Here is a 569,684-nt window from a genome sequence, read left to right as displayed (position 1 = left end):
AAAGAAAGGAGTGCAAGCATCTCATAGCTCACTTGGTAGAGTGCGAGACTCTTAATTTCAGGGCCATGGTTCGAGTCCCATGGGCAAAAGATTCCTGCCTTGCAAAGGGTTGGACTAGATGACCCCATGGTCCCATCCAACTCTACAATTCCATCAATCTATGACAGAACATTCAAGGTGGCACAAACTGCAGCCCAACAGATGGCTGTGCCCAAATCAACCTCTTTGTCTTTTCCTGTACCGCACAGCACATTTCCCCTTCCAAGCTGGGCAACCCAGAATGCTGCTTCAGACAATTCTGGGTGCCACATCAGAAAATAATAATTTTTTTAAATGATATTATTGAGATGGCGAAGGTGCAGAAAATAGGCAATCAGGATGCTATTGAAGCATCTCCCATATTTGCAGGGGTGGGGGCTTATAATATGTGGGTCTCTGAGGGAGCAAGCCGGGTAAGGGGAGACATGATTGAAGCGCCTATGTGATGGAGAAATTGGACTGAGTTTTTCCCTTTTCCTGTCGAGCGGAGGCTGGTTTGTTTGGCAAATGGGGCACTGCCTCACCAACCTTAGTCTGCCCTCAGCCAGCCCCACCTGCTTTCCTTCTTTCTTGTGACCAGTCCAGGAAAGTGGCCCCACCTGCCTCAGTCTCAGTGTTGCCCCTTGTAGAATTCAGCAGGAAGGAGGAGGATGGGGACAAATGTAGCATCAGCTCTGCTTGCCATTGTCTCTGGCGCCACCTACTGTTGGGCTCCATGCTGTCCGCCCCATCAGACCCAATGGGCACCAGCCACCACTTTCCGTATTTCATTCAGTGGAGCTGAAAGGAGCTGATTCACTGCAGACAAGAGGAAAGACTCGCTCCCGCACAGCACATTGTTAACCCTGCCAGCCATCAATTTAGGGGGCTTTAAAAGGGGATTAGACAAATTCACAGAGGATAAGGAACAATGGCTACTAATCATGACGGCTATATTACCTCCAGGATCAGAGGGGGGCCGAGCCTTTGAATTACAAGTTGCTGGGGATCACAAGCAAGAGAGGGTTATGGCACCCATGTTCTGCTTGCATAGAAAAAGAACTGAGGAGTTGGAAGGGACCCCAAGGGTCATCTAGTCCAAACCCCTGCAATGCAGGAATCTCAGCTAAAGCATCCCTGACAGATGACCGCCCAACCTCTGCTTAAAAACCTCCAAGGAAGGCCGGCCACAGATGCTGATGTTTTCAAAGCGCAACCTCTCGTTCTGGAGCAGATTTAGGTTCCAAGGAAGGAAGCCAGACGGGTCACACTGAGGATCAGCCTGCAGAGGAAATGGGGAGCAATTGTCAAATGTGCAGAAATGTAATTTGAATTTGCATCCAAGAGCACATAATGCAGAATGCAAAATGGCCTCAGTTTCCCTGGGTCCTAGGTTCTTCCATTTAAAAGATCTCGAAAAACAAGTGGTGGGGGCAGGAATCTCTGCCCAAAATGCCAAAGAGCTGCTGCCATTCTGGCCTATACTAGCCAACGATCTGACTCAAACTTCCTATGTTCAGAAGCGTGCCTTGCAGCTGCTGCTGCTGCTGCTGCTTCCCCCAACTCTGGCAGGAAGTGGCTGAATTAAGCTTCTGTTGGGGCCCAAACCACGTGGTCCAACCCCCCCACCCCGCCAAGAGTCTTGTATCTTAAAGCCACAGAGGTCTTTTTTTAAAAAATTGGCATTCGATCACATGGTATAAGCTTGTTTCCAGTCTCCTGCTTAGGCAATGCTGGGACCATGAGGATTAAAACTCAGATCCAGCACTTGGCGAGAGTCTGCCTTTCATTTGTGCATTTCACTATGTAGAGAGAAGAACTCCCTGTGGGGTGTTGGTAGCAGAGATTATGCCCTTCCAAATCCCAGTTTCTCCCAATCCACTGTGAGCAGGGTCTCTGATTTTTTATTTATTAAAAAAGCTACAAAGAAACCGACCAACCATCTCTTATTCCAGGATAATAGCCTGTTGGATATCTGCCTGAAGTGATGCAGTGAAAAGCATGCTGTATTTTTTGCAGTTTGTGTTTTTATGTTGTAACCGCCCTGAGACCTGCGGGTATAGGGCAGTACATATACATAATTAATTAATTAATTAATTAATTGGATTATAGGCGCCTCTGCAGAACAAAAAGGGGCATCTTTCTCAAGAATAAATGCAGATATAGTTAAGATAAGCAATTGTTGCTTTGGGGCATTGCTCTAATCTTCATTTTTAAACCACAATCTGCTTAGAGTTGAAATCAGAGTACCTTGTTAGCTGATAGTGAAGGGGATTAAGGGAAGTTTATCCGGAGTCAATAATCAGGATTAAAAACAATACCATGATGTGTATCCAAACCAAGGCAAAGGGTGACAACATCCCAAACACAACAAAACCCCTCCCCAGAACCAGATGAATCACAGTACTAGAAGCGCCAGGGTTATACATGCTGACCCTTCCCCTTTTAAAAAATAAGTACTGTATCTCACTTCTTCCTCATCACTCTGGAGTTTTGCCCTCTCCAGATTTGGAAATCATATTTAAATCGGACAAACATGCCTGTTGCAGAATGGCAGAAGAAGGATGCAATGAGACTTTGCAATTGGATTGGGGTAGAAATGGAGTGATGGGGAGGGGTGTTTGTTTGTTTTGCAGAAATAGCCCCCCACCCCACTTAACTGGAAAGCTCCACAAGGCTCCTCCTTTAACCAAAGTGGCTTCAGTTTTGTGTGTATACGTCACATATACACAGACAGACAAAATTTGTGTATACATTAGAAAGCATACGTTCTTCCAAAATGTCTGTACACAGACAAAATGATTCAGCACATATCATTATCATCACCAACACACACACACAAGAACTAACTTAGTTGGTCTTTAAGGTGCTACTGGAAGGAATTTTTTTATTTTGACACACACACAATTCATATATATACATGATGTAGTTGATGCAATGAAAAATGTATCCATCTGCCTGAAATGACATCCATATTTGTGCCTATCTGGACTAGCATATTTGTATACATGTATATATTTTATCGAGTGAAATAAGCAAGCATGCGTCTGTGTACAGAGACTCACAGTGCATTTTTTGGGCCGTAGTAAACTGAGTTTCATTCATGGTTGTTGAAATTTCATACATACTTTTATCAATATATTGCATCATAAATAATGGCTTGCACCCAACTAAGTTCTACTTTGAGTAAACCCATGGAAATCAACGAACGCAAGTGAATCATGCCTCTTCATTTTAATGGGTTTACTCTGAGTAGGACTGGCATTGGATACAAACATTGGATCACACGCACTTGCACTTCATTATTCCATTTTTGTTCCAACAGGCTTTTCCAAATGAGCTTTTGCCCATGAGTGTCTGTTTTGTATCCTTCTTATTTTGTTTTATTATTATTAACATCTATTTATATGGCTCTGTGCACAATAAAAAAAGCAATTCCTCTCCAAATCTTGTATAATCTAACACCATTTAAACGCATCTGCCTTTCCCCTGCTGTTTCTGTTCTTTATTGTACATCGCCTTGAGACAATTGTGTAGAAGGCCATGAATAGATTAATAATAATAAAATAATAAATCTTTTGATATGTAAGAAAAAAATGTTTCTGTGTCTAAATCTCTCTCTCTCACACACACACACATATACAATTTGTGGTTCAGAACTACCCCTGCTGCTATTCATGACCTGACATTCACGTGGACGCCTTAACAGCATCCATACGATGCCAGTCAGGTCACAAGCATTAACCTAATAAACAAATGAAGCCATTAAACTAAGATTAACCTGACGGAAGCTAATCCACCCGCCCCTCCTCTCTTCCAACAAGGCACGCGGAGAGATAGAAATCAAAGCGACTGACAAAGCGGAATTTTCAAACCATTGTGGCAAAGCAGACAGAAATTGGTGTGTGTGTGTGACAACCGGGCACACCCTTTTGATAAGAGAATAGATTGAGGAGTGGGCGGAGGGGGGTGGGGGAGAAAACATGTCTCCAGACAGGAGATCTGAAAGGGGGGTGCACTGGGGTGGGGCAAGCTGGGGGGGGATGGATGTGGTATCAAAGAGAGAGGCGAGCGTCCAGCCGGTCAGCCCTGGGGGTGGTCAGGCAGGGCAGCTGGGCAAGCGCTGGCTGGAGAGGGAGAGCGACGTGCTGGCCCTTTAAGGGGGCGGGGTGGGGGGCGGGGGGGGAGCGGGGAGACGGAGCCAGCGCAGCAGCAGCAGCAGCAGCCCCGGGAGCAGCAGCGGGACAAAGGGCCGAGGCGAAAGCGGATCGGAACCCGGACTGGACCTGCTTGGCTTAAGGAACTCCTGAAGCGGAGTGAAGCAATCGCGCCCGGAGGGAGGATCGGCGGGGCGGAGGGAGGGAGAGAGTCGAAACCGGTTTCCAGTTTTGCAAACAAAGAGGAGGAGGAGAGAAAGAAAGGCGGAGTTCGGGATTCCGGTTCTGGTTCGGCGCCGAGTTATTGCCCTTGTGTGTGCAAGAAGAGGCCAGATCCAGACCCCGTCGCACGTGGCGCAGGGAACGAGGAGCAGCGATCCATCAAACCAAACCAAATAAAAGACCCCCCGGTTCCTTCCCTGGGTTCGGACTGCACGTGGCGCTAGTCCTCTTGAGGCTCGGTTGTGAGCAGACTTTGCATCGAGCTCTCTCTCTCTCTCTCTCTCTCTCTCTCTTTCTGCCTGCCCCTCCCTCGGTTTTTGGCTCAGCCGTGTGTGGGGTTTGGGTGGGGAAGCCCAATCCGGTGCTGGGGCTACTTCTGCCCTCTGGATCCAACCCGGGGGTCCCCACCACGTGGCGTCGGGGAAGGAAAAGAAGACAAAAGGAAGACTCGCCAAGGCAGGAAGCGGAGTCAGCGATTCCGTGTGTGTGTGCGGTTGATCCGCGCTCTTTTTCCTTCGCGCGCTCCGGTTCCGGTCCGGTTCGGATGGCGGCGCCTTGCAGCCCAGAGAGCGGCCCCCCGGCGGCTGCGGGGACGGGGCCCCGGGTGTATTTCCAAAGCCCCCCGGCGGGAGAACCGGCCGCAGAGGAAGAGGAGGGCCCGGTCCGGCGCCAGGGGCGGGTGACGGTGAAATACGATCGCAAAGAGCTCCGAAAGAGGCTCCACTTGGAAGAATGGATCTTGGAACAGCTGACGGTCCTCTATGACTGCCAGGTAAAAACTCCGAAATCCTCCTCTCGCACTTGGGTTTCCCTACAATCCCTTAAAATTTAGCCTCCTTCCATCATTCAGGTGCTAGATCGCGGCCCCTATAACCCAGACCCACGTTATGTCATCCCCTTAATGTGTGTGGAGCCTGTTACATGAATTTCAACTGCCCACCCAATGAATCTTGTTCCTACAGTTGCAGGCTTTGTGCTACTCCCACTCCACAAAAATTACTTGTAATAATTTCTTTTTTAAGGTCTCTGCCCCCAGGAACTTGCTCAATCTTGAGGAAGGAAAAGGTTTACGGACCCCAAAGTATACCCTATGCCCCAAGACCATCTTGATCTGGAGGGCAGGCCTCCTGGTCACATAAACATAACCTTTACAATAATATTATTTCCCATCACAGCAGTACAAAGAAAGTGGTGGATAACAAAGAGAAATGAATGAGACGCTGTCTAGAAATGCAGGCTTGACTTTCAATTCGATGCCCCTGCCACCTCCCAAAAAAGTCCCTGAAAACCCCAACCCTTTTATGTTGGTGTCCCCCAAATCCACTCTTCCGGAGACTTGAATGTCTCCAGCTCCTCCACCCTGTTACATCCTCCTTATAACCCAGATTAGATCCTAGATCAGCTCACGCAGCCTCCTCCCACCCCACCTTGTCTCCCCATATATGCTGCCCCATTGCCCTCCATTGCAGCCCGGGTTCAGGGAGTGGCTACCCAGGCACTCCCACCCCCCTTTCCTGGTTCTTTTGTCATCAGGTATTGTGCAGGCTCTGAAAAGGGACATTGAGGACTAGTGACCCGCAGAGTGGGGGACTCACTCCTTGGCAAATTCCACCCACTGAATTTAGGGACCATTTCTAACCCAACATACACCCCGTATGCAGCCCCTGCCCCCATCCCAAGCTTCAGGCGGCAGCCCCAAGAACAAACGCCCTTAGTTTTTGGAAGGCCCCCCATTTCCACTGAGTGGGCCTGATGCCACCCCTCCCATTTTTATTCCTCCCCAAGCCCACACTTGGGTGCTTGTTCCCCCCCTCAGAACCACAGACAAATTTGTAGTTTCAAGGCCTGCTCCTCTCCAGAGAAAATGGTTTCCACAGACCAGAAGAAAACTCTTTCCCCAGCCCCCCAAACCCAACTTTTATTCATTTATATTTTTAATTTAAAAGGGCATTATCTAGCGATTTTTGGCTCATCAGGGCATCTTGTGTTCACTCAACCACCCACCTCCCCTTATCTCCGCTGGGCATTTGACCCTGTGCCAGTTTTCCTCTTTCCGCTTGCCAAATTTTGGAGCGTATGCTTCAGAAGTGACCACATGCCCAACAATATGCTTCACCCTCTCCCTCCCGCCCCAAGATTCTCTTGTTGTTCTTCTTCTCTACTCTAAAGACTGGAGAGATGGTGATGCCAGGATCCCTGCTTTTATTCCCCACCCCCTCCAACTAACAGTGAAGGTCACTTAAGGTCAGAGGTACTCAAAGGCCTTCATGGGGCCTGTGTTCGAATCCTCCTTTTCCCCAACCCCTCTTGAAAAAGAGCAAGGGGAGGGAATTACCGGCTCCTGATTTTGCAGCATTGTGGGTGGGTGGAAGGATTGTGCCGTGGGGAGTGGGGAGTGGCGTTCCCCACCCTCTCTGCTGTGCATGTTATGCTGTTCTGGGTTTGGAAGTGTGGCCTTAGGCCGCAAATGCAGCTGTCTCTTGAGAGGAGCAGCTGTCTTTTAAGATATGGCTTTTCTTTTTCTTTCTTTAACGCTGCAAGATGCTTGTTGCCAGAAACCTTAAGGGAAAAATGGGTGGGTGAGATTGAAACCAAGCGGGGGGGGGGGTTGATGGTGCTAACCCTGCCCCCCCCACGGACTTGTGGCCAAGGTAGCATTCGAACGCGAGACCAGTGCCTAATTTTTTTTACTGTCCAGGCCGCAGCGGCAGGATCAACTTTCTGTCTGCCCTCTCCTTGTGTGTGTGCCTGCACACACACACACACACACCGCCTGCCAAATGTCATCTGGCAGCTGGCCAGCCCGCTTACTGGGGTGGGGGGGATTTAGCTGGCCATATGGGGCTTGCGTCTGAGTAGGCTAATGGGGCAGTAAGTAGCTAGTCGAGAGGGTCCGAAGAGGAGCCGCTGGGTCCTTGCAAAACAAAACACACACTAGTTGATTCACAAATGCCAGGGGGAGTGTGTGCGTGACCCAGTTACCTTTGGCCTTGTTCTGCGGCTGAGAACGTACCTCAGCTGCTTGAATTCTCCTCTGCATCCCTCAATGACTCCCTTGTTACCAGGCTGCGCCTTTCGGCTGGAGGTACCAGTCAGGGCAAGTCCTGCGCGGATTTAGCAGGGAGCTTAAAGGAGCTTAGGGTTGCAGCCAACGCAGCCCTGCTCAGAGTAGACTCGCTGAAATTATTATTTATAAGATTTATATATCGCCCTGCATCAGGAGGTCTCAGGGCGCTTCACAATATTAACATGAATGGACTTGCATTGCTCAGTTCCTTTTATCTGTTTCAATAGGTCTGCTCTATAGTAGGATTAACCCCACTTACAACCCTTAATCTGCAACCCCTAGCCCCACTTACCTGGGAGAAAGCCCCACTTAATTATTATTATTAGTACTACTATTATTATTAATCAATTACATTTGTATACCACCCTGTACTCAGGTCTCTGGGCCGTTACAATATAACATTACAATATAAAAACACAAAATAAATAATAAAAACAAACAATCCCCTATATTGGGGTTGTACCCCAACACATTTTAAAAGGGCATTGGATGTCAGTCAGCCAAAGGCCTGGTTAAAGTGGAAAGTTTTCTCTGGCTGCCTAAAAGTGTATAATGAAGGTGCCAGTGGGGCTTGCTTCTGAGTAGACTTGGTTAGGAGCCGGCTGCTGGGGTCTCCAGCTGTTTTTGGACTACAGTTCCCATCATCCCTGGCCACTGGTCCTGCTAGCTAAGGATGATGGGAGTTGTAGTCCAAAAACAGCTGGAGGCCCCCATTTGGGAAACCCAGGGCTAGATGATCCTCAGGGTCCCTTCCCATTCTCTGATGCTATGAGTAGCATGTACGTGAAGCATTCCAAGCATGTGGTTCCTCCCCCCCCCCCCGGAATCCTGGGAACTGTAGTTTGATACAGGTACTGAGAATTGCAGCTCTGTGGCGGAGAAACTACATTTCCCAGGATTCTTTGGAGGAAACCATGACAGTTAAAGTGATACAAAGATGCTTTGAAGGTGTGGTTGCGGATGCCAAACTCTTCTAAGACGGTGCCTACCACCCATATTTTGTTTTCCTTCAGAAATGACTTCTAAAACTTTCAAAACTGCTGTCCAATAAATAAATGTTTTACACAACAGGTTGTGGATCCCCCCCCCCCACTTACTCTGATGAACTGACTAAAAGTCCTCTCAGAGAGGCTTCTCTGCTACCCTGAGGCCTGGGGAATTAAGATCTGCCTCCAGTTTCCCACAGATTGCCTATAACTCCCTCTAATAACAAATTCTGGCTAGTGAGGAAAAAAGACAAGGGTTTTGGGGGAACCTCAAGGTTTCCAAAAGTACAAAGAGAAATTGTGGGGAACCTAAGACATCACCCCACCCACCTCCCCAAGCAATCCCAGAGTTCCTGTTGGCATGGAGTATCCTGAAAAGGGCATGGCTGGCTGGCTGGCCGGCCATGTTTTGTTACCACTCTTGAGTACCTCTTGAGTGCTAAGCACTGTACACAGGACCAAAGCCTGGTGTAGAAGGGCAGCAGAATTAGATGGTTTGAGAACATTTTCTGCCTTGATGATGTGCATCGAAAGGGGTATGTGGAGGAGGGCATTCCCACCTCCTTTTTCAGTGCCAGTGTGGGATTAGGCCACAGACCAGCATCCTCCTGACCTAGAAGGTTCAACTGTTCAACTTTTAAAACAGTTGAAGCCAGGAAAGGAGAGAATGACAATGATTAATCAGGTGCCCACCCACCCACCCCCAGCACAACCTTCCCAGTTGGGGACTGGGGTGGAAGCCTTAACATTGTAGCTGTTTGAGGGGGTGTGGGAATGCCTGCCCCCAAATGAGCTGAACCCCAAAGGGGGGGTGTACACACACAAACAAAACTTGTAGCAGATGAGTGTGGCAGGATTCTAGTCCTGGGAAGTCTGGAAACAAAATCCTCGCTGACATCCCTCTCTTTGAGAAGGCAGAGAAAAAACAACTTCTTACACCCAACTGGTCCTCAAATTGCCTCCATCTATGGGGCAGGGAGATTACTAGACTTACCTTTTACTAGACACCTTAAAAAGGTAAAGGGACCCCTGACCATTAGGTCCAGTCGTGACCGACTCTGGGGTTGCGGTGCTCATCTCGCTTTATTGGCCGAGGGAGCCAGCGTACAGCTTCCGGGTCATGTGGCCAGCATGACGAAGCCGCTTCTGGCAAACCAGAGCAACGCACAGAAACGCCATTTACCTTCCCGCCAGAGGGGTACCTATTTATCTATTTGCACTTTGACGTGCTTTTGAACTGCTAGGTTGGCAGGAGCAGGGACTGAGCAACGGGAGCTCACCCCGTCGCGGGGATTCAAACCACTGACCTTCTGATCAGCAAGTCCTAGGCTCTGTGGTTTAACACACAGCGCCACCCGCGTCTCTACTAGACACCTTACCAATGCTGAAATTATATGGAGAGGTAGGTAGAGGGTGAAGGACCCCCCCCACACACACACATAGCAGCCTAAAAGGGGTCATGTTGTTCCTGTAATCTGAATGCTGCAACTCTGCCCTTTATTATACAATTTGAGTTCATTTGAAGAGTTCATTTGAATCTCGCACTCTCAGCCTGCCCCCCCGCCCCCCGCCAATCCACTGCCCTGGGTAAGGTTTTTACATGCAAAACTCCTTTCATTCTCCAGTTACACTCACACACACACACCTTCAAACAATAAAATGACTGGATTCCTGGCAGGTTCTTCTCTTTGTCTTCTTGTAGGAAGAGGAGATTCCGGAGTTAGAAATAGATGTTGACGAACTCCTGGACATGGAGAGTGATGAGTCTCGGAGCGCCCGAGTGAAGGTAGGAGCTGTGAAAGCTAGGTTGAAAAGGGGGAGGGTGTCCCTTCCTTCTCCACAGCCCCCCCCCCTAGAAAAGGAGGGATTGAGAGGAGGGGGCCCCCGTGCGCCGCCTGGGAAGACCAGATGCTGTTTTCGCACGATGGCAGCCAAGCAGTGGGTGGGCTGTTCTGGTCAGCAATCTGGAGACCATACGTATCTGGCAATATTTCTTTATATATAAATAAAAAGAGTGGCCTTCTGTTGCTGCCATAAACACTCAGGATTTGGCTAGAGATTAAGGGTGGGTTTTAGACTGGGATTTCTATTTTTGGAATGTGTCAGAAATGGGGAACCTACAGATGTCACCAGGCTTCCTTTAGCCCCGCTTAGCATCACCAGTGGGTTTGGGGGTGATGGCAGTACAGCGACTTATTTGGGGGGGGCATGGGTCCCCCACACCTGCTCTACCACCAAGCTGTGGGTCTTCCCCTAAAAATTTAAGATCTAAGTCCTCATGGTTCTCAAAATAGGAACACTGGAATCTGGTTCATGTGGAGTCAGACTATTAGTCTATCTAGGTCAGTACAGCCAACACTGGCTGGCAGCTGCTCTTCAGGGTTTCAGATGGGGCTTTCTCCCAGCCCTGCCATTAGGGATTGAACCTGGGACCTTCTGCATGGAACAGAGATGCTCTACCACGGAGCTGTGGCCTGTCCCTCAATGAGATCTGGATGGACAGGGCTTCCTGCTTGTCCAAACCTTTGGCATCTAAATTTATCTTTTCTTTTTCCAAAAAAACAGGAGCTCCTGGTTGACTGTTACAAACCCACAGAGGTGAGTGCTTGCCTGCCTGCCCTGAGTCCACCCCCATCCCGCTTTTCCCATGACCCCTTAAATGCTCCCACATCCTTCCCTTCAAGAAGCCCCCCATGTCCCAGCCCTCCCCTTCGCAGCTGCTTTCTTGGCAGATCAGGAGAGCAGCAGCAGCTGCCTCTGCCCAGCGCCAGCTCCCAATCTTCTCCTGTTCCTTCCTTCTCTCACAGCAGGGAAGAGAGTCCCCTCCCATTCCGGCACCTGTTAGGGGAGGGGCCGCTCAGCTGTCTCCCCTCCTCACCCTCCCTTTTCCCCTGGCAGAGAGGCTGGGAGATTTCAGGGAAGGATCTCAACCGTCACTGAAAGCTGCTGGTTTCATCACAGAACGGGAGGCGTTGCTTGCGTTTGTCGTTTCTGCCCCCCGGGGTAGAAGTAGGCAAGAACTGTCTTGCTGGATCAGGCAGCTCAAGGGTGAGGAACCACAGGCCGTGCTGCCTGGCCCGCCGAGGCCTCTTTGTCTGGCCCTTGGGACGCTCCCCAGGCCCTGCACTGGCTTGGCTCCCCCTTCCAGCTCTTCCGCCTGGCTGGAACAGAGATCATGCCTCTTGCTTGCCTGGCCGCAGAGAGCTGTCCTGGTAGGAGGCTCTGAGTTTCGTGGGGCTGGGCTCTGCAAAGAAAGAGTGTCTGTTGCCCCATCCACGCATGGGCATGTGGCCCCCAGAAGGCGACTCCCTAGGAAATCAGCCTCAGGGCTGGGAAAGTTTTCCCCATCCCTGGCCTAGATTCCAGTGCAGTTCCTAGATTTCCAGCAAGTTAAGAAGCTGGCAAGCCAGGGCAGGAAGGCAGTCTCTCCCTGCCCATTTGTTGCCTGAGTTTGTAACATTCCAGTGTACTGCATCTGAAGCTGGAGGCTCTAGAGCCCTTAAAGCGAACAGCAATGAGCAAAGAATCACTTTGCTGTGAATTATAGTGGTGCAGCAATGAAACTGCCGGCACATTTGCAAAGCTTACCAGGGGCCAGTATGGTTTCAAATTGGATGGGGGAGCGTGTGTTGAGATTGCTGCATTGGGGGGGGGGGGGTTGGACTGGATGACCCTCGGGTTCCCAACTCTACAACTCCCCTCCCTGCTAGTTTTTATCAGCCGAGGGAGGCACGGGTTCAGGGCGCAAGTGGTCGCCCTGACCAACCCAAACGCCTTGTCCACATCTGAGCCTTACTGACTGAAACTCCTCCAACACAACAGGACCAGGCAGCGCTCTGGGCACCCCATGAGATTTCATCTGCTTTAAGATCTCGGTGGATGCCAGTGATTCTCAAAATGCTTTGCCAACAAGTCTGTAAGAGTCCCCTGCACCACCTGGAAAAGTTCTGCCAGATGGCACAATGAGGATGCAATGGAGGCAGCCACGTATGCCTTCTTTGTTGCCTCCACTGCCACTAGGCAGGCTCAAGTATGAGCCCTCGCCAGTGTTTGATCTGAATCCTTCCATGCAGATACCCCTAGAAGTTCACCAGCAGGATGCAAAGATGTCTGCCAGACTTTGTTCGTCCCCGGTGCCTGCATTTCAGGGGTAGACTGCCTCTGTTTGTGGAGGTTCTGCTTGGATGTAATAACACATTTAAAGCAGAGAGGAACTCCTCTCTTTTTTAATCTGAGGGCCACATTGCAGGCTGTACCTCAGGTTAAGAACTTTGCTTTAGGATGAGAACAGAACTCACACGGCGGCAGCTGGAGGCCTCAGGTTAAGAAGTTTCAGGTTAAGAACAGACCTCCAGAACAAATTAAGTTCTTAACCTGAAGCACCACTTTAGCTAATGGGGCCTCCTGCCACCACGCTGCTGGAGCACGATTTCTGTTCTCATCCTGAAGCAGAGTTCTTAACCAGAGGTACTATTTCTGGGTTAGCGGAGTCTGTAACCTGAAGCGTATGTAACCTGAAGCGTATGTAACCCAGGGTTTCACTGTATAAGCAGAGCCAGAAGCAAAAATGGACAGGGCAACAGATGTGTACATTCCAGCCACATAAGACCAAGCAAGCAAGAAGCATTATCACAGTTCCAAGTTTCCTCACCCGCATTAAAACCTTCTGGGCTAATGGGTATCATGTGATGCAAGTTCCAAAAGTTAATGATGCACTGAATTATTGGGGGGTGGAGTTAAAATACGCGGCCAGCTCGAGTCTACAGTTGTGTACACACTGTATGTTTAAAGCACCCAATTCCTCCCCCCGCCCAAAAAAAGGAACTCTGGGCACTGTAGTTTACCCCACACTGAGCTACAATTCCCAGCACCCTAAGCAAACTAGAGTTCCCAGGATTCTTTCCCCCCTGTATGTACGCAACCTAAAAGGGCAGATTAGAGAGCCGGTGCCTATGCCTTCTGCGCTGACTCTGGGTTCCTCGCTAACGCCCCACCCTTCTCTCCCCGGCCTCCTGTCGCCCACCAGGTTTTCGTTGCCGACTTGTTAGACAAGATCCGTGGGATGCAGAAGCTCAGCACTCCACAGAAGAAGTGACTTGCCACTGGTGTGATGATCTCCCATCGCTGCCCTCCTTCCTCTTTGGAGAGTTTGTCATTGAGACTCTGGCTGCTGGCTGGGTTGGAGAGGGAGAAGGGAGCTTTTCAGGGGTCCAGTGGAGAACCAGCTACTGCCCTTATAAGAGAAGACCTTCCCTTTTCGGTGGGATTGCCTTGATAATCAAAACCATCTGGACACCTTTTTAGCAATACCAAGCTGCTCCTTCCTGTCAGTCACCCTCCTCCACCCGTGAGTGTCAGAGGAGGGGAAGAGGAACGTCTGTTTTCCAGGGGAAGAGAAAGAGGGGTAGGATCCTGAGAAATCTTTTTCTTTTTTTTTAGAACGTTTGGGTTGGTGTTTTTTTTTTAATTATTTGCGTTTTTATATAAATTTAATAAAAATGCTTTGAGAACAAGGGTCTGGTTTCTGCTTTACGGGACGGAAGTGTGCGCCAGGGCAGACGAGTATTTGCGTACGTGTATTTTAACAAAACCTTTTCACTTTTAAAAAGAGAAAGCAGGGTTATGCAAGCAAGTAGCGTGGTAGGTCTTGTGGGGTGAGAACCTGGGTTCAGATACTTACTTGACCAGGAAAATTAATGTGCAACCTTGGCCAAATTATTTCACCTTAGCCTACAGCAGGCATAGGCAAACTCGGCCCTCCAGATGTTTTGGGGCTACAACTCCCATCATCCCTAGCTAACGGGACCAGTGGTCAGGGATGATGGGAGTCGTAGTCCCAAAATATCTGTGGAGGGCCGAGTTTGCCTATGCCTGGCCTACAGTCTACCTCACAGGGTGGCTTTTAGGATGAAATAGGAGGGTGAGGAGGGGAGAGAAAAGAGGGCCGCAGCCGCTGTCTTTAGTAAAATAGGCTATAAAAATGAATACCTGCTGCTTGCTTATTACCAGTACTAGTAAAAACTGAAGTGTTTTGGAGTTGGTTTGCTGGTGAATTGGGAGGACATTTGTGTCACTCCCTGGCCAAGTATGTAGGACTCGAGTGGGGGAGAATCCAGGTCCAACTCCCTTCTTGGGCAGAGAACACAATAGGTGACCATGGGCAAGTCACTTGCTCGGCCTATAACCTATCTTGCAAGGCCATTGTTGGGCAAGGGCAGGGTGGAGAGTGCTACGGAGGCTCCCTTTTGCTCACTGAATGTGAATGAAATAATACCCACTTCTAGCTTATCATTGTCACCCATACTAGTGAAAAACAGAAGTGTTTTGGAGATTTTTGGACCAGCTAGGCTGGTGAATTGGAAATGAAAAGGAGATTTTGCTCCCCGCTCCCCAGTTGGCCTTCTTCCCCTTCCTCACTGCCTGCAGCAAGTATTTTCAACCAAGTGCATCTGCAGACCAGGCCAAGTGCAGAGTTACAGGTCCCCCCGTTAGCAACGCTGTCCCTGGTGGGGACGCAGGCGGAGCCTCCCCCTCCCCTTCACTTGTGGCGGGGCTGAACTCAGCAAGGAAAGAATGTCTTCTGGGGCCTGGAACTAATCGGGCTTCGTGTTTCCTGCCTGAAGTCACCAGGCAAGTTTTGTGTGTGTGTGTTTTGCAAAATGGCCTGCCCTGGCCTCTGGAGCTGGCCCCGGCCTGATTTTTCCACGTGGCTCTTCTTTCCAAACCAAGATGCCTAAGAGGGGTTGGCACTGGCCCCAGAGGGGAGGGAAAGGAACAGGGAAAGCAGGCACCAGAGCCACAGCCTTGCCACAAAACACTACGTGGTTCCCAGACTGGGCAGGGCAGGGCGAGAGAGATGCTGTCTCGAGGGTGGAGCAGTCCTCCTGGCATCTTGAAAGGCTCCCTTTGGCTCTCTGCCGCAAAGGGCGTGGTTGCCTTTAAAGCAGGTGCCTCATTTCCTGCAGCTGGAAGAAAGCCAGAGTTCGCTTTCTGCCAGCAAGCACAACCTCCCCAGTTTGAAGAAAGAGGCTAAGTCAGGGCTGGGGGGAGCTGTGGTCCTCCAGCTCTCCTTAGGCCCCAACAACCCCATGGCCAGGGATGATGGGAAAGATCCAAGAACATCTGGAGGGTCCGGCAGGTTCCTCACCCACAAGCAAACCCACTTTCTCACTGTGGCCTTGGCAGAATTTGCTTTCATGAAGGAGGGGTGGTTTATTTCTCTCCCGCACACATACTTTTCCCTGCTTTCCCTCCTTGGTTGATGCAAGGAAGCAGTTCTCTTGCAAAGCCACTTCTGCTTCTCTGTGCCAAGAAACCATAAAGGTTCACTCACGTGCCAAGGGATTCTGCTGCAGCACCTCACAGTGGGTATAAGCCACCAACCTAGATGGCTTTAAAAAGGATTTGACAAATTGAGAGGGTTAGGCTATCTGGCCATGTTCTCCACTGTTGGAGGCCATACGCCCATGAATGCCACCTGTAGGAAACCTCAAGAAGAAAGAGTTGCTGTTGCACTCAGGTGCTGCTTGTGGGTGTCCTAATCGGGGCACGGAGAACAGAACGCTGGGTGCTAGATAAGCCCCCAGCCTAAGCAGACAGGTTCTTATGTTCTGAACATCCTAGGTTGTTTTAATTTTATTTTGGGCACGGTGGGGGAGCAACTTTCTAACCCTTATGGCCAAAGGATGAGTCTTGAAAGTTATGTAGTGAGAATCACACTGAAATCAGGGTGTGGGAAATGGCAATGCTTTCTATGCTCTAAAGGTGGGGAGGGGGAGTTGTGCCTTGCTAAATAGGATTTTTTTGTTTTGTTTGTTTCTCCACAGCCCTGACAGGAACAATTAATTATACCACACATGAAAATCACTTCACTGGCATTATTTATGGAGGTTGCAAAATTAGGCACAAATGCGATTTGTAGGGGTTGGGTTTTTTTTAAGTACAGCGTGTGCGCACACTGTCTCAACTCTTCTTCATACTGAACAAGGGAGGCTGGAGAATGGTCTCTTTGCAAAAGGCATTCTGTAGCTAGTCCCTCTCTGTCAGGGAGGATAGGCGAGTTCCTCACAGCAACCCATCCTGCCCCTTCACTATGGCCTTCTGCAGCAATGCTCACAACTGTTCACTTTCACAGCAGACAATACTGGCAGGGTCCCAGCAGCATCCACACTGGTGGTTTCACTGGGGGAGAACACCCCCGCGCAGTTTTCTGCTCTGCAGTGCAAACTTATCTGTTACATCATATTCTCGCCCTGCTTCACAGTTCACAACTTTCACGGCTCGTTTATTCAGTACAGGTTGTCCTGAAACAAACCCAAATTGCACTACAAAGTCGGCGCATGCTTCAATTAATTAATTACACAGGTTGTTGGGAACGTGGCTTCACAAATCCCCATACGCCTCTTGTGGAGGTCCAATGCCACAAGCACAGAAAAGGCCCCCAGAATCCCTTGCAGTCTATCGCAAGGGGATTCTGGGATGTGCCGCCTACAGCAAAGCCACACAGCACACAATATTCCCCAGAGCTTGCTTTCCCTTGGCAGGTGGACAGGACCAGACTGTGGGCAGCACAAGGCCCCACATTAAGCCAGACCAAAGACTGAAAGGTTGGCTTTGGGCAGCCAGGCCACCATGACTGCCCAATCCTGCTGCCAGCCACACACAAAGCACAAGACTTCCCTGCTCTGCAAGTCTTTTATTGGGCTTCCAATGCCCCAATACTCTGGGAAAGGAGAATCTGCAGCCTTCTAGATGTACCTAAACTAAACCCCATACCCTCTCAGGCCACTGCCCAGGCTGATCGGAAGCGACATACCTTAGAATCCAATGCCATCTGGATTCTGGAAAGACACAGGCTGCCTGTCCCTGGCAAGCTATCTGTGCATTTCACGTATAGGGAGCTGCCTTGCTTAGGAGCCCAGCCCTCAGTCACTCTAGCTCTGTATTGTCTACACCTGTGTTCTTCAAGCTTGGGGCACCAAATACTGCTGGATAGGGGTGGGAATATCTGGTTTTCTACATCACAATAGATCACCAGCTAAACTTATCGATATACCGATATATCACAATGTCTGAAATAAGGATAGAGCATTGGCTGGCTTCACGGTTTTCCCCACATAGTGATTTTAGTATAGCAAACACCCCCCCCCCCCAAAAAAATAGCCAGGTCAAAAATTATGAAACTCATATCACAATATGGACTTCAAACTGGTTTTGGATGATAGATTGCCCAGCCCTACTGCTGGATTACAACTCCCATCATCCATCTGCTTAGCAAATGGTCAGGGAGGATGGGAGTTGTAGTCCAACAACATCTGATGAGGCCCAGACACCAATCAAAACCGACAGGCAGTGGCTCTCCCGGCCCCACCTGGAGGTGATGGGATCAGGCCAGAGACCAGACACCCACAAGGACATGAACCCCTGAGGCTGCCTTACACAGTCAGGCCAGCAGGGCACCCAGCCTAGTAATGTCTGCTGCAACTGGCAGCCTCTCTCCAAGGCTCCAGGCAGAGGCCTTTCCTAGTCCTCATACCTTAAGTCGTATTTGCCGAAGACGGCAGGGGTTGACCCTGGGGCTTTCTGCACCCAAATATCCCCCCCCCCCCGGCCACAGAAGTCAGACTGGCCCAAATCTTGAGCCCAAGGAACCCCGCACCTCCACCTCCTTGGAACAGCGTTGCCCCTTCTCCTGCCACCAGGCCACCCGCTGCAGTCACAATACAACTCTGGTCTGTGCTTTTATTTGGCCCATCGGTATCAACAAATCCTGAGTCGCGTCTGGAGGTTACCTCCCCTCCCCGCGTGCCCCCTCCCCCGAAGAGATGTTGCTAAAATTCCTGCCTTCGCTCAATGTTCAGCAGCTCAACTTCAAAGATTAAGGTTGCGCCACCTGGGGAGGAAAAAGAAAGGGACATCAGGAGTGCGGGCTGGAGGGAGCGGTGCTGGGAAGAAGCACTACCCACCCCAACCCGTAGAGCAGGTGCCAGAGGGCCCCTGGAAGCTTTGATGGCCCCACAGCTGACTGCCTGGAACTCGAGCGGGGCCACTAGGCTTTGATCCCTTCCATTCTCATCTCCTGGTTTTCAAAAGGCCAGCAGGGAGAAGTATCAACACTTCGCTTGGGGTGGGGAGGAAGCCCCCGCCCATCTCTTCAGAATCCATAGCAGGACTGATTCCAAGGGGGAAAGGGCATGCACGATTTACCTGGGATTTTGGGTGGTGCTCCCCGGTCCCCATAACCTGTGAGCAAAGGGAGAAAAATGGCAAAGTTACCCAAGAGATCAAAGAGTTCCCATAGTGCAGGGATGGAGCGATCTGTGGGATTGTTGTGGGATTTCAACTCCCACTGACCCCTGCCAAAAAATGATGATGGCAACTCCTTAGAACATCTTGCCACTGCCACCTCCCTGGGGCAGGTTCCCAGGAGCCCAATTTCTTCCCCCTCCCCATCCCACATTCCAGCTCCTCACCCAGCTCAGAGGGAATGACCAGCTTTCTCTTCTCACCCTCGCACATCCTAGAAAGACCAAAGGAACAGTATAAATTCAGTTACCAACCAAATACAGTACACGGCTTTGCTGCTGTATAAAAGCAACACAAAACAGGAGGGCTGGAATCTGACTCGAAAATAATTACTTCATTCATATCACTTAACCTTCCCTTCTAACGTTGCCTAGGGGCAGCTATCAATATAAAAATTACATACAAATGAAAAAGAAGCACACTAAATGTAGTTAAGACTGGAGAGAAACACAGGATAGATGAACCGTCCTGTTTAACAAGACACTTTAATAAATAAAATGAGCCGGGACAGATGGATTTTCAAAAGACGGCAAAAGATCATTAGAAGATGCCAGCCAGATCTCCTGGGTGCAATTGCACAGAGTGCTCTCCCCCAACATACCCGCCAAAGGTGCCGCAGATGCAGCTGGAATACATCACAGGCCCTTCCTTGAGGTCATGCCCAGATTATGGACTTCTCTGCTCTTTATTAAAAAAAAAAGTTCCAGGAGACCCAAATAAATAAAGTTTTAGGAGCTTTCCAGCATCCTTTGAGAAGGGAGAGTGAAAATCTGTGCTTCTGACTTGCCACTGGAGAAATTGCTTCGTTTTCCCGTTTGGGTGCTTGAAAACCAGCAACCACAACACAGCGGTCACTGCCACACCTGATCCCTGCTGGAAGGAAGAATTTACCCAAGCAAGCCCTGATCCCAGCCTTTAATGACTTGTCCAGTCCCCAAGGAGAAGATAAACGGCTGATCACGAGTCAGGCTGCTGTCGAACTCTGTCCCATCCTCCAGCTTGCCCTATGAGAGAGTGCAGAAGTTAAAAGGGGTGTAAGCCAGCCAGGGTTTCTTCTTAAAACACCCAAGATGCTGTGCTTATTATCCCAAAAGAAGAAGAGCCCTGTGAAGTAAGCCCAAAGAGAGCCCATCTAGTCCAGCACCCTGTTCTCACAGTGGCCAACTGGATGCCTCGACGGGAAGGCCGCAAGCAGGACCCAAGCGCAACTCTTGAGAGCCAGTGTGGTGTAGTGGTTAAGAGCGGTAGTCTCGTAATCTGGGGAACCGGGTTCGATTCCCCGCTCCTCCACATGCAGCAGCTGGGTGACCTTGGGCTAGTCATACTTCTCTGAAGTCTCTCAGCCCCACTCACCTCACAGAGTGTTTGTTGTGGAGGAGGAAGGGAAAGGAGAATGTTAGCCGCTTTGAGACTCCTTAAAGGGAGTGAAAGGCGGGATATCAAATCCAAACTCTTCTTCTCTCCCCACTTGTGATTCCCAGCAACAGACATTCAGAGACATACAGACAAGGGAGCCAGTGTGGCTAGCAGACACTGATAGCCTGGTTCCTCATGGATTTCATAGAATCATAGAATCATAGAGTTGGAAGAGACCACAAGGGCCATCGAGTCCAACCCCCTGCCAAGCAGGAAACACCATCAGAGCACTCCTGACATATGGTTGTCAAGCCTCTGCTTAAAGACCTCCAAAGTAGGAGACTCCACCACACTCCTTGGCAGCAAATTCCACTGTCGAACAGCTCTTACTGTCAGGAAGTTCTTCCTAATGTTTAGGTGGAATCTTCTTTCTTGTAGTTTGGACCCATTGCTCCGTGTCCGCTTCTCTGGAGCAGCAGAAAACAACCTTTCTCCCTCCTCTATGTGACATCCTTTTATATATTTGAACATGGCTATCATATCACCCCTTAACCTCCTCTTCTCCAGGCTAAACATGCCCAGCTCCCTTAGCCGTTCCTCATAAGGCATCGTTTCCAGGCCTTTGACCATTTTGGTTGCCCTCCTCTGGACACGTTCCAGTTTGTCAGTGTCCTGTCTACTCTTTTAAAAGTCATCACTACATCTTAATAAAGTGAATTCCATAGCTTTAACTATGTGCAGTTTTAACTAAGCACATTTATACAAACACCCTCCACAGCAGGAGGATGGCCCTCTTGTGGCCCTCCAGAGTCCAGTCATCACTGGACTACAATCCCCATCATGCTGGCTGGGCTGATGGGAGTTCAACAACATCTGGAGGGCTGAAAGTTCCCCATCCCTGCTCCACCCTAGTAAAGAAACCCCAGGGTGTTTCAGCCTTGCTCTCTCACTGACTGACTAACTAACTCAGGGCAGATTCACACATGAGCGCCTATCACTCAGTGATTCACTGCTCCACTGCAGAAAGTGACGCATAAGAACCTGAGAGGCGGAAGCCCTGCTGGGTCAGAGCAAAGGTGAGTCAGGTCGAGGGCCCTGTTTCCTAACAATGGTTAATGAAACGCCTGTTGAGAAGGCCACAAGCAGGACATGAAATTAATACACCCACCCTCTTTTCCCCTGCTGCTCAGATGACCAGGGGCCCTCAACTCTGGAATCCTGCCACCATACAGAGCAGGGATAGCTGCCAAATTGAGGTGGTTTTAAAAGGGGATTATTTATTTACTTGGTACATTTCTGACCCACCCTTCATGATTCGATCCCAGGTCCACTTACACATAAATTTTTAATTTATAAAACAAACACATCCCTTAAAAAAAACTTAAAAAGGGAGGACAAGACTATCAGTGGCTACCAGACACTAATCTCATGATGCAACCTCCAGGATTGTTTTTGAGTCCCATTAGCTGGGGGAAAATATTGCTGTCATGCTTATGGGATTCCCAGAAGGATCTAACTGCATAAAAGAGAGCTCTGCTGCATGAAGCCAGTGGCCCATCTAGTCTAGCACTCTGTTCTCAATGGGAAGCATGCGAGCAGAACCAGAGGGCAATGCTGCTCTCCCTAACTGTGATTCCCAGCAACACAGAATTCAGTAGCATACTGGCTGGCTGCTATGGGAAAGAGGAAACTAAACTAGGTAGCCTTTGGTTTGATCCAGAGGAGCTCTGCTTATGTTCTCTGGCCAAACAGAGGTCTGGAAATTGCAGAAAGGAACGAGGTAGAGTAACCTCATGTCCATATGGTTGGAATCAAAGGGGGGGGGGAAGCTCCCCCCCCTTCTCCTCCTCACACAGGGAACACAGAATTTTTCTCTGGTTGTCCATTTCCTGCATTCAACTTGCCACCTAACACAGCAGTCATCAAGCCATGAATGAGCATGTGTGAGTCAGCAAGGATGCATGGTTGAAAAAAGCAGCTGAGCCAAGCATATGCTGCAATGGCAGAATTCAGTTGCTTCAAGAATTCCTTTTTTAAAAAAGCTAAACATCTAGTCCTTATGGTCACAAAAATTTCCGTCAAAGCCTTGGAGATACTCAGAGGGGTTGCTGAATTCAGATGTCAAAGAGTAGACAGTTCCATGAGACACAAGACACATGTGCCTAATTTACAGTAGGATTCTGTTTTTCTTTTATTTATTTCTGTTGAAGCTCTGAACTTGGGTCACCACAGACGTCTGCCTTCCTAAACAAACCCAACCCCACCAACTTACCAACCACACACACACCAATTTTGGCAGGAGTTGCTGACTCTCACTGCTTCAGGTCACGGATGGGGAACCTGCAGACCCTCCCGGCTGTTGGGCTCCAGCTCCCATCAACCACAGTGAGCATGGCCAACGGTCAGGGATGATGGGAGCTGAAGTTTTGCAATACCTGGAGGCAGGCAGGCAGGTCCCCCAGCCCTTCCCAAAGAGCCATAACTCTGTGATGAGAGAGCAGGGGCTGGAGTCTAGAAATGAATGGAAGGCCCAACAGGTTCTCCACTGGATTACAATTCACCCTTTGACAATATGTCTCTCCCCCGTGGCTTCTGGAAAAGACCCCGCAAACCTCAAGTTGCTCAGCTAACACTGACCTGCCCTTCCACATCATGCCTGCAGCACTCACCGTATAATGCATGTGGAGCACATCACCCTTGCGGGACTTGATGGGGCAGTTGTCCACCCGCTTCTTGACCCCAATCTGGAGCTTCCGTTTGCCTTCTGTGCCCAGCACTAGCGAGAAGACTGCACACAGTGCCAGAGCGAGTAACGCTGCTCCCTGGCTCACCTGCATCGCATAAGCTCCTGGAAGGGCAGAAACTGGTTAGCTGGGGAGAGCTCTCTGTGGCTAAAAGTCTACTGTCACCACTATCTCTTGCTTTTCTGATCACAATGTTACAGGAAGGAAGAAATGGAGCTGGCTTCCTGGCAGTGCTGTCGCTGCCTTTTATCAGGAGGCAGGGGGAAGTTGGAGCTGTCTATATGCACCAATGGGAGTACTTGAATGGCTCCACCAGGGTGCCCACACAGCCCTGATTTCCCCAACACTTCACCCCTCCCTATAAGCAGCAGTGACATTGCTGCTGGCAAGCAGGCGCGGCAGGCCCGCCCCCCACTGGGCAAGCCACTTCTGCGGAAAGGGATCCATTCAGCAGCTGCCAGACATAGGGTTCGGTTACTGTCCTTGTACATACAGGAAAAGGAATAATGGGGAAGAGCTCCAGTCCTTCCATGCCGACACATACCAAGACATGAGTTCTATTTGGGAAGGTCCACAACACAGTCATAAACACTTGCATTGCATGCAGAAGGTCCCAGGTTCAACTGTCAGGTAGGGCCCTGCCCCGTTTTTCACATGGTGCCCCAATGAACAGAACAGAAGCCTCCTCCCCATGAAGGCCCATCCTTGAATTACAGTAATTCATGCAAATTCAACACTCCCGCCCCAGTCGCCAGCACCCCCAGCTCCTACCCTGGCATGCAACAGCATGCGGTCCATTCAGGTCCCCCCAGGAGCCTCCGGACCCCGACTTACCCGTGCGGCCGGAGGCGCCTTGGACTCTGCTCCCTCCCCTGGTGGCAGCCGCCGCCACCCCACTCCAGATTCTCTCAAGGATACTGGGCTGTAGCCACCCCAGGAATAATCCAGCAAGGTCTCTCTGCTCCACCCTCCCTCCTCCACTCCCTAGTCCTCTAGACAGGATCTCCCACATATGAAATCATCCTTGTTTCTAACCCTTTCCCTCAGGTATGAGCCTAGCATTTCCTCCCCCCTCCCTCCCAGGTGCAGTATCTCCCTCCCCCAACCCATGCCCCCCAAATAGCACCCCGCCCTAAGATACCCCATATCCACCCTCACCTTGCCCCCCTTTCCTAGGGCCCTCCTTACGGAAGGTCCAAACCCTGGTCTCCTCTGCTTCATCTTCTTCATTACAATTTGTCACCTTGGCCCAGACCCACATGATCCCAGCCCCAGAGGGATCCCTCACCTTGTGAATCCAGACATCCCCGGGACCCCCACCCGCAGGAACTGGCTTCTCTCGGGGGATCCAGACCTGGCTACGTTCTGGGGAACAACCGACACCCCTAGATTCGGGCTTCCACTCTCTCTGCTTCCCCTGGGGACTGGCTTCCCGTTGCAGCCACGGCAGCCCCATCCTATCAGAGGCCCTGGCTGGCTTGCGGGGCACCCAGACCTGCCCAGAAGCCTCCGCAGGCTCCCGGTACCACTCCTTCTGGACCCACATCCCAGCTCCCCTTACAGGATCCCTCTGGGGACCCACATGCCCCATGATCCCCCCGGAGTGGCTGCGGCTGACGCCCCGTGCCGGGAACTCTGGTTCCTCGCCGCCTCTTCCCCTGACCACCCCGGGGCCCCCCGCACCCAACTCCCAATCCTCCCTGTGGGAGAGCTGGGTCCCCACCTCTTTGGGGGCGCCCTTTCCTTTCACGGACACAGCCACGCAGGACTCGCAGACCCCCACGCACCACGAGGCTCTCTTCTCCTGCCTCGCTGCTTGGCTGCTCCTCCCTGAGCCGGGCGGAGGGCGGCCCAGGCTCTCCAGGCTCCCGCTGCCTGGGGGACCCCCAAACCCATGAGGCCCCCATCTGCTCATCGTGACTCTCCTCGGGCCACCCTGTCCCTGCGGGGCCTTCCCCACTGCTGGGGCCTGGATCCCCCCATTATCAAGGGCCCCCACGCCTGGACCCCAGGACACCTGGGTCCCTACGTCCCTCCGCTCCAGCTTCCGCGGCCCCTGCGTTTCCCCCGGCCCTGCGAGGCCCTCCTCGCTACCAGCCACCCCCCACTTGGGTGCGCCGGACGCCTTGGTCCCTTCGGGCCCGCTGGAGCCTCCCCGCTCCCTCCAACCCGCCTCTTGGGGCTGCCCCATATCTAGGTCTCCAGGCTGCTGCCGCCGACCCTCGCTCGGTCCAAAGCTCCTGGGCGCCCCCCTTCCCTGTCCCCCCGTCTCCTCAGGACCCCCCATCCGCCCCCCCTCCTCACCTCTCCTTTCCTCAACGGATACCACCCCCCTCTGCGCATGCGCGCCTCGTAACGCTGATTTGCCTAACAACAAGGGAAGCAGCCGTGGGGTCCGCCATGTTCCCTCGCCCGCCCCGAGGCACGTTGGCCGCCGTCACGTGATCGGCGCGGCGCCACGTGACAGGCGCTCGGCCAGCTATTTTATTCAATGACCGGCATTACGATTCTAGTTCTCTTCTCTCGGGACATGGGAGAAATAATCAGAGAAATAAAGGCATGTCCCCCCCCTTCAAAATACAAAAATTATAACGGCCTCGGCTTGCACGTGACGAGGGCAAGGCGTCATTTCCGTTCTGGGCTGAGGCATATGAGCTGCAGTAGGCGCACTGACGTGTGAGAGCGCCCCCTGGTGTTGAAGTGGAGAAAGGGGGCTCCTCGGCCTCTCTGAAAGTGGCCTCGTCTTCATCACGTGGCTCCGATGATGATGATGATGATTACCACGCCCATCTGACTAGGAGGGCCCTAGCCACACTGGGCAGCTTCCAACAAATAAGTCTGTCGTAAAGTGAGCCTCTTGGTGAAATTTTGGAACATATTATTTCCTTAATGCGGTTTTATTTTATTTTTTAATTGTTAATTTAATTTATTTTACTTTCTCCCCATGCATTGTAAAACCTACATTTCAGCCAGCTCCCAAGTGGTTAACAATAAAAATTGATTTTAATTTTTTAAAAAAATCATTGGGCAAAATCTTCCTTGGCATGCACTTTATTTTTAATGTATTCATTGATTTAATATTTTTCATTTATTTCAGCAGTCCAATGCACACTGACATTGGAGCAAATCTCACTGATAGGAAATGGGGCTTACTCCCCAGTAGACATTCATAAGTGATTTCCTACCCCCTGCCCCCGCAGTCAGGTGAATTTACGAACACAAGAACCTGCCTCAGATCTTGGATCTATCTAGCTCTCAGTCTACATTGACTGGTAGTGGCTGTCCAAGATTTCAGTCAGGGATCTTTGCCAGGGATACGTGGAGATGCCAGGGATCGAACCTGGAACCTTCTACATGCAAAGCAGATGCTCTACCTCTGAGCTATGGCCCTTCCCCAAATGTGCTGTACCCACTGCATTGCAGCCTCTCTTTGTATGATGCAAACCAAACGAGTAAGAGGAAGGGGTCATTCACCCCTGATCCTCTAGTATTTTTGTGCGCCAACACCCATCCTCCCTTCCTAGCTTTTAGTAGTGGCCTTGGGAAAGGTGGCTGCGGAGAGAGATTTCTCCCCCCAACTCAACATGCAGGCCTCCAACTGGACTCTGTAAATATTGACTCTTCCAAGGTTAGGGCCAAAGTCTGCTTGGAAACCCCACAAGGCTGCTTTTCCAAATGCCCATTCCTGGGAAAGACATGGCCCTGTGTCCCAGGCTGCCTATAGGACAAGGGAGATGAACCCGAGTTAGGAGGCCCCACAGGTCCCCTCCACTTCCAAGAATCTTGTTTCTGAATGTGGCCAAAGGTCACTCTCATCCAATGCCCTGTTTCCAAGGCCGGCCAGTCAGATGTTTTTCGGGAAGACCACAAGCAAAGGGATGGAGGAAACAGTCCTCCCCTGTTCTCTGGGTATTGTGCCTCTGGACATGGAAGTTCTATTTTAGCTGTGGCAGTAAGGCTGCTTCCAGAAGGTTGGCAGCACTTGGTATTTACCAGGGCCCCAAGACCCATGGCGCTGCGACGTCTTCTTCGAACAAAACACCCAGGAAGATCGGGAGTAGCCTGGGAGAAGTCTCAGTTTGCACATCAGGGCTCTTCCAAATTATGGGGGCCCAATGAGAGTTCAGTGCCTGAGACCACTCCCAAATCCTGGAGCCATCGATTTTCCTCCATGGATGTGTCCTATCCCATTTCAAAGCCAGGGAAAGTTGCTATCACCACCACCTCCTGAGGCAGCCAATTCAATAAATTAGCAATGCACTATGTGATGAACTAAATTTATTTTGGCTGTTCTGGATCTCTTGCCAGTCAGTTTTGTTGGCTAGCCCCAAGTTCCATTATTACAAGAGAGGGTGGGTAAATCGCCTTCCTACTTTCTTCACGCAACACATACTTTTATCACCCTCTATCGTGCTTCTCTTGGGTGTCTTTGATTCTTAACCCAGGGATGGGGGACCTCAGCCCCATATGGACCATATGGACCTCCACAGCCCTCCATCTGGCCCTTGGGACTCTCCCCAGGCCACACCCCCTCCAGAGCCCAACTCTGCAACCTCCTTGAGGGTTTTGCCTGCCTGGAACCTGTCCTTGAACTGTGATAATGCTCTTGCTTATCTGGATGGGGAATAGAATGTGTATATAGAAACCAACCAATTGCACAAAGGTAAGATTTACATTTGTTACTCCACCCACTTTTGCCTTTGGCCCCGCCCACCCCTGACATGTGGCCCCCAGGAACTTGTCAAGAATAGAATGTGGCCCTCAAGCTGGAAAAATGTTCCCCACTCCTGTTTTAACTGAAAAGTCTGAACTAGAGTTGTTAGGAGACTGCTATTCCCCTCCCACAGCTGCAATTCCCTGGGGAAAGGGATTGGTGGCTAAATCACTCCGGGTATTCTTTTGGTACTGACATGTTTGCCACCCTGGGATCCTTTGGAGGAATTACAGTACTGTACCGTAAGCCCACAACCTGTGTGTATGTATCTTGTGCACATTCAGCCTTATGGACTTGGGAAAGATTAAAAAATACACAGTATTTATTAAGGGGGCAGTTAGGGGGCCAGCATTCAGGAAAAAATACTTCTGCAATCCCAAGCGCCATTGCACCCAATGTGTTTTGACTATGTGCAATTTTGGCTTTAGGTGCAATCCCTGGAACATAATCCCTGTGTAAATTGCTGGCTTATAAATTTATAAATTTAGTAAAATAATAATAATTAGGGTTGGCCCAGGTCAGGAGCAGCCCAGACCCTGAAATTTCGGGGCCCAAACCTGAGACCTAGAGGAGGCCACTGGTGACATCATCAGGGGCGGTCCATCCATTAGGCAAGATGAAGCCACTTGCTTCAGGCAGCAGATCTGCCTCCCCGCCCCAGCAGGCTTTCACCCGTGTCCCACATAACCCCACTGCCCTTGCCACCGCATCAGGGCAAGATTGGTGGCAGGGTGTAGGCAAAACACCTCGGGCTAGCCCTGGGGGTCATAGGGAGACAAGCCCTGGTGTTGTGATGGGGGTGGTTCTTCCTTTGCGCTCCCTCCCCCCACTGAGCCCTGGAGACGGAGGTTAATTGGGAGAGGGGAGGGGAGGAGGGCAGACCCCTTAGAGAGTCTGTGCAATAATTTGGAGCTGGTTCCTGCTGGACTAAAGCTTGCAAGCTGCATGCGTAGTCTTCTTGATCAATTTTCTTTCAGGCACTCTCTCCCACGTGGAGATTTGTGCCTCCCCCTGCCAGCTGGAAGGGGCCAAGCAAACCTGGAGGCTTCAGGGCAGCCCTGGAGGTCTGGCAGCCCTAGGAATAATAGATAGCAGAGTATGGTATGTGACCTGGTCAAGGGGGGGGGGAGAGGCAGGAAGCTCCCGGGCACACGTCAGCCAGAGAAGGGGAAGGGTGAAATATTGTGCAGAGGCCCAGGCGCCAGGGCCGAGGCTGTGAACACACTCAGTGCAAACCCTTCCAAAGAGACCATCGCAATATATTAGACATATATGGTCTGGAGACTAGCCGATAGCGAAATACTGTATGTAAATACTTGCAAGTGTGACAAAATGAGCAGAAAGGAGAGAGGACCACGGACACGTCATCTCAAGGCCAACCAGCCGTTCTAAAGACAAGACCTTCAAAGGCAGCCGTGCTGCCAGCTCAGTGCAGTTTTGTGATGCGATTTAGCCATATATGTCAAAGAGCAACTGTCTGTTTCCCAGCCTCTGTTTTGGTGGACAATTTTGGCCACGAGTTAGAATTGACACCCCCCTCCCCCCAGCACCCTTGGCTCTGTCACTGTCCCTGGTCCAGGAACCAGACTCACAGAGATGTGAAAAGCAATGCTTTTTTGCCGTGCCGCAAAGGGAAAGCTAGTCTCTAGTTCAGGGGTCAACGGGCCAAACCTAATTCACAGGCCAAACATCAGACTTCCCTATTTGTCCCGCCATTTTTCTGCCCCCATGGCCAACTGCCCCACACCTGATGTCATTTCATGGGGAAACTGGCTGTTGTACCTGAACCCTGCAGTAAGTAGGATTGACCCATCCTGTTCAGGAAGTCTGGTTCTGCTTGGGCCACTCCCAAGGGCCAACTTGGACAAATGGGTGGGAAAACCCACCTGCCAATCACTTTACATCAATGTAGCATCAGATGATGGGCATGTGGGCTGTCCCACCTACCTGTTAAAACATTCAGAGAGCTGTAGATCTTTGTGAAGGGCTGGGGAACCTGCCTCCTTCCAGATACTGCTGGACTACAGTTCCCATCATTCCTGGCCACGCTGGCTGAGTCGCAAGTCCAGCAACATTTGGAATGCCCGCATGTAATTATCTGGATGGCAGGGTTTTGCCCAGTGATATGCGTACGAAGGAAGAAATGACAAGCCTTCCCCTGAGCACACGAGGAGTGCATAAGCACACACAGTTTCTAGGATTCAAAGGTTTCCAGGTTGAAGAACCCGTGGCTTCCGCAAATGGGAAGCCTTTGGAGTCCTCGCACGTCCCCATTTAGGATCAAGCTGCTTGTTGTTACAGAGCCAGCTCCTTATTCTTCTACTTATGTGAAACTCACACAGCCAGGATCCCCCCCACCTGACACACACACACTGGCACACACAGCCGGCATGGGCTGGGGAATCCATGCGGAGAAGCACGTCTCCGCCTGGCACTGCCAACGCTGGGCATGGCTGGGCCCATTCAGCCAGCCTGGGAAAGAAAGGAGCGAGGGACTCAGTCATTCACGGGCCCTGAAAAGAGGAGTCGAGTTCCACGGGGCTGGGGAGGGCCAGAGGGAAGGCGCTGTGCTAACAACGGCAGCCCAACTGGAGCTGCAGGAAAAGCCCGGCACTGCTTCACCCTGGCCAAAATACCTTGCCAGTTTATAAACAGCTGCCCATTAGCCATAATAGCTAAATGGGAACAAGTTGAGCAGCTAGTAGACATGGAGCCAAATGGAGCCTCCACAAGCAGGGGCAGTCTGCTCCATACCAGATGCTGGCAGATGCTGGCAATGGTTATTGTCTCCATGCCATGCTTTGTGGGCTTCCCAGGGGCATCTGGCTGCTGACCACTGACGGAAGCAGGATGCTGGGGCAGGTAGAGGGTAGACTCTGGATTTTTGCATCTCTGTGGCCTGGCAGAAGACTTGCTTGTCTCTTCCAGAAATGCAAAGAATGCCCTTCTCAGAATGAGGCAGCCTCCTCTAGGGTATAACAGGGATCCCTTGTGGATACTTTCCCATCCATTCATAGCACCGCCACCCGCTTTTTTTCCTTTTGCAAAACCTTTGGCAGAAAGTCTGCTTCCATGTATTCAGCAGCAGCTGGGGCTAAATATGTTTCACTGAAATATTCCACCAGCACTCCTTTACATTTCCTTCCTCCCCCCTGAGGCAATTTCTAATTTGTAAGCTTGCACCCTTTTACTCTGTCAAACACCATTGAGATCTATAAGGTGTGGGGAACCTTTGGCTCTCCAAATGTTGGTGAATTATAAATCCCCTGGCCCCTGCCCACGCTTGTTGGAGCTGATGGGAGTTGTAGTTCATCAACATCTGGAGGACCAAAGGTTCTCCACATCTGCTGTAGATGAATAGAGATTAAGGTTTTAATGCCACAGTAAACATGCGTGTGCCCGGGATGTTTTCCACTGTGGGCTAATAGCAACTTGGCGGGGAGTGGGAAGGTTTTGATTCAGGAAATGGCACAGGAGAAAGGGTGAAATACAAATTTCCTCCTTTCCTTGAGGTTTTCCAGACAAGCTGGCCACTAGAAGTAGCTGTAATTAAGAACGTGCACCTGAGTTTGATTATTTCCTTCTCCCTCCCCACCCATTTTCCTTTTGTGCTGTGTCTTTTTAGAATGTAAGCCTGAGAGCAGCCATAAATGTCTCATTTACGGTTGCCTATATGCTGCTCTAGAAGTCTTTATTTGGCTGAAGAGCAAAATAAAAATTATTTAAATAAATACATAAAATAAAATAAAGCCTATCTTCCCTGAGCAGCATTGCCCTGGCCAAAATTAGAGTCCCTTCTGGCCTCCATTAGGTAAATTGGGGGAGGGGGATATGGGAAGTCTGCTCACAAATCTCCTGCACAAATAGCATTGCATTTGCTCATGCTTATTCCTAGGGACGTGGGTGGTGCTGTGGTCTAAACCACAGAGCCTAGGGCTTGGCGACCAGAAGGTTGGCAGTTCGAATCCCCATGACGGGGTGAGCTCCCGTTGCTCAGTCCCTGTTCCTGCCAACCTAGCAGTTCGAAAGCACGTCAAAGTGCAAGTAGATAAATAGGTACCACTCCAGCGGGAAGGTAAACGGCGTTTCCGTGCACTGCTCTGGTTCGCCAGAAGTGGCTTAGTCATGCTGGCCACATGACCTGGAAGTTGTACGCCGGCTCCCTCGGCCAGTAAAGCGAGATGAGCACCACAACCCCAGAGTCGTTCGCGACTGGACCTAACGGTCAGGGGTCCCTTTACCTTTACCTATTCCTTATTCCTCCAAACATCTTGCTTTCATTAACTCCAGATTCAACATTTGAATTGACCGCTCCTAGGGGCAGGGGGCTTACCTAACATCTGCTCTAACCTGTGAAGCATCATATACATTGCTAGACTGTTAATTGTTAAGTTGGAGCTGCAACAAGATGCTGCAGCACAGCAAGATGTTGTTTGAGAATCCAGCTAGCTGTGCCCTATTCCAGAACACTCCATTCCATAGCCACCTAATAGTCAACCACCTTTCTGGGGCCATTGAGTATGCTCAGTCCTTACTGGAGTGTTTTTGGGGTTTCCCCCTGACTTAGGATTCTTTTCCTAAATCTTTTGTGTGTGTGCGTGCGCAAGGGGAAATAGCTGCTCTGTTTGGTGTTTGTGTATGTCAGTACATGCATTCATTTGTTTGAGTGGGCAGGCTTATCAACGGTCACTCATAAGCTGAAGTGCCCTGGGCTTCATAAACATTTAAGTAAAGCCAAATTTCCCCAGATGTTTAACCCTGGAAACTATTATGAACGATAACACTCTCACTGTAAAATCCAAAATACCTTTGAAAATACAGCTGAACTCACCCCACACATTGCCTCCTTCTCCCCACCCTGTCCTAATCTAAATTTAGGAGCATTGGAATCTGCCTTCTACTGAGTCAGACCATTGGCCCATCCACCTCAGTATTGTTTACTCTGACTGGCAGCTGCCCTCTTAGGTTTCAGGCAGGGAGTCACTCCTAGCCCTTCCTGGAGACGCCATGAGGGACTGAGCCTGGCACGTTCTGTTTGAAATTTAGATGCTCCATTACTGAGCTACCATGAGGCTTGTCCTTTGCCGCTGTGACTCTGTCAAGCAGGGTTGCAAACATGGCGCCCGGCACAGGTAACTCACAGAAGCCTTTCCTGGCGCCCACAGGGTCCCCTGCTGAAATCAGGCTAGCTCATAAACTAGACGGCAGTCTGTGCTTGATCTGCAGTGTGTGTGTGTGTGTTGCCCACAACAACTTCTCTGGTTTGTAAATGTGCCCACTAAAATGGGCGAACCCCACGCAAACTACCTATGATGAAGAAGAACGGCATTGTGGGATGGCGTTCTGGAAGGCACACAAGGCAGAGAGGTCGCTGCTCCCAGGAGCTGTGTCTTAGTGGCAGATCTTTATGTTAAGTGTAATATTCCCTCTCATAACCTCTCATAAAAGAGCGGCTCTTTGTGACTCTTCTCCTTCGGCCTGGAAGAGGGTGGGATGCCGGAAGCTTCCCCAACGCACCGCAAAACGTGGGAAGAAAGCGAGTGAGGGGCGGGTGGGAAAAGAAAAGAAAGCTCCCTCAGAGGAGAGACAGTTATAAATTAGAAGCAGCCCAGGGGAGGCCCAGGACAAACAGACGACCAGTTTAGCGGTTGTTGTTTTTAAATATGAGTGGGACCGATCTCAGTGTCCTGACACTGAGGAGATGCTCCTTCAGTCTGCCTTCCGTGGGAGTGTGGTACGGCTCTTGCGTGTGGTACAGCCTCCTTCCGCTGTGAAGAGAGGTAATCCGGTACGGTGTTGCAGTGGTAGATAAAGAAGACTGCTTCTCCTTCCCCAGCGACCATCGGACGTCTCCTTGGCAAGTCCCGTGCTTCATTCCCACCAGAGAAAAGTCATCCCCGACCGAGAAAGGTCCGAGATCCAAACTCCTCCAAGTCCTGGCTTCCCGTGCAGCTACGCTTTTGCTTTCCTGCCAGATCGCCTGCGGTGTTTCACACACCTGCAGCAAGAATAAACCCTCCTTTAAAAATGTCCTCCTGGTTTCTTTATACCTGTGGGGACTGGCAGGGCGGAAGTCAGGGGGCCCAGCAATAGGTGGGAGCAGAGGCAATGACAGTTGTAAGGAGAAGGCAGGCAGGCATTGACTGAATATCCAAACAAACCCCTGTGTTGCAAAGAGAACGTCAATAGTCTAGGCAATACGATGACCATATACATATGTAATAGACAATCTTTATAGAATTCCTTCAAACCATACAAAGTTCAAAATGAAATCGTTAGTCTCAAAGTCTCTGAAAATCTTTAAATGAAGCGAGGTACCAAACTTTGTACGATGAAAGACAAGCTGTGAAGCTTTGTGTATTCAACAAATATAATGTCCAACACTGAACAGTGATTCCGCATATTGACTACTGTTTCGTAGAATTCTTCGTCAGTGTGGTGCGAGGATATAGAATGCTTCATAAACCCATCTTATTTTGAATGAATGCACGTAAATGAAAATATCAAATGCTGTGGAACAGTGCTCATGTAATAATGTAGTCACCATGCTGACAAAGAATTCTACGAAACAGTAGTCAATATCCGGAATCACTGTTCAGTGATGGACATCATATTTGTTGAATACACAAAGCTTCACAGCTTGTCTTTCATCGTACAAAGTTTGGTACCTCGCTTCATTTAAAGATTTTCAGAGACTTTGAGACTAACGATTTCATTTTGAACTTTGTATGGTTTGAAGGAATTCTATAAAGATTGTCTATTACATATGTATATGGTCATCGTATTGCCTAGACATTGTTGGCATTGACTGAGGGCAGACTGAGGGTGGTGGGGAGGGACCCCTTTGCCCAAACAGAGTAACCGTCTCTGCTTGCGTCCCTTCAAGGGGTCACAGGAGGTAGAAATGTTTTCTGGGGTGCATTCAGAAAACTAGCCCCACCCCCTCCGTCTGGCACCTGCATTCCGAAAAGGGTGACTTTCATAATGGGGAACCAAAGTTTAAAAACTTGAAGCCGTTGGTTTGAGTTATACCCCCCATAGCAGGAGAAAACTTGCTTGTTCCACACAGAAGATGTAGCCACCATGTTTTCTCCTGCTCCTGAGGGTAGGTCTCAAACCAATGGCTTCAAGTTACAAGAAAGGAGATTCTGACTAAACATCAGGGAAAACTTTCTGACGGCAAGAGCTGTTTGACAAGTGGAATAGTCTCCCTCTGTGGCTTGTGGATTTTTTCCTTCATTGGAGGTTTTTAAGCAGAGGCTGTGTCATGGACACTTTAGTTGAGATGTCTGCATTGCAGGGCGTTGGACGAGATGACCATTGGGGTCCCTTCAAACTCTACGATTCTATGAAATGAAATAAGCCAAGTTGTTGGCTTGGATCCATGTACCTTAAGAGGTAATGTTTCCCATAATGCCCTGGGAGTTGTGGGCAATTAAAATGGTGGCCCTAAGCCACGGATCTGACGTCGTTGCTACTGGTTGGAGCTGCTGCCTGTTAAAGCCTGCCAGCGCCCACCAAAAGATTGGGGGGAGGGGGTGCCACTAGCACGCACTTGGCCCGAGATTCCCTCAGGCCCAATAGTATCTGGAAGGTACTACACTGGCGGTCCCTGGCCTGAAAGCCTACCATTAGGGGGATGTTCAGGGTTGGGGGGGGGAGGGAGGCGAACCCCACCTGCAAGTGGCCTTGTTGAGTTCCCAGCCACGCTGCTGACAACGGACGGAGTCACGCTTGCATACGCATTCACATGTCAGTGGGTTGACCCGCTTCTTCCTGTCCGGACAGGGCGCACAGGGCGGGCTGTTGGGAGAGGAGAATGCCAGATGAAGCAACATCTTGGAGGGGTGCCTTCCAAATGTGTGGGGTTACAAGCTCACCCCACATTTCCTCTCTTTTTAATTGTTTTCAGACAGCGTCCCTCTTGTGCCTTTTAGCATATGGAGGGTATGTGTCTCCTTTTTACAAAGGACACTCCTCGATTTGGAGCTTTGGGGCTATTTTTGGTTGCAACATTATTGGATTTTTTTTTTAAAGTTTACCTATTGGTGAGCTTTGTGTTCATTTAAATTTCGATGTACGTTACATGAACCGTTGATTGTTCTCCCCCCCCCCCACTATTGGTATTATTATGTATTTTCACTGTACTACCTTGTCAATTAAGCAGTGTTAAGAGGTATAGATAGAAATTAATTGTAAGCAGGATATAAATGAATTATTGTTATACAGTATTTGGATTGCCTTTATGCGAACTGCTTTGAACATAGATGTATTTGTGGAAAATGTGATCGATAAATAAACTGAATATGACTAGAGTGAGTCCTCTGTTTGAAAGGTTATCTGGTCCAATTACTTATGGCTCTGGGTTGTGTCCATTGTTTGTTAAGGGTGCTGAGAGTTGTCAGAAGACACCTATTCCTCTCACAGAACTACAATTCCCAGAGTTCCCAGGGAAGAGGGGTTGATTGTTTACTCAGAGAACTGAGGGGAATAAGGGGGGGGGGTCTACTAACATCTCTTAGCACCCTTATCAAACTATAGCTTTCAGAATGTTAAAGTGGTGTAATACTGTTATAAGCGTATACTGCAAATGGGGCCGAAATTCTACTCAGGGTAGACCCCCTGAAATTAATAATCTATGTCACTCATGCCCATTAATTTCAAGGGGCCTATGCTGAGTAGGACTAATATTCAGGGGCGGAGCAAGGGTGGTGTGGTGGGGGCGGTCTGCCGCAGGTGTCACCACTGAGGGGGTGACAAAATGCCGGGTGGCACCTGCAGTGCGCCTGAGTCACGTGTCTCTCCACACTGCCCCAAATGCCGCCTCCCCCTCAGCTGTAGGGCAGCTGAGTGGGAGGAGGCAGGCAGACTCCTCGGAGGCCCCTTGGGGACAGGGCAGACGCCCGATTGGCTTGCTCCACCACTGCTAATATTGGATGCAACCAATATTAAGAACCATAAGGTGTATTTTAATGCAGGGAGTTGGACTAGGTGACCCTAGATGACCTTTGCGACTCTAAAATTCTATGATTCTATTGATGCTCCCCCAGCATAATCATCATTGCCATCATTATTACTACAATATTAAAATTATTAATTACCCACCTTTTACCCTAAGTTCCAAGAGCAGGTAACAACAATTACAGCTATTAAAAATATTAAAAACCAGTTAAAAACCTACAACCACAGAAATAAGGTGGGTCGTAAAAATATACATCTCAAGTTTCAGAGTGGGATCTGTTCTGGAGGTCCGGTCAGATCCTAAGGTTTCCCGAACCTGAGGACTGCTTCTGCACATGCGCAGACAGCGCAGAGAAACCCAGTAAAATACTTCTGGTTTTGCCATGCACGCATCCCAAAGTTTACGTAACCAGAGGGTAAACGTAAATGGAGGTTTGACTGTAATGTTTGTATATTGGTACAGGGGGCTTGAGGGTAATTAAAACCTACACACACAAGCAAGCAAGCAAGCAAGCAAGCAAGCAAACAAACAAACAAACAAACAAACAAACAAACAAGAGAGGCCTATAAGAGGGATAATTTTACTGGAGAAGTCCACCATGGGACTTTAGGCTCCATCAAGTTTTTATATTTTTCCCATACAGCAAAGAGTGACTTTCTTATTATATGGTTGGTAAAGTTTTTATGAATTTTCTCTTTTCCATATATTAGGTAGGCGTGCCATCCCCAACGGTTGTCAAAACCTTCCAGGTCCAGGAGGTCCGAATCCTGCAACGTGCACCAATCTTTTAGCCAGGTGAAACAGGCTGCCTCGTAGTAAAGTTTTAGGTCGGGTAGGGAAAAGCCTCCTCTCTCTTTTATGTCTATTAAGATCAGGTGTTTAATCCTAGGTTTCTTCCCTTCCCACAGGAATTTGGAAATTTCTCTTTGCCATATCTTGAGACAACCTGCTTCACCCAGTATTGGAATCATTTGAAATAAAAAGATTAATTTTGGAAGCACATTCATCTATATAATGGAAATCCTACCCAGAAATGTTAATTTTAGTTTACTCCAGGTTACAAAGTTTTTTCTAATCTCTAACCAAGTTTTGGTGTAATTATCCTGAAATAAGTTTATGTTCTTGGGGGTGATCCAAATACCCAGGTATTTCGCTTTTGAGGAGATTTTCAGGCCCAATATGTTTTCTAAATCATCCTTTTCTTCTGTGGTTACATTTTTAACAAGCATTTTTGTTTTTGTTATATTCAGCTTAAAGCCTGCCACTTCTCCAAATTCTTTAATCAAACAAACAAAAAAACATACAAACAAACAAACAAACAATAGAGGCCTATAAGAGGGATAATTTTTTTTACCTGTGCGTGGGCAATCTATAAACTTCCTTTGGTCTGAAAAGCAGAAGAATAAGGTTAGTATTTGGTGCTTGTTTGGCATTGATGGCTCGCAGCACTACCTAATCATTGCTCTTCCCCTTCAAGCCTGCAATCAGAATTATAACTGGCTTAAGAACATAATAAGAGTCTGGCTGCTGGATCAGGCCAAAGGCCCGTCTAGTCCACCATCCTGTTCTCACAGAAACAAGCAGGACCTAAACACAGGAGCGATCTCCCCTCCCGAGGCTCTCTGGCACTGGCATTTGGGATCATAACTGCTTCTGAAAGAGAAGGGTGAACCTAGCCATTCTAGCTAATAGCCACTGGCTAGTAACCTTCTCCTCCATGAATTTGTCTAATCCTCCTTTGAAGCCATCCAGGTTGGTGGGTATCACGGAATGGTCCCAATCAACTGTCTCTTCTTCAGCAGCCCCCCACCCTTCCGACTCTCTCACCTGCATTCACAGGTAGCGTGCTCCTCAAAAGTCAGCTGCTGCAAGTGGCTGCGTTGGAACTTGCTCAACAATAACACCTGGAGAATGGGAGAAAGGAAGGAAAAAGGAGACCATAAGAGGAGTCTTGCTGGTTCTGACCCAGAATTCATCTGGGCAAGGGATTGAGGCCCGGTGGCCCGCCAGATGATGTTGGACAAGCTCCCATCATCCTTAGTCATGCCAGCATCTCTACCCGTCAGATGGGACGTGGGTGGCGCTGTGGTCTAAACCACCATAGAAGAAGAAGAAGAGGAGGAGGAGGAGGAGTAGTTTGGATTTGATATCCTGCTTTATCACTACCCGAAGGAGTCTCAAAGCGGCTAACAATCTCCTTTCCCTTTCTCCTCCACAACAAACACTCTGTGAGGTGAGTGAGGCTGAGAGACTTCAGAGAAGTGTGACTGGCCCAAGGTCACCCAGCAGCTGCATGTGGAGGAGCAGGGAATCGAACCCAGTTCACCAGATTATGAGTCCACCACACTTAACCACTACACCACACTGAGCCTCTTGGGCTTGCCAGTCAGAAGGTCAGCAGTTTGAATCCGCACGATGGGGTGAGCTCCCATTGCTCTGTCCCAGCTTCAGCCAATCTAGCAGTTCGAAAGCATACCAGCGTGAGTAGATAAATAGGTACCACTGCAGCGGTAAGGTAAATGGCATTTCCGTGTGTTTTGGCATTTGTCACGGTGTCCCATTGCACCAGAAGCGGTTTAGTCATGCTGGTCACATGACCCAGAAAGCTGTCTGAGGACAAACACTGGCTCCCTTGGCCTGAAAGTGAGATAAGCGATGCAACCCCATAGCCAGCTTGGACTGGACTTAACCGTCCAGGGGTCCTTTACCTTACCTTACCCATCAGATGTGGGGCGAGTGGGCATGGCTTGGAGAGAAGCAGCCTCACAGGCCAAATTTTACCCACCATGGGGTCCAAATTTGGCCTGTGAGGCTGCTTCTCCCCAAGCCAGAGGTTCCTCACTCTGCAAAATGCAGACTTTAGGGGCCTAAAAAAAAGAACTCCCACCTTATAAAATAAAAATCACCAAGTAGCTGAATAACTAACTAGTCAAAGGACAGTATATGTGTATGTAACTTTTAAAGATACTTTTACTCACTTTGCAGGGCTACATTTTCCAGAGCTCTCTGTGGAGAGGGATTGCTTGTTAAACCACTCTGGGAACTGTAACTCTGCAAGCGGAATTGGGGTTTTCTAGCAACCCTAGGCCCCCTTAACAAAGAATTCTTTGGGAGGAAGCCATGACCGTTTAAAGTGGTATCATAGTGCTTTCCGTTTGTGGTATGAATGTGGCTGATATGTCTAAAAATATTGTGAAGCTTTTTATTTTTATAATGATATTGAGAACAAACCAGAGCAAATATTCTGGAAAACAAAAAAAAACAAAACACCAGATTTTGTGGCGGTGGTTCACTTATATACTTTTTCATTTTTGCAGGTGGGGGCAAGTTAACCTCACATGTAACCAAGAACTGGCCTATCAACTTTGCAGGATCCTACCCTCTTCTTGAAGGGTGCTGGGTGTCCTGGAAATCTCCTGAGCCGTGAAGGCTAGCCCTTTAGGATGAAAGGGGCACTGCCCACCCACCTCAGTCTGCCCCCACCAAGAATATAAGAAGAGTTTTGCTGGATCAGGCCTGTGGCTCATTGTTTTTCCCACAGTGGCCAACCTGATGTCTCTGAGAAACCCACAACGGCTGTCTCTGAGGGCAACTCTCCCCACATGAATTCGGAGGCATCCTGCCTCCACAGGGATAACATAGCTGTCGGCTGCCACCACCACCAATCTGGAGGGCAAAAGGTTCTCTGTCCTGGCCTTACTGAGGGGATTTCCCCTATTCTTGCCCCAGTTCATTACCTCCATGGTCACTGTATACGTCCGGGACGGCATACACTGTGCCGATTCATCAGCGCAGCAGCCGACACAGCGCTTTAGAGCCACACAGGAGGGCACAACGAGGTGACTGATGACCAAGTCTGGGTATTCCTTGTCCAGAGATACCATTGTCTCCTTGGCCTGGCAGGCGCTGCGGCTGAACACCTCCAGGAACCTCACCACTAGAAGAAGAAGAAGAAGAAGAAGAAGAAGAAGAAGAAGAAGAAGAAGAAGAAGAAGAAGAAGAAGGGGTTAAAATCATTGTCAGAGGGCTATCTCTGAGGAGGGATGGAGGCGGAGGTATCCATTTCAAACAGATTTAAACATTTACCGTATTTTTTGCACCATAACACTCACTTTTTTCCTCCTAGAAAGTAAGGGGAAATGTCTGTGCGTGTTATGGAGCGAATGCCTACGGGTGGCGGGTGGGATCTGCTGCAGTCATGAGCAGATGATCCATGGTTCCCCTTCCTTTCCTCCTCCGTGGTTACAAAGCATGGATCCACATGGATCCTCAGGATTTTTGCATTGGGCTACTCCAAACTCACTGCCAGATCACATGTCTGTGGCCACAGCATGAACCACAAAAATCATATATCCACTATTTCGTTTAGAATATTTTTTTTCTTGTTTTCCTCTAAAAACTACGTGCATGTTATGGTCTGGTGCGTGTTATAGAGCGAAAAATACGGGTAATTTGGTGGCTCTGACTAGGGATGGGCAAATCTGTCAATCTCAGTTTCTCATTTATCCTGGCTTAAATTCAGTTCTCCTCATTTCCGCATTTGCAGCTGGGTGTTGTTTTTTGTTTTTAAAGTGCTCCTCATTTTTTGTCAGTGTTTTAGTGTGTATTTACCCCAATATATACATAAGAAGAGCCTGCTGGATCAGGCCAGTGGCTACTGTGAGAGCATCCTGTTCTCACAGTAGCCAACCAGATGCCTGTGGGGAACCCACCTCATGCAAGATTCGGACACAAGAACTCTCTCCCCTCTTGTGTTTTTCAGCAAGGGGGAAATCAGGAGCTTTACTGCCTCCAGCTGTGAGGGCAGAGCATAATCATCATGGCTAGGAGGCACAGATAGCCCCCTACCCCATGAATTTCTCTAATCTTCTTTCAAAGCCATGTAGGCTGGTGGCTGTCACTGCCTGCAGTGGGAGGGAGTTCCACAGCTTAACTGTGTGCTGAGTGAAGAAGTACTTTTTTATATATAGCTGTCCCGATTCCTCCAACGTTCAGCTTCATTGGATAGCCATGAGTTCTAGTGTTATAAAGAGAGAGGAAAAAATTCCCTCCACATATATATATACTTTCTACACACCATGCATAATTCTATAAACTTCTGTCATGTCACCTCTTGTTGAGATTTTTACTAAGCCAAAAAGTCCCAAGGCTGGAACCTTTCCTCACAGCGGTTGTCGCTCCATCCCATGGGTCGGCAGCCTAAGGCCCGGGGGCCGGATCCTGCCCAATTGCCTTCTAAATCCGGCCCGCAGATGGTCCAGGAATCAGCATGTTTTTACATGAGTAGAATGTGTGCTTTTATTTAAAATGCATCTCTGGGTTATTTGTGGGGCATAGGAAATCGTTCACCCCCCCCCAAATATAGTCCAGCCCCCCACAAGGTTTGAGGGACAGTGGACCGGCCTACAGCTGAAAAAGTTTGCTGACCCCTGCTCCATCCCCTTGACAATTTTAGGTTGAGCTTTTCGGAAACTTTTCCAACTGTACGATATCCTTTTTGAGGTGAGGTGACATCTTGGTACTGAACTTTGCCTGACATGCGCATCGTTTGGCAAAGCAATTTCCCCTGACGTAATCCATTTCTGTCCGTCATTTTCAGGAATATATGTATATTTAGACACTTTCTAGTAGTACATACATTTCTAGACACATTGGCTAGAGAATAGCATTGCAAAATTAGGAATTTTTAAGGGCCGCTGTTTTGGTTTGTGTATCATTTCAGAATGTTGGAGTTTGTTAGTTCAGGTTTCAGTGCAAACCAAATTTCTTCCTCACTCCCAGAGAGAGCCCCTTGGAGTGTGATACAAATGGAAGAAATAGCTAATAAAGCTCACACATAATTATTGATGGGCATGGTGCTGTAAACCATCAGCAAGAATAAAAATAAACCAGAGCCCTGGTTAAGAAGTCTAAAAATTTGAGAGTGGTGCTAATGAGGCATGAGCTGTGAGCAAAGGGGGAGGTAGCAAGTTTATTGAGACTCGGACAGGAAGGGGATGGAAATATTGTCCGACAATAGTTAGGTTCAAGATCCTATCCTCCTAATTAGTTTCTTTCCCTATTCAGTGAGGGGAAATGTGTATATTAAGGAAAACTGCAAACAAACCTGGGCATGTTAGGAGAAATCCACCCTAAAATGCCGATAAATTTTCGTGGGGGTTATTTATTTTTAATTGTAGACTGGTGCAGAAATGTAGAGAGATGAACTTACAACTGGGGGGAAATGAGAAACCGAGAGAACCCAAAAAGGGCAGATTTAACCTACTCTTCCCTTTCATTTTATTGTCACAACAGTCCTGTGAGGTAGGGCCAGGCTGTGAAGAGAGTCACCAACCCAAGATTAGATCCTGCAGTGGGCTGCATTTGAACCCAGGTCTCCGCAGTCCTAGACAAACACATGTGAGCTCAAAATCTGGGACTGGAGGAAGATGTGTTTTGGGGTGTTTTTTTCTAACAGTCCCTCTCTCTCCGTCCAGGAGTGATACGCACCCCCACTCTCAAAACCACTGTCCTCCAACTCCGTGGCTCTTACCTTCTGTATCTGGCTCCACGACTGGTTCCATCTCATTAGTTGGATGCGGCAGAATCTGCAGATAGATCAGAAACAGCAGCGGATCAGAAATAGGCAAGGCACTTTGAGAAGTCTGCTTCAAGCTATCTGGGCCACAGGGATCCATGCACTGGCAAACTCTGGGCTTGATCACTGCCATGCGCCCTGCATGGAGCCTGGTCCGGAGACTCCAGATCCTGCAAAACACTCCCACTAGAGTCTGTTGGTGGGGACAGACCACGGCCAGCGCACAACTCTGGCACTTAAAAACATGCGCTGTTGTGGGGGACATGTCTGCACCATTTTATGGTCCCCTCTCTCCCCACCACCACCACTCTGTGATGGTGGAGCAGCTTTTTTGAGCTATGCCACACATACACACAAACACGGCAGCCATTTTGTGACTGGCGCTAATGGCACTTCCTGAGGATCCCAAATGTGCCTGCCCAAGAGGTAGATTGCCTCTGAACATGGAGGTTCTGTTTACATGTCATGGCTGAACAACCACCTCCACAAATTTGTCCAGTCCTCCCTTTTAAGGCCGTCTAAGCTAGCAGCCACCACCGCATCCTGTGGCAGTGAGTTCCACAAGTGAATTACATCATGTGGTGTGAAGGAGCAGCCCTCTCTGCCAACAAGAGCATCATAAGAGCCCTGATGCTTTCTCTCTCTCTCTCTCTCTCTCTCTCTCTCTCTCTCTCTCTCTCTCTCTCTCTCCCACTGAAAGATCTCACGGGGGCGGGGGCAGAAGACATGAAGGCTGTAAATGTGGTATAGGAATTATAATCTGCAACTGTGTGTACTTACTATACATTGAAAGCACACTCAAAGCACATTCTTTCCCTCAAAGAATTCTGGGTGCTGTAGTTCACCCTTCGCAGAGTTGCAATTCCCAGCAACCCTTAACAAAGTACAGAACCCATAATCCTTTGAGGGAAAGAATGAGCCTGGATCCCTGGAGCAAATGGATTTTTAAACGGTTTTATTTAGAATGGGGACGCGGGTGGCGCTGTGGGTAAAACCTCAGTGCCTAGGACTTGCCGATCGTATGGTTGGCGGTTCGAATCCCCACGGCGGGGTGAGCTCCCGTCATTCGGTCCCAGCTCCTGCCCACCTAGCAGTTTGAAAGCACCCTTAAGTGCAAGTAGATAAATAGGTACCACTTTATAGTGGGAAGGTAAACGGCGTTTCCGTGTGCTGTGCTGGTGCTGGCTCGCCAGAGCAGCTTTGTCACGCTGGCCACGTGACCCGGAAGTGTCTGCGGATAGCGCTGGCTCCCGGCCTCTTAAGTGAGATGAGCGCACAACCCTAGAGTCGGACACGACTGGCCCGTACGGGCAGGGGTACCTTTACCTTTACTTTATTTAGAATATTTATATTGTCCGCTCATAGAGATGCCTGTCACTGAGCCAATTCCCAGCGTAGGTGTAATGGTTAAGGTGTTGAACCGGGACCTGGGAGGACAGGAGTTCAAATCCCCACTAGGCCTCTCAGCCTCACCTCCCTCACAGGGTTGTTGTGAGAATTAAATGAGGAGGGGGAGAACCACATATGCCACCTTGAGCTCTTTGGAGGAAAAAAGCTTGTATTCACACTGTATTTCCCAAAGAATCCTGGGAACTGTAGTAGCTTAAAGGTGCTTGGATTTGTAGCTCTATGAGGGGTAAACTACACTTCCCAGAATGCTGCTGGAAAGGGGCAGGCCCAGTGCCAGTGGGGCATTGGCTGAAGGCCCCAGGGGCCTGGAAAAGTCCCTCAGTAGCTCCCCCACCACCCACCACCCACCACCCTCCCTGCCAGGCTCCTGGGTGCTTTTCGGGTGGCTGTGTTGCTTTTGAACAAGAGCAAAGCTCAGCTGCTGCCACCACCAGTGGCTGCCCGCTGTCTTATGCAGCTCAAAGTTCACGTCCACACCATACATAAAAAGCACATGTTTTCCCTCAGACAACCCTGGGAACTATAGTTTGTTAAGGGTTCTGGGAACTGTAGCTCTGTGAGGGGTAAACCTCAGTTTCAAAGGTTATTTGGGGGGAAGCCATGTGCTTTAAATGTGTGGTGCGCTTTTACAGCAGTTCCGCGTAGGATGACAGCCTGATCGGTGGCTGGACACATGCATCCTTAAATTACCCATATGGTGGGCAGAAAATGCAAGCGCACATGGGGCCATGCCAGGAAGGGAGGGAGGGAGGGAATTTATTTGTCAGAAGCCATGTGGCAAGAACCCGCAACTCTTGAATAGCCAACATCCAAGTAGCCAAGTTTGTCTATCTGCTGATTGGTGCACGGTGACTCTGTTTCTAAGCTTTGACCCACGAAATGCCCTTCTCTGTAGCGTGAGGTGGGGGGGGGAGCAGTGGTTTGTAATGTTGCTGTAAGGCTCCATCCATGTGCAATGCTTTGAACATTTGAAAATGAAATACAAGTGTTATCTAGTTTGTAACCTTTATTATTATTTACTGTTATTTTGTAAATCCTGCCTTTAAAAGTGGCGTGCAAATTATGAATAAGATCCAAGGTGGGTTATTGCTGGTTGGGTTTTTTAAAGAAAAAGCTAACAGTGCAATCCTAAAGAACTTTACTCAGAAGTGAGTCCCACTGAGCTTACTGTTACTCCAAGGTAAGCGTTGCATAGGACAGCAGCCGAAATCCTAATATTCTCTCTGGCTATCATTTAGACACAGCTGGAGGGAAATCTTTTGGGGATTTTTACCTCTGTGACTGGCTAATGTGAAAGGATTGTTTATGTGTCCCAAGGTTTAGCTCTGTGATCTGTTTTTGATTTTTAATAACTAAGGCTGAATCTTGGAAACCCCTGTGAAGCAAAGAGCCTCTGAGCATTTGTCCCTCTTTACCGCCTTCCCTCCCCAAACCACAGTTAACACAAGATGTGTGGTAAAGGACACGAAGGGGCCCCTAATCTCTGGCAAGCAAAGTCCTTACATAGACCCACTTGCTGTCTCTTTCACAGCTGTGACCCCGGAGGGAATGCTCACTGACTGCACGCAAACCATGCATTTAAAGCATATTCTCCCCACCTCCCGCAAATATCTATCTATCTACCTATCTATCTATCTACTGTTATTTAAGATTACTGGGAACTGTAACTCTACGAGGAGTAAACTACAGTTCCCAGAGGGCTTTTTTTTGGGGGGTGCACTTTGAATTTGTACACAGTTCGAGTGGGGCACCCAAAGCAAAGCATCAGGATTTGAGTGAAAGGGGGAAAAGTGGGGCGGGGGGGGGGAGAGATAGAAATGCCAAAAAACTTAACAGTCCAACCAGCACCACAGCTTTGACAATCAAAGCATAATCGACCACATGACGCAGTGCACACATACTATTTGAATGACAATGCCCATCAACTGGGGGGCACCCCTTCTAGTATTTTATTGGGGGAAGGCAAAAGGACCTCGACCCCTAGTAGTTGGCTCCTATTGTCCTATACCATCTGGGCACACCAGTTTGGGCTATGAACTACTCTCCCCCCCTTCAAGAAAAGCCTCGCTCCTGCCTGCAGTTCTGACAGCACCCCATAACCTCACCCCCTTCTGACACGCCTCTCTGTCTTCCTCCGCATTGGATGCCCATCTGAAACCCACCCAGCCTTCTCTGCCAGCCCCCATTCGTGTCAGCTCGCTACCCCATGCCCCTGGGGAGTTATTTAAAAAACAAAACGAAACAAAAAAACCCCAAACTTGCTTGCCATCTCTCTGTCCTCTCACCCCGCTTCTTGTTCAATGCCAGGGGCTTTTGGGTGCCAACTCCCAGCCACGCTCTCCCTGTGCCCACCTACCGTCGTGGCGGCGCAGTAGTGCAGCTGCAAGGTGGTAGCCAAGAGGAGCTGAAGGGCACCGCAGGGGGCGTTCATGGTGGTGCCAAGGCTGCCGCTGCCGCTGCTCCTGCCGGGCAAGGGGGCACACGCGCCCGCCTCGGGCTCCTCTTGGAGACTTTTCTCCAAAGTTTGCTGGCTCGGCGGCAGCTTCTGGGGCTGCTCTCCAGTCGATTGGGGAAGGAGGTCGTCCAGGATTCCCGCCCCCCCCCCGCCCCTCCTCCAGGATTTGCCACTCAGACAAAATGCCCAGCCGACGGGCAGCCGCCACTCAGGAACTGGGCATTGCCCCTGCACCTGGGCATGGCTCAGATCAGCCTGGTGCCCGGCGCAGCCTCTCGCTTCTCTCTCGGTGCCATCCTACTCCCAGCACCTGGGCGCAAGGAGAGCCAGGGGTGGGTACAGGTGCATCTCCGCAGCTGCTGCTGCCGCCGCCGCTGCCCAGGGAGGAGGTGGCGACGGCGGTGTCGTCGTGCCAGGCGGCCGCAGAAGTAACTGGGCTCCAAGTCGAGGGGGGAGAGAGAGAGAGGGAGACAGAAGCTGCTGGCACAGCGAGGAGAGGGAAGGAGGCAAGCGAGCTCTCATGTGACTGTTCAATCCCACCCTAAGGGAGGGAGGGAGGGAGGCTGAGCCTGGCTGCTGGCGCAGGTCAGAGAAAGAGAGACGGGTGGGGGGATTTGCACCCCTGTCCCAAGAAAAACCTTGAACCAAACAGGTCAAGGAGGGTCTGCTTCCCCCAGCATCCTGCACCCCATCACACCTTAAAGCAGCCACAGCTGGATGCTTTGGAGAGGTTTCCTCTAGAACTGGTGAGGGCAGCAGGCTGCAGGTCCCTTCAAACTCTACAATGTTGTGAGTCAGATGGTTAGACTATCCAGCTGTTTTCTGAAAACTGACGGGCAGGCGTTCTCCAGAGATGCAAGTAGGCAATATTTCTCCTAGCCCTACCTGAGTATCTCATTGAGGGATGAACCACTCTGCCACTGAGCTATGGTCCTCCTCTAAAAAATGAAACAAGATTCCAGTCCTCATTGTCTGCTCTATTGCTGAGTGATGTGTGTGGGGGTTTTTTTTTGGGGGGGGAGCATGACATGGCGGGTTTATATTGGGCCATCCACACTGCCCTTACGCTCTGTTGTTTTGCGAGGCTCCCCCAGGGTTAGCGCACTCTTGCTATTCAGAGGAGCGCTCTTGCGCAACGAAAGCAGGACAAAGCGACAGCAGCCCTGGAATATTTGCGGTATGAAAAGTTGCAGAATTTCAGCTGGAAGTTACAAGACTTGCACCGATTGGAAGCGATGCAGTCTGCCCCCAAACCTTTGCAGCCGGTGAACAAGAAGATTGAAAGCAGGATTGTGTATAATTGCCACCAAACCATCATGAACACAAATCACATGTACGAGAGCCTTCTGGAAACTCACAACCAGGAATGGAGGTGACACTGCCATCCCTTGCTGTTTGTCCACCCAGCAGTTTGGCATTCAAAGGTAGACTACCTCCGGAGTTGGAGGTTCCATCAGGCGCTCTGCTGGGCTAAAAATTGGCAGGGAGATTTCTCATACGCTCCTCCTCCTCCTTGGGAAGAGCCACAGAAGTCCAAGGGGCCATCACACCCGGCCCATATTTTGTGGCCAATGGTAATCATGCATTTTTAGAATATTGTTGCAATCCACCCTGGGTCCTTACGGTGTTAGCTGGGTGAGAGATCAGAATCTGAGAGAAGGGTGTCTTGAGAGCTCTGGCAATGATGCATACGCCAGTGTGCGTAACGGTTAGAGGAGGCATAGGCAAACTCCACCCTCCAGATGTTTTGGGACTACAATTCCCATCATCCCTGACCACTGGTCCTGTTCGCTAGGGATCATGGGAGTTGTAGTCCCAAAAACATCTGGAGGGCCGAGTTTGCCTATGCCTGGGTTAGAGTGTCAGACTATAGGACCTGGCAGAGCAGAGCAGGGTTCGAATCCCCACACAGCCATGAATCTCACTGGGTTACCTTGGGCCAGTCACCATCTCTAATCTATCACAGGGTTGTTGTGAGGATGAAATGGGGATGAGATGAACCATGTACACTACCTTGGGATCTTTGGAAGATAACAGTGATATTATATAAATAAATAAATATTTTAGGTGGTCGATGCTGTGACTTGCAGTTTGTTCTACCCCAGAATGGGTAAAATAAATATACAGGGTTGGAGGGCATGCTCTGTCCGGTGTTGGCAAGGTCTCCTGCAGACTTTGCCAACTTGGTGCCCTCCAGGGTTTTGGATGGCAACTCCCATCAGCCCCTCCAACTAGCAGAACCAATTGTCCCCCCTATAGTTTAACAACGCCCTGTTGTTACCCTCCCTAGCACTTATATTTTACAGCAAACTTTGCCAGCCTGGTCCATTTTGGACTGAGCTGTATTTGAAAACATTGGGAGGGCACCAGGCTGGCAAACTTCCCCTCAAATGTGAACTAACAAACTAAACCACAGCCTTTACCTAACTCTCCTAGAGAGTCCTTACCAGAAGAGGGGACCCAGGAACACAGAAAGCTGCCTTCTGTTGAGTCATACCATTGGTCCATCTAGCTCAGCATTGTCTACACTGACTGGCAGCAGCTCTCCAGGGTTTCAGGCATAGAGTCTCTGTCAGCCCCACTTGGGGATTGAACCAGGGACCTTCTGCATGCCAAGCAGATGCTCCTGACCACTTGGCTACGGCTCGTCCTCCATGAAGCAGACTTCCTAAGCAGACTTAAAACCCCGGTACCTCTTAGTTCACCAATTAAGACATAGATTACGCTGCTTTGCTTGCTAAAGGAATCCAGCGACAGGGGAAATGCCTGGATTAGCCATGGGGTACATGGGGAGGGGGAGATGTGCTGTGTCAGAATGGGAGGGGAGGGGCATGAATTCCACCCAGATTAGAGGGGGCCAATGCCTCTTCCTATCATTGCAAGACTTTTCGTGCCTGAATTCCTTCAGTCCCGCTTTCCACCTTTCCCTTCCTCCAATATATGTTAGAAGTAGCTCTAGCATGGCACACAACAGGGAAGTGCAAAGGCCATATCATCTCCTGCAATGAGTGAAGTTGGCTATATCCCTGTTCCCCCGCTGCAAAAACCTGGTTCATTTATGGGCAATTTCTGTTGGGAAACTAGGTGCTTCCTGAACCAGCCAGCAGGGGGTGGTAGCTGTATAAGACACACCCCTGCAGAGATACTGCATGTGAATCTATGTGCAAGTACACATGTGTGCACATGCAAAAGGCACATTTCTATTTCATTATTTTGGTTATGGATGTTTATGTCCTAACGTCCTAAGTGTCACTAACTTAACACCCTGCCTGCGAGATTTGCACGGGCTGCCAGTTTGCTGCCGGGTCAAGTTCAGTGTGTTAGTACTAACATACAAGACCATATACAGGTCAGGGTCAGGTTAGATGCACTCAGTAGATCCCTGTGATCTGCGGGGGAGTTTCTCCTGCAAGTTCCAAAGATCTGGGAAGCCCACTTCACAGTAGCTCAGAGCAGGGCTTCTAGGACGGCTGCCTGTTGAGAAACAACAGGCACCCTATGGAAATAACGGAAGTAATTATTGTTCCAGCAGGTTTTCTCAGCTGGATAAATGGGTCTTGACCACTGCGTCTATTTTATAGTGTTTTGCTTTAAGCACATGGGCAGGTTTAATTTTTTTTAAAACTGCTCGCTGATTTCATTGTACATTGCCTGGTGATGATTGTGTGAAAGGCAATGAATAAAATAATGATCATAACGAATGCTTTGCCATTACCCAACTTTGTAAGCTCCCACATGCCGCATCCTTTGCGTGAGCATGTGCACGCACAGGCCCTCCCAGGTGCTGGGGCCATACATGTACAAACCCATGGGCACACTCCAGCAGTTGAGGGCTGATCCTTTATCCCCCTGTCGCCTCCCTCCAGAGAGCAGGAAGCTTTGTAGTTCAGGCCCCTGCGCACAATGAGATTAAACCAGCATTTCACACATAGTTCCCCTTGCAAGCCGTGGTCTTGCTAATCCTCCCTGCACGTCACTCTGAGCTACCTCCAAAGGTTCATTTTCTCCTCCGCTCTCTCCCCCCCCCCCCCGCCGCCTCTATTTGCTGGAAATAACAGGCTCCAAAGGGGGCAGGGGGGCACAACCGTCCTTTTAATACTTGAGTTTCCCTCTACACAGTCCCTGGCTGAATACACACCATAGATTTTAAGCACATGGTTCCCCCCCCCCCCAAAAATCCCGGGAACTGTTGCTTACCCCTCACAGAACTACATTTCCCACCATCCTAAAGACACTATGGTTCCCAGAATTCTTTGAGGGAAGGCAAGTGCTTTAAATGCATGGTGTCTGCGCAGCCCCTCTTTATTGTGCCCCTGGCACAAAACATTGAAAGCCATTGAGGCATTAAGCCCAGAGAAGGCTGCCCGTGGTATCTCTGCATGAATCACTGGTCTGGGCCTTCTGTCAATCAGCCGCTGCCCAAGGCGGGGTAATATTGCCATGCCTTTGCACTGAGCGCGACTGGATTGCTTCCACTGTGGAAATGCAGAATTACTAGCCTTCAGAAGAAGCTACCCATTTCATCTCTGAGTGAGTAACGGCCCTAAGCAATCTCCTTCCAATCACGCTTAGAACAGTGACTACCCAGGAAAAAGAGGGTAGGTGTTCTGAGGTCCCGTCTCGATTATGTGTTTAAGGCAATGCCATAGAACTTTAAACAACCATGGCTTCCCCCAAAAGCCTGTAGTTTTTCTCAAGGGTGCCAAGATCCATCTTCCACCTTCACAGAGCTTTAATATTTAGAGTGGTTAAACAGCCAATCCCTCTTCCCAAGGAACTCTGGGAATTGTAGCTCTGTGAGGGGAACAGGGCTCTCCTTACCTTGCCTTCACAAACAACAATTTCTAGGATTTTTTGAGGAGAAAGCTCTGTTTAAAGTGGCATGATAGTGATTTAAACATATGGTGAAGATGGGACCTGGGTGTGGGCGGGTGTTTAATTCTTGCTCTTACAAACCTCTCTTGTTTGGAAAATGCTGCTTCAGACAACACACAGCGGCAAAGCGAGAGGAATGAGTGGCGTGCTGTTTGGTTACCTGGCGGTTCTGCTCATCTGTGCTGCCCACGTCAAGACTGCAGGTTTCCACTTTCCAGGATGGGCTGCAACACTGAGTTGGAGGATGAGGGAAAAGCTGTGTGTCCCCCTTCCATATTTGAGGTGTCATAGGCCCAGCTGTGCTGGCTGATGGAGCCTGAAGCCCACAGGGCGGAGGAAGAGACTGGGCCAGTTCCAACTGCTGAAACATTCAGCAGCCAGCTTGGGAGGACACCCTAGACCTGAGGAGGGAAATATTTTTCAAACTGAGGGATGTATTCCCTTCTGTGCCACACTTTGGGGGCTGCATGCCAGTGGTGGGTGGGCCCAGAGGCAAAAGTGGGTGGAGCGACCCATGCAAATTTTACCTTTGTACAGTAGACTACTTTCTACACACACTCACACAGCCCTCTCTGTCTTCCCATCCAGGCAAGTACTGTCAAAGTTCGGGGAAGCATCCCAGCCAGGCAGAAAGAAGGATGTGAAGAAGGACCAGTGAGGAATATGGCCTGAGGAAGTGGGGTGTGCTGTGGGGACAGTCCTGAGGGCCAGGCATTTGGCCCCCACACCTGAGCTGCCCCACCCCTGCCAAAGACCAAGAGTCGGCAATGCAGGCTGTTGCCAATCCTGGCTCCTAGGCCCTGCTTCCAGTCACACTCCTGGGTGGAGAAACATAGAAAGCTGCCTTAAGCCAACCCAGACTATCGGCTCCATCTAAGCTCAGTAATGTCTGCACCTGCCCAGGGTTTCAAGGCAGGGGGTCTCTCCCAGTCCTACCTGGAGAGGCCATAACAGGCTGGCGTGGAGGAAGGGCGGAGGGCGTATTTCTGTGTGGCAAGAGAGGTAGGCCAAGGAAAAACAACAACAGAGGCCCAGTTTTCACTGTACAGCGATGTTTCTATTAGGAAGGAGGACAAGTGGAGAAATGGGTGGTGGAGGCTCAGCAATGCCCCTTCCTCAGCCCCGGCAGCTGGCCACAACCAAAGGCAGGGAACCCAAGCTTGAGGATTTCAGGTCCAACTCAGTTTTTCTTTTCATTTGGCAGTGGAGATGGGGGGAGCCGTTTCCCTCCCAGAGTCCAAGGCTCCTGCCGGAACCTGCTTGGAGATAGCGCTGTTTCGCTGGGCGAATTCGGCATGCTTCTGCCGCAGTAGCTCCTGCTGCTTCTGGAAGCCGATGGACCTGGGGGTGTGGGAAGCACAAGCACTGCGGGTGAGAACCAACTAGAACCAACTAGGTCTTATTCAACATCTTTATCAACGACTTGGATGATGGACTCAAGGGCATCCTGATCAAATTTGCAGATGACACCAAACTGGGAGGGGTGGCTAACACCCCAGAGGACAGGATCACACTTCAAAACGATCTTGACAGATTAGAGAACTGGGCAAAAACAAACAAGATGAATTTTAACAGGGAGAAATGTAAAGTATTACACTTGGGCAAAAAAAATGAGAGGCACAAATACAAGATGGGTGACACCTGGCTTGAGAGCAGTACATGTGAAAAGGATCTAGGAGTCTTGGTTGACCACAAACTTGACATGAGCCAACAGTGTGACGCGGCAGCTAAAAAAGCCAATGCAATTCTGGGCTGCATCAATAGGAGTATAGCATCTAGATCAAGGGAAGTAATAGTGCCACTGTATTCTGCTCTGGTCAGACCACACCTGGAGTACTGTGTCCAGTTCTGGGCACCACAATTCAAGAAGGACACTGACAAACTGGAACGTGTCCAGAGGAGGGCAACCAAAATGGTCAAAGGCCTGGAAACGATGCCTTATGAGGAACGGCTAAGGGAGCTGGGCATGTTTAGCCTGGAGAAGAGGAGGTTAAGGGGTGATATGATAGCCATGTTCAAATATATAAAAGGATGTCACATAGAGGAGGGAGAAAGGTTGTTTTCTGCTGCTCCAGAGAAGCGGACATGGAGCAATGGATCCAAACTACAAGAAAGAAGATTCCACCTAAACATTAGGAAGAACTTCCTGACAGTAAGAGCTATTCGACAGTGGAATTTGCTGCCAAGGAGTGTGGTGGAGTCTCCTACTTTGGAGGTCTTTAAGCAGAGGCTTGACAACCATATGTCAGGAGTGCTCTGATGGTGTTTCCTGCTTGGCAGGGGGTTGGACTCGATGGCCCTTGTGGTCTCTTCCAACTCTATGATTCTATGATTCTATGATTCCTCCAGGCAAGCAAGCAAGCTCAGTGCTGCAGAGTGCTAAAACAGGCAAAGCCACCTTTATCAGCCCAAGGGGCACAATGACATTGCGGGAACCTTCCAAGGAGCCAGTGATGGTCAAAAGAGGGCAGAGCAATGGATGGGATTCTCACCCATGCACAGGAAGCACCATTGCAGCCATGTAGAAATCAGTGGTACACACACACACACAGAGAGAGAGAGAGAGAGAGAGAGAGAGAGAGAGAGAGCTCTCCATCCAGGCAAGCAAGAAGCATCATCAGAGTTCAAGGGCACATTCCAGCCAGGCAAAAGCATTGTGTTTTTATATTGCATTTTTATCTTACGAATCACAATATATTTTGATGAAGGGTGGTTTGTTTGTTTGTTTGTTTGTTTGTTTGTGTATTACATTTGTTAGTCATTTTAGCTTGCCCAAGCCAAACCAGAGGGACTTACAACAGACTAAACCAACAGCCCCACATTAAAACCAAGGATGGGTGTGAAATACAGTATCTGGGTTTACAGTTAATGTTAATTTGTCTGCCTGCTAATCGTTCGCTTACCCCGCACTTTCCAGTGCATCTCCCCGTAACTATTGTAACTGAAAGAAGTTGGCATTTGTTGTTGTTTTTTGAAGTAGATTTGTTGCGCTAGGACGACAGAGCCCTTTAATCCGCTTTAAATGCCCAAACCTTAAGTTCTGATAAGCGCATTGATCCCTTGTGCAAAAGACAGACCATCTGGAGACATCCTAAGAGAGAATCCCAGGATACCTTGGGAGAAGAAGCCACTGTCCCTTCCAGACTGTTTTACAGGAAGGATTCAACTGCGTACTGGAAATTTAGGTTTGCACAATTAAAGGAGATTAAACAGCTCTGGTGCAACGAATCCATGTTAAAAACAACAGGCAGACCTTTTTGAAGTTAGGAAAACAATGGGGGAATGTACTAAGGAGTGTGGGATAGAGGACTGACTAGTGGAAAGACATGCAACCACCACGCAAGAAAATCAGAATGGAATGACAATGAGTGCTTGTTATTATATAACCTCCCTGCAAAGAAATCAGAACACATTAAAAATAAGGTACTGGGTGCAGAAATCCACATCTCAAAGATCTCAGCTTTCAATTTATTTATTTACTTTTAAAAGGCAAGTTTCTAGTCCTCATAGCCTCATGGGTTTCAGCTGTTCGGGGGTGGCAATTGCCCAGTAAAGTCACTTAAAAAAATAAGAAGGAAAAAGACTTTCAGTGGTCACACCATACATTTAAAGCACACTTATACCACTTTAATGGGCTTCCGCCAAAGGATCCTGGGAACTGTGGTTTGTTAATGGTGCAGTACAATTCTCAGCACCCTTAATGAAGTACAGTTCCCTGGATTCTCCATAACTGCTGAAATGGTATAATAGTGCTTTAAATGCACAATGTGGACAACTTGTAGGGTTCAGTGCTACCCAGAGCTTTGACTGTACTTAGCAAAACTTAAATATAAATTATGGAAATTAAGGAAAATACAGTCATGCTGTAGAAAGAATACAGTTCACACTGAGGGTCATTTATGTGGGGTTAAAAAAAATGAGAATATATGTACCTAGCCCGTTCCTTGCTCTCATTATATATCTGGGTTATGACCCGGTCCTTCTCATCCATGAAGTTGTTGTGAACTTTCTCCAGCTTCCTGCAAAAAAGGAAGAGAAAAAAGGTGTTTGGGTAGAGGTTAGAAGTGGAACAGAAGCAGTAAAGCATCACTGGTTAGCGTTGGTAATGCATTTAACAGAAACTAAGCAAGCTGAAGTGCAGCAGAATGGAAACAGCACTGATTGCGAAGGACCCAGGGAGGGACAGAAATCATTGTGCCCCCTTATAGCCCTAGCTCAAGACAGAGGCATTCCCTGGGGTAGGAGTGCAGGGAGACGAGAGATGGTGTAAATATCCTGTTCCCTTGGAGGTGGGGGAAGCAGTCAGATATATTTTCTGCCCTGGTCCATGTCTTTTTTTTACAACTGGGGTGGGAGGGGTTGGGGAGACAGATGTGGAAGAGGATGAGATGAACTCTTTGGGTTTGGAATTCCAAGTGGACAATTAGGTCCATCTAGCTCAGTGTTGTCTACACTGAATGGCAGCAGATTTCAGGCAGGAATCTCTCCCAACCCCACCTGGAGATGGCATCAGGGATTGACCCTGGCACCTTCTGCATGCTAAGCAGTTGCCCTGTCAACAAACAACAGCCACACCGCCGCCCCCAATGTTCCCTGCATTCTATGTTTCAGTTGCACACAAATGCTGTTGGTGCTGGATGTTTCCTTCCATTTGGTAGACTGCCTTTCCCTCTCCCTGAATGTCTGACAACATTATATTCACAGCATGTCAAAGAGACGGCTACTGCTTATTCCACTAGCGCCTCACCTCTTGAAACAACGGCAGGGGTGTCACGCTTCTGATAAATACAAGTCCTATCGATGCGCAGGAAAGAAGAGCTAATGAAGGACTCAACCCACCCACCCTTTTTCCAGCTTCCCAAATTTCCATGAGAAAATGTCTTGCCACTTAATAGCCTTTTTGTGTGTTTACCTGGGCTCCGCAAAACTGGGGTTGTGTGTGTGTGTAAAGCAGGGAGGGTGGCAGAATTTGCTATGAGCAAACTGAACTGGCCCACAGTCTGCTTGTCCGCTCTTTGCAAGCCAACCTTCCTTGCAGATTTCCCCTAATACTGTTTTGCTTTTAGCATTTTTCTAATATGACAACATTTGTTCCCACACAATTTATGGCTCGTCCAGACTCCCCCCCCCCCACTTTCCACCAGGGAAAACCTGCTATTTATCACAGAACTGGAGCAAACAGCAATTGGGTTTTCTGCAAGTGGGCATTTGCTCCAATTCAGTGGTACAGAGCGGGTTTTCCCAGGCAAAAAGCTCTCAGACCCGTGCTTCCTAGGCATGGGACAAACACAAGTGTGGACACCATCATCAAATTTGTCCTCAACTGTCTGCTAACTTGGTATTGCAGAAATGTGTATTTATTTTAACATCACCGGTTGAAGTGTTGACGTGATTATGTTAGCCATTAACCACCATTAACATTCATTGTTTTATCCTTAACCTTTCTCTCGCCTTTTGCCCCTGTGGCTTAGCCAAATGCACAGAGAAAGTGCAGCCACTGTCTTACATCTTAATGCGAATTCATGACATCTGTTGATGCAACCCAAAATGGGCTTTGTGTGTATTTTGTGAGAGTTCAAGGGCAAGTCTGATGCACGTATTTTTTTCTAACAACGTCATAGTAATGGGTTAATTTTCCTATCATCTTGTTTATACTTATTAATCCATGCAAAAAGACAATTTGCAGTTTTTGTTCTTTTTTCCCCTGGGCAAAGTGCGTGGGGGGGGGGTTGAGGGGGAATTATCAGCACTCCCTGAGAGTTATGCCTTGGCCCTTGACCAATATGAACTGGGCTTTTGGGGGTGTGGTGAGTCACTCATTTGCTTGGCAATATATGTGAAAATGCTAGCTGGCTGACAAGAAAAGAAATGGCAAAGAGCTGTAACTCCCGTGAGTGGCTGGGTGTGGGGAAGAGATCCATCACCGCCTCATCATCCTCACTTGAACAGACAGTAACCCTGCAGCAAGATGCACACTTCAATGAGCAATCATCGGCTCATTGAGTTTTCAGTCAGCTCTGAAATCGTCATAAAAAAGTTGAACAGCAACACTATTTCCGAAAAGCTGAAGGACCGGATCAGGAACAGTTAAAAATAGCGAAGCGAGAACTGAAACGAAACGGTACGGGTGACGAGTCCGTCGAATTGGATTAGATCCCGAGTGTAGAGTGTTTAGCTTCTTGAGCAGGCAGACGGCATTGCCCGTCCCAGAATCCTTTGCAAACGCCGCCTTTCGTTCTTAGCCAGCAAAATAAAGTGAAAGGAATGTTTGTGGACTGACTGACAAGTGCATCCCTCAGTTCCCAAGTCTTTATCTGTGGGGAGATTGCTCAAAGGTTCTGGAAGCGGGATTAAAAAGCAGGCTGGCAACCGCCTGAGGAAAATGCCTGCCGAAATCTATCCATGGGTGGCCTCCACTGGGCATTTTTTGGTGGGGCAGGGTTGTGTCTTAAGCTCCACCAGTTTCGAGAACTGAAGGTGCCCTCCCTTGACAACCTGGGAAGAAGCAGGGAGTGGCAAAGCGGTGGCTCCCTCGCTCAGCACTGTTCATACTGGGTGCATATCTCCTCCTCCACCACCACCACCCCAAACATGTTAACTGCTCTGCATAAAGATCCTCTGAGCGCCGCACAATACTGCTGCATGAATGAAAAGTGAGTGGATGCATTATTTTATGAATGAAGAAGAACGTAAGAAGAGCCCTTATGGATCAGGACAAAGGCCCATCTAGTCTAGCTGCCTGTTCTCACAGTGGCCAATCAGATGCTTCTGGCATGTGGCGGCTCTCCAAGATGGGGTCTCCCCCAGCCCTACCCGGAGATGGAACCAGGGGCCTTCTACATGTAAATCAGATGCTCTGCCCCCCACCCCCTGAACCACAGCCCTTCCACAAACTCGGGAAAATGAGAAGCACGGAAGGAGAGGCAGTTGATGGCAAGACGCCCTGCAAAAGCGGGAGAGGGGCATTCTGTCCCCTGTTGCTCTTCTCCCCACATGGGTGTGGAATTTGATTCACCCATGTGGCCTGCCCCCCCCTTTTCAGGCCCCTTTAAATGCCCCTCCCCGTTCAAGCATAAGCAGGCATGTTTAATTGCATTAGGCTTGATTAAAGGCTGCTCACGATTAATCTCTCCCTGGTCATGGCCGGCTAATTAGGCAATGGATAAGAATTAGAATTGGCTGGCTGGCTGGCAGCCGGGGTTGGCAGGCTGCAGTGCTGGGATGGGGGTGGGGAAGCAAGCCAGGGGGAAAAGAAAGGGAAAGAACCAGCCCAGCACCAGCAACTGCACAAGGGTCCGCCGTACCGCCAAGACAGGCCAAAAGGACGCAAAGGCAGTTGTCTCCAGAACCATGAGGGCTTGCATCCCTTTCTGGGTTCAAAAGGAGGGACTTTCCCTACATGAAATATGTGTGAACCAGCACCAGTTTCTGCTAAAGAGCCCATGGCCTACAGGTGTCTGATGTGGGCTCCTTCTATCTGCCATGCATGTTGCAATTATCCACGAAGCTCCCTTATAAAAGGACATACAGTGGTACCCCGCAAGACGAACGCCTCGCAAGACGGAAAACCCGCTAGACGAAAGGGTTTTCCGTTTTGGAGGCGCTTCGCAAAACGAATTTCTCTATGGGCTTGCCTCGCAAGACGACAGCCCATAGGGAAATCTCCGGGACAGCGGGGAAGCGCAGCGCGTCTTCCCCACTGTCCTCGGACCTCCGCCCGCCGCGCGGCATCGGAACGAAGCTCCGATGCCGGGCGGCGGGGGGGGGGAACGCCTCCTCCCGCCGCGCGGCATCGGAACGAAGCTCCGATGCCGGGCGGCGGGGGGGGGAACGCCTCCTCCCGCCGCGCGGCATCGGAACAAAGCTCCGATGCCGGGCGGCGGGGGGGGACGCCTCCTCCCGCAGCGCGGCATCGGAACGAAGCTCCGATGCCGGGCGGCGGGGGGGGGGACGCCTCCTCCCGCCGCGCGGCATCGGAACGAAGCTCCGATGCCGGGCGGCGGGGGGGGGAACGCCTCCTCCCGCCGCGCGGCATCGGAACGAAGCTCCGATGCCGGGCGGCGGGGGGGGAACGCCTCCTCCCGCCGCGCGGCATCGGAACGAAGCTCCGATGCCGGGCGGCGGGGGGGGAACGCCTCCTCCCGCAGCGCGGCATCGGAACGAAGCTCCGATGCCGGGCGGCGGCGGGGGGAACGCCTCCTCCCGCAGCGCGGCATCGGAACGAAGCTCCGATGCCGGGCGGCGGGGGGGGGAACGCCTCCTCCCGCCGCGCGGCATCGGAACGAAGCTCCGATGCTGCCGCGCGGCATCGGATGGCTTTCCTGAAGACTTGGGGTGGGAGGAGGGTTTTCCTTCCCACCGCCAACATTCAGAATGCTGTTCTGAATGTTTGCGGTGGGGAGGAAAAACCCTCCTCCCACGCAAGCCCCGGGAACAGAGGCAAAGCGCTGCGCGCCTTCCCCTCTGTTCCCGTACCTGTCCTGAAGGCTTGCGGTGCGGAGAAAAGCCCTTCTCCGCACCACCAGCCTGGCAAGCGGTTTCCCTAGGAACGCATTAATTGATTTTCAATGCATTCCTATGGGAAACCGTGCTTCGCAAGACGAAAAACTCGCAAGAAGAAAAAACTTGCGGAACCAATTAATTTCGTCTTGCGAGGCACCACTGTACAGGCAACTCCCCTATTTACCTGCGTTCAAGGCACAAGCGACCGCGACCTCACGCATCGCTGTGAAGCCGGAAGTGGCATGAAAAGGGTCAAAAACGGCCTCAAAATAGTACAGAAACAGCAAAAATTGCACACAAACAGCGTCTAAGAATCCCACGAACCTTTGCAAGTGCAATCCCAGGAGCCCTTGCACCTACCTGTGGAGCCTCTGGAGAGCTGGAGTTTGAGCAAGGTGGTTTGGAGGGAGCGGTTTTGGTGAAGTTTGGTGGGGTTTGTTTTTTAAAAGGTTTTTCAAGGGCTTCCAGAGGTTTAGAGCATGGGTAGGCAAACTAAGGCTGGACTTGGCCCAATCGCCTTCTAAATCTGGCCCACGGACAGTCCGGGAATCAGCATGTTTTTACATGAGTAGAACGTGTCCTTTTATTGAAAATGCATCTCTGGGTTATTTGTGGGGCATAGGAATTCATTCATTTCCCCACCCCTAAAAAATATAATCCGGTCCCCCACAAGGTCTGAGGGACAGTGGAATGGCCCCCTGCTGAAAAAGTTTGCTGACCCTGGTTTAGAGGGTGTTCACAGGCTTTTTTCAATGGTGTTCCCAATACAGTATACACATTTTCACTTAAATGTGCACGTATCCCCCCCACAGGAAGTTGCCCGTACTTTTTCATGCAGCACGTATTTAAACTCGCTTGCATAGGAGGCAGAGAAGGCCACCAACCTAGATGGCTTTAAAAGAGGATTACAGTGGTACCTCGGGTTACATACGCTTCAGGTTACAGACTCCGCTAACCCAGAAATAGTACCTTGGGTTAAGAACTTTGCTTCAGGATGAGAATAGAAATCGTGCTCCGGCAGCACGGCGGCAGCGGGAAGCCCCATTAGCTAAAGTGGTGCTTCAGGTTAAGAACAGTTTCAGGTTAAGAAAGGACCTCCGGAACGAATTAAGTACTTAACCCGAGGTACCACTGTAAATAAATTCATGGAGGAAGAGAGCTATGAAAGGCTACTAGCCACAATGGCCAAGCTCTGCCTCCACAGCTGGAGGCAGCCATGCTTCTGAATACCAGCTGCTGGAAGCCACAGGAAGGGAAAGAGCTCTTTTGCCCGAATCCTGCTTGCGGGTTCCCCACAGGCATCTGGTGAGAACAGGATGCAGGATGAGATGGGCCACTGGCCTGATCCAGCAGGCTCTTAGCTCATTATTGCCTCCACCAACTGGCAGTGGCCCTGCAGGGGTCCAGCAAGAGATTCTCTCCCAGCCCTATGCTGCTGGGGATTGAACCCAGGACCGTCTTCATGCAAAGCGACGATGGTTTCAGCTACGATGGGGCTGATGTCAGCATTTGGAGGGCACTGGGTTGGCAAAGGGAATTCATGGAGAGAAGACAGCTGTGATCACTAAGTGGAACCTCCATGAGCAGGGGCAGTATACCTCTAAACAGCAGCTGGGCTATGAAGAAACTAGGAAAGGGGAAATCTTGATTTTGCGTCCTGATTGTGGGCTTTCCCTAAGCACCCAGGTTTGGAAAGAGGTCGGTGGAATAGTTTGGCTTGATCTAGCAGGGCTCTTTCTGTGTTCTTATTCTCTCCATGTTGCATGTTGGGGGCTTAAGGCCGCCTGGAGAGTTCATGGCTGGGGCGAAATTTGAACCAAGGATTTCCTGATTTGTAGCTCAAGTGTCTCAGCTACTAAATGGGAAGGATCATCACTCTGTGGCAGAGGGAGGGACACCTCCTGCCTGCAGAAGGTCTCAGGTTCACTCACCGGCCCCTCCAACGAAAAGGATTTCAAGCAGCAGGCGAAGGGAAAGGCCCATCTCTGCCCGAGACCCTGCCGGTCAGAGAAGGCAATACTAGGGAGGATGGGCAAATGGCCCAACCTAGGAGAAGGCAGCTTATAATGTTCCAGTGTTCCTGCTTTGCATCCATAATCCCAAATACTGCCTTGAGCTCCTTAGAGAAAAAGGTGGGATATAAATGCAAAATAAATAATGATCAGCAAAGCACTGCACTGGGTTGGACTAGATGACCCTTGGGGTTCCCTTCAACTCTACAATTCTACGATTCACCCCCCCCCCCACCAAAGAAGGGAGAGGAGTTGGCTCCCAGTCTCAGGAACAGGAGTGGCTTGCAAATCGCACAACCTCCTCAGAGCTTTTGGGGCTGCCCGCTTTCCCACGCAGCTTGTCTTCATGATGGTAAAGCAGGGTGGTGTGGGCAGGATACCTTTGGAGGCGGTCCAGGGGTGAGGAGGCAGCAGGGCGTGCTGCCAAAGGGGATTCCCAATGCCCTACTTAGATCTTTGCCCCTGCATTGGCTCAGCAAACTATGCGGAAGAAACAAACGCGGCTAAATCTGTGTGATGCATTGTCAAGCTTCAAGAGCCAGTGTGGTGTAGCGGTTAAGAGTGGTAGTCTCATAATCTGGGGAACCGGGTTCGCGTCTCTGCTCCTCCACATGCAGCTGCTGGGTGACCTTGGGCCAGTCACACTTCTTTGAAGTCTCTCAGCCCCACTCACCTCACAGAGTGTTTGTTGTGGGGGAGGAAGGGAAAGGAGATTGTTAGCCGCTTTGAGACTCCTTAAAGGGAGTGAAAGGCGGGATATCAAATCCAAACTCTTCTTCTTCTTCTTATAGCCCGATGGCAGCCTTCCCTTCTGGGTAACCTTTGGGAGGGTGCGGGGAGAGGGGCAAAAGTGGGTGGAGCCAAGGATGCAAATTTTTACCTTAGTATGGTAGACTAGTTTCTACACCCACACTCACACACCCCTCTCTCTCCTTCCTCCAGGCCAGCAGAGGCGCTATCAGAGTTCAAGGACACAACCCAGCCAGACAAAAACACTCAAGGAGGGTGTGGAGCAGGGCTGGTGAGGGGTGTGGCCTGCTGAGAGTTCTGAGGGCCAGATACAGAGGCCTAGAGGGCCACTTTCAATCCCCTGAGTTTCCCCACCCCAGAATTTTAAACCTGGAACCTTCTCATCTGGTTTGGGGTGGTGGGCAGGGAAGGGGGAAAAGGAAGCAGCCCCATACCTGAATCCTATGTAGTGGGCAGCTAAGCCGCCCACTATGACGAGCAAACAGTACCCAAAGATGTATCTGTTCTGGCGACGCTTCCTCTCGAACTCGGGGCCTGAGAATGACTCTGAAGGAGAGTGGTGGAACTGTTGCCAATACCGTACGTCCTCGTTGGGCTCTGATGCGCTCCTGCAGGGAAAAGCAGAAAGTCAGCACAGGACTGGCACAGAGACCGATGCATTCTGGTTGGCTGGCTGCTTACAGAACTGGGCAGGTGCAAGATTTTTTGGTGCCCTCTCCAGTTGGGGGGCGAGCAGGGGGCTGTAGAGCCTGAAGGAGGAAGTTCTGGCCTTCCAGATGGGGTTGGCCTCCATCTCCCATCAGCCCCCAGCCAGCGTGGCCAATGGCAAGAGATGACGGGCAGCTGTAGCCCCAAAACACCTGGCAGCCCAAGCTTGAAGAGCCCTGGCTAGTGGTGCGATGTAATTGCTTAAGGAAGAGGACAAAGAAGGATGGCAATCAATGGCTACTAGCCAACAGCAGGGTTGCCTCTGAGTGCCATTTGCCAGGGATCACAAGCGAGGAGAGCATTCAGGTCCTGCTTGTGAGCTTCCCATGTGGTCGGCCCCTGCCAGAACAGGATGCTGAACCAGATGAGCCATGGCCTGACCCGCCAGATGGGCGGGGTATGAACAATAAAATTAACATCCTCATGATTATTATGATTATTACTGCATACCCTCCAACCTTCCTGCGGATGCGTCTTTCTGTACCAAGCTCTCAAAGGAGCCGGCTGACTCGCACAAGAGTACAGCACCTCTGCAAGTGTCGGCTCATCCTCCTCCACGAGCTCAGCGCTGGAGGGAGAAAACAGGACATTCTGGGATTCAAACCAGAAGCTGGGATGGCTTCTGCAATTCCAGGATGTCCGGGGGAAATCGGGACACTTCAGGGTACGCTGGGAATCGCAGGTGTGATTATACATGGTGACACGCCCTGAGATCTGTGGATGAAGGGCAGTATAGAAATTTAATAAATGATAATAATAATATTGATTGGGACGCGGGTGGGGCTGTGGGTTAAACCACAGAGCCTAGGACTTGCCAATCAGAAGGTCGGTGGTTCGAATCCCCACGACGGGGTGAGCTCCCGTAGCTCGGTCCCTGCTCCTGCCAACCTAGAAGTTCGAAAGCACGTCAAAGTGCAAGTAGATAAATAGGTACTGCTGTGGTGGGAAGGTAAACGGCGTTTCCGTGCGCTGCTCTGGTCTGCCAGAAGCGGCTTAGTCATGCTGGCCACGTGACCCAGAAGCTGTACGCCAGCTCCCTCGGCCAATAAAGCGAGATGAGCGCCGCAATCCCAGAGTCGGTCACGACTGGACCTAATGGTCAGGGGTCCCTTTACCTTTACCTTAATAATAATATTAAGTGGGGAGAGTTGCTGTTGTGCTCAGGTCCTCCTTATCAGGTTCCCATAACAGGCACAAGGAGGTGAGAACAAGATGACGGACTGGATCTTTTACCCTTATGCGTGGTAGTCAGGAGCCGTTGGCGTGAAGCTCGCAGGACAGGGAGCTTTGTTCCCAGAGGTGGGGGGCATCTCTCGTTCCGTACCTTTTCCCGAAGTCGCCCAAATCAAAAGGGTTCCTCCTGGCGCTGCTGCTGGTGCTACTGCCATGGCTGCCTGGGGGAGGCCGAGCTTCTTGGGCTGCTTGTGTGCTGTCGTAGCGCCTCCGGCTGCTGGCCTTGCTGAGCACCCGGTAGGCCTCGTTGAGCTTCACAAACTGGCTGTGCAGCTCAGGGTTGCCTGGGTCACTGTCAGGGTGCAGCTGTGGAGAGGAGAGGAGCTCAGCTGGTTAGAGCGCAGTGCTGGTGACGCCAAGGTGGCAGGTTCGATCCCTGCATGGGACAGCGGCATATTCCTGCAACGCAGGGGGATGGGACTAGGTGAACCTCAGGGTCCCTTCCAACCCTATGAGAAAAGGCTGGCCTCATACGCGCCCCTCCTGCACTCCCCCCCATCCCAAAGATTTCCCAAAGAGGATTTGCTGCAGCTTCTGCTTCTCTGGCGACTCACAGGTCATGGTGGAGAGCTGACTTAAAGCACTGAGCCAACTGGCTTAATAGTCATTATTATTACTATTCGCATTTATAAAGGTAAAGGTACCCCTGCCCGACAGGGCCAGTCGTGACCGACTCTAGGGCTGTGCACTCATCTTGCTCAATAGGCCGGGAGCCGGCGCTGTCCAAAGACACTTCTGGGTCATGTGGCCAGCGTGACGTAGTTGCATCTGGCAAGCCAGCACCAGCGCCGCACACGGAAACACTGTTTACCTTCCCGGTCCCTATTTATCTACTTGCACTTAGGGGTGCTTTTGAACTGCTAGGTGGGCAGGAGCTGGGACCGAACAACGGGAGCTCACCCCGCCGCGGGGATTCGAACCACCGACCTTATGATCAGCAAGTCCTAGGCACTGAGGTTTTACCCACAGCGCCACCCGCGTCCAACCTTTTTTACTCTCCAAGGAGCTCAAGGTGGCATACATGGTTCTCTCCGTCCTAATTTAATCCCCACATCAACCCTGCAAGGTAGGCCAGGTTGAGAGGCAGTGACTGGCCCAAGGCCTCCCAGTGAGCTTCACTGGTGAGTGGGGATTTGAGCCCTGGTCTCCCAGGTTCTCTTCCGGCACTCTAACCACTACACCACACCAGCTTGCACAAAGCTTATGCAAAGGTCAGACTGCATCCATTTTTATCTGAGCATTTGTTTTCCTTTTTTTACTACAGCGAGCATTCACCCTGCATTTATTTTATTTGATCAAGCAATTTATGTACCACATAACTGCAACAATCTCTACGCAGCTTACAGAGAATAAAAATTAAAACTATAAAATCAGACTTCAATTAAAATGCCTGCTAGGAGAAAAGAAAAGTATTCCATAGGCACTGGTAGTTCAGGAGGGACCTCAACTGGAAAGGAGGCCCTTAAGATTCTTCCTGATTTGCAAGCGGGGCATTTGCAGGTCTTCCCCTTAACCAGTTGTCCATCCCACACTTTTCAGCACATTTCCCTATCACCTTCTTAACCACAATGGTGAATTTGTAGCCCTAGGGCAAGGGAGCACTTTAATTCACCTTTAATTGTTCAAACCTAAATTTCCCACTCAATCAGAGCAACTGCCAATGGGGTTTTCTGCAGACCAATGTTTGTTCCTGAGCAAGGGGGCAGGTCTTCGCTGCCTGAGGAATATAACATCCACCTGGGAACATCAACCAAGCCTGTTCGCAGTCCCCCGTCAAACAGTTCATCTGCTTTGAAGATCAGGGGACTAGGCAGACTGGAACTTGTTTCTGCTTGCGCATCCTCTCAGAAGGCCAAGAAGAGAGGACCTTCTCTTCTCCCTCTGTGTATCTGTAACACACAAGCTTCCTGAGAGCCTGACTACAGCAAAGCAGCTGGATTCGACTTGCCAGAACTGGCATTCTAAGTCTTGAGAGCATTTGGCACTTCTTCCTGTATGCACTTTCTTGCAAGCGTATCATTGCTTCAGAAGGACTAGAAACTTGCTGCTTTGAGTTTGTGTGACTGAAAATGGAGATCCTCATAAACCGGCCTCCAACACTCCTGCAGAATGACAGCATAGGTACAGCTTCCCAGAACCACCTTAGCCTTCCTCTTAGCGGATGTTTTGGCTAACATTTAAACAGTCACTGCATCGCCCTCCCAACGCCCTCCCCGCCTCCTGCAGTCCTAGTCTCACCTGCTCTAGTCTCTTCTCTTTTTGGTACAGCACCTAACACACTGTTGGCTTTGAATAGGAGCATAAGAAGCTGCTTTTTCCTTAATCAGACCAGTGGGTTCATCTAACCAGTGGCCTCTCCGGACATCCTTTCTATTGTGCATTCATGGTTATTTGTGCTCATGGTGGTACCAGGGCATTAATTTGCACATGGCCCCACTTTCAATACCGCAAAAGTATCGGGCCTGCATTTCCAATCGGCGCACAACCCATAACTCCCCATGAAAACTTGCAGCTTTTTATATCACTGAATGATCTACGGCTGTTGTTTTTAATCCCGCTTTACTTCCACAATAGCACAAGAGTGCCTCCTCCAAACAACAAGAATGCGCTAACACTGGAGAAGCACAACAGAACAAATATTAAAGCAGAACGATGTCTGTATGGTCCAGTATAAATCCGCCACTAATGGACTATGCATATTGCAGAGTACACAATAAAATAGATGGCTGGTGGGGTCCAAAGACACTCCGGCCAGCCCAGGCTGGCACCCTCCTCTGTAAGCTCCTGCTGTTTGAGCTTGGCTGCCAGGGAGGTGAGGCATTGGACTCAAAATCTCTAATTCCATCTGGCTAAGATGTAGTTGCCTCCTAGCAGAGCTTTTGCAAAAAGCTGACTACCAGCAAAGGAGAGAAGGGCCTTGCTGGCTTGTTCCAAAAACAATATGTTGGGACAGAGACCCTGGCCTGAGGCTGCTGCTGCCTCTGCACTGGCCGCCCCAGTATTCCCACAAGACCATCCATCACAGAGCCGTGCGCGGTGGGTGGCAACAAAGACGTTCCGAGCCAACGTGCCGAGACCAGGAGCTCCTCTGCTTCCCAGACCGGAGGAGAGGCAGGCGAAAAGAGTTCAAGGCTGCAGCCTGATAAGTCTCTTGCTGAGGAAGCTCCCCGCTAAGGCTGCATTCCAGGCTGTCCTCACAAACTGTTAGCAAGGAAGGCATGGGGTGAAGCTGGATGGGAATTTGTACTCAAGGGTGTTCATGGGTGGGTGGGGGGGAGAAGGACAGTCCGATCCCATAGCCTGGTCCTGGTAAAGGCCAGGAAACCTTATATGTGCATCTGCACCAGTCCAAGAGGAAGGTCCTTAAGGACTTCCTGTGTAGCTCAGAGAATATCCCAGCTTTGTGGGCCCGATTGCTGTGTTTTTTCCTAGCCCTAGCCTATGACCATGCAGGTATCTTTATCTAGGCCCCAGGACTCTTCCAGCCTCCATCTCACCTCATCATGCCCTGCTCTAAGCCCTCCTTGAGTGCCTTTTGTCATGGACGATGGAGAGATGGGAGTTTATTGGGTGTAGAATGAATTTGTTTGTTTGTTTATTACATTATTACAGTTGTAATCTCATAATGCAGAAATCTCTGGTTTTCACATAGATGGAACATGGCCTACCGTACAAAGCTCTGTCCGCTTTCCCCTCTGGCCTTGCCCACTGCTGGCATGTGCCCCATTCCCCAGTAGGTGACCCATAAAGAAATGTGGCCATGGGGCTTAAAAAATCCCGCCACCTCTGGTCTGTAGTTGTTACCCACCCTGGGACTTATGTGAGGCCCAGGAGGACTTGGCCTCAAATATCTAGATGAAAGATGGCCACTTCCTTCCCTGCAGAACCTCTTGGGTTAGTGATCAGCAGGGGTGGTTCTTGGTAATTCCACTGCACTCTGAAACAGGGTGGGGGGCCATTCATGCGGAAGCCCCTAAGTTGTGGAACTCTCTCTCCACAGAGGTGGGTCGGACACCTTCGTCAGATAGCTTTTATAATATGCTGAAGACCCTTGTGAGAGAGATATTTTCATGACCCACCCTGTTCCTGTGACTGTCATTTGTTTTAAACTGTATTTAATACTGAATTTTTAAAAATTGGGACCTTATGGTGAAGGGCAGGTAAGAAACCAAAATAATGAGAATCTTTAATAATGCTATCTTTCTGTGGGTTGTATCCAACTAAGTTCTTTTCAGAAGTCGGTGAACCTAAGTGAGTCATGTCTATTAACTTCAGTGGGTCTACTTTGAGTAGGACTTGCATTGGATACAACCCTTTTTTCCTTTCTAACTATAAATGCACAAACGCAACAGCACTCTCTCTTTCTCCCTCTCATACACAGATACACACTTGCCCATCTTCAGCCTCACTTTTTAAGGAGCTCAAGGCAGTATAAATGGTTCACTTTCCCATTTTTATCATCACAAGAACTCTCTGAGGTAGGCTAGCCTGAGAGATATATATATTTTTTTGAACCAGTACCTCTTCAGTCTTAGACTTGCCACTCTAACCACTACACCACCCGGCCTCTCCTAATGTCCTTCCCCTGCTAAATGGGGGCACAGTACGAGCACCTAAAAGGCCCCAGGGAACAAAAGTGGGGTGCAGAGCACCAAGGAAAAACCACCAGGGCGAAGTTGCCGGCAAGAGAATCTCACACTCGCCACACCATTCAGCTTGTCATCTTGACACGCTCCTCTGATTTAGCGTTGAACACAAGCAATTAAAACAGCCCTGCAGTTAAAACCATGGAGGCAAGAAGGGGGTGGGTGGGATTTTTGGCTGGTGGAGAAAGAAATGAGGGGAATTTAGAATGGGGCACTTGTTCTCCCTGGAGGTAATCCTTCGGGTGAAATGAGTTCCCACAGACAACTCAAATGCGGGCTTGGCGGCGGGTGGGAAGGGGGAGAGGGGCCTGGAAATAACAGGGACCTCTCTCCTCATCCGATTGCAAATCGTGTCAAGTTTGTAGAAAACAAAGCGGCCTTCCTCCTCTTCCTCCTTCCAAGAGCTGGTTGAAGTATTTCAGTGCTCCCATTCAATTCTTAAACGCCTGCTAACTACCATGAAGCCACACGACAAATCTCTCTTTTGCTGTCTCCACCACAAAATCTTAAACTTTCAGGTTGGTTCAGGCTGCTTCCTGGCAACCAGTTAATTGACCAGTTCATCCTAATTTGTTTGAACAAAGTTTGAAAGGAGGTCAGAGACCATTCTGGCTTGATTTCATGGAGGTTGAATTGCATTGTTGTGTCAAGCAATTGTTATTCCCCGCTACACACACAGATACCTTGCAGTGAATTTACCTCTCACTTTCCTTATCATAAATAACAGGCTTGGGGGGGGGGTGAGAGAGGTTTGCTGCACAAGAGCACCAAACTCACTTTAATTGTGCAACCTGAATTTGAACACAGTACCTCTAGACGTCTTTTTTTTAAATTGCGCATTCATGATGTTTTGGGATCACGGTGATACTGAGGCACTTATACGTGACCCTGTCTGCTGCTTCATTCCCCAATGGTGCAAGTCTTATAACTTCCTGCCAAACTCTTGTTAATGATTCGCACCAGAAGCGTTCAGAGGGTTCTGTCTCTTTCTTGCGCTACAGAGCAGGAGTGCCCCTCCAGACACAATAAGGGCGGTAACATTGAACGAGCATCACAAAATAACTAATAAATCAGAACAATGTATTGGTGTTCCGTATGAATCTGCCACTGGTGTACTATTATTGAAGCAATAAATATACTTAGGGGGGACAGGGACCCAGCAGTCTGGAGGAGCCCCTTGTAGCATTTTCTCAAAGGACGATGATTCCTAATCAAGTAATTCAGTTCCTGCAAAGCATATTCCTTTACTGTTCTTTTTTTTTAAAAAAAAAAATCTGTTTATTTCATCAACGCTTGGTGGCTGCAAAAAGCCTCTCACTCACTTTGGTTCCAAAACACATGGCACTCGCCCTCGTCAGCTGAAGGCAAATACAGCCTCCCGGGACTGTAATATGTTTCATGACCACAGAAGAGCAAACATCCCTTATTGCCTCTCCCCCGTCTTCCGGCCCCCCACCCCCGGCTGGCTCCCCACAATGCAAAACTGGCATCACTCAGCGGAGGCCAGAGCAGTGGACAACAAAGATGTTCTGGAGCGATAAAGGGGTTGTGTCAGTTGGAGGCTGTGTGCAATTTTCCCTTTCCATGGGGAAGTGGTGGGGGGGTGGGGGGGGGAGGAAGCCCAGCACAACATCCTGCTCCTTTCAGGCCCTTTAGCCAGTATTAGGGACAGGGCAAATCTGTCAACTTCAGTTTCTCCTTTTTCCCATTCTTAAATACAGTTCTCCGCATGTACGTGTCAGCATGCAAACTTATGAAAATTCATCAAGATTTTAGTGCGACATTTTCTTCTAACACACAACGCAACTTTGCCTAATATGCACATTTTTGCAAGCAATTTAATGTGGGGCTTTTTGTACATTATTTTCAGCAACAAATGCATTTTACGCATTCCTTACCATAGCATGTTTGGTAGAAATGTATTGCAAAATTCAGAGAAGGTGGGCTCTCGACGGATGGCTGTGTTTTGGTTCATGAATTGTTTTGGGAACTGTGAACTTGGTAGGTTTGTCTGGACTGTGAAATGAACCAATTTTCTCCCCCTTCCCGCCCCCGTTCCCTAGCCATGATGCCCGGCAGTTAAATAGATGTTCAGAATGTTAAAGAGTTACGGATAGCCTGCCGGTCCCTCACCCAGCCCCGCCGTCAATCCTCCCCAGCTAAAAAGGAAGCGCAAAGCTCAATGTCCTTGCAAAAGAAAAACGCTTGCTATGCTGGGCAAACCAATAAATCCTCCCTAATGGTTAATTAAGAGATTTGACGCAGGAAAACAAGCGAGCTGGAGGGGGAGGCAATTGTTTTAAAGCAGCAGGTCAAATGCACACAGGCAGACCTTATTCTCCACTGGTTTAAAATACCAGGGTAGGAAGAGAGGGACAGAGGGCGATGTGGGGGGGGGGGGGCAGGGGCAGGAATGTGCCAAGCAAAGGAAGATTCCCAGCTGTGAGCTGCCTTTTCTGGAAGAGCCTGGCTGGGACAAGGTTGTGGGTTCCCAAAAGGTGTCCCCACTCCCAGCGCCTCCAGCCTTTTGAACCCCTGTGCAAGCCCTTCCTCTGCCAAGCCGCCATTGGGCAGCTGCTTTGGGTTAAGGTCCCTCCAAACTGGTTTTGTGTGGGTAGGTGCGTTCTGCAACACGCCACTGATAGTGTAACAGTGCATTAGTAGTGGGTTGATAGAGGGCTGCCTGCAGATCATTCTGCTTTATGAGTAGTTCATAGAATCCTAGAGTTGGAAGGGATCCCAAGGGGCATCCAGTCCAACCCCTGCAACGCAGGAATTACAGGTAAAACCAATTTCTCTTCAAAAACCTCTTATGAAGGAGAGCCCACCACCTTCCCACATAGTCCAGTCCACTGCTGAACAGCTCTTACGTAAGAAAGTGATTCCTATGTTTAGTCAGAATCTCCTTTCTCATAATATGAATCCAGTGGTTTGGGTTGTACCTTCTGGAGCAGCAGAAAACAAGCTTGCTCCGCCTTCCATGGGACAGCCCTTTAGATGGTTGAAGATGGCTCTCATATCAAGCATTCTGCAATGCTTGATAATAATAATATTTTATTATTATTTATTGTGGGAAGCTGAATGTGCATTAATTAAATGCATGCATGTTGCAAGTTACAAGTACTAGTAATAATAATAATAGTAACAACAACAACAATAATAATAAATGTGTGCAAAAATACATTAGGGAACATTTGCAACAATATGCGTATTAGGGAACATTGCATATTGAGGGGGGGGAAATGTGTACATTAGAAGAAATGCATACTGAAACACTGGTGAATTTTCATGAGGATTAAAAAACAAATGTATGTATGTATATTTGCAAACAGATGTGGAAATGTGAAAAACTGAAATTAAGAGTGGAAAAATAAGAAACTGAAAGGGAGCGGCTTGTTGATCCCTCCCTGCAACCAAGGATGGCTGATTTTGTCCTCGTGTGCACTTGGGACGCTCCTCTTTGGCCCCAGGCACAGGTCTCCTCTCTATTTACCTTGAAAGAGGTAGCTTTCGGGAATGGCGCTAGACAGCAAACACTGGCCACTGGGCTGCTGCTTACAGGAAGAACTACGTGAAGTGAGGTGGGGGAGAGGGGATGTGCGTACAGCAGGGCTGACTTTACCTCCTTCAGCCAAAGGGGGTGGTGAGCTACCAACTAGGCCTGGTGGGGGGGGGGGTTGTTCTCTTCTGATGCCCAGGCATTGCCAAATCCCTCCTGCCCAATTAAGAGCTTCGGTCTTGAGAAACCCTCCTTCGTTTTCACTGCAACCCAAGCCAACCAAACATTGCCATTTCTACCTCAGTGGTCCGCTAGCGAACTTGAAGGTATGCAAGACCCATCTCTCCGCTCGACCCCTGGCAGACAGATTACGATAACACTCTGCAAGGCTGGGGTGGTGGAGGAGACATTTATATTGCATAGATGGGGCAAGGATGGGGAGGGGGAAGATGTTAACCAATCGCAGGCAGGCGGATTCCAAAGCCTTAGAGGCATCTTGCCCCTTTGCACCGAGCCAGCTCCAAAACTTTTGCAAGAGTGCCTGGAACGCCCCCGAATTGTACAACGTTTGGTCTGCCTTGATCCTTTCCCCCAGTATGATCTCCCCTCTCTCCTGCAGGCCTGGCTCACTCTCCTCTAGCAGGAGAGGGCTGCATGAGGGTGGAAGGGAGACGGTAGGAGTGGAGATGGCAAAAGGGACAGAATGTGCCCCTAGAGGACCACCTCATGTTAAAAATCTACTTGGGTGGGGGGATGAGGCAAGGCACAGACGAAAGAAAAGAAAGGGAAAGAGCCCCAGTTAAAGATTGATGGGAAATGCTACTAGCTGCGTGGGGCCATTTGACATCGCCACTGCTGCTCTCACTCCAGCCTGTTTTAATCACCGCCCGGGTTAGAGAAACAAGCAAACGTGCTCCACATTGGCCCAGACCTAGAGGCCCTTCCGTCCGTCCAAAAGAGATAAAAAGATTCCCAATGCTAAGATTCCTGGGCAGCTCTCCAAGGCAGCGGAGGCCAGAGGCGGGTGAAAGAGGGAGCCAGCCAAAGCGGCCACAACTGGGAGCGACGGTTTCGCCACGGAACAAGGGCAGGGGTTTCCCCAGAAGGGATTCTGGAAGAGGGAGATTGTACAGTGGAGCAGCAGGGGGACTTTCATGTGCATGGCTTAAATCGGCCTTGCATTTGACAACTTGCCCCTGGTAGCCACGGGCGACCGGAAATCCCACGTAGGCGAATGACTGAGCCGACGGAGAAGGGACGGATCCGTTCCATCAGTGGAGGGAGGTTTGCTTGTTATGCTTTTACAGGAGGGAAAAACTGATCATGGAGTGGCACAGTCCACTTCTGCCATCTCAGGTCTCTGCTGCCTTATGCTACGTGTGTAAAATCAGGTCTTGGTAAGAGAATGCAGGAAGATATGTGAAGTTATTTGTCCAACGTGTTCAGTATTGTTTCCTCTGCATGGCAGCAGCTCTTAAAGAGTCTTACACAGAGCAGACTCCTTTCTGTCACCTGCCATCTCAGGGGTGGGGAACCGTTTTCAATTGGGGGGCCGCACTCCCTTCTGGACAGCTGTCTGAGGGCCACATGCCAGAGGCAAAAGTGAGTGGACCATCAAAGGTATATTCTACCTTTGTACTGTAAGCTACTTTCCGCACACACACTATATATTTTTTAATGCATTTGTACATGATATACCACCCTCTGCACAAGTCACAGGGCAGTTTATAACTGAAGGATGCAGATAAAAATCTGAAAGAATAATGTGACCCTTTAAAAACACAAACAACAACAAATCAAGGAAAGCCAGTTAATCTGTCCTCCACTGAGACAAGCAAGAGGCATTATCAGAGTTCAAGTTACACATTCCAGCCAGGGAAAATCACTCAGGGTGCAAAGCAGGGCCAGCGAAGGATTGCGGCCAGCAGAGGGTTCCAAGGGCCATACAAAGAGGCCCAAAGGGCCGCATTCATCCAGGTAAAAACGTTAGTCACAATCAGTGGTGTTTCCACTGAGCTGCAGTTCAGTTTCTGTCAAATGCTCACTGTCTGTAGCTATGTAACTCTTTAAGTAACATATATTCATTTCAATGTAAAGGAAGCATCAAAACAATGTAAAAAAAATAATAACTCATCAATAGTGCAGTGTTTGCGGACTTAGAAGCAACAATGATGTAGAAAAATGCCAATCAAATTCATTTGACTGGTTTTCATTCCCAACCACAAACAAACATGCAAACTCCTGCAATTCCCACTTCCTTTTCCATTGGAACTCTCTGGTATTATTATTTATTACTATCTGGTATTACTATTTATTTGTTGCATTTATACCCCACCTTTTTCTCCAAGGGGCTCAAGGCAGGGTAAATGTTTCTCTTCCTCCTCCTCCTCCCCCTTGAATCCCCACAGCAAACATGTGAGGTGGCTTAGGCTGAGAGGTAGTGACAGGTCCAAGTTCACCCAGTGAGCTTCAGGGCCGAGTGGGGATTTGAACCCTGGTCTCCCAGGTCTTAGTCCATCCCTGTGTGAGGATTTAATGCCTGTTTTTATGAAATGCAGTATGGGGACAAACGGGGACAAAATGTGCAAGAGGAGGACTGGCCACAGACCACAGGCTCGGCCTACAAATAAAGCAGTTTCCCTCCACCCCACCTTACACCTCTGAATAAACTGCCTCCACTTCTGATTTGTCACACCCTCCACCCCAATCATCCGGATGGGAGTTGGGTCGAATGTTCTCTTCTTCACTGGTGCAAGGGCTTGGTCTCAAAATAGCTCCTCACTCTCCCATCCCTGATGCAGCTACTAACTGGGGACATTGAGCCCAACCAGAAGCAAAGGCCAAACAGTCGCTCTCCCCACCCCCCGCCCCACCGCCAAGAGGTCCAAGTACCACTTGGAAGCGATCAGTTAAATAGCCGGGGTGGGGAGGGAACAGATGCAAAGCTGCTTTCTGAGCGGTGGGGGGGGGGGGTAAGGATGGCGGCAGGTCTGGAAGATGTCACTTTTTGCAGGGGCAGAGGGACAAAAAACAGCTGCGCGCAGATGGCGAGAGAGGCTATAAAACACTTGGCACAGGGCTACCTCTGCTGAAAGTGATATAGTGGGTTGTTGTTGTTTTGTAATGGCTAAAGAATAAAAACAAAACGGGACACAGCAAGAGCTGCTACTGCACAGCTGGGAATCCCACCCCACACAAATTCCACGCAGAGGGAGCCCAGATTTGCAGCTCTGAAATTCTAGCAGTCAAAAGCACAAGTGACCTGCTTGCACAATGTAATCCATTTTGCAACTGCCGGGGGCCCCTCCAGACTGCTGGGGTTTGGATGGTGGGCATACTCTGCAACATGGCACTGATGCAATAACAGTGGTGGGCTTATATCGGACTGTCCAAACATCGTTCCATTGTGTTAGTGGATCGGTGATACTTTCTCAACTTTACAGAGTTCTTGTGGCATTCTTACTCTATAGTACGGCGAAAGCAGGGCAGAAACTAATAAACCCCGGAATATTTGTGACATAAAAAGTTATAGGATTTCAGAAAGAAGCCATGGGACATTCGTTGGTTAGAAATGAAGCAGTCTTTCTGCCCCGAGACATTTGCAAGAACAAGCAGTGCCGAAAGCAGAATTGTGTATAACCACCCTGGTACCATTGTGAGAACTAATAACGCACAATAAAAGGGACATCTACTGTAACTCACTATAATAATCTCAATAATAAAAAAGGGACATCTGAAGGGGCCTTGGATGTTTTCAAATTTCCTAGTGTTTGGGGCTGGAAGGCAAAGGACGGGAGATCTGGCCCACAGCAGTGAAAGATGGGAGAATTATGTGGTCTACAGAATCTTATTTCCAGTCCCACTTTTGCTACTCTAGAAAGCCCTGGAAAAAGGCATGGCTTGCAAACAACAGTCGTAAAGCCTAGAAACTATTTTCTTTTTCTTTAAAATGAAGGCTGAGATTTTCAGGATTCCACACAATTAAATCCAATGCTTGCATACTGTGCGACTGTGCACATTTGAAGTGCACAATACCTGGAAACTTGCGTAAGGTTTCTGCGAAGACAGACGGTAGTACTGCCTTAACGAACTTAGGTCTGAGCAGAGCAGGTTTAACACATTTTGGCCCAGAAATCCAGCAGTCTTGACCTTGGGGGGTGGGAACCTTATTGCTGGAGACGCAACTATCCCGAGTTCATCCACGCTGGAAGTTAAAAGCACCAAGCAGAGGGATTACTAACTGCTCTGTGGAAGATTTTGCAACCACATCAAAAGGGTCTGAATGCCTCCTCTGGCACTGAGGGGGGTCTGCTTCCTCCTTAGTGGCGCCTGGCCAAGCGGAGAGAAATATCTACTGGAGCTACTCTAACTGTGGGCCCCTCCAGACTGGTGTCCTATTGAGGGTGTGTTCTGCAGCATATTTTTGACACAATACTTGAGCATTAGTGGCAGATTTATTCTTGTTTCATGATGCTTCCCTGATGTTCCCACGTGTCAGCAGTGGGTGTCAACTCACATCTGTGAAGTTAACACTTTGTTCGAAGAATCAAGAAAACTCAGGAGGCCAGGCCTAGTGAGCACAGCAACTCGTCCTGTTAGATCTTGCCCCACTGAGGCAGTTGAGGGGACTGAAGGTCCCTGCGTTCCCACACTTCTCTAAGTCTCCTCCTTCTCTGAGTCATTCCCAAGCAATCTGAGACTTCGCTGCCTTTGCTCTGCCCTTTTCATACCTCTTCTGGTTCTGAGAGACCAGGGGGAAGGGGAGCTGGTCACAGCAGGAGGGGCAGACCCTCTGATTTTTCATCTCTGCCTCTTGGCCCCTCTCCTCTCCAGCCTCTGCTTCTGCCTCTGATTCTGGGCTGCTCTCTGCCACAGACTCTCCCTGCTCATTAAATCCTGTTACCTCTACAGCTTCCAACACCTCCTCCTCCCAGTCTGCTCCCTTCTCCCTCTGACCACCCATCCTCATCCCACAACCAATCTCCTGGCTCTGAGTCTTCTTCCCTTGGGGGTTCCCCAGCTGGTGCCTCCCACCACTCCTCTGAATGCATCGTCATCCAGTAATGACACCACATTACTGCCGTCTAGAAGGGCTGTAGCACAACAAAAGCGGGACAAAAAAGGAACCAGAACATTTGTGTATAAAAAGTTTCAGCAGGACGTTACAGAATATGCACTGACTGGGAATGAAGCAGTGTAACCAGCCCAAAGCCTTTGCAGGTACAAACCATGGTAAGTGGGAACACGTGTGACCGCCATAATAGCATCATGAGCACAAATTGTCATGAATGCACAACGAAACAGACATCTGGAAAGGCCCTGCCCCACAGCAGGAGGTGCAAATAGGTTCTCCAGCTTGCAAATGTGTCCATGGGCTCCTGAAAGGGTGGGTTACCCTATGATGCTTCCTGCGAGGCCAACTAACCACGCGCACTGGAAGTGCACCAGAGGGAAGGGGCTATTGCTGAGTGGTAGGGCATCAGCCATGCCATGCAGAAGGTCCCGGGTTCAATCCTGAGCATCTCCAAATAGGGTTGAGAGACACTCCCTGTCCGAAAACCTGGGAGAGCCACTGCCAGTCAGCGCAGACAATACTGAGCTCAATGGACCAATGAGGTGACTCAGTATAAGGCAGCCTCCTACCTTCCACCCAGGGATGCTCTGCCAGCATGATGCTACAGTGCAAGAATCATTTTGGCTTGACACATTCAAAAGCAGAGTCAGTCACTGCAAATATGCCTGTTCTTTGCAGTATGGTGAGTGCCATTTGAGGTCTACCACCTTAAGTGGCTCCCTAGGCTATCTATATGGTAGAGACAGCTCTGGAGTACCTTTGGGCTGAGAGCACAGGAGACTGTTTGGTTTTAAAAAGCCAGGTTGTCTCTTTCTAAAGCAGAAGAGGAATTCAAAGGAGCACCCTCCTGCGAAAACAAACACTGTGCTGGTTTTCCTTCGGGAAGTGGATCCAGGGCTCTTTCGGCTCAACACTGCCCTCTTCAGGGAAGAAGGGAGAGGAGAAGATCCAGGACACACCTGACCTTACGCAAAGGATGTTTTAGGTAGCTTTAGAGATGCCTTTCATGACAGCCATGGGTGTAAGAAAATTTTGATTCAGTTCACATTCAAAGGCCAACCTATCAAATCTGCATTCAAAATAACAGGCAAAGTGAAACACAGCCCTCCTCCAAAATTTGTGCTTCTTTGAATTTTGTAATGCAGCTCTTCAGCCAAGTAATGCGTACAAAAAAAATTGCACAAAGTGGCTAAAGTATGCATTAAATACAAACATTAGTAAAAATAGCATGTAAAAAAAAGGCATTATATTAGAGGAAATTGGTTTGCAAAAATATATGGATTAGGCAAAAGTGCATATAAAAATACATACATGCTGATGCATTTTTATGCAAACTGATGTGGAAATGTGGGGGACAGAATTTAAGATGGGGAAATGAGAAACTGAAAGTGACAGATCATTCCATCCCAAGTTACAGCACACACAAAGCTTACTTGCCCTTCTCCCATCCAACATAATCCACAGTGGTCACTTCCCAACAGCCTCTTTCATCCTATTTTTTCCACACAAAGTTTGTGGGAAGGTTAAATGATGTCGGCTATTTACTGTGCATATGTTTTGAGGAAGGGTTGGCCCACACCTTCTGGCACATCTTCCCATCCACTTCTGACGGACTGACTGTTGTCTATGCTGGCTGAGGGTGACGAGAGCCGGAGTCCAAGAACATCTGGGTGGCCAAAATCTTTGGGCTAGTGGGTAGCCTCTCATAGCATCCTTATGGAGAGGTTCAGCCACCCTTGTGTACATAGCATACAATGAAAGCACATGGCTTCCCACAAAGAACCCTGGGATCTGTAGGTTGTTAAGGATGCTGGGAACTGTAGCTCTCTGGGGGTGAGCTATAGTTCCCAGGATTCTTTGGAGGGCAGGGGATGTGCTTTAAATGTAGGATATGTATGCTCAACAAGTCGGCTTCAGGGGGTGCTGTTTCCTCCTGCAAATGTATATCCCTCTGTCCCTCCCACCCATTATATAACACACCTTCTTTGACTTGCTGAAGAAGGCCTGCTTGATCTCCTCCAGGGTGGCATCCTGCTTGATCCCCAGCAGGTCATAGTAGCTGCTGTTCCTGGCTGGTGACCTACGAGGAGGAGGAATTGGTTACGCTGACATCATCGCCCATGTCTCCTCCCCACCCACAAATCTCTCAATGTTGACATTTGTTTATTTATCACACTCATGTACTTCCTTTCCTCCAAGCTCAAGGTGGCATGCATAGTTCTCCTCCTCCCCTTTTCATCCTCACAACAACCCTGTGAGGTAGGTTAGGCTGAGAGACAGTGACTGGCCAAGTGGGGACTTGGATCCTAGTCTCCCAGGTCTTAGTCCCACAGATACACCACATTGGCTCTGACATGCGCCACCAAGCACTAGTGTGGCCATTTTAAGTAAGTCTTTACCATTCCTAGAAAGAAAGTTAGGAGAGGATTGGAGCACCTGCTTATCTCTCATTGGAAACAGAATGTATGATCAATTGCTGTATCAGAAAAAAAATAACAAAGAGATTACATGCATCAAATGATACGAATGATGCAAACGATTTTGTTGACATACGCCATCCTTTTATAAAACACTTTGCTGATAATCCTGAAGAATGGCAACTACCCAAATCACAGAATGGATTTTGGCAAACTTAACCAGATTGATGAGTTCGGGGTGGGGATTGTGGTTTTGTATTACTTCCTTTCTTTTTTGTCATTGTTATGTATTGGAAATAAACAGAACAATATTTTAATAAAAGAAAGTAAGTTATGAGGCTAAATGTGCTGGTAACTTTTAAGTGATTCTGTGAAATGAAAGGGAATGTGCCTACCTTGGATACTTTTTCTGGTACCTAGGAATGCTTCTTGTTGCTGATGGACAGCAACATCACCGGTGTATGTGTGAGAGAGAAAGAGAGAAAGAGAGAAAGAGAGAAAGAGAGAAAGAGAGAGAGAGAGAGAGAGAGAGAGAGAGAGAGAGAGAGAGAGAGATGCTATTGTGTTGTGTCAGTGGCGCTCTCTTAAAATTTGAAATCTGGTCCAAAAAGGTTGACAACTCCTGGTCCACACATGCTCACACTCCCTTTCCTGTCCTCCATCCAAGCAAGCAAAAGGCATTTTCAGAGTTCAAGGGCACATTTCATCCCAGGCAAGAAACACTCAAGAAAGTTGCCAGGTTTGGGGGTGGCTTGGAAAGGGGTAGCAGTGGCCTAGGGCAGGCTTCATCAACCTGGGCCCTCCAGATGTTTTTGGCCTACAACTCCCATGATCCCTAGCTAGCAGGACCAGTGGTCAGGGATGATGGGAATTGTAGTCTCAAAACATCTGGAGGGCCGAGGTTGAGGAAGCAGAGAGTCTTGGGGGCCAGAGAGGCTTTGAGGGGTGCGTTTGACTTCCAAGCATGAGGTTCCTGGTCTACATAGAATAGCAACAGCTCTCCAGTGTTACAGAGAGGAGTTTTTCTTCTACCTGGAGATGGGAGGATTGAACCTGGGAGACTTCTGCATGCAGAGCAGACACTCTCCCACTGAGCTGTGGTTTTTACTAAACAACAACACCGGACGTTAGTCTAGAGGATGCTCAGAAAAGCAAACAGGCTGAGGGTGGCACTGGGAGCTGACATACAGGGCTCTTTCCCTCCTTCCCCCGGGTACACAAAATTCAAGAATCACTGTGAAGAGTTCTCGGTAAACGATATGCAAGAAATAAGTCTCCCCCCTCCACACACACACATGTATACAGAGAGAGAGGGAATAAAAGAACAGGCGGTTCATTACAAACTCAAGAGGACAAGACTGAAAAGAATATGCATAACATCCACCAGCTGTGTATATAATATCCTTCGTAATCCACCAACCAAAATACTCTGTTATCAGTAAGGACCAGAATGGGGGCAGCTTGCCAATGGAAGGGGATGCAATTCTCCCACTTCCTTTCTCCTGTGATTCCTTTTTTTGTTTTGGGAATAAATCTTGATAATTCAACCAGAGTAAATAGTTAAAGGAAAGGAGAGAGAGAATTAAACAGGTGCAGGCCTGCAAAATGGGTGGGCTGTTATGCTTCGTGGCTCCTTGCCACTGGAGACAAAAGAAGAACAAGGGAGATTTCATATACTGGGCAAACGCAATTGGGTGATCCCCTGAGTGCAGCGTGGGGGAGCCTGTGGGCACCCTCATCTGAATCCAGAGTATTCCAGAGATCAGTAGAAGGGACCTGGAAGTACAGAAGATATATTTGGGGTGGGCAAGAGCTGCCTTGTATCATTGCTCTGCCCTGCTCAGTTCTGTGTCCTCACTGGCAGTAGTTCTCCAGGATTTCAGACAGAGGACATTTCCAGCCCCACAGAGAGATGCCAGGGATCGAACCCGGGACCTTCTGCATACAAAGCAGTTGCTCTACCACTGAGCTATGGCCCTTCCCCTCTCTTATGGTATTTATCCCAGGCGCAGTCACTCCAGAGGCCTTATTCCGCCTGCCTGGTATTGCAAACACTCCTAAGCCCTTTTCTGTGACTGACAGGGGCTCTGAGGACTGAGAACACACACAAGTCCTGGATAGCACACCAGGTTTAAGTCCCAGCCTAAGGCCACGAGGTCCTGGGTTCATGTCCCCAACATCCTGTCATGACCCTGGGACTGGTTCCCCTTTCTTCAGGTGAGGAGACTGAGGACTCTATGGAGCCAGAAGGGGAAATGGAAGAGAAACATATTTGGCAAAAGCCAAGAGACACCAGATTCAGACTTAGGCTGCATAGACACCACACATTTAAATCACACAGCTTCCTGCCAAAGAATCCTGGGAACTGCATCTTGTTAAGGGTGCTGGGAATTGTAGTTCTGGGAGGGGGTGAACCACGGTTGCCAGGATTCTTTGTGGGAGGAAGTTATGTGCTTTCAGTGTATGGTGGGCACACTATTGCCAATGAATCATCAGAAGTCTGCTCTCATAGTGTTTGTCGCGAGCTTTGTTCAAGGCCCTGCATTGTAATACATCCCAAATGAGCCAGCAGGAGAGCACTCACCGGCTGCAGAACGCGGTAGAAAACACCCGGTGCCTGGCACTTTGGCACAGCCAGCAGCAACGGCACATGGAAAAGGGAACGGCTAAGGTCATATTCAGACCTCCCGAAGAGTGCCACACCCTGGTCCTGGGAAGATGCCAACCTAGGAAAGAGAGAGAAAGGGAAGGCCTCTGGGATTTGAACAGTTGATGGATGGTGTGTCTGTGTGGTGCTTTAAGGTCTTAAAAGCATTTCACGGGCATAGATTGACTCAGTAATCCGTACAATGGTCTTGTAAGCTAGGCCAGCATAATGAACATCCCCTATGCTGCACTTGGGAGAGTGAAACCCAAATTTAAAAGTGGCTCAGTTAAGGTGACCTCGAGAGCGTTGCTGCCAAGCCAAGATTATTTTATTTAAAAGATGTGCATCAGGAAGCACTGGCAAAGTCCCCTGAAAGGATTTTTCCTTCAGATGGCAGGTTTGAAAACAAGTTGATCCTCTCAAACTGTCCCATTCAGTCCTGAAACATCTAGAGGGCACCATGTCACCAACTGGCACCTCTCTGGTGAATGCCTTGTGTACTTTGTACTTGGGACCCCAATGGGGGGGGGGGAAATCTTTAAAAACTTGGAAACTGCATAAGGGCTGTTGTGCTAGGATTGCCCTTGACCTTGCCATGCTGGGTTTGTGAGGGTCTTCAAAGTCAGGATAGGCAGGGACAGGGGGATGCTGGTCAACGACTGATTTAAGCCTCACCCACCCCAACTGGAAGAACCAGCAGGCTAGGAGCCTCTGGTCATATTTCCACGATCTGCTGAACTCTGGCCAGGAACTCACAGGTGGTTGTGCTTTGCTTGGCTTCTTTCAGTTGTGGCAGCCCTTCCTTCTCCCATACAGCTGCACTGGCTTCCAATTCATTTCCAAGGACAATCTAAGGTGCTCCTATTAGCATTTAAGCCCTTGAAAACCTTAGGCCCCAACTATCTGAAAGGTCACCACCCTTGGAAGTTCGGTGGGGATAGGAAGAGGGCCTTCTCTATGGCAGCCCCTAAGCTGTGGAATTCCCGCCCCACAGAGGTGCGTCCTGCACCTTTCTTTATATAGCTTTTATCGTATCCTGAAGACACATCGTTTAACCCTGGCCTTGGCCTTTGACACCATATGGTGTCAAAGGCCAAGGCAAGGGTAAAGCGATGTGTCTTCAGGGGTGTGTGTGTGTGTGTGTTAGGACCCACTTACCCTATTCTTGGGATTGTAATTTGACTTGAACTATTTTTAATACTGTATTTTTTAAACTGCTGCAACCCAGTATGGGATCTTACACTAAAGCACAGGTAAGAAAACATGTAAGTAAATTATTATGATTGCATTATCCGTCAGCTGCTTCAGATGTCTATTTATGCCTGGACTTTCTCTGACCCATAAGATTGGATCATGCTTATAAATATTGTTTTCCTGTTTTTTATGGTGCACCTTTATTGTTGTTGTTATTTATAAGACTTGTTACCTGGAGATCTCCGAGTACTTAAGAATACATTTAAAACATCAATGCATTATACCATAAAAACAGAACAAGACAACCCCATAACAGCCGTAGGAAGCATTGGGAGATAGCATCATCGTAGTTCATCTTAGGACACACTTGTATTATTTTTATGCTGTATTTTTTGTATACCACTTAGAGAATTTTAATTATTAAGTAGTTTAGGACTGCTTTTAAATTAACTAAAACACACATATCAGATGCCTCCGTTGAGTAGGAAAGTGGACTAGATCATCCCCAGATTTCACCCACCCCAAAAATGCTATTGATTGATCATTTCTGCACAGTGCTGGCACAAGACTCCATGTTTGAATTCTCTCCCAGAGAAGTGGGAGGAATCCTTATTTCCTTGCTTCTAGAAAAATAGTACATCAGGCAGAAGAGCTATACTGGCTGAACCCTTGATCTTTTAACATGTCAAATTTGGCCCGTTGCCTGGCAGCTGCCTCTGGTGTTCCCAGTGTTAATCCAGAGCCAAACGATTATCAGAATCCACAGCAAAACTTTGGAAAACATGTCCCCCTCCAGACGTCCTTTTTATTCTGTATTTAATCATAGAATCATCAAACTGTAGATTTGGAAGGGGCCACAAGCGTAATCTAGTCCAACCCCCTGCAATGCAGGAATCTTTTGCCCACCGTGGGGCTTGTGATTGTTACTGGGACAATTCTACACAATCCCTATTCCATAATTGTTTGTGCCTGGAAAAGGTTTTGTGGTGGACGGACCGCTATGTTTCCAAACAGCGCGTGCCTTGTAACTTCCTGCTAAAATCCTGCAACTTTTTGTGCCGCAAATGCTCTGGTGTTTGGCTGGCTGGTTTGTCCCCTTTCGTTGCTCTGTGGCGCAAGAGTGCCCCCCTCTGGACAGCAATACTGCGGTAAACATTGGAAAAGCATTGCAGAGCAGCTAATAGAATGGAATTATGTGTGGACAGTCCAGTATAAATCCAGCACCAATGCACTATTATTGTGTCAATGGCACGTTCCAGAATAGACTATCACACACACACACAACCCCACCAATCTGGAGGGGCCCCATGGCTGTTATCTCCCGCTGACCTTGAAGCGGCCAGGGGACACCGGTCCCTTCCTGGCTTCAGTCAGGCACTCCTTTAATCAGGAGCCAAAAATTATAAAGATGCAGTTCTCCATCTGCATCCCTGTCACTCGGCTGAGTTGTTGCTATAGCAACCACCCTGCGACACCCCCCCTTTCTCTGTCACGTCCCATCGCTGCAAAACCATCAATGTGCCTCCCTTTGCCCTTTCTCAGCAACAACAAAATAATCATTATGATTTCTCGCTGTCTCCTCCAGGTCCGTCCACTGACGGCTAGCTTGCTCCTGAGCTGATGGGGATGAGGAAATCAGCAAGCCCCCCCACAAAATTCATGCTGGGCCAGCCGCCAGCCCCCACCCTGACAGCTGAAGTGCTGAAGCAAACATTAACCAAGCAGAGGAAAACCATCTCAGTGGGAGGCAGGCCTGTTAAAAGGGGAGAGCGGGTTTGCGATGTTAGGGATACGCTGTCATTTTCCTGCCGTTTTTTACAGATAAAAGACGGATTTGCCACCTGTTTGGCTTCCCAAAGCGCCTTACACTGGCTCAAATCCTCTCTCTGCAACCTCTCCCCACCGCTCACGGGATAACAGTCTTGCAAAGTTAAAAATATAACACGACAGACATAGGAAGCTGCCTTGAACTGAGCGTCACACACCATCGGTCCATCTAGCCCAGTATTGTCTTCGCTGACTGGCGGCAGCTCTCCAGGGTTTCAGGCAAGGGGTCTCTACTAGCCCCACCTGCAGGTGCAGGGAATTGCATGGGACACCCTGCATGCAAAGCAGACACTCCGCCCCTGAGCTCTGCCCCTTCCCACACCCACCGGAGATGCTGGGGCGCCTGGGATTCAAGAGAAGACAATTTTAGAGAAAACGTCTGCTTGCAGGAATCGTATTTCCCCCAAATATTGTCACCCCCTCTAACTTCGGCATCTCTTGGTTTCTCAATGCAGGAAGAAGAGGGGAGGGAAAGGGGAGTTGTGGGAGGGATACATGCAAAGGTAAAAGAGAACACTTTTTAAACAAACACCTTGGAAGGCGGTGGATTCTCCCTCACGGGAGGTTTTTAAACAGAGGTTGGGTGACCACCTGTCAGGGATTCTTTAGCTGTGATTCCTGCGTCGCAGGGGGCTGGATCAAAAGTCCCTTGGGGGTCCCCCCTTCCAGCTCTACAGTCTTGTGGTTCCTTGCATCTCCTTGACTGAGCAAACTGCCCCGAGAGAAAGGGCACCGACTGACTGCCTGGGTGACTAGCAGTGTATTTTTAGCAAACTGTTTTGCTAGCCCGAGTCAGAGACCTGTCAGCTGGGCCCCCACCACATAAGGCTAAACTCATTTCAAATCAATTCAGTGGACCCAGCACATTGCAATTCTTCCTCTGTTTACAGTGGTAATGTCTCGGAAGTCGAATGTTTCGGTTTTCAAACTCCAAAAACCCAAAAGTAAATGCTTCCGTTTTCAAACACGGCTTGGAAGTCCAACGACTTCCTCTGAGTGTATATGCTATTTTTTTCAATTTTCTCTATTAAATTTGCAGACCGCCTTTTGCGCCGCTGTTTTCAAATATTTTGGAACTCGAACGGTCTTCCGGAACAGATTACATTCGAAAACTGAGGTACCACTGTATTTATTTCCATTTCAGAGGTAGGCCAGGTACTTCTACACACACACACACACACACACACACAGAGAGAGAGAGAGAGAGAGAGAGAGAGAGAGAGAGAGAGTTTCCACCACCATCTCTTCCTTTCTGCCAACTCAGCAGTATTAAGTGTTTATTTCTCCTTGTTTCAGAGTTTGCAGGAACACCATCTGGCTCATTACAGTGTGGAGCACATGGAAATAAATTCTACATCATTAATCAGGACAAAACAAACAAACAATCAGATAGAAAGAGGCCAAGCCAAGCATCCCAAAAGGGCAGTTGTAGGTGCTTTGTAGGCACCAGCAGCTAACACTTGGGGACGGGCTGTGGATCAGTGGGAGAGCATCTGCTTTGAATGCAGAAGGTGCCAGGTTAAATCCCTGGCTTCTCCAGAAAGGGCTGGGACAGTTTACCAGCAGGTTACTCACATACAGAACCTTATTCCAAAACATAACTTAATAGCACTTTCTTCTAGCAGTACATGTTCATAAAATGGAATACTGATCGAGGAACAGCAATCTTTTCCCATCAGGGAATGATATGAGCCAGCTGGCCTTCCATTAACATGACTGTATGGTCTGGTAGATCCAGTAGAGCTCAATTTAGTCCCTTTGGATGAAGCCCCGTGTCCTTCAAGCAAAGGGCACAGCCCAATCAGATTTAGATCAGGGACAGTGAAACCTGACCCATTTGTCAGAGCAACCAGGGCTTCTGTCTCAAAGCAGGTAGAAAGGCAATGGAGCAAGGAGACTAAGGATTAAGTCCCTGCTCTCTTAGGTCCCCTCCCAGGCATCCTTTTTATTGTGCCCTCATGATGATTTGCACTCGGGGTAATGGTTATACACAACCCCTCTTTCAATACTGTTTCATGGAAGCATAGAATTGTAGAGTTGGAAGGGATTCCAAAGGTCATCTGGTCCAATTCCCTGCAATACAGGAATCTCAACTAAAGCATCCATGACAGACAGCCATCCAACCTCTGCTTAAAAACCTCCAAGGAAGGAGAGTCCACAACCTACCGAGGGAGACTGTCAAACAACTCTTACTGTCAGAAAGCTCTTCCTGATCTTTAGTCAGAATCTCCTTTCTTGTAACTTGAAGCTATTGGTTCGAGTCCTTCCCTCTGGAGCAGGGGAAAACAAGCTTGCTCCATCTTCCATGTGACAGCCCTTAAGGTATTTGAAAATGGCTATAATATCTCCTCTTTTGACGATTTGTGGCAAACCACAGTTTGCTATTTTGTTCAAGCAAGGTAAACAATGGTTTGGGCAAACCATAGTTCTGCAAACCACAACACTGAGGTCACAACTGTGGCTCTGTGGCTGACGTAAGCCACAATTTGCAAAGCTCACTTTGCACCTCCATTCATGAAGTGCTAAGGTGTGCGTGTGTGATGTTCACATCACTGCTGACTTGTTTTTCTAGTCGGATTGAAGCTGGTTTGAGAAAACAATGCATCAAACAGCAGTATTTGTCAAGAAACTACAGGATCAGCATGGATGGTGGCTAATGTTGTGCAGATTAGGGTTGAAAAGCTAGCAATAGGGGTGAACCGGATGCAGAACAAGCAGCAACATGAACACACTCTGAAGTTTGCATATTAGAAAAAGCAAAAAGGTTTGGAAAGAACTTGCTCATCATGTCCCCGAGGAGAAATTTCAACTGTAACGGCACAGTGTCTGCGACTCCCAGTCCCTGCAGCAACTTTCACCATACTAATCAAAGCAAATGCTAATTAGAACAGCTCATGCACACCGAGGCTTAGACTGCAACTCACTTTTAAAACCTCACTGCTCCTTTCAGCCAGTGGAGCAAATGGGAGCCAATCCAGCTTTATTGCTAGTATCATTTCTGTCCCCCCCCCTTTTTTAAATTAACTTTCTTTTTTTTTACAAGTAAACAAAGCAGCCAGGACCCACAGGCCATTTATTTTCACAGTAATCCGGTCGCTTACCAGCAAGCACTACCTATTAAACTAGGCCAGGTTAGTTGCACCCCAGGGAGAACTTCAAGAAGAAGAACAGACTGGAGGAATTTAGGACTGAAGAAGTTCAAGCAACAATTGCTTAAAAGAAAACAGAAATAAAGGCACAGGGTGCAGGGGTGAAGGAAAGGAATATTTTGAAGCATCTGACAGCTGCTTAAAATGCGCAGGCTTGGAGCCCCCTGCGGGGTATTACGGTTGCACACAAAACAACCTTGAAGCTGTCGGTTGCATGCTGTGCTTAAACCCCCACAGGAAATACCGAAGGCACAGATTGTTGCTTCAGTCCAGTGTAGCCTATTCAAGGGGAAGGGGGTCTTGGGTTAACCCAGGGGAGAACACTGTAACCTGGCAGACAAGTTTGAGCTAACAGCTAAGCCACAAGAATTTTACCAGCTGAATTTAAACCTTGAGAGGCTATCGCTGGCCTGGCAATCGTGCACAAACACAGGAAGTCAGTCCATCTGCCTCAATATTGTCTACACCAAGAATGAGAAATCTGGGACCCCCCAGATGTTCACAGAATCATAGAACTGTAGAGTTGGAAGGGATCCCAAGGGTCATCAAGTCCAGCCGTTAAAGCATACATGACAGATGGCCACCCAAGGAGCTTCCACTATCCCTGGCCATTGGCGACACTGGCTGGAGTTGGAGTCCGATAAACATTTGGAGGGCCTCACAGGTCCCTCAATCCACTGATGGGATGGAAGCAGCTCTCCAGAGTCTGAGAGAACAGTCTTTCCTGGGCCTACCTATACATGGCTTGACTACTGAGCTATGGCCGTTCCCTAAACGATGGTCTGCTCTGTTGAATGAGCAAGGTCAAAAGGCCAAGCTCCTAATATTTAGACCTGGCTTGGCCAATCTCATACTGTCTCCTGCTGCCTTCATGGCACTAATGCTGTGCTGACACAATGCAACCTTTCCCAATCTGGGGATCTCTAGATGTTGCTGAACTCCATCAGCATGGCCAGTAGTTAAGGATGAATGAAGTTGAGGCCCAGCCATATCTGGAGGGCCACAGGTACCCCACGACTATGCTAGATGGACTTCTGATGTCCTGATGCCACGTAACAGCCACTGGCCCTCAGAAGACAATCTCTACCTCCAACCTTTATTGGCTGAGCAGCTCTGGTGTTACGGACTATCTATGGACATTCCAACTTCTCAAGAAGAGTTCTCAGTGCAGCTCCAGCCAGCATGGCCAGTGGTCAGGGATGATGGGAACTGCAGTCCTGCAACATCGAGAGGGCCACAGGTTAGGGAAGGCTGACCCAATGGCTTTGGTGCCCAAAAAGGACTCTTACCTCACACTGTCTCACACTGTCTTAAGTAACCTATAAGAGAGCTGGGGTTAACAAGTCACACAAGAGTACCTTCTTTTTCAGTGGGGACAACTGGAATCCTAGTGGACTGTGGTATTTTAAATTAAAGGAGAATAGCCAGAATGTTTTACATAGTAGGATTTGTGCAACTGGAAGAAAAGTTAAATGGGGTGGCCGCAGAACTGTGCCTGCAGATGCTTATCAATATGAATTGTTTTACACAGACGTAACTCGATGAACGTAGTAAGTAAAATAAGGATTATCTTCAAACACAATTTTAAAAAGCCATAAAACTTCAAGAATGTCTTTGGTTTTTCTTTATGATCTGTCTCACATGTCAAAGTCCCTGACAAACTCCACTTGACCTATGCTGTTTTAAGCCCAAATTTAGCCTTCATCAGGCAATGGGGCGGGGGGGGGGGAACTATACTCCCAAATGGAGCTGGGGGTGGGGAGCAAGGCGAGATGAACTCCTGGCATTCCTTAAGCGCAGCAGCAAAACAAACAGCAATTAGGTCACTAAAACAGGTTTAACTCTCTGACTTCTTACACGCCTTTTTTTGCTTCCTCATCCCACAAGGATTGCTATAAAGTTGAAAGGTATCTGCTAATCTGTGCTATAGAGAGGGTGGAGGAGAGTTTTGGATATCATCTTTTCCCTTCAGCTAATGCTCACACTCACCCCTACATAGCCAGGCCACTCCTTTCAAAACAAAGACAGTAAACTTTTGTAAAATAAAATAAAATATTTTTTAAAATTCCCCAAAACAACCAAATCTATTATTTCTTTCAGGTATTTATTTACCACATGAGAAAATTTCTAAGCAGTGATGGGCAAGGTTGTAAGACACATCAGACCATTACCTGAAGTTAAGCAAGGCTGAGTCTGATCAGCATCTGAATTGGTGGCCACCACATGGGCGCCGTTTTAAGCTCCATGATAAAATATATTCACATATTCACACACACACCCCCCCCGCAAAAAAAGCCCAAGCCTCTGCTGCAGAACGTGGTAACTAAGGGCTGGTAATCTTTGGGGCACTTCTGGACGACTTGTTTATTGAGCATTGGTCCCAATTTGTTTCAGGGGAAGTCTTCAGGGGAAGACGCTGCACCAAGCAAGCAAGCGATCCCACATTTTCCAATGGATTTCCACCCCCCTTTCCTGTTTTCAGGAAGTCTGGGTTTTGAAAGTAATCAGGCTTACTGAGCAAGACATCCAACTGTGCAACTACAATGTGAGTGAATCCCACCCCAAAACAGCAACGGTCTGGAAGCACCCATGGAAATCTTGTGCTCTTGCACACTTCCTGTGACTTTTTTTTTTAAGTGCACACACAGAGGTACAGAAATATCATTCCAGGAATGCGAAAACAGAGTGGAGGGCAGGGGTGGGAGTGGTAGCAATTGAGGGGTGGGGCCTGAATTGCAGGGAGCTGGACCACACAACCTTTGGAGCCCCTTCCAACTCTACAATTCTATGAACACACAACATGGGGAAATTGTATCACTGGTGTGGACCAAAAACAGTGGTATAGCTATGAAAAGAAGACTTAAACCATGCATTGTGTGAAGCCTGGTAGGCCAATTATTCATTTATTAATGTATATCCTGCTTATATGCCAAAAATGACTTCTAAGTAGTTTAGAATTAATCAAGAACGCAGCAGGGTGCTGGGGAGGCACTCAGCTATTTGTCTGCAAGATAGTGCCTTATACAGAAGCATTGTAACAGCATAATCCTAACCACATTGTGTTTGGGAAAGGGCTGTAACTTGGTGATAAGAGCATCTGCTTTGCATGCAGAAGGTCCCAGGTTCAAAACCCCGGCATCTCCTGGGGAAGTCTCCCTGCCTGAAACTAGGAGAGCTTCTGCCAGTCGGTGCGCAGACAACACTGAGATGGACCAAAGCTTGTGTTCCTATGTCTGCTCAGAAGTAAGTCCTAGTGAATTTAATGGGACTTACTCCCACGTAAGAAAGGTTAAGACTGCAGTCAAAGTTAGCTGCGTTTATCCCCCACAGCACTGAAACTACTGAGACAAATTACTAAAAACATAAATCCAACTGATGTTCATCTAACTTAGCATGGATTGTGCCCACTATGTCATGGTAAAGGTAAAGGGACCCCTGACCATTAGGGCCAGTCATGGCCAACTCTGTGGTTGCGACGCTCATCTCGCTTTATTGGCCAAGAGAGCCGGCGTACAGCTTCCGGGTCATGTGGCCAGCATGACTAAGCCGCTTCTGACGAACCAGAGCAGCACACGGAAATACTGTTTACCTTCCCGCCAGAGTGGTACCTATTTATCTACTTGCACTTTGACGTGCTTTTGAACTGCTAGGTTGGCAGGAGCAGGGACTAAGCAACGGGAGCTCACCCCGTCACGGGGATTCGAACCGCCAACCTTCTGATCAGCAAGCCCTAAGCTCATTATTAAATTTTCTGTTTTACAATTTAAAATACTCATTTTACATCCTTAAGTTATCAATGACTTCCCTTCTTCTCTTTCCATAGTTCATTTTACATATCACGAATCCCTGCCTATTTCACAGAAACTATACCGATCAGTATTCCATTACTGCATCCATCAAAACTTATTTACACTGTTGAATTTATCTTAATGCTGCCAGCGTTTTCAGCTGTACACAATTTTTTCCCATATATTCAATAAACGTTACCATTATAGTTATGTATAACACAAATCTGTAATAGTGGCATTTATAGACTGGCTATTTGCACGAAAATCATTAACATCCCAAATATGACCACCCCATAATTAATCGGGTGGGGGTGCCCAAAATCAGAAGGGCGGAACCATACAAATGCTGGCAGATTTTTCCCGGGATAGGAAACGGGAGGGCACTAACGTCAAAACCAACAGATAATGAAGAAGGCAGATACTGTTGCAAGGAGCGGGGTTTGAAGGACCAATAGTTTTGAACAGTGTGGAAACGGAAGGCGCGCTGCTATTAAACGAGCAGTTAAATCAATATCGGCCACCCAAGGCCGAAGGGGGAGGGAAGGATAACGCAAGGAGGAAAGGGGGAGTGGTAATGGAGGGGATACGGCGGTTACCATAGAAACTCACAGTCAGCCCTCGGCTCGCGACCGCCATTTTGATGCCGCCGCCGCCTCTTCCAACTCGCCGGCTGCATTTGGGCCCGCCCCTTTCGAAAACGGAGGAGGGGTGGAGCGACATCCGGGCACTTCCCAATCACCTTGGGCTAACCTAGTTAGGAGTCAAATTGACTTTTAATCTAAAACCGTTGGGAAACATTAAAAGCAAATCCCATTGAATGCAATGGGGCTTACACACAGGTGCAATCGCAGCCGCAATATAAACTGATAGCATTTGTATACTGTAGTTCCTTTTCCTGGAATATATAAATATGAAAATACATAAATTTGCCCAATAGTTGCGTTAGCAGTTGTATACATTACATGCACTGTCTTTTACAACAGGCGTGTCATGTGAGATGCAAAAATTGGGCAGATCTCCTTACTATCACGGGGAACCTGGGTTTCAATTTGCAGTGGAGAGAGGAAAACTTGACATGCATCACGTATATGTGTCCATCACAGTTAATAGTTAATATGTTAAAATTGTTTTTCATGTTTCTGGGAGTTGCTCCTGAAAACAGTTGTGAGGCGCTGCTATGGGCATGATTATGTGTTTTTAATCCACTAGAAGGAAGGGGAAAGGGATTCACTGAGACCAGATAGATAGGTTCCCCACCCACATCTTAGAAACTGGGCAAAGTCTCTGACATGATAGGGCCCTTTGGTAACCAGTCTTCAGTGCTGATTGCTTAAGGATCAGGGGCCAGTTCAAATGTTGGCCACCAGAGGTCTGTGACATCAAGTGCCTCTCTCTCCTCCAAAAGAACTGCTGTCCACAACTTGTTTGCATTGAACATTGTTTTCCTGATAGTAGCCCACAAATGTCTGAGGTCAACACACAGCCTCTGATCCAGACAGGTCAACAGCTACTGACGCAGACTATGCTAATGCTGCTTTGCTTTTTATAAAAAAAATTGCAAATGAAATACAAGCTAAATCCAGGGGGTTTAAAGGGCAGGAAATGCCAGGGCCTCAGCCAAACCTGCCTGCCTTGACTTGAAAAGGAGATCCACAGCAAGCAGTGCTGTCTCGAAATGAAGGCTGGGGACAGATCACAAGCCCTCCGTCACAAAGGTTGTGGGAATGGTGCCAACAGCCAAGGGAAGAGGGTGCAGGAGGGGCTCTTGCCAACAAAACCCACTTTTGTCAAAATTGCTACAGTGACTTCACCCTTTCACTGGGGAAGGGAAGGGGAGGGATAATGGTCCCTTTTCTCTTGCCTGGGGTTCCCCCTACAATGGCTCCAGTCAGGGCTGCTTAGTGGAAGTGTCAGAAAGGGGATGCTGTTGCCAAGGGAGCAGGGACTGTCATGAGGGGCAGGACCCCCACATGGTGTCAAGGTGAGGTTATAGCATAGAGAGAGACGGAATGGTGAGATGTTCAAGAGGCTGTACAACTTGGAGATTCAGTTTTATTTGAAAAAGGAAGACAATAGACTTAATGGTGTTTTTCTGATATTTGGTTTATTTGCAAATATATAAGCATAACGGAGACAAGCTGCATACACACCCCACAGAACATAAGAAGAGCCTAGCTGCACCCTGTTCTCACACTGGCAAAGCCAAATGCCCCAATGGAAGTCCACAAGCAGGACCTGAATACAACAGCACTCTCCAAACTTGCAACTCCCAAACAACAGGTATTCAGAGGCATATTGCCTCCAACAATGGAGGCAGAACATAACCACCATGGTTAGTAACCATGGATAACCTTCCCCTCCGTTGATCTGTCTATTCCTCTTTTAAAGCCATCTGTGTTAGTGGCCATCGTATGTGAGCAAACCTCATAACTGAAATATGTGCGGTGTGTTTTTCAACCCTTTAGGTAGAAAAATCCCCTGTAGAGTATTTGTTTCATGAAGCCAGATGTTCCCCAGCAGGCAATAAATTAAAAAGCAAGCAAGACTTTTACCATGACAGGCACTATCTTGAATCCAGCCAGGCTGTGTTTGGTTTCCATTTATGCTGACATAATTGGAGAAATACTTCAAGAAAGAAGCCCGGAAACATTTCTCTCATTTCCTTTTCGGACAGACACTCCTCTTATTTATCTACTTTGTGGCCTTCATTGTGTTCTGTTATCTATTTCACAGCCAGGCTTGAGGAAAATGAAAGTTACCAGTTGATTTTGGTGGGTCTACTCTAAGTTGGAGTTACTTGGACACAACCCTTAAAATTTATCGATTTCTAGATGAACACAAACAACTGAAACAACTTTGGGACAGCAGACAGCAGATGCCAGCTTTGTGTAGCAAATAAATAAAGTATAAAAACTGCCTTTGGGATTAGATAAACTTCTGTAGTCTGCATTTTTTAGATTGTGTTGATTTTTCCATGGAGTATCTGGAAAAAGGACCAGCCACCCCAGAAGCAGAGGTTTGAGGCAAAATACCTTGAGGTCTGTCAGCAAGGAAAAATTAGTCATATAAAAGGAGAATCCCTGGATGCCAGGATCCAAGATTGTGGCAAGTACTCTTTGGTGAGAGAACACCAGCAGAGATTTAAAACCACAAAACATGCAGCAAAGTAAAACATAGAAATATAGGCTGTTAGACCTTTATAACAGTCCAAAGTAGTCCACTCTTCCCCCAGCATAGAAAAAGACAAGGTTGGTAAGTTAAAAATTGTTTCTTTACAAACATGCCAAAGGTCAGGTTCATGTGCTTTTCCATACATCAGTCAGAAAACACAAGCAGTACAACTTGGCTTAGTTACAGTGGTGAAAGTTCCTAAATTATTGGTATAGGAACTCAACAACGACTTGTAAGAGCCATGCAGTCTGAGCTGCAGCAGCCAGCTCAAAACCCCTTCACGTGCCAAATTTCTCAGGCAGACTGGAAGGAGAACAAAGACTTGATTACCTGTTCCCACTCAAGGTGAGCTAAGCCTGGTATTAATTAGACCTAAGCATGATGGTTATATGAGGCTGATTATCCCACATCTACCTTGCTTTGTATTCACGTTGATGAATGAATCAATAAAATTTCATTTGCTTTAGCTGTTAATCAGGCAGGGAGTGTCTCGGGCTTAGCAGGATGTTTTAGAAAGATAATAAAAGAGACTCCATGGCACACACAATACAATGGAACAACAACCCAGTTTCAAATGTAAATGAATTTAACTGAAAATTTGCTGTCATTTAACTAGTGGTGGCTGGTGCCCATTGGAATTGATAGAGGGGAAGGTAGGGAGTCCTCACAGCAAGTGGATCCAGAACCAATAATAGGCTGAACCAACTAATTCCAGTTTTGTTCTGCAAGGGACAACACGGAGATGCAGGTGCAGGAAGCTGGCAGGCAGGGTCAGCCTCTGGAACAGTTGCAAATAAGACAGGCAGGTAGAGTTGGGGGGGATGCCTGAGGGCTTCTTCTTTCTTTGGCGATCACTCGTAGCTGAGTAAGATTGTCTTCCTTAAACACGGCTTTAACAGTGAGTCCGTAAGTGACTGTGGAGGCCAATTCTGGATCCACACATCCTTCCACAGTGGGGACATTGGTTTCCGGGCAGGAGTTGATCACAGTGTGGATTTGCCAAGCATGCCTTTCTCTTAGCACGTTTCTACCCTGCGTCCGGAGTTCGAGTGTCTTCAAAGCCTTCGAAACTTTGGTAAAGGCTGTTCTCCAACTGGAGTGCTCGCAGGCCAGTGTTTCCCAGTTGTCAGTGTTTATACTACATTTTTTTAGATTTGCCTTGAGACAGTCTTTAAACCTCTTTTGTTGACCACCAGCATTACGCTTTCCATTTTTAAGTTCAGAATAGAGTAGTTGCTTTGGAAGATGATCATCAGGCATCCGCACAACATGACCAGTCCAACGAAGTTGATGTTGAAGAATCATTGCTTCAACACTGGTGATCTTTGCTTCTTCCAGTACACTGATATTAGTTCACCGACTGAAGTTGGTAGGCAGAGCTCCATTTATCTTAACAGAGCAATCTCCACTGTATTTAAAGGTAAAGGTAAAGGGGCCCCTGACCATTAGGTCCAGTTGTGACCAACTCTGGGGTTGCGGCACTCATCTCACTTTATTGACTGAGGGAGCCAGCATACAGCTTCCGGGTCATGCGGCCAGCATGACTAAGCCGCTTCTGGTGAACCAGAGCAGCGCATAGAAACGCCGTTTACCTTCCCGGTGGAACATTTAGTAGTGCCCAAAATCTGCGCTCTGGACAAAACATGGTTCAAAAGTTGGCACCCTCCTCCGGCTTTTGGCTTTTCACAGAGTCCCATTCTGCTTCCATCAAGCTGGGATGAGCAAGGAAGTGGGATATAGGGAGTTCAGAGCAATAGGGTTGTTATGTTTATTTTATTTTCTTCTGGCAGGATTCATTGCTGTGGGACGCATTGTTGTGTCAGTTGCCTTGAAAAGATTAGTCTGCATAAAATGCTGCATCCGTTTAAAGGCAATTCCAGGGCACAATCTAGTTGGCCTTAAGGCTGCCAACTGAGTAGGGAGGGAAATGCCCAGCCTGTTGCTAGTCAGTTTTGCGCTACAGAATAATCAGTTGAATCTTTTCCCACAGCACTGAGAATTTCCCCGAGATTATTTCCCAAATAACTGTCTGCAGACTGAAATGGCAGAAGAGCAGGGGCTGAATGAAAAATTGGCCGCTCCAGTTTTGGCCTATAAATATACCAGCGTCCTTTATGGATACAGCAAGGAACTGAATGTATACCTTTCCTTTCCCTCCCCCAGTTATTATCAGCCCCACCCCCTGTGAAGTGTTCCCACTGAGATTAAAATTAATTAGTGCCAATTACAAATCAGATTACACATATCCTCTTGGGGGTCAAAGCTCTTACTGAATGAAGCTATTGCCAGAGGGGGCGTGCGGATATTTAGCACAAACGAAATGGGGGCTGGAAAGTAATGTTAATTTCCACACATGCCAAACCATCAAGATGCCTTTCTGTGAGACTGTGAATGGTAAGGAGCTAGGGGGAGATGGGCTTTTCAGCATTCTCTGCTATAACCATTGGACACACATCAGGAATCATGGCTTGTCATGGGCTGTCTGTTGCTGTGTTTGGTCACACTTAGGAATGAGAGAGGGATTTCATTCAGTTCTCATTTAAAGGCAAATAATCTATCTAATTTGCATTTTCTGAAACAGCATGTGAAGCAAAACACAACCACCCTTCAAAATTTGAACTTATCTGAATTCTGAGATACAGTTCTCCAAACCATGTTTACAAAAAGTAAGATATACTGTATTAGGGGAAATGGCTGCATTAGTTAAAATAGCATACAAAAAGGCATTAAGAGGGAATCAATTGCAAAAATGTGCCCATCAGTAAAAAAAATAAAAGCATACAAAAATGTGTTTATTAGGAGAAACTCTCAATAGAATGGTGATGAAGTTTCATGAGGATTTATTTTTTTAAATCACAAATTGTTGTAGAAATGTGAACTTCATTTAAGATGGGAAAATAAAAAACTGAGAAACTCAAAGTTGGCATATCATTCTATCATTTTCAGAGTGACAAAATACATTAGGAACTAGCATTTATAAGGACAGCTATTGTTCCAGAGCATATAGCAATAAAAGAAAGCAGGGAAGGGTGTACTTTAGTGGCACAGAGCAACAAGCCCCCATAAAAGGATAAAACTCTCATATACACACTTTAGTTGCAAGGTGGCATTGGGCCAGTTCCTCTGGTGTTTTTGCCTCAAAGGATTTCTTCCTTTATCTATTTCGACGGTTTCATCTATCTTCCTTGTTACTGCTGTCAGGATCCTAATCAGATTCATCAGTCTCTTTCTTTTCTCCGTCTCAATCCCAAATGAAACTCTTCATTCGGCAATTTTCTTCTCCTGTATTAAATTGTGACATAACCAGCAGCTCCCCAGCTCATGGAGGCTGTCAATCAGCTCGCTTGCGTTTATTACACACTGGTGTCAGAATGGGATTAGTGCAAACCAATTTGTGCTCTGCGGAGGCAGGGGACAGGGAGAGGACTAGGGAAGGCGCTTGATGTGAAAGCGGGGGAAGGGGACAGCCACAAGCCCCTAGCTGGTTAAATGTAGGAGTTTTTAATCGATTAAATCTACATGTGTTCGCATTCTAATTATAAAATTATTCCAGGTAGGAAAAAGCCTACTTTGCTTTTACATGTCACGGTAGGCCCTAGTGAACATTTGAACATGAGCTGTATCAGGCCAGTGGCTCATTCAGTCTAGGATTCTGTTCTTGCAGTAGCTAACCAGATACCCACCATGGGAAAATCAGTAAATGGATTATGTTTAGTGGTCACAAAATGCAGGGCAGGGGTGAGAGGATGAGAATGGAATGGCATACCTTCCAAACAAGCATGGCTGGCTTAGATTGGCATCCTGAACCGGAACACTGCGCTAATAAGTAGAATCATAGAATTGTGGAGTTAGAAGGGACCCCCCAGGGTCATCTAGTCCAACCCCTTGCAATGCAGAAATATTTTGTCCAACGTGGGGCTCAAACCCACGATCCTAAGATAAAGTGTCTCATGCTCTAGCGACTGAGTTCTTACTAATATTATTACTCCCCTCGTAGTAGTGTAGTAGTAGTAGTAATGTTAAAGGCATAAGGATTGGATTCACTGATTTTTCCGGCAGCCTAATCCTGGAAAAGAAGCGTGTCGGCATCAGACAAGGGGGCAGGCTGATAAAGCAACCGGTTCGGGAGCTGCCCGGAGCCGAGGAGAGACACAGCAGCAGGCAGCGCCGGCTTTGCAAAAGCAGACTTCCTTCCGGGAGGCGGCGGCAGAGAGGTAAGGAGCCTGGCTCGCTAGCTAGGCCCCCGATTTCGGTCCTTTCCAGACACACACCCCCCTTTCCGATCTCGCTGTAGCGCAGCGGAGAATGAAATCGAGACGCCTGCCCGGGCGGGCGCACAGCACCGCGCGTGGGCACCCTGCAAACGGGGCGCGCGCGTAGTTCGCAGGCTCCCCTGCCGGTGGCGCGGGGCACCGAGGGTTAATCCGGATCGAACCGACGTGGCGTCGCCGTCACTTGCATAATAGGCGACTTTAATTAGGCAGCCCGGAATGTGCCCGGTTAGCAAATGCGCAGATTAAACGCTGATTGTCTTGGCTAGGCGCGCGCGCACGCAAGCACACGGTTAACAAATAACACCAATAAAGCATACGAAGCGAGCTCCATTGTGACGTCCGGAGCATAACAGGCATGTGTTTTAATTGGTGTGCTAATCTTGGCTTCACGTCGCTTTCAACAGCTGGGGGGAAAGTGGCAAGCGAACCCATCTGTTCCCCCCTGGGTAGTAACAGTTCCTGTCTTGCTTCCTCCCAGCCTACCAGAAAGAAAGGGATATGTTTTTTATTTGTCGGGGAAACAAGCAATAAAATCATACAGATCGAGAAAAGATTGCAGTATAGGCATGATTATAGTCAAATGGAGCTTCCGAGTATACAGATAGTCTACCCTTGATTACTTTATACCAGGCAAGGCTGTGAGATTCTCAGAAATGTCTAACCAGCTGGTGGTGGTAGATCTGGGATAGGGAACCTGTGGTCTTTCAGATCTTGTGAGACTGGCCTGTGGTCAGGGAGCTGAAGTCCAGCCAAATCTGGAGAGCCACAGGTTCACCTTCACTCTGCTAGATGGACCTCTAGTGTTCTGATGTCATGTAGCAGCCATTGGTACACAAGCAGACAGAGCTGTGGAACAGACGACCTCAGAAGGTGGTGGACTAATTCATCGGAGGTTTTAAAACAGAGGTTGAATGGCCATCGATCAGGGATTCTTGATTCCTGCATTGCAAGGGATTGGACTAAATTACACTTTGCATCCTTTCAAACTCTACAGCTCTATAATTCTATGAAGTCTACACACACTCGACTTCTAATCTGTATTGGCTGAGCTGCTGTGATATTCTGAACTATCTATGACCATTCCAGCTGCTCAAGGAGAGTTCGTAGTCCAGTTACTGTGAGGAAGGATGCTTGTCAGTTTGCCTGAGATTAAACCTTCATATGGACTTGATGGAAGGGAATGCTGCTTGGGAGAAAGTCTGTTTCAAAGTACCCTTAAAGTCCAGATTATTCTATAAGAATGGTAACCTGCACCTGGGATGGGAGGTTTTGTTCTGGCCCGCAGAGGAAACAAAACAGCTTATATTATTGTAACTCAGGGGCCGTAGGTCGGTGGTAGAACATTTGATCTGCATGCAGAAACTGCTAGCTTCTCCAGGTAAGGCTTGGGATCTTCCCTGTCTGAAACCGTAGACAACCACTGCCAGTCAGTGTAGACAATACTGAACTAGATGGACCAATGGCATGGTATGAGGCAGCTGCCTGTGTTTCCCAGCAAGCTGAGCTTCAACACCTCATAGTGCTGTCTCTTTTACTGTAAATACTTAGTTGTACTACTTAGTTGTACATTCTCTCTTACTCCTTGTAAATTTAAAATTAAACTAAAGTGTATCGGACACCTTCTGGAAGTGTGAAGCCAAGATACAATCACCTAAAATCCCACACCTTCCTTCTTAACCCTCACCCTTCCTACAATAACTAAATCAACTGTGTACACACTGTATCTTTAAAGCACATTATTTCCCTGAAAGACCTCTGGGCCCTGTAATTTTCCCTTCACAGAGTAACAATTCCCAGCAAGCCTTAACAGGCCACAACTCCCAGGATTCTTATGGGGAAGTCATGTGCTTTAAATTTATGGTGTAGGCACAGCCTGACTCAGTCAAATATAAGGTAGGTTCCTCTGTTTTGACTCTTTTATTGATTTCTAACTCTCTCAGACTTGGCTTATTGTTAATTCAGTGTCTGTGCCAATTAACACTTGCTAGTGTATTTTTAATGAGTATGCTAATTCCCTTTTGGATAAGGATGACATTGATTTAGATTTATCTTTGTGGTCCTTGTTAACCCTTGGGGTGCCAAGTTTTCAAGTGCGTTTAAATCTCAAAAGTCAAAAGAACCCCAAAGCAGAGTCAGGGTTGCATGTGAGAACTGCAGGCTTCTGTGCAAAGTGCATACTTCATGTCACGCCCTCCTGGGCGATAGGGAGCCAAGAGGTCCTTGCTCTAACCCATAGTCACTACTTTCTATCGGTGCTGTTTTTTAATGACTTGGGCACAATTTCTTCTGTGGGGGTGGGAGAAAGCTGCACAGATCTGAATATTAAAACAAAGGAGTCAGGATTTTTATTGGCTCTGCTCCTGTGCCTTTAACAGCAGCCTGACATACCAGGAAATGATTTAACAGTTTAAGTGTGTTGAGCTGCTTTATAGAGGCGGGGGAGCTGGGCCTATACAAAAAGTTGGCAACCTTGCTCTTGGGATTTTTAATTCCTACTGATTTCTGTGCATCAGGCAGCTGCAAAAGGCACAGGAGCAGAGCCAGAAAACCACAATAGCAATCCTACTGTGGCAAAGAGACCGGGGATATGGGTGGATAACTTTTATTCTTATCTTCCAGGTGCCCTTAGATGGACAGAGCAGGCAGAAGATGGATCCTGATATCTCTCTCCTCTTCCAGTGCCCATCTCCCAAGGGCATCACAGAGGCTCAGGTCCGAGCTGAGCTCTCCCCACTGTATGACCGTCGCCCACTCCCTGGCGACAGGGCCCGGATTGAGACAGCTTGGGTGGCACGTCGCCAGCAGAGCCCATGGCTCTTTGACGGAGCCAAATTCCGTCTCCACTCAATCCAGCTGGAAGGGGACATCTTGACTTTCTGCCTTGGTCTCACCTGCTACAAGGACTTTGTGGGCACCAACTTGGCGGACGCAGCTGGGCAGCTCCAGGAGCGTGGGCGCGAGGACTTGGGGAACAGCCAGGCCTACCTCGCCGAGCCCCTGGGGGTGGGCGCCATGCTGCAAACAGCAGATGACAAGTTTGTCTTTTTGCGGCGGAGTCAGTGCGTAGGGGAGGCGCCTGGGAAGATCGACATTCCTGGAGGCCACCCTGAACCGCAGGTTGATGGAATGCCTGGTTTTATGTCTTGGGGGTGTTGCTGTTAACAAATGGGTCAAATTTCAGTATTGTAAGAAGCAATACAACAGGCATCAGCTTTGTAGCTTATCCCAAGGGCTCCCCTGAGTCCATCTGCTTAATTAAGGTGGACCACAGCTTGGAAGTTCTCCTGCCACTTTAGCTTGGAGGCAGAGCATCTGCTTTGCATGCAGAAGGTCCCAGGTTCAATCCCTGGCATCTCCAGGTAGGGCAGAGAGAGCCTCCTTGCCTGAAACCCTGGAGAGCCATTTGGGCTATAGAGAATGGAGCTGTGTTCCTTGAATGGCCCTGTGTTCTTCTTACTGTGCCTCGCTTTGCAGGTTGTCATGGAAGATGCCGCCTTGGAGGGGCCTGTCCGTCACCAGGACCTCCCAGAAGAATCTGTGGTCAAGGAGTTGTTCTGCTCTGTGCTGCGAGAGATCCAGGATGAGGTGAGGAGAGGGCAGGGAAAGGGGAGCGGCCAATGACTAGGCTGCCCTCCCCTCCTCTCTGAACCAGCTTTTGAGAGTGACTCTGAACCAGCTTCCTCCTTCCCTTCCCAGGTGAACCTTCCACTGCCCACCCTCAGCAGCCCAGTGTTGCTCGGAATAGCCCGGAACGAGACCAGCGCAGGCCGCTGCAGTGCTGAATTCTACATCAGGTACGTAATGTGCTGAATCTTGATCTGAATAGTAGGCCTCCCTCTTCACTATCATCCCGGTATCAAGCTGTGGTTAGTTATGAAGAGTGCATTGATTTTTTTTCCTGCTTAAGAATGTTTTTGTTTTATGCATTATATCCAAATGATTCCATGAGCTGATGGGGCAACACTGTAGGAAACAACCCTAAAGAAAGATCTTTGCCAGGCTCTGAAAGGAGAATAAGGTAGCTGTGCCAGCCAAATCACCCTGGAGTTAGCGTCCCACAACTGGGGTGCCACCACTAAGAAGGCCCTCTCTCTGGTATACATCTGCCTCATCTTTGATGATGGTGGCATCCACAGAATGCCCTCTGTAGATCACAATGCATGAGTACATAAGTATGTATGGAGACAGCTTGCCCTTCAATATTAGAAACTCTTCCATTGAGCTCCACCCAATAGAGGCTCATCCATTCTTTGTCCTGCAGCTCAGCTGCCCCATCAGGGTACAGCCTCAGCTTCTTCCTTCTTTACCCCACAGTGTGGGCCCTGCCATGGACACCTCTTTCTCCAGGCCCAAAGTCTCCCCAGTTTAGTTTTCAGCTCCTAGTCCCTACGCCCACTCTCAGCTTCGCTGGTTGCTTTCTTCTCAACTTTGCTATTCATTCATTAATTCAGGTGCAGTCTCAACTCTGAGCAGGTGAGGCACCATTATGCTATCGGGGGCCCTGAGGCCCAAGAGTCAACCAGCATCATCTTTGTTGACAGAGAGGTAAGTGCTGGAGCTGGAGGCAAAAGTGTGTAGCTCGAGGGTGGGCAGCCTTAGACCTGGGTGTCAAATACGGCCCTCCAGGCCTCTCTGTCTGGCCCTTAGGCTTCTTCCCAAGCCACACCCCCTCACCGGCCCTGCCTTACACACCCTCCTTGAGTATTTTTTGCCTGGCTGTCCTTGAACTCTGATTATGCACATAATTCTTGGGACCCAATTCCTAGTTTATATTGGTAAGATTGGACAGCCAGCCATCTAAGCATACAGGAACCTCCTAGCTTCCCCATTGGCAAGTGCTAAGGCCCCTTTAAAGAAACATATGCCTTCTCTGGACTCAATTTAGAGTTAATTAGAATACATTAAAATGAAGTTCATCGCCCCCATTTTTGCATGCCAAGGCACTGTGACCCTGTCACCCCCAATATAGTAAAATAACTAGACAGGACAAAAAGTGTAAGTGTCAGCCCCATTTTCTGCATCTCTTTTAACATATGGCTGCCTTTTTCTGTGTGCAGGATGTCCTGACAATGGAGCAGAGCGGGGACTTTTGGAAGGAACTGTGCCCATCAGCCAAAGGGGCCATAGAGCTCTACAGAGGGGTCATGGGCACATGCCAATGACAAGCCCATTGGGAAGAGGTACTTTGAGGAAGTGAACTACTCTCTCAGGGACTATTCAGAATTACTTTACAGATCATCCAGTTACCCCAAAATCACCAGCAGTCCTTTGGCAAAGCAGGAATATTATGCCATGGATACAGATAGTGGGATTATTCTCACCTCCCAAACCTCCCTTGAAACTGCACTGGCTGAGACCAACCTTAGCGCCTTGTGAGCCCTGTCGCTGTGCCTGTTTGTGCAACCTGTTTCTCAATAAAGTAGTATTATTTTTTAATTATTAGTTTTCTCACCCATGGTGTGATTTCAGGTTTCCTAGCATGCACTGGGCCTTTCTCTGCACCTGCAATATCCTCTTCTCATCTCTGTTACTAAGAGGTTCCTCTTCTCCCTATATCAGATTTCCCAATATATCTAGGTCTGGTGCACCCTGTTTGTACAAATTATTTGCCAAGAGAAGTGAATTCTGCAAGCAATGTTGCAGGGTGGAGTGCTCAGTCTTCCAGCCATGCCCTTTCCCAGGATACTCCATTCCACTGTTGGGCACAGCAAATGCCTCTAAGTACCAGTTGCTGGAAACCATTGGAAAAGAGAATTGTTGTTGTGCTTGGTTCCAGCTTGCCGTCTTCCCAGAGGCAACTAGCTGGCCACTGTGAGAATAGTATGCTAGACTAGATGGGCCACTGGCCTAATCCAGCGGAGCTTCATCTGGAGTGATTTTAAGAGGAGAAAAAACAGTTAAAATTAGGAGTCATTGTAAAATGTCCATTAACCTAAAAAAAAAAAAAAAAAGAGCAAGAAACCAGAACTGCAGTAAAACTCACCACGCAATCTCATGGGAGGCTTTTAAACAGAGGTTGGATGGGCATCTGTCAGGGAATCTTCAGCTGTGATTCCTGCACTGTGATTCTATTTTCATAGTAATTTCTGTTTCTTTTGCACATGCAAATCACAAATGTGCAAAGAAATGCCGTAAAAAGGGCCCAAGATGAGAAGGGCTCCCCAACCGCTCAATGAACAAAGCTTGCTCCCTCCCAGGAATAAAAGGGGCAGTGAGGCCGGACCCTCTGTCTGTATGCTACATTTGCACATGATCACCCTACAGCTATGGGTGAGTGTCTCCAGAGTTGTGCAAGAGCCTCAGAAGACTGAGGAACTGGGGGAGGGGGAGCAGGGTGGCGTGAGAGCAGTTGCATTTCAGGGATTTAGCTGATCTTCCCCCAGAGCGTTGCTTATCTGGATTACAAGCAGCTTGGAGGCAATTAACAAATGGGGATCCAGGTCCCCCCACCATCCCACTAGTCTTTCACCCACCGCCTGAAGTGGATTAGTGTCTGAGCTGTGACCCGAGGTGCTCAGGTGCTGCATTTACTTGGCTATTTCTGCTTTATACAGGGGACAGCCCTCCCCAGCCCCCATTACACAACGGACATGGCTTCAATCCATGGTGGGTTGCCAACTGTTGAGGGGGAAGTGGCCCAGCCTGCTCCTGCACATTTAACAGCTGCTTCATCTGTCTAAAGCAGTGTTGGCCAAACTTGGCTCTCCAGCTGTTTTGAAACTACAATTCCCATCATCCCTGACCAGTGGTCCTGTTAGCTAGGGGTGAGGGGAGTTGTAGTCCAAAAATAGCTGGAGACCCAAGTTTGGCCAACACTGGTCTAAAGGAATTGAGAGGGAATTCCCCCTCCAATGACATGAAAGGTTAGCTTGAACACCTTGCTAATGCCAGCAGATCAAGCTGCGGTTGAAAGCATAGGTGCATGGGCAAATAATAAAAGCTGGCAACCTGTAATCCATGTAAAACTCCAATCTATCAGACTCCAAAAGGGTGTAAGATTAGGGTCAACTTCACACACATTGCGTTTTTCTTAACTCTGATGCTTTTTATGAAGCATAGTTAATGTGCCCTACAGTTTACAGAGGCAAATAGTTCTCTGCCTCAAAGAGTTACAATTGGTAAAAGAAGGCAACACTCCACACAGCCAGAACTTTTCATGCAGTAATTTGAGGCATGGGGGGATGCTGCTTAGCTGCAAGAAAGATACAACTACCTTTATTTTCTTGTTGCCCTCTGCAGAATTCTCTGTTTTGATAACCTCAGTTGGCCCAGAAAAGCTAGTATGAGAAAATGGCTCGACAACCCATTGGCTTTAACTAGTAGCAAGAACTGTGTTTGAGGAGCAGGGTAATTGGTGAAGGTACAACTGAAGAATCCCCCCACCCCTGCTGCTGCTGCCATTTTATAAAGTCTGTGGAATAAAGCAAAAGGGTCTTCTAATAAAACTCTGTGGTTTTAATTTATTACATGTGAAGCTAATATTATCTCAGATTCCCTGAGGGCAAGGTGGCATTTTCCTTGGCGCGCCTTACTGCCTCTTCCAGAAGTTCCATCCACCTGCCAGGAAAAGAGGGGAGGGGAGAGAAAGACTCACTAAAAGCCCCCGAAAAGAATGGAATAGCTGCGATTTGTCATTAGAAAGGCAGATATTAAAGAGACGCCCCATATTAATCTCAGCAGCATCTTTGGGGGAGGGGGTACCAATATCTATATATATATTATATATTTATATTTATATTTATATCTGTGTCTGTGTCTGTCTGCCTGGATATTTTTGGGACCCACCTAATTTTTGTGACTGTAGGTTGTTTTAAACTGCTACTAATATTGTGTTCTGTTGTAACACACACCCTAGGACCTTAGGGTGAAGGGCAGGTAATAAAATATAACATTAACAATTATCTATCTATCTATCTATCTATCTATCTATCTATCTATCTATCTATCTACACTGTACACACACACTTTTTAAAAAACACAACAACCACAGGTGTGTGTGCACATGTACAGAAATAGCTGGACACCTGCCCAGAATGGAAAAAGGCAGCAGGAAACCGGGCAGAGCAAGGCAGAGAGAGGAGCAATTGACAGCTGGTTAGTAAAAACAACTCCAAAACACATCCTGGATACATTCCATCAAGCTCTGCCTGCAACTGGACAGCAAACAGTGGAATAGCAACAAATATCCATGACTGAAAAAGCAGGAAAGTGGGAAAGGTAAATGTGCCACACCCACAAAGAAATTGTTCCAGAACTGTGGGGGAAACAACAGGTAAAAAATCTTACATATTCTTTTCTGAAGGTGTTGAGGCAACGAGCTCATACAGATGGGTTACCAATTCTGATGTGCAAATGACAAAGATAGCTCGCGGATCTGGACAGACAGGAGAGAGAAGATGGAGGAAGAGGCAGCACACCAGGGCTGACCTGTCTAGCTTACAACCTTTAAATAAGGAAACATGGTTTTATCCCATTTTACCTGTGGCCACAGAGCGAATCAGCACCACATTCAGCTTGAGGACAGGGCTGATCGTTTGCCAAGTGCCTGAGGATCCCCACACCCTCTTCCTGTGGCACTTGAGAACGAGTCTCTCATCCTTCCTCTGCAGGAGCAGCAGGAGATTTTCCAGCAGCAACACGTGCAAGTCTAAGAGAGAGGCAGAGATTTTTGGAGTGGCTAACCAGCTCTGCGTATCCAGATAAGAACATCAGGAGAGTTTGGCTGCAGAATCAGTCCAAAGGCCCAACTAGTCAGAAGAACAAAGGAAGCTGCCTATACCAGTTCAGGCCACTGGGGTCCATCTAGCTCAGTAATGTCCACACTGACTGGCAGCAATGGCACTCCAGGATCTCAGGCAGGAGGTCTTTTCCCCAGCTTGACCTGGAGATGCTGTTGGGGATTGAACCCAGGACTTTCTCCATGCAAATCAGGTGCTCTGTCACCAAGCTAGGATGGCCCTTCTTCTGAAGGCAGCCTGTCTGGGAGAGTCTTTTAATCTGTCGCCTGTTGCTTTAGAATTTCAAACACCATTGGAAGTTTTGATGTTTCAATAGCTGATGCTTTAGTTGTTTTTCGGGGTCTTGTTCTAAAATTGCTTTTATCTGTCAAACTTTCTGCAAGCTGCTTGGTTCATCTAGCTCAGAAACCCAGCCAGATGGGTGGGGTATAAATAATAAAACTATTACTATTACTATTATTATTTGTCTGACTGGCAGCAATGGCTCTCTTGAGGGTTTGGAGCCTTTCTACCACCAAGCCACAGGGCTGCCCCACTTGGATTACTATTAAAAGTGGGATATAAACAAAGTCAGTGAGAGAGGAACTGCAGAAACCTCCACTTTGAGAGGTCTGTGCCACATTTGTGTGTTCGTTGAGGTGAGGCTGACAGCCACGTACCCACAGTCTTGTCTTTGCGCAGGCGCCAGCGCAAGGGGCCCTCGTAGATCAGGCAATGACTCCGGAGGTCAATATTCTGGACAGACGGGACAGAAAAAGGCAGTGTTTTGAAGAGCGGGGAAGTAATATTAAAGCAGGAACTCAGGCAGAGGGCGACGATGGGGAGGACCATACCTTGAACTCCGCTGCCAGTGCGTTGGTGGTCCACTGCAGCGAGGTGGTGTCCAAACACATCTGATAAGTCTCCAGGCGATGATGGTTTTCGGCCTTCTTCACAATCTCTTTCACATACTGAAGGATTTCCCGGCATTGGTCCCGAGCCTGGCACAGCTTCTGGTGCTCTGAAGACTGCCCTAAGCAAAGAAGGTGCAGAGAGAGAGAGAGAGAGAGAGAGAGAGAGAGAGAGAGAGAGAGAGATGGGCTGTCACACTGCTGTTAAAGTTTGTTTCTATTTACCAAAAACTTGGAGGCTGCTTTGGAAACACAGGGGTGGTTCCTAAGTGGTTCCCAACACAAAACAGACACAACACTGCATTTAAAGGAAAAACAACCTTGGACAGATGAGCAGCACTGCAGTAGGTATACATAATCCCAAGCAATCCTTGTTATCTCATAAGAAAGTTGGCCTCTGAACAACCCTTGCAACCCTGCAGCCCCACCGTCTGCTAATACTAGCAGTGGAGGGGTGTGTATACATACCCATATACCATCATCATTGATGTGTGTATTCACTTTCCACAATAAGCTACGCTCCATGTAGCCCACAACAGCCAAAGGTCACAGAGCATAACATTCAAATTATAGGCGATATGACTCTCCTCCCTCTCCCAGCACACACATAAATATGTAGAGACAGAGATACCATCAGTGTGTTTGATAATATTATCCAGCAGCAAAGGGTAGTTTGTCAGCTGCTGCATTTCAGAGAGGATGAGATCTTTCAGTTGATGGTGGCGGCACTGGTAGTTGCTCTCTGCTTCCTGGGAAGGGGAGACAGACAGACAGACAGACAGACAGACAGACAGACAGACAATATGCTTCTGTGACCATATGGAGACTGGAGACATGTCCTGTCTGTGGGCTTCCCTTTGGGGCATCTGGTTGTCAACTGTGAGAACAGGATGCCTATGGCCTGATCCATCTGCAGGGCTCTTCTTTGGTTCTTATTCTTATGGTGGGGGTGTAGGTTTGCAAAAGACCCCTCCAGGGGACAGTTAGAGAACCACCTTCCTGATGAAGAGGAAGTGCAGAGCTTTCAGGAGCCTTGAGATCTGGGTCTATGGCAGGAAGAACAACAACATGCCCCAGGAAAAGAAGGAAAGCAGGAGGGGGAGACGTGAGTCCAGTGGCGTAGCGTGGGTTGTCAGCACCCGGGGCAAGGCAAGTAATTTGCGCCCCCTAACCCGTGGATTTGCGCCCCCTAACCCTAACCCCCAGATGTTGCGCCTGGTGCGGCTGGCCCCCCCTGCACCCCCATGCTACGCCACTGCGTGAGTCGATGGTGGAGCTGTCTTGTCATTGTAAAAACTGAGGCTGGAAGTGTGTGTATGGCGAAGGGGAGAACAACGTAAGATGAGTCTGCTGAATCAGGCCAATGTCCCATCTAGTCCACCATCCTCTTCTCACAGTGGCTAACCAGATTTCTGTGGGAAGCCCACTTGCGGATGCAAGCATTATTCAGAAGCACTACCGCATTCAGGGTGGGTAGCAGGGAGAGGAGGACAGGCCTCTGGCCCTCCAGAATGGAGAAAGAGCCCTCCAAGGACTTCCTCTTGCACTCCGCACTGAAAGTGCAGACCCAGAATCTGAGACAGTCCCTCCCTCCCCCTTCCTTAGCGTATGAGCACACAGATACCTGAATGATGAGCCGGAATCGAGTGTCCTTCTGCAGCTTGGTCTCGATCAGCTCCAGGGCCTTGGACTGGTTCACGCAGAAGTCAGAGACAGCCTGTTGGATCTCTTCACGTGCAGGCCCACCAAACTGGGGGAAATGAATTATTATTATTATTATTATTATTATTATTATTATTATTATTATTATTATTATTATTAATACCCCTCCCATCTGGCTGGGTTTCCCCAGCCACTCTGGGCAGCTCCCAACAGAATATTAAAAATACAATAAAACATAAAACATTAAAAACTTTCCTAGCTGGAAGGGGTCAAAGGGGGCAGGGGAGAGGAAACACTTCCTGGTTAGAATCAGGCAGGTCAGGAAATCAAGGGGTCAAACTCAACTGGAGCCCCAAACACTGCCTACACACACAGCCACTTCACCAGCAGCAGCCCAGCCACTCAGGGATTGTTACCTGGGAAAGCATGAAGTGCCCAATTTCATGGATGATGGGCCCTTGTTCTTGAAGTGTTTTCATCGATTCTGACAGAGAACCTGGAGAAAGGACAGGAGGAGGGAATGGTGAGAAAAGGGGCCTGGGGAAATAGCCACAGCAGAGATGGGAGGGGGAGAAGGACAGACATGGTCTCTATCTCTTTTTTTAGAATCATGACCCCGGTAACGGGCCTCAAAGCTGGCCATTACAGATTGGCAGACCCTCCAAGTGTCCCTATTTTCCAGGGACAGTCCCGGGTTTACAGAAGCCGTTCGAGTTTCTGATTTGTTCCCAGAATGTCCCGCTTCTCCTTAGGACGTTCCTCTTTTCATTGGTGAAATGTTGGAAGGTATGGAGTTATATGACCCCTAAGCCAAGGGGATAAGTAACTATACAACCTTTAGTAGACATCTGAAGGCAACCCTGTATAGGAAAGTTTTTATTATGCTTTTATATACGTTGGAAGCTGCCAAGCATGGCTGGGGCAACCCAGTTAGACGGGCAGGGTACTATTATTATTACTATTATTATTATTATTGTTGTTGTTGTTGTTGTTGAATAGGATGTCCCTCTTTTTATCTGAGAAATGTTGGAGTTCTTGAGGAGTGCTGCTGTTGCGCTCAGGTCTAGATGAGGCCCCCTTTGGCCTTATCTAGCTGCCTCCTGCAGGGCTCTTCTGATCTTCTGCTCCAATGGTCCTCCTGAGCGAGGGCCTTTGATGGAGGCGACCCTACTCCTGACCCGCCCATGAGCAAGCAACGATCTGTGCGAGACACAGGATGGGGGCCTAGTCTAAAGGGGCTCCGACTGAATAAGAGAGGCAGCCTTACTGTGAATCTTCAGCAGCTCTGGGAGGTTGGGGAAGATGAGGGCCAGCTCCTCCTGCGAAAGAAGTTTCTCCCTAAACATGCGCTGATAGAAGAAGACAGTCAGGACTCGCAAAAGCCGCAGGTGAGAGGCTTCTGTCACAAACAGCTCTGTGCAAAGAGGGGGGAAGAATGTCAGCTAGAGGTCAAATCCCAGCAGGATCCAGGAATGAGGCAGCTAAAGCAGGTTCATTGAAAAAAGCCTTTCAAGAGGAGACTGATCATGTTTCTTCCTGTACTGGTAGCAAGCCCATGGAGTTGCTGTTGGTGGAGCATTAAGAAGCTGCTTTCTTCAGTCAGACCCTGGTCCACCTGGCCCAATGCCTACTTGTCTCTGACTGGCAGGTGGCTCTCCAAGGTTTCTGGGGTCTTTCCTTCTCATTCCTACCTGGAAATGCCATCGGATATTGAACCTGGGGCCTTCTATATGCAGAGCATGTGTTCCACCAATGGGCTGTGGCCCTTTCACTTAAGATAAAACATGATCGGATAAAGGGCGCTGATTTAAATGAGAATGCAGGAAGCTGAGTGAAATACCATTGGACTCTCTGGCTCAGTGTTGTCTATAGTACTTGGCAGAAAGTGCTCCTCTAGAGGGGTTCAGGAAGGGGACATTCCCAGCTCTACCTGAAGATGCCATCAGGAATCAAGCATGGGAGCTTCTGCAGGGAAAACATGGTCTCCACCACTGAGCTATAAGTCCCTTCCCCAGCATGGGCACCAATATGCAGCTGATAGCTCTGGTTACGAGCGCAACACACACAAACACCATTCATCTATGGATTTCCCTTCCTCCTCAGAGACATTACAGCACACTTCAGGGCCAATAAGCCTCCTTCCCACCCTGCTCCCCTGGCCCTGTGTCAGAACTTTACGGGTGTCCATCTTTACTGACCCATGTGGGTCTTGCCTGGAGGGAATTTCACTAATAGCAATTTTTAAGAACTAAAAAGTTCCAAGCTACGTGTACAGCCAAGGACCCACTTCCTAGGAGAGATCTCACTAGGCGCTTATTCCACTTTTGCTTAAAGTAAGTTGAGATCCTTCTAGAGCCCCATGACTTTCTGAGGGTAACCCAAAGTATGAGCCACAGAATGACCTCCTCACCATTGATGGCTTCCTGGTGGTCAACCTCCCGCTGTGGCAGGGAAGATGCAACATGGCGGCCGACAGTGTCTTTCCACTTCTGTGAGCTCAGGTCCGACACATAGAAGAGGTCGTCCCCCAGCAAGGAGGGGAGGGAGGGGTCTGAGGTGGACCACAAGTTTGGGGTCTCGATGTTCCTGTGGGGGATTGAGCAAATGGGAGAGGCAGGGTGTCAAAAGAGGGTCTGCTAAAGCTTCTCTGGCCTCATACATTGATTTTGGACCTTTCTTGGGAATCATAGCATTAAGGAAGGAGACACGGATTTCCGTTGTCACATTCTTGGTGGACAGACATTTTGCATATTATGTATACTTTACCATTTGATTTTATTGTATTTTGTATTTTTAGTTGTTTTGAGACATTTTAGTAACAAGTGATTAATAAATTTAATAAATAACAATGATACCTCAGTGGGACCCAAGGGAGTGTTTTTATATGAAAGGCTTTCAAGCTGCATTTAAGTCCCTCTGGGGCTTCTTCCATGACTTTGGCCAGCAGTGAACATTGTGGATGTGGAAGAGAGGGAATAAATGACAGGAAGCATGTTGAATGCAAACAAGGAGTGTCTCTCCCTTCTCCATCACCACCACTTCCACCCTCCTACTGACAGGAGGGCCTTTGTGTTCCTTGTGTTCCTGACCACTCCATATAAATGGCCTCCCTCAACCCCATGGCCTCCAGATGTTGTCGGACTACAAGCCCCCAGCCAGCATGGGAGTTACAAGGGTCTAATAACCGATGAGCATCTTCAAAACTGGCTATAGGGGACCACCCAGCTTCAAGATCTCTCCCCTACCCCCCAACTTTACCTTCTGTGAAAAGAGGACAAACAGCCTCCCATTGTGCAATGGGAAACGACAAATTGCCTGCACTTTCAACTGTACTGAGGAACACAGATGTCTATGCTTTCAGCGGATCCAAAGTAAGATGTCTGCACTTTCAAGTGAGCCAAGGAAGACCAGTGTCTGTTCTTTCCCCTGATTCAAGGCTCCAAGCAGACTCCTCACCAGGCCTCCTGGGAAACAAATATGAAGGCTCCCACTGTCGGTTGTGAAGTCAGAGCCTGGCCTATCCCTTAATTTACCACCCATCCTGCCCTCTCAGGGCCAGGCAGCTGGATCTAGGCTACCCTTATAGTTAGTTCCCCTAAACACCCCCAGCCCCACATGCCTCTGGGACATCAAAGGAAATAAGGAAAGCCTTTTAATTTTAGTATGTGGGCTTCATTGTATTATGGAACCAACTTCTCTTTCAACTTAGGTACACACCCACATTCACAACATCTAGGCATCTTTTACAAGATACACCTGTGGTCCCAGGGACCTTTCTTGGTACTTTTATGATTACATGAAAATCCTAACTTTCCTTGAAATAACTCAAGGAGTTGTATGTGGCGCTCTCCCCCCCCCCCACCTCCAAATTATCTGCACAACAGCCCTGTCAGGTAGGCTAGGCTGAGACTTGGCCCAAGCTCACCCAGTGAGCATCACGGCTGAGTGTGGATTTGAACCCTGGTCCGGAACGAACCGCTACACTCCAGTATATTATAATTTCAACTACCCTTCCTCGTTTGCTATCTCCAGGGAGAGAGATGTGGGAATCCCTTTCTCCTCCCTGACAGACCCTCTGAACAAGGGACTGAGGCGGGTGCTCCTTGTGTTCACCTGGCACATTCGTATAGAATAATGCATGTCCACCTGTACTAGTAATTGAGATGACATTGCATAAATAGGTGGGTATATTAGAAGATGTAAGGTAATGTTCAATAGGAAGGGGGAGGTAGAATGTTAGTGGTGAGTGATGATTGGCTGAGCCGGCATTTGAAAAGTGGTTTGAATGCTGGGAGGGAGTCGGTTGAGAGTCAGTTAGAGCCTGGAGAGGGAAGAGCTGAGGTGGATGTGAAGCAGGGTTGGTTGGATGAGCGGCATAAGAATAGAATAATGGCCTGGTTAGAGCTGTAATAAAGTGACAGATAAGATACTGGGACATTTGAAACAATAAGCTTATGTAGTCAAAGGCATCTTGAAGCCCTCATTTAGTGCTTTTTCATTTGATGTTCTTTTATAAATCAGTTTTATTCCGCCACTTGCCTCTTCCTATAATAATAATAATAATAATAATTTATTATTTGTACCCCGCCCATCTGGCTGGGTTTCCCCAGCCACTCTGGGCGGCTTCCACAGAAACCAAAAAACACTAAAATATCATACATTAAAAGCTTCCCTGAATAGGGCCGCCTTAAGATGTCTTCTGAATGTCAGGTAGTTGTCCATCACCTTGACATCCGATGGGAGGGCATTCCACAGGGCGGGCGCCACCACCGAAAAGGCCCTCTGCCTGGTTCCCTGTAGCTTCGCTTCTCGCAATGAGGGAACCGCCAGAAGGCCCTCGGCGCTGGACCTCAGTGTCCGGGCAGAACGATGGGGGTGGAGACGCTCCTTCAGGTGTACTGGGCCGAAGCCGTTTAGGGCTTTAAAGGTCAACACCAGCACTTTGAATTGTGCTCGGAAACGTACTGGGAGCCAGTGTAGGTCTTTCAAGACCGGTGTTATGTGGTCTCGGCGGCCGCCCCCAGTCACCAGTCTAGCTGCCGCATTCCTAGTCTATGTAAGGGCTACTGATGGTTCCTAGTCACAATGGCTGTGCTTTGTCTCCACAGCCAGAGGGAGCAATGCTTCTGCATACCAGTTGCTGGAGACTGGGGCAGTGGCAGAGGGGTGGAGAGTACTCTTTGTGCTCGGATCCTGTATTGAGGGTTTCCCTCAGGCATCGGGCTGGCCACTGTGAGAACAGGCTGCTGGACTAGATGGGCCACTGGCTTGAATCCAGCAGAGGTCTTACGTTCTTCTGTTCCGATCCAAGTGATCTGTGGTGGAGGGTATTTGGTAGGATACCCAGGAAAGACCCAGCTCATAGCAGTACAATTTGAAGTGGAAAAGTGGCACAGGGAAGAGTGAGCAGTGCTAGAAGACCTCAGAGCAAAGGGGTTGGCACAATACCCATCTCTTCCACCCGTCTGTTCCCCTGCAGCTTCCCAGGAAAGGAAGTAAATTTATACAATATATGAAGGACAATTGCAAACCATTAACAGCACTGGCAAGACTTATTTAAGAAGACTTGTAATGTTGATTATATATACCTTTATACATATTGGTTAAATTTTTTGACAATGGAAAGGACATAAATGCAAAGAGAAAGTAGTATATAATACTATGATATACAAAAGAATTAAGGTAACCATGAGATGGGAGGGAGGGAGGTCGACAGTTTATTTGAACAAACTGTGGAAAAATATGAATGTGTTTTAATAGTTTAAAATGGAAACAATATATTTTTTAAAAAGGAAAGGAAGCTCATAGGGGGTGGCCCTAGGTCATTGCCTGTCAGGCATGGGGCAAGCAATCATGGCAAAAGCTTCACTTTGCAAACAGCCTCCAACTAGGCCATCACCACCATGCCTGCTTCCCAGAAACTACTCAGGCTCAGCCACAGATTTCTGACACAATGAAAAAGCTACACAGATGGGATATTTCATTTCATTTTCTTAAAACGCACATAGACCTTTACAACTGAATGTCAGAAAACACCTCTCAGCTTCCTCTGGCCAGACAACACCAACAAGGGCCCTGTTTCCAAGGCAGGCCGAGATCCTAAAGTCCAGCAGCCTATTTTTTATTTTTATTTCAAAATGTCCATAGTTGGTCTTGAAGCCACCACAACTCCTGGGAGAGGTTGGGGGGGGGGGGAGAAGGAATGTTTGCAGGATGGTGATGTGTCACCAGCTCCTCCTCTTGGCCAGAGATGGTGGTAAAACAGTTGCTCTGGCAGGGGAATGGGATGTGTGGAACAGGGGTGGTGGTGAAAGTGGCTCCTCTTGAGGGGTGGGAGTGGCTTCTTCTCTTGGTGGGATGCAGGGTGGGAGCTGCTTCTCTTGGTGGGGCAGGGTGGGAACAGCTTGAGTGGGGTAGAGGGAGCTCTGAGGGGTGGCTTGGACCAGAAGAATCTCCTTTCTGTCCCAGTGTAAAATTTCTTCAGGGCTGCCATCTGGCCTAGAAAGGAGAGAGAGGGAAGGTACTTTACAACTGCCAAGTACAGCACAGCCACCAGTCTGACTCAAAATGGGAGTATCTCCCCACTCCACAGGCTCCAGCTCCTCACTTATTTTTGAAGGTGGGGAGCTGCCTGATGTGCCTGCCTGCTCACCTTTTCATCACAGCACTGAGGTGAAGGCTCTCAATATTGGGGGGTGGTAGTGGTGGTCAAGGGTTTTTCAAAGACCCCTCCATTTGCTCTCTTCTCCAGCTTTGGGCCTCTCAGCCACTTTTTACAAGAGCATACCTGACACTCTAGGCTTGGATGCACCCAACTTACCGTATTTGTTTTTGAGTCTAGGTGAACAGAGAGGAGTGCTCTTGAATAGCACATGGGGATTAGGGTCGGGTGGGGTGAGGTGAGGTGAGAACTTGCAATACTTACACAATGAAAATGAAAACCTCTTCAGTTTCCTCAGCCTACATGAATAACTTGCTCTGGAAGAGCAGCTAGGAAATTGGCACCAGTGGAGACCACCCTCTGTGTCTTCTTGAACTCATTTGTTTGATTCTTTCCCTCAACACACACACACAGGCAGCTTCCACCAATTTGTTCTCTCTGGCTCTAGAGTCGCATGATTCATACTCCCCCTCCATTTCAACCCATTGACCTGCCTCTCACAACTGAGGCCATGTGCAGATGGGTCAGAACTTTCATAAAAGGAAGTGGAATAGAATACCAAGTCTCCCACATCCCCGTTCCTTTGGCCTGCTAGAGCACCGTCCTACCCCCCCCCCCAACTCCTTGCTTTCAGCCTGCTGAGCTTCTGTGAGAGCTGCTTGATGGTCTGGAAGATAATCTTGGGTGAGACATCCAGGGCCACTGCTGAACCTTTGAGAGAGGTGGGCAAAGCATCCTTCATACCCTCCACCTCTTCTGAGCAAGAGGAGACATCGGTGGGGGGTGGGGAGGAGAAAGAGAATTGTGAAGGGGAAAAAACCCTGAATTACAGGAAAACACATTATATGCCCAGCACCTCAGAGAACTCCCAGGAAGTACCAAGATGGGAGGGCAGAACAAAGGGGAGATATATTTAGGAGTTAAGCACTTGCAGATTAAATCTCAAAAGGTTTTAAGCAAGAACAATCTGCTTCCAGAAGGAGCCACAGAGTCCCCTGCTCCTGTCCCATCATCATCTTGTGATGTGTTCCCTTGCACTGTTGGATCAGGATCAGGAAGGTGGGTTAGTCTGCAGTTGCAGCTTGTCACAAAACAGAAGGGTTGGTTTTTTTGCAGATGGGAAGCCATTGACAAGGATGGCTGAGATGGCACAAGCTAACTGTGTCCTCTGTCGTCCCCCCCAAAAAAAAAAAAAAAAAATCCCAATGGGGAGCTCTCACAGGGACAGGCTTGCCTCCAGCATCTTGATACCACCCTTGGCCCTATTCCCCTGGCAGAAATGCCCATCACATATCTGCTTCAACTCTACCAGAGGGAGGGCAATCTGAGGGCAATCTCAGAGAAGATACACCTCCCCCATTAGCTATGGCCTCAGCCGGCAGTCGCAGGCCCACCTTTCTGTTTGTTTTTTTAAAACGATATTTATTAAGATTTTTAAAATTACAGGAAAAACAAAGAAAAAAAAGAAAGAAAAAGACCGAAAGAGAAACAAACCACAATCAAACAATACAAATTAGTAAAAATCAAAATAAAAAAATAACAACAAAACAGATAACAGAGCACAATCAAAAAACAAAAATAAGCCACAGAATTTTAAAAACAAATCCAATATTCTCAAATTCTTAACTGTCATTATCTTCTTTCATTGACCTCCTCACTCCTCCCTTTTTTGTATCCTAGTTGTTAATTATTACAGCAAATCCTTTCCATTTTTCATAATATTCTGTCATTACATTACCTTAGTCTATTTTAACCTTATTTTACTATAAAGAACCCTAAAACTTAAAACTTACATCTTATTTATACCAATTTCTCATAACCATAAAATATTCTTACATAATTCTTTTAACATTTTTGCTAAAGCCAAATAATTTCGTTCCAACATTTTTCTAACATTCATTAATTTTATAAGGCAATCCTAATAATTTTTTTTTTTCAAATTTTCTTCCAATCTTCATCCAGCGTCTCTTCCTCCTGGTCCTGGGTTTTGTCAGTCCTTTCTATCCCATCAATCTGGCGCATTAACCTGGTAATCTTATGTCCGAGGCCCTTAAGTCTCTTCCATGTCCCTTCCACGGCTCTTCTTCATATTTATACCTATACTTTACTTTGTCTCCTGCTCCTTTCACTCGTGGGCACTCCAGCTTGACGGTGTTTTTGACCCTTCTTGACAAATCAGCCCCTTTTCCATAGTCCTCACTAAACTCCATGTGGTATTTAAGAACATATTTCAAAGTCCCTCCAGAATTAAGAGCCCCCACAACCCCAAACATCTCGCGGCCCATTGCCAGACTTGGAAAGTCAAAACATCCCTGCATAGGGGGGTCTATCCAACCCCCCATTTTCAAACCAAACAAAACTTTATCTCTCCAAATCTGGCTTTTTCCAAGTTCATTTATCAAATCCAACAACTCATGTTCCTGCTGGGACAGGCCCACCTTTCTGTGCCATTTTGTGGTGGCTGCCATCCCCTTCCAGGTGGGGGAGAACCCCCTGCATGTTTGCCAGCACCTCAAGGGGGCTCCTTGGGAGGAAGAACCTGCATCTCCTTGGGTGGGGAGGTGTATGGAAGATGACAAAACAGGACAAAGGGCTTCCTCCCGGATTTTCACCTCCAGCTCAGTAACATCGGGAGCTTCGTCTTAGGCAGGGTGGCGACTGGGAAACATTTTGCTGTGGTGGGGAGGGGAAAAAGAAAGGCATTGGAGAGTCTAAACCAAAACAGCCACCCCATCAATGTCCAAAATGGGAAGAAGCCAATAGTGGGGAGGAGGGGTGCTAACAGAGAAGATGTTATGTACTGAGTTGAATAGGATCCAAACTGCAGCAGTCTGATTGGTCCTAGAACAATAGGATTCAGAATGCAGCAGTCTGATTGGTCCAAGAACAATGCAGCAGTATGATTGGTTGGCAGGAATCACCCAATCATGCTCCAGATATAAGTGAATCCACAACCTGATTGGCTTGCAGTAGAATTCCAGAATTAACCAATCATGTGCAGCCCATTGTGTAAATAATGTATATAAAGCAGATACTTTGAGGGGACTTTCATTCATTCCTCCTCGCCACTATGAGCTGAATAAAGAGCATGAAATCACTTTGCGACTCTGAGTATATTTCAGAAGACCTTCCCTCTCTCCCTGGTCTTTTCAAGGGGAGAGGCAGGAAATGAGCAGGATACTCCCAGAATGCCTTGCAACCCTGTTGGATCTTCACTGCTTACAGGTGTGGGTGACTATCAGCCACTCACTAGAAGTCCCTAATCTCCTGCATATCTTGCTTCTCTGCTCCAGGATAGGGGAGACTGCACCATCCACCCATCAAGCTTCACCCACACCTCAGCAGCAAGCAACAGAATAGCAACAAACACGCATGACTGAAAAAGCAGGAAAATGTGGAAGATAAATATGCCACACCCACACACAGAAAAGTCTGGTCCAAAATCTGATCTGTTTGTGACATAAGCCATGGCTGCCATCTGGAAGCCCGCTTGAAGTCCTGGGCTGTTCTCCCAAGACCCCTCAACCCTCTCCTTCCACCTCAGCAGTTTGACCATGAAGGGCACCCTTCGCTACCATCTTCATCTTCTACTCCCTCCTACCGAAAGGGGAAATGGGGTGGTAGGAAACAGCAGGTAAAAACCTTACATCTTCTTTTCAGAATATGTTGAAGCCATGTGCTCATAGATCTGAGGTCCTGGTTCAAAGGTGGAAATGATGAAGAGGACCCACACATTTGAATGGAGAAAAGAAACAAGATGGAGGAAGAGGCAACACGCCAGGGCTGCCTCGTTTAGCTTACAACCTTTAAACAAGGAAACATGGTTTTGTGGTCTCCCTTTTCATCTGTCACGGTCCGGTTCACGGGCAATCAAAGTCCCGGCTGGGGACGTTGGGACCGGGGGCAAGATGGTGGGGTGGGAGCCGGAACGGGAGTCCAGGAGTCGGGAAGCCAAGGGTCCGAGGGTCAGGAAGCAAGGAGTCATGAAGTCAAGGGTCCGAGGATCAAGGAGTCAAGGAACCCAAGGCAGGGAACGTGTTGCTGTGGCAAAGAGCTGAAGGGAAATGCTAACCTTATATCCCTTCCCAGCTCTTGCCACCAGGTGCTGTGAGTTACCAATCAGCCTCACCTGTGAGGCCGTGCCTTGCCTCTTCAGAACAAACTTAGGAAGGCCCCAGTCCTGGTCACAGGGCCTGGCTCCTGCCCGCACACCTGACATCCATGAGCAGGGCTGAACATCTACTTGTTGTCTGAGGATCCCAGCACCCTCTTGCTGTGGCATTTTAGTACCAGCCTCGCACCCTTTTGCTGCAGGAACACTAGCAGATCCTTGTACAGCAATGTATGCAGGTCTAACAGAAGCACAGATAGTGAGAGATGTTGTTGTTAACCTGCTTCATGTATCCTGATGAGAACATTGAGTGTGTTTGGTTGCAGAATCAGGCCAAAGGCCCACCTACGTCAGAGGAGCAAAGGAAGCTGCCTGTACCACATCAGGCCATTGACATCCATCTAGTTCAGTACTGTTGACACTGAATGGCAGCATTTATAAGTGCAATCGGTCTGTATGAGTTCACTTTTGTGAAATCTTTTTCTGGCTTCAAAATTAGGGTTAATGAACATTTTCCATGTTTGTGGGACTGACTCCCCCCCCCCCCAAGATGTGTAATAATGTTTAAATGGAATAATTTTGCAAACCATGGGAAGAGCTCAGTCTGAAACACTTGTCCATCTGGTCCCAGTAATTTACCTGTCCTAAGGTGCTTAATAACATTAGTAACCACTTCCTGAGAAATTGAAGTGAGCCTGCAATGCTCAAACTGGATCACAGTGTCCCTTGGGAATTCACCTGCTCTGCTTTTCCCAGTCGGGACTCATTATGAGCCCCCTCTAAATCCACTGAGGGCAGTGGAAATGGAACCATATCCGCCCCTTCTACTTTTTCAGGTAAACCACAACATTTAATGTTTTCTGTCTGTCTCTGTCCGATTTTTCTTCTAGCTTAAGTGCTAGATCGTCAGTTGCCTTTTGAAGCAGCTGAATTTCAGATTGATTTTCAAGGGCTGTATTCATAGCTTCATTAGATGTTTTGGAGATTTCCTTAAGGTCTCCCAATAGTGAGTCAAATCATCTTTCAAAGAAGACTAGAGCAATTGCCCAGTCTGAGGCTAGCACTTGTCGGATCCAGTTTATGTAAGCGCCTATGACACCCTATCGCCCTCCATATTGAGAGCAGATTTCCCGCCTTTTTGTTGCCCCAGGCCTCCCTTTGCCATTACTGTATAGAGTAGGCCTTGCGTGAGGCCTCAGAACAGATACTATTTTCTCCTTTAAATCAAGTTTTACAATTTTGCTTTTTGGACCTTGAGCATTACCTTACTGGAGCTGTAAATTTCTGGGTGCCAAACCACTTTTAAAAGACCACTTGATGCATTTATTGTCCTGTGGCAATCAGAGACATTTTGATCCTTGGCTAGCCATGCCCCTGCATTTCATTTCATTTCATTTTTATCCCACCATTTTCTAAGCAGCTCAAGGTGGTGTATATGGTCCTCTGTCTCAACTGTTTATGTGGATGTGCAAACGCAGGGGAGTCCTCATGAATAATGCGACAGCTTTGGAGGTCAAGGGGCAGAGAAAGGCAGCATTTATTTTATTTTTTTATAAATGCTTTTTATTGTATTTTCTTCATCATACACATCCAAAGAAGCACAGCCAGTTCAGAAAAAGGAAACATTAAACATTAAATAAAAAAACATTAAATAGAAAAGAAGAAAAATAAAGAAAAAGGAAAAGAAAAAACACATACAACAATTTACTAACATCAACTTCCTTCCCTCCTGATTTCGGGTTTCTATTTTTAATAGTTTTTTCTTACAGCTGGTATTAGTTTTTAGTTTGTAACATCGGAAGATTTAGGTCAAACCTACTGTAGTTGGTAAGTTACTAAAATTGCCTTCAATATATACCATAAATTTGTTCCAATCCTCTTTTAACTTTGTATTTTTTTGATTTCTAATTCTTTGCGTCATTCTTGCCAGTTCTATAAAATCGTATAATTTCAGTTGCCAATCTTTCACCGTTGGTAAAGTTGAGTTTTTCCAATTTTGGGCAATTAGTATTCTAGCCGCGGCTGTTGCGTATTGGAACAGGGTTTTATCTTTTTCCGGTATTTCTTTTCCAACCATCCCTAGTAAAAAGGCCTCTGGTTTTTTGGGAAATGTGTATCTAAATATTTTTTTTAGTTCGTCATATATCTGATTCCAAAATTTTTTTATTCCCTCGCATGTCCACCACATATGTATAAAATTCCCTTCATTTGTTTTACATCTCCAGCAGGCCTTATTACCGGTCTTATACATCCTATTTAATTTTTCTGGGGTTAAATACCATCTGTATATCATCTTTTCTAAGTTTTCTCTAATTGCAGCACTTGCTGTGAATTTTATTCCCTCATTCCATAATTTCGACCATTTCTCGTATTCTATATTGTGTCCCAAATCTCTTGCCCACTTTACCATAACTTCTTTAATTTCTACATCTTTTGTATCCCATTCCAATAAGATATTATACATTTTGGATAATAGCTTAGATTTACTTTCTATTATTTCAATTTGGAATTTTGATTTCTTTTCGTTCATTCCTACTTTCTTGTCTTCCGTCCACCTTGCATTAATCTGATGATACTGTAACCAACCCTTCAACTTTTCTTTCAACTCCTCATACGGTCTTAGTTTCCAGCTTTCATGGGAGCTTGTCAATATATCTTCATATGTCAAACTTTGCTCTTCCAAGTTTGTTTTTTTAAATGATAGAATATCTGTTGGGGACAACCACCAGGGTGTTTTTGGTTCTAACAATTTTTTGTTTCTTTCCCAAACTTCATATAGAGGACCTCTAATAATGTGACTCGAAAAACCCTTATGTGCTCTTCCTTTGCTTAGCCAAAGGTAGGCATGCCAACCAAACCTGTTATCTGCGCCCTCAAGTTCCAATAAGTCCGTGTTCTCCAAAGTTCTCCAATCTTTCACCCAACATAGACAGGCAGCTTCGTAGTACAGTTTTAGGTTGGGAACCGCCAGCCCTCCTCTCTCCTTTCGATCTGTGAGTAGTTTGTATCTGATCCTTGGCCTTCTTCCCTGCCATATAAATCTTGAGAGAACTTTCTGCCAATCTTTGAATAGTTTAGTCCCTCTAATAACCGGGATATTTTGAAAGAGGAACAGCATCTTGGGGAGAATATTCATTTTTATTGCCTCCATCCTGCCGAGCCATGAGAGGTTAACTCTGCTCCAGACATCCAGATCTTTTTTGACTTTGTTCCAGGTCGTTGTGTAATTATCTTCAATTAAGTTTATATTTTTAGGTGTAAGCCAAATGCCTAAATATTTTATTTTTTTGGTCACTTTAATTCCGTGTTGTCTCTCTGGTTTTTCTTTTATATCGTTTCTCAAATTCTTTGTTAATATTTTGGTCTTTGATCTATTCAATTTAAATCCTGCTAGTCTGCCATATTCTTCTAATATTTCCAGCGCCTTCTCGATACTTCTTTGCGGCTCTTCTAAGGATAGCATCAAGTCATCTGCGTAGGCTTTTAGTTTAAACTCCTTTGATCCTATTTTGATCCCTCGGATCTCAGCTGTTGATCTTATTTTGTTTGCCAAAACTTCTAGGGCCATAATGAATAAGAGCGGGGAGAGGGGGCAGCCTTGCCTGGTTCCTTTTTCAATTTGGAATGTATTTGTAAGATTGTTATTTATCACCAGTTTGGCGGATTGATTTGAATATATTGCCTGTATTCCTTTCAGAAATTCTCCCTCTATTCCCGCTTCTTCCATAGTCTTTAATAAAAACGACCAAGAAACATTGTCGAACGCCTTTTCTGCGTCTATGAAGATCAAGGCCGCTGGTACGTCGTTATTAATTTCCAGATATTCAATTAGGTTTATGGTGTGTCTCACATTATCTTTCAGGAATCTATTTGGTAAGAAGCCTGCCTGGTCTTTGTGAATTAAATTTGTCAGGCACTTTTTAAATCTATTTGCCATGATATCGGCATATATTTTGTAGTCGTTATTCAATAAAGATATTGGCCTATAGTTTTTAATACACATTTTGTCCGTGTCTGGTTTTGGAATTAACGTTATGAAAGCTTCCCTCCACGACTCAGGTATTTTCCCTCCTCTTAAAATGTTGTTCATAGTATCGCAGAGCACCGGTAATAGTTGATTCCCTAGAATTTTGTAATATTTAGCCGAAAGACCGTCCGGGCCTGGAGCTTTCCCTATTTTCATTTTTTTTATAGCGTTTTGAACCTCTTCTATGTTAATGGGTTTGTTTAGTTGAGATCTTTCTTCCTCTGTGATGGTCTTCCCTTTATGTCTCTTTAGATATCTTTCTATTTGTGTTGGATCCTCTTCCCCCTTCTTATATAGTTCCTCATAAAATTCGAGAATTGTTTTTTGTATTCTTATTGGGTCTGCTATCAGTTCTTCCTCTACCTTTATTTTGTTTATCATGTTCTGCTTCTGTCTTTTTCTCAGTTGCCAGGCCAGAAATTTTCCTGTTTTGTTCGCTGACTCAAAATATCTTTGCTTCATTAGTTTGATTTTCCATTCAATTTCTTGAGTCGTCAGCATCGAATATTGTGTTTGTAGCATTTTTATTGCTTGTATGCTTTGCTCGTCCTTCGGGTGGTCTATTAGTTTTTTCTCATACTCTCTTAACTGCTTGAGTATTTCTTCCTTCTTCTGCTGTCTTATCTTCCTCTTGTAATTATTTTGTTGGATAAATAAGCCTCTTACTACCGCCTTACTGGCGTCCCAAACCACTTCTATGTTTGTTCCTATGTTCAGGTTCAAGTCAAAGTACTCTTTTAAGGTGGTTTTGGCCTTTTCAATAACATCATCATTTTCTAATAGATATTCATTTAGCCTCCATCTAAAACTTCCCTGTGTTACACCTTTGATTTCCAAAGTTATCAGGTTATGATCTGAAAGTATTCTTGGGTGAATTTCACAACTTATTGCTCTTAATGTAAGTGCTCTCGAGGTCCAAATTTGGTCTATTCTGCCCCAACTTTTGTGTACTTCCGAGAAAAAAGTGAACTGCTTTTCTGTTGGATGTTTGTATCTCCATATGTCTATTAAGTCTAGATTTTCTTCCAGATCTTGAAATGATTTCGGTAGCTTTCCTTGATTTCGTTTTCTGTTTTCCGCTTGTCTATCAATTTCTGGTGTCGGCACCGCGTTGAAGTCTCCCAGTAATATCGTCTTGTTGTCATCTAATTCTAATAATACTTGTTCTAATTTCTTAAAAAACTCAGGTCTGTTTGTATTTGGGGCGTAAATGTTGACTACATTAATCTTTTCTCCCTGGAAATTGATTTGAACCCCTAGTATCCTCCCCTCTTCATCCTTATATATCATTTTTGGTTCCCATTTTTCCTTCACATATACTACCACTCCTTTTTCCCCCTCTTCCGTAGAGTTTATAAATTCTGTACCCAAATACTTGTTTGTTAAGACATGTTTATGCTTTTTAGCTACATGGGTCTCTTGAATACAAATTACATCCAATTTTTTCTTTTTCAACACATTTGCAATTTTATTCCTTTTGGCTTTTTCGTTCAATCCATTTACATTCCATGTTACGATTTTAAGGTTCATTATTACTTTTATCTACTAGAAAGTCAGTGATTTCCCGGTTTGAGTTTAACCGGTTTAAATTCGGGTGGTTTTGTCTTCTGTTTGTTCTTCAACCTCTTCCTCCTCCCCCTCCTCCCCCTCTTTCCCCTCATCCTCCTCTCCCCCTCCCCCCGCTCCTCCCTCCTTCTCCAGTCTCTCCCTCAGGATCACCCCCCCTCTCTCTTCCTTCTCTCCATCTTTCTCTCCATATCTTTCCTCCACCCCCCCCCGAGGTCTTTTTCATATCTGCGTAAAAATTTACTGACTTCCTGGTTTTCGGTTATCTTAAATCTTTTCCCTTTGTAAAAAAAGGAAATCCCTTCTGGGAATTCCCATCTGTGTTGTATGCCATTTTTTCTTAAAGTGCCGACTATTTGTTTGTAGCCCTCTCTTTTCCGGAGGAGTCTAGTTGGTATTTCTTTAAGAATGATAATTGGTTTTCCATCAATTACCAGTTTCTTCTGGTAACTTTCTCTCAAAATCATATTTCTCATGTCTATCGATTTGAAGATCACTAAACAGTCTCCTGGAACTTTTTTCAGTCTATTTTGTTTGGGTCTTATTTTTATTCTAAAGGCATTTTCTATCGTTTGGCAACCTCTTCTTCTTTTAATGCAAGCCATGTCGCAAGTTCTTTGATCATTTTCCCTTTGATATCTTCCTCTCTTTCTTCCCCTATTCCTCTAAATTTTAGATTTAACTGCTTTTGTTTCATCTCCATCAAGGCTAAATTATCTAAGACCTGATCCTGAGTTTTACTCAGTTCTCCAAAGTTTTCTTTAGTTTTTTCAGCTTCTTTTCTCTGGTCTCTCAAATCTTTTTGCATTTTTTTGTTTAGTTCTTCTAAAGACTTTGTTCTGACTGTTAGGTCTTTTATCTTGTTTGAGAGTTCCCCTGCAACAACTTCAATCTTTTTGTCAAAGGATTCCTGCATCTCTCCTAACTTTTTTTCTATGCGTGTTTCATTCTGTCTGAATTCCTCTTTTATTTTCAGCCATAATGCATCTAAATCTTTTATTTCCTCTTGCCTTGAGGTTCTCCTGTCCATTGGTGTTCCCACAGACTTCTTCCCGTCTCTCCCCGTCATCTGCCCACCTCCCTCCCCTCCGCACCTCCCACAGTGAGCTAACTTAAGGATTCTTGTAAATTTCCCCGGAGGACGTACAGTCTTGGATATTTTTGGTTATCACAAGACAAGTTATATTGACCTGCCCCCTGATTCAATCAATACACTTTTACTAAATCCCCTGTCTTATGTCTCCTCCTTGTCTATATAATACTTGTGTTGTCCTTTAGGTCAATACAAAACTGTCCCGTCTATTTTCACAATCAGTACACAATTAGTTCCCATGCATAATACTAGGAGCTTTCCCGTCTGGTTTGTAAATTCTTACATTTAACTAATGGGAAAAATAAATTTCTATTAAAGAGAGGAGATGGAAAAGAACCAAAGGTGAGGAGAAAGGAGAGGGTTGGGGGATACCGAGGGGGTGGGAAAAGGGAGGAAAACACAAAGAAGGAGCAATAAAAAGGTAATACAGTCTAGATGAGACAAATAATGCGAAGGCTTTTCTTTTTGAATTTCGGCCACTTGTTTGGCTTAATCCATTCCCACGTATTGCGGGCTCTTATCCTGTTAGTATTTCCTTGAGTGCAGCCAAAAATCGAAGGGCTAGAAGTACAAAAGAGGTGGGGGGGGTAGGCAAAAAAGGGGGAAGGGCAGACGGGGGGGGGAGGCAGAAAAGTAAGTGCGGGGACGGGGGTCCAAAGAATTTAGGAGTTTCTCTGCAAGGTTTAGATGGGTTCCTCCGGGGGGGGAAAGAGTCTGGGTTCAGGGGGGAGGAGTCTAGTTCCAATTCCAAAAAGAAGAAACAGACGCCAAGGGAGAAGCTGCTTCCGTGACTCAGGCTTAATCCAAAGAGAAAGAGGCAGAAAGGTCCTTCAAGGTCTTTAAGTCCGACAGAAAAAACCAATTTCAGGCAGATCCGACCGGACGCCTGCCAAGTAGGGATAAACTGTCTTGTCTTACACACATGGATTTACGCACGGCATTCCCTTCGCTGTTGAAGAAATATGGCAACAGACTGGAAAACTGGGGAGCTAAAAGAAGGTAGGTGCGGAGGGTCGGGATAACTCTTAATCCCCGCCGCGCGGGCTGGTGGAGGGGAGTTATCCCGACCCTCCGCACCTACCTTCTTTTAGCTCCCCAGTTTTCCAGAAAGGCAGCATTTAAAAGAGGGGAAGAGTAGTATAACGCCAGGAACTCAGGCAGAGGGGGAAAGGGAGGCCATTTGAACTCTGTCACCAGTGGGTTGCTGATCTGTTCCAGAGAGGTGGTGTCCAGGTACTTCAAATCGTTGTCCAGGCACTGCTTGTTTTCTACCTGCTTCACTGCCTCTTTTACGTACCAGAGAATCTCTTGGCATTTGTCCCAGACCAGGCAAAACTTCTTGTGCTCCAAGGCCTACCCTCAGCAAAGAAGGTGCAGCGTGAGAGAGATGGGCTGACAGCTACTAGTGGTTTGTTTTTATTTACCAAAAATCTGCAATCTGCTTTTGAAAAACGGGTGGTCCCAAAACGGTTCACCACATAAAGCAGAAACGTTGCATTTAAAAGCTGCATTTAGAACAAACTGGTATTGTAAAATCAGATTTAGAAGCAGGCGCAGGAGCCAGACATAATGCAAAACGATCCTTGTTTGCCGATACAAGAGTTGGTTCCTGAACAACACTTGCACACTACAGGCACAGACCCACAGTGTGCTAATGCAAATGTGTGTGCATATTACATAAACACACAGCATCACCTATTTGCGTGCTGACATTTCACAGTAAGCCATGCTCAAAGCAGGTCACAACATTCAAAAGTTATTTACATAATAACAGTGCACAGTTCATTCAGCCAAGTGGGTACTTTGGGGGGGGGGGCGGTTCTGTCTCTTTTCTCTGCATTGCTTTAAGACACCTCCCCGCAAACATTATAACTGATTTCATGGAATAAGACCTGCACTCATTAGGCCTGACACTCAGCCAGGTCTGTGAAGATTGTGTTTTTGCTAATAGAGTTAACTCCAACTTTGAACGGCAGGCTTTTTGACAATAGGTTTGGCCACCTCTCAATATAATTTGGCCAAACTCGGCATGAGGGTTCCTGAGGTGGGACTGGCAGTTGTCATTGATGTTTGGACACCAGCCACCATTTTGACTCAATATGGCAGACTGATATGTCACTTTGGTATGACTTCACCTGTTTTATGGCATAGGTTCAGCCACCAATCAAGACAGCATCACCAAATTCAGGATGAAGGTTCCTGAGGTGGGGTGGCAGTCTTCATTGACATTTGGATGCTGGGTACCATTTTGATTCCAAATGGCAGACTGAAACATGACTTTGGCATGACTTCTCTTGATTTTTGGCATGTTGAGTCCACCCTCACAAATAACACTACTCATTTTAAAAACACTTTTTTATTTTTGTTCCTACAAATCTGTGGGTGGCACTAGGCACTCCCTGATGGTGTATGTGTGTAGGCTTCTCAGCAGGGTCAAATGGAAAGGATGGCCAGGGGTGGGGGAGAGAAGATTTTAGGGAGAAAGTGTGGGTCTATCTCAGGGGTCAGCAAACTTTTTCAGCAGGGGGCTGGTCCACTGTTCCTTAGACCTTGTGGGGGGGGCCGGACTATATATATTTTTTTGGGGGGGGGGGAATGAACGAACTCCTATGCTCCACAAATAACCCAGAGATGCATTTTAAATAAAAACACACATTCTACTCATGTAAAAACATGCTGATTCCCAGACCATCCGCAGGCCAGATTTGGAAGGTGATTGGGCCTGATCCGGCCCCCGGGCCTTAGTCTGCCTAGCCATGGTCTATCTCCTTATTTATTCCCCCTCCACTCCATTCAGGTTGTATGAACAGGGGAGATGGGGGAACCTGTACTCTTGTCAGGCCCTTTGGGGAAGGTTTGGGAAGTGGGGGTCTCCTGCTCCGCCCCCCACGCCAAAAGTTTCCTTCCCCAACGACCTCTCCCCAGACAGCGGGTGGCCATAGCAAACAGCACCCAGATCAAGCCCTTTTGGTGATAGGGGAGGTCAGGGAAAGCGGGAAATGGAATATGCCTCTTTCTAGTTCTCTTCTCCCCACTGCAGGGGTTACAGGGCCCCGAGAGACCCTGGGGGAGCTTCACACGTGCCCGTTCTGCAGGCGTGGCGGCGGCGCCCTTTGGCGAGCAGGTGACAGGTGGATGGAGGGGGATGCCTTGACTCGGCCATCGGCGCTGCTCCTGCGCCCTCTAGTGGCCAACAGGGCTCGCTGCAGCCGCCTCGGCCCTGCCTCTTTCCCCGCCTAGCTGCTGCCGGGGTTTGGTTGCCACGGCGACCGCGGCCTACACAGCCGTGCGAGGCCTGAGCTGAGTTGAGGGAGGGGGCTGACCTCGATACTGATATACCGCTGTTACCTCTGAGGCGCGGGGTGAGGTGGGGTGGGTGGGAAGAGGGTTCGTCACGTGGCCTTGGCAGGAAGACTCACCTGCTCCAATAAAAGTGGGCGCAGCCTCGCCTTAGAGAGCTTCAGCCCCCCCTCAAATCCTGCCCCATCTCCCTTAGGGTCCTTCTTAATAAGTCGCCAGCACTCACTTTGAGGCCCCTCTGCTCGTTAGGGACTCCACCCCACATATACCCATGGCTGACCGTCAATTGCTCCCTCTTTGTCCCGTTTCCAGACCCTCATAGGGACCCCCATCCCATTGCTATAGAAACCCCCTCCCCCGTTCAGCCAAGGAGAGAGCCTTCTGCTAGAATTTTGAATCTAACAGATCTCCCCTCCAGGGATCTCCAACATCTCAAAAAATCAGCCATAATCTCAGGGACCTTGAAGCTTCCCCCCCCCCAACAAAAAAAATCCCTGTGCTGCTTCTCCCAGAATTCATTAATTTCCCTCCCCCAGCCCTCACATCTTTCAGCTCTTGTCCCCATTCAGGGACCTTCGCCCTCGACTTCCTCCAATCTCATGATTCGTTTCTTTGTCCTCACAGAGTCCTTTCCAGAGGGAGGGGCGCCATGGGGAAAAAAGGAGAGCGGGGTGCCAAGGACAAGGCTGCAGCCTTGGAAGAAGAAGCCAGGAATGCTGCCAGAAGGGCTGAACATGGGGAAGGTAGGAAGATCTACTCTGCCCCCCCCCCATCTCTCATTCTGCTTTGACTCAGCCACTCTCTAGGGAAGTTTTCAGTCTCATGACGATCTTGCGTGGCTGATATATGGTGGCTTGCTGCGTTGAGTTCCACAGTTGAGCATGGACTGCATCCCAGCTCCACTCTACTCTAGCCACTAGCTGCCACCACCCACATACAATCTTAGGATCTGAACACCAGCTGCTTGGTGTCTCTAAAGCCCTCCCGGGCCGTTTTCCCTTTCTTCACAGAGGAATACCAGTGCACAGGGATCCTGGAGCAGGATTTCTTGGAGCTCTGCACCCGGGCTGGATTCCAAGAGATCCCAAAAGTTACACTGAGGCCACACCCCAATTCTTTCACTGTACAGGGTGAGTGGTGCTCGTTCCTCTCAATAACTTCATTGGGTTTTACATCCTCTGTAATATTTCCCCACTTCACAATGAGGCACATGAGTTACAAATCAAGCCCAATTCTGGGGTGGGGGGTCGAGAGTTTAAGGCAGTTCTCGGTGCTATCTCCGCCGCCCCCTTGGATGTCTTGGATGTCGCTAGTTCTCTGCGGCACAATTCTGACAACAAACGAGTGTGTCTTTGCTCAAATGCTGAACTTGGTAGCATTATTATTTTTTTTACAGTGCCTCAGTCACCAGCATGGGGGCAATCAATTCCATAAAGTATGATAAACATCCCAGGCATCTCCAAGTTGAGCTTGGAAAGATTCCTGAGAGCTGCTGACAGTCAGTAATCGCTAGAGGGACCGATGATCTGAGGCTTTAAGGCAGCTTCCTATGTCCCCGTTTAACTCAATCAGAACCATGAGGACTGGAGTTTATTTTTAGAGGAAAAGGAGTAAGTATCTCAGTGGCAGAGCATCTGCCTTGCAGAAAGGAGGTCACAGATTCAATCCCCAATGGCACTTCCATGAAGGGCTGGGAAAGTCTTCTGGTCCGAAACCCTGGAGAGAACCATTATTGGTCAGTGAAGCCTGGATTGGGTTAGATGGACCTCAAAGGTCTGACTCGATACAATTCAGCTTCCTGTGTAAAGATGGCCATTTCTTGAAGCTATCTATACCTCCAACATCCGTTTTCACAGGAGAAGAGGCATGCACTTGACCAGCCTTCCCCAACATGGTGGCCTCCAGATGATGTTGGACTGCAAATCCCATCAGCCTTAGCCAGCACACCCTGCGCCTGTCAGCCCCAGCATTGTATGGACATGCTGGCTAGAGCTGATGGAAGTTTAACATCTGGAGGGCACCAGGTTGGTGACAGTCACCTTTCCACTTTGTGGGTGGGTGCAGACAGATGGGAGAGCAAAATGTTACCCTCTTGGGAATGGCCAGACCAAAGAGGCAGCTGCTCGATGGAGAGACATCAGATAAGGTGGAAGAGGCCAGGTAAGATTATCGCTGAGCAGAGAGGAGGCCACGTCTGGTCAATGAATCCAGAAGGGTTTGGTGCTCTGTAGGTTGCCAGCTTAGCTTCCCTCCTGGAACGATGTCTTGTTCCTTACGGACCCATGAGAGAAGCTGCCAGGCTCTTTCCTCCTTGTTGCTACCCTGGTGAGCTCTGACTTGTCTCCACAGAGGAGCCTGACCCACTGGCCGAGAGGGAGGGTCCCTACATCATTGCACAGATCCAGTGCAAGTATGCCTTCTTCCGCCCCACCATCCAGGTGGATTTGGAACATGAGGACCCCAAAACCACTAAGGAGATCTTCATCCGGAGTGAGTGAAGTGGTGTCCCTCTCCCTGGTCCACACAGACCTTCCGTCTCCCCTCTTTGTGCCCCCTGAGCAGGGTGGGCTGGGGGCTTCAAGGCCAACGAAAGCCCCACCTGCTTTTCTCTGTCAGCAGACTGGAAAATCGAAGACAAGATGCTGGGTATCTTTGCCAAGTGCCTGCCAGCTCTTTCCCACCTCCAATCAATTCGGTGAGTGGCACAAAGTCCTGGGGCAGGGGGCATGGCTTTCAGGCTAGTGGTTCACCCAACATCCTCCTGCAGGCTAAAGGGGAATACTTCTCCTGAATTCCCAAGTTTTGTCCACTCTGCTCTCCTTTTAGGCTCTGGAAGGTTGGCCTGACAGACGTCACCTTCCTCTCTCTCCTCTCCATTGTGCCAACCTGCTCCACACTCAAGTAAGTCTTGGATCAGGGCCTGTCAGGCCTCAGCCAGGGTCTCCTCCCCTCTGTCAAGTGATGAGGCAACAGCCTGGAGTCCAGAGGCAGACAGGGTGGTTAATCGCAGCAAGCAGGAGCAAGGGCTGAGGCCCAGGCAAGGAGGAGGGCAACACATTTCTCGGACGGATGAACTGGCTGGAAGGCTGGGCTTTTAGGGGCCCAAGTGAGCCAGAATTGTAGGAATGGGGGCCAAGGCTGAGGTGGACCCCTTGGCACTAGGGAGCTTTGGGCAGCCTGATGCCCTGAGATGCTGTTGGGCCCCCACCATCCGTGATCCTTGATTGACCATTGGTCATGCTGGCTGCTGGGGCTGCTAGGAGTTGGAGCCCAACAACAACTGGAGGGCCACATTTTGAGAAGAGATGGCTTAGCCAGCCAAGTTCACAGGAGATGGCAAATGCTGCTGGCATAGACAGGAAGGTGTTCAGTCTTGACACCTACTTCCTGCCTGCAGGAATGCCCTGGTTACTTGATCCCACAAGCACCATCTTGATTTTTTCTTTTTAAAAATAAGATCAACAATAGAATAACAGAAAGGGGCAAATACCTGACAGTGGTGGGCAGACCTCTTCTCCTTCTGCTTGCAGGACACTGGCCGTGGAGGGAAACCCTATGCGTGAGCGAGTGTTCCACAAGCTGATTGCTGAAGAGACCAAGTGAGAACTGAGGGGAGGCCTGGGGGGAGATTGGGAGTGGAAGACTGAGCTCTGTGTGTGTCTGGGTGCGGGCATGTGCATGCATGTGTGCATGGAGGTCTCTTGCCTCTAGCACACATAGAGCCCAAAGGAAGGGAAGGACCACAGCTCAGCGGCACAGAATGTCCAAGGCCCAGTCCCCGGGGATGAGAAAAGATTCCTGTCTAAAACTCTGTAGAGCCACTCTGCCAGTCAGTGTTTACAATACTGAGCTAGATGGACCAGTGGTTTGACTTGGCATAAGGCAAGACGGGAGCCAGAAAAATATGTGTCCTGTGCAATTGCAGTAACCCAGGCCCTCTCTGGGGCAGCTGGGTGCCCAGTCCTGCTGAGAAGTTGCCTCTCCTTTCTTTCTTTTCCTCTCCTCTCAGCTTGGCCCACATTTCCCTCCGGAACAACGAGATCGATGACGAGGCGGCCTTACTGATTGGACAGGCGCTTTCTTCTCTCAAGGGCTCAAACAAGAACCTTGCCTCCATCAACCTCAGCTATAACCACATCACAGATGTGGGTGCTGGCTACATCGCCGATGTGAGGAGGCCTGAGGCAGCTCTGCACCTAGGCAGAGGCCGAAGGATTCAGGGCCTACATTCTGCTCTTGGAGGTTCAGGGGAGGGAGGGTGACTTTCTCCGAAGAAAGCCAGGAGTGGGAGCCTCTGGCAAGAGTGCTGTAGGGACAGACTGGGAGGTGGTTTAGAAATAGCATCCCAAGACTGAAGAGATGGGAGAGAGCGGTTTGTCAGGATGGAGGAAAGGAGTGCAGTTCCACTGTCAGTTTACAGCTGACCACTGGCTCTTTGGTGATCGAGTAGCAGTTTGCCCTTTTTCCTTGGTGTGGCTGGAAAAGTCTCTGTTGGTAATTTTGGTGTAGTGAAAGCTCTTTGGTTCTCCTAGCCAGGCATGGCCAAACTTGGCCCTCCAACTGTTTTTTGGGACTACAATTCCCATCATCCCTGACCATTGGTCCTGTTAGCTAGGGATGATGGGAGTTGTAGTCCCACAACAGCTGGAGGGCCAAGTTTGGCCATGCCTGTGACCTAGGCAGAAGATGCCATTGGCTAGGGTGCCCTTTTTCCAAGGTAGCTACTTTGGGCAAAAGGCAACTCACATATTAGACTGGAATGCAGGAAAATAGGATCAGCAGTTGCTGACTCCCCATTGAAACAGACATGCAACTGTTATAGAAGGGCAGCCCTTGTGAGGCAGCTGCTGTTTTGAAAAGTCCAGTGGGAAGGCATCCTTGCTTTTCACAACCCATTTGGACTGGCAGTGCTGCCTAGAATCACACTGGTGTACGTAGACTCATCCAACAGTACTCACAGAACAAATTGGGAATTTGCCCATCAGTATTTGGAAGCCTCAGAGAGTTGCATCCTCGACTTGGCCAGGGTTGTTGCAGTCCTGGGACTTATCAGCACCCGGGGCCTTCTCTCCCAGAGAATGTGACCTTGCTCTCTTTCCAGTCCCTTGGCCTCGGGCCACTTAATCCCCCTGTGCTTTTTCCTCCATGTCTTTCTGGCCCCTCCTGCACAGGGCCTGCGGCTCAATCGTTCGCTGCTTTCCTTGTCGCTGGCGCACAACCAGATCAAAGATGAAGGAGCCCTGAAGCTCGCAGAGGTCAGTCTGGCTGTGGCCCTTCAAGCAGTTCAGGAGGTTCCCCTTTTTGGGAATGGGATGTGTGGGACAGGAGCCCTAATTGACAACATTGCTGCCTCCCTCCCTTCTGTAGCAGGCAGGCCTCTGCAGCCAGGGCAAGGAGAACAGCAAGTGGATCCAGGGAGGGAGGAATATCTCACTGTCCCAACAGCCTTGCCCTGCTCACTCCACAGGTTCTCGGCCCATTTGCCCTCACACACATGGAGGTGGTAGAGAGGAGGCGACTTCTGCTGGAGAAGGAGGCCCAGGAAAGATGTCGCTTGGTAAGCAGGAAGGAGAGAAGTGCCAGAGGAAGTGGGGGGGGGGTAAATGAGTGGGCTCCAGAACCCCCCTCTCTAGGGCCTGAAAGTTTGCAGCAGAAGCTGGCTGTGCACAGAGCTATTTGGCTTGCCTCTGCCATGGCCTCATAGAGAAACTGCCCACCAGCCCGAAATCTCTGGAACTGTTTCTTCTTGTTCTTGCACTTTTTGTTGCTTATTTTAGGATGAACCACAGTTGCTCGTGTAGTGTTTATTATTATTATTAGATAAATTTTAAAAAGCTGTAAAACTTACCAGAAGTATGGGTGGAGAGGGACCACAAATGGCTGAACCAGCGTTCAGTTTGCTAGGATGCATGTCAGTCCTTCCATTTCCAAAGCCAGGCTCCCTCTATGGCTGCACCGCACATTGCAACTCTCCCGCTCTCCCTTTCCCTCAGAGTCTCCTGCAATAAGTAACAGAGCTTGCGCAGTAGGAGACTACCCTGCTCCATCTCTGCTGCCACTGGGCTGGGGAATCGGCACAGGGCCATTTCTGCCAAGAGGCTGCTATTCTTCTGAGCCGACTCTTTCCACTCCTCTCTCTCAAGCCACAGAGACATGCGGAACTGAAAAACGAGCGCCCCTCCAGCCACATGAGCAGCATAGCCCTCGATAAGCTCCAGACAGCCAAGACCACCAAAGCCATCACTAAGAAGAAGGAGAAAGAGAAGGAGAAAGTGAGAGCCCTGGAGCAAGCCAGGAGACAGTCTGAAATGAGGAGACCCTAGGAATGCTGTTTTGAAAGGCCTTGCCCTCACTGTGGTTGAGGGAGGCAGGGGGTAGTGGAGAGATGGGGTTTCCTTCTTGCCGGGAGGCTGATTCTCCTCCTCCTGTTTATCTCCCATGGCTTCTGCCTCTCTACTTCCAGAGGCTAGGCTGGGGACTGTTGGGTGCAAGGACTTTTCTGTGGTGGCTCCCCATTTGCACAGATAGCATCTCAGAGCCGGGGAAGAGCCTTTGATCCTCCCTAGCCTTGGCTGCTGCTTTTCACTTTTGCTTCCACTGACTCTTCACGTGCTTTGCCAACCTGATTTTCTGCTCTGCTGCTAATTGGTGTGGAAGCCATTTAGCCTGAAAGCCCCCTTGAGGCAGGATACAAATGAACCTATCCTCCTCCTCCTGAATGCTGCATAGTTTCCTCTGCCAGGAGAGGGCCTGCATCCCTCCGCCCCCGGTCCTTCCCTTCTACTGTCCCAGCCTCTAAATATAACCCCCTGACAACCATCCCCCCCCCCACTTCTGCCGCTCTAATTAGCAAAGTGAAATATAAAACCTTTTCTACTTTCTTACTATCTCTCATTGGTTTTGTTTACTGCTTTGTGTCATCCCTTCTAGTTGTGGAATTCACTTAGTAAGTGAAGGATGGAGGGAGCAGCAAGGCTGGGTTTCCAGTCTGGGATACATCCCCTTCCCCTCCCCAATTATCTCAGCCCTGACCTCTTCTTCTTTCCCTTCCCACCAGCGCGTTTGGCTGAGGTGTGATTCTGGATGTGGGGTTGGATTTAAATAGGCTTGCCATATTTCAAAAAGTAAAAACCAGGACACGCCGAACTTTCTTGAGCTTTTTTTTTTTTTTTTTTTAAGGAAAACCCAAAATTTGTTAAGCATTTTTTTTTTCAAAAGCGCTTTTTTGATTGACTTGCCTAAGATCCAAGACCAAGTGCCGCCTTTTGGAAATTCCCCCCAGATGTCAATTCTGCCTTTGAAATCCCAGTAATCTTCGGGAAAATCCGAACAAATGGCAGCCCTAGATTTGAACCACTTTTAGAGGGGTGGGGGAAGGGACTACGCACTACTTATTTATTAAAAAAAAACCAACCCAAACCTTCCCTTCTTTCTAGGAACTTCCTAAGAAGGATGACAAGGGCCAGGCCAGTGCAGCAACAGCTGCACCAGCAACACCAGCAGCTCAGTCCAAGAAGGAAGACTCCAAGCAGGCCAAGAAAGGTGCCCTGAAAGTCCTCTTTACTGCCATTTCCTCCCCCTCCCTATGGACTGTTTTCAGGCCTTCACTGGCACTCGCAAGGGCTGCTTGACCACAGTCTTCTTGATTTCCCCCCTACAGCGGCTCCTCCTGCTGAACAGAAAGCCGCCCGCGGCAAAGGAGCAAAATCGGGCACCAAAGACAAACGGGCTCAAGTCATAGAAGTGGAGGTGAGGCTCATTTGAGCATCGTCCAGCTCAGCTTTTGACCTGGCTTCTTCAAGGAAGAAACTGGTAGCCCCAGCCCCTCACCCTTCCTTGACACCAAGCAGCCAAACCTCAAGGCAAGGATCCTTCACCTCCTCCTTCACACAGGGACCATCTGTGGCCCTCCAGATTGTGTGGTTGGAGCCCAAGAGCAATAATGGCCAGTAGCCAGGGATGGTGGGAGTTTCTTCCCTGCCCTATCCACACACCAGCCCTTCCAGCCTCACATGTCCACACATTCAGAGAGTGTAGGAGAGGGCTGGGAAACATCTATGTCCTTCCCAGTGTTGCTGGACTGTAGCTCCCCTCACTATCATCATCCTTGACCTTCGGCCATGCTGGTTCCTGCCAGGAAGCATAGATGACCCCCCCCCCATTACTCTAGAGTCAAGGACTTCAACAAGCTGTTGAATGGCTGCCATCTTTCCTACATGGTGCCTTCACCTCACCAGCTTTTCTGTTTTCCTGGGCAGGTGATAGAGCCCACTGAGATGGTGAATCCGTTGCTGGAGCCAGCAGAGCACAGGGATGGGCAAGTCTTCCTGCCAGGCAACCGGGTCCTCATCTACTTGAACCTCATCCGTACGTCTCCCCTAGAGCAGCAGGGCCGGGCTGGGCCAAGCGGGGTGAAGAGGGTGACTCACCTAGCGGCGTTTTGTTGGGAGCCAAGGCCTTTCATGGGGCTCCTGACCAGCCGACCCAGCCGCTGTCGTTTCCTGATTTGTAGATGGCTCTAAGCAGAGCCAAGTGCTTGGCCAGCCGTGCCGGCTCCATTCAGTTCCCAAGATGGGCTTGGAGAGGGTGGGGACGGGAGCAAGCACCCTCCGAACGGGGAGGGAGATCCTGAGCTTGGTTCTCATCTTTTGCCTCGTGTCCAAACTCAGGTAACCAAATCACAGAGAAGGGCTTGCAGGCCTTTCTGGTCGCCTTGGAACAGCAGTGTGTTAGGGTGGCTCCTGGAGGCAAAGGGCCGATGGGCCTCCTGCGGCTGTCACTGGCGGTGAGTTTGGGGACGGGGATGGGGAGAATAGCTGAGCCTTTGGGGCCTGGTTACAGATAGGTAGCCGTGTTGGTCTGCCATAGTCAAAATAAAAAAATTCCTTCCAGTAGCACCTTAAAGACCAACTAAGTTAGTTCTTGGTATGAGCTTTCGTGTGCATGCACACGAAAGCTCATACCAAGAACTAACTTAGTTGGTCTTTAAGGTGCTACTTTGGGGCCTGGTTCTCTTTCCATCTGAAACTTGCACCCTCCCTCCTTTATGGGATTGAGGATGAGCTGGGGAAGCCTTACTGGTACTGCAAGCTTTGCAGGTACCTGCCTCCCTCAATCCCTCACCTGGATAATGTAAAACTGTTTCAGAAAAACAACTATCCAGTGGACAGCAAGACCTATGCCAGGATCCAAGAGCTCATGTGGACACGTGACCCCGTTCCCAGGTCAGGGACAGCAGCCAGGATGGCAGAAGAGGAGACGGGGGCGGCGTAGAGCTTTAGCTGGAAAGCACACAAAAAATCCAGGATGATCCCGCTGGCCTCCTCACAGCGCTCCTTGGATTCAAGCATTCTGCTTCCCACCCCAATTCAAGAGAAGTGCAAATAAACCTGATGCTCACCTCCTCACTTAAGGGTGCAGGACCCTGTACTAATTTAGGGAAAGATTTCAGGGGGAGGAGTCACTCTGTGGATGAGAGGCAGAGAACTGACTTAATGGGACTGCCAAGTCAGAGGGTCGTAGCAATATTTATCCGGCTGATAATGGAATTAGAGAACTCCAAATCCACCATCCCTGCCTGATAATATGCATAAAATCCAGGTTATGGAGTAAATAAGAGGCCTCACCTGCTAGGTTGACAACAGTTGGACTTGGGAACATCTAGGAGAGACCCCCTTCCCCCAAAATCATTGCTTTCTTGTGGCAGGATGGGGCAATCACTGGGGTGGGGGGATATGGCATGGCCACTAAGCCCATGGTAATGCCCACCCCAGCCTGCTGCACCCCATCCAACATACTCCACTTATCACAATATTTCCCCCCTCGCTTGCTGGACACACAGACACCTCACACACAATGAGACCCCCAAAGCCCCCTCTCCCTTTGGGAAAGGGAAGGCTCTCGGAAGAGAACTGCCCCTTAGAGGAGTTTGCTACAAAGAAGCTCACCTTTCCCTGATGGCGAGACCCATCCAGCCCTCACTTCCCTCTACAGCATGTGCAGAAACCGCCATCTTGACTGTTGGACCCCCATTAGTCAATGCTTGGGGGCTTGAGACCCATCAGCTACCTTTGCCTGGTTTAGCTGGACAGTGGAAGTTGTTTCCCGGGTTGTGGATCCTGTCGCCTTTAGGCATCTTCTAGGAGCCACAGGGGAGAGCTGAGTGCAGGGTGCGGACCAAAGGTGGACAGACTATCCCAGAAAGAACACAGTGTGTCCTCCACCAGAGTGAATGGTGAGCAATGATTGGCTGAGAGTTTGAAGAGTGGTTTGAATGCTGGGAGGGAGTCGGTTGAGAGTCAGTTAGAGCCTGGAGATCAGAGAGGGAAGAGCTGGGGGTGGATGTGAAGCAGGGTTGGTTGGATGAGCGGCATAAGAATAGAATAATGGCCTGGTTAGAACTGTAATAAAGGGACAGATAAGATACTGGGACATTTGAAACCATATACTTGTGTACTCAGAGGCATCTTGAAGTCCTCATTCAGCGTTCTTTCATAAACCAGTTGTATTCTGCCACATGCCTCTTTGCCTCTTCCTTGGCTACGTGAGGGTTGTTGACTTGTTCAGATAAAAAATTACCTATGGTGGCAGTGCAGATCAAGGGGGCGTTTAGTAGAATACACAGAAAAGGCCCAGCTCACCTTTAAAAAAGCGAAAAAGTGGCACAGTGCCAGAGCGACTCGGAGCAAGGAGGGCTGGCACAACAGCAGCCCCTGCTTCCCCTGCAGTCTCGCAGGAAAGGAGCTCATTTGGAAGAGGGGCAGTGGCACCCCCAGATCCCCCCCCTGCTGGGCCTGTGGCAAGTGATCATGGCAGCAGCTTCATTTCACAAAGAGATGCCAACACCACAGCTGCTTCCCACAAGTTGATCAAACTTGGGCATTAATTTATGACAAAGGGGAAAAGCTACAGAGACAGGAGAACAAATTAATTAATATTAATTAATGAATGAAAACCCTATACCATTGAAAGGAAGAAAATGATCGTTGCTTTTAGCAGATCGAACAGCAGAAAAGTGCACGTGCATACCCAGCAGCTGGTAAAGTTTCTTCCACTTTGTTGGCATCCCCCTGCAAACGAGCTCCCTCCCTGCAGTCTCAGGCTCCTTTACCCTTGGAATGACCTTCCAAAGGCCAGTAGTAAAAAGCAGGATAAAGCACACAAAAGGAGGCTCAAAAGGAAGGTGGACAGTGCCACCTCATGGTCACCTTTATTCCTGGACTGAGTTGTGCATGCTCACTCATTGCACACACAAGTGCGCACGCACACACACGCACACACACACACATACACACACACACACACACACTACAATCTCATTGGAGAAATGAAATCTTCCAAAAACAGTTCTTTATTGCAACTTCCAGTAGCTTGGGAGTGCTCCTGGATCTGACAGTGTCACTTGAGGCTCAGGTGGCCTCAGAGGCTCGAGGGACAGTTTCCAAACTATGGCTGGTTCCTGTGACTTGGCTGCAGGACTCCATGCTCTGATAACTTCCAGCATGGATTACTGTGATGCGCTGTGCGTGGGACTGCCCTTGAAGACACTTCAGACTGCACCCAGGGATGTTTTGCTGCTGGAGGCAAAACCCCCTGTGCTTGCCCCACCTCGGCCCTCACCACTGCCAGGCACTCACTGTTGCCAGCAGTTTGCCACCTCCTGTTCCTTGACCCTGATGGTACGCCCATGAATGGCAGCGCACTCCTCCACTCGCCCCTAGGCTACCCCAAAAAAGTTGAGCAGGACAAATATGGCAGCAAGTAGAGGAGCACGCCGCTAGGGTCAAGGAGACGGCGGTAAGCACCTGGCAGTGGTGTGATGGGTCAGTGCATCTGGCTCTTAACCAGAAGGTTAGTAGTTCGAGCCCACCCAGGGAAGGCTGTGGGCAAGATTCCTGCTTTGCAGGGGGTTGGACTAGATGACCCTCAGGGTCCCTTCCAACTCTACAATTCTAAGATGCCTTATAACGAGTCCGACCCTTGGTCCATCCTGCTCCCACATTGTCTGCACTGGCTGGCAGCGTTTCAGACCGGGAATTGCCAGGGATTGGACCTGGGACCTGCCGCATGCAAAACAGATGCTCTACCACTGAGCTGCGTCTCTTGCCCGTAGAAGAAGAGACCATACAAGTAACAGCTTTTAGGTGGAGAGTAGGAACTACAACTCCCAGAAGTCTGTGCGGTCCGTCGTGCTCGCTGACTATAAGGACGTCAAGGTTTCCTCCTGAGCGCCGCTCGCACTTCGGGAGCGTGTCGTTTGGGGAATTGGGGAGGGAGGCGGTGTTGAGATCCGAAGTGGAGTCCTGGGAAAGAGAGGGGAGAAGAGAGAAAACTGGGAAAGCTGCAGTAAGTAACTGGCATGGGGAAATAAGGATTTTGGAAAACAGGTACAGTAGTTTCAACGCCCCCAGCCAGCTACCCGTGGGGTTTCTGGATTTTTGAGTCATCATCATAATGGATGGAGAAGCACCAGGTGCTATTGGAAGTCTGCAAAATCCTCCCAGAAGAGGCAGAAAACATGGAAACCAAAGGAGACACAGAGATCAGGTAAAAATACAATAGCCTTGTTAGTTTTAGCCCACCTTGGGAGGATACCATTTTCCTGTACTCCTTTTAAAAAATAGAATAAAAGAGCTGCTTAGAAGGGAGAATTCTAAGACTGGCAACTTCCCCCGTTTCCTTGCAACCTCTAGTGAAATTTTTGCACCTGTGCCAACTTTTTAAGAGACTCGAGCCCTGGAAAAGGAGGGTCTATGGAGGACAGGCCCTGCCCTCCACCTCTCCTATAACTGCAGCCTGCAACAGTGTCTGAGGCCAACAGCATCTGCAGGGCACAGTATTGGCTACCGCCTGCCCCAGGCTAGGGCTGAGGAGACCCAGGTTCAATTCCTTCCTCAACCATGAAATTCACTTTACTGGGTTGTTGGGGGAATCCGCACAACGTATGTTTCCTTGTGCTCTCTGCAGAAAATTGGGAGCATAAAATGTAAAAAAATGTGAATACTCACCCCTCTCACTGTTTGTCTCCAAACTTTGTTTCAGGATGCAGGTGTTCGCCTCTCCAAGGCTCTTTCTTACGTGCTGCGCCATGGGGCAGAGAAGTTGGGGCTACAGATGGGGCTTGGTGAGTGTTTCTGCCCTTCCACACCCCACAACACTGCCTGGGAAAAAGAAAAGAAAAAAACCTTCACTGCTCCTGTTCTGCCAGCCACAGGACAGTTAAAGGCAGAAGAGCCCTGCCAAAAGGAAAAGCTGGCAACCCTCAAATGTGTCATTTTTTTAAACTGGAAGCCAATTATTGGTGGAGCAGGTTCTAAAGAAAACCTTGCCTAAAGCCCTGTTCAGATGAACCACCCACCCACTCACTAGCCCAGCTGGAGTCAATTTGGGAGAAACCCGGGCCCTCGGAGCAGGGAGGAAATTTTTGCGAGGAGTTCCCTGCAGAGCACAGGTGACTTGAGCAGTTGAGTGAAGTTGCAGGGGAAGAGAATTTAATTAAATCTGGAATGGGGAACCTGGTTCATCCCAAGGGCTGCATTTCCTTTCGGGCAACCTTCCGAGGGCCACATGCCAGTGGTGGGTGGGGCCAGAAGCACATGTGGGCGGAGCAATAAATGTACATTTTGCACTTGTACACGGGGCTCATTTCTACACATACACTCAACCCCACTGCTATTTTCTGACAAGCGAGAGGCATTATCAGAGTTCAAGGACACATTTCAGTCAGCCCCAAACAGAGAGAGCCTGGGGAGAGTTCTGAGGGCCACATAGAAGGACCTGCAGGGCCACATTCAGGCCCTGGGCCTGAGGTTACCCACTCTTGAATTAAACTTTTTAAGATGGATTTACCTTTGGTTTCTCGAGCTGCTCTAGCATTTGGCGCCGCCCTGAATTAAAATTGCACCTGTTCCTCCATTATGCTCCATTCTCACTATTAACGTCGTGGGGAATTTGTTTAAAAGCTTTGTACATTTTTAGCCACGCTTTTCTCACCTCAGTCCAGCTAGCTGGCTTGACAGTGCTGTCAAAGAAGGGAGTTCTTAAACGTTTTGTTCTTCCCAAACTGCAGATGGCTTCGTGGATGTGGAGGAGGTTCTTCACCTGCCACAATTTAAGGCTTGGACCCTGGAAGATGTGCAGCGCGTTGTAGAGACAAACGAAAAGCAGCGCTTTGCTCTACGCCCTCACCCTTCCAGCGGGCAGCTCCAGTTCCGGGCCAATCAAGGGCACTCGCTGCAGGTGGGGAAAAGGGTGAAGGAGTTGTCACATATGGGAACAAAAACGGGAATGAGCTCCAATTCCATGCTAAATGCCAATGTGGTATTAGCCTGAGTTTCTAGCCCTTATCAGTTGTAGAGTGGGAACCTTGGGCCTTCCAGGCCTCTGTATCTGGCCCTTGAAACTTTTGACAGCCCTCTTTTATATTTTTGAATGTTTCTGCCTGATTGGAATGTGCCTGTGAACTCATGAGTCCCTGAATATAGAGGGGTGTTTGTGAGGGTGCATAGGAACTAGCCTACTATGCCAGGATATAATTTATATTTGTTGCTCTGCTCACTTTGACCTCTAACCCAGCCCTTCACTGACATGAGGCCCCCAGAAGGTTGCCCCAAAACGAACGTGGCCCCTGGGCTGAAAAGGGCTCCCCGCTAGCCCCTTCCTTATGGCAGCAAACTTGAAAGTATGTGGGCTCCCTCAGGTAAAACCTCATAAACTGACCATTAATGTTCCATGAACACACCAGGTGTCTGAACTGGAGTTGATCCCACTGCTGGACCCACGGGATTTCCCAGAGGTTGTGGCCCATGGCACCTATCTGCGCCACTGGGCAGGAATTTGTCGCAGTGGCCTCTCGCGGATGGGAAGGACGCACATCCATTTGGCGCCAGGGTTGCCGGGCGATGGAGCTGTCCGGAGTGGTGAGCATACCGTTCCTTGAGTTGCAAATCTGTGGCCTGCAGTGCTTCAACTCCCATCCCAAAGTAGAGGGGGAAAAATACCTGGCTGTGAATTGAGATTTTTGCCTAAGGACCTTCTCTGGCCGGTTGGGTGACTTCTCTGCCCAGGAAGCTCCCTTAAACCACATCAGACCATTGGTCAATCTGGAACAATATTGTCTAACCAGCAGTAGGGAAGCTCTGACCCACAAGCCTTATCGGGTCTGCCAGGCCTCTGGATTTGGCCTGCATCCTAGAACCCATTTGTACTATACATTTAAAGCAGTACTGCACCACTTTCAACAGTCACGGCTTCTCCCAAAGAATTCTGGGAAATGTGGTTTGTTATAGCTGTTCCACACTGCTAGAAGACCCCGTTCCCCTCACAGAGCTCCAATTCCCAGAGCCCCCCCCCCAGGAAAAGAGATTGATTGTTTAACCATTCTGAGAATTGTAACTCTGCGGTAAAGATCAGAAAAAGAGGGACTGTCTCCGCTAAAGAGACACGACGGGAGTGGGTGACAGAGGCCCTTAAATGTGTTGTTTTTCCTTTCTAGGAATGAGAAGCAACTGTGACGTGGCTATAGTCATTGATGTCCCCAAGGCTCTGGCAGGTAAGTGGAAAGGAACTAGAGACTGTGTGGGTGGTACGCAGTCTCTCCCTATGGTGCTAGACTCCAGCTCCAAGCACCCCTGCCCGTTGGCGATCCTGGCTGGGTCTGATGGGAGCTGGAGAGCTGCAGACTCCCCTACCTCTACTGTAGGTCAAAGGCGGAATAGGACAAGCAACCCTCTAACACAATCCCCCACCCCTTTGCTTGCGGCCTGCTCAAAAGGAGGGTTTGTAATGGGGCTGGCACTATAGGGCAGCTCCCTGGGAGGGACCACTGCTGACCTCACGCAGAGACCCAGTGGGCACCCTCCTCATCAGATGAACACTGTCCCTTCAGAGAAGCAATTAGTTAACTGAAATTTCCCATAGCCCCATAGTCTGCTGCCGTGCTGGCTGTTCTTGTCATAACACCTTGTTGTTAAGAAACGGGACTGGGTTGCTGAAGAGCGTCACACTGGGGCCAGGGACACTGGGAGGCTGATCTCACTGCTTGCTAGGATGAATGACATGGGAAGGCGGAGATCAGCCTGGCTGCCACCCATCATACAACGAAAGTGTAGCTGCAGGGAGTCTGCTTCTTCCCCTCCCTGCCGGAAAGAACTCTTGTAAGAATGTTGTGATTCAGAACTAGCATCCGGTTTTGCTCTCCTCCTCCTTCTCCCTCCCAATTGCTTTTCCTTTGGTGTTGTGCCTTTTAGGTAGTCCTTGCCCTCAGGCTTGCAATCTTGCTAGTTATCATTGTAAGCAAGTTTTTTTTATCCAAAGAGTGGTGTAAAACTACCTTGAATAAATGAATGGAATCCAAGCATCCTAAATTCTAGGGGGCCTTCCTCTCAGCCAGCAAAGCCCTCTCTGGAATGGACTCCAGACTTGCCTGTCATTCATCTCGCGCCACGCTATAGGGCAGGGTGAGGAAGTGGTTCTGGGCTTAACAGCCTCTCACCTGTGAAATGTCTTCTCTGCAGATGGAATCAAGTTTTACCGCTCGGCTAATGAAGTGATCCTCACTCCTGGCGATGCCAATGGGCTGCTGCTTCCCTGCTACTTCATGGAGGCCCTACAGCTCAAGCCTAGGCGTGAGTCGGGCAGCCTGCCTCTTGCCACTCTGGCCCGGGAGTGCTTGGGCAGCTTGCCATTCATGCTGCTGCAAAACCCAGAACTTTTGAGGCGTGCTGGTTGGGCTTGGGGGAGAATGAATGAATTTTATACAAATCTCATGAAGGATTTAGTTGCAGCTGCATTGAATTAGCACTTCCAGGTCTAGCTTGCTCTAACCCACAAGGCCTGCAGTGCTGCCTTTCTGGGCTGAGATCACAACCAGAGTCCTGCACATGTTGTTCTCTAAACCCACAACCCTCGCCAATCCAAACCTCCCTGGAAGCCCTGGCAATCGCAAGTACTTGTGCATGACGTAGTTGCTATCTCACATGATTGACAAGGGGGTTGCCCTCCATCTGTCAAAATTCCAAATTGTTTCCTCCCTGCGCTCTGCTGCTGAGGTGGGCAGTGGCGGTGGCAGCACCAGAGTAGGTTGGTTGCTGAGGAGCCGCTGTGGACTGTTCTGCCACAGCTTGTTTGGGCCTCCAATGCAGCTGCGATGGGCCAGCAGCTCTCGGAAGGCTAGCATCACTCTGCAGGCTACAGCACCACCTATTGGCAGCCAAGCAAACAGTTGCATGACAACAACCCTAAGCAAATACAAAATTTGCCCCAAGTAGCTCAGGGCAGCATGCATAGTTCTCTCCCCTCGCCCACTTTTGTCTTCACAATCTTGTGACATAGGTCAGGCAGAGAGAGAGAGAGAGAGAGAGAACATAAATGAACATGACTGGCCAAAAATCCCCCAGTGAGCTTCATGGCTGGGGTTGAATCTGGATGTCCCTAGCACTATAGCTACTAAACCCAATTGCCTTTGTACATCCTCAGGACCACTTTTGTTTCATGTTCCTGTGACATGCCTTGCAACTAAAAATCAGGAGTGGAGGCTGCAATCTATATACTGGGGCTCAATGTTTTTATGGGGAGTCACACCATGTGCTTTTTTTTGTCCCCCAGGGTGTGTGTTGTCCCTCAACTGTCCTGATCCTGAGCCACTGGATGCATCTACCTCTACGTAATTTATGTCACTTACATTCATTTCAATGTAAAGGCCTTATCCAAACACTTAAAAAAAAAAGCAACTGATTACATATTGTTTGAAGTGATGATGTGAACAAAATACTGATTGTATTCACTCGACTGATTTCCATGCCAGACCACAGACAAACTGTAGCAATTTCTGCTTTTCTGTTTCCATTGTACTTCTTTGGCATCCCTTTTCCTTGTTGGGATTTTATTTTTATTATTTTTTCGCTTTTCCTGCCTGCTGCTACCTCTCCATTATGTCTGGGTGGTGCTGTTTTGGCAGCATAAGCATCAGTACTCATATCTGAGATGGTTGGACAGTGTTCTCAAAGCTACAACAAAGGTCCGTATAGTTAAAGCCATGGTTTTCCCAGTAGTGATGTATGGAAGTGAGAGCTGGACCATAAAGAAGGTTGATTGCCGAATAATTGATGCTTTTGAATTATGGTGCTGGAGGAGACTCGAGTCCCTGAGAGTCCCATGGACTGCAAGAAGATCAAACCTCTCCATACTGAAGGAAATCAGCCCTGAGTGCTCACTGGAAGGACAGATCCTGAAGCTGAGGCTTCAATACTTTGGCCACCTCATGAGAAGAGAAGACTCCCTGGAAAAGACCCTGATGGTGGGAAAGATGGAGGGCACAAGGAGAAGGGGATGACAGAGGACGAGATGGTTGGATAGTGTTCTCGAAGCTACCAGCATGAGTTTGACCAAACTGCGGGAGGCAGTGGAAGACAGGAGTGCCGGCGTGCTCTGGTCCAGGGGGTCACGAAGAGTCGGACACAACTAAACAACAACTCATATCTGAACACTGAGAGCAGAATGAATTATTCTCATCATCCACCTGGAAACCAAGAAGCAGAACAAAACAAAAGAGAAAACCAAGGATAGACTACCCATAAATGAGGCAGATATTGTTTTTCAGGTGAACAGTGAGATGATATGTTTATTTCACAGAGACAAAACAAGTCATTGTGGGAAAATGACAATGAGAAGCATTTCCAAGTATGTATGTATTTATTTATTTTTATAGTTCCTTAGGATAGATAACGAAAACAAAGAAAGCAAATCCCCCAGCAAAATAGACAACAATATAATTTTGTGACATCAAAATATCCTTAAATGCCCCCCACAACAATTGCTGACTTAACGCTGAGCACACACACTCCCCCCGCGTGAACTGTAGGACTAGGAAGGTTCTGCAGGCTATAGACACCCTAACATAATGCAAAAGGGCAGATAATGGATTTGGGGTGCGTAGGCTGGTTCCAGGAATTTGCGCATCCCCTCCCAAGAAAAAGGCATGAGAAGACATCCCTCCCTCTCTACCACAAGCACGCCGATTGCCACACTCCTTAGAATACAATTCCTGCAGATCCCTGTCCCTATGCTCATATTGGGAAATATTTATCATGCCCAGTAAGTATTCCCAAGCCCTTATAGGGCACAATTGACCCCGGTTAAGAGTCTCTGCTCAGACGCCTCCACAAAGAGACTGGCCTAGTGTGCACAGTTTCTGGGGGAGCCCTAGGGTGGAAGAAGGTCAGAGAGCTTCATGGCCTCCCGTCAGCTTGTGGAAGAGTTCTTCATCCAGCGTCTGGCTCCTGTCATTTGCGCGGGTGGACAAGAAGATGTACCCGCCAATGTACTCATGCACGATCTTGCAGCCAGCAGAAATGCAGCTGAAGGCCACATTGATGTGCTCATCAAACTCTATGGCCACCTGGGGAAAGAAGGTTAAAAGCTGAGCTTGCGGACGTCTCTTTGGGTGATCACCTCTGGTGCGTATAAATCTTCTACAGGCGAATAAGCAAAAAAGTTTAAAGGGCTGTTCTCTTTAGGCCAAAACTGCAGGGTGGGGGGGGGGAGACATGTCCTTTTACTTGCGCATTTGTCTCAATCAAATCTAATGCAAGGATAGGCAATGTGGTACCCTCCAAATGTTGCTCAACTCGCAACTTCCATCATCCACAGCCAATGGTTGGGGACCATGGAGCATGGAGGCAGGGGCAGCCTGTCCTGTTTTGCCACTTAAGGAGAAATGAGAAGGGCTGTGCTGTCGCCCGCACTGTCTGCCCTGTCGCCTCCACTGCTACTTTGTTAGTAAGAGTCAGGGACTGGCTACGAGAAATGCATATTCAGAGAACTCAAATCCCAAGCTCCCCACCCCACCGCTCACCTGCCGGATATCCCAGTTGACGTTCCACTGGCGCATATTGCTGAACCGCCAGGTCTTCACCACGTCCCCAACAGCCAAGTCAATGCGGATCAAGCGGTTGTTGGCGATGCCCAAGATTTCGTCCTTCCGGCTGCCCTTGAACCTGCACACAAAGATGGCACGGCTCTGCGTTTTTGCTTGCATTTATAAGGTTCCTCTACTTCTAACCTAGAGGGAGTGTGCGACTGAAGAGCTAACGGCTGCGCCATCACCATCACTGCAGGGAGGGTGGGAGCTGCTACAAATTTAATAAATAATAATAGCAACAATAATATGGGAGGAGCTGGTTGCCTCTAACAGCTACTACAGCCCCCTTCTCTACATTTTCAACCTTCAGTTTAAAAAGGAAAGCAAATCGCTAGTCCTCATGTTTTCAGTACAGGCAACTCCCCATTTACGCGGGGGTTGCGCTCCGAGGCACTGTGTGCATCAGCGGGACACAGGTAAGCCTGTCCCCGTCCTGTTATGCCACACACCCCTTCCTAGTGTCCAAAACTGCACATGCCAGCAATTGTGCGCATGTTGAATGTGCGCAAATGGGGAGTTACCTGTAATAGAAGCATTGCAGGTATGCAGTGTTGATACCTACTAGCCCAATAGGAAGGAATCTGCAGTTCGTTGGGGGAATGTATGCAAAAGTTCTGGGATAATAAGTGTTTTTACCTTTTTTGTGATTTTTGAAAATAATAGCAGCAAAGTTTTGCACTATGAAAAAGTTAATACATTAAGTAAGGGCTGGACATCCCTATACATTTTACAGTAAACCACTTTGAGGTTTTCTACAATCAAATGGTACATAAATTGCATGAATTAAATAAATAAAAATGGTGGTGTGGCGTTACAAAGACTAAGATTTATAGTGGCTTCAGCTTTGGTAGGCTAGAGGCAGTTAAGCCCCAAAAGTTTATGCAGCAATAAATTTGTTAGACTCTTAAGGTGCCACAAAATACTTCGTTGGGTTTGCTGCAATATAATAGCTGAGCTACACCTCCAGAATTTTTTATCCCAAATTATAAATCATTTATGCAGCATAACATTGTAAAGACATGATCCAGCCATGAATTGCGCAATTTTTAACTCCATGAATTTCAGTAAGAAAGTTATCCAAAGCAACTCTTATTCAGGAGAGAGGAGGAAGATAGCATCAGGAGACTTTGCCGAGCAATGGGTTGTATCTAAGCACAGTCCTACTCAGAGTAGACCCAATGCAAGAGCGACTCTCCTAATCCCCGCTGCCAATCTGTTATTCTCAGCAACTGGTATTCAGAGGTAAACTGCCTCTGACTGGAGGTAGAACATAGTTATGCATCAGATGAAGGACTCCCTCTTGTCTGCCTTCTCTGGTTTCACTCTGGTTGCCCCCAAATTCTACTATTATCAGAGGTGTGTGGGGTGTGTGTGCTACACATCAATTTATTTCAAATAAACACCTATCATGAGAAAGGAGGGAGGAAAGACTTCTTCAGACATGTAAATAACTTCCAGAAGTTGCCTTTCAGAATAAAATAAAATAAATAACGCTGAAAGATTTTTCATTCGTGCTGTCGACACCAGTGGCGGTTCATGAAAAGGTACTTCAGTTCCCCCCAAATGGTTTTCAGGGAAGCTCAGCAGTTTCTTTACCTGACTACAAAATAAGAGATGCCAAAATCGGGGAGCGACTGCCAAACTTGAATAAACTTCATCTTGGCATCGGGGAGCGACAGCTGGGCCACGTTCTGGTAGGCCTCCAGGATGCGAGGGGTTAACTGTGAGAGGAGAGTTGCAAAGGGAGAGATTAGTGCAAACCTCCTCCTTGACCTCAGAACCAACTCCCCAAAAAATTTGGTCAGGTGTATCTCAGGAGGTGTGTAAATGCATAGTGAATAAACAAAGCAGCTTTGAAAAACCTACGGCAGATTTTAATTATGTGTATTTTTTTAAAGAAATAAATTGGTTTGATGTTTGGGAACTGCTTAGAAGCTACTTCGGCAACTGAGAGTTATATAATAAATTAATACTAATAATGTGACCATGATGGGAGTTGTAGTCTTGAGGGCCAGAAGTTCCTCACTCCCAATCTATAGGAATGCCCCATGTTAAGACTTCAATGGATCTGATCTGTAGAGTGACTTTTTCTCCTGGCAACTGCTCCCAAAGCAATCAGTCAGTGGTCAGGGTGGTTTGGGGCCAGTTGGGGCCGTGCGGCCCAAAATTACCTGCTTCGGTTTGAATTTCTTCTGGTAGCGAGGGGACACAAGCCACTGGGCTCCCTCGGCCTGCTGGGCAAGGCGAGCATCCGGGTTGGTTTGCTGCAGCTTCAGAAAGGACAGGATGTTTTCCACCTCGGCCTGGTAGGATGAGTCTGCCATGGTCTTCCCCTTTGCTGCCAACCTACAACCCGCCATCCAGCGGGCATATTGCTGCTCCTGGTGAGGGAGAGGAGGAAGACACTTGCCTTACACTGAGTTCGCTCTAGCTACTCCTGCAACAGCCCCTCACCCATCCTTATACAAGGCTGTTTGGAGGAAGTCAACTGGGATGGCGTTAGATCCGAGGTCCAGGCTTTGTGGGAGCATTCTTTATACTCGGCCGGGAAACTGCAGTTAGTGCAGAATACTGCAGCACAGAATATTGAGAAAACCAAGACCCTGGCCGCATTCTCGCCATACATTTAAAGTGCTATGATACCACAGTAAATAGCCATGGCTTCCCCCCAAAAAATTCTGTAGTTTGTCAAGGGTGCTGAGTGTTGTTCAGAGACTCCTGTTTCGCCTGAAAGAGCTATTATTTCTTTATTGATTTATCAAGCTTATTAGATTTATAGAAAATCTCAGAGTGGTTCACAAAACCCACTTCCAGAGTTCCCTGGGAAGAGGCACTGGTAGTTAAACCACTGGGAATTGTAAGCTCTGGGAGGGGAACGGCGCCCACCTGTCAGAGATGCTGTGCTGCAGTTGCACTGATTTTAGATGATGACTTTCAGGGCTCCTTCCAACTATGGTAGGGGTGCCATAGTTCAAAAAGTAAAAACCAGGATGCCCCGAAAAGTTGTTGAGCTTTCTTTTTAGGAAGACCCCAAGACTGTTGACGTACGGCAGCCCTAAACTATGGCTCTAAACCAGGCATCGCCACCACCCCACTCACATCCGAACATCGCAAGTGTACTTCGCTCATCCCGTCGGGGGAAGGTACCAAGAGCTTGATGCAAAATTTCTGGCCCGAGATGTTGACGTCCGGCACCACCTCACAGCCTGGAGAGGGGCAGAAACAGGGTTAGGAACAGTTAGAAGCTGACATACAATGCTGTCTTACGCAGAGAATTGGGACCACTGGTCTGTCTATCCCTACACTCATGGAGCTGCATTTTCTCTTTGAGGAAAAGGGCTGGAGCTTCAGGGATAGAGCAATTTTTTTGCAGAAGGACTCGGGTTCAATTCCTGACATCTCCAGATAGTTTTGACAGGGACTCTTCGTCTGAAACCCTTGAGAGCCTCTGCCGGTCAGCGTAGATGATACTAAACTGGAAGGACCCAATGGTCTGATGCAGTATAAGGCAGGTTTCATATACATCGGTACCTTGGTTTATGAACTTAATCCGTTCCGGAAGTCCGTTCTTAAACCAAAGCGTTCTTAAACTAAGGCATGCTTTCCCATAGCAGCGGGGGACTCAATTTACAAATGGGACACACTCAACATGTCCTGCTTCCAAGGCAGTGGCGTAGCATGGGTTGTCAGCACCCGGGGCAAGGCAAGTAATTTGCGCCCCCTAACCCGTGGAGAGAGTGAGTGAGCCAGGTAGGGGCAGAGAGCTGCGAGTGCGAGTGTGCCCCCCCCAGATGTTGCGCCCGGTGCGCCCTGCACCCCCCACGCTACGCCACTGTTCCAAGGCAAAGTTCACAAACCAAAACACCTACTCCCGGGTTTGCAGCGTTCTTCATAAACTAAGCTGTTCTTAAACCAAGGTACCACTGTACTCATATTTGGAGACATGCTCCATCCTTTGTAGACCGTACTAATGCCGGATTGGGAAAGAGGTGTTGGCAAGGTGGCTGGACTCACCTTTGAGGCTGAGTTGCTGCACAGGTTCTCCCAGAGCTTCTTCAGGACTCTTGTAGTAGGAGATGGAGGTCTCTTTGAAGATCACCCAATACTGCTTGTAGCCCTTCAGAGTCAGCTTACGGGGCCTGTAGGGTAAGAAGGGTGACTGGCAGAAGGACATGAGCTTCATCTCCTCTTCTCCCAGCTAAACACACCCAGCTCTTTCATTTGTTCCCCATAAAGCCTTGTGTTCCAAACCCGTAAATATCCTGGTCAATTCCACCCATTTTGCTAATGTTTTTAGTTGATCATAATATCCCAGCCCTTCCTGGAGATGACAGGGATGAACCTGGGACCTTCTGCATGGAAAGCTGGTGATCTAACCAATGAGCGCCACTGCCCTTCCCCAGGATCCATTCCCTCATGAAACATACAGTTTGATAGCTCACCTGAATATTCGGAGATAATCCTTTAACTCTGGGATAACTGTGAGACTGTCCTATTTTGGAAATGACAAATATGTGTTGTTGTTGTTGTTTTACATATTTCCTGTATTTATAGATTGCCTTTCAGTCTCATGGTAAAAGTAATAATAATAATAATAATAATAATAATAATAATAATAATAATAATAATAATAATACAAACAGCAGAAATAAAACAATGCAACATTTTGGGTTGTCTCCATCTAGGTTGTACTCCAAGTAGACCCCGTTGCAATTAATGAATGTAAATTAAGTCTGTCTATCAACTTGGGTCTACTCTGAGAAGGCCTAGCACTGATTACAATCTTTTGGAACTCCATTCTGGTACTTATCAGATAAATACCACCCCTCTTGTCTTCTGGACCCTGGTGGAAATACTTTCCTTTTCTAACAAGCCTCTTAAGTGGATATCTTTACTGCCATCTGTACTGGATTTGAAATTGCTTTTCTTTACATACGAAATCAATTGTATTACAGGGCGTTTTTAGCTGTTTACTGATGGACATTTGTTTCTCCTTTCAAAAATTGCTTTTATATAGGTAATGTGTTTATTTATTTTACATACGGAACTGTGCAATTGTTTGCTTGTATTGTGAAACTGCTTTGAGATATTTCATGGGAGGGGATTCGTAAATGAAAATAAAATAAATAGCCCATTTCAGAAAACCCCAAAGGAAAAAGGGAACTGAATAGCAACAGAAGCAGAAGCAGCAGCTGATAGAAACCTTGCTGGCAACAACATTCAGATCAAGAGAGGGAGGCTCCAGTCAGAATACCTCAGCATAAGGGAAGGGAGACCCTGTTGGGAACTTACCAGAACGTTGGGAGCTGCTGACGAACCTTCCAGTTTGACCTCCAAGGTGGCGAGGGCCTTGTCCAGGTCGTCAAGGCCAGAGTCGCCAGACTGCTCCACGGGATTGGTGTTCAAAGACAATTCGTTGATATGATACTGGAAGGCGTGAAAGCTCTGAATTAGTTTTGTGCAATACTGACACTCGAGTCTCAAAACAAAGCTCTGAACACTTATTTCCTTATTTATAGAACAATTTCTTCACACCTTCTAGTGCAGGGGCAGGGAAACTTTTTGAGCTCAAGGGCTGCATTCCCTTCTGAGCAACTTCCCGAGGGTCAAATGCAAGCAGTGGGCAGGGCCAGAGGCAAAAGTGTGGGATAACCAGCCTCATACAACCAATGTGCTTAAAAATATAATAATCATCATCATCTATTATTTGTACCCCGCCCATCTGGTTGGGTTTCCCCAGCCACTCTGGGCGGCTTCCAACAAAGATTAAAAATACATTAAAATGTCACACATTAAAAACTTCCCTGAACAGGGCTGCCTTCAGATTTTTTTTAAGTCTAATTAATGCATGAAGGGGTTAATACCATAGAGTAAGCTGTCCTGCCAGGCTTAGCAAGGTCACATCCCCTTACCTTGGGAGGAAATGGGTAATGAGGCCTATTTGTTCAACCTTTGGTCTACCAGAGAAGCTCAAGGTGTGAGGAGGTCTGAGCTGGTTGCTGCAGCTCAGAGCACATGGCTCTTACAAGCCTATACCACTAATTTAGGAACTTTCAGCACTGTAACTAAGCCAAGCTTTACTTCCTGTGTAACTTTTTATGAATGCTGTATGAAAAAGCACATGAATCTGGCCTTTGGAGAGTTTGTAAGTAATTCTTTTTTTTTTTTTTACTTACCAAGCGTGTATTCTTTTTCTATGCCAGGGGGAAACTTTGGAAAAGCTAATTTTAAAGGTCCAACAACCTATATTTCCTTGCTTTACTTTGCTGCATGTTTTGTGATTTTAAATCTCTGCTGGGGTTCTCTCACCAAAGAGAACCCCAAACCTGGATCTTGGCGTCCAGGGAATTATCCTTATATATACCTAGTTTTCCATAAACCAACAAAGCGAGTGGAGCAATTAATGTAAGTTTTCCTTTTTTGCAGTAGGCTAATTTATATACACGCTCCTGTCTCTGTCCTTCGTCCAGACAACAGAGAAGCACCATCAGCATTCAAGGACTAATTCTAGCTCAGTTGGTAGAGCAAGAGACACTTAAGCTCGGAGTCATGGGTTTGAGCCCCTCGTTGGGCAAATGATTCCTGCATTGTAGGGGGTTGGACTAGATGACCCTTGTGGTCCCTTCCAACTCTGCAAGTCTATGATTCTAACACTCACAAAACTTTTTGTCCAGGGAGAAAAGGTTACCTGCAGAGCCGCAAACACCACCATCTCTTCCTCGGTGCAATCTGTCTCCTCTAGTAGCACGGCCCAACGCGCCTGTTCATACAGCTGGTTGATCCTCACGGCATCATACTGCATGGGAGGGAACGAGCAACAGCAGAGGCTGAGTGCCAAACCAGAGTTCAAATTTCACCTCCTCCAGGAAGTTAAGTGCATTTTTAACCCACCTGTCTTCCTGTCTAGGTGGAATACAAGATCTTCCCTGACATCAGGATTGGGGAACTTGTGGTCCTCCAGATGTTGGGACTCCAACTCCCATCAGGCCCCAACCAGTATGGCCAATGGTCAGAGATGATGGAATCTGGGAGACCAGCAACACCTGGAGGGCCACAGTCCCCCCCCCCGCCTCACACATTAAAAAGCAAAGGGCGGGAACTTACTCTGCAAGCAATCCTCTACAAATTGGTAGTTCCCTGTGGCATGCACTCCAAGGCAAATATATGTTTTAATTTAAATATTTAATTTAATTTAAATGTAATTTAAATATATGTCACATCACATACTAAACATGTCACAGACGATGGGCAAAGCAACCCTACATCTTCAGCAAGGTTTACCGACACTTAAAAAAACCCCCTGTTTATATGTTTTGCTCCCTGGTCATTAGGACTAGAAGCTCCCCAAGTCGCAAGGAGTAGAAACGCACCTAGACACACACAAAGATAACTGAGATCCTCAGAAGGATTTTGGAGCAGCCACCAGGTTAGAGGATGCATATTATTTTTTAAAGAAACAAGTGGGGTAAGGCTGAAGGCCCAGATCCGAGGGGAGCACTGACCTTGGGCTCCAGGTCAAAGAAGCTGTAATATTTGAAACGTAGCCACAAACAATCATTTTCTTTCACTTCTTGCTGCAGCAAAGTCCGCGACGAGTCCAGCCACCTGGGAGAGAAATCCACTCTTAATTACAAACATGGAATTCCAACCAGCGCTTGAATCTCTCCTGCAAAGTACTGTGCTTCGTTTCATCCAGCAGTATACAAATTTTGTTAGATCAATTGACACAGGTTCCCCACTTGCGTAGTAGATAAGCAGATACCACTCTTTAGCAAAGTATCTCAAACTCTTGCATTCAAGACAGTGGCAGACCTTGGGGTCTCAAATTACAGCGGTGCCCTGTGCAACGCCAAAATTCAGGGGTCCCGCCTTTCGCCTTCCCTTCTACATCATAGTAGTCCTACAGTTTGCCCAAGCTAGCTAGCCCTCTTCTCCTTACCTGCTGTTGATCTGCGTCTTCTCGGAGAGGGAGCCTGGCCGGTGCATCTGCAAGATCTGATCGGGTGTCAGTCCAGTCTGGCTGACCGACAGCATCCTGTAGCAGGCCTCGGTTTCGGCACTGTCCGAGAAGTGGGCCGGCATGCCGCGGAACAGCTGCTGCTCTGCACCTGGTGACAGAACAGAATGGCGGAGGGGTCATGGCTGTGGAATTGGGCAGCCTGTATAATTTGTCCTCTTGAGAAGGATCATCGTATGACCTTTGGCTTGTTCAAGTAAGTGCAGCTGAACTTCTGGAATCCATGCGGTGAGAATAAATTCCCTGGGAAGAGACCCGGTTCCAAAGAGAGAAGTGCCTCCCACGGAATCACAGAATTTTACAGCTGAATTGAGACCTTGGAGGTCATTCCTGCTCAGTGTAGGAATCTTGCAATAGCAGCATCCCTGAAAGCCTTTACTTAAACACCTCCACAGTGCCTACCACCTCGAGGCAGACGCTTCCATGGTGAAAACAGCTCTTACCATCAGGATGCTTCTCCTAATGCAGAGGTAGCCTTCCAGAGCGGGGCCTTTTTCAGTTGTGGCTCCTCATCTGTTGAATGCTCTCTCCAGTGAGGTCTACCTGGTGCCTTCACTGACATCTTACCTTTCCCCCCCGGGTTTTTCATAGACTGAGATAATGTTGCTTTATCCTATTTCCAGTGAATCCTGAAGCTACACGCTTTTGCACAGGGAGGTGCATGCACAAATGTGCACACACACACACACGGTCAGTCACTTGGACACCCCTAAGTTCCTTACTTGCTGGCAAGCGCACCCCAGTCAGGTCATGGCTTGCTACAGAGCTCCTCTCTTTGTCCTTCTGCTTCCGCTTCTCCTTCTCCTCCGGCGCACGCAGTAATGACAGCTCTTCATAGTGACGGATACCTGCAGAGGGGCAGAGGCTGCATAAGTCCTTGATCCAGGCTAATCATAGCCAGACAAATTCAGTTCAGTTTGCATTTAAAGGCAAACCTCCCTAATTCTCACTTTCCAAAAGAATATGAGACCCGAAACACAACCATCTTCAAAATGTATACTTCTATGAACAGACCCTCCAACTGTCCCTATTTTCCAGGGACAGTTCCAGATTTACAGAAGCCGTCCCAGTTTCTGATTTGATCCTGGAATGTCTCACTTTTCCTTAGGATATCCTTATTTTCATTGGATAAATGTTGGAAGATACGGAGTTATGCAACCCTGAGCCAAAGAGATATGTAACTATACAACCTTTAGAAGACATCTGAAGGCAGCCCTATGTAGGGAAGTTTTTAAATGTTTTATTATGCTTTTATATATGTTGGAAGCTGCCCAGAGTGGCTGGGGCAAACCAATCAGATGAGTGGGGTATAAATATTCTTATTGAATAGCGTGTCCCTATTTTCATTGGATAAATGTTGGAGGGTATGTATAAATAGTTGCAAATAAAAGCGTAAACTCTACAATTCTATTATTTTAAGGGCAACCAGCTGCGTAGGAGGGCAGGGAGCAGGATTAATTGTGCAGAGGAGAAAATTCCAGCCGTTGTAGCTTTCTCTGCCCCTGCACAATGAATAAAAATGTAGTGCCTGCCTGCATTTGGGACCAAGCACCCTACCACCCTCTAATGTCTAGACCGTAGGGCTTGGAAACACAGCATTAGAAAGCCCAGTCTCTGAAACTGAACCAGCTGGGCAGGCGCTAAGCAAAGGGTCACCAACCTTTTGGGGACAGTGAGTCCCATTGCAACGTTCAGAAAGTGCTGTGGGTGCCACTCACAAAGTGTATGTGCGATAAGACAAAATGGCTGCCGGGAGGGAGTGGAACAGCACAAAATGGCTGCCACACCTAAATTATCACAAAAACAGATAGGAACACAACATAGAGTGGGTATGCCCCACGCCCCACATCCATCCCCATGCCTATTCACAAAGAGAAGCTCTTTATACCTCTCTCTCCTCTGTTCAAAACAGAAGGGAGAGCGGAGGCATCCAGTTAAATGTGGGCACGTTTAAAGGGCCATGTACAAACAGCATACTGTCCAACTTTTATGGAGCCAAAACTCAGATGCGCATCTTCCTGGATCTGCTCCCGGGTGATTCACATGACCTGCACAGTGCTCTCAACCTGAAACGTGTCCCCCCCCCCAGGATGAGATTTTGCACGGTGCCCAAAAACATGCAAGATCGTGACACCCAAAATGGCCACCGCGATCTCATGTGAAAAAATGGGATGTCCCTTTTTTCTAGGGTACTTGGGAGGTATGAAACAGGAATTGAACTGGAAGAGCAAACAGTCTCTAGCGTATTTTGGGTTTTTGAGGAGATGCTGGGTGTCCATGGGCCTCGCACTGGCAACCCTTGCACTAAATAACATTTCAGAGCTTTGGAGACAAGCGCTCGCCCTCCTTGCTGCTCCCAAGCGATGCTCTGAGCTTCTTGTGGTGCTCACCAAGTATCTTGCAGAGGTCGGCAACTGTGCGGAAGACTGGCTGGGCAAAGTTTGCCCGGATCCTGACTTTGCAGCGATTTGGTAGGGAAAGCAGTATAGGCTTGTGCTGGGGAGTGAACTGAAGTTTGGCATCAGCCAAGATCCCATATTTATCCAAGCTCCAGTTGGTCTTCAGTAGCCAAAGTTTCTTCTGCTCCCACCACAGGGCATGATCTGACCAGTCCCTCTGAAGCTCTGGAAGCAGAAAAGTTGAGGCAGAGAACACCCTTTAGCATTAGCATCAAGACACAGGCCCAGAGAATACAGTACTGAAAATAATAAATAATCCAGGGTGGCTTGATTTAAATGAGCGTTGGGAAACCTTTTTCCCCCCGAGGGCCGCAGTCCCTTCTGCACAACCTTCTGGGGTCCACATGCCAGTAGGGTCAGAGGCAAAAGCGGGCAAAGCAACAAATGTACATGTTACCTTTGAACAGGAGGCTAGTCTTCAAATATACCCTTTATCTTCCATCCAGACAAGCAAAAGGCATTGTCAGAGTTCCAGCACATCTCAAGTGGGTGCCATTGCCATAATAAGAGAACGAGGTGCTCACAGTTAGTTCTGGCACCTCTTTTTCTAGAAAAATGGCACTTGCTCAAGGACATATTTCAGCCAGGGAAAAATACACTCAAGGAGGGCACGAAGCAAGGCCAACAAGGGATGTGGCCTGAGGATAGAGGGCATGACCTGCAGAGAGTCCCAAAGGCCAGACAGAGGCCTGAGGGGCTACATTTGGCCCTATAGCCTGAGGTTGCCAACTCCTGATTTAAACCACTGTAGTTTGCTAAGGGTGCTGAGAGTTGTGAGAAGACCCCTTTTCCTCTCACAGAGCTACAATTTCCAGAGTTCCCTGGAAACAGGGCTTAGGTGTTAAACCATTCTGGGAATTGTAGGTCCGTGAGAGAACAAGGAGGGTCTCCTAACAACTCTCAGCGCTCTTAACAAACTACAGTTCTCAGGATTCCTTGGGGGGAAGCCATGACTGTTAAAGTGGTTTAACAGGGCTTGAAATGTATTGGGTGGGGGTGGTATCAGTTTTGTTGTTCTTTATGACAGTGGCAATGACAGACTATTCTCTTGTGTACTGCCCTGAGATTTTTGGACAAAGGGCGGTATATAAACGTAATAAAGAAATATTATTATTTTATTAATTAACATGGAATACCAATATGTGATCTTGTATGAATGGCATTTAGCGTTACCCTTTCGCATCCCACTACTTAAACAGAATTGAAGTTCTTCAGGTTCCTTAGACAAGGTAAAGATCAGCTGACGTTAAACCAAACCCAATTCCTGCATTTGTTTCTTGACCACCCCGAAGTTCCTTGTCTTTGTTTCCATTAAACATCCACCAAGTAAGAATAAGAGAAAACTTTCCTTTCTGAGAGAGAGAGAGAGGGAGAAGGAACCCTGGGTTTTAACGGCTCAATTTCCCCCATTTTCTCTGTGCTCCGTGCATTAAGTTGACATGGTACAGCCACTTTGCAAGGACTGTGCCACCTCAGAAACAGCTGTCAAAATGGCCCTAGCCCTGTTCAGCTAAGAATAGTTTGGTTAGTTCTGGGCCTACTTATCACATCACCCTCCAAGTGGGTTGTAAGGGGAACTAGCACCAGTTCCCCTGAAAATGACAGGCTCTAAGCTTATACATATTGCTTATCTAAGCAGTGCCAGAAACCCACACAGGAAAAGGATCCGACTACAATTCCCCCACCCCCACTGAGTCACAATTATTCTCCCAAACACCCACAAATGGGTCCAGGAGTATCCTTTGTACACACCATAGAAGAATGCTGGGAACTGTAGTTTGTTAAGCGTGCTGGGAATTATTCCTCTGTGGGAGGAAACTACAGTTCCCAGGATTCTCTCGGGGGGGGGGGGTGTCTCTTTAAATATACCGTATTTTTTGCTCTATAAGACTCACTTTTTCCCTCCTAAAAATATGGGGAAATGTATGTGCATCTTGTGGAGCGAATGCAGGCTGCGCAGCTATCCCAGAAGCCAGAGCAGCAAGAGGGATTGTTGCTTTCACTGCACAGCGATCCGTCTTGCTGTTCTGGCTTCTGAGATTCAGAATATATTTTTTTCTTGTTTTCCTCCTCCAAAAACTAGGTGCGTCTTGTGGTCTGGTGTGTCTTATAGAGCGAAAAATACGGTATGTTGTATATGCAAGCTGAGTTGAATATCACCCTCTTTCAACAAGAAAAGCAGTGAGGGAAAACATCTTGGAAAACTTACTTAACTTATCCACAATCTGCAGCATTATGCCGCCGATATGCATGTTGCCGGTGACCCGGAGGGTGACTGGGTCAGCTTCAGGTCCCAGATCTTCCACAAAGGCTCTGAGCTCCCAAGAGTCATCAATGTATTCCCCACTGGCTGTTTTCAACCCAGCCATGGTGAGAGCCCTAGAGAGCAGAGGATACAAGGGTTGAGGGAAAGAAAAAGCACCGACAGTTCATTTCCAGGCTCAATTCAAGAAGCTCATGCTACCGTTCCAAGCCTTAAACCTGTGGCAGGAAACCATTTTCATACTGGGGGCCACATTCTCTTCTGGGTAACCTTCTGAGGGCCACATGCAGGGGCACCAATTCCAGGGGGCCTGGGCACCCACAAATGTGTTTCTGTGGGTGCTCAGCCTCCATTTCCCCCCCACACCGCTGCCTGCTGCCACAGTAGATGGAGTTCCTTGGGAGGAGGGACTGAGTCTGAGAATTGTAGTTCTGGGAGGGGAATGAGGGGGGGGGGTGTCTCCTAACAACTCCCAGCACCCATAACAGACTACATTTCCCAGGATTATTGTGGGGGGGGGGGAGAGCCAAGACTGTTTACAGTGGAATGATTCTGCTTTAAACATAGAGTAGATGAGGTCTACAGGGGAAGGAATAGCATACTGGTAGTTGAATACTTTTGTGTCAAAAGAAAAGACAAAACCACTCCTGGAAATTTTATTTTTTAAAACCGAAGCCTAGCATATTGCAGGGTGCACTGTGCAATGCACTCTCCATATTTACAACCTTCAAGCTAGGTTTGACAAGTAACCCATTTCTTCCTGTGTGGTTGGGAAATCAAGCAGTATAATCTTCCATGAGCCCAGAGCAAGGCTCACTCCTACCAGCAGGATGGAACAGAACTGGGTAAGACACTTCCTGTGAAAGGCCTTGTCTAGACTGCTACAATCTCCAGCTTTCTTGTCTTCCTTTCTTGGTACTGTGATCTCTCCTCTCCAGTTGTGCTAAAATTGTCTTTTGCTCATGTTACAATGAGTCATGATGGCCCCAAAGCCTCGACTATGAGCTGCATGGAACTCTGCCCTTCAAGCGTCTAGTCCTCTCTGAACTCTCCAAACTAAGTGCATTGTCCCCCATGCCCCAAAGGTGGCAGAACAAGGCCACCGATAGATTGTTCAGGTGTTCTGCGCGGCAGGTGTGGGGAACCTTTGGCCAAACAGATGCTGCTGAACTCCAGTCCCATCATGCACAGCCATTGCCCATGCTTTCTGGGGCTGACGAGAATTGTACAGTGGTACCTTGGGTCACAGATGCTTCAGGGTACAGATGCTTCAGGTTACAGACTCCGCTAACCCATAAATAGTACCTCCGGTTAAGAACTTTACCTCAGTATGAGAACAGAAATCACGCGGCAATGGGAGGCCCCATTAGCTAAAGTGGTACCTCAGGTTAAGAACAGTTTCAGGTTAAGAACGGACCTCCAGAATGAATTAAGTTCTTAACCCGAGGTACCACTGCAGTTCAGCAATATCTGGAGGGCCACCTGGGTTAATGCCAAGGAATGCAACATGACAGGAGGCGGTGGTCACATCCACACCATATATTTAAAGCACATGGATTTCCCCAATGAATCCTGGGAATTGTAGTTCTTTAAGACTGCTGGGAATTGTAGCTCTACAGTTCCCAGGATTCTTCTGGGGGAAGCCATGACTTTCAAAGTGGTATTCCCATTGTGCATTAAATGTACAGTGTGGATATGACTAGTGTTTAAAAGGGGGTGCAGGCAGAGGGGGCACCTCCAAATGCTGTTGGACTACAATTCCCACAATCCCTGACTATTGGGCCAAGGTAGCTGGGGCTGATGGGAGTTGGAGTCAAAGAACATCAGGAAGGCCATAGACATTCCCCGTTCCTGCTTCACAGCAAAAACATAGCAACAAACCCGCTCACAGTAAATAAATTCATGACATTGCATGGGTCACAGCCCTGTGACTATCACGCCCAGAATCTGGTGAAATATCTGTTCATTTTGCTACGGTAGTCAAGGGCGATTCTTGCTCATCTTACTTGGCAACCCTGACCAGGGTTACCAAACATTTCATGTTCACACTGAAATGAGTGAAACATCATTTTAAAGAACAGCCAGTTAGCAAGTTTCTTTTTGCCCCTCTAAATTTATAGCTTTCTTCCAAGAGATCCAAAACATGCACAACCCCATTAGGTTAGGTTTAGTCCAGTATACTGTTCTGACAGTGGCTAACCAGCTGCCTCAGTGGGAAGGAAGCCCACAACCAGGACCTGAGCATGACAGCAACTCTTGGGTAGCTCAGAACATGAGACTCTAAATCTCAGGGTTGTGGGTTTGAACCCCATGTTGGGCAAAATATTCCTGCATTGCAGGGGGTTAAACAAGATGACCCTCATGATCCCTTCCAGCTCTACATTTCCATGATTCCCACCTGCTCTTCCCAGAAACTGGTATTCAGAGGCAGAACCGGCTGGTGATCCTGATCCAGGCCGAGAGCAAATTTGGTTTCTGCGCGGTCTGCCGTGAGTGGGAGGCAGGAGTGTTTAGAACGAATATCGTCTAACCAGCATTGTGGAATGTGCTTCCTATTACTGGTCCTTCAATTATCATCTATAGCCCTATTTTTTTGCGCTGCATGTGGCTTTCCTTTCGGGGTGATGGTAACGTGTGTCTGAGTGACAAGGAGTTACTATTATACTGTCCCAATTTTGACATCCATTCCAGTAGTCATGGGCAGGGAGATTCTTATTTGTGGGGTAAGACTTCTCATCACTGTTTCCAGCCTCTCCACTTCACAAAAAATTGCTGGTTGCCTTTCTACCGAGCCCTCTGTTGTGACAGTGCTAATACTGAATGGCAGGTCAGTCCAAAGCAAGACCACAGTCATCATAATGTGATTGCAGATGAAGGGGCAGATCTGACATGGACCACTAAGACCTGGGGGTACGGGGTGAGCTTGGTGGGTCTAACCCAGCTGCACTGTGCCTTCCTGGGTACAGGGTGCAGCACCAGGCCCAACTGGAAGTTTGGAGATGGAGCTGCCCATAAGAGCTCCCATCTCCTCCATTAGGAAATGTCTGGATCTCAGGGCAAGCATACAGGGTTTGTGTCTAGTGTTGGGGCAGAGATACAAACCAGGGATGCTGCTGACTGAACTGGCCCAGGTGGTTTTTAACCTGATGTGGGAGGACGCCAGGACATTTGTGATTTTAACATCCACCCGGAGGCTGTGGGGGCAGCTCAGGGCTTGATGGCCTTCACAGCCACCTTGAAGGAGTCTGAAATGATCAATGACACAACACGCCAAGCAGAGCATATGCTCGATGTAGCCTTTGCCTTGAGTGATGTGGTGGGTGGTCTGAAGTGGTGTCCGTGTGCTCTGCTCCCCCCTAATTAAGTCTGGATTGGTGGTGGCAATTTGGCCCTGCAGGGGTGGTGGACCTGTGCAGATGGTTTGCCCTTGGAGAGACTGATGGGTTCCTGGGAGATCTTCCAGCAGAGAAACCAGATGATCCTGTTGAAGCCCTGGTCTTGTTGGGGAATGGTGAGATGAGATGGACAGCAGACAGGATCATTCTTGAACTTGTTTTCCAGCATTACACAGCCCAGCTGGCTCCCTGGTACTTTTGGGAGCTAAGGGCTACGAAGCAAACTGGATGAAGAGTAGAGTGGCTAAAAAGGAAGGGCAGGTGGGCCAAAATCAGGGGAATTGGGACTGAGTAGCCTGCTCCTGTCCAGTTCCAGTATTGTTGGTGCTTAGGTTACATACACACCAATTCCTAGGAATTGTAGTTTAAGGATCCTGGGCCCTATAGCTCTCTGAGGGATAAACCAAAGTTCCCAGAATTATTTGGGGGAAGCCATGTGCTTTAACTACCAGTATATGGTGTGTATGCAAGCCGACGTCACACATTTGTTCCATCCCATTTTGTTCAGACTTTTTGAAAGAACTCCCCGAAAGCTCGCATTTAAGTTTTATGCATCTCGTACATGCTTTGCATAAAATACACATTTCCCCTCCAAATCTTTTCAGTTCATTTTCCTGTAAAGTACACATTTTGTACACTTATTTTTTCATTAGATGTATTTCTGTGCACGCATCAAAACTGTATTGCAAAATTAAGAGGAGTGTGCAATCTGACTGGGAATTGCACTACAGTCTACAGGCAAGTTGAGCAGCATTGGATTGGGTCAGTCCACTGGAAAAAGTAGAGCAAATTTCTCCTTCTTCCCCTTCATTTGTAAAGCATATATTTTTACATTTTGCTTATGGGGAAGCAACGTACAACTGCTGGTAAGACCTCCACCATCCATCATCTTAATTTGACTCAGTGGCAAACAAACCTATAAATTAGCAGTGCCCAAAGTCATTAGAAGTCATTTTAAGCAACACCCCCTCCTAGACACATACAACCCACCATGATCAAATGTCAGCTATTATTACAACCGTTTCCAGGAAAACCCACAAGCCCGTTAGCATATTATCAAGAGCAAAGGTGACCCTCCTCTTCTTTACAAGTGGGCACAGTAAGAAGTGGGATCCTAATCTCTCTCTCTTGTGCATGGGGGGTGCCATTTTGGCCAAGCAGGGATTGGCGCTCACACTCTGAACATCAGAAATAGAAGGAAGTAGAGGCATTTCACTTCCTCCAGGGCAAGCGACTGGGTATTTTACAGGGGGTGTTCCCTTTGTGCTGGATTAAATAACCTAGAGAATAAAATAGCACAAGTATGATAATGCTCCCTAAGAGAAATTGGGTGCTTATGAACTGGAGATGAAGAGGTCTCCTAGCATTTTTTAATGTGCTTAATTTATCTTGGGTCAGCTTGCTGCTAGATGCACAGAAGGCAGGGTCCGTACAGCCAACCTGCCAAAATGCTTAAACGGTAGAAGGATCCTCAGAGATACGCAGGGTAAGGCAGACCAGCATTTAAATCCCCTGTGAAGTCCTGCTGTAGTCAACAGTTTTAACCAAACAACTTGGATCCAGAGAGAAATAGCTGAACTAGAATTTATCACCAAATTTGATTCCAATTTATTCGGGGCTCATTCGTAGCCAGTGCTCTCCCACCCACACTGCAACACGAGATTTAAAGTCAGGAGGATTTGTATTCTCTCTTCCAATCTCTTCCAGTGTGAATGGTCACTGTGCTTACAGTGGTCATTAGACTTTTGCGCAGAATTACCACAGGCTAGAATAAGCTCTTCTGTTCCGGAGTTTCTTCCCCCCTACTGTTTGCTACTTTACCCTCAATGCCAAGTACAAGGGATAGGGGAACCTGTGGCCTGCTGCATGTTTGCTGGACTCCAGCTCCTATCATCCTTGACCATTGGTCATGCTGGTTGGGACTAATGGGAGATGGAGTCTAACCACGCCAGGAATGGTGGCAGAATCTTCATCCCTGCTGAGGAGAACATGTGAGGAAGTGTGCTCTGACCTACATAGGATTCGCCCACAAAACAAAGAACAGCCCTGTTGGAGGAGATCAATGGTCTATCCAATTCAGCATTCTGCTTCCCACAGTGGAAAACCGGATACTTCCAGGAAGTCCACGAGGAGGAGGGCTGGAAAGCAATCGCTCTCTCCTGTTGTGGGGCACCTAGTTCAAGTGATGGCTCCACCCTTGTTGGACTTCAGTGGAGAGGCCCCATGGGTTTGTGCACAAGTGAGCCTGTCTAGGAATAGTTGAGGAGGAGCAGCTTCCTCTTCTTAATCTGTCAAAACTAAACCTGTAAGCCATAAACCAGATAAGAACCATACCTTGAGGCTGCGGTCTCTACGCAAAGAGCTCTTTGGACACCAGCGTGGACCAGGAAGAGGGTTCGGGGATTTCTGTGGACTGCTCAGTTGACTTGTTGGCGTCTCCACAGGGCCCCTGGGCTTAGGGCGTTTCTCTGCACTCCCCCACCTCTTATCAACTTCCTCCCTGCATGTGTGACACACACACACCGGAACTGCCACTTGCTCAAAAGTGGAAGTCATTTTTGCAACCTCGTGTTTGCTCTGAGCAGGAAGCTTTTATAGCTCTGTGGGTGGGTCAGGCACTTGGCCAAGCACGGACTTGCCAGGACTGTTTAGAGCTGTATTTCAAACACACACCCCTCAACACGGCTTCCGTTTTAACAAGATGTGCAAGCAGGGGACAGCAGCCTGCCCCCTGTTGGCTACGAGGGGTAAGAGCACCCAACCTTGGGGCTATTTAAAAAACCATTAAGGGAATGCTTTTTACACACACACACACACACACACACAAAGGTAGATGAGCTGGATGAACATCTGCAGCAGAATGATTGTGCACAGTGGTCAATATTAGTTCAAGACTGCAGCTGGGGGGAATTGTTTTTGAGTGTGGCCGTGTAAAACACACACACACACACACACACACACACACAGCTCCCTGCAAACAGAAAATCAGCACATCAGTCAAAGGGCTGATGTGCTACTTTTATACACACAGTGGAATTTTCTTGACACAGGGAAGTACAGTGGTACCTCAGTTTATGAACTTAATTTGTCTGTTCTTAAACCGAAGCCGTTCCTTAACCGAGGCACACTTTCCCTAATGAGGCCTCCCGCTGCTGGTGCCCTTCCACCATTCGGATTCCGCTCTTAGGTAAAGTTCACAAACCGGGACACTACTTCCAGTTTTGCGGAGTTCGGAAACCGAATTGTTCGTAAACAGGACTGTTCTGAAACCGAGGTACCACTGTATTGAAAATAGCGTCTCCTCCTCAACTGCCACATTTTGCCCCACATGTTCATCGAGGCTGAAATAGCATGAAGGTGCAAAATGAAGTATTGGGGACAACTCATGAACACAACTGTGGGCAGAACTGTGCATAGTTTCCTAGCAAAACAGTGGTGAATTCTGGGCCACAGCAACCACAAATTCGGTTACCAGGAAACCGATAAAACACAAATAATGGAGATAAGTGAGCATGACTCCCATTTCCACCCTCCATCCCAGGAGTCAGCCAGCCACTCACCCCCCGCAAATGTTAGAAAGAGAAGGCATGATATTAATGAAGTTTACAGGCATTTATTATTATTTCCTTATTGCACATACTTTATTCCACTGATAGCATTCAGGGCAAGGGACAAAGTTACTTTATTTTATTTATTAATTTACCACTTTTGATGAAAAGATATCGGGGCAATGAAGCCTTACTACTGAAATGATAGCTCACTTTCCTCTTTCCTCCCATCAAGCAGCCAAATTTATCAGCAAATAGCAATTTCTGAACTGCTCCACAGTTAAAAAGGAATAAAGAAAGCTCAGACCTGACCTTATATCGTAGACTGCACTAGAAAGTCTTTCAAGAGTGCATTCCGTATCAACAAGCCTTCTAAATGGAGCTCTTAACCCAGGTGGCATCTGCATTGAATTTTAATTAACGCATGCACCATGATTGTCTTTTTAAAAAATTATGTACATAAACATGGGGGTTTTTTTGAAAGAAAAAATTTTTTATGTGCAATTGCTTTAACTGTTTTGATATACTGTATTTAACTGTCATATCTGTTTTTATTATGATATAAATTGTTTGGGATACCTCATAGGAAGCAATTAATAAATTAAATTTAAAAATGGTTTGTACAACTAACCTTGTTTTCTTTAAAACTCACCCCAGCATTTCTAGATAGCCTTTATCTAGAAAGTTGTAGTTCTTTGGCAAGATGGTGGTGGAAGTGTACAGCTGGTATATAAAACTCTAGATAAACACAGTGCTTCCCCCCTGGAGGTACTCAAGGGTACACAGTACCAGCCCCCCCCCCAATGTTAAAAGTGTGACACCTCTGTAATGACTTCATGGTGAGCCCTGGCACCTTTTTTTCCTTAAACACATTCCATTAGAAGGTCTTATACCAGTGACACAATGGTGACCTTGATAGTCTTTGGAACTGGCATTGTGGGCTAGAAGCAAGTTTTTTGACAGAAGGAAAACCGCCAAATCTGATCTTGGGTCAGAATTTTTAAACCCACCCCGAATTTCTAGCCATTGTGGCCACAAAGGCACACTTGAGAGCAGATGGGTCGGGTCTGGTCAGGCCTGGGGAATTTTCAGAAGCCCAAGGGGTTTGTGAGAAAGTCCCTTGTATAACTGGCACACTTTTCACAGCCAGCAAGAAGCAGAATTAAAATCTCCCAGAGCCAGATGTTGCAAAATCCTATTGTGCAGAATTTGGCATCTTACATGATGGACCCAAGTAGACTGATTTGTTTTTCTTGTTGCAACGTTTGGATTCTTCAATCACACTCCTGTTTGTTATTTGGCTTGTGAGATGAAACACTTCCGCTTCCGAAGTAAATGCCAGTAGGAGGAGGTTGGTACCGGTTAGAGAGAGCAACCCCCGCCTCCCACTCTTGGAACGTTTTCTACTCTCTCCATTGCTGCTTTGGCTGATGACACAGAGGCCCAGCCCCGGCTCATGTGTTTCAGCTGCGCAAGCTCAAGACAGGAGCCATGAGGTGGCAGTGATGAAAGTAGCAGCTAGGGCTGCGGTTCCCCTTCTGAAGGGAGAGCTTCCAGCGAGGCTTCCTCCTGCAGCAAGCAGAATGCAGGCTTGCTATTTATAAGCCCTGTTTGGGTTCCTTAAAGGCAGGGAGGGGGGTCAAGCAGAAAGCAGATCAGTATCTACGGGAAGAGGTGGGTGATTTGCAGTAGCTCAGCAAGAGTTTTGAACTGGCAACGTCTTAACGCCAGATGGGGCGCCTTTCTCATAGCCATATTCCCTTCTGGGGGCTACATGCCAGTGGCGGACAGGGCCACAGGGAACAATGCATATCAATCCAGGGTTGCCCCCCCTTTGCATAACCAGCTGTTCTGGGGCACAGTCATTTAGGGTCTCCAGAGTGTTTTTTTTTTGTCCTGGGAAAACCCGCATTTTCTTGCTGAATTGGAGTAAACAGCAATCCACAGAAACTCGGTTGCCTATTTCTCTGACTCAACAGTAAAAACATGAGTTTTCTTGGGGAAAGCACCAGGACCAAAAAAACCCCCAACAACTGCACCCCCAAACCCCACTCGGATATGGAGCTTTAAAGCCTGCACCTAGAAAGATAGCACAAAAGGAAGGCCGGTTAACCCTAAATTTGGCTTTCAGAACCTCACGATCTGATAATTTCAGTGCATATTGGTTTGCATACAGCAACAGGGAGGGATCGTCCCTTATCCATCCATCTTCTCATTCTTTGTTATGGCAGGGGTATTTAAACGCCATCCAATAGTAAAGCATGACTAGAATTTGGTACACTGGCTTGCCATTATTTTATTTGGCAACACTACTTTTTCTCAGTTACCTGTATTTTTTATGCCTACATACTACAGTGGTACCTTGGGTTACATACGCTTCAGGTTACATACGCTTCAGGTTACAGACTCCATTAACCCAGAACAGTGCTTCAGGTTAAGAACTTTGCTTCAGGATGAGAAGAGAAATCCTGCTCTGGCGGCGCGGCAGCAGCAGGAGGCCCCATTAGCTAAAGTGGCGCTTCAGGTTAAAAACAGTTTCAGGTTAAGTACGGACCTCCGGAACGAATTAAGCACTTAACCCGAGGTACCACTGTATTGTATAGTAGTAGTAGTAGTAGTAGTAATAATAATAATAATAATAATAATAATAATCCTGCAACCTTTGTACTAGGCAGGCAATTCACCCTGTGGTCTCTATACCCGCTACAGACCCAACTATCTATGTTCCTAATGATTCAATTGTCCACTACCATGATCCCTCCATCCCACAGCGATGTGTCCTCAGCAGAGGACAGCTGTGCTCCTCCAAGGAGCTGGGTCCATTCTAAGGGAACCATGCTCTCTGTCCTAGGCTCTCTCTCTCCCTGACAGCAGGGGAGGTACCAGAGTGGAAGTGGGACAAAGCTGTAACTTCCCTAAAGGTCTCACCCACCAACTTCTCTGACTCTCTTAGCTTTCCCAAGTCAAAGGAATGAACTTGCTCCCAGAGCCAGGAGCTCATTGTACCTTGAACACACGCCTAACTTCTGTCCAAGAGGGAGATAAGCATGCATGCTACCAACAGTGCAAAACACTGGAAAGCCCCTACACATTTTACCTGCAGAATTGTTTTGTAGTTTGACATTTCTCAAAAATCAACATCAAATGCCTAGATATAGCTGTGGTTTTTCAGTTCTGCTTGTATTAAGAGACATAGACTGAAAAGATTCCATGGTGGTGTCTCTCAATGATACGAAACTTTTGAATACAGTTGTGGGGGACAGAAACACTTCAGGCCTATAGCTTTAGATTTCGGGGTGCAGAAAAAGATAAAGGCAGGGTTCTGCCCCACCTTATCTGAGTAACCAGCCTTCCCTGACTTTAAGTAAACCATTGGCATTTCCCCCAAACATGGGTAAATATTTGCAGTTATTTTCATTATCTATGCAGGTAAGCCTTCAGAATTTATTTAAAAGCTTTAAAAAAAAGGCAAAGGAGATGCAGCCCATCTTACTGGTTACTCCCAAATATGGCTCCTTCAAAGGTATCTGACTTTTGGGCTACAAAAGGCATAAATCAACATTTATGGTCAATTCCGGGCAGGGGGTGTAGATGTAGGACAAAGCAGCAACTACTGTATATGCTTGCCTGCCCCACTACAGGGCAGTTGAACTCTTGCACTGTTGCAATAAGAACTACAGCAGAATTTAAGAAGAAGTGTGTAAGAAATAAAAGGGGAAGCCTCGAAATGAATCATCCTGAGTCTGGAAAACATGAGCTGTTGGTGCAAGAAAGTTGTTGACAATTGAATACGCCCCCCTCCGCCCAAATCAGACAGAGTGACTCTCATGTTCTGCATTTCACCCCTATTGGTGTCCTGCCAGTGACAGCAACAGTGTCACCCTCTTTTGAGTATCAGGGAGCCTGTTGGTTTAACGGGTGGCAATCCAAGCTAAGCAAACCATTGATGCTGTTGGAAATCAATCCCCATCATCCTAGACTATGGGCTAAGCTGGCAAGGAATGATGGGAGTTGCAGTCCAGGAACTCCCAGGGAACTAAGGTTGAACAACACAGGTGTAAAGCGTTTGTTGTCTCTAGTCAAATAGTTAAGAACTCAGCCTATAGCTGCTCACAGAAATGTTTAGCTCAGGGACAGGAAACCTGCAATCCTCCAGATGTTGCTGGACTCCCAGTTCCCACCAACCCTGACCACTGGTTATGTTGGCTGGGGCTGATGGGAGCTGGAGCCCCACATTTAGAAGGCCACAGCTTCCCCATCCCTGTTTTTAGTTCAGATGTTGGGGTCTAGTGCGTGCTGCCCACTAGCTGCTGTAATTAAGGGGGGACAGAACAGGAGAGGCTACCCTCCTGGGCCCAGGGAATTGATCAGATCCATTAAAGGGCTTTTTACTCTGTCCCCTGAAAGACTCCACTGCTTTTGGAGGTGGTGACAAAAAGAGAAAACAAATGTGGGCAGAGATGCTTAAATCTCTGTGCAGCCCAGCCCCCTCCTTGGTCATCACATCCATCATTTGATGAGTAAGGAGGGAGTCAAAACCTGCCTCCTCCGCATGCAGCTGTGGAGGGGTGGGCAGGTTTAGAAGCTACACCTTTCTGTGTAAGCAAACAATTCAAACTTGGAAGTCCCCGATTAAAGTATGGCTGGAATGGGCAACCTTTGGCCCTTCAGAAGTTGTTGGACTACAACTCCCATCATCTATGACCAATAGGCCACGCTGACTGGCATTCATGGGAATTGGCAGTCCAACAATATGTCAAGGCCACAGAACCCTTATCTGTGAAGTATGCCATTAGACAAATCCACAGAATGGTCATAGGGAAGTCAAGTCTTCTCTCATCCTCAGGCTGATTATGCCCCTAACCAAAGAATATAAACAGGCAGCCCACATCTGGGCAATGAAAACTGGAGGAATTTAGAAAGGAAAGCACATCAATCCCCCTTATAGACCTGGCAGGCTGGAGAGAACCCAGACCATCTAGACAGATAAATTGCTACAGTGTTATTGGGTTTGCCCATTCTTCAAGATTCCTGGAAGATTAGGCACCCCCGCAAGCCCCAGAGGTCCTTTAAGGTGCCTTTAAAAATCAAGCTACTATTTTCCTTATGCAGTCTAGCAAGGGGCAAGGAACATGTCGTTGCTTAATGCAAGAGTAAGGCCAAAGTTGACACTATTTCCTGGCTCATGTCAACATTTCTACAGCCCTTAATATTAAGTACTTAGGCAACACTTCAGTGAAATCTCAGAAGGCAAAGAGTTAAGATTTCCACTAATTGGGACATGTATTTCAGCGCCATAATAGGACTAAGGGGTGACTCATGCCCTTTTCCTGGATACTCCACTGTCACTCACCACCCCAGACATGCACCATTCTGTGGTCACTGAGCACACTCAGACCTCATTCATCTAGCTGAGGATATTTTTCAATTTTTGGTCCCTTTACAAACCTGCATTTCCCAAGCCTGCCTTCCCTTTGTGTGTGGGCAGTACTTTTTTTCTTTAAAAAATGTTTCAGGGTACTCTCATTTTGACTCAAGAAAGCCACCATTTTATAGTTCAAATCAGGAAAAATAAATACAGTAAATGGACAAAAGTACAAAGATTCACAAAATGTTTAGGGGTATGCGTACCCCCAGAAAAAAAGCACTGTGTGTGGATGGTATTGTTTTGGTCAAGTTTGGAGAACGAGCTTGCAATAAAACAGCCTATGGACTTTACGCCGAGTACACACATACCTAACTGCTATTACTGTAGTCTAGTTCAGAGATGGGGAGCCCGTGGTCTGCCATTGTTAGCCTTCTCACTCCAATTAGTCCCAGCCAGCATGGACAATTGCTAGGAATGTTTGTTTGCTCCCACAAGAGGCAGTGATGGCAATCAACTTGGGGAGTGTTTAAAACAAGAGTTAGACAAATTAACAGAAGCAAAAATGACTGATGGCTACAAGCCACGATGGCTATATTCTTCCTCTACTGCTGGAGGCAGCATGCCTCTGAATGCCAGTTGCTAGAAACTGCAAATGGGGAGAGTTGATGCCACACTCGGGTCCTGCTGGTGGACTGCGCATTGGAACAACTGGCTGGCCATTGTGAGAACAGAACCCTAGACAAGATCAAATTAGTGATCTGGTTTGAAGAAGAATTAATATGTCCACAGGAAGGTATTGAAGAAATCACGCTACCAGAGACCATCTATGCTTGGAAAAGCCAAAGGCCTTGTACAGACATGACTGCAGAAGCCACCTTTGATTGCCTGCTACGGGTGAGAGTGCCAGCATGCACATGCTCAGACCAGAACCTTGACATGAATGGAGGCGACTCGGGAAGCCAAGGCCACTAACTTTGCTTTTTTATTGGATGTGCAGCAGACGACAAAAAAAATGCAGCCTCACAGCCAAAAGAAACCAGACAAATGAACGAGTGATGCGCTTTCTCCACGCCACAGCCATCGGCAAAGATAATTAAAAACTTGGGAGGGGGGAGCGGGGAGGGAAAGAAGAGAGCAGCTCACAAATGGGAATAACTGCTGAGTGGCAGAGCGATGGGGCCACAATGACTGAGAGGCCACGCCCTGTGCTGGCAGGGTGCTTGATGTGAGCACACGCGCATGTATATGTGCGAGAGAGACTAACACACCGCTCAACTGTACAAGTCTCTGCCTCTGACAGAGGGGGTGGGGGCGCCCTTGGACTGCGTTGCCAGCATCCAGAAGTCCCAGCTGCCCTTTTCAACAGGGGAAGGAGGGAGGGCGCAGAGTCAAAATCATCACCGAATTGCGATCAAACCAACATCCATGAGCTTCTGGATTTTCTGAGCAATGACGGGATTCTTCAAGTGTCTGTGGGAAAGGAAAAGAGGAGAGTTGTGTCAAGTCAGGACCTTTGTCCCCACCGTGAGGCCAAACCATGGGATGGGAGAAACTGGCAGCCCTCCAGGTGTTGCTGGACTTCAACTCCCATCAGCCCCAGCCAGCATGGCCAAATGTCAGGAGCGACGGGAACTATAGTCCTGCCACACCTGGCTCCCTCTCCCTGCCATAGTGGGATCTTTTTATCAGCATCAAGGCAAGATTTCACTGCAAGCAACTGACCAGAGGGTTTCAGAGGCCACAGGGCAGCAAGGTGCAACTGGGCACTGCATTGTCAAAGCAGTGCATATGTCTAGTCCAGTGTTTCACAAACTTGGGTCTCTAGCTGTTTTTGGACTACAATTCCCATCATCCCTGACCACTAGTCCTGCTAGCTAGGGATGATGGATGGGAGTTGTGGTCCCAAATCAACTTGAGTCCCAAGTTCAGGAAACCTTGATCTAGTCTTTATGGATGCGTTCTTCAAAGCTTACCTCCACATCATTTTTATGCTGAAAAAGCCCCCCTCGGCTTATACTCAAGTGAGGGTCCTTTCGGGCTGCTCCTTTCTCCTCCTCCTCCAACTTTGCCGCTGGTGGCGGCGGAAGAACAAGCAGCCCGGAAGCACCCAGGTATGTGGTGTGGTAACCCAGCTTATACTCGAGTCAAAATTTTTCCCAGTTTTTTGTGGTAGAATTAGGTGCCTCGGCTTATATTCAGGTTGGCTTATACTGGAGTATATACGGGTATTACCTTTATATCTCAACTCCCCCCGCCCCCCGCCATGCCAAAGGACCTCAAAGTGGTGTACATATATTTCCCCTCCCCATTTTATCCCCAGTGTCTCCCTGTGAGTTAGGCTGAGAGACAGTGACTGACCCTGAGTGACACAGCAAGCTTCATAGATACATGGGGATTTGAATCCAGGTTCTAATCTGACACATTAGCCCAGAGTTGGTTAACTTGTTGCCCTGCAGATACTGCTGAACTACAAAAGTCCCATGAGCATCTGGCCAGCATGGCCAATGGCTGGGGATGATGGGAGCTTTTGTTCAGCAGCATCTGGAGAATCAAAGGTCAGCCACACCAGGTCTTGCACATCCCTCTCTCTCAACCTCTCTACTTCTCATGTCTCTCATGGCACCACACTCCAAATCTCAGAAACTTTTAACATTTCTGAACTTTTAAGAAGTTCTCAACTGAATCCAGAAGCATGAAAAATCAGAATAAATGCAAAACAATTTGCCTACATGCTGATCTGTGCTTATTGCTAGACTGCAAAGTGCTCTGTGTCTTTAGTGGCCTTCAACATCAAACATTCCACTTATAAACTAGAACTTCACTGCCTGTGAAGACAACATGAGGTGGACCAGCACATCATCTGAGTCACCACACAGGCTGTGTTAAGAGACATCACACTACCGTCCACGCTGGTGCTTTCTCCTTGCCCTCACTTACTCGCTTAGGGCTTGTGGGTCTTTCTGCATCTGTTCAAGGATCAGCCTCATGGCCGGGTCACTCATGATCTGCTGCACCTCAGGGTCGGCCATGGCACGGCGCTTCACATCCTCAGGGTTGTCATTGCGGTTGTACTGGGACATGAGGCATCGCTGGTAGCCCTCTGTAGCTTCCTGTAGGAAATAGGCAGGACCATGAGGGCACTTCAAGATGGGTGTTTCCCCGCCCTCCTCCCTTGAATATTTTCACCACACCAGCAAAATTCTTATTTCTCTGCATTGGTTTTGATCACAAGGCTTCAAGGCCGGATGGAGGGAAAGTTATTCACCACCACCCCCTTGTGGGCCTTGAAAATTGTAAAGACAGATTCTGCGTAACTATTGCAACAACCTTCCTGGTGCCCCCTAGAGGCTGCTGGACCACAACTCCCTTCATTCCTTTACCACTGGGACCACGCTGGCTGGGGATGATGGGAGTTCAACGCCAGCTGAAGGGCACCAGGTTGGGGGAGGCAGAAATAGAATCCCCTCCATCCCCAAATTATACCTGAACATCTCTGAATCACCCAATGAGATTGATGGAAAGTAGAATTAGGATACAAGAACATACTTCATAGAATGCATTATTAATTTGTGGGATTCACTGCCACCAGATGTGGTGATAGCCCTTGTCTTAAAATAGGATTTTAAAAAATCAGTGAGGCCAATTAACAGCTATTAGCCACGATGGCCTAAATGGAAACTTCATGTTCTGAGGCACTGTATCTCTGAAGACCACTTTTTTTGGGGGGGGGGCAGGGAGAAACAGTGTGTGCCCTGCTTGTGGATCTCCCAGAACATCTGATTGGCCTCTGTAGGAAATAAGAAGCTGGACCACATGAATCTTTGCTGTGTTCTAGAAGGCCTGTTGCGTTCTTAGCAAAAACAGATGGGACAGATGAAGTGTGTACAGATAGGAGGAAAGAAATAAGCCAATTTGCTGAAAGTTCAGGAACACCCCATTCCCAGGAGAACTGATACCACCTCCCCCTTTGAAGGCTGGACTTCACTGGAAAGGCCCTTCTTTCATGACCATGACGAGGCTCAGTTTTAATTCCTCCCCGCTTGTTATTACCTGCGTTTAAGGGAAGCGCTTTACCATTTCTCTGCCACAGCTGTATATCCAGCAAGTGCTCACCTTGCAGTTGGAGTCCAGCTCAAGGGCTTTCTGGTAGACATCCATGGCTTTGGTATAATCTTTCATTGCTTCCAGTGCTGCTGCCTTACGTGTGTAGCCTTTGACTGCAAGCCAAGAGCAAAAGTCATCAAACTTTTGAACTTACTTGCATCTTTTACCCTATCCTTCATATATCTCAGTTTGAGTCTGCCCACCCCACCCCCTTTGTTTATTCAAGCACCTTGTCCCAATTAAGTGCTCTTTAAGCTAACTGGCTGGCAGCTTGCCCCTCTCAGCCCAGATACTGCCTGGTGTTATCTTGAAACAAGGTGCACTCCCCCATCACAATGGGATTTTGCAGATAACTGGCTGCTAAACCTAAACCCACTCTCCAACCATCAGTTAAGCTGCATAACCCCAAGTCCTTGCCTGATGACCTGTTCTTGCCTTTAACCTTCCCAAAACACTTCCTTCCAATTGACATATTCATGTACTTACTGAATGTGGGTTCCAGGCAGATACATTCTTCACAGTCCTGTGGAAGGAAGAGAAGCTGCTTTAAAAATTGATTTTTCAGGAATGAGTGCAAGGCTCATGTGTTCCTTCTCCAGCCATTCCCAGTCAGAAAAGCCTTCCCTCCATCTGTATCCCCGGATGCTTACGCCTCTGCTATCAGACTGCCAAGTTTGGGAATGGGAAGGTGGGCAGATGGGATGGATGTAAGAACAATCCATCTCTACCACTCCTAACCATGGAACCACACTGGGGGCCTAATTAGTCTGCCTAAGTGTGGGATTACCTTCAATTCCAGCAGGCTAGTGGTACCAAAGAATCAGAGATCACCTTCAGAACACCTCCCTGGAGAGGACTATAAAGCTACCAAGACCACATGGATTATCCTGAACCACCTACAGCTGTTTGTGGGTAGGTTACAGGCACAACGTTAGCTAGGCCTTGTTGTGCCAAGACACCTGAGCTTCTTTCAAGTACTTGCTTGCAAAGCAGGGATAGGGAACCTGTGGCCTTCCAGGAATTGCTGGATTCAAACTCCTATAAGCCACCGGGAGAATGATGGGAGTTCTAGTCCATGACCATCTGAGGGACCAGAGGTTCCCTATCCCTGCTCCTAAGCCTAGTTCACATAAGTGGCAGATGAGGTGGCAAATTTGGGTCTGAACTTCAGATTGCAAAGGTCTTCCTTATAAAAGAGCTCCCTGCAAAGATAAAAAGCTGGACACCAACAAGGTGGTTTCTTCCATGGCCAGATACCTTAGCAGCTGGAGTGTCTCTTGCCAGTTTCAGCTGGTCTACCAGCTATGGCTGTTGCTGAATGGGAATAGCCTTACCATTGGTGACCTGCCCACCTGACAAAAGTTGGCCTGTGGCAGGTAAGAATCTGGCTCACTGACTGAATTCAGTCCCCCACTTCTGGTGAAGACAATACTAAGCTTGATAGACCAACAGTTTGGCTCCATACCAAGGCAGCCTCCTATGCCTACACCTCAAGTTTCTCTTAACTTCTGCATTGAATTGTCTGCCACAGAGCTCCCAGCCTTGTAGAGGATTTGGGGTCACATTTAAAGGGGCACATGTGCTGTGCACAAGGAGTGTGTTGTCAGACACAACCAACACTCCCCTATATTTGGCAGAAGAAGGAAAATACAGGCAGAAAAGCCCCTTTCCAGGAAGTGTGCCCACCAAAACTAATCTAACACTGAAGAACCCAATGAGCTTCTGGTAAGAGCCCTTTCCCCCCAGAACACAATTTGCACAACACTGGCCTAGGATCCTGACCTTTACTGCTAACTGGAACTCCAGCAATTTGGTGTAACAGGCAGCTCTGTTGCTGTACAGTTTGGCATCGTTGGGGTTGCGTTTGATGGCTTCTGTGTAGTGTTTCATTGCTTGTGGATAGTCCCCTGCGAGGGAAGGAGAGTCATTAGCTCATATAGATGTTTTTTGAAGGATCCAAATTCTCCACTTGTTATTTCAATAATCCTTACGAAGGACTGATTAGGCACAGCTGAGTGTGAACTCCATGCTGAGAGGCAGTTGACTTTCCCTTCGTATCCAACGTTTAGGCCATGTGTGCAATTTCATGCCTAGCCAAAAAATAGCACCACCCACGGAAAAGAGGGAGCTATTGGCAGGCTTGGCAGAAACAACAAGTTTGCAGAAGTACAAAAACATTCTAAATGTTTGTACTGATAACAATGTTAACTATAACCTAAAGAAGGGAAATCCCCAAAGGCAGCCTAATAAGGACTGGCTATACCATGGAATTCTGAACGGCTGGGGAACCACAATGGAAAGGCACGTGGGGCAAGGAATGGAATAGAGGTCCTGACTGATTGCTCCTGTTCACTTTTCTAGCTAGGAAGGGATGCTGCTTTCCAGCTCTGCTTCCTGGAGGCAATGGGTTAGCTACTGTGGAGAAGCAGGATGCAGGACTAGATGCAGCAAGGCTTTTCTTGTGTCAATAACCATGTTGAGGTAGGTTAGCACTATCAACCCCATATTGTAGATTGGAGAGGAGGCAGTGTTGGGAGAAAGGAGGCTTATCTAAGCCCACCTTGTGAGTTTATGGCTAGGTGCGACTTGAGGATCTTGCAAAGTCTGCACATTCTTTACCAAAACATCAACTACGAAGGGAGGTCTGGTTCACCAAAGTAAGACTTTTGTTGAATTTTATACCATTCTAACTGGAACATTATTACTTTGCTTTTATAGCTGTTTTTATTGATTGTTATACCTGTACATTATATGAAAGAAATTTTATAAAGTGACCAGCAAACTACATTAGTTACATGGCTTAATATGCTCCCAGTTCAACACATGCCCTTACAGAAACTCAGTCACTATGGACAGGATAGTTAGGCATCTGGGCCTATTTCTTATGCAAAAATCGATCACTCAGCTACTCTTGCCAGTTATTTCCTAGACAGTCTCTGCAATTAACAAGGAGCCCCCTGCTCTTTGCAGTGGCTACCTTTCAGTACACGGAACAATGGACTCGCAAACACAATCCCTTACCTTTCTGGAAACACTCATTGCCTTTGTTTTTCTCTTCCAGAGCAAGATCAGGATTTATATAGGAGACTCTTTCTTGCTCTTTCAAGATTTTCTCAGCCTGAAACAGAAAGTGAGCTTGAACAGTCCTGTCAGATCTGAGGCAGCAGATTTATGAAGCAGCTAAGCCTTATTGAATGGATTCAAGGTGTCAGTGCTATTAGAAAATTTGGAGAGAGGGTCCCTAGCCTTCCCCAGCAACCCTAACCTAAGAAGACTGATAGCCAACCTTTCAATTGTAAGCAACAGCACACCATATTATCATGTCAGCTTACACACCACCTACCTAAATGAAACAACTTTTGACTAGTCAGAGGACCGCATATAAAGGGAGCAGGGGCAAATGAGTCTCCTGAGAGAGTTCAGTAATTCAGCCACATCAATCCTGATATGGCCATAGTCCAGGGGATGTGCAGAAGAGCCTCCTCAAATCTCAAAGAAGTAAAGGAGAATGCGTTCCTAAGTAACTGGCACTGAAGCCACATAGGGCTTTAAAATGGTCACCCTGGACGTGAATGAATAGCCAGTGTTAACACTCAGGGTCATAGCCAACTATGTTATATTCAAAGTAAAACCACTGAAATTAATAGGTCAGTCAGGGCAGACCAAGGGTTCCCAAATGCTGGTCTGTGGACCACCAGTGGCCCACAAGCTCCTGTCAGGTAGTCCACAGCATGTCTATGGGTTCGATTTTGAAGATGGGAGGCAGCACATTCACTGCATTAAGTATGGTATTCATATTGATTATTGTAAAAAAAAAAAAAGATGCTACTTTTGATTCTTACGTTGTATTTTATTGTATTACAATTTGAATTCTATGAAATTCAAACTGCAAAAAAGCTATAAAAAGACAATTAAAAATCAACAGCATTTAGCACAGCACACTGCAACAGGCAAAGAAAGCATTGCACAGCCCACCAAAGCTGTAAGAAATTTTCAAATGGATAGTGGGGTAAAAAGTTTGGGAATCACTAGCGTTGACAATACTGAACTAGATGGACCAAGCCACCTGATTTTAGCATAAGGAAGCACCAGCAGAGACTACGGAGAGGGGTCAGAGTTTGGTGGTAGAAGACATACTTTGCGTGTTGCAGGTCCTAGGTTCAATCCCTGGCATCTCCATTTGAAAGGACCAGCTACGAGGTGACATGACAGATATGTGCCTGGCGAGCCACTGTCACAGTAAACACTGAGCCAGCTGGACAAATAGTCAAAACCGATAGAAGGCAACTTCCTAAATGTCAAACGTGGTGCCATAGCTCAGTGATGGAACATATTCTTTCCATGAAGGTGGTCCCAATTTGGTGCACAGCATCTTCAGTCAAAAAGGAGCAGATAGCAGGAGATAGGAGAGACTCCTCTCTGTGCTCAAGACACTGGGGAGAGCTGCTGCCAATCAGAGTAGACAATACTGAACAAGACAGACCAATGCATGGCTGGGAAAAACGGGTGGGCCACAACTGCATGGGGGAGCTAGAGTTTGCAGATTCGGCTGGAGTATGGATTTATAGGCCAGCCACACCAGGAGTGGGAGAGGTTTCCCAACCCCGAGCTATAGCAAAGCTCTTGCAAACAAACACTTGCCTGTTGACACTTTTTCAGTACATCCGGAGTCCGGTGTTCAGCCAGAGACTTGTTGTAAAACTGAATGGCTTCCTTGTACTTTTCCTCCTTGAAGTAGGAATTGCCAATCCGGGCATAAGCTCTATATTCAAGAGAACAGGCCATGGAATGAGCGGCTGGAAAGCATCCAATAGGTGAAGAACCCTGACCCATGATTCCCAGGAGGCTTTGTTGCAGGGGAAGGGCAGGGGCATGCAGGACAAAGACAAATCCCATGCTAAGGGATGCTAGGAGAAATAATCTTTATATACATCTATGTTGCGAGCACATTTGGAATACTGTGTACAGTTCTTGCTACTGCTTCTTAAGAAGGATACTGTAAACACAAAAAAGAAAAGAGAAAGGAAGAAAAGAAAAGAAAAGAAAGAAAGCAACCAAAATGGATCAGAGGGATGGATCAGGTGTATAAAATTCTGCACTATGTGGAAGAAGTAGATAGAAAGTGTTCTCCCTCTCATAATACTAAAGACCCAGGGTGGATTATCCAGTGAAGGTTGTTGGAAGGAGATTCAGCACAGGCAAAAAGAAGTACGTCTTAGAATCATAGAATTTCAGAGCAATGCAGAACTCTTTTGCTTAACATGGGGCTCAAACCCATGACCCTGATATTAAGAGTCTCAGGCTCTATCAACCGAACTCTCCGTCATCGTGTCTTCACATACGTTAAATGATGGAGCTTGGCTATGACAAGATGTGGTGATTGCAGCCAACTTGGATGCCTTTGAAAGGGGATGAGACAAATTCAAGGAAGGAATTAAGCTATCAAGGGCTACCAGTGGCTGAGAGGGCTATTGCACTCAGCTCTGCTTGGGGCCTTCTGGTTGGCCATTGTAGAAAACAGGCTCCTGCTGGGTCAGGCCAAACGTCTATCTAGTCCAGCCATCTTCTTACATTTATGTTAGGCAGGCTAGGCAGAGTAGTGATTTTATAGCACAGCAGAATCTAGGTCACACAGCACCATGCAACAGAGTACATTTCAAGCCGTCATGACTCAAGTTTCCATTCAGCTCATGCATAAAGCTTTATTCAGTCAGCAGTCAGGTCTCATTAGTTCAGGGGTGGGAGACCTGTTGCCCTCCAGATACTCTTAGATCACAATTGCCATCATCCCTAACCTGTGGTCACACTGGCTGGGGCTGAAACAAGTCGGAGTCCAACAACTTCTAGAGGGTCACAGGTTCTCCACATCTCTCACCCCTGCATTAGCTCAACGTCTTAAATTAAGCAACCACGTTTTTAAAAAATCAAATGCTCTACCACATGGCTCAGTGGTGGGTGGAGCCAGAGGGGAAAGTGGGCAGAGCAAAAAATGTGAATGCCACTCACTTGGCAATCTGCCGGTAATCCTCCCGGTTCTCGCGTCCCACTTCAATGGCCTGCTGGCACAGTTCCCGGCACTTGTTGTAGTCCCCCTTCTCAAAATACACCGCTACAGGAAAAGGAAGGGGAAAGACACAGTCGTGAACCCCTGATTTCCCAGGACTGGGTGAGCTACAAACGAAGACCTCTGGCTGGGAAATCCATAGCCTCCGTCTAGTTTTATTTATTATGAAAATAAAATTTATGTGGCGTTTGGCCTGCTTTCAAGCTATCAGTTCAGGCCTCTGGCAAGAGCAAGCCATCTCTTCAACATTTCGCTCCTAATCTTTGTCAGAGCAAGTTGCTCATTCTGAGCTATTCATGGTCCCACAACCTTCAACGAGCCTTAACTTCAGCCTCACTGCTTTCTCTGTTAGTACCCAGGAATGGACCAGTGCACGACAATGACCAAACATATGGGGGGACGCAGGGTTCCCACCCGGTTTAAAGGAACCTTACTGACCTGGTTCAACTCCAGCCCACACTAAGCTTTGTTTTTTGCCATTTCAAACCTACCATAAGGCTGTTCATGCACCTCAGCTCTGCCTGGGATGGGAAGAATGATGCCCCACAATCTCACCTGCTTGGTTAGTGATGTATGTCATATTGGTTGGATCCAGCTCCTTTGCTTTGTCATAATGCTTCAGGGCTACCTCAAAATCTTTCTTCTTATAAGCCTCATTCCCCAGTTCTTTTTCCTTAAGAGCCTGAAAGGCAACAGACACTCAACTTAATAACTAGTATTGCAGAATGGCAAGACATAATTCAGCCAAAAAATCTCCACCTTGCCAGAGACAGCATTTCTTATGCTAAAAGCTTTGTAAGTGTATTTCAAGGATGGCCATTTGAATCTGCCCAGTGTTTGAGATCAGTTGAGACCCTGAAAAACCACACCCCTCGCCCCAACTTCAGGTGTTAGGTGTGCAGCTACCAGAGAGCTTTATGGTTCTGGCATCCCAAATGTGGAATACCCTCCAAGACAGATCTGCTTGTTACGGACATCAATATATTTTGTGGGCCTGGTGAAAGCTGCAGCATTCCTTTAATGAGGATATTTTGATATTGCCACATTTTTCTGATAATGGATTTCTGATGTATTTTAGTACCATTATTTATCAATTACATTCCCATTCCACCCAGTGGTTGACATTCTGGGCAGTTCACCAAAACAGAGTATAGGGTTCTTTTGAACCAAGTTATACTCAAAGTAGACCCACTGAAGTTCATGGACCTAAATTTGCCATGTTGATTAATTTCACTGGGTCATGTTAGACCTAATCTGTAAGATATAAGAGTAAAGGTAAAAGACCCCTGGACGGTTAAGACTATAGGGTTGCTGCGCTCATCTCGCTTTCAGGCCGAGGGAATCGGCATTTGTCCACAGCCAGCTTTCTGGATCATTGGCCAGCATGACTAAACTGCTTCTGGTGCAATGGAACACAGTGACTGAAACCAGAGTGTATAGAAACGCTGTTTACCTTCCCACTGCAGTGGTACCTATTTATCTACTTGCACTGGAGTGCTTTCGAACTGCTAGGCTGGCAGGAGCTGGGACAGAGCAACGGGAGCTCACCCTGTCGTGGTGATTTGAACAGTTGACCTTCTGATCAGCAAGCACAGGAGGCTCAGTGATTTAGACCGCAGCACCACCCACTCCCTTAAGTACGAGTTTTTGATTACTGTGTATTAATTTTGTTTTTATGTACCCTCGGTATTTTGTATGGTAATAAATAAAACCTGTGATAAGATGACAGCTATAAAAAAGCTTTTAAGAAAAGGTGGCCAGTCAATATATCTTCTGAATAAGGTACATAGTGCTGAGAGGGAACACTCTACTATTGCAGCCAAGTCTCCTGGGCCAGCAGGCAGTACCTGCTTCTTATTCTCCGGCAGGTCTTCCTCCATGGGTTCTGGCTTGGGCTCCTTCTTGGGGGGTGGCGGAGGGGGCGGAGACATTGCTTCGTCCTCATCATCTGCACTGGCCAAGTCGACTCCAAGTAGTACCCCAAGGGTTGTCATCACCCGCGGGTCCTTTAGTTTCCTGTCATGAAGGCAGGCCACAAAATAGGTCACACAGAACTGGAGCCTGGTGGATTAAGTGCTGGAGACTTGAGGTTGCAACCAATGTTGGTCTGGCTCAGAACAGACCCATTGAAATCAATGACTGATGCAGGTCCATTCATTTTAATTAGACTACTCTGAATAAGATATAGGTGGATGTAGCTCCCAGGATCTAGTTCTGCGCAAGTCAGTGTCAGACTCCATTTTCTAACTGTAAGACTATTGAACACTCCAGCAGCTTTGAGGGGCAGCCATGTTTCTGTGATTTTTCTGAAATGGACCAAGTCCATCAATTTTATGAAAGACTGTCTTAAAAGACACCCTGTTTAAGGCTCTTTGAGGTTTTTGCTGCAAACTTCCTATGAAACTGAAGATCCTTGTGCTGAACGCCACCCACATTAACTCATTTTCCAATACTATGCACGAAGCAGGTTTTTTTCCTGGTTGCTGCCGGACTTCAAGCACATTAAAAAAGTAAATATGAACCCTTAGTTAGAAATTTAGAGGTGCTCCTGGATATCAATAATTTTTCATTCCAAAAGACTTTGAATATACCAGGTTGAAGACATTCTGCTGAACACTATGTTTTATCTACTATGCCTGACAGTTATATTTTTACTTTTGCTATATTCTACTATTGTGATTTAAATATTTCTTAAGCTGCCTTGCACAATTCCTATATCCTGGAATTCATTTTAATGGTGTTCCCTTCAAGCGGTACAGCTGCCATGACAACCTCAAACTGCCCTTCTGTCAAGTTCACAAAATTATTAACTGTGATAGTTAAATTATATTCACACATACAAAAGCAATGTTATCTGTGAATGCCAAAATACTGGCAATGAGAAGCAGGATAAGACAATCACCACCAAGCTCCACTTATGAGCTCACAGGAACATTTAGCAAGCTGTGAGATAGAATTCTGGGCCCGGTGAGTCTTGGGCATGACTCGGAAAGACAATTCCTACACCATACAATTCCCAACTCCCACTCCAGGCACTTACGCCCCCAGGTCTGAAGGCTTGTTGCGGAGCTGCTCGATCAGTTCTCTGTAGCTCGGATCACTGAGCAAGCCTCTTGTGCGGGGATCACTCTCCAGCTTCTGATAAAGGTTGGGCAAGTTGAAAGGGTTCATGAGATTCCTTTCTGAAGGATGACCAGGGCAGGGGAGAGAAGAAAGGCAATATCAGTTTTGAGTGACACACAGCGGCATTCTTGACAACAGGGCCTTCCCTGCCCTCCACCATCTGTAAGCTCTGGGAAAACCCAGGGGGAAGATTACCTCATGGAAGGTGTGAGGTTCCTGCTGCCACATGCCCACATTATTCACATCTTTCAGCAGCTAGACTGTGTGGAAACAGCAGTGCTGCTGAATACCTGTGGTCCCCGAGCTAAGGAAACAGAAAGCCCAGCCTACAGTTCTGACTCACACTAATGAGACTGAAGCCCAGCTATCTGCAAGATCTAAATTCCTTCTGGAATAGGTGTCTGCACTCACTGCAGGTCTTGGAGATAGCCTGTAGCTATCTTATCCATGCAATCTAGGGAAGTCTTTGCCAACCTGGCGCCCTCCATGATAGTGTTGGCTAGGGCTGATGGAAGATGTAGTCTAAAACATCTGGAGGACACCAGGTTAAAGAAGGCTTTGATAAGGAAACAGAAGCACTCCCTCTTTCCTTCATCTTGAGTGAGTTCAGCTGGTGGAGCAAATGCACCAGGCACTGAAGACCTGTAGCTTCATGATTTTCTGTCAAGTAAAAGGGTATTGGGGTGTTTGGTTGTGCTAGAGATGCACCATGATGTTTCTTCTCTGCGCTCCTCCTAGCAGTCATTCCTCCTCTGGTCACTGCTATGGATGCCCGATCTGTCGGTCTCCAGAACTTCTGTGTCACTCAAGAGCTCTCTCCCTTTTTGTGGTTTCCAGAAACGGGTATTCAGAAACGTTACTGTCTCCAACTGTGCAGGCAGAACCTAGCCACCATGGCTAGAAGCCTCGGATAGCCCTCTCTGCCATGAATTTGTCCAATTCACTTTTAAACCCACCTAGGTTGGTGGCCATCACAGCCTCGTATGATAATGCGTTCCATAGTTTAACTACACACAACATAGTACTTTCTATTATCTGTCCTGAATCTTCCAACATTCAGCTTCAAGGGATTTCCACAAATTCTAGTTCTGAGAGAGGGAGAAAAACTTTTCTCTAGCCAATTTCTCCATGCCATGCATAATCTGATAAACTTCTATCATGCCGCCTCTTGTCTTTAAACTAGAAAGTCCCAACACTACAACTTTTCTTCATGGAGGAGTTGCTCCATCCCCTTATTTGGGGATGTCTTTTTGTAACTCTACAATATCCTTTTTGCAGCGAGGCCACCAGAATGGTACACAGTACAGTTATGCTCTTATGCTGAGCATTTGAAAAGCTACATTTTAAATTTTATTTTAACCCGTATTTTAATTAACTGGGTTTTTTTGTTTTTGTCCCCCCCCCCCACCCCAATTATGTTTTATTGTAATTTTATTGGTGTTAGCCGCCCTGAGCCCGGTTCTGGCTGGGGAGGGCGGGGTATAAATAATTTTTTATTATTATTTATTACATCAAATCATTTTAAAATCCAACAGTCTTCAAAGCTCAGCCGTGTCGCTTAAGCTCTCCCAACTCAGATCTGTTTCCAGACAGATGTCAAGTGGGGCTCTCACAACTGACAGGCAACCACCAAGAAAACCTTCATGACTTCACTGGAAAAGCATGTGCCATCACAACATGGCCCTCTTATCAATAGTCAAATCCAGCTATATATGTATTTGATGCTCTTCCATTTTATTATTGAAATCTGCATCACAACCCCTGTACCAAAGCCATTTCCCTTTGTGGTACAGGGTACAGGCAGGGAAGGTTACTGCAATCAGTTGTCCTGTAGTTATGAAGCTTCATCAGCAACTTTCCCCAACCTGCTGCCCTCTAGATGTCAGGGGACTCCCAACTCCCATCAGCCTCAGCCAGCATGGCCAGTGATCAAGGCTAATGAGAGCTGTAGTCCAATAAAACCTGGAGGGCAGCAAGGTTGGGGAACACTGCCTTTCCTAGGCCAATTTATCCAATTCCTTGTCATGGGATAATTTCTCAAACTTCCATGTCACATTAGCCACAGAACTAGTTCATGTAGGCAAGTCTTAAGAGATAAGGAAGGAAGCAGATCAGGGTGTGGCTTCCATCACCTGCATGCCTGGACTCCATGTTTTGCAGCCCTTCCTTCAACTGTGCGTTGCCTGGCTCATGTTTCAGCCCTTCTGCATATGTCTTCTTGGCCTCTTCAAAGCGGTTCAGAAATTCCAAGGCAGCTGCCTTTCGGGAATATCCCTTAGAAGAGAAGAAGAGCAGCCAGGTCAGCAAATACGGTATGAGACAAGGCAGAGCAGCCAATATATCAGTCTTCCAAAACTCACAGACATGAAGGACTATACAAAACTCTAGTTCACCCATGCTTGAAGGCAGCTGCTTGACTAATTGACTATGCCAACTACCAGTTGTTGCAAACCAATGCAACAGTTGCAAGGAAGAACCTCCTTTAGCCTGCAGACTTTGCATATACAACGGTGGTGCATGACACACTTTGGCCAAGTATCTGCAGTATGGTGCAGTAGGTTAGACCTGGGTTCAAATCCCTACTCAGCCATGGAATTCACTGGGTGACATCGAGCCAGTTACTTATCTCTCAGTCTGACCTACCTCAGGATAGGGGTGGGGGAGAGCAATTTATGCTACCCCGAGTGCCTTAGAAGGCTAAAAATGTAGTAGGAACTTCAGTAACGAATTTTTTAATTGTCTATACTGACCGATAGTGGCTCCCCAAAATTCCATTCAAATGAGAATCTTACCCAACCCTGCCTGAAGATGCTGAGGACTGGACCTTATACATGCAGAGGACGTGCTCTACCACTGAGCTACACAGTGCTTCCCCAGCACACACAGAAAAAAAATGCTACGCCTGAACTGCAGTGACTTCATTGCCAGGCATTTAATGCCCACTTCTCTCTTGTTCCTTGTGAAGTGAGGGAGGGCAAAACCTTGGGGCTCTCATTCTGGAATCACAAGTCCACCAAACAGAATAATAGCATATGGCAAGGATAGGGAAACCTTCACCCTCCGTACGTTGCTGAACTACAACTCCCATTGCCCTTGGCCTTGCTTGCTAGTGCTGATGGGAGTTGACAGTTCAGTAACGTCTGAAGAGCCAAAAGGTTTCTCACACCTGGTGTATGGAATGGGCATGTCCCCACAGCTGTGTCATGTCTCCTTAGCTAGAAGGGGGTTCCCCACCTTGCCCCACTCTGGCTTCAGTTCAATTGTCTTGCAAGCGTCTTCCAGGGCTTTCTGATATTCGCCTTTCTTGGCATAAGCAGCAGACCGATTGCTGTACAGCACATGATTGGCAGAATCCAATTTGATGGCCTCTGAGTAGTGCTTGATAGCTTCTGCCGTCTTGCCTGAGCTCAGGGCTTTGTTACCCTTCTCTTTCAATTCATTCACCTGGTGGGAATTAAAAAAGAAGTCAAAAGCTTGCTGAGGATTCCATGCACCAGTAACCCAGAAAAAGAACCTATTGCTCCAGTGAACTACTACTTACCAAACTCTGAGCATCTCAGATGAGTAAATGCCCTGATTCTGACTCCCACTGTTGCTATAACCTTGAATTGAGGCATTTTTTGCTAAAAATTGGAGTTTGATGGTCAGCAAGCAAAAGGCCCTCCTCTCTTCAGCAGACTTTTTCAGGTTTTTTTTTGGGGGGGGGGAGAAAGCAAGTTTCTGGCCCCTGTAAGTTTATTGCACACCCATTTTCAGCTGCTTACCCAAGGCAAAACACACAACTTATAGTAATAATACATCAATGCAATTTTTACATCTCTAGATAAAATCCTAGCAAAAGCACTATAAGGTAGGTCAGCATTACTTATCCCCCTCCTCTCAAGCTTTCCAGCTCCTTGAGTGGGATACAGGGTTAGCACCTGACTTTGGAATGGCTTGCCTCTTGCACTCCCATGGTGTGATTTTGCCTTTTTACATTTGATTGATGCTATATGGCATTTTTGTACAGTGGTACCTCGGGTTAAGAACTTAATTCGTTCTGGAGGTCTGTTCTTAACCTGAAACTGTTCTTAACCTGAAATACCACTTTAGCTAATGGGGCCTCCCGCTGCCTCCGCCGTGCAATTTCTATTCTCATCCTGAAGCAAAGTTCTTAACCCGAGGTACTGGGTTAGCGGAGTCTGTAACCTGAAGCGTCTGTAACCTGAAGCGTCTGTAACCCGAGGTTCCACTGTATTTTGTTTTAATATGCTGTTCACCACTTTGGCAGAAAGCAGCATATAAAGAGTAGGGGGGGAATTGCAGATGGAGGGGCTGAGGGTGGCTTGTGAGTTAAGGGCAGATGCAAGATGTGAACCAAGGAATTCCACAGTCTCTTAGCCACTAAGCAGGGACAGGGAGAAAATGGATCACGATCAACTGGCCGAGTTACCCATTCCCAACTGCTTAACAATAGCAACAAAACATTACTTTCCCACCTAAATTAGGTTGCTGAAATTAAGGAAGTACTGAACACAAATCCCAAGACTTGGAATATGTTCAGAGGCACCCTGCTCCTTAACTCTTACTCTGTATCTTTTGTACTTGACCAGGCATAGGAAAACCTGGCCCTCCAGCTGTTTTGAGACTACAATTCCCATCATCCCTGACCACTGGTCCTGTTAGCTAGGGATGGTGGGAGTTGTAGTCCTAAAACATCTGGAGGGCTGAGTTTGCCTATGCCTGTACTTGACTTTCATTGGTAGATCTTGGGAATGCGCTTTTTTGTTTTTTAAAAAAGACCCCCAAGTCTGCCTACCTCAGATTATAGCAACTGTAAGAAATAAACAGACTTCAGCTAATGAAATCTGTGCAGTGTGGCAACAGTTGTGAAGTGGTTCAGGTTTCTTGTACTCTAAATATATGCAATAAGACACCAATTCTCAACCATCACTTCCAGATAGAAGTCAGTTGTTGGGCATTCCATTTTACAAGGCTCCCCAATCAACCTGGCTGAATTTAGCTGCCAGGGCTTATGCTGCACAGGACTGCATTCACATATGCATCTCTATAGGGAATAATATATTGCACTTCTTTGCAGTTTTATATGACACAAAGTGATTAACCCTCTATTGCTTACAAGTGGGCGCACTTTTCTTCTTACGAGTGACAGCTGTGAGACACTTCTTTCCCACCTGAAGGTGGGTAAGTTGGCCAAAGCTGCTGCAAGATATCCCCAGCGACTGTTTCCCTCTAGAAAGAAATGACGTGAGCCGGAGGGACAGGCCCCCAGGTATGAGTCACGGCCTCCACAGGTAGCCAAGGGAGTTGAAACTGCAGGATCCGCAGCCCAAATGAATTAGCAGCCCACCATCTGCTGATGCAAATAGAATGTTGTCCCTGCTGTGTCCAAGGCTGCTCCTAAGGGGGACAGGAAGCTGGAGGCAGCTCCCTCTGAATCACAGCTCTATTCAGATAGGGGTTGCTTGCTGAAATTACAGACAGCCAAGGGGAAAACAATCTCCACTTAGCTGCATTAATTTGGGACAAACCGTTCAAGCTACACATGTAAGGATTTTAGAGCCCTTTCAGTCTTAGAGAGACACAGCTGTACAATAAAACACAGCAAGATGTCACATGCAGAAAGGGCACAAATTGGCAGGCAAGGCATGGAGGTGGTAAACTTTCTCTAGAAGAAGCATATTACCCTACAGCCACACACCAAACATTTAGGAGGGACAGTGGGGAGAGAAAGAAAGCTGAGGCCAGTATTGTGAAGTGATGCAGGTGGACTACAGCCAGGTTGCCATGGTATAACCTTGGCAGATTCACCTAAACACTCGGCACAATGGACTCTGTTTTTCACTTGCCAGTGTGGAATCACCACCTTGCTAAGCTTGAGGCCTGTTTTGTTGAAGATTACTTTCTTCCTATACCCATTTTCACAGACAAAAGACACACTTAACAATTTGGAATGGGGAGGCAGCTCCTATGTCAGGAAGTGAGCTGGCACCATAGCTCAGTGGCATACCACATGCTTTGCAAGCAAAATGCTTTAGGTTTACAGTAGTTCCAATTTAAAAGGCTTTTTGCTAAGAAGACTGGGAAAGACCTTAGTGCAACAGTTGCTAGTCACAGGAACTGCCTTATGAAGAATCAGGCTGTTGGTCCAACTAACTCAGGACTGTCTACACTGTCTAGGAGTGCCTCTCCAGGGTCCCAGGTAAAAGCCATTCCCAGCCCCTACTGGGAGATGTGAGGGTCTGAACCTAGGACCTTTTGGATACAAAGAACGGGTCTCTACTGTTGACCACTGCCATCACTCCCAAGTGTGACAGCAATTCCTACCTCAAAAGTTTCCTTCTAGCAGGTGCCGAACATGCTGCAACATGCAGGCTGTGATCGGCTCAGAAGGCTCCTTTGGAAAACAAACAGGCTTTTTAAAAGCTGCAATGCCCCACTGAGCCTTGCTCAGCCTAACTGTTTGCTCCATCTCACAAGGGTTATAAAGCTGCATCCGCACCTAAAACACTTCACTCAGAAAACTGCCATCAACTTGCTCATGCTACCAAAACTATACAATTCACCTAGAAATATAGGAAGCTGCCTTTACTGGATCAGAACTTTGGTCCATCTAGCTCAGCACTGTCTACACAGACTGGAAGGCCTCCAGCTTTACACCATTCCAACTTCCAAGTCCTACCTAGAGATACCAGGAATTACAGCTGGGATCTTGTACCAACAGAGTAAGAGCTACATTAAGCTACAGTCCTTTGCCTAGTTCCAACGGTTCCACACATACTGTCACCATGTGCCCCTAAAGCTACTCTACAGATCTTCCTGCAAGATTATTCCTGCCGCAATCCAGGCCTTAGGAATCACAACCCCTAGTGGAGCTTCCATAAATATTAAAGATCAAATTTCCAAAATGAGGTAGAGCTTTTGGCATTTGTGCTATTTTAATTGCATGCTCCACAACAGGCTACCCTATCTACCAAAATCCATCAGGCTGCTACATCTTATTCAAGATGTCTGTCAAGATACTGCTTCCCTCATGGGCTCCACCTCAAAGACTGCATCCCAGGACTGAGGAGGAAGGTGAGGATTTCAGCTTGGGAGGGGAATACTGTGGTGAGGAACAATGCAGAGTGGGAAATGGGGATTACCTGAGGAGCAGTACTAGCTGCATTGGTGTGGGGCATAGCTTGAGGGGTAGGCTTTAGAAATAAACTTATGCACATAAATTACCTGTGATGGTTCAAGAGTCCACTCACAGTAGATCCACACCATACATTTAAAGCACACCCAATGCACATTTAAAACTCATGACTTCCCCCAAAGAATCCTGGGAATCATAGTTTGTTAGAGATGCTGCGAACTGTAGTTCTGTGAAGGGAAAAGCTACAGTTCCCGGAATTCTTTGGAGAAAGTCATTAAGTTTTGAATGTATGGTATGGCACCATCTTCAAAGCATCACAGATTACTTATTAATATAAGTTTTTTCCTACAAAACCGAGCTCGCAAACCATGCTGCAAGGAGCCTCGCCTCAAGCTCTAACTCTGTAGCCACCTTTTTAATGGTCTCTCGTTCTCATGACCTCTTTGATGATACAGTCCTTAATTCCCATCCTCCAATGACATTATTGGTTCAATGACCCCTGCAATCAAGGGTTATGTACATTTTATGAAATTAATAAATCAAGCTTATTGCGATCCCTCACAGAAATCTAGTTCCTCTGCCCCACACACTACTGAATCCACCAGCCCCACAAAGCCTGCCATTCAGCCCTCCAATTCATATGCCACAGCCCCTTCCCCCTACTCCTAGCCCTGCCGTGATACCCCAGGACCCCTAATTCGGATGTAGCCCCATCACACTACAGTATGTATTTGCTGAAAACCCCTCCATGATGTCTGGCACAGAGCCCATAAACCTTCCCCACTTCAGACAAGCCTAGCCTTCCCCCCCCCCCCGCAGAACCCCTTCCCCACCTCAGATCTTCACACGAGGCCTTGCAGAGCCCTTTATTTCTTTATCCCTTCAGGACCTTCGCAGTTCAGCCACTCCCTCCCACCTTCCGCAGAAGGCCCCTTATGAGGTGATCTTGCTCCCTTTAAGATCCCCTCATGACCTGATCTACGAAGGCTTCCCATAATGCTTTGCACAGGTATAGCCGCCCCCTCTTCGCAATCATCCCGTCAAAAACTACTCTAGACCCCCTTCCCATTCCTAACACCCCCCCCCTCAGTCCTTCCCATGGTCCTTTGCCCCGACCACCTTTTCAAAAAGAAACCCCCTCTCCCGTCAGAACCCCTTTTCCCCCAGAATCCCTTGCAAAAAATAATCTCAGCAGCACCTCACACCACATTTTCTCCCCCTCTCTCCCCTTCCCGAGACCCCCTCTAGCACCGCCACCTTCCCATGAGCCCTTGCGGTTACTAAAAAGCTCCAGCCACTTCGCCCACCTTTTCCATGGCGCCGGCCAAGTCTCCCGCGCCACCGCTGCCGCTTCTAGTTAAGCCTTTCCTCCTTCCTGCGCCCGCCTTTCCTTTTTCCCACCAGCCTTCTGGAACCTGCTAGAACCCTCTAGTCCCCGCCCCTGCCTTCTTATTGGATCCCGCCTGGCGCGAGGCCGCGCCCGCTACCCCCCTCATAGGGCGAAGAGGGAAAGGCGGGGTCTCTCCCTGATAGAAAATCCGTCCTCGGCACGCGCTATTGGCCCCAATGCTTGACAGGCCTGAGCGGGGCGGGGCTTGATAACGGCAATTGGTGTGCGTCGCTGTGTCATTTGCCAAGCGGCGGCCTCGTTCCTCTGGAACGTCCCGCCTCCGGGTTTCATTGATCAAAGCTGCGCTGCGGTCCTATTGGGTAGACCGTGAGTTGGAACGTCACCACAGACTACGCCCATTGGCTGGAGCTTTGTTCGGATTTCTCCGCCTCCCCATCTTTCTTATTTCCAGATTTTTCCTCGTGGGACGTCCTTGAACGCTTAGAGAAAAGTGGCATACAGTAACGCCTCCCCCCCACAATGGTGAACGGAAATCTCTCTCACTGTGTTTCTATAATTTCTATTTTATAATATCATACATGCAACGCAGTTATAAACAAAATTAAAAATGTTTGTCTTGAGTAGTATTTTTAATTACAAATTTAGTTTACAATTTTTTATTTGGGCACTTCCATTAAACAGAGACATCCACAGTTAACAATAAAATAAAGTACATTAAATAAATAAACAATGACTTTAGGCTTTCTATTAATCAGTCCCTTAAATAAGACATGGAGAGGGATGGCAGTGGTCATATAATAAACCTAAGTTGGGTTCATTTACTGCAGGGGTGGGGAGTCTGTTCCGGCCTGTAGGCCACATCCTTCTCCTACTTAACCTTCCAGGGCCAAATTTGACAGGTAGGTGGGGTTGTGCACCTGGCAAGCACCTAGCATTGCTGGTCAGGACTTCAAAGCACCATTTGAGGCTTGCAAAGAGCCCCACATGGTGCTTTGAAGGGCTGCTGATCAACTTGCTCTCTGCAGGAATTGGCTGTATGATCGAGTTCCCGACAAGGAACTGAGTCATGCCACCACACCTGATGTCACATTCTGTCAGATGTGGGGCAGGTGTATGTGGTATAGGAAAAGATTAGGGCCCTTGTCAAAGCAAATTTGGCCAGTGGGCTAGAGGTTCCCTGGCCCTGCTTTAATGTATGGAGTCTCCATACATGGTGGGCTTTTTATGCTGATTAGATTTCTCACCGGAAAGGAAAATTAAATGGGAAAATAATAGTGGATGGTAGTTCAATGACAGCATTGCATATGGATGGTGTGAAAAACTTGCATGCATCAGCGGCACTGAAGTATACAAAAAACTCCCACATGGAGGTATGGATCTGGCAAGTAGCTGGATGTGCGATTGCCTGGGAGTGACATGGACACAATTTGGGATTCCATGATGGAAGAAAAGTGGGACAGAAATATAAGAAAACAAATAAATCCCAAGGTTCTTTGGAAGCAGGTTGTGTGTATGTGTGAAATTGGTAACCTATGCTAGTTATCTATGATTAAACTAAAGATAGGAAGACATGATAAGGAAGTGAGTGCAGGGGAAAAGTGAGCACAGGTTAGATAAAGACAATGCAAGGCTTAACAGTCAGTGGGGATTGAGGGGTGTAGGAGAGAACTAACAGAAAATCGTGGAGATTTTAAATACACAAAGGCTTAAGTAGGATAAAATTTGAGTCTGTTTTTAAGGATATGGACTTACAGAGGAGACGGTCCTGAACTAAAGTAACCAGAAGATTTTAATTACATTCAGTGGTGGCTAGTGCCCATTTGGACTGCATGGGTAAAAGGCAGGGAGCCCAGCAGTAGGCAGAGCCAGAGCTAATGACAGCTGGAGCCAACTGATTCTGGTTTGTTCCCACCCTCCTCCCTGTTGAATTCTACAAGGCATGGGTCTGAGCAGTTTTGCCGTTGCTCCACAACTTCCCCTAGGTCAACCCACTCTTTAGCACTAAATCAGGACAAGCAGCAATCCGCAGAAAACCCGAATGCTGTTTGTTCCAATTCAGTGCTAAAGAACAGGTTTCCCCAGGTAAAAGTGGCGAGGGAAATGGGGGCATGGATAAGACCTAAGGAGAAGAGAGCTGGCGAGCAGTGCCACCCCCCTGGCCTGGTTGTCAGTAGGAAGAAAGGCAGGTGAGGGTTGTCTGAGGTTGGTAGTGCAGTGTCCCAGTTGCCCTAATTGACCAGCTGCCACTGATAATATTAAAATCTCTTGATTTTACAATAGCACAGTATGCCTGACTTGAGAATCCTGGGGTACAATATAAATTAAAAACGGAGTCTGTTTTGTCCACATTGTAGCTGCTGGTGCTCTGGGCTGCAGAGGGAAAGCAAAAAGATTAGTTTCTCTGCTATAATTAGAAGCTTGGCTTCTGACTTCGCCTGGTGGTGCCTTGGCAACCCACCTAAAATTAGCCTAGCAGCCACTGATGCCAAGTGGCAAAGAAAGGAAAAAATGGGCCCATCAAAGGAAAGTAAGATTGTGCCTCTTTCTCCCCTTCTAAAGTTATTTTGGGACTGAACCTTTGAGGCTGGACAGTGCACCTGTTTAACCATTATGTGGTATTCCTTTTCACAGCCTTGACACAACAACTGTTCACTGATATAATGACCCGCTGACAAATCATTGAACTGCACTCTCATTTCCATCTCCCCCTGCTTTTGGTCTTATATTGCCTAAGATGACATCCACACCATAAGTTTAAAGCACATGGCTTCCTCCAAATAACCATGGGAACTGCAATTTACTCCCTCAAAGAGTTGTGGTTTCCAGCACCCTTAACAAATGACAGTTCCCAGGATTCTTTGGGGGAAATCTCTGTGCTTTAAGCATATGGTGTGAACGTGACTTACGGCTCTTCATTTATTTTTAAGCTGGACTTCATCCAGACAGCTCTTCAAATACAGGCATCCCCCACTTACGCATGATTGACCTGCGTGCAAACACATATACTTGAGGTGCTGGGAAACAAATAAATAAATTCAATTCAAACCTGGAAGTGGGGGGAGAGAGCCAGAAAGTCCTCGTGGCTCATGAGGAGACCATCCATAGAGCCTGAAGAGAACGCCAGTGAGCCAAAAGTCCAGAAACGAAGCTTTGAAAACCAACTTATGAGCTCCAAAACAGCGCATGGAAGCTCTTACTGCTGTTGCACTACCCTGTTGAACAGCTGTTGGGGAAGCTGGATTGCAGTGTTTCCTGACCTTTCTGGTGATTTGGAGGCAAAGGTACTGTATAAAAGAAAAAGAGCATGGAGAGCAGTAAAAATAGGCATTTAGAGGCTTTGTAGAGGGTGCTCCCCACTTACACGCATTTTGCTAATGCGCGCAGGGGCCTGGAACATAACCCCCGCTTACTGTACAGGGCTTATATAGATAGAGGTGGGAGTGGGAAGCAAGGGATTCAAGTACATACTGGAAATTTAGGTTTGCACAATTAATGTGGGTCAAAGTGCTCTGTCGCCATAGCACAATGAATATACTTTTAAAAAATGCTGTTTTGTGGTTAGGAAAGTGATGGGGAAGCACACTGAGAAGTGTTCAGAGATTTCCAAACTTTTCATGTTGGTGCACACTTTTAGACATGCATCATTTTGCAACACAGTAATTCAGTTTTACTAGCAAACCGGAGATTTAACTAACCCATTTCCAGCCCTGGGAGGAGAGTGGGGAGCGTTCGCGCGACACACCTCCACACTACAACTGACACACTAAGTTCGGAAAGCTCTGTGTTAGATAAACGATTGGCCAATGGGAAGATGTATAAGCACTGCGAAAGGACAAGGGCTGATTGTCATATACCGCCCTGCAAACAAATCAGAATTAATGCTCAATAAAGACCAGGCGTGGACTAAGCTCTGCATAAGCTTTTTGCAAGCAGATCAGGCTGAAGGCTCAGTAAACAGGTCTGGAGGAGGGAGAGAATATATGATGCATATTCAGATACAGAGGTACTGGTAGGGCAGGATTTTCAGGCCGATGTCCATGGCCCTAACCCATTAGAATGATGGAGGGCCTTCAAACTTATCAGGGTCAACCATGGGCGTACCCAGGATTTTTGTTAGGGGGGGCACCTTTTGTTAGGAGGGGGCAGGTTTTTTTGGGGGGGGCAATCAATTGTATTGATTTTGACTTATTTAGCGGGGCAGCTGCCAAAAGGTCGACCTAGTCCAGCATCCTGTTCTTACAGCAACCAAGCACTGAAGTAATATACCATATATACACATTACCATCAAAAGCAATTGGTTCCCAGTTTGTTTCCAGGCCCAATTCAAGGCACTCACATCAGCGTTTAAAGCTCGAAATAACTTAGGACCAAAATATCTGAAAGAATGCCTCCTCCCCTATAGAACATCTCAGGCCTTAAGATCAACAGAGTGCGTGCTCTTTGTTGTTCTAGTCCTCAGAAACTTGGGGTCACGGTGTCAGCCTGGGAGAGGGCATTATCTGGGGCAGTTCCTAAGTTGTGGGATTTCCTCCCCGCAGAGGTGCATCTAGCACCTTAACTACATTATTTTCATTATATGCTGAAGAGAAGTTATTAATGTTTGATGTTTTGCTGTGTTTTTATATTCTGTTGGATGCCGTCCAAAGTTGCTGAGGCGACCCAGTCAGATGGGCGGTGTACAAGTAATTATTATTATTATTAATAATAATAATAATCAGCCTGTGTGCAGTATATTATATATACAATATTTTAGGACCCACCCTAATTTTGCAACTGTATTTTTAAAAATCGGTTTTTAGTATTATATATTTAAAACAGTTTTGACCTGCCCTGGGACCTGATGATGAAGAGTGGGTAAAAATTGTAACCAGATGAAGAAGGAGGAGGAGGAGGATTCCCTAGAATCATTACAGTCCAGAGTCTAAAATGTGCACCACTGTTGAGATAATATATTCCCAGCAAAATAAACACATTTCTAAAGATATCAACAATCGCTTGCTCTTCTTTCCTCACCAGTGAAACTATGATGAGCTGATATTCTTAGCCTGATTTTGTTTTTCACTGTGAAGGCTCGTACCGCTGCGTTGCAGTTGCAGAAACGCACCAGGGAAGGAGCCTTTGTGGAACTACATTGCCCAGAAGCCCTTGCGCCAGAGGAGGGCGGGGCCAGAGGAAAGAGGCTTGAAAGTCAAAGGCCTGCCTCCATGTGGGCTGCTGGGGTAGCAGTAGCAACAACAGCAGCAGCAGCTGCAGCAGCAGCTAGCAATCTGATTCCACGCTGCCACCTAAATACCAGGTGTTATAAATAAGGGAGAAGAATTTCTCTCGCCTGCTGAGTGACCAACCAGGGCAGCAGGCTGAGAGCCCAGTGAACCCCCCTTCCAGCCCTTTTCTTGAAGCCATGCCAGGCTTCTTCATGTTCCTGGGAAACAAGAGCTTTCTTGGAGCCTTTGGGAGGTTGTGGAGGGTCTGGGGCAGCTGCCCTATAGCGCTGCACAGTAGTAGAAGGAAGGGCTCGTGGAGTGGAGGCAGGGCCCCTGTCTGCAGGGTGCCAGAGCACTGGGTGTTTGCAAGGGGCATCCGGAGCTGGTTGGCTGCTCCCCCATTGGCCATGGCAGCCAAAGTGGATTTGACCACCTCCACTGACTGGAAGGAGGCTAAATGTAAGTGACGTGGAGGCGAAAGTGTGTTGTGTATGTGTGTTTCTGTGGTGTCCTGGTGCTCTGGAGCAAATCTGTGGCCTCCCGCAGTGTTGGGCCCCTTGTTGCCTGCTGGCAGTCCCTGGCACAGTTTTCGTCTCCTGGGCTACTTTATCATATACTCCCCCTGGGCACATGATCCTCATGTTCGCTGTGATTGTTTAAATCCACAATGCCCCTTATTTGTAATGGCACTGCAGCTCTGGCTCTGAGTTTTTCACTACTGTGATAGGACAAAGGGGTGGCATTTTGAGGACGGTCGGCCTGTAGTTACTGAACCAAGAACTCTTCTTGTGTCTGTGTGCACTGTGAACCATGGGTATTTATCTCACGTGTTGAGCTTGCTCTGTTTGGGAGTGGGAAAAGGCTTTTTGCGGTGCATCATGGGAAATATAAATGGTCTCCTAGGAGACTGACAATGGTAGCCGCCATATGTTTCCCAGAGGCCTAGAGAAGGGGAGAACCCCTCCTCCCACTTTTGATAAGAAGCTATGGTTCTTGTACCAAACAGATGCTGTGATGCAGCTGGTAGGCTGTATGCTGTTGGATATGTTTTGGAATGGTCCCCTAAATAAGGTTGCCAACTTAAAAAAGAAAGAGAAAACTTTGGCTGTGCTCCTGGGCCTACAATAACAGCTTGACTGCTAAGAATTGATGGATTCTTATCCATGCCTGGATAAGTGGTAGGGCAAGCTTTGCCGTTAAATTTCTACATGTCACCCTGCTTTTTAAAAGCACAGGAGCGGAGCTAACAGTGAAAGGTGGCAACCATGCCAACGACCAGGACTGCCTCCCAAGCCTTCCTGTTTCTGTCAGTCAGAAAGGACGTGTTAATCTATGTGTGCCCCAAATGCACCTGTATAGCAGTGAATTGTTTTGTTTTTGTTTCCAAACTCCCGAAACTTTTTTTTGGAAGCGGGAGTCTGAGAATACTTTCTGTACAAATTATCTGTGGAGGCACCTGCATATCAAGCTGTGGAAATTGTGTTCCTTGTAGTGCAGTGGGCTGGAGCCTGCTATGGGCCACCTCACTTGGAAGAAGTGAATATAAAACGGCTGAGAAGGAGGGATGAAAGAAACTGGTGGTTTAGAGGAAGGGGTGGGGTGGGATAAGGTACAAGTTGAGTTTGAAAGGAAAATGGGAGAAGACATTACAGGAGATGGGTAAAAATGCTTAGTCACATGAGAGTATAAAGGCAAAAATATGTTTAAAAAGGCCTTCTCCACTTAGAGCCTCTGGATCAGCAAATTCTGCCTTAACATTGGGAAGGCTGAGTTGCAATACCACCCGAGCTATGCTCAACTTGAAGAAAGCTGAGTTAAATAACTACTTGCCACAAGGAAAGTGCTGTGGCAAATAATTTTATCAATTTCTAAAGATGGGTTACAGTACATACTGGCAGAATGTAATGTAAGTAATTGTCAACTGATTATGCCAGACGTTTCCTCCACCTCCCATTTTGTGACTGGGGCTGCGTACAAGCTATGCTTTTAAATCACATTCAAAGAACATTTCTCCCCTCCAAAGAATTCTGGGCACTGTAATATGTTAGAGACTGCTGGGATTGGAATTGTAACTCTGTGAGGGGTGAACTTCAATGCCTGGAATCGTTTGAGGGGGAAATGTGCTTCGAATGTGCTTTTGTGACTGGGTGCGCCTCAGTAATTTTCAAGCGATCTCAAGTGGGGCCAGGGAGTTGAAAGTAGTCGCTGATGTAGAGGTTTTGGGAATGTGTTCCAAGGGCTTCTCAACCCTTCATTTGCATAGGCACAATTTAGGCATATTTGGCTTAGCTGTTGCCCTAGCATAAGTGGAAAACATGCTTTGGAACAGGGATGTGAGGAATTTGTGGCTCTCCAGAGGTTGTTGGAACTCCAGCTCTCATCCAGCCCTAGCCAGGATAGCCATTGGTCAGGGATGATGGGCTTTGTAGTCCAACTATATCTGGAGGCCCCATCCCTTCTCTAGAAGCGTGCCTAGCGCTACACTTTCTTCTTGGGCAGGCTTTATGCCATGAATGTTGTATTGAGGAACACAGCACCCAATATGCTCATGACGAACTGTATGTTTCCCAACAATACGGTTTGAAAGCCGCTACATATATTGGTTGGATTTGCAAATCTCTGCAGAGGGGTGTTGAAGTTCCTAAGGGGTTGAGCATAAGTAATCTTCCAGGAGGCTGATGAAGCTGTAATAGAGTTGCCAAACTTTTTTTTTTAAAAAAACCCTGCCACCTCATCTTAATTAAAAGAAAAAAGAAACATTAATAAATGTCAAGGACAAAGTGTGTCTGAGTTGTGAGGGCCTCTTTGGTGTGAAGGGAGTCGGCTTTTGTTTGCTGAAAAGGGACTGTACTGTTAAGCACCTGTCAGAGGCTGTGTGTTTCTGAAGGCCAGTTGCTGTGACAGGACCCCCCCCCCCGTTCCCCCCTCTTTTTAAAAATTCATTTTATAATATATATAAAGCAGAGCTATAATGCATATAACAAAAGGCAAAAATTAAAAGATGAAAAACAACACTATAAAGTAGGCACATAGAATGAGTAGTTGTTCATGAGTTAAAATAACAAAGTCCAAGTAAAGACTATCAATGTTATCAGATCAAGTATAGTTCCAGATTTGCCAGGCTTATGATGAGGTCTTGAAAATGATGGTTCCACTGTATATGCCACAGAGAGATGCAAAATCATACAAAACGTGTCTGGGGGTTCTAGGCCTTGTCAAAATCTAAAATTATTTGTGATCCCCCCCCCCCATTATAGCTATATTCCAGAGTGAGCAATACTAAGCATTCAGTGTAAGATTTTGGGCTGTTTTCCACTAAATTGCAGTTGCTGTTCATGCTCCCAATATAATATATAAGACCAATTATTCTGACAATATATTTACAGTGGTATCAAAAATATTCAGGAATATTTATTTTGGACAACACACAATGTTGTAATGTTTATCATTTCTGCCAAAATTAAATTCCAAAAATCTTGCACCAATTGACCCCACCATAAATGAGGATATGTACCAACTTTATTGCTACCCCGAGGTAATATAAAGGAAAACATTTTTGACATTTGCAAAGGATCTTTCCTGTTTTAATATTTCTTCTTTCTTAGAAGAGTTTCAGTTGTAAAAATGAAGTGATAAAGAGAAATAAAGAGAAAAAAGTGCAAAAAATACAGTAAAAATAAAATTGTAATGTGATACAATCTTATGGAAATTAGGAAATCAAAATGAAAGCCTTGACAATGCATTTTCTGCTCTGCCATGGTTTTTCTTTTATTTTCTTCCCCACCTCCTTTTTCTGTTTGCAGGATGTGATTCTAGCAGGGTTGAGACAATTTGAATCTTTTGGCAACCATATCTCAGAGGCCTTGCTGGTTTCCATATGGGTTTTTACGTGACACAACAATATGAAATTGTTGGCCCTGTAAAACTCCCCGAGTTCCATGTGAATAATAGAAAAGGGACTGGCTGTTTGATCACTCTGAAATTGTAACTCTGTGAGGGGAATAGGGGCCTCCTAATAACTCTCAGCACCCTTAACAAACAAGAGCTCCCAGAATTATCTAGGGGAAGCCAAGATTCTTTAAAATTGTATAGTGTTTTCAACGTATGGTGTGAATATAAGACCCATTCAACTCACATCAAAATGGCTGCTGGCAAAATGGCAATATGTGGACAAGTGGTGGTGAGAGGTGGCATTCATTTGAGGGGAGGAGAACTGGAGTGGCTGCCATTTTGTTTTTCCTCAGAAAGCCCTCTCCTGAGGTTCTTTTTGAATTTTTGGGAAATTCAAAATGGCCACCTCCATATAAGATAGCAGCCTTCTTCATTACTTGCTGCGGGTTGCTATAGTAGTGGAGTGCAGTTCAGTATTTTAAGGGGGGAAAGGATCTTAGCAGTAATCAATTTCATTTGATGAGGTCAACGTTTATACCTCTCCAAAGAAAGTTGGACTGCAGTGGAGGAGGGGATTTAATGACTTTTTCACATTTCTTCACAACTAATATTTTAGAAATGTTTGGACTTCTCCTCAAATTATTTGGGTCAATTTTTCCAAGGGATTTTTTTTGTGTGTGGAATAATGGTCTGTGACAGCGTTGGGGAACCTGTGGTGGTGGATTCAATCTCCTGTTGGGTCCAGCCACCATGGCCAACAGTAAGAGATGATGGGAGTTGTAGTCCAACCATGTATGGTGGGCCACAGGTTCTCTATCCCTGCTCTACATGTGACACACTAGAGTGATGCCTTGGCTCGGGCATAGGCAAACTCAGCCCTCCAGTTGTTTTGGGACTACAACTCCCATCATCCCTAGCTAACAGGACCAGTGGTCAGGGATGATGGGAATTGTAGTCTCAAAACATCTGGAGGACCGAGTTTGCCTATGCCTGCCTTGGCTGCATACACACAATGCATTTAAAGCACATTTCCCCACTCACAAAGAATCGTGGAAGCTGTAGTTTGCCCCTCACAGAGCTACAGTTCCAGCACCCTCAACAAGCTACACTTCCCATGATTCCTTGGTGCGAAAATGTGCTTTAAATGTATGGTGTGTGCGCAATTACGTTTATTCTTTGTACTTGACTTAGGACTCAGTTATACACCTGCAAATAAAACATTTTAATATACAATGTGACCCTAGAACAGTTTTTATATGTGTGTAGTTTCCACCATAAAGCAGACTTTCCGAAAGGGTTTTGCCATCATTCTGGAGAATGAAGGTTTCCATTGAGCATCCACGAGGCAAAAATATAATGGTTGCATCACTGCTCTGAAAGACCTTCTCTCAGAATTTTTGTGAGTCCTTTCCCCTCAGACTTTGTGCCAATATTTGTCTTTATCCTACTAACCCCTCTTTATTTCTCCTGCTCCTTTTATTTGCTGTTCAGCATTTCTGAAAGGCTTGAATAACAAGCAGAGGCGAGAGCATTATTTCACCAGGGATTTCATCAAACTGAAGCAAATACCAAGCTGGAAAGAAATGGCCAAAAGTGAGATTTTATTTTGTTCTAAAGCTCTTTCTTCTTAAGTATAATTGCATGGGCATGTTGCTTCTCTCCCCCCCCCCCAACCTCCCGTGGAGAAACTCAAGGCAAGGATAATGTGGACTTTGGTTGAGGAAAGGGGGTGTTGTAGAGCTGTTAACATAGAAAGCTTCTAGACACAGGTTCAGCTCTGAGGGCCTTCTGGCAGTTCCCTCAGAAGTTACAGGGAACCAGGCAGAGGACCTTCTCGGTAGTGGCACGTGCCCTGTGGAACGTCCTCCCATCAGATGTCAAGGAGATAAATAACTTTTAGAAGACATCTGGAGGCAGCCCTGTATCTAGAAGTTTTTAATGTTTGATGTGATATTATGTTTTCATATGTGTTGGAAGCTGCCCAGAGTGGCTGTGGCAATCCAGCCAGATGGGTGGGGGGTTGTTGTTGTTTATTATACCATGTCAGGCTGCTGGCTCATTTAGTCTATGGCAGGGGTAGGGAACTGGGTCCGACTTGCAGGCCAGATCCTTTTCTTCCTCCGAAACAGGTCAGGTTTGGCAGGTGAGTGGGGTTGCCTACCTGTCCATCACCTGACATCACAATGACTCATTTTTGCATGGCACTGTGCACAGAAGCCCTGATGATTAGCTAATTGCCAGTGCTTGCAATGGGCTTTTTTTGCAGAGGGTGGGGGATCATCATCAGCTAACTGGTGTTGTCTGCAAACCCACTTTGGCCCAGCCCATACCTTTTTTACTTTCCACACACTTGGCATCAGGTGTTGGACAGGTGGATGTTGTGGAGAGACCTGCAGGCCAGTGGTCTTCCCTGATTGGCAGCAGCTTTCTAAGACTTCAAACAGTGCATATTCTTTGCAATACCCAAGGTCCCAGGTTCAATACCCAGCTTCTCCAGGCAGGACTGGAGAGCCTTGAGAGGTAGCCATTGCAGCCCGTTTTAGATGTTGCTGGACTACAGCTCCCATAATCCCTGACTATTGGTCATTCTGGCTGGGGCTGATGGGAGCTTGGGGTGCTAACACCCGAGGGCACAATGTTCCCTACCCCTGTTGTAGGCCATGCTGAGTTAGATGGACTAATAGTCCAATTTGACATAAAGGCAGCCTTTAAAATGTGCAGTCTCTCCCCCTTGTCTTCTTGATGCCAGGCGCCCGGGTTAAGCAGCCTGAAGAGTCTTTGTTCCCCAAGGATAACCATCTGAATGAGAAGATCTCTCTCTTCCGTGGTGACATCACCAAGCTGGAGGTGGATGCAATTGTCAACGCTGGTGAGTGAGTTTGGCTCTTTTGTTGACTGTGGTTGAGATTGGTTTTAGCTTATTAGTAGCCTTTTATAACTCACATGCCAGGCACTGTCTGTTGGTCTTATGGGGTAGCCTTGCTGCTCCAATTTGTGAAAACTGAAAATGGCAGAGAGATCACACAAGCCTTGCTGGTTTTTGCAGTGCTTCTCATTCCTTGATGGTGGAATGCAAGAAATGAATGTGTAGACCAGGACGGTGGCCCTCTAGTTGTTGGTGGACTGCAACTCCCATCAGCCCCAGCAACCATGGCTAGTGGCAAGGGGGATGGGAGTTGTGTTCCAACAACATCTAAAAGGGCACCCATTCCCACATTCCTCATGTACTTCACTGGCAACAAGGCTTCTAATCGTACCATCCTCTTAACCTCAAAAATGGCCAGGCTCCAATCCTCATAGCTGATTTACAGAACAGCTAATACTTTTGGGATTGCAGAAAGACATTAGAGTTGAAGGTCATTTGAAAGATGTATTGTTTGTGATGTGTGCGCTCTTCTCATTTTTGTCTCTGGTTAAACAGGTTGGGTAGGTTTTTGTGTTCTTTTGAAACCTGTTTAACTTGATAGGAAACAAAAAGAAATACTGTAGGGGTGTACGTAATGGGAAATGATGCTTTTCACAGCCCTGCTTTAAAACGCTCTAGAAGTTTGTCCTTGGTTTTAAAGTTACCAGCTAAGGTTAACAAACACTAAGTGTGAACTTCCAAGTTTTGAACAGAACCCCTTTTCAAGTATAGGAAACAGTGTTGGATGAGAATAATGTGTGGAAGAATTTAGGAGAAAGAAGCTGCTTCTCTAGGTTGGCACTGGCTTAGTTAAACAGAACATTTTGTGAAGCAAAAGAGGAAGTGGGCTTGAATTGGCCCCCTACTTATATTAGACTGCAGTATCTGGCTGCGCTGGATGAGCTGAATTATATACACAACAGGCCACAAATGAGGAAGGGAAGTAATATTTACAAGGGGTCTGTGTGTAGCTCTTAGATGTTCATTAACATGCATTATGCTCTAGTAAAACTGGTGGTGGTACTTGGCTGTGCATAGTGCCGATTGGTTTTTCAACTCAAAAAATGTGTGGTGTTATAAAAATGAGTCAATGAAATGGGTATTGGGTTTAATAAAAGTTAAAATAGGTGTTTTAAAATTATATAAAATACGTATGTATAAAAATATTATGTGTGAGCTATGTGTAATAGCCAGTTCACCTGAATAAGGGGTTCAAGAGATTACAAGACACATGACTGAGTCAGCATTTGAATTACTGTCGTTATTTGTGGATATAGCACCATCAGTGTACTTGGCGCTTTACAGAGTAAAGGAGGACAGGCCCCTGCCCTGAAGAGCTTACAGTCAAAAATCCATGCAGGAAGGGGAAAAACAGGAAAAGAATATTCGATGGTTCCAATTACACATGCTTAGGCTCAGTTATGGGCTCAGTTGCTGTAGGATGTGGGAAAGGAAGGTATTTTTAAGCCTCGGCAAACTCTAAGCGCAGAAATGTTTGAGGTTTGCATGGCCTAGTTGTTGTTCCCAGCAACTTACACAAGAGGGCGCCAAAGCTCCATGGTTTGTGGGGCTGCCCCCAGTATTAATTTCCCTACCTCAATAAATCAAGCTGTTTATTAGTGGAATAAAAGTCTTTGCTAACAAGGGGTTTTGTTGGCGCTTCATAAATCCTGCCTCTGTGCATCATGAAGCCCATATGTGCTTAATTCATATGTAAAGTCGCAAGTAGGACTATAATACGTGTCCATTAAATTCTAGGAGGCCCGATAATTATCATTAGCTGTGAGTAATTACCTGCACGGATCGAGGCCAGGAACCGCTTGCTGCTGTTGTAGCCACTCAGTTCATGCTAGGATGGTTGGGGGTGAGGGGAGATGAGCGATGCTGCATCTTGGGAAAGGCAGGGTGGTCTGTGGCGTGCAGGCAAGAGAATCAGGCGGAATTTTTATTTCTTGTTAACCTTGGTGCCCTAGAAAGAATCAAGTGCGTCCAAGGCAGCTCTTGGCAGATGTGATTTGTAGTGGTTTAATGTCTTCAACAGACAGCAAGGCTGTGGGTGGATGGTGGGACTCTGTGAGAAGAGGTCCAGGTGGGGAATTGAGGGACCTTCCAGGTGCTGGTGGGAGATGTAGTTCAGTGCCTCTGACCATTGACCATGCTGGCTGGGGCTGACGGGTGCTGGTGCGAGACTTCAGGGCGCTCTCAGCACACATCCATATGTCCCAATGTGGTCACACTATGTTTTGTTTCTGTCATTGCCACAGCAGCAGCCCATTACTTCCTGCTCTCCTTGCTGTGCCCCTGAATGGTGTTGCAGCAGCAGATGGGGAGCCCCGCTGCTTTTCAATGAAAGCCAAGCTAAGTTCCCAATCCCTTGTGGCTGCCTGCTTTCTTAACTGTACCCAGTGTGCAATGCTCTGGTCTATAGATCAAAGCTTCTGTCCAGATCATGGATCCATGAAGAGATTTTACAGATCTGTGAAGGGCATTGCATTTTGGGTAAATTAAAATGGCAGGTGGCCACGGCAACTGGGAGCCAAGGTTGGTTCCTGCTCAAAAGCGACAATGCTGTCCGGTGTCCCTTGCAGAGTGTTAAGTGGCTGTGTGGCCAGTGAGGGTCCCCTTTGACCTACTGGAGCCCTCAGCCAGTGCCCAATCTTACTGTCTGCTGGCACTGGACCTGGCTTGGTCCCAAACTGCCTGCTGGGGCTAGATTTGAGGGCTGGTTGTGTGATGGGCTTGGTGGGACTGTGCGTGAAACAAATTTTTATAAACAGTTCACCTTTGTCTCTAAAGCTGGCGATGCTGATCTGCTTGGCGATGATTGCTTTTGCATTAGTCTTTTTTTTTAATTGTTCTTTGTTGGCACATAGGCATTGGTGCCTATTTAACACATGGTCTGTATGTGAGTTAATTGCGATCAGATCCATGCAGGCAGGTTTAATTGTCTTTATATGACAGGGATAAATCAGGCATGCAGATTGTGCATCCAAGTCATGAAATGAGCAATAAATGCAATTTTAAAAAGTGTGCTCATAAGAAGAGGGGTGCCAAAGAGACTTCTTAGCCTGGGTCACCATTTGGTTTTGGACTGGCTCCCTGGCACCTGCAGTGTCAAACAGATACCCTGAAGCAGAAGGCGGCGAGAAGGCGGCTTGATTATTTATTTAGCAAAGAGCCTTGTAAGTCCCCACCGTTGCATGGGAATGATAAGCTATAGAAGACCAGGCTAGGGACATTTTTGCTGATAGGCTAGTTTTCTGCATACAGGGGTTTGTATTTTATATGTGGGAATGTCGTTTACTCAGCCATTTGGCTGTTAAATTGGATCGTAGTGTTCACTTTCGGCCTGTTTTTATAGTGTTAATCTTGGGGTGGAGTAGGTAGAATCCATCTTTTTTATACTTATTTATGGATGGGTATTCTTGAGTAGTTTGTTCTGGCTGTTGTTTTAAATAGTTGGTTTTTAATGTTTATTATACTGTGTAAGTTGCTTTGAGGCATCTTTTTGTGAAAAGCAGTAAAGATAAAATAAGGGTGCAAAGTGCTGTACATAACCAAAAGTTCCTTCTGTATAGCTAGCCTGGCACTTTTGCTAGAGGCTGTGAAACTCCGGCCTGCTTTGCTGCCTCCTCTGCTCCTATGCCCCGGGAGTGATCTCCTTTCAGTTGGGAGTGGAGAGTCCCAGAACCGGCTAGGAACCGACGAAATTGCTGTGGAAATTGCTGTGGGGAGTTCTGGTTCTGGGATGGAGATGTCTGAATCCTACAGCTCCTCAGTGTCTCTGGTGGTGCAGAGATATGCTAGGGGTGGAGCCCTGCTCCTCCAAGCAGGAGACCCAGGTTTCAACTCTGTCCTAGTTCATCAGCAGTTTAGCACACATTTTCCCTAACACACACATCTTTCCATGCAGTTTTGACTAATATAATGTGTATTTGTATGTTATTTTCCCTAATATATGCATTTTAACACATATTTTTCCTGAAAACAATTTTTTTTGTACGCATTATTTGAATGGAGAGCTGCACTGCAAAATTCAGAGAAGTGTGAATTTTGAAGGGTCATTTCATTTCAGTTTTTGCATTGCTTGGGAAAGTGCGTATTAGATATTAAAATGTTCACGTAATTAAATTTCTTCCCCATCCCTAATAGCAATAGACCAACCTTTTGCAGCCTGGTGCCTTCAGATGGCTTGGACACCCATTACCTCCGGCCAGCATGACCAATGGTTAGGGGTGATGGGAGTTGTAGTCCAAAACTTCTGGAGGACACAAGGTTGGGGAAGGCTCTGTTTGTTCTGGGTGCGGTTTCAGTAATCTGTTGCTTTTGTGCAGGAGTGGATATGTGTGTGTATGCGCACATGTAGACATACCACATAACAATACATGAAAAGTCGGCTCTCAAGTCCTGGAACTTCTTGGCCTTCTTTGGAGGGATGGTATTTCCCACACTTCCCTCATAAGTCACAGACAGGGAGTGGGAATAAAGACTTTCTGCCTTACACAGAGTTAATATAGCTTAGTATTGCCCACCCCAGTGGTTCCCAATTAGCTACTGCAGAGCCCCTGTTTTTCAAAAGCCAAGCCATAGACCCCCTACTTTTGAAAATTTTGATGTCTCTGTAGTAGTTTTTATTAAATGAATGGTGCCACGGACCCGCTGGGTGGGTTATGTGGACGCCTTGGGGTCCACAGACCACTAGTTGAGAACCACTGACCTTGAACACCAGTTGGGAGCCCCTTGGCAGTGGCTTCCCAGGATTTTAGGCAGGACTCTTTTCTGGTCCTACCTGGAGATGTTGGGGATTGAACTGGGACTTTCTGCATGTAAATCAGATTCCCTGCCATGGAGCTATAGTTGTTCCCTGTGCATACATAGCCAGCTGCCTTACATGAAATCAGGTCATTGGTCTGTCTAGGTCGGCATTGTCTATACTGATATGGCAGTGGCTCTCCAGGGTTTCAGGCAGCTGGCATTCCCGGCCCTGCCTGGAGACGCCACAGGGAGTTGGGCCCTGGGACCTTCTGCATGCAAAACAGATGCTCTGCCACTGAACTGTGGCACTTCCCCAGACTCACCTGGTGGCACATCCAGCTCCTTTGCTTTTATGTGGGTATTCCTGGGACCATGGCGACATTACTTCTAATATATATATACAGGTTCTGCAGGCAAGCAGCTGGTAGAATGATCAGAGCCTTCCTCTCCCAACTGAGTACTTTACGAGTAGATGAATGGATCGAGCCGCTGTGTATCCTTGGTATTATGAATGGCCGCCTTATAACGACAATAGTTATGGGACTGCAAAGTGCAGGAGACAAAGCTCCAGGCAGATATTACGATGCCGAACTGTCAGTGTAAATCGCTTCACCTGTCACTTTGGCAGTCCAGTTTGCTTGCAAACGCTTTGCTTCTGCTCGGGCAGCAGGAAAGGAGGCCGGAGCTGAGCCAGCACCAGCCTTGGGGAAGCTTGTATGTGCTTCGTTTTGTTAAAGCTTCCAAGCTACCTGAGCTGGAGCCAGTAAATGGGAGTGGTTGCATTGCAAGTGTGGAGAACCTCTGGTCCGGAGGGCAAATGTGGCCCTGCAGACCTCTGTTTGGCCCTTGAGACACCCTCTACAGGCCACATACCCCTGAGCTGTTTTGCTTGGCTAGAACATGTCCTTGAACTGTGATAATGTTCATAAGGGTGAGCACTGTGCAGTGGTTAGAAAATTAGAGTAGGACCTGGGAGACCAGGGTTCAAATTCCCACTTGGCCATGAAGTTCACTAGGTGACCTTGCCCTACTTCACAGGGTTGCTGTGGGGATTCAATGGGGAGGAGAAACGTGTGCCACCTTGAACTCCTTGGATAGAAAAGGTGGAATATAAATGCAATAAGTAATGCCTCTTGCTTTGCTGGATGGAGAGGTGTGGTGTGGTGCTGGTGTGCGTAGAAGCTTCTGAGTTTTGTATGGCTGGAATGTAACCTACAAAGGTAAATCACATCTACTGCTCTGTCCACTTTTGCCTCTGGCCCTGCCCACCACTGGTATGTGGCCCCCAGAAGGTTGCTCCTGAGGGAATGGGGCCCTTGGGCTGAAAAATATTCACCACCCCTGTTGCATATTGAGAATTTGGCACACACAGCGATCCTGACAGCTGCCCTCCAACTAGTATCTTTATCACCCTGGAGAAAAGTGAAAGTTAAATGTGAGATTCCTAAAGGCAGGGCATTAGGCTAGCCTGTAAGGTATCACAAGACTTGGTGGGTATGCCTTAAGGAGGGAAATCTATTGCTTGCCCTAGGAGGAGGGATGATGGAACCCCAAAAGAACAGGTCTGAGGGATAAGCTTGGCCCAAGTGTGCGCCTCAAGCTCTAAACCAGGGTTGGGAATCTTGAGGGGCCACATTCCCTTCTGGAGAACCACATGCTGGTGGTGGGCTGAGCCAGAGGCAAAAGTGAGCAGAACAAGAGTTTTTGTTCTTGTTTTGCTTTGTACAGTAGGCTAGTTTCTGCACACCTTCCATCCTGACAAGCAAAAAAACTTATCAGAGTTCAAGGGTACATTCCAGCTAGGCAAAAAAACCCTCAAAGAGGATGCTCTCCTCTTCTGTAGTTGCTCTCTTGGTGTGGATGCAGCTAAATCCATCACTAGTGCTGGAGTATCATTTTTTCTTCCCAATTAGCGCTCCGGTCATACGTCTTGAAACTTCTTGACCTTTAGCACTCTCCCACCCACAGAACTAACTGGGGACTGCCTCACCTCCCTCATTCCTTGCTGCATGAACAGGAGGAAGAACTGATACAAAGCTGCCCCCCAGGTGCTAACTTTCCCTTAGGTCTCATGGTGGGGAACCTTTTTTCGGACTGAGAGCCACAATGCTTTGTGGGCAACCTTCCAGGGACTGCTTGTTGAGGTGGGTAGGGGCAAGTGTGGGCAGAAAAAGGTATGTGGGACCTGCATAAACACTCACACATCCTTCATCCAGGCAAGCGAGAGGCATTAACACAGTTCAAGGACGCTTTTCATCCAGGCAAAAGCGTTCAAAGGACAACACAGAGCAGCGTGTGGCCTGGGGAGAGGCCTGAGGGCCAGATGGCGAGGCCTGAGCTATATAGGGACTATTTTAAAAACGCATCTCATGGTTTTCTAAAAGCAGATCTGGCGACAATTGGACTCGCAGTGCCTGGTAGTTCCTTCTAGCCTGGCACTTCACTTCTGACGATTCCTGCTTAATAAAGCAGGAATCTACCCATCGGCATCTGTTATGGGTCTTTTTCTTTTTTTGCTCTGTACTGTTCTTTTTAGAGACTCTCTCCCCTTCCTTGGAGCAGTTCTTGAGTTGGGCGACTTGCTCAGTCTACGTTGAGAAGAGACTGTTATATAAAGTACCAATCTGATGGCGCGAGTCAAGGGGTGGGAGTGGGGGGAGCTCTCCAGCGCGGAGTTTTAATGGACAATTTTTATCTCCCTTTTTATGGCATTGAATAATTTTAACCGGCTTTCTGACTTGGCAAATAAAACCACTAGCTCTTTATGCTCCCATGGCGCTCGCAAGACCCTGCTCCCTGGACCCTGCTGGCTTTGCAGCCAAGGTCAAAAAGGCTAGTTTCTGAATAAGCACATGAGCTAGTGTGTGTGTGTGTGTGTGTGTGTGTGTGTGTGTGTGTGTGTGTGTGTGTGTTTGGTCTGGCTTTCTGCTCTTATTACATTCTCAGATCTTGCTTTCCACTGGGGGAAGAAATATTTGTTACTTAACTTCGTCTTTCAAACCTGCCTACTGTCAACTCTTTTTAAAAAAGAGAGAGATCTTAATAGATTAACTGTCTTGCTTTTCTGAATTTGATTAATTAAATGTATTTATTGCAGTACCTCCGAGGGTCCTGAATGAAGATGACAAATAGTCATATTTTTTAAGAGGGATGGAGTTCTGACTGGGCATAGCTGAGGGGCCCATCTCTGAAAGAGAAAGGAACCTAGCCTAACGAAGGGTTTTAAGAAATTTGCCACAATTTTGCAACACAACCCATAAGACGCAAGCAGTAAAGGACCAATTCTGTGAGCAGATTATTGTTTTGCCCTGTGCAGCATTCTCTGTCTGTGCTAGCCCAAGACTGGTGCATTTTTGAACACTGTGCAAAAGAGGAATCCAATGGAAAAGCTGTGCTAGCACAAACTTGTGCAACAGATTGTGCACCTCAGTGTTATCCCTGATGACATGCTGATAGCTCAGTCTTCTTTCTTCTCTTTCTCTGTGGTCCCATTTTGTCTCTAATCCTGTTGGGCCTCACCACCTGAGTTCACCATTAGAGGGAGCTATGCATGTGGTTTGTATCCAGTGTTAATATTAGGGCTGGTCCACCCTTCCACTTGTCCTGTGCCTACAAATAACAGGTACAAGTGGTTTTCCCCTGGCCCTGCTCCTTTCCCAGGGAAAACCCACTTTTTAGTGCTGAATCGGAGCAAACGCCAATCCACAGAAAACCCGAATTGCTGTTTGCTCTGCTACAGAGCTGTTTTCTCAGGGGGAAAGGAGCGAAACAAGATGAAGTGTGAATAAGTTCTTACTCGGCATAGACCCACTGAAACCAATGATCATGACGTGACTTGGGCTCTTTCATTTCAGTGGGTCTACTCTGAACAGAAGTGAGTTTAATACAGCCCATGGTGTGGATAAAGTGTTTGGAGAGATGTTGTGTGTGTTTTTTGTCCCTCTCTTTGTAGTACAAGAGCTTGAGGGAAGCCAATGAAAGTCAATTCAGGACAGACAAAATAAAAAATACTTTCTCGCAACAATGCATAACTAACATGTAAAGTTCCCTGCCCCAGGATGTGTTGCTAGCTGCCACTCTAGATGGCTTTAAAATGAGATTTGATAGACCCAGACAGACTTCCTCTGCAAGCCTCTCGGTTGCTTTCATCTTCCATGGTCTGGGGTAGTCTACCTCCGAATTCCAGTTGCTGGAGATCAGTGACAAAAGAGGGCTCTTGCCTTTGGGATCTGCTTGTGGGCTTCTCGGAGGTGTCTGGTTGGCCACTGTGGGATATAAGATGCTAGACTAGATGGATCCATTGTCGTCTTGCAGCATTACATTTTGCTGAGGACATGTGATATAGGAGTGGCCAGGAACCTCTGGCCTACGGACCTGATTAGACCCACCAAGCCCCTTGGACAGCCCCAGGCACTGTGCTTTGCAAGCCCAGAGGCAATCAGCTGATTGCCAGGAGTTGCACTGTGTGATGACTTTGCCTGTACAGCTTGAGTTCAAATAGGGCAAAAACAGACCACCGGATACCATTGTAACATCAGGTGATTGACAGCTGTCAAACCTTACCTGCATGGGATGGGAGAAAATGAGGATCCAGCCACCAGTGGTACAAACTCTTTCTTTCTTTCTTTCTTTCTTTCTTTCTTTCTTTCTTTCTTTCTTTCTTTCTTTCTTTCTTTCTGTTAGTTCCTCACAGAGTGACCCCCAATGACTCATATTAAAACCAATTAATATTAAAAAATATTAGAAGCACAGCTACACTGAGAAAAGGCAAGACTTAACAGATCCAACTCCACTAAAAGAAGCCACAACGCCACCCTTCAACTTGAGGGCCAAAAGCCTGTGTAAAGAGAAAAATCATAGGGAAAGATAAGCCAAGCAATCTTCCCTGGGGAGAGCACTTCACAAGCAACGGGGCCACCACTGAAAAGGCCTGGATGGGAGACCGCCAGGGAAGAAAGGTGAGCTATGAAGCATACTTAAATAAATGCAAAAGTGAGCGCTTCTGCCTTTAAGAGGCTTCCCTGTAAAAGGATCAGTGATGAGTCCAGGACTACTCAGCACACGCAGACAGACAGCTCAAGTGAAATCATTTCCGAGTTGGGTTCCTGAGCTGCCTCTTTATCTTCCCATCCCTTCTTCCCTTCTCTGTTTTCATGAAGTGGTAAGTAACAGTGGTGGTTGCTTCCCTCCCCCTCTTTGGAGAGCGGGTGTCGTGTCAGCAACCTTGGTGGCATTTGAGCCTTTGTTCCATTTTAATGAGTGCTGTTAACAAGAGAGCAAGCTGGGCGCTGTGCCTGGCAGGAAGAGGAAAGAAGGGTTTCAGTGCTGCGGAAGAGGATGTGCTACAGACAACTCTGCGCTTGGCGTGGGGGGATTGCAAGAGGGAGAGGTGGTATTACAAGGAACTGGATGGATGGAGGCTACGCTTCCTGCTCCCACCCCATCCCTGGCCATGGCCAACTTTTATTTCAGGAAGAGTGCCAGATGTACCATGTTTTTCGACAAAGGGGGCCATGGTTAAAAAAACCCAACCTGCTGAGGTTTGGTCTCACAGCAGCTATGCTCCCTTGCATGGGCAGATGACTTATCAATATGGACTTGTTTTGCAGAGAATTAAGGAAATTGCATGGATAACTGAATGCTCTGGGATGTGGCAGGGAATCTTGGTCCCCTCTCCACTAGAGCCTTGCTCCCTTCCCAGGGATTCCCTCTCCAGGTTTTGGGCTTCTCTTTCCAACCTCTAGGCAAGCTGCAACAAGTGTGGCTGGGCTGCACTATTTCCTATTCCACCCCCCTCTCCTCCTCCCCTCCTGTCTCTCTCCATCTTTTGGCTATAAAAATTGCCATAAAAGCAGAGATTTGCAGCAGCTTTCTGCATGGCTAAGTCGGGAGCACTTCCCCATCAGATGGCTCTTGTCTCAGCTCCCTTTTATTGTCACCGCTGGGCTATATTTCACAGGGACATTTTAAATATCGTTAAAACCACCTTCTCGTGGCTGCTTTCTGATGGGGTGGCTGCTGCAAGGAGGAATTCTGTTGAAGCTTCGTTGGACAGGAGGAGGCTGAGCAAACGGTCAGCAGCCTCTTGCGTGACCTGCTTTGCATAATTGGTGAGTGTTGGGAGAAGCCAGCTTCCGTGTACAAATGGGTACACATTGCGTTCTTTCCAGTCATTCGAAGTGTGTGTGTGCTGTTATTTGGGACATCCCTGATGTGAATCTAATTTAGGGCACCCCTCTGTTCCTTGGACAAAGTCCCTGCCTGTTACTGTAGAAACCAAGTCAGAAGAGAACACTGGTCCATTCTAGAGATGTCACTGAATTTCACCTAAAGGAAAAAAATATGGGGTGAATTTGGAGAATAAGATTATAAGAAAAAGTCTTCCTGGGTCAGTCCAAAGGCCCATCTAGTTCAGCAACCTGTTCTCACAGTGGCTAACATGATGCCTCTGGGAAGCCTGCAAGCAGAATCTGAATGCAGTAGTATTCTCTGTACTTGCAATTCCCAGCAACTGGTATTCAGACACACACTGCCTCTGACAATGGAGGAAGAACCCAGACAGCTGTATCTGTCAGGGGGAAAGGTGAGGCATAAATAAATATATAGTAATAATAGCAATAGTACCCACTTTTTCCTGCTAGGGGAATAGGAAGAGAGAATTTGTTCACATTCCACACATTAAGGTTGAGCCTGCCTAATTTGCACTTCACAAACCAATAGGTGAAAGAAAACACAGCTATCCTTCAGAATTCACACTTATTTAAATTTTGTGATGCGGTTCTCCAACCAAAAGACTTGCACAAAAATGGGTGAATTGGTGGGAGTGCACACAGAAATGAGTACATTAGTGAAAATAAACATACCCAAGTGCATTCTTGTGCAAACGTAGAAAAGTAATCTAAAACTTATGTGGAAACAAGACAAGCTGAAGTTAAGATTGGAAAAATGAGAAACTGAAAACGGCTGATGAAATGGATAGGTTCATCCATCTCTAATTCTTGAGTTTGCTTTGCTCCTCCCTGATGGTTCTTTTGCAGTGGTACACTGAGCTAAGCCATAAGTACAGGGGTGGGGTACCTTTGGTCTTCCAGGTACTGCTGAACTACAACTCCCATCATGCTTTCTGGGGCTGATGGGAGTTGCAGTTCAGCATCTGGAGGGCTAAAGCGTTCCCACACCTGATGCAGTGCAAGCCTGGTTTCAGCACAGGAGCAGAATGACTGGGGAGGAGCAAAGGTGCTTTGATCTCCTTTCACGGAGCCCACATGCTCCTGCATTCATGCTAAGTCTTGGTTTGGCTTAGCATGATGTGCAAAGTAGGCCTGCACTATTTTGGTTCTCTTATTTTATTCCCTAAAGGTGGAAAGAGTTCAAGAGTGTCAGATCAAGCTCAACAAATGTATCGTTCGAAAACAAATCTTGGCACTTGAAAACAGCAACAACAAGAAGATTCTTTATGAATTTCAATACATTTTGCTTATTTAAAGTCTTTTGTTTGCTGGGGCGTCAACCTCTCTTCTCTCCATCTCCCACATTTTAACCTTCACCCGGCCTCTGACTCACGCCTTTGTATGCGTCCCAACACAATGTGGCCGACATGCTGGCACCCATTTCTAAAAATAAGAGCCCACCTTCCTCCTTTTGCTTTGCACCAAAGAACTGTTTTGATAATTTTTGGTTTTCTACCCAGTTCTTGCGCAAAATGTTCGATTTGGGGCGAGGGGGAGAAGAGAAAAGAAATGCTCCTCCTCCACGGATGTGACAAAGACTTCCCTTGCCTTGTGGAACGGATCTTCGAGGGATGGATCTGCAAAAAATACCTGGCGGCCGCCTGCAAGTGTCTCAGTCTGAGGAGACTGAAGGAACAGCTAGGCTTAAAAAAATAATAAAAATCAACACTTCCCTTGCCAGATATCCTTGGAGACAGGCACCGTATGCGAAGCCTCCTTGCAAAAACAGCAGGGCCTTTCTGTCTGTACACCAGCCTGCTGCAGTCTGGCGGCTACAAAATGCATCTGAAAAGCCCCTGTCAAGCCTGCTTCGGTGGTGCTAAACGGAACCACGCCTGACAGCTGGCTTAACACTCCCCGAGCCTCGCTTAGCGGCTCCTTGTTTGCAGCTGGTGGCCACGTGACCATCTGATGGCGGGGAAGGTGGGGGGAGCCTCTAAACTGTTAGGCTTTATGCCAAACCGTAGCATGGTGGCCATGTGGGGGAGCCCCATGAGTTGGTGGCTCCTGAATTGGGTCCCCCTGCCAAAGCCCAGTCCTTGTGTGGGGCCAGCTCTGTCTATGCTACAGTCCTTGTGCTTCTCAGTGTCCGGTTAGAAGCACAGGCAAAGCTCAAGGTGTGCAAGCTGGTTCAGAGGCAGTGGAGTGCTCTGCTCCAGGCCCTAGCATAGGAAGCTGCCTTGCAGTAGGTCAGATAATTTGTCCAGTGTAGTCTTCTTGACTGATAGTGGCTGTCCAGGATCTTTGGCAGAAAAGAGTCTTTCCTATCACCTGATGAGCTGGAGATGCTAGGGATTCAATTTGAGACCTTCTACATGCAGAGCAGGTCTCTGTGACTGAGTTACACACTGCTGCCGCCACCGTGCAGATTTCAGCTTTTGTTGGTACATACACGGGTTTGGTTATTTTTTGTGGGGAAGGGCTGGAGAGAGCCAACATGCTGGACTCCAGCTCCCATCAGCCTCAGCCAGCATAGCCCAATGGTTAGGGGATGGGAGTTGTAGTCCCAAAACAGCTTGAGGCAACCATATTTGCAACCTCTGCCTTAGTGATAGAGTACACAAGACTTTCTAGGCTTCAAACTCTGGTGTCTCCAGCTAGGGCTTGGGAGAGAACTTTGTTGGAAACTCTGGAGAGCCACTACCAGCCGGCATAGACTGTCATGAGCAAGATGGTCTGATCTTAGTATATGGAGTTCAGTAGTAGGGACTCTGAGGGTCATCTAGTCTAACCCCTTGCAAGGCAGGAATCTCAACTAAAGCATCCATGATAGATGGCTATCCAACCTCTGCTTAAAAACTTCACATGAAGAATCTACCACCTTCTGAGGGAGTCCATTCCATAGTCAAACAGTTCTTACTGTCAGAAAGTTATTCCTGATGCTTAGTTGGAATCTCCCTTCTTGTAACTTAAATCTGTGGGTTCAGGTCCTAGCCTCTGGAGCAGGGGAAAAAGCAAGCTTGCTGCATCTTCCATGTGACAGCCCTTTAGATTTTTGAAGATGGCTATCATATCTCAGTCTCATCTTATGCAGACTAAGCATACCCAACTCCCTCAACACCTCATAAGGCTTGGTTTCCAGATTCTTGATCATCTTAGCTCCCCTCCTCTGCACAGGTTCCAGCTTATTAATATCCTTCTTAAATTGTGTGCTCAGAAGGCACAGTACTCCAGGTGTGGTCTCACCAAGGCAGTAGAGCTATTGCTATCCTTTATTGGGACACTATATTTCTCTTTATGCAGTACAGAATAGCATTAACTTTTTTCACTGTGGCATCACACTGTTGACTCGTGTTAAGCTTGTGTTCTACTAAGACCCCTAGATCCTTTTGATGTGTACTACAGTGGAACCTTGGTTCTCGAACGGCTTGGTTGTCGAACATATCGGCTCCCAAACGCCGAAAACCCGGAAGTAAGTGTTCCGGTTTTCGAACGTTTTTCAGAAGCCTGACGTCCAACACAGCTTCCGCTTGAGTGCAGTAAGCTCCTGAAGCCAATTGGAAGCCGCGCCTTGGTTTTTGAACAGTTTCAAGAGTCGAACGGACTTCCAGAACGGATTAATTTTGAGAACCAAGGTACAACTGTACTGCAAGCCAGGTGTCCCCAATGTTATATTTTGCAGCTGGTTCTTCCTAAGACCTGATGTTTGTCCCTATTGAAATTCATTTTGTTAGTTTTGGCCCAGTTAAGGTCATCTTGAATCCCAATTTTGCCTTCTGCGGCATTAGCTACCTTTCCCAGGTTGATTCCATCTGCAAATTTGATGAGCGTCTGCCCAATTCCTTCATCCTAGTTGTTTATAAAGATGTTGATCAACAACAGGCCCTGGACAGAACCCTGCAGCACCACACTTGTCACTTTTCTCCAGGATGATGAGGAACCATTAATGAGCAATCCTTAGGTTCTGTGGAAGCACCCTTAGGCTGAGCTAGCAGAGCACAGAGGCAAACTTGATAATATGCACTTATGCTGACTTTGTGCTCACTTGTCTTACTATAAACACTCCTACCCTTTTTTTTATATGACACTTTTTGATTAAAAAAAGTCAGATTCAATTTTTTCAGTTTCTAGTGCTCATAACTTTAAAACTAAAAATTTAACACCCCCCCCCCCACATCCCTTTGGCATTTTAAGATGTGCCCCCTTTTTGGAGTTTGGAGCAATACTAGCTAAATTATGTGGCCCCCATTTACCCCCACCCCCTGCAATTCATAAGGAATTCTCAGCCATATGCTGAGCATATGGCTTGCTGGATCTGTGCATGGGTCGTATATGTGTGTGATATTTCATACCACGGGGGTAGAAATAAGCCAATTTGTTTGGTTTTTTTGGAAAAGGAAGACAGAGGAAGCAGCTGGTTTGGAAATTTATTACAACTTCGATACGAGCCACCTGTGTAGGGACCACTTATATCTTGAGAGGGCTGTTTAGGGTAATGTAGTGTTTGCAGTGATTCTTAAAAAGGTGAGTCAGGCATCCCTAGGACCACATGCAGCTGCCCTGGGACAGATGGCTGTGCCAGTGTTGAGGTGCTATGCAAATAACATAGGACTGGTAGGTCTTGGGGTTTTAGCTTCCTTTGCAAAGTCTCCTGGAGGAGGCATAAAATCTGTAGGGGAAGGAAGCTGTTTTGTGTTTAGTTTGAGTATGTATTGCATTTATGGCCTTTCCTTTCCACCAGTGAGTTGAATACCATGTACGTGGTCTCTCTCGCCCATTCCTCAGTCATTTTGTTCCCTCTGCATTCCTGCAAATTAGACTATGCTGAGAGGTACTGACTGGCCCAAGCTCACCCAGCAAATGTCATGACTGTGTAGTAGTTTGAACTTGGGTCTCCAGGACTGGAAAACATCAGCCCCAGGGGCCAAATTCAGCCCTCCAGGCCTCTGTGTCTGGCCCTCATTCTTCCCAGTATGTAGCCCTTGAAGTCTTTTATCTGGCTGCAATGTGTTCTTGAGAACAGATGATGCCTCTGGCTTTCATGGATGGAGTATAGAGGGGTGTGTGAGAGTATGTGTGTAGAGTAGAAACTAGCCTCGTGCATAAAGGTGAAATTTGCATTCATTGCTCTACCTGCTTTTGCCTCTGGCCCTGCCCACCACTGACATGTGGCTTCCCAAAAAGATGTCCAGAAGGCCCCTGGGTTGTAGAAGGTTATCCATCTCTTTCCTATGTATTGACCTTGGGGTATGGCCGCTTTACAGACTTACTTTGATCATATAACAGTGTGGCGATTGTGGCTTTTCCCCAAAGAATTCGGGAATCACATTTTGGGGAAAGTGCTGAGAATTAGAGAGCATTTTGTGTGCGTGCGTGTGGAGTTAATGTGGGCATATACCCACAACTGTTTGAAAAAGCAAGTCTGAATGTAGTGGTGGGAACAATTCAGGCTTGAAGTGGAGTTAAGTGGCAGGGCAAGGGCTTTAGCACTGTGGTAGAACATCTGCTTAGCTGGCATCTCCAGGTAGGGCTGAAAGAGACCCCTGGCCGAAACTCTGGAAAGCCACTGCCAGTCAGTGTAGACAATATTGGCCCCCTGTTCTCTGATTCATTATAAGGCAGCTTCTTATGTTACTAGAAAAAAGCAGTTTACCAAAGTGCAAATTAAACACAACCATAATTCAGTTGTAGCTGGAACTGAAGCTGACTTGGCCTTTAGTGCTCTGGCTTTAAACTGGTTTATCAATTGATTGACTGTGTGTGCCTGTGTGTCTTTCATGCTCACTGTAGCCAGTACGCTTCCTCCTTGAAGGGATCTTTCCAGCACTTCCACTGGTTAACTTTTGCCCTTTCCCGCTCCCCGAGCAGCCTGCGCATTCATCTTTTAAGAAGACATTTGCCATCTATCCTAGTGGCACAGGGTGCCCTGAAGCTTTCCTCAGCTGTGCTTTAATGTGGGACGAGTCCATCTTCTCGTAGACCTTGAGAGCTGGCATTTGATTTTCCAGGGTTATTAACAGAGCTATGCATGCTCCTGTTCTCTCTCTCTCTCTCTCTCTTTCTGTGTGTGTGTTTTTAATTTTTTCAAGTTGAGATTTAGGTTCGGGGAATTCAGATTTTTGCAAACCAAATGGGTGGAGCAAACATGCATTTGTTTACTTCCTTTTATGTTAATAGTTATCTTCCCTCCAGTTTAGCCTCCTGTTTCATATCAGATAAGCATTGTCTAGGGATGTGGAACAAATTTCATTCAGTTCAGATTTAAAGGCAAACCTACCTTATTCATACTTTTCCAAAACAATAATTGACCAAAAGAAATAAGTTCTTTTAAATTTGTCTGCCTCTGATTTTTGCAATGGAGTTCTCCAGCCAAGTACGGCAATATGTATGAAAATGCACGTACACAAGGGTAGCGTAAATAAAAATGCACAAATTGATGAAAATAACAAATAATAATGCAGTGTTTTACGGGAAAGTGCAGTGCAAAAATGTGCATATCAGTCAAGATTACATACAAAAATGTATACATTAAGAGAAATTCACAGCAAAATGCTGCTGATGTAGAACTCTTGAGAACTTAATTTAAGATTGGAAAAATGAGAAACTGAAATGGACTGATCCGCCCACCCTGAGCTCCATCTCTGTTCTATTGGAGACCTTTTTTCAACAAGCTTCTTAATTGGAGATTCTAAGTTTGCATCTATATTTGATTTGAAATTATAGATCTAGCTATATATCTCTAGGTATCTGTATCTATCTATTATTGTTGGTATTTTTATGGAAGTTTTTGTTAATAATCACACGATTATTTCACAATAAGCAATTCATTAATGAAATAACATAAGGGAAATAAATATGTATGTTTAGAAGTTGCATTTCACAAAACGTTCCCAGTTCCTCCCTCCCTCCCTCCAACCTGCAAAGGGTGGTGATGTAGGTCAATAAATATGGGTTTAGTGATGTTGCTCGATAAAGGCAAGGTTTATAAAAAGCAAACGGGGAAGTGTTTACCCAGAGGCAAGGAAAATCGGTGAACACAGAAGGAGAAAGGAGTTTGCAGGGAGGGGATGATGAGGTATTATTGGCCTGGTGTTAAAAGTGCCATGAAGCCTTTGAATAGAACCTGGGCCATAATGTATATTTATGTGTTTTGCTGCCGCAAGAAATTCACCTGCCATCTTGGATGTTATGAATAGATGGATTGAGCTAGAAGGGTTAGGGTTAAGACAGTTTCGCTCCACTTGGCACTGATAGAGCCTTTTCTGAAGTATTGTATCCTTCTTTGGGGCCAGTGCTGCTTGAGAAAATTCATCTTAATAAATTGATGGGCAGGGGAGTTAGAAGAGAGAGGAAAGAAAAATGAAAAGCCGGGGAGGCCTGTCTAGATTCCAGAAATTATCCCAGAACCCAGATGATTCCTTCCAGCATTTGTAAATGGGTGGGGCATAAATAATAAATTATTAATATTATAAATGCTGTGTCCTATCATTAGGCACAGAAGAAGCCATAGATGGGTGGCAGAGAACATGCTTTGTGTGCAGAAATGTCATAGAATTGTAGAGTTGGAAGGCACCCTGAGGATGATCTAGTCTAGTCCAACCCCTTGCGATGCAGGAATATGCAGCTGTCCCATGTGAGAATCGAACCTGCAACCTTAGCGTTATCAACACCGTACTCTAACCAACTGAGCTATCCAGGCTCTTATCGTCTCTGCTTCGGTCCCTGGAATCTCAGTTTAAAAGCGGTGTGTGGGTGTGGGTGTGTGGGTGTGTTTGTTTCACCTCAAGGGCCATATTCTCTTCACAGCAGCCTTCTGTGGGTCACGTGTCACTGGTGGGTGAGGTCAGAGGCCAAGGTGGGCAGAGTAAAAAATGTGAATTATACTTAGGTCTAGTTTAAGGACCCACTCCAGCTAGGCAAAACCCTCAAAGAGAATGTGAGGCAGGGCCAGTGAGGGGGAGTATGAACTGGAGAGAGTCCCGAGGGCCAGTTACGAAAAACTTGGAGAGCCATTTCTGGCCCCTGGACCTGAGGTTCCCTATGCTTTTAGTACTAGATGATGGAGATGTCCCATTCTGCCTGGGAGGCTGGACAGCCAGTGCCAATAGGAGTGCATAATACTGAGCTAGGTAGACAAGCAGTCTCACCTGAATTAAGGCTTTTGGCTGTATAAAAACAACAGAGAGGGTGGGGAGAACCATGTTATAAGGAGACCCTGTTTGCAGCCTTGTTTAATGAGTGCTTATATGCTGGACAGATGCCTTCTGGGAAGCCCCGGGGCAGAGCAGGGCATGAATGTGCTGGCCAAACCCCTTTTTTGAATATTGCCCGCAGAGGTGCTGCTTCGAGAAGCAAATGTAAAAGGAAGCAATCCAGTTGCATCATAGATTTGTATAAAGGTGTTATGATATTGATAGTTTTCATTTCAGTTCCTTTCCTAATGATTCCCGACATAGAATTCCCCCCCCCCCGCCCATAGCAATCACACAGAGGGTCAATGTTTTCATTAAGCTGTCCCCCCCACCCCCAAATTCCCTTTCCTTGGTAAATCACTACCAGCTCAGAGCCCCCACCACTGTATAACACACTGTATGTGATGCTTCCCTTTTATCTGGCATGGAAGCTGCAAGTAGTGCATAATGCAGTGTCAGGAACAGGCTACTGGCAAAGTGCTATTCCTCTCCTCAGAGAGCTGCACTGGTTGCCAGTTTGCTACTGGGCCAGGTTCAGGGTTCTTGTTAATTCACAAAGAACCATAAACTACTTGGGGTCAAAGTATGTTAAGGACCCTCTCTGAACCCCTATGTCCCTCCTCAGTCACTGAGTCAGAAGAGGGATACCCCACACGCCCAAGATTCGGCCTTTATTAGGGACTGAGCCTTTAGTGTGGCAGGCCCTGCCCTGGGGAACTCCCTGCCAGTAGTTCAGAATAAATCATTCCTGCCTTAGATGTCTCCTAAAAACGGTGTTATTCGCCCTTTGAAATGTGAATTTCTTTTAATCTCATTGGTATTTATTGATGTTTTCACTGGTGTATCTATTGCTCTTATTGTAATTGTGTGTGCCACATTGCATTTTTATGAAAGTGTGGTTTATAAATAAATACGTCAGCATGATCCACCCACCCACAGAAGTCTCATTGAAATGAATGTGAAGAGCTGGGGGCAAGAGTTGCCTCTTAACAAGCAGTTGAAATCCAGCCTCTGGGTTTGTCACCTTCCCTTTCTTTCTGACTCTTGTTTTTTTTATGTGTCCCCCCTCCTCGCCCAAGCCTCATTTGAACCCGAGGAAGAGACACCCCAAGATAGTATTTGTGATCCTTGGATCTGGCAGTGACATTGATCAATCGCAGTTACTGCGCCACACTCTTGTTCACTGCGTGAATCTGTACATCTTCCGCAGCAGGATGAGACGGCTGGGTTGATGAATGTGAGCAAAGGGCTGCTTGCTCGCTGCGCATGCCTGACTTACTGAAGCATGCCTATGTGTGAGTGTGTCTTTCCTCCCAGGCTTGAATGTTCGGGAGGTGGAGGGGAGCTTTGATCCTTCCCCCCATATCTCTCTCGCTAGTTCCTTTTTTTTAACCCTAGCTGTACTTTTTGGCCTTGTTGGGGACCTCACAAGTTTCCAAACCCCAGACCTGACTTTACAAGGCCAACACTTTACTGCCTGCCACCCTGTCGTAACCGCTGGCTGAAAAATGGCACCTCTATCCCCAGGAGAAATCCATTAACCTGCAGGCAGACGCCGGAGCCCGTCTAATGCAGAAGTAATGAGCTCTGGTTTTATGTTAAATTTAGCAGAAACCACTATTACAAGTGACAGAAAATAATTTCCCCTCCCCCAGGGAGTATGATAGGCCGGCAGGCAAGCAGACTAGCCTGGGGGTGAGTGTGGAGTGTGCAAGGGAGGGCGTTTGTGTTGTAGGAGGGAAAGAGGAGGGGTGGATGAATCTATCAATTTCAGTTTCTCTCATTTAACTCATTTTTTTTTCAATCTTATATGTAGAGTTCAACCCATTGCTGCATTGGTTTGTGAATTTTTTCCTTTTTTAAGTCCATGGGCAAATTTATATATGTCTTAAGTGTGCATTTCTCTTTCTATATGCATTTTTGCAAGGGATCTTCCCTAGTTTACTTTTTTGTACATTACCAGTCGTTTTCCAAGTGCATGCATTTTTGTGTGCACGCCATTTCCCCTAAGATACACCTTTTTGGTATGTATTTTGCAAAATGTAGAGGAAGTGTGAATTTTAAACTATAATTGCCCTGCAGTTCATGTGGTGGTTCAAGAAGTACAGATTAGGTAGGTTTGCAGTATCATGCAAGCCAAACAAATCTCATCCCCTTTGTCTCCATTTCATCAGGAGAACATGATGCAGTCCATATGGTGCGGGAGCTGGGCTAAGCCACTCAGTTACGGATCAGCAAGCCCCCAGTTTCCATCTCCCCTCTGTCTTGAACTCTTCAAATCAGGCATGGGCAGACTTGACACATGGAATCTCCTGTTTTTGTATTCAGAGGCATCGTGCCTCTAACAGTGGAGGTGGAAAATAGCCACAAACTACCCCCAATGACTATCGCTGCCTCTTTTGGGAATACCGTAGTTTAAATTTGTACTGTATTGTACTGCCAGTCTATTGCAGATCATTCAGCAATTTACCAATAATTATCTTTTGTCAGCCCCAACTCTAGAAGGCCTAAGGCACATACAGTGGTACCTCAGGTTAAGTACTTAATTCGTTCCGGAGGCCCGTTCTTAACCTGAAACTGTTCTTAACCTGAAGAACCACTTTAGCTAATGGGGCCTCCTGCTGCTGCTGCGCCGCTGGAGCACGATTTCTGTTCTCATCCTGAAGCAAAGTTCTTAACCCAAGGTAATATTTCTGGGTTAGTGGAGTCTGTAACCTGAAGCGTATGTAACCTGAGGTACCACTGTAATGCCTCTCCATCTGGCACTTGGGACTCTCCCCAGGCGACACCCCCCCACTGGCTCCATTTCACACCCTTCTTTTTGCCTGGCTGGAATGTGCCTTTGACCTCTGATAATGACTCATCTTTGCCTGTGTTGAAATTAGCCTGTTTTACAAAGGGAATATTTACATTCTTTGCTCCGCCCACTTTTGCCTCTGGTTCCGCCCGCCCCTGGCATGTGAGTCCCAGAAGGCACTGCAGCCCTCAGGCTGGAAAAGGTTCTTCACGCCTGGCATGGCAGAAAGTTAGTGGCTGGTCGCAGGCTTCATCTCATTCTTCCCTCCTGTTCTTGCAGGATGAAAAGAGAAATCTGAGGCACAAAGAAACCTCAAACTGAAGACATTTTTAGATAAATGAGCAAAACACTTAAGAGGGAAGGAAACTTGATTCTCCAGAAGTAGCGATGAAATTTGGGTCTGTCCAGGCCACAACATTGTGGCCTGCAGAATAGTTCACCAAAGTGCAGAGCTACTTAACCTTTCTTTTTCTCAAAGATATCTTAGGCCAGAGATGAGGGCCTCACTCTCTCTGGGCAAGCTTCCAGGGGCTGCATGCCACTGATGGACAAGATCAGAGGCCAGCGTGTAAGGAGCAACACACATGCATTTTACTTTTGTACAGTATCTTAACCTGAAGCACCACTTTAGCTAATGGAGCCTCCTGCTGCTGCCGTGCCGCCGGAGCACAATTTCTGTTCTCATTCTGAAGCAAAGTTCTTAACCTGAGGTACTATTTCTGGGTTAGCGGAGTCTGTAACCTGAAGCGTATGTAACCTGAAGCGTATGAAACCCAAGGTACCACTGTATTCTCAGAAACCTTGCACCTGCAGCTCGGGGATAATATTACTGATCTACCCAGCATGCTTGTTGTAATGAATACAACATAATGGCACATGAAACACTTAAAACACTCAAAAGCCCAGTAAGTGCTACTTCCAGAGGGGCGACCCTGTTTTAGCAAAAACAGCAAAGAGTATTGTTGTACTTTAAAAGACTGACAAATTTATTATGGCCTAAGTAATTTATTTTGAAAGCTTGTGCCATAATCAATTTGGTTAGTCCTTAAGGAGCCACTTCGTTAATAATAATACTAAGCATTATTAATATATACATCAAAACAGGGCTCAAACAGGAGCCTGATTTGTGCTGTTAGCTGTGCTCCAAAAGGATGCCTTATAGCAAGCCAAACTACTGGTTTCTGTCTACACCTGGGTAAGAAAGAGGTTCTGACCAGTGGGATTCTCCAATCCCCATGGATCAACTTTCCCCTCTTGTCAATCCCCAGGCATCATAATGACATCAGCTGCTAAAGTTCAAAGGAGGTCACTGTAGTGACTGAACACCTCATCAGTAGTTACGGCTGTCTGCTTTGAAGATGGGCTGATTTGTGCTGAAAGTGTGCCTTCAAAATGGCTCTGGAGTCAAACCACAGATGGAGGAAGTGGTTTGAATCCAAGCAGTAGCAGCAGCAGCCAAGCTTGCATTTCTGCACCCCAGCTTTAAGCCATTAGAACCCCTGATCTATAGTAATGCAGAGGTAGATTTGTATGCATATTGTCAGGCCAGAGTGTGGCTCATGCACTGCAGAAGTAGGCAATTGGCTCCTTCCCCTGAGTGAGTTCATTCAAGCTGCCGTAGTTTATTTTGCGCCATGACCTGGCTCTGGTTGGTGGGCCTTTGCGTCCGAGTAACAAAAGAAGTACATCCTGCTAGCCTGACATCTGTCCATTCCTACTGCAGAGGTTTGACGATAGCTAACAGGATAACAGAACAAAATAATGGTGTCTGTGTACATCAAAGGCAATGGTGGCTTTGTCCACCCTATTTTATATCAATCTTTGGTTTGTCTTTAGCCTAAGTCAATGTGGGGAACCACAGGCCTGGGGACAAACACCTGTCTATCTGGTTCTTGGATCTGTCTCCAAGCCACACCCTTTCCTCTGTCTGTTTCATATCCTGAGCGTTTTTTCCTGGCTGGAATGTATTTTTGAACAATACCTCCCACTTTCCTGATAGGGTTGCCATACGTCCAGAATTTCCCGGCCATACCCAGAATACTGCAGTCGGAAGCAGCATCTGGGTGGAAATTGTGGTTCGGGAAAATGCGGACATATGGCAACCCATGTCAGAAGTGTTGTTTCTCCCCCTGATTTTCCTGAAAAATAGCCCCAAAACATTTTTTTTTGTTATTTTGCGTAGAAAGCTCAACAACTTTTGTGTCCGGATTTTCACTTTTTGAAATATGGTAACTCTGGAATGGAGGAAAGAGAGGGATGTATGAGTAGGTGTAGATACTGTACAAAAGTAAAATGCATGTGTGTTGCTCCTTACACGCTGGCCTCTGATCTTGTCCATCAGTGGCATGCAGCCCCTGGAAGCTTGCCCAGAGAGAGTGAGGCCCTCATCTCTGGCCTAAGATATCTTTGAGAAAAAGAAAGGTTAAGTAGCTCTGCACTTTGGTGAACTATTCTGCAGGCCACAATGTTGTGGCCTGGACAGACCCAAATTTCATCGCTACTTCTGGAGAATCAAGTTTCCTTCCCTCTTAAGTGTTTTGCTCATTTATCTAAAAATGTCTTCAGTTTGAGGTTTCTTTGTGCCTCAGATTTCTCTTTTCATCCTGCAAGAACAGGAGGGAAGAATGAGATGAAGCCTGCGACCAGCCACTAACTTTCTGCCATGCCAGGCGTGAAGAACCTTTTCCAGCCTGAGGGCTGCAGTGCCTTCTGGGACTCACATGCCAGGGGCGGGCGGAACCAGAGGCAAAAGTGGGCGGAGCAAAGAATGTAAATATTCCCTTTGTAAAACAGGCTAATTTCAACACAGGCAAAGATGAGTCATTATCAGAGGTCAAAGGCACATTCCAGCCAGGCAAAAAGAAGGGTGTGAAATGGAGCCAGTGGGGGGGTGTCGCCTGGGGAGAGTCCCAAGTGCCAGATGGAGAGGCATTACAGTGGTACCTCAGGTTACATACGCTTCAGGTTACAGACTCCACTAACCCAGAAATATTACCTTGGGTTAAGAACTTTGCTTCAGGATGAGAACAGAAATCGTGCTCCAGCGGCGCAGCAGCAGCAGGAGGCCCCATTAGCTAAAGTGGTTCTTCAGGTTAAGAACAGTTTCAGGTTAAGTATGGGCCTCTGGAACGAATTAAGTACTTAACCTGAGGTACTACTGTACAGTGGTGCCCCGCAAGACGAATGCCTCGCAAGACGGAAAACTCGCTAGACGAAAGGGTTTTCCGTTTTTGTGTTGCTTCGCTAGATGAATTTCCCTATGGGCTTGCTTCGCAAGACGAAAAACGAAAACGTCTTGCAAGTTTGTTTCCTTTTTCTTAACACCGTTAATACAGTTGCGACTTGACTTCAAGGAGCAACTCATAGAACGCGGTGTGGTAGCCTTTTTTGAGTTTTTTGGTGATTTTTGAAGCTTTTCCAAAACTTCTTTTAAACTTTAAAAACTTTTTTGGGGGGGTTTTGGATTTTGGGTTGGGGTGTTTGGAATTCAAGGACTTGGTGTTGGGGAGGGGTTTGCAAGAATCTGGAAGCTTGTGTGGTTCTTTTCTGCATTTTTATGATTTTCTGTGACCATTGGGACACTCTGCTGTTTTTTTTAAAAAATTCTGGATTTGAATTTCTGTGTGGTGGGTGGCTGGGGGAACAGTTGAGGAGGGGTTTGCAAGAATCTGGGAGCTTGTGTGGGTTTTTTTGAATTTTTATGATTTTCTATGACCATTGGGCCATGTTGTGTGTGTGTTTTTTTTAAAGTTTTTCTGTCATGTTTAGAAACTTAATTTATTGTTCCTTCAATTTTTGAAATGCTCTTTACAGTATGTGTGACTTTAAAGAGCACTTAGTAAACTATTGTTGTACCAAATTTGGCTTTGTTTGGACTTTTTTTGACCATAGGAACGCATTAATTGAATTTCAATGCATTCCTATGGGATTTCGTGCTTCGCAAGACGAAAAATTCGCTAGGCGAAAAAACTTGCGGAACGAATTAATTTCGTCTTGCGAGGCACCACTGTACTAGGAGAGCTCTGGCTAGAATGTTTGATTTGGATCAGGGAGACCCAGGTTCAGTTCCACCCCTAGCCATGAAGCTCACTGGATGATGCTGAGCCAAGTCACCACCTCTCTGCCTAACCTACCTCATGGGGTTAAATACTTATTTTAAGATGGTGGCTGCTGTTTGCAGTTTTGGGAAGCACTTGTGTTAAAAATAATTAGCCCCCCCCCCGAATAACTGTTTTTCCTGATTAATTGAGGATGACTGTATTTATGAATTTTTGTAGATTGATGCATTTTAAAATATTTTGTGTCTGTAATTTTATGCATGCTAAGCTTTCCCAAGAGTTTCTGGAAGCCTTCAGCAATGAAGGCTGTATCATAAATACAAAGTTTGAAATTCACAAGATGACAGAGGCTAGCCAAGCCTTTGCTTGCTTTCAGTGGTGGTAAACAAGGACTGCTACAGCAAATCTGCTTTGCGCAATTTTTTTCTTACAGTCAAGCGGTATATAAATTTAATTTAATGCAAATAGATAAATAAATTTAAGGTTTCTTTTCCTTTTTGTTATATTTGCAAATAAAAAACCCTTTGGAGAAAATATGCATTCTAACAATTGCTGCTTTTGATGGTGTGCTTTACTGCTGATGTTTTTGCTGATGCTTGTTTTACAGGTTATTGTAAGGCTTTTATTGTACTGTATTATTTTTCCTGAATTTATGACATGATTTATGTTTTCAAATTTTGTAAATTGCATGGGGGCTCCATACATGTCAAGCAACTCATAAACTGAAATAATACCATTAATAATAATGGGTTTTTAAGGTTGCAACCCTAAAATTGTCATCTGGAGCTGTTACTGGGTCATGACCTGAATTATATTCATATCTGTATGTGACTCACCCCCACCCTTGTCCTTCTCCTCCTCCTATCATTTTCTTACTCTTTGTTTTCAGTTGAAAACAATATTGCTTAAATAATTGTTGTAGTTGGGTGTCTTATGTAAAAATCTTTTGTAAATTAAAAGTGTTTTTAAAAGTGATTTTTAAAAAAATAAATAAATCCCCATGTCTGACACCCTGGGTTTGTTGGAGAAAGGGTGATATATAAATGTGAGAAATCAATCAATCAATCAATCAATCAATCACTTGCCTCCAATTTCCTGCTTGGATTGTTTTAGCACAGTGGGTCTAATTCAGCCAAGCTAGTCCCTCCAGTTTAACTTTCATCTCCATTCTGTCAATTTGCCCTGCAAGGTTGTTTCCCACAAACCACACCATATGTGATATCAGGTAAGAGCATGAGTCTGAAAAAGCGCAGTCATACTGCCAAATGTTAGTGTGAATGCTTAAGGAAATGTTTGAGTCAAGCGGAAACAGACCCACAGTTATGTTTGTTGAACTACATGCAAGGATAGGAGAGCAATGTTATAGTACACCAATTACAGATTTGTATATATTGTAACATTGCAAAGACACTGAATGCTGTCCTCCTCCCCTCCAAAGTTGAACTAATTAGGAAAAATATGGGAGCAATTGGAGATTATAAAATTAATGGCAGTGGTATGTCCCTACAAAATAACAAGAGGAGAAATGGGCAAATGGGTCCAAGTTGTAATGTATTAAAAAAGAATCAGGCCAAAAGGGAATGAGTCTAAAGGAACAGTTGGGAACTTCAGGTGAGCTCCTGCTTTTCCTTTGAGATTGGGGCTTCCTGACAGTTAGGATTGGCTGCATTTAGGGAGTCTGCAATTGGGAGAAGGCAGAGGGCTTTGCAAACAACAGCTGATGGTTCCTGCAAAGCCCGACACTTTGCATTCACCACCAATCAGCTGACCGTCAGCACTTGCAGAGCACCAAGTCTTTGCCCGCAGCAGTTTGATGTCTAACAAAATGGGCCAAGGAACATGGGTCACTTGACATCCTTGTGCCATCAGGTGACTGAGAGGTGGAGAGCCACAACACTTGTCAAAGTTGGCCCAGGAGTGGGTGGGAGAAAATAAGGTTTGGACCTGCCAGTCAGATTCAGTTCCTCACCCTTGCTCTAGGGCAGAGGTTTTCAACCTTTTTGAGTCTACGGCTTCCTTAACCAACTACATTCTTTCTGCGGCACTCTTGTGGGGCTCAGGAGCCCAGTTACGTCACCCCTTGCCTGCAGAGCTGGCAGCCTCTCACCCTTTTTTGAACACCCTCCCTTGTGGAGTGTTCCCTCAGCTTCTTCTCCTCTTCCCTCTCCTTGGGAGTCCTCTGGGCAGCCGCTGCCACCACCTCTGGTCTCTGAGCTGCCCCTGCCCCAAAGAGAGGTGCCTTCCAAAGGCACCATTCGCCTGTGGAGCTTATAGCCAGGGCTGCATCAATAAACAGCTGTGCAAGCCTTTGGGAGGTAGAGACATGAGGGAATCAGAGGAGGGAGGGAAGGAAGGAGGGACAGAGGCCAGTGTTGCCTATGGCACTGTTGACCATCATTCAAGGCACCCCAAGGTGCCATGGCACACTGGTTGAAAACCACTGCTCTAGGGAAACAGGAAGGAAGACTGGCAGAATCAGATCTGATTTAGCCATGAGAATTAATTAGAGATTTAATTGAGTTCAATGGGACTTACTTCCAGGGAAGTGTGCACAATATATGATTTGCACACTAACTGGATTCAAAATTATAACTAGTGAAAAAGGTGTCCCCGTTAATTGGGCAGCAGATTTCTTTTTCTTTAAATGTTTTTGCATATTTTTCATACAAGTGCTTATAAAAATTGCAGTTAGGGAGCACCATTCTAAGCGGTAGAGTCTCCCCTGTAATTCATACAGGCTATGATACCTTGTAACATGATGACTGCTGTGACATAATTGTGTTAATCATCTAAAAAACCAGAAAACGTGCTTTCTTGCTTTGGAAATAACTGTGCTTACTCAAACACAAATTTCAATCAACAAATATCCATGTGATTACTTGAACCAAGTTGTAGGTTTCAATTTTTTAAATTTCAGAGTTAACCCTGGGCAATCAATTTCTGAACCTTGATTTGTGTAGATAAACCTTGCCCATTGTTGCTGATTTCTGCAGTTTCTTTAGAAGAATAAGTACATTCATTTGCTTTTGATATACCTGGCTGACACTCTACTTCTAAGAACTATCAGCTCCCCCTTTTCTATCCCACATGATCTGTCCATCCTCCCAAATTTCCCTTTACATTTGTGTCTAATGTGTTTCATGAGTCCACCAGCAGCACCAGCACCAAGTGACACCACCAAGACTGCTATCAAAGTTAAATCTTTTCTATTTTATTCCAAGAAAGGGCAAGGAAAGATTTTTTTTTGTTTTTATAATTATCATTTTTTTAAACTTGTACTTTTAAAATGCTTTTGTTTTTCTATGAAAAACAAAAAACCAAAAAGGGACTAAGGGAACTTGCGACACATTCATTTTTTGAAACATTTTGAAAATTTTTCAAGGCACCTAAAACGAGAAGGAGGCCAAAGGAGTGCACTTTGGTTTCTCTGAAGACGAAAAAGGGGGAAACGGGGGGAGGAGAAACACCCTTATTATTTTGGCGGAGAGTCTAGGGTGGGGATTCACCCACAAGCAGCTCAGCAAAGCAAAGGAACGGGTGTAGCAGGTAGTTGGACCAAAAGAAGTGGCTGATGAGCAGAAAGATGCTTGTCTTGTCTGACATTGTCTTTCAACCAACATAGACCAGCTTGATCCTAGCCAGTTTTTGCAAAGGTCTTCCTTAACAGTTGGGGGAAATTGCAGTGCAATGAGTTTTTTTCCTCCCCATACCACCAGTGCTCATTGTAGGATCATGGCCAATGGTGTATCTCCTCTCCTACCTTGGCCTTTCACCCCTGGCACTGATTGATGATTTTAATCCTACCACATAATCCATTACTGGCAGACATTTTTGCCATTCTATTTAAAAAACAAAACAAAAAGCCACACACATACATGTGGGCAACAGGAACAGTGGAAGCAGGTCATTTTCTTTCCAGTTTGTTGGAGGCCGCTGTGTGTTTTTGCTTGTTGTTAAAGAGAGCTCAGTTGCCTTCTGGCAAGATGGTGGGAGGGAGCTGTTGGCCTGGAACCCAGCCATTGTTAAAACAAAATTAAGAAGAAAGCAGGTTGGGGACACACCATCTCAGAGATTCAGGTTTCACAGTTAGCCTTGTCTTCTGCTTGTGCGCACGTTCAAGCTTTCAGAACTGGCTGGTGATGCTTGGCTGTCAGATGCCAGCATCGTCTGTAGATCCAGATTGTGGGATTTTTTTCAGCTTAGACCAGGCAGCCAAAGAAGAGGGAGGAGGCGGCGGCATGGAACTGTCCCTCTTTCCTCTGTTGCACCAAGTTTTCCCTGGCTCCAGATAACAACCAGCCTGGCCTTCTGATAAGAGAGCAATCCCATAATCTATACACCTTCTTCCATATCAGACCAACTGTGACCTGTTGCGAGGAAGCCAGGATCATTGTGCGTAAACACTTGCTTTCCACTTCCATCCTGCCTTAGCCACCAGGACCCCAGCATTGGGCTTCTATCTCTTCTCTAAAATCAACACAGGTGTTGAGTTCCTTCAAGCCAATCCAGCTTCCAGATCCCTGTTGGTTGGGTTCCTTCCTGTCCACTGAGGTCCTGACCTCTTCCTCATTGCCTCCTCCCCTCAGGGAACTGGTTTTAGCACCCATCGGGCATGTATAGAAGATGTCCGAGGATGTCATAGATGTTGCAGATTGGAATGATCAGGGCTGGGCTGAGTGTGCACCTTGGGAAATGTTGAACCAGGCCTACTTCCTTTCCCAGGGAAGCTAGAGAACACACCCAGTGCCTGAATATTCACTCTGCTATCATTTTCCCAACCTGACAAAATGGCAAGAGCACGCAAATGTTTAACACTGTCGGCTCTCAGTGTACCCCAGTACCATCTGCCTCTTGAGGGTGACCCCAAAACATTTGTGGGTAGCATATAATGAACTTGTACATTAATCCTGAATGTAAAGCAAATAGCAAGCCAGGGAAACAAAAGTGTGAGGCCTCTTTGACCCAGGAAAAACAAAATCCCACAATGCATTGCATCAACTCCCCACCTTCTGTCATGTTGCCATTTGAAACTATTCCAGTATTATGATCAGTTTCCCACTTTTAAAGAAACGGTAACATTTTTGTCTCTAGACGATACTGGGATAGATGGAGCAGTGATCTGACTTGATGTATCAAATAGGTTGCACATGAATTCCTTCTGTTTTCAGCCTACACACCAATGTAGAATGGTGGCTGGTACCCATCAGAACTGATAGGGCATGAGGCGGGGAGCCCAACAGTAGGGGGAGCCAGAGCCAATGACAGGCAGAACCCACTAAGTCTAATTTTGTCCCCATTCTCTTCCCTGCTGAGTTCTGCAAGGGCAATACTGAGGCTGAGGAGGAGGAATATGGCAGGCGAGGGCTGCCCCCTGGGCTGGTTGTAAGTAAATATGCAGACATGTAGATAGGAGTGCAGACTGAGGTTAGTGGGGCACTGCCACTTTTGTCCTAATGGAGAAGCTTCCACTGGTGCTACCTCTTGTTAGCAGTGTGTTTGACATGCCAACTTTGTGACAGATGCATGCAATTGCAAGGATTATCATAGGGGTGGCAGGTTGGTACCTGTCTCATGTTTGCCAATATTAACTGGATTAATCTTGAGACATGTCTGCCTGTTCAAAGCACTCAGGATTGGAGGATGTTCACTTCAAATATACAGACTCCTGCAAAGTAGAAATCTTGTGTTACAAAGGATTATAAAAAGTCACAGGATGGACTAGAAGTGGCAATTCTTTATACCAGGTCAAAGTTTAGGGAGCCCCTTTGCTCTACTTCTTAGGTTAGGTGGGATTCTTAAAATTGTTGTGATTGCATGCCTGTAGGATATCATATGGTGGATCTCATGCAAAATCTGTTACTTGGCAACACTTCCTACATACCCTTTTACAAAGGGAGGGAGGCGAGTGTTTAGTCCTTTGTGCATCCCTGTCATATCAGGAATCTTTCCTCTTTCTGTTTAAAAAGACTTTGGAGGGACTAAAGATATAGGCCTGAAATACTGAAGGTTAGACTAGAAGTGGCCAGTAAATGAAGAGCAAAATTGCTTTTGGAGGAAAGGAAAAATGGAGGCCAAAAAGAACATAGCTTCCTTCAGATTCAGTGATTTCCAAAACATGTCTCGATTAGGAATGTGGAAGAATACATGATTCGGTTAATATTTAAAAATAAACCATGTTGAATTCACACTTTCTGAAAAACAGTGCAAACCAACCACAGCCATCCTTTGAAATCCACACTTCTCTAAATTTGATGATGCAGTTCTTCAGCCAAGTACAAAAATGCATATACAGGGGTAAAATGTACATAAAAATTCATACATTAGTGAAAATAACATACAAAATGCATTATATTAAGGAACATTTCTTTGCAAAAATGTGTAAGTCAAAACTTCACACAAAAATAGGAAAAATTAGGAAAAATTCACAATATAATGCTTGATGAATTCTCATGAGGACTTAAAAAAATAAATCCAGAAATTTTGATGGAAGTGTGGACTGAATTTAAAACTGGAAAAGTAAGAAACTTGGAGAACTGAAAGTGACAGATTTGTCTATTTCTATCTGGGATAGGAGATCAGTAGAATAAAGAGGGAAGTGGAATTAAGAGCAAGGGTTTTCAGGACAAAACTTCTGTGTGTGTATATATGTATGTAAGCGCACACACCTCAACTTGCAGAATAGTTAAGTGTTCTTCCACTGAGGAAGTGGAGAGCCCAAGGCAGCTGTCAAGTTGGATGGGATGGACAGAACAAATAGCTGAGTCTGCTTGATGGGTAATGCTGCCTTGCAGGGACGATGGATTGGAAGTTGTGCCATGGGCTCCCTTGACCAGACTGGCTTTCTCAGCCTCTTCTGTGTGCTGCTGTCAGCTTTAACTATTTTCCCTCTGCAGACAGAATGCCTTGGTTTTACTTAAGGGACAGCAAAACCTCTCTTATTTCCAAAGACAGTTTTATCCAGTTGTAGTCTGAGTCACAGTAGACCCCCTGAAGTCACTGAACATGGCTAACGTAGGTTCATTAATCTCATTGGGCCTACTCTAAGTAAAACTTAGTTGGATACAGCCCAGAGTTTCCCCCTTTTCTTCCCCATGCTCTATGGAAGGTTTCTGATTTGTTTCTGATATCGCTTTGCCTTTCTGAGCAGCTTACATGCATGCAGGGTTCTTAGTTTTCTCTCAGTGACAAAGCAGATATCCAAATGAATGCTTATTATTGTGATGGGGGGGCATGCATGCTAATTTGTTGCAGATGGGAACATGCATCGGAATGCATCCCACACTGGTGGCAAAAAAACAGTGCTGGTGGATCAGTGTGCTTGCATTCGCTTTCAGATTATTTTTTCAGTCTCCATTTCCCAGATATCTGCCCTGCCCAAGCAAACGGGCTGGAATCTAATATACATTAGTGGATCAGCCAGTAGTGCTTTCTATTATTTTCTCGTTTCCAATCTTAACTTCAGTTCTCCTAATTCCCACATCATGTTTGTGGTTCTTTCTTTTTTAAAAAAGTAGCCCTAATGAAAATTCATCAACATTTCTCTTAATATCATCATTTGGGTGTGCAATTTCCCCTAATATTCAGGGTTTTACAAAGCGATTCCCCCTAACATAATGCATTTTAGCATGTTTTCACAGTATATACTGTACATCTTTAGGCACACAGTGGGCCTTTTTGTACACATTACTTGGCTGGAGAACTGCATTGCAAATTTTTTGGAGAAGTGCACATTCTGAAGTATGCCTATTTTTCAGTTCACATATTGTTTCAGAAAAGTGCTAATTAGGTAGGTTTGCCTTTAGATGCAAACTGAATCAAGTTCAAGTTCCAGCCGCAACATCCCTGAGGAACCCTCTTTGAAAATCTGAGACCTCCCATCCTCATGTCCTTAAGACCTATCTGTTGCCACATTCCGGGGAGTGGGTAGGTTGGGTTGGGAAGCCAAACTTGAGTGCTGCTTTCTTTTCCTGTTTCCCACCCCTGCCCTCTCTTGCTCACTCTCTTTTTTCTCTCTTTTTTAAAAAGCTCCCTCTCCTAAATGAAAACTTTGCAAGCTGAGCTGCAAATTGCTTGTTACTGTAAACTCTGCATGCGTGCCAGCAATGGCGCACACCAAACAACCCTCGAATCACCTGAATTAATGAGCAGCAGGGAGAGGCAGGTTTTTAAGGTGGTGTTTTTTTTTTTGCATTGTGCTAAATGCATCCTCCCCAAGAGCCTGCTCACATTAGCTCTGTTTGTTAAGTACTGTATATAGAGTTAAACACTTAATAAAATTACACTTCACGGGAGGCGAGACTGACGCGTCGGGTCCAAGGCCCGGATTGTGTAAAGTGATGTTTAGCATATAAACATTAGCTGGCCTGGAGCACTCTTTTGTAATTTTTGTTGTTTGCGTTTTCCTTGTTGATGGTGTTTAATAGGAAAGAAACAAGCTACCCACCCACCCACTGCTTCTTTCCAAAATGACTTCCGTGGACGGCTTGTTCCCCCCCACTGGTTATTTCAGTGTGCTGCTAATGAGCTGCATAAATTTGCATACTGAGAACCAAGGATTGGGATATATAGCTAGAGAGAGGTGTGCATGCATTTTATGCAGAGTATCTGTGATTACAGAATTGGAGTTGTGAGCACCTGCCTCTTTGGACTACAGATAGTGAAACCATGGCCCTCCAGATGCTGCTGGATTCCCACCATCCCTGACCACTAGGTCATTCTGGGTGGGGCTGATAGGATTTGGAGTCTTAACAGCATTTTTTTTCCTTACAGGGGGAAGGGCACAGATTCCCCACTCTTGGGGCACTTGGTCTGTTCCAGAAATGTGACTTCTCCCATCTAAGCTTTACTACTGCCCGCCTGTGCTCTCCATTAGATCCTGCCTGAGTTGCCTGAAATTTTGCTGTTTTCCAAGAGATTAATGGTGTCGTCCTTGTTTCTTGTTGCATTCCTTTTCTCTCTCTCCCTTATTTTATTTTGCTTCATTTCCCCTTCTTCAATCTAGGACAGTTCCTCTTTGCGTCTGTGCTGATCTTGGCACAACTGCCTTGTGCAAAGCTCTGCACAGGAATAGTGAGGTTACCTGGGGGGTGGGGTACCACTCTGTTGCTTGGAAATACATGACAAGGTGTCCCCTTGTTAACTAGGCTTACTCGTGGGCAAGCATACCAGTGGCAGACTTGGGGCTGCCAAATTTCAGCAGTGCCCTGTGTGATGCTAAAATTCAGCCTCTCCCACTCCATTCTACAGCATTGTTCCTGCAGCGCAGTGCCCAGCGTGACCACACCAGTCGCACTACACTAAAACCACCTTTGGGCACACCAGCTTTCCATTTCAACCAGAAAGCTAAGAAGACAGTGCTCTGTTGCAGTTGGTTTATTTGCTTTAAAGAGACTGATGGAAGGCACGCTCTAATTTTACACCCAAGAAGGACCATGGAAGGTTTTTTTAGTACATGCCTAGCTTGGCATGGTGAAATCCCTTGCCTGTGTTTCCACGACACCTCATCTAGTTCTTTCTCCCAGTTAAGGTATCCACCCTATTTAAAATATTTTCAAGGCAGCTTACACAGTTTAAGATTAAACAATACACTATCTGGGGTTGCTAGACTGCAACCTAGGTTGCTTCCAGATGTGGCCTTAATTTGCAAACAGATCATTTGCAAGTTTTTTAAATAAAAAAACCCACTTAATATTTTCCCTGGAAAGAGTAAATCCAGATTAAATGGGGGGTGGGGGTGGGGTAAAATGAGCTGGGATTTTGAGGCAAATTACACTGTGCAGATGCTGCAAGGGGAAAAAAAACCTCTGCATGTGTGAGGAGCACCAACCTCACAATAAACACGTCTGGAAATTCCCCTAGAGAAGCAGTATTTGCATTGAATTTTTACCATGTACATCATACATAGATCTGCAGTGTAAAAAAAGAAGTCTGGATTCTTCTAAATTTGAGCTCCCAACACAGATAAGCACTAGAGCTTTACGAAACTGAAAAAAACCCACAGGCTTCCTTGGACGTATTAGGAAAGTGTCTTATCTCACTCTGTTTCCTAACCTGTGACATGTATATTGCTATACATAGCAATAGATGGGGACTAGAATCTTGCACGGCTGGAACATCTGGTATTAAATGTAAGCCTGCTATAGGCCATTATGATAGGAGCACACCTCTATCCCTGGTTTTCTGTGCATAGAACTGGCAATTTTAGAGCAGAAAACAATTTCAGTCTGATACAGGAAGTGCCAATAAGGACTGTGTTAGAAGACTGTGCAAACGTCAGTTAAGCCAAAGGCACTGTGGGATAAATTGGTAAATCTAGAGGGGAACTGCAACCCAGAGAGGGATGCGTTGCTCATTGCGGGAGTTGATGGACACAAATGCCATTCTGCTGATAATTGGCCAGGCTTTTAATGTTTTCCCTTTTCTGAGTGTTCATTGCCCACCCTGCTTCCTCAGTCACTTTGTTTTGTCACAAGCCCCTTGAAATGCATTTTTTCCTCCCCTGAACAGTTATTGTTGCTATTAAGGAATGCCGGGCTGTCAGAGAGCCCCGCTGGCCAGGAGAAGGAATCCCACTGAAAGATGCCTCTAATGGCGTGTTTATTGCCTTGCTCTCCAGTTAGCCAGCTAATCCCATTTATTGCCATTTGCAGAAATTAAGGGGTTGAAACACTGCATATTCTTGTACATAGCAGAAGGCGTGCAAAAAGAGAGAAGCTGCATGTCGAATGACACCTAAAGTGACTTCTAATTACTTTCCTCCATGAGTTTGTTTTGCTTGTCAAGATCAGGATCTTGGAGTGGGGGAATACTTTAAATTCCACCCAAACCTAACTAGAGGTCAGGCCTGCACAACTTGCAACCCAGCAAGTCAAACAGTGGCAACTGATCACTGCTGGATCTGGGGGGGGGGCAAGGGGACCACCAGAGGTGGATCCAACTGGTTATGTCCCCCCCCCCCGCCCCATTCTCTTGCCTTCAAAAGGAACTGTACTGCGGGTGCTTAAGTAACACAATGCAATTACTTGAAACAGTCTCCTGGCTGTATATGGTGGTATGGTGGCCCACAAGGAACTTTTAAATTATCGTTTTTGCTGCCTACTTTGGACTATAAAAATTGGTGTGAAGGTGGTGTTGGGTTCAAGACCTTGGCAGGTCACTTTATGTAACTGCTGGGCGACATTTGGTATGAAGTTGTTCCAACCCTGGCCTAGGGCTTATGTTGGGGACTTTCTTTCCTGAAGTGAATTTATTGAGGAGGGAAGTATAGCTATATCCCCTTTGCCTGATGCTACAGAATTGCCCATCCTGTGATATGTGGGGAAAAGTATTTTCTCTCAGGACTTGAAGAAATACTTAAATATTAATGGCAAGATGTAAATTAAGATGTAAATATTAATGGCAAGATGTAAATTAAAAGGGCTCCCATAAGGGGGAACTTCAATGGGGTCCTATTTCCAAAAATCTTTGTTGAACCAAAGCTAAGGTTCATCTCACTCAGCATCCTCATTCAAATGGTAGCCAGCCCAATGCTTTTGAGAAGCATATTTTGTGCTTAGCCTCTGGCGCTCATAAGATATGCTACCTTTACAAATGGAGGTTGCACACAACTATCATGCTTTTAATAGTTCTTGATGGACTTAGCCTCCATCTGTTTTCCCCTCCCCTTCCTTGCTTCGTTACACTTTCCATCTAAGTAACAGGTTGTATCCACCTAAGTCATTCTCTGAGTGGACCCATTTTACTGTTAGATGGGACTTAGATGGATGCAACCCAGTTCCTCACCACACCCATCCATCCTAAAAGTCTTGTGGGCCTCTTCAATCTACATCTGCACTTTTTGGGGGACAAACATGTGCAAACCTGACTATTATGTGGAACAGCAAAGCTCTCTCCTACGAATTCAGATCAGTGGTCCATCAACCAGATTCAAAGATGCACCTCCCCAAGTTTCTCCAAACTTTCCCAGCCCTTTTCCTGAAAGTGCCACCGGCAATGCTGGGGATCAAATCCAGGAGCCTCACACAGACTCGTTGGTATGTGCATTACTGCTCATTTCACAGCCCCTTTCTTGTAGCTCATCCTGCCAGCAATTCACAAGATCTGAATAACTCAGGCAGGCAGACATGCAGGTTGTCATACTGGCTCAACTATAGCAAGCGGCAAAACTTTAGGTGTTCAAACACATACTGTCATACTGGCTCAACTATAGCAAGCGGCAAAACTTTAGGTGTTCAAACACAGGGTGGATGTGGGTTTGAATTTCCTTTAAGCCTGATTTGAGCAGAAGAATCTCTTATACTAACACCTCTGCAACTTTTGAATCTGCTCTTGGGCAGGGGAAGAACCAAATTCCAACGTGCGGCTGTTCAGATATCCACATTGGCCAACGTGAAGGCAGGCCACCAACCACATGTGGTGGCCATTTGCCAGGGGCTCAGTACTCCACCTGCTTTTGCCCCTTGCTTTGGATTGCCAGATAATCATAAACACCTGGCAGGCAATTGGATGTGGCCTCAAGGGCTTGCCACTGTGCCCAACACCTGCAAAAATTTATAGATTGTCAGTTGGACGCTCAAACCTTATCCCATCAGGGAGGAGGCAAAAAATAAATGCATACAGCAGGAGACCAACAGAAACCCTCAACCATCTTAGTGATGAGCTGTTGAAAAAGACCTAGCTGGTCATTTTCTGAGTTGATGCAAAAGAAAAGGACTTGAACCAAAATCCTGCTTTTCTCGTCTTTCCTTAACATCTCAAAAACCATTCACACTCTAAATGTGAACCTGAGATTCATTTAGGATTTCCAGAGCCCCCACCTTGAAAGGAACATCTTGCGAGTTGGAAGACGCTGGCCCATCTCCCATTTCCATGTCAGTTTCTTTCTTTTTTCTTTCTTTTTGCTAAAAAGACAAAGAGCTACGTGTTGCAGTTATTCCTACAAAGAGAATATTCTTGAATGATTGTCCCAAAGGATAGATGGGTGAGGAGGTAACCAAAAAGAGATTTCTCTTATGATCAGTCTCTGTTGAGCAGAAAAACAAAGTTGACGGATTCTGAGTCTTGCAGAAAGGGGCTGAGGGGAAACTTGAGTCAGGTGTGGAAGGGGCAGGTTTGGGGTTAGGGTCTTGTTTCAGAACTCCAGAAAGATATATATATATTGCCAATGCTTATTTTGTTGTGGTGGTGGTTGTTGCTCAACTTTGCATGACAAATTTGGAACCTGTAAGGAAAGCAGAGTTATGGAATGCAAAAGGAGAAATGGAAGCAGATTCGCACGGGCCCCCTCCCCCCCTATGCAGTCAACAGTTTAGCCGCCAGGAAAGACATTTTGATCTTTTTTATAATCTAACTCCTGAACAAAATAGAGGATTTATACAGGAAGAAAGATAAAACAGGTAGCATTTTTGTTTTTCATTTTCACTTTCCCCCTTCCCTTCTTCCAGGTCTTCCCCCTGCCCCCCTCAGGGGGAGGTGTGGGACCCAACAACAACCCAATGTTCCTTGATGGTCTGAGTTGTATGTTTATGTATTTTTTTAATCTGGTATATTAAATATAAATTATGTCTTTGCCCCACTCCATGTCTACTTTTTTTAAAACTTTTGTGTGTGTTTTTGTTGGTTTTCTACAAAATAGGCTTTGCTTTTGTTTGCTTTTTCTTTTTTTCTTTTTTTTGTAAAACTTTCTTCCCCTCCCCTTTTGTTCCACCTGGTTCTGCTTGGAAAATAGTTTTTGTGTTTTGCCATTTTTTTCTCCACCTTGGCAAAAAAACAAAACCTTGGTGTACATGTTTGTGTGTGTGGATAGGGAGGGGGGGTAAAAACAGAGAAGTGGCTGGGCAGTTGAGGGGATCAGGAGGGATGTATGTGAGAGGAGGGAGGGGATTCTACATCATGTATACGAGTAGTCTATGTCTGGAATTCCACCGTCTCTGTACCCACGGGTTGTGCCGTAGCCGATGGTGTGGGTGCTTTTGTAAAGACTGGTTCCATTGGATGGGAATATGGTATGGATGACGTACTCCTCCTTTGCCCGGTGCGGGTTGATTGGAAGCATCTGCAACCCGGGGCCTCTGATTTCCAGGATGGAGTTGTCCTTCTTGGTGCCCGACTCCACATAGTCATCTTTCTTCCGACTGCCTCGCTCCCGTGTCAGCAGCTCTCCCGTCCGGTGGACATACCAGCAGATGGCAGCCAAGACTAGGAAGAGGAAGACTAAGGACACCGCCCCGCCAATGATCCCTGCCAACGGCAGCCCGGCCATTGGGTCCATGTTTTGCTCATGGTTGAGGGTGGTGGTGGGGCTGTACATGTCTGCCGTCTCGGCCTTGGCGCACACTGGGGTCTCATCAGGCACATAGGTGCTGCCCGTCTCCATGGTGACCATGCAGATGATATAGGTGGACTTGGGCTCCAGGGCTGTCAGCAAGTACTCTGTCTTGTCGCCTTGTACCAGGGTCTCTGTGATGGAGCCCACGGCTGGGCTGTGGCCCAGGCGCAACCAGCTCAGGCGGAAAGAGGCTGCTGGGAGCATTGCCTTCCAGCTGATGCGGATGCTGTCAGCGGTTAGTGGCTTGACGTTCAGAATCAGTGCTTTGGCTCCAGCGCCGGTGGCCATTGGGTAGTCAACATTGGAATCTGGCAGTTGGATGCCAGGCCTCTTGGCCTTGAGGGTGAAAAGGGAGCCCTGCGGGGTTGTGACAGCGGCATTGCTGGCAGTCGTCTTGGCTGCCACCACCACTCCCGAATTGCTCTGTGGGCCCACGTCAAAGCACTCATCCATCTCATTGGTGATGTCCTTGATGGCCATGCCTCTGACCTTATCGGGGCCTTGGCACATCAGCCCTCTCACATTCACCACAGCAGCCCGGGCCTTGACCCAGTCCCTCAACCACATGAGGTTACAGCCACAGTACCAGGGGTTGTTCCTCAGCAGGAGCTGGGAGAGACTGTCAAGGTCATCAAAGAGACCTTTGGGCAGAGTGGTCAGGTTGTTGTTGGACAGGTCCAGCTTCTCCAGTTCCCTCATCTTGGAAAGGGTGTTGTAGGGGATGTGGCTGATGGCATTGTCTTGGAGGTACAGCTTTTGCAGATGAGCGCTGGGCAGGTTAAGAGGTGGGGCTGCCAGAGAGTTGCGCACCAGCGAGAGCTCGCTGAGGTTCTGGAGGCGGCTGAAGGTGTCGTCTGCAATGCGCTGGTTGGCCAAGAGGTTGCCATCTAGCACCAGGCGCCGCAAGCTGATCAGCCCCTTGAAGGCATGGAGGGGGATGGTGGATATGCGGTTGTCGTCCAACCTCAGTTCCTCCAGGGTACGGGGCAGGCCAGAGGGGATGCTGCTGAGGTGGTTGCGAGAGAGGAAGAGCAACTTGAGGCGTGTGCTGTCCGCAAAGGCATCGTCTTCGATGCTGACAGTGGAGACGGAGTTGTCGTCCAGGTGCAGCTTCTCCAGGAGAGGGATGCGCGCCAGGGAGTCTCGGGCGATGGTTCGCACGTTGTTGTCCTGGAGGTGAAGTTCCCGCAACGAACGGGGCAGATTGATGGGGAACTCATCCAGGTCATTTTCATAGAGGTAGATGACCTGATGGGAATTGAATTAAGAGGAAATTCAACAGGGCAGAAGTAGAGAATGGAAATGGTGTGCATGTTTTTGTTTTTTTTAAAAGCTGCATTTAACAGTTCCTCAAACCTGAGCAATTTGGGTTCCAGTTAGCCCATATTAAAATGCCTGTCATCAACCTAGAAATCATGAACTTACCACAAGGAAAAGGTGTTTAAATTATTACATTTAAAAAAAAAATAGGACCTGGCATTAAACAGGCAAGGGAACTTGAGCTTCAAAGCTAGTGTGTAAATTCCAATCCTCTGCTAAAAATCAAAGTATGCTGCTAAACATACCCCAGAACCCTTCTCAAAACCAAAAATCCACATGGAATCTAAAATGTGAACATATTTTGAATTCCAACATGGATTTGGGTGTATCTACTCAAAATAAAAAAGAAAAAGAAAAAGTTTAATTTCTAGCCCCAAACATTATCTCCAAAGTCTAAGGACCACTTGGGCACTGTGGGAACCTTTCATGGGGTCAGACCACTGGTGCATCTAGCCCAACATTACATAATTTAGGAGCGGGGGACCTGTGACCTTCCTGATATTGCTGAAATACAACTGCCATCAACCCTAACCATTTTGGCTGGGGCTGATGGGAGTCCAACAACTCCCAATTCTGGTGTATTCCCATTAGCAGTGGCACTTTAAGGCCTTAGACAAATTAGAGGTATTTCTTGGCCTCTGCTCCTTGATATCCTTTTAACTGAAGATGAAAAACATTGAACCAGAGCCATTTTTTTTAAAAAAAAATACATTTAAAAATAATTAAAAACAATAAAATTTAAAAACAGATGCAATCAAATCACTTCGGGATAGGCCAGTCAAAACACAAACATTTTCAGCAGGCATCTATAAGTCTGCTATTAATATTTCATGGGCTGGGCTTCAACTTTAGGAACATAGGAAGCTGCCTTTTATGAGGTCAGATCATAGACCCACCAAGTGCAATATTGTCTATATTGACTGGCAGCAGCTGATGAGGGTTGGAGACAGGAGTCTCTCCTAGCCCTACTGGAGATTCCACTGTGGATTGAACATGGGACCTTCTGCATGCAAAGCAGATGCTCTACCACTGAGCTACAGCCCTCATCCCATGCATTGTAAATTTATGGCAAAACAAGCACAAACATTAATTCAGTGTGAACTGATGAGGGGTCATAGCCCAGTGTGTGCTGGGGGGATCTCAGTTTCAATCCCTGGCATCTCCTATTCAAAGGCTCAGGTAACATCAGGTTGATGCAAAAGACTCTTCCTTCTCAGACCCTGGAGAGCTGCTGCCAGTCAGAGCAGGCAATAGTGGGTGAGGTCTAATCTCAGATAAGGCAGCTTCTGATACTGTCGCATTTGCCTGGCAATTTTGGCATGTTGAACTGGTCTTGTGAATATTCCAGTGCTTGTTTTAAGTTCTGAAACAGCACGTCCTGAAAACTTCTGCAAATCGGTAATTTGAAAGAATTGGGATGCAATGGCAAGTCACCATGATGGCAAGTCACACTAAGACAGCCTTCCCCAACCAGGTGTCCTCTACTTATTTTTGGACTCTCATCAACCCTGGCCACTGGCAATGGTGGCTGCAGCTGATGCGAGTTTGGTCCAGCCACATCCAGAGAGCAACATGTTGGGAAAGCCTGTATTAGAGTGTCCACAAGACTGTAGTTCAAGACACCAAAGTCTGAGCAAAACATTATCTGGTTAATCCTTGGGGAGGGGGAAAGTGTCCATCAACGTAAGTTTCATAAACCAAAGATTTCTACAGCTACTATTTAAGAATTCTGAAGGGGAGAAAAAGTTGGGTCAAGCCACATTCAGCCTCAGCTCATTAACGAAGATCAGCCACCCTCTTTCCAAAAATAAAGTCCCCCGGTTGTACAACCTGAACATTTAGCTTTTTCTTCAAGGTGGAGGGGATGCCGGCATTGTTGATCTGATTGTTCTGCAGGTATAGGGTGGTGGCATCATCCGGGATGTCAGCTGGGATGGAGGTCAGGCCCCGGTCATTGCAATAAATGAAGCCGTTGTCACAGCGGCAAACAGATGGGCAGGTGGTGCTGTCAATCACTTCGCTCAGGAAGGCAACCAGGCCGTAGCAGAGGAACAGCCAGTCACGCAAATCCATGGCAGCTGCTGTTGTCACCACGGTGGCTGTCACCACAGCGGCTGTGGGTGAGGTGGTCGCCATGGTTCGCAGGGGTGGGTGGTGCTAGGCTGTCCTGCAGTTAGGCTTTTGGAACCTGCAGATAGAATGTTTTTATTTTATTTATAGTCTTGTTTTTTTGTTTTGGTCTCAAGGTGAAAAGAGGCAGGGGAGCCTAGCACCCCTGCCATGCAATTAGTTTCCCTCCCTCCCTCCCTGACTACCAAGTTAACATTTAATTCAAAACCAGGGCTTAGCTCCAGAATATGTCTTCAAATCTAGGGTTTCAACCCTAGGGTATATAAAGTGCAAACTCATTTATATATGGAAAGCCAGCATGATATAGCAGATGTGGGATGTTGCAAAGTTCTAATCCCCACTCAGCAAGCGATCTTGTACCAATTCACTCTGTCTTAGTTCAGCCTGCCTCCACAGGGTTCTTGTAATACTAGAGTAGGGGCAAAGGTAGCCAACGTAGTGCTCTCTTGATGTTCTGGAGTACAATTCCCATATTTCCTGACTGGCCATGCTGTCTGTGGCTGATGAGAGTTGTAGTCCAAAATGTCTGGAAGGCACCACCTTGAGTCCCTTAAGAACCAATGTTTTATTAAGTGATGATAATCAGTTGCAGAGCGCCTTTTCCCCTCAACGCAGCATAAACCACAAACAGCACCCACATGACTTTGATTAGACTGGACTGAGTTTACTGCACAGACAATATGTGGTATTGCCTGCCCCATACTATGCCACTTCTGACTGCAGGTGTGTCCCCCTGACCCCATCATCAAATGTTCCCTGCTTGAAAGAAGCCAGCACTGGTTGGAGATGGCAAGGCTGAAACCCTTCTCCTTGATGCACTTGATTTCTATGGGCATTGGAAGGTTTCATTTCATGCAGGAGGAGAACTCATTCATAAAGTTTTCCCCAAGCCATGATCTGAAGTGATAAAAAGTCCAGGAAGAGTTACTGTTTGCATGCCTAAATTGTCTCCATTAGGGCCTGGAATCTGGTGCCAACATCTAGCAAAATAAATAGGCTTGGAAGAAAGGCCCCACTAAAGGTGTAAATAACTGGCACATGCTAACAACTTGTGTGAGTCAATAGACACAATGGGGAAGTTGTGTGTTAACCTTGTTAGGAAATGCCAAAGTCTGATAGCTAAATACCTGAAAGGCTCTGAATGCCTTTTAAAACAACAACTTTAATTGGTGTGAAACCATTGATTGGATTTTTAATTGGATTTTAATCAGAGTCATGCCTTTCCCCATGAAAGGATTTCAGTGTTGGTGGTGACCTGGGCATTTGTTTTAAAGTCCCAGGATCAGAAGGGTACCAGTGGAGATCATCTAGACCAGGTGCTGCGGAACTATAGCTCCCATCATCCCCTGCTGTTGGCTATGCTTACTAGGGCTGATGGGAGTTATAATGCCGCAGTATCTGGGAAAGTCAATGGTTTTCCACCCTGATCTTGACTGACTACAAAGCAGGAGGAAAAGATCATCAGAGAAGGCTGCAAGGATCTCAGCTTGGCCTGTGTGTTCATTTTGCTGGAACAACTACAAGTTCTCAAATGCACAATGAGTCTTACCCAGATCCCTGCTCTGAATTTAGCCAAAGTCCTGGGTTGGCCTACAAGCTTTATTCAGGTTCCTCAGCTCTACTGGCTTGCTGTGTCCTGTTCAAGACTATCTGGATAATGGAGAATGAGTTACTGACTAAGGAATCCTCCTGCATTTGGAACAAGACCGGTGTGTGGAAATCTGCCACTTTGCCATAAACTTCAATATGCCTCCTTCCCTGCTAATCCCCTCCACCCTGAAAGAGAGAGAGCATGTAATAGAACAGGGGTGATGGCATTGCCCATGCTGTTTCATTGCCACCTCTGACAAAAGGGTGAAACTATCTTGGTCTGTCATCTTTACAGTGCATGGTCTCTCCCCTTTTGGAGACAAAGCTTAGTTTAAGTTCGCTATGGTCCTCGACACACCTTGTACATAGATTTTTTTGTATGTGTGATTGGGATAGACCTGTCAGAGTGCTGGGCATGTCATTTGCTCGGAGATGTTAGTTGCTAAGAGCCACACTAGCAGCCAAGCACATGGTGTTGCAATGCTGGAAGTTGCCTATTGGTCTTGAGGCTGAGCAATCGGTCACACACATGTTGGATCAAACAGCAAAGGGAGGGTGGTGGTGGTGGTGGTGGTGGTATAGACTAAAAGTTGTATTCAGTGTTAGTACTACACAGAGTGGACTCATTGCCATTAATGAATGCAGCCTAACAGGTCCGCGAATTTCAGTGGGTCCAGTCTTTGTTGAATACAACCCTTAATAAAATATTGAGAAGTTTCAAGTAATTTGGCAGGTCTGCTTGGGCTTTTTCAGAGACTGGCAGTCTGATTCTCTCTGTATCAACACTGTCAGTCCTTTAAGTCTACTGTATCCACTTTCTCTCCTTTTTCCCATTTAACTTTTTCTTCAGGTTGTGAGTTAAGTGGGATGGGAGTAGGACTGGGTTTTGGTAGAAAGGAAAAGGGGGTTATTAACAATTACAGTAATTTGTTTATATTCAAAACACACACACCAGACAAACACCCTAACAGGGGGAAGCAAAAATGTAGCAGGTGAATGTACTTTTTTCTTTTTCTTTTGAAGTACAGTGGTACCTCGGTTAAGTACTTAATTCATTCCGGAGGTCTGTTCTTAACCTGAAACTGTTCTTAACCTGAAGTACCACTTTAGCTAATGGGGCCTCCTGCTGCTGCGCCGCCGGAGCCCGATTTCTGTTCTCATCCTGAATCAAAGTTCTTACCCTGAAGCACTATTTCTGGGTTAGCGGAGTCTGTAACCTGAAGTGTATGTAACCTGAAGCGTATGTAACCCGAGGTACCACTGTATCCTCTTTCCTCCAATCCTCCCCCCCCCAAAAAAAAGAAAACAAGGGACAAAGGCAACTTGGATCCATGTTCTTTTTGTGGACATCTTAGTGTAAATATCACAGAAATAGCCAGATTTATATCCTCGTGGTTTGATACATATGGGCCAGGCCTCTGTATTTCTATCACCAGATTGAAAGAAAGGGAGCAGCCATGCCACCCAATCCATAGGCGCAGCTCCCAGCGCTAAACCCTTTTGGTAGCATCTGTCAGACTGGAGAAGCGGCTTGCAGTGGCATTATAAATCCCTCTTAAGAACACCGTATAGAGTGGGAAAGCTGACACGCAACAATCACAACCTCTGGGAAACTTCAATCTTGCATACATTAAGGCCCCATTTATACCATACATTTTGAAAAGTATTGTACCATTTTTGATAGTCACGACTTCCCCCAAATAATCATGTGAAGTGTAGTTTGCTAACTACACCAAAGGATTCATGTGTTGCCTCCTGCCACTTTGCTTTCAAGTGGGGACTTCTAAAGTACTTCTTCACCCAGTAGTTCAGCTATAGAATTTGCACTCACAAATAACTTTTGTTCAGACAAATAACTGGAGGATACAAGGCTATCAGTTGCCATTAATAGCCACAGTGGCTCCGTTCTTCCTCCTTTATTGGAGGCACTTATGCTTCTGAATACCAGTTGCTAGAGAATCACAAGTGGGGAAAGCACTGTTATGCTCAGAGGTCCTGCTTGTGGACTTCTCACAGGCATTTGATTGGCCATTGTGAGAACAGGATGCTGGACTAGATGGGTCACTGGCATGATCCAACAGGGCTCTTCTTAGATGATGACGTTCACATCAGAAAATATAAGCCACGAGTGGGCAGCCTGTGGCCCTCCGGATGTTGTTGATCACAGCTCTCACTGCCAGCATGGCCAGTGTCAGGGATGATGGGAGCTATAGTCCAAAGAATGGAGGGCCAGAGTTTCCTCATCCCTCTAATTAGATCTATCTATCTATATCCTCATGTAGCTGTGTTGCATCTGCAGGGTGTTTTTTTTTGTAACCATGCATAATATCTCTAAGCACTTGCAGAATCAACTCAGAATTTGGGCACACCAAATCTGGTGGAGTTCCTTTTGGCGGGAGGAGGTACATAGAGGCTTGGCTATTTGACCAAAGTTGTTAGACGGCCTGAAGTGCTCTTCCCCTTCTGCTGAAAATGGAAATAGCAACGTTTTAGGAGTTGGATGGGGGGCTGGGCGGGGGAATGAGTGCCCTTGCAGCTTCCTCACTGCTGCTCATCAGATTCCCAATTACATTGCATAAAAGACCTTTGGAGAGCGAGGGAGAAAAGGCCTGGCTTCGGAGATGGAGGCCTGAAAGGCGCCTGTCGCTTTAACCACCTCTTTTGGCTGCTCCTTTATGCCCCTGTTGTTTATATTACACGGTTTATGTAGCCTATCAAATTAAGGCCAGTAAATCGCTTTGCTTTATGGCCTCGGTTTTTATTCTCTTGGATCTCTCCCCGAGAGCAGGAAGAAAGCAAAGGAAGCAACAAAAGAGGGGGTAAGGGGGGGCGGAAGGAACAAATGGAAGCTTGGCAGGGCAAAGGGATAATAGAATCATAGACCTGTAGAGTTTGAAGGGACAATGAGGATCATCTAGTCCAACTCCCTACAATACAGGAATCTTTTGCCGAATGTGGGGCTCAAACCCACGACCCTGAGATCTGTATTCTAGTGCTGTTTTCCAGCTGTCGCTCTTTTATAGAAGGGATTCACATGTCAGGAATGTAGGTATAGTGGATGAAAGGGCCTTGGCCCAACAAATCCACTTTAACAACAGCAGAGTTTTTGCAGTTAGAAAAGAGATGGGGAAACACAAAGAAAAGTGTGGGATGACAACAGAATGACAGGAAAACCTATAACCTCCCTTCAAACAAAGAAGAATGACTGTTTATTAGTTGTATAACCTCAGTGCAAATAAACCATTAGCGAAGAGGAAGCACTGTATAAACTCCACAAAAGCTTTGTGCAAGCAAATCAGGATGAATGCTGAATAAACAGGTTATCTGGGAAGAGGAGGATTTCAGCTCAGTAGCTGAGCATCTGCTTTGCATGCAGAAGAGTCCCTGCAGAAAAAAAACAACCCAATAGGATCTCCAGGTATGGCTGGGGCAAGACCCCTGCCTGAAACCCTTGGATGCTGCTGCCAGTCAGTGTAGCCAATACTGAGCTAGATGGACCAGTAGTCTGACTTGATATAACGCAGCTTCCTAGAGGAGACTCTGGCTATTCCTCTTGCCATAGCATTCAGTGGTGATGATGTTAGAGTGCTTCAGAGTCTTAAAGGACCTGAGTTAAGATGGGACGGCGATAAAAGAAGAGTGCTTGCTAAAAGAAAAAGGAAGAGTAAAATCCCATGGTTGGGGGCTGTTTATACACTCTCCTGCACCTCCCTACAAGAAGATACTCAAACATCTGTGCTAAGAGAAGCTGAATTCCACATCTGTAAAAGCACAGCATTGCAGCACTGTGTAGATCAGTGGCAGAGCACCTGCTTTGCATTTAGGAGGTCCCAGATTTGATTCCTGGTATTATTGGTTGAAAAAAATGGGCATCAGGTGACAGGAAGGACCCATCTTTGTCCAATACCTTGGACAGCCAGTCAAGAGCAAGCTACACTGGACAAATAGTTTGACCTGGTAGAAGGCATCTTCCTAGGCTCCACATATGCAAATAATTTATGGTCTGTATTTATCTATCTTTGGGGGCTGAGAGACAGTTGTCTGCCAAATGAAAACTTAAATTTTCTTGTGCTGGGCGATTGAAACAAAAGAAGCTATTGGCTCCTAAAAAGTTAGATTTTTAATTTTGTTTTGCATTTTGCTGTTGGGGAGTTCTGCCAGGGCCATGGCTCTGTGGCTGTAGAAGATTCCCAGTTCAATGCCTCTTCAAGTAGGGCTGGGAACATCCCGTCTGTAACCCTGGATAGCCTCTGCCAGTCAGTGTGGACAATACTGAGCAAGGTGGACCAATGGGTCTGACTCAGTACAAAGCAGATTCACATGTACAAACTTCCTTCTGGTCCTGTTCCACCCATTTCTATGCAATTCTTGCAAGAACAGCTCCTTTTTGTAGCAAATAAAATACATTTAAAAGGGGTGGGGAAATGAACTCAGAGCAGAATCACTTTTTAAAAAAAATATGTAAACAGATTCATCTGTTCTCTCTCCCTGTTAATTCACTCCTTCAGTCGCTAATCCATTGCCCCAGCCTCCATGCTCATCAAGCTGTTCTCCCAGCCCCACACCCCACCACATATGCTCCATCCATCCTCTGTCCTTCCAGCTTTGACTTTTCATCCCTGCTTCCCCCAAGCTGGGCACTCACTCATGCGGGACACTGGCAGCTTCCGCTACAGGAGGCGACACTTTACAGGGCTCCTGCGCATCCCTTTTAACCTCGGCTGAGTTAAACTCCTTCCAATGTTATTTTTTACAAGGCCCTTTTCATGGAAGATTTGAGTCGGCAAGGTGTCTTGCTGGGCCAGTACCCATTAAATCACTAGAAACCACTCACTTGCCTTGACTTCATTATGCATTCAATTCCTCTATAAATTTTACATTTCCTTTTTCTTTCTCCCACCACCTTCTTCCACCCCCACCCCCACTTTTCTATCTCCCTCTGGCTTATTCTTACTTTGGCCATATTCTCTCCATTATGGAACATAAAATCCTTTATAGCCCAATATTTCATGGTGTCAGATAAGAGAGACCAACTGGACACGGTTTCTAGTCTTTTTGCAAAAAGCGGTGCAGATCCCACTAAAATAAAGTCACCGTGGGATTTCCCTTCATCCCTCCCCCATTCAAAACTTCCCAAATTGCTGTAGACAATGTTTTTAACCTTTCAGGAGTGGCTCTGAGCCCCACAGCATGATACTGCTGCTAAGCGGGCTAATGCAATCAATCTCTGGCTGTATTAAGGGATGAGATTACTGGGAAGGGAGACAGGACTGGCTACGGATGAAGCAGGAAATATGGAGGAGAGGACAGCTACAATCCTCTTCCAACATTATAGTAATCTCACCCAGCTCAAATATTTGGGTAGTGGGGTGGTCTCTTCAGGCAAAGCCTCCTGATGGGGAGCCATCGCTTTTGACCTGGAAGAGGCAGAACATGCAGTCCAATCATTTTATCAACCTGCCTTCAGCCTTCTCAAGTGCCCCAGGCAAAGGGGATAGAGCAGCCCTGTTGGGGCATCAGGCCATTACAGTACTAGGTTTGGGGCCCTCCCAACAAATGCTTCAAACAATCTGTGGAAGAGAGCTCTCTATTAGTGCCTATTAGGCACAACTGCTAAATAGAACCTTGCATGTGCTATGGCAGTATGCTTCTGAAAGCAATGTGCTGAAGATCGCATGACAGGGAAGGGCTCTTGCCTTCCTGTCCAGCTTGTGGAGTTCCCTAGACACATCTGATTGGACAGTGCTTGGAAATAGAAGGCTGGCTAGATGGACTTCTGGTCTGGCCTAGCAAGGCTTTCAAGAACACAAGGAGGGCTTGCTGGATCAGGCCACAGGCCCATCTAATCCAGCTTCCTGTTCTCACAGTGGCCACCCAGATGCCTGTGGTAAACCTCAAGCACAACCTGAGCCAAGAGCACTCTCCTCTCCTGTGGTTTCCAGGAAGTGTGGAAGCAGAGCCGAGCCATTGTGACTGGTAGCCATCAAAAGCCCTCTACTCCCTGAATTTGTCTAATCTTCTTTTACAGCCATCTATGTCAGTGGCCATCACTGCCTCCTATGGGGAATAGTACTTTCTTTCATCTGTCTTGAATTTTCAGCGTTCAACCATTTTCTATGGTTGCTTCCACATGACCTGATTATTGAGCACTCTTTTTTGATCCGTTTGCACAAAATTTGAACATTAATTTTAATGAGCCTACTCTGAGTAAGACTGACTTTGAATACCACCTCACTGGTCTGTGTAGCTCAGTATTGTCGACACAGATTGGCAATAGCTCACCTGGATTTCAAGCAGGGAGGCTTTCCCAGCCCTATTTAGAGATGCCGCAGACGGAATCAGATATCTTCTGCATTCAGAGCATGTGCTCTACCACTGAGCTATTGCCACTTTCTCTAACCAGAGCAATGTGGACCTAAATCACCGCTGGACAACTGACTTAACTGTGAAACACCTTCACAGCACCAGTTGCTGCTTTCTCCCCTATGTTACTTCTTTTGCAAATCCAGTGATGATCTCAAAACCACTGCATGTCTAGGATAGCTATCTATAATGCTAAATATGCAGGGGGGAGGGCGGTTGTATCAGATGCATTCCTGGCCTAAAATAAAATTCTGCAAGCCAGCGTTAAATCATTTTTAAAAAACCAATCAGAATACAGAGTAAATTTGTTTACTGTTGTGGCATGGGTTCTGCTAGGATTAGGCTGTGGTTCACAAATGGATTAGCTCCTACCATAATGTCACACCTCCACCTGTATTATTGAGGTGGTTAAAGAGCTTTAAAAGATTAGGCTGCTTCCACTCTTCTGAAGAGCTTTTTAAAAGAGGGGAGCAGAGGCGATTCTAATCTGCCCTGGCGATTGTGAAAGCCTGTCAGGATAGGTGGATGTGGAATAAAAACAGAACACAGGAGTGTGTAAACGCTTCCATGAAAGTGAGCTTAAAAAATGGGGAGAGAAATCCGCCATTTAATCCAACCACACTGGATATGCATAACAATGTTTCATGGCAGCCAGGGGCCGGGAGCTAATCTGTATTAAGTGATCTTAAATATGGGTGCCAATTTATGCAGTGCTGATTGAGACCTGGTTAAAAGTGAGCAAAATGCCTGTTGTTATGAGAGGGTAAATGTGTTATGTGGTGGGAGGAGGCCTGCATATTGGGGCTGGGTGATATATGGTTTTCAATATCCTGATATATCACCAGCTAAACATCGCGATATCTGAAATAAGATGGAGCTATGTAGAGGTGAACATGGTTATGTCCTGGCAACTGCTACTAGGTTACAGGTCTAAATCACCACACACTGATGAAATCATCACTTTCTTCAGCAGGCAAGCCATCCAAACAGGACTTTGGTTTGGGGCTTGGATACCAAATGGTGGTATTCAGGTCCAAGACAATCCAAAATACAGTGATGAGTCATATTGAATACAAATAATCTGGGAAAATATTGAACAACAACAAAAAAAATCTAAATTTGATGCATATAATTATATGACAATTACCTCAATGATAGCATGCTTCAACTAAACCATTAAAGATTTCTGGAGAATATATTAATGTTCTATGCAGTTTTAGGGGCAAATTTAAAATTTACAAAAGTAGCGGATATAGTAAAAATATTAATTAAACTTGCATATGATTAACAATTTAGTCTGTTTTCTACTAATTTAAGAATAATTTATGTAATTTACTAGTGTCAAATTGCATCTCCTTCCCCACTCTGAGGGCCAACTGCAATTGTATGCATGAGTAAGCCGCACTCAGTTCAGCTACTCACTTCTACTTTCCTGGAAATAAGCCCCATTGAATTCACTAGGGCCTGCTTCTGAGTAGACATGCATTTTCTTGCGCTGCTTAACGACAAGCACCTACCCTCCCCATCATTTTCACCTCACAACAACCACCCAATTTCCCGTTTCCAGCATCCAGGTAGCAACTGTTAAATCTCCCCCCTTCATTTCCCCCTATTGTGACACAGAAGGGCCTCCCAAAGCCCCCATCCCACCAATCTCTCCTTTTTTATCAAAGGAAAGGAGGAAGAGCAAGCAAGCAACGAGGTAGCATCCTTTAATTATTATTTTTTTAACTTCCTTTTTACATGAGGGAAGCTATGGAAGGCAAACCAACAATGTCTTACACAGCAACTTGTCTTTTTTTGTTCTTACTTTTACACAGGGGTGAGGGTAGGGGATCAATCCCAGCCTCAGAAGGGCAGTAAAGGCACCAGGGAGGGGAGAGAAAGGCTTTTTGCGCATGCACGCACGCACACACAGGCAGAAGGGGAGACGGGAATAAAGAAAAAGAGTTAAATTATAGGGCAATGTTTTTTGTTCTTACTCTGAAGAAAACAACCCCCGTTTCTCCTTTTGAGGGTGGGTGGGTAAGGAAGGGGCAAAGGGGAGAAGGGGGCTCCCAGCAAGAAGTACCGAGCCAGCTCAGACCAGTATCTCTGTAAATCACACCTTCAGACCACTACTAGCCTGCTGAGCTGGGGCTTGCTGCAAAATCAAAAGAAGCTGTTGTTTTCCCAGCTACGTACTTTCATATCGGACACCTGCTCTTGCAGAGGCAGCAGAGCTGAGCTGGGGCTCGAAAGAAACATAGTGCTGGCTGCTAAGTCTGCTCTTGTGAGTCGCTTGCTGCTCCTGCAGGAGGCAGAGGAAGCACTAAAAAGCACTGGCCGGCTACACGGTTTTCTCAAAATCGCGATGTTTGCCAAATAACATTTTATGAAACCGCTATTGTGTTGTGGACTTCATAACCGACTTTGAACAATATATTGAAAAATCTCCCAGGTCTGCTGCATATTGCAGTGACCTTGGTCACCTCCATACCATCAGGTGTTTTGAGGCAAGGATTCAAATACACACCAGGCTTTCACAGTTAAAGCGGATTAAAGGGCTCTCTTGTTGTAGTGAGAAAAATATGCTTTGTAAAAACATGGCCTTTTTGTGGTTAAGGAAGCGTTCGGGAAACGTGCTGAAAAGTGCGGGATGAATCAATGATTACCAGGAAGACATAAGCATTGCACTAACAAATCGGGATGGATGTTTTTTGTCATATAACCTCCCTGCAAACAATTGAACAAATGCTCCCTAGAGACTGAATATAATTTAACTTCTACATAAACTCTGTGCAAGCAAATCAGGATGTATGCTCAATAAACAGGTCACCTGGAGGACACCCTTGTACGGTTTTATGGCCTTCCTCAGCCTGGTGTCCTCTTGATGTCTGACTACAATGTCATGACCGTTTGTCAGGGATGATGGAAGTTTTAGTCTCAACAGCATCTGGAAAGCACCCAGTTGGGGAAAGTGAAGACAAGGGGGTATGATTTTTACTTAGGGTGTTGGGTTCAAACACCTGAAAAGCCCTGCCAGGTGGCTGCCAGCTGGGGTAGACAACACTGGGTTACATGGCCAAATAGCCCGAGCTCCTTTAAGGCAGTTTCTTATGGTCCTGTTGTACCATTTCCCTGGGAGGGAGGCAGAAAGACAGATCTCAGTGGTAATGATTTACATGCCAAAGGTTAGAGGTTCAACTGGCTTCTACCAGTCAGAGTAGATAATATTGGGCTGAATACCCTATACCAGGCCAGGATATATTCCAACAGAGAGATCATGGCTCAGTAGCTGAGCACATGCTTTTCATGTAGAAGGTTGCAGCTTCAATCTCCCAGGGTCTCTGGTTAAAAGAGGGATGAGGAACCTGTAAAGTACAGTAATCCATGAATGTTACTGTAGAAGCAGCAGCTTATGTTTTGTTTTTATCATTTTACCAGAAGCCTTTACCTGGCACTGCTCAGGAACTCCCAAAAATCTGACCAGTTTTGAAACTAGGTATTGCAGCAGTTCAATCCACCATCTTGATTCAAAACGGTGTCCAATGATATTCAAACATAGGAACCCAAATGTCTGACGCAGCTTCCGCTTGAGTGCAACCAATCGGAAGCTGCGCCTCGGTTTTCAAACGTTTCGGAAGTCGAACGGTCTTCCGAAACGGATTATGTTTGACAACCGAGGTTTGACTGTATCTTAATAATTGTCCAAATGCACAGTGAACAAACAAACAACTTTCAAAAAAATATGGTGCCATTTGTTAGTACAGTGGTACCTCGGGTTAAGAACTGAATTCATTCTGGAGGTCTGTTCTTAACCTGAAACTGTTCTTAACCTGAAGCACCACTTTAGCTAATGGGGCCTCCCGCTGCTGCCGCTGTGTGATTTCTGTTCTTATCCTGAAGCAAAGTTTTTTTTTAAGCGTTTATTATTTTCCAATAAAAACATCCAATTAACATATCAAATCAAATCCAATAAAAAAAGCAAAAGTTTTTAACCCGAGGTACTATTTCTGGGTTAGCGGAGTCTGTAACCAGAAACGTCTGTAACCTGAAGCGTCTAACTCGAGGTACCACTGTAATGGAGGTTTATCCCCTTGCGCTGCATACGTCAAGAGTAAACCTAAACCCTGTGATTTAAGTATTTGTGAGGTGGAAAAGGTCAGATATCCCCTTTCTGATCTTTGTTCCACATCACACAGGCTTGTTTCCCATGGGAAACACTCCAGAGCAGAGCTGGCCTGCTTCTGCATAGCTCCTCCCCTTTAGTCTACTTATCTCCGCCTTGGGTTCTATTTCTTGGTGTGATGGGAGAGTGACTGGCAGATAGACAGATGCTTCTTAGCACAGAATTTGAGGGGTGGGGGGAAGAGAGGATATGTATCAGATGAATCTATTTTGAAATGTTTAAAATAACACGTTTTCTGGCAAGTATCCCCTTGGGTACCAATTGGTATGCATTAATTCACTTCTATCTGCCATTCGGCTATTTTTGCATTCTGCAGAATGCTCTTGTTATCTGGCCATTTGCTTGCCTCTCTCAGCATTCCTGTATTAGAAACGCATTCTGCATCCTCACTTTGGTGAGTAACTCCACATCAACAGTTTCCCTCGCTTTTGAAATCCAATCACCAGATTTCTGCCTTTTGTTTCCAACTTCCTTTTCACTTTCTTTCAAGTTTGCTTTACAAAGTTATTGTAATTGAGGTATCTGAGAGCCTGATACCTTACTAGGTTAAAAAACAAAACAGTAATATGTGATCAGCACCTTTGCAAGATAATTAACATCCACTTTGCAACCCTTCCCTTAGCTTCTCTGCACACAAAGTGCCTAGCAAACTTGAAGCCTTAGAAAGCTTTGCTGAACCTGAGCAATTCATATGAAAGTAGGTGAGTCCTAAGTTCACTCTAAGCCCAGTGGCTGGATGCTGGAGATAAAGAGGGGAGGGCTGTAGCTTTCATGGCATGGTTTGTGAGCTGCCCATGCTCCTCCAGCTACCCACTGTCAGAAACAGGATGCTGGACTTCACATTTCATAGATTTTTCACACAGCACATAGTTAAACTATGGAATTCACCCCCACAAGACAGAGTGGTGGCCAGTAACTTACAGCTCTAAAATAGGGTTATACAAATTCAGTGGCTATGTTCTACCTCCATTGTCAGAAGCGGTCTGTCTCTGAAAACTTGGGAATCACAAGTGAGGAGGGTTGCTGTTACACTCAAGTCCTGTTTGTGGGCTTCCTATTAAGGCATCTGGTTGGCCACTGTGAGAACAGAGTGCTGAACTAGAGGGGCCACCACAGACTTGATCCAGCAGCCAGGCTCTCCTTATGTTCATATGGCCCTTGGGGCTGATCCAAAAGGGTGGTTCTTCAAGTTAACTCAAACTTTGCTAACTCTGAGCTGCTCTGAGATTTAAGAACTTGCAAGCACACGTTTGGGCAGATACCTTGCTCACTTGACAAATGGAGAAGAAAAGGCGCTATGCGTGTGGGAATGGGGAAAAAAGATTTAAATCTTATACTGAGCCAGAAAACATGTCTCTGCAAAGCGATCCGTGCTTTTGCTTGTATCCGGTGATGAAAATGGGCACAAAGTTTCGTGGAAGTATGTGAAGTAGTACTCTAAAAATCTTACTTTTAAAAGATAAGTTAAACACACACAAAAAGGTGTTCTCAGGGTGTTATCAAGGGAGGCTTGGTGCATGGTTTAATTTCCTGAGAGGGGACTCAGGGGTTGGAGAAGCATTCCTCCTTAGAATCATAGAATTGTAGTGTTGGAAGGGACCTTAAGAGTCATCTAGCCCGACCCTCGTGCAATGCTGGAATCTTTTGCTCAACATGCAGCTTGAACCCACGACCCTGAGATTAAAAGTCTCTACCATTCTAAGTATGTGGGACATGATGCTTTTGCTTATGACTGAGAAAAAAGGCAGTCTGTTTATGATCAGGGGCACTCCTGTTTAAATTACAATATTACTTCAAATCAAATTTGTCAGAGATTGCATTGGTAGGCCATCTGCTTTGCATGCCTAAGGCGTTGGGTTCAAGCCATGGTGACGTTCCCTGGTGAGCTGTACAGGTGAGCAGAAATTCAAACAGGATGAGATCCAGATTCCAAGTCCAATATGACAGACACTACATCACACCACACCACACCACACCCTAGTCTCATCTTTCTGGATGTCTGTGTTGGCAGATGCAGTATTCTGAGATAGCTGGGTTGGTCGAGGCAACATAGATCTAACTCTTATATTTTTGCCCAGTCTTTCTTTGAAGGAGCTCAGGGTGGCCTTTGCGGTTTTCTCTTGCCCATTTTTATCCTCACTACAAACCTCTGAGGTAGGTGAAATAATTTTTTAAAAAATAGTCTAGTAGCACCTCAGAGACCAACAAGTTTGTTCTAGGTATGAGCTTTCGTGTGCATGCACACTTTTTCAGATACGAAGAAGTGTGCATGCACACAAAAGCTCATACCTAGAACAAACTTGGTTGGTCTCTAAGGTGCTACTAGACTATTTTGTATTTTTTTTATTATTATTATTTCGACTGCATCAGACGAACACGGCTACCTACCTGAATCTTTGAGGTAGGTGAATCTGAAAGAGAATACCTAACTGGCCCAAGGCCACCAAGTGAATTTAATGGCTGAGCGGGAATTTAAACTAGGTGAAACCCAGATTCAAAGTCCCAGTGCTATGGCCACTCTGTCACACTGGCCTCCACGTATGCCAACTTGCTGTTATACTGAAGGACTGTTAGCTGTGAACATTTTAAAACAGCAAACCCATTCAGTGCAAGAACATGCACAGTCACACACAAACACTGAAACTCCTCAAGTGACATGGGGACCAAGGGTGGGGAACTTCGGGCCCAGGTGCCAAATGCAGCCCTCAGAATCTCACTGCCTGGTCCTTGGGACCCTCCCCACACCACACCCCTTCCCCAGCCACGCCCCCTCTCCCCAGGCCATGTTCCTTACTGCCCCTGCTTTACGTCCTTGGCTGGAGGATTTTAACCTTACAATTCTTTATTAAAGGCCCCTCCCTAGCCTTTTCTTTAGTATTCAGATGCCAAACCCTAGGGCTACACAACCTGTTTTGTGACATCAGAGCAGCTCAGCCAATGGCAGAAAAGAGGGTGTGTATGAGACACAGACACCTCTGTTTGTTCAGCCACACTCTCTCACACACTTCTTTCTAACAGGCCATGGGCATAACAGTCTGCTAAATAATTGACACCCCCCCTTCACTGTTTGTACTTGGCGTGGGAATGCATTATAGAAAGGGCAGGGAACAAAAAGAGTTGACAAAGATGCAACAGGCTCATCCCAGAGGCAACAATCCAGTTATTGGGATTTCCCATCTACACACACGTCTCTTTTTTGTCTTTTTTTTTTAAAGTAAGGTAAATTAGGATGATGAAATCTACCTCTCTCTAACCTGACAGCAATTTTTCAGCATGGGAAAACTGTGCTGTACTGATGCCCAGATGTTGTCGCTGCAGATGAGGTTGATCAGATGTAAACTACTAATGTTATTTTCCCCAGAAGGAATCAGTATCCATCTGCTTTGTGTGTGTGTGATGTTGCTCTGCGTAGCTAGAATTTTAGCATTTGGCACCAACACCAAGTCTCCCCACCACCTCACCTGAATATTTTTAAGGGGTATGTGAGCCAAGTGGCCTAGTTTTTCACAGAATGCCCACCACCTGTTGATTTGAGAGAGGGATGGGGAACCTGCGGCCCCAGGTTGCCTACCTATGTCTCAGGTCACACCCACACCATACATTTAAAGCACATGGCTTTCTCCAAAGAATTCTGAGAACTGAGGTTTAAGGGTGCTGGGAATTTTAGCTCTGAGGCATCGACTGCAGTTCCCAGGATTCCATGGGGGAAGCCACTTATTTTAAATACTTGTGAAAGCTCTGCAAATGTATGGTTTGGAGCTGCCTTGTTTTTGTGAACAGGTGAACTGCATAGTGAAGCAGGAAGGAAGTGCAGCCACTTATTTCACAGCAGGGATGATGATGTTGCCTCCTAGGGTTTTATTTGCCAATCAATAAGCTTTTCTCAGAGAGAAACCCACCAAATAAGCTAAGAAGAGGAACAGATAACTTACATGAGCATGCATGCTTAGAGTTAAACTGACACTTTTTTGGGGGGTGAGGAATGATGACATCAAAATCCTTTTATTATGACCAAAGTGATCCAAAATGGTGGCCAAGCTTTTAAGTCCACCAGAACTTATTACCAGGCCAGATATTAAGTTTGAGGCAGGGGAAGCCAACTTTGTATTCAAGCTATATAACATCCATATTGGTAAAAAAATCATTTCTGTTGAATAGTTTTAGGGTGCTTCCAGATAAGCTGTTCATTGTGCATTTATCCTTATTTGATTGCAGGGAGGTTAGACAATGTTGGCTATTTGTGGGGGGGGGGAGCAGTCTGTGGGGAAGAGAGTTTGTTGTGAGTGGGCTCCCAAATCAACTTTTAATTGTGCAACCAGAATTTGCCAGCATGTGATGGAATCTCACCCCAAAATAATGCCAGTCTGCACGTGACCTTAGAACCATGACAATGAGGGCCTGCATATCAGAATTTAACACTAAACCACTGCTTATGAATCTTGTCGTGATGCTAAGTCTCTGAACAACAGAGCTGGCAACATTTGGGAGCTGAATCCCTTGGCAGCTATTATATAGATCTGATCTGGCAGTGCATGGGACAGGATGGATGGAACGGGATGTGTGTGTGTGTGTGTGTGTGTGTGTGTGTGTGTGTTGCGATGCTTCCGAATAAATTCAGCTTCCATTCACCACATAACCAGAAAAGAAAAGAAAAAGAAAAACAGCCCAGTTCCTGCAGGAGTCTTTAATCTGCCTAATAATTCATATCGCTGCTAAATCCCTGCCCACAGCCCCCAAGTTCATACACCCTCTTCTTCCCAAACCCCTTGCCTGAAGGAACACATGTTTAAATATTAAAATCGGCTCTTGCGTCTTTAAAGTTTCCATCAGGCTTGAATGCATTCAAAGCAAAGAATATTAGCTAGGCAGAAGAAGTAAGAGTAAACTTGGGATGTTGACTCTTCCTACAAAGCTCTCACTCTCTCTCTTTTTATTAATAGAAAGGGCCAGACCTTACATTGGTATAAAGATCTGCGAAAGAGCCATTTCTTTATTTCTTTTTTTGGTCAACACCACCCAGCATTTCAGCTCCAAAGCTGCAACCATGTTTTTGCACTAGTGGCAATGTAACACATTTGGTGAAAGGGTTTGAGGAGAAAGATCTGCAACTTCTGCCACATCTACACTATACATTTAAAGCGCATGGCTTTCCCCAGAGAGTCCTGGGGAATGTGGATCTTCCCTCGCAGACCTACAATTCCCAACACCCTTAACAAACTATTATTTATTTAAAACATTTACATACCACTTAATTATTCACATTTCTAAGCAGCTTACATAAAAGCAATCCATAGAAAATGGGGCGCTCAAACAATACAATTTTAACATAAAACCAAACACTACCTTAAACTGCCTGCTGGAACAAGAAAGTCTTTTGTCATGTGCCTGAAGTTCCACAAGGAGGGGTGGCCTTTCATTTGGGAGAGAGTTACCCAAGCTTGGGCCCACAGACTGAATGTATGGTTCCCAGGATCCTTTTCAATGTGTGGTGTTGATGTTAATGGGACCAAAGTCACTTCCAAGGACTGATGGGAATCTATCCTAGGGATGGGGAACCTGTGCCCTCCAGCTTCTGTTAGAATACGGCTCTCCTCCGCACCGGCCAGTGTGGCCAGTGGTCAGGGATGATGGGACTGGTAGGCAAGCAACATCTGAAGGGCCATAGGTTCCCCCATCCCTGAACTGTGAGCTTATTCCAATAACTCAAAGCTAATTGGAAACAGTAGGGAACCAGGTTATATTGTTTCTAGCAGATGTTAGCTAATGCATACTGAGTGGGAATCTGGGCTTTTGACTCCCTTAGATCGAGGTACAACCGAGGCTGGTTTAAAGGCTGTGGATCTGGTCCTCTTAACACCAGTGGATCAGCTGTTTCCCAACGTATATCAACTGGGTATCAATTCCTACAGTTCCCAGGATTCTTTGGGGGGAAAGCCATGTCCTTCAAATGTATGGTGGCTGTGACCACTGTCTCCAGTGTCTCAAGGGAGACCTGCACCTAGTTGTGATCTGGCTTGACTCCAGTGGATTAAGGCTGATCCTCAACATGCCACGGCTCTGATCCCATTTGTTTCCAAAGAACTACTGCTATTACAACAAATGACAATTAGTTACATTAATTCCAATGGAATGAGGCTGATCATCAACAAGTTGGGATTTGGCATTGACTCAAGTGGGTAGCGGCTTGGAAATATAGGAAGCTGGCTTGTAATGAATCAGACCATGGGTCCATCTAGCTCAGTACTATCTTCACCATGTGTGGCCCTCCAGATGTTGCTGAACTACAACTCCCATCCTGCCTGCCCATTGGCCATGCTGGCTGTGGCTGATGCGAGTTGCAATTCAGCAACATCTGGAGGACCAAAGGTTCCCCACACCTGGTCTGCACTAGCTGGCAGTGGCTCTCTAGGGTTTCAGAAAGAACATTGCCAGTCTGTGATCTTCTGCATGCAAAGCAGAGCTCTACCACCGAACTACAGCCCCCCTCTCCTTTATACATATAGGGACCTGGCTTAGACCATTGGTCCATCTAGTTCAGTATTGTCTACAGTGTTTCCCAGACTTGGGTCTCCAGCTGTTTTTTGACTACATCTCCCATCATCCCTAGCTAGTACAACCCGTGGTCTGGGATGATGGGAATTATAGTCAGCTGGAGAAACACTGGTAAGCTGACAATTGACTGGCAGCAGCTTTCCAGGGTTACAGGCAGGGGTCTTTCTCCACCCTTCCAGGAGATGCTGGGGCTTAAACCTGGGACCTTCTAAATGCAAAACACATGCTCTACCAGTGAGCTTTAGCTGTTCTCACAGCTTATCCATAGTAAGTGTGGAATCTAACTCTCAACTGCAGTGGATTAAATCAAGTAGGGTTGGGAGCTGGTTTCATCTGCTCAAGATGACGCAAGACTAACCTACTGCATGTGAGGAATTTGGGCACATTTGTTTTTGGGAGACAGACTATGTAGTACCGGTAATTGTTGTAATTTTATCGTTACTAGCTGCATTGAGGTCTACTGAGGAAAGCTAGGGTACAAAGGTTTTAAAATAATAGCTAATTACCTTAAGAGAATATTTTTTTCTCAGACTAAGCTTGGGGATTTGAACCAGTTTAAAAGGGATCAGTCCACTGGTGGTCATGTATTTTTACAGCTTTCTTACTAATGGGAAGAACAAGCAGGAGGTTAATCAGCAGCAGGAGCTTTCATGCATATGCTAATCACAAAACTGAAAAACAAATTAGATAATGCCATTGTTTCCCAATAACAGGTAACTTTAATAACAATGGTAATGAATTATTAATTTTATTACTTTTTTCCCATTCAACCCATCTTCCCAGGGATGCATAAATAGCCCTCCCCGCCTTTCTTTTATTCTTATAAGCCTACGAATTGGTAGGTCTTAAAAGTGTGTGAATGGCACAGTGTCATCTAATCAGTCTCATGGATGATTAAAGATTTGAACTTGAGTTCCCTTGGTCTGCTCAGCTACTGATGACAGCTTGTGTTCCTGTCTGGAGATTTGAGCAGTATTTACATTTGTATCTCACCTTTCTTCAAAGGAGTTCGAGGAAGTATATCTCCTCCCCCTTGCTCCCCACACAACAGCCCTGACAATTAGATTAGGCTGAGATATATTGACTGGCCTAAGGTCACAGAGTGGGCCACATTGCTGAGTAGGGATTCGAACCTTCGTCTCCCAGATCCTTGTCCAAGACTAACCACTAAACTACACTGGCAGCCACAGAAGCTCTGCCATACCACTAGGTTTCCCCCAGAGTTTTATACAGTGCCAGAGGACAAGCTGCCTTTATGCTTCCATTGCTAACAAACAGCACCATAAAATTATAAAAGCAAGACAAGCTGCTGTCTATACAGTAGCATTCTTGGATTAGTTTTCTATATCTGACCAAAACCCACTGACAGTATTTGACTGGTCAAATGAAGAGGCCTGCCACACCTAATCAAACTCATCATGTCTGTTGTACAAGGCTAGGGAGCATGTGGTTCTCCAGATGTTGGTGAGCTCCAGCCAGCATAGTCAAGGCTCAAGGATGTAGGAAACCTATCCAATGACATCCCTGGTTTAGGGGGTGTCTCTAATTCCATCATGCAGTTGAGGATTCCAGCCACATTTTACACCCAAGCTAAGTTGCAGCAATATTTTTACTAGAGTTGGGGTGTCTCTGGTTATTATATTTGCATCCCATTTGCACATGTGCCAAGGTGCTCAGAACAATTTTTTTCCAAAGACTCACAACAACCCTAGTAGATAGGTAGCCGTGTTGGTCTGCCATAGTCAAAATAAAAAAAAAAAGCTCTTGGTAAGAGCTTTCGTGTGCATGCACACTTCTTCAGAAGTGATATCTGAAGAAGTGTGCATGCACACGAAAGCTCATACCAAGAACTAACTTAGTTGGTCTTTAAGGTGCTACTGGAAGGAATTTTTTTTATTTTCACAACAACCCTGTATGGTAGGTTAGACTGAGCACTAGCAACTTGCTAAGGCCACCAAAATATATTCACAGTTGAACAGGTTTCTCAAATTCAGTCCCAGTATTCAACATTTTACACACACACACACACACACACACACACACACACACACACACACACACCCCTCTTAATAGGAAGAGGAGAGGGGTGTGTGAGTCACTCCCCCCACTGTCTTCATACACCTCACTTGCTTCTGGGGGCCTTTCCAAACTGTCCCTATATGTGGGCACGAGTCATGCACAAAATCAGGTTGCACAATTAAAGCTGATCTTCCATTCTTGAGCAACACCCCCCTCCCCAAAAAAACTTATTTGGCAAGAAAATGCACCGGAAAAGGTGAAATTAACACAAGCTCAAGACATCTAACCTCCATGCAGGAATGCTCAATAAACAACCCCTTCTGCAAACTTCATCAAACAAATCAGGATGAATGCTCAATAAACAGGTATTTGGGGAGCAAACCACGATGGAAACATCTCTCCCCTCCCAAAACCCCCTGATGGTCTCTTCTATGAGATGGGGGGGGGACCCATGGCCCTCCAAATAGGCTTAAACTCTAGTCAGCGTGGCCAATGGCCAATTCCCATCATCCCTGACCATTGGCCAGGCTGGCTGGGGCTGATGGGAGTTGTAGTACAGCAACCCCTGGAGGGCCACAGGTTCTCTCAGCCCTCCTACAAGAAGAGCCCTGCTGCATCCTCCACAGGGTCCATCTCATCCAGCATCTGTTGTTTGTGCTGGTAACCAGCATGGTGTTTCTGCGTAAAACCTGCATGCAACGGTCCTCGTCTGCTCTCCTGCATTTAGAAAATGCACACCCGCCCTTTCATTGCACTCACAGCACTCTGAACGGCTTAGAATGGTTTGAGAAATTAAAAAAACAATCATAAACACCGTCAGAACCTTAAAAACCAGGGATGGGCTAGCTCTGGGGGGCCAGTCTGTGTGTGTTGACAGGTCTCTCTTCCGTGCGAACCGCTCCGCTGCTGCCTCAGACCTACGGCTTGCCCAGTGTCCAGTTTCCAACGGTGGGCAGCTAGAAGATGCCTTTGTAAAGCGGGGTAGAGGCGGCGGCGGAGAGATTTGGTCCAAGGGCCGATCTCCATCGCCAAGGCTGGTCTCCAGCAAGCGGGAGACTTCACCCCTACGTACTACACGCAGACACCCAGACAGCCACGGATCCCTGCTGCCAGGCGCCCCGGGCAATTCAGTCCCTGCCTCGCAAACTTTTTCTCCCCCTGCCTCGCCTCGAAGCTACTCACCGCGCCTTGGCATCCCCGGCGACGCTCCTCCTGCCGGCTCCCCTTTTGGCAACGCGTGTTGAGTTTGTATGGCGCGTGTGGATAGCTAGGTCCTGCTTTTCCCCCTTCCCGGTCTGGGGACTGGGGGTGGGGTGAGAGCTTTCTCCAAATCCGGGCGCGCTCGCCTCCCCTTCTGCAACCGAGGCGGCAGCGGAGCGATCTCCAGCGGGCACCTAAAAACCCTCTTCCCGGCATTGCGGTGCCATATTCCGCTGCTGCCGCTGCGCCCGAATCGCGACCCTCCTCTCCTTTATTTGTGTTCGCCCCCCCTTTTTTTTTTGCTTTCACTGCCTCCGCTGCTCCGGATTCATCCCTCTCTGGGGGCCCATTTGAAGCAGCCGTGCAAACGGGAGAGCGGGGAGTGATGGCTGCGTGCAGCTGCGTGTGTGTGTTGTGCAAAAGGCCCGTTGCAGGGAGAGGAGGAGGGGGGAAAGAGAGGTTGGAAGGGGGAGGAGGATTTAGGACTAGGAGGCGGTGCTACGAAGCAATTCCTGGCGGGTGGTGGGGAAGGAGAGATTCAGTTGCAAAGACCCCCACCCCACCCCGCGTCTCAACGTTTTACAGTCTGATCAGGACCCTCCCCCAAATCACATCTGTCTCCCATCCTTTTCACTAGTTCAGATGCAAATAAACTAGCAGACTACATCACTGGGTGGAGGATAGTGTACACGGGTGGAGCTTCACTGGGGGCAAAGGTTAGACTGCCCCTCCCCCACCATCCCTCTTTTCCATTCACAAAAAGCAGCCCCGAGATTTGTGACTGAATTCTACAGGGCATATTCGCTGAGTTAGGGTGTATAACTGGCAGACCCTAAGAGGCAGACCTTCCTCCTGTGCAAGTTTACTCCAAAGTAACCCCATCTGAATGCAGTTGAGACTTACACATCCCAAGTGATACGTTGTGCAGATTGCAGGACTACAAATCCACATCCCCATGCCCCTTCCTCAGAAGCTTGGTCCGAAAGGTCACGCTCCTACCCAGAGCCATAGCTGGGGGTGGGGGGCTAGCCAGGGATTTTGCCAGGTGAAGCCTCTAGAGGGGCACCATTGAGGAGGGGAGGCGCCAAACTGGGTTTTTGACCCAGATGAAATAAAGCCTAGTTTCGCCCCTGTCCTACCCAAAAGTACACTTGTAATTTTTCTGTGAAGCAAGCTTTGTTGAAATCAGAGTAACTATTCCATGTGTAGGATCAGGCCACGTGTGTGAAGGACAGGGTTGGCACCTCTACTTCCAAGTAAGCATGCAGCCAGAATCACAGCCTGTTGTGTGTTTACTTCAAAATAAAGACCTACTGAGCTCAGTGGGGCTTAGTCCTGTGTAGGATTGCAGCCTAATCCTGTGCATTTTTACTCAGAAGTGAGCCACACTCCCTTAGGACTCAGCTATACAGCTGCAAATAAAACGTTTTAAGTGAGTCTTAAGTGCAATATGCAATGTGACATTAGATGGCGATTGTGAGCCTTATGGAAAATTCAATGTATTTTTTAAAAACACTTTAAAAAAGCATTTTCAGAACGGCTTTTATATGTGAGTAGATTCCACCTTAAATGAAACATAATTCTCAAGTAAATGTGTATAAGATTGCAGCCTTAGACACCCTGAGCTCAGGGGTAAAATTCTAACACAAGAAGAAGATAGCCACCACCCCTACCCTACATCATATAGGAAGCATCCAGCACATTGCATCATGTCATGGCTCTCCACAGACCCTGCAGTGCCCAGGCCAGCAGACAGAGGAATGAATATGGAAAAAAACTCAGTGGAAATGAACAAAACTCAACTACCACCAGAGCATTCTGAGGACTGCTAAAGTATATTTAATAAGGCATGTTATATACAGCGAACTCTTCTGATTAAGAAATAATTTATTTTTCTAAAGATTTTTTGTTTTCTGCTAACCTAACACAAGTAAAAAGGTCAAGTTCTAAAGCCCTGAGTTTATTTGTTTATTAAAATTGCTTATTTTTTTTAGTTTTCCAAAGGAGCCCAGGGCAGCAAACGCTTCTGTGATTTTTAAAAAGACCAACAATTTAAAAAAGCATTTTTAAAAAAACTCTTTAAAACAATAAAGCCAATTTAGGAACATACATAACCAAATCATGTGCCTGGATAGACCAGCCAAAACAAACAAGCAGGTATCTAAAAGACTACTGCACCTTCCCTCTAGGAAAACAGGAGGCTGAATCTGAGATGTCAACCTCAGATTCCATTCATTGAGGGGGTGTTGAAATATCTCTGGGCTTCCATCACAACAGATGGGTGCAGCCTACCTGATTTTAACAGGAGGGGTATAAATGGTGCAACTGGCTGGGAGTCAGAAGAGAGTCTTGTTTTTCTCCCCACCCTTTCCTGGGCAGAATAAGTTGTATGGTTCCGTTTTGTCTCAGGGCCCAGACCAAAATACGCAAGTATGGGCACTTCCCTCTGTTGCTCCCCACCCCCAGCAGTGCGATTCAATCACATACCCAGCAAATTCATGTTGTGCAACTAAAGATGTGGTGCTCTTGCATAACAAACCTGCTTCCCCCTAAAATGAGACCTTTCCCCCCAATATGGAAAGTGACAGCGAAATGCTCTGGAAAAAAGGTGGAATAATGTTTGCTTGATGTAACCTTGTCTAAGCTCCCCATAAACAAATCAGAATGAATTCTCAATAAAATACCTGATGTTATCTCACCTCCTTGTAAGCCCCACAAACAAATCAGGATGGGTGCTCAATAAACAGGTCATCTGGAAGCAACCCATGTACGATCCTTTGCAAAAATAAATATAATTTCCATAGCTGTAAGGTAATAGAAACAGAGTATATATATCATGGTTGAATCATCTCTCTCCCTCCCCCCTTTTTTACTCCCTTATTTATTGTTTTCAGAAGGGTATGGGTTGGGGAGTTGTTAGGCAAAAACATCACAGAGTAGGGCTTGTGGATTTAATTAAAGGCCCCCACCTACCCTTTTCTTCAAAATTCCATCATGTGCTTGACCCTGGACCAAAATGACATACCTGCCAACAAGTTTCCTTTCCTTTCCTTCTTTGTCTGCCTTTCTTATGCTTGGGGAGAGCTAAGGTCTCAGGTTCAATTCCTGGGATCTCCCGGTACGGCTGGGAGTGTCCCCTGGCTGAAACCTTGGTGAGCTGCTGCCAGTCAGTGTGTACAAAAATGAGTTAGCTGGACCAATGGTTTCTAACTTGTCATTAGGCAGCTTCCTCTGTAAGGGTCGGGTTCAATCACTGGCACCTCCCCAAAATCCTAGAAAGCTGCTGCCAGTCAGTATAGACAATAATAGATGAAACAATGGTCTGACTTGGTATAAAACACCTTCCTATGTTCATTTAAGTGCTAGCTTTCTATAGGCAAAGAACTTCTGGTGTGGGGTAGATCAGCCAAATCTGCAAACCTATGTGATGATGCCATGCAATTTACTTAAAAATAAAATAAAAAATATTTCAGTTGGCACTGATGGCTGATTTAGGTTTCCTTCCTCGAATATCCAGCTTTCGTTTAAAACGTGGGGGAAGTCTGTAACCCCTTTTCCTTGCAGAGATGCAAGGAAATGTATGCAGGCAGCATTCCACCCAATTGTTCAGCAAGGAGCATGCTGCCTCTTGCCTTTCCAGCACTCCTGGAGGGATGACACTTAAAAAAACAAACCCATTTAAGTTGCCTTTATTGAAACTGTTCAATGAATGTAACAGGGCGGCTGGGTCTGTCCAGGTCTGAGCACTCTTGGGCTGAATCAGCCATCTGTCAGACCCGTGGGCTGTGCCACAGAGCACAGGAATGAGCTCCAGACAAATGAGCCCCGAGCCCAGCCGGGTGGGTGGCACCTCACAGCCCCTGGCAGAGTCTGAAAGGAGCTAGTCATTTTCTTAATTCCCTGGCAACGAGGGCGGGGGGGGGGAGAAGTATTACAATATACTTTTTCTTTAATTAAAACATGTTCGTTTGGTACACCAAAGTGCCTTAAGTGAGATGAATAAACACGTCAGAGAAAGCACACTGCTTTGGTCCTTGGGGATGGCACCAATGGCACCTTCAGCTCCCTGATTTTGCCGTACGCTCCCCTTGCGGCTGGGCAAGTCCCTTGATTATCCCTACATCTGCCTTCTGTGGTGTCTTCTTGGCAGACAGGACCTGAGTCTCACACGTTAGCTACATATGCCTCTGCCAACAGGGCCCTCCCTGACTTCACCAAAATGAAAGGGAGGGGTTTTGTCTGAGTCCTCCTGCTGTGTATGCGTGTGTTTCAAAGCTCAAATTAAATCCATTATTTATAGACAAATATAAGAGCTAGAGATTGAATCGCTGTACATGTTGGCTTTCCCTGCTCAGTGCCTAGAGAAGTTGGGAAATGCGAGCTAATAGTAATTGGGTGTACAATGTGTGTGGCCTCATCCTAGGCATATTCGGAGGCAAAGCCCCACTAGAGCTGGTGTTTTGCTCTCAGCTAAAGGTGTGCATGGTTACAGCAGCTCAAGCTGATTCATCACTTAGATGAACTGATTAAAAACATTTTGGTAAATTAGAAAAAAGATGCCTCTGATTAATCAAGACAGATTTCTTTTTAAAATGGTTAATTATTTTCAATACACACTTATAAGGAAAAGCATGTGGTTAGTGACATCTTAGAAGAGGCATTTCTCCTTTTCTAGCACGGGAGAGAACACCTTTTCTAAGATGGTGCCTATCACATTGTACTCATTAGCTAAAAGCAGAGTTCCTTCTCCCCTTTCTATTGTTTTATCAGTTTACAAATTTATGTAGATTTATTTGACCAAGGTTGCTTGCTTCCAGATGACCAGTTTATTGAGCATTCATTCTGATCTGTTTGCATAGAGCTCAGACAACATTGTGGCAAACAACGGTTATCCCACACTTACCAGTATGTTTTCCCATCACTTTACCTGTAGCAAAAAGTCTAATGTTGGGTAGGAAGTGAGTTTGTTGCAAAAGAGCACCTTGTGTTTGGCTTCCGTCTGTCTCTAGAAACAAAGAAGTGTTCCCCTGAAGGTGAAGCCAAACTGCTGGAGAATGACAGCTCCCCTCCCCTAACATCCCATACACCAAACCAATGTTGATTGTGCAACCTAAATTGTCCAGTATGTGTTGAATCCCACCCAAAAATAGTTACAGTCTGGGGACACCCCAAAATTCACATGACTGAGAGAGAGCACTTGCTTTAGTTAACATAGTACAGTATTCACAGATAGCATCTAAAATGTTTCTTATTACAACAATTCTGTATTGTTATCTCCAAATTAAAGATTTGGGTGGGGAGTGGGGAGGCTGAGAAATGATAGTTTCTCCTAAAGCACCTGTGGAACAGGAACCAAAACCCCGTGACCTAATGTGGGTTGCAGCAGTAGCAATGTTCTGCCTCCCCCAAGCATGCTGCCTCCAACAGTGTAGGTCGAGCATAATCATTATGGTTAGCCACTATTGATATCTTTCTCCTCCATGAATTTGTCTAATCCTCTTTAGACCATCCAAGTTGAGGCCATCACTGCCTCTTGTGGGAGCAAATTCCATAGTTTAACTATATACCATATGAACACTCTCTCTCTCTCTCTCTCTCTCTCTCTCTCTCTCTCTCTCTCTCTCTGTGTGTGTGTGTGTGCGTCTTTAAAGAGGCATACCGGCAACCCAAGTTCTGTCTTCTGCACAGGAGCAGGGTATCGGGTGGGGATATGAAGCAATGCTTAAATCAATGTTGGGCTCTTTATGAAATCCACAAGCCCCAACCCTGATTCTCCCCAACTGTAGCCAAATGCATGGACCTTTGAGCTAAAATCTGCAGCTAAGGGGGCCAGGTCCCCTTTGCAATTCAGGCACTAAATTGGAGTCTAGAGGCTGGGCAGCTGAAGCCCAATTTGCTACAGACCTTTCTTTGGAGTGGAGATTCTCCCTCCTCCCTCTGTGACACTTCGCACCGCCCTCCCCCCAAAAACACACACACTGAAGTAGTTAAGAAGCATAATTCTCCCCCTGGCAGAGGTGCCAAGCCTCCATTAAGTTAATATCTATGGAATTGTTTGAAGTAAATAATAAGTTTTTCTTCCTTTCTCTTTTTGGGTTGCCCCTTTCATCTTTCCAGAGCAGGCCGGATGGCAGACCATAATTACCCTCGCTGCGGCTTGCTCGGGGCTTTTATGCTGCAGTTGTTATTAAAAGGGCCAATGGCTCTGGGGAGCAAAGGAGGCTTGTGCGGAGTCTTTCTTTAATCCAGAAACTCAGGTGCCCCTTCATCCCCCTCCAGGGTAGCCATACTCAGCCCTTGTCAATCTGACAGACGGGAGCAGACCTTGCTGGCTGAGGAGCTGAGGCTGACGTATGGCAGTTTCTGTCTTGAGCTGCTTTGTGCAGGATGCACATCTGGAAGAGAAGCTGACCCAGGCTTTGCCTTCAGCTGCTTTGTTCTGCTCTTTTGCTTCCCCTTAGAAAACAAAAAAGGGAAGAGAAGAGCAAGGTTCTAGGCCTCATGAGTCCACACACTGCTGGAAAATGTGCAAATAGGTTTGTTCTTTTAAACATAAGACAGTCTGTCTTACTCCATCAACCACAGGCTTGCAAGCAAAACAGACTTGTTCAGTGGACAGAATGGAAAACTTGACTTACAGCACAGATCACCTATGTGGTACACCCCTGGGGATTCCCAGTACCCACAAAACCTCTGAGCTCTTGCAAGTCACCACCTACTTGGTGATGAGGTAGTGAGAGTGGCAGCTTTTTTCTCCCCTGAGAAGTACACAGAGCTGAAAGAGGAAGTTGGAAGACTGATCCTCCCCACCCCACTTCCTCTTTTAGCTCTGTGTGCTTTTCAAGGTTTATATTAAATCTGCTGGCTCTGACTTTTATCCAGACACCTTGGAAAAGCAACGTTTTGACATGTACCTCTGAGGGAGTAGGGAAGCTGATCCCCAGGGGGGAAGTGGCTAAAAAAGGTGGCTCTTCCCAGCACTTCCTCAAGAATAATGTTCATGGGCCTAAAAAGGATGACAGGCTCTAACTTACAGGAATCTGAAACATGTTTCAATGTTCACGATGTGTACGTTTTTCCTACTGCTGCCTCTGGGTTAAATAATTTTGGTAGGTTTTTGTATTGTTTCAAAAACCCCGCAGGCCCTGTTTGAGCAGAAGCATAAAAAGAATTACAGTGGTACCTCGGGATGCGAACAGGATCCGTTCCGGATCCCTGTTTGCATTCCAAACGGAACGTAAGATGCGACGGTGCATCTGTGCGTGCGTGGGTCGTGTTTCGCCGCTTCCGCGCATGCACGTGACGTCATTTTGAGTGTCTGCGCATGTGGCGAAACCCGGAAGTAGCGCGCTCCGTTACTTCCGGGCTGCCCCGGAGCACAACCCGAACACGCTCAACCTGAAGCACATTCTACTTGAGGTATGACTGTATCTCCACATTTGTGTGGGAAGTGATGTCTCTATCATACCACCTTCGACCCTTCTAAAAACTCTTGTTGGGACTTCCGGGTTGGCGCCATCGCCGAATGGCGGACTCCCTCCGAGCTCCGGAGGGAGTCTGCTCGGCAGGGGCTGGGTCCTACCGCGCCGGCGACGCGGGGACCCTTAAAAACCACGGGCACGGAGCCCGTGGACATGGGGACTCGGCTGGCACCGCTAGCGCCCTCCCGACTCGTGAAGGAGCCTTTTTAAAGGCTTCGGATTGGGTGCCGGGGAGTGGCGTGGTGCTTTGAGTCTATCGCTTCCCCTGCCGAGTGCAGCCGCATGCCATTCGACGGAGAGCGCTGGCTTCTTCCATTGGAAATTCGGACTATCAACAACAACCCGTGAGTAATTGGGAAACCGGGTACAAAAGGAGAAAAAAAGAATTTTTTTTCGGATTCGGCACGAGCGGGGGTGATCTAAAAAGGAAGTCAGTCCCCCCCTGATTGTAAACATTCTAAAACAAGGACTGGGTAACCAAGATCGAAAGAGAAGTTTATTGCTGATAAAAATCATTAATTCCACGATGGGAAATTACAAGAATTGTGCTGGAGGAGAAGAGTGGAGGGTGAGAGGGAAAATGCAACCCCCCCTGGGAACCGGGGCGATTCGTAGAGCCTGGCGAAGAGAGACGGAGACTTTGACAGCTGTCAAAGTAGCTGTCAAAGTTGGAGAATATAAAGAGGACTTTGTTACAAGGATTTTGCTGGCTAATTCTGTTACAATTTGACATAATATGGATATAAACTGTCGGAAAATAAGGAACAACAAGTTGACTTTTGGATTAGAGGATACAAAGTTACTGCAATCCCCCTAGAGGGGTTTCGGGACATTACAAGTGGTCGTACGTGGAAAATTACTCTGGGACTGGCACAGGACTTATCTTCTGGGAAAGCTGCAAAACTGAAATAGTATTTTGTCTACAGAGGTGTTTACATTAAAAGGAGACAATAGAATTTTCTATTGAAGAAAGGAAGGGACTGGACGTAAGTTTTTGTTCCTGAACAACAAACCTCTGTAGAGATACCAGATCTCGGAATAAGAACGTTTTAGCAGCTGAACAAGACAAGAAACCTGAGAAAGTAAGGAATAAAAAGAACAAAGGACTAACTACGACACGGAAAGAACAATGGGAGGAGCAACAAAGACCAAGGAAATTAAAGGCCTCTATTAGACTGGATTTTTGGAAGTTAAACATCATTAAAATAAACAAATTAAAAGAAAACCGGCAAGGTGGAAGGGGGAAAAATTTGGCCATGGACTTGAGACCTCCAGGCTGACAACATATAGACTGGTGGACATGGGGAATTCAAACCGGGGAAGGGAGGGGGGAGTTTTGGAATCCAAAGGCTATATAACCAACTTTTTGAATTTTCTTATATTTTTTATCTTCTATTTCTTTATATAACTTTTCTATATTATGGTATTTTGATTTGACATTTGTAAAAAAAAGGGAATTCGTGGAAGGAAAATGGGGCAGATCTTGGGGAAAAATCTTTTTTCTTTTTCTGTTAAAGATGAGGGGTGATGGTAAGATTGTATAATTTAAATTGGTTAATGGGTTAAACATATTAAGTTTTAAACTGGGAGTGAGAGCTTGTGGAACCAAATTAATGAAAGGGGAATATAATCGGGAGGGGGAGGAGGGAGTCCTAGAAAGAAGGTAACGAAAGTAAGGTTTTAAATATATTTCTTTCTTTTCTATCTTTTCTTTTCTGTTATATTGGAAACTCTAATAAATATGATTTTAAAAAAATAAAAACTCTTGTTGGTCTCCATCTCTATCCTAAGAGTGCAATTCTGTCCATACTCCCCACCAAGTAAGTATGGATGGGATTGTGGTTTTAGGATGGTGGTGGAGATCAACAAGCCCCATTGAACACAGGAAGGCTCACTTTTACTCAGTGCACAGGATTGGGCTCAACATCATAATATGCTTTAGTACGGAAGGCTCATATCTTCCTGCTCTAGTGCATTTATTTAAAAAAAAACCCACAACAACCCACACTTGAGAGTTTGGATAACAAGTCATGTAATGTGGAAAACTGCCATGTTTCATTTGATTGATAGTTTCTATAAAGGTAGCTGTTTAGTTCTGCTCCCTAAATTCAGGTTTACATAGAATTTCAAGTGTTTGGCAGGAACCAGAAGTTGATGGAGGGGAACCAGAGGAAGGCCTGGAAATTGAGCTTAATTCCCTCTCTCCAGTCTCCCTCTGTGTACTCATTGCTTCACTGAAAGCCTTAAAAAACAAATAAATTCTGTTTTAATTTTGCAATATAATTGCAAACAAAACAAACAAACAAACAAACAAACAAACAAACAAACAAACCACTAAAAAGAAAATAAAAGCATAAAGATTATGAGTTCATTACATACCTGGTGTGAAATCTTACTCCAATAATATAAAAAACAAATAAATCAGTTTTGTAGACTGACCGTCTCATCTTTCAAATAACCAGGGCATCTTACATTCTCTTTCTTTTCTATTATTTTAAGGAAAGTTATATCCCTTCTGAGAGATGGGAAGCAGCAATTTTCAGAAGAGACCTGAAGTTTTGTATCCTGGCCCTCAAAACCTTGTCCCACTGCTTTCCCCCAAGGAAAGCCGCTCTTTAGCGCTGAATTGGAGCAAACAGCAATATCTGTTGATTGATGTTTGCTCTGATTTAGCAATATTAGCTGGGAAAGGAGCAGGGCAAGGGGAAAACCACTCAGACCTGTGCTTCCTAGGCATGGGACAAGCAGAAGTGTAGATGAGCATCCTATCTGGATTCTGAGGCAGATTCTGCCTCCTATCTTCCTTAGTTCTTCTCTGTGCTCATAACAGCTACTAAACGGCTTCGACCCAGTATACCTGAAGGAGCGTCTCCACCCCCATCGTCCAGCCCAGACACCAAGGTCCAGCTTCGAGGGCCTTCTGGCGGTTCCCTCACTGTGAGAAGTGAGGCTATAGGGAACCAGGCAGAGGGCCTTCTTGGTTGTGCAGCCCACCCTGTGCAATGCCCTCCCATCAGATGTCAAGGAAATAAACAACTATCTGACTTTTAGAAGACATCTGAAGGCAGACCTGTTCAGGGAAGTTTTTAATGTCTGATGTTTTACCTTTTTTTTTGTTTTGTAAGTTGCCCAGATGGGTGGGGTATAATAATAATAATAATAATAAATTAAACTGCCACTTGCATTTTAAAAGGGATACCAAATCCTGTGGCATAGATTCTGAAGTCACTTTGCATGCCTGCTGATGAGTAAACTACACATTACAAAACTCATGCAGCTGCGCTATAAAAGTTTATACATTCTGCAGGTAGTCATACGTTGGAAGCCGAATGCCTTGGCACTTCTACGCTTTGGCTCCTGAACGCCGCAAACCCAGAAGTGAGTCTTCCGGTTTGCGAGCATTCTTTGGAACCTGAATATCCGGTGCGGCTTCTGATTGGCTGCAGGAGCTTCCTTCAGCCAATCGGAAGCCTCACCTTGGTTTCCCAACATTTTGGAAGTCGAACAGACTTCCAGAACAGATTCCATTCAACTTCCGAGGTACGATTGTACCTAGAAACATGGGAATGGAGTCAGACCATTGGTCCATCTAACTCAGTATTGTCCACACTGACTGGCAGCAGCTCTCCAGTGTTTCAGACATGGGATGTTCCCACCCCTACATGGAGATGCTGGGGATTGAACCTGGGACCTTCTGCATACCAAAGCAGACCCCCCTGCCACTGAGCTATGGCTCTTGCTGTTCCTGACTTTCCTTGCAACAAAATCTGAGATAATTCCACATATAGGAGGGGAAAACCCCACACTGGTGTTAGAGAGGTAAAACTCCACCATAATCCCCAGTCTCATTGCAGTGGCTCCCAACACAGGAAACAGAAAGTTTCTATCTCCTAATAAAGGCAAGCACAAAATTGCAGCTTTCGATTCCTTTATTTCCCTATCCTCCTCTTCCCAGCAAAAATATTTTCATATCAGATGTTACTATCAATATAATTAACCTCCCAAGACACAAGTTTGAAATCCTTTCTTGTTCACCAGCGTTTTCTATTAACTCTGCTAGTTTTTCAATGTGGCGGGGGAAGAGGTACCCCATCTTCGTTTTTAAAGCATTTAAAGCATTTTTAAAGAGATATATAACATTTACATACCTGCCTACAATTACAGGAGAGATAAGGCAAGATGCATAATGCATGCAGCATGAAATTGGCAAAATAATTAACTTTAGGCTCCTTTTATTTTGGGGGGGGGCGGGGTAGGAAAAGAGAATCGCAAGGGCTGCCATTTCTATAAAAAGACACCTCCAGATAAATATCAGACAGATGCTTAGTTGGTCCTGGTTCTAGCTGGCTCGAGGCTCACATCATGATACTATCTTTCCCTGGCAAATTCTTGCAAGCCAAGCAGGATAGAATGCTGTCTTGATCCTTTAAGGAGCACCTTGGTCCCTGCAGCTCAGAATTGGGACAGACAGCTCTGCTCTGTCAGCAAGATGGAGAACCTGTAAGTAGAGAACTGGTGGAACCCAATTCAGATCTCAGCCTTGTTATGCATCCAGCAAAGTATAAGTCTCAGGCCTCAGCTTCTGCAAAATGGGTATAATGATACTAGCCTTCTCACCTTACTGGGTTGTTATAAAGAATAAGATTACTGACACGTTGAATGCCCTGAAGTACTGGTCCTCAACTGGAGGATGCACAAGTAAGGTTAAAAATAGACACTTGCTTATTATGTAGCAGGCAGTGAAGGCTGGTATATTAAGGCAAATGGGAGACTCCCCCACCAAACTCAGTCATCATGCCTTCTTACTTACATCCAGTTCAGTGGGAGGCACTGCCTATCAGCTTCTTAGTCTCCGAATGTCTTTGTAGAATTCAGCCAGGAGGAGGATGGGGACAAACCTAGAATCAGTTGACTCTGCCTATATTTTGCTCTAACGCCACCTACTGTCAGGCTCCTTCCATCTTACCAGTTCCCATGGACACCAGCAACTACTGGTAGCAGGGAGCTACATGCTTGTTTTTCCTAAAACAATTACAGCTACAAGGAACCTGACCAGCACCCCAACATCTGATAGTAATCTTTTATTTTTCTCCCACTTTCCTCATTTTATCTTCTGAGCAAGGTAGATTTGGTTGTCACAAGTTTGCCACGTACGAGTTCATGAACTATGGAAAGTCAGTTTTGTCCATAATGCAGATAGTTTATACTAACGATGGAAATCATGTGGTGGGATAGAAAAGGGTCAAATGATCCAACCCACCTTCTGCTACTTTCTCACTTCACTCATCCACTTCAAAGTTGTTTTATAAAGGAAAAGATTACTGGGCAAAACATGTACCCAAAAGATAAATAAAATTTAAGAATTTTTTAAAGCCAACTAAGTTCTACTTAGGGTTGGGTGAATCTGTAAATTTTGGCTCCTCTAAGTTGCTCATTTTTTCATTCATAAGTTCAGTTCTCCACATCGGCTTGCAATCTTTTAAAAAAAAGGCTTCATGAAAATTCATTAGCATTTTAGAACTATTTTCTTATAATATACACAGGTATGTATGTAGTACACATTTTTGCGAATCAATTTCCCCTAATAACATGCATTTTTTACATGTTGCTTGCTTGCCTTGCAAAATTTGGAGAAGTGAAAACTTCAAAGGTTGTGTTTCAATTCTCATATTGTTTCAGGAAGTGCTAATTCAGTAGATCTGCCTTTAAATGTGAACTAAATCAAATTTCCTCCCCATCCCTAACTCAGAGCAGTCCCTTTGATATTAGTGGACATAGGTTTGTCATACACAGTAATTTTAATGGGTCTACTCTATGTGGGATTCAACTGCAATCCTATGCACACTTTCCTTGGAGTAAGTCCCACTGAGCACGCAGAAGGGTCATCATTTAGTGATAGAGCATCTGCTTTGCATGCAGAAGGTCCCAATAGGGCTGGAAAAAGAGCCCCTGTCAGAGGCACTGCCAATCAGTGCAGACAATACTGAGCTAAATGGATCAAGAATCTGACTAGGCTGCATCCTACATTCCTTGATATCACTGCTAAAGTAGCCCTCAGCTGTTTGCTTAGAGAGTAGTAGTCTTCATTAACTGCCCTTTCTTCTCTCATGTGTGGTATTTTCTTACTATATCCCTTCCAGTATGTAGTTTGGTGCTTTTGTTTCTTGTCAGTTTTAACACCTTTAGGTGACATTTTTCTCTCACACTCTGATACTGATACAACTGTAAAAAAAAGCAAAAACCTGTTTTTGCTAAGCTTTGTGCAAACTTTCCCCTAACCCTTTTACAACACAAGCTGCAATTCTTCCTTGTACACAGTATTTTAAGGTTGGCACTTAGGAGCACTGGAGAGGGGAAAGATCTGGGGTAAGGAGGAAGAGGGGAGGTGGAACATGTGAGGTTGGTGTAGCTCAGGCTTCTGAAACACTGGACCAGGGGAAGCCAATGCAGTACCCTGCACATGGGGTGGGCTGCAGCTTCTGTCATCCCTGACAACTGGAAGTCCACAACATCTGGAGGGCACCACTTTGGCTATCCTTGAACTGATTTGAAAAATCCACATTAAAAACGCCTTTATTACATCAGCCAAAATGTTATGAAATAGTGTGCAAGCTTTTGAGGTCTCCAGAATTATTTGTCTGGCTTGATGTCAAACTAAACTCGAAAGCTTGTACGTTATTATATAACATTTTGATTGGCTTAACAAATGGACCAACACATCCATACTTTTATATGAGCCAGCATGTTCACGTTTTCCTTACGGCTCCCTTTGCTTTTCGTGGACTAATTTGGAAATTAGAAGATGCAGGCTGGATCTAGAAAGCCTAGATTCTTCCAACGGAAACCCCAGACCCAAAGGTTAAGTTGCATATTCATAGGGCCTTTCCTGTGAAATTGATAGCAGCATCATGACCTGCCTTGGGATATTAGGTTGGGGTGAAACAACGGCCAACAATTAATAAAGACCATGCACTCTCTCCCCCAAGAAAGCAGCTTGGAGGGCTGTTTGGAACAAAGGTCAGGAACAGGCTTCCAGACAAGACACGGCAATTTCTATCTTTTAACTGGCTGAATCCCCCACTCTGTGTCAGAAAGAAAACAGATCATCATCTCTATTGGGGGCGGGCCGCAGTTCAGTGGTAGAGCATCTGCTTTGCATGTAGAAAGTCTTGGTTTAATCCCCTGCATCTCAAGGTAGGACTGGGGAAAGACTCCTGGTCTAAAACTTTGGAGAGCCACTGCCAGTCAGTTCAGACATTACTGAGCTAGATAGAGTCTGATTCAGTATAAGGCAGCTTCCTATGTAGGGAAAGGCAAAGCTGACACACTGAAGCCCCGAGGATGGTGTTGGACTCTGACGAACAACCATGTTAGCAGCTCACACAGAGAGCAGTTCCCCCACAAAAGGCAAATACAGGAGGGCAGTGATATACAAGGGACAGATTACTGGAAAATAGGGGTTATTCTTGACTGTGATGGGTTTTATTTTCGCAGCACACCCAAATGTTGGCTTACAGAGACACTGCGAATGTGTGGGCTTCCAGAGAGAAGCTCATGCCTGCTCTGCCCCTCCCTGGTCCTTTTTGCCGCCGCACCATGCTAAGGTTTGTTGCTGGCTACAGCTTTTAGTTAGTGAGCAGAGAGCTCAACCACAAGTCTTGGTTCAGATGAGGTGCTAAGCCAAACCTTGGTTTGTTGTGGCACGTGGTGCTGCAGCAAAAAGAACAAGGGAGGAACAAAGTGGCTGCAGCCTATTATCCTGGAGTGCACATTTATACAATCTTGCTAAGCCTTTTTCTGATTGACCAGCAAAATCCTTCTCTCCTTATTCCCGCCGGACTAAATTTAACAGGTGGGGAGGGGCCGCCCAGCTGCCAATATCCTGATGTCACTATGACATCAGGTAACACAGTGCTTTGAAGCCTTGATTGTTGGGACTTCAGAGCGCAGCTCAGGGCTGTTTGAAAGCCTTTTTGGAAACAGCCCAAGGCTGCTGTTTCAACCTCTGAAACCTGGAGTTCCAAAGAGCAGCAAGGGGCTGTTTACAAAAGAGATTTCAAACAGCCCCACACTGCTGTTTGAATCTTTGGTTTTTCTAGTTTCAAGGAGCAGTGTGGGAGGGAGAAATGGTTTCCACTGAAACCGCTGCTAAAGTGGAAATAATTTTTCTAGTCCATTTTAACATCCCCTCCAAAACAGTACTTCTGTCTTGTCAAGATTCAACCTGAATCCATATAATCCTTATAAGCAGTAGTAAGGCCCTCACACACAGCAATGCTAACTGACCACAGTTGGACTGCCATCTGTAGAGGGTCTCCCTTCCTTGTAAGACCTGTAGCGTCCAAAGTCTATTGCCTAACTGCACTACATGCCCAGAACCAGCTGGTAAACTTAGGGGTGTACAGATTGTTTTGTGCAGATTCTCTCAGTTATGCATCCACCAACCCACCATTTCATACTGCTGGGTTGAGAGAATGGCCGCTTGCCACCTCTGAGTTCATGAGCTGATGGGAGGCTTGAATTGGGGACATTTTGTGGCATGCCAGTGGCATTCTTGGCCTCTGGGCTATGCCAGCTCTCTTCAGGACCCTTTTTGGGGTTTTCTGCTGCTGGCAGGTATATGTGTGTATGAGAGAGAGAGGGAGAAAGAAAGCAAGCAAGCAAGCAAGAAAGAAAGAAAGAAAGACAAGGGAAGTTAGTTAATAAACTGGTAATCAATGGTGGGAGGGGGCAGGGGGCGGATCAGACGCACTAGCAGCCGATTCATTACAACGCCCGAAAATGAGGCTGAGAGATTAATAAGCCTTTGATTTATTGGTGCTTTGAGCCCTTGAGCATTACTCACGGTGTGGCATTGACAGGCCCTCTGTTCCCACTGTGGCCTCTGAGAGCGGGGGTGGGAGGGGGCTGATGCCAGGACCCATCCGGATGAAGCCCTAAATGCCTGACTTGTCAAGGCATTAATGGCTTTGTTGTAAGCCCCACGGCCATGAAAGATTCCCTCTGGATGGGGTAATTGTTATTGATTATGAAAGCAGATAAATCCAGCAGGAGGGCAGAGCCTGTCGCTCGGTGGAAAATCCGCCGATGAGATTGCAAAGAGCTGCTTTGGCTGGTCTCTTGGTTGTAGGCTCCATGGGAAGGGCTAAAGCTCTGAGCATCTGCTTTGAATGCAGAAGATCTGAGGTTCAGTCTCTGGCATCTCCAGGTCTGGCTGGGAGAGACTGCTTGTTGGATACTCTGGAGAGCGGCTGCCAGTAGGTGTGGACAATACTAAGCTAGATGGGCCAATGGACTGGCTCAGTATAAGCAGCTATACTTGACGTATAGGTGACTTGGAGTGGTTGTGTGTCAAAGCAGGTATGCAATTGTTCTTATTTTGCCCCCATTTTTCTCTTTTAGTGGATGCCTTATTGAAATTTTGTTAGTGATTAGGATTCAGCTGCAATTCTGGAGTTGCTTGTATCTTGTGTCTCTAAGACACATGCATGTAAATGCACACACATGATCACTAAGGTACCATGTGGTACACAGCCTGCCAATCTCTCTCTCTCTCTCTCTCTCTCTCTCTCTCTCTCTCTCTCTCTCTCTGTGTGTGTGTGTGTGTGTGTGTGAAAGAGAGAGAGAGAGAGAGAGAGAGAGAGAGAGAGAGAGAGAGAGAGAGAGAGAGAAGCTGTTGCTCTGAAGTCTGTTTTGATCTGTTGATAACAGATTGTAGGACAGTTTTGTTCTCCAAGAAGTATATCTTTTTTAAAAAAGAACAAACATCCTGCTGGTACAAAATCAGTGTTGGGTTGGGAGTAAATTAATACGGCAAGTAGAGTAGAGCTTCATGTAATATTAGGTAGTGGCTTGGGGCTCCACCAGACAACCTGTTTATTGAGCATTCATTTTGATTTGCTTGCAGAAAGTTTTTTTGCAGAGGTTAGCTTATGTCTGGTCTTTACTGAACATTCCTTTTGCTTTGTTTGCAGGGTGGTTATGTGACAAGGAACATTCATTCTGATCTGTTTGTGGGGTGTTCCTGTTAGTTATTTGTTCACCCCACACTTTGCAATGCCATTTCTGCAAAAAGTTATTTGTTTTTGAAAGTGGATTTGTCGCCCTAGGGTAACAGAGCATTCTGGGCATTGTCATTTACACCTCAGAGAATTACAATTTCCAGCAACCCTGAGTGGTTTTACAATAAATCTGTATTTCCAGGGAACTCTGGGAATTTTAGGTCTGCGAGGGGGATTGTAACTTGAATAATTTGTGCTTGGGTTTGCTTTTTCCTTCTCCCTCCCCTATTTCCTTTTCCTCATGTGTCATGTCTTTTTTGATTGTGACCCTGAGGCCAGGGAGTGACCCATCTTAGAAATGTAAGCCACATAAATGCTATAAGTAAAGAAATTAATAAATCTAGTTGGCTGTTCTGAGAAACAGGATACTGAACTGGCCTGATTCAGCAGAAGTTTTATTCCATTGTTATGTCCTTAAGGGATGGGCAGGTGAGCCAAGGAAGTGTGATGGGTGGCTGCCTTTCACACAGTGGCTGCAGTTGTACATCACAGTACACCCATAGTTTACTGTCAAGACACAGGTGGCCTTCTGCTTTGCTTTCCCCTTACTGTGTAAAGCAACAAGAATCCACAATCTCTGTTTTAGTGTTATGTCTGGACCAGGGATTGTGGTTTGTTTTGCTCCAAAACTCCATAAAGTAAGGCCAAGGTTTGTTCTTAGCTTCTTGAACCATGGCCTCTGGTTCAGAATGCAACACTAAATCAAGGATCAAGGTCTGGAACTTTTCTGAGGAAAGCAGTAAAGTGCGAACCATACCCACTGTCACAGTAAACCGTGGTGGCAAGGCTACATGTCTTGACTTTGCTATGGCACATTATTTCATGTAATCATAGAATCACAGAATTGTAGAGTTGGAAGGGATCTTGAGGGTTGTCAAGTCCAACCCATGCAATGCAGAAGTCTCTTGCCCAACGTGGGGCTTGAACCCTTGACCCTGAGATTAAGAGTCTCATGCTCTACTAACTAAGCTACTTTATATGCTTAGTTCCCAACTGCAACCAGCTGCATAGTATACTTGCAGCATGAAATGGGCCAGTCCCATAAAAGCCTTCCTTCTGGAGTCCATGGGTAGTACACAGTGGTGCTGTGCTACAGAACCTAGAAGTGCTTCTGTAATTATCATTTGCTGTAATTTAGGGATAGAGACGGGCAAATCTATCAGTTTCAGTTTTTCTCAATTTCTCATTTTTCCAGTCTTCAGTTTTCCACATCAGTATGCAATTTTTTTTAAAAAGTCCTTTATAATTTATTGGCATTTTATTGCAAATGTATCATAACTTTGAAAAAAAAATGTATGCAGTTTTACCTAATGTACATGTATCTTTGCAGAGCAATTCCCCCCAATAGAATGCATTTGTATATGGTGTTTTCACTAATATAAGCATTACTATGCACATTCTACCCTGGTCTGTGCATTTTTAACACATTCCTTGACTGGAGAACTGCATTGCAAATTTCGAAGTGCGAATTGCAGAGAATGGCAGCATTTCAATTTGTGTATTGACTTGGACGTGCACATTAGATAGATTTGCCTCTAAACGCTAACAAAATCAAATTTCTTTCCCATCCCTACAACGGGTTGGGGAAGCTGTAAGTGGACTACAGTTCCCATCATCCTTGATTGCTGGCTGAGGCTGATGGGAGTTGGAGTCCAGTAACATCTGGAGGGCCACAGGCTCCTAATCCCTGCCATAACTGCTCTTTCTCTCCAAGAGCTGCAATCGGAACTCAGCGATCTCTCGCCTGCTGCCTTTGCCTCCTATTCAGCCTACTTTAGCTCTTTTTTTTTCTCAGCTCTTTCCAGAATGGCTATCCTTCCATTTCCCATTCAGTGCTGTCTGCCTTTATTTAAAGGATGGATTAGATTCACAGAGCTTTGCAACAGCTGATGGAAGACCAGCACACTGGTTTAGGGCACAGCTGTGAGTTCAGTGCTTCAATGAATAATCTTTACCTGTCTCTTAGATTCAGAGAAGTGGCCGGCGGAGGTTAGGGTTCTCGGATCTTGCCTTTTAACGTTGATTTCCTCCTCCTCTTTTTCCCATCGACCTTCCTGAAGGCTTCAAGACCACTTGCTAGTTGAAAGGAGCTGTTTTACATGCTGTGGGTTGCCTGCCAGTCGCCTCTCCTTTGCTCCTCTCAGTGTACAGATAAATTCCAAGGACACCTTCTGGCCCACCATAGGCCACGCCAAAGTGGCTCAGGAAAATGCCCTTTGCGGGAAAGGGAACGCTTTCCTCCTCCCCAGCAGTTCTTCTACCTGCTTTTCTCTTCCTTTGCTTACTCGCCTTCAGATCCGGTGGTCTGAGCTGGTGCCAATTTGAGATCCCATCATAATGGTGAATCGGTGTCTTCCCTTGAATTTGAACATTTGGGACAGCCTGGTTCGAAAAAGAGTTCTGGTTTAAGCCTTTAGCCGCTTAAGCTTTCCTCCCTCCTTTTCCCTGCTTTCTCCAAAACTTACATCCAGCAATTCTCAAGCAGATCTCAGAGGGATGCTTCTTCAGAGCTGGGCTAAGACGGGGGAGCAAGCAGTGGCCACCAGCCTGGTTGACCCGCAGAGCTGACTTGTCACAGGCAGGTGGAGGGGGCTGATTTGTTATGCTGAGAATAAAGGTTATTTTCACCCCCACAAAAAAAGTACAGGTGGGACTCCAAATCATCAAAGTATTCCTTCTATGATCTGGCAGTGGAGTGTATCCTCCCAGCGATGGCAAAATGCGGATGGAATCAGGTTGGCAAGGCAGAGGCCGCAGGACCAGACAGCAGCTTCTAAAACCTGCAAAAAAGTCATTTGAGAAGGCCGTTAAAGTCTGCAAAAGCAGGAGAAGGCTGCAAAAGCAGGGGAGCTGCTTCCCACTGCCCAACAGAACCTTGCATGCTGCGGTGCCTGCATGCAGCCCTGCCGAGCCTGACGGATCAGAGGCAGGCACTGACTGGCAAATGCTCAGACCGCTGAGCTGCAAAGGGCACAGCAAAGGCTGCTTTACTCCACACGCACATACACCAACTCTAGGCTTTAGCTGGGCAGTTGTTTTTCAACATTCTGCCTTTAGGGTCCAGGGTCCACATCATTCTTATTTTTAATATTATTTTTAGGTCCAGGTTACCCATGCGGCAGAATGAGGAGGTGGTAGCCTGCTGAGTTCGGGTAGCACTGGCTGAACCACTTTGGATAGCAGGGAGTTGGGGAGTGTCACAGTATTGAACAGTTCTCTGTGTTTAAAAACTCTGTAAGCAGAAAGGCAACACAGCAGGCAGAAGTTCTGGGCAAGAGCCTTTCCATGCGATGTGCTCATTTTTTTATTTACAGAGAGTTGTGTGTGTCTCAACACAGTAGAGCATTCAAAAGTGATACATGTCTAGAGGTGGTAAAGTATCAACCCATCTCCTTCTGTTAAATGTGTGGTCCCACCCTTTGTTTTAATTAACTTTTTTTTAAAAAAAAAAAGCTTGTAAAATTGTTGGGCATATACCAACAATCACCATTTTAATTTTTCCTTCCCTCCCCCAAACTCTTACTTTATATAGATTTTAAAAATATAAATAAAAAAATGGTTCTATACCACCCAACAACCTGAGTGGATAAAACAGAAATGTACATAAAATCTAAAATAGCACAATACTTAAAATAATTATAATTTTATATACATAGATAGAAACCTTTCATTTGATCTCAGGAACTATTCTGCAAAATTTGGTTACAATATCTTAAGAGGTGTCCAAATGCATAGCAAAGAAACAACTTTCTTGAATATATAGTAGCTGGTCCCAAGAATTCATATCAGTGATCAGTGGTGCTCATGCCCAGAGCATAGAAGTGAGTAGGATAGACCTGACCTGACCTTTGTTTGCCACAGAACCTCTGCACTGTGCGAAGTATTCTGGGATCTGTTCTAGGGCACAGAGATCACATCAGGCACCAGCCAGGCCTGTTGGCATCACACATTGTCTTGTGTGAACTGAATGCGGCAGAATTCCACCAATGCCTCTTTTCACCTGTGCACTCCAAGGGAAAACTGGGAAGTGCAAGCAAACCGTCTGCCAGGGAATCTTGGTGCCTTTATGTTTCTCACTTCCCTTACTTCTCAGTGATGAATCCCCAAGACAACCTGTTTCCTGAGAATGCATCCTGATTTTCTTGCATGAACCTTACATGGAGGTTAGACCATGTCTGGTGTTTATTGAGCAGTCGTTCTGATTTGTTTGTGGGTAGGTTACACAACAGGGAACATTAATCTTGAGTTGCTTGCATGATATTTTATCGGTTGTTCATCCCACACTTTTTAATGCATTTCCCAATCCCTTTCCAAAATGCAAAGTCATGTTGTTTTTAGCTGGATTTGTGGCTCCAGAGTGCTTTAATCCACTTTAAATTGCACAAGCCTAATTTTTTTTGTATGCACCTGAATCTGAAGGCAACCTGATAAACCTGAGCAGAGGTGATTTTAGGTTAGCACGGCTGGGTCAGCTGCACTGGGTGCCAGCACCGCAGGAGGCACTGCAGGTATGATGTGGAATCCTTGCAAGAGGTGGTGGTGGTGGGGGGACAGCAAATTTTAGCATTGCACAGGGTGCTGCTGAAATCTAAGAGCCCAAAGTCCGCCACTGTTCTGAGGAACACTAAAGCCAAGTTTGAAAACAGCTGCTGTAGAGGATTTGAGGCCCCATGCCTTTCTTTCACGTGGTTGTTGGTGCTATTTAGATTCCAGAGTACATATTCCCCCTATAGGGCATTTTCACATGTGAAGCCTAAATTGGTTTCTGCAATTAAATGAATATAAAGAAACCTTGAATGTTGTTTTAATGGAAAGGCAGGGTGCAACTTCTCCAGATACGGAATGCAAGCACAACACTGACTAGAATGTCCTTTATGTGAATGTACATTTCATATACTCATATAATACTCAGATACAATATTAAATGGACACTGTCAGTTCCCAGACCATCAATCCCTCTTTCCAGGGAACACTGGGAATTGTAGCATCCTTATCAAATCGCAGTTCCCAATATTCTTCAAGGGAAGCCATGGCATTTTAAAGTGGTATTGAAGGTAAAGTGCGTTAAAGGGAAAGTGCACATGGAGCATGTGATTTGACACATTATGTGGAAGGTGGAGATGCTGCTGAGAATGACTTCTCCGTGTAGAGTTCCCACTCCACACCATTGTCTGCCACTGGCAGAAGTGGGAAAACATAGCAGCAGGACATGGCGGTCTAGGCCAAATGAGATGTTATGGAGTGGGGCAAGGGAAATGGGTATAGGGCTGAAATAGGTACAGTGACGGCCTGTTGCTCTGCATCACAGGTAGTCTGCCCCTTCTTCTTGAGCTGCCATACAAAATATATAGAGAGAGAAACTCAGCTCCCACAATTTCTCTTAATTTCTGCTCTGATGGATGGCGCTTCACGTAAGCCTAAGATGATGCCGTCACCAAGATACCTTTCTTTCACGCCATGGCACAAATCCACCTTCAGATTAATTTGCGAGAGGGGCGGGGAGAGGAAAGAGAGAGTGGGGCTGGAAGACAAAGGAGGGTGGGGTTCCGATCAGGACTGCACAGTGGTGGCCTGCAAAAATCCCCTCTTTTTCTGGGAATTAATTGGAAGCCCCGACTTCCGGCTCTTACATTTCCATAACACAAATGCTCCTTGCTGCTGCGGACAAAGATGCTGGGCGAGGGAGGCCGGCCCTCTGCACCTCCCGTTGCACAAGCACTCGGGAGACTTCAAGCCAATTTGTAAGAACCCCATGCTACTGAGAAGCGGTTTCTAAAAACCCTGCAGACATTAGATTGCCTTTCATTGTGAGGTTTGGGAAGCTGGTTAGCCCAGCTGCAGGCCCTTTTGCTTTCTGCCTCCCTCCTTTTTTTGCTTCCCTCTTTTCCTTCTCGTCTCCTTTTGGAGAGGGAAGGGTTGTAGCTCAGTGGCAGAGCATCTGCTTTGCACACAGAAGGTCCCAGGTCCAGTCCCTGACATCTCCAGAGCCCCCTGCCTGAAACCCTGGAGAACGGCTGCCAATCAGTATAGAGAACCCTGAACTAGATGGACCTGACTTGTTGGTCTGACTTGGTATGAAGCCGCTTCCTGCGCTGACATGGGTGACTGGGACCAGCATAGCTGGTGCTGGTGAGGAGCACAGAAGGGGCAGGGTTGCCAGCCTTTTAAATTCCAGATATATTGGCCCGTTGCTAGTGGGGTTCGTGGGTGGAGAAGTAGAACTGAACTTGGAGCCTGGAAGGAGAGCAGAAGAATAAAATTTAAATGGCAGGCTGTCTGAAATTTCACAGCTTGTTTTGGGAAGAGCTGTGGCTCAGTGGTGGAGCATCTGCTCTGCATGTAGAAGGTCCCAGGTTCAACCTGCGGCATCTCCTGGTAGGGCTGGGAATGCCTGCTGTCTGAAACCCCAGAGAGATGCTGCCAGTCCGTGCAGATAATACTGAGCTATTGATGGCCTAATAATAATAATAATAATAATAATAATAATAATAATAATAATAATATATTTATACCCCGCCCATCTGGCTGGGCCTCCCCAGCCACTCTGGGCGGCTTCCATAGAAACCAAAAATACAGTAAAATATCACATGTTAAAGACTTCCCTGAACAGGGCTGCCTTAAGATGTCTTCTGAATGTCAGGTAGTTGTTTATCGCTTTGACATCTGCTGGAAGAGCATTCCACAGGGCGGGCGCCACTACCGAGAAGGCCCTCTGCCTGGTTCCCTGTAGCTTTGCTTCTCGCAATGAGGGAACCGCCAGAAGGCCCTCGGCGCTGGACCTCAGCGTCCGGGCAGAATGATGGGGGTGGAGACGCTCCTTCATGTATACTGGACCAAGGCCGTTTAGGGCTTTAAAGGTCAGCACCAACACTTTGAATTGTGCTCGGAAACGTACTGGGAGCCAATGTAGGTCTTTCAAGACCGGTGTTATATGGTCTCGGCGGCCGCCCCCAGTCACCAGTCTAGCTGCCGCATTCTGGATTAGTTGTAGTTTCCGAGTCACCTTCAAAGGTAGCCCCACGTAGAGTGCACTGCAGTAGTCCAAGCGGGAGATAACCAGAGCATGCACCACTCTGGCGAGACAGTCCGCAGGCAGATAGGGTCTCAGCCTACGTACCAGATGGAGCTGGTAAACAGCTGCCCTGGACACAGATTTGACCTGTGCTTCCATGGACAGCTGTGAGTCCAAAATGACTCCCAGGCTGCACACTTGGTCCTTCAGGGGCACAGTTACCCCATTCAGGACCAGGGAATCCTCCACAACTGCCCGCCTCCTGTCCCCCCAAAACAGTACTTCTGTCTTGTCAGGATTCAACCTCAATCTGTTAGCCGCCATCCATCCTCCAACCACCTCCAGACACTCACACAGGACCTTCACCGCCTTCACTGGTTCTGATTTAAAAGAGAGGTAGAGCTGGGTATCATCGGCATACTGATGAACACCCAGCCCAAACCTCCTGATGATCTCTCCCAGCAGCTGCATGTAAATGTTGAAAAGCATGGGGGAGAGGACAGAACCCTGAGGCACCCCACAAGTGAGAGCCCAGGGATCTGAACACTCATCCCCCACCACCACTTTCTGAACACGGCCCAGGAGGAAGGAGTGGAACCACTGTATGACAGTGCCCCCAGCTCCCAGCCCCTCAAGACGGTCCAGAAGGATGTTATGGTCGATGGTATCAAACGCCGCTGAGAGATCCAGCAGAACTAGGAAACAGCTCTCACCTTTGTCCCTAGCCCGCCGGAGATCATCAACCAGTGCGACCAAGGCAGTTTCAGTCCCATGATGAGACCTGAATCCCGACTGGAAGGGATCCAAATGGTCCGCTTCTTCCAGGCGTGCCTGGAGTTGTTCAGCAACCGCTCGCTCAATCACCTTGCCCAAGAATGGAAGATTTGAGACTGGGCGATAGTTGGCCATTGTGGCCGCATCTAAAGTTATCAGATTTAGTATGACAGCTTTCTACATTCCTATGTAAAGACCTCAGTCTGCATTACCTTCCAGCAGCATAAGGGGAACTGGTAAGAAATAAGAACTTTGGAGGGAAGAAAAAGGTAAATTTCCCATTAGATAGATGGCCCAGGGAGATTTTGGAGGGCCAGCTAGGAAGGCCTAGAGGGCCACATTTGTCCGCCAGGTCTGAGGTTCCTCACCCCTGCTCTACACACTCCCCAGGGAGTAAGTTAAGGGAACTTCTGAGTTGGCATGCACAGGATTGCACTATAAACCTACTCTTTATTGTTTTCCTTGCAAAGAAGAAGAAGAAGAAGAGTTTGGATTTGATATCCCGCCTTTCACTCCCCTTCAGGAGTCTCAAAGCGGCTAACAATCTCCTTTCCCTTCCTCCCCCACAACAAACACTCTGTGAGGTGAGTGGGGCTGAGAGACTTCAGAGAAGTGTGACTGGCCCAAGGTCACCCAGCAGCTGCATGTGGAGGAGCGGAGACGCGAACCCGGTTACCCAGATTACGTGACTACCGCTCTTAACCACTACACCACACTGGCTCTCAAAGCTCTGGCAGAAGATCAAAGCCAAGCTGGATGAAGCTCCCAAACAATGGGAGTCTTCTTTTCTTATCTCCCTCTTTGCTCACTAGGCTAGCCTTGAACACAACTGTTTAAAGGCTGCCCCCCCCCCCCCAGTCTGTGTCTGAGGACCCTGGAGACTATGGGGGCTGGAAAGTATGATGTCGTGTTGTGACATCATTCTGAAGTTGCACATAATGGAAACACTAGACTCTGCTTGCATCATCCCTCGAAAACACCTTCAGGCTGCATCCTTTGTCTTTCTCCCACAGTGGCACATCCATGAACTCCTGTCTTGTTTTGCTGCTGCAGTGTGCAGCTGGGGCCCAAGGCGCTTGGCACAGTAGTGCATATATATTGGTCAGCTGTGCATGAACTCCAGCAGTAAACCTGCTAGTGCAGGGCACCCCAAGGCTGGCTCTGGCAGGTGGCAAGGAGGATGGATGCTGGGGCCTTGAGTCTGCTTTTTTTAAGCCAGTATGTCTCATAGCGGGCAGAGCAAATCTCAAACTAGAGATCTCACCAGGGTTACCACCTGCCAATGCCAATGCTGTTTCTATGACAAGGCTGGCAGACTGACTTGGTGCTTGCAGGGGGCCATCTGGGCTGCAGTACCAGGCTGCCTGAGCATTCTGTCAGCTGACTTCCAATGTCCAATCCTTGAGCAGCATCCCCTATAAAGCTCCAGCCTCGCAGCTTGCTTCTCAGTCTGAACAACTTTCCTCTGGTGTGGGGACACCGCGCAAGCCCCTGCTGCTCTTTCCTGATTGCTGCTTGGGACTTGACTGCTAAATGTTTTAGACTAGGCACTTGCTTCTGGCCCATTTGGACTGTCAGTCACCTCTCCCCAGGATCCCAGAACTTGCCTGCTTTTACAGGGCTTAGTAACCCCTAAATCCAGGGATGAGGAAACTGGAGGTGACATTTGTTTTTTAAAAAACGGCATCTAGCTTGGCTCATTCATACAAATCACCTGGCTGTGCCCTCAGTTTGTCATGGCAGATCCCTGCTCCTGCTTGCTAGTTAAGAAGGCATACTGATGGTCTCTTCTCCATCTCCCCCCACTGAATCCTGGTGCCAATCCTTGATAGGTCTAAGTAGCAGCACTTTCAAAGTGCTTCCTTATTAATTAATCTGCTAATGGTTCATTTCGGAGCTGCGAGGCGATCTGCTTAATGAACAGAGAAGCGGCCATCGCATGGGGCCCAAAGAACAAACAGGGAGCATAATTCCTTCCTTCCTGTGAGATTAGATATGGAAATATATGTTTAAAAATAAAAGTGTGCATGCATATGTTATGTATGATTTTGCTCCTCCTCTGCCAAGCTCAGCGACAGTTTAATTCCTCGCCTTTGATGTTCTGATTGGAGCTTTCTTCTCATTTAATAGCAAAGAAATGGAGAGGTGCTTTGATTACTCTTTTGAATCTTGCACGCTGCTAAATAGACTTGCAAAACCCTCCTAATCCATTCTGAGGCAAGGTTTGGGCCTGGCACATTATATATATATATATACAGTATATATATATATATATATATATATATATATATTTATTTATTTTGTGGGGCATTCTGTGGGGTTCAACATAACAGTGTGGTGGAGGCTCGGGTGTTCTGGAAATGGCAGCATTTGTTATGTTCACTGGGCCTTGGATATTCTGATATGAACATCCTCCTAGAATAGTTTGATTCCCACTTTGAACAGGCAGGTTAGAGATTTGGAGTAGGGAGGTGACATCACTTTCTCATGGTGTTTGTGTGTGTGTGGTTTGCTCACAATAGTAAATTTCCTTGCATTTTATTTCACTCTTTTTCCCAAATTGCTCAAAGCAGTGTACATTGTCCCAGCTTTATCTTCACAATAGCTAATTGTCAGAGATTGGGGCTGAGCAAAGATTTGAGCTCAGCACCCCTCTTCGAGCTCAACCTCTCTAACCAGAGCACCATGTGGGTTCTCTAAAGCACTTTACACCCATTATTTTAATATTTCTTACATCAACCCTGCAAGGTGAGCCAGTATTATTCACATATTGCAGATTGGCAGGCATGATGGTGGCAGTAGATGAGCTCAGCAGCTCTGAGGTCCACTGAGCATAAATAGCAAACTGGGCACAGAGGGCCTAAACCCTCTGTGCCTTTGCTGAGCTGGTAGCAATTTGAAAGAGCAGAGAGCTGGGAGTTGTGTTGCCTGGCATTGACTGGACAATTAGTTCTCTTTCAGGAACTCACTGGGGAGTAGGGCAGGTGAACCTACAATGGCAGAGCTGTGGAACCTTGATCCTCATTTAGGGTCTGACCCTCAGGCCTATACAGCAGCACCGGCCTATGATTCCTTTCCTTCTAGGTGTTCCATAAGTGCACACTCTCTGACTCGACCTCAGACCTGCTTGGGCGGCTGTGGTAGAGAATGGCAAATCTGGCCATTTCAGTTTCTCTCCATTTCTCATTTTTCTACTCTTAAGTTTTGTGCTATACATTTCCACAACTGCGATTTATTTATTTTTTAATCTTCATGGAAATTCAGAAGCATTCTAGTATGAATTTCTCCTAACGCACATATTTTTGTATACAGTTTTGCCTGATATACACTTCTTTGCATGACAAATATTTTGGTATGTTATTTTAACTGATACATGCATTTTTAGACATATATTTCTTTACACAATACTTGGTTGGAGAACAGCATTGCAAAATTTGGACAATTGGGAATTTTGAGGGATGGCTGTTTGGGTTATTGTATTGTTTCAGTATGAATTAGGGAGGTTCTCCTTTGAATGTGAACTGAATCAAATTTCTCCCCAACCCACTCCCTGATCCCCAGTCTATGGCATCCCTGATGGCAGATGCTTGCAGAACCACAGCTGCAGAATCCAGCTTTGCCTCAGAGTTATTCTTTGATGTGTCTGGAGACTGGAAGGTGATGGCAACCTGTGGATGAAATGTCATCATGCTAAAGGCAGGCGAAATCTTGGTATTATTATTATTATTATTATTATTATTATTATTATTATTATTATTATTATTATTATTATGCACCACCCATATATGTGGTGCTGTACAAAGAATACAAGGGCAGATCCCTGCCCCAAGGGGCTCACCATCTTGGCAACAGGCACAGGGGAGACTACAGAGGAAGGAGGAGGAAGTAGAGACAGAGGTAAACAGGGGAAGAACCTGCAATTATTGCCATTACATGCATTTTGGCTTAGTTGCAGAAGGGCAGCCTCCCCCAGCCTCAGGATGTTGGACTGCAGTTTCCATCAGCCCTAGCCAGTATGGCCAGTGGATGATGGGAGTTATAGTCCAACAACATCTGGAGGGCACCAGGTTGGGGAAGGCTATGCTAGGATGTGCATGATGTCGATAAAGTGAACAGGGAGCAGTTTTTTCCTGCCTCTCTCGTAACAATGGAACTCAGGAAACACCCAACACAACCGAAAGATTCAGGGCAGACAAAAATAAGGACTTTACAAACAGCGCATAGTTAAACTGTAGGATTTGCTCCCCAAAGAGGCAGTGACCACCAACTTGGACAACTCTAAAAGAGTAGGCAGATTCATGGACGATAAGGCTACCAACCCTGATGGCTATGTTCTGCCTACACAGTTGGATGCAGTATGCTTCTGAATGCCGGTTGCTGGAAACTGTGGGGTGTGTGTGTGTGTGTGTGTGTGTGTGTGCTGTTATGCTCAGGTCTTGCTTGTAGGTATCCCGTGCACATCTGCTTGGCCGCTGTGAGAACAGGATGCTGAACTAGATGGGTCCCCCTATTGGGAGGGGGGCAAGACCTCACTGAACAGCTGGGCTTCAAGGAGGGATTTGAAAAGGCTAAGAGGGCCTCCTGGGAATTCTAAGAGGGCATTATGGGAATGCGTTCTGGGCATGAGGTCCAGGAAAGGAGGAAGAATGGAAGAGCAGAAGACATTTTGATGGTTGAGGAGGTGGAGTTTGAGTCGGAAAAGTGAAGGTCATGGGCCTTGACTGTGTTTGCATCTCATCTAGTTTTCCTGCTGCTGTGTGCAACCAGGAATCCTAGACAAGGCCATTGTGGTGCCTTACTGTTGGGCACATGTATCCGGTCTGGTTTTGTTAACCTCCACCTCGCTCTGGATGCTCACAGTTTTTCCTTCTGGGGGTGCTTTGAAACCTTTCATATTTTGGCGAAAGGAAAAAGTGCTTCGGGGGACGACGACGAGGCAGCTCCCTCTGTTCTTTTGGGAAGCACAACTTTTCTCAATGCAGTGCCCTTCAGATGTTTTGGACTAGAACTCCCATAAACTCCAGTCAGCACTATCTGGGGTTGATGGGAGTCGTAGTCCAAAACATCTGAAGGGCACCACGTTGGCGAAAGCTGCTGTAGTCCCCTGCCGCTGCTGGGATCTGGGAATCCACCCTGAGCTGACGAAGAATTCCCTTTCAGGCTCCTGTCCTGCCTCTCAACCTGCTGTCATGTGAAAAAGAGACACACAGAGAGAAAGACATTGTCCACAGCCAAACCTGCCTCTTTTTCCAGCCTTGTGCACAAATTGGACAGTGTGTGTGTGTGTGTCTGCCACAAGAATAGTTGTAAGCAGGAGTTCCATTAATTATGAATGGGCAACAAGAGATTCCCTGTTGTTTGTAAATTAGCTGCTGCTTTCCTTCTCCCCCTCCTTTCTTCCTTTTTCTAAATTTATGTTTCTTAGAAATGAGTTTGCTCAGAGGGTGGGGAGCGTAGGAATGGAGGAAGTTGCCTGCTGAAAATGCAGAGCTGACTGGAATACCCGTCAGGACCAATTGAAAGTTTTTTTCTTTTATTTTTTAAGAACATGGTACCGTAACTTTAGGATGCATGTAAGGGGAATGGAGGTTTGACTGCTCCCTCTCTCCCTCCCCCGGCCAGAATCTCCTTGTCTATGGAAAACCAGGGTTGTATCCGACACTCAGAGCAGACTCATTGGCATTCATTATTCATTTCAAGGGGGCTGTTCTGAGTAGGACTAACATTGGATATATCTCTATTGGAAGGCACTGCTTGAGCATCAGATGATTACGTAGTTTGTCTAATATTGTCTACACTGACTGGCTGTAGCTCTCCAGGGTTTTCCGACAAGTTCTTTCCCAGCCTGCTTGGAGATGTCTGGGATTGAACCTGTGATTTTCTGAATGCAGAGCAGTTGCTCTACCACCAAGAAAGCTGACTAATAAGTTAAAGACCATTGGCCCATCTAGCTGACTGGCTGTGGTTCTCCAGGATTTTGGGCAGGAATCTTTTCCCACCCCTACCTGGAGATGCGACTGGGAACTGAACATGGGACCTTCTGCAAAGCTCTATTAAGGCCCGTCTGTATACATTACGAGAAACATCACAGTTTGCATTGTGTCACCTTGGGAAAAGGTTTTGCTTCTGAGAAACATCTGACTGGGAACTAGGTACAGTACAAGGCAAGTCCCTGGTCTCATCCAGTGAGAATGTCCTCATGTTTGCCTCTGCCCAGTCTGGCACTTTTTGTTCCTGACTGTCCACAAATTTGCTTTAAGCGCCGCCATCAGTGCTCCTCCTTTAAGCAAAACATATTGAGGTTGTTTAAGTGGGGATGTGCTAATTTGAATCCCTGGCTGCTCGAAGTGGTTGTTTTTCAAGCCCTTCTTAATGGGAGAAGAAAGCCGTTAAAAATAATGGGAGTCATTCCAGGCCTTCTGCGAGTGGCACTGGAGAGAGTACATGGGAGAAGGGAGGACTGCTGCTGGTGCCAGTGGTGCTGGTGGTGGAATAATTCACTTTCTAGATCTGAGGTCATCCTGCGAAACTGATATACAGTGGCCTGAAGCGAAGCAGAAGGGAGCATAAACAGCAGAGTCCTGTGGCACCTTAAAGACTAACACATTGATTGTGGCATTGAGCTTTGGTAGCTTAGACACTGTTTCATCAGATGGATGAACTGTCAAAGGGGAGTTGGTAGGTTTACATTAAAGTATCTATTCTCTCCAGCTCAGAGGTGAATTGTGCTGGGGTTATGGGGTGGGGTGTCAAAAATCCATGACTATTTCTGCAATAGGATCCCAGCAGGGTTCCTGTTCCCAAGAGTCCTAGCGCCGTCCAATATGAAAGGGCTTCTTTTTTTAAAAAAAAAGCCACATAAGTCTTCTCACTCTTTGTTATGATTGTAGCCGCTGAGGATTGGCTCCTAGGGTCACTTTGGATAAAGCATGCAGAGAAAAACACCAAAAAGGTGTTGTTCCATGCCCTCCAAAGCTAAGAATTTAGGAACACTGAAAACACAAGGTACTTCAGTTTCAAGAGAATGGAGTGCAAGTTCTGTTAGGTACAGTGGAACTTAAAGGAAGACACAACTTAAGTATGATAAAATGCACTGAGTAGTGTATGATAAAATGCACTGAAATATGTTTATATTGAGATAAAGTATGTTCTTAAATAAATAATAAAATGCTATTTAAATACAAATTGCTATTTAAATACAATTTTTCATGTAGTTTGGTGGGGGTTTTTTTTTGGACAGATTACTGTAGAAACAGGTTGGAAGGGACTTATGAAGGAACATGTGTGAAATTGGCATGGGCCCCAAAATATATCGATCCAGAAATAGAGGCCTCCATCAGCAGTGTCACACCATTTTAAATAGTCAAGGTTTCCCCCAAAGAATAATGGAAACTGTAGTTTGTTAAGGGTACTGAGATTTCTTAAGAGACCCCATCTCCTTCACAGAGCTACAATTCCCAGAGTCCCCTGAATAGAGGGATTGACTCTTAAACCACTCCTGGGGCAGATTAATAAGAGTCCAGCCGCCCTAGGCCATTTTCCCTCTCTCTCCTCATTCCATGCCCTTTTAGCTCTGTCATCTTTACAAAAATATTCCAGCACAGGGTTTTTGTTTATTTATTTTGGGGGGAAGGTAGCAAATTTTGGAACTAGAATGGAGTACATCAATGACATGCATTAATTTTTAAGCACATGATTCCCCTTCCCCACCACATTGGCCATAGCTTCATGGACAAGGTACCAGGCCACAAAGAGTCAGCCCGACTTGTGTTTTGAAATCTGAAAGCTGCCAGGATTTTCAGCCTGGTGATTAAACTCTCTCTCTCACTCCCCCGGAGAGTGAGGAAGGTAATAAATCCACATTGTGCCATTGCAGCGAACAGCTTGGGATAATTGCATTGGTGAAATAAAGCGAGGCGTTGCATATTTGGATGTCCTAACTCCTCTCCCCACCACCACCACCTCCTGATATACCCTCCGGGACTTGGAACTCCATATTGTTGCTTCCAGACAAACAAGAACCTCATTGAGAATTTCTTTCTGCTTTTCTTACACCTATACAGGAAGAGGGTTGGGATTGCGTGTGTGTATCCCGCCGGCCATTCTCAGTCACTGGCATTCAGAATCATTTGCATTGCTAGAAAGGATGTGGAAGATCATCTAATCAAGGGCCAACCAGAGGCTGAGCATTAAGAATTTTTTGACTCTGGGAGTTATATACTAAAATAGCACCCCCCCCCACCCCAAATCAGGTTGCCCTTCTTGTCTGTTGTGTCCCTCTAACCTTGAGCTGAGGCTGATGGGTTTTAAATACTCTGCCTTCCCATTGTGCTTTTCCTTCCTGCCTTTATTGCCTTTGCCTCCTAGGGCTCCTCCAGACAGTTCTGTTTTTGCAGGTATCCTGCACCATGTCAATGATGCTGCAAAAGTGGTGGATTCATACTGGACTATCCACACACCATTCCGCATTACCAGTTGTTCTGCAGTGCTTCCCCCCAAGTTTTCCCATTATTGTTGTCTGGAAGGGCGCTCTTGCTTTATAGTGCAACAAAAGTGGGGCAAAAACAAACAAACTCCTAAACCTGGAACGTTTGCATTGTAAAAAGTCGCAGGATTTTAGCAGGAATTCCAATTAGCATGTGCTGATTGGAAACAAAGCATTATGCCCACTCGGAAACTTTTTGAAGTATTTAAAGCAGGATTGCATATAATTGTCCTGATACCATTATGAACACTGGTCATGATGAGTGCATAAGAAAAATGAAATCCTGCACAACTTCATTGAGAATGCTGTGCCTGCCAACCCAGTTATAAATTTACAAAAAGAAAAGAAACGCCATGTCCCCAGGTATCCCTAACACCGCTTCACTTTCATGCCTTTTAGGATGCAATCCTTTACTGAAGATCCACTGGCAGAGGGGTTATACAGGATCTGGTGGAAGCCACAGGACTCTGGTGGAATGCCCCAAATATCTCACCCCAGACATGCTGAAGGAATGGCTGGAATGGGGTGGAGATAGGCGGGGGACGGGCATGAGTGACACAGGGGAGGAGCTTTTCATCCATGGCCGCAGCTGTTTAATGGGCAGTTCCAGACAACCTGTTTACTGAGCATCCATCCTGATTTATTGCACAGATTTGTAGGGAAATTAGGCAACATAAGCTCTATGTCGAGCATTCCTTCTGGTTTGTTTGTGGGAAGGTTAAATGACACTGGGAGAAAGCAAGTGTTATCCCACACTTCCAAGTGTGTTCCCCCATCATTTTCCTGATTGCAAAACGTGCCACATTTTTAATTTTTATTTTAGTGGGAGGGAGGGAGTGTGTTTCTCACACAAGAGCTGCAGTCTCTCCTCTCCCAATAGCAACAGTCTGGAAGTGCCCAGCAGTGCAACTTTGCACCAGTCCCGGACATGGCACAGGAAATTTGATAAGGGGGGGGGCAGTCCCCGCCCCAAGTTGTTGACTGTCCTGCCTTTGTTTCCACCAGAGCATAAGGTTTTATATAACAGCGTCCAATTACAGCACAGCACAGCAGCAGCACGCAAAACCCCTCACAGGTACAAACCCCACTTGCAGATGATAGGGTATGGGGCTTTGTCTCTCCGGCATAAAACCCTACACACACCCTCTATGTCTGTTGAACTAGTGACTGCTGTAAAGGGATTCAAAGCCCTCCCAGTAAGGATATGTGGGGTCTGGCTGTAGCAGGGTCGTCAGTGGTTGTGCCGCTGAAGCTGAATGGAGTGGGGTCTGTTGTACTTGCACTTTGTGTATGTTGTGATGCACAGGGGTGTGTACTGGAAAGCAGCTTTCAAAACACCAAATGGTTTTTTGACAACTTGCTTTTGTCCCACCAGTTTTGATCAGGGGTGTCATGTAAGGGGCCTGTAGCACCTCCCCCCACTCCAAAGAAATGATAGAACCATTTTCAGAACTAGTAAGCAGGGTGCTTTCAACCATAAGAAGTGCTCTCTCTCTCTCTCCTTTCTCTCTTTGGACTGTCCTTGCCTCCCGCAGCAAAACAATATATATTCTGTATATGCCTTATACCTTTTTGCTATCGTTTTCCTGCTATAAATGTTTGAAAGCAAGTGATGCGCCAATGCTCCCGCCACCATTTCTCTTTGTCCAAATTGCACTGTCTGACTGAGGTGTAATTGATAGTTTGGGGTCGGATTCAGGTGGAGTTGACATTTGTTCAGTGAAAAATTATAGGCGTCTCCCCACTCCGGGGCATGTGAGGGGCAGGGAAGTTGATCCCCTTAGCTCACTTACACATAGACAGACACAAGCGCACACTTACATCTTGAATCTTTTTGCAGTTCGGGACAGAAATTATATCTATATATGTCTGTGTGTAAAATGAGATACTTAAAGGAGTAAAATAAAACAGGGTTTTTATCACCTTGTGTGCTGCTGGGCGAGTTTCCAGCCGCTCTGGTTGGTATGGAGAGAGGTGGAGAAGTGTGGTGTGGGAGGGAGGGAGGGCATCACTTTCAAAATGCAAATGACATGGCAAATCTTAACATCTGGGATAATTTATTTTAAGTGCCTCCTTGGGCATTGTTTCAGCTACTCTTCTCCCCTTCCCCCATTAAACCCGACATAGGCAGGGCATTGCTGTCATGTCCTAATCACACACTGCCAGATGAGGGAGCAGGCCAGCGTTGGATGGTTGGCACATGGTAATGTTGGCGCCTTTGGTGGCCGATGATGTGTCTTCAGAGGCCGACGGGGAGGGGAAGAGATCCTCATAAAGGAATATTAATGGGACAGTAGGCAATGGGGAGACCTCGGTGGGAGGAGGAGCAGACCCGTGGAGTGCTGGAAACTGCCATTCTGGATCCACACAGGGGTCCATAAGTACTGTATCCTCTCCATGATAGCGGAAGGGCCAGATGTGGCCGAGACCAGTTCTTACCCTCATGAGAGCTCTATTGGGCTGTCTTTTTCGAAGGTCATGCCAACCCATGTGCTTCTTCCCCAACATCCACACATTCTACCACAACTTTGGGTTGGAGGACGCACCTGCCTTTAGTTGTGAGTTCTTAATTATTTGTTACACAGTCAGGGGAATCCACTTGGAACAAAGGCAAGTAAGCTTTTCCAGCCCAAGAGTTGCATCCCTTTCTGAGTAGTGGTGGACAGAAAGGAATAAGTGTAAAGTTTGCCTTTGTTTGATAGGCTAGTTTCTACACACACTTACATGTCCGCCCCCCACCCCCCGTCCTCCATCCAGGCAAGCAAAAAGGCACGGTCAGAGTTCAAGGACACATTCCAGCCAGGCAAAAACACTTGAGGTGCGGAGCAGGGCCAGTGAGGCGTGTGGCCTAAGAGAGAAGTGCAGCATGGGGAAGGTCTGAGAGCCAGTTGGAAAGTGTTTTTCAGATTACTAAAATGCAAGAAGACTGGATTGAACCTCTTTTCATTTGCTTTCTGTGTTTAAAAGCCAGCCTAAGCGAGGTCTTGCAGTACAAGTTTTCAGGTTTAACTCTGGAGCCGAACCAAGCTTTAAATCTCCCTTTCCCCTAACTTAAGAGACTTCTTCCTGAGCCCCATTGAAATGAATGGGAGTTATGCAGGTGCACGTGCATTCATTTCAGTGGAGTTTGTACTACTGAACTAGATTGTGCCCCTTTCATTTAACAAAAGAGGGAGAGAGCACTTAATTAAGTATGCATATTCATTTAAAATTATTTCTCTCTTTTTTCTTTCTAATGAAGTGGATTGGATGATGCAAAGCTCTGTCCCTTGAGATTCAGGGAGCAGCTGTTGTTGGCCTTACACTATAATTTCTGGATGCTGTTGTCCATATTTTTATTGACCAGCTGATTTCATTTATAACCTCCCCTACCACTTTAGGATCAAAGCAGGTAATAGTAATTTGAAACACAAGTATCGGTTTTTTAAAAACCCTTTAAAAAACTAAATGTTGCTACTACCATGCCTCTACCAGAGCTTGAAAATATGTCTGAACAGGAGGAGGATCCCACCCCCTATAAACCCCAGCACTGCATCCACCAACCAAGGTCCCAGGTCTGAAAGGTTGCAAGTAATTCTCTGTTCACGGCTACCAATCACTGTTAAATAACTAACAAAAACTAAAGGCTGGGCTTAATGTGTGCAGCTGGAGGAAAATGTAGAATTCTGAGCTGGACAAATGGATGGTACCAATACAGAATTCAGGTGCAGGGTTTTTACATTTTTTACTGTATTGGGGGGGGGGGGAGCTTTTCACAGACAGGAAAGTTCCATAACGGGAGAGTGCTAGGCTATTTCCCTTAAAGTCCTTTTTCTTCTTCGCAGGAAATGTTTTTCTTTTAATTGTGGGGGAGCGGTCAAAAAAGTTATCTCCCTGGAGCGGGGGCAGAATTTGATTTTGTTTGCATTTTAAGGGGGGAAATGACCTAATTCACACTTCTTGAAGCAATACATGAGCCAGAACACAAGTATCTTTCAAAATTTACACTTTACTGAATAGTGCAATGCAGCTCTCCAACACAAATAGGGGAAAGTGTGTGTAAAAATGCATACATTCGTGAAGATGACATAGAAAAATGTATAATGTTAAAGGAAATTACTAGTCAATCAGCATACACAAAATGTGTATTTTAGGAGAAATTGGCACAAAATGCTGACATATTTTCAGGAGGATGTTATCCAAAATGCATACGTATAAAATACTTTGTTATAAAATGATAACTGTTTGATGCGTACTTTGATTGGTGTCCTTAAAGTCCACTTTGCCACATCAGGACCTTAGTTCTGTTGCTTGTATATATTCAACCGGAGAAGTAAGGGAGGAGAGAAAGAACTCCCTAGTTCATAGTCTTGGTCTTATGATTTTTTTGTTTGGGGGGTTGTTGTTGCCTTCCAGTTGTTGGTACTCCAACTCCTATCAGAAGCGCCCAGCATGGCCAATAGTCAGGGATGATAGGTGTTCAGCAACATCTGCAGGGCCTGAACATCTCTACCCACAACCTAGGTCGTCAAATATCTTGAAAAATGTGTGTTACAGAGGCAGCAGAAGCCAATGCTCCTCCACCTCCCTTCCCTTCCTCTGCTTTTAGGCTACATATTACAGCAAGAAGGAGACACAATTGGAACAGACAGAGTCACAGCTGGAGCCCTCTGGGTCCTTTCCTCCTGATCCGGTTCTAAGCTGTCGGCCTGGTCACAACCTTGGCGACCTCCACAGGGCCTCTGTCTCCACACCCTTTCATGTGCTGCCTGGGAACCACTGTAAACATTTTCGTAGAGCAGATCACATCTTTCTTCCTCCGCCCCTGTTTCTCACTTTCCCTTTTAGCCCCCTTGCCTTTTGCCATCTGTTGGTTCTGAATGTTACTCCGTGCTCCTGGGCAAGCCCCAGATGCCTCCTACTTTGTTTTATTTCAAAGGCCATGAAATGTCTCTGGCGTGAACGGCTTGTGATCCTGCTCCCTCGATTCACCGACCCACAATCCGAATGCCAGGGTTGTGGCTCAGGTGACTATCTATGCCTTCAACCAAAACATGTGGAGACCAGGGATTCTACAACATTGTAGTGCAGGTGGAGGATTGGGGTTTGCTATTTAAAAATTCCTCATGTAGAAGGCTGACACATCAGGCATAAAAGGTTAGGCTTGAACAGGTGCCCAGGGATCAAATGCAATGCTTTAAGGCTCTCTTACTGACCCCTGGGACTCTCTATGATCAAAATAGTGGTCTGTGTATTGGTAACCTCAGGACTGGATTACTGTAGCATGCTTTATGTGGAACTGCCCTTGTATGCAATTCGGAAGCTGCAGCTAATGCTTCAGGTTACTGGCAATATGTTGCCCTTCTGCTAAGAGAGTTGCCTATTTGCTCTCAGGCCAGGTTCAAGTTTCTTGGGTTAATCCACAAAGCCCTAAACAATTTGGCCCCAAAGTACATTAAAGACCTCTTTATTCCTTATGTGTCAACCTGATCACTGAGACCCTCTGATGAGGCATTTCTGGTGGTTCCCTACACCCCTGGGGTTTAGTTAGCCTTCAGCAGGGTCCAATCCTTTAGCGTGGCAGGCCCTGTCCTTTGGAACTCCCTTGGCAGGAATCATCCCTGACTACTTTCAGACACCTATTGAAAATGGTGTCGCCTTTGAAATGCAGATTTTTTTTTTGCCCAACCAGCTCTTACTGAAGCTTTTATTGACGACTTAACAAAGTTGCTGTTATTTTGTATGTTGTACAGTGGTACCTTGGTTTACAACCATAATCCGTTCCGGAGGTCCAGTTGTAAACCAAAACGGTTGTAAACCAAGGTACCACTGTATACTGCATTTTTAGGAAAAATGTGGTCTGAAAATATTTAATATTTAAATAAGCAAATAAATAACCCTTCCCCAGCCGCAACCACTCTTCCCACACCACAGCCGCTTCCTAGCCACCGCCCTCCCTTTCTGCAAGCCACAATCCTCACTGGCCTTTGAATGGAGGGACTCTCCAGTCTGAGCACGTTGTCTCATTGAAGCACAGATTGTACAGCTGGCTGGCTACCTGCCCTCCTTGTCCACCTGCCCCAGGCCTACTTGGCCTCGCCCTCCTCATCTGCTCTGTTACAACTTGCTCCCCGATGACTTTGTGCTTAGTCTGCGAGCCTTGACATGCCAACTCGGAAGGCAGGGGAGTGTCAATGAGACTCCTGGCTTTAGCCAGCTTCTTAGTACCATGGGTATTGCGGCTTTTAATTTCAAAGGACTGGAGTCCATCGCAACGCAAGCACACCATTGCTGACTGTGCGATCTATGACTGCAGGAGTGGGAAACATTTTTCTGCCTGAGGGCCGCATTCTCACCTGGGCAGCCTTCCCTGGGGGCCGCATGCCAGCAGCAGGCATGCCCAGAGGCAATAATGGAGGAAGGAGCAGCCGTGTGCTGTCCTGCCTTTGTACAGCAGGCTACGCTCAAGCTGTGCGAAATCCAGAGGCTTCTGCTAGGGATGGGGAGGAAATTTGAGTTGTTTCGCAGGTAAAAGTGAATCCACCTACCGGTAATTTGTACCTTCTGAATCAATAAGAGAACTGAAACATGGCCGAGATATGCTGTTCTCCAGCCAAGCACTGTGTTAAAAATGCATATATTAGTGAAAACAACACACACAAATTGCAAGGAAGTGGGAGCTGAAGCCATTTCCTCATGCCAGGGACAACTTACGCAGACAACTAACTTCTCCAACTCGGGCTTTATAGGAACATAGAAAGCAGCCTTTATGCTGAAACAGACCATTGGCCCGTCTAGTTCAGTATTGTCCACATTTACTGCCAGTGGCTCTCCTGGGTCTCAGGAAGGGGAGACTCCCAGCCTTACCTGGAGGAATGAAAGTGGGACCTTCTGCACCCAGAGCAAATGTTCTACCACTGAGCTACAGCCCCTCCCCTTGCTTAATACACATAGGAAGCTGATTTAGACTGAATCAGACCACTGGTCCATCTAGTTCAGCACTGTCTAAATTGACTGGTAGCAGCTTTCCAGGATTTCAGGCAGGGGACTTTCCCAGCCCTTCCTGGAGATGCTGGGGATTGAACTTGGGGACCATTTTGCATGCAAAGCCAGTGCTCTACCATTGAGCCATGGGCTGGTGGGCCCCTTGGGAGGCCCGGTGATCTGCAGTTTGGTACTGCAACTTTGGTGGTGCCCTCAACAGCCCAGAATTCAGTCTGCTGGCCTTGCAGATGAAACATGGCACTTGTAGAGCAGATGGGAAGGAGCCTGGCTGCTGGGAACTCTGGTTTGATACACACCAGCAGCTTATGCTAACTTATTTGACTAGCTTGTTGTGGAGATAGCGCATCTTGTATGCACCACCCTGAGCAACTTGGAGGAAGGGTGGGACACAGATGTGACACGAGTGGTCTGCACAGACAGATCACTTTTGGACTACAGCAGCTGCTTAGACAGCAATTCTTGTTTCCGGGATTGAGTCTGATTTTAGAGCAACAGCAGTGTGTGAGTGTGTGTGTTGTGTGCCCTGTGTTTGAACACCCACCCACCCCACCACTGCCCTTAGATGCAGCTGCCTCTGGGGTGAAGTGAAAGTTTTAAACTCCTGACTTGCTAAGAGGATGTGTGCCTCTGGAGCAGGGGCACATTGGCGGTGTGTTTACACCTGAGCGCTGGATGCATGCATTTGCAATGAGCAGCGGAGCTGAAAGGAGCCAGGATTTTAATTACTTGAGTTGGATAAAATCCAGGGCACCAGGAGCAGGAATCTTAAGCTCTGCCAAAAAGGGCTGGTGGTTCTTTTAACGATTACAGCAAGGTTGCCGTCCCCAGATTCTCCAACACGTTAATGCCGTCCCTGTAGCAGCCGCACTGTTCTGCTCGCCCCGCAGCCTGCTGCCTTGAATCAGGGCATGTGGGGGGTGGGAGGGGCTGGGAGGACCAGGGAGCCAAGCTCTATTTCGAATCTGCTGGTCCCCCGAGTTTCAAGGACATTTCCAGCCCGTCTGCCAGTGCAGCTGGTCATGAGAAGGAGAGTTTAAAGGGAAGATTTATGAGACAAGTTAAAATTTAATTTGGGTGGCAGGGCTCATGTGGCTGCGATGCTCCTGAATAAGATTAATTGCTCCCTTTCTCTGAGCAGTTTATATTGCCCTCACCCTCCCACCCCCCAACCACTTGGCATCCGGCAAAGGGAAATTCAAACGGGGGATAATAGAACAGGGAGCTGCCAGGCAAGCGGGTCCCAGGATTGTCAGATGGAAGCACTTAGAAACAACACTGAGCTGAAGACGGAAACTTTATTAAATTGCAATCCCCATCCCTTCTAAATCGATTAGCTAATCCTGCCATGCAAGTAAGACCACCAAGTTTCTAGACCTCTTTCCCACCACCCTTCCTAGCTTTCTTACCTTGCAGCAGCCTTCCCCAACCTGGTGCTCTCCAGGTGAGTGTCAAGCATGTGGTTTGACACTGAGCAAGAGGTTGCCCTTGTGCCTGCATGTAGCCATCCTCACTTTGTTCCTGTTGGCCTTTGTGAACCTATGTCAGTGGTGTAGCTGAGCAACAGGATAAGGCCCCTGCTTTGCACGCAGAAGGTCCTAGGCTCAATTCTTGGCATCTCTGGGTTGGACTGGGAGAGACTCCTGCCAGTCAGTGCTGAGCTGAATGGCCCAGTGGTCTGATTCAGTATAAGGCAGTTGAAACACACACACATATATATAAAATGTCCAGTAGCACCTTAGAGACCAACTACCGTATTTTTCGCTCTATAACACGCAGATTTTTTCTCCTAAAAAGGAAGGGGAAATGTCTGTGCGTGTTATGGAGCGAATGTGTGGTCCCTGGAGCCGAAAAATAAGGCAAAAATCAAACCGCGCTTCAGGGAGAAGGGAGCTCCGTGATACAGGAAGTGGCTGCTTTCCTGCATTCTGCCTCAGGGTCTTACTGCCCGCCCTCTCTGTTTCCTTGCTGTGTTTGCTCAAACGGAACAAAGAGCAGGGGAAGCCCCTCCCCTCCAGGCAAGTAGAGAGGGAAAGCAGAGCGTCCGAACAAAGAGCAGGGAAAGCCCCTCCCCTCCAGGCAAGTAGAGAGGGAAAGCAGAGCGTCCGAACAAAGAGCAGGGAAAGCCCCTCCCCTCCAGGCAAGTAGAGAGGGAAAGCAGAGCGTCCGAACAAAGAGCAGGGGAAGCCCCTCCCCTCCAGGCAAGTAGAGAGGGAAAGCAGAGCGTCCGTCCTTCTATCCTCTCCCTGCTCCGGAGGAACAATGTTTGTGAAGGGAAGAGAGACTACAGGTTCGGCTAAAAATTCTGATTTGACTTCCTGCTTTTTGTTTTTGGAGACACACAGCATTCAAATATGCTTTCTTCCATTTAAAGAGGGAGAGAGAGAGAGAGAGAGCACACGCTGGCTGGCTTGTGTGGGTGGGTGGGGGGAAACTTTTGCCTTCCTTTCCTCACGTTATAGCCCTCTCCTGCATTCTTAGCCTTCTGTGTTTTTCCTTCCCTCCCCACTTAAAATGTGGTTACAAAGCATGGATCCACATGGATCCTCAGGATCTTTGCATTGGGTCACCCCAAATTCACCATCAGAGCACATAGCATGTCCATGACTACAGCCTGTCCCCCCCCAAAAAAATCACGCACCCACTGTTGCCTGGGGCTGCAATGGTGCAAAAACGTGGTTACAAAGCATGGATCCACAGGGATTCTCAGGATTTTTGCATTGGGTCACCCCAAATTCACCATCAGATCACATGTCTGTGGCCACAGCATGAAGCACAAAAATGATACGTCCACTGTTTCATTCAGAATATTTTTTCCCTTGTTTTCCTCCTCTAAAAACGATGTGCGTGTTATGGTCAGGTGCGTGTTATAGAGCGAAAAATACGGTAAGTTTGTTCTTGTTATAAGCTTTTGTGTGCATGCACACTTCTTCAGATGCACTGAAACAGAAGTCACCAGACCCTTATATATAGTGGGAGGGTGGGGTGGGGTTTTTCTCCTTCTACCCTCCTGAGAAAAACTACATCCCACCCTCCCACTATATATAAGGGTCTGGTGACTTCTGTTTCATTGCATCTGAAGAAGTGTGCATGCACACAAAAGCTTATAAGAACAAACTTAGTTTGTCTCTAAGGTGCTACTGGACATTTTCAATTTTTTTAATATGTTTCGACTGCGTCAGACCAACACGGCTACCTACCTGAATCAATATAAGCCAGTTTCCTATGTTTCAGGCCCTTCTTCTTCCATCTGTTTCCTGCTTCTCATTCCTTTCCATTCATTCCCCTGGATTGATGGGCATATTAGATGTTGATGCAAGGACCAGTCTCCTGGCATTTTTTAAAAAACATGAAAAGCAGTCTTGGAGGCTGCCTTTGGAAGCAGAGGAGCAGAATTAGAGAGGGACTACTTAATCCTTTCCCTCCCTGCCATCTTTCCGCTAAAAATTGCGCTCACTCCCCCAATCTGCTTTTCCAACTTCATGGGAAATGATGCTGGGACCGACAGTGGTGTAGGTAGGTAATTTTTAAGAATCTGGACTTAATGGTCTTGAGCACCCCTTCCTCTTTTGTATGGTAATGTGTGTATTACTTCACTTACTTCAAAATGCAGTGAGCCTGCAGTCTTGTTGCATTTGGGGGACCCTCCTGTTCCTTCTACTGAACCCTAAATTGCACTAAATAAGATAAAGAAAGAGATGGGGAAATGCCCTGGCATATGTTGCATAACAATTGGCTGATGCAGCAGCATCTAACCTCCCCGCAAACAAATTAAAACAAATGCTTAATAAATAGCTGACCATCCTGACCTCACTTTAACCTCCCCGCAAACTTCGTGCAAACAAATCAGGAGGAATGCCTTCAGACAACCTGCTTTATTCAGCAATCTGATTTAACTGGTCACTCTTTAACTGTGGCTCTTGCCACACTGTCCCCAACTGTCTTTATGTTCTTAAAGAATTTCCTTATCACTGTACTTTTGGTCATCCCTGACTCCTCTTCACCTCTTGTCCTTGCAGTGGCATTTAACCCTCCAGTAATCCCATGCTGGGCTATGTTCTTCCTCCCAGATTTCAGCCCTGACCTTTCAGCCATAAACAGCTGTCGATGCTAGACAGAGGCCACCTTTGCCATGCTCTGTCTCCACTGTTGGAGGTGGTGTGCCTTGGAATATCCATTGCTGTGAATCACAATTGGGGAGAGTTGCTGTTACACTCAAATCCTGCTTGCGGGCTTCCCAGAGACATCGGGTTGGCCACTGTGGGAACAGGATGCTGGACTAGATGGGCCATTGGCCTGACCCAGAAGGACTCTTCTTATGTTCTTATAGGATTAGACAAATTCATGGATAATAATGCTTTGTATGGCCACTAGTCACAATGGCCATGTTGTCCTCCACTGTCAGAGCCAGTATTGCCTCTGAATACCAGCTGCTGAGAATCACAAGTAGGGGGGTGGGATGCTGCTGCACTCAGTTTCTACTTGCAGACGTCTTGCAGGCATCTGTTTGGCCACTGTGAGAACAGACTGCAGGGCTAGATGGGCCTTTAGGTTGACCCAGCAGCTAGGTTCTTCTCATGTTCTTATGCGGAGGCTTGGGATGGCACTTAGCACTCTTCCCCCCTCCCCTTTGCCTTCCGCTAGTTAATTCTCCATAGGTCTCTGTCCGAGCAGTTCTGAATCACAAAGCCAAATGTACTCCCAGGCTCCTTCCAGGGCTATCAATCTCACTTACGTTGCCAGCTAACACTGTTCGCTGCAGGAGCGCTCCAGCTGGGAGTGCCCTCCCATTAATCTAGCCCCGTCCCAGCCTCCCTCCCCATTAGACTCCCGCCAGTTAGTAGGATAAAAATATTTAGTATCCAGGTGGCATCAAATGGCGCGACAAACCAGATGTTCAACTGGTGGAAGCACAGTGTGATTTGCAAGTTTCTCCTTCCCAAGCTCAGGAATTGTTTCTGCCTCTCACCTATCACGGTGATTTATTCTAAACTCCCCCCACCAACCATGCTGATACAGCCCTTCCACTTTGCAAGCACAGTCTGCTCTGCTGGACGATAGAGGCTGTCCCATTTGGGAAACAGAGCCACCAACCTCAGTCTGCCCTCAGCTATCCTCCACCTGCCGGCCTTCTTATTACAAGCAGCCCAAGGGGTGGCACTGGCTGCCAGCTTCCTCCTCCTTAGGGTCTATGTTTCTTTTGTACAGAGCAACCATGAGGGTCATGGAGGACAAAACTAGAATGAGTTCCTCCTGCCTATAATTGACTGTGGTTGTGCCTGTCATAGGCTCTGGCTCCACCTACTGCTGGCCTCCAGCCTTACGTCCTGCCAGTCTCAACTGGCATCAGGCAGCAGTGCCGTGGAACTACTGCTACTTTTAGAGGGAAGGAGAAGCAGAGCGAGACCTAGCTCCTTATTGAAAACCCCTATGTACCAAATCCAAAAAAGAAAAGAAAGGAAAAAGCTTCCACCACACAAAGTGTGTTCAGATGCACGTTAGGATAAACTCCACCTAGGATCTTCCGTGTGCACAGCAGGTGCTCTGCTGCTGAACTAGTCCCATCCCAGTCCAGCTGGCACCTGCAGGAAACAGCATGCAACCCAGCAAGGTGTGTTCATGTGTTGCAGTACCAGAAGTTACATGGACACACTTTGGAAGAAAACAGGCCCGGCATGCGCCAGATTGGCATTCCCCCTCATGGGGAAAGGACTGTAGCTCAAAGGGAAAGCATTTGCCTTGTGCGCAGAAGGTCCCAAGTTCACTTCCTGGTGTCTGGGGGGGAAACTCCATCTGCAGACCTCCAGAGTTCCTGCCAGTCAGAGCGGATGGTGCTGAGCTAGATTGATCAGTGGTCTGACTCGGTATAAGTCGGCTTCCTGTCTTTCTAGGCACTGAGCTGTCAGCAAGGCAGACCTACCCTCTCTGGCTTCTCAGTGTGGAATCTGCAAAGGCATCGCCCTATAATGCAGCACAATACTCCAAGAATCCTTCCTACGCTATCTCCAGATTAGATTTAGAGCATATCTGATAGATAAAGTAAAAGAAGAGCATGAAAGAAACAGGAGGGGATGGACCTCTCCAGGAGCCAGGCAGATGGATTAGATAAGGGCCAGGCCTTATTGGGAGCTTCCTAAGCTCCTGCTTTTTGTTGTTTTTAAGACAAAAGGAATTATGGTTGCCATCTGACCCAGAGGAAACCACCTTGGCCTGCTCTTCTGCCTTTTAAGAGTGGAGAAATGCCTCTGAATACCAGTTGCTTTGAATCACTTTTAGCCCGCTACCGCATAATGCCTAGCTTTGCCCTGGGCTCTTCCAGCCCCCAGCTGTTTTTATGTTCTTATAGAGCTTCCCTATCACTTGACTTCAGCTAAACCCTGACTTTTCTATACCTCTCATCACTCCCACTGCTCTGCTGGTTGCTAATCTCCAACCATCCTATGCTGGGTTAGGTTCCTTCTCCAAGATTTCAGACCGGACCTTGCAGCTACAAACATCTGCAGATGTCAGATAGGGACCACCTTCATTATGCTGTACCTCCACTGCTGGAGGCAGTACGCATCTCAACACAAGCTGCTGGGAATCACAAGTGGAGAGTGTGCTGTTGCACTCTGTCCTGCTTGCTATGGGTATCTTGGTTGGGCACTGTGAGAACAAGATGCTGGATTAGATGGACCACTGGCTTAATCCAGCAGGGCTCTTGTTATGCCCTTAAGGTTAGGGCACCTTACTTCACCAGCAGGGAAGAGGCAGGAGCCTTGGATTGTGTGGCCCTCTGTATCACTCCATTTGAGGAGAATTTTCATTCTAGTGGAAGAGCAGACCGGTTTATGGCCAAGAGATCTTGGCACAGAACTGCAGATGCTGGGCTGGAAGGGTCTGTGGGCATTTCTTACACTCTTAGATGACTGCCCCCTGCCCACTCCACACACTCCCAGAATTGCAGAGGTATGCAGGCACATAGCCAGACATTTTTCTGGTGTGTGCTAAGGTTTAAAGAGCCCTTTGCCTAGTTCTCGTTGAGGCAGTAAAGCTCTCTGTGTGGGCTGCACCACTTCACTCACAGAATGCTCCTCCATGCAAACAAGAATTCCCTGCGCATAGAACAAAATGGAGACCCATTTACCACCTGGGCAGAGCTCAGTCCAGAGGCGGCAGCAGCACCGCCACACCTGGGAGAGTGAGATGTGTTACCCACACACCCAGCCAGCCCAACCCACTTTGCAGAGCACCTCTTTAAAAGACATAAACTTAGCAGATGAATTTGTTTAAATATTTTTCTTTGCAGCAAGTTTTTTTTTTTTATGTGAGGGCAGACAAACCGGTCTATTTCCAGTTTTTGTTCCTATGAAAATGTGTTCTCCCTGAAGCCTATTCCATCCCGTTACCACATGACTCTGCGATGGGGGAAAACAGCAACACATAAACACATAGACTGGCATTTCAAAAGGTATTTAAAACATATGCTCTCTCAAAATACACATTGTTAAATATATTTTCTCTTTGAAAACACACACTTCTAAAATACACACTTTTTGTGCTGAGAACCGCATTGGAATATTTGGGAACTGTGAAAGCCAAAAATGAGGGCTGGGGAGGATTCTTGTTCACTCTGCATTTTGCAGCATGGTCCTACCCCCAGACCCATGCACAGATTGGAAAGTACACCTGCAGCTTAAGCTGCTTAATCAATGAAATGAACAATAAGTGGGTCAGTACTGAACTTACAAGATGGTCCGAGAGCTTCCTCTTTCTTTCTTAAACTTTTTAAGCTGCTTAGAAAAGCTCTGTGAGCATATGATTTTTTAAAAAAAGATTTTTTTAACGCACCCTGAGGAAGCAAGTGTACATCATAATGCGCAATCCCTTCCTGGGAAATGTTGTGGAGAAAGAGATTGCTGCACGACCTTTAGGGATGCATAGAGGCAGCAATTTCTGTCCTGCCCTGTGCTTGATGTAATCAGCATTGTTTCTGATCCACTACATTTCGGTTTCTGTGGGAAACCTTGTCACTGATAGCATATGAGCTATGTCTCCTCTGCCAGGGAGGATGATGTCACCCCTTGTCTGTGAGGTGCTTGGTGGAAAGGGGTGGGACCCCACTTTCCACCTGGGGGCCCCTCCTGCACCACAACACTTTATTTGATGTTTGAGCTAGCTGTTGAGTGGCAGAATCCTACTAAACCCTGGCAGAATCTGCAATCTGGAAGCATCAGCCCTCCCACCTGTGTTTCACATCTTGTTGCGTGCGAAATGGAGGCGAAGCTCCTGGCTGCTTTATCCTCCTCTCCTTACCTCCCCACCCACAACCCCGCTGCTCCTGTTCCTCCTACACTTTCTCACCGAAGCCTAGACCAAAGGGTGGGTGTTTTAATAAGCATTTACTCTACTGGGGCTGCCACATTTCAGGTGTTGGGGGGCAGAGTAACCAAATTACTGTAAACGGCTTGTCTTGTTTGCAGATGTAATTGGATTGATTTTGTGTGAGGCATTTATTCTAGATATGTGCCTCTGTAGTTGCATCAAACTATACAGAGAGAGAGAAAGAAAGAGGGGAGGAGGGGTGTTATTGAGTTGTCATGCAAACAGGAAAGGCTTAGTCATTTGCATTATACAAAAATGGCTTCCAGGGCTGCATATGAGATTGGAACAAGAAATCGGGTCCAGAATCGGAGGGAGGGGATGCAACCATGTTCCTCATTTCACTAGGGTTGGCCTATTAGGGCAAAAGGGGCGCAGCCCCACCAACCTCCGCCTGTCCTCATTTGGCTGGATCTGCCTGCTCCCACCTACATGCAGAACAGTCCAGGATGTGGACTTGCCTGTTAGCTTCTTCTTCCTTAGTGTTGTCCTTGTAGAACTCAGTAGGGAGGATGGAGAGAGAACTAGAAGGAGTTGCCCTTGCTCCGTCACTTGCTTTGCCTCTGCCTCTCATGGGCTGTGGCTCCATCTGCTGTTTGGTCTCCCTGCCTTCTGCCCTGTCAGTCCCAATAGTCAGCAGCCACCACTGCCCTTACTGAGCCATGGTACAGCCCTTCCAAATCGGTGTGCCTGGGTGCTCAGTTATGGTGAATGCAGCAGCCTGGAGGAGATGGCGTCTCTTCCCTGCATGCCTTGGTGCATCATCCTTGTTGTGCTGCAAGTGAAAGAGGTGCACAAAATGCAGGGACGAGTAGATCTTGCTTGAATCTCCACATTTCTGCATCAGTTTCCAATTTTCTGAAGTCCTCATGAAAATTCATCAGCATTTCAGTGCTAATTAAGTCCTAATATATACATTTTCCTATGCCTAATGCACACATTCTTGCAAAGCAATTTCTCCTAGTATAATGCATTTTGGGGGTACATGCACATTTTACTCTAATATATGCATTTTTGTGTGTGCACATTATTTGATTGGAGAATTGCACTGGCTGGAATAAATTGCACTGGCTGGAATTGCACTGGCTGGAATAATCTTGTTAGAATAAAGTTATGATCTCAAACAAAAATGCAGCAGGTCCCTAATGAGCTCTATCCCAGCCGGCTTCGCCCTCTGAGGCCCAGTGCAAGTGTACCAGGCTGCTCCCCGCCCTGCATGGGCCTGCTGGCTGGAGAACTGCATTGTTCTTGCCTTGTTTCAGAAAGTGCTGATTTGGTAGGTTTGCCTTAAAATATGAACTGAATCAAATTTCTCTCCCATCCCTACTTGGCATAACAACCTTCCAGTCCTCTTAAGTTTTAGAAATCAAGCAGCCAGCTTCTGTGTTCTCTCCCTCAGCTCAAGGTGGCTTGCTTCAAGCTACTGCAAGTGCCTGGACTCGATGCCTTATCTGTCTCTTTCCAGCCTGATTGCTGTGTTGGGAAAGAAAATATGACGGAGTCTTAACAGACAGCCATTCTGACCCCCACCCCCAAGTACGCAATTGAAATCCAAGAGACAGGGCTTGGACAAGCCTTTTCTTGAAAACAAGGCACTACAGACTTCCGTGCTTCCTTTGTAGGCCACAAAAGCAGCTGGAGTAGCCCGTTCTCCTCTGGCGCTGCCTCGTTACGATTCCCACAGCATCGTCAGCAAACATCAAGGCGAGGAACCGATAGCATCTCTCGGAAAGAGAGACTCCACGGCAGGAAAGAGAGAATGACTTGTCAGGCGGAACGGCGGCCTTCAAAATGGCCCCTCGGCTCCCTTGAGAGATCCACTTTGCTGAGCGCAGGCGGGTGTAACTGTGAAGTGAACTCCAGCCATCTGAGACAGTGGGTTTAGGGATCTGGGGTTTTTTTGGGTGGGGGGGGGCAATGGCAGGGTGGAAAATGGGCAGGTCTGATCGACAAGGGGTAGTCCTCACTCACCCCCCAAAGAGGTGTCTCTGCCCTGGTGTGGTAAAGCGTGCCTTTTGGGCCTCATGGGGTTTGCGCAGAATAATTTTCCTGAGGGTTGTATTCCCTGTTAATTAGTTAAGGAGATCAGGGTGTGCTTGGGGATCTTCTGCCGAGATTTCTCAGGCCTGCCTTAGGCTGATGATGGGACCCAGTTGGGCTTCCTTGTGCCTCTTAGCACCTCAAGCACTGCCGTCGGCTAGGCTTGGCAAGGCTACAGCACCAGGGAATTGTGTCCTCAGAACCTCTGAGGGCACCATGGCAAAGCAGGTCTCTGCCATGGACAGGGACAGCCCAGGCGAGGCTACCATTGCCAGCCAATGCCAGGTGGGGAGGTGAAGGGAAGGCCGTCTCCTGCCTCATACAGGGAACAGATTAACACACATCTGGAAGATGCTGAGAGGGGATAAACAGTGCGAGCAGCGTGTAGGTCAGCCACACAGCTTCCTCGCTGAGAGACAGAGGGGGAAAGCACACACACACGACACACACAGCAAATGATGAAGAGGCACAAAAGCAGGGGAGGAGAGTGTCCTTGCTGTGTTGATCTGATTCATCCCCACCAGCACCTGCCTGACTTTGGGTGGGGGGGTTGCAAGCCTACTAATTAAAAGGAAGTTGGGAGTCTGGCTTCCTGAGGTTCATTTCCCAGCTGAGGGAGGTATTTTGTTGGACTAGACTAGGTGTGGGGAACCTCAGGTCTGTGCGCTATGACCCATGAGGTCTCTCCCTCCAGCCCTCAGGTGTCTTCCAAGGCCACACCCCTCACTGGCCCTGCTTCATGCCCTCCTTTAGTACTTTTGCCTGGCTGAAATATGTCCTTGAAATCCTCTATCCCATCCCAGCTGCAGCTTGGTTAGCGTTCAGCCAAAGCCAGCTGAGCCAGCTGGGGTAAATTCTGGAAAGGGGGTGTTCCGGGGGGGGGGGGGGACAGGGCAGGAGGAGCCATATCCCTATTCCAAACCCTGCTCAGCTCGACCACATGCTCTAGGTACCCCAGCACAAGTTACACTGGCAAAAAGTATGGCGTAATCCAAACTCTGCTTTGAAGATTTCATTTCCTCTGCCAGGCTCAGGCCAACTCAGTTTGGAATGGGGGTACATTACACTGATAAATTATGCTGGCTTCCTATAGTTTGGATAGATCTGTAAGCAGCCAACCACTACTGCCTTTGTCCGTACCCACAGTGATCCTGTCTGTCTACCTTACAGAGGCGCTGTAAGGATTGCCAAGACAATGTACGTGTCTGTGTAGTGCTTTGAAATGTGCTGCAGAAATGCTAGATATGATTATTTAAATGGTCTAGAGAGGTATGTTCACTGCGGTTTAGCTTTCATTTTGGTTTTTAAAGCTTTTGCCTTGTAAAAGCGACAGCTTGTATCAGTGGGCTCCAGGAGCATATAGTCTGAGTTTAGAAGCCAACCTAACCAAGTGGGCTACACAGGACAGTGTATGCTCATGCCTGCTTGAATCCCATTAGAGCGCTGAAATGAGAAAGGGGCTGCATAACATCCGCTGTTGCTACCATAAATGGGTAGGCGCCTGAGCTTTCTGTTAAGCCTGTTGGTGACTACTAGCCACGATAGCTGTGTTCTACTTCCACTGTTGGAGGCCTCTGAGTAACAGTTTCTGGGAACCACACATGCGAAAGAATGTTGTTGCACTCAGGTCCAGACTTACTTTGGGGGCAATTCGCTGGCCACAATGAAAACAGGATGCTGGACTGGATGGGCCTTTGGCCTGATCACGGAGGGCCCTTCTTTTGTTCTTACGCCAACAGAGCAGAAATATTGGGCATACCTTTCTAGCCTTCTAAGGATGTAAATATGGCTATACCTGCCACATTCTTTTTCTTGCAACTACAGTAGGATTCCTTTGCAAGCCACAGGCCTTCCACACTACAACCTTCTGCCAAAGGGTCTTTGCCACCTGCTGTTTCATGTACTCTGCTACAACTACGTGACCTCCCCTGTTTATTTGTTTTTTTAAAAAAGACACAAGGCATCAATCGTTCTTTTGGTTTAAAAATGTGCTAGAACAACATAATTGCCCAATAATATCTTGTCATCAGTTTGAAACATACCTTGGCAAGTGTGCGTGAAATGGCAAGCTGTGCCCCGAATGGCACCTTAGTGTTCATGCACATTTATTTACTTATTTTAGAAAAGTTTATAGATCATAGAGATATAAGAAGAGCCTGGCTGCTGAATCAGACCAAAAGTTCATCAGAGTCCAACATCGTATTCTTGCAGTGGCCAACCTGATTCCTATGGGTATTAATCACAAAACTCTCTAAGCCATGTACAGTATACTATAAAATTATCAATAAAGCACAGCTAAACATACACAATTTGAGAGACTCATGGACCAACCATCATAAGCTGCAGTGTTGTCTCACGCTAGACAACATATAAACAGCTTAGCAGCTTTTCTCTCTTTTTCATTAAGCAGTATACAAATAAACCAACAGGGTTATTTTAATTATGAATGGTTTTTTAATGTTTGTGTCATAGTTTTTAAAATAATACGGTAACATTTAGTTTAATAATAGTAGTAACAGAGAGCTAATAAAACATATAAATGTTCAGATATGCCCCAAATTCACACACGCGCACCCCCCACTGGCTAGATTAGACACACTCCCCTGAACCAAGATGCCAGTGCAGTGCGGCTTCTTATTCTCACCAGCTCTGGAACATGCCAATTAAACTGGGACCACCTTATGTGTGTTGAGGGTAGAGGAGATCACCCAGAAGGTTGGAGCAAAGTGGAAAACTTTGTTCGCTTTATATAAACAGCAATTAATAGTCACATTTGTTTGAAAAACAATGCCTAATTAATCCCCTTGATGGTGGCATACCGCTTTGTTTTCTGCTCTTGGTGCAAAGTTACTAATGGTGAGATGGAAGAAAATAAAGGAAAGCCAGAGCCTTGGCTTCCAGACTCACCCCTGCCTTAACTTTCCTGCTACCTCTTGACCTTGCAGAATAGAGACTAAAATCCAGGTGTTTCTGGGATGAAGCTCCTTGGCCCTTCAAGCCTCTCTAACCAGCTCTTGGCACTCTTCCCACACCACGATTCCACCACAGCCCCTCTCCCCGGACCCTGGCCCTCACTGTTCCTGCTTTACATCCTCCATGTGTGTTTTTGTCTGGCTGAAATGTATCCCTGAACTCTGATAATGCACCTTGCTTGCCTTGAATAGATAGAGGTTTGTGATAGTACATGTAGAAACTAGCCTTCTATAGAAAGATAGTATTTGCATTTGTTGCTCCACCTTCTTGTGCCTTTTGACCCACCCACTGCTGTCATGTAGCCCCACCCCCAAAGGGTTTCCCAGAAGGAAATGTGGCCCTTGGGCTGCAAAAAGTTTCCCACCCTGGCCTAACTGAAGGCAAGGACTCTCTGCTGACACCATTAAGCCCCACTTCCTTCCTAGAGATGAGGGAGGAACCCAGAAATCCCGGTTCTTAGGCTCTACATAGGGGAAACAAGGGAACCTTAACTTTCCTCTACGTATGCACCTCAGCCACTGGAGTCTCAACCCCGCATCTTCCAGAGACAGGGAACGGAGTTCTGCTGGCCTTTCCCTCGACTGTTAGCTGCTTCTTCCTGATCCACAGCAGTTGCCCCCAGCGGCTCCATTCTTTGTGCCATCATTGAAATGATGACAGTGTGGATTAAAGATCCACGGGTCCTTTGAATGCCTCTCCCCACCACACCCCCCACCCTGCCCTATACACTCTCCTCCCCACAAGGTGGTTAACACTTGTTCTCAATAAAAGAAATGGCTTGTAATATCTCCAGGGTTGCAAGGCGGCTATAACAGAGCACACAAAGGGCCTTTTCCATTTGTGTCCACTGACAGGGCTATTCTTGTCCCGTTATCTCCACATCACAGGGCCCAGCACTCTGCGTGCATTCGCTTGCCGGGGCTGGCCTCGCTGCTCTAGAGGAGAAAAGGGACTCGCTGCCTGTGATTTATTTACTCCTCTGTTTATTTGCCCTGAGCAGCTTATAGAGAGCGTTAATACACTCCCAGCCCAATGTCATCTCTGAACAGCAGAGAGAGGCAGAAAGCAGGCTGGGAACGCCAAGAGGACCTGGGGGTCTGAAAGGACATTTACTTACCCACGCCTGGTCTCTCTCTACCCACGGCACAGCTGAAAATGGGAAGCCATGGGGGTGGGTGTCCTGTGGCCCTCATATAGGGCAGCAACTTACAAATAGCCAGCCCCCCCCCCCGAAGGAAATGCATCATCAGAAAAGAGAACTGCATAAAATTTGCATGCAGTGATTTAGACATATAGCTGTATATTTAGAGACAATTAGCACCTCACCATACTAGGGAGGGAATAATATTGTGACCAGGTCACCTGTGTGTGCCCATTCAAGTCTGCCATCTGGGTGCCAATTGTTGAAGGGCAAATTCAAGACTTTTCCTTTCCTCCTTTCTTAGGGTGAACCAGGCAGCCCTTTAAATAGAGGGACATTTTCAAGTAGGAGATCCTCTGAAAAGTAGGAAATATGACTCCCTTACTCTTATACTCCCCCCCCCCCACACATTATGACTGCTGTCCCTCTACTTTATATAGCCATCTTCAACATTTTTAGAATTGCTGCACCCTACCTTGTAGCAAAATCAGTTTTCACTTTGGACAGCAGCACCCAAAGGGGTGTATGGCATTAAAATAAAAGGTAAAACAGGACCTAGAAGCTGCCAAATGTCATTTAAACCTGCCTTCTTCAAACAATATGACAGAGCAGATCAGTAACAACACCAATAAAGCATTTACTATTTTTTTTATTTTTCCCATGTCTGCTTCAACAAGGAATGGCTCATAAAAATATGCATGGTACAGAGAAAGTGGGGAAAGGCTATTTTAAAAACAACCTGTGATTCTAGCATTCAGGAACCACCCAACCTAATAAAACTGAGGAGAGGTAAATGGCCTAATCTGTCAGTTTCAGTTTTTCTCACTTTCTCCTTTTTCCACTGTTAAGTTTAGTTCTCTACTCCACTGTGCAATTTTACAATTTTTTAAAGTCCTCATGGAAATTCACCAGCAGTTTTGTGCAAATTTATCTCAGTGTGTACATTTTTGTATGCACTTGCCCCAGTCTACGCATTTTTGCAAAGCACTTTCCCCAATACCTGCATTTTTATGCACACTTTACTCTTGCGTATGTAAGCATTCTTAAGCACGTTACTTGGCTGGATAACTGCATTGTAAAATTTGAAGAAATGTGAATTTTGAAAGATGGCTACGTTTCGGCCTGCAGATTATTTCAGAAAAAGTGAATTAGCTTGGTTTGCCTTTAAATGTAAACTGAATCAAATTTCTCTCCCATCCCTGCTTCCCTCAATGCATCTTTTGGAACCCACTGCCACAAGATGTCCTGGTGGGCACAAGTTTAGATAGCTTTATAAGGATTCACTGGTAGGATTTGAATAAACTTTTACAATTTCATTAGAGTAACAGATATTTCAGAGAAATGATAAGGGATTTTATTTTTGTGTAGGAAAAGCAGGATACGATAAATAAAACTAAATAACTCAGCAGAGGGGCCATTGAGGGAAGTCCAGAGGTGGGGAGGGAGAGTAATTGTAAATAACACAATGAATGAGATTTGTATTATTATTTGTTACAAAATTCAAAAAAAATTTTTTTTTAAAAAAAATAGCTTCATAAGGAAAACAGGCCATTTGTTGAAGGAGCCGAGGTGAGATCCACCAACTATTATTATCCATGATAGTGAAATGCACAGTTGGGCAAGCTGCAGTCTGGAAATTGCCCCCTGAAGCTGTCCCATTCTTCCATCCCATCAGAGTCTGTGCCTTCCTGTTAGTTTCCTTCTCATTTTCCTTGGCTTTTAAAAATGTTCTCTCCCCCCCTCTCATTCAGAATAGCTGGAAGTAAAAGTGTGTGATGTGATAAAAAATTAATAGATTTTAAAACAACTTTCCCCCTAGTCGTGTAACTTGGGGGAAGAATCCCTTCCTCCAGCCACCTGAGAATAATTTGGGAGGCTTTTCCTGTGCATGTGCAGCACACTAAAATCAGAAAGGATTTACTTTTGCTTGCTTTCCAGAACAGTTGGCTGCCTTGGTCTACTGTACTAAAAAATTATCCTCTGTATTCTTGTTTGAGAGTGGCCCCCTTAAACCCACCGGGGCTTAATTCTTGAGCAGACCTGTAGAAGATTGGGAATTCTAACCTGAGGTGGCGTTCGATTCAGGGCAGTCTTTATTCTGGATTAGTTAATCCAGATCAAGTTTGTCTGTGGATCCACCCCCATGCCAACATGACCTTCTCCATGCAGAGCAGACCACTGAGCTACAGGCGTCTCCACATTTAACACCTGTACAGCCCTTCCCCAGTTAACTCCAGTTCTGGGCAGCAAAGGCTGCTGCCTACATGCTATTGGGCAAGGTGGGATATAGTCTGGCCTGATCCAGCAAGCTATTCTTTTTCTTACCACATCAATCCTTTTTGTGAAGCTATCACACACCAAAACATGTCATTATCACCTGATTGCATTATTATTAACATAGCAAGGCATGGTTCTCTTTCTCTCTCTCTCCCCTTCCTCTCCTTGTTTTGCCTTTTAGCTGCCTGATTAGCTTCTCTGGCATGGCAGGCTGGCGAATTTAATCAGATCAAAAAGGCATAATAGCCGCCGCGGTGGTGTCAGTGGGCTTATTCCACAAGCATGAGGTTAATGGGGAGTATAAATGTTCTCTTCACTATTATTACCGTTAATATTAGTATTATTTTGTTATTTGGCTGTGCTGGAAAATACATTATAAAGCAAACAACACACACACACACGCATACACATTTCTGGAGAATTAGCTGGTAGCAGTTCTGAGTTCGCTAATGGTCACATCCTCCCGCCAAAAAAATAGAGTATTATTAAATCTTGCTTCCTGCTGGTGTAGCATTATTTCAGAGACATAAACTGTAGCATTGCCTGGAAATAGGAGGAGCCCTATTAAAACAATAGCAGGCTGGTGTCAGGAAAGGTACATATGCATAAATATTTGAGGGACAAGTTACCTTTCCTAAAGGGAGTGGAATTCCTGTACCTGCCCAGGAGAGGACAGCTTGAGTTGCCGCTGAAAAGCAACAGCATGCTATCGAGCCAGCATGGGAGTTAAGATGTTGGATTTGGGCATTGCAGGAGAGGGGCAGGGGGGAGAGAGTGTATTGATCTTCGGATTTCTTTAAATGGCAGAGGGGAATAAAGAGAAGGATGATCTCCAGGACGACTGTGTGCTCATATGTTACAATTTGTGGAGCTCTGTTAAATAGAGGGTACGTGTTTGTTTAATGTCATACCAGAATGGAAGAGAATTTCACCTGGTATGAACCAACCTCATTTGCACCTCCTAGACCAGTGCATAGAAAAAGGTAATTATTCAATGGGTTCTGCACTTCTCCAAATGTTGTGTTACAGTTTATTGGTCAAAAACCATACCAAAATGTGTTTTTAAAATGTATTTTAGGGTAAGTGTGTCCACAGAGATGAAATACATTAACATATAATTATTATTTAAAATGTATTTAAATACAATTTTCCATACTTTTTAATTTAAAAAAATCACGCATTGATGTAAAATTGAGCAGTAAGGATTTATGAATGGATATATGATAATGACATTGTCGTGGACCAGACGCAGACTGGTCTATCCATCCCTATTTCATACTAAGGAACTTATTTATTTACAGTATTTATAATCCACTCTTTGTTTAGTATTTTCAGTCTCAGACTGGGAAACAAAAGTAATAAAGGTAAACAAAGAAGAGGCAACAATTTACAAAATTTACTAAATCATACAAACAGGTCCAAAAAGCAGGACGCTAACCATTCTGCATAAGAAAAACAAGCAGTGGAGTCTGTTCACACAACCAGCTATTTTAAGGGCCAACAACATGTAATAATGCATTTGGATTTTTGAGTGAGTGCTGTCAGCATTACCCCCTCTGGCCACTTCTCTCTCTCCTCCCCGTTATCAGCTGCTGCCTCAACCCTCCCTCCACCCCCCGCACACTGCACGGACACTTTAATTTTCCAAGGGATATAGATAAATGTCACATCCAAACCTTGAAAAGCACATAGAACCAAAAGAGGAAGTGGGAAATCAATGTCTTTCTTCCAGCTTCCATTTTCAGTTCTGTGTAGTTTCCAAGGAAGAAAAGAGTAAATGCACATACAACCTCACGACCACGCTGTCAGAAGTGTGAAGGGCGCCATTGTGCACATGGGCATCATGTTGGCAACCCCTGGGTAAGCCATCCATAAAGTGTTAACATAAATTCATGAAAAATCAAGTTATGGGCACACCTGTTTAAGCAACCCATCAGATGAAATACCTGGTTCCATAACATTCCAAGGGGAGGTGTGTGTGTGAGAGAGGGGGGGGAGGGAGAGGGAGAGGGAGAGGTAAAAGCAGGCCTTGAGTGGTGTGGAAGTGGATATAGATAGCATAGGTTATACTGGTGAGAGCAGTAAACAGCCAGAAACTAAATACAAATAAACCAATAAGTTTCATGTTGTTTAGTCAAATGTGAATCTTACAACCAAGTTAAACATGGTTGTAACCATGGTTGTAACCAGCTTAGTAAGTGCCAGCCTTCCCCAGTGCCTTTGCCGTCATTGGCCACAACTTTGGCATTTGGGAGCAAGTTGATTTGATTTATTATATTTATTATAAGTCCATGCCATGCCATTGTTCATTCAAATGAACCCAAAAGCGGATTGCAAACCATAAATGACAATAACATGATAGAACATAGCAGAACATCACAAATGCAGCATAAATCATATAGAATAATAGACTTTTGCGTTGGTGGGGCATTTGGGTAGAATCCGGCCTGCCTTCAGGATCCCCACAAGCAAAAGAGCTAGAGCAGGCCTGAGGCAGTGCCGGATTGAACCCTGTGGAGGCCCCTAGGCATTCAAAATCTCGAGGGCCCATCTTGCAAATTATTTCCTGATATGTTTTTCATTTTGCTAACCAACAATTTTAATAAACCAATCTTATTACACAAAACGAACAGTATTTATTTTGATCTGTTATCGTGAGGCCCCTAAAAGGCTTGGGGCCCATAGGGCAGTGCCTATTCTGCCTATTCTGCCTATCAGCCCCTGCCAGCCTGGCCACTGACCAAAGATAATAGGAATTGGTATTCAATGACATCTCAGGGGCAGTCAATTCACCACCCCCTGGGCTGGATAATTCCCCCCTCCCATTTAATGAAAGCTTAAAATTCAGGGAAGGAGCAGTTAATATCCCTCAGGGAACCCAGTTGCGTTTCTGAGCACCACACTTTTCTTCTGATTTTGTCTGAGGCTGGCAGTCCTACACACAGAGTCATCAGGGAGTCACCCCCATTGCATTCCTTGAGACTTATTTCCAAGTAGACACGCACAGGATTTCGCTACCCAGAACTCACAGCACAACTCTGTGTGTTTCTACACAGCAGCAAGTCCCATGGCCACTCAGTGGAAAATGTGCAAAAAATTGCAGCCTCAGTCTCAGTTGAGACATTTGCTCCATGGCTATTCTCTCATGCACAGCCCCCCTCCCCCTTTCCCCACATTTTAAGATCCTACAAGCTCATCCATCTATGTATTACCAAGCAGGGCCCTTCAAGGCCCACACACTACAATAGTTATTCAATTTCCAGGAAGGAAAATAAATCCATTTTTATCGTAGCCGTGGAAGAGTGTGTTGTGAATGCGCGTTTGCCTGTTTGTGTGTGTATGCTGCTTTTGCCGTGTTTTATTTATTCCTATCATGTCCCCTATTGCTTAAACCAGCAGTGAAATCTCCTTCTGGGGAGTGCCTGGAATACTTTACGGCATTTTCCCATCATCAGACAGCTGTAATATACCAGCTGAAAGATCTCTCTCCTCCCCCAATGAAATAGGGGTTGTTTGCAGCATAGCCTGGTGTTGGGGAGGATTGGAATGAAAAGCCTATTAAATTATGCCCGAATCTTGCACAGTTGGGAATCTGATTAAGAGTGAAGTAGCCAAAGGCAATCCCACCATACTCTTGACGATGCACTGAGTACAGCAGGGGTGCAGAACCTTTTTCAGACCGGAGGCCGCATTCAGGGGTGCGTGGGGCTGGAGGCAACAGCAGATAGAGCAATGAATGTAAATTTTACCATTGTACAATAGGCTAGCTACTGCACACACTCACATACTTCTCTCTGCCCTCCAACCAGACAAGCAAGAGGCTTTTTCGAAGTTCAAGGACTGCTATAGCCTTCAGAAATGCCCAGGATCTGAAGCAGGACCAGAGGGGCATCGCCTGGGGAGAATTCTAACACCAAGATAGTGAGGCTGCAATTGTCACCTAGGCCTGAGGTTCCCCACCCCTGGAATACATAAATGTCACTGAGGAATCCTGGCCCATTACCTGCCACCCAAAAACTGCTACATTTCCATGATCGCCATGGATATTATGCCCCCCCCCCAACCAAGAATCCTCCTTGTCATTTTCTGCTGTGTAGGTTCTAATTCTCCCTATTTTATGGCACTTGCCCCTTGTCCATAACTGTCCTTGTTTTCACTTTTTTTTAAAAAAAAAAATGATCTTATGTTAATTTCTTGATCTGTTTTGCTGCAATTCAGCTTCTGCTCAAAAAACCCCCCCTATGATATTCATCTTGTTATCTGCTATGGCGAGAACTAAGGTTTTTAATGCAATTGATCTGAATGCGTTTCAAAAAACAATGTAGAAAATAGTGCAATTGTTTGCATACTGTTCGTGGATAAAAAATAACCAGATGGCAAATACTGCTTGCTACATTTTGATTTCCATTTCTGACCTTGGTGAACATGCAAGTTGTGGCAATTGCTACTCCTGTTTCTATTTCCAGTGGAGTTATCCCACATCCCTACCCATGAATGCAGAGGGGCACTTATTTTGGACTTGGCCTTAAGCAGTGTAGGACAATGATACCCCACCCCACCCCCTTTAAAAGAATCTAGCATATCTTCAACCAAACAATAGTCCTGGCATTTTAAAAAAAAAACCAACACAATGCGGAAAAAAGCAGATTAAATTAATACAGTGTACAGCAAGCAAAGTGGAGCCTCCAACAATATGCAGCATTGAGGAGGAGCGAGGCTTAGGCAGTGGAAGTTGGGGCCTTAGAATTCATGCACATACAGTTACCTTTACGCACGGTAAAGAGAAGATGCATCTGTTCCCTGCTCAGCAACTGAACTCCTGAAGACCCTGGGAGGAGACTGAGCCTTGAGGTATGACAGCCCTAGCAATCCTCATTAGCAACAACTCAGCAAGGCATTCCTCAAAGGCACAAGTCATTTTTTTCAGGGACCCCACAGATGAGACTGTCCCTGGTAAACAGGGACATTCAATGGAGCATACACATCAGAACCACTCCTGCCAGGGGTAGGAGGTTGCTGTCTGAGCAATAGCACAAGTGAGCAGACAGAGCCACCTTGCAACATTTGGTAGCGTGGTTAGGCAGTTGGATGAGGACTGGGATGACCCAGGCTCAACCCCACTTCAGCCAGATCTCTCTCTCTCTCTCTCTCTCTCTCTCTCTCTCTCTCTCTCTCTCTCTCTCTCTCTCTCCCTCTCTCCCTCTCCCCCTCTCCCCCTCTCCCTCTCCCTCTCCCTAACATACCTCACAGGATTGTTGTGAAGATAAAATGGTAGAGGGAGAGGGAGAGAACCTTTGTACACTGTCTTGAGCTCCTTGCAGGAAGGGCAGTTAAAAACCTAATCATTAGATCAGTGTTTCCCAACCGGTGTTCCGCGGCACACTACTGTGCCGTGAGACATCGGCTGGTGTGCCGTGGGAGGGAGGCGGGCGAGTTGGGCGGCGAGAGGCGGCGGCAGCGAGGATCCGCGTCGAGCCGGGGCGGCTCCGCGGTGGTGGTGCCGAGCGGCGGGGCAGCGCGTGCAAATGGAGGAGCGCGAGACAGCGGAGGAGGAGGAGGCCGGCATGTCCGGGCAGCAGCAGCAACAACAGCAGCAGCAACTCCCGCCGCCGCCCCCTCCTCCGTCCGCTATCGCCGCCACCACCACAACAGCCGCCGCCGCCTCAGCTGCCGCCGTCCCTCAGTCCCTCGCTCTGCTGCCTCCTCCCACCCCGGCAAGGGGGAGGGAAAAAACTTTCACTTTTGTGCGTCCCTCCCGGCGTGACGCTGCGCGCTGACGTCACGGGGCGGGGCTTTAATGGTGGTGTGCCGCGAGATTTTTTTCCGGTAAACAGGTGTGCCGTTGCCCAAAAACGTTTGGGAAACACTGCATTAGATAACCAAATGTATTGTTTGGTTGTTTGCCCAGAGGCAATTTTTGTTTGCCTCTGGCAACCAACACAGCAAAAAAGGCATCAGCAACTTGAACCAGGCCCACCTGACTCAAGATTAACAGCGTCCTCCTTTTTTGCTGTGGTCTGCCATATATATGTTGGCCCCCATAAGCTGTATTTGCAGCAGTAAGCCAGGAGGAGAAAATGCAAGACTCACTGAGCCTTTGTCCACCTAGTGACAGGCAGCTGCTTTCATGCTATGGAGCTTTTCCTACTCCATAGATGCTGACAGAAGATTTTGGGGATGGAAACGGGGAGCCCTTGGTGTGCAAAGCATGTGCTCTGTTACTAGGGATAGATCACTCTATCAATATCAGTTTCCACCTCTTTCTCATTTTTCCAGTCCTAAGTTGTTTACACATTACTTTGCAACTGTTTTCTTTAAAAAGTCCCCATGAAAATTCACCAGCATTTTAGTGCAAATTCTCCTAGCATACACATTTTTCTATGCAAATTTACCTAATGAACACTTCTCTCTCTTTTTTGCAAATAAACTTTCCAGAACAGAACGTATTTTTTGCATATTATTTTCACTAATATATATACATTTTAAGGCACAATTTCCCACAGTATATGCATTATTGTACCCATTACTTGACTGGAGAACTGCATTGCAAATGTATGCATTGTGAAGGATGGCTGTTCGGGTTAACGTATTGTTTTGGAAAGTGCAAATTAGGCAAGTTTGCCTTTACAAACAGAAACACAAGAAGACACCTACAATGGTGTAAAGAGAAAATGGAGATGCTTGGAAGGATTTGCTTTCTGGGGTTGATGGGAGTTGTAGTCCAAACCTTCTGGAGAGCACCATGTTGGATTCATCTGGAACAGACCCAATGAAATTAATGAACATAATTCACCAGTTGGGTGGCACTCTGCAAGGCTATCATAGGGTAGTGACCTGAAAATGGGGTATTCTCTACTGTTGCAGAATGCCCTTTACCAGGGGCCAGCAAACTTTTTCAGCAGGGGGCCAGTCTACTGTCCCTCAGACCTTGTGGGAGGCCGGACTATATTTTGAAAATAAATAAATAAATGAACGAATTCCTATGCCCCACAAATAACCCAGAGATGCATTTTAAACAAAAGGGCACATTCTACTCATGTAAAAACACGCTGATTCCCGGACTGTCCGTGAGCTGGATTTAGAAGGCGATTGGGCCGGATCTGGCCCTTGGGCCTTAGGTTGCCTACCCATGCCCTTTACTTTGCCATTAATGAAGCAGCATCGGTCAGTTGCTCCGGGGGTCTTGTGAAGACCTATCTTTTGTGCTCAGGTTTCCTTGACCCCTAAGATCGGACCCTATTTTTTGTGCTTGACTCCCCTGATTCTCTGTTTTCTTTTATGTTTTTATAATGTTTTGTTGATTTTCAAGCTGTATTTTTGTTTTATTGGATATTGTTTCTATATTGCAAATAGTGCACAGTGTTTACATTTTTTAAAAAAATATGCTGTTTAGAAAGCTGATTTTTAAAAACTTGGGTCCCCCAAATTTCAGTGGGGCTACTCTGAGTGTACCGTATTTTTTGCACCATAACACTCACTTTTTTCCTCCTAAAAAGTAAGGGGAAATGTCTGTGCGTGTTATGGAGGGTAATGCCTACGGGTGGCATGCCTACGGATTTTCCTCCTCTAAAAACTACGTGCGTGTTATGGTCAGGTGCGTGTTATAGAGCGAAAAATACGGTAATTTAATTGGCTTCAGGAACCAAACCCATACTTTATTCTCAAATGCGAAAAATAAATAATAAAAAAGAGCTGAAAACCGTATGCGAAAATTCGGAGAAGTGCAAAACCAAAAGGATATTATGTTCTGATCTGCCTATTAATCTGAGAGGTGCGAATTAGGTTGGTTTACTTAAGAAAAGCAGACCAAATGAAATTCTCCTCCATTCCTATTCTCTCGCCTTTGAACGGCATTGAAGTTGTCGCATCCTTTCCTCTGGACGCAGTGAAATTTCCCTTTTAAGATTAAAATTGGTGGAACCGCCACAGGCTTCACTCTTTGGAACATATTGTCCTAGGAACACACACACACCCCAATCCACTGTCACACCCCCCCCCCCCGGAAAAAAATACAAAGTCTACCTATTTCTTCTTGCTAGGGATTTACAACAAAAGGAGATGACAGTGGAGAAATAGATTTGGAAAAGAAACATCTCCCCCCCCCTCCAAAAAAAGGTGGCATCTGTTCTGCCACCCCCCTTTAGAAAAAACAATGGCAATTATTTTTAGCATTCATCTGAAGGCTTAACGAAAGCCGCTAATGAGAAGAGCAAGGGCAGGCTGCTCTGAGCGCTGGCTCACACATGGGCCCTGGAGGGCCTCATGGAAGGGGAAAAAACTAATAAGGGACGCCCTAACAAGGTGAACCCGACCTACTCATTAATCCTGCCGCTTTGGTGGAGATCTTTGGGTAGACTGCCCTGCTCTGAGGTCAGCAATGGGCACGGCTCAGCCCATCCGCCTTACAAACAGAGCGCCTGCTTTGGTTCCTGTGGCATCCACTTAGCTGAAGCAACAGAGATTCATAAATATCCACCCTGGGAGAGCAGAGACAAAATGGAGGTGATGGTGGCTGGTAGTGTTTTGTTTAGAGCATTTGCCCTATTTACAACAACAACAACAACTTCTTACTGGCTTCCCCCAGCCACACTGGGCGGCTTCTGACAAATTAAAACAACATTAAAAACTTCCCTATATAGGGCTGCCTTTGTATGTCATCTAAAAATTAGGTAGTTGTTTATTTCCTTGACATCTGATGGGAGGGCATTTCCCAGGGTGGGCACTACAACCGAGAAGGCCCACTGCCTGGTTTGCTGTAGCTTCACTTCTTGCAGTGAGGGAACCACCAGAAGCTGGACTTCAGTGTCCGAGCTGAACAAAGGGGATGGAGATGCTCCTTCAGGTATACAGGGCCAAAGCCGTTTAGGCTTTAAATTCATTATGCTCAGGAAACTAGGTAAAGGTACCCCTGCCCGTACGGGCCAGTCTTGCCAGACTCTAGGGTTATGCGCTCATCTCACTCTATAGGCCGGGAGCCAGCGCTGTCCGCAGACACTTCTGGGTCACGTGGCCAGCGTGACAAGCTGCATCTGGTGAGCCAGCGCAGCACACGGAACGCCGTTTACCTTCCCACTGGTAAGCGGTCCCTATTTATCTACTTGCACCTGGGGGTGCTTTTGAACTGCTAGGTTGGCAGGCGCTGGGACCGAACGACAGGAGCGCACCCCGCTGCGGGGATTTGAACCGCCAACCATGCGATCGGCAAGTCCTAGGCGCTGAGGTTTTACCCACAGCGCTACCCGCGTCCCATCGCTCAGGAAACTACTGGGAGCCAATTTAGATTTTTTAGGATCGGTGTTATATGGTCCCGGCGGTTGCTCCTAGTCTAGCTGCTGCATTCTGGGTTAGTAGATATAAAAAATATATAACATGAAAGATACCTAATGAATTTGTATACACCTTTTCAATAATTCCCTCCCTTCCTAGTGGTTTATATACTACGCTAATATGCCAAGTCCTTCTGGCATTTAAATTGTCTGAATTTTCTGCTGTAATGGTGTGGACAGGTTTTATATGTATGTGTGTGATTTTGGTTCCTCTTGGTTTCTCGTTTTTATAGATCTTAAGTTCAGTACCTTCATATTTCCATGCCAGTTTGTGACTTTTCCATGCTCAAGCCACAAACTGGGGCAACCCAGTCAGAAGGGCAGCATGTAAATAATAAATTGTTGTTGTTGTTTTGTGGTTGTTGTTAAAACAACCCTTAATGAAAATTCATCAACATCTTAGTGTGAATCTGTATGATAATTTTCAGCAATATGTTCATTTTATGCATTCATTTATATTTCATTTTCATCAGCATTTTTGTACACACTACCCCTCTAGTATATGCATTTTTGTGTACACATTACTTACATTGCAAAATTTGGAGAAGTGTGTTTCGGTTTGTGCATTGTTTCAGAAAAGCACAAATTAGGTAGGTTTGCCTTTAAATCCCTAGCAGAGTAGTGATGAGGAGGAGAGAAAGGGAAAGCACCCTCCCCCACCAGTGTGATTTCCTTGCTGCCCCTCTGGGCCTCACCTATCCAGTTGGGTTCCCTGCTTTTAATGTAAGGCCACGAGAACCTCATAAACGCGCTGCTGGATCAGGCCAAAGACCCACCTAGTCCAGCATCCTATTCTCTTAGTGGCCAACAAATGCGTCAGTGGGAAGCCCGCAAGCAGGACCTGAGCTGAGACATTTCCCTCTCAGCCCACCTCACCTTAATGTAGAACATGAGCACATTTCTCCACCCGGCAGTGTATAAAATGTCCCCCTAGACTCCAGAACCCGGATTTGTTTTCCTTAAATTTTATTTTATTGTGAGCCTACTTAACATTAAACGAGTTTGCTCTATTCCTGACGCCAGTCGTAACAGGGGAGTCGTTTCCCCCCTAATTCCACTTCTGCACACGCCACCCAAGCCCACAGTAAAAACTGGAGCAAGCAATTTCCGAATCCCTGAGGCTTCCAGAGCACTGAGGAAGTTGCCTGTTCCCATGTGTGCTTTGAGGAGCATTGGCGCATGAAAAAGTCTCTTTGTGGAGCCCTTTCAGGACAATTAGGAACCTAGGAAGCTGCCTTATACTGAAACAGACGGATGATCCAGGCAGCTCAGAATTGTCAACACTGACTGACAGTAGCTGCCCAGAAATTCAGGAAGGGATTCTCTCCCAGCTCCACCTGAAGATGCCAAGGATCAAATCTGAGACCTTCTGCATGCAAAGCAGGTGCTCTACTCCTTCCCTAAAAGTAAAGCAAAAGATTCTAGTCCTCAAGGTTCTGCACAAAATAGGAGCATAGGAAGCTGCCTTATACAGAGTCAGACCATTCATCCCCCTAGCTCAGAATTGTCTACACTGACTGGCAGAGGCTATCTAGGGTTTCAGACAGCTGGGACATTCCCAGCCCTATGTGGAGATGCCAGGGATTGAACCTGGGACCTTCTGCATACCAAGCAGATGTGCTACTACCAAGCTATGGCCACAGGTGCCATCTAGCGGGGGCTGAGGGCCCCCCAAATTTTCAAGCAGGGGCCACCCCCAAAATCTGCAGTGGCAGTGCACACAAGCCACACAATGTGCTTACCTTAATTGTGCAGCCTGCCCGGCATGCTTGCTGTGTGTGCAGACACCCTGCAGCGTGCATGTGACGTGTGCACATGACACGACATCACTCACACATATCGTGCGGTTTCAGCCCCCTCAATTGTGGGGGCAAGGCGGTGCACTTGGCTACAGCCCTCCCTGCTATGTTATGGCAGAGTAAATGAACACAGCTCAGAGCAGATGGAGCAGAATCCCCCCAACACCAACACACACATATTTTATCCTCACAACAGCCCTGCAAGGTAGGCTAGGCAGAAAGGGTCTGCCCAATAGGCTTCATGACAGGCTAAACGAGGCTTTGAATCCAGGCCTTCCTGGTTCAAGTCTGTCTATCACATCACACAGCGCCTTGCCCTTAGTCCCATTTCTTTTCAAATACGTGAGGCTTGCAAGTGCAGTGGCTAATCAGACAGCGGTCTTTGGGATGAGAGCAGGATATTCCCAGCGTGTCCCAGTTTCCACTTGTTAACTGCCAAAGACTACAAAGGCCCGGTTTTGACCCACTGGTGTGTGACGTTTCTGTACCTGCTGGCCTAGCAAACAGCTGGAACGAGATCTGGGGGGGGGGCACACGTCTCGGGACAGTGCAGAATCTCAGGCCTTTAATTCCCCCCTTCTAAGCCGCCTGTTGCTGGTGTGAAGAAATTCTGACCGGGGGTGGGGGGGATGAGAGAGAGATGGAAAAGGCTCCATCTAATTCATGGCCTGCTGCTTCCCAGGAGAATAAAAACCCTGTTATCAAGGATATTGATGCGAAAATGAGTTATGGACATAAACAGCTGGGGTCTCTCAGCGACGTGCCGGGGAGAAGGAGCAGGTTGGTTGGCAGGGACAGAGAAAGCCGTTTTTCGAGAGCAGGAGTGAGGGAAAGGGGCGGATGGGTTAAAGAGGCTACCTTTTAAAGGGGTTTTAGAGGGATTTTCTGTTCCAGGGAAGGAGCAAGGGGCAATGGTTAGAGTGCAGAGGACTGGAATATTAAGTACTCTTTGCTTTGCTTCTGGGAGAGGATTGAGTTGTGTTTAAAAGAAAGCATTCAAGGGCTGGGGACACAGGAGGTGGGGTACAAACTGGGAGTGGTGGGTTCAGAGTGGTGGAAGGCATAAAGTTGCATGGAGTAGGCAAGAGGAATCTGTACATAGTACATTATTGCTAGGGATGTTGAAAAATTCCAATGAAAACAGGAATGGAAATTGTCAATGATCCCTTATTTGCCCTATATCCAGAATGGAACTCAATCCGGTGAATACAACTGTCCACAAATGATACGTAACTGGTTACATTACCCACTAGTCCCATTTTCACTGTGTTTCCATTGCATTGTAATGAATGGAGTGAAATGACATTACAGCAACATAATTTATGTAACGAATTCTGCAAATCAGGTCAGTTGTGTAATTTTGCCACAGCAGACAGAGATATGAATATGGCAGAAGACTAATTGTAGCAGAAAGGAAACAGCGCAGCATGCAAGAAACATAATATAGTATCATCATCATAATTTATTATTTCTATCCCACCCATCTGGCTGGGTTTCCCCAGCCACTCTGGGCAGCTTTCAACAGAACATTAAAAACAGAATAAAACTTCAAACATTAAAAACTTCCCTAAACAGGGCTGCCTGCAGATGTCTTCTAAAAGTCAGATAGTTGTTTATTTCCTTGACATCTGATGGGAGGGCGTTCCACAGGGCGGGCACCGCTACTGAGAAGACCCTCTGCCTGGTTCTCTGTAAACTCACTTCTTGCAGTGAGGAAACTGCCAGAAGACCATCGGAGCTGGACCTCAGTGTCTGGGCTGAGTGATGGGGGTGGAGGCGCTCCTTTGGGTATACTGGGCCGAGGCCGTTTATGGCTTTAAAGGTCAGCACCAACACTTTGGATAGAATGGGACAGAAGACTATGCCTCATTACACCCCTTATATTTACTCCATGTTTTCCCCACGAAACTCGGGATATGTTCCACCCCAATCTCACCCCACATTTTATTCCTGCGACAACTCTTCAGGGTAGGTTAGGCGGAGAGAGTGCCATGGCTGTCCCAGAGTCAACCCAGCAGCCTTCATGGCTGACTGAGTAAGGCTTTGAGTCCCGGCATTCTTGGTGTGAGTCTATCTATCACATTACATGGTGCCCGGTCCTTGGCCCCGGAAAGGATTTCAGTTCAAGCTGACATCATTTTCTTTTATCGCGAGAAAAATAAATAAATAAATGGCTGAGCAGAGATCAAGCGCATGCTGATCAATAGCAATTTTGAGGACAAATAAAAGTGAGTTAAAGAAGTCTCCCTCTGCTCACCTCCCTCCCTCCTGCTTTGCTCAACGGGAGCTGGGCTAGCAGTAAGTAAGGAGGGATGAATGACAGAGGGGCAGGACCCCAGGGAGAGGCAGCATGGGATAATGGTTAGAGGTGCAGATTCATGCCATACAAGGAAAGTGTGGGCTTGGCAAAGAGGGTAGAGAGGCAGGGGTTGTGAAATATACCAGTGCCCCCCAGGTGGGAGTGGAGTTGCCAGCTCTCGAAACAAGCTTCACTCCTCTGCCTTAAACAACAGCTCACTCTGCAGGAATGAGCAGGCAATCGTGCTGACCTCGGTGCCTAAGAACATTTTGCTGGCTGGTTTCTGCAGGTCAAGCTGCTGCTAAAAGTATAGGAGCAAACCAGGCCTTCCCCCACCCCCCACCCCTGAGAAGTTGGCACCCTAGCAGGGGGCAAAGGCTCAGTAGAACCTAACAAATCAGGGGTGGAGCTTGGAGGAATACAGATCAGTCAGGCCAAAGCCTGGCTTTCCAGGTGAGCAATGCTAGTTGCCTGGTTGAGCAACCTGCGGCGACTGGTTGTGCTTTGCTGGAAAAGAGAAAACACCTTACCAAAAAAATTGCATAGTATTTGCATATGCTAATTTGCATACATTGATGTAATTTTAAAAATGATTACTATAGTTTAAATAGAAATCTCACAATGGCGGGGGAAGACTGTACCAGGTGACTCATATGCCTGCTCACTCCAGGCGCTTCCTCTGGGATGGGCAGGTTCAAGGCTCCTTCTGCTCACCCTTCGTGTAATTTTTAAAAAAATCTTTCAGTCAGACTTGGGCTTTCAAACAGAGAGGATGCCTTCAAAAGAAGGGCTGTCCTCTGTGAAGTAGGACACTTGGGCATCCTTGAAGGAGCAAGGAGGGACTCTGGGGGCCAGATTCAACTAATGGGACCCCTAGTGGGAGCCTGCACAAGGATTTCCAATAGCATAATGAGGTTTTACTCCCTGCAAATTGGCTCAAGGAGGGGCTTTTTGTGGGGGGGGGGGGAGAACCCACAGAACAGCCTACAGGGGTGGGGTGGGGGGAGATGGTTCCCTCAGGTAAGCAGAAATATTGTGCTGATGGTGCAATCTCCTTAATGCTATGTTGCATTCCTCCTAGGCTATGACACAGGTGTATGACAAGGGACCATTGCAGAACAGCAAGGGAGGTGCTCTAATATGCTTGGTTAGCTGAGTTAAACAACAATAAAATAAGCTTCAGTGTTATAAAAGTTCAAAGTAAAAAATCCTAGAGCTGACCAGTTATTCCAGTGCTTCTGCAGCCATTGTACAGAACACAATAAAGCCAGGGAAGCTCACCTCCTTAGTGACCCATGGGATAGCACCCTGTCTATAATCTTCTTCCACAAGTAAGAGGGACTAGAGACTTGCTTTTTTACTCCAGGCCTCTCTGTGACTGTCATATAGGGGTGGGGACCAGTACGGCTAACAGCATGGGATGATGGGAGCTACTGATGTCCAACAAGAGGTTCACCACCTTTGGACAAGAACCTGCAGTTCTGCCTCTGAATCTCATAAGGAGCGCAAAACTATCATCACGATAGTTTATAAAAAGGCTTTTCAATGTGCAGAGAACAAAGTCTTTTTCAGTGCTCAGAGCATGGGGCAAAAGGTGTGTGTGAAGGTTCATAATGAAATCTACACACCCCAATCACAGAACAAACATCCCCATTTTAGCTTATGCAAGTCTTCACGTCCTGCCCATAACCTTCTGAAAACAGCAGCTACGTTTATTTTAATTTACAGAATGTATATACTGGTCAAATAACATTTTTTTTGTTAGTTTACACACACGCGAAAAGGTCAATAAAATATAAACATATCATAAAGCATAAGCATAAAATCTAAAGTGGAATGGAGCCAGCAGCAGAATAAATCCTGTTTTAAAACCAGCAGCCAGGAACAGCAATAGTACTTAAAAAAAAAATCTTTATAAAGGACTAAAGAAAGATGGAAGTGTCAAGATGGAATTGTTAGAAGGGCCTGGTTGCAAGGGCCATCTATTCCAGCATCCTGTTCTCACAGCAGCTAACCTGATGTCCCAATGGGAAGCCCACAAGCAGGACCTGAGTGCACAGGCTGGGTGGGAAAGGTCATCACCAGGGACTGATAAAGCCTCACTATAAGCACCAGGCAAGACTCTATGGGGAGAGAATTCCAAAATTAGGGCACCACTACTGAAAAGTCCCTATCTCTGGTAACCACCAACCAAATGTCATTCAGTGTGTGTGTGTAGGTGGAGTACCTAGAGAGGAACTTCAGAGGATGCAATCCTTCCAGGAACCTGGCCCCAAGCCATTAAAGCTTAAAACAAGCAGATACAAAAGGTAAGGAGGTTGGGTCCCCTCTATTCCACTCACAACCCAAGTCCTCAGCAGTAGTTCAGAAGTGCTAGCAGTGCATCCCGCCTGTTTGGATGTGCAGGAGCTTGTTGTGGGCTACCCACTCACACAAGAACACTCAGAAGTACTTGGGTACCTCTTCAGAAAACTGGGCCATGGCCACAGTAATGGCACAGTCAATTGAGAATGAGAGATCCCTCACGTCTCACTTCCAAGGTTCTCTAACAGCTACTCCTTACTCTCTGATAGGGCCACAAGCCCAAAAATATTGGGACAGTTGCAAAGTTGCAGGGGGCAGAGCTTAGAATAAACCAACTGAGGTGCAGCTTTGGACGGTCAGGACAGAAACAGGGTGGAAAGGTCGTAGCTCACTTTTTGCATGCAAGAGGTGCCAGGTTCAATCTCTGGCTTCTTCAGGTAGAACTGAGAAAGACTCCTGCCTGAAACCCTGGACTGTGGAGGAGGAACGACATCCTTTCTATTTGGCCCTTGGGACTCTCCCCAGCCACACCCTTCTGTCCAGGTCACACCCTTGTCCAGCCCTGTGTTGCATCATCCTTGACTGGAATGTGTCCTTGAACACTCGTAATGTTTCTTGCTTGCTTGGATGGATGGATGGATGGATGGAGGACAGAGTGGGGTGTGTGAGTGTGCAGAAACTAGACTGATGTTCAGAATTAATATCCACACTAATTGCTCTGCCCATTTTTACATCTGCCCACCCCTGTAAGTTGCTCGGGGGGAATGTGACTGGAAAGGGTTTTCCGCCCCGGTTGTAGACAATACTTGGCTAGACAGATTCAGTATTGGGCAGCTCCTGGGTTCCCTCTGTGTTGCATGAAACCTTCTGAACGAGGAGCGGGGTAAGGATGGAATCTGGTAGGTCAGAGGTGGAGCCAGAAGTGAAGCTGGTAGGATTATAGCCTAGGGGAACATGGAGCTCTTTTTAGACCCCAGTTCCAGCTCCCTGAAAGAAGGCAATGAAATGCAGGCCTGTCGCGAGCCTTCTTCTGCTCCCTGCAGAGGCGACATTTAGGACTCCAACCAGCCCGCGGTGCAGATGTGTCTACAGCGCAGCCAGCTCTCCGAAGTCACCTTGACCCAGCTCAGCTGCTATGTTCTGCCGTGGGGGGTTCCAGCTTCCCTGATTAGCAGCAGCTGCCCCCGTTCTTCCTTTGCTGGGGGAAGGGAAGGGAGGGGCCCCCGCAGAGCCATTAACCGGAGCTGCTGCACAGTCAGCCGGGCGGGGAGGTCAGGCACGGAGGAAGGGCCTTCTGGCCTCTGCCATTTCCCGCTTGAACGGCGCTCCCCCCCCCCCCCGCGCTGCAGTAATGTAGTTAAGGACACGCTTGGATTCTTAATAGAGGGGAGAGGATTGAAGGGAAATATTAATCAGGGAGCGCTGGGCTGCAGAGACCGAGCGGCTGGGGAGAGGAGGCAAAGGAAACCAGAGGAGTGGGGAGCATTTGTCATCATGGGAAGCTGGTGGATTTCCCTGAGAGCGTGCAGCCTCCCTGATCGCCCTGAGTAGGGGTGGGGGAGAAATTGGATTCAGCGTGCACGGAAAAGCCAACTTACTCAATTTACACTTCCTGAAACATAATGCAACCAAACCTCAGCCATCCTTCACAATTTTGCATGTCTCCAAACTTTGTAATGCAGTTCTCTGGCCAAGCAATGTGTACAGAAATGCATACACTGGGGTAAAACATACATATTAATGCGTGTATTAGTGAAACTGTCGTAAAAAATGTGTTATATTAAGGGAAATAGTTTCACAAAAATGTGTATGTTAGGGGAAACTGCATACAGAAAATATGTGTACTTTTTACCAAGACGCTAATGGATTTTCCCGTGGACTTAAAAAAAAAGGAATTGTGAAGAACTTAACTTAAGGCTGGAAAAAGCAGAAACTGGAGGGAACCAAAATTTACATAGTCACCCTTTCCTAATCATGAGACACCACTCCCCTCCTGCAAGAAAGAAGTCCAAATTCCCAGCTCCTTGGGCGAGGGAAAGGGGTGCCTGAATGAAATTCATGAGGCCCATCCTATAACGTCTACCCAGTTTTAGCCAAATCACACCTTCCTGTGTGGTCTCCAACAACAGTAGCTGGGGGATGGGCTTGCAAAAGGTGACTGGTGCACTGCCTCCTTCGGTAATTTGAAAAGTAGCCTTTCCTTCCATTCATCCTGGAGATGGAAAAAGGCATCCAAGGTCTCTTCCAGACTGTCACCATTTTGGGGTAGGACCTAGACCATGTGCACCCTATGCATTTGAAGCATATGGCTTCCCTTAAAGAATCTTGAGAATTGTGGTTTTCCTTTTGCGGAGCTGTAATTCCCAGCACCCTTAACAAGCTACAGTTCCCAGGATGCTTGTGTATGTGTGTGTGTGTGTGCGCGCACACACTTTAATGTATGAAGCACACACAGCTTCGGTCACATATTGGTAAACTGAGGTATGTGCCAATTAAAGTTGATTTGGCACTCTTTTGCATCAAACCCACCCTTCGCCCCAAAAATTAATTATCAAAATTCTTTAGATAGCAGTGTGAATTAATTAAAAATGTGGCAAGTCAGCTGTTTTGTATGTTGGGACTCCCCCTCATCCTGCTCAGTGGGGGCCCTGGACATCTGCCCCCAAGTCCTGCCCTGATGGGGCTTCTGCTTTTACTCCTCTGTAGCCCATTTATTGAAACAAGGCGAATGACCCCACAAATGAAGAGGGGCTCATTGCTACTAAGGGACAAGAGATAGGGCTACACAGGTTCAACCATTTTTATTTTGCTCTTTACCCTATGTACATACATCTTTGTGTATATCATACACACAGAGAGAGGGAGGCATGCAGGCACGTGTGTGCGCACACACACACACTCATAATTCATATGCTGGCAGGCACACAAATGCATCCACACTTTTTGCGGGAGGTTCTTTTCCAGGAACCGGCACAAAGCTTTGTACAAACAACGCAATACACTACCCCCCCCAGCTCCTTCATCATTTGCAACAAACAAATCTGTTGCCAGTGATCTGCCAATCCCCACTGGGCTTATTCTCTTGCATGCATACCCCCTCCCTTACTACTACTACTACTACTACTACTACTACTACTACTATTATTCCAAATCAGATGAAGGCCTTTTTTAGAAGAGGAGGAGAGAATGGGCGGGGGGGGGGTTGCGTGCGCGAAGCGGGTAGCATGGAGACATTGTCTGTAATAATTGCATTGTTAGGCCAAAGAGATTCCTTGTTCTGCTATCTAATTTCTGCGCCTTTATTAAACGTGATTGCCGGCTTGACAGCTGCGGGGAAATGAGCAGCGCAGTGGCGTGTCAGCGGGAGAGCCCGTCGCTTTACAAATTGTTGCGCGTGACAAGAAAACCTTATTGTAGGGAGGGGGGAAGGAGGGAGGGAGGGAGGGAGGAAGAGAGAGACCTCCAGCCCCTCTGCAAAAGCAGCAGAAATGCAGCTACAGCGCAAGGTTTTGTGTTTCCCCTTTCCTCTTCCTTGGGGAAGGGCTGCAGCCCAATGATATCGCATCAGCTTTGCATGCAGAAGGTCCAAGGGTCAAAACACAATGGCAACTCCAGGTGGGAGTGGGAGAGACTCCCTGTCTGAAACCCTGGAGAGCTACCGTATTGGCCCGAATATAAGCCACACCTTTAAAATTGGAGGGAGGGGGGAGAAAAAAAGAAAAAATAACTGAATATAAGCCACTCCATTCCTCGCTGCACACTGGGTGGGGGCGTGGGGAGCTGTGCTGCCTTGCTGGCGGCTGGGGCGGGTGCCGCTTTGCTGCGCTGCTGGTGCTGTTTGCCCCACGCTCCTGGCTGCATACCGTAAGGTTGCAAATATAAGCCATACTTTACCTTTTCACGGTTGGAATTTGTGAAAAAAGTGAGGCTTATTTTCATGCCAATACGGTACTTCCAGTCAGTGTAGACCAGTGTTGGCCAAACTTGGCCCTCCAGCTGTTGTTGGACTACAACGCCCATCATCCCTAGCTAACAGGACCAGTGGTCTTGGATGATGGGAATTGTAGTCCCAAAACAGCTGGAGAGACAAGTTTGGCCAACACAGATGTAGACAATACTGAACAGTCCTTTATTTAGAACCATGAGGACTAGGACCTTCAATTTACTTTTAGAGAAGGGTTGTAGCTTACTGGTAAAATCTCTCATCAAGATTCAACCTCAATCTGTTGACCGCCATCTACCTTCCCTCCAACTGCTTCCAGACACTTACACAGGATGCTTGCTGCCTTCACTGGTTCTGATTTAAACAAGAGGAGATGAACTTGTTGCCAATTTATTTGTCTTTCTGCTGATCATGGGGAAGGGGAAGGGGAAGGTCTAATGGAGTCCTGTCCAATAGCTGAGAAAGGTGTTCTGCAGCTTCTCTATTCTGAAGCCTCTGAGACTTCTCCCAGTAGTGCAGTTAGGGAATTTTAGACTCTGGATGTAATGGGGTTCTTTAGGTGGTAATGTGTATTATTTCATTGCTGCTGTGTTTGCTGTGGCACAACGACCCCACCCCACCCCCCGCCTGTGCATTCTGCAGAGTGGGGCCTGGACTTGTACCTCAAAGCCCTGCCTTGAGGGTACCATTGACTTCACCAGCCATTATCACACATGTTTTGAAGCTGAATCTTGGCACCGATGAGGGCTAGAAGATTGTTTTCAAAATAAAGACTGCAGAGACTATTCTAAAATCAAATGGTGTACTGAGCGCAGCACAGCGTTTCCCAAAAAGCTGTTCTGTGCAAGAGATATAAATATGCCAACTCTCTCCCGGTTTTCTCAATTTGCGTACTTTTTAATGCTATCTGTCTATTGATTAATCTGTTGGTTTGGCTATATATCTAGCCGCGCAGGGCATTTCTGTTGCTGCTCACCAAGAAACCTCGAATTCTGCCTTCAAAATGCATTATGCAAATAGTGCTGGCTTTGCATACAACTTCCCCTGCCTTGCACTGGGTGCTCCCTCCTTCTCTATCCAACTATTTATTTATTTTTTTGCGTGGGGCTGTTCATAACTCTCTGCCGAGAAGGCTTCTCGATTTCAGCGCTCACAACAAGTGACGCAATCAATACATTGTTATGCAAATACCTTGGTTTTTGCATAACGACTTCCCGTTTGCATGCCTAATTTGAAACCCGATGCTTGATGATTGGCACGGCACTGAGTGGTTGCGGGAGCAGCAGAGTAGGAACGGAAAGTGCAGCAAATTTACTTATTCATGATGAATATGAATCGGCACCTGCAAGAGGGCAAGAGGTCTCTGCCCCGAGGAGCTGGTGCCTGGGAAATTTAACCCAGGGGAGACAAAGGAGAGTGGAAGGGAAATTGAGAGGCGAGGGGTAAGAATGGAGAGGGAAAGGTGGGTTTTGGTGAGGGATTTGAACAAAGTAAGGCAAGGGAGGGACCTATGGTGTGTGTGGTAGAGGGCGATGGTGAGCCTCTCAGCAGAGGCAGACTTAGGGTCGTTCAAGTAGGACACTGGGCACTGAGCTGAGGAGGTGCCATCTCAAAGCCCAGTAAGCAAGGGTCTGGGCTTTGGGAAGAAGGCATGAGGGCATTGACAGGGGTCCTAAAGTCCTCCTGCCTTTTTCCCAAAGCCTAATTAGTGCTTTCTCAGCTTTGGGAAGGAGGAAGGAGGACTCTAGGACCAAGCCAGAGCCTTGCGCCTCCTTCTAAAGCCAGGCGTCGTCTTAACAGCCTTTGGGAAGACAGCAAAAAGACTGGGTGGGTGGGTGTGCCAAATGTTGGTCTTGCACAGGGTGCCGTTGTACTACTACTACTACTAGTAGTAGTAGTACAGCCTACTGTAGAGAATGAAGCCCTGAGTCTGAAAAAATTCCCCACCCCTGAAGCCATTTGTTCTGGGGCAGTTCCAGGTATAAGAGAACATTCCCTAGCACAATTGTCAATGTTTTTCCAGGTTGATATGGGACTTATTTAGCCAATGATGCAGCTGTTTCTGGGGCAGCACAGTAGTTTATAGCAGCCCTTGCACCTGATGCTCACTGAACGATAGGGTGGCCACCTATGCATCGAGGAAAGCAAGGACCGGAGATGTTATGTCCTTAGTGAGGTTTCCACAAGAGAACCTCCCAGTAGATATGTTCCCTATGGGAATCACCTTCATCTTCCCCTGTCTTGCCTTTAATGGTGGTACCCCGAACCCACAGCCTCACCATGACTTGTGGTGGGGCCTCGTCTGCCCCGGATGCCTGGGTTTCCCCACCTTGCCACAGATCGAAGACCACCAGGCAGGTTGGATGGATTCCGGAGGGAGGCAAGGAGTGATTGTCTCGCTCGGGTGGCTGTGCCAAGCACGAGCCTTCTAGGACAGGGTGTGTGTCTTTGTGTGTATGTGTGTGTGTGTGATTGGAGACAGGGCAGGGAAGGAATCACAGCGTGAAGGAAGGGCACGGCGGCAGCAAAGTCAGGGCCCGCCGCATCAATTTGGGCTGACAGCTAGCAATTACACTGTGCGATAGCCAGATTACTGCAAATGCATTTATTACAGGGCTGAGGAGCAAGGGACTTATTTACTGGCAAATCCATACTCATTACAAGACTCACCCTACCCTGGCCACAAAACAGCTCAAGTGAAACAAACAATTATCGAAGGCCTTGTGGGACCACAACCATTTCTCGGGGCTTGGAGGGTGGGGCGGGGCAGGGACACAAGGAGAGAGGCAGGACAGGAAGATGTCTGCCTCTCTTCTCGTCCTCCTTTCCTCACTGCTTCTATCTATCCGTTACAGTCCTTACCACACTATATACCACGAGGGTATATAGTGTCCCCCTGTGTGGTGCCCTCCAGATTTACTTATTTTTACTACAACTCCCATCGACCCTAGTCTGACCAGCCAGTCATCGGGGATGATGGGAGTTGTAGTCCAACAACATCAGTTCTAGCCAACCTATAGAGGGCACTTGGTTGGGAAAAGCTGGGCTGGAGTGTGCCTCAGGAAATACATTGTTGTAGGTAATTGAAACGCTCTTCCTCAGGAACCCCAAAGCATATCCACCCACAGAGGAGTCTGCCCATTGCATCTCTGCACGAGTGACTGTTCTAGCTGCCTTGCCTTTCAATCCACCTCTATTGGGGGATGGTATTTCTGCCCTGTATTTGCCTCAGGGTGGGTGCTGCTGATTGAATTGTTCAGTGACTCAGGATAAGGCAGCTTCCTTTGTTCCTCTGTATTCACCAGCAAGGAAGCTCACCCAAGACTCAATGGCAAAAGAGTGGGCTCATCAGGGAGTACTGTCAAACCCGGAGCCAGTCTGGCCAGCAGGTTCAGGGAGTTTCTCCATTCCCACTATTTGGCAAATGGGCACAGTGGGGAAAGGGTTTTCAAAAGTCCTCTTTGTGCCATTCCTCTATGGATACCAATGACACTTTAAAACAATGTGGGAAACCTGCCTGTTGTCAGAAGATAAGGCTATCAATGGTAGGAATGAGGGAGGAATTTGATTCAGTTAGCAATTAAAGCTGAATCTGTAGCATTCACATTTTACAAAAAAAAGAGAGAAGTGAAACAAAGCATGCCTTTAAAATTCCAACTTTTCTGAATTTTCCAATGTAATTCTCCAACCAATGTTTACAAAAATGTATATATTAAGGGAAAGTGCACACGAAAATGAATATATTCAGTGAAAATTGCATATGAAATGCATTACAGTAGGATAAATTGCATGCAAAACTGTGTACGTTTTCAAAACCAAATACAAAAATGAGCTTATTAGGAGAAAGTGGCACTAAAATGCTAAAGAATTTTCCTGAGGATTTAAAAAAATAAATAATAAAATTGCAAATTACTGTGGGAATGTGGAAAAGTGAAACTTAAATTGGAATAACAAAAAACTGGGAAAACTGACATGGACATATTCTCCCATCCCTGATCAAGGGCTACTAGCTTGGGAATGTGCTTCTGAATACCAGTCACTGGGGCTCACAAGCAGACAAGTGATATAACACTCAGTTCCTGCTTGAATGTGAAAGTGTTGTGTGACCTCAAGGCCAGTGTGGCTTAGTGGTTATTATGTCAGGCTAGAGCCTGGGAGATCAGAGTTCAAATCCCCACTCAGCCATGAAGCTCACTGGCAGGGGACAACGACCCTTAAGGCCAGTCACTGTCTCTTAGCCTAATTCACCTCACAGTGTTGCTGTAAGGATAAAATGGGGAGGGAAAGAACCACGTGTACCAGCTTGTGCTCCTTGAGGGAGAAAGGTGGGGTCTTAACGTGATAATAAATGAAATAAAATTTCAAAACCAGCAAGGTATCTGAGTGCCCGGTCCGGGTCAGCCACTGGCCCCTGCGGCCTTCCTGCCCTCACAGCCTCTTGTGGCCCAGCATCTCCGATGGCCTAATTGCCCACGATCAATACTGCCTCATCGAGGGGAAGCTGTCAGTTTAATTGAAATGTGGCCGCAGGCTTGCCAAGCGCTCTTATTGCATTTGCCTGCCTGCCTGCTGGGGGCCAGCCCTGGCACAGGGCTCCACGGCGCTCATCTTAAATATTCATTCACTTGACAGAACACTAATTAAACAAAGTAAGGTGCATTATTACTTGATTAAATTTTTTATTGGCAGTTTAATTGGTCTGTTAGTCGCCCCGCAGGGAGCCGTGAGGAAGCGACCCCCCCTCTACCCTTCCCCACCCCCACCCCGCACACATTTAATGGATCAGTCGCCAAGAAACGTCCTTTGTGACTCCATGCATCTTCTCGCATGGAAGATTCCATGGTGGGACAGAGAGGGGTGAAGGTGGAGGACCACGGTTGTCTCTGTGCTCCCAGCCTGCTCCTTGACTTTTCCACCATAGACAGTGTGGTATGGCTGCAAGTGTGCCTTTTCAATTCCTTCTCTAGATTTCGATGCCCTTTGATTATAATCCACAGCCCTGCACCCTTCCTGACATGTGTTTGGTATGCAAGCTCCTCTGGTGGTGACCTGTGCTTTGGACTGGCAGCCAGTTAATACACACCTGGCTATCCCACCCTCCTGCTTCCTGCCTTTGAAACCAAACGGGCAGAGATGTTAAGCACAGCAAAAGCAAGCTCTCTGTTTACAGTGTAAATTTTACACAAGGCACCCTTAACAATGCCACAGGTTTTTTTTTATTTTGTTTTGTCACTCGCCTGCACATTTATAGAAAGTTGCAGTTGTCGCCTTGAAAACAAGGTTGCTAGCTCCGAATTTTAGGGAACCCACTTACTGCACCATGCTGTCCCAGGGCTGGATTTCTGTAAACAAGGCTGACCCTGATGAATAAGCCGCATTGCGGTTTCAAAGCCGTAAAAACAGAGATGTACAACCAGGGCCATAGCTAGGGGGTGGTGAGGTGGGCCCCTGCCAGGGGCGCAGGCAAGAGGGCCCCTTGCAAAATTGACTGCTGAGACCCTCCGCTGGGCGCCCTGTACAACCAGCGCTCCCTGCCCGCAGCCCAGGCAGGGTGGAGAAGAGGGTGCGCTGGGGGGCAGCTGCTCCCGGCTGCCCCCCTTGCTCTTTGGCCCTCCTGGTGTTGGAGGAGAGGCAGAAAGAAGAGCTAGGGGGAGCAATCTGGACAGTTCTGCCAGGGGCGCAAAATCACCTAGCTACAGCTCTGGGTACAACCTATCCCAATGCAGTCCTTATGCTGCTTCCGGTCTAAAATTGGTTTCTAACTCTAATTTCCAGTGCAAGGCATTGCAAAACAAGATAGAGATTCCAAGGGATGTGGACTTTGGTTGCCTCCAGGCGGTCCGTATTCCGCGGGAGGGATTAAAGCGTAATTCAGGTTTGTGCAATTAAAGTGGATTAAAGTGTTCTGTTGTCCCAGTTCAACAGTTCTATGGTATAAAAAAAAGAACATTTCACAATTTGGAAAGTGGTGTAGAAATACACTGAAAAGTGTAGGATGAATGAAAGATTACTAGAAAGACGTATAAAATTCCTGGAAGCAAGTAAGAACAAATGCTGATTGTCATATAACCATACCACAAGCATATTGGTGAATGCCCAGTAAAGACCAGCTATAGTCTAATCTTTGCATAAGTTTTCTGCAAGCAATGAGGATGAATGCACAACAGATAGGATTTCTGAAGAAGCCCTCTGTGTCTATAGGGAATCATTTACAGTATTATTATTATTTTAATGAGCTTTCATACGGGATATATTTCAGGCCAGTGGAGCTGGTCCATTAGGCCAAAGGGGCAGTCCCCCACCAACCTTTGTCTGTCTTCAACCAGCTGCCTACCTTCTTAGTTACAACCAGTCCAGGGGGTTTCCCTGCCTGTCTGTTTTCTCTTCCAGTATCTCAGTGTTGTCCCTTATGGAACTCAGCAGGGAGCAGGAGGATCGGGGCAAAACTAGAATTAGTTGGCTCCACCTACTGTTGGGCTCACCTGCTTTCCATCCCACCAGTTCCAATGGGCACCAGCAGCCGCTGTTTTTTGCTCCCACTCTTTTTTAAAACCCATATGGGTCAACAAAGCAGCTCACCCAAAAAGCAACAATGATAACATGAAATAATGCAAGCCAAGGGAGGGTCTCTAGCTTGGTGGCAGGGCACTTGTTTTGGTCATTGGTTCAGTCCTCTCTGTCTCCAGTTTAAAAACAGTGTCAGGTAACAATGAATGGGAAAGACCCTCCTGTGCCTCAGACCCTGGCAAGCCACTGCTGGAAAAAGCAGACAGAGCAGAGCTTGATGGGCAAAAGAATCTGAGTTGGTATAAGGCAGCTTACTATCTATCCTCCCTGTGTACTAAATACATCACTAACCAAAGCCACAGCAGCTAAACAGAAAAAAAATGCTCCAAAGAACTTCAATGAGCTCTGAAATAAAACTTTTGTCACTTGGTGCCCGAAAAGGGCTGATAGACTCCGTGTGTTGGGAATTGTAGTTCAACCAAATACACAGGGACTTAAGGTTGAAGAGCGCTGCTACAGACAGCCCACAGGTTGGCTGCATGCCAGTCGCTGCATGATTGCACACAGGGTGACTACAGAGTCCAACGAAAACAGGGAATGATGGAGGCCCCTGTAAGCTCAGTAGAACATACATAGATCCCTGCTGGGTCAGACCAAAGGTCTATCTAGTCCACAATTCTGCTTCCCACCATGGCTAGTCAGATGTCTCCAGGAAGACCACAAGTAGGGACTGGAGGCAATAGACCTTCCCCACTCTGTTGTGTCCCAGTGGTTGGCATTCAGTGATAGGCTGTCTCTGAACATAGGTTTCTATTTCCACTTACCAGGAGTGCTGCCAAATCAGACTCCAGCAACCCACAGTTTCCCGTTTCCCCGCAGTAGCCAACCAGATGCCTCTGAGAGGCCCACAAGCCATTCATGAGAGCGACAGCTCTTCCCTGTGCCAGCAGTTGTCTTTAGTGGAGACTCTATTAAAATTTCACAACTAATAGTGGTTGATAGACCTCTTCCTCTTCCATGAATTTGCTTAATCTCCATTTTAAAGCCATCCAAATCAGTGACCATAACTACATTTTGTGGCAGCAAATTCCATCTACTGTATTAATAAGGCAGTTTGTGAGGCTTTCATCTGTTCAGTCACTTTCATTGGGTGGCTCCCGAGTTCCAGTGTTATGAGAGCAGAAGAAAAGAAGTTCTCTCTCCCAGCTTTCTCTGCACCGTGTATAAATTTATTAAGCTTCTTGTCATGTTTCCAGCATCTAAACTAAAGGTGCAGAGGTGTAATACAGGGACTCAGGAATTCTTTCCTCATCACTGGTGTGAGAGAGTTATGAAATGGTGTGTACTAGGGATGTACTAAGTCATTGTTTTCCATTATGCCCCTTATTCATTGCATGCAGTGTGGCTTCTGTTCTGCTGCAGTTCATCATCCACCAAGTTCTTCATCTCACATCTGCTGTGGCAAAATTATATAACTTACACAATTACTTATGTAACACATGTAAGTTATGTTGCTGTTATATTATCCCACTGCAATCATTTCAATGCAAAAGAAATGCAGTGCAATTTGTGTGTGTGTTTGTGTGTGTGTGTGTGTTATCAATCACATATCATTTACAGACCAACAACAACAGTGAATATCAATTGTGTCCCTTGGATTGATTTCTGTTTCAGACATGGGACGAATAAACGAACGCTGGCAATTTCCTCTCCCATTTCTGTTTTCGTCTGAATTCTCTGATATCCCTACTCCAGACAACCTGTTTATTGAGCCTTCATCCACATTTGCTTGCACAAAGTTTATGCAGCGGTTACACTATGTCTGATCTTTATTGAGCATTTGTTCTGATTTGTTTGTCGGGAGGTTATATTACAATGAGCATTCATCCTGATTTGCCTCCACAGAGTCTATACGTCAAACCGTTAATATTTTGTTCACCCCACACTTTTCAATGCATTTCCCTGTCAACCCATAAAAATCCCTTTTTAAAAAGCGGCTTTCTTGTACGAGGCCCTTTAATCTACTTTCATTGGGCAAACCTAAAATTCCAGCATGCACTCATATCCCTGTCACAAAATACTGTCAGCCCAGAGGCAACCTTGGCTTTTGTTTGTGCTGATAGTTCTGGGAATGTTCCTGGCATTGGTAAGTGCTGAAACCAGCTCAACACGCCCCTGGTCACTCCCCACCAGTAATTAAGCATATCAAGGTCCAGCTGCAGGGGAAGAGAGGTGCAAGGATAAGCGGATTACACTGCTAAATCCTTCCCACTATCAGATAAAGAGAGAGAGAGAGAGAGAAAGAAAGGGGGGAACCTTTTGTCTCAATAACAGGAGGACTAGGAATGAGCAGGGGCTGCAGGGGGTGGGTTTTTCAAGTGGAAAGGGCAGGAGGAGCCTTGAAAGGGATTTGATGCTTATACGGTGCCAGAATTTGACCAGCACAGAATCTCCAGCCTGCTGTAACTTTGATCCACACACCCACACTGCCTTATCACTGGACAGACTAGGGCAAATCTGTCAATTTTGGTTTCTCTCAGTTCCCCATTTCTCCACTCTTAAATTCAGTTCTCCACACTTCCAGATCAGTTTGTGGTTTTAATTTATTCGTTATGTCCTCATGAAAATTCATCGGCATTTGGGTGCGAATTCCTCCTAATTTACACACTTTTTCATGCAATTTTGCCCAATATGTACATTTTTACAAAGCAATGTACATCCCCTCCCATGTGAGTCAAGAGGGAATGCCTCTGCTAATATGGCCCCTCCTGTGACAGATGCACACATCATCTACAAACAAAAATATCTGGGTTTCCTCCCCTTCAGTAATTCCGTTATTTCTCATGCAAACTTAGTTAACTGATTGAGATTTTTCTTAAACCAAGTGACAGCCCTGGCAAATGATGCATCCTGGGAAGAAGTATGCCACACCAGCCCCGCTAAGTCTTCTAACACCCGCCCCCTGAACCTTTTGCTTCTTCCTAACCAGTCCCTTCCTCCGTCCACTGCCATCACTTGCCACATCCTCCTGTGCTGCTTGTGGGCTACCTGTGCCGCAGCCACCATGTTTCCTTCTAGTAGTTTACGTGCCCACACAGCCACAGCCTCATAAGCAGGCATGGTACACCAGGCCTGGCACACTGTGTGGAACTGTTGCCTGAGATGGCAGGGCAGAGAGTGGGTTGGTCAGCCTTGTAGCTGAATTGTGTGCAGTGGCTCTGACAGATTTTATCTGCTGTACAGAAGGAATAACCAGCACATCCATGTTCTACCCTCTAAACTCTTCCTTCAGAAACAGAACCCATGTGTCTGGTTCCATGGAATCAGATGACAGAGATCTATGGTGGTGTGGCAAAAAACTGGCCTCAGTTACTGGCCACCCCATCGACTCTTGTCCTCCCTGCTTCCTATCATTTTCTGTCCTGGGCCACATGGCTAGCACAAGTGTAGCCAAAAGGATGCACTCCAAATGTTGTTGCGCTCCAACTCCCAGCATTTCTCTGCTGGCTGGGACTGGTGAGAATTGTAGCACAACAGCATTTGGAAGGCACCATGTTGACTCTGTGGGCTAGTGTTTGCACAAACGCCCCTCCAACCTTTCCCTTCTGCATCGTCGTCTCCCTGCTTTACTTGCAACAACTTGGACAGAGCTCAAGGGTTTAATTTATACACTCCTCCCACCTCGCTCCCCACTCCCAAGCCCACAGTGAAATTTACAGAGCACATAATTAACACCAGGTCCCTGGCAGTGCGAGGTCACCAGTTAGGTCAGGCCTTGCATGTGGTGGACCAGAAACTAAATGGCAAGGGCAGAACACCAAGGCAGGCAGCTGGTCAGCTGGGTGAGGAGTTGGGTTTGTACTAGAGAGGATCAGAGGAGAGCAAGGCTCCAGTATGAAATACAGCCACACTCATCTCTCTCTTCCTTGCCTCCTCTTCTCTCCCAGGATTGTGACCATATTGTTTTTGAAGGCATACTGTCAGGGGTTCAGAGACAGAGGCACAGGTGAGGGGGGAGACGGAGAGCGATGGGGAAGAATCCCAGGACAGTGAGGAAGAGGATGACAATGACTTGAGGTCTTCCATGAGTCTCTCAAGTGAATCGGAGGATTCCCAGAAGGGGGCGCCCCTAGTCAGGCCAAGGGGGGTCACAGGGGGGACCTGCCAGGAGCAGGGAAGCAGCAGGGAAACCCCGAGTGGGAGTGGGAGATCGGGGCCGGCTTCCCAGCAGGAACGAAGTGAAGAGAGTGGAGTTCCCAGTGTGACACACGGAGCGGAGCAGGAAGGAGACAGGGGAAGGAGATCGGGGCAAGACGTCCTGCCGGAAGAGGCGGAGAGTAGTACAGGGAGTAGTGTAAGTGTCAAGAGGAAGGTCAGGGGTAGCGAACGCGCGCCAAGTTCAAATGTGGAGGCGCGCGGAAATGGAGAGAGCCCGGAGGAGGAGCCTGGCCCCAAAGCACGAAGGAGGGGGGAACAGGCATCTGAGGAATCCGCTTCAGGAGAGAGCAGGAGGGAAGGAACCCAGGGGGGCAGAAAGACCCTGCGGAAAAGGAAAGACAGGAAGAGGTGGACTAGCACAAGCCTCTTAAGCTGGTGTAGGGGCGGGACCGATTCAGAGGGGACTTCAAATGTCTAGGCTAAGAGACGCGGGGCTGCGCGCCTCGGTTGTGGAACCAATAATGAACTGCAATAAACATCCTTGTATATAAGAAGAACCTGGCGTTGGTCTTTTGTGAGCTGAGACCTGAGGCAGCCCTGACACATACTTTTACCTAGTCGAGCAGCCTTCCCCAATCTGATGTGTTGGGCCACATGTCTCAGCCACAGTGGCTGCGCTGGCTGGGATGAATGGGAGTTTTAGTCCTAAACATCTGGAAGACACTAGGTAGGGCTTTAACAGACGGCAGTAGGTCTGCCAATTGTTTGGTTTCCCCTCTGCAGTCGGAGGCAGCCTCTGAAGAGCAGCTGCTGGGCATTGCAAGCAGAGAGTGTTACTGTTGTGCTCAGGTCCTGGTTGTGGGTTCCTTATGTGACAACAGTCTGCTGGACTAAATGGGCTCCTGGCTTGATCCAGCCAGACTCGTCTTTCATTCTTAGTAAAAGTGGAGAAAGTGGATGCAGAGAAGTTTTTATCCCTCTCTGATCTCTAGTATTCTGTAGTACTAGAACTACAGAGCATTTGAGGAAGATGAACATTGGAAGATTCCAGACAAAGTCTTTCTTCACACAGTGTGTAGTTAAACTGTGGAATTAGCTCTCACAGGGGTGGCTGCCATCTTGGATTTGACAAATTCACTGAGAAGAAGGTTACTAGCCACAATTCCTTTGTTCTCCCTACACCAGAACATTCCAGACTTTTCCTGTTGGTGACATACTTTTTAGACATGCATCATTTCGCGACGCAGTAATTCAGTTTTACTAACAAACCAGAGGTTAAACTAACCCCTTTTGAGCCCCGAGAGGAGCGCGGGCAACGTTTGCATGACACACCTACACACTGCAGCCGACACACGAATGTGTTGCAACACACAGTTTGGAAAGCTCTGTCCTACACTGTTAGAAGCCGTATGCCCCTGAATGCCAGTTGCTGGGAATCACAAGTGGGGAGTGTTGCCGCTGTTGTGCTCAGCTCCTACTTGCAGGCTTGCCATGGGTCTCAGCATGACCACTGTGAAAACAGGATGCTCAACTAGATGCGCCTTTAGAATACATTATGCGGAAGGTGGGAGTAGAGAGAAACGAAGAGCTGAATCTGAAGCATCTCTCTCACAGCACACTGCAGGCAAGTTCCCACAACACGGCAGCCGGATGGTGCTGACTGAATTTGCACCTCCTCACACAGAAGCACTGGCTCACGCTCTTTGTGAGCTGTTAAATGCGTTTTCACGCAAGAGACTTAAAGCGCATTTGAGCCTCTGGCATGGTATTTGTTCAAGCGGGAGAGAATGTGGAAGAGGCAGTGGGCTTCACAGTTGGGTTACAGAAAGCGGCAGCAAAGCGTTTGAGAGTCTGACTTAGGCCCTGCAGAATCCGTGGAGGGTTTGTGTGCGCGCACATGTGTGTGTCCACACACAAATCCAAACACAAAAGGATCCTCTCTTGCTCTCAGGATCAGGGAGCATAGCTCTTCCCGCTGATTGTGAGGCAGACAACAAGGTGTGTGTATTTCTTTTCCAGATAGATTGAAGACAGCACAGCAAAGGAATCATAGTGTGTTGCACACTCATTTATTTTCTACCCTCTGAATTGTTGTCTGCCATTGGATAGGGATTTTTTTCTTCTAGGTTTCTGAAGCACCACACACACACACACACGAATATGCACACAGGTCCATAAGGCCTGTGAATGGGAACAACAGCAAGATAATGCACTCTATGCAGAATGTTTCTTCTATGTTTTTTACCAACTATTCTTCATCAATTAATGAGAAAATAATTTGCATGCAGAAGTTTTTAAAGAGGAAGAGAAATTCCAGTGAAATTCTTATGAGCAGGGTTTAGGTTTTCCCCACGTACCTTATTTTTGGGGTGGCCAAGGGGTCTTGTGGATGTCCTCTCTTTCAACCCACAAGTCATTTCTCCAGTGGTCTGAATTCTGTAGCCTTCCGAAATGGCTGCACTTTTTTCAAAACCTATGGTATGCTTGGCTAGGCTTTTCTGTAAGTGTGGAAAGTCAGGGAGGCTGCTTTCTATATGCCTAACAGCTGTTTCTTTCTTTCTAGAAAACACTATGGACATACTATTATTTTTAAAGTAAAAGGGATAACTTCCCTACAAAACAAAATCAGTGAGCCCACCCATTTTGGGGTTGTATACAGTGTGAATCATACTCAGAGTAGCCCCATTGAATTTGATCAGTGTGATTAGGTTCTCATCTGTGCTCTCTATACCACTTTAAACGTTCACGGCTTCCCCCAAAGAATCCTGTTTAGGGTGCTGAGAGTTGTTCGAGGACCACTATTCTTCCAGAATAATTATTAGAGTTGTTTAACAACCAGTCCCTCATCCCAGGTAACTCTGGGAATTCTAGCTCTGGGAGAGGAATAACAACAGAAAACTGTTTCTTGTTTTTCTTAAGTCTTTTATTTTTAATTGCTGCTGCAAGTGGCAACAACAGCAACTGTCTCAGCAGCCTGGCCAATATTTTGCATTCTGCACAATGCCCCAGATTTAACATCTTTAAGAGGAACTGAGTGTGTTTTTGTGAAGGGGACTCACAGCCGCCCACCACACACACACACACAATGGTGAAGAGTATTTGGAGAAATTCAGCAAATTGGGTTTCTTTTTCTAGGGTGGGGAGTTGAGAAAAGAAAATTCCCAGATCCCCCCCGAAAAACAACAACACTGAAATATTTTCACTCAAGTCTAGTCTTAACTGTGCGATTTTCAAGCTTCTTGGGGGGTGGGAACCGCACTCTGTTTCAACATTTCTTGTGGTTTAAATTCTCACAGGTACACACATGCCACATATGTGCACAGAGATAGATTGATCAGCAAGTGGATAACTAGATGTAGACTGATCACTGGCATGTGGGATCACTTCTGAGGTCTGCCATTGACCTTCCCAGTGGCACTTGACCCTCAGTGACCCTTCCTCTCTGTAGGCCTCTGTATATGTATATATTCTGCCTCCCTTTCTTTGTGCCTTTGAGTTCCCTCGCTATGCACACCCACTGCCCCAGGGTAGGATCCCACCATAATGCACTTAAACAGTACCCTTTTGTAAACCATTGAGATGCCTTTCCCAAGGCACAGCTCTTATATATGTAAATGTGAGAGGGCTGAAGAGAGCTGCATGCTATCCTCCTCTTCCTCCTTATATGCCACTTTCAATGTACATTGCACTGAACAAAGTAACATAAGCAAAAAAGAGCAAGCCAAATAATTTAAGAACGTAAGAGCCTGACTGCTGGATCAGGCCAAAGACCCACCCAGCATTCTGTTCTCACAGTGGCCAACCAGAAACCTCAGTGGGGAGCCTGCACTCAGGACCTGAGCGGTCCCAACCCATGGAGTGCTCCAAATAACAGTATTTGTTTACATGCAGCATTATCCAGGTGATATCAAGCTTGCAATCTATTTATTTATCTATCTATCTTTTGAGAAATGCCGAGCGGAGGAAGATTGCAGAGGGCAGAGAAGGGTGGGCAAGGGGAGAGAACATTAAGAAGGCAGTTACAGTTGAAACACTTCTAGATCTGCATATTTAAGAATACAGGGGCTCCTCATTTCCTTCTGCATTTGCTGCTGTGAACTTTGTAGAATTTTGAAATCTCAGGAATTTGGAGCATGAAGTGGAGAAACATAAACTCTTCCTTCTGTGCAACTCTTACATAGCAATAAAATGGTTTCCTTGTCTCTCTTGGTCTTACATGGTGCCCCCTCTGTATAGCACTGCACGGAATACTTTGGTTCCCACTTGGTGTTGTCAGTGCTATGCGAGTGATATGAAAGGTCCCCAAATCAGGCTGGGGTGGGCTGAACTGAAAGGGAAGATCTTTCAGTCTTCAGTGCCTGGACAGCTTCCATATCTCAAAAGTTGCCTCTCCTCTTATATACGCCCACAGGCAAGGTGGCCTTTTACTGTTAGAACAGTGATGGTGCAGCATTTTAAATGTACAGTACTTTTAAGGGGCCTGTAATAGAAAGTTTGTTTTTCCTCTGATGCTTGCCTGGTTTGATTTTGTTCCAGTGGGTGTGGCTCTTTATTTGTTCTACTAATCCTGATAGGCATGCCACCTGTCCTGTATAATTTTGTCCCGTATTTCAGGTCTTCTCTCTCTCTCTCTGCCAAGTTATGGATCTTCTCCAAACGCATGTGCTTGAAAAGGCATGTGAAAGGGCATGTATTTAAGCTCTGGGTAGCCAAAAACAGACAGATTTCCAAATTCATGTATGTGTGTGCATGTGTGACAAATTTCAGAGGGGGTATCCTGATAGGCCGCAATAGATTGAAGTGGATTACTCTGAAGTCACTTCAGCACCAGAATGGGGGGGGGGGGAAATGGCCCCCTTACCCAACAACCTCTATTTTGCCAGAACAAAGGTGATGTCTGTGTTCTATCTCTACTTGTTGAGTCATGATGCCTCTGAACACCAGCTACTGAAGATCGCAGGCAGGGTGAGTTGCTGTTGGGCTCAGATCTTGCTTGGGGCTTCCCACATGCACCTGGTGGACCACAGTGAGAACAGGATGCTGGGCGAGATTAGCCCACCGGGTGCTATCCAGCAGGACTCTTCTCACGTTCTGTGGGTGTGCCAGCAGGAGTGCAGAGAACGCTCTGCGAGCTGCTTTGCTTCACTGCAAGATATCTCTGCATCTGTGGGTGGTTTCTAGTGAACGGAAAGGCCATTTATGAACCCACTTGTCTTTGTTGGCTGCAAACCTGAAAGTGGAGCCCATCGGGGCACAGAAACACTAAGGGAGGTCTCTGCCCTCGGAATCCACAGGCGAAGAAGAGGAAATACTATAGATGGGATGGAGCTGAATGTTTAATTATTTAAATATTTATTAAACCACACTTCCACATAAAGTATCATAGGAAAGGATAGAGGTTTGAAAACCACAGTACAACTATCAAAACATTACATGCATCAAACAACTGGCAAAGAATCTCAGGCTCGGAACGCCTGTCTGAATAGTGTGGTTTTTAGAAGATGTCTGAAATGTGGGAATTGGATTCTAGTTCCCATAAGTATCACCTGCCTGTCTTGTATGTTTAATCCAACAAGTGCAAGTATGCCTAGGAAAAGTTATCTGTTATTTAAACTTTAAAAGAAGAGTGTCTTGTATAATTTTTATAGGAGGGAAAAGGGAACTAATTATAGGGTTAAACAGCCCGGTCTCTTCCTTTTGCTTACTTCTGTAAATGGGAACTGGAATCTTAATTCCCACATTTAAGACGATGTCTAAAAGCACACTGCAGTGACTCCACTATTGGCCAGGAGTTCCACAGGGCAGGGGCTGCCACAGCAAAGGCTTGAGCCCTGGTAGAGGCCAGCCAAACCTCAGGGGGATGTGGGGAACCATCAGGAGTGCCCCATCAGATGGCCCCAGCAATCAAGGAAGAGCAGAGAGAATCAGGCAACCCTTAAGGTACTCTAGGTACCTTTAAGGTTAATGTCCTTGCGACTTTGGGCGTTAATACAATAAACCTGAACCTGAGGTTATGGAATTTGCTTCCCAGTGAGGACGCTCTCCATTTTCTCTTGAAGTTAAGCAGAGACGTGATGGTCACCTTGGAGTGGCTTGGAGTAGATGACTCTTGGAGCACCTCACAGCTATGGTTTTGTTGTGCCTTATATATTCAGAAAGTTGGACAGTTTTTATGCTCAAGTGAGCATTTCAGGATATTTTGCTGACAGCAATAAAAAGGGGGGATGTATCCTGCTAAGTTCTACTCAATAGACCAAGTGGAAATAATGTATCTCAGCAATGTCCATTAGTTTCAATGGGTCTACTCTGAGTAGGACTAACGTTGGGTACAACCCAGTGTCTTTTTGTCATTGATAAGTTATCCTAATGTGTCTGGATTAGAATGAAAAGGGGGGGGGGGGAGAGATAGGGAGTAGAACGGGAGAAAAAAACAATTTCAGAGGATGCTGCTTTCAATGCAAGATCCAGCGAGCTCTATTTACCAGGAAAATCCCTTATTTTCTGGTACATGTCCCTGGGAGCTCACCAAAGGTTGATAGGAAAATCATTTATTTTGTCCACATTTTTGCCCTTTGTGGATAGCTCTATTAAATGTTTGAGTGTGAAACTGCTTGTATCGTCATCCTTCTGGGTTTGGTCCCCACTTTAAGCTCTACAGAAATTTCCGGTAAATCCCTAGGTAGGGTACATCTTGTATTTGGCACATCCATGTATTTAAATGTTAGCAAATGACCACTAAAGTACCACACAGTGCACAGACTTCCATTTCATACACTGCGGCTGCTGAGAGAGATGTTTTGAGCTGTTGATAGCAGCACATTACATGACAATTGCGTTTTTCATCCATATCTTTAACCAAAAGAACAAGCACTCTTGGCTTTGAAAATGAGTGGCGGGCAGGCTAGCAGCAGAGTAAATGAAGGCAGCACCCAGCCATTCTCCAAAGAGCATTAAACAAATCTTCCCAGTGGGAGGAGAATCTAAGAATCCAGCCTGTTGAACCAGGCACAGAACCGTGGCTTTATTTTTGACTGCTTTTCTATTGTCTTTGTCTTAGTCCATCCATAGCCAAATCATATTTTTCCTCTCATTGCAACTTGGCAAAAACAGCAGCCCTTACTGTCATAAGAAAATAAGAAGAGCCTTGCTGGATCAGGCCAGTAGCCCAACTAGTCCAGCATCCTGTTCTCACCCGCTAGATGCCTCTGGAAAACCTGCAATCAGGACCTGAGCACAAGACCACTCTCCCCAGAGCATGGCCAGCTCAAGACGTTTTGCTGCCTGAGGCGAAGGACAAAATGGTACTCTCTCCCAAGGCACATGCAGAAGCCAGTTTGACTGGTAGCTGAATTTTACCCTAAAACTAGTGAAAGGACAATGTCTTCCACTGCACTTGAGGGCAGCAGGCTAGTGTCGGGGTACAGGGCAGGCCTCACTGTACTCACAGCTCTCTCTGTCAGGTCCCCGCACCTCAGTATCTGCCACCTGAGGCAACTGCCTCACTCTGCCTCATCATAGGGCTGGCCCTGAGGCACTTCATAGCCCTTATTTGTCTGTCTCTTTTAAAGCCATCCAAGTTGGTGGTCATATCACTGCCTCTTGTGAGAGTGAATTTCATTGTTTAAAAATGCACTCTCTGCAAAAAGTCTGGTCAATGTCGTGGCCATTTCTCACCTAGACTACTGCAATATTTTTGTCTTTTATCATCTCGTTTCTGTCATCACTATCCAGCACTCTACTGCCAACAACAGAACAACAGCAAAAATGGGTGTGTGCACCATAGGTAGAAAAGTCTCTTGCACCACTTAAAAACAATAATGATAGTGTTGGTCCATCTTTGCTCAATGTCTTCTACACGGGCTAGAAGCAGCTCTCGAGGGCTTGAGAGACAAGTCTTTCCCCCAGCCCCACCTGGAGATGCTGTGGATTGAACCTGGACCTTTCTGTATGCAAAGAGGTGCTCAACTACTGAGCTAGGGCCATTTACCTAAAGAAAGTAACATTCTAGTCCTCATGTTTTGGAATAGGGGGGGTTATTTAAATAGAACAATCAGAAGCTTCTTCATGCTGCTGGATCGTTGATCCATCTAGCCCAGTATTGTTTACACTGATTGGCAGCAGTTCTCTGGTTTCACAGCAGGTCATCTCCCAGCCCTAACTGGAAATGCCAGGAATTGAACCTGAGACCTTCTGCATACAAAGCATGACCTGACTGAGCTGAACTGAGCTGTAAAAACAAAGTCTCTTCCTTTTCGTCCAGTCTTCTCCTTGCCCCGTAGTGTGGTTAAGATTTTCGACGAGTGGAATCACGGTGTATAAATATCTGCTTTCAACAATACAGGGGTTTTGCTGCTACTAGCAGTCGAGCCATGACCTTTGCGGGGACAATGCGGGTGTAACAGGAGCGTCCCCCAAGGCCCCCCAGATGGCAGGCGCCCTTCTAGTGCAGAGTAAAGGGATTCCCTAGAAGTGATGTGCTGGTGAAACTGAATCCGCTGGCCTAGCGGTGCACGATTCAAAGCCTGGCCTTTCTCCAGGCTCCTATAAACCAAAGTGGAGGAGGGGAATAGTGCATGTGTGTGAGTAGGCAGTTGTCTGTGCTATAGGTCCTATGAGAGGGAGCAGCAACAAGCGGAAAAGGTGTCACACTGATGCCGCTGTCAGTTATCAACTTTGCTCCTGACACCCAAATTGCTGTCTTCTTTCTGCAAGCGGGTCTTGTCTGTCAGGGGAAGTGCAAATTTAGGCAGAGCAAACAGCTGTCGGTCCCCTCCTTTGCATCCTAGTTCCTCCTTCTCCCCACTCCCCCCATACCTACAGAGAAACACACCATGTATTAACCACGCAGCAGCTAAAAGCATCTGCTTAAGAAGCAAACTATTAAGCTCCAGGAGCATCTGTTGGAAGACTAGCATTTGCATGCATGCTCAAGGCTAGGTGCATTCTATCGCCGACAGCTCCAAGCAAGAGTATAATATGCTTGTGGGCGATACCGTTCAGCCTCCTGAAAAATCTCAGCTTTCATTGCACACTACCTAGCAAACAAGAGCTCAGATGTTACTAGCACATGCACACTGAGCTAGGTAAGGTTGCACCCAGAAGACCTGTTTATCGAACATTTATTGTTTTATGAAACACTTTCCCTGAAGCTATTTGCAATTCATCCTGATTTGTTTGGGGAGGTTAAACAATACTGACTTATCGAGTATTTGTTCTGATTTGTTTGCGGGGAGGTTAGATGATGCATCGAGCAATAGTTCTCTCAAACTTTCCAGCACATTTTCCTGTCACAAAATGAACGATTCCAGGCATAAGTGGCTTTGTTGTGAGAGAGCATCCAATCAGCTTTAATAATTCAAGCCAAATAATTCAATATGTGATGGAATGTCACCCAAAAATAGTGACAGTCTGGAACTGCCCCCAGTCAATTGTGACCCAAAAGAAGACAGGTAGGGGAGAACCAGCATCCCTTCCTTGTCAACCAAAGATAATTCTGGGCTCACCATTGGTGATCAGGCAAGTGATTACCGTACTTCAACACTTTGATTTTTTTTTTAAGCAAGTGTCTGGATCCTTAGGTTATAGATAGTTTTAAGTAGTGAGCCAGTCTGCAATGTAGTGCAGAAGCGAGCAGACAACCCCTCCCCTGCCCCTCCAATCACCAAATGAATTGTTGGTGTTGCTCCTTCCCACACGGTCTCCTCTTGCTTGCATGGTCCAGTCTGGTTGGCCTCTTGCCTGCCTTTGCAAGATGAGTGGGAAACCAGACTGAGGTTGGTTGTTCTGGTGAGAAAACACATGAGCATGGTCTCTCCCTGCTGGGTTCCTGCTTCCCTTTGAAAGGTGAGTGGCAAGCGGGTGTGCATGCCGTCTAGTGCTCTAGTGCATGCATTTATGGCACATTTGTTCCTTGTACCACCAGAGGAGCTAGAAGTGAACAACATGCATAGGCAGACGCACACACACGTGAGAGAGAGAGAGAGAGAGAGAGAGAGAGAGAGAGAGAGAGAGAGAGAGAGACGTGCTCTATGGATACTGCTTCAGGTCACTGGAAGTGCTATAGTATGGCCCTGATTGTGTGCTTTCATTTTGTTTCGATTTCAGGATTAATTGATTGATTCCAGTTTAAAATGCAAGTCCTGCTGACGGCCCAGCAGGCAATGCAATTTCCCCGTGCTGCACATAGAGATGTAAGAGTATTCTGATGAAAACGGAAACAGAAGTGGAAATTGCCAATGCTTGCTTATTTGTCCCATGTCCGGAATGGAAATCAACACTGTTGTTGTTTTCGGTCTACAAATGACATGTAATTGATGGCGGCTTATCCCCATTTAAATCCTTTGCATTGAAGTGAATGGCCTTTGCATTGGAACGAATGGTGTAGAAGTAATTACATCCTTAACTACATTAAATTCACAGCCTACATAAATCACGTAAATAATACAGTAACATTAAATAGCAGTTAGTGAGACAAATAGCATAGTTATTGGTAGAAACTGAACTGCTGTGGACTGGAAACAGCACTGATTGTGATGGACAAGTCAGAATGGAAATCAATGCCTCTGTGCATCTCTGGTTTGTCCCCCCCCCCCCCAAAGTATTTTTAGACTCCCCTCCCCAAAAAAATCTGAATAAAATAAAGCACAAATGGTTGAAACACTGGGCAGAAACTGAAGACCCCCCCCCCCAATATTTCCTTTGGGGTGGTCCTTTTGTTACCACTGTGCAAAGCTAGGCATCAAGATCTGGCATGGTTGGGCATAGGGATGCCAGAGAATTTCAACAAAAGCATCAAAATGGTAATGGAAGTTGTAGCTGCTGCTTCCAGCCTGCCACCAATATTGAATCAATTAGCCCCTCCCCTTGATTTGCATTGGGGTTCCTTTGCATTGAAATGAATGGGTTCATTATGTAAGTTACATAGTTCTGCCATAGCAGACAGCATGGTGGTGAATATTTTAATTTTTGGCAGAAGGTGAACTGCAGTGGAACGGAAACGGTGCTATGTGTAATGTATATAAGGTGGAAAGGAAAACAGTGCCATCTTACATCCCTAGCTGGCCACCTGCCAATGGTTCACACACCCTTAGGGGGCTCCCTGGCAGGAGCACCCCTGGACCTGCTCCTCCTCTTCACCCTTGCAACTTGCTTGATCACCTGCCTCTCAGTATGGCCCAGAGGAGCAGGAGCTGCAACCTCCTGCTTCCTCATTGGCTGTGTTTGGCAAGGAAGCAGGTGGTACCAACAAGGAAGCAGAAGAGCAGCATCAGCAGCTGGTGATACTGGCAGTGAGGAGGTGGACTTGCTAAGGGAGGGGAGCCCATGGAGGGGGTCTTGTCTTAAGGCCCCGCCAAAACCTGGAGCTGGCACTGCTGCTGCGGTTAATCTGTTACAGGGCCAAGCAGCTTCCTATGGTCCTCTGTCTCATGCAGAGAGCAACCCAGCTCTCCACGTGTCTCTTTTAGCCCCTGTATCAGCTGCCAGTCACAGAGGAACACAGGAAGTTGACTGCGACTGAGTCAGGCCATTGGCCCATCTAACTCAGTATTGTCTACACTGGTTGGCAGCAGCTCTCCAGGGTTTCAGACCAGGAGTCTCTCCCAGCCCTGCCTGGAAGTGCCAGGGTTGGAACCTGGGACCTTCGGCGTGCAAATCAGATGCGTTCCCAAATAGGAATATAGGAAACTGGCTTACAGAGGATTGTGCTCAGTTAAGCCCTACTCAGAGTAGATGCATTACAATTAATAAATCTAAGTCATGTCCATTAACATCAGTTGGTCTACTCTGAGTAGGACCAGCATTGATTACCACCCACTGAGACAGACCCTTGTTCCATGTAGCTCAATATTGTCTGCACAGACTGACAGCAGCTCTCCAGGATTTTAGGCAGGATTCCTTTCTCAGCCCTACTTGGAGATGCTGAGAAGTGAACCTGTGACATTTTGCATGAAAAGCACATGCTCTAGCACTGAGGCACTGCCCTTCCCCAAATAGGATGAGCCCATTGTCTAACTGGGAAGACCGAGGAGGGAGGTAACCTCCCCCTCCTGCCACCACTATTTTTTTTCCCAGAAGGGTCTCCAGCCATTAACTCCTATGGCAAGAGATTGCTTGTATTTGGCCAACTATTTTACATAACAAAGCCAAACCTATTTGGCAGGCTTGACCGCTCCAGCAGGCCTTCTGTTGTCCAGATACCAACCTGAGACAAGCATAGAATCCCTGAGCTAGGGGCGGGGGGCGGGCGGATGGAATACTTGACCTCTCATTGCAAATAAATCTAACAGCTTTAGAAAAGGCCTTGCAAATCTGTGGTGGCCCCAGGGCTTCCTTTGCATCTAATATTCTATTTGCCCGATTTAATTACTGTTATTTGATTAATTTTTTACAGAGCAAATGCACTTGTAGGAATTTACCTCCCACCCAGATTTTATCTATTCCTTGGTCACTCTCAGTTGTCCATACTTACCCGCCTTTGCCTGCTCATTTCCTGCTCTTCCCACCTTTTGGCAACCACAGCCCCACCAGAGTCAGACAAACCCTCCTGAAAAGCGGGGCATTTGTAAATGTTTGCCCTCTGGACATACAGCATTCACCCACTGAGCATGAAGTAGAACAATGGTTTGTCATTATCCCCCTTTGCCTGTTTTCTATCAGATTGCTGGGTGGTGGTTTTTTCTTCAAGTTTTTTTTCCCCTTGTTTGCTCTGGATCCCAAACCTCTTAGCAATAATATTGCATGATTGCTGAAAGGGTTGTTATTTTTCTAGCGTTCCCAAGGAGCTACTGCGCAGGCAGAAGTCTCCCAGTGGAACTCCCAAGAGCTTGGCAAGTGATTGGGCTTGCGCAGCTTCTGGCTAATTATTACGAGGCGGCAGCTTGTATGTGTGTCTCTGGGTTTTAAGACCCCCTCAACCAAGATCAGAAACCACTTGAAGCTGAGCAGGACATAAGCACAGTTAGACTTGTGCTAAAATAGCCTTCTCCAACTGGCCTTCCTCCAGATGTTTTGGACTACAGCTTTCATCAGTCGCAGTCAGCCCCACTTAAGAACATGTTGAGCATGAGAACATTCATCTCAGGGTCATGGGTTTGAACCGCACATTGAGCAAAAGATGCCCTCATTGCAGGGAGTTGGACTAGATGACCCTCATGGTCCCTTCCAATTCTACAATTCTTTGGTTCAATGATTCCATATGAGTGTGAGTAGAAAATAGCCTACTGTACAAAGGTAACAAAGGGGGACGCGGGTGGAGCTGTGGGTTAAACGACAGAGCCTAGGGCATGCCGATCAGAAGGTCGGCGGTTCAAATCCCTGCGACGGGGTGAGCTCCCGTTGCTCAGTCCCTGCTCCTGCCCACCTAGCAGTTTGAAAGCAGGTCAAAGTACAAGTAGATAAATAGGTACCAGCTCCAGCGGGAAGGTAAACGGCATTTCCGTGCGCTGCTCTGGTTCGCCAGAAGCGGCTTAGTCATGCTGGCCACATGACCCAGAAGCTGTACACAGGCTCCCTCGGCTAATAAAGTGAGATGAGTGCCACAACCCCAGAGTCGGTCATGACTGGACCTAATGGTCAGGGGTACCTTAACCTTTACAAAGGTAACATACTCTTTCATTGCTCCACCCACTTTGCCTCTGGCCCTGCCCACCACTAGTATGTCCTCCCCAAAAAAGGTTGCTAAGAGGCGCATGTGCCCCTCAGACTTAAAAAGCTTTCCACCCCTGTTCAACTGTTTATAAAGAGCATGGTGGGATAGTTGGGAGGGGAAGGAATTTTTGTTGTGACCACGACAGGAGTGAAAAGAGTTAAATCTCCCAGCATGCTACAGTCCCAGTGAAAATGGTCCCCCACTGCACTTCCAAATTAAGACAAGAACAACAAAGTGATTTGGAAGGACACGCTGAGCGTCCCATCCAGTTCCCCACCCCCCTGGAAGAGAAAGGAAGCTGAGAGAATGGGCAAAGAGTGCAGATAGCGAGGAGCAGCGGTGGTGAAGAATCACATATCGATTTGAAATAAGCAGCTAAAAATCTGTGGCTGCAAACCCCAGGAAAAAATAAATGACTGCTTGAGGAAGAGTCGGGAAGAGTTTGTGAGGCCATTTAAGATGGAGGCACTCAGATTGCAGGAAACGACGTGTCAGCAGCATGAACAGGAAGAAGAAGCACTTAACGGTCCTATGCAGGGCTTAAGTCAGGAGTGAGCAACCTTTAGCCCTCCAGATGTTGCTGAACTACAACTCCCATCATCCTGAGCCTTTCTCTTCTTCTGGTGTTGCCACCAGGAGGAATATGGAAGCTTTCCCTTCTGGTCTAGATGAACCATGCCCATGTCCAAATCCAACACACTGTGGTTAATGTGAACTACGGCATGTTAAAACAAGCCAGCTTCACATAATAGTTTAAGAAGCTGGCTTATTTCCACAAACCATAGTTAGGATTAGCCCCCGTTAATCTCCACTGAAGGCTCTCTGTGGCTCATCCTCAGGAGGCTAAATCATAGTTAGTGTTAAGATGTGAACTGGGCCCCTGTGTTCAAGAGAGCTTGATAACGGTCCTGGATAAATGCACATGGGAGATGGAGCTTTTCAGAGTTTCCAAAAAGTAAGCGTCGCTGAACTTAAAGGGACTTATTTCTGAGTGTTGTGCTCTCAGGCTATACATTTTACACCAGAAATTCCTAGTTTGAGATATTTATTTAGTTTCATTGAGAAAAATGGGGTTTTAAAAAATCTTCCCAGTAAAAATCTTCCAAATTTGATATGCAAAATAAAGTTTGTGAGAGGTGATCAGTCTGGTCATAACAGAGTCCCTTCTGAGTCTTGGAGGGGGTGGGGGTTGTTTTAAAACACCAGATGAGCCCTCACTCACCCGTTTTTCACTACAGAAGTAAAGCAGAATGTAATAAAATGCTTAAAACTCTGTGTTTCGGGCTTTAAAAATGCTATAGGAAGTGCCCCTCCCCTCCCTGAACTCTCTCAGTAGTAGCTGTAGTTCTCATAATGTAACTTCACTGTATGATGTGGAGCCTGTGGTGCTCCAATGTTATTAGACTACAGCGCCCACCAACCCCTGCCAGCATCAGCAATGGGCAGAGTGGCAGAAGTTGTAGTCCAGCAACATCTGGAGGTGCACAGGTTCTCCATCTCTAGGGATGGGCAAATCTGATAGCTTCAGTTTCTCTGTCTCTCTTTTTTTCCAATTTTATGTTCAGTTCTCCGCACTTACTCATCAGTTTGCATTTTTTAAATAAAAATCCTCCTGAAAATTCATCAGCAGGTTAGAGTGATTTCCCCCTAATTTACACATTTTTGCATGCAGTTTTGTCTTATATCCAAATTTCAGCAAAGCAAATTTCCCTTTAAAAATGCATTTTACCATATTATTTTCAACATTATATGCATTTATATGCATACTTTGCCCTAGTGTATGCATTTTTGGTACACATTAATTGCATTGCAAAATTCACAGAAGTGCAGATTTCAAAGGATGGTTGTCTTTCAGTTTATGTGCTGTTTCTGGAGAGTGGGAATTTGGGAGTTTCAAGTGTGAGCTGAGTTGAATTTCTGCGGCATCCCCGGTATATAAGAACGAAAAGGCTGGTGATACCTTTGAATCTGCTTATTTTCCTCTTCCGTTCCACCTCCCTCCTGCCTATTGAATCCAATCTCTTTGCTTCCACTTGCAGCAGACTATGAGCCATTTGCTTAAATTGCAAATTGTCTTTTGGTACTTTGGAAGAAAAGTGGAGTATAAAAAAAATTTTTTTTAAGGCTACAGGAGGCCTGCTAGGGAAAAATAAAACAGTAGGAAAGAGCAACCGTCTTTCTAACTAGAGGTATATATCGGTTGGATCAAGCAAGAGGAAAGACCAGTGACAAAGGAACAGAGATGGGGCAGGGAATGGTCACTGTGGCAACCTGCTTGAGCCACTGCTAGCCCCCCTACCACAGCCTCCTTCTCAGCCACCCTCTGCCATTCTCTATCTCTGGGACGCAGTTTCTCACCTGCTGGGAACAGTGCCTGCGATTCTTGCCATTTGAAATACGTCACGTCTTCCCGGCGCTGCCGGGATAAATCAGGCAGAGTAAGGCTGCTAATGAGCTGCTTCTGCAATTTCTTGCAAAAATTGACACGTCTGAAGGAGGGGAGGGGGGTGGTAGTGGAGGGGGAATGGGGGGGGACCTTAATTGGGGAAGAGCTGAACCAGTTAATTAAGAGCCAGGAACAAACAGGATGTTGGTATCGGGCCATATTCCTGCACAGTTGCATCTGTCTGCTAGGATCTCTGCTGTTTTCGGGTGGGGCTGCTGGTGGTTCAGACCTAAGGCCTATCTACTCCATATTCCTGCTTCCCACAGTGGCTTCTGGGGAACCAGACTCCAGGACTTGAAGGCAACTTAGCCCTCCCCTTGCTGTCTATTCCTAAGCAACTGGAATCCAGAGATAGACTGTCTCTGAACTGGGAGTTTGTTGTGACCAAGTGCCACCAGTGCAGCCTCCTCCTCCGTGAATTTGTCTAAGCTCCACTTAAAGCCATTCTAAGATTAGTGGCCGTTACTGCATCTTGCAGCGGTAAAGAATTCACCTGTTGACTTCTGTGGGGCATCAGCAGTTTGTGTCATGAGGACTATGCTCTTAGGAAGACCCATTAGTGCTGGGGTGGGTGACCTCAGGACCAGCCCTCCCCTCCCTACCAGGCCACACACCTGACACATCCTCCCCTAGTGATATTATCTGGCTGGGATGTGCCCTTGGTTTGCAATCATGACTCGTGTTTCCCTAGGAGAGAAGCATGCATCTGGCCACACCCAGTTTTGCCACACCTCTCTTTGGCATGTGGCCCTTGAGCTGAAAAAGGCTCCCCACCCCTGCAGTGTTGGAAAGCAAGATGGGCACATTGTGGTAGAATGCTGCCACTTTTTCTGTCTTCTGGTCATCGGATCTATGTGTAGAAGTTGGACAGGGGACACTCTCCGTACCCCACACCAGGAACAGCTTTGTCTCCTGGAAAGCAAAATGTACACCTCTGGGGACATGGTGGTGTGAATGAGCACCACCATCTTTTTCTCCTCTCCTTGTTGGCATGCCGAAATTCAGCAAGTGAAGCTTCCCCTTCTCTCCGTGGCTCAAGCATATTCACCTTCTGAATTCCTGCCTGATGCACTTCCGTTAAAGTCACAGAAAATGGGAGCAAAATAGCACTAACACTAATAATACTTTACGTTTAAAATTTACAGCTGAGAACTGAACTATTTAATACTAAAATCACAATAAAAATATTACAGAGACACAACAAGGCCCACCTCACATGCATTATTTAATGAACTTGCAGTGGTAAAGTTTTGTATCCTTTCACTGCCATGTTCCAATTATTAATAAAAGGCTTCCATGTTTTCCTCCACTGCAAAGAGTTAAGTTTCCATCTTTTTTAAATAACACCCTATTCATAAATGCCATTTTTCAAGATCACCGCAGCTATTCTCTTGCTAAAAAGACTCCTAGTTTATTTTATTTTATTTATCTTGCTGTATACATATTCTAGCAGTTGTTATTAAATTCTCAACACGACTGATGCATCTTGAACACACATTATCTTTAAGAAAGCCAATAAGTAACACATTGGAGACTGTGATGGAGGATGCCCTGGCTGTCTTAGCAATAACTCCCAATATCGATTTTCAGTAGCTCTTTGTTTTATTTTTTCATAGTCCCAACTCTGGGCGTATCGAGTTAACTCCTACCGTAACTGTCGCACCATTACACATACATTTAATCTGTCAGACACATAACACAAACCGCCACTGCTTAGTATTGCTTGCATGCATCTGAAACAAGGCAAGTTACTTACAGCTTTGTATGCTGCCTAATCGTCACCATTTGTTTAGCACTCTCTTCAAATCTCTTCACATGCATGCAATCCTTGCACAACAACCCTGTAAGGTTGCCTTCCCCAATATAATACCATCCACATGGAGATGTTGGAGAATTCCAACAAAAAATGGAAGGGAGAGCAGAAATTGGTGATGGCCACTTATTCATCTCATGTCCAGAACAGAGATCAATCCAGTAAGTACAACTGGTATCTGCTACTGTTGCTTTCAGTCCACCAACAATACACAACTGATCAAATTTCCTCCCTATTTGCATTGTGTTTCCTTTGCACAGAAATGAATGGGGTGGAATAATGTAGTGACAACTTGTGTAATTTAGGTAGTAAATACCATAAGCCTTGTAATTTTGCCACAGCGGACAACAACAACAACAACAAGAACAACACAGGTTTGGTTGGAGGACATACTGTAGCAGAATAGAAACAGTGGATGTGATAATTGATGGGAGAACTCTGCCTTCTTACATCACTGGACTACAACGCCCATCAGTCCCAGTCGGTATCCCAGAGAGCCAGTGTACATTAGTGCAGACAGTGCTGAGCTGGATAAACACATGGTCTGACTTGGCCATCTTCCTAGGTTTAAATCAGCCCTTTATTCAAGAACCATGAGGACTAGAATTTTGCTTTATTCTTAGGGGATGGGCTATCGCAGGAGCAAGGAAGTCTCCACTTTGAATCTCAGTGTAGCCACTAACTCAATACGTTCGTTCTAAAGCTGATTAGGGGCAGGGTGGGAGGAATCTGTCCTGCTCTGCTCTTCTGCCTTTAACAGCATATTGGTCTGCAGAAACCTACAGAGGAGGCTTTTCACAACATGGAGACACATGTTTTTAAATAGGGGTTTGATGGGCCATCTCTCAGCTGTGTTTTCTGCATTGCAGGGTGTTGGGCTAGACAGTTCCATTATTCTATGTGATAAAATGCTAATGCCGGCACATCATAGGCACAGCAACAGTAGCTGGTTGAAAAGTTGGCAACCCTACCAAACCTCACCATGTGCAATAGGGTGATTTAAAAACAACAAATAACCGGCCTTACTGAGAGTGCTTTGAACAATCAAGGGAAAGTGCTACTTAATTGCTAAGTAAAATGTTGATTGATGTCTGCTTATCGCTTTCGAAGGTAAACGGTTGAAGGCTACACCGCTTTGCCCTGGCCAGAAGGTGGCACTGCAGACTCGTCACACACTGTGCAGTGGGACACAGGTGTATGAGCACCACCCTGCCTTTGCAGAGCCAAAAAGGGTGGGTGGGGGAATGGGCAAAATCATTGACTGGAGTTGTCTCCCACTTACCATTTTTCTGCATGCAGACAGCCAGCCTCATGGGTGCAATGGGACAACAAGATCCAAGATATCTCTCTCTCTCTCTCTCTCTCTCTCTCTCTCTCTCTCTCTCTCTCTCTCTCTGTGTGTGTGTGTGTGTGTGTGTACTGGCTTCCTCTCCTGTCCTTCCAACCCAAGCAGCCAAAAACTGCTTCAGAAGTATGCTCACAAGCAAGCCACACACAAAGCAAGGTCAGCATTAGTGATCACTGGATATTTTCTTCTTTATCCAGTCCATCAAGCAAAAACACCGTCCTCCCTCATTTCCCCAACAGTGGCGGCACTGCCTATTGATTCCAGCAAGCCAGGCGGTCAGGCAGGCGGCCAGGACTCCTGGGTTCTAAGGCCAGCCTGGAGTGTGTTTGTGTAAGTTCCAGCAGTTAAAGGAAAACAGCAAGCAAGAGGGGAGAGAAAGGGAGGGGAGGGGGGCTGCGAATGAGGACTTCAGGGTTCTTGGAACAAAATGACTCCTATGATCACCACCCAGCTCTAGGAAGGAGACAGGGTCTAGTATAGAATGGCCAATTATTGTGTGGACAATTTATCTTTGGCACAAAAGAGGTGACAGCTTTTCTCCCCAAGAGCAGGTTTGGAGAACCTGTAGCCCTCCAGATGTTGCTGAACTACAGCTCCCATCAGCCCCAGCAACATCTAGAAGGCCAAAAGTTCCCCACACCTCCCCAGGAGTATTGATAGTGGTATGTAGGTCCACATATTTGCCTGCTACAATGCACACCCATCCCTGCTCTGGGCTCTGGTTGTGCACAAGTACTGTTGTGGAAAACCTGAAGAACCTATTTGATCAGAGGTGACTGCTGGACTAACGAAACAAGTGTGTTCACCGTGGGTGACAAAGCCTCCAGTCGTTTAAGAGTTGCTTAGAAATTGTTTGTTTGGTATCTTGTCATGCCATAGCAGTGCAGAGTTAAGAAAATAAAAACTGCAGAAATAAAGGTGACCTAATATATATGTTCTTTTGATTATTATATGCATTTCTGTGTGCACTTTAGCCTAGTATATGCAGGTTTGCACACATTACTTCGCTGGAGAATGGCATTGCAATTTTTGGATGAGTGCGAATTTCAAAAGATGGCTGTGCTTTCCATTTATGTACTGGTTCATAAAGCTTAGATAAGGTAGAGTCACCTTTAAATACAAACTGGATCAAATTTATATCCCATCTCTGTGCAGATATTCCCTCTTTTATGTGCTGGTCAAAGGCCTTCTGGCACCAGTTCAGTCTTGTTAGGTCGTCAGAGAAGCTGGGATTCTCCTGTGTTTCCAGATTATTTATGCGTCAACGTTGTAGCCGATGATGACGTGTGTGTGCATGTGTGAGCTGTGTGAGCTGTGTGAGCTGTGAGGGTCTTGCCCTGTGGGGGACATTCCTGGTCCTTTTCTGGAATGTACAGGTTAGGGTCCATCTAAGCTCGAGTTTTGGGGGAGGGGCAGTCAATATGTCTTTTTTGTGGTCAGAGTGTCATTGACCAAACAATAGTGCATTAGTGGTAGATTTATACAGCCTTGTCCCCATATCATTCTGCTTTATTAGTTCCTCTGTGATGCTTCCTCCATGTTTACTGTAATGCTGCATTCTGGAGAGGCATTTTTCGCAACAGTGCAGCGAAAGTGAGACAACCCACCCAACACTAGAACATTTGTGGTATGAAAAGCTACAGGATTCCAGCAGAAAGTTACAGGACATTCTCAGATTGGAAATGGAGCATGATGTCTGCTCTGAACCTTTGCAGGCGTGGACACTGAAGGTAGGACTGCCTATATAACTGCCCTGATAGCAGCATGAGCACAAATCATCACAAATGGACATCAGGAGAGACTCTGACTTTTTTCTTTTTAAGTCTCTGGTTTATTTTACGTGTGGAGATCGAAGGAAAAGTATTCTACCCGATTGCACATTGGGAAGAAATAGAATTAAATAACTTTATAAACATATTAGGCTGCTTCTATTTTCGTTCAGCCTGTTCTGCAATGATTTCCCAATCCTTTTACCAGGAGATCTTTGGCCACAAGCCTGGTCTGGCTCTCTGTGGCCGTGATTCTCTTGCCATTTCTGTGAAGGGAATGGGTCCCAGGGGTTAAAACAGTGTCGGGGGGGGGGGAGAAAAGCTGGGACCCATAACATCTGGGCTCTTCTGTATGAAGGTGGGGATACTTTTGCAGGGGCACATTCCCTTATGGGGAACTTTTTGGGGGCCAGACGTTTCACCTTCAAACATCTATTGAAAATTTTAATATTTTGCAATAGTTATGCAGGCAATTGAGAAAATATATTTCCATGAGAGTTGATCTCTGATTTTTAATTTTTACGTGTGTGTGTGTGTGTGTGGTTGCTGTAAGCTGCTTTGATTATTTTGTAAATAGTGCTATACAAATTATTGTATAAATGAAAGGGGTGGAGCTTTGGCAGTGATTTCGTACATTTGGCTAAATTTCAATCACAGAAACGTCACTGGGTTGTGTGTGTGTGTGTGTGTGTGTGAGAGAGAGAGAGAGAGAGAGAGAGAGAGAGAGAGAGAGACGGAGAGAGACCCCTCTCTAGCTTCCATCTGGTCAGACAGGAGGCAATATTACACTTCAAGGACACATTTGAGGCAGGCATAAGCACTCGAATAGGGGGTGGAGCAGACTTGGTGTGGGGTTTTGCCTGGGGAGAGGTGTATAGCCTGGCAAGAGAGGCATAGAGGGCTGCATTCAACACCTATGCCTGTGGGTTCTCCACGACTGTTCTGTGCCCATACCCAGTAAAGGAGATGGCAGATATATGAGCCTATAAGGACATGCCTTATACTAGGAGTAGCCCATGCTAGCTGGGGCTGATGGGAATTGCAGTCCAACAGCATGTGGAGAGCACCACATGGGCTACCCCTGCCTTATGCTTTGGCTAGCTGTTGGTCCCTTTTGCCCTGCATTGCCCATTCTAAATGGACATGTGGTCTGTGTTGGTGTAAGGCAGCCCCCTATGTCCCTGTTAACATGTCCCCGGTCAGTAGACAGAAAAGCTGACATCAGTGGTGGAATGCCTGCTTTGCAGAACCCCGAGTTCAAATCCTGACACTGTTCAGAGCTCCGGTGACGAGTGACACTCTTTTCTGCCTGAGTTCCTGCTGCCAGCCGAATATGGCAATACTGGGCGAAGTGCAGAAATAGGCTCTCCTGATTTACGTCATCTTCTGATATTCCTATGCTCGGGAATGAGGCTTGCAAAACAACACACACACAAACAGGTGCACTCTTGCTGAGGATGCCCAGTGAAAGGGGCCAGCGAGAGTGGGTGAACAGGGGAGAGAGTGCCTGCCGTAAATCCATCTACACACGCACACACACACAACCCCCGTCTGAATCGGGTGGGCCTTGCGTTCCTGACCACAATGAAGGCTTTGAGGTTGGGGAAAAAGAGCTCCCATTAATGAGCGAGTGTCTCACGGTCTGGCCTTGCTTGCAAAGAGCTGCTTCCTGAGCCACCCCCCTCCCAGGCACCCAGCTGCAGAGCCTCTGGCATAGAAAGGGGGGCAGGTTCCCTTCTCGCCCCTTCCCCACCTTCAGTCAGAAGCTCTTCAGGCCTCCTCCGTTCTCCAGGATAGGCATTGCAGGATGACTGTTTTCCAAGCACGCATCCACTCCAGAGCAGGTATACAGAAGGGAGAAGTGGTATTTGGGGTGTGTGTGTGTGTGTGTGTGTGTGTGTGTGTGTGTGTGTGTGTAATAGAACATCCTCCTACTCCCCAGCTGTACTGAGCCCAAAACAGCCTCTTACTTATCTAAGCCTGCAAGTCCCCAACTCACTACATTAGACTGTAGGGTCCTGGATCACTGCTGCCCTTTGACTCCAGGTGAGGTAGCTTCCAGTTGCCCAATTTTAAAGTGTAGATCTCGGATCTAGTTCTCAGTGATGTGGTTCACCCATGTTGGGGCTAGAGATGGGCAAATCTGTCCATTTCACTTCCCTAAGTTATTTTGCCAGTCTTAAATTGAGTTCTCCACATCTTTACAGCAATTTGCAATAAATGTCTTCCATCTTTATGAGAATTCATCAGCGTTTTAAACACATTTCTATATGCGGTTTTGATCAACACACACATTTTTGCAAGCAAGTTCCCCTTATTTAAGGCGTTTTCATGTGTTATTTCATGAATATATGCATTTTTATGCACATTTCTGCATAATGTAAGGAGTTTTCATACATATTGATTGGTTAGAGAACTGCATCAACAAATATTTTGAAATATTGGCTTTTGAAATACTGCAGTATATTGGTTAAAGAAGCGTGAATTAGGTAGTTTCTCATAAAAATTGAATTTAGGTTTGACTAAACTAACATGTTTTAAGCTGGTACTGGAAAAAGTACCATGAAGGTGTCTACCTGATGTCAATAGACAGGGAGTTCCAGAGTGAAAGGGCTGCCACACTAAACCATTGATTTCTTACAAGCGCGGAATAAGTATTATGTGGTACCCAGTGCTATTTTTCTAGAAAAAGAGGTGCCAGAACTCACCATGAATGCCTCCTCTTAAAATGGCAATGGCGCCCACCTGAGAGGTGCTGGAGCTGAGTTCTGGTGAGTTCCAGCTGGGGGGGAGGAGCCCTGGTGGTACCTGTAACAGTGCCAGTTCCACTGAGCAAAGCAGTTGAGTGGGCACATATGGGGAAAGGTGATCCCACATCATTCCAGGAAATGCCACCACTGCTCACAAATCAGAATGTGCTGGCAATTACAGCCCCTTGCTGCCCACAGACAGAGCAGCCACCAATAAACTAATAAGAAGAATAAGAATAAGAATAAATTTATTATTTATACCCTGCCCAGATGGGTTTCCCTGTCTGGGTTTCCCTCACCTGCAGCACACACCTCCGCATCACAACGCACATGACAAAACCCGCCTTATTTGGGCTCCTTACTAGCATTGTTTTATGAGCAAAATGCAGAGCAGGAGTAGGAAACAGAGAAGATGCAAAATATCCCCAAACCTGCACACAGCACACAGCCCTCCTAAGACAAGAGAGTGGAGGACACCCACCAGGCAGGGAAGCACTCTTTTGCTAGGAAACCAAGGGGAGGACATAGCTCAGTTGCAGAGTTTCTGATTTGCACACAGAACATCCCAAGTTCAATCCCTGGCATCTCCAGGAAGCGCTGGAAAAAGACTCCCTGCTCAAAGCACTGGAGAGCAACTGCTTGTCAGCAGAGACAATACTGAGCTAGCCAGACCGAGGGTCTGATTCAGGATAAGGAAGTTTCATCTGTTTCTGCGATATTCAACAAGGGCAGCCAGAGACTGGCAGCAGCAGCCTCCAGTGGCTAACCCCCGAGCACATTAGAGTTAGGAAGCAGAAGAGGAGGGTTCGAGTTCCAAGAGGAGAAAGCGGGGGGAATATGCTCTTGCTCACTTTTTGCATGCCTTGGGGGGAAGTGTCATGTCAGAGGCAAAAGTGAGGGAGCCCCTGGGACTCAAACTCATGCTGCAAATGCCGCCGAGCAGCTCTCAGCCACAGCAGCAGACAGGAATCAGACACCTCGCGGGTCTTTCTTCAGCTCCAACACCCAGTCGTAGATGCCAGGAGCACGGAGGCTGAAAGTACATAGGAAATTGCCTTAAACTAAGTCGGTCTAATTTTGTATTATCTATACTGACTGGCTCTCCAGGCCAAGGTTTTATTTCACACCAGCCTTACCTGGAGATGCTGGGGGGGACTGAGCCTGGGACCTTCTGCATGCAAAGTAGATGTTGCATCATTGAGCTATGGGCTTATGTTCCAGGGTAAAACCCTACCTGCATTAGGAAAGGTGTGGATTCTCACCACCTACCCACTAAGATGCAGCTGAGTCAGCCAGGAGGAAAGCAGTATAGACAAGCATGGGCCCTTGGGGTCGCTACCCACAGCAACCCACAGGACCAATCCGCTCCCTGCATTTGCTTGATAGCCACCAGGTAGCATCCCAGCAGGCCTCATTGCCTCTCCCCTTCCTCATTGCTGGCTGCCTCGGTCAGCCTGACAGCAGCGTGTATCCTGAGAGGGCCTGCGCCCTCACAGTCCAGAGAACCAGAAGGCGTGAGAGGCCCTTGCTCCAGAGTCCCAGATCCTGGATCCACAGGCAGCGTTTAGAAAGGAGTCAGAGAAGGAGGAGTGGTGTCACTCAAGAGCACAGGAGGGGTGGGCAAATTTGTCAGCTTCGGCGTCTCTCATTTTCCCAGTCTTAAGTTCTATTCTCTACATTACTACATCAGTCTGTGATTTTTTTAAAAAATAAGAAGTCCTTCTGCAAATTCACTGTCATTTTAGTGCAAATTTCTCCCAATGTGCACATTTTTGTGTGCAATTTTCCTGAATATAATGCATTGTTGTATGTTGTTTTCACTGATACTGTGTATTTTTATGCACACTTTATCCCAATATATGCATTTTCCTACACATTACTTGACTGGAGAATTGCACTGCAAAATTCAGAAGTGTGAATTTTGTACAGCAATGGTGTTTCAGTTTGCACTATGTTTCGGAAAGTGCGAATTAAGAGAGTTCATCTTTAAATGTGAACTGATTCAAATTTCTCCCCTGTCTTGCTGTAAATTAAGCAATTCACAAAGGGAATGCCGCTTGCCAAATCTAGAAATTTTTCCTATTATACACAGTGTTTCTTGCAATACAGAATTAAAACAATTTTTAAAGAAATGGCTGAAGCAGTGAGGAGACCTGAGGCACTTCCAGACAAACTGTTCATTGAGCAGTCGCCCTGATTTACTGGTGGAGAAAGTGGATGACGTTGGTTATTTATTGAGCATCCATCCTGATTTGCTTGTGGGGAGGTTAGGTGGCCTTGTGTCAAAAGCAAGTTGTCACCCCCACATTTTTCCAGAGCATTCCCTCATCGCTTTCCTTGTCACAAGAACCCTGGTCCTTTGGGGGAAGGGGGGGTTAGTTCTGCAAGGCTTCCCAATCCACTGTAATTGCAAAACCTGAATTTGCCAGGATGTGATTGAATCCCACCCCAAAATAGTGGCAGTCTGGAAGCGCTCATGGTTCCTTCAAATCCTGGAAATGGATCTGGACTTCCTCCCTTCTCCGGTTCTGTAGCTGCTTCTCTCCAGCACAAAAATAGAAACAAAAACATGGGAGTCTGTGTTTTGGGCCTCCTATGCTGTCCGATCGCTAATAGGCCCTTCAATGCCTCAACTAAGAGCAGAGTCCATTGCTCTCTCTCTTCCTCCTTCTCTCCCTTCCCGAAATCCACTGATTTATTCAACTCACGGTGCTCTCAGAGGGTGGGGGGAAGACCACAGATCCTCTCTGCATTGCAAACCCTTGTCTCTGGAGAAAGACTTGTCAGTATTTCCGCTGGGTAAATACTATCATCCCAATATTTTCTGACCGCCATTAGCCACTTGGGGAAGGGGGCTGTGTGGGCTAATGGTGAAGCGCCGTCTCCTGTGACCAACCAAGCAGGCTAATAATGAAGGGCACGAGTCTCAGCTAACGAGACATGCAATCTGTACACAGCAGCAAGGCAGCATGGCTGGGGGGTGGGGGCTGTTGCCTACTTTTGTCCTTCCCAGGCTTCTGCTGCCTGGAGAATTCACTTTGGTGGGGTGGGTGGGTTTGGTGCTTTGAAATATCCAGAATGGGTAGCCAGTATTTCCTACACAAAATGCTTAGTTTACAGCAAGGAGATAGGGGAGAAATCAGATTGAGCTTGCATTTAAAGCCAAACCTACCTAATCTGCTCTCTATGGTTTTTTTAAAGATACAAATCAAAACACAGCCATCCATCAAATTTCTCACTTCTCCAAATTTTGCAGCGCAGGCCTCCAGCCAAGCAATGTGTCCAAAAATATGTTTATAAAGGGAAAGTCTGCATTAGTGGAAACAACGTACAAGAACGTATTATATATGGGGAACTTGCTTTGCAAAAATGTGTACAGCGGGGGACGTTCGCACATTTTCATGAGAACTTTTTTGAAAAATTGCAAACTGGTGAAGAAATGTGGACAACAGAATTTAAGTGTGGAAAAATGAGAAACCGAGAGACTCAAAATTGACAGTTTCATCTATCCTTATAAATTACAGCTTATACCTGTGATCAGCAATATGGCCTGTGAAGCATCCTAGCAGTTGGGGATGGGGGCGGGGAGTGCACGACACCAAGACTTAATTTGTGGAAGTATATGTGTGGAGTGTGTAATAATCCAGGAACTGTTCTCAGAAGAACTAGGGCTCAGTCCTGGTATGTGAGAATAAATAGTTTTTTAAAAGAGTGCCCTTGATAATCTGTTCAGTACTTAGCACCCCACCCAACCACGGTCATAGTTGGGTTGTCATTCATTCATTCATTCATAGATAGATAGATAAAGATAGATAGATGGATAGATAGATAGATATAAGCATTTTATTCTGCATTTCTCCTAATGCACATTTTGCAAAAACAAAGCAAAACAAACAATGAAAACTGCCAATACACATAAAGAGAAAAACAAACATTAAAAGGAACCTAACTAATAGAAGTTCAGCACAAGTAGCTTTTGATAGTCAAAGTCAAAAGAAAAACAAGAAAAATCAGGAGTGCATAAAATGTATACAATTATTAAATTTTAAATGGGGTATTAAAACACAACATATTGTACAAGGAAAGAAAAAGAAATAGGAAGGAATAAAATGGTCTTGCTTGCTTGTAGACGCCACCCAATGAAATCATACATCAAAGGGATTTGCCACCTCTGTGACTGCAATGTCATATATTTCATAAATAACTCACAGATAGAGATGGAATCAGAAGGATCAATGTCACCCCTAGCTGCTTAAATATTACATGTCAATTTATCTGAAATAGCAATAAACATAACTTTTTAGAACCAGTTATCTAGGGTATATCATGAAGTGTCTTTCCAGCCCAAAGCAGTTACTAATCCCTAATATACATATTTTTGTATGCAATTTTGCCTAATACAGACACTCTTGCAAGCCATTTCCTCTAATATAATGTGTTTTTGTATATTATTTTCAAAACTATATACATTAGGTTGTATCTGGTTAGGTCCTACTTTGACTAGGCCCATGGAAATTATTATTTTTATTTTTGTTTATTGATTTGTTTATTAAATTTGTATACCACCCTTCATTAGAAGACCACAGGGCGGTTCGCAGTGTAAAAATACAAAATGAAAACACAAAATACTTTATAAAACTAAAATAAGCCAATAAACACCCCCCCAAACACACATATTTAAAGGCCACAGAATGTTAATCAGCCAAAGGCCGGGTTATACTGAACTGTTTCCTCCTGGTGCCTAATGATATGTAATTAAGGTGTCAGATGGGCCTCCCTTGGGAGAGCATTCCACAAATGGAGCCACTCCAGAAAAGGCCTGTTCTTGTGTTATCACTCTCCGGACTTGTCATGGAGGAGGCACATGAAGACAAGCCTCAAATGATGATGACAAGGTCCAAATCGGTTCATATGAGGTCCTTGAGGTATTGCAATCCTGAGCTGTTTAATAGAGCACAGCCATGTCCTTCAATCTCAGTGAGTCTATTCTGAATAGGACCTTTGTACACATATTTTGTACACAGCGGGTGGCGCTGTGGGTAAAACCTCAGTGCCTAGGACTTGCTGATCGTAAGGTCGGCGGTTCGAATCCCCGTGGCAGCGTGAGCTCCCGTCGTTCGGTCCCAGCTCCTGCCCACCTAGCAGTTCGAAAGCACCCCTAAGTGCAAGTAGATAAATAGGTATCGCTTTATAGCAGAAAGGTAAACGGCGTTTCCGTGTGCGGCACTGGTGCTGGCTTGCCAGTTGCAGCTTCGTCACGCTGGCCACGTGACCCAGAAGTGTCTTCGGACGGCGCCAGCTCCCCGCCTCTTGAGCAAGATGAGCGCGCAACCCTAGAGTCGGTCACGACTGGCCCGTACGGGCAGGGGTACCTTTACCTTTACCTTACACATATTTTGATAGGAGAGCCACATAGCAAAAATGGAGAAGTGTGAATTTCAAAGGATAGTTGTGCTTTGGTTCATTCGTCGTTTCAGGAAGTGCAAATCATGTATGTTCTCATTGAAATATGAAGCTAAATAAATTTCCACTCCATCCCTAGTCAAAACTGGGGGGTCATGGTTAGCCTTCATGTATGTGAATGTGAACTGAGTGAATATTTCAGGTCAGGCAGTGTGACTTTAAGGTTGCAGCACTTACAAATGAATTCCAGGGTTCTTTATCATCCCAGTATGATTTTTGCTAAGTTTCTTTTTCTCATTGTGGTGGATATTGGTTTGAAAATGTGACTGGCTAAAATTAAAATGTGAAAAGGCTAGAAATAAGGAAACAAATAAGACAAAGACTGGATTTATTGACTACTGTGACTTTTAAGTGTCTACAGTACTTTTCCTTTGCTTGCTTTCTGTTCTACTCCTGAGAGATGTGCTTCCTTTCTGTAGCTAGCATCACCAGGAAACCAGATTCCATTCTGAAAAAATCAGAAAATGGTGTGGGCAAAGCAGGGAGGGGACAGAACACCTGTGTTACTACTCATTGTTAGCGATGTCGTGGATGTGAACCAATCAGGGGGACGAGTTGCATCTCCTGCTCTGCCTACATTTCTCCTCTGGTCCAGCTCACCACTCAAATGTGTCCCACAGGAGGTTGTTCACAAATAGAATGCAACCCCCAGTCTGAAAGAGTTCCCCCATAGTTTAGACTGGTGTCCTTTTGATACTGGTAGGGTGGAAATCAGGGAGGCCAACAGTAGGGGGCACCAGAGAACACGGCTGGTAGAGCCAGAGCCCATGACAGGCAGAGCCAATTCTAGTTTTGCCCCCATCCCTGATGAGTTCCACAAGGTCAACCCTGAGACAGAGGAGGCTGGCAGGCAGCGCCACCCCACCGGACTGAAGGAGAAGCCAAGTAGGTGGGGGCTGGCTGAGGGCAGACTTAGTTTATTGGGTGTCGAGGCTCCACTTGCCCTAATGGACTCCCCCCCATTCCCCACCCTCTGCAATATCTGGAGAATTCCCTTAACTTGCTTCCCTCACCTTGACCGAAGGTACTGGGGGTTGGCAACGATCTTCAGCCCTAAGAACCATGGTGGGAAGTGGATGATTCATGGCTTATCATGGGTGTCTTTTGCTAAAGAATGTGTGTAGGCTAGACCAGGGAAAATATGGTGGGAAGGGTAGGGGGGTGAGCAGGAGCAGGTCTGATGTGAGGGAGTTGGAATCGAGAATCAGCAGCAGGCAGAAGCCTGCTTAGCGTCTGCTTTTTATTATTCCGAGTCTGAGTCCAGAGTCAGCGATTCCTTTTACAGCTGTTAAGCATGAAAAATCTACTTCTCTGGATCGTGATGAAGGGAACCGGGAGGGAGGGGGTTGGGGAGGGGGTGGGGGGAGAGAAGGAAGAGCTGATCATATTTAATGGCCCCGTTAACACAGCAACGGATGCGCAAGCCAGCGATAGCCATTAGGAATGACTCGCTGGGCTGGATCCGGGAGCAGAAGCCTTTAAAGATTTATTAGCTGGAAACAGGCAGCCATTGATGGGGTGGGTAATGTCACTGTCAGTAGGTAGGTGGGCCACACATGGCCACGAAGAGAGCTGTGTGGTTGGCCCAGGTGGCGATGTGTAGGCCCCAATCGAAAAGTCTACTTCCAATCAACACTCTGGGGGAAGCAAAGGAAGCAGGGTTCTTCTTGATTCTAGACCAGCCTTTGCCAACCTGGTTCTCTCTCAGTGGTTTGGACAACGACTTTCCCAATGGTTTGGACCACAGCACTACCTGGGGCAGGCAGGAGTTGTAGTTCAAAGCGTCAGGAGGACACCAGTTGTCTTCGCATAGTAATCACACAACAACCATAGCCAGGCGATCCTCAAGAGCAAACTTCCCATCGCACCCCTTAAAAGGAGCAGCACAACTTTCATCAAGATGTAAGAATGAGTAAGATTCAGGCTGAGCTAAATGAGAAGAAGAGGAAGAAAAAAGAACAGCAGATTGTTCACACACCTTGTCCTCTCTTTCTTGGGCAGAGTGATAGTAGCAAATGAGGAGGAGGATACACCCAGTAGGGCAGGGTCCCCTAGGATTTTGGAACAAAGATTGTGATCCCTCTGTCAAGCCAGCATTGGGGTGAGCCCAGTACTTACCTTGGACACAAGACCCTGGCTGTCCGCACACCATACATGTAAAACACATAGGAAGCACGTGACTTCCCTCCAAGAATCCTGGGAACGATAGTCTGCTAAAGGTGCTGACATCCTGTGAACTACATTTTCCAGACTGCTTTTGAGGAAAGCCACGTATAGTGGAAGCTCGGTTTTCAAACATAATCCATTCCGGAAGTCTGTTCGACTTCTGGAACGTTCAAAAGCCGAAAATCATAGGGCTGTCAGCAAAGTGAATGGTGAAAATGGAAAAATGCGCCCTGGAAGCTGTTTGACTTCTGGGGTGCTTTCAGAAATGGAAGCATTCACTTATGTGTTTTTGGTGTTCAGCTTCTGAAACGTTTGGCAGCCAAGGCATTTGAAAACTGAGGTTCCACTGTACAGTGGTGCCTCACAAGACGAAAAGAATTCGTTCCACGAGTCTTTTCGTCTTGCGATGTTTTTCGTCTTGCGAAGCACGGTCCGTCGCAACTGCGCCTCTTCAAGCGGCTTTTTTTAAAAAGCGCAAGACGTTTTCGTCTTGCGAAGCAAGCCCATAGGGAAATTTGTCTAGCGAAGCAACGCAAAACCGAAAAACCCTTTCGTCTAGCAAGTTTTTCGTCTTGCGAGGCATTCGTCTTGCGGGGCACCACTGTACTTTAAATGTATAATGCGTAGACAGCCACTGTGGAATGAAGGAGGTGCCCTCTCCCCACAATCCAAAATGCTTCGAAATAAGGAGGAACAGGGTGGGGCTGGGGCTGTGCATGCTCCCAGTGGGCTCCCCCAACCCTGGAGACCATACAGATCTCCTCTCCTCTCCTCTCCTCTCCTCTCCTCTCCTCCCCACTCCATTTGGTCCTGGTCTCTGCCACTTCAGTTTTGTCTGTTGTATGATACTGACTTGGAATCATCGAGTTGTAGAGTTGGAAGAGACTATGAGGGTCCTCTAGTCCAACCCCCATAATGCATAAATCTTTTGCCCAACATGAGACTCAAACCTGTGACCCTGAGATTAAGAGTCTCATGCTCTACCAAGTGAGGTGTCCCAGATTCTCATGCTCCAGGGCGACTCTGTCCCTTCTTCTTGGTCATTATCCTTGACCACACATAGATGGCAGAGCCCTCCCTTTCTTCCAGCCCACCCAAATAATGATCATTCCAGAGCTCAGAAGTGCAGACTCCACACACTTGCTGCTCGCTGTGACAATTTATGCAAAGTGTGCACATTATGCAAATGTTATTAGGATTATTTGATCTCGCAAATCTCGCCGTCTGATTTATTAGACACAAATTGCGTTCAGTGTCAGCAGACGTCGTTACGGTGTATCCAAGGCAGTTCTTTCCACACTGGCAAAGGGAGGGGGGAAGAAGGCAGGAAGCAGCAGTACTGAGTATCTCCGATTTGGGCATGTGTACCCAGTTGTGCTTTTAATATCACATTGTAGAACACTGGGAGAGAACAGAGCTCAGAAACAGAGGCACCTGCTTTGCATGGAGAAGGTCCCTGTTTCCATCTTCGGTTGAAATGACCATATAGCAGGTGGTGGGGAAAGACCTTCCTTTGGCCGGGACTCTTTAGAGCTGCTGCCAGTCAGAGTAGACAATACTGGGCTATATGGACAAGCCAACTCAGTCTAAGGCAGCTTCCACACCTTCTCCCAGAAGTAAATGTGTGTATAGGTATATACCCAGCACCATTGCTGTTCGTTTTCTGCATCAAGCTGTTTGCCTATGAAAGTACACATGCTACCATCTAGGTTCAAAGGGAAAGGCTCCCAGCACAGCAGTTGACAGCTGCTCGCATTGGTGCAGTTCAGTAATGGAAGACTCTGGACTTAACAGTCTGGAGGATTGCTGGATGGTAATGTGTCTTACTTCAAATGTAAGTACCGTAATCTGCCCTGCTCCATTTGGGAGCTCTCTCGCTCATTCAGCTGCCGGAGGGGGGTGGACGCTTGCCCCAAAGTCCTTCCCTCATGGCACCACTGACTGCTAGGCAGCTTTAACTAGAAGAACTGTTTTACTGGATCAGATCAAAGGTCCATCTAAACCAGCCAGACACCTCTGGGAAGCCCCATCGCAGAACCTGTAGGCAAGGTCCTTCTCTGTTGTTCCCAGCCTCTGGCATTCATTTCATCACTAGGCCTGACACTCTTTGGTTTACTTGTATTGGCCTTTGCCAACCTGGTGTGCTCATTGGGGCTGATGGGAGTTGTAGCCTGACAACAACTGGAGGGCACCAGGTTGATGAAGTCTGGTTTGTATAATTCAGAAATGTTCCTGATCTTGAAACACACACACGTACAGACATCTAAGCCACTGACCCTCAAAATCATTTCGTCATGGTACATTCCAGTAGCGCTATCCTGAGACAGAATGAAAAGGCCTCCACGTTCCCCAACACAGCCAGGATGCTCGCTGACTACATTTTGAAGTGAACTGAAGTAATGCATTAGCACAGGGAAGAGGGTCCTCAGTCTCAGGGGCCAAATGTAGCCCTGCAGGCCACTCCCCAGGCCACACCCCTTTCCGGCCCTGCCTGGCCGCCTTCTTGATATTGTCTTGCCTGGTCGAATTCTGTCCTTAAGCTCCAGTAATGATTCTTGCTTGTCTGGATGGAAGATAGGAAGGTGGGTGTGAGTGTGTAGACACTTGTCTGCTGTACAAGGGTAAAAATCCTGTTCATGGTCCTGCTTTTGACTATACCCACTTTTGCATGTGGCCCCTGGAAGGCTGCCCAAAAGGGAAGGTGGCCCTTGGGGTGGAAAAGGATCCCCACCTCTGCATTAGTATCTAACAGAGCAGAGCCCCCAAAAGACCATTAAGCCCAGAGTCTAGAGCTGCTGAGCTGCATCACTGGCCAGTTCCATTAAGTCCATTTCACGTTAAGCAAATAAGTACTTTATTATTGCCCATCGGTGAATAGAATTTATTGAGTTAGCCCACAGACCATATCAAAAGATATTTTTTGTTTTGCCTGTCCTGAACTATCCCGTCAATCAATTCCTGGGGTGATCCCTGAATTCTACTGCTACACGAGAGGCAGGAACGTAAGTCTATCCCCTCTCTTTTTCTGCTCTGGCACCTCTCATTTTTTAAAAAAGATTGGCATCCCCCCTCCAGTCTGCACTTCCTGTGTTGTTAGCATTCTGATGGACTCAAAATACACAGCTTGGCCTATTAATCATTGGAAGGCTATTGGCATAAGCTAAATGGCTGAGCCGCAGCGTTAATAAAGATGCCCGAATCCACCGACCTTGTAGGTTTTCTCGTTGGGATTGGCAAAACATTCCCACTTCTGCCTTCTCTGCTGGATGAATACCCTTGGTGGCACGCAGCAGCAGCCAGGAGTTGGCTCAGGGCAGGGGAAATCAAACTCCCAACCTGCTTATTAGCCGCTGTCACACTGCAGCAGGAGTGGGACTTGAGCAGCGCAGAGGGGTTGATGCCACCCCACCCAACCGTTACATCAGCCACCAAGTCCCGAGCGGCCTGGGCAGGGTAGGGAACGAGAAGTAAACATGCTCGTGCCACTGCCTGCGGGCACACATGGCTAACATGCTGTCTTTTTCACCTCCACCCATCAGAAAGCTTTCTTTGGCCACAGAACTCATCCCCAAGGCTAGGGATGGAACAATCTCATCCCATTTCAGTTCTCCCAGTTTCTCCTTTTTCCAATCTTAAATTAGTTCTCCACATTTCTGCAGCAATTTGTATGTTGTTTTTAAAATCCTCATGAAAGTTCATCAGCGACTGGGTGTGAATTTCTCCTCTAATAGACACATTTTTGCATGCAGTTTTGAGTAACGGAGACAATTCTGCAAGCAACACCGTCATTTTTATGCAGCCTTTCTACTAATATATGCATTTTTTGTCAGTGCTGGTTGGTCAGAGAGCTGCATTGCAAAATTCGGATAAGTGTGGGTTTCGGATAAGTGTAGGGTCATCTAGTCCAACACCCTGCAATCCAGGGCCTTGACCTCTGACAATGCCTCTTGCTTGTCTGGATGGAACACTTTCTTTCTCTCTTAAACCAAGTGACTGTCATGTCTCCGTCTCACAGCAAACTCAGGTGGTGCAATGCTTAGTGGGCTGCTTGGAAAGAAGAGGGGTTATCTGCATGCTCGGGAGAACCCGGGGTTTGCAGAAGTAAAGGTAAAGGGACCCCTGATCATTTGGTCTAGTCGTGACCAACTCTGGGGTTGCGGCGCTCATCTCGCTTTATTGGCCGAGGGAGCTGGCGTACAGCTTCTGGGTCATGTGGCCAGCATGACTAAGCCGCTTCTGGCGAACCAGAGCAGCGCACGGAAATGCCGTTTACCTCCCCACCGGAGTGGTACCTATTTATCTACTTGCACTTTGACGTGCTTTTGAACTGCTAGGTGGGCAGGAGCTGGGACCAAACAATGGGAGCTCACCCCATTGCGGGGATTCAAACCGTCGACCTTCTGATCAGCAAGTCCTAGGCTCTGTGATTTAACCCACAGCGCTATTGGGGGGGGGAATCCAATGGGCAACTTATACCCTCCCCCAAAATTAGTGTGATGTGGATTAAGTAGCCATGGAATGTTGACTACCAGTCTTTAAAAAAAAACTGGAGGGGAGCTGGTACAGGCTTCTGGAGGACTGGCATAACTGGCTGGCTGTCTAAAACCCAGGACAGGACTGATCCTGCTAGGAGATGAGCAAGCACAGCAGCATTGTATTGCAGATTCCACATGTTCCTTTTAATAGGTAGTTCAAGTGGCTAATTCAGAAGCAAAAATGAGTGCTACAAACAAACAAAAAATATTTATTGAGGCAGCAGTTTCAACATGCTTTGGGGACTCCCTAGGCACGCAGAAGTACGGACAATTGTAAATAAAAGGAAAGTGTTTTGTTTCATTTTAAAAACAACCAAACCAAAATGACTAGACAAATGGCTCTTAACAGAAATGTTGATAGAAATACTTGTCAATCTATTAATTTTGTCTGTGGTTGAGACACAAGGAAATAGACCGAGGGAGAGAAGAAATTGGCTTTATTTCGATTTGATGTTTGCATTTGTAACCTGCCTTTCTTCTATGAAGCTCTAGGAGGCATACATTGTTCTCCCCTTCCCAATCTTATCCTTCCAACAACCCTGTGAAATCGGTTAGGCCAAGAGGCAGTGATTGGCCCAGTGTACTTCATAGCTGAGCGGGGATTTGAACCCTGCTCTCCTAGGTCTTAGTCCAGCCCACCAACCACTACAATCATCACTGATTCTCTCACACTGACTTGCTCAAGGCCCAAACATCTCCTAGTGAGTATCCTAGAAAGGTGGGAGATGTACCTTTCATTTTTTCCCTTAGAGATCCCAGGTTGGGAACAGGACGCTAGGGTAAGTGGGCTTTTTCCTGGCCCCTTTATTCCTCTCCATTCCTCTTGTGTGCCAAGGCCCCGTGCCCTGTAGTTCCTCATTGATTAATAAACACACCAACACGAGTGTTTTGGATTATGGGCTAAAACAGGCCACAACTGTATTGGTTACAGATGTGAGCAGTTTGGCTTAGGCTTTGGGTGAAACCAGGCGTGGAGGCAAGAGGGAAGCCCCCAGCTGAACCATGATTTAAATTACCTGAGGCCACGCTTCCCACTGGCTTAGATTGGCCGGGCGGGGCTGACGTGGCTGAGATTGGCGCAGAGGGGGGCGTTAATCTCCCGCCCCCTAGCCGGGTCGCTAAAAGGGCCTAGATGCCTGCTGCAACACTGCCCACCCCAGAAGATGAGCGGGCTTGCTAAATCTTTCTCTGTTCAAAAGAAAATAACACACAAATGCACACACCGCCCCAAACAATACTCTTAATAACGTTGCTTTTTGTCCCAGAGGGTCAGGAGGAAAGGGCCTTTGTTCTCTGGTACTTTTCAACACATAGGACACCTTTACTAACTTTATGAAATTCACTGTCAGGAGATATACTGTGTAGTGATGATGGAGGCCACAGAAAGCTTTCAAAAGAAACTGGTCAAATTTGCAGAGGAGGAGGTCTGTCGCTGGTTGCTAAATCATGATCATGAAAAGGAAGCCCCAGCTTCAAAACACAGCTGAGTATCGGCTTCTGGGGGGCAATAGCAGAAAAGGCTCTCACCTTCCCTTTCTGTAAATAAAATATAAATAAATAAATATTTTATATTAAATAAAAAAATTAATAAAGCCAATTTCTTCTCCCCCTCTGGCTTCTATTTCCTTGTGTCTCAACCACAGGCTTAACTAAAAGATTCACATAGTATCTCCATCAATATTTCTGTAGGTCCTCAGAGCTGTTTGTCTAGTCATTTTGGCTTAGTTGTTTGGGGGTGTTTGTCTGATCACTGGTGGAAACAAAAAGAGAAACTAATCCTGGGATAGGATTTCCAGGGACCAAATGCAAACCTTTCTGTCCCTTGGGAAACCAGACATGTCACACACCCTGTTCTGGCCCTGCCATGCACCCCACCCCCCTTGAGAGGTTTTGCCTGGCTGGAATGTGTTATAGAACTCTGATCACATTTCTTGCTTACCTGGACGTAGGCTAGAGAGGTGTGTTTGTGTATGGAAACAAGCCTACTTTACAAAGGTAACATTTACATTTGTTGCTCCGCCTACTTTGCCTCTGGCCCCACCTGCAACTGGCATGAAGGTTGCACCAAAGGGAACAGGGACTTCAGGCTGAAAAAAGTTCCCCACTCCTGACACAGAATCACAGAATTGCTCCAGGGCCCTTCAAAAACTGCAGCCAGCACTGAGGTGGGTCTTTGGGCTGATCCAGTAAAACCTTTTGCTTACGTTCCAGGGCAAGCACTCATTAATATGAAACATCTTGGAAATTCAAAGCACCAGTTTGCCAACAACAACACACCCAGGCCCCCTCTTGCAGAAGGAGTGGCATGTGGGGCATTGTGGCCTCGTGGCCACAGTGCCATGGTCATCGACATACCTACATACATCGTTCCCCGAAACAGCAGCAACAAAGCAGAAGGCACTGACCCAGGAGCAGAGCTCTTCCAATATTGTTGGGAGAGGCTCCTGGCTTTCTGTGCTGGCTGCTTGGCATGCGCTGCTTTGCTGTCAAAAGCAGGGAAGGGACCCGCCTGGCACCGGCCTGACAGCTTGCCAGGCCCCCTTCACCCGCGGGTGGCAGAGTCCATCTCCCAGAGCCCAGGAAGGTGATTAGAGATGACAATGTCAGAAGCCTTGCGCTCTGCCGGGAGCCTGTGGGACGGACGCAGCAGGGAGAGCGGATCTGTAGGGCAGACATCCAACCTCCGCACGTATGTACACACACACACACATGCGTGTGCCTGACCTCTCCGTGGCCTTGCTGTTCAGCGACCCGACGCACAGGCAGCTCAGACAAACAGTAAGCAGCGAGGCAGCACCGGGTCTTGCATTTGGGTGGGCTGCTTAATATCCCAAAAGTGGGACATGAAAAAAAAGACTGGACCTTCTTAGGAGTTCCATGCAGAGTGGCAATCTCTGCCATCTCCAGGTAGAGCTGGAAAAGACACCCTGACCGAAAAGAAGAGCCGCTGCCTGACAGTGTAGACAATACTGCACTAGACAGACCAGTATAAGGAAGTTTTCTATGTTCCTATGACTCCACACCTTCAAGGGGTGGCTAGCCTACTTAGGTTTTCTGTAGAACGGCCTCAGTGGCAGTGCTCAGTGGCAGGGAGAGAGAAAGGAAAGGAAAGGAAAGGGGGTGGTTCTTTCCACTTTTAGTTCTGGACTAATCCATCACTGGCTTCAGCCCCTACCCGAAGTTGTCCTCTGTCTAATTCCCATTTAAAGCCATAGAAGCTACCAACCCTCATCACATCTTGTGGCAGTGATTTCCATCATTCAGTTATGCATTTGTGCAAAGAAAAACTTTCCCTTTGCCAATTCTAGATCCAGTGCTGATTGGATAACCCAGATTCTAGTGTTAAAGAAGAATGAGAAAATGATATATATTTTTCTTACTTTATGGGGGCAGGGGGCAGTAGCTCCTGATTATTAACTTGTCACTGTATCATGTCCTACATTTTAATATCTAAAAAAGGAAAAAGGAGTATCTACAGAGAGAGTTTGCTAATTATTACATTTAAAATAATCAATTAATCAAAAAGTTGGTTAAAAAGCAGACAATTAATCAGCTACCTATTCTTCCATAGGTGCTCAGCAGTCCTAAATAAAGAACCATCATCTTAAATGCTAAGATAGTGATAGGATGAACAATACCACAGTGTGTGTCTCCATGTCATTTCTAGGGCCAACTGTGCTTCCAGTCCTGCAGACCATGCCCACCACCATGAGGGCTAGAAACCTGATTTTAAATAAAACACAAAAAACCATGCAGCCTGCTGGCCTGCAGTGCATTATCAGGGCCACTTCCCTTAGATTCACATCTCTGCCACCTCCCTTGCTACACTGGACGAATAATAATCATTGTATTGTCTTGATTTTTCACTTTCACGGCTGCAGCATGCCTAACAACCACACTTAGAGCTTCCACGTCCAAGCCCCACCTGGCTGGCGAATTAAGCAGCTGATTGTCTCAGAGTCTCAACAGCTCCACCCATCCTGCCCAGCCCTGTTTGCCACCCTCAGCCAACTGAGCAGCTTCAGACATCCCCATCATGGACGACCTTCTCCTGTGTCTCCAGCTGATTGGTGCACTGGCATCAGCCTCCAGGCACCCTGCCTCAAGTCTCCCGCCCTCCAGTAGCGCTTCAGAAAGTCTCCTTCCATCGGCTGCTGTACCAAGCCCTGCAAAGGCAAGGACCACCCCTGGCTCAGGATGGAGAAAGGTAGCACTGGAACTAGATGCAGGCGGGATCAGCTGGTTGGCAGTTACAGTGAGCCTCTTCGAAAGACACGCTGTCAGTGCCAATCAGGGCGTCTTCTTCGGTAGCAATTCTGTCTCTGCCATCTCACCCAAATATGCTCACAGACATCTCAGATGTGCTTTGGCGGACTCAAACCCAGCCTGTAGTCTTTTATTCTACACACACGTTCATAAATAGGGACGCCAAAGGTGCACAGTTTAGCTATTTGGTTCCAGTCTCGGGGTTCCTCCTCTAACAGGGTGTCGCCCATCACCGCCTTTGCAAACTGTGATGGGAAAAGGCCATGTTGCTCGTTTTCCCTGTTTCTGTCGCATAGTCAAATAGGCACAACAACCCCATTTCCGGAGACTGAAGGAACAGTGCTGGGAGGAAACGGCACAGGTGGTTGATACCTGCTCTCAAATCATAGCATAGTACCTGGTAGGCTTCCCAAGTAGGGATGTGTAAACCTGCCAGTTTTGGTTTTTCCACGTTTCTCATTTTTAAGTCAGGTATCCACATTCCTGTATCAACTTGCAAATTCTCTTATTTTTAAAGTCGCTGATGAAAATTCACCAGCATTTTGCTGCAAAATTCACTCAGAGTACATATTTTTGTAAGCAATTTCCCCTAGTATAATGCATTTTTGTATGTTATTTTTACTAACCTAGGCGTTTCATGCATATTTTGCCCTAATGTGTGCATTTTTTAACCCACTATTTTGTTGGAAAACTGCATTCCGAAATTAAGAGACGTGCGAATTTTAACGGCTGCGTTTTTGGGTTTGCATGGTTTCAGCAAGAATGAATTGGGTAGATTTCCCTTTAAATGCAAACTGAACCAAATTCTCCCCCCCCCCCAATGCCCCTAATTGATGCCCATTCTCATGCCACAGCAAAAGTAACGATAAGATCCCTGTGCAACCAGGAAGATGGCTACCTTGCCCTACCAATGCAGAAAGTAAGGAGAGATATGTTTGGACCCATTTCGATGCTGTCCATCTTTCTTTATGAACAACACAGTAATTGTACAGGCATAACTTGGTCAGCTCAGACCACCTCAATAAACTGAGTCACCCCCCCCCGCAGTGTATATAAAATATATGTTTACACTATGCTATACAATAAAACCTCGGTTGTCAAATGTAATCCATTCTGGTAGTCCATTCGGCTTCTGAAATGTTCGACAACCAAGGTGCGGCTTCCAATTGGTTGCAGGAGCTTCCTGCACTCAAGCAAAAGCCGTGCCGGATGTTCAGCTTCCAAAAAACCAGAGCATTTACTTCCGGGTTTTCAGCATTCGGGAGCCGAAACGTTCCAAAATGGAGGCATTCAGGAGCCGAGATTTGACTGTAGTCCATTAAGCCAGGCCTCCTGACTCCAGGGGTGTGAGGGGGAAATCCCACTTCCATCCCTAGCCAGCTCCACTCCCATGGCCAGAAGAGGGGCAGTGGGGAGCTTCCTTCTCCTGGAAGTGGCCGGGCTGCCCGCAGCTGCACCCTCATCCTTGTAAGGAGCAATATTTGCCAAGTGCAATAAAATGAGGTATGCCTATACTCGCAAGTGAAACATTTGCCATTGAAATACTTCATACACCCACCACCTCCTGTGTTTTCTGGGGATACAGATCAATGGCTTTATTCCCACCCGCCCGAAATCCACACAAAAATGCTTCCCAGTCCTTATTTACTTATCACAGGTGCTAATTTGTTATATCATTACCACCTGTTGTAGACAACTTGATGGATGGTTTCCACCTTTCTGGCCTAAGTTTTATTTGTTAGAAATGAAGCCCCGGGTTCAAAATCATATCTGTCTATAAAGTTATGCCTCTCCGTATCCAGAATGTCTGTGGGTCTGACTGTCATTCCTTAGAAGGAGGCAATGATAATCTGTGCATGTTTAAAACATTCTGTGAATATTCAAAATTTGATAAAACATTAATTGGTAGTCAAAATCAGTTAAAGCTTTAGTCTTATTGCCATCTGACTGTCTTGGGAGACCTTCATAGAGTCATTGATAAAGGGCCAATTTTAATTGGTTGGCTAGTGTTTCTGCAACAATTTTGGTAATTGTTGTAGAGAGCAAAAGAAAAAGGAACATTGCAGATGGCCTTCTACATATGAGTGCCTGCTTTTGTTTATATCCTCTTGGACACCATCAAACCGCCGCCCTCCAAGGCACTCAAGGTTTAGCAGATTCAGTAACATACTTAAATCTAACTGATTAATTAAGTTAGAAAATAAATAGATGATAAATCGGCTCTTTAGGATGTAACCCTATACCCACTTACCTGGGAGCAAGCCCACCTGAACTCAGTGGACTTACTTCCAAGCAGGCATGTATAGGATTGCACTGTTAATCAATTAATAGAACACAAACCTCTTTAATCAATCAACAGCCCTAATTGCTACCTGGTGTTGCAGAATTGAGTCCCAAGCTCTGGGGGCTGCATCTGAGCAACCATCTGCTCAAACCAGCACCCCCCTCCCGGCTTTTACACAACACACCTTCATATCCTTATGTGATTGCACTTTTCTCCCTGTTTCTTGGAAGTTCCCTCGAGGTGTGCTGCTTGATGATGACAGATGATGAAACACCCCAGAGCAGAATAAGACGCCCCCCCACCTCCGCAAACACACACACACACACGCATGGGGATTTCTTCACCTCTGATTTTTTACTCTGTGGTTGCTGTGTTTATTTCTGAACACTTGCAAGACTACTTCTAGGCACTGGGGGCTAAAGAGCTGATTTGCCAAGAACTGTGAAAATTAATGCTGTGTGAATAAAAATTATTATCAAAAGAAAGAAAGAAAGAAAGAAAATTAAATCTCTGTGTGTTTGTGTGGTTGTAACGTCAGCTACAACCCCTTGTTAAATGCTTCAGAATGAGCATTTGGGGGGACTGTTTGCACAAGTGATCAACCCAAGTGATGCACACATAGGTTCCATCCCACACCCAGTCTGGGAGAAAACTTACAAGAAGCTCAGAGGCTTTTTCTGGGCCTGACATCTCTTCCATTAGATGATCAGGACCATGTTTGCAGGGACATGGCTCTTGCTATATTAAAATAAAAAGAACACTCTCCCTTCTTGGAGATAAATAGATAGACTATAGCTTTGTAAAATGGTTACCCTCTTTGGGGGAAATGTCCCCGGTTTGGAATTGTACGCACACACACCACACACCAGGGTAATAAGTAAATGGCACACCTATGGAGAATAGCCATTAAAGGTTAAAGTTCTGCAAACTTTGACATTCTCCTATGCAAGCCCTCTTTTGAGGGCACGTTTAGTAGCACGTTTGCATGAGCCATCCACCTCCAAGAGGTCCACACAGGGTGACTTCCTGGTCAATCACATGCTTGTTTCTCACTTGTTTCTCTTCTCCACGTTTAAACCCTCTGCAAGGCCAGGGGACCTTCCCCGGAACATCACACACTGTAGGGCATGAAACAGCCACTACTACTACTAGTACTCTAGCATTCAACTAAAGATTGCAGTGTTAGTTCTAGCACGTACACACACATGTGGAACCCCCCCCCAAAAAACCCCACACCCTTTCTCCTCCCATTCCCAGATAAGCAAAACATGTAGTAGAGATTAGATACTGTCCAACTAAAAACACAAAGGCAAACTTTAAGGGGTGGGTGGGTGTGAAACAGATACAGAATAAAAGATTGAAAAATGGGGTCATAAGTAAAGCTACAAGCCTAACTTTGAAAAGTGCATAAGACTCTTAAAAGCTGCATAGGCTGAGGAATAAACAAACCCAAACATTAATGCACTTAGTAAAATCAAACTGAAAAGCAGCCACAAAATCTATGAAAGCAAATTGACCGGGGGGGGGGGGGACAAACGTCTGCTCCTTTTCCTCTCTCCAATTGTCATCCACTAGAAGAGCCCAGGTTCAAGGGAGCACAGAGAGGGGGAGGGGGAGCCTGTGCTAAGCTTAATTAAGATATTGGGAAAAACTTAATCCCGAATAAGCCCAAAGTTTGGAAGTTTACGATCTTATATCCTTTAGGGAAGCACTCAAACATACTGTAATAAGTGGTGCCTTGGGTCTGGGCATGATGCAACTTTCCCCACCAAGCCGTCTTAGTCTAGGACAGAGGCTGCTCTTAGCTCTTCTGATATATCGTGCTTTGTTTACTTAAAATCAATGCTCTGCCTCATGGAAAAAGAAGGGGTGGGGGAGAAAGATGGGATGGCTTGACAATATGAGATTAAAAGCTTTACTAATATAATAATCTCCCTTTTGCCCTTCTCTATCACCTGCCACCTAAGCTCCTTGCAAACATCCATTAATTAAAGCCTCCCAACTTTCACATTCACTGTGTCGCCATTTTTAAAAATGAAATAAATCTCAAAATCTTTGAAAGTTGCAAGGGGAGGAGGGGGAAAACATGTAGGTTACCCCCCTTTCTAACTAGTAGACTCCGAAAATAGATCTACACCTCGGTATAAACTGTAGATCATAATGCCAACTCAGAGCTGGGAAAATGAAGAGTTTGCAAATCAAATCCACATATTCGTTTTCTTCGGGTGGGTGGGGGAATGCACTCTATTTGGGCTGCACAAATCATCAGTAAATCAGAAAACAAATCTTGCTGAAGGCTTGTTTTAAAACCTCGGAGAAGAAGAGAGCAGAAGAGAGCACTCTGTTGTCAACAGCTGGGACCCAGACCCAGAATGTCGGTTTCCATTTGCTTTGCTACAATTTGGATTTCAGCGCAATTTAAATAAAAAACCACAAATTACTATCATTTTAAAATTTGGCTTTTATATGTGACATTTGCCAGCCTACTGAGACAGCTGGTTTCCTTTCGATGCCAGTTTTGTGGGGTGGGGAGAAAGGGAGATGATAGACATGTCATATATATGGTAAGATGTATCTATATTGCCAAACTGTTCTGCTGCGCCACTCTCCAGAGCTGCCAGTCAGCCCTCTTTGCCACTCCTGGTGAGAAATCAAATATTTTGCCATTTTGGGGGAAAGATGGCAAAGTGTTAGGAGTGCCGTTCCCATGCCTTGTCCGTGGAAAATACCTTCGAATGTCTCTATTTGTATACTGGGATGTGCGGCTCGGCTACGCATGAGAAACCCACTAGACAAAAACACAACCCAAAACACGCGTGCAAAAGATGAACACAGAATAAGAAAAATATATTTCCCATGGCTAATCAACAACCCCCTGCTTCCATTCAGGTGTTGTTAACACAGCCTCAAAAGCATCAACATTCCACACTTGCAAATGACCGTCAGTGCTTCGCACTGTGTTTCTGAACTGTAATTTCCCCCTCCCCATATCAAATGTCCAAATCACAAACATCAGAAAAACAGCAGCAGCAGCAAACACTTTAAAAGTGCCACTGGGCATCATCGCCATCATTTATGTTTCATTGTTTAAAAAAGAAAAGGGGATAGAGAAGAAAGATTATCCTCTTCATCTCCCTTAGAAATTCTGATGGCTTTTTTTTTTTAATCCACTACATATTTGCCAAACCCACCAGCAATTTCATCAAAAATAAACAGAAAGAAAGTAGCAAAATGCCTAATGGAAAGACAGGATCAAAACCTGCCACAAATATCCCGGTGAATTACCCTTTCTCTTTTCCTATGTTTGAACCGCTGTGTTCTTTGGGCATTTGTTTGTTTCGGGTTCCTTAATAAATCTACAGACACACAGTCCAAATCAGGCACTTGAAACCCCCAGCTCCATCTCATCAGCTCTCCTTGGCTGATCAGTTCTGCCGGGCAAATCCTTGCCTCTTTTGGTAGCCAGGTATCCTTGAGTCTTCAGAATGCAACATTTGTAGATATAGAAATAGAAGGGATAAAACGACATTGCCTTACCTGATCGGAGGAGGAGGGTTTGTGCTGTATGGTTGGGGATGGGCAGAGAAGCCCTCTCTCTCCCCTTTGCAAAGTTTATCACGACAGCCAGCCGCTTATTCCAGTAGCAGGAGCAAAATAACCGATGGAGAAGAGAATAGGAGATGGCATGGTGGGGGTGCAGAACAGGGGATACAGCATTGAGAGGTGGTGGGGATGTGAGAGAGAGAGAGAGAGAGAGAGAGAGAGGGATAGAAATGAAAGGGATTAGGCCAGGGGTATTGTTCCTGTAAGGAGCAGAAGGCAGTGAGATGTCGAGATCCCTGTGTGTGTGTCTGTGTGTGTGTGTGCCTGTGTGCCACACGCTCCGGAAAGGGAGGATGCTGTGACACACACACGCCAGATGAGATCAAGAGCGCTGTTGGTTTGTACTAAGCGTTACCGCTGCTGCTGCTGCTGCCGCCGCTGGTAATTTGGTCCAGGCTGAGGAATAGGGAGCCGTGATGCCTTTAGCATCCTTGCAAGTTTTCTTTGATCTGCATCCTCCAATCTGGACTATGCTGCACACACATAACATTGCAAGCAGCTGCAAATGACAACTGGGTGGCTGAAATGTCAGGGGTGTGGTGGCGGGGAAAGGCTTCTCAAGCAGGAGAAGCTGCAGCTTATAGAGACAGAGAGTAGGGTTTGAATGATGGGGCCAGGTCTGAAAGGGGCCTAAGTGCTCTCCCCGCCCCCTTCCTCTCTCTCTCCGTCTCTGCTGCAAAACTTGACCTTTGCCTCCACTGGGCCAGACCCACTTATGGTGTAAACATGGAAGTACCTGATTTAAACTGGTCGGGGAAGAGAGGAAAATTCTCCAATGATGTAGATGACATAAGAATAAATAAGAGATGGTGCGATTTTAAAGTCTCGTGGCATTAAATAAATTGAGCCACACCTTCATTGGGTGCAGAGCCTGGAAAGTTCATTAAAAAAAGGAACTAGTTCAAGTTTAAGATGTCCAAAAAGGAACAAATTCCAATTTACCTTTGTCCCTATTCAAAAAGAACTTGTTTGGTTCATGTTCAGTTCACAGTTCAATTCCAGTTCATCCACAGGATGCTTGGCTATCGCCCCCCCCGCCCCAATAATTCAGAATGTTGCAAGCTGCTATGCTGAAATGTAAAATATACTTAAGAAAACTAAAACAACAACAACTATGGAAAAATCAAAACATGCAGATGGTGGAATATGATTTTTAAAATTTATTTCCCCAGCAATTATGATCTTTAAGCTCGAAGAGTCTAATGAATACAAACCACAGGTATGAGAATGAAAATCGTTCCAAGTTCTACCCAAAAATGAAATTACACCTTTCCATCTGCAGGTGAGGCAGTGGGTGTGCTGGACTATTGTCTTGCCACAGTAATGAACTGGATGAGAGCCAACAAACTGAAGCTCAATCCAAATAAGACTGAGGCACTGTTAGTGGGTGGTCCCCTAGACTGGATGGATGGGAGGATGCCTGCTTTTGATGGGGTTACACTCTCTCTAAAGGAGCAAGTATGTAGCTCACAGATACTTCTGGATCCTTTGCTGTCGCTTGAGGCTCAAGTGGCCTCAGTGGCATGGAGTGCCTTCCATCAGCTTTGGTTGGTGCTCCAGCTGCACTCCTATCTGGACAGGGATAGCCTAACTTGCCCCTAACTAGCCCCTGCCAGTATGGCTAATGGTCATTTATGCTCTGGTAATCTCTAGGCTAGCTTAATGCAGCTCATTACACGTAGGGCTGCCTCTGAATACAGTTTGGAAACTTCAACTGGTGCAGAATTCAGTGGCCAGGTTGCTCACTGGAGCAAGATGGTTTGAGCATATTACACTGATCCTGGCCTGTCTGCAATGACTGCCAGTTAGTTTCCAGGCTCAATACAAAGTGCTGGTTTTGACCTATAAAGACTTAAATGGCTCAGGACCGCAGTACCTCAAGGACTGTCTTTCCCCATTTGAAGCAACCTGGACCCTGCAATCATCATCTGAGACCCTTCTTCATGTGCCTCTTCTATGAGAAGTCCGGAGGGTGGCAACATGAGAACGGGCCTTTTCTGTAGTGGCTCCTAGTTTGTAGAATGCTCTCCCCTGGGAAGTTCGCTTGGTGCCTTCATTACATATCTTTAGGCACTAGGCAAAAACATTTTTCTATAACCAGGTCTTTGTCTGATTAACATTCTATGGCCTTTTAAATGTATTTGTGGGAGGGAGTGTTATTGGTTTGTTTTTGTTTTATTGTTTATTTTTTGTTCTCAGTTTGTATTTTTATGCTTGTGTATTTTTATGCTTGTATTTTATGCTGTGGTCTGTGATCTTCGGAGGAAGGGTGGTATACAATTTTAATTAAAAATAAAAACAAATAATTAAATCACATTTGGTTCACCTGACAATTATGGGAACTACTTTCAGGTGTTGTTCAGAGATTATTGAACTAATTCAGTGAATTAGTTAAATTGAATCAGTTCATACAAAGCACCGGTTAGGTATATAATTTAGTCCCGTTACTGTACAGTGTGATGTGAGCATATCTCCATATTAGATTGTCTGGGAGGGTACAGAACGGGGGCGGGGGACCTGTAGCTTCTCCCGACTCCATCTCCAATCAGCCCCTGCCAGTATGGCTAATGGTCAGGGATGATGGGAGTTGCAGTCCAGCAATATCTGAAGGGCCACAGTTTTTCCCATGCCTGATATAAAAAGAAATCTGTCTAAAGTTATTGAGAACAAATCCCTGGTTGTACACTTGTTAGCATATTGTAGCACCAAACGCTTTTCAAAGGAATATTTCTTAAAATAGGATACCCCCTCCAATTATTCCCATTTTAGAGAAGGAGCAACTGGGGCCAAGATCTAGGAGGTTTGAAGCCAGAGTTCAGAGGTGATCAACTGATGTTCTCACCATTGAACCACACACACATAAAGAGGGCCCGTGACTCAAGTGGCGAAACAATATGCTCTCTGTGCATCTCCAACTAAAAAGGTGTCAAGGAGCGGAACTGGGAAAGACCTCATTCTGCCAAATACTTTGAAGAGAGGTTGTCATCAACGCCAAAGCATGTGGCAGCAGATACAATCGTGTGTGTGTGTGTATGTGTGTGTGTGTGTGTGTGTGTGAGAGAGAGAGAGAGAGAGAGAGAGAGAGAGAGAGAGAGAGAAGGCCTATCTTTCTCTGACTTGAATATCTACCTCATTGCTTTCGTTAGGTGGCCTGGGGTTGTATCCAACAAAGTCTTACTCAGAGAAGATCTGTTGAAATTAATGGACCTAAATTAGCCGTGTCTATTAACTTCAGTATGTCTGCTATGAGCAGGACTAGCATTGGCTACAACCTCTGGATTATTATACTGTACTGTGAAAGAAGGGAACAGAAAATGCTCTCACTCGGTACCATGCATAATTTTATAAACTTCTCTCATGGGTTCCCTTGCTGCTGCTGCTTGTAGTTGCTGTTAATAATAATTAAATTTATATACTGCCCTTCCTCCCAAAGGACCCCAATGCAGCAGCTGTATTCTTTCTAAACCAAGAACAGGGAATCTGTGGATCTGTTAGAGCCCAGCAGTAAGGGGGGGGGGGGAATTCAATTCACATTTAATGGCAGACCTTCCTAACTTGTACTTTCCAAAGCAATTCAAGAACTGAAACACAGCCATCCTCTGAAATTCATACTTCTCTGAATTTTGCAATGTAGCTCTCCAGCCAAGTAGTGTGTTCAAAACTGCATACAGCAAGACTGCAATCTACATGCATTTAATGTGCACATTCAGCTTTATGTGCTTGGCAATTAATTTTTTTTTTTTTTTAAAGCGGGATAGGAAGGGGGCAGGCGTCTGGGGGGAAAAGACACTGGCAATCCCACCTGCCGTTGAACCAATGTGTTTTGACTATACGTGATTTTGTCTATAGGTTACGTTCCCCTGAATGTAACCTCTGTGGAAGTTGTGGGCTTACTGTAAACTAGGCTAATGTGTGCATACAAAAGAACATACAAAAAGAACATATTAGGGAAAAATGCTTTGCCAGATGGGTATAATAGCAAAACTGTATACAAAAGAATGTGTATATTAGGATAACCTTAGCATGGAAAAGCAGCTGAATTTAAAAGAAAAAATCCTCAAACCAATGTTGAAATGTGGAGAACGTAAAATTTGAAAAATGAGAAACTTAGAGAACTTTAAATTGACAAATTTCCCCATCCCTTCCCGTCCTCCTTTGGGCTGTGAAGCCGTTTTGCTGAAGCCACGCCACCTGCCATCAGGTGTGTATTCAAATGGATAGTTTTAGATTGTTCTTAAGCTGCTTTCGGCATCTGGGTGGACAGAAAAGGCAGGGTATGTCAGTATTTTAAACAAACAGAATTCTGTCCCACTGCAGTGACAAGTCTCTTGCACACAAACACACACACACACAGCGCAAAAAAGGAAACCCTTCTGCTTTGCCTCGCCTAATGAATCCAGGAGGAACAATGGCAAACGTCATAAATATTTATTCATCCCTTGTCATTTCCCTGTTCTGCGACACTAATGAAGTGCCCTTATTAGTCTCTGATTTTCTCTGCCAAATTTTTGCATTTCACCAAACAGCTATTTCTGCCTGCAGAATCCATTCTGTTGTGCGCGCACACACACACACACACACAGAGAGAGAGAGAGAGAGAGAGAGAGAGAGAGAGAGAGAGAGAAGTCTTTGGCCCAGAACAGCTTAATCCCTCACACAAGAGATGCCAGCACTTGAGGAATCCTGCTTACAGGAGAGGGAGAGGGAGGGCGGATCCTCAGAGCCTTCACATCCTGGGACCCCTTCTTCCCCGATCCCAGATTGCACCTGTTGGTTTGAGGTTATTTCCTTGACGTGAGAAAAGTTGGCCACAGACAAGTAAAAGATTGTTGCTTTTATCAAGAGCGGAGAACATTTTTCAGTCCGACAACTGCATTCCCTTCTGGGCAGCCTCCTTGGGGGAGGCGGGCACGGGCCGATGGTGGGCAGGGCTATAGGGAGAATAAGGCAACACATGTAAATGTTACTTTTGTACAGTGGGCTGTTTTCTCAACACAGTGCTCTCTGTCTTCCATCCAGGAAAGCAAATGGCATTATGAGGGTTTGAGGACATATTCTAGCTAGGCAAAAACATTCAAGGAGGGTGAAAACAAGGAGGGCGAGGGGCGTGGCCCAATAGAATGATCTGAAGTTCCCCACCCCTGATGTCTAGGATTCCATAGCCATTCTGCTGGTGCAGAAGCTGTCCATCTCGACCAGCTTGCATAGTACGAGTACAATTCACCTGTTGGTGGTTTCACATGGGCAAAGGTGGGGGTGGGAGATGGTTGCAACTGTCCTACTTCACAGCAAATGTTTCTGCTTTAGTTGCTTGCTTGTTTGGGGTGCCCAGAGTTGTTAGGAGAACCCTATTCCCCTCACAGAGCTACACGGAATCATGTAATTGTAGAATTACAAGGGTCATCTAGTCCAACCCCCTGCAGTGCAGGAATCTTAGCTAAAACATCCATGACAGATGGCCATCCAACCTCTGCTTAAAAACCTCCAAGGAAGGAGAGTCCACAACCTCCTGGGGGAGATTGTTCAACTACAGTTCCCAGAGTTCCCTGGGAAGGGATGTATTGATATACTACTCAGAGAATTGTAGCTCTGTTGAGGGATTAAGCGTCTCCTAACAACTCTTGGCATCCTTAACAGACTATAGTTCCTGGAATACTGGTCATTGACCGTAATAAAGGAATTGATTGATTGATTGATTACAGTTCCCACGAGTCTTTGCAGGGGAAGCCATGATCTTTTAAAGTAGCATGATGCTGGTTTAAATGGATGGTGGAGATATGGCCTAAGATTACTCTGTTAGCCATTATGCTATGTCAGCCTTTATGTATAAGAAAGTTCATTAGATTAGATATCCGTAGGCCACGCTCCCAGTAAGAAATTTGAGCTCAAAACAACTCACAACAATGGCAAAGCAGTAGAATACACTAACAGATATTACCTATCTGCGTAATATCCAAATCTCAATCCCCTATCAAAAAAACAACGAACAAATCAAATCGGCCTGAATTTGAAGGTATAGCAATCAATAATGCAAAAATTGCTTATCACAGAAATCAATACTTAATATCAACATTTCCAATTAAATAAGCCAATGAAACAAAATAAAGCCGATAAATCAGCAGCAAAATAACAATATGAATGTTCCGGGGTTTTTTATAAAAAGAATACAAAGTGGAAATTCATGTAGATGGATAGGAACAAGATTTAAATGTTTAGAAATATAGTAAATGAATATTCACATATCTCTGCCTAAGAGAAGCATGCCAAGCATACCCTTCCCTCACCAGGAACTGGGTATCACCCAAAGCTGGCACAGCTAGGGAGGCTCAGAGGACAGCGTTCAGGCATTCCCCAATTCCTGTTATATGTGAACTGTGGACATGGTCTAGGACATACCCAACATGCCCTGTAGCTTCATTTTCCAGGTTCAGCTTTGGTATTGATCCACTGTGCTAGCCACTACACTAGCTTCCTGGCAGGTGAGTCACTGCTGAGTAGCAGGACAGAGAGAGGGATGAGTGCAGTGGTGGGGACGCTGCATTGGTTCTGCCGGTGAATTTGCACCGCACTGACCATCCTGCTGCCTTGTCCCTCCCAGTAAGCACAAAAGAAGCTGGCTCTGCCCCACCCAGAGAGGCACTTCTGTTAGTGGTAGGCAACCTGTCTTTCAGCAGCAGTTGAACACCACGACTGATCTTCTATTTGGAGCTTTTGTTGAACTTCCGAAGGAATCTTAGACACTCTGGGGTCGAGTCTGAAAATCCCTGCCATAACCGATGGTGTCATGAAATTGGCTAGACCAGAGTAGATGTAGTTTATGGTCGAGGCAATTTTATTCCTAAAGAAAACCTCATTTTACAAGGGTGTTTCTAAAGAGTAGTGGAATTCTTTTAGGCTACATAGTTTCTTTTTAAAAGAACACAGATATAGGCATACTAAAAATGCACAATAAGATTGTCTTATTGTTCTTAAAATTCGCTAAGCATTGAAGAAATTGTTGGAAAGGCATTTCTCATTGAGCATCCATGACAGTCAGTTCAAAACGTACATATGTCTTAATTTGTAGCAGTCTTGGTTACGCTACTAGGGGCTTGTTTGGGCTTTTCGGTGGTACAGCTTGAACAGCCACAAAACGCTGCAAAATCGATTTAATCTGAGACTCTGGAAGGACACACCGAGTAAGCATGTGTACCACGAGCAATGACAGCTCTACTGTAATGGTTCCAAGTTTCTGGAAAGCTCTCATGTTCAGAGACAGTTTGCCTCTGAAAACCCCCACATACAGCTTCTTAAATTGGTCACACAAGGTATCCCACCCAGTCAAGGATCCTGTTGATAGAAGGATAGCATCTCCCTGCTTTGTCTGGGTATAACAATGTCACTGGGTGTCATTAAACAAAAATCATAGCCAGTCATGCTTACCTGTGTGATGACCTCATAGAATCAGAGTAGGAAAGGCCTAAGCTCAACATAAAAAAACCCTAAGATCATGGCCACTGGTCCCATCACCTCCTGGCAAATAGAAGGAGAAGAAACCAGGCCACTGGTTCCCGTGTCAAACTCCTCAACACTCTCCTAATGTTCAACTGAAATCAAGTTAAGGCCATTAGGGCCACAGTCACACCAAACATTTAAATAATTATGATACCTTTTTAGGTAGTCATGGCTTCTCCCCAAGAATCCTGGGAACTATAATTTGTTAAGGGTGCTGAGAGTTGTTAGGAGCCCCTATTCCCCTCACAGAGCTACAGTTTACAGAGTGGTTTAGTGATCCAGTCCTCTTCCCAGGAAACTCTGGGAACTGTGAGGCCAACAAACCTCAGCACCCTTAACAAACTATAGCTCCCAGAATTCTTTGGGGGAAGCCATGGCTGTTTTGAGCAGCGTTGCAGTGCTTTAAATGTGTGGTGTGAATGTGGCCCCAGTCTAGTCCTGCTTGGTGGGGTTCCATTCTCTGTGACAGCTCCTGAAGGCAATTTGGAGATAGCTTGTACTTTAAACAAATAAGGAAGCAGAGGCAATGTGAAGAAGCGTTTTTCAGCGCTGCTTACCACCGTTTGGTCGCATGGGGGTGCAGCAATTAGTTTTTTGTTCAGCCCTCATTTCAACCTTGATTGCAAAATGCCCTTTAGAGGTGCTCCTCTCTGGTCACTCTCACAGTGCACTCCTCCTGCTCACCGCAGGCGAAAGCCACCTTTAATTCCTGCTCCACTGGTGCGGGAAGCTTTCGCAGTTTGCAATTTAGGCACTGCATTTTTAATTGGCCAAGGACCGTGCCAGTTTTACAGATGACCCTCTCTCAGCAGTTTGCCATCTCGTAGGCAGCTGGCACTGGGCACTGCTGCCCTCTGCTGGTAATATAGCCAGGTACCCAGATGTGTTACTAGGGCATCTATATTGTACCAACTGCTGGGTGAAGACTTTGAGCCTAGGACCAGATTTCATTGCCAGGTCTTAGCTCTGGATTATGCGAAGTGGGGCATTTGCTCATTTGCATTGCTATCGTTTGCTAAAGGAGGAGAGCCTGTCACTCCCTGCCAGCAGTTCCTCCCCCACCCACCCAGTGCTGCTCTTCCTGGGATACTCAGATTTCCTTGAATGAAATAAAGAGGAATGAGTTTCTAGTCCTCATCACTCTGAATCAGCAGAGGAGGTCAGTGGACAGGCAGGGTACGGGGAGCTAAGCAAGGCTTTGGGTGAATCAGGAAATGGGACTTCAGTGCTTTGTGTAGCACCATGTCATTCCTTGTGCATATCAGAAGAAAATTAACTTACGTAATTGTGGGGAAGAGAGGTGGGTCATGCCATGAAGGTTAAGGACCACAGTTCGGTGATGGAGCACCTGCTTTGTATGCTGAAGTTCCCAGGTTCTATACCCATCCAGGATCTCCAGGTATGGCTGGGAGAGACCCCTGCCTGAAACCCTGGAGAGTCACTGCCAGTCAGTGCAGACAATTCTGAGCTAAATGGATCAATGGTCTGACTCAGTATGAGCAACAGGGGATTATTCCTACCTGGGCAAAAAGTGAACTCCTATTCACATGGAGGAAGCCTAAAAGGCCATTAACTTGCTCTAAACAAGGTTCCAAATTGCCCCCCTGTGAGTCGTGTGCCCCACGTTGGGAACCATGGCTCTACCGCAAAGCCTGTTTCCTGCCTCCTTCCATTGCCTTTATTGTGAGCAAATCTTTACTCATGAGCAGGCTGTTTACTCACAAGAAGGCCTCCCTAAGAGACTGACTACTGCCTCCACTGCAGGGAAACCAGCTGCTGGGAATGGGAAGTGCTAAAAGTGCTGCTGGTACTTTCCCCAAAGAATCTTGTCAACCATTGTGAGAACAGGATGCTGGACTAGATTGGCCTTTGGCCTGATCTAGCAGGCTCTCCATAAGTTCTTACGTTAGTGTAACACACACTCCAGTGCTTCCCATTTATTAATAGATGACACTGGTATAATTATTGGAATGCTATTCAACAATACTAGTTCAATTACACTCCTGCAAGTTGCAGCGGTGGTCACCAGCTTGGACGGCTTCAAATAGCTACTGCCCATGATGGAGATGTTTTCCATCCAAAGTCAGAGGCAGTAGGCTTCTGAATCCCAGCTGCCAGGAATCACAAAAGGGGAGAGTTGCCTCTGCACTCGGGGGCTTCTTGTGGGCTCCCCGTAGGCACTGGGAGGTTGTCCATTGGGAGAGCAAGATGCCGGAATCTTCTTTTTAGGTTCTCCCTGGCAAAAGGGCCACTTCCTCGCCTCTTGCTCTTCCACCTCTTGCATGCTGTGCAATTCACATGTATTGAATGAGTGCATCACATTTGCTTCTTCTGAACATTGCATAGACTCTTCCACGTTGATTGGGGGCCCCGTATTCATAGTCTCCACCTTCAGTCTTTCCTCTTAGTGGAGTAGGGCGGTCAGTGGAGTTGGCAGGGGTGTTGGGAGGGCTAGTGTTCATAACCCGCCTCCCCCTCAGCAAGTTCCTTGAATGCCTGGGGGAATCATTTCTGCATAAGGCTTATGGTTGCTTCCAGATGACCTTTTTGTTGAGCATTCCTTCCTGGCTTGTTTGCCCACAAAGTTTGTCAGGGGGTTAGATGCCCTTGGCTGTTTGTTGAGCATTCATTCTGATTTGTTTGCCAGCGGGGGCAGTTAGATGGCATCGCTATCCGACACTTTTCAGGGCATTTTCTATTTTCTAATCACACAAAAATTATGCATTTATTGTGCATGATCATTAAATCATGATTAGTTGAACAACCTGAGTTTGCAAGCAAGTGGCTGAATCTCACCCCCAAAACAGTGGTAGCTAGGAACGGGTGGATCTGTCAACTCTGGTTTCTCATTTATCCAGACATGTGCAGTTCTCCACATTTCCACATCAGTTTGATATTTGCTTTTTAAATGATGAAGCATCTTAGTGTAATTTTCTCCCTATATGCATATTTTTGTATGCAATTTAGCCTAATATGCACATTTTCCAAAAACAATTCCTCCTCGTATACTGCAATTGTGATATGTTATTTTCACTAATGTATGCATGTATATGTACATTTTGCCCTTATATATGTATTTTTGTACACATTACTTGGCTGGAGGACTGCACTGCTAAATTTGGGAAAGTATGGATTTAGGACGGCTGCGTTTTGATTCATGTGTTTTTTCAGAAGGTATGAATTATGTACGTTTGCCTTGAAACACAAATCAAAATGAATTCTTCCTTCCCACCCCTCACCATCCCTAATGGCAGTCTGGAAGTGCCCTTGGTCTTCAAATTCCACATCACCTTCTGTGACCTTTATTCAGATACTTAGTGAGAGCCTGCCTTTAGTTTTGTGCATCTCACTATGACAGGCTAGACCAGCTGTTCTGCGTGAACTTCTCTCATGAACCAGTAGGTTGCTGCCTTCCTGGCTGCTGCTGCTGCTGCTTAAACCTTGCGTACCCTGCTCTTTTGTGTGTGCAGGGCAGGTGGGGACTTTGCAACAGGTTGCATCCTCTTGGCATGTGCCCTCCAGACAGGGTGGAGCAAAGACTGCCGGGAGCAGGTGAGCCGCGGTCTGAGCAAACGTCTGCTGAAATTGAGTGGGCACTAGAGTGATGACAAGGAAAGCCTTGCTGCACGGCGGTTGCCTGGCAACAGAAACGCCTGATGCCAGAGAAGTGGGAGAAGGAGGAGGGTGCCAGGGAGATGGATGGGTTTTTCTAATACAACCGCCAGAGCGTAAACTGTGTGGTTTGGGAAGGAAAAAGAGAGGCGCTGGTCTACATATCAATAACAACTCTGGTACAGGAAGCCTGAGCTTGTCGGGCTCGGTGTGGGTTTCCCTGATGGGTTGAGCCGCAGGCTGTGAGGGGCTCCCTGATTGCCAGGCTTCTTTTATGGCGGCTTATTTTTGACAGTCACTGTTAATCATTATTGGTGCCGATAAACAGCAACACCACAATCAGAGCCAGGCCTGCCTTGGGCGGCAGATTTGGGGAGGCTGTGAGAGGCCACCAGAATGCCCATTATTTAGTTTATTTTACCCTGCAGTGGGTGTCAGGGGAAGGAAGCAGTTTTGGGTTTTCTGCCCCCAGGCTCCAAAATGCTACTAAGCAAAATTGCAAAGTGAGAGACTCTGTAGTGTTGTGGTTAGAGCGTCCTTCCCCACCACCCGATGCCCTCCAGATGGGGATGGGAGAGATCGTCAGGTTGCATTTAAAGTCATATCTACCTAATTTCCACTTTCTGGGGACCCCCCCCCCCAAAGAACAGCCATCCTTTGACATTTGCATTTCTCCAAATTTTGCGGTGCTCTTCTCCAGCCAAGTGATGTGTACAGAAAGGCATGTACTAGAATAAGGTATGCACAAGAATGCATATATTCTTGATGACAGCATACCAAAAAAAAAAAAAAGCATTAGGGAAAACCACATTGAAAAATGTGTACATTAGGAAAAAGCACACTAAAATGTTGATGAATTTTCATGGGGATTCAAAGAAAAACACAAGCAAACATTTATGGAGATGTGGGGAACTGAATTTAAGATTAGAAAGGGGATAAACTAAAGTGGACAGATCCTTCCACCCCCATTCCCATTATTGTTGGACTGCGGCCCCATCCTCTCTGAGCATTGACTATTCTGGCTGGGGCTGATGGGAATTGTGAGTCCAGCAATATTGGGAGGCCAGCAGGTTGGGAAGGCTGGAGCAGTACCTTCAGGGACATGTAATAGGTGGGAAGGGGAGCTCATAGGAACATGTTATTTGGTGGTTGTGGGGAGGGGATAATTCAGAGCCACCTGAGTAGCCATTGCTGGAGACGGCTTCTAGTGTGACTTCATAGGGCAGTGGTCATGCTCTTAAAGCAGGAATGGAAAATCTGTGTCCTTCCAGATGTTTGCTGGACTACAACTCCCATAATTCCTTGACTTTGAGCATGCTGGTTGGGGCTTATGGGAATTGGTGTCCAACAATGCCATTGAACTACAACTCCCATCATTCCTGGCTGTTGGGCATGCTTGGCTAGGGCTGATGGGAACTGCAGTGCAACAATATCTGGAGGCGTTGGGTTAGAGTCGCAGACTAGGGCTGAAGAGACTCAGCTTTCAAATCCCCATACAGACATGAAGCCCACAGGATAACTTTGGGCCTATGGATACATCGCAACTTACCTACCTCTCAGGGTTGTTGTGAAAATATAAAAAGGGGGAAAGGGGAAGAGAGAGTGTGGGCAGGATTGCAGCCCAAGTAAGGCAGTGATGTATAGTGGCCAGCGTAGACTAAGGCCAGGAAGACCCAGATTCAAATCTCCTCTTGGCTGTGAAGTGCACTAACTAGGTGACTGCTTGGGCCGGTCATTACCTCTCAGCCTAACCTATCTCAAAGGGTTGTTGTGAAGCTGAAATAGAGGGAGGAGAACCATGCGCACTCCTTGAGCTGCTCAACAAGCATGTGGAATACTGATGTAATAAGCAATCCAAGCCATCTGACAGCTAGGGAGCAGGAGTAGGGTCAGCCCTTCGACAGAAGCAAAATTATTGCATTGATTTCCCACTCATCCTCCTATGAGCTTTGGGGCAAGTGAACGTTATCCCTCACTTTATCCCTGCCTTTCAATCAAATGAGTCTCAAGGCAGTTTACAAGCAAATGGTTGCAATAATACAGATGGGAGGCCAGGATTCAAATTTCCACTCAGCCGAGAAGCTCACTGGGTGACCTTAAACCAGCCACTGCCTCTCAGCCTAACCTACCTCACAAGATTATGAATCAAATGGGGAGGGGGAGAAGTATGTGTGCCACCTTCAGCTCCTTGAAGGAAAGGCGAGATGTTTTCATTGTCGTCATCCCTGGCTAACGGACGGGGCCAGAGTCCTTTAGTTCTGCAGTGACAGGGAAACAGGCAGTGGTTTCTGGTGGTGTTTGGGGATGGGGCGCCAGCTCCCTGCAGCTGCTCCTTCTCTGACTGCTGGTTGGCACCAGGGTGGGCTTCCCTTCCTGCCATGATGTTCCTCCTGGGGCGCTGGGGACACAGCTTCTCAGTGGCCCTGGCCCCACAGCCGACGATTAAGGCTAGCATGTACGTCCCTTCTGCTTTCCAGTCCCCAGGGCTATGGGTTGTTGCAGCCACAGATGTCTTTTCTGGCAAGGAGGTGGGGAAGTAAGCAACACCAGCTTGTGGGAGGAAACCTAGCTTTTCCTGATCTGTGTTGAAAGGCGCCTAGTGCCCCAAACCGGGGCTGGGGTCATGGCATCTTCAAAACCTCTGAGCCAGCACCAGGCCTGCTGGGCACAGATGCCTTTCCCACCTGTTGCCAGCTGAACCACAGTGTCCTTAATTAGCAAAAAAGAATGGTAGGAAGGTGGGTGGGTGGGACTATACCGATCAACAAGAGTGCTTGGGGTGGGTGTAAGGGAGCTGCTCCAAAGCCACCGCAAAGGTAAGAGGGCCCGCCCGCATATGTGATTTATCTGTAGCCCTTTGCCAGGGGTGGCTGGTTCAGCAACCCCCTCGCTCACTCCCATTGCGCTTCCCTCTTTGCAGTTTGGGAGCGGCACATTCTGTCTTAATTAGCTGCTCATATTAATCTGGCAAATAAAAGCAGCTCCCGTGCTTTCAGGCTGCTAGATTAATTATTCCCCAAGTGCAGGACTGTCAAGGGGGGGAGCAGAGAGAGAGAGATGGAGCGGGGAGGAAGTTGGGTTTGTGCAGAGGGGGGCAAAAAAGTCGAGAGCTTGATAGTGCACAACTCTGTGTTGGCTTGCCATGTGGCTGAATGAAGGAACGGGGGAGAAATCTGTTCCAGGTTACATTCCAAAGTGAATCTGTCTTAATTTTCACTTTCCAAAGCAACGGGTGAACCGAAACACAGCTATCCTTGGAAATTCACACCTCTCTGGATTTTGCAATGCAGCTCCCCAACCAAAAAACTGTGTACATTGGAGGAAAGAGTATATAAAAATGTGTGTGTGTATCAGTGAAAATAAGCCACTCAGATGTATCATACTACAGGAAATTGGTTGCAGAAATGTGCCTAGGAGGAGAAACACACAGTAAAATGCTGGTGAATTTTGTGATAATTTTTTTTTTTTAAATTGCAAACTGATGTGGAAATGTGGCAAGCATAACTTAAGGTTGGAAAAATGAGAAAAGGAAAGGAACAGATAGTGACAGGTCTGTCCATCCTTAGTGAGTGTACAGACAACTACTGCGAAGTTTTTCCATCTTATAGGACAGGGCTGTGGAACTCCAAGTCACTAGGCTGGTTGTGGCCCATGGCACATTTCTGTCTGACCCATGCTCTCACCACCTCAGCCATAATCTGCTACATTTCCATGCTGGGAAGGGAGGAAGAGAATCCTTAGGGGGTCAGCAGGTGAGCAGCCATGGGTCAAATCTGGCCTAAAAAGGCAGGCATGGGGAACATTTTCAACTTGAGGGCAGCATTATCTTCAAGGAAAACCTTCTGAGGGCCACATGCAAGGAGTGGACAGGGCCAGGGGAGAAAGTGGGTTGAATAATGGATGTGAATGTTATGTGTATAAACAACAACAGCAACAATATAATCTATATGTAATCTGCCTAGGAATTTGTAGAAACTAAAAAAAAAATGTAATTTCTAAAGGGATAGTACAATTTGGGAGTTTGGATCCGTCACGCTGAAAGCTGGGCAAAGTCACACCAAAGTGTGTCACAAGTAAAAATAATGTTTTCTTTCCTATTTTTTTGTACAGCTTGTGCTTCTGATCTATTTTTGCACAGTAGTTTTCTTCAAGTTCTGCTGCTTGGGGGAAGCAGGAGGAGGAGGTATTCAGCTCAGAGATTCCACACAAACGTGTCATATACACTTTCCAGCATACATCTGCAATGATACGGGCTAGAAACTTTAAATTATTTTCTTTCTTTGTAGAAAGGAAAGGAAAGAATGACCACTGCGATTCCCAGGGAGCTGAGCATCACAACCACTTCTGTGCTTGCCTTGAACTGCTGTATACAGAACTATTTTTACCTGGGTCTAGCCATTCATCTGGTCCTCACTCCTCCCTGTAGGCTCCAGTCTCCTTCCCTCCCTTCCCTGTATTGTCAGCCCCATCTCTTCCTATCTATTTAATCTGTCTATCTGTGTAGCCTCCCTTCCCAAGAGCCTACCACACGGCCTTCTGCTGTTCTGCCTGTCCAATCCCATTTACTCTCCCCGTATTTCTGCAAATCTCCTTTCAGTTTGTCCCAGGTGGTTTCCTTGATCTGGGCAGACACGGAGCAGGCCAGCTCACACATGGCTGCTGTACCTTGGCATAAACCCACGGGCAGTTCCTGACTCACACACGCACATGTGCCCCTGCTTATAAATATACCCTTCAACATGTGGACTATGGCAAGTTTGTACACACACAGTGCTCTGCGTGCACGTATAGAGCTTCTCAAGGTTTTGTGCTTTTTCTTAAACAATCCTTGATTTATCGAAAGCCCTGATCAAGTCTGAAATTGTAGAATCTAGTCCAGCATCCTCTTCTCCCAGTGGCCAACCTTTAGACCTATGCACAGCACCAATTCTCCCTGCTTGTGACTCTCAACAACTGGAATTCAGACACCCACTGGCTCTAATACGGAGGTAGTATATATGCATCATGACTAGTAGTCATTGATAGCCATATCTGCCATGAATTGGTCTAACCCCTTTGAAACCATCCAAGTTGGTAGCATACTGCCTCTGTTACTGCAGGAGAGTAGGTGGTCTTCTGGAATGGACCTTCCTCGTTCTGGCAAGTAAATGAGGTTATAATAAGTATTTCAGGTTTGACTACAGACAACAATTGATTTATTGATGCATGACCATGCACCCGGGCATCACAGTGACCTGGAAGGGGCTGCGAAAAGGGGCAGGATAGGGCAGGGTTGGGTGGAAGAGGGTAGAGTGGGCTTGTGTGCATTCTGCTGTTGCACACGCTGACCCAGAATGTGCACCCCGTGCAAATTGGGGGTTGCCTGTTTGTGACATTGTAGCATAGAGCAACCTTTGCCAATCTGATGCTCCCCCCCCCCCAAGTTTTGGACCATTGCTCTCATCAGTCCTAGCCAGTGCTGAGGCTAGATACTTTCCTGTTCTTCAGTGGGGTTCCAACTTCACGCTAGCAGTTTAAACGGCAACATTTTTTTGCAAGATTTCTAATGAAAAGCTGAAGATTGCATTTCAGCTGACTAATTTTTTATATTTTTTATGTGGTTAAAGCTCAAATATAAACATATGCAGTCGGAAGACAGCAGCACTGAATTCAATATGATTTACTCCTTGGAGCCTATAACCTTAATGAATTGGGTATTGTGTTATGTAATGCTGCTCTTTGATTTAGGAATTTATTATTGCATTTATATCCCACTTTTCCTGTATGCAGCTCAGTATGACCCTGGGGCTCCCTTCCAGCTCTATGATTCTATGTGGCATACATGGGGTTGCATCCAACTAGTTTTTACTCAGAGAAGACCCACTAAAATTGATGGACCTAAGTACTACGTAGCCATTAATGTGAATGGGTTGTGGTCTGAGATTCCCAGCTCTTCCTTGTCCCCAGTTCTAGTCACATTCTGGGCTTCCCTAAGTCACAGGGACTCCAGGTCATCCTTGGAGGAGGAATCCTCTAGCTGAGACATAACACGGGGTAGTTACCAGCAACGGCAGCCTGGCAGCTGCCTGGTGATTCCTCTTATTGGCGCCAGCCCTCGTGATATGTTGGGGTGGGAGGTGGGAAACGGCCTTCAGGAGAGAAATTATTTATTCTTTTTCATGTGACGCTCACCTAAACCGAACACAGCAAAAATTAATCCCTTTCAGAAGGTGCTCTTCCGCCCCTCGAAAAGCGACAAGCTTTTTTCCGGGCCGCTGTCCACCTGGATGCGGTCTAGCTGGGGAAAGACTGACAACCTCAATTAGCTTCACAACTCGGGAGCCAGTGGATTAAGTGTTTGCTGGGTTGATTGACAGGAGCTGGTGGAAGCGCAGGCGTCCGTGGAGAGATGGGCTGTCTGGATGCCTGACGGAGGGGTCAGATGCTGACCCAGGGAGAGGCAGCGCGGGTGGGCCTCACAAAGTGGTGTGTGTGTGCGTGTGTGTGTGTGTGTGTGTAATATGGTTGTTGAGGCCACTTGTGTGGCACTGGCAGCTCGACTGAGAGACTGACAACTCAGTTAGCAGAACTAAAATAGGGGTTTCTTCCCACCCCAAGCTGCAGCCTCACCATATTTTACTTTTGGGGTGCAGTAAATACAAAATCAGTTAAGCCCACACAGGCAGAAAGGGGATCGCCCTAAGGTGACCTGTTTATCCTGATTATTCATTCTGATTTGCTTGCACAAGGTTTTCACTGAGGTTAGGTTATACAGTGGTACCTCTGGTTAAGAACTTAATTTGTTCCGGAGGTCTGTTCTTAACCTGAAACCGTTCTTAACCTGAAGCACCACTTTAGCTAATGGGGCCTCCTGCTACTGCCGCTGCACAATTTCTGTTCTCATCCTGAAGCAAAGTTCTTAACCCGAGGTACTACTTCCAGGTTAGCGGAGTCTGTAACCCAAAACGTTTGTAACCCGAGGTACCACTGTATTTGGTCTTTGCTGAGCATTTGTTCTGATTCGCTTGCAAGGAGGATATATAAAACAATGAGCACCCATCTTGATTTGATTCACAGGGTGTTTACATGTCTTCCCATTAAACATTCATACACCTCACTTTTCGGTGTATTTCCCAGTCACTTTCTAAACTGTAAGAAGTCCAGTTCTTTTTAAAGGGGATTTTAAAAGGGGGTAGGGAGACAATGGGCCAGTATTCGCGTTGACCCATGAGGCCATTTTCCCCAAACCACATCTACCTGTCCATTGGCTGACATCACTAGCAGCAGCATCTGAAGGCCAAGAGGCCAAGCTTACATCCTGCATTAGGTGTACCCAGTGCTTTTTTTTCTGGGTGGGACGCAGGGTACCCTAAACATTTTGTGAATCTTTGTACTTTTGTCCATTTACTGTATTTATTTCCCCCGATTTGAACTATAAAATGGTGATTTTCTTGAGTCAGAATGAGAGTACCCCTAAACATTTTTTTTAGAATAAAAAGCACTGGCTGCTGCACCTCTTCCCAGCAGCAGAGGTTAAATAATCCTCCTCAATTCAAAAAGATTCATTCCAACTCCTCCCTGATTCAATAAAAGGTTTTCATTGGAATCCCTTGTTTGAACAACATGGGGAGGGGAGCTTTTGTTTTAGCAGTGTTTTGCAAGGTGGTTTGAAGTCCTGACTTCAGTGCAGCTTGTAGGTGACTGACAGGCAGCCACATAGCATGGGCTCTTGACGATGGTTCCTCTGGTTTTCAGACAGAGAGTCTTTCCCAGCCCTACCTGGAGATGCCATACCTTCTGTATGCAGCATTGGAGCCCTTTGCCTTGCTTCAGTCGCTGCTAAATTACAGTCAACGGGATTAAGCAGGGCCGTCCAATAGCTCTCTGCTAAGCTGTGGGCATAGGCAAGTGCCCAACCATGATGACCATGGACGCCAGCCCCAAATGTGCACATTCGTCACTTCTTGTCGTGTTTTTCATCCTTCAAAGTGCAGCAGCCAGGAATGGGAACTGGCTCCCATCAAAAAGCATTTCCTTTCAGGGGCCCTGCAGGGGCAGGCAGACGTTCTCTTCTTGTGAGCTGGATCCGTGGCAGGTCACATCTTTTTTTAAGGCACCGCTTGGATGTTGCATGCACCAAGTGAGGGGCACAAGCATGTAAATTTCCTCAGCAAATGGAATGCAGCTTTTATGCCCCAGTGGAATCAATGTGCCGTTTGCATACAGTGGTACCTTGGACTAAGTACTTAATTTGTTCTGGAGGTCCGTTCTTAACCTGAAACTGTTCTTAACCTGAAGCACCACTTTAGCTAATGGGGCCTCCTGCTGCCACAGCACCATTCCTGTTCTCATCCTGAAGCAAAGTTCTTAACCCGAGGTAATATTTCTGGGTTATTGGAGTCTGTAACCTGAAGCGTATGTAACCTGAAGAGTATGTAACCCGAGGTACCACTGTATTGATTTTATTGTTGCCGTTTTCATCCCCCCCCCCCGTGCCCTCCCCACCCTTAGTTAATAAGCTGTTTTGAGCACACGTTGGAAAATGCAGTGTGTATGTTTTAAAAGCAAATGAAATGAAACAAAATCTGGTCATGCTCTCTTGTCCAGTTGTTTTCAGACTTCTTTTAAATTGAAAATTCCTATCTTTAATTCATCCTTTCCCCATCAGCTTGTCTTCTGGAAATGCCAGTGATTGAACATGGGACCTGCTGCATGGAAGGCAGATGCAAAACCATTGAGCTATGGTTCTGAGCAGACTTTCAAATAACTACATGCAGAAATGATATAGAATTAGGCTAGTATAGTACTTGGTTTCAAGGATGCTCACCATCCTATCTGCTTTCCTCTGGATGAGATGCAGTTTGTCAATGTGTCGCCCTGAACTACATCCAGTACTCCAGAGGATGCTGGGACATTTTCTATGGGATACTCTCAGGCTGGAGAAAGTCGAATATGATTTCAAAGTGCCATTGCTGCTCAGAGAGAATGTTTTCGTGCCCTTGTTGCTTTTGGTCAAACAGGTTATGTAGGTCCTGAATTCTTAATAATAATCTTGCACAACGTGTTTGAGCAGAAGCGAGGAAAGCTTTCAAACCACTCTGAAGAATTTGTTTCTTTTCATGAACCGAAGCTACACCCTGGGACACACACATTCCGCCCCCCCCCCATCAACTGCAAATTCCAAGAGAAGATTGGTGGTGGGTGGAAAAGCCATTCAGCCCCATCCCCAGTGTAAGCTGGTGAAACGTGCTTGCAACACCCCAATTCTCATACAAAAGATTGCTTCCCTCCCTCCCCACACTATGACGCATTGCCAGCAATTCTACTCCAGCTGCGGTCTTCATTTACTCTACCGCAGCCTGTCCTCCTCTGATGTAAAAGTCAAGTTATTTTTAAAATATTTTTGTTAAGGATATATTTGCAAAAAAATAAACAAACAAAAAACTGGTGTGATGCATGCAAGCACTGCTCCCAACACCCCTATCTGGCATGTTCCACCCCAAGTTTCCTGTTCTAACCAAATGCAATTGAAATGTGGGGAAGGGCTGTAGCTGGGTTGTAGAACATCTGAGAGGCTTACTTACTGCTACTTCTGCTTTGCATGCAGAAGGTCCCAGGTTCAATCCCGAGCATCTCCAGGTAGGGTTGGGAGAGACCCCTGTCTGAAATCCTGAAGAGCTTCTGCCAAGAGTGTAGGCAAAACCCAATGTTCTGCTTTCTGTGTTCCTAGAAGCCTCTCCGGAGTTGGGAATGTTGTAATATTATGTTGGGAACTGTCCTGACATTTGCAGGTATAGGGCAGCATACTGAATGAATGAATGAATATTAAGAGTTTCAAGTCATGCAGAGACTTCTATGCGCTTTCATCCAAACGTGCTCCAAAGACCTCTTCAGACCTTTGTGCTCAACCAAGAACAGCCACGTCCACACATGTAGAACAGGGACATTTGGGGGGTGGAGCGCGCACAACCACTTTTGCTCCCTATACACTTCCCACCCACAAATGTTGCTCGGACGCACTCAAACAGGGCTGCCATTTCTCCACAATGGGTTTTCCAGAGTTCTAAATCACACCTCATCAGTTGCAGCACTGGCAACTTAGCGTTCATGCGTGAGCTGTGTGCATATCTGCGCTAGAGGCAAGGTGCACTACCCACCTTGCCCAGCTGAGAGATTTGATTTCTAAAGACCCTGGGGAGGGAGCTGAATCTTGAAGAATAACCATACCAGCCGCTCAGTCGCGAGAAAAAATTTAACAAGAGTATTCCCAGAAGCCCTGAGCAGTGATTCACCAGGGACAGGTTCCAGAAAACAGGGATCACCTCTCATAAAGAGGAGTGCAGTCAGAGTACACGTGAGCTGTCTTTTCTAAGAAGGCTTTTCAGCCCTCCTGATGGTCTCCTTGGGGAGTCTTCTGATCAGCTCCCAAGGAGCCCATAGCTGAGTAGTTGAGAATGTGTTTTGCCTTCAGAAGGTGCCAGGTTCCAGCTGTCTCCAGCTAGGAGAAAGGAACAGGAAGCAGGTGACCCTGAGGAGATGCTGCCAGTCTGTGTTGTAGGCAGCTCTGGGTTAGATGTGCAGCCAATCAAATCTGGTATATGTGTCAAGAAAAGGCTAATTCTGAAAGACCTGATAAGCAGTTTTCCTTGGCATTCTCTTGATGTGCTTCTTTCCTAGCTATTTTGAGACCCCCTCTCTCCATATGAGATGTAGCCCGTTGGCTGTTTACACACACACTGCGCTGTGGGGAGACTGACCTGAAGTTTCCATGCGTGCCCCTCCCAACCCGCATTACACACCTCACTTCTCCCAGCTCCAACCACAGCGGCGTGGATCTCCTGGCTAGGCTCCCTGGGAACAGGGGCTTATTCTGTACTGGGTGTTTCCGAGGTGACAGCAATCGTATGCGATGCTCCCGTTGCCAAGGTAACTTCTCGGTAACAGGTGCTAAACCTTCAGCAAACTGCTAGGGCATGAATGAAGTCTGAAACGGCATTTATTTCCAGCTGTAACTGGGGACAGGGGTGTGAGGGGGAAAACAGTGAGGAGATTTTGTCTACAAGCTGATTTGAAGCATAAACACGGCTTATCCTACAGGTTGCCCCCAGTAGCGAAAGCCCAGGGAAATACAGGGCTGTATCTAATGCTAGTTCTACTCAGAGGATACCCATTGAAATTAATGGGCATGACTTACTCTGAGAAGGAGAAGCATTGGATACAGCCAATAAGTAGTGTCCAACTTCAACATAGGCTTATGCAAGCAGATCCCTTTCAACCCAGGGGTCTCCCAGTGAATCAGGTTTAGAGTATAAAAGTAAGCAGGGATGTAGGATGTGGAACTCACTTCCACAAGATGTGCTGCTACCTTTTATTTATTTGGCAGATTAGTATATCCACGATGTGGTGATAGGTGCTAGCCTGTGTTGGTTTCTTTGCTTGTTTACTTCTTTATTTTGTGTATTTGTATAGCACCCTTTGGCCAATTGGCTCAAAGTCCTGAGGACAGCATGATAGACAATGAAGGGGGTTGCTGCTGGACAGAAGCTCCAGCTCCTGGGGGCGGCTGAGCACTTTTGGGCCCCCTGAATATTTTTGGGGTAGAATCAGTATAGCCAGGTGCCTGTGGGGAGCTCACAACAGTCACATGTAATTCTCAGTTATTCAGAGGCACATGCAACCTCTGACAGTGGAGGTAGAACACAGCCATTGCGGATAAGAAGAAGAAGAGTTTGGATTTGATATCCCGCTTTATCACTACCCTAAGGAGTCTCAAAGCAGCTAACAATCTCCTTTCCCTTCCTCCCCCACAACAAACACCCTGTGAGGTGAGTGAGGCTGAGAGACTTCAGAGAAGTGTGACTAGCCCAAGGTCACCCAGCAGCTGTATGTAGAGGAGCGGGGAATCAAACCCGGTTCACCAGATTACGAGTCTACCATTCTGAACCACTACATCACACTGGCATTGACAGCCTTACCCTCCAAGAAAACAATAAAAACAATATGAAGTCAGAATAAAAAACAAACACGAAAAGGGCAATCAATAAGACCAACATTAAAAGCAGGTGGTTAAAACAATGAATTAAACTTAGAATGATTTTCAAAATGGATTGAAGAGATTCAGGGAGGGAGAGGCCGTCAGCTGCAAACCTCCCATTACGAGGTGATCAGAATGCTGGGGGTGGGGCAGCCAGCACGGGGAGGGATTTTGCCTTCATGCCCTGTTGGGAATCGAAGAGAAATTTGGTTTGGTAACTTGCACTTTCTGGAGCAGTAAATGAACTGAAATGCAGCCATCCTTTGAAACCCAGACTTCTACAAATCTTGCAGTGCAGTTCTCTAGCCAATTAAAATGGACAAGAATGCATAAAGTGCACATTAAAATGCATATATTAAGCAAAATAAAGGAAAAAATGCATTGTAGATGAGGAAATTGATTTGGGAAATGTACCTATTAAGATAATTCTGCACTAAGATGCTTAATTTACACAAGGGCTTTCTGGGGGAAAATGCAAGCTTATGTGGAAATGTGGAAAACCGAACTTCAGACTGAAAAAATAAGAAACTGAGAAAAAGTGAAATTCAAGGTTCACCTATCCCTTTCCTCTAAGCCAGGGGTAGGCAACCTAAGGCCCGTGGGCTAGATGCGGCCCAATCACCTTCTTAATCCGGCCCACGGACGTTCTGGGAATTGGCGTGGTTTTTACATGAGTAGAATGTGTCCTTTTATTTAAAATGCATCTTTGGGTTATTTGTGGGGCATAGGAATTCATTCATTTATTTATCAAAATATAGTCCGGCCCACCACATGGTCTGAGGGACGGTGGACCGGCCCACAGCTGAAAAAGGTTGCTGACCCCTGCTCTAAGCATTTCTCACCAGAGTGTCCACAACTATGGTCCTGATGTCAATAGCTGTCATATTGCCCACCTGTCAAAGATGGCCCAGAGGAGTGGGGGAGATAAAGACCAGGCCTGTGAGGCCAAAAGGTTCCCGCCCCCTGGTCTATCTGTATATAAAGCCATCAGCAGGCATGGCCTTTTACCAAGCGCAGAAGGACAGGTCTCTGTCCCAAGTGACTTTGCAGTCAGAAACTCGACACAGAGAAGATTACAGAGTGAAATGCGGTTACACAAATAGCTCAGCTGGTAGAGCATGAGACTCTTGAGCTCAGGGTCGTGGGGTTGATCCCCACATTGAGGAAAATATTCCTGTATTGCAGGGGCTTGGACTAGATCACCCTTGTGGTCCCATCCAAACTCTATGACCCTATGATTCAGACAAAGGGATGAAGATGCTTTGACTTTCGGTACCTGAGTTCCCACAGGGAGATGGGCCTGGTAAGAGAAGCAGCTTGGTGCAAAGTGGGGGTGGAGGGGACTCCAAGGGTTGGGACAAGGGCTGGAGGGAAGAAGGAGCTTTCCAAAAAGCCAAATAAGTTACTATTGTAATGCTTCCCCCTGCTTTTTTGTGAATGAACTAAAGTGAAATGGTTCCTGAGCAGGCAGCGATTTAATAACATAATCTTTCTCTGTGTTTTCTTTGTAGCTAACAGTTCCCTGCTGGGAGGAGGCGGTGGTGAGTCTCCTAATTGATACCTTTTTCTTCTTCACAGCATTCAAATTAATATCTCTACTGGTTTGAAAGGGAGGGGGAAGGAAGCACAGGGTGCTGGGAGTTGGGTACTGCCTGTGGCTGTTCAGAATACATGAGAGGCCCAGCTGGCTGAATCCCTGGAGAGCTGCTGCCAGTCAGTGGTGGACTAGATAGACAAGAAGCTGGACATAGTATAAAGCAGAAGGTTGTGATCTTAAGTTCAAGAACGGCACAATGTTAAATAAGTATGTCTTCCACAGTACATAACTTACAGCATTTCATTACCAGGTGAGATAGCTTTTTAATTATTATTTTTTTAAAAAGGAAAAACAAATACTTGGAGAATAGGTCTATGAATCACCACTCATAATGAGGCAAAATAGAACCTCCGTCTTCAGGGGCACTCCACCTTTTGGTGACAGCTGATGGAGTCAAGCAGTACAAGAAGGGGTAACCAACATGGTGCTCCTCCATGTGTTGTTGTCCTACAACATGTTGTGTTATGCCACACCTCCACATCATCCATTTTGTGACTGGCATCCCTAAAACTCTCTCAAAATTAAAAATGTGCCCCTTGGTCAGAAAAGGTTGGTCTACTCTGACTGGCAGCAGCTCTCCAGGGATTCAGGCAGAGAAAGGTGTTTTTTCACCTGGCTAGGCAGAACAAAACAAGTGTTTGGAAAGAATATAAATTTTGACTCTTGGTGTGTTGTTTATTTGGTTGTTTAATATTGTGCTACCTAGGGAGAGGACAGAAATCCCATTTTGTTTGCATTTTTATGTGGAGCTGCCAAATTTGTTCTTCTCAAAATGTTATGCAAACCAAAACACACATTCACTTTTCTGAATTTTGCAGTGCAATTCTCTAACCAAATAATATGCACAAAAATGCACATGTTGGGGGGAAATGTGGTTCAAAATGCGCACACTGATTAAAATAACATACCAAAATGCATTATAGTAGGATAATTTGCCTACAAAATTGTGCATATTAGTCAAAACTTCATATAAAATATTGATGGTTTTATGATTATCGTTTTTTAAAAACAATCAATCTGTAAATTGCTGGGGAAATGGAAAACACTGAGAAACCAAAACAAATCCAGACATCCTGAGTGCTACCCCACCTTTCAGAGTGAGCCCTCACAAGGCAGTTTACAATCAAACAATTGAACAAACATGCAACAAAAACAGCATCTGATAAAACCATACATACAGGGAGCTGGCAAAATAAATAAAAGCCTGGACTAGATGTTCTTTAAAAGCTGAGCGTAGAGAGGCCAGACAGGGCCATTCAAAGGCTAGTGGGCTGTAAGGGATATGACGCAGGCAGGCAAACTGGGTGTTCCGAAAAAAACATCTATTGCTCCCCCTGCCCTCTGGGTCTTTCTGCCAATGAGAAAGTTCTAAGTTATTTTGTCTGGCTTGACATTGTGCTATAGAATATTCAAAGGGGGAGGGGGGAACCTGTGGACCACACTGAATTTGGATGAGTAAGGGCCCTCCCACCCCCCACCCCCCCCCACTTATGTGTCCTTTCCTTTGCCCTTTTCCAAAATGGTGGGCATTGTCAGCATACTATGTGCTCTGAATAAGAAGCCGCCCGCACTCCCCAGGGCTCTTCTGCAAAGGCTGCTCTCCATGCAAGTAGCAGGTTGTGCTTGGCTTTTGACATGGCACCTGGGAGGGCCAGCAACTCCCAGGATTTATCTGTAAAGCGGGGAGTGGAGGTCACGCTTGGCCAGTGGCAGCACATAGCTCTCCAAGATGCTCACGGCTCTCCAGGTGTTAGGCAGGCAGGTGTCCCCTGGTGCAGGTTGAGGTCGGCTTAGTTTTTGCTCACATATGGTACACAGACAGACACACAGAGAGAGAGATGCACTTTCAGGAGGAGGACAGCTATGCGCCCTGGCAGCTGACATGCCCGGGATCACTGCAGCTAGTATTTCTGTGTGGTGTGTACACAGCCTTAAAACAAGAAATTAACCATCTTAATAAACAAACAAGTAAATAAATTCGAAAACAGTTTGACACCAGCAGAAGCACAAATAATGTAGCCATGAAATATTATAAAGCAACAGGGGGAAAACATATTTAAAACACAGCCACCATAAAAAATGTGGGATAATTATGGGATAATCCTATGCCTTTCTACTCAGGTGTGAGTCCTACTGAGTTGATTGGAACTTACTCTCAGGTAAGTTGAAGTTAGCTTTAACTACAGCAGTTATGCCACTTCAGAAGGGAATAACCATTTACCCATGACCCCCAGCAAGTATGGCCAATGTCCAGGGGTGATGGGAGTTGTAGTTCAGCAAACAACTGGAGGGCCAAAGGCTCCCCCACACCCGATGAGCCTTCTTGAGGATTGGTACATTCTGTTAATTCTCCAGTTCAAGTGATCACATGGTGGAGACACCCTCTATGCAGATGCATGGTAGAATTATTCTTCCCCTGTCCTCCCCTCCCCCCAGCTCCCAAGAAGGCTCATTGGATGGAGGCAAGCCGAGAACAGTCACTCATGCAGAGAAGCAACAAACAGCCTCCTCTGGGGGCAGGGAATTTTGCTGCAGGCATGGACTAATCCAACCATGCATGAGGCAGAGGTGCAGCAAAATTGCCTCCCTCTACCCCACCCCACCCACAAAAGGAGACTTTGGAAAGAGGCAAGTCCAGGGCAGTTACTCACGCAGAGAGACGGCAGGCATCCTTCTCTGTGGGTGGGCGATTTGGAGTTCACAGCAGCCTGCAGTTATTTGATTCATTCATTTACCTGGCCTGCTAGCAATTCTCTTCGTGAACTTGCAGACTGGTTTAAAGGAAGAGCGGCTTTCTAGGGACTCCCAACACTGCAGAGATACAAGAGTGTGGGGAGGGGCTCCTCTCGAGTTGAAATGGCCCTCTGGCCAAGCCTGCTCTAACCTGCAGCACAGTGCCCCCCAGAGGCAAGGCTGCCCTTTACCGGTCTCTGCCACTACAGCCCCCTCATCTGTATCCCATCCATGCCACGCAGCGTAGGCCTCGCTGAGCCAAGATTTCACAAAGTCAAAGCCCAAGGTGGCAGGAGTCTGGAAGCCGAGCCAGCCAGCAGAAGAAAATTGCAAGGAAATGAAGGAGTCAGGCAAACAAACAAGCCCCATCCTGAGGCCACTCGCTCCCAGCGGCATCACTGCCAATGTTAATGGGTCCTTTATTTATGCCTGACCCGAAGTGATCCCATTTTATTTCCACTCTTTAAAGTCCTGGACCTGTCGCCAGTGTGCGTGGGGCTTTTTTTCGTATGGTGATAAACAAGAACCAACCGGGATTTATCCTCCCGTCCATTAACCTGTGATCTCACAGCTCGCAAATAAACGCTGAAGCTGCAGGCTGCCTAACGACCCACCCACCCACTCGCTCGCCCAACCTCTTCCTCAGCTTACCAGTCCTGCAGACGCAGCAGCAAAGTGGGGGACAGGGATTGGCCGGGGGGGGCATAGCACAGCACAGCCAGCCTGGACAAAGAGGCTCCTTCTGTTCTGCAGCAGGGGAACCTAACAAGATTAGAAGAATCTGGCTTTCCAAGCATCTGGACCTCATGGTCTGAAAGAAAATGTGCCGCTCCCAAGAATCGAGTGTACAGTGGTACCTCGGGTTACATACTCTTCAGGTTACATACGCTTCAGGTTACAGACTCCGCTAACCCAGAAATAGTGCTTCAGGTTAAGAACTTCGTGCTCCAGTGGCACGGCGGCAGCAGGAAGCCCCATTAGCTAAAGTGGTGCTTCAGGTTAAGAACAGTTTCAGGTTAAGTACGGACCTCCGGAACAAATTAAGTACTTAACCTGAGGTACCACTGTACAAGGTGTGAGACAAAACATGCAGATTCTGAGAATCTAGTCCACAAGGACTGAGAGAAAACATGAAGCTGCTAAGAATCCAGCCTGCAAGGTCTGAGAGAATACGTGCCGATCTAAGGATCTAGTCCACATGGTTTGAGAAATATATGTTGGTAGTATACCAGGAACCTAGGCTTGAAACAAGAGCTTTGGTATTAGCCTGGTGAGCTAGTTGCTGGTCACCAAGGAGTCGCAATCTCTTTGCCCTCTCCTCTTGTGCGTGGAGAGTTGTGCAAAAAAGATTTAGGAGATGCATGGCTTTCCCTCTCCCACCTCTCCCACTGTATTAGTCATAGGATGCTGCTCTTTTCTGAGTCAGACTACTTGGTCCGCTGAGCTCAGTGTTGTCTGCAGTGACTGGCAGCTAGGGACATCAGGAGGCAGCAATTTCCATCCCATCCTGTGTTCATCACAATCAGTTCTGTTTCTGTTCCACTGCAGTTCGGCTGTCCCACTTAGGTCATTAATTTCAATGCATTTTGATGGAAGGGAAATGCCATGAACATAATGTTTGCAAACTAAAACAAAAACAAAAAACCCTGCAACAGCAAACACCACTTGTATTTGCTTGTGCGATTTCTGGTCCTGACCTTAGACGAACATCCAAATTGTGTCTAATTCCTCTCTCGTTTCCAACAGAATTCTCTTACATCCAGGCTTTCAGGCAGTGGGCATTCTCAGCACTATCTGAGGGTGCCAGGGATTCAACCTGGGACCTTTTGCACGTCAAGCAGATGCTCTGCTACCGAGCTTCAGTTCTTGAAGCTTGAGCTTATTTAGTAGAGGAGTAAATCATGACTGGCTGTGGCCCAGACTGTGTCCTTCCCCCATTTCTGTCGCAGAATGCATCTCACTTAGCAAGCACACCTGCTGTGCAGTGTTGCTGGAATGTCAATCAACTCCCTACCTTTTGCAACCACGGTAATTCCCCACCAACAACACTGGGCAGTGCTGAGTGGGTGAGAGCAACAAATGAACACAGGAAGCTGCCTTGTCAAGCCATTGGCCCACCCAGCTCAGGACTCTCTACAAGAACTAGCAAGTTCTCGCCAAGGTTTCATGCAGGGGTATGTCTACCTGGGCATGCCAGGGATTGATGCTCTACCACTGAGCTAGGCAGGTGCAAGAAAGCATGCAGGTAGAATCCCTCCAGGCAGCTCCCTCCTATGCTTCCAAGTGATCGACTTAGCTCTCTGCTTGGAGCAACAAAAGGCATCCTAGGGAAATAAATAAAAAAAATTGTCTAGTATCACCTTAGAGACCAACTACAGTGGTGCCTCGCAAGACGAAATTAATCCGTTCCGCGAGTCTCTTCGTCTTGCGGTTTTTTCGTCTTGTGAAGCACGGCTATTAGCGGCTATTAGCGGCTTAGCGGCTATTAACGGCTTAGCGGCTTTAAGAAAAAGGAAACAAACTCGCAAGAACTCGCAAGACGATTTGTCTTGCGAAGCAAGTCCATAGGGAAATTCGTCTTGCGGAACGACTCAAAAAACGGAAAACTCTTTCGTCTTGCGCGTTTTTCGTCTTGCGAGGTACCACTGTAAGTAGTTCTGGGTATAAGCTTTCATGGGCATGCACACATCTTCAGATACCTGCATGCACATGAAAGCTTATACCCAGAACTACTTAGTTGGTCTCTAAGGTGCTACTGGACAAATTTTTTATTAATTTATTTCAACTGCGTCAGACCAACACGGCTACCTACCTGAATCTAGAATCCTAGGGAAAGGTAGCTTTCATTCCCCCCCACCACCACATCCCAGGCCACGCCATTGCACTCGCTCTGCAGGGAGCCTTCTGTGTAGACCACACACCTGGTTGCTTAGGGTGGAGAAGGTGCTGAAACAGTGTGCCCAGTCTCCAGAGCTGGAGCTTATCCAGGTGTGCTTTCTCTGTCTGACTGCATGTTTTCCTCTGCCAATACAGGGGATGCTGTATTGCACATGCTTTGCATGCAAAAGAACCTGCGGTTCAATCCCAGCATCTCCAGGAAGGGCAGTGGAGCAGCAGGGCACTTTGTCTGAAACTTTGTAGAAGCTGCTGCCAGTCTGTGTGGACAGTAATAAGCTGGGTGGATACCAGGAACTGAGCTAGACCATTTTCTGTGTTTCCAAATTTGCATTTAGATATATGAATTACCATCGGAGTATTTTATGCAAATCCAGTTCTTCATTTGTTTTCCCCTCTCTCTTTTTGGTGATGCATTTTCTCTTTATGGTGATGGTGAAGTGTAGACCACATGACAAATGTAGTTTGGCCCTTACAAGTGGATAGCCAGCAAGATGGGCAGATCAAGAAAATGCCTTTGTCACAAGCTACATCTGCGGGACTAGTCCAAGACATTTTGACACTTGAAATGGATAAATCCAAATTATTCTCCTCCCACCTCTTCCTCCTCCCTCTCCCCATCTTCTGTAGGAGCCAACTCCTAGGGGCTGAGGTCCCTTTGGGCCCCCAATAAATTATTTGACGGGGCTGGGCCCCTCAAAAGTTGATGGGCATTGCCACTCAAATGGTGTGTGTTTCATGTGATTGTTTATGTGGGGTTGGGCTTACCGGGGTCCCCCAAAAGTTTATTCAAGTTGGCACCTCTGCCCTGCCCCCCCCCAATGAGTGCCCTGTCCTCCCCCCCATGAGCCCAAGAAGGCAAACACCAATGTGGTAAAACAATAAAATTATAAATAATATAAAAGCTTTTTTAACAATCTCATACCTTAATGCCTGAATATTTCAAGGTGGCCAGCGGCAGTAGATTTCAGCCATCAAATGTCTGGAAGTAAACAGGAATGTTTTTAACTTCTTCCTGGAAGTTAGTAATGAGGGGAATAGTTGTACCTCATCAAGGAGAGCATTCCGCAGCTAGGGAGCCACCATCAATAAGTCCCTGTAATGGGTCAACACCACCAGGCATCAGTCAGCAGTGGCACCAGCAACAGGGCCTTCCTGCTGACTGTAGGAAGCAAAGTAGTTGATAATGCTGTCACCCCTCCCATAAATTAAAACGGAGTCGTATCCAAGACTCTACTTAAACTAGGCCCATTGAAATGAATGGAGCTAAGTGAATCACACTCGTTAATTTCAGTGGGTCTGTTCTGATTAGGCAGGGCCTCAGACGTTACACGGGTCCTTACACCTAGCATTGCTGCATGAATCACCGCAGTTCAGCCCCTGCTTATCTCCCCACACACAATTGCTCTTGAGTGTTGTGCTAGCAAACCAACTGCAACTGCTTTCTTTCTTTAAATAAATAAATAAAATCAACTTCAGAAGCTTTAATCTTACGATGAATCTGAGCTGTTGTTATTTCAGGGTAGCGGCAACTCACAATGCATTCAGCAACATTTATTATCTGAACTGGCATCCTCCGCCCTTCACAGATCTAACCTCTGGGGAGAGAGAGAGAGAGAGAGAGAGAGAGAGAGAGAGAGAGAAGGAAGGGAGGGAGAAAGCGAGAGACAGCGGAGGGGGGGCAATGGGGCATAATCTTCAAAACCGCAAAAATAATTTCATGTACGATGTTCATTTTTGTATAGTAAAAAAATATACTATTCATGAGCTTTTAACACTCTTCCTCTCTTCCTCCTAAAGCTCATAGAATTATGTGCAAATAATTAACACCATTCGGGATTGCACTCATAAGTTCCTCTATCCCCAGCCCCTCACTAGCTCCCCCTTTCTCTCCTGGTTTTAAAAGGCACACACATACCCTGGGCAAAACAGGGGCGATTAGACTAGGAGCCACAGGGCTCAGTCGTTACCATCTGGAATGAAAAAACAAGGTAGCCTTTTTTTTATATAGCCCATGACCATAGTAATTTATCAACCCTGACTAGCTTTCAACGAAAAACATACCTTAATCATGTAAACAAATAGTCAAAAATACACAATATCCATATGGGGGTTTCACAGCTTTTACCCAATTATATACCAACATTTTGGCATGTTATATACCAAAACTTTCCTCATTTAGTCTGCTATCTTACACTGATCAGTGATCAATAATCTCTCTGCTGGGCTGGTATAAAGCAATACTCACCCATTCTTATCTGCCAGCATGGTTCCTCCCAATTACTTGTGTGTCTTAAAATAGGTTGGACGGTAGCATCCTGAGGGATTAAACTAAGTACTCCCCCCCAAAAAAAGAATATGACCTAGTAAAATTATTAGCCATGGTGGCTGTCAGTTCTGAGTTGCTTTCACTCAAAAAAAAATTATTTAGCTGTATAAATAATGATAATAATTGCCAGAAATAAATAGTAATCCAATACGAGCAAGAAAGTGACAAAAGAACTTGTCAAATGCAATATATATTTTATGTGAAGTAAAAAAATCAGAGAGAAGAAAGTGAAAGAGAACAATACATCCTCAAGAATATTTTTAGTATTACGCTACTGCGTTGCTACTATACCTTCATTCACAAATCCGCAAAGAAGAAAAAGTTAGGTACAAGGTTCCCTCCAAAGTTTTAACGCCTCGTAAAAGTAATTGTCATCATTTTCTACTACTTCAAGGACAGATTCAGAGCCGTCTTCGTCACCTTGGTTGTCGCAACGTTGTATATGGCATCTTGCCATGCACATCAAACCATTCTTCATGCAAGTAGGCAACTCTCCTGGACAGTTGTGGATACATTGTCTGTGGTGGCCCAAAGCTTATTTTGGGATGCACACCCTATCGTCTTATACATATTTTGGCTCTGACTAGATTATCTGCTATAAAACAAATGGGTTTGTATCCAACATTCGTTCTATTGAGAGTGGTAGCTGGTTCCTACTGGGGGCTGGTGGGACGGAAGGCAGGAGGGCCAACAGTAGGTGGAGCCAGTGAGCCACTGGCAGGCAGAGTCACAGCCAATGGCAGGCAGAGCCAACTAATTCTAGTTTTGTCACCATCCTCCTCTCTTAACAAGGGTCAACACTGAGACCAAGGAGGAGGAAGCTGAGAGCCAGTGCTGCCCCCTGGACTGAATCTAAGAAAGAAGGCAAGTAGGTGGGAGCTGGTTTAGGGCAGACTGAAGTTGGTGGAGCAGTGCCCCCTTCGCCCAAATGAACATACCTCCACTGCCTGTTGAACTGAAATTAATGGGCATAACTAACATGGGTTCATTAATATCAGTGGGTCTACTGTCAGTAGAACTTAATTTAATACAGCCCTAGGACTGAGTTGAATCGACCCCATTCTAAGGTCCATGTAACTGGAGAGGAATTGCGTTAACAGATGAAGCTTTGCACCAGGAGTGTTACCTAAGCAGATACATGATTCATCGCTGATCAATGTCAGGTAGCAGGCTAAATTAGGAAAATGTTGGCATATAATATGTAGAAGCTCCTCAGCCTTCATGAACAATTTTATCCAAAAGTGAAATCTGAAAAATGAGATCTTAGTGTACACTAGGGTAGTTTCTACCCACAAATCCTCCCTATTCTTCATCCAGGTACTCAAGGATAAGCCAGCTGAAAACACTGTAGCGGGAACAGTGAGAGGCATGGCCTGGGGAGAAGGGGTGTGGCCAAGGAAGGGCATGACATGCGGAAAGTCCCCAGGGCCTGACAATGAGGCTTGGAAGGCCACATCTGGCTCCCAGCCCTGAGGATTCCCACCCCAGTGTAGACAGAACTGAGATGGATGGACCAATGGTATGATTGAAAGTAGGTGGCTCCCTATACTCCTTTGTAGGCCCAGATGAAATAAGTACAGCATGCATACAAATGTTGCGCTTCATCTCTGAGCTGTGGGGCTCTAGACATGCGCCTAGTCGGTGGAGAAGAGGCTAAGTGCATTCATTGTTCCTGCCATTAAAGTCTCTTTGCCAAATGCTGTGCGATCTTTTTCCCTGGATAGCCAAAAGATATTCAGCCCACCAGAGCGGGGAGCGGAATTAAACTCCTAATCAGCAAAATAGCTCGATGCTTTAAAAAGAGAAAGAGAGAGAGAGAGAACAAAATCAATTTCTCCATCTCCAGAAGGATATGCGTATATCTCCCCCTAAATGGGAAGTGACAGCACTCACTTAAAACCAGGGTAAGATTGATGCCACAGAGAGCAATCCTCCTGACAACTGGGGACGCTTTTTGCTGCTACTGGAGGGGCTAAAAATAGCTCTTGCAAAATGCTTCTGTGGGGCACATCTGCGAGTGTGTTCATCCAGATGTTCCTCCAACACCTGGAAGCAGAATGGGCTTGAATATTTGTGGATACAGACAGATATAGATATATATGAATGGTGGGAAAACACGTGGTTGGGAAAACTGCAGGATGAACCACTTGAAAACAAAAATGGATTGCGCAGGCACGTAAATGTACTCCCTAAAAAGTAAATCCAGCCCCCTGCCGCCCCCAAAAAAATCTGGGTGAAAGGTGATAAAAACAAAGAGTAGAAAAATAGATGTATAGATAATACGTTTCGGTTCCACAAAGCTTAAAGATGGCCATTCCATTTGAGCTTTTGTACAGCTGAAGACCCCTTGGGGTTTTGGTCACTTGCAAAAGCTTGCTGAAGTGAGCACTGATAGCTTCTGGTGACAGGTGGCTGTTAGGAAGTGCACACACCCAATGATTAATGCAGTGGCTATCAATGGCTACAACCCCAGTGGCTGTGTTCTGCCTCCACTGTCAGAGGGAGCAATGCTTCTGAATGCCAGCTGCTGGGAACCACAGGAGGGAGAGCGCTGCTGCATTTGGGTCCTGCTTGCAGGCTTCCCATTGGAGCAACTGTTGGGCCATAGTGAGAACGGGACGCAGGGCTAGATCCAGAAAGTTCTTTGTACGTCTCTGCGTAAATACAGTGCTCTGAACATTAAATAATGCAAAGCACATACCCTCCAACATTTGAAAATAAGGACGTCCTATTCCATAAGAACAACAGCAATAATAATTTTATTATTTATACCCCAGCCACTCTGGGTGGCTTCCAACATATATAAAAACGTAACAAAGCATTAAACATTTAAAAACTTCCCTATACAAGGCTGCCTTCAGATGTCTTCTAAAGGTTGTTTAGTTTAGTTACTTATCTACCTTTGCTCCAGGGTCGCATAAATCCATGCCCTCCCAACATTTCTCTGATGAAAATAGGGGTGAAAAGCAGAGGCGGAGCTAGCTGCTCCGGCACCTGGAGCAGCGTGCACCCAGGGGGCAGGGCTAGCTGCCCACGGGGGCAGGGTGAGTGTCCCAGGGGTGCACTGCCTGCCGCGAGCCTCCCGGGGACACCGCCCCCGGCAAGCATCCAGGGGTGGTGGTGCAGCAATGTCACCCCCCTCAGGGATGGCACCCCAGTCAGTCTGCACCCACCCACCCCCTTCCTACGCCCCTGGTTCTAAGGAAAAGCAGGACATAAAGGTAAAGGTACCCCTGACCATTAGGTACAGTCGTGGCCGACTCTGGGGTTGCGGCACTTATCTCGCTTTATTGGCCGAGGGAGCCGGCGTACAGCTTCCGGGTCATGTGGCCAGCATGACTAAGCCACTTCTGGCAAACCAGAGCAGCACACGGAAACACCATTTACCTTCCCGCCGGAGTGGTACCTATTTATCTTTGACGTGCTTTCGAACTGCTAGGTTGGCAGGAGCAGGGACTGAGCAACGGGAGCTGAACCCGTTGCGGGGATTCGAACCGCCGACCTTCTGATCGGCAAGTCCTAATTTGGGATTGTCTCTGGAAAATAGGGATGATTGGAAGGTCTGTAAAGTATTACAAGCTACTTGAATTCTCTCTCTCCCTCTCTGTCACACACACACACACACACACACACACACCACAGATTATCATGGTAACCACGCTTGCAGCTTTTTCAAAGCAGGAAATAGTTTTTATTCCAGTTAGGTGAGTTCATGGTACACTGTGGCCTCCACAAAGACATACTTCCTGAAGATTTATTTGCACAGAAGTGTCTTGTAATATCTTAACAAGACTCTCTTGGGGGGCGCTGCTTCCTATACCGGACTTACAACCCGTCCCCAGAGTTTATCAGTTTTAAGGTTGAGGGAGATGAGCTCCCTCTGTCCTGCTAACATTCTTCAGCTCTGCAGAAGACACAGCTCTTCACCCTGGCCTGTCAAGCTTCCTTTGACACCTGAGCAATAGATTTTCAGATCCCATCCTATTCCTGGAAGTGTAGTTTGTTTTAAACTGTTTTTCCTGCTCAATTTTAAATTCCTGTAACCTGTTCTATGGTGAAGGGCGGGTAAGAAATTGAATCATTAATAGCAATAATGCTATTAATTTCTGAATTTAACAAGAAAGAAAAGGGGAAATGGGGGGGAAACCAGGAAAAGATGAAACAAAATTAAAGAACAAAAAGGGGGGAAATAACTATAAATCATAACAATGACCTATGAGCAATTTTATTTATCAGTGGCACAATGGCCATTACAAAACACGGGACTAGCCCATATACTGCACCTACAACTACAGATTGGTTGTGGCAAATCTAAACTGCTATGACAAACACCAGGGAAACAGATATAAAAGGTAATATAAAAATAATACTTCTAATAGACCACCATCAGTTCACATTGCAGATAATAATTTTATAAATCCAGCAATGACGGATTGACTTAGAATTGGGTGCTTCAAGTTGAGATGGGCTAGGAGTGGGGGTTTTTAACTTGCAGCTGTGTCATTGGTAACATTGTTTTTGGTTCTTTTACTTACCCCAGAATTATCCCCAGAAAGGGTAAACCCAGATTAATGAGAAAAAAGCCACAGAATTGTCACCAAGTTCAAGTCAGAGAACCTAAGTTAGACGTGTCTATTAACTTCAGTGGGTTTCCTCTGAGTTGGACTGGCAATGGAGGCAACCCTTGGGGTGGAGTTTCAATGCCGACGGTGTCATGCGGATGCTGCAGACAGCTTAACATGGGTGTTTAGGACCAATCCCACAATAACTCCCAACGCCCATTAAGCACACCCTTCATCCACGCATCCCGGCTCTTCTCTCTCCCCCCCCCCTTCCCATCCATTGCACTCTAGTGTCACTCCCCAGACGTCCTTGTCCAGAAGTACAATTAAGCCCATTACCTTGGATTTTATTTTCCTGCCTTTAAAAGTTGTTTTGCAATCAAATTAAAAAGAGAGGAAGAAAGATGGGGAGCGGGGCGGGCGGGGGAATTGGGGGAAGGAAAGCTGCCCTTCCGTTAATGCACTCTTGCGCTGCTAAGTGCCATAAATCTCACCGTGGCGTTAAAAAGCTGGACCTCGGAACTCGGCTATTTCACAAAAATCTGCCATAAATCTCTGTCAAGCCAAGCTAATGAAGAGAACAACAAACTGTCAATAGGGGAAGCTTCCAGAGGGGCCCCTCCCTGCTGTCCCTTATATCTTCTCACACCGGACGTCAAGCTGGTGCTTTTTAGAAAAGAAAAGAAGAAAAAACAGTGTTTAAGGCAAGGGGCCAATTGCTTCCACTACCCCATTAACGGATGCATTACGGTAGGAGCATGTGGGGGGCTGCCTTTAGCACCAAAGACAGCCAAAGAGCTGGATTTTAAACCCCCACGAATCTGCAGCAGCCTCTACTTCAGCTCTGCAAGAAGTGAGATGATGCTCAAGGAAACAGCTATGGATGGACCGCTGGGCATTGCCTGTCCAACTGCTTTCCATGCTAGGCATGCTCCAAGGCACCACAGGCCTGTGGCCAGGGATTTTGTGCGGAGGGGGTGCCTGAAGCAGGCGAGGAATCGTTGCAATGCAGCCAGAACAGAAATACAGGTAGCCTGATATGTTAACGTTACTGAACAAGCTTCAGTATTCACCCAACTGAAGTATCCTAGAATTTAAAAACTAAGGGCCTAGCGCCTGTCAGTCATCCTCCTAGTTTGTATTCATTGGCCAGAACGCTGGAAGGGGTGAGAAAGTTGACTCCTTGGAGCTCCTTCATACGGCCTGTTTATTGAGCGTTCACCCTGTTTGCTTACACACAGGTTAAGCTATATCCAGTCTTTGCTGAGCATTCCTTCTGATTTGTTTGTGGGGAGTTTATATGACAATCAGCATTCATTGGCTTGCACAGTGTTTATACACCTTCCCATGAATCATCTGTTCATCCCACACTTTTCACTGCATTTTCCCACCATCACATCCCCTATCCACAAAAAGCCCATTGTTTTTGGTTAATCAGTCGTCTACTGTTTATTTTTTAAAGTGGGTTTCTTGCATTGAGTTGACAGAGTGCTTTAATCCACTTTAATTGTGCAGGTCTAAATTTCTGGTATGTGATTGAATTCCTTCCTGCACAATGCTGACAGGCTAGAGGTGACCTTAGTGGGCCGTTTCAGAGAATGCTGTCTGCACACCCTTTTCTTTTATCTGTGCAAGGCAATTATTTGCTTGCTGGTTTGTTTATAGAGCACCACCGTGTCTTGCTTGTGGGCTTCTTACAGGCATTTTGTGGGCCTAAGGTGACCACGCGGCCTACTTTATAGAGGACAGACCTTTATTTGAAGATATCGTACATATTTTGAAGAGCTGGCTGGTCTAAGTGTGGTTTAAATAGAGAAAACTATAAGGAGGAAAGGCAGGAGGGACCCTATAGGCTGAGCTGGCACACAGATCATCTGGTCTTCCCCACTATGGCAATACAGTGGTACCTCGGGTTAAGTACTTAATTCATTCCGGAGGTCCGTACTTAACCTGAAACTGTTCTTAACCTGAAGCAGTGGTGTAGCATCGGTTGTCAGCACCCGGGGCAAGGCAAGTAATTTGCGCCCCCTAACCCGTGGATTTGCGCCCCCTAACCCTAACCCCCAGATGTTGCGCCCGGTGCGGCCGGCCCCCCCTGCACCCCCCACGCTACGCCACTGACCTGAAGCACCACTTTAGCTGCTGCTGCGCCGCTGGAGCACGATTTCTGTTCTCATCTTGAAGCAAAGTTCTTAACCTGAAGCACTATTTCTGGGTTAGCGGAGTCTGTAACCTGAAGCGTATGTAACCTGAAGCGTATGCAACCCGAGGTACCACTGTATGTATTTTACTTCGACATCTATGCATTATATATTAGCATAAGATTTTATGCAAATCTGTCTCCTCTGCTCTTAGAATCATAGAATTGTAGAGTTGGGTCATCTTGTCCAACCCCCTGCAATGCAGGAATATGCAGCTGTCCCAAAAGGGGATCGAACCAGCAACCTTGGCATTATTAGCACCATGCTTTAACCAACCAAGCTATCCAGGCGAGGCAATGCATTCCATACTTTTTGATGATGCATAAGCAACCTCCTTAGGTTGGCCACTGTGGTCAGAAGGTGCTTTGTGGCCTAAAACTAGGCTTAATAAATAGATATCTAAGCAGGATGGTGAACTACATAGAGCTCTTCTTATATTCATTGGTTTAGCCCAGGGGTGGGGAACCAGTGGGCCTTCCAGTACTTGTTGGGGCCACCTTTCCCATTAGCCTCAGCAAGCATAGCCAACAATCAGGGATAATGGGAGCTGTAGTCCAATGACCACACACTCCCACCTCCTCGTTTAACCAGAAGAACAAATTCCTTCCTAGCTTTTAACATAGAGCAAGGCAAGCTGTTGCAGTGTGAATGAATATCGGATGCAGAAGACAGAGAAGAGCATTCATCAATGTGAAAAGTGCGCCCTGTGGTGAGAAACTAGGCAATCGCCTTTGATATGAGGCTATGGGCGTCCCAACTTTCTTCTGCCAAATGTTGGGGGCTATGTTGGCTATAGACATGTGCAGATCCTTCACTTTTGTTTTTGCTCTGGTTCTCAATCCCCCCCCCCATCTTCAGTTTTCCACATTTGTATATAAGTTTGTGACTTACTTAATTTTTAAACGTTCTCATGAAAACTCATCAGCATTTCTGTGCAAATTTCTCCTAACATTTGTGTGTGTGTGTGTGTGTGTGTGTGCAATTGTGCCTGACATAACCATTTTTGCAAAAGCATTTTTTTCTATAATATAATGCATTTTTGTATGTTATTGTCACTAATACATGCATTTTAAATGCTCACTTCACCCTAGGATACATTATTTTTGGTTGGAGGACTTCACTGCAAAATTCACAAATTTGGGAGGGATGGCTGTGCTTCTGTTCGTGCATTGTTGGAATAGCGTGAAATTTGCTATATTTGCCTTTTAAGTGTGAAATTAATTGAATTCCTCCCCCCCATCCCTAGTCCAATACCATGTTCTTTATTCATCCAGGACTTGTGGTTTGGGTAAAATATAAGTGGAAAGGTGGTTTATAAATGAGATAAATAAAAATGAATGAACAAATCAGTGGTTAGGTATGAGGCTGATGGCATCTTTACATCATGGACTTTTAAATGTTAGAATATCCCTCCTCCCCAGGAATCCCTATAAACTCTAATTCTGTAAGACAGTGGCTCCCAAGCTTTTTGCCCACAAACTACTTGAAAATCATTAATTTTTATGCCTCTTGTGTCAATTAGAATGTGTGGTGCTAGATACTGTGTTTTTAATTGCATTTCTATTGCTGCTTTTATTTCTTCTATATTGTATTTTATTGTATTACAGTTTGAATTGCAATGTGGTTATACACAATATAAGCAATAAAAGTACAATTAAAAATCAATATGAATGTTTCTTAAGCAGCAAATCCACAGGTGCCCGGGGCACCTGAATTACCATTGTGGCCACTGATGGTCCACGGGCCGCAATTTGGGAACCCCCTGCTGTAAAGGGTGGATGTGTTGAGGATAAGCGTTTTGTAATTTTATAAGCTTTGTGACTTTGCTGCTCAGTTAATTTTTTGAAAAATAAACAAACACAGGCTGTGGTGTATTTTATGTGTTGTGATTTTGCTGTTATTTTTATTGATTATAATCTAGTAATGATTTATTGTAATTGGTGGGAGTGGTTTTCTGCTTATCATTTGCTGGTTTTGAGAGTTGCTTTTTATCGTGCAATACTATATTTCAAATGGATTATTGAATATGACTTCAATTGATTTAAGTTGTTTCTTTTCATAGACACATTTTTCATTATGACATTCGCGTTGGGTCTGATTGTTGTAAGATGTGTGATCGTTGTTATATATTTTGCCACTTCTGTGGCTTAAAAACTGTCCCGTGTTGTAGCAAAGTGGATGAAATGAAATGAAATATGGGGAAAGAATCCTTCTGAGCACCCTCACTAAACCACAGTTCCCAAGCCATGATAGGTGGCATAATATAAAATCAGCATAAGTTTGCAGTAGAGATCCAAACAGACAATCGGGGTTTGGGGAAAGAGGGGAAGGTCAAGGTGGTATGATACCATTGCTGACAACCGTATGCACACCTTTGCAGGTTTTTTGTGCCGTTTCAAAAGCCTGTTTTAAGAGCAGCCATAGCTGGGGTGAGGATCGAAGCACACTCCTTTAAAATGGCTGTCTGTTTAGATCTACTGTTGACTGTGTTTACTGGTCTTGTATAACTTTGGCCACCATGACTTTCCAAGGAAGGAATAAATTGGATTGTGGTGGGTATGGAAGAATGGAGAACAGAGAAAGGGGAAATGTAGGATGAAGAAATCAGAATGAGAAGAGAGGAGAAAGTGGGTTGACTTATATTGCTCCCTCTAATAACAAACTATGGTGGTGAGTGCCGATGGAAATTGAGCTGTAAAGGGGCCTTTGAGAAACAATATAAACAGCGTGTTCTGGGGAACCTTGAGGTTTACAGAAGTAGAACTCTCTTTTTTTAAGCCTTAGAGTGCAAAACAACAACAGCCTAGTGAAGACTAAACATGCTTCAATAGGTAAGGAATGCAGTGTGTCAGTTTGAAAGAGGAGGGAAGGAAAATCCAGGGGAGTGGAGAGTGGGATGCCCTGCGCAAAAGGAATAACTGGCCAGAAGTCTGAAGAGGAATACTGTGTGAGGATATATACTGCAACAATTAGTTGTCTAGGTCTTTGGTGTGGTTACATGTTAAAAAATTGGCTACTTCACCTGCTCTGTATATTTTTAAGTGAAAACTTAAGGAGATTAAAGCTACTGTATTCAAGTTAGCATTCTTTATATGCAGTTTGACATCCCCTGCCTTTTGTAGGTTTTGTGGACCTTTACAGTAAAGTGAAATGTTATAAGCATGTAAAAATGGAACACCAGAAAATTAATTATTTTTTTAAATGTACTAGTGAAGGATATGAAAACTTAAAATGGGAAAGATTCAAAGACTGGGTTGTAGCCAGTGTTGGTCCTACTCAGAATAGATCTGTTGAAATTAATACATCAGTTAGTTATGTCCATTCATTTCAGCGGATCTACTTAGCTGTATACAACTTGATTCCTCCCATTTAAGCAAATGATTGCCATAGATTCCTGCATGGAAATGTAAAAGCCTGCCATAGGCGACAGTGCTGTGGACCAACCCAGTCTTCTACCGCTGATGCGGAATGACCTGTTGGTCTTCAAGAGATACCTGAACGTCAAAAGTGGGGGTGCCTACCGACTCCCTCCTGGAAGAGCATTCCACAGCATGTGATTGGCAGCAGCACTCAATGTCCAACTTGTACTTGGGGTCATTCAGGCCTCTGTAACATTTGGGACAACTAGCAGAGATCCCTTGAATGCAGAAGCCAAGCCCAGATGTTCTTGAATGCACATGTGTGCGCGCACACACACACACATTCCGCCTATGGGCTCCTCCAGATGACCTGATTACTGAGAGCATTCATCCTGATTTGTTTGCACAAAACTTGTGTGAAGGTTAATGTCTGGTCTTTATTAAGCATTTGCTCTGATTTGTTTACATGGCGATAATGAGCTTGCATTCTGATTTACTTGTTCGGTGGTTGCACTTGTTCCCACTAATCAGTTATTTATCCCATAGTTTTTAGTGCATTTCCCCATAACCCCTAACTGCAGAAAGTTCATTTTTTAAAATAGTGGATTTGTTGTGCCAGAGCATTTTCATCCACTTTAATTCTGCAAACCTAAATTTTCACTATGCAATTAAATACGGTCCACAACATGGTGACAGTCTGGAGGTAAGGATGGGGAAAGAAATTGATTCCTTTCACATGTAAAATTTAATCTACCTAATTTACGCTTTCTGGGGGGGAAATACGCAAAATGAAACAGAACCATCCTTCAAAATTCACACATTTGAATTATGCAGGGCAGTTCTCCAGCCAAATAATGTGTACAAAAATACATTATATTAGAGGAAACTGCCTTGCAAAAAATGAATGCAAACGTGTGGATAGTAGGCAAAATTCACACTAAAGTGCTGATTGATTTTTCACGAGGATTTAAAAATAACAATAATTTGCAAACTGATGTGTAAATGTGGAGAGCTGAACTTTAAGATTGGGGAAAATGAAAAGTGGAGAAAAATTGAAATTGACAGATTTGTCCTTCTGCAGATGACCTAAATTCACCCCCCCAACCAATACAGTTCTGAACTTCTCGGCACCTTCCACACTAGCTCTGCTCTCCAAACTACAGGTTGTATCATCTGTGTCCTGCTCAGAGTAGACCCATTGAAATTAATGAACCTAAGTTAGTTGTGTCTTTTCAATTAAGTGGGTCTACACACCGAGTAGGACTAGCATTGGATACAACCCTGTGCGCCCAGAGGGACCACCCAGAGAGGCAAGGCCTCAGGCCTACCTTGGCTCTCTTGCCCTGTGGCTCTCCATCCTCACTAGCATTTAGTTATCTAACAAGGGTGTTTGTTTGTGTGTTTGCTGCCAAGTAAATCCCCTTTTTAAAATGGCAATAAAGGCAGGGTGGGGCAGCAGCATCTGGGTGGCTTCGTGCGTGTGTGTGTGTGCGTGTCTTTTCAATTTCATATTTTGCGTTTGCTGTTTGTTTTCTCGTTCCTGCCAACAACAACAGCGAGGCGTAAACAAGCCGGCGAATGTGCAGGCTGGTCCTCCAGCTCCCCGGAGGGACTTGGCGTCTCTGCCGCCGCCGTAGCTAGAAAGGCATTCCTGCCCTCTTTTCTGCTACCACTTCACAAGAAGCCAGCCTTTTAAGCCTCCCCGCTCCCCATCCCCTGCCCGGGGGTGGGGGGGGAAGAGAATAATCAGTTTCTTTAAGAATTTCTGCTCCATTGCTTTCCCTTGGGTTGGGGTTGGAGAGGGGGAAGAGACTGACTAGAAGCGGGAGATGGGGGGGGAGGGAAAGAGGGAAGAGAGAGAGGCTAATTTTTCTGAAGCAAAAAATGTTTCCCTCAGAAGATGTGTGTAGACGATGCTCATGGTTTCAAAGCAGAGCTGCAGAGAGGCCGGTGCAGCCGCTAAAGCCTCCCCCCACCTCAAGGGACTCCCACCCCCTTGAGATTACAGGGATACTGGGCCAAGTTTATTTACTTTCTGGGGGTACGTTAAGGTTGCTTTGTGCCCCCCACCCTAGTCTCAGTCTTCTCCTGTTAAAGCTAAGCTACTTCATTGTGTGTTGGGGGATGAATATATCTGGTATGATGGTTCTGACTGCCGACTTCTTATTATGAGACAAGGCCTTGGAAGATTTGATTTTCTTAATATCAAGTGATTATTAAGTTGGGGGCTGTGGGAAAGGGGGAGCAGCTTGTTGGGGAATATAATTCAAATTTAGCAAGATCCTAGCGGGGACATTGTTGCACGGGCAGAGATAGGGCGCATTCCAGTCGTTTTATGTCCTTTATGACTAAGGAAGTCATAAACCAGCACCCCTTGGCCAGCGCCAGAGGCACCATTCGCCTGGGGAGCTTGTAGCCAGGGCTGCTGCAACAAACAGCTACGCAAGCCTTAGAGAGGCTGAGATGCAAGGGGGCATCAGAGGAGGAAAGGAAGGAAAGAGAGACAGAGGCCAGTGTTGCCTGTGGCACCCCTGACCATCATTTAAGGCACCCCAAGGTGCCACAGCACACTGGTTGAAAACCACTGTTTTAAACCGTTAATGTGAGTGTACCCTTCAGACCCTGAATTTAATAGTGTTACTCATTTCCCTTCTTCCCCTTTGCCCTCCCCTCCCTCATGCATACACATTCCATGCTTTACAATAGGTTCTATGTGCCTGACATGTCGGAGCAACAAAGAAACAAACAAGTCTCCTCCCTCCCCCGATTTTAAAAGGAGAAAGAAATTCTCTGAGCATGTGCAGTTTTGCATTTTAAATCCTCTGAAATCATCACACCATCGCCACTACAGAGATAACATTTGCTTGTGCTGCAGAAACACGAAAATGCGTTTCCAATGTTAAACACATTTTCGTGGGAATAAAGCGGCATTTTGTTGTAGAAAATGATTTTTGCTTCAATTACAAATAATAAAACAAGCATTGTTAACCATGTACATGCCTGGTTGGCCACTCCCCCCAACTATAAAATTGGGGGGGGGGCTGGAAGAGAGAATGCTGTTGAGACCAATGCTGCCCCCAGTGGACCCCCTGGCCCAAGTGCTCAGGCAGGATCTCTTGGTAGCTGCTCCCATGGTCTGCCGAGAGCCGCTGTCAGTCAGTGTAGACAATATCAAGCTGGAGGGACCACTGCCCTGGTTCAATATAACACAGCTTCCTATGTCCCTATATGTTGAATCAGCTGTCTGCATGAACTGAGAGGCTTTGGCGGCTTACAGCACAATACTAACCATGTCTACTCAGAAGTAAATCCTATTGAATTCAGTGGGGCTTACTCCCAGTCAAGTGAGTTTAGGATGTCAGCATTACTGCCAGGCGCTATGGGAGGTTCTGAGTAATTAAAGCTACAGTCCTGTGTCAACTTCCCTGGGGGTAATCTACATTAAGCACTGTAGCATTCACCGTACAGTGGTACTTGGTTGTCGAACGCCTTGGCTCCCGAACAAATCGACTCCCGAACACCACAAACCCAGAAGTGTTCTGGTTTGCGAACGTTTTTTGGAAACCATCCTTCAGATGTGGCTTCCACTTCTTTCGCTTGAGTGCAGGAAGCTTCTGCGGCCAATTGGAAGCTGCGCCTTGGTTTTCAAACTGTTCCGGGAGTCGAACGGACTCCCAGAATGGATTAAGTTTGACAACCAAGGTACCGCTGTACTTCTGCGTGCACATGCATTTAAGCATACAGAACCAAAAGGAATTTAAAACTGCAGAGACAAAATAGACTCATTAGTGTTTGTGTTCAGTCAGTGGTAGCTAAGTTACTACTCCTTGGGTTGTACATAGTTCTGTGGTAAAGGACCTGCGTTGCAAGTGGAAGGTGGTCCCAGGTTTGATCCTCAGCATCTCTGAGTAGGGCTGGGAGAGAGCCCTGCCTGAATAGCTGCTGCCAGTCAGTGTGTAAGCAACACTAAGGTAGGTGGACCAGTTGTCTGATTCAGCATAAGGCAGCTTCCTATGCTCCTGTATTCCTAATCAGCGCTTTAGGTTGAGCCTGGAAACAGATGGGAGCCAAGCACAGCTGGTAATGCACTGGCAGAATGTGATCAAGCCACCCAGGCCTTGTCTCTCTTTGGGAGATGGGTTGTAGCTCAGTGGTAGAGCAACGGCCTTGCATGCAGAATGTCCCAGAAGGACACCTGTCTGAAATCCTGGAGAGGAGCTGCCAGTCAGAGTAGACGATACTGAACTAGATGGACCATTGTAGTAAGGCAGCTTCCCATGTTCTTATGACTTTGACCCCCCAAAACCAGCTGTGGCTTCATCACGGCTTCTACATGCTCAGAGACATTGTCTCCTGCTTTTGCTGGCCAAGGGGCAGCCCTGTGATAGGGGCCATTGCCAGGGGGCTTCAGGTTGTGCTAGCTTTCGCTGCTGTTTATTAAAAATTGCACTTAATTCTTTTCTGGTAGCTGATGCTGACTACCCCCAAAGACAGCAAAATCCAAAACTACAGAATTCACTCTCGGGGGACATACCCTCCAAGCTCTGTCTTTCTCCTTGTGTTTTTAAGTGTGCTATGAATATTTATTTTAATCTCATAATGCTTTTTAAGTATTTAATATCTGTTGTCCCCTGACCTGTTTGTTTTAAAATGCGCTTATTACGTGCACTTTTGAATTGTGTTTTTTCTTTTAAAAAACATGTTTCTGAGCCACTTTGTGAAAACAGCTTTTTTTAAGGCAAGGCATAAGTTTGTCAAAGGCACATTATATAGATATGTATTTATATAAATATATTAAGTAACAGAGAGAGATGGATCTGGTTCATGGATCACAAGCCACAGCTCGGCACAGCCTCTTTGACTTTCAATAAGGTGTGCGTGCACCATGTGAATGCATTAAACCACATATATTATTGAACAAGACAATAATATGGGGGGGTGCTCCCAAAAATGTGCATACAGTATTAGGAAAAATGTGCACTATAATGCTGATAAATTTTCATTTTTAAAAGAAGACGCAGCAAACTTAAGTGAAAACGGGGAGAACCCAAACCGGGAACCGAAAATGCGCTCTTCCCTTGTACTCGTGGAATCCATTTCACTTCCTCGCGTGCAGAGAAGGCTCTGGACCTCGCCCCTGGCATTCGCAGTGATTTTTGGTAGCGACGCAGCCCTGCCGGTTCCTCTGCCCTCTTTCCTCCATGTGGGGCGAGCTCAGAGGCACCATCGCCCTCCTGACCAGCGCGGTCGGCATCAAGGAGAGGGGAGCGCACTTCTTGCTGAGCCAGCACCCAGCTCGCCCTTGCACCCCAAGGAGGCACCCACCAGCCCTGCCGTGCCCATTAGCGTTGTTCGCCTCTCGTCCAGCCTGCAAAGCCGGCTGGGCCCTGCCGAGCTGACGGCCTGGGACAGAGGTGCGCCTGGCGCCGGCAGAGCCCGGCGGTGCCAAGGTTGCGGCGGGTCCGCAGCGTGGGCACTGCCAAGAGCGTCAGGCTGAGCGGCGCTCTTCCCGGGCCAACTGTAAAAGGCTTTTTACTAGGTCGATAAAAGCGTGCACGGAGAGGTGGGGGTGGGGAGAAAAAGGCCCTTTTCTTTTTTTATTAGTCTTATTATGATTATAACCCCCACACCCCAGAACCATAAAAACGACACGGACCCCTTTTCTCATCGCGAAACGCGCGCGCGCAAAAACGCCCACCGGGGGGGCAGGAGGGGCTTGAAATCATCCCCTAAATCAACGCGCGCGCCCCAACTCGCGTCTCGCTCTTGTTTATTAGGCCTGACATGTTTACTCTGCGATAAGAAACGGCGCTTTCACCGGGAGATTTGTGTTCTGTTTTTCAATTACCACTCGTCTTTCTCTGCCACTTTTGCACTAAAGGGATAATAAATGTATCGGAGCGTTTCAATTATTCATCTAAATCACGGACGCGCCATGGCCGAGGCTGCTGCTGCTGCCGCCGCCGCCGCCGCGCACCATTGACAGTTTAATTCAAGAGACTCTCTTCCTTTCCTCTCCTCCTTTCTTTCTTTCCTTCCCTCCATTCTCTCCCCACCCCCAGCTTCCCTTTCCTTTCCATTTAGCTGTGATCCCCGCCCTCCCTCGGCCCCTTGAAAGACCCGGGGCATGTTAGCTTTGTGGATTCAATCCAGGCAGAAGTCACCCCGCGGTCAGCAACTTAGTTCTGAAAATGTTTTGAGGGTAGACAAGAAACGCCCTTCCAAACATCCTTTTTATGGTGCATTCGTTCTCAGTTGTGACCCTGATGGTAGCAGGGCAGTCACACCTGATTCCACTTTCCATGCCCTTCATGCCCGCAAAAGTTTCAGGGCAATCACACTGTTTCATTTCCAGTCGGCACATCCTGTAATTTCCCACTGAAATCCTGCAACATGAAAAATACTACTAATAATAAAAGCCTGCACATGGGCCCAGGAGAGAAGCAAGCACATTAGGAAAGAGTCTTTAGCCCTGCCCATTCCTTTTGGCATCTGTTTTCTACATAAGGAGGCACTCAATAATGGCCTCCCCACCTGCAGTCTAAACCAGCACAGTCCCTTCCGCCATCTTATATTTCTGTTGCATAGACCAGGCTTTATTTGCTCAGCCTCAGAAATTGGCAGGTCATGAGCAGAGTCAGAACAGAACCTAGCGGCTTGGGAATGGTGCAAGGGTGGAATGTGGGTCTGGGCAGAGCCGGGGCAGAATCTGGATAAGAAAGGTAACCAGCATGACACTGGCTGTTTGGCAGTCTTTGCTAAAGGCGTATGTTATAGGCTAGAACAAGGTGCAGAGCCCATCATTTTTTAGGGCCTAAGAAATCCAAAGATCACCTGGCACTCCTTGTTTATTATTACAAACAAGTGGAACATGAAGTTTTATATCTTGTGCTTTCAGTGGTATTTGAAATGCCTTTTAACGGTGTTTTTATCCACTGTTTTGTTTTGTTGTTTAAATCTTTTATCCTCTTCTGCTTTTGCTGTTTTATTTTTTATGTTGCTAGTTGCGTCAGGATTGTGTTTTGTCAACTCATTGCATTTTACTGTTTTTACAACTTTAAACCTCCTTGTGTAGCAGTGGAAAGTGGGGGGGGGGATATTTTCCAAACAAACAAATGATTTCCCACTTCTCCAGAGCTGAAACCTAGACTTATCGTTTTCTCCCCCCCCGACCCCCCCAAAAAGCTCAGCTTGGCTGCTTCCATGCAAACCATCCAAAGGCCTGCCGCATAACACTCTCTCCTAGAAAAAGGTGTGGGAGACAGAGCTGGCAAAGAAGGGAAGCAGGCAAAATTTGGGAGTGTGCATGAAAGATTGTGTATGCTTTTAACTATCTGGGTACCATCTTTCCCCCTTTTCATTTTCTTTCCCTTGCCCTCTGCCCCTGGTTGCCCTGTGGTTGCAGAGGTCCTTTCTCTCAATCAGCATTAACCTGCCTAAGAGACCCTATTGGTTTTCCAAGGGATTTGGAAACTACTCAGTTTGAGATTAGCATGTTGAAAGGGTTTGGGGAGCGGGGAGAGAGAGAGAGGATGGAATTACGGTAGCAGCAGCAAAGCTAAGAGAACTCACTTTGGGCAGGGGAGGGATTACTTATTTGACTAATAAAGCAGCCCCATGAACCCACAGAGGGGCTAATCCCCTCCTCGCACTGGGAGCTCTCTGAGGTCATGCTCCCCAATACTGGATAATAATCCCCCTCCCTCTTTACCTGGGGCACTTGCTCTTTTGTTGGCTAAATTTGTTATTCAGTTCCACTAGAATAGTACAAGATCTGCCCGAGTATTTTCTTTTTTCCTTTTTTTTTCCCTAAAAGATAAATTTGATTGTCTTTTATTCTTTTTGTTTTTGCTTGATTTATTGCTAGCAGCCTATTGCTGGTAGTAACATTTTTACTGGACGATGTGGCCGATATATACAAGAATATATACCTCTCCCCAGTTTTATTTCCCTTTCCATCAAAGGTACCTTACGGAAAGCATTACAGCTGCAACCGATATAGAACACAACCAGCTGTGATTCTTGCATTTCAGGGGGCTGGATGAGATTATCCTTTGGGTCCCTTCCATCTCTACAATTCTATGGAAAGTGAACTAATAGTGGGGCATGGGAGAGACACCATAGAAGTTCATAAACTTATGAATGGAGAAGAGGAAGGTTGGGGGACCTTGGGCCCAAATGCTGCCCTCCATTAACTCTCCCCACACCATAACGCACACCGCCCCTGCTTTGCACCCTCCATGAGTGCCTGGGCAGGAGTGAAACAGAAGCAGCTGGATAGCACGCACATCACAGGGCCTATTCTCAATAAACCAAGCTAAGCAAACTCAACCAGTGCTAGATTAGAGCCATAGATTCATATATTCTTAAAGGAGCAGCATGCTCACGCTATGCAGTGTGTTCCAGCCTTGCTTAGTCACACCCTGGGATAATTTGGCAACTCCCTGCACAGACCCAAAGCAGGCGCTCAGTCCTCTGCGTTGCCCTGCCCTGCAGGGGGTGCCAAAGTGTGGCAAAGGAAACAGATCCTGTCTGTCTGTGAGATGTTTCGCTGCGGCCGCCTCGGCCAGCGCCCCAGCTGGGTACAAGGGAAGGATTCATCACCCCTTTAAATAATAACCTTCCATGCACTTTGGGAATGGCGCCTACGCCAGTTTGGGGGCATGAATGGGGGGCATTCATGGCTGGCCTGTTTATGTTTCTGTCAGACAGCAAAGCCCTCCTTTACTCCGTCTCCCCAGAAAGAAAAAGGAGGGGATTGTGCCAAAGTTCGAAGTGGCATGGGAACCTCTTGGAGAGGATGCTGGCAGGGTCTTTGGGGATGGATCTCTTGGTTTAGGAGGGGAGGAATTGAATGGAGCGGGGAGCAGACTTTGGAATCAGGGCTCCTGTTGTTTCTCACCCTTTTTATGGAAGGGGTCTAATTTGGGGCCAGGAGCCATGGATTCTGTCTCCAGACTAAGGTTCCCTATTAATTTAACTTTATTACTGCCATCGCTCCTGGGTCATTTTAAGCATCCTGATAAAAGCAGAAGTTCAACAAGTGAAACACCCCACTTTTATTTCCATGTTAGGAAAAGCTTTGCCTGCTGAATTTCTGCCTGCTCTATGCTACTGTTAAATCAAAGGAAAAAGATTTTACAGTGCTTCTCAGCCTTGTTGGTACACATTTTCCAGTCATCCTGTAAGCTCAGGAAGGAGGCATGTTATCCTCCATATCAAGTATATCTCTATGTATGTATCTATGTGCAAGCCACACCTAAAGGTCCAGTGCCTCTAGACCTCTCTCTTAACTAGTTCACACATTTGTCACTCAGTGTCTGTGATAACCTGTGACAAGAAGCCACTATGGATATAGCACACCACAGGTTAGGATTTCCACATCTCACATGCAACACACGTTGCATGTTAATCCACAGTGCCAGCCCAGCATCGGGTAGAGACGTTCCTGTGGTTTTAATTTTTTGGTACGAAATCTTAGGCCAGGGGATCAAATGCAGCCCTCCAGGCCCTTGGAACACTTCTCAGGCCACACTGTCTCCACTTCACGCCACAAGGGTTCTTTTGCCTGCCTGGAATGTGAAACGTGAAATCTGATAACGCCTCTTCCTTGTCTGGGCGGAGGATAGAGAAGGGTGTGTGAGTGTGTGAAGAAACTTGCCTACTGTACAATAGCGAAATCTGCATCCATTGCTCCACCCACTTTTGCCTCTGGCCCCACCCACCACAAGTATGTGGCCCCCAGAGGATTGCTCAGAAGGAAATTAGGCCCTCAGGCTGAAAAAGGCCCCTGCCCCTGGTTTAAATGCACTGCCCTCACCTAGGCACACTGAACACTCTCAGGTGAGTTAGCTGCAGTTGAACCAAAACACAAGCAGTGGGGAAATGGCTTACCCCGGGCTGGAGATTTGTGGGGACCATTAAAAGCCACCCTATTGTCAATTATTTAGTTTATTACTTATGCTCCAGTGGGCCTTCTTTTCTGGTAGCTGTCCATGTCCCCCATTCTTTCCTTTTGTGAATGCCTTGTGAAAACGATGTTAATGCGCGCTTCACTCATGTTATCACCCCTCAAGGTTCAGCTCTTCTCCCAAGGTCTCTAGAAAACATAATATCTGAGTGGGGAATGGATGGGAGCTCCCCACACCTGGTATATCAGGCCCTGCTCCCAACACTTTCAATAGATTAAACAGGTTATGAATGCAACTGATGTAAAATTGCTCCCAGATCCTTTTATCTGGGACATGCCAGGCATTGATTTTGGGAACTTCCGCATGCTGAGATTCTGCTCTGACACTGAGCCAGGGTCCCTTGGGTGTTGCTTCTTGGTGCATTGAAGCATCGCAGGCATGTCACTGTTTCCACCTGCAAATCCTCAGAGGGCACGTTGCAGCCATATACATCCCAGGACAAATATGCCTAAAAGATCACCTAACCCCCTACATACCTTCCCAACCACTGCATTCTGCGGAAGGCAGTGTCCTGCAGATCCCATCCTGTTCAGGAGACCCATTCTGCATAATGTCGGAATAGGGCCTTTAGCACGGTGACAACTATTCCTTGGAAATTCCTCTTGCTGCAATAATGGGGTGGGTGTGTTTTTGCACCTGCTTTAATACATTCCTCTTTCAACCAGGTGTCTAAAATCTTTGTCTCAGTTGGGACATGCCTTGGATTTGAATTGATTTTATTTATGTGCTGTTGTTGTTTTAAACTGTTTTTATGTTTAAAATTGGTTTTATACATATGCAATCATTTATTTATTTTTATATATGTAACTGTATTATATGTGCTGTTACAGTGTAAATTGCTTTGGGATGCCTCATGGGAAGCTATCTACAAATGACATAAATAACAAAACAACAACAACAACAACGGTGGCAGAGGGATGGTGGGTGGGTGACATTTATTTTGTAGAATTTATTTTGTAGAAACCTTTGGTCATCACAGGAATACAGGCTATATAAAAAGTACATTTCAGCACAGGCGGTCCCTAGCACACGGAGCCCCATGTTGTACGGTAAAATTCTGTCTGATCTGTTGAGCTGCTAAAGTGAATATAAAAACCTTAGCTGCAATGTATTTATCCCCCTCCCATCAACAAATAGCAGACTTTCTCCTTCTGAGTCAAACAGAAAACTCGCTGGAGAATTCCTTCATGTAGCACTTGGGTGTGTGGGCCTTAGGAAGTCTTTGTTTTGTCCCCCAGGAAAGTCCTTGCTTTCTTACATGAAGCAAATTCCCAAGCACACACACACATGCACATTCACATGCACATACACCCACAGATTCCAGGAAGACTGCTGATTGGGCCATTGCTTCTCCCCCTGACCCCAAACAAGCCCTCCATGCCCTGCCATAACTCACTATGCCCCCCACTCCCTCCAAGAGCTGTTTGTTGTACATAATGAATGGGACAGTCTTTCTGTGGTTGTGAATGGGGGCCACCTGATTGGTGGCTATGCCGCAGGAGTATGACGGGGTTTTTTAATAAAGGAAATTATTGTATGCAATGATGAATGCAGAGCCGTCGCTTGTGCACCCATTACGAAAGCTTAATGTTTTCAAATATCAATTGAGGAAGCTGATCAGTCTTAATAATGGCCCCAGAATTGCATCTTGACGAACGGCAGCATTTAGCCGTCTTCCGCTCTGGATTTCAGGGTGCTGCTGTGGTCTTGACAAGACCCCACATATTTGTGGCTTTGGAACCTACCCCCACCCCCACCCCCACCCCACCCTTGATATTTATTCAGATCCTGAGAAAGAAAACCAACTTTGCTTACAGTCCACTTTGCTCCAATTCAGTCAAATTGTTCTAATCCAGCCACATCCAGCCATTGGATAAGGAATGGCCAACTGCTCATAATAAACAGTTTAGAGTATTGTTGGGTCAGAAAGGAAACTGCAATATGTCCATTTGAGTCCATATTGTCGATGGTGACTGGCAGTAGCTCTCCTGGGACCTCCTGCAAGCTAAGCATGCTCTCTAGCAATGAGCTATGGCCCTCAGGACTTTGAATAAAGGGCCAATTTAAATAGGATCTTATGAACAGGCCATTGGTACATCTAGCTCAGTATTATACCAAGAGTGGGGAAACCTTTTCCTCCCAAGGGTCTCATTCCCTTCTGGGTCAACTTCTGGAGGTCATATGCCAATGGTGGGCGGAGCCAGATGCAAAAGTGGGCGGGTCTGACACTTCCCTTTGTACAATAGGCTACATTCCAGCCACAAACAAAAGAGAGGTTTGCATATGCTCCCCCCCATAAATCCATCCTCTGCTGCTCAGGGACATATTCCACCCAGGCAAAACCACTTGGCATGGGTGCAGAGCAGGCCTGGGAAGGGGCATGGTCTGTGAGAGTCCCATTGGCCAAAGAGAGGGGAGCACTTTGCCTGTGGGTTGAGAGCCAAGCAACCATGTTTGCAATAAGTTACCTGAACCAGCAGGGGCACAGTAGACAGGAAACCAACCTATTCTTCCCTTACTGATACCTTTTAACTAACTATCTGTCGATTGTTTTTTTCTCAGGCTTTACTTGCTTCCTTCTCCTTATTCAGCCAGTAAGTGCTAGACGTTCGTGTATGTTAACCTCAAGACTCCATGAGGGCCACTTGTAAGCCTGTACTCAGAACGGCTTTGTTCGTCAGGAGTAATAAACCCTAAGCTTATTTTTCTTTCAACCAGAGGTCCTACCAGACACACACACACACACACACACACACACACACACACACACACACACACACTAAATGCCCAATGATCCCTGGCATCTCTATAGTTTACAGGATATTGGAAAGATCTTTCACTCCCAAAGGGCATATTATAGGGTGGTGCACCACAAGTAAATTAAACATCCATATGGCCAAATCTCTGGATTTTAAATAGTTTGCAGAGTGATTGCCCCCTTCAAAAACCTATTGCTCTAGGGATTTGTCAAAGATGGGTAGCAACACCAGCAACTCACACTTGGCAACCTCGCGTGAGTGCGGGGCTGGAGCAGGGCTTCTCCCCTTGCATGCGTGCATATGCAATCGATACTGAGCCCGTTAATTTCCATCAGAGCCTGGCTCTCTCTCTTTCTCTCTTTCTGCTGATATAGTGCAGCTACAAGAGCTGACATGTGGTAGTGATTCATGGACTCGAAACTGCCGAGCCTGGCATTTAGGACACGTTTCCTAGAACAAAACAAACAGCGCTTGGAGAGCCAAGGCAGAAAAGAGGGGAGGCCAGTGGGGAGGGGGCATCAGGGGTGGCAGCACCAGGAGCCAAGTGGAAGGGGGAGGGGTGTCAGGGGCTTTCCGCGGCAACTGCTCCCTGCCATTATAAAAGTGCGTTTTCAATAACACGCGCCGAGCTGGAGTGGTGATGAATAAATGCGTGTGGCAAGGTGTCCTTTTCACTGAACTTGGCAAACCCCAGTCTTCTTTCCCCCTGGGCTCTTTCAGCCCACTGCAGAGGGGAGGGGAGACCTTTTTCAGCTCAATGACCACAGGCAAAAGGGGGGCGCGGTCAGAAGCAGAAAGTAGACAAAGCAACAAACATGAATTTTACTTTTCTAACCTAGGCAGATTTCTACACACTCCTACACATCCCTCTTTATCCTCCTGCTGGACAAGCAAGAAACATTTGAGGGGCTGTTTGAGGATGGATTCTAGCCAGGCAAAAACACTCAAGCAGGATGCCAAGCAGGACTGGTGCTGGGCATGGCTTATGAGAGTGTGCGTCCTGGGCAGAGTCCCAAGGGCCAGATGAAGAGGTCTGGAGGGCCACAGTGGGTTTTTCATCTCTGGAAAGTGCCCGTTAGGGTTTGTCAGCTCTTGAATTCAGAAATGTGACTGTCCTGGGGGCGGGGGCGAAGCTCAGTACAAAATGTGGCAAGTTGTGAGAGGTGCTAGAGTGGATCCTGGTGGATTGTGGAAGGGGCCATACAATATTCTGGCAGGCTGTAGGAGGGGCCATTGTAGAAGCTGGCGGAAGGTATTTGTTCTTCGTTGTCAAAGACAAACTTGAAAAATATAATTTTCCTATACTGTGCTGTCAACTTCATTTTTTTAAGAAAAATATTTATTAAAGTTTCACAAATTATATCAAACACAACAATACAGACAAACACAAACAAAAAAAGAACAAGTATAATTTCAAAACCTTATTTTCTTAAAACTTACTTCACCGACCTCCTCATACCTCCCCTTTCTGCATTCCCATTTCAAATATTTAATTCAGCAAATCCTCACCCTTAATTTTATCTAATTGTTAACCTTTCTTTTCTTTTAACTTAATCTTTACAGCTGTAATCCACTTAATTTCTAAAACCACATTATTCTAGCACTCATTAATTTTACAATGTTTCTTAAGATAGTTCTTAAATTTCTTCCAATCTTCTTCCGCCGTCTCTTTTCCCTGGTCTCGGATTCTGCCAGTCATTTCTGCCAATCCCATATAGTCTATCACCTTCATCTGCCATTCTTCCAAGGTGGGTAGATCTTGTGTCTTCCAGTACTTTGCGATGAGTATTCTTGCTGCTGTTGTAGCATACATAAAGAATGTTCTGTCTTTCTTTGGCACCAATTGGCCAACAATGCCCAGGAGAAAGGCCTCTGGTTTCTTATGTGCTGTCAACTTCAAAACATACCTCAGCAACAGTTTTTGGTGCCTTGGTGTTCATGTTCTTGCAATGACATGCATGTGCAATAGAGTTCAGGGATTGGCAAATCTGTCAAATTTCAGCTTTTCTCAGTTTCCCATTCTCCCCCAAAAACTTTACTTCTCATTTAAAGATTATTTACAGAAATATTGCAAAATTAATGAATGTTAGAATGATGTCAGAATGAAGTTAAGTGGTCTAAGCAGCAATGTTATAAAGGTGTATGTAAAAACGGATTATTAACAGGTGAGAATCTAAAGTTATAATATATTAAGTTAAAGGATTAAGATAAAAACAAAGAGGGAAAGAAATTGCTGAATTAACTAACTGAATTGGAATACAAAAAAGGGAGGTGTGAGGAGGTCATGGAAGCAAGGAAATGAATGTAAGGTGGAAAGATTGATGTATTTTTTAAAGTATTTTTTATCTTTTTTGTATTTTTCTTTTATTCTTATTTCTGTTTTTTTTTCTTTTTATCTATGTAATTTTTTTCTTTGAAACCTTAATAAATATCATTTAAAAAAACAACAAAAAACTTTAGTTCTCCACATTTCCACATCAGTTTGCAATTATTTTTATATTGCCTCATGATCCATCACCTTTTTAATGCAAATTTCTCCTAATATACACATACTCAGTATGCAGTTTTGCCTAACTTACATGTTTTTGCAAAGCAATTTCCCATGATGTTAACACAATTTTTTAACATTGTATTTCCTAGGGCATACCTTTTAATATACTTTTTGTCCTCAGTGTATGCATTTTTGTACACATTGCTTGGATGGAGAACTGCATTGCAAAATTCAGAGAAGTGCAAATTTCAAAGCATGGCTGTGTTTCACTTCATGTTTTGCAAAGTGCGAATTTGGTAGGTTATCCTTTAAATGCAAAATGAGCCAAATTCCTCCTCCATCCCTAGATACACACCCACCTCACTTCCTGGGAGCTGTACCTTAAAGAATGACAATGCTGTTGAATGGATTGGTCTATTCCCAATCTCCGGTGGTTTCGCATGTGTTGGCTTCAGAGTCTGCCCCATCCTGTTTCCAATTTACTTACAAAATACACATTTCTAAATGTATATTCTCTATCTAATCACATTTGGTAATAAAATATATTTTTTTTATAAACATTTCTTTTGAGCCAATAATAGGGCTGCCATACGTCCGGAATTTCCCAGACATAGCCAGGATTCGGCAACTCCAACAATTGCATTGGAATACTCAGGGAGAATCATTGGGTGACAATTGTGTCTTCAAACATACATTTAACCCAAGGCTTGGCTTTTAAATCAGTGGAAAGACATGCTGACACAATGCAAACCAGTCCTTTCCAACCTGGTGCCCTCCAGATCTGCAGGTCACCTGAGCCCTAGATAGCATGTTGGCTGGGGCTTATGGCAATTGTAGTCCAAAACTTCCAAAAGGCACCAAATTGGTGAAGGATGACGTAAACGAATGTGGCACATACGGGTAATGAAACCTTCAGCAATGTGGAATTTGGGGTGGATGGGTGTTATTGGTTTGCAAATTGGAGTGTTTCAGGCATGTGCCTGCTTTAACTGAGAAAGGTTGAAGGTTATGCGATTTAAAAAAACAAACAAACCAACCACATATTCAATAACTGGATATCCCTGCAATCAAAATCAGTGGGGTTAATACCGATTCACATCAGACAGAGTGAAAATGTACCTCTCCGCCGCGCCCCGGCCCTAGATCTAAGTGCACTTATTGATGAGTAAATCTTATTGAAAATCCATGGGATTTACTCACTTGTAAGTGCATTTGAGGTCACCACCTTAATCTACTATAACTGGGAGTGTGGGTTTAATAGGAGCAAGACCGTACTGATTAACTCTGCCCTCCCCTCCCTGTCTTCTCCCCCCCCCCCAAACCACAAGCCTCGGGCACTCTTAATACATGTTAAATCCCTTTTCTGAGTTAAACTTAATCCCTTTGCAAACCGGGTTAATCTTAATTGGGGAGGGAGAAATCCATTTAATCCACATGAGTTAAGTCCCCATGGCTATGTAATAGGAGCCAACTAACCCATATGAAATGCAGGCCTCTAATGGGGAATTGATTAACGGGAGAGATATTCTCCCGCCCGCCGCTGCCCCGCTCCCCTGCCCAAGTTATTCTGGCCACCGTTTCCCACCGCTTCCCACACCACAGTGCAGTGAGGTGTATGTGGGAATCAGGCTTTCATTGGTTGCTGGATTTGGCCCATAGCTCAGCATCCTTTTTTCAGCCAAGTTTTTTTATTGATTTTCCAAAAAAATTAAGACAAACAAACAAACAAACAAACAAACATAAATCTTATCTATACTTAATCCAATCTTCATAACATTGTTAGGTGACTTCCTCTAATCCACCTGGCTGAATTTCAGTGTATATCATTGTAACAGTTTTCCAAAACTAAATTTCTCATAAAATTAACTTAATCAATTAACATTCTTCTTTCATAGCTCAGCCACCCTAGCAAGGAGTCCTGTTGACTGTAGTTCTGTAAAAAGGGTCAGGGATCGAGACAGTAGCGGCCACCAACTTGGACAGCTTTAAAAGAGGATTGGACAAATTCATGGAGGATAAGGCTGTCCGTGGCTGTGTTTTCCCTCCACTGTCAGAGGCCATGTACCTCTGTATACGAGGTGCAGGGCATCACAAGTGGGGGAGAGTTGCTGTTGTGCTCAGTTCCTGCTTGTGGACTTCCCACAGGCATCTGACTGGCCGCTGGGAGACCAGGATGTTGGGCCTTTGAGATGGGCCTTTGGCCTGATCCTGCAGCCAGGCTGTTTTGATGTTCATAGGGATAGGGGAGAAATTTATTCAGCTTGGCAGTTAAAGGCGAACCTACCTGATTCACGCTTTTCAGAATAATAAATGAACCAGAACACAGCCATCCTTCAAAATTCTCGTTTCCCTTAATATTGCAGCCCAGTTATCCAGCTCAATAAAGTGTACCAAAAAAAGCAAATACTAGGGTAGAACGTATTGTACATAGTAGGGGAAATTTCTTTGCAAAAATGATTGTACAGTGGTACCTTTGGTTACGTACTTAATTCGTTCCGGAGGTCCGTTCTTAACCTGAAACTGTCCTTAACCTGAAGCACCACTTTAGCTAATGGGGCCTCCCGCTGCCGCTGTGCCGCCGGCGCACGATTTCTGTTCTTATCCTGAAGCAAAGTTCTTAACCTGAAGCACTATTTCTGGGTTAGCGGAGTCTGTAACCTGAAGCGTATGTAACCTGAAGCGTATGTAACCCGAGGTACCACTGTATACAAATATATGTATATACTGGGAGAAAATTGCAGGACAATCACTGATGTGGACATCAGGCCTGGGAACCAAATGTGGCCCTCTCAGCTTCTGTATCTGGCCCTCAGAACTTTCCCTAGGCCCCACCCCTCACTGGTCCTGGCTGGAATGTGCCCCTGGTGCTTGATAATGCCTCTTGCCTCACTGGATGGAGGTTAAAGAGGATAGAGTAGCTAGCCTACTATACAAAGGTGAATTTGCATTCATTGCTCCACCCACTTTTGCCTCTGGCCCCACCCACCACTGGTCCCCAAAAGGTTGTGCAGCAAGGAATGCAACCACCAGGCTGAAAAAAGGTTCAATCTTACGGTGTTAGGCTGATTTACCAAAGCTGGAGAATCGCTCCATCAGACACCAGATAAGCCTGTGATTTGTTCCTCCTTCATTTTGTCTCTTACTATTAAGAGGGTTTTTTAAAAAAGGCTCCTGTAAATTATTAACGACCAAGCATGCCAATGTGCTTCTTTAGCATAAACTGACATGCAAGTCTTCACACCCTGCCTCTCCCGCTTCTTCATTTGTTTAATTTTTTTGTATTATCGGCATAAATTTCAATATTTAATCTCCCCTTCATGAATATTACAGGGACCCTAAATATCTCTGGAACAGATTGTTAAAACAGGTTTTTATTAAAATTGCTCCCGCCGGAGACTTCCAGACTACGAGGGTGTTTTAAAATTCCTTTATGACTGAGAAGTGGGTAGGCTTGGGCGGGGTGTGTGCTTGCGTTAATCTATTAGCTCTGGGGAGTGCCCAGAGTGCGGCTGCAGAGCGCATGCCTGTTTATTTATTATTTATATTTACTAGCCGCCTCGTTTCTCTGGGTGATGTGCAGTAAATTAAATGCAAAAGCAGGATAAAGAAAACGTGACAGCGGTACAATCAAATTCAGCAACTAAAACCCAGCACCAAAGAGTAAATCAAGTACCAGACAGAAGCCAGATATATAGCTTTTCTGCTGAGGGCACCCAAGGCAGTTTGCGACTTTGAAACGCTAGAACAAATGCATTTTATAAAACGAAGACTTACAGAGTCTCACTGGCCAACTGAGAGCTGATAGTCATTGTGATTCTATGCCTGAGCTCCTTGGCTTCAGCCTGCCCTTAGGGCACACAGGCCCTTAGCAGCTCTGGGGAAAGAAGGATGCCACTGAGCATGTACAGAGTGAGCATGTACAGCTAGCTTTTCCCACCCTCCCCATGGACCTACTGCCATGCCTTTTAATGCAAACCTGTTGTGAACTGCAGATATCAAACATATACCCATTTCTTGTTTATTAAATATGAAGTTTTGTACTTTAAAAAAATCACAAATGACTGTGGAAATGGAATGGAAAATACTTATCAACGAACACATATGAAACTGATATGGATTATTATTATTATTAGAATTTATATACTGTCCTATACCCAGAGGTCTCAGGGCGGTTCACATAAAAGGATCACAGTATATTAAATAAAAATAAAAGCAATAACCCAATAATTCCCCCCCCCCAAATCAGCCATATTTTAAAAGGGTATGGGATGGGAAATAAGGTAATAGATAGAGAAGTATCTGAGCAGGAAAGCAAAGGCTTCCTCTCAGGTTGTAGAGCACAGGGTTGTTTTGTAGGTCCTCTGATTCCCCAGGGCGCCCCAGCCTTTCCTTCCTGTCTCCTGAGGGGCTAAGCAGAAACTGCAGACAAACAAGCTTTAATTAAGCTGTGGCCGAGATAACGAGCCCCTAACTAGGCTGGGTTGAGCTAGCTGTGGAAGGGCGTGGGATGGAAGTGGAGAAATTATATGCGGGAAGGGGTGCAGGACTTTTGGAGGTGAGGCAGAGATGTAAGAGAAGCTTTTTTAAAAAGCTGGAATTGGGGAAAAATCTATGTTTAAAAAAGGAAACGTATCAAAAACACAGAATAAGTCGAAGTTCTGTGCATACTTACCTGGGAGTGAGACCCCTTGACCGCAGTGGGATTTAACGTCTGAGTAGACACACGTAGGATTGTGTTGCATGAGAGTGAGCTAGGAACCAGGAGGTTTCTTTTTATAGATATAAATTTATTTAGTTAGTTTTTCGGATTAAAATTTTGCAGTCACATATCCAACATACAACATAAAAACAAGATTCCAAGGAATCTCATGGACATCCCTCCTCCCTGTGGGTCCTATTGCTTACTCATTTCCTCCTGCATCTTTTATGATAATCCAAATCTTTTACATCCCTGTTGTGTCCAAAATTCACCATTAAACTACAAGTGATATTCAAATCCTACAGGAACCAGGAGGTTCCTGGTTGGAATCATGTCTGTGCATGGCTCTCATACAGTGGAATCATATCATATAACAATAAGAGTTATTATCAGAGATTTACTGAATGAAAGAAGAACCCTGCTGGATCAGACCAATGGCTCCTCTAGTCCAGGATCCTGTTCTCACAGTGGACAATCAGGTGCCTTTGGGGAGCCTAGAACAGGGGTCAGCAAACTTTTTCAGCAGGGGGCCGGTCCACTGTCCCTCAGAACTTGTGGGGGGCCGAACTATATTTTTTTGGGGGAGGGAGGAATGAACGAATTCCTATGCCCCACAAATAACCCAGAGATGCATTTTAAATAAAAGCACACATTCTACTCATGTAAAAACATGCTGATTCCCAGACTGTCCACAGGCCGGATTTAGAAGGCGATTGGGCCGGATCCGGCCCCCGGGCCTTAGGTTGCCTACCCATGACCTAGAAGCAGGAACCTGAGTGCAACAGCCACTCTCCTCTAACTTGTGTCCCCAAGCAACTGGTTTTCAGAGTAAGGAATCCTGGTTTGGTTCAAGTGGACTTGCCTCATTTGTGGTCCCCCCTCAAAGAAAGAAAGAAAGAAAGAGAACCAAAATGTAGCTATCTTTCAAGATCCACACTCCTCCAAATTTTGCACCATAAGATTGCTGCAGTATTGCTTCAAAAGCCTCCTCAACATTTTCGATCGGAAAAAATAATGGAGAAAATAAATCTGTGTAGACACACTGCATGCCTCTCAAACATCTTAAAAACAGTTGTCTGTCTCCAGTGTTTGGATCATTTTAAAGAGGCTTGCTAAGGGCAAATTCCCGGTGGATGTTGATTAGTAAAGAGGGGGTTGCTATTTGGGTGCTCCACCTCTTGAGATCATAGAGGTGGAAGGTACCTCAGAGTTCCTCTCGTCCAATCTCCTCCTTGGTGCAGCACCTAACTATGCAGGCTGAAACTGAAAAATCCCTGACAAATGGCTGTCCAGGATACCTTCAGCAAAGAAGTGCTGCTGTCACCATCACCTCCAAAGCAGGGGTGGGCAAAAATGAGAGTTTTGGTTTCTCTCATTTTCTCATTTTCGCAACCTTAACCTCTGTTCTCCACACAAAAAATGTCCTAATGAAAATTCTTCAGCATTTTATTGCAAATTTCTCCTAATACACACATTTCTGTATGCAACTTTGCCTAATATATCCTCTTTTTGAAAAGCAATTTCTCCCAATACAATGCATTTTTGTAGGTTAATTTTCACTCATACATACATTTATATGCAGACGTTTCTCGTGTATATGCATTTTTTGACTGGAGAACTGCGTTGCAAAATTTAGAGACGTGCAAATTTCAAAGGACGGCTGTGTTTTGCATGTGTTTGCAAATTTGCATGTTGCTTCAGAAAGTGCAAATTAGGTAACTCTGCCCCCCCTTCAAATGCACTGAACTGAATTTCCTCCCCTATTCCCTCCTCCTGAGGTATTCTGCTCCACTGTCAAATTGCTCAAACCATTAGGAAGTTTCTCCTAACATTTTTGCCAAAATCTCCTTGTTTGTAATTTCTACCCATTGATTTCCAGTTGTGCCCTCTGGAGCAACAGATAACTCATCTGCTCCATTTCCTGCCTGACAGCCCTTCAGATATCTGAAGACAGCTCTCCTGTCTCCCAGTCTGACCCTGGCTAAGTGATCCCCAATATATATTTGCATTCTGTAACTCTCATATATATATATATATATATATATATATATATATATATATATATATATATATATATGCTTTCGTAGATTTTCACGGGTACAGGAATGCAGGTTTTGGTGTCTTCGGGTGTCTTCCCGTGTAAGAGTTGGGGTGTCTAGGCGACGTTTCGACGAGGTCTCACTCGTCATCTTCAGGCTGGTGCTTTCGGCTTCTTGTTACTAGAACAGAGCAGGATCTCAGTGTTTGAGTTCCTATAAATACTGTTGAGGGGGTGTGGTGTATAGCCTCCAACGTTCTGGGCAGAGAGGAAGTTCCCAGGTTAGTGTGCCTTTTCTTCTTTTGTTCATTAATTACTTGAGGGATATCTTGAGTGATTTCTTGAGTGATATTCTGAGTACCACTTAGGAGGGTCATTAGGTGTGGATTAGTTGCTAAAGCTTTCGTGTCTTGACCTCTTGAGCTTGTGAAGAGTTTTTCTGAGAAGATGGCTGTACTGCACTTAGTTGTGCTCTGGCTTGGCTTCGTGTATAGGGGCGAGCTGTGGTTTTGTGCCCTGTGCCAGCCAGATCTGTGTAGGGATTGCAGGGGGGTGCAGCATCCGGAGGTGCCACTATGGTTTGGCTACTGGATGGTGTCTGTAATTTATCTGTGGAGAGGGTCTGGGTTTGGGTCTGGTGTGGTTGATTGGAGATGGCGTTCTGTGTGCCTCTGGTTCTGGTGTCGGTTTTTGTGGGGAGGGCTAATTTCCAGATGTCTGGCAGGCGGGACGTGTCGTCACGCTTGTTCATGTTGTGAGGGTGTTTCTCTATCTCGATGGCTTCCATGATTATTCTCTTGTGGTGATGTTCCATGTTAAAGAGCAATTTGGAATCTGCAAAATTAATTTCGTGTCCTGTTTCTTTCATGTGTTGGTAAAGAGAGGAAGTTTTTTCTTCTTTTTTGACGGCATTCTTGTGTTCTGCGATACGTGCATTTATTCGTCTGTTTGTTTGTCCAATGTACGTGGCTGGGCAGACTTTGCAGGGTATTTCATAGACCCCTTGGTTTTCTAACTGGATTTTATCTTTTGGGTTTCTGAGGATATTGGCTATATTTTGGTTGGTGCAAAAGGCTGTTTTGATATTGTGTTTATGGAGGATTTTGCTAATTTTATCTGTAGTGCCCTTGATATAAGGAAGGAGGGCCATGCCATTGTTTTCTTCTGTGTCTTGGTTTTTGGGGGGTGTTTCTTTTTGGATTAGCTTCGTAACCCTGTTTTGTTGGTATCCGTTGGCGATTAACACATTTGAGAGATTCTGTAACTCAGTTGTCAAGTGGTCTTTGTCAGCCAGGCGTTTGGTTCTGGAGATGAGAGTCTTGGCTACGGAGTTTATTTGTGCAGGGTGGTGGTGTGATTGTGCATGTAAGTAGCGGTTGGTGTGTGTTTTTTTCCGGTAGATAGTGTGTCCTAGGGAGCCATCAGGTTTTTTGTAGATTAGGACGTCAAGGAAGGGAAGTTGGTTGTTGGCTTCTATTTCCATAGTGAATTGTATTTTGGGGTGTAGGCTGTTGAGATGTGTGAGGAAGCTATCTAGTTTTTCCTTCCCGTGTGGCCAAATTACAAAGGTGTCGTCAACATATCTGAGCCAAAGTTTGGGTTTGTGTTCTGACTTGTCTAAAGCATTGGTTTCAAAGTGTTCCATGTACAGATTTGCGATGACCGGTGAGAGGGGTGATCCCATAGGTGCTCCTTCTATCTGTTTGTATCTTTGTCCATTGTGGATGAAGTACGTGTTGGTTAGGCAGTGGTTGGTCAGGTCCAGGATGTATTCGGGGGGATTGTATTTGTTTTGAATGGCTGTCAAGGCTTCATTAATGGGCACTTGTGTGAAGAGGGATACAACATCGAAGCTCACAAGTAGGTCATCGGGATGTAGGTTTTGCTTCTTTATTGTTTCTATGAACTGGAAGGAGTTTGTAACGTGTGAAGCGATAGATTCTGCATAGGGCTGAAGTTGCTTAGCGAGAAATTTAGCGAGATTTTATGCATATATATATGCTTTCGTAGATTTTCACGGGTACAGGAATGCAGGTTTTGTTGTCTTCGGGTGTCTTCCCGTGTAAGAGTTGGGGTGTCTAGGCGACGTTTCGACGAGGTCTCACTCGTCATCTTCAGGCTGGTGCTTTCGGCTTCTTGTTACTGGAACAGAGCTCTGTTCCAGTAACAAGAAGCCGAAAGCACCAGCCTGAAGATGACGAGTGAGACCTCGTCGAAACGTCGCCTAGACACCCCAACTCTTACACGGGAAGACACCCGAAGACAACAAAACCTGCATATATATATATATATATATATATATATATATATGCATTCTGTAACTCTCTTTTACCCACAGCTGCCCATGCGCACACGCGCGCGCGCGCACACACACACACACATGCGCACGCACACACACACACACACCCTTCCTGCCCCCCCTCCCTTGCCTCATCCCTGACACCAGATTTGTGTTGTAGCAAAGAGTCAATTTGCACTTTGAAATTGATTTTGCGGAGGGCTTTGCAGAAGTGTGAATGCAAAGCTGGTGCAAGCAGGGATCAGCCGAGGAAAGGGGTGCCAGGGAGACAGCTTCTTGCACCAAAGAGATCCCCCCTCCCCAACCCCAGTTAGGCCCTGTCTTGTCCTGGGATGTGTAAGGCAAGCCCCTCAAGGCCACATCCCATAAACAGCTGCCCTAGCCTGCTTCCTGGGATTGTGTTGGCAGGCCCTTCCGAGTCAACCTGTTTAATAGGTACTGCAGGCGTTTTTTCTCACCTGCGCACATGTTCTGAATTTGTGTGCCTAATACTGGTGCTTCCCTTCACAGATAAGCCTAGCTAGCTAGCCCAAACAATGGTCTCTGTCTGTTATGAACTAGATGTTGCTACTTTAGTGGCACATGGTAAATTTTGAAACCCTGAAGCTTTGAGGATTTGAAGAGCGGGGCTTCTGCCCCCTAATAACGGATTTGGGTGGCTTTGAAAGAAGTTTAGACAAATTCATGGAGGGTTAAGGCTATCAATGGCTCCTAAACCTGATGGCTATGTTCTACCTCCACCCTTTCTCCGAATATAAAGAATTACTTGTGGCCTTTTTGAGTGAAGTTATTGATGGACTTCTCCCAGTCCTCCTCCGGGAATTTGTCTGGTCTCGCTTTTTTAATATCATCCAAGACAGGGGACCTTCCTCCTGTGACAGCCAATTCCACACATTTAATTATGCATTTTGAAGAGAAGGACTCTGTCTTGGTCTGTCTTGGATTTACTGTCAGTCCATTTGATCAGGTGATCCCTTGTTCTGTTGTAATGGGAGAGAGGACAGGAAAGTGTTTTGCGCAGCCTGTCAGACTGTCAGTATTTTGCAGGAAGGAGGGATTCAAGGCACACTGGGAAATTTAGGTGCGCACAATTAAATTGGATTAATGTACTCCTGTTATCCTGGCGCAGCAAATCCACCTTCAAGAAAGAAGCAGACTCCTGTGCAGTTAGGAAGGTGACGGGGAAGTGTCCTGAGAAGTGTGGGATGAACGAAGGACTAAAAGGGAGATGCATAAACACTCCACTTGCAAATCAGGATAAATCCAGGATGAATGCTCATCGCCATATAACTACCCAGAAGCAAAACAGAACAAATGTTCAGTAAAGGCTGGATATACTGTGGTACCTCATTTGTTCTGGAGGTCCATTCTTAACTTGAAACTGTTCTTAACCTGAGGTACCACTTTAGCTAATGGGGCCTCCGGAGCACAATTTCTGTTCTCATCCTGAAGCAAAGTTCTTAACCCGAGGTAATATTTCTGGGTTAGCAGAGTCTGTAACCTGAAGCGTCTGTAACCCGAGGTACCACTGTAGTCTAACCTCTGCATAAGCTTTGTGGAAGCAAATCAGGATGAATACTCAGTAGACAGGTTATCTGGGGGAGCTATCTCTGCCCACTTCTCTCACACACTACTTTGTCGTCCCCCCTTTTTAAAGGAATCTTTATTCTGAGAAAAGACATGCTCAGATGCAAGGACCAGCACACTAGGTGGTGACCCTCTCCATGTATTTGCAAAGGCATTGGTGCACTTTTGCCCACTCCCCATCTCTAATGTCCCACACTCATGTCTATGCATCATTCCCCCCAAAGGTGCCCACCACGCCGATAGCCTGAGAAACCACTTTTCCTTCCCGGCTCACCTTCTTTTTCCTTTCCTTTTGTGTCACACAGAGCATTATGTAAGCCTCAGCCTGATCTATTATTTATTAACTATTATTTATTATCTATTATTTAGCTCGCTTATGTAACCTGGGACTTGTATATAATTCATGCCTCTCCACTGTGGCTCCGGGGTGAACAGAACTGGCTTGACTCCTGTTGCAGGAAAACTTCTTTCCAGTAGGGGGAGTGATCCAATTCCAACCAGAAAATACCGTGTTCCCCAAGTACCATATTGTTGGGCATCTGTTTTCACTGCATAAGAAACGTCATTGCAGCAAAATCTTACGTTTCAAATTTTTCCTGTGCCAAATATGAATTAAAATGTGCACACATTTCAGTTTTATTTCTTTTAATGTCACTGAAAACATTGCATGCCAGTAATGCTTTTGAAAGCTGGCTTTTTAGTTGCTCATGTGATGCAGTTAGTGACAGCTGGTGACATCACTATGCCGTGGTTAGAGATGGAGGACAGCATTCCTCCTTTGCCATATTAAAAACCTGGAATTCCATTTTAATTTTCTTCTTTTAAAGTGGTTGTTTGGAGGCTGCACACCTGTGTACATCTTTTCCTGCTCCGAAGAGCATAGCTTATCAGTTTGTTTTATTTTCCTAAGGTGGAGGAAGCGTGGCACAGTGAGTGTGGTACAAGGCAACGAGACTATTGGATTTCAGAAGTGGGGACAGGTTCAAATTTATTTCCAAGAGAGTGAACTGTGAACTAGGGATCAGGGGTGTCAACTTCAATAAAATATGGGAGGGGTGCTGCCCTGCTTAGCCAGTCACAAGATGCGGCACACAAACACCATTTGAATGGCAATGCCCATCAACTTTGGGGACCCACGGCACCCTCAAATACTTTATTGCTGGGGTGAAGGGTCCTTGGCCCCTAGGAATTAGCTCCTATGCTAGGAATAAGGGAGAACCTCAAGTAAATTCAAATTTAAAGTGAACCTACCAAATCCATAATTTCAAAAATAATATGCAAACCAAGACATGCTGAGTCTTCAAAATTTGCAGTTCTCTGAATTTTGCAACTCTGCATGTACTAGAGTACAGTGTGCATTTAAATGCATATATCAGCGAAAATATTATGGGAATGGCTTTGCAAAATTGTGTACATTGGGCAAAATTGCATAGAAAATTATTTATTAGGAAAAATTCACATTAGAATGCTGATGAATTTTGATGAACCTTTTTTAAAAAGGAGAATTGCTGAAGAAATGTGGAGAACCAAATTTATGCTTGTAAACATAAGAAACTGAGAGAACCATAACTGACAGATCCATCCAGCCCTGCTCCACAGTGTATTCTTATACATCAAGTAAAATGGGACTAGCTAATATACTGGTAAGATGCTGTGGGGTACAGCTTAAATCTGTTGGGTGTGTGCTATGTTTAGGTCAGGGGTGGGGAACCGGATCCAGTCAGTGAGTCAGATTCCGCTTTCCTCCAGCCCCACCACAGGCCAAATTTGACAGGTGGGCAGGGCCACCTTCCTGTCAATCACCTGCCATCATTATAGCATCAGGTAACAACTTAAAAGGAGCTCACCTTTGAAGCACCTTTGGAAGAGGTTTCAACATGAACTGCTTGGAAACAGACTTCAAAAGCAGATGTCTCTCCACTGATCAGTGGCATTATTTAGAAGTCTGTTTCCAAACGGGAGCCCCTTTCCAGTTGTCGCATGACATCATAATGATATCAGGTGATTGACAGGAGGGCATGGTTTGCCAAAAATGCCTTTGTGGGCCAAATTTTACCTTTTCCTAATGAGGCCTATGGGCTAAAGGCTTCCCAGCCCTGGTTTACATGTTCACTAAAAAGTATGCAAAATGTTGATATCCACAATTTTGCAAAAGTGCAGGGTGGGAACTTCCGCTTTCTAGCCATTGTGATTGTAAACATACATCCAGTAGCCTCAAAAGCTAGAATGCCAGATAAACAGCTATCTCCTGGTGCCTTCCAGCTGTTTGGGACTATAACTCCCATCATCCCTGACCAGTGGCCAGGATCAATGGGGCTGATGGGAGTTGTAGTCCAAAACATCTGGAGAGTGCCAGGTTGGTCGGGAGGGGTGTAGAATTATGCTTTCAAGAAATATGGGGTTGCATTAGCACAAACCCTTTGCTAACTCTTTCAGCTCCATTGAAACTTCCATCCTTGCTCATTGTAGCTGGGAGAGCTTTATTGACTGTGCCCTAGATCTGCGCTGAGGCTGCATGGTGGATGAATGAAGCCTCCGAGACTTAATTAATGCCTAGGAAAAAAAGGAGGCTGTCTTGGCGGGCTGATTAGCAACTGCCTTTGCCGCAGATGGGCCTAACCATCAGTTGCTGCTGCCGTTCTCATTCTCCATCCTCCCCCCCCCCCGCCTCTCTCCAGCCCTTACCTAGAGACTTTGCTGCTAACTGCTTTTGCCTCCAGCCTATATGTGGCTATTAGGAGATACAAACTTGTGAGCCTCATTGGGGAATGCCCACGCTTAACACGCAAGCTTTGATCTGTATAATTAGCGTTCTGGTGAGGAGGATGGGAAGGCAGGAAGGAAGGGGTCAAAGCAAAATATACACTGCAACTGTACCTTGCAGTTTTAAAAGGTTTTGTTATTATTACTATTATTATTATTACGCATTTTGGTGCATATGCTTTGGAACTGATCATCTGCCAAAATGTTTACTGAAGGTGCAAGATTGCATGCCCTTGTTCGTTGTTGCCCGAAGCCCCAAAGTCTTGTTGAATGTGGTGGCACCTTCTTCCATGAAAACCTGGGTATAACCAAAGCTGAAAGCAGCTTTGGGGAGGCTGATGTGCCAGAAGCTGTCACAGACTGGAGCATGGGGGGGGGGGGGAGGAAATTCAATTCATTTCTTATTTAAAGGTGAACCTACTGTACCTAATCCGCACTTTCTGAAACTATACGCGACCTAAAACACATTCACACTTCTCCAATTTATGCAATGCAATTCTCCAGCCAGGGAATGTGAGCAAGACTAAGTGTGTGTAAAAATTCATATTCATATATATATATATATATAGTGAAAATTTCAAAAATGTGTTATATGGGGAAATTGTTTTGCAAATATTGGTCTATTAGGCAACGTTGCATACAAACAGGTATATATTAGGAGAATGTTATTTGTTTGTTTGTTTGTTGCATTTATATCCCACCTTTTTCTCCAAGGAGTGTAAGGTGGCATACATTGTTCCCCCCCTCCTCATTTAATCCCTACAAGAACCCTGTGAGGCAGGTTAGGTTGAGAGAGGCAGTGACTGGCCCAAGGTCAGCCAGTCAGTTCATGGCTAAGTGGGGATGCGAACCCTGGTCTCCCAGGTCTTTGTCCAACACGATTTCTACAGTTCCCAGTAAAGAGGGATTGATTGTTGAACATCTCTTAAGACTTGTAGTTCCAGGAAGGGAATAGAGGAGTCTCTTAATAACTCTCAGCACCCTTAACAAACCACAGCACCCAGAATTCTTTGGTGGAAGCCATGACTGTGTAAAGTGGCACTCCAGTGGTTTAAACGTATGGTGTGAATGTGGCCCACGATTCCATCCCACCTTCAAGGCTTTGAGGGGGAAAGCTCTTGACTGTTTCCCACCCCTATGGCATCATCCATGCAGGAAACATCAGCCCATTGCCACAAACACCGGGATAAAGTGCTTTTTGACGCCAAGAGGCGAAACCACCTGCTGGGAGGATTTTTCCACTTGGGGGTTGAAGGCTTGGTTCGAGAACCCTGATCCTGGCCGTGTGTCCTGACAGCCGGCCGCTGCTCCTCCTCCTTGAGCTACAAGGCCTCAGAGATGCTCAGCAGCCAGTGGGGAAGGAGGAATGAAACGGGCCCTGATGAGATCTGAGGGGATAATTCTCAGACCTGACAGATGGGCCTGGCGGGCGCCCACCCCCTTCTTTATGTAAGGAGATCTCAGGGAAAGTGGATTACGGAGCGATCCCATTGATTTGCCCTTGAGGGGGGATTAGAGGCCTACACACAGGAAGGGCAGCTGGCGGGAGGGGGAAAAGAACTGGTTGCTTTCATCAGGCTTGTTTAGGATGGGCTGCGGTGGATGCCGGGACTGGGCCTTTTGTGTGTCTGTATGGAAGAGGGATAAGAAATGCCAGTCAGGAAAACAAGGGGGAACACTATCAGAGAGCTAAGGCATTTTATGTAAGGTGGCTGGGCGCCCCCTCTCCCAGAACATAGGAGCATAAGAGTGAAATCTTTCACATTCATATTAATTTTTAAGGAGGTCTCATTGTGTTCAGTGGGGTCTACCGCCTCAGCAATTAAAAATCTTTTGGGGGGATTTATGGATTACGTTCATGCTTTGGGTCTGATTGCCATATCATGGGTTGGGAAGGAATCCCAGATTTTCCATGTATGTATATTTTCCTTAGCCAGTTTAGGTTGCCATATGAAAGGGGTCTAGTTTCATTATGGGGTGGAAATTCAACAGTTGAATCATGTGGTGTCTCTCCCCTGCTTCCCTCTCCTGCCCCACACACCCGAAGCCCACAAACCTCTGCATCTCCAAAGCTGAATCTATTGGATGCTTTTAGTCACGGCTCATTGTGTCATGGTGAAAAGTTTCATGACTGGTTTCAACACTCCTGTAAATTATATTTCCCTTTTGTAAATATTATGTTCAATTCTTCCATTTGGTTTTTATGAGTCTAATAAAAAAGAAAGAAAAAGAAATAAAAATAAAAAGGCACCAGGATTGGTTTCTGAATTGCTGCTTGTGAGGGGGGGCACACACACTCATCCCCCCCTTCACACGCACACACCCCTCTCTGTGGTGTGGCTTGGTCCTCTTATTAAAGGCATCTGGTGCTGTTTGCTCTGCAAAGACCTTCTGTGAGACATCTGTTCTCTGACTGTGACTGCTCTGGATTGCATAAAGCTGATCTTTGGGGAAGGAAAAGAGGGCATGGGAGGGGCTGATCCTGCTCGCAGCAGGGTGGGGCTTATAACATGTGGGTGACTTCTAGGGCTGGACAAATCTGGCAACTTTGGTTCTTGAAGTTTCTTATTTTTCCAGTCTGAAATTTAGTTTTCTGCATTTCTGCAGCAATTACTGATTTATTTATTTTTAATCCTCATGAAAATACATCAGCATTTTAGCATTTCTCCTGAGAAGCACATTTTTGTATGCAGTTTTGACTAACGTACACTACCCCCCTGCAAGCAATTTCTCCTCATATAATGCTTTTTTGTATGTAATCTTCAATAACATGCATTTTTATGGACATTTCTCCCTAACATATGCATCTTTGCACATACAGTGGTGTTCAACTTTTACTCAGAGTAGACCCATTGAAATTAATGGACCTAATGGGCATAGCAATCCTAACTATGGGAAACCACCATAAATTACTCTGGCCTAAGTTAACTTTCCTGCCAACCTAGCAGTTCGAAAGCACGTAAAAGTGCAAGTAGACAAATAGGTACCGCTCCAGCGTGAAGGTAAATGGCATTTCCGTGCACTGCTCTGGTTCGCCAGAAGCGGCTTAGTCATGCTGGCCACATAACCCAGAAGCTGTACGCCAGCTCCCTTGGCCAATAAAGCGAGATGAGCACCGCAACCCCAGAGTTGGTCACAACTGGACCTAATGGTCAGGGGTCCCTTTACCTTTACTAAGTTAACTTGGTCTAAAGCATGCCACATCCAAACCTGTCCAGGAGCCCCTGAGAAGGGCAAATGTGAAATGAATTGGCTCCCACCTGGCAGAGAGAACAGAAGCCAGCCAGACACGGAGAGCCAGCTCAGATGGCATTGTCACGGGAACAGGGCCCACCTCTTGACACACAGGGGAGGGTTTCCAAGCACCCTTTGCATGTGTGTGTGCAGAAGCAGCTCAATCTAACAAACAAGGGACAGGGTGCAGATGACATCCCTGGCAAAGTTCAGCATGGTTGCCAATCGGCACACACTGCACACCCCAGGGACGCCCACCACACGCTCTGCTGGTCACCAGTCAGACAGCCACATGCCACAACTGCACAACCCAGCCTGATCAGGGAAACAAATGCACGTGGTTCTCACCAGCACACCCCACAACACACAAAGGCTGCGCCCACGCCAAGAATGTGCAACACACGTATGTAGGGATGCCAAATGACAGATTATGAAAAGCACCTTATGAGATACCTATGCACAGCACAGACAGCAGGCGGGCAGGAAAAACACATGCACCCTGCTCCAAACAGCCCAGAAGAAGCACTCAGGGTGGCTGCGGTGGGGACCAGAGTGGGCGGCAAGCCCTTCTCTGGACAATGGGATGGGGCTCACCCTGTTCAGGGGAGCCATGAATGAGGTTGGGGGCAAGGGGAGAGGAACGCTTGTCCTGTTTTCCTCACTCTCTGCACTGCAGTGCCTCCTAGCGCTTTTGCGGGGACATTTCATGTTTTTTTTCAGAAGAGGGTATGGGAGAGCTATTGATGCCCCAGTGATGTGCATGTTCATTTATTCTGCCCCCACCAACCCCCTCCGTTGCCTTTGGACCCCACGGCAGTCCCCCACATCATTCAAGAGTCTCTGTGAGTCCAATGCAACAGTACATGCTAGTTCCCTCTCTCAGCCTCAGCACCTCATCTATAAAATGGGAATGCCAGTGGCTAGAAATCAAGTATTGATAGGAGGGGAATAAGAGTTGGGTTGTCACGTCTGCTAAATGTTATATACAAATCACTAGTAATAACAAGGGCTTCAATGCTTAGTCAGTCAAAAACATTCTGATCAACTAAAAAGGTGGCCCTAATTAATCAGGGGGCAGCTTTTTAAAGTATTTGGGTTTCTTTCATTTTTAAAAAATCAATATAAATACAAATCACAACTGGTAAAGGCTGCCTTAAAAAAGGCATTCCCTCCTATGTGTGAAAATGTAGGGGGTGCCTCTTCTAATGACAGTGCCCCCCACAATCTGTTTGTGCATCATCTAAACACAAAGGAAGCATGGGTTGTTGTGCTGGTCCCGGGGGTAAGGTACCGTGAGTGTAGCAGAGTCCACACGAAGCGGGGCGAAGTCCGATGCAGAGAGACGGGCGGGGAACAGGAACGCTGGAACAGAAGGCTGAGCAGGTAACAGGAACACCGGATGGTCGGGAACAGGAGGCCGAGCAAGGATCAGGATCACAGGAAGGTCCGAAGCCAACAACGACGTTGCTCCCGCAACCTGGGGCCGGGATGAGTGGGCTTTTATCCTCTTCTAAGGTCAGGGGCGGTCCCGACCCCCAGGAGCCCCGCCTACTCTGGCCTTAAGGCGAGCACTCCTCCTGGGGGCAACTAGTTCCCTTCGCCTCTCTGCCCTAAGCCTCTGCAGATCAGGAGAGGCCGAAGGGTTACTGGGCCCTGGAGGAGGCTCACCTGTGGCCACTGAGTCATCAGGCTCCTCTGGGGCCAGGAGGACTTCACCTGGGGCCAGCTCCTGCTGCACTGCCACAGGTGCAGGCTCTTCAGCCTCTAGGCCTTGCCCCAGTTCAGCCGGCCCTGGAGGCGGGGACTCCTGTGCAGGCTGGGATTCCTCTGTTTCATCCTCCGAATCGGAATCCCAGGCCATCACAGTTGTATACAGTGCTAGTCTCACTCAGAGTAGACCATTGAAGTTAATAGACGGGACTAAGTTAAGTTCAGGGACGCGGGTGGCGCTGTGGGTTAAACCACAGAGCCTAGGACTTGCCGATCAGAAGGTTGGCGGTTCGAATCCCCACAGCGGGATGAGCTTCCGTGGCTCAGTCCCTACTCCTGCCAACCTAGCAGTTTGAAAGTACGTCAAAGTGCAAGTAGATAAATAGGTACCACTCCGGCAGGAAGGTAAACGGCGTTTCCGTGTGCTGCTCTGGTTCGCCAGAAGCGGCTTAGTCATGCTGGCCACATGACCCAGAAGCTATACGCCGGCTCCCTCGGCCAATAAAGCGAGATGAGCGCCGCAACCCGAGTCAGCCACGACTGGACCTAATGGTCAGGGGTCCCTTTACCTTTAAGTTAAGTTCATCTATTTCAGCGGGTCTGCTCTGAGTAAAAGTTAGTTGGCTATAACCAGTAAGCTTTTCGGTCAAGATATACTCCTCCCTCTTTCCTCATATGCAAATTTATACAGATTTAGTCAACATAGACTAATACAACTCATCGGATGTGGGTCTCTGTAATGGCAATGGCTGAAGGATTCCATTGGTGCTAAGATGACCTGGATGTCCCACTTTCTAACCTCTGTCTTCTTGCTTCCTTTAAGTTGGGACCCTCTTGACTGGCGCCACCCCCACCCCCCCTTATCCTCTGCCCTCTCTGGGTCTCCTTGAAATATGTCACTTTTGGTCTCCATCTCAGAGCATCTCTGTGTGGGAGTATCGGCACGTGGAAGAGATGGGGAACCATGCGTGATGGCAAAACTCATTCGCATTATCAAGCTGGGTGTCGGGGCGGAAAAATAGCTGATTCAAGGACTGAGGGCAGACCAGGGGGAGGGAAGAGAGAGCAGTCCATCAAGTGACTACAGGGGAGACAGAGAGGGTGCATCTTCCTTGCTGGGGGGGGCATAATGAATGGAGCATTTGTCCCAGATGAGGGACCCTTTAGCCATCAGAGCTCCATCCCTGGTCCAGGTAGGCCCAAAGTCTCTCAGATGCAGTTGCTAGGCAACCATATGCGTTCCTCCACATCCACTGCTGAGAGGAGGCATGCAGGCAAGCGCTGCCATGGTCTAGGAAGAGAGAAGGGTACAGAGCTATATCCATGTGCCTGTGGCAAACTTGAGAACAGACCCTATGTGCACCTGGCGAAACAGACATATGCAGTCATCACCCATATATGCATGATATATTAAAATTTCTACTTGGAAATAGAGCCTGAGATTTGTTCAGGTGCCTCTGAGCACATGCATGGTGCCTTTCATTGAGTAGAACAAGTATATTTTATTTGACTTCTTGATAATTCAAAGTATCTTGCCTTTCAAAATGTCTTTTCAAGACAGTGTTATTGAGCATGTGTAGAGTGCCCTCTCTGAAGGAGACCGGCTCCTTCCTTCCTTCCTTCCTTCCTTTCTCTAAAATAAGAATGCATCATATAGAGAGCAGGAAAATCACATGCACACAAACACACACAAATACACTCTCTCTCTCTCTCTCTCTCTCTCTCTCTCTCTCTCTCTCTCTCTCTCTCACACACACACACACACACACACACACACACACACACCTGGGTTTTACATCCTTGTGTTCTGACAACTGGCCAGCAGAAGGAGATTTTGGCTGGGCCAGTCAAAATCCTCCTCTGCAATTATAATTGTGGGGATTAGCTGCACATAGAGCCTTCCAGGTTGTCTCGATCCAGAGCTGGCAAGGGGAAGGGGCTTATGGTTGCCGAGGGCAGGCAAGGCTGTATTAAGTGTGGGAATTTCTGCTTGGCTGCTGCCTGGGTTCCCCGCTGTATAGGCCTCAGGCCTCGGGCCTGTCAAACACAGCACAAGAATAAGCTTGGAAGAACGGGAGTTGGAGTGGCGGGGGGTGGCGGGAAGAGAGAGAGATGGGGGGGAGCTGCTAACCTTGGGCACAATCTCCTTTGTGGTGAACGGAGATGACAGGCGCCTCCCCGGAGGCCCCCTGCTTTGTATGCTGCCAGAAATAGCCCAGATGCCAACAAGCGCACACACACCCCGCCTTCCTCCCACCATTATTCGGAGCGTCAGGACAGTTGGGCTTGAAAGCATCCTTGTCTCCTCTCACCCCATCAGTTCCATTTCAAGCTGCAGAACTGGCACCAATGCGCATTGGTCACAGCAATACCCTCTAGCTGCCCCTAGTCCTCATCTCCCCACCCCAGGTCATCCCCCTACATAATAGGCATAAATAGTGGACTCTTGAAAAATTCACAGGCAAGAACAGAGACAAGCTTGTAACACTGCAATCCTCATTACCTAAGAAGGTTAAGAACATAAGAACAGCCATTACGGCTAGTAGCCATAATGGCTAGTAGCCATTTTGTGGCAGGGTGTTCCACTGTTAAGCTGTGCACTGTGTAATGAAGTCAATTTATTTTCTCTGTCCTGAAACTTTCACCATTCAGAGTTCTAGCATTATGAGAGAGGAACAAAAACTTCTCACTCTCCACTTTCTTCACACCTTGCATACATAATCTTATGCGCCTCTGCCCGAAGAGATTCCCTGAGTCTGTGCGCGCACACAAAGCACCAGCTGCACGCTCAGTCTTGTATATTTTGGAAGGTTCTGCTTCGTCTTTTTTCTTCCCGTGTGCATTTGTTCTGCAGCAGCCCGTCTTTCGCCAGTTTAGAAGCCAAGAGGGCGGTTAAGAATATGCTAGGATAATCAGAGCTGAACAACAGTGGGTTTTCAACATTTCGAAATACACCTCAGCAACTGCATTAAGGTGCACAAGGACCAAGGACATGATGCTTCTCCACTCTGAGATTTTATTGGTGGGAGGGAGGTGGGAAATGGTGACTCCTAACACCTGAACCCCAAAATGCAAACATTCCCCAAAAGCAAAAGCAGTGACAACTACACAGGGCCTGGAGTTTACCAAGGTCAGGTCCCAGAAAACAGTGACTGTCCCTGTTAGGGGCAGTTGGGGCATGTGAAATAATGTGCCTGCATTATTGCTCAGTGGACATGTATCTATTGAATTTATATCCATTCTGCTTCTTCAGATGGGGAAATAACATCTAGTTTGGTTTGCTGCTGGGTCTGCTCTGGGGTTTGAAACTTTGTGTGTAGGGCTGGGCAGGGGGTTATGGTGTTTGGAAAAATAGGTTTAGCAACCCTAGTTGACATACAGGTTGACTCTAGACTGTCACTGTTTTGCAAGAGGGATTCAGTCATGTGCAGGAAATTTAGTTTTGCACAATTGAGGTGGATTAAAGTGCTGTGTTGCCCTACAGCAACAAATCCACTTAAAAACAATCCACTGACTTCTAACAGTTTGGAAAGCGATGGAGAAAGGCATTGGAAAGTGTAGGATAACCACTGATGGACAGGAAGACAAATCAGAGCGAATGCACAAACAAATCAAAATAAATGTTCAATAAAGAGCTGGGTATCACATAACCTCCATGGAAGCTTAGTGCAAGCAAATCTGGGGGAAATATCAGTAAACAGGCCACGTGGAGGAGCCCACCATCTGAAAAAAGCAGCGAAGACAAATGGGGCTTGCAACAAATGTGTGTTGAGTGCTGGTGTATTCCAGCCAACCCCATTAGACCAGGCATCCTCTCTCAACTTCCAGTCTCTCTTTTCAGAAGTTAGTAGTAGTATTACATTTATATCCCACCTGTCCACCAATTAGCTCATGGTGGCATACATAATTCCCCTCCTCCATTTTATCCTCACAACAACCCTGTTTGGCTGAGAGGCAGTGATTGGTCTAAGGTCATCCAGTGAGCTTCATAGCTGAGTGAGGATTTGAACTCTGGCCTCCCAAGTCCTAACCTGACACACTAACTGTTACAACACACATGCTGTGTATATCCCCTGCCGCCCATCACACTGGGTTACTTACCTGGCTACAGTTGTCTGATTCCTACAGTCAATGTGTGTATTTATATCTCTTTCTCTCATTTGCACCCACATAGAGAGCCAGGCTAACGGGGGTTGGGGGAGGGGACAGCTTTGTACGATCAAAAAATTGCCCATTGCCTCTGTGGTTTTTATCGACTCCCCTTGGAGTACAGCTGATAAAATATTGTTTTATGGATTAGGAGATGGACTGTGAATGAGCTAATAATGGACCCTCCTGATCAATGCTTCTCTCTAATGTACTCGAGAGTGGACGGCAAATCACCCATCCCCTTTAGGCCTTGGAACACCAGGCCACGCTCTCCTTCTCTCCCCCCACCAAAATCCTTATAACCTAAAAATTGCTGGAGAAGGCGAACGATCCATCAGGTCCAGCATCCTCTTTCTACAAACAACCAATCTCTGGGAAGCTCACAAAGCCGGGTGTCAAAGGCAATGGCCCTTCCCCATTGTTTGACTTCAGCAAATTGTATTCTGAGGTATACTGGCTCTTCACATGGAGGGTCCGTGTAGTAAGAGAATAAGCAGAGCCCTGCAGGATTAGGCCAGAGGCCCATCTAGTCTAGTTTCTTGTTAGCTCAGTGGCCAGCCAGATGTCTCAGTGGGAAGCCCACAAGGAGGGCTTGACGGCAGCAGCACTCTCCACATTTGTGATTCCCAGCAATGGTACATTTCCCAGCCCCCTCAACATACTACAGTTCCCAGAATTCTTTGGGGGAAGCAATGTGCTTTATGTCTCTGGTGTGGGTGTGACCCAAGTTGAGGAAAATGCACTACAGGAAAGGAGCAGTGGAAAGGAAACTTGAAAGGAGCAGTATTTGGAAACTGCAGTTACTATTTCAGTCAGAACAGAGATTTCACAGAAGTGTTTTGCAGGGAAGAAGCCATATTTCAGTGGCAGAACATCTGATTTACATGCAGGAAGTCCCAGGTTCAATCTAGTTTAAAAGATGGGAGTGGTGTTCGGAAGGTTGGCGTTAACAGGCAATGAGAAAGGCTGGTAACATCCACACCATCCATTTAAAGCAGCTGTGTATCACTTTGACAGCCATGGCTTCCCCCAAAGAATTCTGGGAAGTGTAGTTTGTTAAGCCAATCTAAGAGCTGTTAGGAGACTCCTCACGGAGCTACAATTCCCAGTGCTCTTAACAAACTGCATTTCCCAGCATTCTTTGCAAGACTGTTAAAATGGTACACATGTGCTTTGAATAGATGGTGTTGGATGTGACTAATTCTTTCTACTGGAGAGCTGTTTCCAATCAAGGCAGGTAAGACTGTGCTGGGATGAACGAGTTTTCTGTCCTGATACAAGGTGTGTGCAGTGCTGCCCATATCTTTATGCCCGAGTCTGATTCTTACATTGACAAGGTGTGTTTTTTTTACATTCCTTTGCTAGTGGATGGCTGCATCCATCGTGCTGCGGGGCCTTTGCTCAAAGAGGAATGCCGGACCCTGAGTGGCTGCGAGACTGGAAAAGCCAAGATTAGCTGTGGGTATCGCCTCCCAGCCAAATGTAAGTGTTACTATTAGTGTTATTTTAAGTTTCATTGAAAAACCGAGCTTGTGTATTTCTTATTGGATTGAGAGAATGCAATATAAAGTAAACCTATATGTGACATTGGAAGATATTTTAACTAAATAACTTTTTAAAAAGTTTTATTTTTGTACACATGTTTCTTCTCTTTAGGTTTACTAGCAATAACATTGACATACACACACAAATATATACACATATATCTCTGTCATTAATAAGAAAGAAAGAAATGTGGCTTATAATTTATCCTTTTTTGACTGGAAAGCATGAGTTTGATCCGAAAACATACTAAAAATGAAACAAAACAACTATTAGTCACTTGTTACTGAGAGGTCTCCATGTGACTTACAACAAAATTTTAAAACGTAAATATAAATAGTGAATAATATTAACAATGTCACAGAAAACATTAACAAATTTATACAAGTGCAGAAATAAGATGCACACATACCCAATAACAAACACAGAAAGGTTTGGCAACACACTAACAGAAAAACAACTGCTCAATTCATCAAAAGTTTGGCGGGGGGGGGGGAGTAAATTTTTACCTGGCACTGAAAAGCTGTCAGGAACAGCAGCGTAGCTAGCCGCTTGGGCGCCCGGGGCGGTGCCCACTCCCCCAGCTCTGACTCTGGTCAGGAAGGCACCAGGCAAACCTCTCCAGGAATAGCATTCAATACATAGGGAGCCACCACTGAAAAGACCCCTCTCACCTGTCACCACCCTCTGAGTCTCCCTCAGAGTGGGGACCTGGAGAAGGCCCCCCATAGAAGAGCTAAGTGTATGGGTGTGTTCATATCAGGAGAGGCATTCCAGAAGATATGGGGTCCTGAATCATAGAGAGCTTTACAGGTCAAAACCAGCACTTTGAACCGGGCTCAGAAGCATACAGGCAGCCAATGTCTTGAACCCGGCCATAGTTGGGCAGCCACATTCTGCGCTAATGGAAGCTTCCAATTGGTGTACAAAGGCAGCCCTGCCTGTCTTAATTATGCAACACAGGATTGGGGTGCGTGTGAGTGTCTGCTCCAAAGTCAGTGAAAATGGTGCTCCCCACGGCAGAGGGAGGTGATGCTTGTTGCTACTGGTCGAGTGGAAACCAGGGACCTGGAACCGGTGACAGTCAAAGCCCCCATCTCCTTCCCTGCTGAGTTCTACAAGGAGCAATACTGAGACTAAGGAAGCATTGGCTGAGGGCAGGCTGTGGTTGGTGGAGCAACATGCCATTTGCCCTAATGGACAACCTCCCATTGCCTGGTGTAATCCTTATTATTATTATTGGTATGAATTAGTCTCCCAAAACAACTTTGAATGTGCATTCCTTCTGCCTTCCCACACCCCCTCCAAAAATACCTGCTTCCCCCTCTCCCACTGCCTTTCCTTCTTCTTTGCCTCTCTTCAGCCTACATTCCACCGCCCCCCCCCCCCAATACGCTTGTCTGTCTGAGAGGGAGTAGAGTCTGTTAATTAAAGCTGCTCTGGGACACAGTCTTTGCTCTCACACATTCAGACTGATAATTCGGCAGCAGAGGATGCGTTGAGAGAACAATAACGTGCAAATGTGACACTTAGAGGAGCGGAGGGAAGGAGTGGGAGACACACCTTGTACTCCTCAACAAGGGCTGATAAGATGCAGGAGGAGTAGCAGTGAGACACTTTTTGCTGGGGTGGGTGAGGGTCTAGGTCAGCGGCTCTTTTGTGTGCAACCTCCATGCAAATGTCACCATGCAAGCGGGGAATCTTGTACTGGGCAAAGGATTTAGCATCTTGAGAATCCTCAGCCAACCTGAGATCTACGGATGAAGGGCGGTATACAAATTTAATAAATAATAATAGTAATAATAATAACTTGCTTTAAAAGAGCAATTTTTTAGACCTTATTGTTGCAAAGACAGACTTGGAGGTGTGCAAGCAATGGCTTGTTAAAAGGCACTGAAAGTGGGAGAGGTCTGCCCCCAATCTGAGACCAAGGCTGTGTACACATTAAAGCAGATTCAGAACATTCCGTCCCTCAAAGGATTCTGGCCATGGTAGTTTGCCCCTCACAGAGTTACAATTCCCAGGTGCACTTAACAAACTACAGTGCCCAGAATGCTTTTAGGAAACGAATGTATTTCGAATGTGCTTTGAATGTCCGGAGCGGTACCTATTTATCTACTTGCACTTTGAGGTGCTTTTGAACTGCTAGGTGGGCAGGAGCTGGGACCGAACAACGGGCGCTCACCCCGTCGTGGGGACTTGAACTGCTGACCTTCTGATTGGCAAGCCCTAGGCTCAGTGGTTTAGAGACCACAGCAGCAACTGCATCCCTCAATGTTATTTCCTGGTGGGGTTCAATCACATACAGGTATTGGCAAAATTCAGGTTGCGCAGTTATAGCTAATTGGGAGGCCTTTCACCACAAACCAAGTACCCAAAATGATCAGACTTTCTGCGATAAGTAAAGTAATGGGAAAATGCACTGGTGAAAGTATAGGATAACACTTGCTTTGACCTCCCCACAAACAAATCGGAATGAATTCTCACGAAATAGTCAAGGTCATCTAATCTCCCTCTAAGCAAATCTGGAGGAACACTGGATTAGTCTGGAAGTGCCCCCTGGTTTCACACCTGCTGCTTAAAGAGCTTTTTAGCCTTTTTGCTCCTCTTGATGTGTATTGTTAACCCTTTACCCTCCATTCTTGTGTAGAGCTGCAAATAGCTCCTCAAATCTACGTATGTGCATATGTTAACTTCTTCCAGTATGGAAACTTGGTGTGCAAACTTTGTCAGTTTCTAGTTCATTTTCTGTCCGGTTTTCCTTATTACAAAAGATCTCATTTGTGGGGTTGGTGGAGTTGTTGTGCAAGATCACCAAGCCAACTTCAACTGTGCAACCTGAGTTTGCCAGTGTGCGGCTGAATCCCACCCCAAATACTGACAGTCTGGAAGTCCCCTGCGTATGTTTTTAGCCAGAAGAAGGCTGCCCAGGAGACAAGGGGACTTTATCGTACCTTTTATATAACTGAAGGGCTGTGGCCCTATCTGCAGTATACATTTAAAGCTGTATCGTTCCTCAAAGATTCCTGGGAACTGTAGTTTATTAAGTGCCCTAAGAGTTCTTTGGAGGCTCCTATTCCCTATGCCAGGCATAGGCAAACTCGACTCTCCAGATGTTTTGGGACTACAACTCCCATCATCCCTGACCACTGGTCCTGTTAGCTAGGAATGATGGGAGTTGTAGTCCCAAAACATCTGGAGGGCTGAGTTTGCCTATGGCTGCCCTATGCAGAGCTATAATTTTCAGAGTGGTTAACAGCCAATAACTCTGCCCAGGTATCTCTGGGAACTGCAGCTCTCTGAGGGGGAATAGGGATCTCCTTCCGGTTCTTTGCACTGTTAACAAACTACAGTTCCCAGGATTCTTTGGGGGAGGCATGGTGATTTAAAGTGGTATGATACTGCTTTAAATGTATAGCGCAGATGGGGCTTACCCATAGAAAAGGATAGGTTTCAACATGATTGACTTAAGTGACAGGTTGGTAGATTTCATCTGAACATCAGGAGCAACTTCTTAATGGAAGGAAACATGCAACTGTGAAACCAATTGCCTTGGCCAGGGGTGTGGAGTCTGTGTCCCTCCACGTGTTGCCGGATTCCAACTCCCATCATCCCTGACCATTGGCCATGCTGTCTGGTGCTGATGGGAGTTGGAGTCCCAACAACGTCTGCAGGGCCACAGATTCCCCAGCCCTAGCATTGAGGGATAGTGGGCTCTGCCTCTCTAGAGGCCTCCAAGCAGATGATGCTGTCATCTTCTAGGGAGGCTGTTGCCCTGAATCTTCCGCAGGAAGTTCAGCTGAACGGCCAACAGAGCCTCCCCCCCCACCTCCCAGCTATATGCTTCTGTTTTCTAGGCAGTCAGTGTGTGTGTGTGTGTGTGTGTGTGTGTGTGTGTGTGTGTTTGCATGTGCCTTTTCCCACTCTAGCTGGAGAGAGTGTGCTGACATTTAACACAGGAACAGCGTAACTTTCGAACTGTGGTAATGTGTGCATTAAGTGAAGCGGGATAGGGAGGGGAGATTTCCGGAGTGATAATTAAAGTGCTTTAAAATGCATGTTTGATTTCTGCCTGACTGTGGCTCTCCTCATTCCATTTGCAAATGCGGCCCCCACCATCTGGAGAGCTGAGTGGCTCCGGAGAATACAGAATCTGGCTGCTCCTCGCTTTCCTCGCTTGGGTTGCAGGCGACATTTATTGTCCTGCCTGAAGACCTTGGAACAGCATTGTGGCCTCACAGCAGCCCTGCGAAGTGGGTTAAGGATGGGAGAGGCCATGTTTTTCCAAGTCTAATGGGTGACAGTTCGTAAGAGAGATGAAAGTGGCTTGAGCGAGGCATTTTTCACTTCTACTCAAACAGACTTGGTAGGGTTTCTTAACTAATATCAAAAACCCACCCTACCTGTTTAACCAAAGATAGAAGTGGGGTGATGCAAAAACTTACCATCCTTGCTTAATCAGAGGCACAAGCACTTTTAACTCTTCAGGATGTGACGGGGGGGGGGGGGACAGGGACGGGGAAGCTTATCCTGAAGGCTTCCAACCCCCTGGGGGGGAGCAGGAAATACAGTTAATTTTCATAAATAGTAATTTGTCATACCAAAACATCTATAATCAAAAAATGTTACTCCAGAACCTTAGGCTTTTCTTCTAATAATTTCAGTAATTTGTATTATAAAACAGGCATGGAGAATCCCAGCCTCCAGAGGGTGAATATGCCTGCCCCCTACCCAGGACTTAAAAACTCCACCTGGGTCACATCCATGGGTATAACCAGGGGGGCAGCTACCCCCCCATCAAGTAAATAATTAAAATAAAATAAAAATACTTAACTAAGTGGCCAATTGCATCACAGTTAAGTTGCCCCCCCATAAAGACTCCCCCCCCAAAAAAAAATCTTGGCTACCCCACCCATGGTCACATCCCTTACCAGCCTTGATTTGCACCCTCTCTGAGAGTGTTTTCCTGGCTGGGATGTGTCCTTAAACTCTGAAAAAGCCTTTTGCTTGTCTGGATAGAGGACAGAGAGGGCTGTGTGAGCAAGTGTAAAAAAATACCCTACTGCACAAAGCTAATATTTATGTTCATTGCTCCACCAACCTTTGCCCTTTGCCTCCCCTCTGCTGGCATGTGGCCCTAAGGCTGAAAAGAAGTAGACAGGCAGACAGACAGACAGACTTGTAGAGTTGGAAGGGACCACGAGGGCCATCTAGTCCAACCCCCTGCAGTGTTTTAAAATGTTCCTGCTGTGTCAAAGGACCTTTGTTATCTTCCTCCACACAACCTCCAGTCATCACCTGAAGTCCTGCTCCGAGCCTCATGAGCCACAGGTGGCAGTGACCAAGGCCAGAGGGCTTTTTCCATAGTGGATCCCTCTTTACTGAAGCAGAAATAATACTGAAGCAGAAAAAAAATAGAATTATAGAAATGTAGAGTTGGAAAGAACTCAAGGGTCATCTAGGCCAACCTCTGTGGGATGCAGAGAACACACTCAATGCAGGAGCAGTTAACTTGTGGACTTCCATATGTGGTTGGACTCCAACTTCCATCAGCTCCAACCATCATGGCCAATGGGTCAGGGATGATGGGAGCTGAAGTCCAGTGGTATCTGGAGGGTACCCCATCTGATATCCCAGTCATGACCCCAGAGTCCAGCAGTGATCAAGGCTCTGAGTTGGAGGCTGAGGATTCTCCAGCGGCGGAACCAGATTCAAGGCCTGCCCCTGGAGATCAGGAGACCACCGAGCTTGAGGTTTACAGACAGGATCTGCCAGAGCAACCTCCCCATACCACTAGGGGATGTGAGTCCAGGACCTTCATAGGCACCTTCTGCCACCACCCCAAGGAGCCAAAGGCACTGCACAGTACCTCGCTGGTTCAGTGGCACAGGGATCTCACCAGGTGGGAGGTTTGGGGGTGGAGGAGGAGCACCAGTCTTCAAGTTGGTCCTCTAAGAATCAAAAGTTGTCTACAAGTGGGTGGAGTTTGGGAGAGGTAATATGGAAGCAAGGGCTTGAAAGAATGCCTGCTCTCTCAATCTTTGTTGGAGCAACTTGTCCCCTTGGAGCTATCCGTGGTCCTGCAACTCCTGGCTGTTGTCATCCAGCTTTCCCCGAGGGATTTGGCATCAAAACAGGACAACCCCTGATTTATGTGCTGCCTAGCAGCTTACAAACCAAACTGCAAGCAAAAAGAAATACCAACGTGCCAAGTCAAACCATTGGTCCATTTAGTTCAGCATTGACTACATGAAGCAGCAGCTGCTCTCCGGGGGACATTCCTAGTCCTGTCTGGAGATATTGGGTACTGAACTTGGTGCCTTCTTCATCCATAGCAGGCGCTCTCCCATTGAGCAATGACAATTGCACCCAAATTCTGTCTCTTATTTACACTAGCCGTTCCAGTTTCAACAAATTATAAGAGGCAAGCCTTCGCGCAATCTCTCCTTTAAAATAATTCCTCTGCTCAAAACCAGCCCTTCTTAATAATCTTTTTAAAAAAGAATTAAGTGAATGAGGCAGTGGCATATTAATCAAAGGCTCATAAATACAGCTCTTAGCTCATCAATCGCTAAGTGAGGAAACAGAGAATGGCTTAGCTTGTTGGAGAAACAGCAGATCCCAGATGAATGAATGACAGTGGCTGGGCTTACTTCATGTTTGCCTGATTTCTAAATTGATTAAATACTGCTGTAAATACCATCTGCCGTGAGCCACGAAGTAGCCATTTGCCTTCTCCCTAAGGAGGGAGGGCAGGAGCCTTTCCCTCTTCCTTTGGTCTCTTAATGGTTTTCAAGTCTCTTAAGCTTCTCATTTCTCCGTTCAGAAAGTCGCATCCATCTAAGTTCTGCTGAGAGCAGACCCATTGAAACTAATGAACCTAAGTTAGCCATGTCTTTTACTATTAAAGTAAGATCCATCCTCTCTCTACATATGTGAATGAAAGGAAGCTACGGCCATCTTGTCCCTTACGAGAGCCTCAGGGCCCCTCCAGATGGGTGGGTTTTTTGGCAGGCGTATTCTGCAACAGGTTGTTGACACAATATCAGCGTATTTGTGGTAGAATTATACTAGACCATTTCCAGAATGGCATCCGAGCACTGAACCACTGGTATATCACAAGTGGGATCTTTATTATTGCATTTGCAAGTGGACTCTAAATCAACAGCTTTGGGGGTTCTCAAACATTGGTAAAGGATATTTTACCTGTCCCACCCAGACTGAATATTGGAGTGAATTGCTGCTGCTCTTGGAGGGGCAAGAACTTTGCTCCCCACCACCATGAGGGTCTCTGTGCCTCAACAGCTGGGCCCATGTGGGGCGTGCCAGGAATGCTGAGCTCGGGGAGAGTGTGCCTGGCACACGTCCGTCTCCCCTGCCCTCCCCTCCAGATGTGGTATTCGAGTCACATCCTAAGCAGGTGGTTAGTATTCAGCACAGGCAGTTTCCTCCAACAGTAGCTTCAAGAAGTCGCCGCGGCTGCCTTGTGGGCAAGGGAAAGAGCGATACTGAGGGGCTGGGGGCTGGAGGGGGGAATCATCAGGATGTCTCTCCAAACTGGAAATCACTCCTCAGGTGGTGACTGCTTCAGGATTGTACCAGAACTGCTAAATAGAAGGCTTGCGAACCCTGAGGTTGACGGAAATACAAATTTCCCTCCCTCCCTGCCTCTCTAGCTACTTACTTAAGTGGGCACACACACCTGTATGAAACAGCCCCTTGTGGACTGAGTGGCCATAGGATGTGGAGTTACTGAGGGGGTTGAGGAGTAGGAAGAAAGCAGGGGAAAGGAAAGGAATCCACATCCACACCATACATTTAAAGCGCATGGTTTCCCCCAGAGAATCTTGGGGACTATAGTTTGGCAAGGGTGCTGGAAATTGTAGCTCTGCTAGGGCTACAGCTCGCAGGATTCTTTGCGGTGGGGGAACCGTGACTGTCAAAGTGGCATAAATGTGCTTTAAATATATGGTATGGATGTGGCAACAGTAATGTTTCTTTGACTGTTTCAAGTTCCTCTTGTCCAGTGATCAGAATTTCAGATTCCTGAAAGGTGTTTGGTGTGTATTTTTTAACAATTGCCACCTATCTGACTCATCCTGCAGCCCTCTGAGGTAAGCTTAAACTCTTTCGTTTTCCCAAGCAAAATGAACTTTTCCCCCACCCACAAAACTCCCCATTCTATGGCCACTCAGTCCACATGGGGCTGTTTCATACAGGTGTGTGTGTCCACTTAGGTAAGTAGCTAGAGAGGCAGGTTGGGAGGGAAGTTTTTATTTCTGTAAACCTCACGGTTTGCAAGCCTTCTATTTAGCAGTTCTGGTACAATCCTGAAGCAGTCACCACCTGAGGAGTGATTTCCAGTTTGGAGAGACATCCTGATGATTCCTTGATTGTGTATGACCGCCCTGATACCATCGTGGGCACAAATCATCATGAATGCAAAATAAAAAGGACGTCTGGAGGGGCCCTCTGTCATACTTTCTGGTGCCAAGCCTGCCAGGCTCTGGCAAATGTCAACCTCTCCCCTCACAAGGTGTGTGACCAAAGTGACCTCTGGAGGGGCAGACCAGCCACAGGTTGGTGGAGCCACTACCCCTGGCGTGGATGAAGCAATGGGGACACCCAGCCTGCCACTTCCACCCCCTATGGGGCCTAGCTCACAGGCATAGCCAAACTGTGTGTTCAGGGGCTGCCGTTTATCATGCCAATATTATAGACTCAGACAGCAAATGCAAAGCGCTATTGATTGGGCTGTCACAGGAGACGGACGGCACGGGGCAGGCGTCAATAAGAGCTGCAGGATGCCAGGGCCCGGTCCCTCGGTAAATCACATCCACAGGAGTCGATTCTTCCCCCCGCCTGGCGCTAATAGAGAAACCACCTCTTTAACGGCAAATGCCAGCTGCCTCTAAATCATCCAGCAGAGGGCAGGGATGGAGGTGCGTCCACTATCGACAGCCCGCGAGAAAATCGGACACGGAGCAGTGATAATGGCCAGCCTGGCAGCCATAAATCACCCGGACAGAGAGCAGTCGGGCGGCTCAGTTTTGCCATGTAGTAGCAACATAAACACAAACTTTGGGTGAGGTTGTTGTTGCTTTAAACTATCCCGGTGGCCTTCAGGATTGCCCCCTGTTCTCTTGGGCTAACTGTCCCTTCTTGTAGTTAACGTATTTACAAGACGATGACGCAGATTCGTCACAATGCATTTCAGTCACTCAATTGGATCCAGTGGTTTTTATCTACTTGACACATATGCATGTTTTGGAAGGGCATTAGAATTACTGAGCAACACTGGGCACTTTCCACTAGTGCTACTTACTTTTTAAAACTTTTTTTTAAAAGTGTTTTGATATATTTATACTGCCAAGAACTACATTACAACTTTCTGACAAATGTGAAACTCTCTTGGATACTTAAGTTCCCATCTGCATGTTAGTCTAGACCTGTAGTCTTCAACTTTTTCACATCTAGAATCAAGCATGCATTTGGGGACACATTTCTTAATTAATTAATTTTTTTGCCATATATTTATCTGGTGGTAGTGTTGCTATTGCAGCTTACCTTAGATTAAGCTGTGACCCAGTTGTAGGTTATATGACCCACCCTCTGAAGACCAGAGGTCTAGAGGAAGTGGCTAGGGAGTAGTTTTTTCTCCTCACAAAATACTGAAAGTTGGAGGCCCCCCAACACAGGTTGGAAGATTTGGGGCAGACAATTAAGTCCTTCACACAGTGCATAGTTAAACTACAGTGGACGCTCGGGTTGTGAACGTGATCCATGCGGGATGCACGTTCGCAACCCGCAGCGTTTGCAACCCGTGTTTGCGCACCTGCGGGTTGCGATTCGGCGCTTCTGCGCATGCGCAAAGTGCGATTTAGCACTTCTACGCATGCACAACCGCCAAAACCTGGAAGTAACCCATTCTGGTACTTCAGGGCTTCAGCAGTCTGTAACCCAAAAAAACGCAACCTGAAGTGGCTGTAACCCGAGGTATGACTGTGGCCTTTATTCCTGCAAGCTGTGCAAGGCTTTAAAGGAAAGGCAAATTCATGGAGGATAAAGCTACCAATGTGTGAGGAGTCTCTACAGTCATACTTCATGTTGTGTTCCACTCTTGTTATGGACTTTCAGCTTACAAATGCGGCAAACCTGGAAGTGTTTACTTCCGGGTTCACTGCCCGCGCATGCGCAGAAGCGATATGTGTGCTTCGTGTACGTTGCACCGCGGTTGCACCGCGCACATGTGCAGAAGAGGCACTCTAGTTGTGGACTTTTTGGGATGCGAACGGCACCCTGAAATGGATTGAGTCCGCAACTAGAGGTACCACTGTACTTACATTCAGGCATTTCCTGAGTTAAAGCAACACATGGGAGGGGGAGGAGTTGAATATACACCTGTATACATCCCACTTTTCACAGGTCTGCCGTGGGGACTCTTCTCTGCTCCCAAAGACTCCCTGCAAGTTTTAGAATCCTGCTTTTTAAAATTCTGGGTAGACCAGGCTCCCTGCTGCAGGCAGTCACTCTCCAACTCCTCACAGTGACTGGTGGGGTGGAGCTTGTCCCCACTTTCCCCCCTTGCATGTTGCTCTAACCTAGAACACTTGAATACGGCTGAGGGAGATGCACTCTGCGTGTGCTCAAAGAAAACCGAAAGCTGATAGGAAAGTGCTGCCCCTGGAATTTCTCACTGCTCTTGCAGTGGGAGACTAGACCTTGGTCTGACCCCAGCCACCTCTGCCTGCCCTTTTTCTTACAGCCAGTACAACACATGGCCCTGACTGCCACCTTCCTCCTCCTGCACCTCAGTTTTGCCCCTTGTAGAACTCAGCAGGGAGGAGGAGGAGGAGGAGGATGGGGACAAAATTCAAGTTGGTTGGCTCTGGCTTCCAGCATCTCTGGCTTCACCTACTGCCTGGGCTTCCTGCTGTCCTCCCAACCATTCCCAGCATGCACCAGGTGCTGCCACCACACTCAAGGAAGTGAGGAAAACACCGTTGTATCATTTCCCTAACGGCAGGATGGATGGGGACTTTCTCTCCCTGCTTTCTCTCTGCTTATTCTGTGGGATGAGGAATTCACACTCTGCACTCACTCTGAGGGGCTGTCATTTATTCTTACTTGGCATGTTTCTTGGCTAAACCCTGGGACTGAAAACACAGTGGGGATGAAGTAAGCCCCAATTTTGCTCCCTACATCTTGTATATTTTTTGGATACTGAGGCAGGGGCCTTCTCCGTCTGAAGCATTAAGAGGGTTAATTTTAACTCGCTGCTAGATCTGTTTCGTAGCTGCATTTCTGCCTTCCTGGGGGCCCTTGTATTTCCACCTACCTGCCTAGTAATTGAATTTCACGCCAGGCTGGGTGCCCGCCTCTGACTAACATTTTGGCTGCAAATTTCTTTTCTCCCTTTCTCCCTCTCTCCCTGCAAGACAGCAATTTCTTTTTCTCTTTTGTTTTTGCTTCCATCTTGTGCTCTTCTGTGGAAGGCAACGCCGCGTTGTTGGCAACAGCAATCTGCGTGATTAAATCGATTCGCTCGCAAAAGGCAGATCAACATGAGAGATTTTTTAATTGGGATTTCCTTCCTTCCTTCCTTAAATCATAGTCCTCCAAGGGCAATAAGCATAGTCGAGGGTGTCATTCTGAACATTTCTCTCTCCATTTGGGGGCTGCCTCGAAGTCACGTTCTCTCGAGGGGAGAATAAATACCGTGCTGAGAAGAATGGAGAGGTCATCGAGTCCAACTTTATCTGTACAAAAATACGTCCACGCTAACAGCCATGGCTACTCACTGTGGCGGTCGTGACAAGAGCAGTGGAAGTGGAATTAAAACTGAGATTCCACATGAGTGCTTAATATTTGGGGGGCCTCCAAGCTTCTGGGGTCAGTGGGCACATTTTCGGTGGTGCCTGTCTCAGAACGGCAGCTGTGGGGTGCGTGGCATAATGCGAAATGCCTCCTATGGAGGCGGGAGCCAGAGAATTGGTGTGACACAAAATGGCTGCCGCATGTGAAAAAGCAGAAACAGAGCCAAGGCCGCAAAATAGTACTGGTGTGGCCCTCCCCACACCGTCAGCCTCCCATTGATGTGAAGAAAAACATAACCCACTGCTCACAGGCAGAAGCTCTTTGCACCCCTCCTCTGTTCAGAATGGGTGGGTGTCAAATCCTGGCATCCAATGAAATATGGGCAGGTATGTGTGTGTTCAGTGTAGGAGAGGCTGCCCCAGGGCAGGCAGGAACTGAGCAGGAAGAGCAAGTCGCCCTTTGTGGATTGTAGATTTCTGAGGGGATGTTTACTGCTATCTTTGGTGGACATCGTAAGAGGTGCTGGCAGGCACACTGGCGCCCATGGGTTCTGCGTTAGGGACTCGTGTCATGGCTGAGATGGTTATATAACATTTGCTTATGAGTTCCTTCAGCAAAGGAGATTTCCACTGTTAATTAAATTTTCCCTGACCTGCCCCCCAGGAGCCCCCACTTTCCCACTTAATCCCAGAGCTTGATCCCGCTCTCACTTTCCTCCCATGTTATAATCACTCGCTCCTTGCCTGTCTTCCTTTTTGGCGTCTCCATTGCTGCGACCTGGACCTGCTCCCATAACTGGAAGAAGCGGGGTGAGGGAGCTTTTTACAAGCTACTTCCCATAGGAAAATAGTGCCTGGGCAGCAGGTCTTGCAGAACCTTGAAATAGTGTGGAAGCACCTAGACAATCAGGGCACAGTTATTTGCTTCAATTTGCAGATAGTGGTTCACTCCATACTGACGCCCAGAACCATTCCCTAGCAAGGCCTTCAGAAATTTCCACCCCAAAACAGACTTATTAGAGAAACTAACCAATAAACTGAAACTGACATAGGGACAAATAGAAGAAGACACCTTCAACCCAGTATGGTTCCCCTTTATCAAATACACAGCCCAACAAGACAACAAGGATTTGTCGACAGCATACAAATCAATTTGACTAACCTGATCCGAAAACACACGCCCCACTCACACAGGAAAACAAATCTCACTACAGTGAACCAAAGACAACCAACCACATCCTAGGCCACCCCCAACCTCTCTCACCACCAAGGAATTCAACAAGCAAATAGTAAGAGAACCCACACGTGACACTGACACAAAACCCCATACATAAACTAAGTAGAAGAATAGAAGCATTGTCACCCAATCCCACCCTACTCACCATTCCCCTTCCCCCCTTTCCCCTCTTTTCTTCCTAACCTAACACTGTGTGTATCACTGATGTCTCACAACAAATGAAACTGATCAGTAGAAAACACAGTTTGAAAAAAGAGACGATGCTTAGTTTTGTATACTAAGAAATTGTTAATAAAAATATATTTTTTTAAAAAAATTCCAGCCCACCTTTTTAGTCCGAGGGGTGTCCTGGACCAGCCAAAATTCACTCAGGTTGCTTTTAACTCATCACATTGCTGCTGCTCCTGCGTATCCATCCAGGGAGAGAGGCCACTAGCCAATATGCCACGTTGCCAACGTGGGGACTGAGTGGAAGCAGGAGGCTGCTTGACTTGCCTTGGCTTAAAGCAGAGTCGGGGAACCATGAGAAAGGTCATTTGGTTTCTGTACTGCGTTGGAAGAAGAGGACTTTCTGTCAGCAGAGAAAAGCTGTCTGCTCTCCCCCTTTGCCTCTCTCTTCTTCCCCTTCCATCCCCTAGCCTTGCTCTTTCTTTCCCCTACCCATTAAGCTTTTTCTCCTCGCTCTCAGCCTCACCATTCATTTCCCCTCCATCCCTTAACTTTTCTGTCTTGCCCCCATCCCTACCCCCTAACCTTGCTTTTTCTTAAACCCCCTGCGGTCACTTTCCAGGCATCCTGCTACTTGAGCACCCATCCTGATGGGTTGGGTTGGGTTGCATCAAGGCACACTTCCCCATCACTTTCCAGTCTTTGCTTCTCAAGATCTCTAAATCAACTTTCATTGTGCAACCTGAATTTGTCAGTGGTTCCCAATTAGCTGTGGGCCCTCTTTTCAAAAGCCAATCCATGGACCCTCTACTTTTGAAAACGTTGATAACTTTGTGGTAGTTTTTGTTATGTGAACCTTCCAACGTGTCCCAGCGCAAAACTGGGATGTGCGTCTTCTGGGCTGTGCTCCTGTGTTAGTCACCTGATTTGTGTGAGAGCACAACCCCCCAGTATGGGATGTCTCAGACAGTTAATGGGTATGTGCCACAGACCTTCTGGGTGGGTTTTGCAGACCCCCTGGGGTCTGCCAACTACCAATTGGGGACCGCTGGGCTGGGTGAACTGAGATTTCTTTGATGAGGTGATAGCCCTACTTTCTAAACACACTAGCTAATGGAACCTTCAGCTCCAGGAACACTGCCCTTGTGAATCTCAGATGATGCAGTTGTTGTTGTTGTACATCATTATAAATCTATTTATACTCCTTCTTTTCCCCTGATGGGACTTCAGGTGGCTTACAGATTAAAATAAAAAAAAGAACGGCTATTTTATTTTATTTTTAGAAAAAGCTATCATTAAAAATCAATTAAACAATTGCTAGAATTAAAACTATATACATATATAAAATATGTTAAAGCACATAAGCAATATAAACAGCACAGCACCAGTTTCCAAAAGCTCAACAGTCTTTTGGAAGACATCTCCCCCTGCCTGTCTTTTGGGCTTTCTGGAAGCTACTGGCTGAGGCGGGTGTCGAAAACAGGATGCTGAACTAAACTGCCTTTGGTTCCCTCTCCTTTTTTCCTCCCTGAGGTAACCCCACTCTACCCAATGATAGGGCCGGACCTACAGGGGGAAATGACCATTCATGCTTGGCATGTGGGGTGAGGAGGGCCGCAAACACCCAGTGGCCTCAGGGTGGCGGTTGAGCTGATGTCCCTCAATGCAGGTTACCAGAGAAGCTGATTTATCGCCGGCATCTCCATGGAGTCTGCACGGGCAATTTGTCTTTATTATCAGGGGCAATGCTGGTGTGTCAGTGGGAGATTTGCATTTTGATTGCATTTCCCCAGAGAGGACGCAGAACCTCCTCTTGCTTCCGTGCTCAGGCAAAGAGGAGCCCGAGGAAAGGACATCATCCCAGGACTGTGCTTTTCCTTCCTTTTTTCTTTGACCTAGGACCAGCTGTTCTTCCATTAGTGGGTGCTGGGTCATTATTGCCATTAAAAAAAAAAAATTAACTGTGTTTTTCGTTTGAATTTTTGTGTTGTTGTTTTTTATTGTTGTTTTCCATTGGTTTTGACGCAAATTGCTTTGAGTTACCTTTGTAAGAAAAGCAGCTGACAAATACAACAAACAAATCAGAGCCAATGCTGTGCCCTCGAGACTTTGGACTACATCTCCCATCTTCCCATGCTGATTGAGCCTGATGGGAGTTGGAGCCCAACAACATTTTGACAGCAACCACCCTGTGACTGTGGTTCCTTCCCCAGTCCTGCCGCTGTGGATCCTTTGCCCCTCTAAAGCTTGAATCCATATGCTCTCTTGGGTATCCATTTCACCTTCCAAACACATGTCCCTGACATGGGGGGGGGGGTGGTAGATCAGGGAAGCCACAAAAGGCCAACCTCAAGTCCTGAAACATGGGAAGGAACTCCCGTGTTTACTGGGGTAAATCAGATCACATTGCTTCTAAATCTTCAGCCCAGGAGCCGGGCTGTGAGCACAGTAGCAAGCCTGCGAGCCACCTCTGGGCACTGCAAGGAAGCCAGGCCACCCTCCTTGGGTCAGTAAATCACTCACAGAGCTAAGGCTGCATGTGGCCACTCAAGGAGCCAAAGCAGCAGTTGGCCAGCAGCATTTGAGGGCTGAAGGATAGAGTGCCAAGGCAGGACTCCTGGGTCCTTTGGGCGAGGGCTGGTAGCTCGACAACATCACACACATGCACGAAGTCTGGTTTACTTATGCTGCAGTAAACACACCTGCTAGATTTCACAACCACTGCTTTGGCTTGAAATTTCTTTTCTGGATAGCGCTCTTCAAATTACTGCACGGTGGCCCCGCGGAGGAGGGCAAAGGCTCATTCTCCGCTGCTGCCTCAGAGGACAGGACTAGTTTTCAAGGGCTTAAATGACAGAAGGGCAGATGGGTGTTCAAGGTTAGGAGAAAATTCTGGATGGCAAGAGTAGTTAAACAGTGGGCGCAATGGCCCCGAACAGCGGGTGAAGGCCCTTAAGCAGAGGCCGGGCAGTCACCTGTGGGGATGCTGTGAATCTGGATTTCCTGAAGCAAGGGGGGGCAGACCAGATCACCTCACAAGATCAATTCTGTGGCTTCACTACCAAAATTTAGCAGGGGGAAATGTGCAGAAGCAAGCCAACAATAAATCATACCCTGAAAGTTGGCGTTAACTCTTTATTAGCAAGAACACGATCTGCACAGACTTGGCGGAGTGTCAGGCCTAATGTGCACAGCAGTTCATCCCCGGTGGGTCTTGTCCCATGGATCAGTTGCCAAGACTGAAAGCCCCTGCCTCACCACAGCCGTCCAAGTCCCCTCCTCTCCAAGACTTTTCCCAAACAATTGGAGACTGTGCCTGTGTGAAGCCAACCTCTCCTCTGCCCTTTTCATGCCTCTTCTGGTTTTGGGCAACCATCGGGGAGGGACACATGTTGCAGCAGAAGGGGGAGACACCCGTGACTCTTTTGCCAGACTCATCTCTGTCTCTTCGCCTCCCTCCTCTCCTGCTTCAGCTTCTTCCTCTGATTCTGGACTTCTCTCTGCCACAGACTCCCCCTGCTCACTAAGCCCTGTTACCTCTTCAGCTTCCGACACCTCCTCTTCCCTGTCTTCTCCCTCTGACCACTCATCATCATACCCCCTCCAATCCATGGGCTCTGAGCCTTCTTCCCTTGGAGGATCCCCAGCTGCTTCCTCCTTCCATTCCTCTGCGTCCAACCAGTGCATGGCAGCAGGCAAGATTCTGCCAAGTTGCTCAGCAAGGGCAAAGCTGGTTAAGATGCACAGACCTGTTTCCCCCAACTGGGGCGTATGTGGGCAATTAAGACTGGGAAACTGGTGCAAGGGATCCAAGTTGCCCCTGCCCCACTCATGGCTGCTCAGAAAGGGAAAACAGTGAAAGCACTGGGAGCTCTGGTCATGTCATGTCCTGCACCAGTTTCACCCTAAGAAGTCAACTTGCTCCCGCCTCCTGGTGGCTGATTGACAAGTGTGCTGGCACTCCATCTGTTTTTTGTGGGGGTTTTGTGGCAAATTCTGTTTTAATTTTATCAGAATTAAATGTTTACTAATTGATAGCATGTGTAATCATTTTGATTTGTTAAAACGCAGTGTTTTTTACACTGACACACACACACACACACACACACACACACACACACACCCCTCTGTGCTGGCTGACGCCACTGAGACTTTACTACCGCAGCAGGGCAGGTGGTGGCGGTTGTGAGGTCAACCGTCCTTTAAGGAGAAAGCTTTTTAATCTGCAAAATTGAATTGCTTATTTGTTTTAATCATTTGAGCTGATTTTAATGGAGCTGGGTGTCGGTGCCTGTATGTGTGTTCCTGTGCACTGTGCATTATCATTGCCCTTTAAATTGGACAACACCTTTGAGAATTTGTACGGAAAGCAAATTGTAAATATATCCCTCATAAAAGATGCTAAGTAGACCCTGAATAGTTTTTTTTGTAGTTATCCAGTGGTGGGGTGCCCCCATGTATGCTACTTTACGTAGGACAGCCTTCCACTTGAAGAAGTCCTATCAGTTTGAAGGGCTATAAATAGTAGTAGTAGTAGTAGTAGTAGTAGTAGTAGTAGTAGTAATTCACAAGTGGCCGCTTGTTTGTGGTGGAGTCCCTGGGCAAAATACATTTTTGTGGAGGCCTTGCCTCCTCCAACCTGATCACCTCCAGCTGTTTTTGCACTCCCATCAGCCTCAGCCAGCATGACCAATGGTCAGGGGCGTTGGCAGCTGGAGTCCAGCGACATCTGCAGGGCAACAGGTTGGGGAAGGGTGGCTTGCGCATTCCCCCTCCTGCCTCTGAGTCCACTTCTCATGCGTGGCTGGAAGAAGAGAACAGGCAAGGGGATGTGAACAGGTGGCGGAGGGGCAGGCAGGGGCCTGTCAGGGGCGGCAGCTGTGCTTTCTCTTATTGCTGGCTTGGAGAAGATAGCAACAAGCAGGCAGTGAGGAGCAGCAGGGCCCAGGGGTTCTCTGCTGGTTGGCAGTGGGCTTGACAGATGCCTGGCTGTGCTGATCCCTGCAAAACAAAGCAAAATTGGAGAGAGCATGATGAAGGCAGTGTTTTAGCAGGGGCTGGAAGATTACCTTCCAGTGCTTGCACACTCCTCTCTACAAAATGACTCCTTCTCCATGAGCTCAAACACTGGACACTCATAGCAGGGCAAGGGCAGGCTCAGATGAAGTCCTACCTCACATAAATCACACACACACAAATACAAATACGAAAAGCAGTTTTCCAACCTTAGTGGGCAATGATTGCTGGCTCAACAGCACCCCCTGCTGACCATAGCTACTCTTCCTGATTTGTACGCTTGGATCCTGAATTTTACGTAGCAGGCAGAACAACTTGATTCAGCTGAAAATGAAGAGGGGGGAGGCCTTTGGTACTCTCAGCAGGCCCGAGCCCCCAGACCTCCTCGCTTCACTCATCTTCCTGCTCCCTTCACTACCGTCTACAAATTCGCCACTGCCTCCTCCTGCAGGAGACACTGACGCCAATAAATCTGGGCCTGGTATTTTAATATTTGCACACTTCCTCCTGTATTTAACTAAACCCAGCTGTTGGCTGAGCTTTGACTCACCCCACTCGATTCAGAAACTAATTCATTGGGTCCAGCTCACCTTCAGCCTCTTTCCCCGGTGAATAAGTCACTGCCCCTCGTTTATCTCCACATTTGCCTTGGCGACTGGTGCCTTGTTAAAACATTAGTATGTTTTGCTGCAAACATCATCACTCTTTGGGGTTCCACTCTCTCCCAAGGATCACTAGCAGATTTTAGAGTAGGGAATGGGTGCGTGCACAGGGACACCAGGAGCCCAATTGGATACTTACCATAAGACTGGCTGAATGTCCTCAGCTGGATTGCTCAGTTGGTTAGAACGTGGTGCTGATAATGCCAAGGTTGCAGGTTCAATCCCCATCTGGGACAGCTACATATTTCTGCATTGCAGCAGGTTGGACTCGATGATCCTCAGGGTCCCTTCCAACTCTATGATTCTGTTCTATTCTGGATGCGTAGTAGGTGCCACTGCAGTGGCAGAGGCAGAGGCAGGAGTATGCGGCAGGGGTATCCTTACACCACTGGGAGCTTGGCAGGAGCTTTGTGCCAAATGCAAGGCGCCAGCTTGGGACTCAACACCCACACCCCTCCCAATACCAACCCAAGCCCTGTGTACCAAGACCTTGAGAGACTTCTCTCCTCTGCATTCCTACTGGCAGCAGACATGCTTTGTGTGTAGACTGAGGAAAGAGGCTGCTGGCCCCTGCTTCTGGGATGGCCTCACCGGGGAGCACCTCTGACATAGACATTTCCATCTTCTGGTGACTCGTAAAGACCTGCCGGCTAAAGCATCCCTGCTTGAGAGCGAGTAAACCACTCTGTAGTTTTTCAAGTTGCTTTTGTAGTTTTAATGTATCTTTATTTGTAAGTACAAGTGTAATTCATGTTAGCTGCTTTATTATTATGCCCACTTACAAGGTTTTTTGGGGTTGGGTGGGGTGGGGTAGGGTGGGGGGTTAGTAGTTCATGCATTTGTATATTTTACTCTGTCCTGGGACAGATTATGATGCAGGGGTGGGCTATAAATATGCCTAATAAATAGACAATGAATTTTTAAAAAGCAGATGGCTAAAACCCTTGAGATGTGGGGCTGAGGTAGGGGATGCTTCTGAAGTTGTCCAAGCCATGAGGATATTTATTTAAAATACATTTATACCCTCTTATGGGACCAAACCTTCACCAGGCAGTTCCCGTCGTGCAGATATAGGATTATAATACCGAGTAGAAGCAAGAGCAGCACAAATGAGAAACGTATTTATATATAGCTATGTAGATATCTGCAGAATAAAAGGCAGCAATAAGATCCGGCAACAGTAAAATAGCAGCAAGACAATGAGACCAATAAATAGTAACATCCAGCTTCAGTCCAAGAAAATTAAAACAAATAAAATAATTCAGCACCACTTCAGTTAATAGCAGCACAACGATCTCAAGAAAAGGCTGTTTGAAACAGGCAAGTCTTTAATGCTTATTTGAAGGTTGCAGCAATGAGGTTGTCTGAGCCTCTTTTGGGAGACAGATCCATGAAAGTGGGGTCACTGCAGACGGGTCCCCCGTTTGCCATATTTGAAATGAGGTCTTGGTTATTCTCAGGGGCTGCTGTTCATTTATTTCGTAAAGGCCAAAAAAAAAAAGTCAGGAGTGTAAGTGATATAAAAATGCTAACATGAATCATGCAGAGTATATGTTCTTGTAGAAGTGTCTAACCTCACTATAATAAAAGAGAACATTAAAGAATATGTTGCTACTCAGTGAGGGCATTACTAACTGCGTGTTTTACTTTTTATATAAAAAAAATGAGAACGTTCCATATACTGCTGCTTTAAGCCTGAGTAATAACTTCAGAACTACCCAGGGAGCCTAAATGTAGCCAAAGGGCTGTATGTATGTATAAAGCAAATAAAGGAAAATAAGTAATTGTCACTTAATAATTTATCTAAATGCCTAAGGGATACTTGAGAAATAATCTTTGTTCTTCAGAAGGAATAGGCTTGCAGTAAGCTTGTTTTAGAGAAGTAATGTGGTTCTCTCCAGAAGTTGCTGGACGCTCAACACTCATCAGTCCTGAACAGCAGGACTACTGGACGGAATGATGGGCGTTGTAGTCTAGAAATATCTGCAGTGCCCAGGGGCATAGCATGGGAGGGGCTGCCAGGGCAAGTGCCCCGGGCGCATTTTTCATGTGTGTGTGTGCGCACTGCGCACGACACCTTCTCCAAACCAGCCCTGCACTGCTTTGCGAGGCTGGTATCTGATCAGCGGCTCGGGGAGGGTGGCATGAGAAAGATGCAATAGTCATGCGCCCTTTGATCCCAGACTCCTGAGGGATCATTGCAGCCTTGCAAAGTGGGTTGGGGCTGGTATCGCTCCAGTGGCATTGGCGGTTAGGCCTGGGCTGGCACGTGTCAGGCTCCGTTCGTCCTCCATGTCCTGCACTCTGCTCCCCAGGCACGTGTGGGCGCACACTCTGGGCACCACGAGAACACACTCCGCCGCTTGGAGTGCCAGAGACTCACCACCCATAAGAATTTGCAAAAACCTCTGCTAGATCGGACCAGTGGCCCATCAGCATCCTGTTCTCAGAAGAGCCATACAAATGCCTCTGGGAAGTGCACAATAAGGACTTGAGCACAACAGCACTCTCCCCACTTGTGATTCCCAACAACTAGTACTCAGAAGCATTACAGCCTCCAACCTCCAATTAGAATTTGTCTAATCTTTTTTATGGGGGACGCAGGTGGCGCTGTGGGTTAAACCACAGAGCCTAGGACTTGCTGATCAGGTCGGTGGTTCGAATCCCCGCAACGGGGTGAGCTCCCATTGCTCGGTCCCAGCTCCTGCCAACCTAGCAGTTCGAAAGCATGTCAAAGTGCAAGTAGATAAATAGGTACCGCTCCAGCGGGAAGATAAACGGCGCTTCCATGCGCTGCTCTGGCTCGCCAGAAGCGGCTCAGTCATGCTGGCCACATGACCCGGAAGCTGTACGCCGGCTCCCTCGGCCAATAAAGCGAGATGAGCGCCGCAACCCCAGAGCCGGTCACGACTGGACCTAATGGTCATGGGTCCCTTTACCTTTTAATCTCCTTTTAAAACCATCCAAGTTGATGGCGATCACTGCCTGCCTCTTGTGGAAGCGTGTTCCATCATTCAGCCGTGCACTATGTGAAGAAATGCTTTGTTTTGTCCCTCGGTGGTTTAGAGAATTGGAAGGAGCAATAGCAATGCGCTCTTGATTAAGTCCAGCAGCTCAGTTCTTGTAAGCATCTCTCAATCAAATTGCAGAGGACGGAACTGAGCAAGAGGGGCTCTGCTAGGCTCTGCTTCTGGCCGATGACCCTCATCTGTCTCTCTCTCTTTTCTCAGTCGTCATTCACACGGTAGGACCCATCGCCCAGGGGCAACCCAGTGCTGCGCAAGCAACCGAACTCAGCGACTGCTACAAGAACAGCCTGAAATTAACCGTAGAGAACAAGCTGCGGACTGTGGTGAGCAGACAGGGAAGAGGCTTAAGGTGTTTGATAGAGCAGGTGGCAAGGCTTGGTGCAAATCTGCATGCCTCAGCCCTGGGACTTGCTCTGTAAGTGATGAAAGAATTTACACATGTAGTTCTTGATATTCTTTCTTTCTTTCTTTTTTTAAAAATGGGGGTATTTCTCTACCAAAGCCAGCCAGCACTTATCCCAAGCACAGCTACTCTCCTAGAGCTGCTGACAGTGTAATTTTCCCTTTCATTCACCAAGGGTACTTTGAAATTAAATCTGATCGGAATGGAAGGCACAGGAAAAAATCCAGACATCAGATACAAGGACTGTGTACACACATCTAAAGCACACCCACCCCACAAAGAATCATGGGAGCTGTAGTTTACCCCTCACAGATACAATTTCCAGATTTCCAGCACCCTTAATAAACTACAGTTCCCAGGAATTTTGCAGGGTGCTTTAAATGTATGGTGTGTACGCAGCCAAGGTCTCTGGTGCCTGCTTACGTCTTCAGAAGGTGCAGAGCTGCAGCCCAGTTCATTGTGTCTGCTCCCCTTGGCTGGGCTACTGTTCCTTTCCCTCCTTACAAAAAGCCATCTCCCCCAAGTCTTCTGCCTCTGCCAGTGGTCAGCTCAATGTCCCAGGAGAGCTCACAACAGCAGAGATATTTCTAGCTACCATCCCCCTTTCGTCTGCTCTTCTGATACTGCACTGGAGCGCGCAAGTTGAATGCTTCGCTATTATGGCTGATAGATAAGACAGATAATTAAATTAATTAGGTTTAACCACAGGTCTAAATGATGACAGATATATATTTGTAATACAATTAGAAAGCAGGGGCTCACAATCGAAATATAAAATCATTGAATTCAAGCGCTGTTAAATTGAGTTAGCCTTTTATAAACCCAAGCTTTCAGAAGAGAGCAAAAGCCTCCAGCTCTGTGGTTTATCTGCAGCACATGGGGCAGCACTGTAGGACGGCCATGCTGGCTGGGGCGGCTGGGAGTTGTAGGCCAAACCCTCTGGAGGGCACCAGCTTGACAAAGGCTATTTTAGAATATATAAGCTCTTGTTCTTCGCTGCTGGGAATGGCAGGCCCTTGCAGGTTCACCGTCCATGCACTGGGCCTATTCCATGGCTTTCTGGGAGGCAAGGAGGAGGTTTTTGACTGCCAGCCACTGCTGTCGTGAGGTGCCTCAGGTTGTAAGCCCCTCTTCACCTTCAGCTCCACACCTGGAACCAGGGAGCGGGATGGAGCTCCTGCACCCTTACTGCTGCAGATTAAGCACCCAGAGATAAGAGTGCTCATGCACATGCAGAATCTCTCTCATGCACCGCCTTTCTCCCCACAGGCCTTTCCCTGCATTTCCACAGGCGTATTTGGTAAGTATCGCATGGGAAAGTGGGAGTAGGGGGAGCCGTCCTTCCCTAGGCCAAGAGATAGAACGGAGGTTGTTCCGCAGCATTACAGCCCTTCCTTCTCCCTTTCTCAATAGGCTATCCGAACGATGCTGCTGCTGAGGTGGTGCTCAACACGCTGCGCAAGTGGCTAGAAGAGAATAAGGAGAAGGTGAGGGAAGAGGAGGCGGATGCGTCTGGCTGGGGAAGGTGTGGAGGAGCAGGTTTGGGCACTGGCAGGTGCCTCCTCATTTGAGACCCAAAATTCTTTCTTCCATGCTGGAGAGTGCAGCAGGGGGAAGTTTTGACTTTGGGAGCAGAGCTCAGTCTAACCATCCCTCCTGATCCAGTTTCAGAGCCCCCTTGCTCTTTAAGGCATGGGTGGGTTCAGCTCAAAGGCCACACGCTTTCCAATGAGGGAGGGTGGGTGTGTTGCATGCCAATGGTGGCAGGGCTATGCTACATTCCAGCCACATTAAAAAGGAGGTTTCCCTCAGTCAGTAGACTCTTAATCTCAGGGTAGTGGGCTCAATCCCCATGTTGGGCAAACGATTCCTGCATTGCAGGGGGGTTGGACTAGATGACCCTTGTGGTCCCTCCAACTCTACAATTCTACAAATGTACCCCCCACCTTCCTCATCCAGCCAGGCAATTGAGAGGCAATATTACACTTCACAGGCCCAATTCCAGCAAGCAAGAGCGCTTGAGGGCAGAAAGGCGGGCCAGTGAAGGGTGAAGCCTGAGGGCGATTCTCAAGGGCCAGACAAAAGCAGCCTGAGTAAAACAGGCAGGCATGTGCAAATGTTTTGTAATTTTAAATACATAATTTTTGGAGATGGGTGAATAGGTAGATGTGTGCACCATCAGCCCTGAAGAACTAAAAAAACAAACCCAAGGTATTTATCTAAAGCACCTATATAAAAGGCAGAGGAGGAACAGAGCAAAGAGCAAGATGGAAGGAAAGCTTAAAAATACCCAGCAGTGGAAGACAAAGCAGGAAGAGACGCATGGTTACGCATGGTGGATCACACCAGCTGCAGGCAGCTCACAGCAGCAACAGACTCCAACTCCCATCAGCCCCGGTCGGGGTGACCAATGGTCAGTGACGATGGGAGCTGGAGTCCAGCAACACCGGGGGGGGGGGGGACAGGCTTCCCAGCCCTGTCCTGGAGGAGCAAATGGCACAGAATGCAAAGGCGCAGCTCTCACTCCCCCCTCCAATTCCTCTTCCTCCGGCAGGTTGACAGGCTCATCATCTGCGTCTTCCTCGAGAAGGATGACGAGATCTACAAGGAGATGCTTCCCCGCTTCTTCCCCGTGGGTGAGTTGGCGGCAGCAGCAGGAGGCCTTTTCAGGAAAGGAGGATGCTTCCGATAAGCTGCTGGTGGGCCTTCCACAAAAGCTCCAGCTCTTCGAGGGAGGGCGAGAGGGAAAAGCCCGTCGTGGGGGATTCTCACCTCTCCTCCGTTTGTTTCCAGCTTGACCACACTCCTCACGCTCTCCAATGGGGGTAAGAGCTTTCCAGCACCGATTGCAGTGCGGAAACAGGCACAGGGGAGTCTGCATGCGCCGCTTCCCCGGCAGCCAACACGGACTAACCTCTTCCTCGTTTGCTGGATTCCCATTTCACTTAGGGAATCCTGCGATGCGAGAGACCTGTGGCTGGTTCTCCTGGTGTTTCAGTTTACAAGCAGCTATAAAAGGTTCCCCAGCAGAGCAGTGACTTGGAGGAGGGGCAGGGCCTTTCTCTAAATCTCTCCGCCTCCACCTCTTTCTCTCTCACACAAGTTACTATTAGCCTGACTTGGGGGAGGTGGGGGCATCAAAGGTGTCCTATAGGTCATTGTTCATGTCTACCCAAACAAGCCAAATACCAACTGCGGCCACTTTAGATTTAGTGGGAGCGACACCCATCCCGTCACTGCTCCTTAAGAAAAATAAAAACAGACACCCCTTCCCATCAGCTTTTAAGCAGAAATAGTAGTGGATCAGTCAACGACAGGTCTCCTGTGACACATGTGCCCTTTAGCCCTTACGTGCATGCGCGCGTACACACACAGGCAATGCTACTGGCCTCCAGGGTTAAGAAGCGGTCACAGCCAGGACTTATGGGATCCTTTTTGATCCTGGGAAGGAAGCACAGAGCAGCTATCCAAAAGCTCCCCACAACAGCCTCAGAATCGGGGTTTGAGTCCATGAGGTTGACAGAGAGGAAGGAGTCAGCAGGCCAGTATCCCCTCCCTCACAGAAGGCACGAAGGATTTAGAGCCCCGGAAGATTGAGAAGGGTCTAAAATGCTTTTGGCTTGGGGAGGGGCATTTGGGGGCCTTACTTGGTTACTGCATTTGTGGGGGTGGGGAAGAGAGGAACACCTTAGGGAGTAAAGTGGCACACAGTGGTCACAACAGCTGCAGAAATTGCACGTTCAAGGGAAAACAAGACTAGAAATTGCTGCATGCAGCAAAGAACACAAACTGAAGCGGCAGCAATGCTAGGAATCCAGGAGGTAGCTGGTGGGGCTGAGGGCCAACCTAACACCTGCAGCACTAACAAAAGCTTGTTGAGTTGGGGGTTTGGTGCTTGTCTAACTGATCACTCAGTCTCCCCCCCCCCCGGCTTTATTGTTGAGGAATGGAAACATTTGCTCCTGCATCCTTCTCTTTTTACTTCCTCCCTGCTCCCAAAGCTGCAAGGCTTACTCCGCCAGCCAGCATGTACATCCCTTGCTTCGAGCCCTGCCCTCTGCATACCCATTGGGCAACTCAGGTCATGCTGATGAAATATGCTGGGCAGAGGGGAGGCAGCCCCCAGCCAGCAGGCCTGACCTTTGCCTCTTTCTCTTCTCACCAGATGCCTCGGGGGTCCTGCCCTCCCGCCTCTGAGCTTGCTTTGCATTGACTATCCTACCCCTGCGAAGCACCCTGCTGCAGAATACACCGTGGCTCAGAGGAGGCGCAGTGGTGGTGGGAGAGAACGCCCAGACAAGAGCAACATCCAGGAACTGCTGTTGGAATAAAATCATGCAAAACACTCTCCAGTTGCACGCCTTGTGAGATTGGAAGGGGGGGGGGCGTCAGAAGAGTGAGGACTCGGCCTTGCAGAGAAGCACAAGCATAACAAAAGGTACCAGCTCACCTGCTCCTACCTGCCTGAACCTCCAGGGCAGGAGGCAAGCTGGAGTGGCATGTTGCTTGTCTGGAAGGAGCTGGCACTCGCTCCTCACAAGGCTCTTCCCATAGTCAGCAGCAACAGGAGGCAGAAAAGAGTTTTGTGGGAGTAGGAGACCATGGGCTTGGGGAGGTGGGTGATAGTCATGGCATGACTAAGTCTAGTCACTTTTTAAAAAGCCCTGCTCTGTATCTCCTTTTTTAAAAAACAAAAGCAAATCCCAAACTTTTCTTTAAGAACAAGGATGAGGAAGCCTATGAGGCCCCTTTCAGCTCCTCTGGGTACTACAGCTCCCATCATCCTTGGCCAGTAACCATGTTGGCTGGGGCTGATAAGAGGTGGAGTCCCCAGACCCGCACTTAACAGAAAACTGCTTATAATGCCTTTGGCCTTCTGCTCCCAGGAAGCAGATGGAGGACACCCTATTCTGCGCTCTCTCGTGCTCTCTCTCTCTCTCTCTCTCTCTGTCTCTCTCTCTCTCTCTCTCTCTCTCTCACACACACACACACACCCTGCCACTGCCCAATTTCAAGATGAACTTTTGTTCTCCAGCCTTGGAACTGCACAGCAGAACAAGACACACAGTTGGGAGCTTTCTAGGACCCAGACCCACCTCCAGATCCTGCTGGCAACCAGTCAAACGAGGGCACCAGGGGAATGATGCAAGAGTAACTGCGAGTGTGTCTGTCTGGGCAGCATCTCCACAGCAGGGAAAAGGCAAATCACATGTGTACACCGCACCTCCACCCCCCGCAAACTGCCTCTGAGCAGAGTTGGATTAATTAATTCCTCCATTATCTATTCAGGAGAATCCAAACAGCAATTCCTCTCTCACACACATGGAGCTCCATAGAGACAGCAGTTGGAAGAGACATGGGTAGATTATGGATCAGCCTAAGGGTGAGTGAGTGAGTGAGTGTGTGTGTGTGTGTGTGTGTGTGTGAGATTGAGAGAGAGAGAGAGAGAGAACACACACTACAGGGAGAGAAAGAACGCGCGCGCGCGAGAGAGAGAGAGAACTACAGGGAGCGTCTGCCAGCAGGATTAGAGGCACCTGCTGCAAGTTGGCAAAGCAGAGAACATGGAGGGTCTGGACAAAAGCAGTGCCATGCTCCATGCTGTCTGGTCGGAAGCTAGAAACGCTCTTTTTTAAAGAAGGCTACACTTCCTCATGTGAGGGGGTAAATGCATCCAACCCAATACATCGCCACATACCCCCCTCAGATTTAAATTGGTACAATTCAGGAAGTCCTTTACCACAAGTAAGGGATTTTCTGAATGTGTAGGATACACACGAGCACAATGGCTCATACAAATGTGTGCGCCCATTGCACCAAGAGGCACACAAACAGACTCTTCACAAAGCAAAGAGACTCTTCCAGTGAAGCAACACAACACTGGCGACAAAGACAGGGACCCCCTTTCCCAGTCCTGCAATTAGAGGCTTCCTGTTTGAAGAGACAGTTGCTAACCAAACACTGAGTCAGCTGCTGAGGTGCCTCCCCCCAAGCCCCATAGCAACAGTGGCACAGCCACCATTCTGGGTCACGTGCCTAGCCAGGTTCCAATTCCACGTCTCCCAGGAAAAACCTTCTCTTGGCTCAGCTCTACCAACGAACCTCACTCTCCACTTTTAAAAAATAACACAGTGGATGATTGCATTCCGAGGGAAGCCAAATTCTCTGCCGATAGAAAAACTACTGAAGTTCTTAAAAAAACCAAAAACCCTGCAGATTCATTCTACATTCCAAGAAAAAAAGTGGCAAGGTGTCTGGTGACAGGCTGTGGGGCAGGAAAATATGTAAGGTTACAGTAAGACAGGTGGAAGACAGGTCACTGTGAATACACTAAACTACTGGTCCCTGAACATCTGGAATCTCTACCCACCCCTCCTCAGGACTTTACCAGATGCTGTCTACTTATTTCTTTAAAAAAAAAAAAAATTGCAGCCTTGAGGAGTAGAATCTCTCCACTTAAGTGATTCAACATGCTGGCAACCAGAATCTGCACTGGCACACACTGAACCCTCATGAAACCCTTTAGAAAAACCATCACTTGCTCACTCGCTTTTTAGGGGTGGGGGTTTGTACCAAAGCAAATCAATCATTGCTCACTCCATGAGGGCAGAAAAGAGGAGGAAGAAAGGTTCCACCCAGTGCTTTTTTTCTGGGTGACGCAGAGGTACGCATACCCCTAAACATTTTGTGAATCTTTGTACTTTTGTCCATTTACTGTATTTATTTCCCCCGATTTGAACTATAAAATGGTGATTTTCTTGAGTCAAAATGAGAGTACCCCTAAACATTTTTTTAGAAAAAAAGCACTGGTTCCACCCCATAAAAGCCCTAGAGAGAAGCTACAGGCAAGGTAGATTGTTTCACCGGCATCCCCTTTAATAAAACACAGAAGAGTGTGAGTGTAACAACAAAAAAGAGGAAAAATATAATAATAACAAACCAAGTGAGCGAGATGGCAGCAAGAGCGATCACCATTTACAACCACAGACGATGCTGCCCGGCGGATGGGCAGGGAAACACGGGCGAGAAAGACAATGCGAGGCAGAGAGGAAGAAGAGGGGGGGCTTGGTGCACCGGCCAGACTGCCTCCCCCCGCCTCTCCTCTATTTATACAGGATGTCGTAGTGTCCCGGTCTGTACAGTAGATACACTTTGGGCTCCGAGCCCTCAGGGAAGATGTGGGGGTTGGTGGTGCCGCCCTCACCCCGGTCCATGTATTCCACCTGAATGGAGACGTTGAGGGCCTGGGCCAGCGCAATGATGTGGATGTGGTCGCTTTCCTTGCACATGGGCTCCACCTCCTGGAAAAGAGAGGAAAGGCACACAGAGCTGTTTACGCCCCTTGACAGTACTCGCTTGAGAAAGATTAAGGCACCTTGCAAGGCTCTGAAATCCCCACCTGAGCTGCCCTGCGCAGACCAGCCCCTCAGATTCCATGCACCCAAGCTATTCTGTGATCATGAGTCCTAGAAACCTAACTTTAATACTGAAGAAAAGCAACTTTATCTGCAACTTTAATACTGAAGAAAAGCAACCTGGAGATCTCAAAGTTGCCAAGCAAGACACTAGATGCTAAGCTCTGTACTCGATGCTGTGATCTCACCCAGGTGGACTGTCCACGCTGCATCTTGTCGGCCACCGGCCAGATAGAGAACCACACTGAACACGTGCAGATACCAGAATCCTCACCTCAGCAAAGGCTGGATACACACGACACTAAACACCCCAACTGCTCCTGTGTTTGAATACCCAGAAGTCCATGGGTTAGCCGCCGCCACCCCTTGCTTAAAATAAGCTATCTTTGCTGGGGGGGGGGGCTCATTCTTGCCACACTTGTGGTACTGTAGAACATTCTCTGATTATTTAACCTGAGGGAGTTGGCAGGCCTTCAGGGAGCAAAGGCACTAATGCTCTTCCCCCTGAGATACGTATTATATTAGGGCCCACCCTATTCTTGGGGCAGCAGTTTTGTCCTGGGACCCCTCAGAGTGAAAGGAACATAATAAACTGAATGACTGGTGAGAACAACAGAATGAGGGAAAGAGCCTGCTTACAAGACTTGTGCGGTCTGTCACTACTGAGCCCACTCAACGGCCAGTTTTAAGCAGACTCTACCTAGATGTTCCTCCCCTTTTTGATGTGTGCTAGAACTATGATTCCCAGAAAAAGAAAGCAGAAATGTTTAAAAGCTTCATAGGGAAACTACAGCTATGCAGCCTCGCAGATCCTGCCAGGAAAGGTCTGTATGGCCAAAGCAGAATGGTCACTTCAAGAGGAAAGGAAGGGCCAGGGGAGTGAATGGAAAGTGTGCGTGTGTGTGTGTGTGTGTGTGTAAAATCTTGTCTCATCCTGGTCAGAGATGTCCTTCCCCTGCCTCCACGCTCCTGACCTGCTGGCAAAACTCTTTTATGCTGCGTCCTCCCTCAATGAAGTGCTCGAAGAACTTGTTCTCGCGTTGCAGGTACCCAGAAGTGAGCAGCCGCAGGTACACAACAAGGTAATCCGAGGTGCTCTGGTCGTTGAAAGAGGCCAGCAGGTCTGAAACTGTGATTTGCTTCTCCACTTGTTCTATCAGATCCATAAACTACAGGGATTGAAGAGAGAGAGAAGGAGAGAGAGGAAAGATCAAAGAAAAGCGCCCACAGCTGTCTGATGAAGAAACAGTGGAGAAGGGCTTTAACTTGGTAGCACAACATCAGACTCATTTATTAATATTTCAAAACTCTCTGAGCAGTGCAGTGCGCCATCTAAAACAACATATCATTAAAACAAAACACAAACCTAAAACCAATAAGAGAGCAATAAAAAAACACCCAATAGCAAGCAAAACAAGTTCAGAGGCCTCAAACCCATAAAATCTTAAAGGTCTGGGAAAGCCTGGGCAGAAAGACACATCTTCACAAGATGTACAGAAGGTCCCAGGTTCAAGCTCTAGCAGCACCAGGAAGGACCGGGAAAGGCTCCTGGTCTGAATACCTGGAGAGTTGCTGTCAGTCAGTGTAGACAACACAGAGCTAGAAGAACCAAGGGCTTCCTATGTTCCTCCAGATGTCCAGATGCCCATCTTCCCTTCAACAACATCTGGAGGGCCTGACTGTCTCCCCACCCCTGGTATCTTAGGAGGTATGGCTGGCACCAGGGTCTCCCCAGCAAAGTACTGCTTGCTGCCCCAACAGGGGAGGGGCCCCTGTGGTGACACTGAAGCCGTGATTTACGGCAACCACTTGTGAGCCAACCATCCTTTTGATTTTCCCAGAATGCCCCACTGTAGGGGCATAAAACAGCAGACACCTGGGAGCCACCTGCTGCCAAAGACAAAGAGGATCCGGGAGGCTGGACAGGCACTTGGGAGGCCCGCGGGTGTTTTAAGCACCAATACTACTTGCACTTGGAAAGATGCAGAAGGGGGCAACTGAAGTGCACAATGGAGTGGAGCACCATGCCAACAAAGAAAGGTTGAGGTTTGTGACTACTGAAACACAGACAGTGAAGTCCCTTTATTCCCAAATTCTTCCAATCTCAAACTATCGCTCAAGTTTCCTGTCTCCACCCCTCCCCTTCATGGCCTTAGGACAGGCGTCAGGGATATTTACCAGCCCGAGAGCTGCAATCCTTTCTAAACAATCTTCCATGGAACGCCTGCCTGTGGTGGGCGGGGCCAGAGGCAAAAGTGTACAGAGCAACGAATGTGAATAAAGGTAACTGGCAAGTTATGCTTTCAGCATTATGCACTCAGCAATCTATCAATCAATCAATCAATCAAAAAAATGGAGCAAAAAGGGGGTGGGTGTTGGGGGGGGGAGGGACTTTGGCAATTGCACCTGCCATTGCATCCAGTGTGTTTTTACTATACTTGATTTTGGCTTTATGCCCTCCCCGTAACATAACCCCTGTGTAAACTGAGTCACCTGCATTGCTTTTGTACAGTAGGCTGGTTTTACACACAAGCCCCTCTCTACCCAGGAGACTAAGGGCCATTATTCGAGTTCAAGGACATATTCCAGACAGGCAAAAAAAAAATTATAGAGGGCAAAAACTTCCAAGAAGGGTGTGAAGTGTGGCCTGAGCAAAGTCCCAAGGGCCAGGCAGAGAGGACCGGAAGGCTGCATTTGGCCTGAGGCTTCCCACCCTGGCTTACCGTGTTGTGGAAGTCCTCAATGGTGAATTCCGTGAAGCCCTGCGAAACCAACACTTCCTTGCTTTTGGCAGCCACCTCTTTGAAGCTGTGCACAGTAAAAGAAACAAGTATAGAATAAGTAATTCTAGTAAAGCAAGAATCTTTGCACTGCAAATGCCAACGACCCAAAGTTCAGTAAAGGGCTGAGAACTGCCAAGTATACTTTCATTGACAGCGCTGACCACCCCCTGCATCCCAAGAGACTCCCTTATCCAAGATGTAACCAGTAGGTCACTTTGGTCTGCAGAGAAGCTTCTCCTTCCAGTTCCAGAGAGATCAGAAGCCACCTCTGCAGTAATTCAGAGCAGGACTTTCCGTGTGGCTGCCCCTGTTCTGCGGAACGGCATCCCTGTTGAGACGCACTCTCTGGAAACAATGGAAGACATCTTTGTTCCAACAGCTGGATGAATGTCTCTCTGTTGTGGGTGTCTACTTGGTAATGTTTTTCTATTTATCTGGTCTTATTTCCTGCATTGCTTTTAAGGTTTAGCTGTTTTTACTGAGATGTGTGGAAGGCGATAAATAAGTAGGAGCATCCCAGAGACACACCTCACACTCCTCCCCCCCCCCCCCGCATGTCCTACCGTTGGAGCTCCTTGCCATCCTCCAAGAGTGCCTCAAGATGGGAGAAGCCAAATGCCCGATAGAAACAGTTGCCGTCTGGCCTCGTCTTCCGGATGAATGCATACTTCTGCAACAGATCCTGTGCAGGGAGAATGGAGGAGGTGGGTTAGCATCCGACTGGCTTGGTGGCCTAGAGACAGAAACAGAATAAATGCCCTGTCTTCTAAAAGCAGACCTCAGGGTACTTTCCCCTCTTGAACCCCGATGACATAGGAAGCTGCCTTGTACCAAGTCACACCACTGGTACATCTAGCTCAGCATTGTCTACACTGACTGGCAGCAGCTCCCCAGGGCTTCAGGCAGGGAATCTCCCCCAGCCCTACCTGCAAAGGCCACTGGGGATTGAACCTGGAATTGCCTGCATGCAAAGCAGTGCTCTGTCCCTGAGCGACGGCTGTTCCCCTTTCCTCATGGAGGAAGGGCTCCACCCCATTCCTCCATTTCAGCTGCCCTCCACAGCCCATGCGCTGGAATGGTTGTGGTCCTTGTTACCTTGATCTTCTGCTGGTAGACGTGGTCATCATCAGCGTATTCCTTGTACAGGACAGACAACTCCATTCTTTCTGAGACAAGAGGATTCTGGACGGCTATCTGCAGAGAAGCAGGTTGGTACGTGAGAGGTGCAGAACAGGAAGGAGAGCACAGAAACACATATTTTCATATGGGGGAGGTGGGCAGCTTAAAAAGGACCAGCCTTTTATTTAAAGCACCAGCTTGGTTGCCACGGGCGATCAGGAGTGGTATGCAGGCGAGTGAGTGGGCTGGCAGAGGAGGATGGAGTGAACTGGCTCTCCTCTGTACTCCAAGTAGAAACCAAGCCCAGAAGAGGGGAGCCCCGCTCTCAGCATTCAGCATAGAAATGGAGGATTGTTTAGAAGTTCCAACAGTAAGCAAAATTTCCCTCTTGAGCTGCAGGGGCTACGTGGGGCTTCATAACCAGATGTTCTGAATTACGGTCCCGGGGGTATAAAGGCTTGCTTTTATTGCAAGTAGACACAGTTCTGTTGTTGCAGCAACCCAATTCTGTCCATGCCGATGTAGGGGTAACGCTCCGTATTGCGAAGGCAAACCTCGCACAAAGATATGCCACAGCATGTCTGGGAGCGTTACTCTTGCTTTCTCTGACCTTTTGCCTTCTTGGCTGGAAGATAGGGTTTTCCCCTTGACCTTTTGTCCTTTCGCAAACTGCTTGCTTAGACATATCGCTTGGCTGGAGCATGACGAGTAAAGCAGACGTTATCAAGTATCAGGGGAGCTTTTGGGGGGAGCACCTGTTGACACGTGTATTGCTAATGCTGGAAATGTGCTTTGCTGGAAATATGTTAAAAGTTCAGAGTGGTTTCACTACTGCTTTCCAACTGTTGATTTTTGCCAATAAAAGAGGCTCTGCAAAGCTAGCCGATAGCTTGCTTCAGCACAGCTCACTTGCATCGTCAACCCTTATTTCTACAGCCTCTTTGCAAAATACATTAATCAGGAAGCTGGAAACTTCCATTTAAAGCAGGGGTGTGGAGCCTCGGGCCCAGGACCTCCCTATCTGGCCCTCAGGACTGTGAAGGGGCCACACCTCCCTCACCCAAGCCCTCCTCCAATGAAGCATCCTTGAACTGTGAGAATGGTTCTTGCTTGCTTTGATGTTCACAAGAAAAGAGAGACCATTGCCTTCTCCATGACTAGAAGGTCCTTCTACTCAAGAGTCACATCCATTGCTCCGTTCACCTCTGCCTTTGGCATCGCCCACCTCTTTGCCTCCAGCCCTGCTCACCACTGGCTTCCCTCACCCCCCCACCAATTTAAAAACAAGAACTTCCCCTTAGGACAGGTGTGGGGAATTTTTGGACCTGAGCTACAACTGTCATCAGGCCCACAAGCGTAGCTTAGGAACAGGGGTGGTGGGAGTTATAGCTCAGCAGTATCTAGAGGGCCAAAGGGTCCCCAAACCTGCCTTAGCTATTTGAAAATTGGGCCTGCATAGCATGGTGCTGATGATGCCCAGGTTGCAGGTTCGATCCCCCATAAAGGACAGCCGCATGGTCCAGCATTGCAGGGGGTTGGACTAGATGAATTTCAACTTTACAATTCAATGAAAATCAACTAGCTTGCCCTGACTAGAATGTGTGAAGCAGCCATCCCAGGCGCAACACCACAGAAAAGAATGCAATGGATCGTAAGAGCCTGGCTGCAGGATCAAGCCATCAGGGTTAGCAGCCATTATAGCCTTATCCTCCATGAATCTGTCTAGTCCTCTTTTAAAGTAATCCAAATTGGTGGCCATTGCTTCTTCTTATGGGGAGTGAATCCCAGAGTTTCACTCTGCTTAACGCAGAGCTTTAAGGGAGCCAGCACCGCAGAGCCAGCTCCAGTTATCAAGCACAGAGAAATCAAGGAGGAATGTAGGTGCATTTGTGAACCAGCCCTTAGTTTCACGCATGTTGCGATTACTTGGGAATCACGGGGTTAGTCACATCAGGCTGCTACCGAGCTTTCCGGAGAGATTCTAGGATGTGACAACGGAAGGAGTACAATGTTAAGTCCAGCATATCTGTACACAGTTGGAATCTGTAAGACGGGATGGGCTGTGAATCTGAATGAACGGGTACAATTTTTTGTGGTTGCTTGCTGCTCCTGCAGCCGAACACAAAGCAGGCAGGAGCACACAGGCCAACCTCTTATGTTCACAAGGGCTCACCTCCTGCTGAATTCGATCCTGCTGTGCCATTATGGCTTCATCATAGGCCAAGCAATTCACTCCTGCGGGAGGGGAAAAAAGAGAGAAAAGATAATAATGAAGTTGAGAAAGGTCCCTTTGCACCAGTGCAGTCTTGACAGCATTAACAATGATCTTCTGGCACATACACACAAAAAGATAAAACTTGCTTTTTCACAGTATGGCTCAAGACAAAAACAATGCCTAAGTTCCTAGTCCTCGGGGCTTGAAAATACAATAAAGACAACAAAGTCAAAGGATCAGAAGCAAGACAGCAATTAGAGAGAGAGCTAAGCCTGTTACCATTTTCAGCTGCAATTGATTTTGACATCTCTAGAGCAGACAAGGGTCAATTAATTAATTCTTATCATTCAGCACATCTCTTCTTGTACAATACAGGGTGCTTTATGGTCCTGATCGCAACATCTCATCACACTTTAAAACCTCTGCAGGGCAGTGTATCAAAACTGCAGGAAGCACACAGCTTTAAACCGCCAAATCTAAAGCTTAGCCTCATCAAATACAAAACGGAAAAAAGAAGACACCCTCGCAAACGAAGCTATGCTGGTTTATGTTCAAGGACATGCAATGCCATCGCACCTTCACCGCAGCGCTTGTGCCCGCAACCACGCTTCCGACACAGAGTCCCCAGGGCTGAGCAAGTGGCCCATCCCCGCCTTATTAGCATGACAAGCTGCATTGGGTACCATGTTTTTGCAACAACAGACGCTGACGCTGCCTCCCTTTTACAGCCAGGCTCCAGCGGGGTATCCATTTGAAAAGGCAGAGAGAGAGAGCAAGCAAGAGAAAGGCCCAGTTGCTGCAGAAACCCAAGCAGCTGCACACCACTACAAAAAAAATTTAAAAAATGGAAAATAGTAACACCGCAGCCTGCTGTGCGGAAGTTTTTATCTGCTTTGTAAGACAGGCAGTGCAGGTTCTCAGCTGCTTCCTCCAACAGCATCAATTGCTCACAGCAGCTGCCAACGCTGCAGAAAAATCAGGAAACCTGATCTGGGACCGTTCCATATCGTACATCATCCAGAGAGGTGTCCCAGCTCCCAGTCTGCTAGGATGCTACCGCAGTGAGGCTGGGACTCACAACTGCAACTCTTTCTCATGCAGTTGGTTTTGAAGGCTTCACCTCCCTGCCTACCCCCCCCCCGAACCTCTTCCCTCCCAGGCCACAGAAAGGTAGTGGAATTGGAGACAATTTACTCCAGACTTCCTTTCAAAACTGGATCAGCCAACACTCAGGCCAGATTTTCTTGGCAAAAGATGAGTTAACAAATCCTCAAAGGGCAGTAGCTACGTGCAGGATTTGTTTTTTGGGAGGGACACACAATGTATATTACCGTGCAATCTGGGTCAAATGGTTGACACACAACTCCGAAGGGGCGAGTGTGATTCAAGAGAGCAGCAAGGAAGAGAGCAGCTATTTTCAGGGTCTGGAAATAGTATCCCATTATTAAGTAGGAGCTTGCGAGCCCCAACAGGAATAAATTTGGGAATCAGGGGCTCTTCTGGTTGCCAACACAGGCAGGCAGCTATAGCAAGCAAAATTCATGCTCTGATTTACAAGCAGCAAGGTACAAGAGAAAAGGGTAAAAGAACACAACAGCCCACACCACGGACATGTCTACCCCTCCCCTGCCTGGAGTTGCCAACTTTATTGACCCTTCTCAGGTGCCTTTGACACAATCCCGGTCATGCAGAGACTGAGCTTTTCTTGGGATGGAGTAAAGCAGTGGAGAAAGCTCAAGATGCTTAATTTTCTTTGTGTGAGTCCACTTAAAAGCCCACGTCCAGGGCTACTTAACATGTTGGCAACCTGGCCCTGAACCAACTGCGACTTCAGGCACTTCTTACACAACATATATTAAGATGCACTCAATCAAGATTCCATTTTAAAGGGGGACATGCTGTCAGAAAGGCAAAACTGTCAGAAGAAACTGTCAAAGCAGATGAGCAATAATAAAGCAAAGTTCATTCCAGGGCGAGAGTGTCTCATTCTGGGTGGGATTATCACATCAACCAAAATGGGGTTCCCAGGCACCTGGTGGGGTGCAGTCTGAATGCAGACACCTTCTGGAGAACCTGTGGCCCTGCTCTTGTTGTTGGACTCCAGCTCTCCAGCGGCCAAGAACGAGGGAAGTTTCAACCCGACATTTGGGAAACCGTAGCTCAGTGATTGAGCACAGAAGGTCTGGGACTCAATCCTTAGCATCTCCAGGTAGGGCTGGAAACATCTCCAGAACAACACCCAGTAGAACCACTGCCAGTCAGTGTAAACAATATGGAGCTGGTTAAACCAATGGCAGCTTCCTATGTTCACATCAGGTTCCCCACCAGAGCAATAGATGCTCTCAAACACAGACAAGGGTCCGTGGTTGGGTTTTTTTGAGAATGTGGATTCTCTCACCATGGCAGAGGAGGCCTGGATTCCAAAGGGAAGCTGACTTGGCACAGATTGTTCATTAGGCAGAGATCCTATCCCTCTGCATCCCTGACCGGTTCCCCAACATGACAATGCACAAATATTATTTTTTCATACTGCACAGGAATTCAACGTATGCAAACTGGGCAGCACTACCTAAGAGACAATAGATGTGCATGTTAAGAGTGTGTTTGGCGCAGAGGGATTGTACACACCAAGTGAAATTATACAGAAATCTCAAAGTGTTGCCAATGAGGCAGTTCCTCAACAGGGAAAGGGATATTTCCAACCCGGTGTCAAGAGGAGTAATTGTTTCTTTAAAATAGCAAAGGAGAAGTTTGCGAAGAGGAAGGATGATTAGAAGAGGAACAAAGTATGTATACAGACAGAAGGGAATCAGCTTTGTTTGGGGCTCTTAACTGGAGCGGTCTTCCCCGGGATCATTTTGGGAGAAAGGGAGGAAGAGAGTTTAAAGCAGGAGTGGCTAAGCCGCCAGATGTTGTCAGAACTCCAGCTCCCTTCATCCCTGATCATCAACCATGTTGACAGGGGGAGAAGAAATCTAACACCATCTGGAAAGTCACAAGTCCCCTCACCCCTGTCTTATTTCAGAAGAGGGGCAGTTGTGGGTTTAATCCCTAAAGTTTGGACATGCAAGATCCATGAAGCAGTGTGTGAAGTGGGAGATCAAAGGAATGAATGTTTGGGGTGGGTATTTCCACGGTGTGTGTGCATGGAGGAGGAAGGCAGCAAGTGCAAGTGAGGCAGGAAAGTGGGGAGGTACATCTTATGGAGAGGCTATTCAGTGGAATGTTTGTTACCTTTTGTTTTACCCTAGCTCACGCATGTCCAAAGTTCATTTTGGGGGCCTAATCCGGCTCAACAACTTCAATCCTAAAAATAGCTCAACAACTTTGGTCAGCCCTCACACATGTTCATCAAATCTGGCCCTCTTTGAAAAAAGTTTGGGCACCCCGGCCCTAGCTGGTGCTAAAGAAGGCAGTTCTTTTCCTCAAAGGAGCTAACATGTGTGGCTGGGTGTATGTGTGAAATTCTACCCCTACATTTCTGCCTGTGTTAGGCTGCTGTTGAAAGATCAGTAGAGATGGGAAGAGAGAAACTGAAATACTATGGGACCAAAAGTGAATTCTACTATCTGTTAAAACACATCTCTGCCCATTTTTCTTTGCTACCTCACATGCTGATTACTCCCTTCCTGAACATACAGTGGTGCCCCACAAGACGAATGCCTCGCAAGACGGAAAACTCGCTAGACGAAAGAGTTTTCCGTTTTGGAGGTGCTTCGCAAAACGAATTTCTTACGACAATGACTTGCGAGTTCCTGCTGGTTTTTTTTCCTCCCCCCCCTTTTTCTAAGCCGCCAAGCCGCTTATCAGCTGATCCGATCAGCAGATAAGCCGCTAAAAGCCACTAATAGCGCTAATCTGCTAATCCTTCAATGGGCTTGCTTCGCAAGACGAAAAAACCGCTAGACGAAGAGAATCACAGAACGGATTCTTTTCATCTTGCGAGGCACCACTGTATATTAGATCTCCCGTCATATCTCCTCTCGAAACTCAGAATTTCTATTAAACCTTTGGTTTAATGCCATAATATTCGTTCCCAATTCTGATACCGCTTAAGAACATATAAGTGCATTGCTCCTATTTCATTCCAGACTACATTCCTCTCTCCTTCCCCACTGACAGATTGTAAACATATTGGGAATGTAGACCTGTATTTTGTTTACCAAAAGAAAATGTATTGCACCATGCACACATAGGTAACATAAGGCTTTTGGTGTTGGTCTCCATTATTATTATTAAGGTCCAGTTGCAGCTTTACTGTTTAGAATGATTTTATTAAAAGAACAGGAACTTTCAGATATGATTATTTACTACGTCAACAGCTGGACTTCTCAATCAGCATCTGATGAAATACGCAAGTTGTTATGTTTCTTCAATTTTAAGGGGTAACAATATTTTTTAAAGTGTGTAAATGTTAGAATGAGGGAGAGGAAGTGTCCTGTGTGGCAACTTAAAGATGAGCAGGTTTACTGTGGCATAAATTTTTGAGGCACTTCACTTGGTGCATCAAGTGGGCTCAAGTTTATGAACACTTCTCCAACAATAAATACATTCATCTTTAAGGCGTCACTAGGATCTTATCAGTAAGTTTGATCCTATTCTTTTTGGACTCAGCCAAAATCAGGATTCTCTCACTACCTGTCCTAAATAGGCAAAGCAAGAAACGTTAATTATCACACAGCTCCTACGGTTATGAATGGTCCTCACATACACATCTTTAGCTTTGAACAGAATATTACAGGCAATGCCTCGTGCTTCTTGTTGCCTTTTGATCCCAGTTTACCATTTTTGCACATTCATTCATCATGTATCTGCCAACTGAGGATAGAATTTCATGTGTTTAATAAATTGGCCTTCTGCTGTGGCATATGCCACAATAAATCCAGTTAATCATTGATGTACTATGCTGGTGTTGCTAAAATTGACATGGCTGCTCCTCTATAATCGCTCACTCTAGCAAACATCAAAGGAAGTCCCTGCTTCTTCAATTATTTTTAGAACTCAATGCTTGCACATGTTTACTAAGAAAGCAGTCCCCAGTCAGTGTCTTTAGGATTGCGGTCTCGATGTGTACGCTAAGGGGAAGGAGGGCTGTGGCCCTCCATAAGTCCTTGGACAACAACTCGCCTCATTCCCGACATCTGCCATGCTGGCTGGGCCTGAGGAGTTGTGAGTGCAACAACACCTGAAGAGTCATGGGTTTCTCAGCCCTAATTGAAGCCACAAGCAATCCTTGGAACATACAAAGGTCCCTTATACTGAGTCGACCCTTTGGTCTATCTAGCTCAGTATTGTCTACAATGACAGGCAGGTTTCAGGCAGGAATCTCTCCCGGCCCCACCTGGAGAGACTGGAAGTTGGACCTGGGATTTCTGCATGCAATGCAGCAGACGCTCTACCACTGAGTTACAGCCCTTCCTTGCAGCACAAACTTACCCTTGCTTCCTCAAAATTAACCTCCGCTACCTTCAGCAGGGTGGGTGGGTGTGGGTGGTTGTGACCATTAGGGAAGTGTGCACAGAAGTCCAACCCTTTTATCAATTTTGATTCATTCCAACAGGTACGTTGATGGCATACTAACAGGAATAATTGTTCTAGATTCAGGTAGGTAGCTGTGTTGGTCTGAGGCAGTTGAAATATATAAAGAAACTGTCCAGTAGCACCTTAGAGCTTATACCAAGAACAAACTTAGTTGGTCTCTAAGGTGCTACTGGACATTTTTTAAAATATATATATATAGTAATAATTGTTTTTAGGCAAGAGCGGAGATGGGCTTGAGCAGCTCATTCGGTAGAGCATGAGACCCTTAATCTCAGGGTCGTGGGTTCGAGCCCCACTTTGGGCAAAATATTCTTTAATTGCCAGGGGTTGTACTGGATGACCCTCGTGGCCCCTTCCGACTTTATAATTCTGTACATTTAAGGATTGAGGAATTCTGCGTGGGGAGAGGATAACAATAAAGCCCTTAAGTGCAAAAATGCTCCCTTTCCCTCCAGGTGTTTTTTTCCCCGGGGGCCAGAGGAGCGTTTCTATGGAAGCCCATGTGGGAGTGAGAAGCCTGGCTTTGGACGATGTGCCTCCCCCGTCCTGCTCAGAGGTGGGGGGAGGGGGAGAGAGAGAGAGAAGAGGCGGGGCCGGAGAGGACGGAGGGGGCGCCGTTGCCATGGCGACCGGAGGCGGAAGGACGGGGTCCCCTCGGCGGCGGCAGCGCGCGGGCGCCGTTGCCCAAGAGACCGCGAGGCCTCCTCGGGAGGAGAGGGCGGAGGGGCCGGCGAAGCACGTTTCTGCTCTGGGCCAGTCAGGGAAGGAGGGAAGGAAAGAGGCGCTGCTGCTGCTGGAATGAAAGAGATTCTCCCTCAGAGGCGGGAAGCGACGCTGCCACGGAGGGAAAGGAAGCCGCGCCTGCGCACTCCCCGTCCCGCCGGCGGCGACTCCGAGGGAGGCTCCCCCGCCCCACCCGCCATTACCGTCCGTGTCCCCGCCGAGGGGCTCCGGCTGCTGCTGAGGCTCCTCCGCCGCCATCTTCGCGCTTGCAACCCCGCAGAGAAGCGCTTCCGGGTTGCTTTCGGGGGACACCGGAAGCACTTCTCTCGCGCGCGCCCTCTCTTTCCTAGCAACAGCTACCCGCTCCTCACATCCATGGACACACGCTAATTGGGAAGCTCCGCCTTCTCTCAAATCCACCCACCTTATCTTCTTCTTCCCCAGCTAGGAAATCTTTTTTTTAAAAAAAAAATTACGCTGCTGCTGCGACGTCATCACAACAATCCGCAGCACGTGCGCCCGGCTATGACGTCACCCCTGGTCGCGACTCCTCCTCCTCCCCGCATGGATGGGTCGCAAAATGACTTCACAAAGCATCGCTGTTTCTTGCTTTCGTTTTTAAAAACGACAAATCAATATGCACAGCTGTGTCTATCGATTAGTTTAAAAGGTGGAGTAGGAAATAACGGGTTGTAGTCAATGTTTGCCCTGCTCGTAGACTCATTTGGGAATACAGTAATGGGCATGGCTACTTTCCAGTCAAAACCGCCTGGAATAATAGAACTGTAGAGTTGGAAGGAACCACGAGGGCCATCTAGTCCAACCCTCTGCAATGCAGGAATCTTGGCCAAGGGGGTGGGAGCCTCAAACCCATGACCTGTAGATGAGTCTTATACTGTAGTGTGGTGCTGATAAGCCAAGGTTGGAGGTTCCATCCCCGTATGGGTACAGTTGCATATTCCTGCATTTCAGGAGGGCAGACTAAATGATCCTCAGGTTCCCTTCCAACTCTACAATTCTATTATTCTATGACTGGTTCTACCAACTGAGCTGTCCCAAGTGTGGCCCTACCTTAGGCCTGCTTATTTCAATGAGTCTACTCTGCATATAATTTAGTAAGATAAAACTTGATACTTTTGTAATAGGGTTGCGGAAGCGTTTTCAGCCCAAGGATCGTATTCCCTTTGGGACAACTTTAAGAAGCCACATGACCGTGGTGATTAGGGACAGAGGCAAAAGTGAGTGAAGCATCAAGTGTAAATTTTAGCATTGTGAAAGCAGGCTACTTTTTACACGCACATTCTGTCCTCTATCCAGGGAAGCAAGAGACACAATCAGAACTCAATGACACATTCCAGCAGGCATAAATATTCAAGGTGGGTGCAAAGCAGGGCTAGTGACAGGTGTGGCCTAGGGAGAGTTCTGAGGGCCTGTTAGGCCTGGAGGGCCACATTTGGCCCACAGCTCTGAGGTTCACCACCCCACTTCATAGGGGCCAGCTGTCTCCCACTGCCATATAGCTCTGTCACAAGGAAGCATGCAAAAATATTATTTCATGTTGGAGTTTGGTGAACCCAAACAACTTACACATTGTTTTCCAAGGTTTTTCTTTCCCCCACTCCTCCAAAATGATTCTTTTACTCTCATCATCACTTATAATGTGATTCTCATTCTGCCAATGCCTGGCCATGTTTTATCAGGGTGAAATGGGTCCTTGTACCTGTTACCTTTTCACACCCTGACTTTCAATGTGTTATATGTTAGTACCAATTTTAGTATACATTTACTCCTGTTTTTATTTTGCGATCTGGTTCATCATATACTATCCTGATAATTCAGCAAATACTGGTGTATGAAGATAGAAGGTAGCACTCATTTCTCTCAACGCAGCAAAGAAATAGAAAACTTTTCATCTTAAGTATACTAAAAGCCTGAAGAGGTTTCAAATCTTATTACAAAATGATAATAATGAAATAACAGTGAAACCTAATGAGAAGCAGAGGAGAATCATTTTGTACAGCAGAAGTTATATACATATTCAGTGCCCCAACTTATTCCTTCTAACATGGAAGTGTTTGCCATATGAACATTCTTTAGAATTGAAAGCTTCAAGGTTTGCAAAAAGAAGAAGAATGCAGAGGGCAAGGAGGAGGAAGAGACCAGAGCAACCTTGCTAGAGACAAGCAAAATGCAGTTCATATTGGTGCTTGTGAATGTGTATGGAATTTCATACGGCAGGTCGTTGTGGCTCTTAATTTATCCAAAGAGATGTTTGCTTCATGGATGCACCAGAATCCTAGTAACAGAACTGTAAGAAAGAAGGAGGAGAAAATAGTTTAGCAGAAAGAAAACACTGCAGATCTTTAAAAAAACAAAACTGCACATTGAGATCAAATGCATATGCCTCACAGTGACCCTTTCGAGAAGGCAAAGCTGTAGTAGGACTAGTCTTCCTTTCTTGTTTTAGTTAATCTTACTTCTCTCATGGGACATGGGTGGCGTTGTGGGTTAAACCACAGAGCCTAGGACTTGCCGATCAGGAGGTCGGCGGTTCGAATCCCTGCTCCTGCCAACCTAGCAGTTCGAAAGCACGCCAAAGTGCAAGTAGATAAATAGGAAGGTAAACAGCGTTTCTGTGCGCTGCTCTGGTTCGCCAGAAGCAGCTTAGTAATGCTGGTCACATGACCTGGAAGCTGTACGCCGGCTCCCTCGGCCAAGAAAGCGAGATGAGCGCTGCAACCCCAGAGTCGGCCACGACTGGACCTAATGGTCAGGGGTCCCTTTACCTTTACTTTTCTCATAGCATTTTAGGTTCCTTCTAAGAAGGTTCACTTAACATGGAATTTACCACCTCAGGATGCAACATGACCATTTCAATGCCTGTAAAAGGCAGCAGGTTAACAAAAGGGCACCTCCAGTTGACCTGTTTAGCAAGCGTTCATCCCAATTTGCTTGCACAAAGCTTATGCAGAGGTTAGATTATATCCAGTCTTTACTGAGCACTTGCTCCAATTTCTCTGTGGGAAGAATAAAGGGCAACAAGTATTCTTCCTGCATCTGTCCTTATTTGCTTGCACGGTGGTCAGACATCTTCTCATTAATCATTTATTCTTCCTACACTTTCCAGTACATTTCACTGTCACTTTCCTAACCACAAAACATCCATTTCTTTCCTTCTTTTTAAGCGGGATTGTAGAGCTAGGACGACTAAGTGCTTTAATTACACAAACCTAACTTTCTCAATGTCTGCTTGAATTCCTTCTACACAATGCCGACAGTTTAGAGGCAGCCAAATTTGTGGCATCTAAATGGAACTTCCATGTACAAGTGAAATGTACCTGTGAACAGCTGCTGCTGAGGCAAATGCCATGGAGGGCGGGGGAAGGCTGTTGCTTTCACAGTAGGAAATAGGAGATCGTAGAAAAGGAGGAGGTCCCACAAGTATGGTTATGGAAACTCCCAGTTTTAAAACAATACATCCAAATAAAAGACGTGTCCATCTTCCTAGCTGACCTACAGGTCACAGCACATAGCTGTCATAGATTCATATATTTGTAGAGTTGGAAGGGACCTGAGGATCATCTAGTCCAACCCCCTGTGCAGCTGTCCCATACGGGGACTGAACCTGCAGCCTCCTTGGCATTTTCAGCACTATGCTCGTCTAACCGACTGAGCTATCCAGTCATGATCCTCCCAGTTGCTTGTTTCAGTATTATTAATCATTTGCAGCTTGGCCTTTTGATGCTACTTCATAAAGAATAGCCAAGTCAATTACAATTCATCCCAACCTCTCACCCCTTTCAATAATTTGACACACAACATCCAGTTCTATGGGAGATAACTTACACATCTTCTCATTATCTGCCATTTTGCAAAAAAGGTACAAAGCCCCATATTTATTCCACAAGACAGATAAGGAAGCTCATTTATTTTATTTTATTTTTTAAAAATGGATTTTAACAACGTTCCAATCTGCGTTAATTGGTTTTGCAACAGATCGGCACCGTCATTAGCACTCATTAATCTGCTCGTTCACAGCTATCTCGAAGCCCAACGGAATGTTGTTTCCCATATTAACCAGGAGGTCAGATGAGATTAATGCAGGGTTACCTGTAATTAGTAAACATTTATTCAGATTGTAAAAGGTAAAAGCTTGACAACCCTCCCCCCTCCCCAGGCACTCTATGTACTAATTGGTCGTTTTATGATTACTTTGAAGAAACACTTGGATGGAAACAGAAGCCAAATTAAAATAAGACATATGAATACAGCATTTAAATGCCGTTAAGGTCAAATACTGATTTACCTGCCTTAGCTCATGCAGATTTATTTATTTTTAAAGATCCTGCCAGTTTAGTAGAGCAGCAAAAGTGAAACCAGATGATAATTATGTAGCAGGAAAATTCTTTAGAAGGACAGTTGGAGAAACTTGACATTTCCAGACAAAGATCAATACAGCGATTACTCGACAGTTGCAGAGCAATTTAAAATGGAGAAAAGTCAAAGTGCTTGTTTACAGCAGCAAAAGAAGTGTATGAAGGCATCTGAGAAATGATAAGATCTGAAGGGAATGGATGACCAGAAATAAAAGAATAGAGTCCTGTCTTAAAAAGTACAAATTTCCAATAGAAACTTGTAGATGGGTTCAGATTAGCTAAGACAGGGGTGGGGAATCTGCAGCCATAGACCCTTGGCTATGCCCACTAAGCCTCCCCATTGGATCTCACAAGGCCATTTTGCCCAAGCTACGCCCACCTGTGGGGCAGGTAATGGTGCAGCTGGACCAGAAGTGGGGAAGCAAAGCCCCATGAAGTTTGTGTGTGTGTGTGTGTGTGTGTGTAAGCACGCAGTGATCAACCAAGGCTTGCAAAGCACTCTGTCATGGTAACAAATGTAATGAATTGATTTGACAATTGTTTCAGGTCGCATCCACACCATACATTTAAAAGCACATGGCTTCCTTCCTACTCCAAGAATCCTGGGAACTGTCATTTACCCCTCACAAAGCTACAATTCCCAGCACCCTTAAACTACAGTTCTTATTCTTCGAGGGGTAAGCTACAGCACTTACAATTCTTGAAGGAAAGAATGTGTTTTAAAGGTACAGCACATACACAACCTCAGGGGACGTAAAAACATACCTCCGGCATTTCAGAGGGGGAAAGGGTTGTTTTCTCTGGAGCCTCAGCTTCGCCTCTATTCTACACTGCTGAGGACAGGAGGGGGGTCCCCCCCCAGCTTGTTTTCATTTAGCTTTGCAGCAGTCTGTTCAACACAGATTTAAAAGCCAGAACTGTTTGTTCTTTTGGGTTAAATATATATTAGAAAAACAACAGCGCACAGTTGTCTGACAGTATGTCACCAACAGTTCAAAACATACTTTGGCTCTTGCAATGTGGGAGATGCAGGCTGCGGATAAAGGGACACATTCATTTCTCCTCAAGAGTTGGCTTCTAAGGGAGGAAATGGACCCAAAGCGGATGAGAATGGGAGTAGTTTTATTTACTTACTTACTGAATTGCTCCATTGATATCCCACCTTTCCTGCAAGGAGCTAAAGGTGGCCTGCTCTCCATATTTCCCTCACAACAACCCCACGAGGTAGGCTAGGCTGAGAGACAGATGCTGTCCCAACATTACCCAGTGAGCATCAAGGTTGAGTGGGTCTCCCAAATCCTAGTCCAACAGCCTAACAGGGGAACTTTTTCAAACCAAGGAGCCATGTCTAGGGCTGTGCAATAAATCGTCATACAGTCAAACCTCGGTTCCCGAATGCCTCCGTTATAGTACGTTTCGGCTCCCAAACGCCAAAAACCCGGAAGTAAATGCTCCGGTTTTCGAACGTTTCTTGGAACCCGAACGTCCAATGCGGCTTCCGCTTGAGTGCAAGAAGCTCTTCCAACCAGTCAGAAGCTGCGCCTTGGTTGTTGAATGTTTCAAAAGTCGAACGATCTTCCGGATCGGATTACAACCGAGGTTTGGCTGTACTGTTGAATACCTTTATTACCGGTATTGAAATAACATCGTGGTAAGTGTTTCAAAAAGGCAGTATACCTGTAAACAAAAGGTGGACACTTAACAGCTTCCCAGGGGTAAGCTCAGCTGAACCCATACTTTAGTTACTTTGCAGATACAGTGGTACCTCGGGTTAAGTATTTAATTTGTTCTGGAGGTCGGTTCTTAACCTGAAACTGTTCTTAACCTGAAGCACCACTTTATCTAATGGGGCCTCCTCCTCCTGCTGCTGCTGCTGCTGCACGATTTCTGTTCTCATCCTGAAGCAAAGTTCTTGACCTGAGGTAATATTTCTGGGTTAGCGGCATATGTAACCTGAAGCACATGTAACCTGAGGTACCACTGTAATTTGCAGGCACTGTGTCTCCAGCTTTATTTGCTCTTTGCCTCCTCCCTCCTAAGAAATGAAGATAAGCCCTCACACAAACCAGCAAACTCTTTCAGTTTCATTGGTATCTTCCCACTTAGAGCTCAGCTATTTATGCAGAGTCTGCTAACAATCCAGGAGGGACCCCTCATGACTGGACTTTTCTTTTTTCTATTAGGAAAAAAAGAGGCAGAATAGTTATTATTTTTGTTTTCTGGTGGTGTTTATGTTGTTGTTTTCCCCTAAATAGCTTTCCTCCATATCAAAAAGGAAGGTTTTTTTATTTAAAGGAGACTGCCTTTTTGCTTGCCCTTCCTCCCTTTGATAAAAAAGGAGATTGGTGGGAGGAAGGCTTTTTTGGGGGGACAGAATGGAGGGGAGAAGGTTTAGCTGGCAGCCTTATGCTGAAATGGGAGGTTGGGTACCATGTGAGAATGATGGGGAGGGTGTTTGTCGGTAAGCAGTGCAAGCAGATGCGTGTCTACTCACAAGCAAGCCCTACTGAATTCAGTGAATCCCAGGAAAGCAGAAGTAAGTTTAGTTGAGCTCACTGGGGCTCCACTTAGACCCCTGAGTCAGGAAGCAGATGCAACTTGACTAGTAAATCACTTAGCCTGATAGTTTATTCCCCTTTCTTCCTTCCCCCTCCCCTTTTTATGAAGATTACCTGCTCTGGGATCCCACAGCTAATTCTCCCCTGGTCTCCTCACTGGCCCAAATAGGACTAATTTAGCCAGCTAGCCCTGGTGATCATCTAATGTTTATTGGATGGATTTCCCCCCTAAATTGATTTTTGAACTCTGAATTTATTGTTATGCACGTTTTATACTGTATTTTATGCTGTTTTTTGTTGCATCAATTAAGTGTTTTAAATTTGTTGTTAGCCACCCGGAGCCCGGTTTTCTGAACCAGGAAGGGCGGTGTATAAATAAAAAATTATTATTACTATTAAACTACTCTTAAATTAGTTGAAAATATATTAAATATGAACGTTTATTGAATATTTTTATGGTAGCAACAACCCACCTGAGATGGCCTCACGACCTAGCTATGGGTTGAAGACCCGTGGTCTCTACTGATTGGCAGGCAGGGCATCAAATAGCGAGTCTTCCGCAGCTCCACCTGGAGATGCTGGGGACTGATCCTGCTACCCGGGACCTTCTGCATGCAAAGCAGATGCCCTGCCCCTGAGCTATGGCCCTTTGCCCTTACCCATACTTGGGAGGCTGGGAGAAGGGAAGACTTACCAAAGGGGAAGACTCAGCCATGGCAGGCCTACAAGGGCTTCTTCAGTCGGAAGGAGTCTACTTTGGACGAGATGGGCCTGCCCTTATAGAAGCCAATGCGTTCACGTCTCTTGGGCAGGGTGTGGTACAATCCCAACCTCTCTTCTATACTCCTCTTCTCCTGCTGGCTCTTCAGAGGGGTCTGGACCGCTCTGGGACCTTCTGGGATTTCTTGAACGGAAGCCTTCGTGTCATCAGGTGTGGCGTTGGCTTCCAACATGGTGTCCCTGGGAGGAAAAGGAGCATAGTGGAAGGAAGCAAAAAAACAGCCAACCCAGAAGTGAGATTTAACCCTCAGGCTGAAAAAGGTTGTCCAGCCATGTTTTAGCCACTTGCCTCCATAGGCGCCGACTCCATGGGGCTTGAGGGGGCTCGAGCCCCCTCAAAAAAATTTTTGGGGGGGCTCAGCCCCCCCAATAATCTCGGGCGCCCTTCCAGCAGAGCGCCGGGGCGGGGGCTCCTGCCTCGCTGCTTCGCAGCACCACCGCCACTGCCAAGGCACTGCCGGGGGGAATTTCCTTCCTCCTGGCGGTTTCAGCCCCCGCGAGAACAGGGGAATCCCGACTGGCCACACCTCCCAGCCAGCCAATCGGCTGGCTGGGGGGCGTGGCTTGCCCTATTTAGGGCCGGAGCCACTTTATTTGCATATTCATGAGCTTATTTATTATTCATGAGCTTTCCCGGGGCCCCCCAATATTTTTTATAAGTCCGCGTCCCTGCTTGCCTCCCCTGTAATTGGAGCATGAAACTGAAATGCTATATGCAAATCATGGGAGGGGGGGAGGAAGTTGCCAACACAGAGCATTGCTTGGACCAAGGAAATAGGACTTGCCTGTGATATAGCACCCTGTATTCCAAGATGTTGCTGGACTACAACTCCCATCATCCCTGACTGGCTAAAAATAGCTAGGGAAGATGGCATTTGTAGTCCAACATTTGGGGACCCAAGAACACCAATATAACTAATGCAACAGGAGTTAGCCAAACCATGACACTACGGCCATCAGCAGGAGAGTAACTTATCATATTGATCTATGTGCCAAGGGTCTGTCACCGCTCCCTGTTGCTTGCAAAAGATGGGAAGGAGGGAAAGCTGGGCTTTCTGAAACTTTTCACAAAACTTACTATACCAGGCAAAAAAGTGAACCATCGGTGGAGCTACCATCTTGCTATATAAGAGCTAGTTAGTTTTCCTGTGAGGAGGCTCCTGAGGCATCCTCAATTCACATGAAAAACTCAAGAACATTTCTGCCTCAAGAAGAGCTCTGCTGGATCAGGCCAAATGCCCACATAGTCATAGAACTGTAGAGTTGGAAGGGACCCCAAGGGTCATCTAGTCCAACCCCCTGCAAGGCGAGAATCTTTCCAGCCTCTTGTTCTCATTATGGACAACCAAATGATTGTGGGAATCCCACAAGCTGGACCTGAGTGCAACCACAATCTTTCCACTATAATATACTGCTGCTAAGAGGCTAGATCAGGGGTCAGCAAACTTTTTCAGCAGGGGGCCGGTCCACTGTCCCTCAGACCTTGTTGGGGGCCGGACTATATTTGGGGGGGGGGGGGAATGAACGAATTCCAATGCCCCACAGATCACCCAGAGAGGCATTTTAAATAAAAGTACACATTCTACTCATGTGAAAACACCAGGCAGGTCCCACAAATAACCCAGAGATGCATTTTAAATGAAAGGACACATTCTACTCATGTAAAAACACGCTGATTCCCAGACTGTTCGCGAGCTGGATTTAGAAGGCGATTGGGCTGGATCCGGCCCCCAGGCCTTAGTTTGCCTACCCATGGGCTAGAATAGATTCCCAGGATATGGTCCTAAAAACACATGATCAGTCTAGCAAGCTTGCTAATGCAAAGTTCGTCTTTGTCCTGATACCACCAGGATGGAAGACTGGAAGCCCCACATACACCGTCTTGAGCTACATCTTGGGCAGAAGGCAAAATATAAAATGTAATGAATCATAACCAAGCAAAGCTAGATGTCTCTTTAACCAGAGAATGACCTAGAACCACACAACTGCGCCACCTACTGCCAATGAGGGGCAACACACTTTCAATGCATTTTAATTGATCCCAGTATGACGGGAACTCGAAACTCGTTTTGAATTAAAAAGCAACTGCTGCTAAAAAGCTTGCAGGGCACAGTCTCCCCCCCCCCTTTTTTCCCGCCAAACTTTAAAACTTCCAAATAAAAGAGCGTGCTCTAAACAATCATTAGATTCAGAACAGCAGAAGGAAAGTAACATGCCATCATAAAAAACACCCTATCCTGTTTTTGAAAACTAAAAAAAAAACAGGGAGTGGGAGCTGATTCGTTTCTTGATGAGTAGCTATGTCGGTCTATTACAAGACACTCAAAAGTTTCGTTGCACCTTAGAAATTAACAATTTACTTACATATATTTATCATCTTTCAATATTTTCCCAAAGCAGAATACAATACAGTAGTACCTCGGATTACATACGCTTCAGGTTACATACGTTTCAGGTTACAGACTCCGCTAACCCAGAAATAGTGCTTCAGGTTAAGAACTTTGCTTCAGGATGAGAACAGAAATCGTGCTCCGGCAGCGCGGCAGCAGCGGGAGGCCCCATTAGTTAAACTTCAGGTTAAGAACAGTTTCAGGTTAAGTACGGACCTCCAGAACGAATTAAGTACTTTACCCGAGGTACCACTGTACTGGAGGAGAAAATAAGCCTGGGGAAAATCAGCTAAAACCATGTACAACCTTAACAATATACTATACTGTATAATAATTGTAAGAAACCATAAGAAGCAAGTAATTACTAAGCAAGAAACCATAAAACCATAATATCTATTTCAGCAAACCAACCAAGTCATGAGAGGAAGGCTGCAATGCTAACCCTATTTACCTGGGAATAAACCCCTACTGCAAATCAGTAAAACTTAGCTTCTGACCCAGACAAGTTAGCATTGTAACTTATATTAGATATGCACACATCTCTAAAGTGTTGAACACAAACTACCTACATAAAAATGTCTTTAGAAACTGCACTGCTTGAATGAAGTTGCAAGGAACACCCAACAACACTTGTATAAAGAGCATTTAGGTTGAACGCCCCCCCTGCTTCCCGCCCCCTTACTAACTGGCCAGCCAGTCAGATCCAGTCCTGCTTTCCTACAAATTGGAACGAAGTCAGGCAGTTTTTTCATTCGCCTGCTTGATTCCTGCCTTTCTCCACGTGGCTATGGATGCCTCTTGGCAAGAGCTGGGGGATTAAATGATTTGTTGAGCCATTAAAAGGCCAGGATGGAGCAGCTGTAGTAGCTCTTTTAAAGAGATTGTGGATTGAATCCTATGCTGGCCGTACTCAGAGTAAGGTTACCAGACATCCCCGTATTCCGGAGACAGTCCCTGGATTTACAAATCAGCCCCCATACAAAATCCATTGAAGTTGAAAAGTGTCCCCAGATTCATTGAAAAAAATCTGGTAACCTTCACTCAGAATAGACCCACTGAATTTAATGAGCATGACTACCTTGAGTTCATTAATTGCAACTGGTCAAGTCTTTGCAAGACTAGCATTGGATAAAACCCTACATTGACCATTGTCTGGGGAGGGATTGGTTCTACCTTCCTTATTCCACTCTCCAGCTCTGAGAGGACTTTTGGGCGTGTAAATACTAACACTGTCAGCTTTGGGTACTACTTTTGGATGTGGAAGTTATTAGATAGCTTTACTTGACCTTTGGGTGATCTTTATGCTCACTTACAATATGGCCTACATTAAACTGTTAATTGTTGGTGGGGGGGTTTTCTAGTGTTAATGCTGTAGTCATATTATTTTACTTTTTTATTATGGATTGTAACTGTATGACTATTTAGCCTTTTTTAAAAAAAAATGTGAACGACAAATACATTTGTGGAAAATAGGGTATATAAATAAATTGACTATGACATCATTCATTCTGTTACTGCTAGCCGTTTTACTCCTAAATATCCACACTATTCAATTATCGATATTCTAAATGGGGGGGGGAATCACCAACTGGGTGTCTGTAAAGACCTTCATTAGTGCCTCAAACCCTGAGCTTTCATTATTATCCTTTTTAAAGTACCATATTGGCCCGAATATAAGCAGCACCCAAATACAGTATAAGCTGCACCTTTAAAATTCAAGGGGGGAAATAAAAAAAGACAATCCCCTAATAAATGTGTCCCTAAGTCGATCCTGGGAAATGTAGTTTCTCCCAAGTGGTGTTTCAATAGTTTCCCTGTGGGCTTCTTGGACGTGGCACCAGCGGGAGGTGGTAAGAGACCTCTTTCTCTTCCCTGCTCCTGTTTTCCCCCAGATTGTGTCAGCAGCAGTAGCCAGGCATGTGGGGCAGGAAAAAGGGGTTTGGAGGGTGAGTGGGTGGGTGGGTGGGAGGGAAGGAAAGGGTATTGGAGGAGCAGGGGGCAGGCAGGGAGGCTTATGGGGAGATAAGGGAGGGAAGCTTGGGGATTAGGGCTGCAGCTGGTGGCCTCCAGTTCAAATTCAGATTAGCTCAAAAACAAGCAAAGTTATTTTTCACTTTTGCACAGGAAGGGGAATAGCATGGCTTATTTCTGATGCAACCGTTTCAGGAGGTGGGGGTCACCTATCACTGCTTTGCAACCTTAGGGCTACATTCACATTGAACAGACATCTGTGCCTTTGAAACACAAAAAAAATGTTGTGCTCAAAATACTTTTGTCTTCAGGGCAAGTTCCATGGTCTGCAACTGACCTGTGCTCGGGGGAGCGGTGGATGGGCTGCGCGCCATGGCCCGCGCTCCCAGTTGCGTGGGGGGGGGGGGGAGAGCTGTGCTGCTTTGCCAGCGGCCTCCCCCCCCCCTTCCCACGGCTCAAGGGAAGTTTGGGAGCAGCAGGCGGGCTGCACGCCATGGCCCAAGCTCCCGGGCTGTTTGCTTGGTGGTGGGGGAGCCACTCTGCTTTGCTGGCAGTGTAAGGTCGCGAATATAAGCCCCACTTTAACTTTTCACTGTCAGAATTTGCCCCCCCCCCCAATGTTTTTTAGTGATTCTTATTTTCAATTGTAAGCTGCTTTGATTCCCATCGGGGGGAAAGACAGGGTATCAATAAATTAATAATAACAAGAGATGCAAGTTTGCTTGCGCTCCTCAGAGGAAGCACATACAGTGGTACCTCGGGTTACAAACTTAATTCGTTCCGGAGGTCTATTCTTAACCCGAAACCGTTCTTAACCTGAGGCGTGCTTTCGCTTATGGGGCCTCCCGCTGCCGCCAGCGTGCAATTTCCGTTCTCATCCTGGGGCAAAGTTCTCAACCTATGGGACTACTTCCGGGTTAGTGGAGTTTGTAACCCGAAGTGTTTGTAACGTGAGGTACCACTGTAGATAACTGTGCACCAATTTATTTGGGATGTTTCAAAGTATAATTCTATGTGTTCTGCCAACAGTTAACAAGAGATAAAAGAGGACACAAGTACAGGAATGTAACAGGATTTATTGTAACAGATTTAAGTCTCCGGAGTGCTGCCATCTTGAACTACATCCTCTGTGATGGCTGGGAAGCAGCAGAGAGTCTATTTCAGGACATTGGTCCCCATGGAAGATTGGCCTTGGAGAGAACTCTTCCCTGGAATGGAGGAAGCCATGCATCTGGGGAGGAAGTAGCACCTGTGCTTCAGGGCTGATGAGGGTTGGTCCACTCTTCCTTCCTCATTCTCTGGTCTTGTAGCTTTCCAAGTTCTTCAGGATCCAGCCTGATGGGACCAGGAATGCTATGAAGAAGGTGGTCAGGCCAATAACCGTCTCCTGTGCAAGAGAAGACAAAAGCAGCAGCGCTTAGCCCTGAGACTTGAGGGAAGGAAGGATCAGCAGCAAGCAGATGCCCCAGGGCTAGATCCAATCCTCTAAATGCCAGCACTAGAGATAAGAGTGTCTAGTGACGATTTGCATAATCAAAGAAACAACCACAGCTGAAGGTACTACATGTGAAAACACTATAATGCTTAAAAATAAATTTTAAAAATCAGACATGGCTGTTCACATCTCCAGCTACACGACACCACTGAGAGCTGACAGAGAACACAGGAAGCAAGAGGTTACTGAATTACTTGGTAGGCCCAAAAGTCTCTCTGTAACAAATGACATCTATAAAAGCTCTGTGTTATATGCATTATGCAAACATTCCCACCCTCCTCACACCACCCATCATTTAGGTGCCCAGATACTCACAACCTGCCTGCACTGCAGTCCACAAGGGACGTCTGTCCTCACTCACCCTCAATCTCTAGCCCAACTTCAACTCCTTCCTAGCAGCAAGCTTGATTGATACACATCATTCCACCCAACCAAACACCTTTCAATGACCAATCTTTCAATGACCACGACTGTTTAAAGGGGCACGAGAACTGCTTTAGATGCGGAGCACAGGAAGGGCCTACGCTGAATACCAGCCACACGTCTAACGTGTCTGTATCCCTCCCACCCACCTCGTTTTTTGAACAGCACAAGATCAGCTCCCCAACTGCACACTAATACAAATATCATTTTATTTGGAATAATTTATGATTTACGTAACCCATTTCCATGAGAAGCGGCGGTGGTCCGCGCCACCTTTTTTCTGGGAAGCTTTTCCTCCTGGTTCTATATTTCTGTTACGTTTTCTCGTCTCCAATACTGTATTTTTTTTTTAAACGGAATCCTCCTCCTCCCCATAACCCTCCCCCTGTGCCCCCTTACCACGGGCCCTATAGGATCCTTGGGGGCCTTAGCAGTGACGCCTCTGGCAGGCTGGGGAGCCAGGCTGGGCAGCCTGAGCGCCGCTCTTCTCAGCAACTGCAGGGACATGATGAGGCCGAGAGATGCAACCTTCCTCCTCTCCTCCGGTACGAAGCAAGAACAAGATGGCGACTGACCATAGAGCTCTAATAGGAGCCGGGACTTCCGTTATAAACGAGATCGGCAGCCGCCATTGGCCAACGTAATGATTCCATAGAGGAAAAAATAGAGCGGCTCATAAAGTCAGAGCCCCAAACTTCCGGGAGGGGAGGAACGCCGCCATCTTGGCTTATATGGAATGGTGCCGCTCTATTCCTTAGCACCTCTGTGGTGAAATGCTCATGTGCTTTGGAATCTGAAAAAATCAGCTCCGGCGGCGGTATCACTCTAGCCCTATACATCTCTATGGAAAACCCTCCCCTCCCAGTATACCGGAAGTGCCGTTAGCACCGTGTTAGTACTGCGCCCTCTTGCAGACATGATAGAAGGGGCGGGGGAGTGGCTTCAGAAAAGGGCAGCCAGAAAGGCGACGTCACGTTACGTAGGAAGTGGCGCGAGATCTACGAAGCAGAGAGCTTTGCTAAGAGTCCTGTACAGTAGTTGTGTCTTAGCCGCTCTCCTGCGGTGGTCGCTTCCTTTCCATGTCTTCCCACAATGCATTGCTTCGATTGCCATTCGTCTAGCCATGCCTACAATACACTTAATTACATATTCCTATTCGTTTATTTTATCAAATATATATCCCTGATTTTAGTTGAGATTCCTGCATTGGAGGGAGATGGGCTAGATGGTCCTTGGGGTCCCTTTAAACTCTATGATTCAGGGGCAGAGCACTTGCTTTGTACAAAAAAACTTCAGACTGAGCCTCTGTCGTTTCCTGCTCGGGCGAGGAGAGACGCCTGTGGACGCAGCTGCTGCCAGTCAGTGTGGATGCTGCTGAACTAGATGGAGCATTTATTTGATTCACTTTAAGACCGTTTCCTTTGTTCCTACTTAATGCAGTCCTTCATTCAGAACCATGAGGACTGGACTCTTAGTTTTTCTTTTCAGGGGAACGACTGCAGCTCATTGGTTTGCATGTTGGACATCTCCAGGCAGGGGTTCGGAAAGTTTTCTGCTCTATAACTCTGGTGAGTTACAGCCACCTGTCAACAGTACAGAGCCAGCAGTGCCAAAGTGACCTCCCTGGGGTACCAAGCCTGGGCGGTGTGTATGGAGGGCCTGCGCTGCCCGGATGACAAGACCCCCCCTCTCAGCCTCAGTTATGTGATCAATTATGTGAAAGGAAAGCAATACATTTGGCACCAGCTTAGCTGCAGGAGTTGCCGGAAGGAGGCATGCAAGGTGCCATCCAACCAGCCTAGGGACTCCACTTCAGATTTGTGTAGGGTTTCCCTTCTTAGCCTTTTCTTCTCCTGAATGTACCCTGCAAGGCTGCAGAGGTTTAGGATCAGAGTCTTCCTTGCAGGAGATTCCCCAGGGTCTCCAGGAAAGACTGGGAATGTCTCCTGTCTCAAACCCTGGAGAACTGCTGCCAGTCAGTGTAGACAATACAGATCAAGATGGACCAGTTCTCACCTGAGCAGGCTCCCAGCCCATGCACACATCAGGTTAGGATTTTGCATTGATCACAATTTGCCGAAAGCCTGACCTTGCTTATGTCCATAGTGCTGTTCCACAAAGCAAGTGTGGAGGTTCCCTTCTTTGACTGGCCCCCACCCAGACCCTGTTCCATCCTTCCCAGCCATAGATGGGAATCAAGGTGCCACTTTCCCACACAAACTTTCCCACATAAGGGCTGGATGGATCTCACTTAGCTATTCCTGGCTCATCCTCCGCGGTCGGTTTCATCAGGATGCTCCAGGCGGCTCCTTGACTTTTCGCCCTCGGCCACTTGCTCTCTGTCCGTCTCCCACCTCCCTCTCCACCTTATGCTGGAAGCACCATGGGGGGGACTCAATATGCTTTAACCCCTTTATGTGAGGACAAACAAGGAGGACCCTGTGGCTAGGAGTGGGTGGATCTGTTAATTCTGGATTCTGTTTCTCACTTCTCCACTCTTAAGTCCTATTCTCCACATTTCCACATCAGTGTGCGCGTTCCTTAAAGGCAAGTCCTTGTGAAAACGTGGCAGCATTTTAGTGTGGATTTCTCCTCTCTTGCTATGACATTTTGCCCAATATATACCTTTATGGCAAATCAATTCCCGCTTTTAATGCACTTTTCACTAATATATGCACTTGGCTGGGCTGCAGAAGTGCATCTTGGGAAATGCAGATTTCAGAGTATTTTGGGAGCAGAGAGGGCAACCAGATTCACTGCATCCCCTTTCCTTGGGGGGCAATGGAGGACCCTGAGGCCAAGAACACACGTTCCTTGGCACTGCCCAGCGGACGTGGTACTGGAACTTATCCATGTAAACACAGCTTGCATCGTGAGCCCTAGGCTTCTGATGGTGGCATCTCTTGGGCTGCCTTCTCACTCGCACCCCCCCCCCCATTTGCTCTTTTAAAAAATGCTGGAGCAGCAGAAGCCCAGGCCAGCTGACTAGCAGAGGCCTCCCTTGGTGAAAGGAGGAGGATTAGCAGCTTTGTAGAGGCCTCCGGTTAGCCTCAGTCAATGCCACTCAAACACAGGAGGGGAAAGCTTTGCATCATGATCCACCTCTGCAGTCTGAAGCGAAGGAGTTCAGAGGATGCACTCAGCATTAGGCATGCAGGTAGGAACATAGGAATCTACCTTATGCTGAGTCAGACCAGTCTAGCTCAGAATTATCTGCATTCATGGATTGGGAGTTTCAGGCAGCCCTACCTAGAGATGTCATTGTGGAATGAACCCCTATTCTCTTCACAGAGCTACAATTCCCCAAGTTTCCTATGAAGACAGATTGATTGCTCAAGCACTCTGGGAATTATATCTTTCTGTGAATAGGAATACAGTGGTACCTCAGGTTAAGAACTTAGTTTGTTCTGGAGGTCCGTTCTTAACCTGAAACTGTTCTTAACCTGAAGCACCACTTTAGCTAATGAGGCCTCCCGCTGTCGCCGTGCCGCTGCCACATGATTTCTGTTCTCATCTTGAAGCAAAGTTCTTAACCCGAGGTACTATTTCTGGGTTAGTGGAGTCTGTAACCTGAAGCGTCTGTAACCTGAAGCGTATGTAACCTGAGGTACCACTGTAGGGAGCCTTCTCTAACTACTTTCAGCACTCCTAACAAACTACAGTTCCCAGAATTATCGGGGGGGGGGACCAGATTGTTTGAAGTGCTTTAAAACCTAAAAAAACACACCTTTCCCCCTCTCTTTGGAGAGGAGGTAGAGAGCTGCTTCTGGTCCACAGGCCACGGGCTGCCCACTTGCATCTAAAAATAAGACCCCTGAGCAAAGTGCCTCCATCTCTCGCAATCCGAAGGCAGCAAATGGATCTTTACAGATTGCTCTGAATGTAAATGAATTCCCAGGTCTGTGTGTCACAGCCGTAAATGGCTGGGGAATGGCTTTTGCCATGGTTACTGCAAGCAGGGGGTCTGGACCGTACCCCCCCCCCACTCTTGGCCTTGCAAGTGTCTGCAAAACAGAGATGGGAGAAGGAGGGAGGCCAGACTGGTGAGGGGTGGGAGGTAAGCAGGTGGGGTCTGGCTTCCCCCAGCAGCTGAGCCATAAATGCCCATGAAAGGCACAAGTGACAGGTGGCCTGGAATGTGTCCAAATATGGAATGCATGAAACGTCCCTTTCAACCCCTGCGGGGGAAGGAGGCAGAGGGTGAGAGAGGCCGCCAGGAGCAGAGGGGAGGGGAGGAGTAAGGCCAGTGGGAGTTTAGGGGTATAAAGGACTGGACCCTGTGAGCCAAGCCTGACTGCTCTTTGCTTCCTTTCTCTGGGCTGCTGCAGGAACTGGTGAGTACCCCCAGAGCAGCCGACACTGACTGTAAGCTCTTTGGGGCAGAGACTCCAGCTGTGTACACAGCATACATTTAAAGTGTGTTCCTCCTCCCCGCCTTGCAAAGAATCCTGGGAATTGTCGTCTACCCCTTCACAGAGCAACAATTCCGAGCACCCTTAACAAATCACAGTTCCCAGGCTTATTGGAAGTGTGGAGAAACATGCTTTGAATGTATGCAGGGCTGGGTGAGACAGAACTGCTTGTAGGAAGATCAGAAGCTGCCTTATGTTGAGTCCATTTGTCTCAGAAGTGTCCATACTGCCTGGCAGTGGCTCTCCAGGATCTCAGACAGGGGTCTCCCCCTGCCTTACCTGGATACGCTGGGGATTGGACTTGAGACCTTGAGACAGGCAGATGCTCTGTGACGGAACTAAGTGCCTTCCTCCCCTGGAAAGCCACTGCCAGTCATAGTGAAAAGGAATAGCAGGCCAGGTATGGTCACCTCTACAAAGGATAATGTGGACCTGGGGAAATGGCAACTAAAAGGACAAAAACGCCAAGCATCTTTCCCCATGATCATTTTTAGTTAGGTTTTTTTGGGTGGGATGCAAGTTACGGGAGGATACGGCTGAGAGGGGTATATGATTATGCATGGTGGGCAGAAGTTGTAGAGGGGGATGTTTTTCTGCCTCTCTTAAGACACACTTAAACTCGTGGGCATCCCGTAATTGCCACGCCATGACTCAATGTTGGCAGATTCGGGGCAGGCAAAAGGAAGGACTTATTCACACGCCGCGCAGTTCAACTGTGGAATTTGCTCGCCCAAGGGACAGTGATGGCCACCATCTTGGCTGGCTTTAAAAGGGGATTGGACCAATGACTGGAGAAGGATGCCAATGGTCTCTGAATACCAACTCCTGGGAATTGCAAGCAGGGAGAGAGAGCTTGGGTCCTTTTTGCGAGTTTCCCAAAGGCATCTGCTTTGGCTGCGAGAACAGAATGCTGGACTTTGTGGGTCTTTGGCCTGATCCAGCATCCAGGCTCTTCTGTTCTTCACATTCAATGCATGGCATCTCCCGTTGAAAGGATCCCAGCGGAAAACCTCTGCCTATGGCCGTGGTGAGCTGCCAGCAGCAGGAATAGGCAGCATTGCTCTAGTCTAGAATTTGGAACCAACTTTCTCCCGCCGCCGCCATGGATTGCAGCTACAGCTGTCTGGCGTGTACGCTTAAAATGTTTGCTTTCTGCCAAGCGGAAAGCTGAGGAAGCTTTCTATTTGGAAATGCAATCTGCTTGCGTCCCGGACTGGAAAGTATCCAGATTGATTCTAGCTTTTCTGGGTTTTACCATTGTAGAGGAAACTCTATGAGCTGTCTCCAATATTAGTCCTACTCAGAGTAGATCCATTGAAATTCATCAGCATGGCTAAGAGCTTATCCACACTTCCTCTTGTCCTGCTGCTCCTCCCTGCCCCACCCCCCAGCTGCAATTCGGATTCCCCCCAGATTGCTGTTTTCCCTGATATATCGCTAAAGAGCAGCTTTTTGCTTGGAAATGAGTGGGGCTGGGGGCAACCCATGCTTTCTAGGCAGAACACCAGCGGAAGTGTGGATGAGCTCTAACTTAGGTCCATTGATTTTAATAGGTCTACTCAAAGTAGAATTTAGTTGGTTCACACCCTATGAGTTTATTCTATAAGAGGGAGGAAAACCAGGGCAAACAACCCCTTCCCCCTTCCTGAATCCTAAAGTTCACGCAGGAGAAAAGGAATCAGATGGAATCTGGGAGGGATTTCCAACCAGTGATGTATTCGCTAATTTGCTAGACCTTGCAATTTAAAAAAAAAAATTTGAATTACGTGTTCTCAGCGACCGTGTTTCATGTGCCGTTTAATGGCCCGCCATTAGGTCTCAAGTTTGGGTCCTGAAATTTCAGGGTATGGGATGCTCTAGACCTGGCAACACTTGCCCCACATAGATATGGCACAGAAGGACTGCTGTCAGGGGGAGAAAAGAGATGAGGTCAGTGTGAGTCACTTCCAGAATGTAACCCTCGCCACCCATCTCTCATCCCTTAGTGAGCCAGCACCATGTGTGATGACGAGGAGACAACTGCCTTGGTGTGTGACAACGGCTCCGGCTTGGTGAAGGCTGGCTTTGCCGGGGACGATGCTCCCCGCGCTGTCTTCCCCTCCATCGTTGGGCGCCCAAGACACCAGGTAAGGAAGCGGTGGCTGCAAGGCTCTGTTTGGTCCCCACTTGCACTATTCATTTAAAGCAGAGCCCTGCCACTAAAGTCACAACTTCCCCGCAATAATCCCGGGGAGTTCAGTTTGTGAAGGGTGCTAAGAATTGTTAGGAGAGACCCTCTTCCCCCTTGCAGAACTACAATTCCCAGAGCTCCCTGATTGGCTGTTAAACCACTCTGGAAATGGTAGCTTATTGTGGCATTCATGGTGATTTGTGCTTATGGTGTTATCAGGGCGGTTATACAAACGATCTTGCTTTCAATCGTGTTTGTGCCTGCCAAAGTTTTGGGGAAGCCACGCTGCTTCGTATCCAATCAATACACGTTCTGTAACTTCCCCCTGCAATCCTGTATCTTTTTGTATTACAAAATGTACTGTGGGGAATTGTTGTTTTCCTCTTTCCTTTTGTTGTGCCTCTCCATACAGCAATAGCACGTTATCGTTGGCCAGGATGGTTTAACAACCAATCCTCCTTTTCCAGGGAGCTCTGGGAATTGTAGCTCTGGGAGGAGAGTAGAAGGTCTCCTAAGAGCTCTTGAACTCCCAGGTTTCTTTGGGGCTCGAAGCCGTGACCGTTGAAAGTGATGTGGTGCTGCCTTCAGTGCAGTCTCTGCTGCTCCCTAGGGCAGGAGTGAAGTTTCTGGAGAAAGAAAGAAGAAGTGCTGTTTCACACGCCACAGAGGAGGCGGCGATAGTCCCCAATTTAGCTGGCTTTGAAAGGGGACTAGGCAAATTCATGGAGGATAACACAAGTGATGGCTCCTAACCACAATGGCTATGTTCTCCCTCCACGGTTAGGGGTCTCCTTAGCGCCCTTAAGAACATGGGTAGGCAAACTAAGGCTCAAGGGCCGAATCTGGCCCAATTGTCTTCTCAATCCGGCCTGCGGCCGGTCCGGGAATCAGTGTGTTTTTACATGAGTAGAATGTGTCCTTTTATTTAAAATGCATCTCTGGGTTATTTGTGGGGCAACAGAATTAGTTCATTTTTCTTCTTCAAAATATAGTCCAGCCTCACACAAGGTCTGAGGGACAGTGTGCTTCTATTTAAAATGCATCTCTGGGTTATTAGTGGGGCATAGTAATGTGTTCATTTCCCCCCCTTCAAAATATAGTCTGGCCCCCCACAAAGTCTGAGGGACAGTGGACTGGCCCCCTGCTGAAAAAGTTTGCTGACCCCTGCTTAAGAAGCTGCAGCTCCCAAGGTTCCTTGGAGGAAGCCATGACTCTTAACGTGGTATCTTAGCGCCTTAAATATACGTGTGAATGTGGCCCTTGAGGAAACATTGCAGACCAACTATTAAAAGCTGAATTATGTGCGGGCGGCTGAGTAGGAAAAACACCACCACCAGTTTTAGAAAGCTTCAGAATGCACCTGCAAACCCGCCCACCCCACACCGGTCTGGAGGGGGACACCCTGAGGAGAGAGCAAGGATGTGGGTGGCCTTCCCTTTGGAGTCCTCCACCACCAGCCATGTATATGACCTTACAGGCAGCCTGTCGGAGATCACCCCCAGAACAGCAGGGGTCTCCCTGACAAATTCCAACCCAGGCAATTAAGAGATCATTTGCCTCTTGGCTTTCCAATGGGATCCTGTTTCCTCCTGAGGTGAAGTTATGCTCTTAAACAGCTGCTAGGCCAAAGCTCAGAAGGCAAAGAGCATTTGGGAGCCAGGGCATAAGGGTCAATGGCAAGGGGAGAAAGAGAGCCTGTCACGCCCTCCAACATTTCTCCAAGGAAAATAGGGATGTCCTAGTCAACAACAACAACAACTTTATTATTTATACCCCTCCCGTCTGACAGGGTTGCCCCAGCCACTCTGGTGGCATCCAATATATATAAAAAACAAAATAAAACATTAAACATTTTTTAAAAAACCTTCCCTATACAGGGCTGCCTTCAGATGTCTTCTAAAGGTTGTATAGTTACTTATCTCCTTGGCTTGGGGTTTGCATAACTCCATCCCCTCCAACATTTATCTGATGAAAATAGGGACGTCCTAAGGAAAAGCTGGACATTCCGGGATCAAATCAGAAACCAGGACAGCTTCTGTAAATCCAAGACTGTCCCTGGAAAATAGGGGCACTTGGAGGGTCTGGTCTCCCTCCCCCCCCCCTCTCTCTCTCTCTCACACACACACACACACAGAGAGAGGATGCTTCAAGTTTCAGACACTATGTTTATTGAGCCTACATCCTGATTTGCTTTGTACAAAGTTCCGCAGGGAGATGTATTTTGGTAGAAAGCTGCGGTATAAATTCCAACAATAATAACAATAACTAACAATAATAATTTCAATATTTTAGTTATCATCGAGTAACAAGGAGTTACTCAGCTGAATATGAGTGTAAGAAAAAGAACAAGAAATTGTCAGTTATTTCACTTTTACTGTCATCCTAATCTTAGCTGTAAAATTAATTGCTATTGCAGTAGGAACATAGAGACAAAATAAGTTGCCTTCTACAGAGCCAGACAGTTGGCCTATATAAACAGTTGTCTACACTGGCTGCTAGCAACTTTCCAGTGTTTTAGGCACGCAGTCTCTCCTGGCCCTGCCTGGAGATGCCACAGGGGAGTGAACCTGGGACCTTCTGCATGCCAAGCAGGTGTTCTGCCACTGAGCTACAGCCCTTATTATTGCCCTAGAAAGGACAAGGCACCCAAATGACTTGGCCGGCCTTGAATGCTCTGTACCCTTTTGGGCAGGAGGAAGCACCATTCCCTGCTCCCTTTAAGGGGATGATTGGGAGAACAGAATCCAGATTGGAGGGCAGTGTTTCTACCCCCCCCCCCGAAAAACCCCACCTGTGTTTATTTTGCTTGAAATTAAGCACCAGAAAGCCTAGGGAGGATTAGCTGTGGTGACCAGTACCCACTGGGGCTGGAAGGCAGGGAGCCCAACAGTGGCTGGAGCCAGAGCCAATAATAATAATAATAATAATAATAATAATAATAATAATAATAATAATAATAATAATTTATTTATACCCCGCCCATCTGGCTGAGTTTCCCCAGCCACTCTGGGCGGCTGAGCCAATGGCAGATGGAGCCAATTAATTCTGGTTTTGCCCCCATCCTTCTCCCCACTGCTGCATTCTACAAGGGCCACACAAGGGCCACACAGAGACTAAGGAGGCAGAGCCACCCCCTGGACAAGACAGGTGAGGGCTGGACCGAAGGCAGGCTGGTTTGGCAACAGTCTAGCTCTCCCTAAAGGACCACCCTCTCTTGAGTCCCTGCTCTCGCTTGCTTCCAGGGCGTCATGGTGGGCATGGGTCAGAAAGACTCCTACGTGGGAGACGAGGCCCAGAGCAAGCGAGGCATCCTGACCCTGAAATACCCCATCGAGCACGGCATCATCACCAACTGGGATGACATGGAGAAGATATGGCACCACACTTTCTACAACGAGCTGCGCGTGGCCCCCGAGGAGCACCCCACCCTGCTTACCGAGGCCCCCCTCAACCCCAAAGCCAACCGGGAGAAGATGACCCAGATTATGTTTGAAACCTTCAACGTGCCTGCCATGTATGTGGCCATTCAGGCAGTGCTCTCTCTCTATGCTTCTGGCCGTACCACTGGTAAGTGTGTATGTGTGCGCGTCTGTGCGTGCTGTGCGTGCTGTGGGGGGCCGAAATCAGCAAAATTGTTGGTTGACCCCCCCCCCCCTTGGGACCAAGAGGCAGGGGTAAACATGTTTTCGATGGATTAATGAATGGCATGAACATGCCAGCTGCTTCCAGACCAGCTGTTTATTAAGCACTGGGTAGCTTAATAAGTGGGTAGGTTAGAGGATGGGTAGGCAAACTAAGGCCCGGGGGCCAGATCTGGCCCAATCACCTTCTAAATCTGGCCCGCGGATGGTCCAGGAATCAGTGTGTTTTTACATGAGTAGAATGTGTCCTTTTATTTAAAATGCATCTCTGGGTTATTTGTGGGGCAAAGGAATTCGTTCATTTTTCTTCTTCAAAATATAGTCCAGCCCCCCACAAGGTCTGAGGGACAGTGGACCAGCCCCCTGCTGAAAAAGTTTGCTGACCCCTGGGTTAGAGTATGGTGCTGATAATGCCAAGGTGGGACAGCTGCATATTCCTGTATTGGAGAGGGCTGGATGAGATGACCCTCTGTGTCCCTTCCAACTCTATGATTAATTCATCCTGACTTGTTTGCAGGGAGATTGTGTGCTGTTTAATGAGCAATTTACATTTGTTGCTCCTCTTGCTTTCTCCTCGCATTCATTCCTTGCTCCGGCTACTTTTGCCTCTGGCCCCAAGACCTCCAGAAAGGAACGAGGTCCTCAGACTAAAAATGGTTCCCCACCTCTATGCTTTGGCAGGGGTCGCCAAACTTTTAGGACCAGCGGGTACATTTCATTTGTGCCAGTCACAAAACAGTAGCTACTATGCGGGGGTGGGGGTGGGGCATAACACAAAATGGCTGCCATGGCGAGTGTGCCATAACACGAAATTAGAGAGACCCTGGCAACCATGAGAAGTCAGCTATGTCCTGCTGGTCCTGATTCTGGAGATCACGCAGTATTGATTTTACACACAATCGCATGCACAATGCTGCTGTTTCTGTCTAACAGGAACATAGAGCATTCCTCAGTACCAGGGAAAATATACAAGGTGACCCCACCACTCGTTGTTTCTTATAAATTGCTTAGAAGGCACATTTGACCCCTTGCTTTCTAGGAGGGCAAGAAAGCTCAGGCTGGAGCACCATGGTACTTGTGTGGGTGCTGGGTTGGCAACCCCTGCTCTAAGGTATTGTGGCAACTGTTAACTGGCAGCTATCTGGCATGCATTCACCACATAAGGCCAGCCAGGCTAAAGGCCCCCAGCCAAGAGGCTGTCTTGTGGGACACCTAGCAGCTTCCTCTCTCTCCAGCTCCCTACCAACTCAGGTCTCCTCTTCTGTAGGAATTGTACTGGATTCTGGAGATGGCGTTACCCACAACGTCCCCATCTATGAGGGCTACGCCTTGCCCCATGCCATACAGCGCTTGGATCTGGCTGGCCGCGACCTCACCGACTACCTGATGAAGATCCTAACCGAGCGTGGCTATTCCTTTGTCACCACTGGTAAGAGAACTGCTACGTGGTACCGCTTTAATTCTTTAGCCAGGGTCTGCTTGAGTCTACTCCCTGCACCGGCCAAGAGCATTGTTCATGCCATTTGAAAACAAATGCCTTAACTCTGACCCCATGTGTGCTATACACATACTGTAGAGCAGTATCATACTGCTTTGAACAATCAGGGTTTCACCCAAAGAATCCTGGGAGGTGTAGTTTGTTAAGGATGCTGAGAGTTGTTAGGAGACCCCTATCGCCCTCACAGAGCTACAGTTCCCAGAGTGGTTTAAACAGTCAATCCTTCCTCCCAGGGAACCCTGGGAATTGGAGCTCTCTGAGAGGAACAAGAATATAATGAATTGAAAAAGATGTTTAAAATAATGTTTGTAAAAAAAACAACCCATAACTTTTCCTTTTTGAGGAACTATAGAGACAGAACGACCCAAACTGTATAGAAATTTATTCATGTATGCGACTACGGCAGCAAGAATGTTACTTGCCCAAAAATGGAAAGAAGAATTCATCCCAGCAAATGAAGAACGGATACAAAAACTTACGGAATATGCAGAAATGGCAAAACTTACCAGGAAAAGAAAACAAAACAGGTTAACAATTTTTTTATAAAAGAATGGAAATGGTTTATAGAAACAAACAAACAAACAAACAAACAAACAAACAAACAAACAAACTGTAAACAGATAAGAACATTGGCTGGATTATTGTAATAACCTGCAGTTTTATAAGAGTACATCTTTAAAGTACATGAATAAATGAGCAAATTAAGTTAATTTGGATATGCCGAAAATATTAAAAATAAATTTAAGGAACTGCAGGAAGAGTAGGAAGGAAGTCAAGCTTTGAAATGTTAAAATGATTGTAAAATTATTGAAATGCATAAAACTAAAAATCATAAAAAAGGAATCTCCTGGCGCTTCTCAGCACCCATAACAAACTGCAGCTCCCAGGGTCCTTTGTGGTGGGGCCACGACTGTTCAAAGCGGTATGATAGTGCTTTAAATCTTGAGTGCAGATGGAGCCTACAGCTGAGCGACAGAACCAGTTCTTCCAAGCTGTGGGCTTCCTCTAATGGATCAAATCCTTCCTGCCTCCCCGCAGCTGAACGGGAGATTGTGCGTGACATCAAGGAGAAGCTGGGCTACGTGGCTTTGGACTTTGAGAACGAGATGGCCACCGCTGCTTCCTCCTCCTCCCTGGAGAAGAGCTATGAGCTGCCTGATGGGCAAGTCATCACCATTGGCAACGAGCGTTTCCGGTGCCCAGAGACCCTCTTCCAACCCTCGTTTATCGGTGAGAAAGTAAGAGCGGGAGCACAGGAGACCTCTCTAGCGGAGACTGCTGCCCCACAGCTCCTATTATGCCAGACCATGGGCTCTGGTGGCTGTGGCTGAAGGGCGTTGGGGGTCTAACAGCATTTGGAGGGCCCACAGACTGACCCAACCATGGGGCTTATAGGTGGGGCAGGGTAATCTGCAACTGGTGGGCTTGTTCTGGAAGAGTGAGGGGTTTGGAGTACCTGAGAAGTCAGCTGCGGCCATAGGTGAGGGATGGGGAGCTTCTGCAAATGTCATCAAGTGGAGGCTTGCTGGCTGGGGCGGCAATTGAGAGATGTGTGAGGGGTTAAGGCATGTCAGTGGCAAAAAGGTCAGTCTTCTCCTTTGAGACCGCTCAGAAAATGTCACACTGGTTTTACTGATGGCGAAAACGTTTACTGACACACGTCAGGAAGTGCAGGGAGCCCAGGGTGGGCGTCTCGATGATACCAGCCTTGACCAGAGAGGGGGGTATCAGGTAGACGCATTCCACTTAAGGATTAGGGCCGAGGCTTTGGCAGCGGGTGGAGAGGAACAGCTGATCGCGCCAGGACAGGGCTCTTCGATGCTCTTTTTTCTACCCCAAAAATAGGCAGGGAAGCGGCAAAATTCCAGGATAGTATCCTCCTTCTCCTAAATGGAGGGGGAAGCATGACCTCCTGCTAAGCAGCTGCTGTAACTTGAGGCCATCACAAAATCCTTTGACTTTTGCCCTTGGCGAAGGATTCTTCTCTGTGGGTCTCCTCACTTTAAAAGATCTTCCAGCCCTTCTTTCTTCAAACTCCTTCCGGTCTTGCAGCACCAGGTGCAGAAGAGATTGCAGGATGTACCCGGGACTAGCATGACAAAGCAGCAGTATGGGCTGTTTCACCTTATTAAAATCAAATCTGGAAGATACTGTGTTCTGTCTCTAGCCCTAATGGGAGCTCACAAGGCCCGTAGGAGCCGGGGGAAAATAAAGAAAACTTGCTTAAAACTAGGCAACTTAGCAATTGCCCTAATAAAGGCACTTCCTGGGAGGTCTTTGAGTGTTGTTGTTTTTAGTAGCCTCTTGGCAATTGCTTTTTCCTGTTTGTTTTCTACTAGGCTAGCTCTCTCTGCTTCTCGTCTGCTGACAGCCTCCACGGTTTCTGTTCTGGCTGTGGAGGCCAGGCTGATCCATCCCTCCTCCACTAGCCTGTTCGCTTGCACAGAATTACTTGTCGCCTGTGGTGACCAGGCATGGTAGTTAAATGCAAGGCTGAACAAGATTGGCTCTCAGAATGAATACAACCATGCCTGTCATGTGCAGAATTATCATTAATTGCCAGCCCTTCACCCTGAGGTCCCCGCGCAGTTTACAGCAATTTAAAACGCAACATTGTTTTGTTGTTTAGTCGTGTCCGACTCTGCGTGACCCCATGGAGCAGCATGCCAGGCACCCCTGTCTTCCACTGCCTCCCACAGTTTGGTCAAACTCATGCTGGTAGCTTCGAGAACACTATCCAATCATCTTGTCCTCTGTCGTCCCCTTCTCCTTGTGCCCTCCATCTTTCCCAGAATCAGGGTCTTTTCCAGGGAGTCTTCTCTTCTCATGATGTGGCCAAAGTATTGGAGCCTCAGCCTCAGGATCTGTCCTTCTAGTGAGCACTCAGGGCTGATTTCCTTAAGAATTGATAGGTTTGATCTTCTTGCAGTCCATGGGACTCTCAAGAGTCTCCTCCAGCACCATAATTCAAAAGCATCAATTCTTCGGCGATCAGCCTTCTTTATGGTCCAGCTCTCACTTCCATACGTCACTACTGATGTATGGCACATACAGGGCACCCAGGATGGACAGGTCATAGTGGAGAGTTTTGACCAAACGTGATCCACCTGGAGCAGGAACTGGCAAGCCACTCCAGTATCCCTGCCAAGAAAACTCCATGGACAAAGACAAAAACGCAACATTAAAAATAGTTTATGGCAACTTGGTATCACAAAAAACAAGGTGGTTCCTGAAAATACACACCTCAGGTGTCAAAGGTCAGGGTAAAGATGTACCTCTGTTTAAGGATACATCCTTTTGTGCCAAATATAGTCAATTAGCATTAAATTAGCCATATACCCTGCTCCCCAGATTTTGCAATCTTGCTCTTTTTTTTTTTTTAACCCAGGCATGGAGTCTGCAGGCATCCACGAAACTACCTACAACTCCATCATGAAGTGTGACATTGACATCCGTAAGGACCTGTATGCCAACAACGTGCTCTCTAGTGGCACCACCATGTACCCTGGCATCGCTGACCGTATGCAGAAGGAAATCACCGCCTTGGCGCCCAGCACCATGAAGATCAAGGTGAGACTGGCAAATAGACAGCAGAATTATTAACATTTGGCATTCCATTCCAACAGATAGGTAAGAGGAAAGCTGTGATAGATTCAGAAGTTACTGGGGTGTTTGTGTGTGTGTGAGGGCAACCAAGATGATCAAGGGTCTGGAAACTAAGCCTTATGGGGAGCACTTGAAGGAGCTGAGTCTGTTTAGCCAGCAAAAGAGGAGACTGAGAGGAGATACGATAGCTATCTTCAAATATCTTAAGGGCTGTCACAAGGAGGAGGGAACATGCTTGTTTTCTCCCTGTATTTAGAAACCTCCAAGGAAGGAGAGTCCACCACCTCTCGTAGGAGTCTGTTCCACTGCTGAGCAGCTCTTACTGTCAGAAAGGTTTTCCAAATGCTTAGTCGGAATCTCCTTTCTTGCAACTTGAAGCTATTGGCTTGAGTCTACCCTCCTCTGCACACCTTCCAGCTTGTCAACATCCTTCTTAAATTGTAGTGCCCAGATGATCCCCTTGTTGGTTCTCCCACCTTTTGGGAAATTGTCAGCAATGCAATGGAGGAATTTGTCAGACCTTACACCCTTGGCAGAGTTTGAGTCCCAACAGATATCGGGGAAGTTGGAAATCCCCCGATTACTATTTCTCTCCTTTTTGAATGTTTGGTAATCTGCTCTAGTAAGGCATCATCCACCCCTGGTTAACTTTCTCACTTCCTCCCTTTAGATCATTGCTCCTCCGGAGCGGAAGTACTCTGTGTGGATCGGCGGCTCCATTTTGGCTTCCCTCTCCACCTTCCAGCAGATGTGGATCAGCAAGCAAGAGTATGATGAAGCCGGGCCATCCATTGTCCACAGGAAGTGCTTCTAAAACGTCTACCCTCCCTGGCTTCTCCATTTCAAGTTCCAGCTGCTGTCCCTTCCTCCCAGATTTCATGGTGGTGCTTATGCCACTGGCTCACACTGCAAGAGCCATTCCTCCTCTTGACTGCCCACCTAACCCCAGCCCTGAGAGGTCTACTCATGAGTATAATGGGAAAAAAATATTTGCAGAAGGCTCTTCTGCTCCTCAGGGTCTTATTTCCATGGAATCATCCCTTCTGCACCACCACATATGGTGCTAGTGTCTCACGTTTGAGTATTTGTCATTACTCCCTCTTTTCTCTCCCCTTCCTGAAACCTTAAAGAATAAAGCAGTTTTACAGTAGAATACTGTGGCTCAGTGTCTTCTGGGGCATTCACAAGACTGGCCCAAGATGTTTTCCTACTTGAGGTGAAGCAGCAAATGGGCTGGTCTTGTACCAAAGGTCAGTCATAAGAAGGGCGCTGCTGGATCAGGTCAATGGCCCATCTAGTCTAGCAATGAGCTTTATGGCTGACCAGGAATTAGAACCTTTGGCTTCCAGCTCCAACACTTGAACCACTACACCAGGGATTCCCAAACTGTGGTCTGCGTGCTTCATTCAGGTGGTCTGTGGCATTGTGTGGCCTTGTGGTTGAAGAAAGGAGATAGCACATCCATCGCATTCTATATGTATACAGTACTGATTTGCAAGGGTATTTTTATTGCTCCCCTGCTTTCTTATATTACGTTTTACTGCATTACGTGGAATACGTGTATTACATTCTATGGAATTCAAACTGCAATACACTAAAAGACAAGAAAGAAAGGAAGCAATGAAACTGCAGCTGAAAATCGTACAGTATCTAGCACAGCACATGAAACTTGATGCAACAGGCAGAAAACCATTTAAGTGGTGCCTAGAACTGGACGCAGTACACCAGATGGGGTTCTGGCCAAGGCAGAATAAAGTGTACTATTGCACCCCTTGATCCGGACACTATACTTCTGTTGATGCAGCCTAGAATTGCATTAGCTTTTTTTGCTGCAGCATCACACTGTTGACTCGCATTCAGCTTCTGGCCTGCTAAGGCCTGTCTCATCTCAGCTGAGAGTTCCACAGAGTTGGGACCACAATACTGAATGCACAGCTTCTGAGCTGGGCATCTGAGCCACCAACAGTCTTCCCTGAATATCACAGTGATCAAGGGGGAATATAAAGGAATCAAGTGGTCTTTAATGGCCTTTCATCCTTGGGAAAGGATGGAAACTGCTCAGATGGTTGAACTAATGAGCGCTTATTAAAAAACCGTAGGGGGAAGGGCCAGGTTGCTTCCAAACATCCCAGGATTTGTACACTTGAGACATTTGAGAAACACACACAGCTAGAGACTGAAGTAAATGTTTATTTTCAAACATATGAATAAAACAAATACCAAAATTAAAAAGTCAGCTTGTTCCCTTTGATTCTGGTGAAAATATTTGCCAAGAAATGTAATTACCATAGAAAATTATTCTAAAAACATTTGGGGGGACAACCCCCCCCCAAAAAAACCACAAAATAAAGAGGGCAAATGAAGGGGGCAAAAAGGACACTAGATACATAGAAGTATACAGTGCAGAGTTTACAACTTAATATTACAAAGCATGCCAGATTTTTGGGGGGTGGGGGGAAAATAAAAATACAAGTGAGAGTTAGCCACACTCAACCACCTTTTCTTGATACTTTGGAATACGGAAAGAGATCCATGTACAAGGTAACAAAAACAAAAGGTTAATATAGCAAACTGCAATTATCAATGGATTTTTGCTATGGGGAGGTAATATCCAGAGAACTGTTAGCTTATCTACTGTTCAAAAAGTCCAAAAGAGCTAGAAGCTTCGGAGACTGTCCCTAGCATATCAAACAAAACAAAAATGAACACGATAGCAACTTTTCCCTTGTTAATAATTTTTAAAAAAGCAACAGAGGGGCTTATCTAAGGAACATGGTTGTTTTTTAAACAAAAAAGGGATTGTTTTGTGTTAAATGAGGCCCATTTGTTTCTACACCCTGCTACAGGTGATTACGCGAGACCAGGATGACATGGTCATGCCAAAGAGTGAAGTTGACTCCACAAACTTTCAGGGGGAACAGTGCTAAGATGAGTAATGCCCCATCCAAGAGAGGGGAGCAGAATAGCTCTCTTTGCCTTGGTCCTGCTCACAATGGAGCAGATTAGATTAAAGACAGCCACACAAGGCTGAATTCTGCATCTCTTGTTGCCCTAGGCCAGGGCGGCATGTTCCTGCACAAGCAGGAGAGTGCATTAAAGAGCCTCCGACTGCCACATGGGAGAAAGACATGCCAAACCCACGCAGGGGAGCCAAGTGTTCTGGAAGCAGCAAGTGCTCAAAATTGTGTGCTACCCCCAGCAAAGTGAGCGCCCCTTCAGTTAGGGCGCCCAGCCTGCCTGAGTGGTCTATCCTCCCCCACAGGCGGCATTTGGACCCACTGCCACAACTTCACTTTTTCATCACTTTGTATCTAGAAGGCACACATTTCCTGGGAGGTGAGAAGTGGCAGTGCCACATCCCAAAACCGTTGCACAGCAGGATCTGAGGTCCTCCATGTGTTACTGGACTACAACTCCCACCAGCCCTGACCAGTGACCACGCATACCTGGGGCTGTTGGGAGTTGGAGTCCAACCAAATCCAGACGGCCACATGCTCCTCGTCCCTGCCATAGAGTCTGTGACACATTGCTGCCTATTCTGTAGCTGTAACTGCCCCTTGATAAATGAGAGGTTGCAGCACGGGCACAAAGTCCATGCAGACGTCTCCTGGCTGAGTCTCCATCACTTCCAGCAAGGGGTAGGGAGATGCCTGTTAGACTGACTGAAAGCAGTGCTTGCAATGCTCTCAAGTTATCACTGGTCCATGAGCCTTTCCCCAGTGCTGACAACAGCGAGTTTCTCCAGGGAGAAGGGGTGCAAACTAAGAAACAGTCTGAGACTTGCAGCTTGTCTGTCTGTCTCACCATGCAGGACTCTTGTCCCTGTCAATTCTGCAGCCAGGAGTGAGAAGACACAGTGGTAAGATCCACTTGTACCCCGCCTGCAGATCAATCTTGGAAAATCTGATCCCCAGATGCTCACAACGTTGGCCATCGCTGCTCCAGCCCTGAATGATTCTGCAGCCTGAATGATCCACACGCACACACAAAAGCCTGCATGCAACTCACTCCTTGGCTGTAGACAATGCATTTCTACAAAAATCTAAGTATGAACTTGTGGGGGTCCGATCCAATCTCCAAGAGAGGAAAAACCACTGGCAATCTCTCCATTTGGTAAGATGCAATTCAAGTAGCAGGGCAATTTTTAATTCTTAAAAAAGAGGCTTGGGGCCAGGGAAAGCCATCATGGTGTTCTCCAGATGTTGCTGAATAATCCTCCCTGATTGTAGGTCATGCTGGCTGTGGCTGATGGGAGGTGGAGTCCAGCAACATCTGGGGGAGGGGCACTCACACTGGCCACCCCGAGTTCAGGCATTTAAAGGCTCAAGAGTAGGAGCACCCATTTTGCACCCCTTCAGAGGGAACCAGAAAAAGGCAAAGAGGCACACCCTGAGACAGAAGTGAGGTCCTGAGGTTGTGCGGCTGGTGCAAGAGGCTCCATTTTGAGCAAAGGGGAGTTATGGGATGGATCACTTGCACCACCAGCATTGCTACAACAGAGGAGGACCAACACTGGGAAATACGACCCAGGCAGTTGTCAGCAGGGCCTGGTGCAGCATGCAACGACAGAACTTGGGACACATGAAAGCTATTGGTGGTTGCCTGGCAACCAAGAGCCACTCTCTTCCCAAAACTGCTGCTATGTTGCAGCCTCGATTGCTAAGGAAGCCTGGTGGGAAGAGCAGGGACAGGCCAGTGATTGACAGTGGCAGCAGGAGGACCTGGCTGGTCAATTCTCAACACCTCAAATGAAGCTTGTACACACCAACACACCTCACTGAGGCAAGAAGGGAGTAAAATGTCATTTCTGCACAGCAAGACATAAAGATGGGAAAACGACACTACACTGTGTTAAAAAGCTGGCAACTCAAGATAATTAACTGAAGGCAAAGGCTGTCCCTTCTGATGATGAAGCATCAATGCAAAGCCAAGGCATTCAAGAACATCTTTAAAGAAAAACCCAAACCAGAACATCCTCGCTTCATAATATACAGCAGGGATGAGGAACC

The 569,684-nt window shown here is 46.7% G+C and overlaps 15 protein-coding genes and 5 long non-coding RNA genes across 47 annotated transcripts in view; 6 read left to right on the top strand and 14 right to left on the bottom strand.

Moving 5' to 3' along the window:
* LOC308575032 overlaps positions 1-4,973 on the bottom strand; it is a 9,377-nt gene extending 4,404 nt beyond the window's left edge. Inside the window, exons 1-2 of the long non-coding RNA XR_014002677.1 lie at positions 4,850-4,973; positions 1,176-1,300 (exon numbers count right to left, since the gene is read on the bottom strand). This is a non-coding gene — a long non-coding RNA (uncharacterized lncRNA). The remainder of the gene's footprint in view (positions 1-1,175; positions 1,301-4,849) is intronic.
* PPP1R14B (protein phosphatase 1 regulatory inhibitor subunit 14B) lies at positions 4,235-13,963 on the top strand. The gene is made up of 4 exons (XM_081173419.1): positions 4,235-5,169; positions 10,153-10,236; positions 11,016-11,048; positions 13,477-13,963. Exons 1-4 carry the CDS (start codon positions 4,942-4,944, stop codon positions 13,543-13,545), a joined length of 414 nt encoding a protein of 137 aa, XP_081029545.1. The 5' UTR covers positions 4,235-4,941; the 3' UTR covers positions 13,546-13,963.
* A 4,214-nt stretch (positions 13,964-18,177) lies between these two features.
* Positions 18,178-25,305, bottom strand: LOC308575002 (peptidyl-prolyl cis-trans isomerase FKBP2-like). Of its 4 annotated transcripts, none has more exons than XM_081173395.1 (6): positions 25,160-25,305; positions 22,781-22,959; positions 19,647-19,759; positions 18,923-18,969; positions 18,657-18,692; positions 18,178-18,342 (listed from the first exon to the last, which is right to left on the bottom strand). In XM_081173395.1, the coding sequence occupies exons 2-6, from the start codon at positions 22,946-22,948 to the stop codon at positions 18,281-18,283; spliced, it is 426 nt and encodes a 141-aa protein (XP_081029521.1). In that variant the 5' UTR covers positions 22,949-22,959; positions 25,160-25,305; the 3' UTR covers positions 18,178-18,280. The 4 variants fall into 4 exon arrangements, with proteins under 4 accessions (XP_081029521.1, XP_081029519.1, XP_081029518.1 ...); XM_081173393.1 differs by lacking the exon at positions 25,160-25,305 and adding an exon at positions 24,579-25,075; XM_081173392.1 differs by lacking the exon at positions 25,160-25,305 and adding an exon at positions 24,014-24,475.
* Positions 25,306-32,954: 7,649 nt separating this feature from the next.
* On the bottom strand, positions 32,955-47,486 carry VEGFB (vascular endothelial growth factor B). The gene is made up of 7 exons (XM_081173408.1): positions 46,875-47,486; positions 43,064-43,118; positions 40,269-40,468; positions 38,359-38,435; positions 37,886-37,918; positions 35,247-35,372; positions 32,955-33,567 (listed from the first exon to the last, which is right to left on the bottom strand). The coding sequence occupies exons 1-7, from the start codon at positions 46,947-46,949 to the stop codon at positions 33,522-33,524; spliced, it is 612 nt and encodes a 203-aa protein (XP_081029534.1). The 5' UTR covers positions 46,950-47,486; the 3' UTR covers positions 32,955-33,521.
* A 5,397-nt stretch (positions 47,487-52,883) lies between these two features.
* On the bottom strand, positions 52,884-94,029 carry DNAJC4 (DnaJ heat shock protein family (Hsp40) member C4). 2 transcript variants are annotated; one of them, XM_081173378.1, is made up of 7 exons: positions 93,891-94,029; positions 83,274-83,415; positions 80,253-80,352; positions 65,145-65,359; positions 63,547-63,720; positions 55,781-55,867; positions 52,884-53,189 (listed from the first exon to the last, which is right to left on the bottom strand). In XM_081173378.1, the coding sequence occupies exons 1-7, from the start codon at positions 94,012-94,014 to the stop codon at positions 53,042-53,044; spliced, it is 990 nt and encodes a 329-aa protein (XP_081029504.1). In that variant the 5' UTR covers positions 94,015-94,029; the 3' UTR covers positions 52,884-53,041. The 2 variants fall into 2 exon arrangements, with proteins under 2 accessions (XP_081029504.1, XP_081029505.1); XM_081173379.1 differs by having other exon boundaries at positions 93,904-94,000.
* Positions 94,030-100,390: 6,361 nt separating this feature from the next.
* On the top strand, positions 100,391-106,175 carry NUDT22 (nudix hydrolase 22). 4 transcript variants are annotated; one of them, XM_081173391.1, is made up of 6 exons: positions 100,391-100,679; positions 103,359-103,856; positions 104,214-104,324; positions 104,436-104,533; positions 105,191-105,212; positions 105,797-106,175. In XM_081173391.1, the coding sequence occupies exons 2-6, from the start codon at positions 103,389-103,391 to the stop codon at positions 105,899-105,901; spliced, it is 804 nt and encodes a 267-aa protein (XP_081029517.1). In that variant the 5' UTR covers positions 100,391-100,679; positions 103,359-103,388; the 3' UTR covers positions 105,902-106,175. The 4 variants fall into 4 exon arrangements, with proteins under 4 accessions (XP_081029517.1, XP_081029514.1, XP_081029516.1 ...); XM_081173388.1 differs by having other exon boundaries at positions 100,412-100,679; positions 105,191-105,284; XM_081173390.1 differs by lacking the exon at positions 100,391-100,679 and adding an exon at positions 100,738-101,092 and having other exon boundaries at positions 105,191-105,284.
* Positions 106,176-108,173: 1,998 nt separating this feature from the next.
* On the bottom strand, positions 108,174-116,326 carry LOC308575470 (rho guanine nucleotide exchange factor 11-like). 5 transcript variants are annotated; one of them, XM_081174188.1, is made up of 12 exons: positions 116,176-116,326; positions 115,288-115,493; positions 114,440-114,615; positions 113,297-113,443; positions 112,446-112,525; positions 111,992-112,117; positions 110,999-111,116; positions 110,311-110,489; positions 110,137-110,212; positions 109,219-109,386; positions 109,026-109,113; positions 108,174-108,296 (listed from the first exon to the last, which is right to left on the bottom strand). In XM_081174188.1, exons 2-12 carry the CDS (start codon positions 115,317-115,319, stop codon positions 108,221-108,223), a joined length of 1,266 nt encoding a protein of 421 aa, XP_081030314.1. In that variant the 5' UTR covers positions 115,320-115,493; positions 116,176-116,326; the 3' UTR covers positions 108,174-108,220. The 5 variants fall into 5 exon arrangements, with proteins under 5 accessions (XP_081030314.1, XP_081030317.1, XP_081030313.1 ...); XM_081174191.1 differs by having other exon boundaries at positions 113,297-113,378; positions 116,143-116,311; XM_081174187.1 differs by having other exon boundaries at positions 116,143-116,306.
* A 46-nt stretch (positions 116,327-116,372) lies between these two features.
* On the top strand, positions 116,373-142,131 carry LRRC71 (leucine rich repeat containing 71). Of its 7 annotated transcripts, XM_081174133.1 has the most exons (17): positions 118,937-119,749; positions 121,984-123,637; positions 133,412-133,530; positions 133,798-133,917; positions 135,137-135,277; positions 135,407-135,482; positions 135,614-135,688; positions 136,318-136,386; positions 136,797-136,956; positions 137,959-138,042; positions 138,255-138,344; positions 138,931-139,059; positions 140,224-140,329; positions 140,448-140,536; positions 141,046-141,154; positions 141,457-141,572; positions 141,935-142,131. In XM_081174133.1, exons 3-17 carry the CDS (start codon positions 133,437-133,439, stop codon positions 142,058-142,060), a joined length of 1,584 nt encoding a protein of 527 aa, XP_081030259.1. In that variant the 5' UTR covers positions 118,937-119,749; positions 121,984-123,637; positions 133,412-133,436; the 3' UTR covers positions 142,061-142,131. The 7 variants fall into 7 exon arrangements, with proteins under 7 accessions (XP_081030262.1, XP_081030259.1, XP_081030258.1 ...); XM_081174136.1 differs by lacking the exons at positions 118,937-119,749; positions 121,984-123,637 and adding an exon at positions 116,373-116,386; XM_081174132.1 differs by lacking the exons at positions 118,937-119,749; positions 121,984-123,637 and adding an exon at positions 132,662-132,791.
* On the bottom strand, positions 117,999-121,475 carry LOC308575527. The gene is made up of 2 exons (XR_014002856.1): positions 121,129-121,475; positions 117,999-120,084 (listed from the first exon to the last, which is right to left on the bottom strand). It is a non-coding gene; the product is annotated as an uncharacterized lncRNA (long non-coding RNA).
* A 1,960-nt stretch (positions 142,132-144,091) lies between the features above and the next one.
* TRPT1 (tRNA phosphotransferase 1) lies at positions 144,092-151,390 on the top strand. 2 transcript variants are annotated; one of them, XM_081174244.1, is made up of 7 exons: positions 144,092-145,132; positions 145,829-145,910; positions 146,856-147,025; positions 147,531-147,705; positions 148,281-148,337; positions 149,302-149,412; positions 150,392-151,390. In XM_081174244.1, the coding sequence occupies exons 1-7, from the start codon at positions 144,854-144,856 to the stop codon at positions 150,451-150,453; spliced, it is 936 nt and encodes a 311-aa protein (XP_081030370.1). In that variant the 5' UTR covers positions 144,092-144,853; the 3' UTR covers positions 150,454-151,390. The 2 variants fall into 2 exon arrangements, with proteins under 2 accessions (XP_081030370.1, XP_081030371.1); XM_081174245.1 differs by lacking the exon at positions 150,392-151,390 and having other exon boundaries at positions 144,997-145,333; positions 149,302-150,383.
* A 68-nt stretch (positions 151,391-151,458) lies between these two features.
* Positions 151,459-171,368, bottom strand: FERMT3 (FERM domain containing kindlin 3). 2 transcript variants are annotated; one of them, XM_081174080.1, is made up of 15 exons: positions 171,174-171,368; positions 165,391-165,560; positions 163,113-163,346; positions 161,445-161,570; positions 160,645-160,813; positions 160,208-160,310; positions 159,394-159,501; positions 157,998-158,132; positions 157,148-157,197; positions 156,720-156,844; positions 155,805-155,911; positions 154,877-155,086; positions 154,302-154,426; positions 152,640-152,781; positions 151,459-152,183 (listed from the first exon to the last, which is right to left on the bottom strand). In XM_081174080.1, the coding sequence occupies exons 2-15, from the start codon at positions 165,548-165,550 to the stop codon at positions 152,004-152,006; spliced, it is 1,974 nt and encodes a 657-aa protein (XP_081030206.1). In that variant the 5' UTR covers positions 165,551-165,560; positions 171,174-171,368; the 3' UTR covers positions 151,459-152,003. The 2 variants fall into 2 exon arrangements, with proteins under 2 accessions (XP_081030206.1, XP_081030207.1); XM_081174081.1 differs by lacking the exons at positions 163,113-163,346; positions 165,391-165,560; positions 171,174-171,368 and adding an exon at positions 162,383-162,487.
* Positions 171,369-178,714: 7,346 nt separating this feature from the next.
* STIP1 (stress induced phosphoprotein 1) lies at positions 178,715-199,643 on the bottom strand. The gene is made up of 14 exons (XM_081174127.1): positions 199,492-199,643; positions 194,281-194,490; positions 193,179-193,320; positions 190,964-191,105; positions 189,771-189,939; positions 188,479-188,605; positions 187,866-187,968; positions 186,501-186,621; positions 184,881-184,977; positions 183,642-183,766; positions 182,346-182,382; positions 181,869-181,972; positions 180,693-180,865; positions 178,715-179,225 (listed from the first exon to the last, which is right to left on the bottom strand). The coding sequence occupies exons 1-14, from the start codon at positions 199,498-199,500 to the stop codon at positions 179,153-179,155; spliced, it is 1,632 nt and encodes a 543-aa protein (XP_081030253.1). The 5' UTR covers positions 199,501-199,643; the 3' UTR covers positions 178,715-179,152.
* Positions 199,644-200,173: 530 nt separating this feature from the next.
* On the bottom strand, positions 200,174-204,830 carry LOC308575529. Its single transcript, XR_014002858.1, has 3 exons — positions 204,549-204,830; positions 202,582-202,819; positions 200,174-201,905 (listed from the first exon to the last, which is right to left on the bottom strand). It is a non-coding gene; the product is annotated as an uncharacterized lncRNA (long non-coding RNA).
* A 14-nt stretch (positions 204,831-204,844) lies between these two features.
* MACROD1 (mono-ADP ribosylhydrolase 1) lies at positions 204,845-519,905 on the top strand. Of its 3 annotated transcripts, XM_081174242.1 has the most exons (11): positions 204,849-205,198; positions 210,122-210,223; positions 211,380-211,499; positions 435,822-435,851; positions 493,052-493,168; positions 515,358-515,479; positions 516,829-516,859; positions 516,973-517,046; positions 518,114-518,195; positions 518,353-518,384; positions 519,725-519,905. In XM_081174242.1, exons 1-10 carry the CDS (start codon positions 204,937-204,939, stop codon positions 518,355-518,357), a joined length of 945 nt encoding a protein of 314 aa, XP_081030368.1. In that variant the 5' UTR covers positions 204,849-204,936; the 3' UTR covers positions 518,358-518,384; positions 519,725-519,905. The 3 variants fall into 3 exon arrangements, with proteins under 3 accessions (XP_081030369.1, XP_081030368.1, XP_081030367.1); XM_081174241.1 differs by lacking the exon at positions 518,353-518,384; XM_081174243.1 differs by lacking the exons at positions 435,822-435,851; positions 518,353-518,384 and having other exon boundaries at positions 204,845-205,198.
* Positions 249,700-411,444, bottom strand: FLRT1 (fibronectin leucine rich transmembrane protein 1). 4 transcript variants are annotated; one of them, XR_014002852.1, is made up of 4 exons: positions 277,161-277,618; positions 254,984-255,341; positions 250,077-253,081; positions 249,700-250,046 (listed from the first exon to the last, which is right to left on the bottom strand). XR_014002852.1 is itself a non-coding variant. In XM_081174078.1 (4 exons), the coding sequence occupies exons 3-4, from the start codon at positions 255,287-255,289 to the stop codon at positions 251,396-251,398; spliced, it is 1,992 nt and encodes a 663-aa protein (XP_081030204.1). In that variant the 5' UTR covers positions 255,290-255,341; positions 296,676-297,500; positions 411,126-411,444; the 3' UTR covers positions 249,700-251,395. The 4 variants fall into 4 exon arrangements, 3 of the variants coding, with proteins under 3 accessions (XP_081030204.1, XP_081030205.1, XP_081030203.1); XM_081174078.1 differs by lacking the exon at positions 277,161-277,618 and adding exons at positions 296,676-297,500; positions 411,126-411,444 and having other exon boundaries at positions 249,700-253,081; XM_081174079.1 differs by lacking the exon at positions 277,161-277,618 and adding an exon at positions 411,126-411,444 and having other exon boundaries at positions 249,700-253,081.
* Positions 519,906-522,414: 2,509 nt separating the features above from the next.
* On the bottom strand, positions 522,415-535,713 carry OTUB1 (OTU deubiquitinase, ubiquitin aldehyde binding 1). 2 transcript variants are annotated; one of them, XM_081174261.1, is made up of 8 exons: positions 535,559-535,637; positions 533,403-533,433; positions 529,050-529,111; positions 526,853-526,951; positions 526,321-526,439; positions 525,698-525,782; positions 523,949-524,143; positions 522,415-522,860 (listed from the first exon to the last, which is right to left on the bottom strand). In XM_081174261.1, the coding sequence occupies exons 3-8, from the start codon at positions 529,077-529,079 to the stop codon at positions 522,663-522,665; spliced, it is 726 nt and encodes a 241-aa protein (XP_081030387.1). In that variant the 5' UTR covers positions 529,080-529,111; positions 533,403-533,433; positions 535,559-535,637; the 3' UTR covers positions 522,415-522,662. The 2 variants fall into 2 exon arrangements, with proteins under 2 accessions (XP_081030387.1, XP_081030386.1); XM_081174260.1 differs by lacking the exon at positions 533,403-533,433 and having other exon boundaries at positions 535,559-535,713.
* A 1,627-nt stretch (positions 535,714-537,340) lies between these two features.
* Positions 537,341-546,131, bottom strand: LOC308575531. The gene is made up of 3 exons (XR_014002862.1): positions 546,029-546,131; positions 542,984-543,249; positions 537,341-537,663 (listed from the first exon to the last, which is right to left on the bottom strand). It is a non-coding gene; the product is annotated as an uncharacterized lncRNA (long non-coding RNA).
* A 2,355-nt stretch (positions 546,132-548,486) lies between these two features.
* LOC308576244 lies at positions 548,487-550,114 on the bottom strand. Its single transcript, XR_014003160.1, has 2 exons — positions 549,748-550,114; positions 548,487-548,817 (listed from the first exon to the last, which is right to left on the bottom strand). It is a non-coding gene; the product is annotated as an uncharacterized lncRNA (long non-coding RNA).
* Positions 550,115-553,616: 3,502 nt separating this feature from the next.
* LOC308575484 (actin, alpha cardiac muscle 1-like) lies at positions 553,617-565,828 on the top strand. Of its 3 annotated transcripts, XM_081174221.1 has the most exons (7): positions 553,617-553,682; positions 555,746-555,886; positions 559,173-559,497; positions 560,839-561,000; positions 562,108-562,299; positions 564,458-564,639; positions 565,346-565,828. In XM_081174221.1, exons 2-7 carry the CDS (start codon positions 555,758-555,760, stop codon positions 565,487-565,489), a joined length of 1,134 nt encoding a protein of 377 aa, XP_081030347.1. In that variant the 5' UTR covers positions 553,617-553,682; positions 555,746-555,757; the 3' UTR covers positions 565,490-565,828. The 3 variants fall into 3 exon arrangements, with proteins under 3 accessions (XP_081030347.1, XP_081030348.1, XP_081030349.1); XM_081174222.1 differs by lacking the exons at positions 553,617-553,682; positions 555,746-555,886 and adding an exon at positions 557,335-557,391; XM_081174223.1 differs by lacking the exons at positions 553,617-553,682; positions 555,746-555,886 and adding an exon at positions 559,058-559,077.
* A 1,017-nt stretch (positions 565,829-566,845) lies between these two features.
* The window catches only part of NAA40 (N-alpha-acetyltransferase 40, NatD catalytic subunit), a 15,512-nt gene continuing 12,673 nt past the window's right edge, over positions 566,846-569,684 (bottom strand). The window contains exon 8 of the mRNA XM_081174272.1: positions 566,846-569,684. This exon is cut by the window's right edge and continues 1,365 nt beyond it. The gene's annotated coding sequence lies outside the window, so the exon portion shown is untranslated.

The sequence above is a fragment of the Podarcis bocagei genome, assembly GCF_964188305.1.
Source record: "Podarcis bocagei genome assembly, chromosome: 16".
Lineage (NCBI taxonomy): Eukaryota > Metazoa > Chordata > Lepidosauria > Squamata > Lacertidae > Podarcis > Podarcis bocagei.
The sequence above is the reverse complement of the archived record's forward strand: the minus strand, read 5'-3'. Positions and strand labels throughout refer to the sequence as shown.

Excerpts from the sequence above, each read along its gene's own strand:
- FLRT1 (XM_081174078.1), bottom strand. The coding sequence starts at position 255,289 with ATGGCGACCACCTCACCCACAGCCGCTGTGGTGACAGCCACCGTGGTG. Across the intron at positions 253,082-254,983 it reads AGAAAAAGCTAAATGTTCAG|GTCATCTACCTCTATGAAAA; the intron begins GTTGTACAACCG and ends AATTCCCATCAG.
- LRRC71 (XM_081174136.1), top strand. The coding sequence starts at position 133,437 with ATGGGGAAAAAAGGAGAGCGGGGTGCCAAGGACAAGGCTGCAGCCTTG. Across the intron at positions 133,531-133,797 it reads AAGGGCTGAACATGGGGAAG|AGGAATACCAGTGCACAGGG; the intron begins GTAGGAAGATCT and ends CTTTCTTCACAG. Across the intron at positions 135,278-135,406 it reads TAAGGAGATCTTCATCCGGA|ACTGGAAAATCGAAGACAAG; the intron begins GTGAGTGAAGTG and ends CTCTGTCAGCAG.
- MACROD1 (XM_081174241.1), top strand. The coding sequence starts at position 204,937 with ATGCCAGGCTTCTTCATGTTCCTGGGAAACAAGAGCTTTCTTGGAGCC. Across the intron at positions 515,480-516,828 it reads AGAACAAGCTGCGGACTGTG|GCCTTTCCCTGCATTTCCAC; the intron begins GTGAGCAGACAG and ends TTCTCCCCACAG. Across the intron at positions 517,047-518,113 it reads TAGAAGAGAATAAGGAGAAG|GTTGACAGGCTCATCATCTG; the intron begins GTGAGGGAAGAG and ends TTCCTCCGGCAG.
- VEGFB (XM_081173408.1), bottom strand. The coding sequence starts at position 46,949 with ATGAACGCCCCCTGCGGTGCCCTTCAGCTCCTCTTGGCTACCACCTTG. Across the intron at positions 35,373-37,885 it reads TATAGATTGCCCACGCACAG|CCCGCCCTGTGCGCCCTGTC; the intron begins GTAAAAAAAATT and ends CTCTCCCAACAG. Across the intron at positions 33,568-35,246 it reads CTCAACAAGGCCACTTGCAG|GTGTGTGAAACACCGCAGGC; the intron begins GTGGGGTTCGCC and ends TTCTTGCTGCAG.
- STIP1 (XM_081174127.1), bottom strand. Across the intron at positions 193,321-194,280 it reads TGAAGCCAGAGTGGGGCAAG|GGATATTCCCGAAAGGCAGC; the intron begins GTGGGGAACCCC and ends TTCTCTTCTAAG. Across the intron at positions 186,622-187,865 it reads GATTACCGGCAGATTGCCAA|AGCTTATGCCCGGATTGGCA; the intron begins GTGAGTGGCATT and ends TCTTGAATATAG.
- TRPT1 (XM_081174244.1), top strand. The coding sequence starts at position 144,854 with ATGCAAAACAGATGCTCTACCACTGAGCTGCGTCTCTTGCCCGTAGAA. Across the intron at positions 145,133-145,828 it reads AGAAAACTGGGAAAGCTGCA|GATGCAGGTGTTCGCCTCTC; the intron begins GTAAGTAACTGG and ends ACTTTGTTTCAG. Across the intron at positions 148,338-149,301 it reads TGTCCCCAAGGCTCTGGCAG|ATGGAATCAAGTTTTACCGC; the intron begins GTAAGTGGAAAG and ends TCTTCTCTGCAG.
- LOC308575002 (XM_081173392.1), bottom strand. The coding sequence starts at position 24,446 with ATGGGGCATGTGGGTCCCCAGAGGGATCCTGTAAGGGGAGCTGGGATG. Across the intron at positions 22,960-24,013 it reads CCCTAGGAAAGGGGGGCAAG|GAGCTTATGCGATGCAGGTG; the intron begins GTGAGGGTGGAT and ends CTGCCCTTCCAG. Across the intron at positions 18,343-18,656 it reads AGCACCACCCAAAATCCCAG|GTGGCGCAACCTTAATCTTT; the intron begins GTAAATCGTGCA and ends TTTCCTCCCCAG.
- FERMT3 (XM_081174080.1), bottom strand. The coding sequence starts at position 165,550 with ATGGCTGGGTTGAAAACAGCCAGTGGGGAATACATTGATGACTCTTGG. Across the intron at positions 160,814-161,444 it reads TGGGGTGCGCTTGCCAGCAA|GTGCAGAGCAGCAGCTGTTC; the intron begins GTAAGGAACTTA and ends TTCTGTCACCAG. Across the intron at positions 152,184-152,639 it reads TCAACTGGGATATCCGGCAG|GTGGCCATAGAGTTTGATGA; the intron begins GTGAGCGGTGGG and ends TTCTTTCCCCAG.
- NUDT22 (XM_081173388.1), top strand. The coding sequence starts at position 103,389 with ATGGATCCTGATATCTCTCTCCTCTTCCAGTGCCCATCTCCCAAGGGC. Across the intron at positions 104,325-104,435 it reads TGCGAGAGATCCAGGATGAG|GTGAACCTTCCACTGCCCAC; the intron begins GTGAGGAGAGGG and ends TTCCCTTCCCAG. Across the intron at positions 105,285-105,796 it reads TCATCTTTGTTGACAGAGAG|GATGTCCTGACAATGGAGCA; the intron begins GTAAGTGCTGGA and ends TTCTGTGTGCAG.
- LOC308575484 (XM_081174221.1), top strand. The coding sequence starts at position 555,758 with ATGTGTGATGACGAGGAGACAACTGCCTTGGTGTGTGACAACGGCTCC. Across the intron at positions 562,300-564,457 it reads CTTCCAACCCTCGTTTATCG|GCATGGAGTCTGCAGGCATC; the intron begins GTGAGAAAGTAA and ends TTTTTAACCCAG. Across the intron at positions 564,640-565,345 it reads CCAGCACCATGAAGATCAAG|ATCATTGCTCCTCCGGAGCG; the intron begins GTGAGACTGGCA and ends TCCTCCCTTTAG.
- DNAJC4 (XM_081173378.1), bottom strand. The coding sequence starts at position 94,014 with ATGTCGCTCCACCCCTCCTCCGTTTTCGAAAGGGGCGGGCCCAAATGC. Across the intron at positions 80,353-83,273 it reads TCTACCGCGTTCTGCAGCCG|GTCACCAGCCAGGAACAGCA; the intron begins GTGAGTGCTCTC and ends TCCTCCTCGTAG. Across the intron at positions 53,190-55,780 it reads GAGAGCAAGGAACGGGCTAG|GTCCATCGGCTTCCAGAAGC; the intron begins GTACATATATTC and ends CCACACCCCCAG.
- OTUB1 (XM_081174260.1), bottom strand. The coding sequence starts at position 535,613 with ATGGCGGCGGAGGAGCCTCAGCAGCAGCCGGAGCCCCTCGGCGGGGAC. Across the intron at positions 529,112-535,558 it reads CCTCGGCGGGGACACGGACG|GAGTGAATTGCTTGGCCTAT; the intron begins GTAATGGCGGGT and ends CCCCTCCCGCAG. Across the intron at positions 525,783-526,320 it reads GATGGCAAGGAGCTCCAACG|CTTCAAAGAGGTGGCTGCCA; the intron begins GTAGGACATGCG and ends TACTGTGCACAG.
- LOC308575470 (XM_081174188.1), bottom strand. The coding sequence starts at position 115,319 with ATGGGAGGCTGTTTGTCCTCTTTTCACAGAAG. Across the intron at positions 114,616-115,287 it reads TTGTCCTCTTTTCACAGAAG|GAACATCGAGACCCCAAACT; the intron begins GTAAAGTTGGGG and ends AATCCCCCACAG. Across the intron at positions 109,114-109,218 it reads GATTCGCTCTGTGGCCACAG|ATCCGCGAGCTATCTTTGTC; the intron begins GTAAAATGGGAT and ends CTGTCTGTCCAG.
- PPP1R14B (XM_081173419.1), top strand. The coding sequence starts at position 4,942 with ATGGCGGCGCCTTGCAGCCCAGAGAGCGGCCCCCCGGCGGCTGCGGGG. Across the intron at positions 5,170-10,152 it reads CGGTCCTCTATGACTGCCAG|GAAGAGGAGATTCCGGAGTT; the intron begins GTAAAAACTCCG and ends GTCTTCTTGTAG. Across the intron at positions 11,049-13,476 it reads ACTGTTACAAACCCACAGAG|GTTTTCGTTGCCGACTTGTT; the intron begins GTGAGTGCTTGC and ends GTCGCCCACCAG.